The 576,716-nt window shown below is 41.1% G+C and overlaps 2 protein-coding genes, 1 long non-coding RNA gene and 1 pseudogene across 11 annotated transcripts; 2 read left to right on the top strand and 2 right to left on the bottom strand.

Moving 5' to 3' along the window:
* The first annotated feature begins 66,375 nt into the window (after positions 1–66,375).
* Positions 66,376–113,872, top strand: KLF13 (KLF transcription factor 13). Its single transcript, XM_081291467.1, has 2 exons — positions 66,376–67,320; positions 107,909–113,872. Exons 1-2 carry the CDS (start codon positions 66,732–66,734, stop codon positions 108,196–108,198), a joined length of 879 nt encoding a protein of 292 aa, XP_081147593.1. The 5' UTR covers positions 66,376–66,731; the 3' UTR covers positions 108,199–113,872.
* A 6,956-nt stretch (positions 113,873–120,828) lies between these two features.
* Positions 120,829–230,078, top strand: LOC308647436. Of its 7 annotated transcripts, XR_014021624.1 has the most exons (7): positions 120,841–120,938; positions 125,748–125,854; positions 125,974–126,051; positions 126,867–127,074; positions 127,889–127,987; positions 184,747–184,882; positions 229,340–230,078. It is a non-coding gene; the product is annotated as an uncharacterized lncRNA (long non-coding RNA). The 7 variants fall into 7 exon arrangements; XR_014021621.1 differs by lacking the exons at positions 125,748–125,854; positions 126,867–127,074 and adding an exon at positions 207,663–207,791 and having other exon boundaries at positions 120,829–120,938; XR_014021622.1 differs by lacking the exon at positions 125,748–125,854 and having other exon boundaries at positions 120,829–120,938.
* Positions 225,191–561,773, bottom strand: OTUD7A (OTU deubiquitinase 7A). Of its 2 annotated transcripts, XM_081291466.1 has the most exons (15): positions 561,599–561,773; positions 382,680–382,805; positions 366,471–366,576; positions 364,788–364,879; positions 362,690–362,844; positions 316,457–316,639; positions 307,138–307,356; positions 264,211–264,312; positions 260,334–260,461; positions 259,478–259,590; positions 249,230–249,357; positions 247,224–247,373; positions 230,593–230,707; positions 230,338–230,422; positions 225,191–228,026 (listed from the first exon to the last, which is right to left on the bottom strand). In XM_081291466.1, the coding sequence occupies exons 5-15, from the start codon at positions 362,838–362,840 to the stop codon at positions 226,575–226,577; spliced, it is 2,826 nt and encodes a 941-aa protein (XP_081147592.1). In that variant the 5' UTR covers positions 362,841–362,844; positions 364,788–364,879; positions 366,471–366,576; positions 382,680–382,805; positions 561,599–561,773; the 3' UTR covers positions 225,191–226,574. The 2 variants fall into 2 exon arrangements, with proteins under 2 accessions (XP_081147592.1, XP_081147591.1); XM_081291465.1 differs by lacking the exon at positions 366,471–366,576.
* Positions 320,696–321,961, bottom strand: LOC308647433 (cyclin-dependent kinase 20-like; annotated as a pseudogene). Its single transcript has one exon. The product of its transcript is annotated as a cyclin-dependent kinase 20-like (transcript).
* Positions 561,774–576,716: the final 14,943 nt, after the last annotated feature.

The following is a 576,716-nucleotide window of genomic DNA, read 5'->3' as shown; positions in this document are numbered from 1 at the left end:
CCATTGAAAACCCCCAAACTAGTCCCCTGCAGGACTTGGGTGCTATCTGGCCAGTTGTCCCCGCTCTCACAGCTGCTTCTTGCCTTCATATCCTCTTGCTAGGCCCCATCAAGACCCGAGTCCCTGCGCCCACCTGCCATACAGAGGCTGTGCTGCACACAAATGCAATAATAGGTGCATGTACACACACACATACACACACACACACACACACACACACACACACAAACCAGGAGCTCTCCCTCACCAGAGTTTTGGGCTTCCCCTTTATGAGCTCTGAACCTGTTTGTGTTATTTACTACATGTCTCATGTACACAAAGCCATTTAAGTTCCCACCTGTGCAGTGTCCTTGAGGGTGGTGGCCCTGTAATTCTTCTTGTGATCTGATTAACCCCTGCCCTTGGGTCCTCTTTACCACTTGAAAGCTGAAGGCCCTTGGGGAGATGGTGGTGGCCTGTCATCAGGATCACACACAGGCTAGCCTTTGAGCCTGACAGTTGCACCTGTGAATCTAAATACAGACCTGAGAAAATCATGCCGATGCAGGGGGGCAATCTTATCAAACACCTGCGTTATGAGAGATTAGGTCCAGGAGGGGCTGAGTCCACCTCTGAATATTTTTTTTTCTCAGCAGAAAAAAAGGTCAAATGGGAAACTAGGTAGAAAATGGAACAGGTGCTGCCATCTGTGCCTGCCTGTGCTTCCTTCCTGTGTGCCAGGGGGCATGGGGAAAGCACATATCCCCTGAGTGGGCACACTTCAATGCCTTTGGTTCTGGGACTGTCACGAGGGACAAAAATGGCATTATCTTATGTGTCACTAAACCTTGGAGAAGAGGGGCAGGGCAGAAGGATTGCCCAAAGCTCACTGAAACACCCCCTGATAATGAGGGTGAGATGCCCGTATTGGCCTCTTTCCTCTATTAAACATAGTTTAAATGGCAAGGATAGGCTATTCAGTAATAACTATTGCAATAGGGAACAGAATTGAGAAAAACTGATCTCAATCTTACCAGAACAGAAGGGGGAACACTATATAAAGGCTGGGGTATACTCAGGAAATGACTTCAAGGAGAGTTAAGACAGAGTTGGTTCTTATCTGGAAGAGAAACATACTTCTCTCTCTATTTTTAAATTGACACATAATAATTTTACATACTCACAAAGTACCGTGTGCTATTTCCATACATGTATACAACATGTAATGATCACATATGGGTAATTGGCTTTTTTATCACCCCAAACATTCACAATAGTCAAGATTACAATCAACCTAGGTGTTCATGGATGGAAGAACAGATAAAGAAAATGTGGTATATACACAAATGGAATATTATTCAGCCATAAAAGGAAATGAAATCCAACATGGATGGACTTGAATATCATCATGTTAAGTGGAATAACCAGGCACAGAAAGACAAATAGTGCATGTCCTCATTCACATGTGGAATATGAAAAGTCAAATTTAGAAATAGAGAGTAGAATGGTAATCACCAGATGTTGGGAAGGGGATGTGGGAAGGGGATTAGAGAGATGTTGGCTAATGGGTACCAAAATACAATTAGCTAGGAGGAATATACAGCACAGTGGAGTGACAATAATTTACAACAGTTTATTAGATATCTCTCATATCTGTTGACAGGAGGCCATAGTACACATCAGAGTAAGAAGCCCACCCTGTCAGGTATCTCTCTCCCACAGGGACTGGGGCAAGAGTCAGAGCCAGAGCATCTTCCTGATGCTCTTGCTTTTCAAAGAGATGGCTCCCAGGCCCTCATAGTGACAGTTCTGAATGGTGCAAGCTTTTTATACTCAATGAGACAGAGCAAGGATTTACAATTGCAAGCTTTTGACAGTAATGGCTCTACAAGGGCATTTGGGGGCCTATCTATCTACCTATCTATCTATCTCCGGGTTTTGATTGGAACAAACAGTAAATTCTCCTCATCATGTTGAGTTGCCTCCAGAAGGCACTTAAGGCGGGTATGACCTTGAGATATTAGCAAGTATTTTTCATATCTCTTAGTGGGTGGACGGGGGAGGGACAGACAAAAGCATTTGTACTGAAAGCATTTGTACTGAAAGTTTGCAGTTTTATGAACCAACTTTGAAGCCTAGCTGAGCAGAGGAACCTGAAATAGTTTGGTGGAGGAAAGAACATTTTTTGGGGGGGGGCAGGGGGGGGAAGTACTGGGGATTGAACCTAGTGCCTTGCATGCCCTGTACAGGGTCTTTGTTACCTCCTCCCGCTGCCATACCTGGAGGTTCCTCCCCTTCAGGATGCTGCCCCTATTATACTAGTTATTATCTGGCTACTGCTTAAGCATTGTAGCAATACACAGGTTCCTGTGACAGTGAGGGGAGAACTCAGAGAACACTGTCACAGGAACATGTATTAGATGGGTCTTCAAAGAGTGGAGCCTAGCCCCTGATCACAAGTGGAGGGAATAGATGAGGGAAGCCTTGCTGTCCTTCCAACCCAACCCAGCTACTAAACACAATAACAGCTATGCTATGATCCCAGTCAATGCCATGTGACTGCAGTGGTCCACAGAACCATGAGAAATAAGAGATCATCTGGGAGGTGGGGACTAGGCAGCAATATGCAATGGAAGTATTTGAGGTCTATCTGGTGGTGTTCTTTGAAATTGTCCCAGGAAATGCGGGAAAGGTGGTATGTTCATGTGTCACCTTTCAGAAACTGTTGTCCCTATAAAGATGGTGTAGGGCCACATTGTGATTGTATACTTGGATATTTTCATCAGAAACAAACTGTAAAGGAGAAGGGTGGACCAGGGAAAGAGAAAGAGAGTAAGCGGGGAAATGGAAGCGGGATCCCATGATCCTAGGAAATAGGACTGAAATAAGAGCAGCTCACTACACATTCAGAAATAAAGCCAGATTTAAGAACCCAGAAATTCTTAATTCTTGGAATATGCTATGGTTTGGGTGTGTCTCCTAAAAGATTATGTGTTGGAAACTTAATTCCTCAGTGCAGCAGTGTTGGGAAGGAGGGCCTAGTGGAAGTTGTTTGGGTCACAGGGCACAGACTTCATGAAGGGATTAAGGCCTTTCTCACAGGAATGGTTAGCCATCACAGGAATTCAGCCACCTTTTTCCTTGTACACGTGTCTCTCTCCTTTTGACTTCTGCTACATTAAGCAGCAGCATGGGACCCTCACCAGGTGCAGCCACCTGATCTTGCACTTCCCAGTCTCTATGACTGTGAGTCTAAATAACCCTGTTTTCTTTATAATACACCCTGTCTCCAATATTCCTTTGAAAATGGACTTATGATTTGGCCAAGGCTGAGGTTCAGGTTGACAGTTTACAGCAGAGTTTACAGTTGACAGTTTACAGTTGACCCTGGAAATCACACAGTGGACAGGGTCTCTGAGACATTTCCCTCAGAACAACTGGTGCTGACACTCAGATTCTGGGGTTGTAGAAGATATGCATGCAAGAAGGTTCTAGACTGGAAATAGATAAGTCATCATCTGGGCCAAAGATTGGGCAGGCTCTCCCTGGTAAGATCTTTTATGTGGATATTAAAGGGTCTACTGCCTGCCTGCCTCTGGCATCTACTGTGGCTGCAAGGTGAAGGAGCCCTCTCTGGAATATCTTGCTTGCCCTCCTTCTAGTTCCCTTTGCCTTTGCCGTGTTGAGGACTTCAGTTCCCAATGAGGAGTAGGGGACTACAGCCTACCCATCTTTACGTTCCTAGCCCAGTGTCTGGCAGTGTTCTACAAATCCGACATGCTGACCTCTTGGATGGCTAAACTTAGTTGGGAGACCCAAATATGATCCAGCCTGGCCTGGGACAAGGGGGCATAATGAACTCCTGGTAACCTGGGCCACTAAGGATGCTCAGAGTGGATCAAGCTTTTTTTTTTTTTTTTAGAATTTTAATACTTATTTATTTAGTTAGTTCGTTATTGGCAGACACAACATCTTTGTTTGTATGTGGTGCTGAGGATCGAACCCGGGCCGCACGCATGCCAGGTGAGAGCACTACCGCTTGAGCCACATCCCCAGCCCTGGATCAATCTTTTGATCCAAGCTCCAGCCTTTTTGGTTTTGGCTTCAGAAAACTCAAGTGCAAGATGAAACTAATAATAACACCACTGAGGATGGCATATGGCCCTGGTGGGGATTCTACCATCTTGAAAGTGCATCTGTGAGTCCCAACACGTTAGCAGGAGCCCGGCATGAATGGAAGTTCAGAACCCACTGGGCCATGGGGTGTGGGAACAGGTGGGTTTCCCCAACAGACCAGCCAGCATGGAGAGGAGGGGCAGGGACAGTACACTGTTCATTCCAGGAGCTGCTGGTGGTCAGTTTGGCAAAGGTCTGGCAGGCCCCCATGGTAGGAGGTTTTGCTGTCAGTTTGAGAAATTTGGACTTGGGGAGTGAAAGGGAAGACTAGACTGTAAAAAGAAGAAGGAGAACAAGGAGGAGGAGGAGAAGGAGAGGAGGAGGGAAAGAAAGAAAAACAAAAAACAAAACAACAACAACAAAAAAACCAGTGCTTTGGAAGAAGTGGCCTTGGTAGAGTCCTGGGCACAATCCAGAATCCAGGAGAGTGTGACTGAGCCTCAGGGCTGGGCAGGCCAGAATCCCACATATCCTGCTCTCAAGGACTCCTCCTTGCTTGGCCCTTGACTCCCACCTCAAGAGGGTGTTTTCCAAAGAAGCCCAAAGGCCTGCCCCTGCAGGTGGAGGAGCTTAGTGGAACACGCACATGCTGTACCAGGTGGAGCTTCACCTTGGCCAGGAACCTGCACAGGCAGAGCAGCTGGCCATGCTGCTCTACCCCAAGGAGAGGAGACTATTTTGGGTTCAGGATCAGGCCGAATGGATTCTGTTTCTAGAGGAGCTTCTGCTGCAGTCCTGGGAGCTCCATCTGCTCTGGAAACAGGCTGCAAGCTCCATCAGATGGTCCCTCAAATCCAAGCACTCTTCTGCTCTACGGAGGCCTGCCTGGGCTTGCACCACTTCTGATTATGTCTTCCAGCCTGGCTTGGAGGCCCCTGCCTTACAGAAGGCCAGGGCAGTTCCACTCAGACAGAAACCTGACTTGTGTGCAGTAACCGGTACCAGGCAGAGACTTTTCCCTTCATTATCCTGCTTCATCCTCACAAAACTGTTGGGGTGGGGGGAGGGTGCAATTTTAATCCCATTTTATAAATCCGGAAGCTTTGGTTTACAGAATTACGTAACTTTCTCAGGGGATGAGGCTAGCAAGCAATGGAACAGGGATTTGAACCTGGGCCATCCCCCGACTCGACCTCATGAGGTCAATCAAGCTGCACCTTGATCAACTGCCTCCCAGGTCTGATTGAATCCAAATTACCTTGGAGAAGAAATGAGCAAAGGTGAGCCCAGGACTCTGAAGCAAAGTCTCTGGGCTGGAAGAGGACCTTCCACCAGCATGTCCAGCTTGACTGGAATCTGTGTAGGATGCCCATGTCCACGGCAAGTTCTGGCCTTTGCAGTGTTGTCTTGGGCTTCACTTCTGTCCTGAGTGCAGACTCCAGGACCCTGCAGCTACCCCTGTCTTACCACCAAAGACCCCAATTCTGCCCCCATAGTCATCTGGACCATGAGTGCTTCAAAGGAGAACTTGGGTATGTAGGGCTTCTCTCTCTGAGGGTTCTTTCTCTTTAAACTCCAGGCTCTGCATTTTCCAGGAGCTGCCCCAGCCATGTGAGTGCTATGCTTTGAATGTGTTCCCCAAAGTTTGTAGGTTGGAAACTCAACCCAACTTCAATGGAACAGTGCTGCAAGGTGAGAACTTACGAAGTAATTAGGTCTGGAGCACTGACTCTGTCCTCATAAATGTCCTCCTTAGATGCCATTATCTAGGGAGTAGGTGAGTTATCCTGCTAGTAGCTTCCTGATAAAAACAGGAGTTTGGCCTCCTTTGCTCCTTCCCTTATCCAGACCCCTGCAACTCCCACCCCCATCCCAGAACCTGCATATTCTCTCTCTCTCTCTCTCTCTCTCTCTCTCTCTCTCTCTCTCTCTCCCCCCCCCCCTCTCTCTCTCTCTCCCCCACCCCTCTCTCTCTCTCTCTCTCTGGCTCTCACATTCTTGCCTTTCTGCTTTTCACCACAGGATGAGAAGCAAGAAAACTCACCAGATGTAGCCCTTTGACTAGCCCTTTGACCTTGTACTTCCCATCTTCCAAACAAGAAGTAATTCTCTGTTCCTTATAATCGACCCAGTCTTGGGCATTCTGTTATAGCAACACACTGTTTCGGGAGTTCTGGACATCTCTTAGGACATGTCTTACTCTTAAGACTTATGTGCCCAGAACACTATTGAGAAGATGATATGACTTTAGTCTCTGAAAACGTTGGGGCAAATAAACTTTACACCAACACATAGAGGGGCAGAAACTGATCTTAAGAAAACACGCCTATATTCATCTTTACAACCTTTATTTAAAAATTCGAAAAGATCTCTTTTTAAACAAACAATAGAAAGGTGTGTTGACGTGCTGTACAGTTAAGGGTTGTTCAGAGACCTAAGCATGTCAGGCTTGGGATAGGAGGTCAGGTCTTTCCCAAATGCCCCATGGGCCAAGCATATGGGACCTGGAACATATGTAGCCTCTAATCCTCCAGCTGAGGTGGCAGCCAGGGTCAGGCAAAAAGCAGGTGGGCACACAGGAGAGAGGCACATTAAGAAAGACTGTGAGTGGGATACAGGGATCCTGATGGTCCCAGGATTGCTGCAGCTGGCAGGGGCACTGAAGGGTTTGCAGCCCTCAAGCTGTCCTGCAGCTGTAGGAGAGGTAGGGCAGGAGCTGGAGCCTCCTCCTCCCCCAAAACCTCTTATTGGTGAGGAGTGTGTTCATGAGGTCCAGAGGAGGGTGGAGGGGATTGTGCATCCTGTGGGTTAGGGGAGGAGCTCCTCTATACTTGGCCTCACACCTCCTCTTCTCAGAAATCCTGAGGCCTGGAGGGAGGTTCAGTGATTGGCGCAGTGTAGGTGTGGGGAAGGTGGATTTCAGGACCATTTCAGGGAGTCCCAGCTCACTCCATTCTCTTGATCAATTCTCAAAGGAACAAGACAAAAGCACTTTTATCATCCTGCTCTCTGGTTGGGGAGTTTCCCTTTGGAAGAAGCAATGGCAAATGAACCCTGAGGGTAGAAAGTGGGCCCCACGGGGCTGGGTAGAGCTAGATAGCACCAATGCCCCAAGCCACCTGCAGAGCAGGGTAAAGGTAGAGGCTGGGGGCTGAGGGCAGTGTGGGGAAAGAGAGCTTGCCACAGTGTCTAGAGGTGTGTGAGGCCAGCCCATCTATTACATCCTCTCCATTTTGGGATGTTATGTAGGGGTCTCTGGGATTGAGGCTTATATTTGGACATCTACAGGGCAGAAGAGACCAAGCTGGGCTCATGTCTGAGAGATTCAGAAGAAACACAAGTTCTAGGACTTTATCAACATCTCAGGGTCAGTTGCAGGCTCCAGGCCATGCCCTGGTGGCTGTCAGTCCTCAGCATGCTGCCTGAGTGAAGTTCCACTCAGGACACTGCCATTGGGGCCCAAGGGTCATTTCTGAATAGATAGAGACAAAATTGCCAAGTGGACTAGCAGAGTTCTGACTGACCATCATGTTTAATACTTCATCACTCACTTCTGTCTCTGAGATCTTTTGAGATCTGCCTTATTGATCCCTAATATGATCCCAGGCCCACCTGGGCCTTGAACAGTGCATGTCCCATTCCCCTGACAGACCATGAAGTCCACCCCTGCCTCTGGTGAGTCATCCTGGACATGTACACGGATGTATTCTCCAGTGCCCCTTCCCTTGCCAGGTCTGTCCTACCATCGGGCTGACTTTCTGTCACCCCTTCTTGTGGATGGCCCTTTACTGGACCTGGACCCCCTGGACCCTTACTCTTTCAGCGGTCTCAGTACATCTCATCCTTCAGCCAGCTCCCACTATGAACCTGGCATAAGTGATTTTTCACCTATTTCTCTAGGCAAGCCAAAACCCACTGAATTTGTGTGTGGTAAGCATGGAGGACAAGCCAACTGTAGGTAGAATCCAATATACATAAATCTACTGTGGCATGACCAGACGGTCCAGGTCCCTTTGGATAAAGTGTATTGTTGTTCACCTGACACAAATGCAAATTCTTCTGAGCCTGTTCTTGTAGTAATGGAAAGGGAATTCCTTAGGGGTGGCTGAAAGCCAGGCCTCTGACCTGAGTGAATCTGTTCTACTTAAGACACTGCCTTTGATATAACAAGTGTAATGTTGTGTTAGTCAGCTTTCTGTTACTGTAACAAATTATGTGAAATAACCAAGTTATAAGGAAGAAAAGGGTTATTTTAGCTCACAGTTTTAGAGGTTTTAGTCCATGGTCTGTTGGCCCTGCTGCTTTGGGGGTTGTGATGAGGCAGCACATTCTGGCAGGGAATACATGGTTGGACAAAGCCGTTCACCTCGTGGTAGTCAGGAACAGAGAGAAACAGGAAGAACCCAGATTTCCACAATCTGCTTCAAGGGTATGCCCCAAATGACCTCACTTCCTTCACACTAGGCCCCACCTCTCAAAGGCTCCTCAATCTCCCAGCGATTCCATGACTGGGGACCAAGCCTTCAGCACACACCCTTTGGTGGACACTTATTCAAATATAGTAGATGGGAGCACTGCTCGGTTAAGTTTGTAGAACCACTATGACTGCTATCATATACTTAGTTTTTATAGGGTCCAGCCTTGTGAATTACATGGAGATATGATGTCCCGAAACTACCAGATTTTTTGAGGGTGGCACTAACCACATTTGACTTTCTATCCTGACCAGAGGAGGGGGCAGTTTCAGAGGCCTGCACCTGGCCCTATCCCTACTCTGATAAGCTCTTCCTCCACAGGTAAGGAGCCTTGGGGCGGCAGGGGGGTGTTCTACTGACTGCCAACAACCTTCACCCTAACAAGTCCTTCAAGAAATGGAGAAACAACCCCATGGACACAGTGGGCCAGACCTGAGACCCATTACCATGTGCTTCAAGTCCCCCACAAGGGCTGTGGTAACACTGGTGTCTCCATTCATCAATGTCAATTTAGATCCTGTGTCCCATAGTCCTAAAAATTCTAGACACTCCCTACTCCCCTATGCATGAATACCCAAGTGAATGTCTGGGGTAACAGTCTGTCCTCAGAGAATCTGCCTCTCCTTCAGTCTGAGATCTTGGGTCTGAACATTGGCTCAGGGCCAGAAATTGGCCAAGATATTATGATTTAGGGGCTGCAGAGGGGAGAGGTCACCTTCAAGCTCCTTATTGTCCATCTTGGATGTTAGTTATTGCAAAGTTAGACAATGTCTGAGTTAACTATCCCAGTCCACCTTTGGGTTCTGAGAATGGTTCCTTGGCTTTCTGCATGTCAGGCCCCAAGATGCTATCTGACTGACACCTCTCTGACATAATTGCACTCACCTTGCTGTTGGTATAACACCACCATCTGCCATCTGTTCCATTGAGATCCTGTCATTTTTATGGGGGTCCCTCTGGTATCCTCTACTGCAAGCTCTGACCTCAAAGGACACACCCTCTAAGTTTCTCAGTAACACATCACCCTTCACTGGCACTCTCTTGGTCGCTTTGATAAATGGGAGGGGTAGTAGTCCAGCTTGGGTTTTCTGTCCTTACTGAGAGGCTTTGGTCCCTTACATGTGCACTGTCCCCTCCTAGCTTTCCAAAGAGTCCTCCTAGTTACAGGAGCTACATCTCCTGGGATCCCTGCCAGGACACGAAGTTCCATATCAGGGAGGGTATGGCCACATGAATGGGCTCTTTCTCATCCTAAGCTCCACTCTCTTTGCTCTAGCACCCTAAGAACCAGACCCAGGCCCACGCACGTGCTACTGGTCTTCCATTATAGCCTGGGCCTGCAGCTTTCAGGTCATGAACCCCCTCCCTACCTATTCTGATGCATGCTATGACTATGCTAAACCTTGAAGACATTATGCTGAGCAAGACACACCAGTTACAGGACAAGTCCTGTACAATTCCACTCATGTGAGCTGTCCGGAGCAGGAGACTAGAGAAAGGAAAGTGAAGGGTGGTTGCCAGGAGCTGGGGGAGGAGAAATGGGGAGTTAGTTTAATGGGGACAGAGTTTCAGTTCTGCAAGATGAAGAGTTCTGTGGATGGATGTGGTGATGATTGCACAACCATACTAATTTACTCAACGTTACTGAGGTGGATGCTTAAAAATGGCAAACATGGAAAATTTTCCAAAAATTAAAAATTAAACTAACAAACCCTTTCCCTACTTAGCAGGTCCAGCACCTGGTTTGATACTGCACTGAGATTTGCCCCTCCTTTGTCTATCAGCCTGGCTCCCCCAGACTGATTAGAGGGAGGTCCTGAGGAAGCAAGCTTCATCTTGTTGGGCAATGATCCTCTTGAGCCCTTTGCGTGCTCTTCAAGCAGGATGGGGGAAGGAACACTCTCGCCTACCAAGGAGGGTTGTCACTTCTGCAGACCCAGCATGTTCAAGGGAATCTGAATTTCCAGATTATCCACTGCACATCCCCATCCCAGGTCTCAGGACCACCCCTTCCCCTCTCAGACCTGACTTACACAAGACCCCCTTGGAGGCTGACAGCTCTTTCACTCCTGTGAATAACTTCTGAGCCTGGTCCCCTGCACCATCAATCTTTTCTCTTCCATCCCATCAACACTATTGTTCCAACATCTGGAAATTAGGGATTCCTTGAATACTCCAAGTAGGCCCTCTGTTTCTCACACATTGACTAAATTGGTTTTCTCTCTTCCTCATCATATGATGAATATTGAGAGCAGCCTGTCCTCCCAGCTCCAGGCACCTCAGATCTCTTACATCCCAGGATGCTGTAGCAGTCAGCAGGCCTCCATCCCCAAATCCATCCTGGTTCACTGCCTTTGAAAGAGTGACTATCACTCTGCCAGGGCATACTCCACCTGAGTGCCTGTGAAGGCCATCTGTGATGGGCCCTCAGTGCATGCTGTTGGCAAATGATCCCAGGCCAAGTCTGCTTCCTGGAGGACATGCCTGGAAGGAGTGAGGAGGACAGGAATGCACAGAGGGAAAGAAGGACCCAAAATGGTCCCAGATCTGCACCAAAGACATCAGTGGTCGTTGGCCATAGGCAAGCACTGGGGGACATCATCTTGGGTAAGGGCTTTTTCTGAGTTGGAACATAGTTTCTGAAAAGGAAAGAGGTGTGAACCCTCAGCAGTCTATTTCCAGTGGGTGCAGGTGGATGTGTGGGTCACCAGATCTAAGTAGAGCACTTCCCATCTACTCCCATTTCCAGTTCAGCCCACTTCATCTAGACTTCCAAATGTGACTCTGGTTCTCCTGCTGTGCTCCCACCCCAATCCCTGCAGAGCACCAAGCACTCTACCACCTTGCAAGCTGGAAGCAGATTTATCCTAGGAAGGTGGGGGAAAGACCTGGAGGCAGGCCCAGCTGAATGGGTGAATACCCTACAGCCACACCATACCTGCCAGTGCTTAGAAGATGGTTGAGGCTTGGATTCAGCACTCTGTGGTCACTACCTTAGAACTCTTCACAATCTTATCCTTGAATTTGTGTTTTGTAAGTGAAGCTGATGGGACAATGGGGTGCTCGTGGGGGATCCCTTCTCCTGCTTCTTTTCCACTTTCCAGTAAGAGTTTTGGCTATGCCTTCTTCAGCCCAGTGCCCGGGAACCTCTGCCAGGCATGGTTCAGGAGTCAGCTGCAGACACTCCACACATGTAGGGCAGAACCCTGAGTGCCTGTGAAGGTCTGTGTGAGCCCAGGAGGGTGTGATATTCGATAGCAAATCAAAACACCGTTCCATTTTGAACAAGAGGCCCCATGCCATCATTTTGTGCTACCTATCTGCTCGAATATCTGCCTCTTTGTCTACACATTCCTTTCTTATCAGACAACCCAAGAGTGCCTTGAGTGCTCACTACCTTACTTCTGCATCAGAAAAAGGTCCATCTGTTTTCTGGAATGTACTTTAGGGCTCCTTCCTAGTAACTTGGGGCAGATGGAGGTGTTAAACTCACCAAAGATTTTCATGATTTTCCAAGAAAGGACCTACAACTGATTTGGGAAGCCTTGCAGGGAGCATCAGCCATATCCTGCCCCATAGGCCCAGTTTTGGTGGCCTCAGTGGTGACCAGGTTGGCACCAACGGCTCTGCCTTGGCCTAGACACTTCATGATCTTGAGTGCTGGAACAAAGAGGTTGGATTGTCACCTGTCCCCAGCTCATGGAACTGTAAGTGTTTGAAGTTCATTTACTGTGTTTTTTTTTCCTTCAGGGTGTGACAAATGACTCCTGGCTCCTGATGCCAGACCTAGCAATCCAAACAGGGTTGGGCTGTCTCCCATCTGCCTGGGGCTCAGGGAGTCCCTAGGTTGCTCTCCCATCCCCCCATTCCCCACCTCCCAGCACACGTAGCTTGGAGCCCTGAGGCCCCTGGGGACCCATCTGCGCTGTTTGTTTGGGTAAGAGCTCCGTATTTATAGCCGCCTTGCAGGCAGCCAGCAGAGGGAAAGCTGTGCCAAGTGGGTATCAAGCAACAGCTGGGCACACGCTCCACAAGACACACGCCACAGGAGGTACAACCCTCCCCCGCACCCTGGGGGAGCTGCCTCCCTAATAATCCCTCCCTTGGCTCCCTGGGGAGGGGCGGGAGAACACAGGACAATTGTCACAGATCATGTGCTGGGGCGAGAGCCACACAGACCTGAGGCTGGGGAGAGGGGGCGATGAAAACAACCCTTTGTCCAGAGCCTCGTCTGCCACACACTGGGCTTGTGTTTCTTGCTTTATGACAATTGGGTGAAACATTAGACCAGGGCATCAATTATTCAGATTTCACTTGAGGTCAGAACACAGCAGCTCGGTCCTGCCCCCACCCGGAGAGAGTCAGTTCCAGGAGGGAGGCTATGGGAACTCAGGCTTCAGGGCCTGGGAGTATGAGCTCCTGCACCCTCAGGTCTTGGCAGCTCAGCACCCATCAGATCTAACCGGTGCTTTCCTGGCTTTTCCAGGCATTTGAGTGGCATGGAATATAACCAAAAGCATTACTTTGTTTTCAGCCAGAAAATGCACTCTAGAGAATTTTGTAGGACTCAAAAAGCTGAAGAAACCCTCCCCCCAACACACACACACACAGACACACAAACACATGGCACACATTTACCTCTCTGGCTCCATCTGATTGCTCTGGACCCTGAGCTGATCCCTTGCCCTGCCCAGTAGCCCTTTAACCTCTCCCAAAGAGTCATTGGCACATGACTGTGCTGCTCCTGTCACCCATCTTTCTGCTTTCTAATACAAGCTTTCAAGCCACACGTTTCCCTCCAAGCCCTGTTTAGCTTCATCCTGAGATTTTGACAAGGTTGTGTTTTCACTGTCATTCAATTCCAAAGACTTTGTAATTCTCCTCGTTATTTCTTTTTTGACCCACAGAATATGTAGAAGTATTTTGTTTAACTTCCACATATTTGGGGACTCTCCAGACATCTTGACGTGATTGATTTCTCCTTTAATTCCTCTGTGGTCAGAGCACATTTTTTTGGTATTATTTCCAGGTCTTTTCAATATATTGAGACTTGTTTTATGATCCAGCATATGGTCTGTTTGGGTGAACATGAAAATAATGTGCCTTCTGCATTTGGGGTAGGAAATGTTGTGTGAATATCAATTGGGTCAAGCTGGTTGCTAGTGTTGTTCAAGTCTCCTGTCACTGTGGGAGATTTCAACACTGTAGACAGAAAGTCCAATCGGCCTATTTCTCCTTTCGTTTCTGTTAGTTCTTGCCTTGTGTATTTCAACACTCTTAGTATGTCATGCACATTTAAAACAGTGTCTTTGTCTGTTCAGGATGCTGTAATAAAATACCATAGACTGGGTCGCTTCAACAGTACAAATTAATTTTCTCACAATTCTGGAGGCTGCAAAGTCCAAGATCAGGGTGCCAGCTGGACAGGTTTGGGTGCAGGCTCTCTTCCTAGGCTTGTAGACAGCTGCCTTTTCACTGTGTGTTCAGACAGGCTTTCCTCCAATCATGCACACAGAGACAGAGGAAGATCTCTCACATCTTCTTTTTAACAGGAGAATAATCTCTGGGCATGGTGGCACATGCCTGTAATCTCCTAGAAACTCAGGAAGTGAGGCAGGAGGATTGCAAATTTGAGGCCAGCCTCAGCAACTTACTGAGACTTTAAGCAATTTAGTGAGATCCTCTCTCAAAATAAAAAATAAAAAGACTGGAATGTGGCTTAGTGGTAGAGCATCCCTGGGTTCAATCCCCAACACCAAAAGAAAAAAAAAAGGGACACTAAACCTTTCATATAATGGACCTATCTCATAATCTCATTCAACCTTAGTTGAAGGCCCTATCTCCAAATACACAGTGGGAGGTAAAGGCTTCAAAATATGAAATTCAATATATGAATTTTGGGGAGGGCAAAATTTAGTTCATAGAAAATAATTATGTTTTTTTGATGAACTTACACTTTTATTGGTATAAAACACCCCTTCTTATGCTCAGTAGTATTCTTTTTTCTGAAACCTGATATTAATGAAGTGATATTAATGAAGCAATCCATATTACCTATGATTGTCCACATTTTTGTATGCTTAACTAGCTCCCTGGGATTTAGATTAAGAATAAATCTTGTGAGGCTGGGGCTGGGGCTCAGTGGTAGAGCACTTGCCTGGCACTCCTGAGACAACTGGATTCGATCCTTAGCACCACATAAAAAAATAAAATAAAATAAAATATTGTGTCTACCTAAAACTAAAACATAAATATTTTTTAAAAAGAATAAATTTGTGAACAATAGGTACTAGGTTGAAATTGAGATAGGAGTAAGAAATTCTATAGTGCTATTTTTTGCACAGTAGGGTGACTATAGATGGTGGTTGTGTACTATAGATTTCAAAAAGCCAGAAAAGAAGATTTTGACTGATTTTCCATAATGAAGTAATAAATGTTTGAGGACATAAATATGTTTAACCAGATTACACAATGTATACATGCATTGAAATTTTACATGGCACCCCATCAATATATATAATTTTTATATTTTTATATTTCAGTTTAAAAATAAGTCGAATTTTAAAAAAATTATATTTTATAGATAATATATTTGATGATTTTTAAAAGTTCATTATGAACATCTCTGCCTTGCATTTTAATTAATGAATTAATTTTTAGTTATAGAGGAAATTGACTTAAAATTTGCCATATTGCTATTTGTCTTCATTTTGTCCAGATGTTCCTTTTTTCTCTTTTTTTTCTGCCTTTTTTTGAACTGTGTAATTTTAAATATTCCTTTTTCATCTACTCTATTAGCTTATACCTATTATATCTATTCTTTTAGTTGTTGCTTTAGAATTCATGATAATCAGCCAGGCACAGTGGCACATGTCTATAATCCCAGCAGCTCAGGAGGCTGTGGCAGGAGGATTGCAAGTTCAAAGCCAGCCTCAGCAACTTATTGAGGCCCTAAGCAACTCAGTGAGACCTTGTCTCTAAATAAAATACAAAAAAGGGCTGAGGATGTGGCTCAGTAGTTAAGTGTCCCTGGGTTCAATCCCTGGTACCACCCCCCCACCCCCCAAAAAGAATTCATGATCTTAATTATTGACTTAACAAATATTAGTATACTTGTTTACATAAAAGATAAAATCTTCAAGTATTATCCTCTTATTCCTCACTTCCATCCTTTATTTTCCTATTGCTATCCTTCCATTCTATTATTACCAGATACATAACTTCTACATCTGTTAAACCCGATAATGTCATTTTTTTATTGGTTGTTCAAAACATTACATAGTTCTTGATATATCATATTTCACACTTTGATTCAAGTGGGTTATGAACTCCCATTTTTACCCCATATACAGATTGCAGAATCACATCAGTTACACTTCCACTGATTTACATATTGCCATACTCTTATCTGTTGTATTCTGCTGCCTTTCCTATCCTCTACTATCCCCCCTCCCCTCCCCTCCCCACCCTTCTTCTCTCTCTATACCCTCTACTGTAATTCATTTCTCCCCCTTGTGTTATTTTTCCCTTTCCCCTCACTTCCTCTTGTATGTAATTTTGTATAACCATGAGGGTCTCCTTCCATTTCCATGCAATTTCCCTTCTCTCTCCCTTTCCCTCCCACCTCTCATCCCTGTTTAATGTTAATCTTCTTCTCATGCTCTTCATCCCTACTCTGTTCTTAGTTACTCTCCTTATATCAAAGAAGACAGTTGGCATTTGTTTTTTAGGGATTGGCTAGCTTCACTTAGCATAATCTGCTCTAATGCCATCCATTTCCCTCCAAATTCTATGATTTTGTCATTTTTTAATGCAGAGTAATACTCCATTGTGTATAAATGCCACATTTTTTTATCCATTCGTCTATTGAAGGGCATGTAGGTTGCTTCCACAGTCTTGCTATTGTGAATTGTGCTGCTATGAACATCGATGTAGCAGTGTCCCTGAAGCATGCTGTTTTTAGGTCTTTAGGGAATAGACCGAGAAGGGGAATAGCTGGGTCAAATGGTGGTTCCATTCCCAGCTTTCCAAGAAATCTCCATACTGCTTTCCAAATTGGCTGCACCAATTTGCAGTCCCACCAACAATGTACAAGTATACCCTTTTCCCCACATCCTCGCCAGCACTTGTTGTTGTTTGACTTCATAATGGCTGCCAATCTTACTGGAGTGAGATGGTATCTTAGGGTGGTTTTGATTTGCATTTCTCTGACTGCTAGCGATGGTGAGCATTTTTTCATGTACTTGTTGATTGATTGTATGTCCTCCTCTGAGAAGTGTCTGTTTAGGTCCTTGGCCCATTTGTTGATTGGGTTACTTGTTATCTTATTGTCTAATTTTTTGAGTTCTTTGTATACTCTGGATATTAGGGCTCTATCTGAAGTGTGAGGAGTAAAGATTTGTTCCCAGGATGTAGGCTCCGTATTTACCTCTCTTGTTGTTTCTTTTGCTGAGGAAAAAGCTTTTTAGTTTGAGTAAGTCCCATTTGTTGATTCTAGTTATTAACTCTTGTGCTATGGGTGTCCTATTGAGGAATTTGAAGCCCGACCCCACAGTATGTAGATCGTAGCCAACTTTTTCTTCTATCAGACGCCGTGTCTCTGATTTGATATCAAGCTCCTTGATCCATTTTGAGTTAACTTTTGTGCATGGCGAGAGAAAGGGATTCAGTTTCATTTTGTTGCATATGGATTTCCAGTTTTCCCAGCACCATTTGTTGAAGATGCTATCCTTCCTCCATTGCATGCTTTTAGCCTCTTTATCAAATATTAGATAATTTTAGTTTTGTGGATTGGTTTCTGTGTCCTCTATTCTGTACCATTGGTCCACCCGCCTGTTTTGGTACCAGTACCATGCTGTTTTTGTAACTATTGCTCTGTAGTATAGTTTGAAGTCTGGTATCGCTATACCACCTGATTCACACTTCCTGCTTAGCATTGTTTTTGCTATTCTGGGTCTTTTATTTTTCCATATGAATTTCATGATTGCTTTCTCTATTTCTACAAGAAATGCCGTTGGGATTTTGATTGGCATTGCATTAAACCTATAGAGAACTTTTGGTAATATTGCCATTTTGATGATGTTAGTTCTGCCTATCCATGAACAGGGTATATTTTTCCATCTTCTAAGATCTTCTTCTATTTCTCTCTTTAGAGTTCTGTAGTTTTCATTGTATAAGTCTTTCACCTCTTTTGTTAGGTTGATTCCCAAGTTTTTTTTTTTTTTTTTGAGGATATTGTGAATGGAGTGGTTGTCTTCATTTCCATTTCAGAGGATTTGTTGCTGATATACAGGAATACCTTTGATTTATGCGTGTTGATTTTATATCCTTCCACTTTGCTGAATTCATTTATTATCTCTAATAGTTTCTTTGTAGACCCTTTTGGGTCTGCTAGGTATAGAATCATGTCACCTGCAAATAGTGATAATTTAAGTTCTTCTTTTCCTATTTTTATGCCTTTAATTTCTTTCGTCTGTCTAATTGCTCTGGCCAGTGTTTCGAGAACTATGTTGAACAGAAGTGGTGAGAGAGGGCATCCCTGTCTTGTTCCAGATTTTAGAGGGAATGCCTTCAATTTTTCTCCATTCAGAATGATGCTATCCTGAGGCTTAGCATAAATTGCTTTTACAATGTTGAGGTATATTCCTGTTATCCCTAGTTTTTCTAGAGTTTTGAACATAAAGGGATGCTGTACTTTATCGAATGCTTTTTCCGCATCTGTCAAGATGATCATATGGTTCTTATTTTTAAGTCTATTGATGTGGTGAATAACATTTATTGATTTCAGTATATTGAACCAACCTTGCATCCCAGGGATGAATCCTACTTGATCATGGTGAACAATTTTTTTGATATGTTTTTGAATCTGATTCGCCAAAATTTTATTGAGGATTTTTGCATCTAGGTTCATTAGAGATATTGGTCTGTAGTTTTCTTTCTTTGAAGTGTCTTTGTCTGGTTTAGGAATCAGGGTGATGTTGGCCTCGTAGAATGAATTTGGAAGTTCTCCCTCTTTTTCTATTTCCTGAAATAGCTTGAAAATATTGGTATTAGTTCCTCTTTAAAGGTTTTGTAAAACTCTGCTGTATACCCATCCGGTCCTGGGCTTTTCTTAGTTGGTAGTCTTTTGATGGTTTCTTCTATTTCATCAATTGCTATTGGTCTGTTTAGGTTGCTATATCCTCCTGACTCAAGAAATTTCTCGATGCCTTCACTATCTTCTATTTTATTGGAGTATAAGGATTCAAAATAATTTCTAATTATCTTCTGTATTTCTGAGGTGTCTGTTGTGATATTGCCTTTTTCATCCCATATGCTAGTAATTTGAGTTCTCTCTCTTCTTCTCTTCATTAGCATGGCTAAGGGTCTGTCAATTTTATTTATTTTTTCAAGGAACCAACTTTTATTTTTCAATTTTTTCAACTGTTTCTTTTGTTTCAATTTCATTAATTTCAGCTCTGATTTTAATTATTTCTTGCCTTCTACTTCTTTTGCTGTTGTTTTGCTCTTCTTTTTCTAGGATTTTGAGATGAAGTATGAGATCATTTATTTGTTGGTTTTTTCTTTTTTTAAGGAATGAACTCCAAGCAATGAATTTTCCTCTTAGAACTGCTTTCAATGTGTCCCATAGATTCCGATATGTTGTGTCTGTGTTTTCATTTAACTCTAAGAAGTTTTTAATTTCCTCCTTGATGTCTTCTATAACCCATTGATCATTCAGTAACCTATTGTTCATTCTGCAAGTGATGCATGATTTTTCCTTCCTTCTTTTATCGTTGATTTTCAGTTTCATTCCATTATGATCAGATAAGATGCATGGTATTATCTCTACTCCTTTATATTGTCTAAGAGTTGCCATGTGACATAATATATGATCTATTTTTGAGAAGGATCCATGTGCTGCTGAGAAGAAAGTGTAACTGCTTGATGTTGGGTGGTATATTCTATATATGTCAATTAAGTCTAGGTTGTTAATTGTGTTATTGAGTTCTATAGTTTCCTTATTCAACTTTGGTTTGGAAGATCTGTCCAGTGGTGAGAGAGGTGTGTTGAAGTCTCCCATGATTATTGTATGGTGGTCTATTAGACTCTTGAACTTGAGAAGAGTTTGCTTGATGAACATAGCTGCTCCATTGTTTGGGGCATATATATTTATGATTGCTATGTCTTGTTGGTGTATGGTTCCCTTGAGCAATATGTAGTGTCCCTCTTTATCCCTTTTGATTAACTTTGGCTTGAAATATATTTTATTTGATATGAGTATGGAGACTCCTGCTTGTTTCCGCAGTCCATATGAGTGGTATGATTTTTCCCAACCTTTCACCTTCAGTCTATGTATGTCTTTTCCTATCAAGTGCGTCCCCTGTAGGCAGCATATTGTTGGGTCTTATTTTGTGATCCATTCTACTAGCCTGTGTCTCTTAATTGGTGAGTTTAAGCCATTAACATTTAGGGTTATTATTGAGATATGGTTTGTTCTTCCAGCCATATTTGTTTATTAATGTTACTAAACCTGATTTGTTTTCCTCTTTGATTATTTTCCCCCCTTTACTGTCCTACCTCCCACTGTTGGTTTTCATTGTTATTTTCCATTTCCTCTTCCTGTAATGTTTTGCCGAGGATGTTTTGAAGAGATGGTTTTCTAGCTGTGAAATCTTTTAACTTTTGTTTATCGTGGAAGGTTTTAATTTCATCTTCCATCCTGAAGCTTAATTTCGCCAGATAAATGATTCTTGCTTGGAACCCATTTTCTTTCAGTGTTTGAAATATGTTATTCCAGGATCTTCTAGCTTTCAGAGTCTGTGTTGAGAGATCAGCTGTTATCCTGATTGGTTTACCCCTAAATGTAATCTGCTTCCTTTCTCTTGTAGCTTTTAAAATTCTCTCCTTATTCTGTATGTTGGGCATCTTCATTATAATGTGTCTAGGCGTGGATCTCTTATGATTTTGCACATTCGGCGTCCTGTAGGCTTCTAGGATTTGGGATTCTGTCTCATTCTTCAAGTCTGGGAAGTTTTCTCATATTATTTCATTGAATAGATTGCTCATTCCTTTGGTTTGGACCTCTATACCTTCCTGTATCCCAATGACTCTTAAGTTTGGTCTTTTAATGTTATCCCATATTTCTTGGATGTTCTGCTCATGGTTTCTTAACAGTCTTGCTGACCTGTCTATGTTCTTTTCAAGTTGAAATACTTTGTTTTCGTTGTCTGATGTTCTCTCTTCTAAGTGTTCTACTCTGCTGGTAGTATTCTCAATTGAGTTTTTAAGTTGGTTTATTGCTTCCTGCATTTCTAGGATTTCTGTTTGTTTGTTTTTTATAACCTCTATCTCCCTGTATAGTTGATCTTTTGCTTCTTGGATTTGTTTATGTAATTCATTGTCGAAGTGATCTTTCATTGTCTGATTTTGCTGTCTAATGTCTTCCTTGAGACTCCAGATCATCTGAAGCATGTATATCCTGAATTCTTTATCTGACATTTCATCTGCTGCAGCTATTATCTCTTCTAAAGTTGAGTTGACCTGCATTGCTTGTGGTCCTTTCTTTCCTTGTCTTTTCATACTGCTCGCGTTTCTTTCTGCTTAGTGAAACTGTTGTGTTTTTGAAATTTTCCCCCTATATATTTATATTGCTCTTGTATATTTGAAAAGTCTCCCTTGCAGGGGCGAGTGGCGGCTGTGCTCCTCCTCCAATTGGGTTGATCTGTCTACCACGCCCGCGGACCGCTGGGTCTGTTCTGCCGGTCTGTCGCAGGTCTGCCTACCTTGCCGGCACGGGAGGAGGCTCTGCTCTGCCCCTACTCCAATTGGGTTGACATGTCTACCACGCCGGCAGGTCGCTGGGCCTGTTCCGCCGGTTGGTCGCAGGTCTGCCTACCTTGCAGGCACGGGCAGCGGCTCTGCTCTGCCCCTACTCCAAATGGGGTGACTTGTCTGCTGAGCCGGCAGGCCGCTGGGCCTGTTCCGCCGGTCGGTCACAGGCCTGCCTACCTTGCGGGCACGGGTGGCGGCTCTGCTCTGCCCCTACTCCAATTGGGTGACATGACTACCACGTCGTCGGGCCGCTGGGCCTGTTCCGGGCGCAGTTGAAGGCTCTGCTCTGCCCCTACTCCAATTGTGGTGACGTGTCTACCACGTCCGCGGACCGCTGGGCCTGTTCTGCTGGTCGGTTGCAGGTCTGCCTACCTTGTGGGCGCGGGTGGCGGCTCTGCTCGGCCCCTACTCCAGTTGGGGTGACGTGACTACCACGCCGGCGGGTCACTGGGCCTTTTCTGGGCGCAGGCCGCGGCTCTTCCAGCCATGAAGGTACACGTGAAATATAAATGAAGCTGGGTGCAGCAACACACATCTGTAATCCCAGCAACTGCAGAGGCTGAGCCAGGAGGATCACAAGTTCAAGGCCAATCTCAACATCTTAGCAAGACCTAAGCAATTAAATGAGACCCAGGTTGCTGGAGAGCCCACAGTTTATTTCACACTCCCGCCTCGGAAGTCCCAATAATGTCATTGTTGTTGCTAAATAGTTCTCTCTCTCTCTCTCTCTCTCTCTCTCTCTCTCTCTCTCTCCCTCTCTCAAAGAAAAATTCTATGTGGTGCTGGGGATTGAACCCAGGACACTCCACCACTGAGCTATATCTTCAACACCGTTTTATTTTTTAATTTGAAATAAGATTCTGCCTGGACTAGCACTGAACTTGCTATTCTCCTGCCTCAGCCTCTCTAGTAACTGGGATTATAGATGTCTACGACCACACTTGGCCCTGAAGATAAGTTTTGAAAATTTTAAATTTAAAGTGTCTCCAACACTTCAAAGATATCCATTTAACTATCTCCCGCCTGTATTTTTCTGATGGTTATTATGTGCCTTTCAAAAAATATAGACTTTATTTTTTAGAGCACTTTTAGTTTCACAGAAAAACAGAGTGGAAGGTACAGAAATTCCCCAACACATGCACAACCTCCCTTTCAACACCCTCCACAAGAGGTTGCTATGTTTGTTTTAAGCGATGAACCTACCTTGACACATCAGGCCACGGTTTATATTGGGGTTCATTCTTTGTGTTGTCCATTCTGTGGGCTTGGACAAATCCAGAGTGACATGAATCCACACTACAGTATGTACATAGTAGTTCCACTGTCATCAAAATCCTTAGTGCTCCACCTGTACTTCCCTCCTCCCCCAATGCCTGAAATACTGTTCTTGTTGCTGTTTCCATAGATTTGCCCTTTTCAGAATGTCATAGACCTGGAATCATGCAGTATGCAACCACTTCAAATCAACTTGTTTCACTTAGTAATATGCAACCTGTTTCTTCCATCTCTCTTCACAGTATAGTAACTCTTAAGTTAATGATATTTCATGATTGGACATGTCCTGGTTTATTTATCTGTTCATCTACTTTAGGACATATTGGTTGCTTTCAAGTTTTTGCAGTTATGAATAAAGCTACTATAAACTTCCATGTGTAGGGTTTTGTGAGGATATAAGTTTTCAACTCCTTTGGGTAAATACCAAGGGGCCCATTGCTGGATCATATGGTAAGAGCATGTCTAGTGTTGCAAGAAACCACCAAACTATTTTCCAAAGTGGCTGTGCCATTTTGTATTCCCATCAACAATGAGTAAGGGTTCTAGCTGCTCCACATCCTCACCAGCGTCGGGTGTTGTCAGTGTCCTGGATTGTGGCCACTATGATAGGTGTGCATTGGTAGAACATCATTATTGCAATTTGCATCTCCTTAATGACACATGATATGGAGCACCTTTGTGTATGCTCATCTGTCATCTGTATATCTTTTTATTGTTTTTAGTTACATATGATAGTTGAATCCATTTTGACATAATTATAAAAACATGGACTATATCTTGTCCTAGTTCAGACCCCATTACCTCTCCTTTCCTTTCCGTCTCCCCACCCCTGTTCCCTTCCCTCCATTAATCTTTCTGCCATTTACCCAAGATTATTATTTTTTAAATTAATTTCTTGTGGAAATATGTGATGGTGAGATTCACTGCAGTATATTCACATATGTACATAGGAAAGTTATGTCAGATTAATTCCATTGTCTTTTCTTTTTCCATCCCCACCTCCCTTCTCTTCCTTTCATTCTCCTTTGTCTAATCCACTGAACTTCTATCCCCACCCCCTTCGCTTATTGTGAGTTAGATCCACATATCAGAGAAAACATTTGAACTTTGTTTTTGGGGAATTGGCTTATTTTACCTAACATGGTAGTCTCCAGATCCATCCATTTACTGACAAATGTCATAATGTCATTCTTCTTTATGGCTGAGTGATACTCCATTGTGTATTTATACCACATCTTCTTTATCCATTTATCTGTTAAAGGCCACCTAGGTTGACTCCATAACTTAGCTATTGTGAATTGTGCTGCTATAAAAATTAGTGTGGCTGCATCACTGTAGTGTGCTGATTTTAAATCCTTTGGATATATACTTAGCAGTGTGATAACTAGGTCAAATGGTGGTTTCATTCCTAGTTTTTTGAGGAATCTCCATACTGCTTTCCAGAGTGGTTGCACCAATTTGCAGTCCCACCAACAATGTATGAGCATATCTTGTTCCCCACATCCTCACCAACACGCCAGCATTTATTGTTACTTGTATTCTTGATAATTGCCATTCTGACTGGAATGAGATGTCATCTGTATATCTTGTTAGGTGAGAGACAATATTATAATATTTCTTTTATTGCTGGCTTAGTGAGATTTTTCTCTTCATTGAAAGTTTTCAGTAGTTGGATATGGTGATTTTTCCATGATTTTCTTTGTGTTGCTTCTTCTTAAGTTTTATTGCATCTAGATTTGTATGATTGAGACCAGATATATATATATATATATATGTGTGTGTGTGTGTGTGTGTGTGTGTGTGTATAATTTGCCCATGACCTCTTTTAAAACTCCCAGTAGAGATGAGTAATATATCTTGACCCTTTTTGCTGGTTTGTTTTTCTCATTTTTCTCTCTGTACTTTAGTTTGATTAGCTCTCTGGTACCTTGTCTTCAAGTTTACTGCCTTTTCTTCTGTTAAGTCTCTGTCTATATTCTGTTAAGCCCCTTTTTATATATTTTTTTCAATTAGCACACAGTATACAGAATTTTTGTTTTACTTTTTTTTCTTTAAGTATACCATTCTACGAGTTTTAGTTTATGTATAGATTCATGTAACCAGTACCTTAATTAGGATACAGAAGAGTTCCATCACACCTCTCCCATTCAAAAAAAAAAAAAAAATCCCCACAAAACTTGTGTTCCTCTTTGCAATTAGATTCCATACACACTTCTAACTCCTGGAAGCCTTTAATCTGTTCCCTCCACTGCCACCCCCCTTGTTTTGTAGGGGGTCCTCTCTTACCAGGTGATCGCTTAAATAGGCACCACGGCTCTCTCATTGGTTCCTGGCCTGTGACGTCATCCTCCATATTGTAAAATTGCCAGAGGACCCTCACTAGAGGACTCTCACCTGAGGCCAACCAGCAGCGGGCTGGCCTTGGACTTACAGCCTCCAAAACTGTTAGTTTAATAAACAACAACAGCTGCTGCTGCTTCTTCTTCTTCTTCTTCTTCTTCTTCTTCTTCTTCTTTGCAGTTAAAGAAAAGAGAAAGAAGGAAAATACGTTGAGATAAATTAATCAAAGCAAATCATACCAAAACAGATTCAGTGAAACCAGTGCATAGAGGGAAATTTATAGCTATAAACATCTGCATTAAAAAAAAGAAGATGTCAAATCAAAACTTAGAGAAAACGAAACTGAAATCAAGCCGAGGAAGGAAATAGTAGAAATTAGAGATGAAGTTGAGAGCAGAAAAAAAGATTTTAAAAAATCTTTGACAAACCTTTAGATAGACTGATCAAGAAGAAGAAAAAGAGGACTCAATTACTAAATAAATACTGGAAGAGGAGATATTTCTTCCACTCTTACAGAAATTAAAAGGATCATAAAGAAATAAATGAACAATTGCATACCAACAAATTGGATAATGTAGGTGAACTGATGAGTTTTTAGAAAGATAAAAACTTTTGATATTGACTTAAGAAGAAAAAGAAATTCTAACTAGACCTACTTACAGCAAAAGAAGAAATTGAATTAGCAATCAAAAACTTAACTTCCAAAAGCCCAGGGCAAATAGCTTCACTGATGAGTTCTACCAAATGTTTAAATAATATTAACAGAAATAATTCACAAACCCATACAAAAAAAAATAGAAGAGATGGAACATGACCTGATTCATTCTTTGAGACCATTATTTACTCTGATTCCAAAAACAAAGACATCACAAGAGAACTAAAGACCAATATCTCTCATAAATATAGATGAGAAAATTTTTAACAAAATACTGACAAACCAAATGTGGCAACAAATAAAAAGAATTTCACACCAAGACAAAGTGGGATTTATGCCAGGAATGCAAAGTTGGTTCAACATATGAAAACCAAACAATGTAATGAACCTATTAATAGAATAAAAGACAAAACCACATGATTATCCTGATGTGTAGAGAAAAAGCATTTGACAAAATCCAATACCATTTTATGATTAAAAAATAATGTTACTCAATAAACTGTGTTATAGGTTCCTGGAGATCTATGAAAAATACACAGGTTAACATCCTACTCAATGAAGAAAGACTGAATGATTTCCCTTTATGAGGAACCAAAAATGTTTGTCTGTTCTGACTACTACTACTCATGTTAGACTAGAGGTTCTAGCCATGGAGATTTGACCAGAAAAATCAATGAAAGACATTCAGATTGGAAAAGAAGTAGAACAACCTCTAATTGCATACGGCATGATAATGTATATAGAAAATCACAAGGAATTTCACTAAAAAAATAATTACAACCAGTAAATGAGTTCAATATCATGGTATACAAGATAAATATACAGCTACTTTCCTATACACTAGCAATGAACAATCTAAATATTAAATTGATAAGATAAATTTACAATAGCAGCAAAAAGAATAAAATACTTAGGTATAAATTTAACAATAGACACTCAATACTTGTTCATTGAAAACTACAAAATATCATTGCAAGAAATGAAAGAAGACCTAAATAAGTGAAAAGACATCTCATATTTATTGATTGGAAGACTTCGTATTGTTAAGATAACAATTGCCCCCAGATTAATCTTCTGATTCATTCCAAGTCCTATCAAAATCCCTGCTGACTTTTCTGAAAAAATTGACAAGCTGATCCTAATATTCCTAAAGAAATACAAATGACCCAAAATAGCCAAAATATTTTCAAGAAAGAGCAAAGTTGGAGGATTTCCAATTCCCAATTCCAAAACTTGTTATAAAGCTACTATAATCAATACTATATAGGACTGGAATACTTATAGACACACAGATTGAGAATTCACAAATAAACCAATATACTTGTAGACAACTGATTTTCAACAAGGATGCCAAAACAATCCATTGGGGGAAATAAAAGTCTTTTTAATAAATGGTGCTGGGAACGACTAGATAGCCCCAGATGTAAGAATGAAAATGGGCCCTTATATCAATTATAGTAATTAATGAAGATTTATCCAAAATCTAAATGTAAGAGCTAAAACTATGAAACTTTTGGAAAATATAAGCATAGATCTCCATCGTCATGGATTAGGTAATGGTTTTGGTTTCTTAGAGTTGACACTTAAAAGCTGACATACCTACAATCCCAGCTTCTCAGGAGCTAAGGAAGAAGTATGGCAAGTTTGAGTCCAGCCTGGGCAACTAAGTAAGACCCTGTCTCAAATTCAAGAGGGCTGAGGGTGATAGAGTGATAGAGTGCTTGTCCAGTACTTTTAAGGCCTTGGGTTTAATCCCTAGCACCTGGTATGTGGGGGAGAGGTGATATTTAAGACACAGAGATAAAAAGTTAAAACTATTGTGTTTCAAAGGACACTATTGCAAGTGAAAAGACAACCCACAGTATTTACAAATCATATACATATTTGATAAGTGTCAAATATCCAGAATAAGTGCACAAAATAATTCTTATAACGCAATTTTAAAAATGAGCTAATTAAATCATGGACCTAGGATTCAAATGGACATTTCTCCAAAGATGTATACAAATGATCATCATCTTTTGTCACCAGTGATATGTAAATCAAGATAACAATAACACACCAGTTTAAACTTACCAGGATGACTTATAATTAAATATCTCAGACACATCAGAAAGAATGGCAAGGTTGAAAAGGATTAGAATACTTCGTACACTACTGATAAGAATGTAAAATGATTCAGCGATTTTAGAAAGCATCTGGCAGTCCCTCAGACACTGAAACAGAGTTACTGTATAACCCTGTTATTTTACTTAAAGGTATAATCCTAAGATAAGTGAAAACATGTATAAAATCATGTATCTTAATAGTCATAGCAGCATTATTCAAACAGCCCAAAGTGGAAATAACCTAAATGCCCACCAACCAATTCATGGATAAATAAAATGTAGTATATCCATGAAATGATATATTATTTAGCCATCAAAAGGAATAAAGGATTGAAATGTATGGCAACATGGATGAACCTTGAAGAAATTTAATTAATGAAATAAACCAGAAATAAAAGAACACATATTTTATGATATCATTTATATAAAATGTCTAGAAAAGGCAAATCCAGAGAGACAGAAAGCAAATTAATGGTTTCTAGGTTATAGAAGAGGAAAGAATGGGAGAGTCACTATTAATGGTATGGGTTTTTTTTTGTTTGTTTGTTTTATTCCACTTTTAGGGGTGGTGAGAATATTATGTTTGCACAATTTGTGAATATATGTAAAACAACTAAATTTTCTACTTTAAAGAGGTGAATTTTTCTGCAATCTGTACACTCAGAAAAATGAGAAGTTATATCCCATCTGATTCAAATGTATGTCAAGATCATTGTACTGTCGTGTAACTAATTAAAACAAATAAAAAAAATTTAACATAAAAAAGGTGAATTTTATGGTATGTGAATTATATCTAGATTTTCAAAATGTTTTTAAAAAATCAGTTGGATGCATTCATGTGGGCCAGTTTCCAGAACTCCTAATTGATTCCATCTATCTATGTATTTATCCTTTCTCTAATACCATACTGCTTTCATTGCTGAAGCTATGTAGTAAGTCTTAAAAGTGGATAGTGTGAATGCTTAAGTTTTATTTTTCAAAATTCCTTTTTGTCTTCTAACTTTTTTTCCATCGCATATAAATCTTACAGTCGTCTAGTCTATTTATACAAGAACAAGTATTGGTAAGGAGGTGCTGGGATTTTGATTGGAATTTGTTGCATCTAGTGATCAACTTGGAGAAAACTGACATATAAACTATATATTGAGCTTTCCAACCCATGAGCATGGTATCTTTCTCTATTTATTTAGGTCTTTTATTTCTTTCATCCATGTTTTGTCGCCTTTAGAATATAGATCCTTAACATGTTTTGTTATATTTTTACTAAACATGTCATTTTTTGGAACTACTATACGTGATGTTTTCTAAAAATTTGCTTTCAAACGTGTGTTACCAGTATAAATAGTTGATTTTTACATGTTTACTTTTTATCCTGATTCTCTGTGGAACTTGTTAATTAAATGTTTTTGTAGATCTGTTAGAATTTTCTACACAGATGATACCTGTCAATAGGGACATTTTAATTTCTTGTTATAGACTATATACGTCTTTATTTTGTTTTCTTACGCAGCTGCACATGTTAATGCTTCTATTATAATATTTCATAGAGACAGTAAAAGGAAGCTTCTTGCTTTGTTCCTGACCTTTGGATCTTTTGGTTTTTTACCATTAAGTGTGTTGTTAGATATGGGTTTCTACAGAAGCCCATGATCATATTAAGGAAGTTCCTTCTAGTCCTAGATTGTACCAAGTTGTTTTTGTTTTTAATTAAGAATGAGTGTTTAGAATTTTCTACCTCAATTGACATGGTCATACGCCTTTTCTTCTTTCGCATATTACCACAGTGAATTATACTGTTTAATTTTCAAATATTGAACTAGCCTTACATTGCTGCCTTACACCCCACTTAGGCATGATATATTTTTAAACATATATTTCTAGTTTCTCTTTTGATAATATGATATTCTCAAATATTATTGAAGTTGTTTGTGTCTGTATCTGTGAAGGCCACCACCCTGTACTTGTTTTTTCCTGTACTGGTGCCTGGTTTTAATAGTAGCATAAAGACAACCATAAATTGAGAACTGTTTCCTCCTATTTTATTTATTTGTTTAACGGATTGTGCTGAATTGGAATTATTTCCTCTGTAAGTAGTTAGTTGGTAGAATTCACCAATGAAACCCTCTGAACCTAGAAATTTATTTCTCAAAGAAGAAAGAAAGAGAGAGAGAGAGAGAGAGAGAGAGAGAGAGAGAGAGAGAGAGAGAGAGAGAGAGAAAGCCGGGGAAGGGAGGAGGCGGGAGGGAGGAAGGAAGGAAGAAAGAATGAAAATTCAGTTTCTTTTAATGATGTAGAATTATTCATGCTGTCTGTTTCTTCTTAGGTGGGTTTTCAAATAATCTGTGCACCTACTCTCCATTACTTAATGTATGTGCATTGGGTTGCTCTTAAAATTTTCTTATTATCCTTTTAATGTCTGTGAAATATATTGATATGTATTCCCCACTTGTAAGGTACTGATACTAGGTCCCTTTCTCTCTTTTTTCTTAGTCTGACTAGAACTTTTCAAAGAACCATATTTCTGCTTCATTGTTTTTTCTGTTTTCAATTTCATTGATTTCTCCTCTTTATGACTTCCTTCATTTTGCTTACTTCAAGTGCATTTTTTTGCCTTCCTTTGTTTATTAAGGAAGAGGCTCAAATTTTTTTATGTGAATTCTTGCTTCTTCTTTACTAAAAAATAAACTAAACTAAAATAAGTGCTAATAAATTCCTCTAACAAATGCTTTGGTATATCCTTCAAATTTGGATGTATTGTGTATTCAATTTCATGTAATTAAAAATATTTTCTAATTTCTCCTAAAATTGCCTCTGATTATATGGATTATTTAGAAAGGTTTGTTTATATGTGTTTGCTGATTTTCTAGTTACCTTCTGATATTGATTGCTAATTTAATTTCATTACTGTCAAATAACACACTTGGGATTATTTAAATTCTGTTAAAGTTATTAAAATTGTCTTATGACACAAGATATGCTCTACTGTGGTGAATGTTCATGTGCACTTGAAAAGAAAGAATTTGTGTTCTGATGTTGTTGAATGGAGTATTCCATGCATATAAAATGAATCCCATTTGGTAAGTCATGTTGTTCAGTTCTTCTAAAACCTTCTGATTTTTGCTGTCCACTTGTTTTATTGATTACTGAGAAGGGAGAATTGACACTTTAAATAGTAATTGTGATCTTATCCATTTACCTTTTTTGTTTTATCATTTTTGCTTCATTTGCCTTGAAACTCTGTTGTTACATATGTACATATTTAGGACTGTTAGGTCTTCTTTGTGAGTGGACCACTTTATCATGGTGTGGGATTTGCTTTTTTGGGATATTTATATACCAAGTTCAGCTTGTTAGCATGGTGTTTCATTTTTATCCTTTCACTGTTATATTATCTATATAGCAATGACTAAAGTGGGTTTCTTATAGATAGAACAGAACTGGTTCTTGTTTTTTAATCCCATTTTTTATAATCTTTCCTTTTTAACTTGTATGTTAGACCATTTACAATTAATGTAATTTAAAAATATGTTCCATTTATTCTTTTTATCTATTTATTTATTTTTCTTTTTCCTTTTCCTTCCTTCATTTGGATTATTTTAATATTTTTAGTATTCAAACTTCATTTAATTCTTGAGGATTCCCTCCCAATATATATTTTACTTTTTAAAGTGATGTTGTATGGATTATAATATACAGTTTTATCTTTCTACAATCTATATAGAAGTGATATTTTTTTTTCACTTCAAGGGGAACTTTAAGAGCTCACTGGCATAGATATATCTTTACCCTCCTTTTATTCTGTAGTTGCTAAATGTTTTATATCATACCTTGAAAATACTGTCGCACAGTGTTAGGCTGTGTTTGTTCAATGGTAACACAGATTTTAAAGAATTTAAGAAGATAAAAGCAGTCTATTATATTTACCCAAATATTTGTCATTGTTTATTTTTTCTTAATTCCTGATGTTCCAAACCTGTCTCTGGTATCACTTTCCTCCATATGAAAAGAAAAAAAAAGTGACTTTAGAACTTTTTGTGTGTGTGTCCTAGGGATTGAACCCAGGAGCACTTTACCACAGATCTACATTCCCATCCCTGTTTATTTTTTATTTTGAGACAGGGCCTCGCTAAGTTGCTGAGGCTGTCCTTGAGCTCATGATCCTTCTGCCTCAGCCTCCCAAATTGCTGGTATTACAGGCATGTACGCCATTATCATCTTCATTCCTATAGAATATTTTCACTGGATATTGACTTCTGGACAAACATGGCTTTATTCTCAGTATTTTATCACTTTCTTCTATCCTCCATGGTTTCTAATGAGAAATCCACTGTCATTCGATAGGGGCAAATCTTAGTGCTTATACTTAATGTGCCACTTATCTCTGACTACTTTCAAGGGTTTTTCCTTCATCTTTATATTTAGCAATTTTGTCATGTTATGTCTGGTCATGGATTTCTTTGAGTTTATCCTGCTTGGAATGCCTTAAATCTCCTGAATGTTTATGTTAAGTTTATGTCTTTCACCAGATTTGGGGAATTTTCAGCCAACATTTTTTAAGTACTATTTCAGCACTATAATCTTTCTCTTATTCTGTGACTCCAGTGATACAAATATTAGTTCTCTTGGTATTATCCCACAGGTTCCCAATGCTCTGAGCATTATTTTTTTCCTCTCTTTCAGACCAGATCAGATAACTTCTATTACTCTCTTCTCAAGTATACTGACTCTTCTGTTTCCCATTCTGCTGTTGAGTCCATCCAGTAACTTCTTTTCGTTTTGCTCATTGTAACTTTCATTTCTATAAATTTGTCATTTAGTTCTTGTGTATGTTTTCTATTTCTTTGCTAAGTTTTTCAATCCCTCCTCTCATCTCAAGAATGTTTCCCCTTACTATTGAAGCATGGTTATAATGGCTCCTTTAAGTCTTTGGCGGTTGAATCTGTGGTCACATTAGGGTTCCTATAGATTGAGATTTTTCTGGTTCTTCATAAGGAAGGCATTTGGGATTATATCCTATGCCTTTTCAGTATTGTGTTATGAGACCCTGTGTCTTCTTTAAATCCTACAAATTATGTTGCTTTTTGTTTTAGGTGACAATCTGGTGAGGTTCAGGCTATAAGTTTGGACCCAAAATCTGTGAGCTACAACTCCAATGTTATTCAGTTTTCAAAGACTTTACTAATGTTATCTGGATCTGCTCCGTCTATGCATCCTCTGTGGGTTTGCTGGGGGCCTGGGTGGTGGTCTGTCTTTTAGTTCAATTCTTGAAGCCTTTAGAGACAGATCCATGCATGTGAAGATCAGAGGTGAGCCTCAGAATTTATACACAACTCTGTGGGATTTCTCTATGGACTCCAGCCCCACTGCCATTCTGTGACCATGAACCAGGGCTTTAGTTTCCCCTTTTTCTGAACACTTTCCATGATTATGACTGCATCTAGGCGCAGTCTGTGGGAGGATACAGGGAAAGATGTAACAATGAGACTTTGTCCCACACTCTTGGAACCATGGCTCTTTTGGTCAGAAAAGAAGGGTTCTTGTTCTTTAAGAGTTTTAGGCACCCTCCCAACAGCCACTGCCATTGTTGTGACCACTTTCATCACTGCCACTGTGAGATTGCTTGGAGATGGGGAGTGGGGAGAGAAAAAAAGAAAAATAACCAGAGTATTCTCATTTTCTGAACTCTTAGGAACTCTTAGGAGTTCCCTTTCCTGTTCCTTGAATTGGGAAGAGGTGGTTTCCCTTGTAGCTTTTGTGTTCACACCCATCGTGCCCTTCCTGAGGGACCTTTGAATCCAGGCTGGGCAATATCAGAGCAAAAAGAAATAATGCACCATCAATCTGGTGGTTGTATTAGTCTACTATTGCTATAACAAAATACCTGAGGCTGGATAGTTTCTTTAGCTTATAGTTTTTGAGGCTGAAAATCCAAGATCAGGCAGCTCTTTCAGTTGAGCCTCTGGTCAGGGGCCCCATGGCTGTGTTACATCAGATCAGAAGACAGCGCACATCTGAGAGAAAGAGATTACATGGAAAGACAGGAAGCCAGAGAGCAGAAAGGAGCCTGACTTGCTTTTTTAAGGCAACTCTCTCTGTTGGGCACTAACTAGGATTCCACACCAACTACCTCAATCCCTTCTAAGGTCAATGTCTTCCAGCGATCCAACGGCTTTGCACCAGGTTGCCCCCCTTGAAGGCCACACCCATCTCTTAACATTACCACACAAAGTACTGAACTGCTAACATAGGAGCCTTGGGGGCAAACCATGCCCAAATCCTACCAGTGGCACTTTTAATTCTTGACTCATTCCATCTGCCTGCCATTTCCTTTTCAGAGTTTTCAGAAGACTGCTCCATGACTTCTGTCTAGGAATCATAGTTTGAGGGATGGTGTTGAATGTACTTGCTCCATCTTGCTCAGATCAGAAGCTTTCGTTGATTTCATTTTCCATTTAAGATATTGTATTTTCACAGCTCTAGAGTTTTCATTTTCCCCCTTTTTCCAAGATTTTAATGACTCCCTTCATTGTGTTTGTTTTTTTGCTTTTTAAATTTTTGGGGAAAAAAAAATATATATATATAGTAGTTGTGGTAAAGCCCGTGACTACTGATTCTATCATTTCTGTTACTTACTGGGTTGTTACTGTTGATTTCTTTTGCTTTCCATTATGGGTTACATTTTCTCACCTTTTTATACATCTAATAATTCTTATTGAATACTGAACTTAAGAATATTATCCTGTAGAATATCTGAATTTTGTTGTGTTCCTGTTGAATAAGCAGTTTATTTTACAATGTTACCTGATAAATTGCCTCAGGCATTTAATTGGAGTTAAGTTTTGGAATGCCTTTTTAGATAAATTTCTGTGAAAATGCCCTAAGATCCTGTTGAGAAGGTTGTGTTTTGTTTTGACACGCACTTAATTCTTTTGTGTATCACTTGAGACTTTCAAGTCTTATTTTTAAACTTTGTTAAATCTAGCTAAGGTCGTTTCTTTCTGCAGTCTCTATGAAACAAGGAGAACTTCCCACACTGTTCAGAACTCCCAGGCCTCTGAACTCTGCTGGTTGCACTGCCCATATTAGTATTCATACAAAGACTCAAGAGGACACCTATACAGACATAGAAACCTCTTTGTTTGCCTGGATTCTTCCTGTTTGCTTCTCTGCCCCTCAAAATTTCAGCTTCTTTGCCTGTCCTACCCCTAAACTCCAAACTATCTCCTCAGCTCAGAGGGACCACTGCTCTCTGCTGGATCCCTTCTTTGCACCAGGGTCCTGTAGAATATCTGTAGCAAGAAGCCAGATAGATTGTAGGGCTCATGCTTTAAGTTTGTCTGTCTGAGGGATGAAGTTTCTGCACTGACTGTTGTCCAAAGTCTGCAAATTGTTGTTATATTTAGCTTATTTAATTTTAACTTGTTTGCAGCAGGAGGGCTAGTCTGCTGCCAATTGATCTGTCATGACTAGAAGTGAATATTTATTTTAATTAGAATTATTGAATTGTTTGCTTTGATGACATGTAGACAAAACATAAGCAGCTTATTTAAAAATGTTACCTGATAAATAGCCTCAGGCATTTAATTGGAGTTAAGCTTTGGATTGCATTTTTAGATAAATTTCTGTGAAAATGCCCTAAGATCCAGCAAGGCTGTTGTTTTCATACTCTGAGAAATTATTCTAGAATAGTATTTGCAAAGGGAATTGAAGACAGACATGTACTTCATATTGTTATTTTGAAAGTAGTATTTATTAATCATTGAAAATTTAAAATATAATGGCAAGCTCCACAAAAAAGAATCACCCATACTCTCCATCATTTAGCAATTAACACTCCTTTATGTAGTGACTAAATATGTGTATTCCATTATGTGTAGTTTTTAGGAAAATTAGCTCTCATGGTGTATTAGTCAGATGTTCATTGCTGTGACAAAACACCTAAGAAAAACAATTTAAAATACAAGAAAGATGTATTTTAGCTCATGGTTTCAAAGTTTTCAGTGATGGTCAACTGGCTCCATTGCTTTGGGTGTGAGGTGAGGCAAAATATCAATGCAACAGGGCATAGGGGAGGAAAGCTGATCACTTCCCAGCAGGCAGGAAACAGGGAAATTGGGGAGGGGAGGGGAAGGAGAGTGGGGCTGGGACTGGGGGGCAAAACATAATGCACACCTTCAAGAACCCACTCCCTGTAATTATGTTCCAGCTCCTATAGTTTCTACCTTCTCCTCATGGTCCATTCGACGATAAATCTATCAGTGGCTTTCATGATCCAAATAATTGCCCAAATCCTTACCTCTGCATTAACAAGTCTTTAATGCACAAGTCTTTGGGGGGATACTTCATATCCAAACTATAATATATGACTTGTGCAACGATTATTTTTAAGTATCCCAAAAAAGGTGGCTTTGATGTAATAATTAGAGAGAAGCTTGTCAACAAAGCAAATCCACAAGCAAATTATTTTCTGCACCGACCTGAAGTAGGCTCATGGCTGCATCTGAGTGATGGCTGAATGTATGAGTAGATGAGTTGACTGAGAAGATGCTGAGAGCTGTGGTCACAGGGGATGTCAAGGGAGTGTCCTTTGTCTCTTCTGAGCATACAGAGGACGCACAGAAGGAATCAATCCATAATCATGCCAGCCCCTCCTCCATCCCTATTCCACCCCCACGAGGCAGGGTGGCAGACAGGGACATTTAGGAACCATCTGTCCTAATAGTTTCTAGAATATTTCTGGATTCACTTTTTTTTTTGCAATAAGTTTATACTCATTTATTTAAAAAATTATAATGTGAAACAGGTTCAAATAAGAGTCCAATTCAAGAACACCATATTGCACAGATAATTTTTCAAATGCCAAGTTGTAGAAAGGATAATTGTACTAAGAAACTTTAGACAAAAGCTAATTGCAGTGAATTCGCTTAATTATTTAAACTTGACCTTCTTGGCAGTCAGGGCAAAAATGGGAAATAAAGAGTATTATAAAGTTCTTGCTATCTAACACAGTTCCTCAATTCCTTATCAGAAATCCCTGGGGGGTGAATGTTTCTCTGAATTCAGAACATTTGGAGTTTAGACCAGTGATTATGTACATATATTGTGTACATTAAATAACAATTCAACAGGATTCAGGCCATTTCCAAACCTGTGTACATTTCTGTGGTTGAAGTTGTAATATTAACATCAAGTCTTTAATCTTCAAATATAACCAGGTCAGGTTTTGCCACCAAATAGGTTTGCCATTAACTTACGGGAAAAGTCTTGGTTTTCAGAAATATTTAGATTTCAGCACTGTGCATTAGAGACTGTGGGCCCGCGATAGAAGCTGTTAATTAATCTCTAGAGAGAAAGAAATGTTTTCCTAGTTCAGAAATCTAATACCGTGTGGACTTAAAAGATATCACACAACAAAACAAGCAGGTTCACCAAATGGATGTGTCCCCCCCGACCACCACCGCCAAAAAAAGCATTGTTGCAACAAATTCTACTGAATGCTATTGGATAGGCATCTAGCCTGTCACCAGGATGTGGGGGAAGGCAAGGCACAGCCATGGAGAAGGGATAACCTCCACCTTCAGGCACCTAGAATGGGGCCAGGTGCCAATGTGAGGACAGAAGGTCAGAGGAGGCTTCACAGGGGATGGGGTCAAGGTGAAACAAGTTTGGCTGCAAGTAACAAAGACAAGCTCATGTTGGATGCACCAGTGGGGACCTAGTAGAAAGTACAGAGGCAAGCCAGCACCATATGCCTGGCTCCAGGGCCTCTCTCTGGGCTTGGCCCTCCTCAGAGTGTGACCTTACCTTCCACTGGTTAAAACATGTTAACATTCTAATATACAAAAGTCCAGAAGAACAGCCTATTGCTTCCTGTGGGTCTATTTTATCAGAAAGTAAACCCTATCCAGAAACTCCTAGGAGACTTTTGCTCATGTCTCATTGATGGGACAGGATTCCCATTGCCGCAGCAAAGAAGATGAGACTAGGATAGCTGATAGTAACTGCCCAGGACTGATGCCTGAGTCCCCATGGATTGAGAGAGGTGAATCAAAGTTGGCCAAAGTGAATCAAAGGAAAGGGGGAATGGCGGATGGGCCAATCAGCCATTATGATAACCTGGAGCAGGGAGAAGGGTATGGAAGAGAAGACAGAGATGGAGGGAGGTCACTACCCAAACCCTGGAATCATAGTGCAAGGATAAGGGTTGATGACTGCCAAGAGGAGTTACTGTGCCTCAGGCATGTAGAGCAAGGAGCCAGAGTGGGTAGGAGGCTGCAGAATCGGGAGCCAGACTCTCCAACTCACCTGTGAGCTGTCCCTCCAGCAGGAAAGGGGTCCTGTCTGTTTCCGTAAGTGGAGGAAAGGTGAGTAGTTAGCCCCAGGCCCCTCCAGCCTTGCAGGGGACAGATTCAGGCATCCCTCAAGACTGCAGAGCAGAGCCACTGCTCTAGATCTATATAGAGAAGACGAGCTGTGCTTCTTCAATCCATTCACACAACACTTCTGGTATCCACATGCGTGAGTTTTTTCCCCCACACCAAGCAAGTCAGCTCTAATTCTCTGCAGACATCAAATGAGTGTCCCCACAATTCTGACCCAATCTATAAAGTTAGCATCTGAACCCATAGGTTGAAGACTCTGTCCCACAAGGCAGCCCCCATTTCAGATGATAGTTTAAGTCAGGTTGTCATCTGTGCTTCTGACCGACTTGCTATAAATCAGCAGTTGCCCTGATCCTCTCCTTGGCTCAATCATTTACTAGAATGGCTCACAGAAGTCAGGGAAACACTTTATTTAATGTTAACTGGTTTCTTATAAAAGATATTATATAAGAAATTATATAGGGCAAGTATATGGGAAGTGACAGGAGCTTCCATGTCCCCCATAAGGCCATCCACCCTCCAGGTACCCCCATTTTCTCAGCAGCTGGAAGCTCTTGAAACCCTGTCCCTGTGTGGTGTTTTGGAAACTTTATTACATAGACATGATTGATTACATCCTTGGCCATTGGTGATCAACTCAACCTTTAGCCCCTCTCTCTTCCCCACAGTTTGTGGGTGGGGCTGAAATTTCAAGTTTTTAATCCTGTGGTTGGTTCCCCTGGCAACCAAACTACATTCTCTGGCCAGTAGTTACCTCATTAGTGCACAAAAAGACACTTATCCCTTTGGAGATGCCTTGGGTTTTAGGAGCTATATTCCATGAAAAGCAAGGGAGTGGGGGACTGACCATAAAAATTGTTAGTCAGCTTTCCATTATTGTGACAAAATACCTGAGATAATCTATTTATAAGGAGGAGAAATTTATTTTGGCTCAAAGTTTCAGAGGTTTCAGTCCATGGTTGGTTGTTTCCACTGCCTTTAGGCCTGTGGCAAAGCAGAACATCATGGTAGGAAGCATATGGTAGAGTAAAGTTGCTCATCTCATGGTGGCCAGGAAACAAAGAGACAGAAAGAGTCTTGGATTCCCACATCCTCTTCAAGGACATGTGTCCAGTGATCTAACTTCCTTTCACTAGGCCTCACTTTCGTACGTTTCTACCAGCTTCCAGTACCATCAGGTTGGAGGACCAAGCCTTCAACACAAGGGCCTTTGGGAAACATTCCAGATCCAAACTATATTAGACCAAATACGTATTTCTTATTATATTACAATATCACAGCATCGTCATGTGGGAGAGTGAAGGCTAAGCCAGACAAACTCTTAATTTTCCTTGGCACACAAGCTTTCACAATGACCTGGAAGCCTCAATCAATTGCAGAGTCTCCACAGGTATGCACGTCTACAGAGAAGAGACCCTGGAGAGAGGCCCATGAGGGTGTTTGACATGCTATATGGTCTAAAACAGGCACAGGCTCTGGGTAGGCATGTCCCCTGGACCCATAGACCCCTCACCCATGGGGAACAGTACAGCTGTAGGGAGGCCCCCAACAGGGGCTCCTCTTGAGCTCTGAGAGTGGCCCTGGCCTCCACACAGTGAGTGAAAATAGGATACAGGTAATGAAGGGAAGGAGGACTTTAGCAAGAAACCCTGGGCTATGGTTTGGGTCAGAAGGATGGTGCCCCCTTCACCATAATGGGCCTTCCAGGGAAATAGGTGGACATGCATTCCTTTCATATTAATTTGTGGTCATTGTATATTTTTTAAATGTTTTTAGTTGCCAATGGATATTTTATTTTATTTGTTTATTCATATGTGGTGCTGAGGATTGAACCCAGGGCCTCATACATGCTAGGCAAGCACTCTACCACTGAGCCACAACTCCAGTCCCAGGGGTCATTGTAAGTATTTTTAAGTGGCATAATATTGCATTGTGTAGAAGGTGTCACATAAGATACTAATTAACCCTCTGACCCTCTGTGCTACTCAGCTTTCCATTACTCTAGAAAACCACCATAAACAATCAACTTTAAAAAAGAAAAATGTTTATTTTGGCTCATAGTTTTATAGGCTTTAGTCCATTATTGGTTGGTCCTGTTGTTTTGGGCTGGTGGTGGCACATCATGCAGGTGCATGTGGTGGAGCAAAGCTGCTCACCTCATGGCCAGAAAGCTAAAAAGAGAAAGAAAGAGACAGGGATTACACAATTTCCTTTGAAGGTACAACCCCAATAATCCAAAGACCTCCCACTAGGCTCCTCTTAAAAGTTCTACCACCTCCCAATAGCACCAACATAGGGACCAAACCTTCAACACATGGACCTTTGGGGATCATTTAAGATCCAAACTATAGCACTCTCCACCTGCAGTCATTCTAACGTGTGGAACATGCTGTTTGGAGGCCCAGAAAGAAGAGGAATGTGGTAGTGAGCCGGGGAGAAGGATTGCTCCAAGAAGAACCCTCGGCTGGTTTGGGGGGTGTGTTTTTTTGTGGGTTTGTCTCTTAGTTTGTGAGAGGTTGAGCATGCCTGGGGCTCACAGGAAGGAGTCGGTGGCTTGAGAGAGCATTCTTGCTGTTTTTGCTCATGTGTGAAAGCTGCACTTCTAGAGGTTAAACCTCTGGGTGGCCGGAAGCCCTGACTGAGCTCAGGGGCTCCTTTCCTCCTTCAGCTGAATTGGCTCAGGCTGAGGTCAGTCATCAACAGGAAGGGAAGGGAGTGCTAGAGCCCAGGGCTGGCCCTGCCTCACTGGTCAGCCTGTCGTGAATCCTCAAAAACCCACTCTGGGCCTCAGGACCCAGGCTCCTTCACACAGAGAATGCTGAACTCAAGGACCTTGTCATCATAGGGGTGGTGAGAGCTGGCAGTGACAATCAGAGACAAAAGGACCAGGATCTGGGTGAAGTCAGAACCTGAGTCCTGGCTGACCCCAGAAGGAGCCCATCTGGAGCCCTGTTGATGCCTCCTTCAGGGTATTGAAATCGTGTTTTCTCATCCTCATGGATCCCTCAGCTCCCCAACTGGCTCTTGCTGTGTGGGGTCAAGGCAAGGATGCAGAGTCCTGGCCTGGAGGAAGGCAACAGCGCACACCCGTCTGGCAGCCACCCACCATCTGCAGTCACGTGTTTGCCCGCCAGGCGGAGGCCCACAATGTGGCTTTGTGCAGCAGCTGGCTTCAGGCACACGTGAGTGTCTGGGGCAGCCCTTGCATGGCCGGCGTGGCAGCCCTTGCATGGCCAGCGTGCCAGCCCTGGAAGACAGAGATGTCAGGCTTGGGAGGGAGGATGTGTCCTGTCCACCTACTCCAGGGCCCACAGCCAGAACTCTTCAGGAAACACCTGGGTTGGCCAGTTTGCTTCAGGGGACACCCAGGAGTCTGGGGTGTGGGTAACTTCCAGAAGAGGCCTGGCCATCAGCCCTATCACAAGCAGGGCCTGAAGAGTGCCCAGGAATCACCCTGCCCACTTAGCTGGACCAAATGAGATTGCCTTTGGGATTCTTGCAGAGCTCTCAGGTCTCGAATGAAATGAAAAAGAGAGAGAGAGAGAGAGAGAGAGAGAGAGAGAGAGAGAGAGAACAGCTTTGTCAAATTTTATGATGCTGAATATTTCAACTTTTTTATGAGATTATTTTAAAGTTAAAACTTCCTTTTTACATGAAGCGGTAATAGCAGACAGAGGTTGTTTTGTGACAACATCCTCCATTGGCAAAATAAAATGTTGACAACTCTATTTTCATCCCTTAAAAAAAGTTCACAAAGCCCCGCAAGATTGACTCCATAGCATTTGCTGGGCCAGCTTGGACCCCCTATGAGAGCAATTGGGCAGTTGGTGGAGCAATTGGTGGGCAGTCACAAGGGGAGGGTGGGGGGGGAGGGTTCAGAGACCTCTGGGTGTGAGATGCCCCAGAGTTTTAAGGAGCTACATGGATGGAAGTGGGGATGGGGAACTCCCCTGAACATACACCTCTGGTCAGTCCTGTGCAGCTCCCTTCCAGCCCACAGGTACCAGGAGTGGGCAGAGTCTGGGATCCTGGGATCCAGCCTAACTCTCAGGAACACTGTGTGCAACCCTGGGCAGCAGGCCCCCTCCTCCTTTCTTCCCCTGGCAGATGAAGGTGGTGTTAGTGGTTTCTCTGCATCTTCCCGTTTTGCAGTGGTCGGAGTATTGTCTTCAAACATTGCATACAGAAGGAAGGAACAGGCTTCTTGCCTGAGTAACTTGGCAGGACCTGAGAAAAACAGCCATTCTTTGGCCACAGGGACTGTCCCTTGCCTCATGGGGGCATCCACTTGTGTGGGCAGGAGGGGACAGCCTATCCATCATGGCAGCCCAGCTGCAGGATCCTATCCCTCTGGGACTCTGCAGTTACATAGGTCCATAGGTCCATAGGACCTTAACATGGCCAAACCTACCCAGAGATCTTATTAGGACTGATATGTTCCTTAGAAGATGAGGCCACCTGGTCTAGCAGGAAAGTTGCTTCTCATTCATGGACATGTTTAAGTAACAAGGGGAATGTCTGTTTGGATTCATCTTTTTGAATAACACAGTAATGTGTCAAACTCAATTTAAGAAGAAATACCTCAAATATTTTTAACTCCTTTTTGCATTGTATTTGCATGGAGGATTCCCCTCCCCACCCCCGGCTTGGTACAAAGGATTAAACTCAGGGGTGCTTTACCACTGAGCTACATCGCCAACCCTTTTAATTTTTTATTTTAAGATAGAGTCTTGCTGAGTTGTTGAGTCTGACCTGGAACTTGCAATCCTCCTACCTCAACCTCCCAAGTTGCTGGGATTATAGGCATGTGCCATTGCACCCATCTGCATGAAGGTCTTTAAAAATGCAAAGTCCCTTTTTACCTGGGACTGAGTCTCACAAGGTTTCTGACCTATTTCAGTACTATGTTTAACAATATATACCTGATTGATAAGGTTGCTTTTCCCAGACCAGTATAGAAAGGCTCCAGTCCTGAGTGGCTCCCTGTTCTGGAAACAACGGTAGTAACAACTCTGTTCAGGGAGAAATAAGTGAAAAGATGCCCTGGGCTTGGCACACCCTTCTGTGTTGGAGGCCGTGATCCCTATGCTGGGACCCCCAAGCCCTGTCTGGCCTCAGTGAAGTTCTTGGTCTAATAGGAGGCCCAGTGGGCAAACAGAAACAGCAGTAAATAATCGCATAGTGCCCAGGTTGCAGGGAGAATGTGTGGGTGGAGCAGTCACTCAGAGCAGAAAAAGGATAGACAGGTGTATGAGCCTGGGAAGGCATCCAATCAGGCCAGGGAGCAGCATGCATGAAGGCCGTGAGGAATGTGCATGCTACAAAGCCCAGTGTGCAGTCTGACTGGGAGGGTCACCTGGCTGCGAGTCCAAATCACTGAGCTGCCAAGTCTGAAGAGCAAGATTCTCCAGCCCTTCTCTGGAGAGGGGAAGTCATGGCTGTAGCCAGATATTGCTGGTAGAACACCTGGAGACCCAGGGTAAGGGGGTGTGAAGTGGCAGGTCATAAACGACTGGTAGAAGTTCAAATCACCTCTCTGAGCCAGTTTCTCCAGATAGTGCCAGGTGTCAAGGGGACAGAGGGTCAGCATTAGGACAGGCTCCAGAGAACTGTGTGCCCCGGGATGGCTGTAGCCCTTTCAGCTGCTGGGTGGTGTGTGTGTGTATGGGGGGGGGGGGTGTCCTTGCTGAGCCCTGGCCCAAAGGGGAGATGGAGTTGAGAGTGGAGTTCACTCATTGACTGCAAACTGGTCACCACTCTTGTATTATGCTGTAGGAGATTGTTCATCTCTTCTTACCCCTCTGTCCTGGGCACCTTATTTCTGGGACTTGTTGCTGTGGGGTTCCAGAGCTTTCTCTGTCAATGAGTTGAAGAAACTCTGGTATCATATCCCTTCTAAAACACCATCTTTCTAATCAGAATCAGAATGATCTGTAAATTTGATGCCATTAGAACTCAGATGAGAGTTGGGGGTGATAGGAAGAGGGAAGAGACCATGGAAAAATAGATAAAATTCTCCTACACCGGCTGGACCTGCAGAGCTGTGAGCTTATGAGCATCTAACTGAGCTGCAGAGCTGTGAGCTTATGAGCATCTAACCCTCTCCAATCCCAGATAGGGGCACTGAGGCCTGAGGAGATCTCACAATTGTCCCCCAAAACTTAAAATGCCTATAGAAACACACTGAAAGACAGCATGTAAGCTGGAAGAAATGTAATCTTTAACCATGTTCAATCAGAAATAGAGTCTGACAACTAAATGACAGATGCTTAATTTCTCACACTATTTCTTTCACTATGGTGGAGTAGATATTATTGGTTTGTTCAAGAACAGGGGATTTTGCTTTTGGAAGGGAAGTTGTTGTATAGCATAAATGAGACCACATCTCAAACAAGAATCTGGGATAACCCTGGGCCCCTAAACCAAGAGGACTCACCCTGCTCATCTGGCCTCCTCATCTGATCCAAGAGTGAGATTGTGCCAACAGTCCAGAAGCCCAAGCCTTTCCCAGGTCTACCTGGCTGGAGGAGTAGCTTCAAGTATCTAGGGGAGGTGACCTCAGGCTCCTCTGAAGCCTTACTCTCCTCTCCTTACCCCCACTTTCCACAGGAGACAATCATCTGTACGTATGGTTTGGATCTGGATGTCCCCTAGAGACTCGTGTGTTGAAGGTTTGGACCCCAGTGCAGCAATCTTCAGAGGTGGAGTTTTTGAGAAGTGATCGAATCATGAGGGCTTGACCTCATCAGTAGACTGATCTATTGATGACTCACAGCTAGCTGAATGGATTATTGGGAGGTGGTAGGAACTATAGGAGGCAGGACCTAGTTGGAGGAAGTGAGCCCTTGGGGACTGTATCTTGTCCCTAGCTTTTCCCCCCTGTTCTTTTACTATGCTTTTCAGCAACCATGAGGTGAGCAACTCTGCTCCACCATGGCCTCTCTGCCATGTTACCTTGTCTCACCACAGACCATAGCAATGAAGCCAGCCAATCAAGGATGGAAGACCTCTGAAACTGTAAACCAAAATAAATCTTTTCTCCTTGATGTTGTTTTCCCCGGTATTTTGTCATAGCAATGGAAAACTAATTAACACATTATTCCTATCAAGATTAGAGAATGAGGGCTAGCAGGAATGTCTGTGAAAGGTGCTAAGAACATAAATTCATATCATGAGGGTCTCAGACTTTTCTCCAGCTGTCCCTACCAATAAATGAGAATAAATAAGGCCCAATAGAGTATCATGTGATGCTGCTTGCACAGGAGATTATCAGAGAATGTCATAGGGATTTTATATGCACTTCATCATACCTCTGTGATTGTTTTAACTATTCTTTAAAAGATGTTTGAAAACATTCATGGTTGCCTGTGGAGTACGGCTCACCTTCCCTGTCTATCCCAGAACTTAATTTGGGAACAAAGCTATAGACAAATAACTCTTCCCCAACTCCTAAACCCAGATCCTTTGTAGCCCAGCCCAGAGCTGTGACTTTAGACCCATAGTGCTCATGTGAGTGGGAGCAAGTGGGAAGGAGCTCCTGAGTGCAGGGGACACAACAGAGCTAATGAGCAACTTGTGGGGTGGCAGCAGTGGAGAGGGGGCCAGAGAGGCTGTTGCATTGATCTGGCCTGACCTGCTCCTGTTCTCTCTCATCTTTCCTCTTCCCCTACCTCAAGCACTACCTGACAACCTGCAGAAAGAACCATGCAGGAATATCTTCAGAAAGTGGCAAAAGTGAAGATAGGGCCCTTCCAGGCCCCTTGTCCTTCATGAGGCCCCGGATAGCCTTGCTTGCTCCTGCCTGCCATATTGATCTATAAGGCCAGTCCCATCAGGGGAAGCAGAACAATTTAGACCAACCCCACAGGACGGGGGGGGGGGGGGGGGGGGTTCCTATTAGGCTGGGGCAGCCACACCTAGAGGTCAGAGTTCATCTGCCTTTCTTTCAGGGTCAGGCCTTATTGGTAATGAGCACCATGATCATAGTCCAGCCAGTACAGCTACTGATATCCATCCAGCGTGAGGTCAGCTTCACGCCATTGGGCAATGCCAGTGGTCAGGTGGTACTTTCCTGGGAGAGACAGGCATGGTAGAATAACTTTGCAAGTGGTTTCCAAGGTTGGAAGGACTGGGGTGTGGGGTGAAAATGGGGGATTGGCAGTAGAGATGTGGTTGATAAGCAGACAGACTGCACCTGTAGGGAATCACACCTGTGTTCATACACCTTTATAACTTGACCAAATTGCCCAAGGATATGTCCTGCCCAAATAAAAGGCATCTGCCTTCTTCCTCTTCTCGGGTTCTTCTGGAAGACGCTTTAATGATAGAAATTCAGGGCTGCATGAAGGCGTCTAATCACCCTCTAATGAGGGTGATCAGGAATAGAAAAGGGTCTCTGTGGGTCTACTGTAGGCCAGAACCCTTCATGTTTACAGAACCCTGTGCCCACTTCAAAGCCTGGCTTTCTCTCAGTTTCTCCTCCCAGGCCTCATGGTGCAGGAGTGTTGGATCTTTATTTTACAGGGGAGAGAGTGAGGACGGGGAGCTATTGCTCCCCCAGATACAGACAAGACAAACTGTGGCAGCCCTGCTGGTGGCCTGCGTTCTCTTCCTATGCTCAAGGAGTTGCCTGCTGGCTGGAAATTACAACTGCCAGTTGTTGCCATGGTGACTGGTTGTGTTATTCCATCCTGCAGAGACTGAGTGCCCCGTTGCCCAAGAGGGTCTGTTTCTACTGGAGAGAACCTCTAGGGGCAGGGGGTTTATGTGTATGATGTGCTCTGAATGCTGCACCTCCTACCTATCACTCCCTGCCTCTTCCCAGGCTTTTGGACCCTCTGTCCCACCTCAGCAGGCTACCAGGGCCCCATCCCACTCCTTTCTTAGGGGCATTGCCAGAAGGCCACATGCATATTCTGTGCAGGGTGCTTTGCTTGCCTCCCAGCTCGGCATGATGTCAGCTCCCTGTATCAGTACACAAAGAGTGCCCTGGTTCTTGTTTCACCTGCAGAGTTCCCTGTTATAGTGGACAAACCATGAGCTGTTTAACCAGGCCTTGTACTTGCACAGTTGAGCCATGTCCAATTTCTGACTGGTACAAACTATGAAGAATAACCTTGAACATGTGTCATTTTGCTCTTGCAAGAATATTAGTAAAACTAAGTTCCTAGAAGTTGCATTTTTGGGAAATGAGTGTGTGCATTGTGTGCTGAGTACATGCCAGGCACCAAACTCAACATTTTATCTGGATTATTTAATTTCATCTCATCATTCCTATTCTTGTTTCACAGAGAAGTGAGCTGAGGCTCAGAAAAATTCAGAGACTTGCCAAATTACAGTCTGGGTTAGTTATGCAGTAGTACTGGGAGGGAAACTGGCTCTTGGCCCAGGTCTCAGACCCTTCCATGTGGACACATGGGTCAGCCTTGGGCACCTGCCTCATCCAGTGGGCACTCAGCCAGTCCTCAGTCCTCATCACCTGTTCCCTAACCCCTGTTCAAGCTTCACACATACACACCCAGGATCCATGGACAGGCCTTTCTCACAACCTTGAGGTTTCCCCTGGGGCCAGGCACTGGCCATCCCACTTTGAAGCCTTGACACATACAGTTCCTTGCCTATGAGACTCTCGCCCATAAGATGGTCAGCCTGTCCTCAACCTGGCCGGCTGCATAATTTGAGATGGTGTCTTCTGGCCTTTGCTGCTTTCCTTGGGTCCATTGATTCCTGGCCAAAATGAGAGTCAGAGCCAGAATTTCAGGCCCAGCACAGAGCCAGCACAGGCTCACCCTGCTAGGCCCAAGGAAGAACAATAGGAGAGGCATGGCAAGCTCAGGGACCCAGGAACACACAGCCTTTTTCCAGCCCAGCTTGCTTCATCTGAATGACAAAATGGTTAGCATGCAGGGAAAGCACTCGCTGGTAAACTCCGCCTGTATTTGCATGACAAAAGTGATTGCCCAACGGCTCTCTCGGCTCTCTCAGGAGCTTTGTTGAGATCTCCCAGCCGCTCCAGCAGAGCCTTGGGAATTGTTCCCGGCACAGGTCGTTCCTGGGCTCTACAGCCTGTGCTCTACAGCCACCCAGGCCTACAAAAGCCACATTGTGAGGCTGGCAGCAGCTGCCAGCACCTGCTCCTTGAGCCACTGCTGTCCATGGGTGTGCCTGCTGCCCTTGCTAAGAACATGGCTAGCTTCAGACCCCAAGGTCATAGGCTTCATCCAGAACACAGTAATGGAGGAGGAACCTTACATGGTTCTCAGAGGGTCTGGAGAAATGGCAGGGCTGGGCAGTGATGAGGTAAGGACTTTTGACTTTTGGCTTAATGAGGGAAGAAAACTGCATATCACAGGCGTGCTATGCCCACGTTGGAACATTGCATTATTTGCTCACAACAGAGGCTTTCCATGATCTTCAGATAAGGAAAGAGGTGCAGAAAGACTCACTAACTGGCCCAACATCACACAGCAGAACTGAGGTTTGATGGGCCCAGCCCTTGGCATGCTCCTCTCTGTGGGCCTAGAAGGTCCTCTTTCACTTTCTGAGCATCTTGATCTTCTCTCTCCCTCCCTCACCACCTGTCATTATGGTATCCAGCTGCTTTGGTTGGCAAACACATGGCCCTCTTCCCTTACAAAGCTCTTTGGGTTTCTGCCATCAGTAGGAATTACTTTCCTCAGGGAGCATTGCCTTCTGGCTGAGTGTAAGTCCCTGGCCCCCTAAGTACACCTCTCTAGTCCTGGACTGTGGTTGTTGGCCATATTCAGCCATCACACTAAAATTTCCTTGTGTCCTTTATGGACCCACAAACTCCTGTTAACCCTGGAAGTCCCTCTTGAGTTCTACCCCTCTGGGTCCTGTGGGCCCCTGTCCTGACTGTGTGATCCTGCATACCATTGGCACCTGGTACCTAGCCCAGAAGCCATACCTTAGTGCTTACAATCGGTCAACACCTGTGGAACGAATTGAACTTTATAACTATACTCCAAATGAGAAACTTGCAGCCCCACTGACTTAAGAGAGAAATGTTTAACCATGTATGTATCTCTGATTAACCTAAGGGGCAAGGGTCACCCTGGCCACAGAAGCAAAGGCATGCCCATTGGGAGACCTTCTTGAGGTCTTCATAAAGCTGTGAACTGTGCAAGGAAAACTGTAGCGGGTGCATTGCCTGGGGATAGTAAGGGCAGAAAAGGGATTGATTACCACCCACAATTACCATGCGTTGGAACAGCTGCACCTTAGACCTGGGAACAGCTGTGAGGGAAGGATTCCCCTCAGAGCCAGGGCCTGTTCCCAAAAGACACAGCCAGCCTAAAGGGACCCTGAGGGGAGGATACTTTCTCCTGCCTCCCTATGCCCTCCTGCTGGGATTCCCCATAGTCCAAAATCAACCAGAGAAAGGTCAAGGGAGTCTAAGATACCACCCAGTGGAGTAGAGTAGAGGTATCCCTGCAGAGCCCCAGATCATATCCCATAAGTGAAAGAAAGCGTGAGCCCAACTAGGGATAACATTGTGGCAAGACGCCATGGCTGTGGGAACAATCAATTGAAGAGTGGGGCTGAGCTCAGGCATCAAGAGGAGAAAGAGGCCAATGTCCTCTCCCAGGGGGGATCAGAGGAAAGAAAGGGAAGCATGGGGTAGGCTATGGTGTGGGCTGGGCCTAAAGGATATAGTGAGAAGGTCCTGGTCACCATGAGAATCAAGTGTCCCAGCCCAAGACAGGCTCAAATTGGGGAAGGAGGCACTGAGTCTTACAGGGCCGAAAGTCTCCCATGCAGAAACAGTCAAATTAATGGGAAAAGACAGAGCAATACTGCACAGTTGGAGGGAGAAGGATTGACTGACCAGTGATCTCCCTTTAGGTCCAGGAGACCACCTGGAGGCTCCATGGGCTAAGAACCACCTCCAATAAGCTCACAATGAGCTTGAAAACCATATACCATCCTTCAGACAAATAGGCCAGCAATCCTCACCAGAAAAACTGGAAAATCTCAAAGAGGTAGGCAGGAGGTATGGAATTAGGAACATTTAATCCTCTGTTCCTTTCCACCAAAATGTTCTCCTTTTCTAGGTATCCAATTAAACTTTAATGAGCACTAGGAATTGGAATGAGTTTCCCATAGTATCTAGAGATATCAAACATGCTGAATTAGAAAGTAGGACTTCTAACAAGAACCCTAGTGGGGAGTGGGTGAGGGGTGGCCTGATCCAGTGGACCTCTCCAGCCCAGGTCACCTTCTGTCACAAGGGCTGGGAAAACAGAGGTTTACTTTTTTAAAAACTCCACTAGAAATATGTGAATATTATCAAAACGGCCACACCAACAAAAACGCTATATAGATTTAGTGCAATCTCTATTAAAATTCCAATGACGTTCTTCATAGAAATAGAAAAGGCAATCATGAAATTCATTTGGAAAAATAAGAGTCCCAGAATAGACGAAGCAATCCTTAGTGAGAAAAGTGAAGCAGGAGGCATCACAATATCATACTTTAAGTTATACTGCAGAGTGATTGTAACAAAAACAGCTTGGTATTAGTAACACAACAGACATGAAGACCAATGGAACAAAATAGAAGACATAGAGACAATCTCACATAAAACAGTTACCTCATACTAGACAAAGGTGCCATAAACATACATTGGAGAAAAGATAGCCTCTTCAACAAATGCTACTGGGAAAACTGGAACTCCATAAGTAGCAGAATGAAATTCAAAGCACAAAAAGTAAAATCAAGAATCAATAAATGGGATGGTGTCAAAATAAAAAACTTCTTCACAGCAAAGGAAACAACCAAGAGTGTGAATAGAGAGCCTACAGAATGGGAGAAAATCTTTGCCACCTGCAACTCAGATAGAACATTAATTTCCAGGATATATAAAGAACTTAAAAAACTTAATGCCAATAAAAACAGATAACCCAATTAATAACAGACACTTCACAGAAGAAGAAATACAAATGGTCAACAAATATATGAAAAAACATTCAACTTCTCTAGTGATTAGAGAAATGCAAATTAAACTGAACTACACTGAGATTTCATCTTACTCCAGTCAGAATGGCAACACTACTGTGGCAGGTACTTCTAGAGCAGAAATACAATGCTTTATGGATGGTGGCAGAGCAGCAAGAAGGAGGTAGGTCCCTGTTGGCACCCCTGGGTCCACTTCCCCAGCCCAGGAAAGACCCACCTTCAGACATCTGAAGAGGGGAGTCCCCATGTTGTTTAAGTGGCTGTTGACTACATTCTGTTACTTGTATCTCAAAGTATTTCTAACTGATAAACTGGTCTTGGGACCAGAACAGAGCTGTGCCCCATGCCCTGGGTGTGACCTTAATGTGGCCCACTGTGCCTCTCAGAGCTGGTTTCCTTCCAGTACATTGAGATATGCTTCCCTACATCAAGGGTTGTCGTAGATAGCTAGAGGTGCTATAACAAAATATCACAGTCTGGGTGGTTTAAACAATAGATATTTATTTCTCACCATTCTAGGAGCTGAGAAGTCTAAGATTAAGATGCTGGATGAATTGGCATCCAGTATCTGCTGAAGGCTTTCTATTTGGCTTATAGATGGCCATCTTCTTGATGTATCCTCAAATGGTGGAAATGGCTCCCCTGCACTTCTCTCTTTCTCTCTTTTCTGATAATGGAACTAATCTAATCATGAGGACTTCATTTTCAAGAGCTACTCACCTCTCAAAGGCCCCATCTCCAAATGCCATCATATTGGGGGTTAAGGCCTCAACATATGAGTTTGGGGAGGCACAATTCAGTCAATAGCCATTTTGAGGGACACAAGTTAGTCAGTGGAGTCACTGAGAGGATTAGATAAGACTCTAAGAAGCCTGGTGCTTGAAGTCATCAATGGGTGGAAGAGTATATACTGTTTGCTAGTAAGCACCAATTTCCTCCAGAAATAATCCCCTAATCTCTGCACAACAGTTAGAGGAGAAGGCAAAGAGTATTATTATTTTTTTTTGTTTTTAAAATTTCTGTTTCTTGTAAATAAAGTCTTGTGTGTGTGTGTGTGTGTGTATGCACACATGTATGCTGGGTGGGGATGAAACCCTGGGCTTCCTACATGTTAAGCATAAACTTTACCACTGAGCTACGTCCCACGATAAGATGCTCATTTTTTTTTTCTTATCTTCTAGAAGGAATGGGACAGTGACGGGGTGAAGAATGATGGCTGTATGCCTGAGGATAGCCCTTTGGCTTGAGGTATTTCAGATTGAGGCCAGAAAGGGTCTCAGGACCAAATACCTCAAAGGGAGGAAAACCAATGGTGCCTTTGTCAAGGCTCCACTCTGTCCTTTTGGACAGAGATGACAATGGAGTGATGAAATACACTGGTCCCTGAGACTGCCTGCTGGGAGACCCATCCTTAGGGCCTTGCCCAACCTCATAGGATTGAGGTGGATGGGCTCCATGAAAAGATCTAAAGTGGAGGGTTTAGGGGTGAGAGTGTAACAATCCAGTTCAGTTGATAAAGAAGAAATGTTTGGCTAGAAAAGAGATTTGGAGGTCATTTCAAAAAATTTAAATGTGGTCTGCATATTATATAATGTGAAGAAATTAACAATAAAGTTCTTAAGTGCAATAGAGGCTCTGTGGCTACCAAGGAGCAAGTCCTTAATTTTGGAAGTACATATGGGTAAAATGTCATGATATCAGCAACTTATTTTCAGGTGCTTCAGGAAAAAAAAACTAGATAGATAGGGAGAGAAATAAATCAACATGGTAAAAGCACAATCACTGGTGAATCTGCATAAAAGATGTTAAGTATATTATATAATTAAAACTTTCAAAATAAATGTTGGGGAGGAAATCAGGAGCTATTTGCCTCTATGCTGTGGTTCCTCAGTTTGAGGGTGTGTGACCTGGACAGTCCTGGCACTCTTGCCCATACTCTGCCTTGTCACCCCTTCTGCTTTCATGGGTGGGTGTCTCCTGTGGGCCAAGCACTCTGCAGAGCCCTTATCGACACTGAAGTAGCTGTTTAGACCCCCTAGCAAGAGAGGAAAGAGGATATTCTCTATTTTAGGATGAGAACTCCAGATGTTTGAGGAAATCCAGCTGGACTCCAGTGTAGCACCCTCTACCTCTGTGTGGCCTACCTTATGTGCTTCCTTGGCTCCAGCTGCATGCTTCTCACTTTGGTCCTGCCCCTTAGCAGATTGGATCTAAGATGTCACCCAGACATTAGGCCAATTGCTTCAATGACCAGAGCCAGCAAGGTGGTCTGCTCTGAGAACCAATAGAAGGGCTGTATGTCTGCTTACAAGATCTCCCTTGGGTGATCTGTCCCTGAAGACTCAGAGGGTCACAGAGGATGCTAAGCTGAGTGGCATGAGAATTCTGGGAGAGGAAGCCCTGAGGGTGTGAGGCAAAAGGAAGAGAGACAAAAGCCAGCAGAGAAGAGTGGCCACAGGGTCTGCAGGAGAAGAAAGGATAAAAGCCAGGAGGGGAGGCTTTTCTTGACTGTCAACCAGGTGATCCTTTCTTACAAGCATTGGATCATGTGATTGTTATCCTCCCATCCCATCCCACCTCTGTCCCTCCAGGCCCTTCCAGGGGACCTCTTCTCACTGTGTCCTTGAGAGGGGCAGAGCCCACCCTGGACATTGTCCTGGGAACCCAATACAGTCTTGCTGCAGGAAGAGAAAGCCCTTTTTTCCACTCCCATAGAGCAGCCCAAAGGTGGGCTGTGGGTTAAGTCTGGCTACTTCTTGGCCCCTGGGGCAGCCCCTGGAGTCTCAGCAAGGCCTTGGGTAGGTCTGGGAAGCAGGTGGAGGGAGAGTAGAAAGTTTGGCCCTCTCATCCATGGTTTCTTTGATACCATAAGGGGCTGGGCCCCCAAATGTAGTCATATGGCATGCCAGTTGCAAGGGAGACTGGGAAAGTGAGGGATTTGGGGCTCTTTCTCACTCTGCCAGAGAGGCCCATGGGGAGATATATTTGGGTAGAGCCAGGCTCTCAGGAAGGGTCATCTTGGTCTGTCCCTCTGGGAAGTGGTCTTCAGTGCAAACTCTGGAACTGACTCTTGGGACACAGAAATCCCTCTCATGCTAGGAAAAAAATTCAGTGTATACAGTTCTAAAGAAGAGACCTGTCTCAACTTGACACTTGTGTGATTATATTTTACCTCTAAAATTAAAAAAATATCTATTTTCTCAAAAAGAAAGTTGGTTTCCTAGAGGGACATTAAGGGGCTGGTTTGTGGCATTTCTGGTTTTCCTAATGTCTTATGAATGATAATAGAAACAGGCAGCATCAAACTGTAGCACAATGAAAACTTGGGCATGATAACTCCCTGATGAAGACTGTATTTCCTAAAGAATGCCACAGTAATGAATCCTGTTCCAATGCCCTTCTGTAACTCTGCTACTCTCATTAAGAGATGGAATCTATGTCCTCACTTCCCTTGAACCTGGGTATACCCTTTGACTGCCTGATCCTTACAGTATTGTGAACGTGTTGCTATGTGAATTCTGAATGTAAAATTGTAAACATGCTGTGCATTTCCACCTGATCTCTTGGGATATTCACTCCTAGAATATAGCCAACCATTGTGTGAGGAAGGCGAAGCAGCATATAGAGAAATCCACTCATAGAGAAACCAAAGTCCTGGGCTCACAGCCTAATCTGAACTCCCAGTGAACAACCAGGACTCACTGGCCAGCCACGTGAGTGTGCCTGTCCTGTTGAACCTCCGAAGCTGCCTTGTGTGAAGGAGAGAAGAGTCATCTTCTCTAAACTTTGTTCAGATAGCAGAACTATGAGCAAAATAAACAGCAATAAATGTTTTAAATCATTAAGTTCTAAGTGGTTCTTTTGAAACAGCTCCAGACAGCAGAGTTGATTTGCCCATTTCCCTAGACCTGTGGTGGTAGAAAGGAGACTTGAGGACTTCTGGCTATAGTTCTTCTACTCCAGGTTGTCTGAGCAGATATGTGTTCTATCTGACAGTGGAGAGGACTGATATACTTCCTTCTCTTTCTGGAAATGAACCCTCAGAGATCACAAGAGTCATATGTCAATAAAAGTGACTTGGTATTTTAATGACCCTAGGGTTCTTCCAGGCTAGCCTGGACCCTCAAAAAATGATATACTCAGCTAAGAGCTTCTTTCATTTAGCTCCCATATGACACACTGGATTATAGCCCCTCCTTGACTCACTTGGTCCTGCACTCCAGGAAGACTTCAATAATATTTTATTGCATAATATAGTCAACATGGTGGTGTACACCCATAATCCCAGCTACCTGGGAGGCTGAGGCAGGAGGCTTGCAAGTTAAAGGACAGTCTAGGCAACTTAGTAAGACCCAGTCTCAAAATAAAAAATAAAATGTGATGGGGATCTATCACAGTGATAGAGTGCCCTGGGTTCAATCCCCAATAGTGCAATAAATTACTAAATAAATAAACAAAATAAAGTTTGATCTTACCCAATAACTTCTGTTTATACCTTACTAACCTGTGATTCCATCAAGAGAGCCTGAGAAATGTAATATTTTAGCCAGGCATCTTGCTGTTTAGAATAAAATCACAGGAAGTAGGAAATAATAATACTTGGTAGATATGGTCATTTTTAAACATACCCCCTGTTTTGGGACATTTTTTTCCTTCAAAAAGTAGAGTCTAATTCCCCTTCCTTCAAATCTGGGCCAGACCTGGTAACTCAGAAGACCCAACTAAAATAATATGGAAGAAGTGATGCCAAATGACATCTGAATCTAGGCCATAAAACCCCAAAATATACACCTCTTGGCTCTTCCTGTTGATCTCCCAGGTTAGCCACTCTCAAATCCATAGAATCTGTGAGTGTGGCAGTAAATATTTACTGCTATTTTAAGCCTCTAACTTTTGGGTTATTTTGTTATTCAGTAAACAATTAGCAAGGGTTGTCACATGCATAAAATAAGAAAATTGGCCTATAAGATTGCAGAAAAGATACAAAGATACAACAAGAAAGCTGTTGAAACATGAGGAAAGTATCAGAGGGAATGGGTCTGAGATAGTCATACTCCTTATCCTCTCCCTGAGGAGGAGAAGGTTATACTGCAAGGACTCCAAATGGACATTGGCAATATGGGAGGGTGTGTGGAAATGGGCATCCCTCCTTGTATCAGAGCGGCTGTGAGGAGACAAAGTTCATCATTTGGTGTTTCACCCAGCAGCATGAGCACCAGGAAATCTTAGGTCAGTCCTTAAGTCAAACACAGGATTGATCAAATTGTCTTGAAGCTGTCTTGGCTCATCAATGGAGTACAGACCTTAGACCCATGGCCATCCTTTGTTTGCATCTCCCAGGGGTCATTTTCCTTTGATTAAACATTAGGCCAATAGTTTCTTATTTTATAGGGACCATATTTACTCTAGGTACTATTGTTGAGTGTATTAATCTGTTTTCTGTTGCTATAACTAAATACTATGGACCAGATAATTTATGAAAATTAAATAGCTCACAGTTCTGGAGGCTGGGGAATCTAACACATTGATGCCAGAATCTGGTGAAATCTGGTGGGGCCCTTCTTGCCTCATCATTAACATGGCTGAGAGCATCACATGGTAAGATAGAGCAAGCTAGTCAGAGAGAGCTTGCTTTTATAACAAAGACAATAATCCATTCATTAATCTATTAATGAATTAATCCATTCATTAGATTCTGCTTAATGACCTCCTAAAGGTCTCACCTTGCAACACTGCTGCATTGGAGGCCAAGCTTCCTTCCCCACACATGAAATTTGAGTTCACATTCATAACATAAAACAGTGTAACAAACAGCCCCAAACACAATGGTCTAAAACATCAACCAATGTTTCTTTGAATCAGAAGTTTGAAAGGGGGATGGTTTGTTTCTGTTTCACCTGGGTTCAGGATCTTGGCTGGGAGTTCAAGAAAACTGGGCAACTCAAACAGCTAAGGGCAATCTTATCCCATTGGAGAGGAACAGTTAGAAGGCCCACTTCCTGTCATTCACCAGAGACCCAATGCAGAACATTCAAAGGACCTCAATACATGGTTTCCAGAGGGAATTATTTCTGGACTTTCAGGAAATGACTTCAGGTAAGAGATGGCAACCTCTTGGCTGTTCTTGAGTTACCTGAAGTGTGATTAAATTTGATTCATTTTCAACTTCTCCTTTCCCTTTCCTTGGGGAAAACATTTCCAAATGCCCCCCCCTAAATTAAACAATCAATAGAACTGATTGTACAGCTCTCTTCTTTACAGATGAAAGAGGTTTCATACCTCAGAGCAAATGGAAAGCTCCCGAACAGAGAGACTCAAATAGAAAGAAAACTCACGTTACATTTTGAAAATATTTTAAATCATCTTGTTTAACTTTAGAATTGGGTCTAATAGATACTGACTCGTACCATCCTACCTAAGAAGCCCAAAGCCCACAAAACCAGTGAACATACGGAGGATTTGAAGGATTGAGGATTTATTCTCTAGCTCCAAGTTAACAAACAGACCATGTGTGCCCAGGCTGAAGAGTTCGACCTGACCACAAAGACCCTGGCAGTTCATTTCCAGAGGCACTTTCTGAGATTTTTATGATACTTAAATAACTCACTCACTTCAGCTCTAACAAAAAAAGAATACTGCTTCATTTGAATCTGCCCACTAATGCCAGCCAGCCTTCAGTCTCAGATGCACAGTCCTGGATGCAAATAGCTAAGAATTAAAGGGAGTCTTAGTTGACATTATTCATGGAAAATCCTCTCAATCCCATTAATGGGAATACTCATTAAACAGGATTCCCTTGAGAGCCTAGAGTGGACCAACCCTGCTCTTATTTAATTGACTTGATAAATCCCTACGTTAATTAGCTAGTGAGTAGGGGCTCTATTGTGAAGTGAGAGGACACTAGGCTGAGAGTTTGGGCTCTGCATCTTGCTATTGGTGGCTTTGGGAAAGTCTTTCAGCCTGATAAAGGCTCAGTTTTCTGATCTGTAAAATGGAAAGAAACAGCACCTTCCATGTGGATTTTCTATGTGTGTTAGTGAGTCAAGTGAGCACTGATGTGTTGGGACTTATTGCTGTTAACCTCAGGCTTAGCAAGGATCTGAGTTGAAAGGATAAAATGTAGTATTTGACCCTGAGCACCTGCAGAAGTGGGTGGGAATTTAGGGGGTGGTGCAAGGGAAGAATACCTGTTACAAATGGCAGATGACCATGGAGTGAGGGAGGAGAGAGACACACAAGGACTAACAACTGTCATTGAGACCAGATGCCCTCCTAGACCATTATGAAGGAGGATGGTAACCCATGTCAGTTGTCATGTTTGGGAGTGAAAGCCATCTGTTCTGGCTAACCTGGATGGGACTATCCAGAATTGTAACAAGCTCCCTTCACACATTAGTTGCAGACATTCTAAATACCTCTCCAGTCTTTAGATGGCTTGGTTTCAGAAGCATTTCTGGTTTTAATCTTTCCCTGTGTAAACGTGCACCAGATGTGAAGTTAGCTTTCATCATTTAGAACTTGATGAATTATTTTGCCCTCTGGAACAATGGGAGATGGGACATGAAAACAGTTTCCTAACTCACCCCCACGTAATTGTTATAACAGAGCATGGCTTGTTCTCCTTGTTTACATGTCAAACTATTGGCGACTGAGATGCAGGCTTCAACTAGAAGTTCCTCAACCAATAATCTAATTCTGGTATGGTCATATTTCAGGGCAGCAAAATGTCTGGGATCAAAGTCTTCTTTGAATTGAATAATCCTTTAGTGACATTATGAGTAACTCAGGAGACAGGTAGAGGAGGTAGGAGAGTATATGGGAGATTCAAGACCTTAGGAGCAAGCCCTGGGCTACTGGGTGAGGAGGTCACTGCTGAAGAGTGCTGAGTACTGACATTAGGAGATGTCCTGGAAAAACCTATCCATCTTCCACTCCAGGCTGTGTGTTATGAGCAGTTGCAAAACTACAGTCAGTGTGTGCCCTGAGAAGAAGGGAGGACAGTGCTAAGAGTAGCATCTCTTAGCCTGGCTGCCACCAGGAAGCCAGTCCCACAGAGTAAGACTACAGAACAAAATGCAACTCTTATTGCACCTGGCACAATGTCCTCACTCCATATACTTCCAGTTGTTCTTGTTTACCTTCCCTGCACCATCTTCCAACTTCATATTAGTTAAGGTAATCTAATGTCCAGTAACCCCATACTATGGCTCAAACGCAGAGTTCAGAAGAGTGTTCTTGGCCAGATTTCTGGGTCCATACTATGGCCCAAATGCAGAGTCCAGAAGAGTGTTCTTGGCCAGATTTAATCCTTATGTCTAGTCCTTGATCTATTTGGTGGCTTCAACATCCTCCAAAGCTATGTGGTCATAAACTTCCAGCTAACAGAGAAGAAGATGAAATATGGGGACTACTAATAGTTTGGATCTTGAATGTCCCCTAAAATCCCCAGGGTGGTGGTATTGAGAAGGGATAGGAACTTTAAGAGATGAAGCCTAGTGGGAGCTCATGGGTGAAGGGTTGTGGAACCCAGCCCTCTTCTTTCTCTCTTTTGCTTCCTTGCCAAGAGATAAATGGTTTTCCTCTGTGCTTCTGCCATGATGTACTACCTTCCACAGATTCAAAGGAATGGTGTCACTGGGACCCCCAAAACTGTGTGCAAAATGACTTTTATTTTTATAAGTTGATTATTTCAAGTATCTGACATAGTAATGATAAGCTGATAATACAAAGGCTCAACTTCTTCAAAATCCTAATGTAGAGGTATTGGGACACTCCTCTGATCATTTGCAAATGTTTAGAAGTTGGTCGCTGGGTCACACCTAACTGCAAATGTTCCTGGGAAGTCTTGTCAGTTACTGCTGTTGACAGAGGAGATGGATCTCAGTGGGCAACTAATAATCTCTGATAGTTTTGATCTCAGTTTTTCCTTACATCAAAGTTATACAGTCATTCCCATAGGGGATTGGTTCCAGAACCCCAAATGGATGGATCCAAAGTCCAAGGATCCTCAAGTCCCTTACATAAGATGGAGTAGTATTTGCTATAATCTATGCACATCCTAGATACTTGAAATCATCTTTAGATTATTTATAATACCTAATGTAATATAAATGCCACATAAATAGTTGGTATACTGTATTGTTTAGGGAATAATGCTTAAGAAGTCTATATGTTCAATACAAATGTAACTTTTGTTCAAATAGTTTTGATCTATGGGTGGACTGAATATTTGGTTGTGGAATGAATGGATACTGGGGGCCAACAGTACATACAAATGGCCTTGTCTCTTTTACCAGACTGTTTCTGGGACTCATACAGTATGTGTATTATTTTTCCATTGTTGGATAACAAATGACCACAAGCTTAGGGGCTTAAGATAATAATCTTTATTATTTTATGGTCTGTAAGTTAAAAGTCTGGGAATGGTACTGTTCTTTTCTGTTCAGGACCCCATGAGACTAAAATCAAGTTGCCTGGGCTGTGGTTCCCATCTGGAGCTTGGGGTCCTTTTCCAAACTCATTCAGCTGTGGTAACAGTCTATTTTTTTTTTTTTTTTTTTTTTTTTGTGGTTGTAGGCTGAGGTCTCCATTTCTAGTTGGTTGTCAATCAGGGACTACTCTTATTTCCTGCCTGCATTCCTTGCCATGTCACCCCCTCCATTGCCATGTCACCCCCTCCAATGTCCACTATAGTGGACATTCTTTTTGTCAAAGTCAGCAATGGAGCATCTTTCTCAGTTCAAATATCTGTCATGCTTCCAATTTCTCTAACCTCCTTGTCTCTCTGGACTCAAACTGAAAGGAATAATGTGATCAGCTCAGATGCACTGAGATGATCACCCTATCTTAATGTCAGCTGATGAGAGAGCATAATCACATCACAAAATCCCTTACAAAAACACCTAGGGTATTAGTTGACTAACTGGGAGTGGATATGTATAGACTAGGGGCAGAATGTTGGGGAATCTTAGAATTCTGCTCACTATAGCATCACTACTTCTAATTTTTCCAATTTGGGGGGCTGTCTACTGACATCTCATTATACAAATGTAGACTTCTTTTCCTCCCACTCCCTCCCTTGTGCTCACCCAGAGTGTCCCATTCCTCCATGAGAATGATGTGAAAAAGTTTATTTGGTCAGGGTTCAGTGTTGATCATTACCACTTTGAAAACATTATCTGCAACTGAGCCAAGCAGACAACTATAGTGGACATTCCTTTTTGTTTCTTTGAAGCTCTTGCTTTTCTGTTAATTTAGTTTTTTACCTACTTATTATTTGAATCCCAAACTCTGCCAGTTTTCTCAATTCAGATCAGGTTGATGCTTCCCTCAATAGCTTAGCTCCTGGTCTTCCAGAGACAGCCTGCTGGCTTCCTATGAGTGGGAAGGTGTCTTAGTCTGTTTGGGGTTGGTATTACAAATACCATAGACTGGGTGATATTAACAATTTGCTTCTCAGTTCCTCAGGCTGGTAGGTACACGATCAAACCTAGGCATCATGGTTCATAGATGGCTGTATTCTTACTATAACTTCATATGATGGAAGGGGCAAAGGAGGTCTCTGAAGTCTCTTTTGAAGTACACTAATTTCATTCAAGAAGGCTCCACTCTCATGATCTAATTACTCTTCCAAAGAGTCCACCTGCAAATATCACAACATTTGGGCATTAGGATTTCAACATATGAACTTTGGGGAACACAAACATTGTCTATAGCAGATAGTCCATGTGACCAGTTATGAGCAAAAGAGATGTGTGTCATTTAGCCCTGTGTTGAATGCACTGCTTTCTCAATTACATGTCCCCCACTTCCCATCTCTCTTGTTTTACTTCATTTTGGTGAACCATAATCTCTGATAGCTTCCTACCAAGAGAAACAATGCATGGGAGGGAAATTTTTTTGAGATCTCATGTATCTAAAAATACAGTCACACTGCATAATGATGTTTCAGGTCAATGAAAGACTACATATATGATGGTGATCCCATATGGTTACAAAGGAGCAAACAAATTCCTATCACCTATGACATGGTAGCTATTATAACATCATAATATAAATGCATTAGCTGTGTATAGGTGATGATGGTAGTGTAAACAAACCTAGCATACTGCCATTCATATAAAAGCATAGAACATAAAATTTCACACACAATATTTTTTGTGTGTGTGTGTGTGGTGGGGGGTGGTGTTAGGGATTGAACCCAGGGCCTTGTGCATGCAAGGCAAGCACCCCACCAACTGAGCTTTATCCCCAGCCCCATACATAGTTTTAATAAGTGATTATGTTACTGGTTTAGGCATTCACTATATATTTTGATCATTATTTTAGAATATTCTCTTAGTTACAAAAAGTTTATTGTAAAAATAATGTGTTAAGTCAGCTTTGTTACTATTAAAAAATACCCAAGAAAATCAATTTAAAAGGAGGAAAGATTTATTTTGACTTACAGTTTTGGAGGTTTCAGTTCAAGACTAATTGGTCCTGTTGCTTTGGGTCAGTGGTAGCACCATACATCATGGTGGGAGCATGAAGTAGAGGAGGGAAGCAAAGTAAGAGGAAGAGAAAGGGTGAGAGTCCCATATCTCCTTTAAGGGAACATCTAAGACCTCCTACCAGTCTCTACCTCTTTAAGAGTCCACCACTTCCCAGTATCACCATGGATTGGGGACCAAACTTATCAAAAGCATTGCAAATGCCAGAGCTACACTGGCAGCAAACTCATTGATATGTTGACCATGTTTCTTCAATGCATCAATGGGCCACAGGGAGTGATTGACCTAAACCAACCAGGTTTGTTTAGCTCACTTTGTGATCACACAAAGATGAAACTGCCTAATGATGCTTTTCTCAGAGTATGCCCTTGTTAAGTGACTCATCACTGTACTTAGTTTGTAGTTTGGATGAGTGATGGTTGGAAAATAATTTTCCATTTCTCAAGGATTTATTTCCTTGATTTCTAACTTCTACTTGTTGTTCACAAGCCTACAGCAGGATTCTGATCCTTGTTTGTATGTAACCTGCTGGTAATGTGAAGACATTTTTGTACCCTGTATTCTGAAACAGTGATATGGTGCTGGACCTCTTTTTTTTTTCCTTTGTGGTGCTGGGGATTGAACCCAGGACTTGTATTTGCAAGGCAAGCACTCTACCAACTGAACTATACCCCCAGCCCTGGTGCTGGACCTTCTGTGGGCCCTTTCAACACATGTTCTTTGGTCATAAAAACTTTTCTAGGATTAATTCATTGATGACTTTCTCTGATCACTCTGTTGGGGCCCTGTTATTTAATCAATAAACTTTCTGGTTGGCTAATTTTTTAAAATTTTTCTTTATTTTCCTGTGTGTGTGTGTGTGTGTGTGTGTGTGTGTGTGTGTGTGTGTTGCTTCTTTTCATTTTGGTCATGGAGTTTTCTTCAACTTTCCCTTCTAATCCTTATATTGAAAACTTCTTTTAAGTTTCCAGGGACTCTTTTTTCTCCATATGTTCTCCCTTAATGTGTTGTAATATCTTTTGAATTTTCCTAAGTGACATTATTGATAGTTTCATGAATGTATACTTTCTCTGCATGATTGTTTTTTTCCAACTTGCTTTTAAAAAATCTATGTGGCTTTGTATTTCATGACACAGGCTTTCCTGAGATACCAGGTCAGCTCTGCCTGCCTGTCAGATTTGCCTGGGAAGGCCTGAGACTGATTAGAAGTTTTATGCACAAGAGCAGCACCATTTACTATGGCCATCCCTATAGAGAGAGCAAACTGTTTACTTTGGCAACTGCAGATATCAGAACATTTAGGTGTTTCTCCTTTGTCTTATTTGGTTCTGACAGTCTTAAGATTCTTCACTGTTCAAATACATCTTGATCTACTTATCTTGGCTGCTCCGCTTCTGCTGTTTCTGTCAAAATCCTACCTAGAAAGAAAACTATGAACCCATTGCTATAGTGAGTTGTTCTCCAGGGAACATAACTGGACCCATCTTGAAGACAGTTCCACCTGGGTTTAGGACAAAGGAGACCAGGCCTGAGGCTCTAACAATCACCAAATGTTTGATGATTGATTGGACTGAGAAAGCAAGGGACTGAGATTTATATCTAGAATGATACCAGGCACAGCTGAGACTCTCTGGGAAGATGCACCTATGGAAAACATTTGGTTGGGGGCAGTCATAACAGAGATCCTTTAACTCAGGCCATGACCCTCTCCCTTCATTTAAGGCAATAGTAGTCTAGAGTATAATAGCCCAACAACTACAAGTTCTTCTGTACCCCTGTAGATAGCACCTGAAAGACTGGGCAAAATTCCACTGACTGGAGAGGGACAGGGAAGGGAAGTGTGGCTTCATTAGGCTCCTTCCTAATGAAGAAGTGACTGAGACATGTGGTGAAAATAGAGGAACATTCTGAATCATTACTTGGTCAGGAAACAAATCTCTTAAATGTCATCAACACAATCTGCCTGGCAGGAAGATGACTACTTTCTGCCAAAAAGAGACCCTCCTCCAGGGACTTGAGCCAGCTTAACAAGTTTTGTAGTCTCCCCAGAGGGCAGAACTCAAGTCAGTGAGAGGGAATTTCAGGGTTTTGTTACAGATACCCAAACACTCAAATGTTGACACAAACTTACAGTTCACCACAACATGTAAACCAGAATGGCTTAGTGTCCCCCTTCGCTACCTGGCATTTGAGGTCTTTCCTACGTATGCTCCAAATTAACTCTGGGAAAACGAACCTTGCCATCGCCCTTAATTCCCAGCCTCTCTATTCTGGTCCACTGGGGTCAAATGCCTGAGTGGTCCTCACTTTCCCGACTTCTGTTGAAATTCAGCTCGGGTGTCTGACTTGTTCCAAGGCCATTTAGCCCAACAAACGAGTGGTTGCAGACTTTTGAGTTCAATGCTTCCAGTTTGGGGCCAGGAGCTGCCGCGGAGAGTCTGGTGAGGGCGAAGCTGTGAGGGGTGTATTAAAGTCGTTCCCAAGGCAGGAAGTTATGCACCCACCAGTCTCTTCGCTGATGGCTCAAGACTTGGAGTTTGAGGGTGGGGAGCGCCTGCGATGGAAGTCAAGGGCAAGTTGGTCCGGACCCCGCAGGGACGCCGCCAGAGGGGCGAAGCCCAGCATTTCCTTCAGGCGGCCCAGTGGAAGGGTGGGGCGGGGTGGGCGGGGTCCTCGCAGCTGGTGGCTTTTGAAGCCTTCCCGACCGCGAAGGGAGAGGGGCAGCCTAGAGAAGTTGGCAGCGGGCCTGGGACGGAAGGGGGAGGAAGGGGCCCCACGTTCCCTGTACAGCAGCACCCGCTGCCCGGGCACGTAGTTCACTCCTATAAGCACAGGCCACGGTGGGCACATCACTTGGCGGCCAGATTAATCGCCAGACCAGAGCCAGTCCTGAGCCAGCTGAGCCGGGCTGAATGGCAGCAGGGCGGCACCCCGTGTCCCCGGCTCCCGGAATGAGTCGAGGGAACGCCTGGCCCTCCCGTGTGAAAAGTCCAGTTCTATTCGTGTCCTTGCTCTGGCCAGTGCTGCGCTGAAGTGCAACAGAGAAAGAGCGAGGAGGTGGCCAGCGGCCTGAAGTTCTAGGCGCGGCTACCTGGGAAACCGGCAGCAGTGGGGTGCAGCGCGACCGAGTTCCGCCCCTAGGCGAGGGCGGCAGCTCAGCGCCCGGCCTCAACGGACACGCCTCCTTGCCAGCGCCCCTCACGGGAAGGACTGGAGGGACAAAGGGGTGTGCTCCAGAGCGATCCCCTCTACCGCGGGGCTTAAGGTTGTCATCGCACAAAAGCTCTGGCAGGGAAAAGCCGGCCGGGTTCCCCGCTGAGGCGGGTACAGACAGCGGCCCCGCGCGGTTACACCCAGACCCGCCATCCACGAACGTCGTGCGTCAGCGTGCCTCTCACCCGGCTCTAATTTCCGCCCCTCCTCCCGCCGGCCAAGGAGGCACGCGCATTGGCGCGCGCAGGGCCTGCTGCCGAGTAAGCCCCTCTAGAAGCCCGGATTGGCCTGACCCGGTATTCTTCAGCCAATGGCGTCCAGCCCTGCCTTAGGCCACGCCCCCTCCCCAGACGCGAGCGCGCGACCGCTCGGCCCCGCCGGTGCGCGCCCCTGGCTCCCCGCCCCCTCCGCGCGCGCAGCTCCCTGCGGCCGCTGCCGCCTGTAACCTGCGCCGCCAGGATGTGGCTGGGGGCTGACGTCGGGTCCAGATGTGGCCCCAGCCCCGCCCACCCCCGAGGCCGGGCCGCCCACACCGAGCTGCGGCGCGCACGGCGGCTGTCCCGCCTGCCACAATGCGCGGCGAAGCTGTGCCCGCGACTTGACGCGGTCGTCCCTAACGTCGCCACTCGACATCCTTAGGACAGGCCGCCCCTGACGCCGCGCTGGGACCCTACTCGCCCACGCCCCCCATGCGCTCACTCCCCGGTGCCGGGTCGGGCGGACGCGGAGCCGCGCGGGTGACGGCAGAGGCGGCTGCGCGCCCAGCCTAGCCCAGCCCAGCCGGAGGAGAGGGCGCGCCGCGCCCCCGCCCCCCGCCTGCTCTCCGGAGGCCGTGGGTGCGGATGCGCGGCTGACGACTCGTAGAGACTAGCACTGCCGCCCGCCCGCCGGCCGCAGCCCGCAGCATGGCAGCCGCCGCCTATGTGGACCACTTCGCAGCCGAGTGCCTCGTGTCCATGTCCAGCCGCGCAGTCGTGCACGGACCGCGGGAGGGGCCGGAGTCCCGGCCCGAGGGCGCGGCCGCCGCCGCCACCCCCGCACTGCCCCGCGTTGAGGAGCGCCGCGACGGCAAGGACAGCGCCTCGCTCTTCGTGGTGGCGCGGATCCTAGCGGACCTCAACCAACAAGCGCCAGCGCCCGCCTCAGCGGAGCGCAGAGAGGGCGCTGCTGCCCGGAAGGCGAGGACCCCCTGCCGACTACCGCCCGCGCCACCCGCGCCGCCGCCTGCTTCCGAACCCGTCTCCCCCAGCGGAGAAGGTGCGGCAGCCGCGCCCCCCAGCCCCGCTTGGAGCGAGCCCGAGGCGGGACTAGATCCGGAGCGGGAGCCCGGACCCGCGGGGAGCGGCGAGTCCGGCCTCAGACAAAGGGGCCGGCGGGGCCGAAGTCGCGCCGACCTCGAGTCCCCGCAGAGAAAGCACAAGTGCCACTACGCGGGCTGTGAGAAAGTTTATGGGAAATCTTCGCACCTCAAGGCGCACCTGAGAACTCACACAGGTCAGTGGGGCGGCCGGGCGCCCAGAGCGCGCGGACAGGGGACGGCGCGGGCGGTCCAGCCACGCCCCCGGAGCTGCCCGCGGGGCGCGAGGGGAGGGCTGGGCGCGGGGAACGGTCGGGCGGAGGACGATCGGGGCCTCGCCCCTTCCCTCGTCTCTCAGTCCTGCGGCCGGCTTCGCGCGCCGCGTGAGGCGGTCCGGGTTCTTGGAGCCGGCGCCCGCCCGGGGACCGCGCCCCCGCCGGGCACGCCCCCTCCCAGGCGCACTCGGGCGGGGCCACGGGGGTGGATGTCGTCATCTGGGCCGGGGGCGGCGACCCCGCCCAGGCCTGGGGGCGACGCGGGCAGGTGCGCACGGATTGGGTGGGGGCTATAGGCGTCGCTCTGGTGGATGGGCAGCCGGGGCGCCTGGGAGCTGAGGGAGGGTGGTATTTTACTGGTCTTCGTACTCCCCTCCCCCGCCCACCGGGCACGCGCTGGGGAGGGGAAGGGGGACCGGCCCAGGCGCGCGTTGGGCGAAGTTCACGCGGGGACAGGGTTCCCTTCAGCCACTCGGCACATTCTTCGCTCTCCTCTTCCTGTAATTTTTCCAGCGTTCTAAGGTTTAATTTGTCGTAACCAGAGCCCGCGGCTGCACTGGCCGACGCGGGGGGCGGTCCCGGTTAGCTGTTCCCCGCCCGCGGCTCTTTGTGGGAGCACCCGCCCATCCGGCTAGCGGGGGCGCGCTGGGCCGGAGGGGGGTTACTCGGCCCCGCGACGCTTTCTCTGGAAAGGAGCGCCCTGCCCACGGTCCGTCGGTCTGCGCCGCCTGTACCCAGCTCAGTTCTCACCTGCTGGTGGCCGGATGCGGCGGGCACGCGGCACCTGCCGGAGGACTGGAGGCCAGAGCCCGCAGCTGGGGGGGTCCGCGAACGGCCTTTCGCCGCCACCTACCCCAGGGGAGTATTTCCCATTGCTCGGGCCTGCTACTTTGTAGTAGATTCCTCTGTGAAAGTTTGTTTGTTTAACCCCCTTTTCGTTTCTTTGTAACACAAAGACAACCACTTAATGGATAGCAACTCCCTTCCCCCGGTTTGTTTTAAAGATTGTTTCCCTGAACTCACGTGAATTCCTCTGGCACTTAACTCTTCCATTTTTGAGGCAGGTTCACAGCTTAAATACTTAATACCGTTACCTTGTTACCAAGGGTTGTGCATTTTGTTAAGTAGTTCACATGCTGATTAAACAGTAAAGCAAACAAAAACCCTGCGGTCTTCAAGACCCCAGAGCTGGAGGCCCTTTTCTCTTGGTATATTGGGAATTGAGCGGCCTGAGATCTGCAGGTGTAAGGGTTGGTGTATCTCTTAACGACTTCTCGGAGACTGCGCTCCCGGTCCTAGCCCCTTGCTGCAGCCTTCCCGAACCACGTGGTTGATTCTGCGGTGGAGGGTGAACGTGGAGCCTTTTCTAGGCATTCGGGTCAGAATTAATTGTGTATGGGTCCGGGGTGGGGCGGGGCTCTGTTCAGCTTGGGAACGCTGCCGCGACGGTGGGTGTGGCCGTGGGGGAGGGGCCAAACTAGGTTCTGAAAGCAGGGGACTCTAGAGCGAGGGATGGGAGCAACACTTGGGGCGTGGCGGTGGTTAAGGTCTACCCGAGGGGTGGGGTATGAGGCCAGTGCTGGGCGGGGAACTTAATGATTGGGAAATCCTGGAAATCCTTCTGCAGCCTCTTTTATCCGCGGCCTAAAACCCGGCAGCACCAGGTAGCTGGCTTTTTGACTAGCCCAGGGTGAGGGAGGGGTGGGCGGGGCGGTAAGGGCTTCAGCCCCGGGATGTTTTCCTGATAGGGTCGCCCCCTCTTCGGGTGAGCAGACGTCTAGGCTAGAGAGAGGTGTGGAGCCCGGAGTGCTGGGGACTTGCGTCTCCCGCAGTGGGATGAGGGCCCTTTCCTATAGTTTCTGGAAACGCAAGATTGGCAGAAGCAACCCTCTTTGAGTGCTTGCAACAAAGTCTATTCTTTAAAGGGGGGAACCCTCTCTGTACTTCATGTGTGCTGAGATCAGAGTGAGGCTCCACCTATAGGTGAATGCAGGTGCCTGGACCCCTCATGAGGGCGGGAGTTTGAAATAGCACAGATTCTAAGCCTCAGAACCTGAACTACTTAGTACACCATAGCTGGAAACTGCATTTATTTAGTACCCCAGGTGAATGTGATTATGAGAGTTGCACATCCTAAGCACCTGCCTGTGATGCAGGGCATCTCTGGGAAACCCATTAACAGCCCCTGCTTGGGTGGGGGTACAGAGCATGCAGTAACTGGCTTTCATAGGCATAGAAGGGGAGCTTGCTGGTGGAAGGAGACTGGTGTAGGACACATAAGGGAGAAGTCAGCAAGGCTGGCCCCAGGGGGTGACTGAGTTGCCAGGTTTCCAGATACACCCTGACTCAGAGGTGGTTGTGGTTTGGTTTGTGGGCCATCAGAAGTATTCTGGGGAGTCTCTGCAGGCAGTGGCTCAGGTCTTGCTGCATTTTCTACTTCATTAGGATCCTTCCTCCCAGGACCCATAGTGATTACATGGCAGGGTTGAATATTAAAATCACCTTAGCTAAGGAAGTAGGCAGCAGCTCTTTGACCAGGAAGGGGTTTCTAGACCTTTTGGCTTGGTGAGATCTATGCTTATCACCTGGAAAGTCCTTGGAGAAATAAGGTGGGGTGTGTGTGTGTGTGTGTGTGTGTGTGTGTGAGAGAGAGAGAGAGAGAGAGAGAGAGAGAACCCTTTGGGAATTGCAAGGGTCAGCCTTTATTTGTGGTGGTGGTGGGGGGGGGGGACCTGCCATCCTTATGCCAGGGCTTTGCTCTACTCTGCCCTCCCATCCTGACCCCTGAAGAGCTGCTTGCAAAGATTGCCCTTCTTAGTTAGCTGTGTGGGAGTGTTCTCTCCCTTTGCCACTTCCCTGATAGTCATCCTGTGGACTATTAACCCTCTGTCACATTTAGGTAATTGTTGATGTTAAAGCAAATGCATAGTAAAACAAACCTCTTTGCAGCTCAAACCACTTGTTTATATAATTGGAACTTCTCAATCCAGATTTGGGAAATTTACTAAGTCTAACTTTGGGGAGTAGCAAGATGAGGTGCAGATTTTCTGGAGACTGAAGGGTTTTGGTGTGGAAGAGAGGACTTCCAGAAGATCAGGGCAGGCTGGGGCCCTCTTGAGAGCAAATAGTCCCTCTCTGAACCAGCTGTGTCCTGCATCTGGAGATTCCAGCTTATCTTCAGGTGGGGCCCAGTGGGCCACTAGTAGAATGGCCACTCAGGCTTTCTTGGCAGCACTCTAAATACATTCCTACCTATTTGTTCCCATAAAGACTTGTTTTCCAAGGGACTCTGTGCCCTATTTTCTCCCCAAGCACTGGGAGCCAAAATATCTCCTTGCATTCTGCCCAAACTGGGCCATTCAGGAGCTCTAGGGTTCCATGAGAAAAGTGGGTATGTGGGCCCAGCTGTTCACCTGCAGACCTTGAGTGATGCTTATGGTCACTGCCCTTGTTTGGGATTGGGATTCCCATAAGTAAGATTGTATTCTTTCAGCATTTCCAATAATCTTTAGTTTAAAATTTATACTTACTCACTGAAGCAGGGATTGGATCCTGAGTGAGATTCTTGGGGCAGGGTTTTTTGGCCTCTTCTCCAAGTGCACTTTGGCCTTGGAGTCTGTTTCCAAACACACTGCTGGCTGTGTTTCTCACAGGTGCTCCCTGATACAAGTGTCTGGTACAGCCTGTCAGAGTAAAGGGAGACTGTGTGGGATCTCCTTTACCCAGGCAAAACCAGGCTTATTAATGGCTACTGCTTTGTCCAGGGACGTGCCCAGGCCAGTGGCTCCTACCTCTGGCACCTCCACTTCCCCAGGCTTCAATCAGGCCTCCTTAGTGAAACTCCTCAAATAGTGCAGGAGCTGTGGACGGAATGTTTGAGCCTGCTCCTTCCCCCACTAACCACCTCTACCCGATGCTGGTGCAGCCCCTTTCAGATCTTAATAGATTTACACATGTGTATCCACACAGATGTTTAAACACTAGAAAATAGTCTGCCCGAAACACTCTACCGCAGGTTATACATAGCTTTCATCCTGTTGATTACTTGGATCTTAGATGTAGCAAGTCAAAAGGAAAAGGATGAAATATATTGATAGCCACCCAAGGTAAGGGAGGAAACAAACCCAGTAAGTTACTAAGTTATGTGTGCTCATATGTGTGTGCATTTAACTGTATAACTGAAGAGACCCCACCAAACATAATTTCAGGACAAATGTGGGGCCCTGTCAAATATGTTGTTCCTTCTTTCAGTAGTCCCTGAAGCCTGCCTTAGCAACCCTGTAATAAGTGACATTTCTAACAGCGATTTTGAGATACCAACACTCTGTAAAGTGTGTCTGGTTTGTGCTTTAAGAAGGCAGTTTAAAATTGTTCTTAAAAAACAAAACAAAACAAAACAAAAAAACCTTCTAGAGTGGTCCACTCAGCATTCACAATCATATCTAAGACTTCCAGACTGCTTGGTAGTGGCAGATATTGTTCTGACTTCATTAGTTTATGAAGTTACTTAATCTTCAAAAGGGCCCTAGGAGGTAGACACTGTTATTATTACTAATTTTCAAATAAGGAAAATAAGGCTCAGATGGGTTAAGAAACATTCCCAAAGTCACACAGCAAGTGAGGGTGGAATTAGGGTTTGCATCTGGACAGCTGTGTGCCTAAGTTTCAGTGTGCCTACCATACCCTTTGCCACTGTCTCTGGACCTGCATTCCTGGTGATGCAGGTAAGCAAGTTCCCTTCCCTAGTATTAGAAGGCTATGTGTCCCCCAGAACATTGTCCCCCCACAAGTTTTTACTGTTTCTGAAATGACAAGGGTGTATTACAGTGATCATGCATATACTCTTCCCCTAGTTTTGTCCATTAATGTTTTGTCATACATTTCTCCTTTTCTTCCTCCCTTTCTCTCTCTTTTCTCTAACGTATTATTTGATGTATAGACTGTATTCAGTTTCCCAAATGAGTCTCCCAAATGTCCCATAGGGGATCCAGAATCCACATTGTGTGTGGTCATCCTATCTCTTTAGTTTCCTTGAATCTAGAATAGTACATCTTTTAGTTGGTTATTGCATTGACATTTTAAGGATTGAAGCCAGTTGACCTGTAGAACATTCCACAATCTGGTTAGATGTGATTGTTTTCCTCATGTTTAGGTGCTGCTTAAATAATTTTGGGCCACCAATAGGATACAGATAATGTTGGGCATTTCCACTACAATGTAGCTGGGGTAGGAGCCAGCTGGACCACATGGTTAAGGTGGTGTTCACCAGGTCCTCACAGGGACATTTTCCTCTTGGAAATTGTATTACAGCTTTTTGGAGGGGCAGGTGTGTACTTGTTGATCTTTAGTCACACCCTTCCATGTACCTGGTTGGTCTCTGCATTGTTTTCCAACTTCTTGACTGTACAGGTGTTGAGATTTTGGAGTTCTGCTTTGGAAGTCTTTTTTAAAGTCTAAGGACAACGTGGTAGAGGCTTTGGCATTCCCTTCCTCAAACAAGACACCTTAATTTATTTTTAAAAGTGTTTCCAGGTAGTATTGATAGCCTGTTCTAAAGGTGGTTGGCATTGTGTTCTTGGTCAGCCCACTGTGCCTTGACTCATCCTATTTCCAGGGCTTGTGCAGTTCTTGCTGTCACTAACACCCTTAAGTCCTGGTGAGTCTTTACATGCTTTCAAGAAAAAACAAGTATAGATCTGAGTTCACACACCTCAGCCTGTTTTTCTTAATTTTGCAATTACGAATGGAGTTATTTTCTTGAGAAATCAGCTCCCTCTTAAAGTGAGAATAGACTTCTCTCCAGCTTGGTGGCTCCAAATAAATGCTGTGCTGTGTGACCAGGGTTGGGGTGGTATAGAAAGCTGCTGATACAGTCTCCAGGGCAGGACGCACAGAGTTTGGAAAGCTGTGGTCACTGTTCTGGGTATATATAGTGGAGACTTAAACATTTTAGCTTTTTTGGCAGGGATTAAACAATAGGCACTTGTTAGAAGACATAAGAGGGCTGGGGTTATGGCTCAGCGGTAGAGCACTCACCTAGCGTGTGCAGAGTCCTGCATTTGATCCTCAGCATCACATAAAAATAAATAAATAAAATAAAGGTATTGTGTCCAACTACAACTAAGAAATACATTTATTTAGGAAAAAAAGACACAAGAAATCCTTAACTAAGCCTACTGCTGTGACTTTGTCCACACACATATGCACATGCATATATGTTTATACATGTGTATATACATCCGTCTCCATGTATGACATGTATATGTGCACACATGTGTACATATACATGTATATATAAATGTGGTGCCCTGTTCATTGTTGTGTCTGAATCATGCATCCAGACCCAGAACATGGTGACATTGTAGATCTTCTGATTTCTAGTCCAATTTAGGTTCTAGAGTCCACCTGAAACCTCAGAGACTGTTGACAGCTATTAATGAGTTAGGGTGTTGGACAGAGGCACAGAGTTTCCTCAGTTGAAACTAGGACCTTGGTAGAGGCTGTTCATCTGCTCCACCCCAACTCCTGGCCCCTAATTCCCATACTGTTTTTTGTTACTTGGCTCTTGTTCTGTCTCCCACCCTGACCAGTTTCCCTCCTGATCAGGGCTGTACCCTCAACACTACTTGCCATTGAGCATTATGTGTGTGTGGTGGATAGGTGGGCACAACATAGCACTCTGGTTCTTAGCAATATTGTTCTGGACAAATGAAACCAAGGGCACACATCCCCAATTATTTATTTATTTATTTATTTATTTATTTATTTATTTATTTATTTTTGTGGGGGGTGTCTGTTTATTGTTCTCCTTTTTTGAAGTTCATCACACAAAAACACTTGCTAACCAGGAACTTGGCCACAATCTGTGGCCATCAGCCAGTCTGTCCCAAGGTGACCTGTTCGGAAAAGAGCTGAGGCTTGATGCCTCAGACTAAATGTCCCTATGCTGCTGCCACAGGGGCATGGCCTGCTTTACATGAGTGGGCGACCCTAGGTCCCTAGGCACTGGGCACAGGCTTATCTCCTTGGAACTTTATCCCAGGATGCATTGTGGAAGAGCTTTGCAAGACATAGGGGCCTGAAATTAAAAGTCATTCACCAGAGTTAGGGGTGTTACTGAGTGATAGAGTGCTTGCATAACATGCACCAAGTTCCTAGGTTCCAACATTATCATTACAACCCACCCACCCCCCAAAAAGTCACTTGCCGAAGAGCTTCCTGCCCTGGACTCCTGTCTCAGGGGGACTTCTGAAGGGAGAGATCTGTTGCATGTCCATCTCCTGTGAACAAGGGCCAGTTGGAAGGAAGCCTGGCAATGGCAAGAGGGTGAAATAGGTCCATGCTGCCTTCTACTCAGGTCTACTGCACAGACATGGGAGGGATCAGTAAGATGATGACTTGAGCAAGTCTAACAAGTGGTCAGGATTGATCTGACCTCAATCCTTTTTGGAGGACCCATAGTTGTTATCCCTTATGAATATGAGCTCTTCCATAGTCCAGAATTCCTCCCATAGTAAGGAGAGCCCATGAACACAGTGGTGTCCCTAAGGTTTATCACCCTTTGGGACTTTGGAGGACTTGCAGTTTCATATGTAGGACTTCCCATCTCACTTCTGAGATGTCAGGGCAGGTTGCCTGCTCTTCTTAGGGGCTAGAATCCTTGCTGGGGATGGGTTCAATCTATGGATTTGGTAGCATGTCCTCTCTGGAGAGGTGGCTTAAGGAGATAACGAATCATTTTCCTCAGGCCACACCTGAGTATTTGCAGGATCTAGGACATAACCAGGAATGCCCTCCTCCCATGAATTCCTTCTCTGAGCCTTTTCGTTGTTCTTAACTCTCTTTTATGTGTAAATGCTCACTAAAAAGAAACAGAATAAAGGGAACTTGATTTAGGGCTAGAGGTAGAAGTTAAAAGTTAATGGCAGAGCACAAACAGGGGCTCTGCAAGGAAGTATTGAGAAAGTGGAAACAGAAAAGAGATGTGTGAGTCTCAGGCTGGCTCCTTGGTCCTCCAGGATGAGAGGCCAGATGGCTCAGACCCAGCAGGTCATTGGCCTGAAGGTACCAGGAGGGTTCCCCTGGACCCTTAGCTAGGTGACCTGTTCAGTTCTGTCTGGATTCTGTTGAGGGTCTGAGAGCTGGGGCTAGGCACCAGGGGTATGCCTGGGCATCTTTCCAACCACAAACCCTACACATATTCTTTAAACAAGAGATAATAAATATGAGCTAATTACATAGTTGCCAGTTATGTGAATCTTATGAAATGTATAAAAGTGACAGCAGTCTGGTTCTTTGGTAGGCTCTTCATTGTCTTGGTCTATGCACTTGGCCCATCAGGTATTCTTGATGCACTGCTCTTGTCTTCACCTTGACAGCCTTGTCTGGTTTGCCTACTGGTCACTGGTGGTTATCATGTCTCCTCAGGTTCCACCATCCCATGCTTAGGTCTCCAGTCTCAGAAGGATTCTCCTCATGCTTGTTTATCAGCTTCTGTTTGTCTCCTAGCGCAAATGGCATGGTGAGAGAAGGAGGTACTTAGTGCAGCACCTGAAGGTCCTAAGGGACACTGGCCCCCTACAGCCCAGCATGGTGAGGCCAAGTTCCTCCGGTTTTATTTCTTTTCCAGAGTCCACCTATTTGTCTGGATGCATGACAGTTGCTTTTTTTCTAAAAATGACTGCTGCTTGGCCTAAGGCACCAGGACATTCTCTGGTTGAGTCTAAGTGGCTATGCAGGATGTCACCTTTTGTCAAGGCTTAAATATGGTTTGATTTTTTTATGCTGTGTCCCCTATGTGATGGGTCTGGCTGAAGGAGGCAGGCCCCTATGAGTGTTCACTGTTATGGGCATCATGCTACTATGTTGCAAGCTGAGCTGGTTGTCCTAAATTACTGTCAGACCTTAGGGTCTTGCGGAATATTCAGCATTGGCTACTGACAGGTTCTGATTTGAAGCCGTCCTAGTGACAAACTGGGTGTTTTGCTTCAGACAAGTTGTGCCATTTTAAAGTTTACTCTTACTTTAGCTTTTTAAAAGCATCAATCTTTATTTTCCTGATCTTCCTCCTTGCTCTGAATTATGAGCCAGGGATCTTGGAAGATAGGTGTGTGTGTGTGTGTGTGTGAGTGTGTGTGTGTGTGTGTGTACATGCGTGCGTGTATGCCTATGCCTGTACATGCATATGCATGTATGTTTATGTACACATATGTATGTGTGCATACATGTATGCATGTGATCAACCATGTAACCTAACATTCAGGATAGTTGTTCTTTTGACTAAAAGCCAGTTCTAAGATATCTGGCCAGGTGTGCAGGCTGCCCGGTAGGAATGATTGTTGCTCACAGCAATATGAACCTCAGTAGAGCTGCATTACTGAAAGGCTGATACCCTGCAGTAGCAGGGCAGGAGGGAGCCCACCATGGCTCTTCAGGCAGGACCAGCCTTGAAGGTGGAGAAGGACCCTAGAGCCGAATCCAACAGTATTGCTCCCTATTTTTCTGTTCCTCCTTCACAGATCAAGGAGCCCAGTGGCCTGGTATGGGGGCCTGGCCTGACCCAGAGAATGTATGAGACCTGAGCTCTTTAGCAGCCCAGCTGAGGATTCAGCCTGGGCCCTTCCTTTCTTCACCTCTTCCTTGTTCCCTGGGATCTGAGCTGTTTCTCATCTGCCTTCAGAGCTTTCTAGCCCTCAAGACAAGCTGGTGGGGAAAGGGCTGCAGGGGTTGGAGGAGAGAGGATGTAGGTGCCCCTCCTTGGTGCTGTAGGCAGCTTTGCCTAGGAGACCCTGCAGGGGAAGCTGCAGCTTCCTCCTTCCGCCCTATGGGGACACCCTAGCACTGATCCCATGGGATGTTGGGAGGAGGTGGCCTGGTTGGCTGTTCCTGGTTGTAGTCAGGGTCCTCCTACACAGCAGACTGGAGGTAAACACTGGGTTTCCTTGACAACCGAGCTGAGGCAAGGCTCCAAGTGCTTGTGGCTAGAGAAGTTCTCATTGTCTCAAGTTTCTAGGATGGATTTCTATTTTGATTTTTTTTTTAATTAGCTGGTATGACTAAGATAGCAAAATGCCTGACCTGGTTCCTATAATTTCTTAATAAACATTTATATTCCCTTTATAGGAGGAACATTTCAGTGCTTCATTGACTTTTTTTTTTTTGGCTGTTTTGAGGTAGGGTGAGGGCAGCACAGAGTACCCCTCCGACAGCTGGCAGGGCCATAGGCCAGACAGTGCTGGCCAAGGTCCAGGGACTAGGAGCCACATCAGAATTTTATTGGCTTTGAGGCCAATTAATTCCATGGAAAATTTTGGGGAGCTGCTTCTTTTCTCTTAGAATGTTCAGATGCCCCTAAGTGAAGCTTCTAGAAATAATCAGACCAGACCAAGAAGTCTGTCTGAGCCCAAGGAGTGCCCTCTCCACCCAGTGCCAGGCCCTCTCTGGAGGTCAAGATGGGAACTTTTTTTTACAGCTTGGTACAGGTGACATTTCTGTTTGCTGTTAAACTATAACTGCTCATGCTGGCAGCCTGAGTAGGCTATATCTGGGCCCATGTCCTCCTTGCTTGTACTCTTGGTGGGATACCCTGATGGAAATGCCTTGGGCAGTGGCAGGGACTCAGCAGCAGGTTCTTGCATAGACCTGGACCTTCACCTTGTGTCTGCCTGGGCTTTCCTGCTCTGCCTAACTGCAAAGTACCTCACATAGAGTCAGTCACCTGCCTTAGCAAGGAGCCAAGGTAAGTCTACAAGAAGTATTTTCATTCATTTTATCCCTAGAGCTGATCCAAGTGATCCAGTTGGGTAATGTGTCCTGTGAGCTATTCTGCAAAGCTACTACTTCTAGGTCTCTTTTTAGGGTCCCGTCCTCATGATGGTTGTACAGGGCCTTTTGAGTCCCTTGACACTGCCCATTCATGCCAGAGTGGACTGGGCTGCCTCATGCATCCTTTATCCCAGCTCTCATGACTAATTTGTAGGCATGGATCTACAGGAAAGCATCTCCCTGCAGCAGGGGTTGTTCCAGTTGCCGTGGGGTCAGGGCCCACCAACCCAGGACTCAAGGAAATGTTTAGATTTTGCTGTATTTATTTTAGAATACATCCCTGATGTATTCTAAAGTGCTTTTCTGTACTTTGAGCTTTCCAGCCTCTCTCCAGTTTTCCCCACTGAGTCCTGGGCAGTTGTCCTTCAGCCTGGTGCCCAACACCTGGGTGGAATGCCAAATTAGTGCCCCCTCCCCTGAGCAGTCTTCCTCACCTGGACACTGAACAGCCTTCTCATCATTCTTTCTTTGTAGGGCACAAACAGTCCTGTTAACATAACCCCTTTCAGGGATGCATGAAGAACTTTATTTTATATAAAGAGTATATCGACCTGGTATTGAAGAGTATTACACATGGGAATTTTGTGAGATATCCAAGTGCCTAGCACCTCTGTGTTGTTTGCAAGGTCTAACAGTTTGTGCTTTGGACTTTGAGCCCCACATCATTGCTGCATCTCTCTTCCTGGCCAACCATGTGGCAGTTTGACTCCATAGATGTTTTGTTTTAGAAACTTTTTTTAAGGAGTCTCTTAGTGTTTTATTTATATCAGAGAAAGATCTTTTTTTTTTTGTCTGCTTATGCCTTGTTTTTTAAAAAGAGAGAAATTATGACATATTGATGAGAATGCTTGGCTTTGGAGTTGGAACAGGCAGAGCCCAGCACTGGGTTTTCATTAGTAAAGTGGGTTTGTCTGGTCATGCTGACCTTTGAGGAACACATGAGAACATAGACAAGACATCCAGGAGCATGGGGTTTGTGGCAAGGTTGTGTGTGTTTAATCTGCAAGAGCAGAATTTCATGTCCTACAATATTATTCACAGATACCTGGATGAACAGTTTTGCTGCTTGTCCTTTTGAAAAGAGACATGATTCAGAACTATTTTTATGAAGTAGATTCTGGGTGGTGCCTAAGGATCCTTAACTGCCTGCCCAGAACCTGCCCACCCACAGCTGTTCTGTGGCATGGAGCATGGGGTGGTCTTAGGTGCACAGCCTTAGCTTCTGTATCTATAAGGTACCCATCTCAAGGATGCCAGGAAATGAACCAGGACCCAGTTGTAGAAAAATGGTACAGACTGCAAGGTTTCATGATCATCCCATTGTTGCTGGGTGTTGATCTATGCTCAGATTAGGGAGTAGTGGCCCTTTATCAGGTGAGCCTCCTTTGTTACCAGGTAACCAAGCCCTCCTAGTACCTGTTTTGTACCTGTCTGGACTCAAATTAGCAGAAGCAGCTGAAATAAAACCTCAAGGGAAAGATTTGGTCCTTGGTCACCAGAGCAGTTCTGGTCAAGCCAAAGTACTGACAGGATAAGACCCCTCCATCAGTAGTCTGGGCAGTTTCAGTGACAGGTGTCTGTGCTAGTCCTGCTAGCGCAAGTCCCACCCAAGCAGAAGGACTTTTTGAGTCCCAGTATGCTTTGAGTAGTCTTAGTCAACGGAGACTAGCACCTGCAGGAGCCCTGCCTCTCCTCTTGAGACATAGGCACTATGACAGGTTTTGTACTTATAGCCCTTCTTCAACAGAAGGCCTATTTGCCGAAAGAATTGCATCATGTGACCACTCTAGAGGAGCCCTGGGAGTAGAGCTCACTCACTCCTGCTCTCAGAGTATCTTACATGTGCAGCCTAGGGAATCCCACTAGGACTTACTTTCACTGTTTTTTTTTATGTCTTGCCAGGGCTTCTCTGGTTTCAGCAGGCATTCTACTTCTTGTTTACAGAAGTGATTGCTTTTGTGAGCTTTGGGCCATCTGTGGATTTTTTTTTTCCTTTTCTCTTTTTGGGGATAGCAACTCTGTGTTTGTAAATATGAGAATTGTTTCCTACAGTGAAGCAAGGAAGCATTCTTGAGGCTGACTTTCAGCTGTGAACAAGTTTCTTACCCCTTTCTTGCTTTCTTATCATCTTCATATGAAAGCATTTGGCAACAAAATGCTTCCTGTGTGGTCTGAGGTGAATATTTTGAATGACTGTAAGTAAGAGCATGGCTTCCTTTCTCTCTCCCTGCATGTTTGTTCTAGAGGATACCTGTAAATGTGCCATCCCACAGAGCCCACTTGCTGGGTGGTGGTAGGGGGTTCTTTCTGGGGCTGAAGTTTCCTTGTCTTTCCCTGTTGTCCAGGCCTCTTTGCAGAGACAGCAGAGGACACACTGAGGTTCATGTGCCATATCTGTGCCCTGTCTGTGTGATCTTGAGTGGGCCTCTTCCCTCTTCAGCTCTGAGCTCATTGGTTGTGACCAGCCCCTGGGCTGGGGTGGGGACTGTCCTGCACCTCTGCATAGGATTTACCACTTAGGCATCTGCTTGACACCATCCTGGAAGAAGCAGTGACAAGACCTGTGGTGGCAAGGCTGGAGGCTGTTGGAGCAGAGACATGTAGGATGGATTCAGTCTCCCAAAGAGCCTATTGCACCTGCCTGTGCACTGTCCCAGGTCACGTACCATCCCAGGCCTCAACCTCTGGAGATGAGAGAGAGACTGCCTCCAGGCTACTCACCTGCAGGGAGAAGAAAAGGAAGCTGATGAGGGTGTCTAGCCTTCTGGGAGGACCAGCAGGTGGGATCTGTGTTCTGACCGGCCCTGGTAAGGATCATTTGCCCACCTATGCAGGCAGTACTTTGGGCTATAGTAACTCAAACTGATTTCATGTTAGGAGATGATTTCCACACACAGAAAATGACCTGGAAAATTTGTCTGTTTAAACTACTGAGATCTGGCTAGCAGACCTAGGTCCTAGATTAGGGACATTCTGACAGACTGTCACTTCCCACTCCTATGTTTCATGTGGAAGTCCTCTTTGGGAAGATTTGAGGTGGGTAGCCTAAGGGCACCTTAGGCTCCAGTGCACCGTTAGCTGGCCCAGGTTCCTGAACAGACTCAGGAAGGTGAAAAAAAGGCTCCTGCCCTTGCAGTATTGAGGCCAGGGGCAGGCATAGGATTGTCCCACTTAAATATATATTTTTTAATATTTATTTTTTAGTTCTCGGCGGACACAACATCTTTGTATGTGGTGCTGATGCTCGAACCCGGGCCGCACGCATGCCAGGCGAGTGTGCTACCGCTTGAGCCACATCCCCAGACCCGCCCACTTAAATATTTCTTCCTTGGGGAGAGGTCTCTTGCCCACCCCACCTGCATTCACCTGCATGTCTTTGTGTATTTAGTGTTCCTCCTCCTTGTGAGAATGCGCATTGGTGCCATGCTAGCAGAGGCAAGCAAGCCACAGAGCCTCATGGGCTGATCAGCAGTCTGCAGATAGAGTACTTGTACACAAGTGGTCTGGTTGTCAGAGATGACTGTCCCAGGGAGGTGCTCCCTGACTCCTGGGACATACACATACCATCACTTACCCAACTACCTCCCAATAGTCTTGTACCCATGATTTAGACTTGCCTTCTTGGTGTCCTGGCTGGTGGCCAGACCCATGACAGGAAGTGTCACCCATTTAGGAGCTGAGCTAGGTCAGCTAAGGGCCCTCTCTCTTTTCAGTGGGATGGGTTTGGGCCTAGGCCTCATTTCACACCCTCCCAGTGTGGCCTACACAAGGCTTGTTCTAACAGTATAGAGAATATAATCTGGGGTCCGCAGATTTTTTTCCCCCTGAAAGTAGTAGGATCTTTATTTTAACAAAACCTCATGGAATGCAATACAGAACAAAGCTGGGGACCACCTACAGGACAGGCAGAAATGAGAGCAGGAGGGCCCTGACTATGGCTGAGTGCTGCCCAGGCTTTCTCTGCTTACCTTGAGGAGAGGGTGCTGGGTAGTCCTGAAGCTAGTGAAGGGTCCTCCCTCCATGCCCTCCCCCATATCGAAAAGGAGGCGGCCAGCTGAGTGGAGTAGGGCCAGGTAACCAAAAGAGACCAAAGTCCCAGCCTGTACCCGATGGTCATCCCAGGCATTCCGGCCACAGTTCTTTTGAAAGGTTCAGTCTAATCCTTGGGCTATGCCAGGAATGGGGCTTCTGCCCCAGTGTACCCCAGTGTTGAGGTCTGGGACAGGTGCTTTTGAGGCTGTAGGTTCTGATCCTCTCCTGGCTCCTCAGAGGAGTGCCATCATGGCCTTCTAGTCTTTGAACAGGTCGACATTGGCTCTGGGCTTCTTGGGTTGGGCAGGAGGAAGCAGTGATGAGATCCTAGTTAGAGAACAGGGTAGGCTCACCAGCCTGAAAGCAGCAGAATCTGGACTCACAGCCTGGGCAGAAGCCTTGGACTCCCCAAAGGAGAAGGAAAGTGGCCAAGGTCAAAGTTATAGCACTGAGTTTGGGGGTGGGGCTGGCCTGACCAATAGCATACACTGGACCTGGCTGTGTAAAGCTACATTTGTGGTATATCAGTGGACAGTGTGGAACAGCTGACATGGGGTTTGTTTCTTCACTTGTTCCCTGAGTGTCATGAGGGATCTGGCTCAACATCTAGCATGCTGTTATCTCTTCTTCCCACTTCATGCTTCTTTCCCTTGAGGGCTTGCTGTTTGTGAGGGCATTGCCCTGTGGCCTCATCCCACATGTTACTTTATGGGCCTGGGAAGCCCATGTTCCTGCTCCAGTGTACCTCACCTCTCACCTTCTCTGGTGTCTGCCTAGAGAGCACTGTGGGTGGGGCAGATCAGGGCCTGAGTGACTGCCTTGTGCCTAGAGGCAGCAGCTAGGGGATCCACTTTAAGTGTCACTAGATCACATCCTGAGACCAAAAGGAAGTTCCTGAGTGGGTGTGAGGAGGGTGTGGAGGAGTGGGTGGAGTCAAGAAAGCAAGGAAGTAAGCTGCTTCTGTGGCCTCCCCAGACCCTTTGCCAGTGACCCTTCCCCTGCCTTCTGGGCCCTGACTTTCCCAAAGAGGTATCACCCTATATGACAGGAGTGTTGGCCCTGAAGTTGTTGCTACCATGAGGCTACAGTCTGAGACAGTTGGGCCCGTCACTCCTTCCCAGTCACAATGCTGAACATACCAGGGCCTAGTGGCTTAGTTCCAACATGTGCCTCTGCAGATTCAGCCTGTCAGTTTGTGAAGGGCAGATGACCCCCAGCTGGGGAGGGCTCTATCTGTACCTTCACCTACTATTCATGGCCTCTGCTGCCCCAAGGGTATAGTTTGCAGCCACTGGTGGGAATAAATGTGCTCTTTTCCTTGTTCCAGAGGGAAAATATGAGAGCTGAGAGGGAGCACATGACCAGAACATTTGTGTACAATAGCACCCATCTAGAAACCCAGGGCTGATCCACACAGAACATGTGGTCAATGATCTCGACATTGTTTCTGGGAAGAGCACCCATTTGGGACTTCCAGAAATCACCCTCTTCCTTTTTGTGAAACTTTCAGCCTTTCCCCTACTCTCTCCCCCTGTTTCCCTGCCTGATTTCTGTATTTCTGAGTCTGGAGAACTCTAAGTCCAGATGTTCCTCTGCAGACACCTCACCCTGGCTATGGGGTTGAGCTCCTAGCCAGCAGCCTTGTCTTTTTCTTCCTGGATTTGCTTCCTTCTAACCTGATCACCACCTCTTATTATCAGTATTCTGCCACTCTGGAGTCACAGGCCCAGGCTGCCCCGTGGCTATGGGAAGCCCCCAGGGCACAGCATGGTGCTATCTCTTCTCCAGCTTCTTCTTCTTCAGCAGTTTATGCTCAGATGGTGCCTCTCATGGCCTTGGGGACTTCCAGGGCAGGGTCCCAAAGCCTCTAGCTGCCCCCTCGCAGGGTCTCAGCCTCTTCTCTGAGTGGGGGGTGCCCCTCTTAGTGCAATCTTGGTCTGTCACAGGATGGTAGCTCATTTCTGTATCTTCTGTTTCAAAGGCATCACCTTTGACTGGAAGAAGAAATGAAAACACCACCTGCCCTTGAAATCTTTCAGTTTCTACATAGGGACATTCCAGGCACTTGGTGGTAGGGCCAGGACTCCTGCTGGACCCCCTGCATGTCAGCATTAAGGTGATTGGTGGTTTCATTCCCACCTCACTATTCTAGGCAGGCAGCTAAGGGTCAGGAGAGGTGCAGATTGGAAGGGTGAGCTGCAGGGGATTGAGGCCTGGGATAAGTTCCCCCTCCCTACCCCATCCTGCTGGGTTTCATCTGGGCTGTGATGAGGTCAGATCTGTAACAGGGCACATGCTGAGCTCAGCAGGGAGGATTTGAGGGCTTGAGAAACTAGGGGATTAGACAGGGAGTTTGGTTTGGACACCCAGGATCAGCAGGCATCCCCACACTGCTCTGCCAGCAGCACCAGCCTTCTGAGAAAAAGACTTCTGCATGGACCCTGGGAACTACCTGAGGAAAGCAGGGCCGCCAGCTTCTTTGCTGGGACCCACAGAATCATTGCATCTCTGTAAGTGCTATCCTTGCCCACATAGATGGGAAAAAGGAGTCTGGCCAGAGCTAGGAACAAGCTTATCCCTGAAAAGGGTTGCTGGAAGGTGGGCTGTGAGTACTAGGGTAGAGGAGCCACCTTGGGTCTTCCTGAGTGGGGTGAGTGAGTGGGGATGGTCATGTGACAGTGGGTGAGTGGCAAACCCTTTAGAATTAGGCATGCAGCTGTGAGTCTGCAGGGGCCCTTAGAAGGCTGGTCTGGAGAGAGGGGTTGCCCTTACTGTGTCAGTACAATACAAGAGGGTGTTCTCCTTTGGAGGTGTGGCTTCTGGGAAATGGGGGTGTCCTACCACAGGCCAGTGGGGACTGAATAGGAGGATGCTGCAATAGAGGAAAGGGGGGACAGTGTGACTTCGGAAGCCAAGGAAAGAAATGGCTACGGAAGCAACCTGTGTTGCTGTGGCTGGACCCAAGGCAGTAGCATGAGGGACTCAACCTCTCAGTGTCTTCTCCTGGTCTCTGAGACCCAGGGCTTGCATGTGGGGCTTCTGGATGGTAGAGTTTAGGTAGAACATGAATGTATGATGTTGGCTTCTCGTGGATGGCACAGCCTTGAGAATGGTACTGGCCCTCTGTGCATACATCTTGGATCTCATCCTTGAGGATTTTTCCAGCTTTTTCTGGACACATTCATGTTTGAAGGTTGGAGGCAAGACACAAACCCCCAGGTTTTCTTGCTGGTGGAGGAAAATGTAAATTGCTGAGGACTGTGGGAGGAAAGATGTCCTTACTTTCCCATAGATCAAGCATGGAGTTGGCATCTGTACTCACCTGTCTAGTCAGGATGGCCTCGGAAAAGAGAAAATGCCACAGTAGAAGCACACAGGAGTGACAGGTGCTTCCTGCTGCTCTCTTTACCTGTTTCTCACTGAAGTAACATCAGAACACGCTGTGTCATCCCAGGCTTCAGTACCTTCCAGATGGGAAATACTATGCAGGCACATGCACATACATGAGCACGCACTTTTTTTTTTTTAATTGAAAGTGATAGATTTACTGCAGCTCAAAGAACTTAAGTGGCACCCACAATTTTGCCTTCTAAGTTCTATTTCTTGGTCCTGTTCTCACTGAAAACTTAGAAATGAACAGCCCAGGAAGTCCTTCTGGGCAACCGAGGCATAGTCCCACAATACAGATGTGCAGCCTGTCTGCTTCATCCACTGAACTGCACTTTTGTGAGTCTGGGATTCAGACTGCATTCCAGGCTTCGACACCTTGGATTGTAGTTGGGAGCATCAGTTGCTTGCATTGGTTTTCACGTTTCCCAGGGCCATTTGTGGAGGCCTCATGTCTTAGTACTTTTGGGTTGCTTTAATAAAATATCATAGATTGGGTGGCTATGGTACACAACAGAAATTTATTTCTTATAATTCTGGAGACTGGAAGTTCAATATCAAGTTGCCTGCAGATACTGACTGGTAAAAATGACAGTGATGTCTCCTTCCTGTGTCTTTCACATGACAAAGGTATGAGGCAGCTCCCTAAAGGCACTAATCCCAATTGTGGGACCTTTACCCTCATAACCTAACCACCTCTCAAAGGCCTCACATTCTAAATACCATCATATTAAGGGTGAGGATTTCCATGTATTGATTTTGGGAGACACAAACGTTCAGCCTATAGAGTACACAGTGTTCTTTCTGGAACTATATTGCACTGACGGTGGGGTGGGATGGAATGGGTTCTCTGTAGGCCAGTTCCCCTCACTAGTAAGGGTTGTTGTTTTTTTGTCCCCTGACTTTGGAGGATCATGTCTGTTATTTTTACTCCATTTTGGGGGAATTTCAGGGCCCTGGGGGAAATGCTGCTCTCCATTTAGGGAGAGGAAGCTGATGCTGCATTCTTAGTGCCCTGCCTGTGTAGACTTCCATGTTGGTACTGTTTACTGGAACTGGGAATCGAATGACAGCTATCTCATGTGGGAAGCCTGTGCCCAGGTAGACAGCAGTGGACACAACAGCCCTCAGTTGAATGGTAGTTATGCCAAGGAGTCGGGGATCTAGAGTGTGCTTGTCTCATTCTATGCTGACCTTAGACCGTAGTCTGTGGGTATAGGCTGACTGAAGACAGGCCCTGGCCTCTGTTTGATCACCTTACCTCTGATACTTACATGGCTCTTGCTACCTGAGTGTGTGGGTGGTGCCCTCTCAGAGCCTCACAGACACTGGGGAGGAAATAGGTTGATGTCTCGGGAGGAGAGGCCTACTATTGTGAATAAGTGTGGGTCAAGCCTTTGCCACTTCTGTCTGTGACCAGGTCAAGGAAGACAGGAGCCAGCAGTTTGGGAGTGGAGGTCCCCAGTGAGGCTTCAAGCCTGTTTCTTCTGGGCTTGCGTGGCTCTCTGGGGAAGGAGGGTGGTGGTGTCACAGATTTCAGTGCCCCTCCTGCCAGTGTGAACTTGAGTGTGAATTAATGAAAGGCAGCTGAGTTCAGATGTCCCTAGAATTCCACATAAATTTAAATGGTAGAATATGATCAACCATGTGTCCTTGGCTGAAGCAAATGTACTCAGAGAATTGCTGAAGTGGCCAAGTTCTCAGAGCAATCTTTGTAGAATTTGTGAACAGTTCATGGGATGATACACTCTCTCCATCAAATGAAGCTCTACAAAAAAGTCTCCTGGCCTTCAACCATTCCAGGACTTAGAAGGTATAGCATGCGACCTCTGTTTGTTTGTTTATTTATTTTTGAGACAGAATCAGACTGTGATGCCCAGGCTGGCCTTGAACTTGAAATCCTCCTGCCTCAGCCTCAAGTAGCTAGAATTACGAACATGTGCTACCATGTCCAGCTGTGATCTCTATTCTAAGTCAATATGCACCTTACAGACTAGGAAGGAAACTGGGGAAGGTTTGCCCCAGTCACAGTGAGATAATTAAGCACCCTGGACCCAGAGATCCTGGATGGATAAATGAAGCCTTTAGAACTGAAGAATGTTAGAGAGAGGTATAACAGACCCCCAGAGACACAGGGTCCTTTAATGGCCACTTGTCATATTGTAGCTCTATTGTGTAGAACCTGTCCTGGGCTCTCCTCTGCCTGGTTTGAACGTTCTCAGAACAGCTGTCTTTGGCCAGGAAGGTGGACAACTGTGAGCAGGTCTTATTGCAGATCTCAAAGTAGGAATGTATGTGGTTGCAGACAAGAATACTCCACTTACGTTCTATCTTCATCAAGATGGTTAAAAATTAGGGGATAAGGAATTATGTCCCCCCAGGGTTTAGGATAGAGGAAATGATGTCCAGGACTTAGTCATTTGCCTTTGTTTTACCCACCAAATGTTTATAGAGAAAGCAGTTTGATGTACAAGACAGCCTCTGGTCCAGCTTCCTTGACTTTCTCAGTGAAGTCTGGGACTTGGACAAGGACTTGCTCATTTTATTCAGTTTCCAGACCTTAAGGGATTCACAGAGTAGCTTGAGTCTGAGTATAGTCCTCTATATGGGCCTCAGGTGCCTAGCCCAGTGGAGAAAGCAAAGCCAACTGAACTCTGAGATGTACTCATAGCTAGACCATAGTCTAGGCCTGGTACCCACTGCCTAGGATCCTTATGGCATACAACAGTTTTGAATAGGTGAGGAGCCTTGCTTTCCATGGTCTTCTGTGAGAATGTGATAATGACAATGAGAAGGAATGCCAAGAGGGAGCCTTGGTAGTTATCCAAGTGGAGATGTTTCTTCAAGAATGACTTGCTTTTTAAGATGACCCACATCCACCATCCCTGGATCTAATAGCAGATTCCAAATTGAGTCAAGTCCTGAAAAACATGAGTCAACATCAGAAAATGTTTACTTAACCTAAATCATGGGTTTGCTTTTGGTGCTTGAAACAGGATGAGATGTGTATTCCTATTTCTTGCAAGAAATTGCCTTGCTGGGAAACTGGTTTCTTTTGGGGGGTGGGGGGGGTACTGGGGGATTGAACCCAGGGGTGCTTTACCACTGAGCCATATTCCCAGCCCTTTTTATTTTTTATTTTGAGACAGTGCCATGCATAGTTGCTTAGGACCTCACTAAGTTACTCAGGCTGGCCTCAAACTTCTGATCCTCCTGCCTCAGCATCCCAAGTTATTGGGATTACAGGTGTGCACCACTGTGCCTGGCTTGGAAAACTGATTTTAATGCTTTGCAATTGCTTATATTTCTGATTATAAAAGTTGAGTGTGTTAAGTTAAGATGATTTGGGAAACAGATATCAAGAGACAATATGGTGGGAAACAAATAATCAGTATACTATTTTCTCATTTTTAACTTTCTAACATGATCACATTCCCAGGGCCTCACACATATTAGGCAAGTGCTCTACCAGTGTGCTACAACCCATCCCACTAGCCTGATCTTCAATGGTTGCCTGCTTGTTGTTATCAGTTCATCTTGCAACCTCCCTACCCATACCCCTAGTTCAGGTAGCTGTGGTATCTCTAGTGATTTGCTCTTCTGGAGCAATGTGTGCCTCCTCATTTTCAGTGTGAACTCCTAGGCGTCAACAAAGGAATGTTCTGTTTTGGGGCAAACTGCCTTCTAGAAAGGTGGAGTAAGTCTGATACTCAGCAGTAAGACAGGAGACTTGCAGGGCAGGCAATGAATATGTTGTTATTAGATATCAAAAGATTTTGCAGTGAAAAGAAGTCACTGTTTTAGTTTATGACAGAGGGGCCCTAGACCTACCTTTTACCCAGGTACTTCAGCATATTCTATGGCATGAGCTTCTCTGAACAATCAGGTCTAGAGGGTTTTGTGGTCCAGCCTTGGACACCAGGGTCCTGAGAGCTTGCAATCCAGGGACAGGAGACTATCTCACAGCAAGGCCTGGCATGGGCTTGCTGCTATATGCTGGGTTCCATCCCCACTCTCAGCCATTTTGTCCTTGAGGAGGTCCTCTACATGCATACATATCCCAGGGCAATTGTACAAGGAAAGATACCTGGGCTCTACAATTTACCCTGCAGGATCTTTGAGCCTTCAGCAGCCTGGATCCTGCTCAGGATGCACAGACTTCATGGCACCAGTGAGAAAGAACAGGCCAATCCAGCCCTGTCTGACCTAGGTGTGGGCTGGACATGGGCCACAAGGTCAGCCAGCAACCTCAGCAACTGCTGAGATTAACTCCTATAGTATTTGGTATCATTAGCAGTGTCATTTTTTTGGTTTTGGTGTGGTTCTGGTTCCTGGCTCTGGGACCCCTCCCTACCACTAAGGACCCTGTACTCTCAGGGCATAGACATGAAGGAGAAGAGGGACACCCCTGTTGAGTTTGCTGCTACTGCTTTTTTTTTTTTTTTTTTTTTTTTTGGTACTGGGGCACTCGCCCACTGAGCCACATCCCCATCCCTATTTTATATTTTATTTAGGGACAGGATCTCATGAGTTGCTTAGTACCTCACTTTTGCTGAGGCTGGCTTTGAATTGGTGATCCTCCTACCTCAGCCTCCCAAGCCACTGGGATTACAGCATGCACAGCAAGCCTGGCAAGTTTGTTTCTCTTTTTAAACTGAAACCACACTGCTTCCAGGAAAACAGCACAAAGGAAGGGCCTCTGAGTATCTACTCTCTCCTAGGTATGGGAGCATTGTCCTTCAGAGCCAGGTCCTGGGCATCACAAGGCTGAACTAAGTTCCCTTAGGAGCAAAAGGAGAAAGGACATCTTTTCTAGGTCCCTAGCTGAGCTAAGTCCTTTCCTGTGGGTATCACCAGATAGAACCCCAAGACCACTGGGCATTAAGACTTTCATAGTGACTATTCAGAGTTCGTGTGAGGAGAGAAGCTCCCTGATAATGGAATTTGACAAGGCCCGGATATCCTCCCCATCTCTCTGCAGCTGCCATGCAGCTGGCTTGGGCTGTGGGCTCTGTTGGTACCTTCTTTGGGTGTAAACTGTTTAGACTGTGGGTGGACCTTCCAGAGAGAGAGGGACTGTGGTGACAGGGAATGGGTAGCTAACCACAGAGCTATGCTCAAGAATAGTGCCACCATTTGCTAACTATGCAACTGGCACCTCTCTCAGACCCTCCTTGGGCTTGATTTCTTGGCCTGTCACTTAGGGAGTTTTACTGGGTCTGCTGGAACCAGAGCAGGGGCTTGTCACCTTGGTTATATGGTGCAGTTACTGGAGACTTTTACGACTACAGTGCTTGGATCTCCCAGGAAAAGAAGTCATGGCCAGGGTAGTGCTTAGAGATCCTGTCTCAAGTTTTCTGAGACTGGAGCTATTGTGTCCTTGAGTATTGCCGCAGGACTGTAGAAAGCCTCCCCTTGAAGGGAGGTACCCTGGGGGGTTCTTGGGCAGAGCCTTGTCCCTGCCATCTGGCTTGGCCCACCTGGGACTGGCTTAGTGTCAGGCTTAGTCCCAGCAGGGGTTGGGCTGCTTCCAGATCTGTTTTCATTTTCAGTTCCCTTTATTGCTAAACCACCTCAGGGCCACTGAGAACAAACTGTTGTCCTCAGCTGACCTCAGATTCCTGGCCTCAATTGTTTGCCATTTGCTAATTTTAGCTTCTGATCATTTCCTCCCTTATCCTCCCCCCCAAAGGGAGACACAGACCAAGAATAGCTGCCGGGAAGGGGGACTGTGGTGGTTGTGGCCAGAGTTCCCACAGTGATCTGGCAAGGCATGTGGATAGGGGAGGAGGGGCTCTCCCTAGGCAGGCCCCTCATGGAGGACCCTGCATTCTTGGGGCATTCACATGCCTTAGAGGAGAAGACAACTCATGTTTGAATTTTTCTCCTTCTAAACAAAAACTAGTCTGCTTCCAGGAAAATAGTGCACCCTCATGGCCCTGCCTAGCACACAGAATCCCGGGACTTGCTGACTCCACCTACCACCCCAGACCCAAGTACTAGCCTGGGGTCAGATGTAGCACTCAGCCACAGCCAAGGTCCAGGATTCCTGTCAGGCTGGAGGGCCCAGGCATGTGTATTGCCTGCCCAGTGTGGCCTAGAGCCAGCTGAGCTCTGACCTCCCAAACTTCCATGTAGGCAATGGGAGGAGAACTGGGCCTGAGTGGATGTGTAGTGATAGCAGGCCCAGGGAACCAGGCCCAGGCTTACAGGACAAGACCTGCTTGGGAGGGCAGGCAGACAAGCAACTGACCCAACCTCAAACCACAGGGAGCAGGCCCTGGGAGAGCAAGAGATGGAATGAACTCCAGCGTAGAGAACAATAGATGCCAGGGTAGACAGAAGCATGTAGCAAACCACCCACATCCTCAGCACGCCCTCTCACCCTTCCTGTGGTGCTGTCTCTTCTACCTTCCATCTCCCCAGCTCAGTTGTCTGGAATCATTTTATCATTCTCTCCATAATATTTTAGTGCTACACATTTTTAAATGAAAACACAGTATGTATAATTCTGATTCTAGGATGGCACTAAGTAAGCTGAATGAAGAAATTAAAAGCCAGAACACCCCCCGCCACACACATATACACTTTGAGTTTGGAGCCACCTTTGCAAAATGTGCTGAGGATGTAACTGAGTAGTATAGTATATTTTGTGCATACATTAGACCCTGCATTCTGTCCCCAGCAACACACACACACACACACACACACACACACACACACACACACACACAGCAGTAGGAGAAGGGAGGCAGGTATCTGCATCCTGTAGGTAACACTAGTTACAAGTAAAAAGGAGGCAACCAGAAAATAATGCTTCTGTCAGTGTTGAGCTGCTCAGACATATATATTAGAAATCAAAAGCAGCATTTGCCAAAAATAGTCAAAAGTACTTTGATGGTAACACAGTTAGGAAGAAGCCTAGCTGCCCAGTCTGTTTCCCTTGGGATGGTCCACCACCTCCCCCAGAGCAGGAAACAAGGTGTCACTTCCACATACCTTAGTGGGACTCTAGGGCCAGCTACCTCCCACAGTTTCTGAAGAGAGGTTAGGGAGGGAGGGAGGAAGGAAATATTCTAAGGAAGGACCAACCATAGTGCCAAGAATGTCACACCCTATTTTGTAGATTATTTTTAAAATATTATGAGAGTAGCATATGCATTGATACATGAAGCTTAACCAAGTTCTTCTGCACATTTTATTATGATACACAGGTTCCTTGCTGTTCCCCCTACCTCTGCTTTCTCTACCACAAGCAACACTACAAGTTTTCTCTTTCTCCATGTCTTGCTCCTTGTGGCCTTCTTGATGTTCAGTTTTAGGCATTATCTCTTGCCATCCACAGGCACCCTTCCCAGGCCCTGGTATGATAGGATTAGGTGCCTATGTTTAGAGTCTGTAGCTGTCTTTTTACTTGATTTTCTTGGTGCTGTTGTCACTGACTTGTCCCTATACCTCCTTGCCATGTGCAGCCTGCTGGGCATGGCCTATAGGGTGTGTTCCCCTAGTGATTGGCTGTCACCTTGGAATTCCTCCCTGACACCTGGGCTCCCCTTTCCTTCTGTCTCTTGGTGGAGCCCCTCCTCCATAGCTGCCTAGAATGGTGCATGAGAGGCCCCTGGGGAAACTTGCATTTTGCATTGGAGCTGCTGAACTGATCTTCCCCCATCTTCCTTCTATTTTATGATCTTTTCCCTCTTCTTGAAATCTGGATTTGTCCTGCTCTGTTTATTTATTTTTTTTTCCCCTGAGATTTTCTTGATGGTCTTTTCTGTCCCTGCCATTGGGGTTTTCATTTCTGCCCTATTTTCCCCTGGTGTATCTTTACTTTCCAACTGAGCTTTCTTGGGGATGCTGCTTCTGTTGCGTGCTTTTTTTTTTTTTTTTTTTTTTTTTAAGAGAGCATCTGTTCTTGCTTCTGCCAATCCTTATCTTATCTACGAGGATCTTAGTGATAGCTCTGGAAGTTTCCTTCTCCTTACATGGCCTCTGCTTCCAGAATTGCTTTTTCTTGGATCTGTGGCCCCCTGAGCCAGGGGCTATCTGAGGTGTTTGTTGATTCTGGTGTCTGGTGACACTGCCCAGAGGGCCAGGAGCTAACTGGGAGCGAGCTAACTGGGAGCGAGTGGGACCCTGTGAAAGATCTGCTGGGCCATTTTCTTCAGGGCTTTCCCCAGAGAAGTCTTATGCCCTTGCCTGGGTATGGATGGGTAGGGATGATCCTGGCTGCAGCATTCAGAAGCAGCTGGGGCAGGAAGGTTGAGATGGCGGCATCAGTAACATGAGCTGTTCACCAAGCCTCTTTTGAGGCTGCCTTACCCTGAGCAATGCCAGGTATCTAATCCAGAGCCCTGTCCCATGTAGACCCTCAGACAGACAACCATCTGTTGAGGGGAGGAACACCTTATATGCATTGCCCCTCTAATGTTCAGGTGTCGCTCTCCCTCTTGCGGCCCCACTGTACCACACTACCACCACCTTCCAGAGGCTCCTGAGCCTTTGGGAGGGCACTGCACAGGGGTAATAAGGGTCTCTTCTTCACTTCCTTTGCTGCCTTTTCATTCCCCAGCTTCCAAATTATTATCGTTATCTTTTTTCCCCTTTTGCTTTGTTGAACTCCCCCCCACACACACACTCACCTTTTCCCCTTTCTAATGTGGGACTGGGGGCTTGGAAGTGGTAGTTGCCCATGACTGATACCTACCTTTACCCAGAGTTTCTATTGTCTTTAGTTCCAGTATGGAAGGTCTAAGGAGAGATGCAGGGTTAAGATGAGAACCAGGCAGGGGGGTGGGCACAGGGAGGATGTTACCTTGTCAGCAGCCAGTGTCCTCCTTTTATTCTTGCCTAGTGATGTTATCCAAGATTAGCTTCACCAGCCCTGGACTATCTAAGTCAGGACCTGTAAATGCTTAGAAAAGGTAACATGGAACCTTAGGTCTGGATTCACTCCTTTCCCTGCATGACCATCTTCTTGTGAGCTGCCTTTGGTTGCTTCCAGAATGTTGCTCAAGTCTTAGGTCTATTACTCTAGTACCAGACAGAACAGTTTCATTACTCTAGAGATTTCCCTGTGCATCCCCTTTATAATAGCCAGTCCTGAATCTCCCTACCTCTGATGAGCTTTTCTGTGTAGATTTGCCTTTTGTAAAGTACCATGTGAATAGAGTCATACAATGTATATATAGCCTTTAAGGTCTGGATTCTTCAACTTAGCAAAATGCATTGAAGATTTATCCATTTTGTTGTATGAATCCATAGATCCTTCCTTTTTATCATTGAATAATATTCCATTGTATGGGTGTAGCACAATTTGTTTATCCATTCATCTATAGAAAGTACTTGCTTCTGGATGATTATGAATAAAGACGCTATAAGCATTTATGTGCAATAGGTTTTCAGTTTGCTTGGTAAATGCCTAGGAGTGGGATATCTGGGTTGTATAGTGTGTGTTTTCATAAGAAACTGACGAATTGTCTTCTAAATTGCATCATGCTATATTCTCACTAGTAATGAATGAGGGTCCTGGTTACTTAAGCAGTACTTATTATTAACTTTTTTGGATTCTCTAACCATTCTTATGTGTAATATTGACTTTTTGTTTTAATTTGTATTTCTATAAGGACAGATGATGACGAGCACCTTTTCCCATAGTCATTTAACTTCTTGAATGGAATGTTCACATATTTCATTCATTTTTTAAGCTGGGTGTTTGCTTACTGTTGAGATTGTTCTTCATATTGTGAATGCAAGTTGCCTTTACTTTTAGTCAGCCTCAAATGAAAAGCATTTTTATCAAGTAAATAAACCTGACTGGTTGGCATGTCACTCCTGGGCTTTCAGCAGCTGTCAGGTGGCAGTGTCTGTGTGCTGCAGCACATTGTGGTGCCCAGAACCAGGTTGTTAACCCAGGGCTCCTGAAGCAGGGGAACAGATGATTACTTTAGGGGCAGGACTTGACACATGTCACTTTGTTTAGCTCAGGGAAGATGCTTTCAGCCTCCCTTGAGAGGCAGTTAATGAGCAGACCCTCAGAATAGAGAAAAAGGAAATGGAAATGTCTTTTCATTGTGTTCAGCTCACCTACTGATTGAAGGCCTCTGAATGTAGCATTCAGAGATATAGAAACTTTTGGAGCAGGGGATGGATACACATGCTTGTCCCTTCAAAAAATAGCAAGGGGTGACTGTGTGTGTGTGTGGGGGGGGAGGGAGCACGCGCACACTTGCACGTGCCCTTGTCTGTTGTGGCTTCTAGCTGTCCGCTGGCAGACAGTATTTTATTATTGCTGTTTTAAAGAGGACTTAGGAACGGAAATTTTCAAATGTGTTTTGTAACCCTTAGCAAAAGGAGGGAAAACACCTTTATGAAATTCCTGGCATGTAGTCCTTTGGACTTTTCCAGGCAACTGTACCAGTGTGTGTAAATTAGTGCTACTTCCTTAGAGGTCAGGGATGCCAGGTTCTGTGGAAGCTGTCCCAGTCATGAGCAGGGGATTGGGTGAAGTGTGTGTGTATACACAACTTTGTAATATAGTGTTACTGCATTCTTTCCAACTGCCCAAAGCACTTCTGTTGAAAAATACAGGAATGCCACAAAGGACAATCATGTAGGAATCTCATCTTTCTAAGATAACCCTTGTGTTTCCTTCCTGCAGTTAGAGATCCACAGCATGGAGCTCCGTGCATTTCAATGGTGAGGCTCGGCTGCTGAGTTTCCCCTTGTCCACCCACCTCCCCAACAGATGAAACTAGGTTCTAGACATTGGAGGCAACACCAATGAAAACTGAGCGCCCTACCTTCCACCTTGGGGTTCTGAGGAAGAAGGACATGGCATAGAACCAGGCTCCTGCCCTGGTGGTTGTCCTGGCTTTCACTAGCCCTCCCTTGGTGTCAACAGATAGCCTCAGATCATAGAGTCCTTTGCAAAGCTATTGAGAGAAGGATTGCTCCAATCCTGGGGTGAGGGGATAAGTAGAGTGGTATCCATTTTTCTTCCTGACTGGTATCCTTAGGGCCAGCTCCCTTAGGGTCCTGTTCCAGTTGAGAACTGTAAAGGGCATAGGAAACAGGATGGAGTGCCAGACAGGATGTGATATAACATGGACAGGGCATGGGACAGGGATGGTGCCAGGCTTTGTCTCCTAAGGAAAGGTGCCTCATGAATAGTTACTAGAGTATCTGCAGGCAGGGCTGAGGGGCAGGGCCCAAGGCTCCTGGTTCCTTGCCAAGCAAGCTCATTCTCTTCATGAGTTTTAAACAGTGATTTTCCCAGAAGATACTGGATATAAATTGCCGGTGACTGGAATCACTGGTGTGCCACTAGGGCCTGGGCTTCTCAGGAGAGACCCTGAGAGCTTTCTTGGCCCTTCCTTGATGTCTGGAGTAGGGAGTCCCTAGCACTGTTCAGCTTTTCTACAAAGGACTGGTCAGAAAAGATTGGGCCTCAGTTTCATCAATAACCAAAGGTTACTGGCCTATGACAGTTCTAATTTACATACTTTAGAAAGTCAACTCTGAATAGTAGATTAGTGTGGTCCCATCCCCCCCCCCCCCCCCCCCCCCCCCCCGTGTTCAGCTAGAAATTGTTTTCCTGAGGAAAATGGAGCCTGCTGTATGTGTCTACCTGGAGCATACCTGGTTGAGGGGACAGAGCTCTGGAGGCAGAGCCCATCTGGATTGCTAAAACCCCCAGCAGGATGACTTTGTCCGTCTACAGTAGGTACTCGGGCGGGTTCTCTCAGCTTTTCTCACTTAGGTGAAGCCTCAAAGAAAACAGCTTCCCAGCTCTTTCTGTACATTAGGCATAGCCTCCTGCTGTGTAGGCATTGGGGACTGACTGATCCTCAAGCTGGCCATCCTTCTGCTGGAGGAGGTCCCTCTCTCTTGCAGGCCTGCTATGAAATTGGAAATTGATCAAGTACTGCAGCCTGACTGTGGAGAGAGTTGCTGGCCCTTCCTGGTGAACCTGAGGTCCAGGATACGGAGGATGGGACCTTGCTATATTGTGAGTGAGGGCCATCTGGCAATGTGGCCTGCACTGGACCCAACTATCTTTGTCCATCAGATGGAGCATTGGCTTTCATGGTTCCTCATCTTTTCTGACCTCCTAGAACAAGAATGGCTTGGGCAGCTTTTAGCAATTCTTCATTCACCGTGGGGAGATCCTGTGAAAATTTCTTCTTTCTAGGTGAAATATAGGCTGAATTCTTGGTGTAGTAGTTTGACTCCTCATTGCTGAGATTGGTCCTATACTGACACTTTCCTGTCTTAGGTTGGTAGAGTTAGATGAGCTGCCCCAGGCTGAAAGTAAAACTCCATCTCTTGAAGTACATGCCTGCAGCTGTCTTGTGAATTGCTCTTGCCATTGGAGCATTTGCAGCAAGGTACAGCTTAGGTCTCTGCCAGCACCCAGGGAAAGAGCAGAAGGAGGAAATAAAGGCTGGGGGAAGGGGAGCACCGGAAGAGGAAGTGGAGCACAATGATTGCCAAAGAAGGGGCCCTCCCTCAGTTGCTAAGAGAACATGGGGGCCCTGGAGTCCGGAGCTGAGTCGGGGGCGGGGCAGGAAAGCTGGCTGTGTACGCTGGTAAATGGGACAGGAAGGGAATTCATGTCTTTACCCACACCATACCATGTCCTCTCCCAAAGACCCTGACTGACCTTGAGCATGCTACTTCTTTAGCAGGGGAGGTGCAGGTAGTCCCATAGTGGTTGAGGTCTTGTCTTTGTCAAGGATTCATTGGCTCCCAACCATGGGGGACATCTAGAAGGGAAAATTGAACTTTATTGCTGTTTTTTTGATTCCTCAAATGCTACACATCTCTCCCCTTCCTCTCCATAGTCCGAAGAAAATCTGCCAGATGACCATTGCTATTGTTTTTTTTTATTAGTGCATTATATTTATACACAGTAATTGGGTTCATTTTGACAAAATCATATGCATGGGATTTCAGTCCTCAGCATCCCCACTTTCTCTTCATTTCAGTCCCCAGCATCCCCACTTTCTTTCCTCTCCTCCCTTGATCACTGTTATTTTAAGGGAAGCTTTTGTGAGTAGTGATTTTGGGAGGCCTGCTGCAGAATACAAGGCTGCACCTAATCCAGAATTGGGATCCTGACTGGGAGTGTGCAAAGAGTGTGTAATGTCTCTTAAAATTAGCACTTATGGGCAGCAAGAGCCAGTTTGCTGTGTATCTTTTGTTTTCAGTTTTTGAATAGGCAGTGCATTTATGTGTTTCAGAATCCAAAAGGTTTTAGTAGTTTTCCATGGAAAATTCTCACCAACCTTCATGTCCTCCACCTGCTTAGTCTCCCCCAGTTGATTTCTTCCTACTTTTCTAGGTATCCTCCCAGAATGTCTTTCTGGACATATAGGCAGGTTCATACAGCTGTCTGTAATATTTATTTATCCTCCTGTTTCATGCATTCTGCTCTGGACCTGGTTTTCTTCCCTCAGCAGTATGGCTTGGAGATCTTTCCATATAGTATCATAAGGAACTCCTATTTCTTTTTCATATCATCAAATGGGAGTTCCGTGATTTAATCAAATACTAACAGAAGGACAGAAGTTGTTTTTAGGCTTCTGCTGCATTGAAGAATCAGGCACATATCCTATTTTGTAGGTATGCAGGTGAATTTGTAGGATAGGTTCCCAAAAGTTTAGTTGGGGGATCATAGACACATTTGTCATTTTGATAGGTATCACCAATTACCCTGCAAGGAACGTGTAGCAATTTGTGTTTCCATCAGCAAATTATTAGAGTGCCTGTTTCCCCATGGCCTCCCTAGTCTGATAGGTATAAAGTTGTATTTCACTTGGGTTCCTTTGCCTTTAACCCCTGATGGGGGAGGTTGAGAATGTTTTCAGGTGTTCAGGAACCATTTGTATTTCCCTTTATATGAACTTTCTATGGGGTGTTGTTTTTCTTCCTTCTAATTTCTGTGAGTTCTTCTCATATTAGAGATTAGCCCTTTGTGATATCAGCTGAAGCTATATTATTTTCTGTCATTTATCTTTTGCCATTGTTTATGATGACTTTGTCCATGAAGTATAGTCAAATTTATCAATGTTTCCTTTATGGCTTCTGTACTTTGATTTATATGGTAACAACATCTATCCTTGTAATATAAAATCATTTGCTTATGTTTTCTTATAGAACATTTGTGGTTTCATTTTTCACATTTAAGTCTTTGACCAACTTAAAATTTAAAAAATAAAAAAACTGATAAATAAAAATTGTACAATTGCCTAATTGTAAAAATTGGTATACCATATAGTGTTTTGATACCATTTAGAATTTATCCTGGTGTAAGATGTGTAGTATGGATCCAATCTTTAAAAAATGCTACTTTATTGTTCTAATACATTTATTGACCCTCACCACCTGGGGACTGAGATGTCACTTCTTCCTGCAGTTGCTTCTGCCTACCAGGTCCATTTTGGCCTTCCTTCTCTGCCCCATTGGCCAGTTAGTAGCTAATACAACAATATATTGATTATCTTTTCATCTAGTTACCTGTCCCCCAACATCATACTTCATTTACAGAAGTTTTCTGGCTATTTATTTTTCCAGGTGATTTAGGATCAAGTTATCCTACAGCAAATCACACAAAGCAGAACAACAACCAAAATATCTATTTAAAAAAACATCTTTGCATCCATTGTAGAAACACAAGACACTCATTAGTCCAAGGTGAACTCTGAGGTTGTATGTGACAGTCTCCAGCCAGACCTGTCTCCCTCCAGCATCCTGGTAGCCCTTGCATGTGAGCTGTATAGGAGTGCAGGATCAGCAACACTGATGCACCCACCTTAGCACCACCAGGCCAGAGAGCTCTGGGCAGGGGCAAGGGTAGTTTCTGTAGCTAACAGTTACTGTCCCAGATAGTGCCACAGGCTCACTTAGGCACACACCTCTCAGGAGCCCCTTGGCTCATAGGTGATAACAGTATATCGCACTACTTTGTCCAGGCACTCACTTTCCAGTGAATTCTCCCTTAACCCTCACAGTAACTGAGAATCAGGCAAGTTGACAACTCCAAGCATCACAAAGGAGTGGGGCAGGGAGGACTATTTCCTCTCAACAGGCACCTCCTCTGCTACAGACTGAGTCCTAAGCCTTGAGGGGTCCCAGCTGTTCCTCCTTTGGCTCGGCCAGCTGAGTTGCAGCTCCTCTCTCCACCTGGACCTCACTTCTTTTCACCTGTTCAATAGTTTGGTATGAGCTTTCAACCTGAGAGGTCATCTGCATATCAGATCCATGTGGCTTCATAAACCACTGGCATTTGTAGAGAGCAGAGCAGCCAAATGGCCTCCTAAAGAATTACAAAAGCTCTCTACCCCACCCTTGCCTCAGAGGACAGGCCTTTCTTATATCTCCCAAGATAGTGTGACTGGCTTTCTTCGGCAATTTAGCAGTTGATCATCACTAGTGTTTGACCCTCCAATGAGCTGCCCTAGAGCGGGAGGGCAAATAGGCCTCCCTGGAGTAAAGAACGTGGCAGGCTTGAGGTTGGGAGGTGGAAATGGCCCCAAGCCAGTGCCCACAGATCAAATCTATTGATGAATGACAGCCTACTCTCCAGTGCTGAATAGCCAGAAACTGGGAGCCTAGGAAGAAGCTGTTTCTCTTCAGAGGCCTCCCTTTGTGCCTCCCTCTCACCTCCCCATCTTATACCACACAAGCATCCCTGGCACACACCCATGTGGATTCCTTGTGGGCCACCAGAGGTTTGTTGTTGTTTTTTTTTGATCCAGGACACTCTGTGAAATTGATGATTCATCTGCCTTTCCAGAGGCCCCTGTTCAGATACATTCCCTCCCTACTTTAGAGGGGAGCTCAACCAGGTCTCCTCAAGCCCAGTGGGCTGGTGCAGTCAACCTGATCTGAGGCTAAATAGGAAGGATGTGCTGGCAAAAAGCCCTGGTGGGAGACAACAGCTCTGACCCGGCTCAATGCTAGGCATTGAGGAGATTGTAAAAAGTGACACCTCCCACCCAGACTGCCCACAAAAGGCTCACAGACCCACCCCACCCCCAAAATTGTACAGGTGCTCTTGAAGCTCTGAGGAGCTCATTCCCCTTATGGGTGGGGTGGTCAAGGGTGTCTGACTTGTGCCAGATAATTGAGAGTTGTGTCTTTCGGACAAGAGGGAGGAGCAGAAGGGAGCCAGTGTTAGGGCCCAAGTCTGAGATCAGTCTTTGAGCTGGAACTAAGTGCTCAGAACCAAGCTGCACTTGTATGTGGCTGCTGCAGAGAAGGGTAGGTGCTGTGTCCAGGCTTTAGTGGGAGGGGATATCCCCTGCACTCCACTCCTGGCCGGCCTCTGGGAGGGAACACACTGTTCCCGCCCAGGCCTGTGGCTTGGGCAAGACCAGCCTGTGGGACGCTGTGTTCCCTGATAAGATGAAGCAATCGCTCTCAGTGTGCACTGCTCAGCTTGTGGCGGCCTCGCGGCGGCGCCAGGGAACATTTATGTAACCTCAGTCCCTGCCCACTCAGTGTCCCTTCTCCACACTGCACACTCCACCCTGCACCCCCACCCCACGCATCAGCCCCCGGCAGCATGTCCCCGAGCCCCTGTATCCAGGTACATTCCCTGTCCCTATGTGTCTCCTTCCCCCACTGGCTTTTCACCCAGCAGCCTGGCATACCTGTGATCAGGCACCTGAAGACTTCCTCACCCTGAGATACCAGCAAAGCCTCCCAAACCCCACAGGGCCTGGCTTCTCCTTCAACCCCCACACAGTGGTGGGGCCCTCCCACAGTCTCCCTTCTGCTCCCTCCCTGCACTCAGCCTCCACAAAGCCAGTCCCCAGCCCCCTTCCTCTCAGCCCATTTCCTCTTCACAAAGCTTAATCGCCATCCTGTCTTGTGCCTTTCATTCTCCTGCTTCCCCCACCCCCAAAACACACAAGCATACACAGTTCAGGCCCCCTGAGCTCTCCTAGCTTCCAGAGTGGGGTCTCCTGGGATCTGGAGTGGCTTTGAGATTCTAGGAAGACCAGCTACCTTATGGGGGTCTGGATATACAGTCCCAGCTCCCCTTCCTGAAAGCCACAGCCACTGTTATTTCTGAGTTAGTTGAGCCCTCTCCTTGGGAGTGTTGTGTCATACTACTTCTGCCTCCTTGTCACATGCGTAGGAAGAGGCAGATACAGGATTTGGGTCCAGCAAGGGGAACACAAGTTTGCTTAGTCCAGTGGTGCTCTTTGCAGTGAAATGGGAGCTGGGCTCACTCCCTGTAGGATGCCCATCTGGCCCCACCCTCACTCTGATTTGCTCTGGTGCTCATTCAGCTCAGCCACACCACCCTGAGGTGGGTCCCCAGAACAGCGGTTTTTCAGTGATGCCAGAGAATGACACCTACTAGTACCTGAAACACTTTCAGGGTCCACAAGATCAGAGTTCTTTTCATAACAATCACATTATTTGCCCTTCATTCTCCCAAGAGTACAGTGGAATATTGCCGAGGCTACATCATGTGTGATGACATCATCCCTCTGGACAGCTACTAGAATGTATGCTTGGGTTTAAGATTTTTTTTTCTTTTCTAATACAATACATATCAATGGATATTACCCATAAAAGCAAAGGCTCTTTAGGGACCCCACTGAGATTATAAGCAAAAGTGCCCTGGTTTATGAAGTTTTCTGTCCCCCTTTCCCCCAGCTCCTCTTCATTCTTCTGGCTTCTCCTTGTTAGCCTCCTGGAGGCCACTTGAATGCCTCCACTCGGCTACCCAGCCAGAGTTAGTGCTTTTCCTTGCCAGCATGAATCATAACTTCCATTTGTAGACCAGTTTACTGGCTGTTGCTTCTCCTAGAACAGGGATATGGAGGAATAGAGAACAGAATGGGAAGGATCACATCAGTCAGGACCTTGTCCCCAGGGCCAGACATTGAGTACACATTCAGTAAAAGTATAAAGGGGCTGATGCCAGAGAGGCCATGAGCCAATTGCTGGTCAAGTGTCAATTTTAGACTTCTCCACCTTCCCCCATTTCAGCTTATCCTATATGCTGTAATTCTCTGCAGTCCCAGTATCACATGATCCATCTATAATTATACCTACTTTGTATGCTTCCCAGGAATATAAGCAGAAGGATCCTGAAAAGGACAAAGCCCCCAACAAGACCCTAGAGCTACTAAGAAGCAACAGTGAATCTGAGCCCACCAGACCCAGATCTGAAAGGACCCAGTTGATGGGGTAATGGATGAGAGCAGCAATGATAGCTAATATTTCAGGAGTAAATATTTGAAATATGCCAAACAGTGCCAAGGCTGGTTGCATATAATCCTCTGGAATCGTCACAGGAACCCCACTCAGATAATAGGGCGGTATATTCATTTTCGGCTGCTATGACACCATAAACTGGGTGACTTAAAGGCAACAGAATTTTACATCTACCCCCCCCGCCCAATCCAGTTGGGGATTGAATTCAGGAGTGCCCCCCCCCCTCAAACTGTATCCCCAGCCCTTTTTATTTATTTACTTTATTTGAGACAATTTCACTAAATTGCCCAAGCTGGCCTTGAACTTTCGATCCTCCTGCCTAAGCCTACTGAATAGTTGGGACTATAGGCATGTTGCACTGCACTTGGCCAGAAATTTACTCTTAATGTTCCTGAAACCAGAAGTCCAAAATCAAGACATTGGCAGGATTAGTTGTTTCTGGAGACTCTGGGGAGAATCCATCCCAAGCTTCTTTTCTATCTTCTGGTGCCAGGAACCCGTGGTGTTCTTGACTTGGAGATGTATCACTCACTCCAGCTTCTGCCTCCATTTTCACATTACATTCTCCTCTCCCTTTCCTTGCCCCATCCCTATCTCTTCCTTTGCCTCTCCTCAGGACACTTGCATTCTCATCCTAAAATCTATGCCTTAATTGTATCTACAGATGCTTCTTTTTTTTCCACACTCAAAGGTCCTGGAGGTTAGGACTTGGACATATCTTTTGGAAGGCTATTGTTCACTCCACTGCAGATAGTAAGGAACTTGTTAAAAACCATACCATCAGCATGTGGTGGACACAGGGGCTGACCTGACACATTTAATACTGGACCATTTAATACCAGACCTTTCCGAGATTTTAGTGACTAATATGCATTATGAATGTCCAAGCATAGAATTAGCATGTAGCATTTCTCAAACTCTTTTGTTGACAGTTTTTTTTTTCCCCCTGAAACAAATTAGCAGTTTATTTAATACTAACATTTCTGTAAGAAATGTTGGCTAGATATTTAAAAAATTATATTTAAATATTCCTTTTTATTTTTATTAAAGGAACGAATGCACATGATTTAAAAGACCAATAGCACAGAAAAATGTACTACCAAAAGCATCTTCTCAAGTCAGCCCTACTCCCCAGAGACCAACACTTTTCTTTCTGATTTTAGTTGTTTGGGTGGATTTTTCCATAAGTGAACTGATTTTATTCCTATTTCTCAATTTATAAAATTTAGGTTGTTACTTCTTTGCCATGAAACTTTGAGTATTTATTCCACTGCTATCCCTTCTCTGACCTCTCAAATTGATGAATATATTATTTAAATCCTTTTATTGATTATCTTTTTAACTCTCACCCTGTTTCTCACATATTTATTTCTTTTGTACACTGGATCTTCCACTTTTCCATGAAAATTCTCTGCCAGGTCCACAATTTAGTCCTATGAGCTTGGCCTATAATATTGATCTGGAACACTGACATGTGGTGCTAGGGTTTGTGTGACCATGACTTGGAAGTTCACATCTGTCTTCCAGGACCTGTGCTGGAATCACATTTCCTTCTGCTATCTCATTGGGTTGTTTTGAAGGATAAATAATGTGACACATGAAAAGCTCCTAACACAGTTTTTTGATTTAGAGCCCTTCGCTGATTGCACATAATCATGGTATTTTAGTTTGCTTCTGATTTGGACCACAGTTTTTTTGTGTCTTATATTTATCCTGTAGTTTCTAATTGTCTCTCTTTTTTTCCTTTAAAGAATAGTAACGTGCTTTCCCTGTGTCCTAAAGTTTATCCAGCCTCTTGGTTGTACTTTCTGGTACACAGAACTCACTTTCTTCCTGGAATAGCCTCCTGTGAGCCCTAGTCTACGTTCTCGTGGCCTCTGAGGCCTCAGCTTGTTCTTGACCTGAGATGCCCCTTCACTATTTACTCACGTCTCTAGCTTCTCAGTTTTCTCTCATTTTTGCTGGAGCCTGTGAGATGTGAACTTGTAAGTCCCTAATCTGCTTCTAGCATCCGTTGTGACTTAGGAAAAGACTGGTATTTGTCCCAGCGTTGTTCCCTCATGGATAACCTGGTATTTGTTTCTCCCTTCCCTGTTTATTAAGTTTTGTGATCTCTTCTTTTTACACAGTGTTTTTACTTTTCAGAGATTCTCTCACAGCAGGGGCCACCTTTCCTCACTTCCCTGCCCACCTTTGTTAGTCTCCTGACTTGGTTAATGTCTTCTTGGTATTCTCCTTCTCCTTCCCCACCCTCCCTTTTTATCTTTTTTAAACTCAAACAAAAGCTATCTTATTTTGTTGTAATTTCTTGTACTCTTTTTTTTTTTTCTATTTTCCCAATCCATACCTTCTGTTAGATAGACATTGACCTCCTGGATCAATTCCCTGTAGCTTTCAACTTTTAGCCCCTCCTATTTAACTGTCAAATAGATATGGGAAATGATGATGGCTACTTGGTTTTCAAAGTCCCCTAAATACCCTTCCCCAGAAGAAGAGAAATAATGAGAATAAATTCAGCCTCACGTAGACCTGGGCTTCAGCAGTACTAGGAAACAGAACACTGCAACATTCACATTTTCTGGGATGCTTCCTTGCATATATTTCCAGCTTTTTAATGGAATTTTTTGTTTGAGCAGTGATATTTTCAATTTCTAAATGTTATTTTTTGTTGTTGTTGTTGTGGTGATGGTTCTCTGTGGTGTTCTGTTTGCTTTATGCATCAAATTTTGTCTCCAGTTCCTCAAAGAATTACTAATTAGAATTGTTAGGTTAACTTTCTCTTCTGTTTCCTGGCTTCACTCTTTTTCATCTGGAATTGGTGATTTTGTTGTTCTTGGCCTTTCCCTTTTGTGCTGCTGATTTTCCTTAGCTGTCTGAATATTCTTGAGTGTCTGTTTATATTTAAATCTTTATATTTAAAGATGTGTGGGTGGTGTGGATTTCCTCTGCTGAGCATAGGTGGGCCAGTTTCAAAGACTGGCAGTCTGCTTTAGGGTCTGTGTAGAGGAGGGAGGAAGAGTGACTGTGTTCCAGTGCTGGAAAGGCTAAAGGTGCCAAAGCACCCCCATCCACACCAATTCTCCTTAAACAATTAATGTGATTTTTTGTTTGTTTTGCTTTGGTAAATGCAAGCCTGTTTCATGTTCTGAGCAAGGTGTGGGAGAAGGGGAGAAGAATCTTGACTATAAACTGATCTTCATGACCTCCCAACTGGGCTCACTGTGTTTGCTTTCTCCCCACCTGTGTAGGCCCCTTTTGGGGTGTTCTGGGCCACCACCCTATCTGTTACCATGCTCGAATCTAATAGGAACCTGTTGAAGTCTCCTCTGCTGGCCTTTGTTGGCTAGCCACACAAAGTTCTCTCAGAGAAAGAGGAGGAGGCTGGGCCCTGGAAAATGCCCAGACTAACCCCCTCATGTTACATACTGAAGAAACTGAGAAGGTTGGAGTGGTGACAGGACTCTTAGGTGTAGGCATTGTCTTCTTGCTGGTCAGGGATCTGGGAGCTGAGGTGTGGTTCCCATAGGGCCAGTGTGGGCCAACTTGGCTCCTGCAAGCAGGTAGAACCACAGCATGAGCCTATACCCCCACTCCCCTAGGGCTGGGGAGAGCTAACCCTGTGTGGGCATGTTGGATGCCATATACTTAGGGGGTCCAATGCCAGGGACCACCAGTCCTGGCCCATATACAAACCATATACTCTACAACTTCTATGCTGGAAATGCTGCTGTTTTATCCTGGGAACTGTCATCTGCTTCCATCCCAAGTGTGGCAGCTGGGAGGCCATGGTTCACCTTCACCTTTACCCTGATGTATTTGACACAGAAAATGAAGAAGATAGGGCAGGGGGCATTGATGAGAAGTCATAGTAAATGAGATGGAGTGGAGCAGGAGTGTAGGGATAGAGAGCCACTCTGGGGGATGGTGAGTGGACACACCTTGGCCATGGGGGAGGGCAGGGACACATACAGAAGATCCTAGGTGTCACTGTGCACGCTGAGACTGATCCTCTGCTTCTGTCGCCCCACAGGTGAGAGGCCCTTTGCCTGCAGCTGGCAGGACTGCAACAAGAAGTTCGCACGCTCTGATGAGCTGGCACGGCACTACCGCACACATACTGGTGAGAAGAAGTTCAGCTGCCCTATCTGCGAGAAGCGCTTCATGCGCAGCGATCACCTGACGAAGCATGCTCGCCGCCACGCCAACTTCCACCCCGGCATGCTGCAGCGGCGTGGCGGGGGCTCGCGGACCGGCTCACTCAGCGACTACAGCCGCTCTGATGCCAGCAGCCCCACCATCAGCCCAGCCAGTTCACCCTGAGCCCCACTGGACCCACAGCAGCACAGCCCCGCCAGTCCCTCCACCAGCCCCGCGCCCAGCCAAGGACCCCTACCCTGACAACAGCCATGAGCAGCCGCTCTCACCTCCTCTTTGTCAGTCCGTGCCCTTTCCTTTTGTAATAAGAAAAAAAGAGCAAGAACTTCATGAAAAGTCCACGTAAAAACACTTTTCTTCACCTCAGGTGTCAAAGTCAATTTGTAAAAAAAAAAAAAAAAAAAAAAAGGCAAAACAAAAAAAAATCAAAAGAAGAAAAAAACAAAAAAAAATTCAAAAAACATCATCCACAAATTGCACAATGGAGATACCCATAAAGTTGTGATTCAGCGGTGTCGAACCCCCTTTCTCAGGGATGGACACGTTCCACGAGGTCAGTGAGGGCACCCCTTCCTGCCGCCTTACTCTGTACATAGATTTGCACTCTGAAATTTTCTATTAGGTTTGGGAACACACTGGGGACAGAGCAGGCCAACAAGTGCAGGTGGAGCTCAGCATGCATGTGGGTCAGTCCATCAGCTGGGAATAGATGTGGTCACTGACATTTGTGATTCCAAGGCAGATCTTTTAGTGGTGAGGCGTGTCCTCCCCCTCCCTTCTACCCATCCACTCAGCCTCCATCCTTGGCCACATAGGCTTGGCTCAAAATGCAGATGGGTCTGAGGGATAGGCCACCTCACGAGGGATGCCTTAAGCCATGACAGGTCAAAGGAGCACTCCACTTGGGGGAATTGTGGAGAGTGTCATCTGCCCTCCATGACTGGCACTGCCTGTCTCACTCCCTACCTTCAGGAGCCCTCTCCTGGGCCCCTTGGAAAAATGGAAGCAGAGACGCAAGCCCTGGCTGGGCACAACATCACACCATCCAATCTCTAAGGAGACAGCCTGGGTTCCACCTGTCTGGGCCCCCACTGCCCAACAGACAGCACCAGGGACCCTTCACTATTATACCATAGTCTCTGACTGGAAAATAGAGCCTGGGAATTCTGGTTTTCTAAAATGATTTTATGAAGTGTCGGTGTACCCAGTTCCCTAGCTCTCCCATGCTGCTATGGAGTCACCTTTGTTTGAAACAGTGGGCAAGACCATCATGTTGCTTTCTCAGTCAGAAGGTCTATGTGAGTGGCCATGTGTGTGCATGTGTTCGCAGCACTTCACAGAGACCGTTCAGTGGCAAAAGACCAGAACATTGTGACTCGGAACTTTTCAAGAGTGGCGCAGCCAATGTCATGGGAAGTGCTGTTGGAGAATGTGCATTCTCTTTTCTCCCCAGGGAACACCAGACGGAAAGTTGTGGGAAACACTTTTCTCAGACCCTTCATGTCTGGTGGTACAGACTGAGCAAACCTCCGGCTTCTCGTCGCCAGAACTTATCTCCCTTTCCCTCTTGCTTCTGCCTGCCCTGCCTGGAGACCCCAGGCCATGCCTAGCCTGCATCGCCCCATTGCCAGCCTTTTGGTAGGGGAGGAAAAGCAGAGAGCTGAGGCAGTTTCTTATGAAGCCTTGACCTGGGCTGGGTTGGTGTTCGAGCCCCAGACCAGGGCAGTTAGGCTGGATTCCAGCAAGCACCTCTGCAGACCTGTGGAGTGTCCAGCCTAGCCCTGCAAGGCCCATGTTGCGCCTTGCCTTCCTTTCAAGGGTTGGGGCCTGTAAATACAAGGCCCCAGGACAGAGAGTGTGTGTGTGTGTGTGTGTGTGTGTGTGTGTGTGTTGTGTTGGGATGAGTTGGGGTGAACTCGGGTTATAGTATCTTGCAGAGATCTCTCACTTTGATGAGGAATGGCCCTTGGGACTCAGTGGGCCATAGATGGGCTTCCCAGGCCCAGAGTGCCTTGGTTGTAGTCATTCTGCTTCCATCCCAGCCCACACATTGTGTGGGGTGCAGCACAGAAAAACCCCAGTGATCCAGGCCCAGCTGGAGCCTGTAGCTTCTGGCTGATGTGTCATGCCAACTTCAGAGTGGATGGGTGCCCTCTATCTACAGCAGCTGTGCACGTGGCACCATGCCATCTGTGATGCTATGGATACCTGTTTCCAGCTCTAGTTATCTGGAAGTGGCTAATGGCATGTGGTGGCTTCTGTGTAGCACAGTAGGTACCCATTTGGTCTGTGACATTGTTTGTGCTGTGGGTGGGGATGGTGGGGCAGGGGCTATCTCGTTAGTGCAGATTCGGCCCCTCTGGCCCCCCTGCTGCCTTTGGGCCCTATAATAGCTCAGCTTGCATTTGGTTTGGGAGAGAGTAGAATATGTGGTATGGACCTTGAAGAAGAGAGCCCTGGATGCTGGGGATGTGGCAATCTTCATGTCTGGTTCCAAAGTGAGGTCCCTCCCAAAGTTGTTTCTGTGTGAGGCAGAGAAAGCCACACTCTGACCACATTTCATGTCTCAGGAATTCACATTCCAGGTTCAGGAATTTTATTCCAAAGTCCTTTGGTGCACCCATGTTTATGGTTCCGAAGGCAGGGAGAGGGAGTGGCATGTCCCACACGGCCAGAAAAGCACTCTCCACTGGAGGAGCCAGGAGTCTCCTTGTGACTTGCCTACAGCGTCACAAGGGGTTTTCTAACTTCACATCTGTCTGCACATAGGAAGGGGAAAAAGAACTCTAAACCCAGTCATATTGGAATAAAAGAAAGAGCTGGTTTGTTTTAGAGTGGGGTGGGGGGTGGGGGAGGGAAAGTGGGATAGGCTGTTTCCAAAGAGAGCACTTAATTTAATTTTCCCTCTAAATGACCCAGGGCTGTTCCATCTGATAGATGGAAGGGTAATATTGCCTTAAAACAGAAATATGCAGGCATTGGCTATTTTTGGCAAATGAGTGTGTCTTCATTCCCAAAGTGGTTCTCCTATAATGGCAGGGTGCGGTCCTTCAGCCATAGGCCTGGCCTGGGAGATGGGGGCAGGGCACCCGGAGGGAGTTCCCCCCTGGGCATCCTGGCTGCACCCTCCAGAATCATCTGGGGCTTAAATTCATCTCATTGAAGGGTGGGGGGAAGAATCTAAATCTCAGGCTCAGTTCACATGGGTTCTCATTAGCAGGTTTCCATCTCATCATGAAACGAGGGATGCCTTCTAAGATGTAGATTGTCTTCCCAGCCTGGGTCTACTTCAGGGTCTTTCATTTTTGTAGTTTATGGCCATGATTGCTGGTTTCAGTGGGATTAAGGAACCCATAGGGCTCCCAGAATAATAGTGAAAAATCAAATCTTTATTTGGGGACATACTTCAGCTCTAGCAGGCCACAGAGGCAGAGATCTCAAAATGAAGGGTACCTGAGTAAAGGGAGAGTTTCCCTTAAATTAAAAAAAAAAAAAAAAAAAAAAAAAAAAAGACATCTAAAAGTGACTGGACCCAGCCATCAGAAGGCTGGTGTTCGGCTCATGTCCCAAACAAGAAAACCCCTTGTCAGCCATATTAGGGGAATGGTCGTAAACTCCCCAAATGCCTACTGAATCCTACAGCCATATGGAAAAACAGACAACACAGCCCTTTCCACAAAGGGCCTTGGGGTTCTCTCCTGATGGGTGCTACATAGAGATGGGCAGTGATGTCCTGGAAGAGAATGTGGTCCTGGATATGCCCCTATGCATCTTGCTGCACTCTCCACCCATGGGATTTGAGGTGCAAGATTGCCCCCCTCCAACACACCCACCTCTACTTTGAGGCCATGCATCGGGGTAGGTGCAGGATTTGCCACGGTGCAGCCTCCAGGTGCAGACCTCCGCACACTGGTGACCCCAGACTTCACCTGGGCAAGGGCTCAGATCCCTGGAGGATGATTCAGAGGTGAGGATGAGTAGAGAGGGTTGGTGGCTTTCTGAGGTCCTGAGTGAGTGGTAGAAGAACTACTGGGTCTTCATTCAAGATTTCTGTCTCTCAGTCATGTGGCCCAGCCTCTTTCTTGCCAGAAGCAGGTACTTAAATGTACTGCACAGGGTTTTAGCACTTCCTAGGACCTCATCCAGGATCTCCGCTGGGCAGATACGCTACCCTACAGGAAGATGTGATCTGGGCAATAGTGTGGCCTCGTTTCTGAGCTCCTGTTTTTTTTTTTTTTTTTTTTTTAACAAGGCTACCTGATTACTTTGATTTCTGAGAGGTGTCACTGATTTTTTTTTTAAACCCATGTTTAAAAAGGCCATTTGGTCAAAACTGCTGGAAGTTTTAAAGAGCTTGATGTATTAGACACATTTTGAATGATAAGAAATGCTTAATAAGTTAACCACATCTTTTGCTACCCAACATTTCTGTATGTCATCCTGAAGACTATATCTTCCAAAGCTAAAATGCCGATGTGGGCTGATAGGTTTTGAAAGCAAAGTAGCCCCTGGAAGAGCCAGGTCCTGTGGCTAATTTTCCTGATTCTGAAGTTTCAAAGATTTGTCCTGGACACATTCCAGAGAATTTTGTACCAGAATTTGGATGCATAGTCCAGCTTACTACTGATAGATGCCTGAACACCATTGAGGGAGAGACCCTTCCTCCTGTTGGCTGGCTCTAGCCCTGAGAAGAGTGGAATCAGGCAGGAGCCCTGTGTCCAGGAGGGAAGAGGTTTCTACTAGCCCCTACCACTACTGGACTTGCAGTGTAGCCACCTGGCTTTGCCCAGCCTCTCCCTTCTCAATACAGCTTTAAAGCATTACTACTTTTATTTAAAAATAAACAGGATGGGAGAGAGGCAGCCTCCCCTCCCCTCCCCTGCATCATACATTCCAGGATGGGGGCAGGTGGAATGGGACAGGAAGTCAGAAAGGGGACAGGATGGATGCACGTGCAACTTTCTCCTGGGGACTCTGGAGTCTTTTCTCACTGATACCCTCCTAGAGGACCTGTTGACTGATTACTGCACATGCTTGTTTGGAAACCAGTGTGCAAGCTGAGTGCTTGCAGGAGACCATCACTGGTCAGTTTGTCCCTTCCACTCAGTACAGGAGCCCATTCCTTGTGCTTGGAAGATCCCTCTCCACATTTCCACGCTCCCCCTCTTCCCAGCTTGGCACAGGCACCATAATGGGGTGTTATCAACCCCAGTGTCTCTTCTCCAGTCAGTGTCTGTGGGTGTGTGAGTGGGAGACTTTTCCCCTCCCTCACCTGGGAGAAGCCTCAGGTGCCCAGTGCTGAGGACCCCCATCAATGTCAGCATGGGGCTCTCTACTGAGCAACTATGCATTGGTGGGTTTGGAGCTGCTTACTGTGGCTCCCTGGTGACCAGGAACTGCTTGGGTAGTTACACTGGGTACACCCAAGTGACCCTTTCCCACCCAAAACCATCGGTGGAGCTTCTCTGGAATCATTTGCCAAAATCCCAAGGCAGAATCCAAGGGTCCAACACCATTTCCATCGAGTTCACAATTTCCTTTTCTGTAGAAATATTGTTTTGTTTTTGTTGTTTTTTAAAACCAATTCCCCACCATGCTTCCGAAGGCCACATTTCATCTTTTCTGGATCACTACAGTGAAGTATTACAGTTGTACAGTTCCCAATCTGGCCTTGGCTTGCTCGGATTAAACTTTGTATGTATTTTGTAAGGCATAGATTCTATATTGTAATGATGTCCTATGCAAAAAAAAAAAATTAACGAAATTGTAAATTTTATTGTTTTAACATGTATGCATGTTTAGTGACGTTTACATTTTGAATAAAATTTATGATTCATTATTTTATTGCCAGAGCTGGTTCCTACAATGGGCATGTCTTGCAGAGGCTCTGGGAGGGGAAGGGAACTGAAATGGAAGTGAAACTCAAGCTGCCCTTATTGGCTGAGGGGCAGCAACTTACCTGGAACTTTGCAGGCCTTATCCTGGCAGGAAGACTATATAATGGTCGTATGGAGGGTAGGTTCTCTTCTGGCTGTCCCTTCCTGCCTGTAGGGTTTTATTTCAGATCTTGAGGGCTCCATTTCTCCTTCCATCCCAGTGAGCACAGAAGACAAAGGGAGATGGTAACAGCAGTTTCTTTCAAAGGGCATTACACTTTTCCTAAAATGTTTTAGCTCTTCGTTACTGTAACATATACCTGAGATAATCAACTTATAAAGAAAAAAGGATTACTTTGGTTTGTGCTTTCAGTCCATGGTTGGTCCCACTGTTTTTAGGCCTGTGGTGAGGCAGCACATTATGGTAAGAATGGGTAGCAGATCACAGCTGTTTGCCTCAAGACCAAAAAGAGGAAAAAAAGTGGGTGGGGTCCCACAATCCCCTCCAAGGGCATGCTCCTAATGGCCAAAAGACCTCCCACTAAACCCCACTTAAAGCCTTGATCACCTCCTCGTAGTGCCATCTTGGGGAGCAAGACTTTGTCACCTGGGCTTTAGGGGACACTTAGGATCTAAACTACAGCGTCCCACACAAACACCTAGGTATTTCCTCCCCCTGGGCAGCAACGGTTGCATCTCTCCGTCTCAGATACCTGTTCCTCTAAACCTTCTGCCCAGAGTCTAGAAACTGTTCCCACTCCTTGCTACTAAAGTTCTTGCAGTCAATCAGGGACACTGACTCTATAAAGTACACTGCCAGAGGGACAGGTCCAGGGAGCTGGAAGGTGTCTGTTGATACCAGATGTGATCATTAATTGCTCCTGGCTACCCTCAGAGGCAGGTGATGGTTCTCAACAGAGGTGATGGGAAGCCCACCATTAGGTGGGTGAGTGGGTCAGACCCTTGGCCTGTGCCCGCTATAGCGTGTAAAAGAAGATACATGTGCCTCTGCATCCTCAGCCTGGATCCACACACTGCACACTGTTCTTAAATCAATACCTCTTTACAAAGTAAATGAAAACCACCAAGAGATTTAAAATATAAAAAACAAATGAAGGCATTGTAGTTGATCAATGGTGTGGTTTTTGTTTGTTTGTTTTTTCTGAAGCTACAAGGACACTGGCAGGCATTTCCTGATAGACACTCCTGATAGACATTGTGTCTGAGATTAGGAGGAGGGGGTGTGAAATGAATACACCCAAGCACATACTGAACAGCCATAAACACAAGGACACATTTTCAAACAAAATCCTTGCTGGTGCCAAGACATTTGGAGCCCATTATCAGCTGGAGTCTTTCCCCAGGACAGCCGCTGTTCTGCCTTCTCTGAGACAGTTTCCTTCTTGCTCAGGAACTTTTGTAGCTGGCAACTGCAGGATGGATCCACTTCCATAAATAGTGGTGTGTTGATAGGATCCCTAGATGCTTTAAAAATATTGACAGGAAAAAAGGAAAAAGTGGTCCATCAGTTATGTCACAGCTGAGATTTGAAAGAGGCTATAAATTCCTGCTGGAGTTCCTTTCCAGAAGACTGGACCATATCTCAGGAACCAGGAGTCTCCTGAGTCCTGAAACCTCCTCAATAATGTAGGAGGAAGACAAGACTTCAATAAGTGTGTTTATCAGCTTTTTTTTGCTGTGACCAAAATACCCAACAAGAACAACTTAGAGTAGGAAAGACTTATTTTGCCTCATAATTTCAGAGGATTTAGTTCATGGTCAGCCAACTCCATTGCCTTGGGCTTGACTAGGGGCAGAACATCATGGGGGGGAAGGCATGGCAAAGGAAAGCTACTCAGCTCATGGCAGCAAAGACGCAGAGAGAGAGTGGGGGGGGGGGACCAGGTACAAGATACAGTCCCCAACGGCACATCCTCAGTGACCTACTTCCTCCAACATGCCCCATCTGCCTATAGGTATCATTCCAGTAGTCTATTCAAATAATTAATCCTTCAAATGGATTAATCCACTGAGTCCCACCTCTAAACATCCCTACGTCACGGTCAATATATGAGTTTTTGGGGAACATTCCATATCCAAACCATAACAGCAAGCCAGAGGCTTTACTGTTGTGGTGTTTTAATAAATAAATATATTAGTATGTTTTACATGCCACATAGCACATTTTCTTCTCATTGTCCTGTAGACAATGAAGAAAAGTAGGCACAATAATAAAGCATTTTGAGGAGGATCTGTGGCTGGCAAGACCTCTGTGACTCAATGCCCTGAGTGATCAGTTTCAGGACATTCCTGAGGCCGAATCCCTCTGCATTTTTTTTTTTTTTATCAGAACTTGGTTTAAAAAGTCAAAAATTTTGCCATTAGGTGAAGAGCCAAGGCTGGTGGCATCCTGGTCAGGTTTAGGATAGCACCTGGTGGAGGGAATAACAGGCTCCTGTCATCCTAGAGGACAGAGACTGGCCAAGGCCCACAAATTACATCTGCCTCTCAAAGAAAGGACTTACCATTGACCTGAGTCTGTTTCCTATTGCCAATAATATAATATCACAGACTGGGTAAGTTATAAAGAAAAGAGGTTTATTTTTGTTTCCGAGTGCTAATGATTGAGGGGTCACATCTGACGATGACCTTCTAGCAGGCGGAGTCCTGAAACAGCTTAGAGAGAGAGAGAATGAATTTGTCTGTCCTCTGGTTTCTCACCTTATAAAGCCACCAGTATTCAATCATGAGGGCTCCACCCTGACGACCTCTCCTAATCACACCACAGATGCCCCACCTCTAAGCATTATAGTCCAATTAAGCATCTACCCTCTTAGTACCTCACTATTAGATTAAACTTCTAAAGGGATAAGCCCTACTCAAATCATAGCACTGTCCCTCAGTGCTGGCCTGCTGGCAGTGACTGCCCTGTTGCTGGAGGAATTCAAGCAGGTGCTGAAACACTGCTTGCTAGAAATGCCATGAAATAATTTTATTCTAGAAGGAGCCTGGTTAGTGTACAAAGGAAAGGCCACAGGGTTTTCCAGGGGGACTCACTGGGGCATAATCATCAAGACCTTCAGACATCTTCTCCTAGTCTGTCAGTAATGTTGGAGTGTGCATTGGCCTTTGGTAGGTTGGGGTTGACTGCTGAGGACCTTGAATAATAGGTGAGGCAGTGCATAATTTACACTCATATGTAATGAGGAAGAGGGCGCCTCTATCCCCTTCCACCCCGTCAAACATCACATGTACGCCATGATACAATTCTTACTGTTAGCCCCACTTCTAAGGTCTTCTTAGTGGGAAAGTGATCAAGCCCAGTAAAGGCACCCAATTTTTCCTGGCAGGGGTAATTTCTCTGCCCAATTTTCTTGCACAATCACAGATCAGGGAGCAAGATTCCATAGCAGTAGTGATAAGACAGGTATGTTTAAATAGAAGGTAGTGTTCAAAATCTGGGTCCTGGATTAATTCCCTATTATTCTTGTAGCAAGTTTCCACAAACATTGGCCTAGAGCAATCCATGTTTATTCTCTTATAGCTCTAGAGGTCTTAGCTATGAGAGTCTTACCAGGGCGAAAACCAAAGTTAGTTCCTCCTGGAGTCTTAGAAGCCACCTACATTCCTTGGCTTGTGGCCTCTCTCTGTCTTCAAAGCCAGCCAGGGTTAACCTCTCTCTGACCTCCTGCTTTCCCCCTATGAGGACCCTTATGATTGAATCTGGCCCACCGGATAATCCAAGGTTCTTCCACCACCAGTAGGTCCTTCTTACATCTTCCTGAGCCCGGGGAGCAGAGCAGCAGTGCAGGCTGTGTGAGAGGAACGCAGGGTTGGATGAACTGCCTCCTGTCTGGGTGGAGACCCCTGTGGTCCCCACAAGGGAAGCATATGTGGTTGAATTAAACTAAACTGTTTCTTCCAGCTGTGATTTTTTAGTCCTTCCATAGTATTTTCCTTTAATTCCTCACCTTTGAAAAGCAGAATACCAATGAAATTATTTATCACTGTGCTACAGTTCTTAAAAACAGATTGGTCCTCGAGGGCCGGCACCCAGGTGACTGGCCACTGCCCGCCCAGTGTGCAGAGCCTTGCTCACAGTGGTGACCTCACAGTGCTGGGGAAAGGACTTGGATCTTCATGCCAGGCACAACCAGCCTGAGCCTTCAGCTCTCAACAGGCTGTCCATGCAGCCTTGGAGAAGTCTTTTGAGGCTCGTCTTCCATGGCAGTAATCAGTCTTGGCCATGGACTGTATCAGGTTATCAGAAATTCTCAGGAGTCATTACGTGCCAGGAGCCAAGGCGGCTGGAATTGTGCCTGTGCCTAGGCCTCAGCCCCCTCAGGACCTGGCCTCCTCTCCCACATTTTCTGGGAAAGGGATCTGTGGGGAGCAAGCCCTGCTGGACTATTTCAATATGGAGGGGACCAGGACCAAACTGTGGGAAATGGAGGCTGACTGGCCCACATGGCAGTCCCCTGCCCCAGACACCTGCAGGCACCAGGTGGTCCAGCTTCTCCACTTTCCCTTAATGTTTGACATGCATCTGCCCACTGCAGACCAGGTGCCATGCTGTGAACTTGTTATGTCATTGTCATCTGAGCCATCTCAGAGGGAGGTGTGAACATTCCTCATTCAGGGTCACAGAGAAAATGAGGCTCGAAGAAGTAAAGTGGCTCTCCCAGAGTACATACTGACAAAAGTCAGGGAAGGATCTTGATCGGATTGATCCATTGACCACCACTGCCTTAAACTCTGGATTAAATAGAGAATTATTCTAACTAATTTGGGGGTGCCCCTTTCTATTCCCTGTCATCAGAGGGTTGTCCCAGAAGACCAGTGACTTAACAACATGGAGCTGAACACTCATCTCTGTTCTGGTTGCTTGTTATGGGCCTATGCCCAGCAGCCTATCATTTCCAATACAGTGTCCCCCAAGATGACACACAAACTGCCCCCTGGGGACCAGTCCCAGGCACTGTGGGTCTCAGGCCTCCCTTTGGAGCCCTCCAAGCAGCCAAGCAAAGACTTTCACCTACATAGCCATGATTTCCCTAGGCTACCGGTGTGTCGAGAGGCTGCACCCACCCACTCAGACCTCCTGGCACCTAGAGACGGCCAGCGCAGAGCAGTGACAATCATTGCTCTTATTTCCAAAGAGGTGGGAAGCCCTGGTGACCTCAGTAGGTCTCCTGATCCCAGTTCCAGGGCTCCTTTCTTTAAAAATGTTTTGATTGACACATATTTATGGAGTTCCCTGTTATTTTCATATATGTGTGTACTGAATAATGATCAAATCGGGGTAATTAGCATGCCCATCACCTGAAGTATTTATCATTTCTTTGTGGTAAAACATTCAAAATTTCCTTTCTTCTAGCTTTAAAAATATATACTATGTTATCATTAGTTGTATTTACCCTAACACCAGGATCTATTCTTCCTGTGAAATTATAACTTCTTACTCAATCTCTCCCTGTTGGCTAAATAATATTCCACTGTGTATATGTTCTATATTTTCTCTATCCATTCATTAGTTGATGGACACTTAGGTTGTTTCACTATCTTGGCTATTGTGAATAGTGCTGCAGTTTAAACACAGGAATGCGGATATCTCTTCGACATACTGGTTTCATTTCCCTTAACTGTATACCCCTAGAATGGGATTGCTGGAACATACGGTAGTTCTAGTTTTAATTTTTTGAGGAACCTGTGCATTGTTTTTCATATTAATTGTACTAATTTATATTCCCACCAAAAGGACACAAGGATTCTGCCCTTTTCTCTAAATTCTTGCCAACACTTGTTGTCTTTTGTCTTTTGATAATTCTGGGGCTCATTCTTTATGACTGTCCCTATCCTAATATCTTCCATTCCCAACCTCACAACATTTGGGTCATGATTTACTTATGAATTCTCCAGGAGCACCAGGTGAGGATCCACAATAAATATCAATATGACCTGTACAATCAGCTGCTCCCTGTGCAGCTCTTAGGAAGAATCATCAACACAGATCCCTGCACACAAGGTTGCTGACTGATTCACAATAGTGTTTTTGGCAAATTGTCATTGCAAGCTTACACTGATGAACAGAACTGTCCCCTGCCTCTTGTCTGTCTTTTAACCATAAACATACTCTTAAGAGTTCTCCCATATCAATTGCTGACTTTACAGAAAAAAATTTTTTTAAAGGCAGGTTACAAAACACTATGCAAAGTAGAACCACATCATATGTAAACATTTTTCTCTATGTGATTATGTTGTCATATAGACATGCCTACAAAAAAAGGCACACAAGAGACTTAACTCCAGCCCTTGTTATCTTAGAGTAATGAAAAGCCAGATGACTTATTTCTTTGTTTTTGTTTTCTAAGTTTTCAAAACTGCTCACATACAACTTTCAGCAGCACTTCTGTGAGGCAAAGATCTTGCCAAAGGCAAGGTACAATGTGCCCCAACTCCATCCCAGGGACCTCCACCAGCAGTCACGGCCCTGCCCTTGAGGAAAGGGTGTTGGGACTCACCCCACCTGACCCCAGCGTGAGTTCACATGCAGACGTGCCCCCATGGTCACCTATACATCAGTGCAAAGGCGTGATGTAAAGCTGGATGTGTCACACTACCATCCAAAAGTGGCACCGCCAAGTTAGCAAGCTGCAAAGGAGCAGGAAACATACCTAGCAACGCCAGGTGCTCCTCCTGCCGCCAAACCTGCCATGCACTGGATGCCTGTCCCCCTCCCCCAACCCCCACCCCACCCAGAATTCATAGGTTGAAACCTAATTCCCCAATGGGATGGTGCTTGGAGGTGGAGTGTTTGGGAAGTGATGAAGTCAGAGGGTGGATCTCATGATTTCATAATCCTCCTAAATTGAATCTGTGCCTTTATAAGAGACACAAGAGGGATAAATTCTGTCTTGGCCATGGGAGGATACAAGGAGTAGGCAGCCCTCTGCAAACCCGGGAGGCATGCCCTCACCAGACATTGGATCTGCTGAGGTCTTGATCTTGAACTTCCCTGCCCTCAGAAATGTAAGTAATAAATGTTTAAGTCACCCAGTGTATGGTAGTTGGTTTCAGTAGCCTGAGCTGACAAATATCCTACCCACCATGAAATCACATGGGGAAGGTTAACCCCAAGGTCAGGACAGGGTGGTTCAGAAGGGGCCCAAGGGGGTTTCAACTGTGCCTGCAACATTACATTGATTTAGGATTTATTAGAGCAGTTGTCAGGAGCAATGGGTTTGTTTCCTTTCTCCGTATTTTTCTAAGTAGGAAACATTTGAGTTACTTGGTCTAAGGATGGGGCTCCTGTGTGTCACCTGGGCTTATCCAACTGCAATGTGCAGATGTGTGTACAGATGGCTGTGACCAGGCTGCACCCTTCACTGGGCAGAGGTTTGCTCCAACATAGGAGTGCTTCTAGGGAGTCTGGCCGCTGGATCACAGTACTAATTTGGACACAAGCCACCAAATAACATGGGGGGGGGAAAAAAAAGACCGACTGCTCTGGCTCCAGCCAGGGAAGAGAAGGGGCTGAGCTCCTTGATGAGATGCCTCTGAAACAAGAGTGGTTTTCATGAATCTGCCCTAGTGTAGCGAGGGATGGCAGATACCCGCTCTGGCACCTGCAGACTCCTGAACACCAAGGGCGGTTGCTGTTCTTCTCCCCAGATGGCACTGTGCCCTGGGACAAGCACCAGAAACTGTTTGTTTTTCCTTCCTGTGAACAATAGGGTAAAGAATGCATGGTCTGTCTACATTTGGTGATGGCCGTAAAACTAACTGAGAAAAGCCAGTGGAGACGCTTAAAAGAAGTCAAACAGCAAAATCCATGTATTTTAGGGAGTGTTGAGTCACGGTGTTCAAAGACTTGGAAAGTAATTCGATTTGTTCTAGTTTTTAAATTTGAAAATTCTAGTCAAAGTAACCCCCAATAAACAGGCTTTACAAAAGCAAATAATACACAAAACAAAACCTAATGGTAAAATCTCTCTCCATCCTCTCCCACCTCTGACTACCCTACCTTCCACACCAGTTCCACCATCCCAGGCAGGGTTAAACCCTTTCTTACCTTTCTGTTTTTCATTGGCCATTCTCTTAAGCCTCAATAAAATGCTGGTCCTCCTGTTTTGTGCTTTATGAGCCTTTGATAAGATATACTTTGATAAGATATACTCTCTGATATGGAGGCTGAATACAGTAATTAGCTCCTTCTCCTCCCTGTCCCTCCCACATTCTCCACCTCCCGTTCATGGGGAATGTTTCAACTCTTCTGGAAGGTTCTCCCTGAAACTACTAACACACTTTCTCTCTCCTGTCTGCTATTCCAACTTTGCTCTGTGTTTTGACTCCCTTTCTACTCACTCCCCGCAGCCCCAGGTGCTTTTGCAAAGTTTGACTATAATAAAGGTGGATTCCAATGGTTCCACCCTGGGCTGAGCCCACCAATGTTACAGTACTCACTGCACAGGGAAACTGAGCCCAGGGGGACGTTTACTTCTTTGTTGGCCTAATGTGGACACCTCCATCTCAGCTCACTCAAAGAATACATTCCCAGGATCAAGAGCAGATTGGGAGCTGGGCTTGGTGTTGTGCACCAATAGTCCCAGCTACTCGGCAGGCTGAGGCAGGAAGAATCTCTTGAGTTCCAAAGTTCCAGGCCAGCATGAGGAATACAGTAAGACCCTTTTACAAGATAAAAATAAACAAATAAAGGAGCAAATTCATTGGGTGAATCCATTTTTCACTGTATCTGTACCTCCAAGTCATATCACATTTTAGTTTGCTATGTATTTTATTATACACTTAATTTTTTTATACACTTAATTTTTTTCTATAGCTTTTAATCCTTACCTATTTATTTATCTGTTTATTTTTGGAAGCAGGAATCGAACCCAGGGGCACTTAACAATTGAGCCACATCTTCAACCCTTTTTATTTTTTATTATTATTATTTTTTTATTTTGAGACATGGTCTCTCTAAATTGCTTAGGGCCTTGCTAAGTTGCTGAGGCTGGCTTTGAATTTGTAATCCTCCTGCCTCAGCCTCCTGAGCCACTGGGATTACAGGTGTATGCCACCTTGCCCAACTTCCTTACCTCTTATTTGCAGAATAATAACATGCTTGTGCCTCACCTCAGTTTTACTATCTTTTTGTCCCCTTGCCTCCTCTCCTTCTCTAATCCCCCCCCCCCCAGTCTACACATAGTACTTGAGACTCACCACCCTCTGGTGGGTCAGTGCATAGTATAAATCTCATATCTTTCTTTCTCACTTTCCTGGAATATATTCTCAAATAATGGTCCCAGAAAGGATTGTGGCAGGTGGGTTTGTTTTTTACTTATTCTTTTTTTAAATACTTTTTTTCCTTCCATTTGGGAATACTCTACCACTGAGCTACATCCCAGTCTTTTTCATTTTTGAGACAGGATCTTTCTTTTTTTTCTTTTTTCTTTTTTTAATTTATTTTTTAGTTGTAGTTGGACGCAACACCTTTATTTCACTTGTTTACTTTTTGCATGTGGTGCTGAGGACGGAACCCAAGGTCTCGCACGTGCGAGGCGAGTGCTCTACCACTGAGCCACAACCCCAGCCCAGAGAGACAGGGTCTTTCTAAGTCGATGAGGTAAGCCTTGAACTTGTGATCCTCCTGCCTCCATCTGCAGAACAGCTGAGTTTACAGGCACGTACCACTACATCTGGCTGCTTTGAAACCTCAAAGTTCTGAAAATATTCTTCTTCTGTCCATTATTGATTGATAATTTAGCCCAATATAGAAAACTAAGTTCAAAATTACTTCCCTGTTCTTTTGGGAGCGTGGTAACACATGGGAAGTCTGACGCACTAGGGTTCTCAGCCTTTGCAGCAAACATCTTACTTTTTACTGTTTTTGAAGTCAGTCAACTGATCTTGTCCACTGTTGCTCTGCACTTTCTTACGGCCCTTTCTAAGAGCAGACATTGTTCCTTCAATCTGTATTCCATGGACCCCTCCATCTGAAGACTCTGTCTCTGTAGGTCTGAAATGTGTCTAATACATCACTGCTACTTTTCTTCCTTCACTCTTCTTTCCTTTATGGGCTCCATGTTACTTGAAGGCGGACTTGCTGAATTGATCTTCCTATCTCTTACTCTTTCTTTCAGGATTAGCCCTGTGTTTACTTTCCTGTTTTTCTCCCGGTCTGCTCCCAAGCTGAGACAGGCCTCTGGACTCAAATTTCACTCATCCTCTGAAGCCCAGACCACACATCATGCCCTGACCCTGACTTTCTTGGCATCTGTGCTGAGGAAGTGCCCATGGCCCCTCAGTGTGGCACCTTGTCCTGATCCTTGCTAGGTTGCTGATACAGGAAAGGACTCTTCATTCTCAATGGGCTATGGAAGAGATGGAGGATCTGGGGAGAGCGGAAAGGGCGCTCTGGAAAGTTATGGGGAGGGTGTTGAGGGACTGAGAGGAACTTTGAGTTAGGGCTGTGTGGGAAGTTGGGGGGTGTTCAGTGGGGCTTTAAATGACGGTGGGGGGCCAAGGAGGACTGTGGATTGGCTTAGGGTGGGGTTTGGGGGGACCAGGGGTGGAACTGTGGGAAGCTGGGGGTGGGACTATGGGGAGCTTGAGGAAGCTGTGGGTTGGGCTTTAGGGGCTGGGGGGGGGCACAGAAGCTATGTGTGTCAGTCCTTGGGGGGCTGGGGGTGATACTGTGGGGTATTGCCCTGTTCAGACCATCAGGGGCTCCAGGAACAGGGAGAGCAAGAGGGAGGGAACAGGCCAGGGGCCCTTCCACAGATTCCCAAGGCTCTAGTAAATTCCTGGAATTCATGAACTGCTTGCCTTGAGGGGTTTTCCGTGGAAACCAGGAAGGCTTGTGATTCCTGTTTGGCCTGATAGGTTGAGATAGCACTGGTGACTGTAGGGAGACCTCTGGTGAGGAGGGGTCCTGACATGTGTCATTCCCTGCAACGCAGACTGGCCACATTGTCTAAGGCCCACAGATGCTGCTTTCCCTCACAGGCCACTGACCTCTGGGGGAGATGACAATGTCTCATGTCCTCGTGTCCTGTTCAGTCTCTAACACAACACTCCCAACCCCGACTCCCTCCACCCCTGCACAGCAGCCCGTGCCCTGAAGGCAGCCTGGCCCTACCCTATGGGACCCTGACCTGTGACCACCACCGGACATCCTTATCCCCTGGAGTGTTCACCCTGCCCCTTCCCCATGCTCACATTCCAGTGTCCAGCGGGGTGGGGCCTCTGCCTTGGCCTTCATGGTGAGGATGCAGTTGGTTGTAGGCCTCAGAACTGGTTTGCTGTCACTGTGGCTGCTAGAGTTTGTGTTTCTGACCTTCCAAAAGTCCTTCTACCCCCGAGAATATGCTGCACCTACCCTGAGACCCCCACCCTGCTCATACATGCATACTACTTCCATGAAAGAAAAATGATGCTGTGTGGTGGTTTCAGGTAATCATGATCATCACTCACGTCCATCTTTGCATGTTGTAATTTTAAGGTGCTGACAAAGACCCTCGGAGAGAGTTGGGGTGACTCCACCCTTCTCATTTCTGAGGGGGCCTGGGTCTCAGAGTCTCAGCACCTTACCTCAATGTGACTGGCCTCTGCACTTCGAGGCCCTAACTTGCCCTGCCCATCATGATCTGTTCCAGCATGGAGGCTGCCCCTACCAGTGTCCTTATAATTGGACTCACCAGGTTCCTCTGGTCCTGACCCTGACCTCTAATCATGTGATCATCTGCCCCTGCAGAGGCCTGCAGGTACCCAGAGTTACTGCCTCTTCCTGTCCCCAAAGGTCATGCTGGGGACAACTGCTGCTTTTTCTTTCCTCAGGCTCCTTCCTCCCTGTTCTGGAGCTGTCTGGGGATAGTCAGGAGGAACCCTGGAGATATCTTGGGCAAGACGCACATAGAGACCAAGTAGCAGAGTGACTTGAGCAGGTGAGAGTTTGGAAATTCAGTGAAGAGTCTGTTCAAATTATTTTAACAGTGGGGGCTTCTGCCATGATGCTTCTAGAAGTTTTTTTTTTTTTAATTGTTGTTTTTCTTTCTCTTTTCAGCAGAGGGGACCTGTTGCTAGAAGCTCTAGATTCATTCATGCTCAGGCTCGAAAGAGGATCTGCTACCCATGAAGATGGGTAGGTGTAAATTCTGTTGGTTCCACCATCAAAGTAGATTCCACCCAGATGACTCCAGGGTCTCTTTCCTGGACTAAGACACCAGCCACCACCTGTTCGCAGTCAAGCCTTCTCAGATAGCCTTTAACTCTGGAGGCAGATGAGAATGATCCTTCCTTTTCTAATGAGAACCCACAGCAGGTCTCTGTTCTTATTCCCAAAGGTCTCTGGACCCTTCCTGAACTAGGCACCTGCCTCTCCTCTCAAATTCTGCTTCGTCCATCCTTACCTTCCTGCCAGCCCCATCCTGCAGAGCACCCCCCTCCAGTTTCCTGTCTACAGTAAGAGGCTGCTGGTCTCTGGAGACGTGGCAGGCACTCTCCTCTCCAGATATGGAGGCCTGCTGCTCACTTCACGCAGGCCTCCACTCGATTGCCTCTCACTGGAGAGCCATCCCCAAATTCCAGCTGAGGAGCACCCCTCCCATCACTCTCAAGTTGCTCCCCAAGTCATCCTTTGACCCCCGAGGATGTGTTGGCCAGAGGATGGGTGCATTGGTCGGGCCACCCCCTCCCACATCCCTTCTAGGTCCTCTCACTAGCCCGTTTATCCCCCCACTTCCTCCAGGCCCAGCCCCACTGTGCTTTGGAGCGACAGCTGCAGCTGCTTCCACTCCCTAAGATGAAAGAGGAAGCTCCTATGGAGCGACCAGCAGCACTTTCTCAGCCACACGTTGGCTGGCTTAGTCTAGAGGGTGAGGGTGATAAGAAGGAAGCCCACGGGAATCCTGTGTACCATTGAGATCCCAGATGCTTTCTAAATACTGGGCCCCTCAGCAACCTGGTTTTCAGATGAGGCCACCAAGGCATATGTGGAGAATCAAGCACTTGTCATGGGGCTGGAGGGACAGCACCTTGACTCTGCTCTTACCTGCGGAGGGGAATTCGGCAGCATCTACCAAACCTGCGGCCCTTGAACTCAGGAGCCTCTCCCAGGGAATCACTCTGATGGAGATGAAGCAAAGGACAGGCAAGGTTATTCTAGGTAGCATATTTTGTGATGCCTAATATACCCACTTTGAAGTACTATACATCCATCAAAAAGAATGTGAGGGAGCTAGGGGTGTGGCTTGGTAAAGGAAAAATTAAAAAGAGAAAGTTCTATAGTACATAGAGGACACTACTACTTGTTTAAGAAAGTAGGGAACATTTTAAAAAAGTTATATGTGTACGTATCTATGCATCTATGTATATTTCATTTTTGTAAAAAGAGGGAACAGAGTGGAAGCCACATTTTTCCAGGTGTGTTTCTTCCTACAACTTTATTGAGATATAGTTCACACATTATACAATTCATCCATTTAATGAACAGACTTCAATGGATTTTAATATATTCACAGACATACCCAACCATCACCCAGTCGATTTGAGAATGTCCCTCAAAAGGAAACCCTGCACACAGCTATCACCCATCCCTCTCAACCCTAAGCAACCACTAATCTACTTTCTGTCCCTATGGGTCTGCCTCCTCTGAATATTTCATATAAATTGAGTCATACAATTTGTGGCCCCTGTATCTTACTTTAATGTAGCTGTTATGGTTTGGATATGAGGTGTCCCTCAAAAGCTCATGTGTCAGAAAATGAAAGAATGTTCAGAGGTGAAATGAGTAGATTAGGAGGGTTGTGACCTAATCAGTGGATTAATTCACTAATATGGATTAACCTGGTGATAAATGTGGGCTGGTAGGGTGTGGTGGGAGGAAGTAGATCACTGGGGACATGCCTTTAGGGGCTCCATTTTGTCCCTGGTGATTGAAGATCTCTCCCTCTCTCTCTGCTTCTTATTCCCATGTCCAGAGCTGCCTTCCTCCCCTCACTTTTCTGCCATGATGTCCTTGCTCACCTCTGGCCCGGAACAATGGAGTTGGCCATCTATGGACTGAGACCTCTGAAACTGTGAGTCCCAAATAAGCTATTCCTTCTCTACATTGCTCTTGTCAGGTTTTTTTAGTTGCACCAATGAAAAAGCTGACTCCAACAGTAACATAATATTTTTAAGAAACATCCGTGTGGTAGCACATTATATTCCATTCCCTTGTGGCCAAATAATGACGTAGTGTATGGATAGAACTTCTTTGAATCTATTCACAAGTGGTGGATGTTGGGTTGTGCCTATTTTGGGGCTGTTAGGAATGATGTTGCTCTGAACATTTCTGTGTAAGTTTTTACGTGGACACATGTATTTATTTCCCTTGAGTATATACCCAAACCTGAAGGCCCTGGGTCCTGTGGTGACTCCACATTTAGCTATTTGAAGGCCTGCCAGACTGCTTCCAGCTGCACCATTTTACTTTCCCACTGGTAATCTAGGAGAGATCTCATTTCTCCATGGCTTATTGTCCACTTTTGGATAACAGCCATCCTAATGGATGTGAAGTGATACCTCACTGTGGTTCTACTTCACACTTCTCTGATCATTAGAGTGAACATTTTTACCTACACTTTTGCTTTCGTTTAATGATATCATATCAAAATTAATTTGATAAAATGAAATAGAAATGAGGGTGAGAGTCCCATGTTCACTACCCTCTTGGACCGTTGACCCTCATGAGCCCTTGATGCAAGTGTCCCAGGCTTGAGCCTACCATTCTGTCATGGGTCAATCAGGCCTCTGCTTCCTGAGGCAGCAACTTCCTCAGCCTACGAGGATGACATTGGCTCTTCTGCACAGCAGTCAGCATCCAGGGCACCTGTGGTGGCCTTTCCTATGGCCTCTTTGCTGGCATTGGATGATCCCTCTCCTTACTGCCCCTCAGGCCACCCAAGATGCTGGTACCTGAGAAAACCCTCCATTTCTGGCCCTCAACCCAATATAGGAAGCAACTGGAGGGAGGGATACAGGGACATTTCCTAACATGCCAGTGGCCAGGAGAAGCTTGAGGGGATGCTGCTTCTGGGAGGGTTCCCATGGCTGGTAAAAGGAGTTTGTTTCCATGCAGATTCATATTCAGGACCCCCAGAGAGCTGGGACACCCTGTCATCCTATCCTGCTGCTGGATATCCGGCTGGGGCAGGCTGGGGCCACTAGCAGCACAGTTGCCTTGGGGAGAAGACAGCCTGATTAGGGAGAAGATCATCAGGGCTCAGTGTGTTGGGCAGGTTTTTTTAGTGACCAAAATACCAGATAGGATCAACTTAGAGGAGGGAAAGTTCATTTTGGCTTATGATTTCAGAGGTTCAGTCCACAGCGGGTGACTCCACTGCTCTGGGCCCAAGATGAGGCAGCAGGCACATCATGGCAGAAGTGCATGGTGGAGGGAATCTTCCAGGTCATGCCCCCAGTGAACCATCTCCCCAGGTCACCATCCCTCACACACCCATAGTTACCACCCAGTCAGGGCATTCAAACTCGGAGGGACTGATTAGGTTATAGCTCTCATAATCTAATTATTTCACCTCTGAATATCCCTGCATCAATGCAGGAGCTTTTGGGAGACACTTTATGTCCAAACCATAGCACTTGGGGAATAGCACTACCAAGCAGTTTCCGTCAGGTATCACCAGTTAGGGAAGAGTCATCAAGATGCCACTTAAATACCTGTTGGCTCTGGAAAGTCCAGAAGAAAATCCAGAACCAAATGAAGCAATAAATGACTAGCAGGACCCAATAAAGCATGGGGGGTGGGGTGAGCTTCCTGAAGAGAGATGCTAATTACGTGACTTGTGACCAGAATCAGAGACTTGAAGAGGAGGACTCCCCCTCTCCTGCCACGTGGAAGGAATTGGCAGAGCAACCTCAACACAGTCTCAGCCCCCTGGCTGGGTGCCAAGCAGGGCCACTCCATTGAACTCTCTGCCAGCCAAGAATGTAACCCGACATGCCTCGGGAAGGTAACTCTGACACTGTCTTGGATAACCAAATTGTAGAATCATTCATCCAAATGTTAACGAGAATCAAACCCACAATTTTAACCTTATTAAACATGTACATTGGGTCTTGTCAGTGTTTGTTGTGTTTAAGATAATCCAGCTCATTAGACTCATTAGGCCAGCTTTTTACTGAAATTTTAAAGTTGTAATTGAGTAATTAACTTAGACTTGAGATTTTTAACTTGAAATCTAAGTCTTATAAAATATTGGGACACTAAGAGAACTTGTTATAATATTTTAATGTGTTAGATTTATAACTAATACTTAAGGGTTTTCTTTTCTCCTCCTTTGCCTTATTCCTTGTTATTGAGATCAGTGGAGGACTTTTTTAAAAAGCAAATTAAAATTAAATGTACAAATTTGTAAAGTTTTTGTTTGTTTATTTTTTTGATACTGGGCATTAGACCCAGGAGCACTTACCCACTGAGCCCCTCTCCTAGTTTTAATTTTGAGACAGGGTCTCACTAAGTTGTTTAGGGCTTTGCAAAACTGCTGAGACTAGCCTCAAACTTGTAATCCTCCTGCCTCAGCCTCCCATTGCTGGGATTACAGGCAAGTGCCACACTTCCTGGTTTCTATGCTTCTTTATAAAATAAGTACATTAGTAAATTGAATTTAAAAGCTGAAGAAAGAACTAGAACTTTTACATTTGTAACTTTAATGAATATCAACTTACAGAATTTTAAATGCTAAATAAAAAGTTTTCAATTGTATGCACAAAATGTCCCCTTTGCTGGGGACATTGACACTCCATTGAACTCTCTGCCAGCCAAGAATGTAACCCGACATGCCTCGGGAAGGTAACTCTGACATCTCCTGTTGAATGGATGTGGAATTCGAGGCTCGAGTGGGGGTTTAGGGAATTCTGTTCACTGCTCTGGCACGCGGGGGTTTAGCCCTGCCGTCCAGCCAGGGCTGTTTCGCCGTTGGCACTGGCATATAGCCATCAGTCCATCTGGCTGTGTCTTCAGTCTATCTGCACCACAGCCAAAAATGCCACCAACCTGTTCCCATCACTCAGAATCACCACCCTCTGCATAGTGGCTCTGACCACCTGAATTTGCTGCCCTCTCGGGGGCAGATCTGTCACTGCCTCGGGGTTCCTCACCACCATTTAGCCTCCTTGGCCTGTTTGTCCCTGGAATGACTGAGGGGCTCGGGTCTAGAGACTGCACTGGCTGCTCCCTCCCAGTGGGCACTCCTTCCTACCTCTCCCTGCCAGTTCCTTCTTGCTTTTCCTCTCTTCTCAGAGGCCCCTGACTCCCCCGTCTGAAGGAGCCCCTGTTGCCCCCTTGAAACTTTATCCTCTTTTCCTTCTCCCCTCACTGACTGCCATTTTGTTATATTTATGGGTTTTGTTGGGTGTTAGTTGTCTTCTCCATCAAAATGCTCAGAGCACAAAAAGCCTCCTTTGTGTCTGAGAACGTCGAATACTCTAGTTGGTGTGCAATAGATATTTATTGAGCATGGGAATGATTAAGGAACATGTGGGAAGGATCACTGTACAGGTGAGAAAACAAGCTCGCAGGATCACTTGGCCAGTGTTGCTCAGCTCCTTATGAGCAGGGCTGCATTCTCTGACTCATGCCACCTATGTACCCGAACCTGAGGCAGGGGCTGGGGAGGTGGGCAGAGAACACTTCCAGATGAGTGATGGATGAGCCCTTGTTGTGGTTAGAATGTTTGTCCTCCAGAATACACGTGTTGGAAACTGAATCTCCAAATTCATATGTTAATGATATTTGAAGGTGAGGTCTTTGGGAGATGGTTAGGATTAGATGAGGTCATGAGAGTGGAGCTCCCATGATGGCATTGGTGGCTATGTAAGAAGAGGAAGAAAGATTCAAGCTCTCATGCTTGTTCTGTCTTTCCATGTGATGCACTCCACCATGTCATGATGCAGCAAGAAAGCCCTCACCAGATGCCATGCCATGCTCTTGGATTTTATAAACTCCAGAAACATAAGTCAAATAAACTTCTTTTCTTTACTGGTTACCCAATCTCAGATATTTTCTTATAGAGACAGAAGATGTAGTAAGATAGCCTTCAAGGGATGGATGGAGGACTTTGTCAGGAAGAGGACAAGGACACAAGGTACTACTTCAAAGGAAAAGACACAAAGACCCAGGAGATGCACAGAGTTGGGCGGAGAGGAAGTACCAGTGTTTGTGGGATTCAGGAGCAAAGGGCATACCTGGTACAGAAGTCATACATCATCTGATGGCTGGTTTAGTTGTACATGGGGACAAAGAAAGGGTGGGTGAGATGGCAGGGCCCAGTAGGAACTTGGAAGGCTCTGCCCTGGGATTTGGGGATAGGGTTAAGTAGCTCCAGGAACTTTTTACACCTGTGTGATGTGACTCACATTTTCAGCATGGTTAGCTGGATAGGGGATTGGGTTGGCCATGAAATCAAATCCTATCAGCACTGATGTGGACAGAGGCAGTGGAAGGAGGGTCAGAGTACCCAGGCAGGTGGCCTCTTGGAGTGTAGGTCTTGTACCTTGCTATGAAATTCATCCTCACTCTGCAAGGTCTTTCTGTTTCGTATGTCTCTGGTGAGCTGAGGTTACAGAGTATCCTATTCTGTCCCTGCTTAGAAGCCTGGAACTGCCTTTGAAGAAAGGAGACCAGCATAGAGATAAACCTGTGACCTCCAGCCTGGATGAAAGATAAGTTTTTATAGGGCAGGGGCTTCCATCCTATTAAGCCAAGGAGGGGCTTTGACTCCACATCACTCACACACCCAAATCCTACCACTGATGAGAGAGACTTTTAGACAGATTAGGAGATCCAGGAGTCACAGATGTTTGTGGTTCATAGACAAAAGGAATTGATGGGGAGCTCTGGAGCAGTTTTTGAGTGGAGCTGCTGAACTTGGAAGGAAGAGAATTGTGGGATTCAATGGTGGGGCTCAGGTTGGAGGGTTATCAGAGGGAAGCTTGAAAGCATGAGGTCTCATACCATGACTGGCATCAGAATCTTCTGCAGAGCTTGTTAAACACAGAGTTTCTAATTCAGGGAGTCAGGAAGGGCCTGTGCTTACCAGCAGATTCTCAGGGAGTGCTACAGCTGCTGGTCCTGATAATACCCTGAAAATCAGCATTATAAACCGAGGCTGTGTCCATTCTTTTTATTTCATGAAAAAATAAAGCAATGAGAGGAGATGGGCAAGTCCATTTAAGCCTGTTGGGTCCAATATTGGGGAACTTGATGTGCCTCCTCTTTGAAAAATTTACCACATGGTGAAGCAAGTAGGCCTGTAATCCCAGCCACTCCAGAGGCTGAGGCAGGTTGGAGGCCAGCCTCTCTAATTTAGCAAAAACTCTATCTCAAAATAAAAAATAAATAAATAAAAGGGCTGGGGAATGTAGCTCAGTGATAGAGCAACCTTGAGCTCAATCCCCTGTGCTGCAAAAGCAAACACATAAAATAAAAAATAAAAATAATAAAAATGAACCCAAATCTGGTGTAGTGGTGTGGGAGACGCAAGGATTTTAGGGAAGGGATCTGGAGTTTATTTCCTTGTGGCCCCCAAGGTAAGAGGTCTTTTGTTTGTCTTGTCATGTCTTTGGCTCTGTCCCAGCCTGGTGGATCCTCCCTGAGCAAAGAATGAGTCCTTATTCCTGTCTTCCAGGCTTCCCAGCCCAAGAGGGACACAAAGGCTGTGAGGAGGGTTCTGGGATCTGGAGAATGGGGCTGGGAGTGTGATATGGGGTGCTCAGAGAGGAAGGGGACTAGGTGGCGCTGTGTGTCAGGCCTTGTATATAGAGACGGGCCAATGAGGGACTACAGGGCTGAAGAGGAGACTGGCTGGGCAAGAAAGGTCTCCGCGTGCAAGCTTGGGGCCCAACTTGGAGAAGTGGGTGGCGCAGGGACCTCTCTCTGTCCCCACAAGTCCAGGGGACACACTCCCTTCTCCAATACAGGTTTATCTTCTGACACTGACACAGTTAGAATCCCAGAGATCATTTCCCATGGGGCTTGAAATTGACCAGGGCAAGTGGCAAAGAGTGGGTGAGAGCATGCCAGATCCAGGGCCCTCAAGAGCGTGGCGGGGCCTGGCAGGCTCCCGGGCACTCCGCCCAGCCTGAGCAGCCAGGCTAATTACCCTACCCTAAAAGCCCTGCAGGAGCAGCAGACCTCGCCCACCTACCGGCTGCTTGCTCCAGGCCCCGCCCACAACTCGCTGGCACTCTTAGCTCCGCAGTGACTTGTGGCAGAGGCTGCCAGCCAAGAGGCCTAGCAGCCTTGGAGAAGGCGGAGCCAGTGGCCTTCCAAGTCATCTGACCTTGAGGGAAGGTCGCTTCGTTCTCCACGTGCCACAAGTTTGTCTGTACTAGGAGGTCTCTGCTCCTGCTTACCCTTTAGCCCCGTCTTGCTTCTTGATTTTCGGGCTCTCATGGCTGCTAGCGAGTCGCTTAACATCCTTAATCTCAGTCTCCCCACGTATAAAACGAGGATGGATTTGTTTCCAGGTCTAAATGAGCTAATGTGTGTACAATGTAAAGCTTATCTTATTAGTTATATCACTAACACCATCATCTTTATAATTGCCGATCTTATCCAGTGGCCAGCAGTTCCTGTCTGGCACATCATAAATGTCAGAGGGGTGAACTTGACAGATCTTTACAGATGAGAAAGTGTGTGTGTGAGGGGGGGGAGCAAGGTTTGGGGGTGGGATCTGCAAACTTCTCAGATCTTTAAGGGATCACCTCCTCCCATCGTTTCTTCAGGCATCCCCAACCCCCCCCCCCCCCCCCATGATTCAGCCTGAGGATCTTTAGCAAGCTCACCTCCCAAGGAAAACATCACCTTGGAGCTGCTCCCTTGACAGACCCCGACTTTATCTTATGTATTACGCAGTACTGGGGAGCCCAGGAGCCCATAATTAACCTAATAAGGTGTCTGCTGCTCACACATTGGTGCTCAGGCTCTGCTCCAATGGCTACCTAGTAATTTGCCTGATCTCTGGGATAAGACCTTTGCCTGGACAGGTTCCCACCACAAAGCACCCCATGTTCCAGGTGGAGCCCGTAATTGATGTTTTCATGCTCTCCACTCACTCCCCTACTGCCCTTAGTCCTCTTGAGCCCAGTCTTCAGAGATGAGGCCATTGCACCGAGGTCATATATCAAGAGGGATAGGGCTACTCAGGGGGAGAGCAGAAACAATGTGGGTTGCACTAAGCGACATTAGGTGGCACCGGGGAAGAAGGCAACCAAACCAAGCCAGCTGATGGCATTTGGGGACGCAATGAGGAAGTCGTTCTACAGCCAACCCAGCAGCCGCCAGCCAGGCTCCCATCCAGCTTCTGTTCCAGGAACCTGTTGGGTGCTGCTGCTACCAACCCCAGGGTTCTCTACCTGGAGCCAGGTCATGTTGACTTCTGAGCTCCACAGGGAAAGAGCCACCCTCTCATACTAGAGCTCCAAGTACTATGCTGCTACCAAGTTCTTCCAAGCCACCTTTTTCTTGAGCCATAGTTACTAGGGGTTGACTCTGAAAAAGAAGCCTAGGCCCTGGAGGAACCAAGCAGGACGCCAAGGCTATTAGAGCTTAGAAGAGGCAAAAGGAGTCCACCACTTTGCAGTGCCCCCCCCCCACCCCCACTGCTGTCACAGGCGCCCAGTGGGCGGGCAGAACCCACAGTCAGGCCTGGAAGCGCTGGGCAAGCCCTGTGGTCTTCTGAGCGCTTGCCCACGCAGCTCCCTTTGATCAGCTCTGCTGGGCAGGTTGCATCATCAGGTAGGTTTTCCTGGAGACTATGCCCAAGGAGCTTAGCCATACCCTGGCCAGAGGATCCTGTGTGTCCCAGGCAGAGTGTGAGTCCCTCACCCTGCCTTCGTGGATAGGGCAGTACTGGCTGCCCTGGAGGAGGTACAGGCTGGACAGAGAGGTGGAGCAGAGCTCTCAGAGGGCCATGATGCCCAACCCCCCTCCAGGGGAGCTGGACTTCTTTTGAAAACAAGCACCCCCTCCCCCGCAGATGGGGGTTGGTAGCTGCATCGCTGACTTTTCTGCACTCAGCCTGCCAAACCGCCACATAATCCCCTTGGGTTCCCAGAGCCATCCTGCCCACACAGGTGCTAAGTCCAGCCCTGGGGAATTCCTTGACACCCACTACTCCAGGTCCAGGCCTGTCCCCAAATGAGGTCCAGGGGTGCTGAAACCCTCCCTAACCTCCTTCCACCGCTGGGTACAGGATAATGGGTGGGGTCTGAGTCAGAGCTAGCTCACCTTGGTTGGGTAGGTGTGTCAGGGTGGGGTCCCTGTGGGGCAGGGGAACACCAGACACGGGGAGGGAGGGTCCGATGGTTTAAGGGCTGTTTGTGCACAGAGCATTTATTCTTCCTGGTCTGCCAGGGTGGGCCACAAGGAGGGCTAAGAAGCCAGCTGTGAGCTTCGGATCTGCCACACTAGATTCTAAGCTTCTACCCCTTGTTCTCTGGATGATCCTTCAAAGTTCCCGCTGTCTCTTGTGAACCTGGCCTCTGTCCCTCAATCAGAGGTTTCCCTCTGTGTTACCCACCAAAAGGGAGACTCAGACCCCAGGCTGCCATTAGTACTGGTTGGACACACAGGAGCAGAAGGCACATGGTCTAGGGTGAAGGGAGGCTGGAGCCTCCCCACCCAGTTCTCACAGCTAGCTGGGTCCTACTCTCTCATTCCATCCCCGCTCTCCTCTTCCTCTACCTGGACTTCATTGTGGGGATCGTTCATTTTCACTTCATGCCATTTCCAGGAACAGATAACAGAGCCCTGCCTTCACTTTCATCCTTGTATTTTAATTGAGGAGGAGCAATAAATACAGAGTGGGCATTCCTTATCTGAAATGTTTGGGATCAGAAGTGCTTTGGATTTTGGAATATTTGCATGTAGACAATGAGATATTGTAGGGATGGCACCCAAGTCAAAACAGGAAACTCATTTGTGTTTCATATGTCTGAATGTAATTTTATACAATATTTTAAATAATTTTGTGCATGAAACAAAGTTTCTGGATATGGAATTTTCCATTTATAGGTCTCTAATGCCCAAAAAGTATTGAATCTGGGGTTTTTGGATTAAGGATGCTCAAATTGTACTAAGTATGTGGGTCAGGTGGCAACCATGATAAATAGAAATCAGAGACAAAGAGACCGTAAAGAGAGGGGGTAGTGCGTAGATAGGTAAATTGAGCAGGTGACTTTTAAATAAAGACCTGAAAAAAAAATGATTTAGTGAGACTTGCAAAGTGTTTTCCAGGCAGAGAGAACTCAGACACTAGGTTGTTCTCTGAGAGGGAAGTGTCTGGTATGGTGGGGACAGCAGAAGGCCAGGGGCTTGAGCTGAGGGGTTAGGAAGAGGGACCAGAGGAGGTTAGAGGTGAGAGTGAGGCACATTCTGCAGGGAAATGGGAAGCCCCTGAGGGTTCTAGCAGAGGGGTGACAGGTTCCAAGATGGGTTTTAATTGGATTATTCTGCATCATGGAAAATGGGGTGAGGATGGGGGTGGTGTGAAAGTAGGAAGCCTGGCTAAGGGTAGATCCAGGAGAGAGGTGAGGGGTATCCTAGCCTAGGATGGATGGTATAGGGTGAGAACAGTTGGATGTCCACTGCTCTCTAAAGACTGCCAGGCTGGGTATGATTGATGTGCTGGGGTGGGGAGATATAAAGGGAAGATGAGTTGACTCTGAGATATGGGCTTGAGCACCCACCAGGGGACCTTCTGAGGAAGCACTAAGTCCCCATGGATATATAAGAGAACGTCTTCTAGCCTGCAAAATTATGCTTTCCTTATTAAAGCACTGCCCATTCCTTGGGTCTGATGCCCCCTGTTGGGTGATGTGTTCAAGCAGGCCTGAGTCAGGGTGGGGCATGGGTGGGAAGGGGTGAAGGAGGTGATGGGTCTTCTGCTCTGAGTCGGGAGGAATTGAGCATACTGCTAGAACTTGAACTGTACCCTCTAGACACAGGGGCATGGGCTTGGTGTAAAAGCCTCTGCTAGGGAGAAGGGACCAGTTCTGAATGGGTGCCACCTTGTGTGTGGGGTGGGATGGGCCTTTCCCATGGGAATTTGATCCTAGTAATTCAGTGAGAAAAAGACTATATCGTGCCCATTCTACAAGGCTCAGAGATGGAGAGCTTGGCCCAGCCATACCACTGCAGACATCTATCTGCTTGCAGTGATCTGGCTGCCACCTAGCCTCCCCACGGCCAGCTTGAGCTTCCTCACAGCATAGGAATATCCCAAGAGAACCAGGGAGAAACTCTCCCACCTTGTGTTCTAGCCTCAGAAGTCACAGAGTGTCACTGATCCCCAAATGGCACACCTGCCTACATTCGAGAGGAGGGAAACTGGCCCTCACCTCTGAGCAGGACTGTCAAAGTCTCCTTGTAAGAAGAGCACTTTGGTAAGCATTGTATTGCTGTCGACTTCGGAAAATATAATACACCCCAGAGGAGAAGTGGCCTATGGGTGGATGAATGGCACTGATGCCCAACCCAGCAGGCTCTGAGCCCAAGGCACAGGTTCAATTCATAGTGCTTTTGTTCCCCAGCCTCTTGACCCTGGGTGGGTCCTTGTGCCCTCTGAAGGTGACCCCTCTGGGGGCGCCTACCCTGCCAGCCTCTGAAAGGAGGATGAGGAGTGGATGTTGGGAAATGCTCTCCAGCTGGGGACCCATGTCACCGAGGCACACTGGGGTAAGGGGGATGAAACTGATGCGCTCAGGAAGCCTCAGCTGCTCTGGTGACAAGGCTGGGCTGAGACTTCAAGCCAAAGTTCCCAGGTAGTCCCAGGTGACCAAGGCAGTTTCAGTTGGGGAGAGTGATAGCTTCATGTGGAGAAGACACTCAGGAAGTCTGTTGAGCTCCAGTGTCCCCATCTGAAGCAGGGCTCCGTGGTCACATCCTGCCTCATTGTCAGCAGGCATTGGGCTCCAGGGCTGCCATACTGTCCCAACTGCCAGGGATGAAGGAGCTGTCTCCTGGCAGCAGCTGCCACACAAAGCCCAGGGAAGATGAGCTCAGGGAGGCTGGCCCAGGGTTCACAGCTTGTCACCAAACACGTATTTCTGTAGCTCATTAGTCTGGAATTCTTTCTATTCCAGCAGGCCCTCCCCTGGGATGTGTAGTCTGTTCTGGCTCAGCCAACAGCAGTAAATGGGCCTTATCAAAACACAAAATGCTAAAATGTGGGAAAAAATACTTTTAAAATGTTTACATGGGAGGGACAGGCAAGGGTATTGTTGAACTGTTTTCTTCTTTCATAAGCAGCTGGGCCAGCTGAACTGAAGCTCAGGGCCAAGACCCTGGAGACCCAGCAGGAAGAACGGATGAGCGAGGGGCAGGCTGCACAAAGACCTGGGGGAAACAACCTATTTTCCATTTGCTTTCTCTTTGTCACTCTGTGGCGGATTCAAACCGACAGTCTTCACTCCCAAAATTTTGACTGTGGGTATGGTCACTGATTATCCTGATCCTTTAGTGTCTTTTCTACTCTGAACCAATTTAGGGAAAGACCTTTTGCTCAGGTCTGGGTAACATGGAGTGATGTATTTGGAACCAAAGGCTACGGTAAAACTAGGTGGATGGCAAGTATTCATGAGCATGGTTCCAGAATTCCTATCTCTAGACTAGAAGAAGAAAAATCACAAAGGGGATATGGCACCTGTCAGGACCTCCAGCATGCATATTCCCTTCCTTAATAATTTAACCTTTAGTTCTAAGCTTGGCACATGACTCTCTGGACCAAATCTGACTGAGTGGAGTGGGGGTGGTGAGTGCAGGTGTCATGAAGCAGCTTATGCCAGAATGTAACAATAAAAGGAATTTGTGGGCCCTTTCTCCCTTTTTCTACTTCTGCTACCTGAAATGTGAATATGATGGTGGGGCCATGAGGTGATCTTGGAGATGGAAGCCATGTAAGCTGACCCCATATAATTAGAGCCTGAGTCCCTGACATGGTGTAGCCTCCAAAATTGGACTTTCTGCCTCCCACATTGAGTAAACTGCTGCCTTGTTTACACCACTATTGTGTTAGGGTTTCTTTAACCCAGAGCCAAAGATAACCCTCTCTCAGAGAGTTTACAGTCAATTATGTTTCTTATTCAAAAAGTTAGCCAGTGGTTATAGGTCATGTTGGGCTGGAGCATCATAGCTGAATAAAGACAATTAATTTGTGGGACTGCTCTGTCCTTGTCAGGGAAGAGGACTCCTTCCTCAAACAGACATGTCACCATGAGTATGGTGTTGACTGAGTGTGTCAGGGACATACAGACAGATTGGAGGATTGCCCCAGCCTAGACATGCGTAAGGAAGACTGAATACCCGCTGTACTTCCTTCCCACTTCAGCTCCCCTAGAAATAGCTCAATAACATAATTGCAGGGAGAAGCAACAGAGAGTATGAGGCACAGGTGAGTCCTTGTGGGTCTTGGCTTTCATGGATTTTGAGAAAGTAAAAAGACTGGTCTGTCATGCAGATTGACACCCCAAAGCAGAGGTGACTGCAAACCAGCAAATTAGCAGAAGAGATTGTATGTGGCAGGCAAGGGGGTCCTTGGAAAGAGATGTTACCCTCCTTATACACCCAGAGGGACCGAAAGCTCAGGGCCCATGGTTTGAGAAGAGAAGTGGGCCAGGAGATAGGAAGAGTGAGTTCTTTGCTCGCCTCTAAACCCAGCTCCACTGTGCCTGAGAGAGGACCTTGGAATGATGTTTGCACCAGGACAAAACCAACGATGTGCTTGTGCTATCAACTGGAAGTTAATCTCTCCCCCAGACTCATATGTTGAGACCTAACCCCCAAGGTATTAGGAGATGGGCCTGCAAGAGGTGATTAGGTCATGAGGGTGGATCATTGGGATTATGCCCTAGAGATCTTCCTCTTCCTTTCCACTTTATGAGGACACAGCAAGCAGAGTGCCATCTATGGATGGAGGAGAGCCCTCATCAGACACTGAATCTGCTATCATTTTGATCTTGGATTTCCTAGCCTCCAAAACCGTGAGGAATAGATTTCAATTGTTTCTAAGCCATACAGTATGATATTGTGTTATAACAGAACAAACTGAAGCATCTTGCTAAGAAACTAAGGTGAAGTTGGGAGGAGGGTTAGTATCCACTAGAGTAAAAGCCCTCATTGATTTGTTATTTTAATGGAGACAAGGGAGCTTGGTACCCTCTAGTGAAGGCTGTCAGTTACTATAACTTACCCCTACCTGGAGAACTCAACCTAGCCTTCCCAGGAAGGGGAGAGGCCTGCTGTGTAAACGGAAATGGGAAACATGAAGGGAATCCTTGCCAGCTCTTGATAGGCAACAGTTTTGTCTTTCATACATGTATACAAACAGGTAACCAAGAAAGCAATCACCACAATACAGAAGGACCAAGATGAGCAGATTTAACACTGCCCCTGGAAGAAATTGATTGGAAAAGCAGTGAATAGAAGATAAGAGTAAAAATGAACCCCTGAGACATTTGAGGAGACATTGTATTCACAAAGCAAGAGCAGAAACCTATAAAAAAGGAAAAGTCAGGAAATAATGAAAAGTTGAGATATTAAAGATATGAGTGTCAAAATTTGTCAAAATCAGGAAAAAGTTGGAAAATATAATTGAAGTAACTCCCTAGACTTTAGAGAAAGAAGATAAAAAGATGAAGAGTATGAGGGAACAGTTAAGAAATGCATGCATTGATCCAGCCCATCTAAACTGTGACTATAACAAAGTAGCACAAACTTAGTGACTTAATGCTACATAAGTTTATTGTCTGGCAGCTATGGAGGTCAGAAATTCTAAGAAGGAGGTGTTAGGAGTTCCATTCCTTCTGGAAACCATAGGAAAGGATCCATTTTCCTGCCTTTCCCAACTTCTGGAGGCTGCCAGCATTCCTTGGCTCATGGCCCTTTCCTCCATTTTCAAGGTCAGCAGTGGAGCTGACCAGTATGTCTGCTTCCATCATGTGTCATTCTTTCTCCTTCTGCTTCTACTGTCACATCCCTTTCTCTGATCTTGACTCTCTCTCTTTCCTCCTATGGGTACCCATTGGTGAGCATTGAGCTCACCAAGATAAAACAGGGAAGTCTACCCATCTCAAGATTTTTAATTTAATCACATCTGAAAAGTCCCTTTTTTCCTGTAAGATCACATATTCAAGGATTCCAGGGACTAGGATGTGTCACCTTTGGTGGACCACTCTTTTTTTTTTTTTTTTTCGCTACAATGGGAAATAATAACTAAAGAGGGAATAACCTTTGTTTTTTAATCTAAAAAGAGAGAGGAGGTTTTAAATTTAGAATCCCTCTGAGTTACTTAATAGGATGATTGAGAAAAAAAAAAAAGTTCACACCTGGGTACTTCATCATGAGTTTTTAGGAAGATGAGGGGAGAGAGGTGGCACAAGTCTCTGGCAGAGGAGTGAGATTAAATGCAGTATGCAAAAGAGAAATAGAAGACTTCATTCAAGTCTTGAGCAGAAATTATCTTGACTTGAAAATGATTCTATCAGCCAATCTATTAGGTATGAAAATTTTAAATAAATTTTAATGTATAAGAAAGTTAACCTCCCATGAACTTATTCTGAGGAAGTACAATGTGAAATGTACTCTGGTCATAAGAAAATAAAAAACCAAAAGGAAAATAAGGACTTCCCCAAACCATAGAACTAAGTCAGTACTACAGTGCAAAGAAATTCTATGCCATGAATACGATGATTAAATAATAAGAAATCTATTAAAACTTTCCAGATTAATAAGTTGAAGACTTTAAGTAGTTTCAACACCCATTTTTCCTTAGCCTTGACATCATGGATGAATACAGCTTTATCATGATGATATGTAAATGCTTCAGTCCTAAAGTCAGTGATTTACTTAATGCAGAAACACTAAAAACATTCATACTAAGGTCAGAAACAAAGCCACATATATATTTTTTTACTTCTACTATTACTTAACACACTGCCAATGCAATCATATATAACAACTAGAGGCTTAATAAAGAGTAGAAATATTCTCTGTTTGCAGATGACAATACAATGTACCTGGAAGTCTCTAGTGAATATTTTTCAAAACTACCCCAGAGATTAAAAGAATTCTAAAAGACAGCAAACAGGTTGTAAAATCAGCATATCAATAGACTTCATATGTTTTATATGATTTTCACATATGAAGTTAAAAATTAAAATAAATAAAATAAATAAAAATTAAAATAAATCTTACCAGGTATTCTCAAGGAAGACAGAAGGCTCTTGGGAAAGTTTCTTAGTGGTATAGTAACTTCTCCTCTGTCAAGGGGAAAAAAAGCCATAAACTGTGGAGATGGGATAGTGTCTTCCTTAGGAGACAGTGAAGTAAAAGCTGTAGCAAAACAGCCCTCATCCTAAATACAAGGTTACATTAGAATCTAAAGTCGGTTATAACATTAGTGTAACCATTGCAACACTAACCCTCAGTCCCAGCCCACCTCCTGACTCAATTAATAAACATCTACATTAAAGACCCAAGTGGGCTCACTTCCAAGCATGAAAATGATTTACATCAATCTCTACTATCTAATGTCTGTTACCAAAAAAATAAATAAATAAATAAAAGCTGGTCACGGTGATGCACACCTGTAATCCCAGTGGCTCATGAGGCTGAGGCAGGAGGATCAAGAGTTCAAAGCCAGCCTCAGCAATGGCAAGACGCTAAGCAACTCATTAAGACCTGTCTCTAAATAAAATACGAAATAGGCTGGATTTTAGCTCAGTGGTGGAGCGCTTGCCTGGCACATGTGAGGCACTGGGTTCAATCCTCAGCACCCCATTAAAATAAAGATATTTTTAAAAATTAAAAAAAAACAAGTATAACCTTATGAAAAAGTAAGAGACTGGAACTATCAGGTGAGAAATTTAAAATAATAATCATAAATATGCTTATGACTCTAAAGAAAAATGTGGGAATATGCAAAATCTGAGGGATAATTTCAGCAGAGAGTTGGAAATGATTTGAAGGAAATGGATGGAGATACTAGAAATGAAAAACTGACAAAAGATGAGAAATGCCTTCAACAGCTCATTAGTAGACAGTCAAGGTAAAAATTGAGGTCATTTTGAAGATAAGCCAATAGAAACCCAAACAGAAAAAAAGGAGTAAAAATCCCCAAAAGAAAAGTGCTTTCAAGGGTTCTGGGACAATACTAGATGGTATTATACATTATTTAAATCTCAAGAAGAGAAAGGAAAAAAGAAAAATGTATTTGAGAAATATTTTTTTTCTGTTTCAAATTTTATTTAACATCCTCCCATTATTGATTTTATTTTATTTTATTTATTTGCATTTGGGGTGTTTGTTTTATTTTGTTTTGTTTTTTTTGCAGAGCTGGGAATCAAGTCCAGGTTCTGGGCATGGAATCCAGGACCTTTTGCATGCTAAGCAAGTGCTCTACTATTGAGCTTTAACCTTAGCCTGTTTTTTTTTTAATTTACATATAAAAACTGCACATGTTCATAGGGCATAGTGTAATAATTCAATACATGTGTACAATATATATTGTTCAAATAAGGGTAGTTAGCACTTCCCTTTCCTGAAAATTTATCAAATCATTTGTGTTGAGAACCTTCTAACTCCTCTTTTCTCATTTTTTATAAAAATGTGTATTCAAAACTATTGTAATGTTTTGGAATTAATTTTATATTTGCTCCTTAGGATTGTAAAATTTTGGACACAGAATATATTACAGATATATATAGATGTAGATATATAGATATATAGATATCTATCTCTAGGAATTAAACCCAGGGGTGCTAAATTGCTAAGACTGGCACTGGCTTTGAATTTGCCATCCTCCTGCCTCATCCTCCCCAGCTGCTGGGATTACAGGCATATACCATCGCACTGACAGATGGGTTTGAACTGTAAGCACCCTGCTTTGTTGTAGAATACTGGGACTCATTACTCCCACGTGACTGTGCATTGGTACCCATTAACCAACCTCTCTGTCTCCTTTCCCCAACCTTTCCTAACCTCTGCTGATCACAATCCTACATTGATTTTTAAAATATTCTCCAAATTTTTATTAGAATGTACTCTCTATATATATTATCTGGGATTACAGACATGCACCACCACACCTGGCTAAGAAATATAGTTTTTTAAAAAAGAATTTGTCCCTATTTTCAGATGATATATTTATATAAGTAGAGAAGTCCAAAGTATCTATGAAAAAAATTCTAGAATTAAGCATTATTGATAAAGTATTTATCTAGAGTACAAAATACAAGTTCAATATACAAAATCAATTTTATTTACTTTCTGTACACCAGCAATGGACAATTAGAATTTAGGATTTTTAAAATTATTATTTAAAAGAGAAAAAAAGGTACATAGATCTAAATCTACCCAAATACATACATCATTTGAACACTGAAAGCTATAAAAATAAGTGAAATAATAAATGAAGACCTAAATAGAGTTTTGAACAATATACATTGATCGGAAGACCTAATAATGTTAGGTTTACAATTCTCTACAAATTTAATTATAGGTTGAACGAAATACCAATCAAATGTTCAGCACATTTTATTATATAGATATTGACAAACTGATTCTACAATTGAATGTACATGTAAAGTTACTTTATTAGTAAACAACTTTGTAAAATACAAGCAAGATCAGAGAATTTACATTTCACGAACTTAAGACTTTAAATGCCACAGTGATTAAGATAGTACAGTATTAGAATAAAGATAGAAAGTAGATCGATTTTAGACAATAGATTGTCCAAAAGTAGGCCCATACATATATGATCAATTGTTATCTGACAAAGTTAACAGGGGTGTTCAGTGGAGAAAGGATAGTTCTCGAAACAAATGGTGTTTAAACAATTCACTCCTCATATGAAAAAATGCACTTTGATCCATAGATTTTACTTTACAAAAGAAAATTAACCCTGAAAGGACCATAGACTTAAATGTGAAACAAAAAACTTTGAACCTTACAGAAGAAAGTGCAGGGATAGACCTTCATTATCTTGGGTTAGCCAAAGATTTCCTACACATGACAATAAAATTATGACTCATCAAAGAACAAATTGAGATTACCGGCTTGGCTTCTAGCAAACTGCCTGAGGAGCTCCACTGGCCCACACCTCAATGAAAGTGAAAATTATTCAAAAAAAAATTATCAAAAGTGAAAGTGATCCTAATGACAAACACCAAACACAGATCCATCTATCCAAAAATTTTGGACTTTTGGTGTTAAGGGCACCATTTGAGACAAGATTTCATCCATTTTCTGCTTTCTGGAGTCTCCATTCCAGACTGCTAAAGTCCAGAAAGACATTATATCCCACACCTGCAGCTCTAGAGCCCTGTTCAAAATTTCATCTTGTATGAGAAGCGAGTTCTAAAACAGACATCTCCCAATCTCTTCTCAAAGAAACTTATTTCACTTGCAAAAATGAAATATGGAGAAGTTCAAACCTAAGCACACACTCAAGAATAGTGGAGGTTGTGGGGGAGAGGAAGTGAAGAAGAGATTAATGAATTTAATGAACATAAAGCCTGTACTGTAAGTGGCTGATTTGTATAGAGAACTGAGGAATATGTGAGGCACTGGGTTTGATCCTCAACACCACATATAAATAAAGATATTGTGTCTATCTACAAGTTAAAATTTTTTTAAAATCAAATATGAGCTCAGGAAAAAAATCAAACATGGATCTTAGAAACTAGTCCTTCAAAGGAATTACAATTTAATTGGACTTGTTTGCAGAGACATCAATACCCAGGGGATTTTTTTGAAACAATAGAACAATAATCTATCAATCAATGAAGTATAATAGCTGGACATGGTCACATAGAAAGAGAATCCAAAGAATGTCAAATTATAAAGAAAGAAGAAAAAAATCTCTATTTGCAAGTTATAAGAAGTTATATGTACATAACCCTAAGGAATCACTAGAATTTTATTAGCTCCACTAAAATTTTATTAGCACTAATAAATGAGTTTAGTAATATTGAAAGATGCTAAAAAATAAATTGTATTTCTATATAATTTTAATGAATAATCAAAAAATGAAATTAATAAAACAATTTCATCATCAAAATTCTCAGAGAATAAATACTTAGGAGTAAGCTTAACAAAAGCAATGCAAAACTTGCATGCTGAAAATTATAAAATATTCTTCAGTGAAAATTTAAAAAGACATAAGTAAATGGAAAAACATCCCATGTTTTACTTACCAGGAAACTTGACATTGTTAAGATGAAATATTTCCCAAGTTGACCTACAGACACAACTCAAGTCCCAACAGCAACTGATTTCTTTATAGAAATTGACAAACTGAGTCTAATATTCACATGGAATTAAGAGGTATCCAGAGTAGTCAAAACAATCCTGAAAGTTTAAGTAGGACAATTTATACTTCTCAGTGTCAAACTTACTATAAAGCAAAGTAATCAAGAAAGTGTAATGTTAGTAAAAAGTTTAGACATAAATAGATCAATGTAGTAGAACTGAGAGACCAAGAATAAACCTATACAGTCAATTGATGTTTCTAAAAGGGTATTGAGACCATCCAATAGAGGAAGAATAGTCTTTTTAACAAATGATGCTGTGAAGATTGGCTAGTCACATACAAAAAATGATGTTAGACTTCAAATTATTCACCTTACATTATGTATTTTGTATATAATGTGCTTCACATATATGCAAAAGTTAACTTCAAGTGAGATTAAGGACCTAAATCTAAATTTAGAGCTAAAACTTAAGAATTATTTTTTTTTAAAAAAATAACAGTAATATTTCAAGACCTTTATTTGTCCAAGGATTCTGAGATGTGACACACACAAAAGAAAAAAAAAACATGAGAAAGAAAAGAAAAAGTAGAAAAATTGCATGTTTTTAAAATAAAAATAAAACTATTGTGCTTCAAAGAACACCACTGAGACAATAAAAGATAACACACAGAATGAAAGAAAATATTTGCTCTCTAATATGAGAAAATATGAGAGAAAATGATATATTTGATAAGGACTTGGCATCTAGAATACAAAAAGAACACTTGTAACTTAGTAATAAAAAGGGAAATAACACTATTTAAAATGGAAAAAGGATATGAATGGAGGAGTCTTCAAGGAAGATATTCAAATGGCCAATGAACAAGTGTAAAGAAGCTCAACATCATAGTAGTTAGGGAAATGACTGGGAAAAAATACTAATTACCAAAGTATACACAATAAGAAAGAGTCTTAAAGAAATTTTTATCAGTAAGCAAAAATCTTTCCATGAAGAAACACAAAGCTATAATGGCTTTCTTGGCAGGTTCTATCATATATTTAAGGAAAAAATAATGGCCAATCTTGTACAAATTGTTCAGGATATACTTATCCTAGCATTTTGTGGGTCCAGAATAGAATTGGTATAAAAATATGACAGAAGCAATTTGAAAAATACAATTTATAGGTCAATTATACCCATGAACACAAATGTAAAAGTCAAAATAAAATTCAGCAATATATAATAAAGGCATAATATGTCATTATCAATTTGAGTTTATACCAGAAATGCAAGGATTAACACTATAAATTAATGTACTTTGTTATATTAACATTAAATTATTTAAGATTACATAGCATTATTACATAGTACATAAAATTTTTAAAAAATAATAAAAATTATTTTAAGTGATGCAGAATAAGCATTTGAAAAAAATTTAATATCCCTTTATGAAAAAGCATTTTATCACACTAGGAATCAAGGAGAACATCCTTAATCTAATAAAGAGTATCTATAAAAGAACTCTGGTCAATATATTTAGTGGTAAAAAGAGAAAAATGCTACTTTGGGAACTAAGATGAGACAATGATGACACAGATCATGTGCTTGCCTACATAAAAAACTATAGGTAAATTATAAGAATAAGTAAAATTGTTCACTGAGTTTGATTTTAAGTAGTCAATAGGCAAAAATCAACTTAAATATATATAAGAATAAAATTTTATGATTATATATATAATTTTTTTAAAGATACAAATATAAAAAGTATAAAAAGTGAAGATAGTATCATCAGGAAGGTTGCAAATAGAAAGCCCATATCAAATTCCCTTACAAAGATACCAGCTGAACAATATTCAATCCACACTGCCTGTATGAGAACTCCCCGAATAGTCACAGCACCCCAGGCAAGCTCAAAACTAAACACAGCAGGTGTGTAAAACTTTTTCTTGGGTGATGGTTGTTCCTTCAAGCTAGCAATCCAATTTTCTCCTGGGGCAACCAATATAAAATGAACAACCAACCCATGGCTTCTCCTTTCAGAGAAAAACAGAAGTGTGGAACACACTGACAATTTTTCAGCTTTGGAGGAAACTGCTAGAGAAATTATTTTCTGTTTAGTCTGACTACTAACTTCTGAAGGAACTGGCATATCTGGGGGCAGCTGAAAACAAACTCAGTGCTTACTGCAATGCCAGAGAACCTGCAATACTGATCACACATACTAGAGGGAGCAAAAAATTACAAGGCTGTGAAAAACCACAAAATCTCTCTCCCTGGGAATTGTACACACAAGCCCAGAGAAGGTGTATCGCCAGAAAAGGTGTAACAGGCTCCCAAAATTACTAGTTGGGTTTTTTGGTGAAGATCTTTCAGTATAAGTCCATTCATGAACACTAGAGAGTTGGCTGTTTTTTCAAGCGTACAAATCTGAGGAAAAAGAAATAACAAGGCATATGAAAAAACAAACAAACAAACAGGGAAACATGGCCCAATCAAAGGAATAAAATGTTCTCCAGAAACTGACCGTTAAATAAAGATATCACGAATGACCTAAAATAACAATAATCTGAAAGAAGTTCACTGTGTTATAAAAGAACACAGAAAAACAACTAAACCAAGTCACAAAGAACACAAAAAAACAACTAAACAAAGTCAAAATGATGCATGAACAAATTGAGAAAAACATCAAAGAACTACAAACTATAAGCAAGAACTAAATAGGAATTTTAGAACTGAATGATATAATAACTGAATTATAAAATTTACTATAAGTGTTCAAAAACTGACTTGGTCAAGCAGAAGAAAGAATCAGTGATGTTGGGGCTGGGGCTGTGGCTCAGTGGTAGAGCACGCATCTTGCATATGTGAGGCACTGGGTTCGATCCCCAGCACCACATAAAAATGAATAAAGGTATTGTTTCCACCTACAACTAAAAAAATATTTTAAAAAATCAGTGATGTTGAAGATAGGTCATTTTGAAGTTATTGAGTAAGAAGAACAAAAGGAATAAAGAAAAGTGAAAAGAAGCCAAGAGATTTGTGGGAAATGATCAGGAAAATTGATATACATATTATAGATGTTTTAGAAGAAGAAAAAAAGGGGTAGAGAGACTATTTGAAGAAAGAATGACTGAAAACACCCCAAATGTGAAGTGGCGATATATGCAAATTCAAGAAGCTCAAAGGATCCCAATTAGAATAAAACCAAAGAAGCCTACACCAAGACACACTATAAGCAACTGTAAAAATCAAAGACAAAAAAATCTTAAAAACAGCAAGAAAACGCAACTTGTAAGATACAAGGTAGCTCCCCAAAGATTATCTTATGATTTCTGAAAAGAAACATTATATGCCAGAAAAGACTAGGATATTGTACTTAAACTGTCAAAAGAAAAAAAAAATCAGCCAGTAAGGAATACTAAGCCAGGAAAATTATATTTCAAAAATCAAGGATAAAAGTCTTCCTAAATAAAGAAAAGCTGTAGGAGTTATCAACACTAAACCTGTCTCATAAATATTGGTAAAGAGAAAAGCTAAACAGTAACAACACAAAAGCATAAAAAAACATGAAACTCTCTGGTAAAGATGTAGAAAATACAGAATCCTGTAATACTATAATGGTAGTATATAAATAATTTTTAATTCTGGCATAAAATCTAAGATATAATAACATAAAAATAGCTATGACTATAAAACTATGTTGATGGATACAAAATATAAAAGCATGTAGTTTGTAACACCAATAACAAAGTGAGGGGGTGTAAGGAGTAGGTAAAATTTTGGCAGGCAATTGAAATTAAGTTTTTATTAATTTAAAATAGGTTGTTATAATTATGTTTTATTTAATGACTGTGGTAACCAAAAAGAAATATCTGTATAAGAAGCACATGAGAAACAAGAAAGGAATCAAAATATGTTACTACAAAAAGTTAGTGAAGCAGAAAGGAAGACCTCATGACAGAGTGGGAACAAGTAACTAAACACAAGACCATTAACAAAATGGCATTGGCAAGTCTTTCCTAATAGTGATTACTAAGTAAAGTTGGCAATTTTGTTAAGGTTGGGTCCACACGAGTTGGACCCAACACACACATACAGAACACTCTATTCAACTCTAGAAAAATACAAATTCTTCTCAAGCTCATGTGGAACATTCTTTAGAATAAATCACATGTCGGGCCACAAAATAAGTCTTAAAAATTTTAAGAATACCAAAATCATACCAATTATCTTTTCTGACCATAGTGGATTGAAACTAGAAGTGATAGCAAAAGGAAAACTGGAAAATCACAAATATGTGGAAATTAAACAATAGACTTTTGAGCAGTTAAAATGGATCAGTGAAGAAGTCACAAGGGAAATAAGGACATATCTTAAGACACATTTAACCAAAACCAAAATAAAACTTTTGGGATGCAGAGAAAGCAGTACTAAGAGGAAACTTTCTGGTAATAGACACCTACATTAAAAAATTTAAGAAACTTCAAATCAACAACCAATTTTTATATACAAAATAACCAGAACAAAAGAATAAACTAAAAACAAAGTAAACAGGAGAAATAAAATAATAAAAATTAGATGAGAAATGAATGATACAGGAGAAAAGCAATTAAAAAACAACAAAATTAATATTTTTTCATAAAAAGGAGTTTTTTAAAAAAATCAGCAAAATTATTAAACATATAATTAGACTAGTAAAGAAGAAAAAGGCTCACTGGGGTTGTGGCTCAGCAGTGGAGAACTCACCTTGCACGTGCAGGGACCTGGGTTTGATCCTCAGCACCACATAAAAATAAATAAATAAAATAGAGGTATTGTGTCCAACTGGAACTGAAAAATAATTTTTTTTTTTTTTTAAAAAGGAGAAGAGGGGCTGGGGATGTGGCTCAAGCGGTAGCGCGCTCGCCTGGCATGCGTGCGGCCCCGGTTCGATCCTCCAGCACCACATACAAACAAAGATGTTGTGTCCGCCAATAACTAATAAATAAATAAATATTTTAAAAAAAAAGGAGAAGAAAAAGGCTCAAATAACAATAATTAGAAATGAAAAAATCAGACATTGCAATTCATGCCATAGAAATAATAAGGAAAATAATGGGGTACTATAAACAGTTATGTCAACAAATTAGATAATCTAGATGAAAACATACATTTTAGAAAGAAGTAAAATTTAGGAAGAAGTAAAATTATTTTTGTTCACATATGACATGAAATTCTATGTAGAAAAACTGAAAGATTCCATAACATACTTAATTGTACTAACAAAGAAATTCAGCAAATTTTCAGGATAAAATATCAATACAAAAAATAGAGCTTTATATCTATACAATATCACTGAACATTCAGAAAAGAAAATTAAGGAAACAATTGCATTTACAATTGCATAAAAGAAAATAAAATACATAGGAATAAACTTAACCCAGGAGGTGAAAAACTTGTACATGGAAAATGGGAAACTATTGTTAATAGAAATTAAAAACAAAAATAAATAAAAAGGGCTGTGGGTGCAACTCAGTAGTAGAGCCCTTGCCTAACCTGCATCCTGAGTTTAATCCCCAGCACTGCAAAAAAGAAGAGAAGAGAAGGCAAGAGAAGAGAAAAAGAGAGATAGAGAGAGCATTATTCATAGATTAGAGGACTTTATATTGTTAAAATGTCCATACTATTTAAAGCAATCTACCAATTCAATGCAATCCCTATTAAAACCCCAAAGGCATTATTTCTTTTGTACAAATAGAAAATGCTCAGATTCTTATGGAATCCCAAGGGACCCTGAATAGCCAAAACAATCTTGCAAAATAAACCTGGAGGCCCCCATTTCAAAATATACTACTATGCAGTGAAAATCAAAACAGTCTGGTACCCGCATAAAGACATAGATCACTGGAACATAATAGCCCAGAAATAAGCCCACCGAGATATGGTCAAATGATGTTTCACAGCAGTACCATAGATGCACTGTGCGGGAAAGGAGAGTATCTTCAACTCATGGGGCTGGGAACACTGGATATCAACATGCAAAAGAATGAAGTTTGGTTCTACCTACACCATATACGAAAATTAACCTGAATGGTTAAAAGACCCAAGCATAAGAACTGAAACTGAAAATACACTTACAGAAAGTTTTATTTCATACATTAGATTTGGCAATAGTTTCCTGGATATAATACAAAAGGCATATGTAATAAGTGTAAAAATAGACTAATGGGACTAGATCAATGGGAGAAAATATTTGAAAATCACATATCTGATGAAGAGTTAATATCCATAATACATAAAGACCTATGATTCAACAGTAACAAAAACAACACCTGATTTATTTATTTTTCTTTTATTTTTTATTTGTTCTTTTTAGATACATATGACAGTAGAGTGTATTTTGACATTTTATACATACATGGAGTATAAATTATTCTAGTTAGGATTCTATTAGAATAAATCATATGTCGGACAGCTGTATATGATGTGGAATTTCACTGGTTGTGTGTTCATATATGTACATAGGAAAGTTATGTCTGATTCATTTTACTCTTTCCTGTTCCCATCCCCATCCCTTTCCTTCATTCCCCTTTGTTTAATCCAATTAACTCCTATTCTTCCTTCCCCACCCCCTTATTTTGTGTCAGCATCCACATATCAGAGAAAACACTTGGCCTTTGGTTTTTGGGGATTGGCTTATTTCACTTAACATGATAGTCTCCAGTTCCATTCAGTTACTGGCAAATGCCATAATTTCATTCCTTATGGCTGAGTAATATTTCATTGTGTATATATACCACATTTTCTTAATCCATTCATCTGTTGAAAGGCACCTAGGTTAGTTCCATAGTTTAGCTATTGTGAATTGAGCTGCTGTAAAACATTAATGAGGCTGTATTGATTTTAAGTCCTTTGGGTATATACCAAGGAGTGGGATAACTGGGTTAAATGGTGGTTCCATTCCAAGTAAAACATCTGATTTAAAAAAAAAACAAAACAATAAAGAGCTTGAATAGATATTTCTTCAGAGAAGATACATATAAATGGCCAAAACAAACAAACAAAACAAAACAAAAACCAAAAAAACAAAAACAAACAAACAAACAAACAAAAAACACAGATGGATGCTCAGCTTCACCAATCATCAGGGAGATTCAAATCAAAACCACCATGAAACACTACCTCAGAACCTCTAGGAGAGCTACAATTAAAAGAAAAAGCACAGCAAATAGCAAAATTTATGGAGAATATGGGGAAGCTGGAAGTCCTGTGTGCTGTTGGTAGGAATGTAAAATGTTGCAGCTGCTATGGAGGATAATATGGACATTACTCAAAAAATTAAAAATAGGATTATATTAAGATCTAGCAATCTCATATGTGGGTACAAATCCAAAAGATCTGAAAACAGAATCTTGACAAGATATTCTTGCACACTCATGTTTTATTGCAGCATTATTCACATAGACAAGAAGTGGACGCATCCTAGATGTCCTTGGATGGACAAACTGATAAACAAAATGGCATATACAGAAATGAAATATTATCCCTTCCTGACAATAAAAAGGAAACCTTTTCTTATGCTACAACATGCTTAAATCTTGAGCGCAGAATGATAGGTGAAATAAGCTAGTTACAAAAAGACCAATACTGCATGCTTCCACTTACATGTGTAGTCAAGCCCTTGGAGACAGGAAGTAGGATGGCCGGGGTGGAATGTGGGGTGGAGATTGCTGTTCAGTGGGTCCAGAGTTTCAGTTGCAAGATGAAATGTTCTAGAGACCTGTTCTACGGCAACTTGCATATAATTGATAGTATAGTACCAAACAGACAAAATGGGAAATTTGATGTTGTTTTTATCACAATTTAAAAAATCAAGTCCCTGGGATATTTGTGCAACATGGGAAAGGATGAAAATACAATTTAAAAAATACTAAGAAACCTATATATCTAGGGGAATTAATGATGTTTATGGATCGGAAGCCTCAGTATATCTCCAAATTTTGATCCATAGATTTCATATAACAGTTTCAGTACTTTCTTTCCCTTTTTTGTGAAACTTAAGAAACTCACTCTAAATTGTATATGGAAATCTGTTTTAGTCCCCAATGCTGCTACAACAGAAACTACATACTGACTAATTTATAATGAGCAGAAATTTATTTGGCTAATAGTTCTAGTGGCTGGGAAGTCCAAGATTGAGGAGACACGTTTGGTGAGGGTCTTCTTGCTGAGTCACACTACGGCAGAAGTCATCACCTAGGGGAGAGAGACAGGGAAGGGGCAAACTCATCCTTTTATCAGGAACCTATATCAGCAATAACTAACCCACTCCTCTGATAATGGACAGAGCCCTTATGACCTGATGGCCTCTCCAAGGTCCTACTTCTCTACAGTGCTGCCTTAGAAATTGTTTCCAACACACGAACTTGGGGAGACACATTCAAACCACAGCAAATTCCAAAACCAAAAGTAGCCAAGATGTTCTTTTTTTTTTTTTTTTTAGTTGTAGTTGGACACAATATCTTTAATTTATTTATTTTTATGTGGTGCTAAGGATTGAACCCAGGGCCTTGCACATGCTAGGCGAGTGCTCTACCACTGAGCCACAACCCCAGCCCCCAAGATGTTCTTGAGGGACCGATTGGAAGAAAGTGGTAAGACTTGTTCTACCAGTTTTTAAACTTATTCTAAAAGTGTAATCATCCACACAATCGGTCATTGGAAGACAATCTACATAATTTGCAAGACCCATGCAAAATGGAAATGCAGTGCTCCTTGCTCAAAACTTATTAAAAAGATCAACAGAGGAACATTGAAGACAAGGCCCTTGTGAGCATGGGGTCCTACGTGGCTCTGCATTTCATGTGGTTGTGAATTTGGCCTGGATTATTGGTTCAAACATTGTCTTGAAATGTAGAAACAAACTAATGAATCAGAACAGGGAGCCCAGAAATTGTTCCCAAAGAACAAACTCATTAGATATATGACAAACACACCACAGAACAATAGGGTAGGATAGTCTTCATAATTGATGGTAAGAGGACACGTAGTTGTCCAAGTAAAGAAATGATAGACTTAAAAACAGGAAAATTCCTTAAAAAGGAAGGAAACTGAGACACTTGTTGCAACATAGATGAACCTTGGAGACCCATTGCTAGAAATAATACAGATGCAAAAGGGAAAATATGATCTGATTCTCTGTTATACATGTTATACATTCCTGTTATACATGACACCAAGATGCCTAGAAACTCCTAGAAACAGAAAGAAGAATGGTGGTTGCCAATAGCGGGAAGAGGGAGAAAATAGGGAGTTAGTGTTTAATTAGTACAGAATTCCAATTTAGAAAGTGCTGGAAATGGATAGTGGTTAAGGATGCAGGCAATTTGAATAAATTTAATGCCACTGAATTGTACACTTGAAAAATGGCTAAATGGTAAATTTTATGTTAGCAAATTTTACTGCAGTTTTTAAAAAGATGAAAAGCAAAACAATATAGCTGTGGAATAAAGAAAAATAGCTTTATAATCTTAATATCATCAAAGATATTTTTAAAATATCCAAAAAGGACTAACAGTGAGATGTGTGATAATCGTGATTCATTAGAATTAAGAAACATTTCTTCATTAAATGACATATCAAAAGAGTGAAAAGTTAAGTCACAGAGTGGAATGTTTGCAGGGCATGTCACTGGCAAAGGGCTCATATCCAGAATATATAAAGCACACCTAAAAATCAATAAGATAGAACAGTGAGTAAAATAGAAAAATGGTTGTCGATCCATTTTGTGTTGCTGTAACGAAACGCCACGAACTAGATAATTTATAAGAATAGAAATTTATTTTCCCGTAGTTCAATGTGCCAGCATCCAGCAGGAGGCTTCTTGCTCTGTTATGGACATGGTGGAAGACATCACATAGCAGAAGAGCAAAGAGGATGGAACAAGACAGGGATGCCCTCTATCACCACTTCTATTCAATATAGTTCTCAAAACACTGGCCAGAACAATTAGACAGACGAAAGAAATTAAAGGCATAAAAATAGGAAAAGAAGAACTTAAATTATCACTATTTGCAGATGACATGATTCTATACCTAGAAGACCCAAAAGGGTCTACAAAGAAACTACTAGAACTAATAAATGAATTCAGCAAAGTGGCAGGATATAAAATCAACACGCATAAATCAAAGGCATTTCTGTATATCAGTGACAAAACTTCTGAAACGGAAATGAGGAAAAACACTCCATTCACAATATCCTCAAAAAAAATAAAATACTTGGGAATCAACCTAACAAAAGAGGTGAAAGATTTATACAATGAAAACTACAGAACCTTAAAGAGAGAAGTAGAAGAAGATCTTAGAAGATGGAAAAATATACCTTGTTCATGGATAGGCAGAACTAACATCATCAGAATGGCGATATTACCAAAAGTTCTCTATAGGTTTAATGCAATGCCAATCAAAATCCCAATGGCATTTCTTGTAGAAATAGAGAAAGCAATCATGAAATTCATATGGAAAAATAAAAGACCCAGAATAGCAAAAGCAATTCTAAACAGGAAGTGTGAATCAGGCGGTATAGCGATACCAGATTTCAAACTATATTACAGAGGAATAGTGACAAAAACAGCATGGTACTGGTACCAAAACAGGCGGGTGGACCAATGGTATAGAATAGAGGACACAGAGACTAATCCACAAAGTTACAACTATCTTATATTTGATAAAGGGGCTAAAAGCATGCAATGGAGGAAGGATAGCATCTTCAACAAATGGTGTTGGGAAAACTGGAAGTCCATATGCAACAAAATGAAACTGAATCCCTTTCTCTCGCCATGCACAAAAGTTAACTCAAAATGGATCAAGGAGCTTGATATCAAATCAGAGACTCTGCCTCTGATAGAAGAAAAAGTTGGCTCCGATCTACATATTGTGGGGTCGGGCTCCAAATTCCTTAATAGGACACCCATAGCACAAGAGTTAATAACAAGAATCAACAAATGGGACTTACTTAAACTAAAAAGTTTTTTCTCAGCAAGAGAAACAATAAGAGAGGTAAATAGGGAGCCTACATCCTGGGAACAAATTTTTACTCCTCACACTTTAGATAGAGCCCTAATATCCAGAGTATACAAAGAACTCAAAAAATTAGACAATAAGAAAACAAATAACCCAATCAACAAATGGGCCAAGGACCTGAACAGACACTTCTCAGAGGAGGATATACAATCAATCAACAAGTACATGAAAAAATGCTCACCATCTCTAGCGGTCAGAGAAATGCAAATCAAAACCACCCTAAGATACCATCTCACTCCAGTAAGATTGGCAGCCACTATGAAGTCAAACAACAACAAGTGCTGGCGAGGATGTGGAGAAAAGGGTACACTTGTACATTGCTGGTGGGACTGCAAATTGGTGCGGCCAATTTGGAAAGCAGTTTGGAGATTCCTGGGAAAGCTGGGAATGGAACCACCATTTGACCCTGCTATTGCCCTTCTTGGACTATTCCCTGAAGACCTTAAAAGAGCATGCTACAGGGATACTGCCACATCGATGTTCATAGCAGCACAATTCACAATAGCTAGACTGTGGAACCAACCCAGATGCCCTTCAATAGATGAATGGATAAAAAAAATGTGGCACCTATACACAATGGAGTACTATGCAGCAATAAAAAATGACAAAATCATAGAATTTGCAGGGAAATGGATGGCACTAGAGCAGATTATGCTTAGTGAAGCTAGCCAATCCCTGAAAAACAAATACCAAATGTCTTCTTTGATATAATGAGAGCAACTATGAACAGAGCAGGGAGGAAGAGCAGGAAGAAAAGATTAACTTTAAACAGAAACATGAGATGGGAGGGAAAGGGAGAGAAAATGGAAATTGCAAGGAAATGAAGGGAGACCCTCATTGCTATACAAAATTACATATAAGAGGTTGTGAGGGGAATGGGAAAATAAACAAGGAGAGAAATGAATTACAGTAGATGGGGTAGAGAGAGAAGATGGGAGGGGAGGGGAGGAGGGATAGTAGGGGATAGGAAAGGTAGCAGAATACAACAATTACTAATAGGGCATTATGTAAAATTGTGGATGTGTAACCGACGTGATTCTACAATCTGCATTTGGGGTAAAATTGGGGGTTCATAACCCACTTCAATCTAATGTATGACATAAGATATGTCAAGAGCTTTGTAATGTTGTGAACAACCAATAAAAAAAATAAGAGCAAAGAGGAGGTAAAAGAGAGAGAGCAAGAGGGGTCCAAACTCCTTCCACCCCTTTTTAATGAACCCACTCCTGCAATAAGAGAATTAATTCATTGATTCTGCCCTCCTGGCCTTTTCTCCTCTCAGGGAGCCCCATCTCTCAAACTGTTGCACTGGGGATTAAGTTTCTAACATAGGCTTTTTGCAGGGACACATTCAAACCAAAACAATGGACAAAATGTTTGAACAGGTACCTCAGAAGAGAAGATATCCAAATAGCCAGTAAACATGTAAATGTTCCTTAACCATTTGCAACTTGCAAATTTAAATCACGACCTATTATGGTTTAGACAGGAGGTGTCCCCCAAAAGCTCTAGTGTGAGTCAATGTAAGAATTTTTGGAGGCTAAATTACAGGGTTATGAGAACTTTAATCTAATCAGTACATCAACCCACTTGAATGGATTAACTGAATGGTAACTATAGGCGGGTAGGGTGTGGCTGGAGGAGGTTATTGAGGGTGAACCTGTGGGGTATATATTTTGTCCCTGGTGAGCAGAGTTCTCTGCTTCCCGTATCCTGAGCTGCTTTCCTCCTCCATACCATTCCATCATGGTGTTCTGCCTCATCCTGGGCACAGAGCAACAGAGTTACCCATCTATGAACTGAGGCCTCTGAAATTGTGAGCCCAGATAAACTTTTTCCTCCTCTAAAATTGTTCTTGTCTGGTCTTTTGGTCACTGTGGTAAAAAAGTGAACTAGTACACCACCAGATAGCTCCATGCACTACAAGACTAACAGTACCAAGTGCTGAAAGTCTTAGAAGTCACAGAAACTGCTGATGGTGTAATCACTTAGGAAAATGATATAGTATCTGTTAAAGCTGAAGATACACATGCTAGGAGCCTTCGTGTGTGTGTGTGTGTGTGTGTGTGTGTGTGTGTGTGTGTGTGTTGGTCAAATATATATATCTACATATATATTTTTGTTAACAAGTTTATATTAATATTCTGTTACTGTATTAAATACCTGAGATAATCAATTGATAAATATGAAAGGTTTGTTTTGGCAGTTTTAATCCATATTTAAATCATAGGCCTTTGGGGTCTATGGCCTATGGCAGGAATGGGTGATAGAGGAAACCTTTACCTCCTGGCTTGGGATGAAAGAGAACAGAGGAAGGGGCAGAGTCCTACTATCCCCTTTGAGGGGCACACCCCCAATGACTGGAAGACTTTCACTAAGTCCCACCTCTTTTAAGATTCCACCACCTCCCAGTAATCCCAATTGGAGTTCTAAGTCTTTAACACATAGACTTTCAGGGGACACTCAAAATCCAAACTATGCCAAGTTCCTGATAGGTCTGCTAGGAGCTAAAGATATGTGTCCCTCCAAAATTTCTATGCTGAAATTCGAATTCTCCAGGTGGTAGTATTTGGAAATGGGGCATTTGGAAGGTGAGTAGGTCATGAAGATGGAGACCTCATGTGGGATTAATGACTTTATAAGAAGAGACACACTAAAACTTGCTTCCTTTTCCTCTCTTTCCTCCTTGTGAGGACACAGTGAGAAGGCAGCCATTTGCAACTTGGAACATAGTTGGTTCACCAGGAACCAACTATGCTGGCACCTGGATCTCAGACATCCAGCCTCCAGAACTGTGAAAAATAAGTGATTGTGATTTAAGGCCCCTAGTCTATGGTTATTTTGTCATAACAGCCCAAACCAACTAAGAGAGCCTTGAAATAAACAAACAAACATACAACAACAACAACAACAACAAAACCCACAAAGCATCCATCAATTGTGGGATGGACTAAAAATTGCATATTCAGACAATAGATTTTATATTGCCCAGGAATTACAGATGCATACAGCAACACAGTTAAATCTTAGTACCATGAAATTGAAAGAAAAAAGCCAGATCTAAAGCCATGTGTTCAACAGCATGATTCCATTTCTGTACATGGCACCAACCTGCAGACATGCCCTTATGGTGAAAGGATCTTTGCTTGTGTGGTGAACTATACAGCAGCTTAAGGAAGTGCTGACTGGGACTGCCAGCTGGTGGAGATCAGGGGAAAGGAACTGCAAGGGATGAGGTATAATTTGGATGAAGCTGCGTGGTGGCTATACAGGTGCTTGCTTTGTGATAACTTGCTAGGCTAAACGTTTATATTTGAGCATAGAGGTTAGAGCAACTGTAAAAACCCTTTTGTGTCATTTTGCTGAAAAAGGAAGGTTGCTGGAGGGGGAAGTGGAGATGAGGGGTTCCCTCCTGGTTCTTTCATGTATTTAATAACATCTTTCTCTGTCCCTAACACCCTTGACCCCAAATTCTTATTAGGAGCTTGTGCAGGAAAAGGAGAGGGCCCTTCCTCACCATGTGTCCCCTTTTTCTGCTTTTGCAGCTAGACAGGGCCTCTGCCCTACACGGAAGGCTCTGAACCAGTCAACTGAGTCAGATCTAATGCTTCTCATTATAGGGCATGCTTTCCTACTTCTTTGTGTGCCTGCTTGCTTTCATTGGTTGCTGGATATTGTACATGTTACCTTGTTGGATGCTGGAATTTTTTTTTTTTAATTCTTATAAAGATTCTTTATCTTTCTTGTGAGATGCAGTGAATTTACTTAGAAACTCTTTGGTCATGTTGACTATTGCTTTTTGATATGTTAGGAGGTTTTGGAGGAGTGCTCAGCCTTGGGCTAAGTCCAGGCTGCCCAATGAGTGTTCTGCTAATACCCAGTGAAGCAGGAAGTGTCCAGTCTGGCATGAGGGAGCTTATAAAGGCATCAGAACCAGCCATTGTCCTTTATTTCCCTAGGGTGGTTTTGCCCTGACCTCAGGGTGTTTCTTTCTATGCAAGCAGCACTGAAGACCTCTACGGATCTCCAGGGATGACTCTTGCCAGTTCTGCTTCTGTCTTGAAAACTCCAGTCACGTTGGTCTCCCTGGACTCTCAGTCCTGTTATGTCCACCCAGGGAGCCCACTTATTCTTCCAGGACCCCCTCCTTCACTCTGTAGCCTGTTCATGCTCTGTGAGGGCAGAGGGCCAGGGCCCTGGTCGGGCTCACTCTGTCCATTTCCCATCTCCCAGGACCACCGTCCTTCTTGTTTTGATAATCTATTGTTCACTTATCGTGGCTGGTTTTGTTGCTTGCTTCAGAGGTGGGGGAGGCAAATCTGATCCTTGCTACTCCATCTTGGTAGAAGAGGAGGGCAGGAGAAGATTGGTTTAAATGTGGGAGTCATGATGACATGGTCCACTCATGGGAGCACTCTGGTAAGAATGAAAAATTGATAGTGCAAAAGAGAGGAAGGAGAACACACAAGTCATGTCCTTGACAGAGGCAAAGGCAGGATTGGGGACAGCAGTGACAGGGGGCAGGACCACTGGTTCTCAGGAAAGAAGCCTTTGGCCATAGACAGGGGCAGGCAGAGGTCTTGAAATTTCTCTGTGAGTACAGTTAGTTGACTGGGGAATCCTTCATGATGTCCATGGAATTCTTGTGGCCCCATGCCAGGAGGGCTGGGGGTGAGCCCAGATCATACTGGTCTATTTCTGGCCTGAGGCAGCTGCACGTGTCTAGGTAGGATTCTCAAGTCTTGCCTTATAACTGCCAAAGAAATGGGGTCCCCTGGATTCACCCAACTGAAGTCACCTTCATAACACTCGTTTTCAAATGTGCTCAGTCCATGCAAATCTATCCAACCAGGCTTGCTGGTCTTCTCAGGGCCTGGCATCCACGGCCTTGGTTCTACAGCCCTCTTTCTTTAAAACAGGCCTGAGAACTGCCCTTGTGTTTGGGAAAAGCCAGAAACACTCAACAAGCCTCTGTCCTGAAATCCTCAAGAACAATGTATCTGTTTCCACTGAGGAACAAGAGCCTCTGTCTAGAAAATCCAAGTGACCTTGGCAACAATGCTGCCCGCAGCATATTCAAGTGGACAGCTCGGGCTCCCCGCCCTCTCCCTTCCACACAGTCCTCCGGCCTCTCAGTACACTGTGGGGCTGTCTGTGTAGAAGCCAGAGGGCAGCCCCACATGGGTGTCTGGCCTCACTGACTGGTTGAGGCTCAGTGTTTCTACAAGACACAGGACAGAGGCAAGCTCCACTCCCAGTTCTTCCTCTCCCTGGATAGATGTGTCTGCATGACCTGTCTTTTTAGATCACAAAGGAGGTCCAGTCAATCTGTGATGGACCAAGACAGCCATTCTCTGGGGGTCCTTCTCTGCTGGAGCGCAACACAGGACCCAAGAACATTAGTCTTTCTTCCTCCATCACTGACCTTTGGAAGGGGACAGGAGGAGTGTCCAGCTTCATCTCCTTCTTCTTGTCTATTCCCAGAGGCAAAAGCAGCATGGGTGATGGGTCTTTAACAAACCAGACCTAGGAGCAGTTCCCTGGCCTCTATGGGCAGTCCATGCTCGACTCTGTTCTACTGAAGGTCTCCAATGAAGATGTCTGTCCACCTGCAGGCTTGGACTGCAGCCTCTTTATGGGCCCTGTGGACACACCCACACTGAGAGCTCAGCCCTGAGAGCTCTTCCCAAGCCTTTGTTTGGATGCAGTCCCACCCCTATGTGCACCAGCATTAACTGGCATTTCCAGCCTCTGTGCTGTGGAAGTAGGTCCCAGGCCAGTCCCTGGCAGCCAAAGCCAACCTCCAGCCACTCTTGCTTCTCCTGTGGAAGGTGCTGTATGCCTCACTCTGGCTTTTGACTGACCTCTATCATTTGGAGTCTCCTAGCCCCAGACCACCAGGGTATATCACTTTTCACAACTCTTTCTCTGAACACTTCCATATGCAGGCAAGATTATGTAGGCATGAATGGGGAAGCTGGAGGGAGAATTGGCAGGTGCTACTCTAGAGATTACCATCTGGAGGAGGATAAAGACTCTTCATCATCCTCATCATTGAAGTAATAATTCAGGCAACACTGATGATGGGAGGGTCCTATGTGCTGGGCTCATGGCTTTGCATGCTTTGCCTCATCTGCACTGGCAGCTCAATATCCTCATTCTACAGGTGGAGAATGTGCTTAAAGAGCTGAAGTGACTTACTTAGCTCACATAGCTGGACATGTAACTGCCGGCATGGTAAGATGCTAAATCAGTGACAGTGAGAGAAGAGGGACTTTCTGGATGGGTAGACTGGGTAGGTGCACAGAGGAGGTGTCATTGAGCTGAGCCCAGGGGACAGGCAGGACTTGGACAGAAGACAGGGAAGAAGGACAGAGAATCAACAGTGCAGACAAAGGGAGGTGTGAATAAGCATGCTTGCCTCAGATGGAGCAAGTGCTTGGAAAGCAGGGGAGGCTGCGTAGAGGAGGGTGGAGTGAGATAGGCTTATAACTGGGTCATACAGTTAATCCCTCAGTGCTCAGAGGCATGGAAGGACTTTGAGTTAGAAAGTATCATGCTTGGAGCTACCCTGGTTCCAAAGGGCTGGACCTTTGCAAATCAAAAACAGGTTTGTTGTTGAGTCAGTCACTAGGAGTACACAGTGAGAACAGACTTTTGGAGGTCCACTTCTTCCCTCAGCCCTGCACACTGGGCAGCTGCCCACTCCTCCCTGCCCCCTGCCACAACCCCTGCCATGCTGACCAACTGTGGTTTTTGCTCAGCCTGCCTGGTTCCCACCCCACTCGACTGAGCAGCAGCCCACTGAGCCCTTCCTGAGCAGGCATCCACCCTCACTGCTGTGTCTAGACAACAAACACTACTAGTGCTGGGCGGGAGGGAGCATGGGTGGGGGGACCAGGAAGGGACACAGTGGGGGGCAGGGTGACTGGCCAGAACTACGTCTGAAATCTTCTTCAAAACCACAGTCAGGGCGGGCTTGTCGGAAAATATTCCTTCCTTGAGACATTGCAGTTCTGCCTCCTTGAATCACCCAGCCGCTTCCTTCCTGTGTGTATCTTACGCACGCTAGGACGGGGCGGGCTCAGCGTGTATGTTTTTGTTTCTTTTAAGTTTTTGTCTGTTTTGTTGCTTTGGTGAGTTGCAGGCTATGAGGGCGGGATTACTTCTGGGGAGACTTTGTCACTGTGCAGGATCCTGGGTATGGCTCAGGCTTTGTCTGCAAGATAAAAATCTTTGTCTGTGCAGATCAGAAGGAGGAAGGGTTCTCAGCACTGTTAGGACCTTTCCCATGTGATGCTGTGTTTCATCTCTACACAACCTGAAGAGGTGGCTTTATAGGTAAGACTTTTAAAGATCAGGGAGGCTTGAGAGCTGGCCAAGGTTTTCTGCCTCAGGAGCCTGAGTCCTTTCCCGCAGACAATGTCAACACGCCCCCCAGTGTCTGTGGCAGGCGAGGGCAGTCTCTGCTAGAGATCTTTTTACCCTGTGCTAAAAATATCTACCAGCCTATTTCCTGACAAGCCCAGGGACTTTTGGCTGCTACTTTTTCTTTCTCTTGAAGTAAACAGAGTCAGAGAGCTGTACAAACTTCTTCGACTGTGGATCACAGGAAATTATACAAGTGACATGGCCACCCCATTCACATGTGCATATATGTGTATAAGCACATGCATGTCTGGATGTGTGTATATAATCATGTGTATATATCTATAACTGATATCATTTTCAAAACAGAATACTTACTCTTACGTGTGATAAATCCACCCTTCAGGTACTGTAGGTGTTTGTATGTATGTGTGTCTATATAGATGTCTGTACATATATACACAATCTCCAACTTACTTGACTTATGATTTTTTAACTTCATAATTGTGTGAAAGTGATATGCATTCAGTAGAGACCATATTCTGAGTTTTGGATTTTGATTTGGTTCTTTTCCCAGGCTGGTGATATGTAGTATGATTCTCTCTCGCTGAGGCTAGAATAGTGACAGCAAGCCACAGTTCTCAGTCACGAGATCACCAGGGAAACAACCAACGCTTCAGCAGGCTGTGTTACTAAACAAGGACATTCTGTAGTTTAGGTGTGTTCAATGCACTTTCCATTTATGACCCTTTTTGACTCACAATGGTTTTATGAGGATGTAACCCCATTGCAAATTGAGGAGCATCTATACATACATATAAATGTGTATTCATAAACCATACCATTTTCATTAAACCACACCCATGATGGTGTTACACTGTGTGTGTGATACACTCCCATTTCTACCCATTGATAGTCTTCCCAGACCAGTGGGTCACAATCTGAAGCCTGGAAAATACTGAACAGGAAGAAATTTTGTCTGGGGTTCCCCAAGAGTCCTGGCATTTGCCTGGACACCACGTTCCACCTAGTCCAGCACATGCATGCATGTGTTCCTGGAGGAAGGAAGGAGCACTTTTGTTACTAAGGTTTCTTAGGGGATGAAAGGTTTTGGGGGTCCCAGGTATGATGAGAGTTTGCCTCTCCAAGGGTGTGAGTTGGTGTGGCAGCATATTGCATCTTATTGAGTTTCTCTGAGCTCCCTGAACCCTTGTTTTCTCTAAACATAGGGGATAATGATAATAACCCATGCACAGTTGGAGGCTCCATTCACATCTTGACTCTTTGTGTGGCAGGAGGTGTGTAGGGTGGATGTACTCCTAATTCATATTTGACCTGGAGGTTCTTCTTACTCTCACAGCTCAGCATGAGTGGGTGCAGGTGGCAGGAGTGGCAGAAGGCGGGGACCAAGGAGCTCTATGCACTACTCAGGTTGCCCCAGGCGCGGGGGGGGGGGGGTGTTCCAGACTAAGAGGTTGTTCAAACAGGAGTGCTGGGGCTTGCTTCCTGTGGCTCTGAGGCCTCTTTACTCCATGTTATATGGGAAGGTTACCCACCTGGGGCCTGACAAGTGAGCCCTTTTTCATAGTCACTATCCTGGCAGGCGGCCACAGTGGCTAGGAAAGGAACTAATATCAAGCCCACCAACCTCCTGGAGCTTGGGCCACCAAGCTGCAGGGACTTGGCTGCCCCATTCAATGACAGCTTCAAGTGCCACCATAAGGCTGAGTCCCCAGGTCCCTTAGGCAACCACTGTGGGAGTGGCTGCAAAGTACAAGCTGCTCAGGGGTTCACCTTCCTCAGGATACTCCCAGGTGTGTGTGAGCCACCAGCCCTGCCCCTCAGGGTCCTCTGAGATGGATTCATTTCCCCCTGGGCACTTTCATGGAGTATAGGCAAAGGTGAGAGAGAGCAGACATTTATCATCTTTCCATGGAAAGATACTCCCTGGACCACATTAGAGATGACCCCAGCTGTTTAATACTCCACAAAACTGCTGTGAGGTTTCACATGGCCATTTCTGGGAGCAGCTACCTGCCAGGGGACAGGGTCTCAGAGTGCCAGTTATCCAAGTTGTCTAGGATGGGCAATGCAGTAGGACAGCTAGGTGCCTCTTTTTTTTTTTTTTTTTTTTTTTGTCATGCCTCATGTTGGGGTTTGCTTTGGTGGCCCTGTAGTCATCTACCACAGTGATGTGGTAAGCCCATCCATCCACATTTTACCTGGCAGCTCTGCCTTCTAGACCTTGGGCTCTGTGGTTGAGCCTCTGAACCTGAAGTCTGCATTGATTGTGAGCTGAGGCTGCTGGCCTGGGCTAGCCAGGGCTGTTCCCTAGACAGCAGAGATGGTATGCAGAGAGTACTTGTGGGCAGAACCCACTGGAGGAGCCAGACCCTGCAGGCCCAGGACAGAGAAGCTGCATGTGTTCCCAGGGACCCATGAGCCCTCACATGGTGGGCTGTGGTCTCCTGTGGCTGAAGAAATCCTTCTTCACCCAAGTTTACTTGACAGGATCTCTATTTCCCTAGCCTGCAGTAGGGCATGGGTCACAAGTTATTCTTTCACAGGGCTGCAGAGGGGGCTCATTCAGTTGACCTCTAGGTCACTCCATATCAGAGAAGGGGCCCTATAGCAGTCTGGGGGGGGCACCTCATTTATGCATGTCCTAAGCCCCGGACCCACAGGATACGAGATGAAAGGGGAAAAAGATTGGATACTAGAGGAATGTTCAGGGGTTGCTCCCCCGCCAACAGAAGAGCCTGTGTCTTTTTTCTCCCACACCAAGACCAAGTCATTTTCTGCTTTTTTTTTTTTTTTTAACTAAAAGGTTGTTTTAGAGGAAAGGGTGCTTCCTTGAATTCTAGCCTTCACTAAATGAAGGCTTAATTCCTCACTAGGTTTTGCAGCCCAAGGGCATTTGGTAATTGTATTACTCAGGATTTTTTCATTTGTAATTATTTGACAATATACTTTGAATTCATCTAAACAGAAAGAGAAAATGCATTGGTGGTGTAACTGGGTCACACCTTCAGGCACCATTGGATCCAGGAGCTCAAGTTGCATACTTATTTCTCTCTCTCTCTCTCTCTCTCTCTCTCTCTCTCTCTCTCTCTCTGCCTCCTTCCCTCCCTCCCTCTCTCCTTCCCTTCCTCCCCTCCTCCCCCACTTCCTCCCTCCCTCTAATTTCTCTACAATTCTGTTTATCCCACTTCTTGGCTTTTTCCTGAGGCCAGCTCCCCCATATGTTGGCAAGAAGAGTATCAACAGCTCCAAGTTTAGGAAAACTAGAGATTCCAGAGCACAATGCTTAAAAGAAAGTCCTTGGGGTCTCCTTGAATTGGTTCCCTTTGGGCCCTACCCTGAACTGATTCCTGTGGCTGTGTGGCAGAGCTCTGGCTAGGCCTGGGTCCTGTGCCTACTGCTGTGCACGAAGGAGGTGTATATACCCAGGAGGAAAAGGGAAGTTGGTCAGACAGCCCCTGGCCTCTGCAGTCTACCCCCATATGAAATTCTCTGCTTGCCTCAGTGGTGCATGAATTTCTATTTGGGGCCTCACAGGGAGGAACGATGGTTTATTTGAGGGTGACTTCAGTTAATCTTAATACTTCACAGAAATCTTCTTCTCCATATCACCTCAAGGAGCACACATTATTGTGACTTTTAAAAAGTGAATTGGAAGGCTGTGCAATTATGCAGCTGACAGATGACATGGGCAGAGCCTCAGGCAGCCAACCTCCTGCCACCAGTCTGTTGGTAATGGAGACTTCCAGCACTGAGCCCATCTGGTTCTCCTCTTCTTCCAGGCCCTGGGAGATGACACTCCTAGAATCCTCACAGTACAGTCAGGTGACAGATTCTGGCAGTGTTGACTGGACCTCCTGTCACTTCTAGAGGGAGGCATTTTCTTGCTATCCTGGTTCTCCAGGCCTTCTCCTACCTCCCTGCCAGGGTGACCATGTAGGAGATCTTCTGTGGGGATGGAGCCACAAGATAGATGCCACCGAGAAAGCTGTCTGCCACGAGGACAGCTGTGTTCCTGAGTTGGTCAGATCTGAAGAGCACTGCGTGCAGGGGGAAGATACACATAGTTAAGCTCAGATTTGGTGTTGTTTGTGGCTGCAGCTTCTGTGGCCTCTGTTAACACCTTCACAGTCTCTTAACCAATTTGAAGCATTTCCTGGCCCTGTGATGGTCACAATCTACTCATGCTCTCAATTCCTTATGATCTGTGCCCCTACTTTCCTTCTCTGATAGATATACCTGGGTGGCCTGTTGGAGATGCTAATTTGAGCTTTTTTTTGGGGGGGATAACTTATTTTGTAAATCAAACAAAAATTGTATATATTTAGATATACAACGTGACATATATATAGTGTGTTTATGTATGCATATATGTGTGTATACACACACACACATATACATACATACATATATTGTGGAAAGGTTAAATCAAGCTTTTTGATGTATCTATTACCTTATTCATCTTTTTTGGAATGTGTTTGAGTAAGAGCAAAAACCCTTAAAATGTACTCTTTTAGTAGTTTGCAAGTATGTAATACATTGTTATCAACTATGGTTACCATGTTGCAGTAGTTATCCTGAATTTATTCCCCCTCAGTAACTGAATTTTTGTATCCTTTGGCCAACATCTCTCATCCCTCTACATCCTCTACCCCAACCGTCCTGATGTTTTACCAGGTGACCTGCGTTAATCTTGTTTAGCCATCAGGTAGCCTTATTTCCCACCAAACATTCTCTTATCCTTAAATCATAACCAAACTGAGCTTTCTCTGGGGATTCCTCACCTGGACCTGTCCTGTCCTGTCTCCTGCATGGGGCTTTGCTCCCTATTTGCACTGGTGCACACCACTGCAATCCTTTAAAGAACTCCTAGACTACTCTCCCAGCTTCCAGACCCGATTCATCTTGGCTTGGCATCTGGGCTTGTCTTCCTCCCTATAGACTGGGGGCTCCCGGAGGGTAGGTGAGAAAGTTGGGAGTCCAGGCTCTTCCCCCAAACCCACACATACCTATGGACTCTTTTTTTAAAAAATTTTTATTTATTTTTTAATATTTATTTTTTAGTTCTCGGCGGACACAACATCTTTGTTGGTATGTGGTGCTGAAGATCGAACCCAGGCCACACGCATGCCAGGCGAGCACGCTACCGCTTGAGCCACATCCCCAGCCCCCCCATGGACTCTTTATTTGCCCACTGAGCCCACTTTAGGAGAACCCGGCAGGCTTTAATCTATCAGAAGAGTCACGGTGGAAGACGGTGCCCCGCCCCAATCTTTGGGGTAGGGGAGGAGCCTGTAGCTCTTGGGTACAAATAGCCCCTAGTGTGGCAGACGTACTCCCCACCTGCGCCCCCGACAGGCTGATGGGGTAGTAGTCTGCGGAGACCGAGGCAGCCTTTCGCAGTTCCCAGCAACAGCTCCGCCCAGTGGAGCAAGCGGAAAACGCGAGTCAAGGTCATGGTGACCTGCCAGAGAGGGAGGCTGAGGGTGGGGGCCAGGCGGTGACTGCAGACCAACCCAGGAGTCGCCCAGTGCGGGTCCACCCAGGCCACAGCACTGCTTACTGCTCCACCCTCCAAAGCACGCTCTTCCTGCAACACCCAGCCTCAACTTTACCCAGAACTTTTTTAAACCTGAAAGCTGGCTAGAGGACCTTGAATTTTATTTTATTTTATTTTTCTTTTTAAAGAGAGAGTGAGAGAGGGGGGAGAGAGAGAGAGAGAGAGAGAGAGAGAGAGAGAGAGAGAGAGAGAATTTTTAATATTTATTATTTTTTAGTTCTCGGCGGACACAACATCTTTGTTGGTATGTGGTGCTGAGGATCGAACCGGGCCGCACGCATGCCAGGCGAGCGCGGACCTTGAATTTTAAAAAGGAGGTGTATCAATGAAAGAGAGTAAGGAGTATTAGTGTAGGGTGAGTTGGCCACAGAAAACCTTTGATGTTTTTTATATAGCTATGGGACAGAGCAGCTAATTTACATGTGACCCTACTAGCTGAACTCTTGTGGGTACTGAAAAGGGGCTGGTGGTGATGGTGGTGGTGGTGGTGGTGATGATGATGATGATGACGACGACGACAATGGCACAGTACCAAGGGCATATATTATTATCCCAACAATCTTTCTAAATTGAAGAACACGTGCATCACTCTAAAGCATTTACCTCCTCAGATTGCATTTACTTTAGCAAACCGTTCCCAAACTAACTTAACAATGCCAACATTTATTTTGCTCACAAATCTGCAAATTGTATGGGACTTGGCTGAGGGAGCTGTCTTAAAGTCCCCACTTGCTCTCAGGAGTACTTCAGTCTTTCTCTGCCCTGGATCACTGAAGCCTATTTGGAAGTTTGGGAGTTGATGATGGGGTAGGGGCCGTTGTGCTGGCTGCCAGGATCTGCAGAGCTACCCGGCAGTGGATAATTCTGCACCCTGATGCTGGAGGGTCAGGAACAAATGGCCCCGCTCAAGTTCTCCAAAATCACTAAGCAGTTAAACTAGACAGGAAAAGGGTGGACTTAAGAGTGTGGTGAATTGGTAGTCTAGGCTTTCTTCACAACATTATTTCTTCACAAACTCCAGGAAGCCTGAAGCCCAGTGCCCTGGCTCATGGATACACCAGTCCATGACCTGATTTACACTCAGCCTCCAACAAACCCTGCTAGTCCCAGCAGATGGAGAAAAACATTTTGGAAAGGTCCAGCTAGATGTTGAGGGAATCTGAGAGGGGATCCTAGATGCCCCACCCTTTGGCCTACAGGGTGATGAGAATAGGCCTTTGTTTTATTTATTTAAATTTTTTTTTTTTCCTTTGTGGTGATGGGGATCCAGGGTCTGGCACATGCTTAGCATGTGCTACACCCTCCGCCTGAGTATTTTTATTCTCATCAATTCATTGAATTTTGTTTTTATCCTAATGCATGTGTTTCTTTTAAAACACATTCCTCTCATCTCATTTTTGTTTTCCTAGCTTCTTATGTTGAGTATTCATCTTATTTATAGTCATTCCTTTTTTCTTAGAAATAAAAACAGGCTGGTGTTATGTCCTGTATATTTTGCTCAGCAGTTTCATCATCATCCTGTCTATGTGATTGCAGTTTTTATTTTCTTAAGGAGAGTGATTTTAAACTTCAAGAGGTTAGACTTGAAAAATTGAGGTATGATTCACATATGGTACATTTTAAAAATTTCCCTAGTCACTAACTTGTAGAATTATTGTACTGAGATTTTAATATCTCAACATGCTTTCTGCTTTGGGATGTTTATTGAGGTTTTCTCTGGGTAGTCAATATATAATCAATTGTATGAATATTGTTTAAGTGCTAGAAAACAGTCAAGTTTGATATTAAATTTGATGTAGATATGGCTCACAGGCTACAAGCCTTGACCACAAAATAACATGCATGTTCTTGTTAAAATAAAACAATGAAGGCATGATGAGCTCCCCCTTCCCACCCATTGCCAAGGGCACAGTCTTTCAGGGAATATAGTGCATGTCCCTGTAGCAATGGACAGACTCAAGTGCATATAGTCAGTTTTTGTTTTGTTATTGTTGCTGTTGTTTTGTTTGGGTACTGAGGATTGAATCTAGGGGAGTTCTACCACAGAGCTACATCCCCAGCTCTTTTTATTTTTCATTTTGAGACAGTGTCTCACTAAATTAATTAGGTTGGCCTGGACTTTGTGATCCTCCTGCCTCAGACTCCTGAGTCTCTGGGATCACAAGCATGCACCACTGTCCCTAGCAAGGCATATAACCAGTTCAAAGCCACACTTTGTCACCTGGATCAAGCAGAGCATCCCTTGTGTTCCAGGTTGGTTTCTAAGACTTTCCCTTCCATAATTAGGTAACCTCAGACTATCACTTCATGACTAGAAATTTATCACAGTGCATATTGAAACAGCAGTATTGATTATGTTATTTAAGGTCTGTATGTTCCTGTTGTGTTTTTGGTTTTTGGTACTGGAGTTTGAACCTGGCGCACTTTATCACTGAGTCATATCTCCAGTCTCCTCTGCCTTTTATTTTATTTTTTAAAATTTTGAGACAGGATCTCTTGCTAAGTTTCTCAGGCTGGCTTTGAACTTGCAGTCCTCCTGCCTCAGCCTCCTGAGCAGCTGGGATTATAGGCAAACACCACCATGTCTGACTCCTATTGATTTTTGATATACTGTTTCAGCTTCCTGTCACTATGACAAAATACCTGAGATAAACAACTTATACAGATGAAAGATTTATTTTGAGTCACAGTTTCAGAGTTTTCTGTCCATGGTCCCTTGGCCCTGTCACTTTGGGCCTATGTCAAGGCAGTACACCATCGTGGGGGGCGGGGGAGAGAGAGAAAGAAAGAGAAGCGAGAGAAAATAAATTCCTTCCAGGGCACACCCCAGTGGCCTACTCCTTCTAACTGGGTTCCAACTCCCAGTAATCCATGTAGCTATCAAAGGATTCATCCATTTGGTAAATATATCAACTGATGAGGTCAGTACCCTCTTGATCCAATTTTGTCTAAAAGCACTGGGGACCATGCTTTCAACATATGAGATTTTGGAGGAAATTCAAGATCCAAACCATAAAAATATCATATTATTGTTAGAAGCCCAAAGATACATTGTCATAATTTGTATATGATCATGCTTCACTTAATGATAGGGACAATTCTGAGAATGCATCATTAGGTGATCAGAGAGTATGCTTACACAAACCTAGATGATATAGCCTACTGCACACCTAGGTTCTATGGCATAGTCCATTGTGCCTAGCTTACAAATCTGGATAGCACATTACTCTGCTGAATATGGTAGGCGATTTTGACACAATGGTAAGTATTGGTGAATCTAAACATAGAAAAGGTATAGAAAAATACCATATAAAAATGGCTGGGTGTGGTAGTGCATGCCTGTAATCCCAGCCACCCAGGAGGCTGTGGCAGGAAGATCACAAGTTCATAGCCAGCCTTAGCAACTTAGCAAGAACCTGACTCAAAATGAAAAAAATAAAAAGGACTGGAATGTAGCTCAGTGGTTAAGTGCCCCTGGGTTCAATCCCTGGTACAAAAAAAGGAAAAAAAATTAAAACAGTACACCTGTACCAGGCATTTCCCATGATTGGGGTGTGCAGAACTGGAAATTTTTCTGAGTGAGTCAGTGAGTTTGCCAAGTCAATGTGGAGAATTAGGACACCACTGTACCTGGCTTTATAGATGGCTTTATAGATGACATGCACTTAGACTACACTAAATTTACTTAAGCATTTTTTCATTAATAGTTTTCCTTAGCATACTGGAACTTTTTGAATTTTTAATTATAAACTTAAAATTTTAAAAACTTTTTTGCAACAACTTGAAACAAACACATTAAACCTTTTGTACAGCCATACAAAATATTTTCTTTCTTTCTATCCTTATTCTATAAGCTTTTTCTATTTTTAAATTTATTTTTTATTTCTTTTTACTTTTTGAAACTTTTATGTTAAGAAGTAAGACACAAACACACCCTGTAGGCTAGGCCTGCAAGTGTCAGGCTCATCAATGCCACTGTCTTCCACTCCACATCCTGTCCCACTGGAAGGTCTCCTGGGGAGATGAAAAACATGGAACTGCCATCTCCTATGATAACAATACCACTTTTTAGAACACCCCCTGAAAGGGCCTGCCTGAGATGGTTTTACAACTAACTTTTTTTCCCCAAAGTGCTGGGGATTGAACCCAGGGACTTGTGCATACAAGGAAGGCACTCTACCAACTGAGCTATATCCCCAGTCCCAATTAATTTGTTTTTAATGAGTAGAAATAGTATATGCTAAAATAATGACAAAATATAGTATTGTAAATACATAAACCAGTAACATAGTCATTCATTATCATTATCAAGTGTTATGTCCTGCCCATATTTGAGTGTGCTATCCTATTATGTGACAGGGCAGCAGCACCACACGTACCCATGGGCATTACATTGCATTATGACACTACAACAGCTAGGCTATCTGTAGTTGTTAGGAATTTCTTAGCTTCATTATAATCTTATGGCACACTGTCATATATGCAGCCCACCATTGAGTGAATGTCATTGTAAATCACAGGACTATAATTTTATGTCTTTTAATTAATTGAAGAGAAGAAAGCAGGAATATATTTGTAGCTTCTGTTACATTAACTGTCCTATTTATCATTTCTGTCTCTCTACATTTGTTCCCATGTATTCAAGTTACCATCTTGTTGTGGTTTAGACATGAGGTGCTCCCCAAAAGCTCATGTGTAAGGCAAGGCAATAAAGTGGAATGATTGCATTATGAGAGCTTTTACGTAAGCACTGGATTAATCTACTTGAGTATTTTAACTGGCAGGTAGCGTGTGGCTCAAGGAGGTGGGTCACTAGGCGCTGCCTTTGGGGTCTGCATTTTGTCCCTGGTAACTCTGCTTCCAGGAGCCAGGTCCTACGCTGCTTTCTTTCCCCGCCCCTTTCCACCATGATATTCTGCCTCACCTCCATCCCAGAGCAATGGAATTGGACTGAGACCGCTAAACCCTGAGTGACAAATAAACTTTCCTCCTCTAAAATTGTTTTTGTCAGGTATTTTGGTCACGGCAACAAAAAACTTGACTAAAACACATCTGGAATCATTTTCTTATCCCAATTCAGTTTTGCTGCCACTCACCTTTTCTGTGTAGTTACTGGAAAATATTTTACATTTCTATGTTTATATGCCCAGCTATATGTTGTATACATATTGTCTTCTATAACTGCTTTTTAAATTAGAAGAGAAAAAGTATGCATTTTGTAGTGTCTTTTACAGTTACGCAATATGGTTACGTAATTACTGATACTGGTGATGTGTGTGTGTATATGTTCTTTTTCTTCTGTGTGTGTGTGTAACAGTAACTGAACCCAGGAGCTCTTAACCTCTGAGCCAAATCCCCAGCCCCTTTTTACATTTCATTTTGAGACAGGACCTCACTAAGTTGCTTAGGGCCTCGCTAAGTTGCTGAGGCTAGCATTGAGCTCACAAACTCCTGCCTCGGCCTCCGAGCTGGTGAGATTATAGGCATGTGCCACCGTGCCCAGCTGGGTGTGTATTCTAATTACCCTCTAAGGTTACTTGTTTCAGCCTGAACAACTTCCTGTTAGGGAGAGAGTAGAAGCTGTTAGCAACAAAATCTGTCAGTTTTTGTGGGAAGCTTTATTTGACCTTAATATTTGAAATATACTGGTAGCTTTGCTGGATGTAAGACTCTTGGTTAAGTTTTTTTTTTTTTTTCTTTGAGCACTTGGAATGTCACCCCATTGCCTTTTGGCCATCATTGTTTCTGATGGAAATTCAGCTACTGGGAATACTGAAGCTTCTTTGTAAGTTACAAGTTGTTTTCCTCTTGGTGTTATCAAGATTTTCTATTGGTCTTTGGCTTTCAGCATATTTACTGTTTGTACTATTGTATATATTTGGGTTTGTGGCTCTCTTTGCATTTATCAGGCTTGGAGCTTGTTGAGCTTCCTGAGTGTGTATTGTTTTTTCAGCCAATTTACTCATCATTTCTTCAAGTATTTTTCCTTCTCCATTTTCTCTCCTCTCCTGTCATTTTCATTCTGTGAATGTCAGTATGCTTAATGGTGTCCCACATATCTCTCAGGCTCTGATAACTTTTCTTCATCTATTTCCTTTTTGTTCTTTGTCTTGCATACTCTCTGTTGATTTATCTTCAAGTAAGCTAATTCTTTCTTCTGATAGTTCAAATGTACTGTCCAACCCATTTAGCAAAATTTTATTTTCCTTATTGTACTCTCAATTTCCAGGATTTGCATTTGATTTAAAAAGTCTCACTTTATGTTGATAGTCTCTATTCTTACAGTAAATTTTCTTTCTTTTCTTGTAAATAATTTTATTTCATTTCCATTTGTTTGCTCCTAGTACACAGAAATATCACTGAAATTTGCATATTAGCTGGGCACAGTGGTGCTGGCCTGTAATCCCAGAGACTCAGGAGGCTGGCGCAGGATGATGGCAAGTTGACACCAGCTGAGCAACTTAGCAAGACCTTGACTCAGTAAAACAAAAACAAAATAAAAACAAAAAGGGTGAAGGTGTAGGTCAGTAGTAAAGCACTTGTGAGTTCATTTCTCAGTACCTCAAAAAGAAAAATTGTGTATCTGGAGGTTTTCTTTAATCTACTAAGTTTATTTTCATAAATTTATTCCTAATATTCTCTTATCATACTTCTAATATCAGTTGGATATGTAAAATAATTTTTTCTTTAATTCCTGGTAGTATTAATTTTTTCCATCATTCTTTGCTTCTTCAGTCATGGTTTTCTTTTATTCTTTGAACGTATTCTAAAGGCTACTTTGAAGTCTGCAAAATCTGACACAGAGTCCCTCACAGACGGTCTCTTGTATTTTTGCTGGTGTATGGATTTTTCTTTCCTGCTTCTTTGCATGTTTCATTATTTTTTTGCTGGAATACTTTATTTTTTTTATTGGTTGTTCACAACATTACAAAGCTCTTGACATATTTCATACATTAGATTGAAGTGGGTTATGAACTCCCAATTTTACCCCAAATGCAGATTGCAGAATCACATCGGTTACACATCCACATTTTTACATACTTCCATATTAGTGACTGTTGTATTCTGCTACCTTTCCTATCCCCTACTATCCCTCCTCCCCTTCCCTCACATCTTCTCTCTCTACCGCATCTACTGTAATTCATTTCTCTCCTTGTTAATTTTCCCATTCTCCTCACAACCTCTTATATGTAATTTTGTATAGCAATGAGGGTCTCCCTTCATTTCCATACAATTTCCCCTTTCTCTCTCTTTCCCTCCCATCTCATGTCTCTGTTTAAAGTTAATCTTTTCTTCCCGCTCTTCCTCCCTACTCTGTTCATAGTTGCTCTCATTATATCAAAGAAGACATTTGGTATTTGTTTTTTAGGGATTGGCCAGCTTCACTAAGCATAATCTGCTCTAGTGCCATCCATTTCCCTGCAAATTCTATGATTTTGTCATTTTTTATTGCTGCATAGTACTCCATTGTGTATAGATGCCACATTTTTTTATCCATTCATCTATTGAAGGGCATCTGGGTTGGTTCCACAGTCTAGCTATTGTGAATTGTACTGCTATGAACATCGATGTGGCAGTATCCCTGTAGCATGCTCTTTTAAGGTCTTCAGGGAATAGTCCAAGAAGGGCAATAGCAGGGTCAAATGGTGGTTCCATTCCCATCTTTCCCAGGAATCTCCAAACTGCTTTCCAAATTGGCCGCACCAATTTGCAGTCCCACCAGCAATGTACAAGAGTACCCTTTTCTCCACATCCTCGCCAGCACTTGTTGTTTGACTTCATAGTGGCTGCCAATCTTACTGGAGTGAGATGGTATCTTAGGGTGGTTTTGATTTGCATTTCTCTGACTGCTAGAGATGGAGCGCATTTTTTCATGTACTTGTTGATTGATTGTATGTCCTTGCTGGAATACTTTAGATAGTATATTGGAGCAATTCTGGGTACCAGTCCCAACTCCCATAAAGGGCTTGTTATTTTCTTGTTTATTTGTATAGTGAATGGCTGGATTGTTTTAGTGAAATCTGTTCACTCCTCCCCACCCCAACATTTGCTGTTGCTCCTTAAGGCAGGGAAGGATGGCCTGAGGTTTACACACAGTCACTGTGAGGACAGTGCTTTGGGCAGTCCCCTCTTCTCTCTCCATGAGCTCACCTGGCTATTAAGCCTCATTAATTGCTGGCCAATGCTGTGATGCTCTTAACAATGTCTTTGGGCTAATTGCTCTACAGGTTAATTCAATCCAATTTGAGCTCCTCATGAGTGACTCTGGGGATCAGTTTTGATATTTGCTCTGCCCCCAGTGTCTCTTTATCAGGTTCCCTGCTTTTCCTTCCTAAATAATCTCTGAGCCATAACTGTTCAGTTGAAAGTAGGGCTGTGGGTGACACCAGGTGACACCCCACTTTAGGAGCTGGGCACTTGGTGGGTAGGGGTGGGAAGTAGCTTTCAGGTTTTCTCATCTTGCCTCTTCAATTCTCACCAATGACACTCTGCCCAAGATACAGCCTTCATCCCATGAATGGTGGCTGGTGCAAGGGAGCCCTACCTCCTAGTCACACGCACCTTGAGCCTCAGGCAGCTGGAGGCAGGATAAGAGATGCTAGGAACTTGCTGTAGCTCCCCAACTGGGATCCCAGGAGGAAGGGAATCCTGTGTTCTTGGCTGTTTTCATCTGAAATGGAGTTTCAGTCTGGCAAAGTTGGGAGCAAGGAGAGAGGTAGCCGATCTTAGTTCAAGTACCAGACTCTTGCTTTTGCACTGAGTTACAATAAGTTTTAGATTTTAGGGAATAAATGATTAATTTTTTGCTGTATATTTTAGAACCATTACTAGATGCTCTAAGGAGTCTCTTTTTCACCAGTTTCGTTGTTGTTATAGTTTGGAGCTTGAGTGTTAAGCATTGTGTTAAAGGCTTGGTCTCCAGAGTGGTGCTTTTGGGAGGTGGCAGGACCTTGAGGAGGTGAGGCCTAGGGGTGGGATCTTAGGTCACTGGGGACATTCCCTTGAAGGAAACTTCAGGACCTTGGTGCCTTCTTCGTTCTGTCTTTGGCTCCCTGTCTTGTGATGTTAGTGGTTTTTCTCTGCCACATGCTCCTTCCTTGATGTGCTCTGTTACTATTGACTCCAAGCACTGGTGCTAATAGACTGGTGCCTCTAAAACTTCAAGCTAAAGTCAACCTTTTCTCCTTATAAGTTAATTATCTTCTCAGGTTTTTCATTACAGCCATGGGAAGCTGACCAACACAACTGGTGTGGGTCCAAGGAGCAACTCATGCTGTCATGCCCAAAGTCCCTCTTATTTTTCCTACTGTAAACTTTTAATGCTGTAAATTTCCCACTCAGCACTGCTTTGGCTGCATCCCACTTATTTGATAAGCTGTGTTTTCATTTTTACTGCTCAGGGTTCTGCAGAGAAACAGAACCAATGGAATATCTCTCTCTCTCTCTCTCTCTCTCTCTCTCTCTCTCTCTCTCTCTCTCTCTCTCTCTCATATAAAAATATTACATATGTAGATGCAATATCATAAGTATTATGTATATTATATAAGATGTAATATTATAAGTATTAGCTCACACGGTTATTGAGACTGAGAAGTCCCCAAATACACCAACCATAAGATGGGGGTCAGAGAGGCTCAAATGCCTGAGAGCTGGAGAGGCGATGGTGCAGATTCCAGTCCAGGTCTGAAGGCTTGAGAATCAGGAGCACTAAGAGTAGAAGACCTATGTCCCAGCTCAAGCACTCATGCAAAGTTGATCCAACCTTCCTCTAACTTTATTTTTCTATTCAGGTCCTCACTGGATTGAATGATGCCCCCCACTTTGAGAGAGTCACTTGTGTTAAGCATCTAGCAATTCAAATATACCTTCTACCAGAAACAATCTCATGGACACATCCAGAAATAATGTCTAATTACCTATCTGGGCATCCTGTGACCCAGGCAAGTTGACATGTACCGTTAACCTTCTTAATTTTAATTGTTTGCATATCCTTTAAAATTTTCTTTGAGACTCCCTCTTCAAAATATGAACTATTTAGACTGGTATTGTTTAGCTTTCAGTATTTATAGATCTTCCTATTGTGTTTTGGCATTGATTCTACTTTGATTACATTTTGGTTCGAGAATGTATGCTTTATTATTATATTCAAAATTTCAAAAGTAGATTTTTAAAGGGGAGATAGTTCATCTCACCAACTCTCTCACTATTCAGATGTACAATAGACACATGTTCTGTAGGAGGAAATTCTAGAAATAGAAGGTGGGAAGCAAGAGCCATCACTGTGTTCTTAAGAGTCTCCAGACCACCCTGGATGAAGACAAAACCATGAGTGATGGGGCCCAGACCATGAGTCTGGTTATCCATGTGGAGTCAAAGTCCCATCAGTCTCAGAATAAGGCCACTCTACTGTTACAGTTTGCCAGACTACAGCTTGCTCAGCTTTGGGCACTAAGCATGAATATGGGAGTGGAGGGAGCCCCATAGCAAACCTGAGTATTTGGAGGCATCCAGCACAGGCTTCTAAAGAAGAAGAAGGTACCCTGGTTTCTCACTGGAGCCGATAGCTACCCATTATGACCCACAAATTCTGTCCAGAGCAGATCTTGTCCTAGAGTAGCTTGGCGCTTGACAAGGATGTGGCCAACTTTGAATGGGATAAACCAGAGATTGAGGAGTAAGAGAATGAAGTTTTAGTCTATTTTCAGTTGCTATAATATAATGCGTAAGACTAAGTGATTTATAAAGAATATAGGTTTATTTTGGCTGATGTTTCTGGAGGCAGGGAAGACCAAGGGTATGGTGCCAGCATATGCTTAGCTTCTGGTAAGGGCCTTGCATGGCTTCAACGCATGACACGGAAGCAGAAGGGCAAGCAGATGGGTTCAAAACAGATGAAACACAAAGACTGGCCTTGCTGTGTCACAACCTGCTCTTGTGCCAGCTAACCCAGTCCTGCAAGAACTGTATTACTCCCTCTTAATGAACTACTCACCTCTGAAAAGTCCCCAACTTCCCAAATCACCATAGTAGCAAATTTCAACATGAGTTTCAGAAGGGACAAATTATATTCAAATCATAGCACAAGGGTGGAGAAGTCATGCTTAAGCTGGGTTACTCTGCTCTTAGGTGCAGGGAATGCAGCTTCTTCCCACTCTCATTCTTGGAATAGTTGGTCCTCACCAGCCACAACTTGCCCCTTGTGCTGGAGGGTCAATAGGGAGACTGGACGTGGTACTCTTCTATTCCTCTTGGTCAGATTTCAAATGAGCAAAGCCTCATAGGAGCCAACATAGCCTCACTAGATGACAGAATGTTGTCCCAGCTCTCCTCTCCTAATCCTGTCTAAGAAAATGCTGGGTGCAGGTGTCCACATGTCCTAGGGCATGCTGGCCCTGATTCTCTGCTCTCAGTGGAGCATGCAATTGAGGTCAATAGTCTCATGGCTGGTATGTGCTCAGAATGGACTTATTGGTGACTGCTCACCTCCATTCCTCATGACACCAGTAATGTCACTCAAAGTGTGCTTGCACACACATGGCACAGTGATTCCTTCTGTAGGGTTTCATCCTGCAGATGAGCTCACAATTGAGCCAAGACAAATGATAAGTTGTTCATGACAGCAGTGCTTGTGACAAAAGTTAGGAAATACTTGGTGCCCACCAAATAGGGACAACTTCAGTAGAGTATCCTTCATTTACCCAGTCTCAAGTGTCTGTTCCAGAAAACAGGATGGAGCAGATCAAGATGTTCTGATATGTGCACAGTATGCTCCTATCTGTATGAAAACCCTCCATAAATATCCTCACACCTACTCATACACACCTAGGCAGCCGGAAAGACAGCACACCACAGTCTGCAACTGCCTTGAGTGTGGGTGTCCAGACCCCACCTCCCTGCATCAGCTTGTTTTCTTTAGCTAAATCACATGCCATTCCTTTGAAGCTGACTTTTCACATGCTTCTATTATACATGTTTTAAAACCATTCATAACTCTATGAAAACATTTCTTTGGAAAAAAAAAGTGAGCCTGGAAAGAAAGTGTGAATTATGAGTTCTGTTTTTCCTTAAATGATCCATTTTCACCCAGACTTTGGCAAGTCATTTTCATGAGCCACTTAGGAATTTCCTGTTTATTTACTGTGGGTTCCAGACAAACCCAAACTCCTGCATCTCACAGCCCAACGAGCCCCAGTTTTGGCCCAAGGAGCTGTCTGGGCTATGGCTAAGAGTGTGACTCACCTTGAACCTACTCTCCCCAACTTGCCCCTGCCTGCTGTAGGGTCATAAGCATCTGCATCTCAAGACTGAAGGGGATTCCCATAGCCTGCCTTCTGATTAGAGAGGAGAGCTGCCAGGATTTCTGCCTACAACTATAAGACATGTGGAATTGGCCTCTTTTTCCTCCTAGAGCATCAAAGACAAAGATTCCAGGGGCAGCTATGGAGGAAGAAAACATGCTGTATGCAGGGGCACAAGCATGTGTGCACCCACCAAAACACAGATGCAGACATGTGGAGACAGGCACACACACACACACACACACACACACACAGATAATCACACATGGTGACACTGAAAGAGACAGACACAGGCACACACATACACCTCTGTGCTCAGCAAGAGCTTCCAGGGCATTTAATTTTTTTTTTTTTTTTTTTTTTTTTTTTTTTGTGCATTGCTGGGAATTGAACCCAGGGCCTTGCTCATGGTAGGCAAGTACTGTATCACTTAGCTAAATCCTCAGCCCCCCAGGGCAGTAATCTTCTTTATTCTTTCTGTGGAGGCTGTCTGAGAGCCTGGTACTTGGCTGTCTTGCCTGGGATTCAGGCCCTAAGGCACTTCACACCTTGGGCAGGTGTGAAGGTAGGCTTCTCCCTGTCTATGTACCCTGTCTCAGATACTACTGGAAAGGTAAATTCTCCACTGATCAGCCCATTCTTCAGATATGAGTCATTTTCCATGCCAGAGGGGAGGGGGCCTCAGTGCTCCAAGGCTGTGGGGGCTCCGAGGGGCTCTGACAAGTACATAGCCCTTCTGAGCTCAGTGCCACTGGGCACCCTAGCAATGCATGTGTGGTCACCCACACTGTTGCTTCCTGTCACCTCCAACCCTGCAAAGCCCCCTCCCCAGCAGGCCTGTCAGGGCAGCTCAGGCCTCTCATGCAGCGAAGGTGTTCTCTGAAGTCCTTTCCCTTTATCCGGTCTTGCTTGCCCTCTCATGAGAAGGCCCATTTGAAGACACTGGGTCATGAATTCATGGGATGAAGTTTTCAAAATGACTTAATATCAACATAGGCAGGGAGGGCCCATCTTCTCACCAGGTAGTTGGTGAGAACACCAGCCAATCAGGAGTCACCTAGGCTGGGGTAGCCAGAGAAAATAGTGGATGTTCAGTTGAATTTGGATTTCAGACAAAAATGCCAAAATATCATTGAGATATTGCCTGGAACATATTTATATTAACAATTGTATTCACTGTATATCAGAAACTCAAATTTAATTGAGCATTCGTTTTTGTCGTTGTTGTTTTCAGAATCAGGCCACCTATGCAGATCCATACCTTTGAGGATGATTTTCTTCCATGAAGTAGCTGAGCTGGGGGAGTGTAGGCGGCTTCCAAGCTTGGGATGGAGACATATGTGCTTGCTCCCTCCAGGACCTCAACCTTGGTAAGGAAATATCTCCTAGTGTGCTCTCTCTTTAGTGCCACTTTCTAGTATCAGATTTTGCTTAGAGTGCACAATATGTCCTCCAGTAGTAGTGTCTTTCATTCTATCCCTTTGGATTTGCCTCTGCAGTGCCCATGAAATATGTCTGATGCACATGTTCATTCTACCCCTGGCTGAGTCTCCCTCACTATACTATGAGCTCACTGAGCATGGGCCCTGCTTCATATCTTGCTCCCCTCCCTGTCTTTCTTCCATCAACAAATGTTCACTTCCAGCCACAGCATAGGTAGGAGATGAATGGAGGGAGAATAGATCTAGCCCTACTCTCAGGGTCCCCCCATGCTGGGCTCCACTGAGACTTTCATGGGTCTGCAATCAATGCACAGGCTACTGTGCCTGGTTAGATGAGGTCACAGAAGCTCTGCAGAAATGCCAGCTTTCCTGGAGCTTCAGCTCTGAGCTGATGTTGGGAGAGGGCAGCTCAGTACCACAGGAGGGTCTGAGGCTGCAGATCCCGAGGATCAAGCCAGCTGGTAGGTAGCATTTCTTTTTCTGAAGTGGTCATCTTAAAGCCACAACTGGCCACTTGTGCAGCTGACAAGGCTGGGATTGAATCCAGGGCTATTTGTTTCCAAAGCCTTTTGAGTGTGCCCCCACCTTATGGTCCTGTGGATGTCATCATCCTGTGGCTTTTGGAAGGTAGCCCTGGAAGAAGGTAGTTCAAGTCAATTTGAGACCCCAGTGGCACTTCATGCAAACCTTTGGCCTGCAAGGTGGCCTGGTGATCCATGCAGATCAGGCATTGACAACTTTTGGATCTTGCAAACTGTGGTAAAAGTAGAAGGAGTAGTTTACTAGGTCAGGAAAGCTGTGGTCCCATCTTATCAAAGTCCCATGATGCCAGCACAGATGTATTCTGTCACTGGCTTTTATGGGCTGGATCCAAGTTGAAGCTTTAGCTAGGCCTAGGGCAACCTTGGGGGATTTTGTGAAGGAGCATGTCCCTATGGTTGGAGTGGATATAGGAGTGGCTGTGCAGAGGGAGAGAGAATAAGAATTTACCAGGGATCACTTGGGGGAAGGGTTATTGTTGAATTTTCCTAGCAGGACTGGCCAAAGGGATTTAAGTGTTCTGGCAGCCAAGGAGAAACCTCAGCTTGCCTTGTATATATACAATGCACGTACGACCTTATACAGAATAATTTTCATAAGGAGAATTACATTTAAAATTTTTTTTAGTTATATATGGATACTATATCTTTATTTATTTATTTTTATGTGGTGCTGAGAATCAAACCCAGTGCCTCACACCTTCGAGGCAGGTGCTCTACCACTGAGCCCCAACCCCAGCTCCAGCATTACATTTTAAAACACTGGAAATTGAATCTGTGCATTTGATTTGTATTTTGTTATACTGGAAGAAGAAGGGAATAACATTCAATGTGGGAAGGTAACACTGATAGTAAATCTCTGAATGTCTTCTTCTTCCTTTGTACCTACCACAGGTATGCAATGTCTTGAGACAATGCATTATAAGAAAAATGTCATAGCTTTATAAGATTTTACTCTATAAGGAAGTAATGAGAAAGTAAACAGGGCAAATCAATGGTATTAACTTTTCTTCTTATTGAAAAATGTAACCAGCCAGGCGTGGTGGAATATGCCTATAATTCTAGCAGTCTGGGAGGCTGCAGCAGGAGGATCACAAATTCAAAGCCAGCCTTGGCAACTTATTGAGGCCTTAAGCAACTTAGCAAGACCCTGTCTCAAAATAAAAAATAAAACAGGCTGGGGATGTTGTTCAGTGGTTGAGCACCCCTGTACTGGAAAAAAAAGTAAAAGAAAAAGAAAAATGTAACACAGCATGTTAGTCAGCCTGTCATCATTGTGACCAAATTATGTGATTTATTTTGGCTCACAATTTCAGTCCACGGTTGGATGGTGTCAAGGCAGAAACATGACAGAGGAAAGCTGCTCAGCATTTGGTAACCATGAAGGAGAGCGAGAGATAGATAGAGATAGAGATAGAGATAGAGATAGAGAGAGAGAGAGAGAGAGAGAGAGAGAGAGAGAGAGAGAGAATAAGAACACGAACATGAGAGCAAGTGCATGTAGAACCAGGGATATGATATAGTTCTCAAGTCCTCAAGGCCCTGGAGGACTACTTTCTCCAATCATACACCATCTGTCTACAGTTTCCACCATGTCCTGGTGGTCCATTTAAACTATCAATTCATCAAATGCATTAATCTACTGATGAGATCAGAACCCTCATGATCTAATCACTTCCCCAAACCCTACCTCTGGATGTTGCTGCACTGGGGAAGAGTCTTCAACACATAAACTTTTGGGGAATATTCCAGATCCAAAACATAACATGCAGTTTATTTTTAATTATGGAAATAATCATTTTTGCAGCTTTCAGGCAAAGGCTAGCACTTTGTTTATGTAAAACTTATGAGAAAGAGGTCAAAAGAGAACATCTAATTATAAATGGTGACAACATTAATTCACGTCTTTGGCTCCATCCTGGATATATCACTAGTGATCTTTAGTAGAAATTCTTTTCAACAATTGGAAATTTGTGCTATAATAATGTATTAATCAACATTATTTCTTAAAAGCAAAACCTAAAAATTCAGCTTTCCTGAGGTGCTCATGCACTAACATTTTGCAACCCTCTTCCCACGTTGGAGAAAACCTATTTCTTACTGTCACAATGATTACAAACTCACTGTTAGTAGAGAGAGTATGCCTGGAAGAACAAAGATTTTTGGTCACTAATGTTCACATTAAAATATGTATTTTTAACCACTCTATCTTCTGTCTTCCTATTTTGGGGATGTATGCACAATTTCATTCATAGAAACATGGTATAGGATGATGTTTTCTCTGCATTATCCAGCCTGATTACAATAACCTTGTGCTTCTGGTGAATGAAGAGACTTCATGATCTGGGGGTCAGAAGGATTCCCCTTCTGAGGTGACAGACTTCTGTGCAAACACCCACACCACTCAGCCTCCCCCAACTCAGGTTGCAGGGGAGCAAAGATGTTCCTCAGCCTCTCTCTCTTCCCTTGCCTGCTTTCCATTACCATAGAGAAGCCAAAGCCTAGGGCTGCTGCCCCAGCTGCTATGCCCCAGAATTAGCAGTTCTCTGAGGAGTCCTATTTTCTCTTGTCGGAAAACAGTATCTAAAACAAAGATCTGGGAGTGGGGTGTGCTCCTTGAGACTTGGGGTGTGGCTGTTTCCAGCCAGTCTCAGTGGACAGAGCTAGGAAGTGCATGTGTGTACATTTACTCATTTAGAAATCAGTTGTTTTTCTTGATTTCACTCCGTCCTTCTATCTGTACATTGAGCCAAGCATGAATCCATACCGAGGTCTCAGATCTCAGACTGTGGCCAGGCTATGGGTCACATTCTCACCTCCCCCTTTCAGACCTGTACCCCTCCACTCCCAGCAAGATGCAAGATACCAGCTGCTACCACCCAAAGTGCCCTCATCTCTGTATTCAACCCCAGAATAGATGTAAGACAATTTCAAAATTGCTAACCTGCTCTTACTTGAAATAAATTTTCTAACTGAAGTGTAGTTCCTTCTATCTGAACTCTTAAGGGTTCCCATCAAAATACCATTTTCGCTGTTGCTCAGACCAGTTGCTTTCCCATCCCTGCACAAAGGCCCTGTGACCATTTGTATGCAGTAAGAGTCTCTTGTCACATTCTGAGTTCTGTCCTGGGATACGCCAGCCTCCTGCATGATTTTTAAACATTTTCATCTATTACAGCATACTCTCTGTGAGTACAGTTCTATCTATGGGTTTTGAAAAATGTAGAGGTTCCTATAATTTCTTTTTTTTTTAAATTTTTTTTTATTGGTTGTTCACAACATTACAAAGCTCTTGACATATCATATTTCATACATTAGATTGAAGTGGGTTATGAACCCCCAATTTTACCTCAAATGCAGATTGCAGAATCACGTCGGTACACATCGACAATTTTACATAATGCCCTATTAGTAATTGTTGTATTCTGCTACCTTTCCTAGCCCCTACTATCCCCCCTCCCCTCCCCTCCCATCTTCTCTCTCTACTCCATCTACTGTAATTCATTTTTCTCCTTGTTTATTTTCCCATTCCCCTCCCAACCTCTTATATGTAATTTTGTATAGCAATGAGGGTCTCCCTTCATTTCCATGCAATTTCCCTTTTCTCTCCCTTTCCCTCCCATCTCATGTCTCCGTTTAATGTTACTCTTTTTTTCCTACTCTTCCTCCCTGCTCTGTTCATAGTTGCTCTCATTATATCAAAGAAGACATTTGGTATTTGTCTTTCAGGGATTGGCTAGCTTCACTAAGCATAATCTGCTCTAGTGCCATCCATTTCCATGCAAATTCTATGATTTTGTCATTTTTTATTGCTGCATAGTACTCCATTGTGTATACATGCCACATTTTTTTTATCCATTCATCTATTGAAGGGCATCTGGGTTGGTTACACAGTCTAGCTATTGTGAATTGCACTGCTATGAACATCGATGTGGTAGTATCCCTGTAGCATGCTCTTTTAAGGTCTTCAGGGAATAGTCCGAGAAGGGCAATAGCAGGGTCAAATTGTGGTTCCATTCCCATCTTTCCCAGGAATCTCCAAACTGCTTTCCAAATTGGCCGCACCAATTTGCAGTCCCACCAACAATGTACAAGTGTATCCTTTTCTCCACATGCTCGCCAGCACTTGTTGTTGTTTGACTTCATAGTGGCTGCCAATCTTACTGGAGTGAGATGGTATCTTAGGGTGGTTTTGATTTGCATTTCTCTGACTGCTAGAGATGGTGAGCATTTTTTCATGTACTTGTTGATTGATTGTATGTCCTCCTCTGAGAAGTGTCTGTTCAGGTCCTTGGCCCATTTGTTGATTGGGTTATTTGTTATCTTATTGTCTAATTTTTTGAGTTCTTTGTATACTCTGGATATTAGGGCTCTATCTGAAGTGTGAGGTGTAAAAATTTGTTCCCAGGATGTAGGCTCCCTATTTACCTCTCTTATTGTTTCTCTTGCTGAGAAAAAACTTTTTAGTTTAAGTAATTCCCATTTGTTGATTCTTGTTATTAACTCTTGTGCTATGGGTGTCCTACTAAGGAATTTGGAGCCCGGCCCCACAATATGTAGATTGGAGCCAACTTTTTCTTCTATCAGAGGCAGAGTCTCTGATTTGATATCAAGCTCCTTGATCCATTTTTAGTTAACTTTTGTGCATGGCGAGAGAAAGGGATTCAGTTTCATTTTGTTGCATATGGATTTCCAGTTTTCCCAACACCATTTGTTGAAGATGCTATCCTTCCTCCATTGCATGCTTTTAGCCCCTTTATCAAATATAAGATAGTTGTAACTTTGTGGATTAGTCTCTGTGTCCTCTATTCTATACCATTGGTCCACCTGCCTGTTTTGGTACCAGTACCATGCTGTTTTTGTCACTATTCCTCTGTAATATAGTTTGAAATCTGGTATCGCTATACCGCCTGATTCACACTTCCTGCTTAGAATTGCTTTTGCTATTCTGGGTCTTTTATTTTTCCATATGAATTTCATGATTGCTTTATCTATTTCTACAAGAAATGCCATTGGGATTTTGATTGGCATTGCATTAAACCTATAGAGAACTTTTGGTAATATCGCCATTTTGATGATGTTAGTTCTGCCTATCCATGAACAAGGTATATTTTTCCATCTTCTAAGATCTTCTTCTACTTCTCTCTTTAAGGTTCTGTAGTTTTCATTGTATAAATCTTTCACCTCTTTTGTTAGGTTGATTCCCAAGTATTTTATTTTTTTTGAGGATATTGTGAATGGAGTGTTTTTCCTCATTTCCGTTTCAGAAGTTTTGTCACTGATATACAGAAATGCCTTTGATTTATGCGTGTTGATTTTATATCCTGCCACTTTGCTGAATTCATTTATTAGTTCTAGTAGTTTCTTTGTAGACCCTTTTGGGTCTTCTAGGTATAGAATCATGTCATCTGCAAATAGTGATAATTTAAGTTCTTCTTTTCCAATTTTTATGCCTTTAATTTCTTTCGTCTGTCTAATTGCTCTGGCCAGTGTTTCGAGAACTATATTGAATAGAAGTGGTGATAGAGGGCATCCCTGTCTTGTTCCGGATTTTAGAGGGAATGCCTTCAACTTTTGTCCATTCAGAATGATGCTAGCCTGAGGGTTAGCATAGATAGCTTTTACAATGTCAAGGTAAGTTCCTGTTATCCCTAGTTTTTCTAATGTTTTGAACATAAAGGGATGCTGTACTTTGTCAAATGCTTTCTCTGCATCTATCAAGATGATCATATGGTTCTTATCTTTAAGTCTATTGATGTGGTGAATAACATTTATTGATTTCCGTATGTTGAACCATCCTTGCATCCTAGGGATGAATCCTACTTGATCATGGTGCACAATTTTTTTGATGTGTTTTTGTATTCGATTTGCCAGAATTTTATTGAGGATTTTTGCATCTAGGTTCATTAGAGATATTGGTCTGTAGTTTTCTTTCTTTGAGGTGTCTTTGTCTGGTTTCGGAATCAGGGTGATGTTGGCCTCATAGAATGAATTTGGAAGAGCTCCCTCTTTTTCTACTTCCTGAAATAACTTGAAAAGTATTGGTATTAATTCTTCTTTAAAGGTTTTGTAAAACTCTGCTGTATACCCATCCGGTCCTGGGCTTTTCTTGGTTGGTAGTCTTTTGATGGCTTCTTCAATTTCATCCATTGATATTGGTCTGTTCAAATTGTGTGTATCCTCCTGACTCAGTCTGGGCAAATCATATGACTTAAGAAATTTATCGATGTCTTCACTATCTTCTATTTTATTGGAATATAGGTTTTCAAAATAATTTCTAATTGTCTTCTGTATTTCTGTAGCATCTGTTGTGATATTGCCTTTTTCATCCCGTATGTTAGTAATTTGAGTTCTCTCTCTTCTTCTCTTCATTAGCATGGCTAAAGGTCTGTCGATCTTATTTATTTTTTCGAAGAACCAACTTTTAGTTTTGTTAATTTTTTCGATAGTTTCTTTTGTTTCAATTTCATTGATTTTCGCTCTGATTTTAATTATTTCTTGCCTTCTGCTACATTTGCTGTTGTTTTGCTCTTCCTTTTCTAGGGCTTTGAGATGAAGTGTGAGCTCATTTATTTGTTGGTTTTTTCTTTTTTTGAGGAATGACCACCAGGCGATGAATTTTCCTCTTAAAATTGCTTTCATTGTGTCCCATAGATTCCGATATGTTGTGTCTGTATTTTCATTTATCTCTAAGAATTTTTTGATTTCCTCCTTTATGTCTTCTGTAACCCATTGATCATTCAGTAACATATTGTTCATTTTCCATGTGATGTAGGATTTTTCCTTCCTTCTTTTATCATTGATTTCCAGTTTCATTCCATTATGATCAGATAAAATGCATGGTATTATCTCCACCCCTTTATATTTACTGAGGGTTGCCCTATGGCATAATATATGGTCTATTTTTGAGAAGGATCCATGTGCTGCTGAGAAAAAAGTATATCCATTTGATGATGGTTGATATATTCTATATATGTCAGTTAAGTCTAGGTTATTGATTGTGATATTGAGTTCTATAGTTTCTTTATTCAACTTTTGTTTGGAGGATTTGTCCAATGGTGAGAGAGGTGTGTTGAAGTCACCCATAATTATTGTGTTGTGGTCTATTTGATTCTTGAACTTGAGGAGAATTTGTTTTATGAATGTCGCAGCACCATTATTTGGTGCATAAATATTGATAATTGTTATGTCTTGTTGGTGAATGGTTCCTTTTAACAGTATATAATGACCTTCTTTATCCCTTTTCATTAACTTAGTCTTGAAGTCGATTTTATTCGATATGAGGATGGCCACCCCTGCTTGCTTACGAGGACCGTGTGCGTGGTATATTTTTTCCCATCCTTTCACCTTCAGCCTGTGTATGTCTTTTCCAATCAGATGTGTCTCCTGGAGGCAGCATATTGTTGGATTTGTTTTTTTAATCCATGATACCAGCCTATGTCGCTTTATTGGAGAGTTTAAGCCATTAACATTCAGAGTTACTATTGATATATGGTTTGTACTTCCATCCATGTTTGAATGTTTATCCTTTTTTTAAAAAAATTTAGTTTGTTTTTCCATGATTATCTTTCCCCTTGCCCTCTGTCTTTACTGAGGCACTTCCCACTGATGGTTTTGGTTATTGTTTTTCATTTCTTCCTCGTGTAGTGTTTTGCTCAAAATGCTTTGCAATGCTGGTTTTCTGGCTGCAAATTCTTTTAACTTTTGTTTATCATGAAAGATTTTTATTTCGTTGTCATATCTGAAGCTTAATTTTGCTGGATACAGAATTCTTGGTTGGCATCCATTGTCTTTCAGTGTTTGAAATACATTGTTCCATGACCTTCTTGCTTTCAGTGTCTGTGATGAAAAATCCGTTGTTAACCTTATTGGTTTACCCCTGAATGTAATCTGTCTCCTTTCTCTTGTAGCTTTTAATATTTTCTCTTTGTTCTGTATATTGGATATCTTCATAACAATGTGTCTTGGCGTTGGTCTACTCTGATTTTGTGTGCTTGGTGTCCTGTATGCATCTTCAATTTGTATATCTGTTTCCTTTTTTATTTCTGGAAAGTTTTCTGTAATTATTTCATTCAGCAGGTTACTCATTCCCTTGGTTTGAATCTCTGTACCTTCTTCTATCCCGATGACTCATAAGTTTGGTTTTTTTATGTTATCCCATAACTCTTGGATATTTTTCTTGTGATTTTTTACCAGCCTTTCTGAGTTGGCTAGACTCTTTTCAAGATGATATATTTTGTCTTCATTATCTGACATTCTGGCTTCTACTTGCTCCACTCTGTTAGTGATACTCTCAACTGAGTTTTTAATTTGGTTTATCGTTTCCTTCATTTCTAGAATTATTGTTTGATTATTTTTTATAATCTCTATCTCCTGATAAAGATGCTTAACTTCTTCTTTTATCTGTTTATGCAATTCATTCTCAATGTATTCTTTCACTGCTTGAATTTGCTGTCTTGTATCCTCTTTAAGGTTCCATTCCATCTGTCTAAGGTGTTCCTTGAGTTCTTTATATGACCATTTTTCTGATGACTCTAGGTCCTCCTGAATATTTAGGCTTTCCTGCATTGTTTGTACTCCTTTTCTTCCTTGCTTTTTGAAGCTGCTCATGTTACTTCTTGTTCTGTTTGACTGCTGAGTTACTGTTTACTCCTATAAATTTATTTGATGCTTGGGAGGAAAGGTATTAGAAGGGAAGGAAAGAAGTCACTAAAGAGAATGAGAGTAAGCAGGTAGAATTCAAGGAAGGGGGGGATAAGAAAAATGAAAAGACAAAAGAAGAAAAAATAGGAAATAAAAAAAGAAAAAAAATTTAAAAAAATAATAATAAAAAAATTAAAATTAAAATTAGAGAAAAAAATTAAAAAAAATTGTAAAAAAAAATTTAAAAAAACAACAAGAAAGAAAAAGGAAAATGAAAGAAAAACCCAAATCAAAAAAAAAGAGAAAAGAAAAAAAGGAAAAAAAAAACTAATAAATGCAGTCTTAGAGTTTGATTAACTTCTCTTCCAGTAGGTGGCGCTGTGCCCACCAGGTCAAGTTTCTCCTGTCAATACGCGGGAACGAATCACTGTGCAGCAGCTCCTCCCAGACTGGGAGAGTCTCCAATCCTTTGTGTCTAGGGCCTCCTCTTGTGTCTAGTCACTTCCCACTTTTCCTCTAGCCAGGCCCCTCTCACGGTGCCGCTCACCACAATACTGGCTACACACCAGGTCTGCTTCTCCTGGGAGCCCTGTTTTCATGAATGACTGGGCACAATCTTCCAGTTTGCCATTCCCTCAGACCCTAAGTTTGTAGAGCTTGGTGCTGAGAATCCTCAGCGAATTTTACTTGCCCTCTGGTAGCCACGCCCCCGGTAGCTGGTGCAAGAGACCTCAGCTGTCAGCCCTGGTGGGAGCGGTAGTTCTGCGCCGCAGGTCTCGCGCCACCTCTGATTCCCTCGGGCTGGCTGTCACACTCACGGGAGAGCTGGGAGGGGCCCTTACGGGAGAGCTGGGAGGGGCCCTTAAGTTTTCCCCGTTGTGTGGAGAGGGAAGGCTAGGGGATTACACACCTGTAGCCGCAGGTTTCAATGAAGTTATCTCCTCCCCCGCAGTCTAATGACGTCAGTTCTCTGCCATAGTGGTGTCTCTTGCAAATGGCCACAGTTCGTTTCCCTTTGCCGGGCGACCAATGCAACGGGTGGGTCCTTACTGTCTCTCCCAAGCCCCGTTTCAAACCTGTGGCCACTACTTATGAAGGTTCCGTAGGCATTTACCTCTGTAGGATGAGAAGGGCTGACCAGTTGTTTCAGCCGGATGGATTAATGCTGAGTCACAGCTGTTTGTCTTTGGTTTTTTGATCAGCAGCCTTTTTCTGAGCACCTTCCTTCTTTTTCTTTTCTTCCTGATTTTTCTTTTTCTTTTCTTCCATCAAACGCTCCTCTTCTTGTGTTTCTTGTTCTTTCTCCCTGGGCTCCGTCCCCGGCGGCGGCTCCGCGCGGCTCCAGCGGTGCGGGCCTGGTGGCGGCGAAAGCACACTCGGCCGCCCTACACAAAGCAACTCTTGCAATTGCACTGCCCTAAGAGTGCTTTACTTGCTTCTCTATAGTTCAGTTCCAAGGATCCTTGTCTCTGTTTAAAATTTTGATATTTTCTTGATTATAAGTCAATAAGTTTGATTGACTTTTTAATTAAAAAAAAAGAAAACTACTACATTAAAGTATCTTCTTGAAGTGGTGCCCTCTTAAAATACGCACCTCAGCTGAGTGCCACACTGGCCTTAGACTCGGTCCTATGCAAAATCCTCTTAATAATCATGTCTTAGAGGGCCACTGATTTTACACATTATGTTTGAAACCTAAGATGTAAGTGTGGTTCTCAGGAATCCAAAGCCTCAGGGCAGTGGCCCAGACTTCCGGAGGCGGAGGGGTGCGTGGTGACTAGAGCGCCGGGAGGTTGGGAAACCGCCCAGGAGTCTCACCATGAAGCACAGGTTAGACCCTCTGGGGTAAACGTTGCCCCGGAGGTCATTGTGGAGAGTCACTTACTCATTGATGAAGTCTACGTCCTCTTCGTGCGGCAAAAAGTACGCGTTCAAACCGGAACCCAACAGGAGAAGCCACCGAGGTTCCTATAATTTCCCTGTGCCATTCCCTACATAGTCAACTTGTCCCCAATCCCCTAAATCTTACAACTTTCAGTGTGTTTTCTGTCTGTATGGTTTTGCCTTTTGCAGGCTATCATATGAATGCAATCATGCAGCATAGAGCTTTTTCAGGCTATCTTCTTTCATTTATGCTGTGCCACTAAACACACACACACACACACACACACACACACACATGAAAACAAACAAGATCACTTTCAAGTTCACCAAAATTCCCAATCTTTTGCTTATTCCTCCTTGAAAGTAGCAAGCACAGCTAGTTAAAAATTGTTTTTTTTTTTTTTGCTTCACATTAGTTAAAAATGTATATGTGATATTTTACTCTCTAGGACTTGCATGAGCTTATTTCTATTGCTCATTGTTTCTGCTAGTTTTCATTTGTGTTGATTTGTCTTCTTGAATGCCTGGTTATATTTTATTATATGTTGTATTTTGTATATGCACAATTGTTTGTAGAAATACTTCGAAGCATAGGTTACTGCTTTTGTTCACTTGTTTTTAAAGAAAATTCTCAATTGCTTCTGGCAACTTAATGGCATACAAGTTTTCCTCAGTCCAGTTCATGAATCAAGGTATCCTGAGCCAACCTGAAAACTGAAGTCAGGGTGCAGTCTCTGTAAGGGTTAATTTTCTTGTTTTTCCCTTAGATGACTATCCTTTGATATCCTAGCCCCCAAATATTCCCACCCTTTAGGGCTTCTACTCTTGAAGGGCCCTGAATTCTTCTTTTTGTCCCCTTAATCCTACAGAGGATTTTTTTTTACTACTTTTCTAGCATTAGTAGTACCCTTCAGATAAAAAATAGCCCCACATGTGCTGAAAATTGGACCCCAGGGTGATGGTGTTGAGAGAGAATGTGGAATCTTTAAGAGGTGGAGTCTACTGGGAGGTCCTTAGGTCACTGGGGGAAATGCCCTTGGAAGGGATTAAGGTGAGTCTTAAGGGACCTTTGACAGTTATGTTTAATAGATGTTCCTTATATTTTCAGCAGTCTCTAGTGGTTGGATGGGTTGATAGAAGAGTGGGCTAGGTGTGTTGGTTCACATTACTTGGTTCACCTTTAGTAGGAGTGGAGATTCCTGTACCTCTTTCAGGCCATCTTTCTGTTAGGCCAATTTTTTTATGGCTATAAAAATTATACAAGTTAGGTTAACTATATGCAGTAAAGAGGTTTACTTGGCTCACATTTCTGGAGTTTCAAAGTCCAAGATCAGATTGGTTCAGCCTCTGGGGAGGGAACAATTGGGTCACAGTGGTGAAAGTGAGTATGGGAAGAGGAGATCACATCTCAGAACAGAAATACAGAGAGCAATTAGGGGTTGAACTCACATTTAAAATAAATCTTGAGACAGAGCTCAGAGGTTCTATGAGAGCCACCTTAATCTCTTCCAAGGGCCTGTCACTCTGTGATCTAAGGATCTCCCAGGAGACCACACTATCACCTAACACCTCCTTCCTGGGGATCAAGTGTCCAACACATGAACCTTTGGAGGACAAACCACTTCAAAACCATAGCACTTTCCAACCAGAGTTGTAGGCCTCTGGGCTGACTCCACTGAAGGCTTGGAATTTGAACTTGATCTTCACTCTGGACCATTAGGATCCATTTTCAAGAGAGATCCATGCACTGAATCTGAGGGATGTTCCTGCAGAGGTTCCCCAGATACTCTGTGACTATCCCCTGGTATTTGTGGGCAACATCCTAGGAGTACTCTGAGGTGGTCCTGGCATGCCTACAGTTTCCCACACTCCTTTCCTTTATGAGGATCCAGTTAGGACTTCTTTCTCTTTTTCCAGAAAGTTTATTAATAATATTTATATGATCAAATGGAAAAGAATATTTTCATCATTTTATCACGTACAGACTTTGAGTGATCCATAGAATGAAGTCTCATGAGTTCAAAGTGAGAGCAACACTGACACTCATTTCTTCAAGCCTTAGATGGGCAACACAGGGAGCATTGTAACTATTACTCTGAGTTTTTCAGATGGGGGCATGAACACAACTTCCCAGACCACAGCCAGTTTCTGCCCAGGGCCCTCTGTCTTCTCCTCACTCACTGTCTTTTGCTGTTTTCTCTTGAGTGTCTGGGGGCCCGATGGTCTTAGCACCCTGTAGTGGTGGGTGTACTGTGGCACTGTGGTCCCTCATCCATGGCTGCAAAGCACCTGCAAAACTGACCAGAAGAGCGGCATCTGTGGAGGGAAATAACTGTGAGGGTTAACCAAGCAGGAAAGGGTCCTAGCTCTTTCGCAGGGTAGGAAGTGGGTACCATAAAAATATTCAGATGCCCTCTCACTGAGGCCATGAAAACCATTTTTAGGCAATTTCCCCACCAGAGGAGGGAGGTAGTTACTGTATGTGTTCATCTCTCTTGGTTAGAAAGGTTCCTCAAGGTGGCAGTGCTGAGGCACCTAGGAAAGGAATTTTTAAAAATCTGGCTTAAAAAAAAAATCTAACTGACGATGTTGATTACTTTTAAAGAAGTTGCTTTTGGAGTTAACATGTTGGGTGTCTTTATTCATTTCTAGTTGTCATCAAGGAAGTGTACGGATTGAGTGTTTCCCTCTAACTACTGGCCGGTAGCAAAGGAATAGAAACTGTTAGGCTTGATTTGATGATAAAGTGCTAAACCCAATTTTATGATTTATTATTGTTGAGTGTGTTGCAGTAGGTTTTGAATTTCAGATTACAGATCACAGCCCTTGGCCAAAAAATCTAGAATTACAGAACGAACTCTTCAGTCAAGATAGTAGATTTAAAAGGAGTAGTAAATCATTGGTTAGTCAAAAGCAACTTATTGAGTTTATCTCCTATGTGTAACAAACAAACAAACAAACCAAAATATTGAATAATCCTGTTGTAAATTTTCTGGCTTTCCTGACATCTAAGATGAGGAAAGCTTCAAAGACCCCCCCCCCCGTCCACCATCACCACCTGGACACCTCAGATCCAGTATGATAGCCTGACTGGGGATTTGCCCCAATGAAGTCAGCCATCTGTGCACTGTGAGGCAGCTGGTTGGATTTTTTCCTCTACCCAGAGGGCAAACACACACATCACAAAACTGGGTTATGATGAAGGGAAGAATTAATATATTTATTACTATAGAAATGTAAGATTATTAACTCACAGGTTTATAATTGGTACCAAGCTCAAAAGAATAGTTAGCCCCCAACTCAATCATCCGAGAGGGTTTTAATTTGCCCCTCACCTGACTTTTCACATCCTTTCTACTGGCTTAAAATATATAGAAAACAAAGGCAATTAAAAGCTCTCCCCAGGCTCAATCTAAGACAAAAAATTTACTGTGCATTTTCTTATCATCTTCTGGGTCTTTTTATTTTCTTTATGTTTTTCTTCTTATAACTTAAGTGCAGCTTCAGAGACTCTGAGAACAAAGCCATTGAATGTCCTCTGAAAGCACCAAGCCTTTCCTCCTCAGCAGATGGGGCTGACCACTACACATCCAGACCAACTGGGAACAAGGGTCCAAATGCACTTTCCTTGAAGTCAATGCTGATTGCATCCAGAAGGTCTGGGCCCCTCTAGATTTGACACCCAGTTTGTAACAGTTCTGGTGGCCCCATCTCACCAGTGTCACAGAGCAGATGCAATGACTGGGTGAGTGTCATGCCTAACACTGTGGACAGTGGTTCCTGGTGGAGGAGGGGGAACAGTGTAATTGAGGAGTGCCTGCAGCACCATGGCCCCAGTGACAGACTGCTGCCCACTCAGCTTCCTCACCCACCATCTCTTGTTCTCTCCAGAGCCTTTGCACTTATCAGGGCCCAACTCCACAACTTCTTCTTCCTCATGAATCTAAAACCCTTTGGAGCTTGTGTTGATGAGTGTGCCCTCTGGCCGGTCTCTAGAGTCTCCACTCAGGTGTGCCCAGCTTTCCAGCCAAGTCAAGTCCCACCATTCCTGGCACCATTTCCTCTGTTACTCACATTCTTCATCTCTGCCCATGGCTCTCCAAAGGGATCTGGTCTGCTCCATTAGTGGAATGAAACTGTAGGGGTCTAAATCCATCTCCTGCAGCACATATTTGGCAAATGCTCTGTCCCATGGGGGTCTTCTATTCCAGGGTGGTCATCAGGTAGGATTTTTAGCTTTCACATTACTGATCAGGACCAACTATTTTTCCAGAACATAGGAGCTTCCATGGCCATGGATCTTGGACTGACAGAACCATTTAAACACCATACTTGCTCACAACCACAAACTTTCCTCTGAGGTGCTCACGGTGGTCTTGGGAGGCCCATAGCTGGCAGGCATGGCTGTTACCATTTCTCTTTCCAGGCTCCTCCTTCTGTCATTCTTCTTAACTGCTCAATGAAGGGCTGTCCAGCTGGTCATGACTCATACACTCCTGATCTAGTTCCTGCAGTAAGTTCTCATTTTAGTGGTTGAAATGCTGCTATCAATATCTGGAAATTAAATAATGCAGGCCACAGGGCCTGGAAGTATAGCTCAGTGGTAGAACACTTTCCTAACATAGACAAGGCCTTGGGTTCAGTCCTCATTATTTCAGAAAAACAAACAAACAAAAATTCATACCTCAAACTTGGACCTGAATCTGAAGAATGGGGATTCCCTTGGGACAGAGGGACTCAGGAAAGAGGCTGGCCCCATGGTTCTGCCAGGACAAAGGGAGCTGGGAAGGAGGACGTGGTCATTTTCCACTTCCCTTTGTGGCCCTTGTATTGGTTGTGTGATTGACAGGCCAGAGGTTAAGGGGCCCAAGGGGATGGTCTTCTTTGCACCCTCTCGATGACCTCTAGGGCTGCCTGTGGGATGCACTCCCATTTTCCTGATAAGTCTGATCTTCCTGTCTCTCTGAAGGCAAGTCCCACATATGCACAGACTTAGGGGATCAGTCCCAGCTTCCCTGTAGCATGACTGGTTCCTTCCTTGCTGTATGGCCTTGGGGAGATGATGTGTGATCTTAGTTTCTTGGGCCATAAAAGTGTGATGATGACCCTCCTTATTTGAGCCGTGAGATACATCCCCAGGCCCATTGCCCATAGTAGGTGCTCCCTGAAGTCTTCCCCATCCCTTGGTCCCAGAGAGAAGTGGCTGGACCCCAGGGTTCCTGTACTTTCTCACTGTAGCAACTTCTCTGCTGTCTGGTAGCTGCCTCCTCCCTGTCTTTCCTCCCACCAGGTGAGGAAGTTCATCTCTTATTCTTAGGTGATTACCTAGGTGATTTAGCAAGCCCAACACAAAGCAGTCTACAGTCAGTGTTTGTGGAAGGAGTATAGGTTCTGCTTGCTGGAATGTCCCTTTGTCTCTTGCTCTGTCTGATGAGATTGGGACCCTGTGCCACACTCACCTCCCCTGAGAATTCTTCCTTATGAGGCAGTTTCTACCCTGGGTATAGCTGAGCATTGCATAGGGTAGAACATCCTCTGGGGTACTCCCAGCTGTTTCCTGGGGATTACAGACAGATAGTCATCTTCATGTCCTGCAGTGAGGGGTATGCCTTGGGTGAATGTTGTATTCCTGGCTCACCTAGATGAACACAGGAGGGCTTCTCTTTTGCACAGATGAAAAAGATGCTGGGCCTTTGTGGGCCACAAGGTAAACCAGACAAATATCCTGACACTCAGGAACCACACTCTTAAAGGAGATGAGGCACACCCAAGGTTACTAGTACATAGGGCAAAATGTAAGCTCAGCCTCCAAGAAGAAGGGAGTAGAAAGGAGGCATGGGATAAGCAGGTTTGCTGCAAGATGGGTACATGACCCAGGTCTGTGCAAAAACTGTGGGCTATGAAGAGATCTTGTGCTTCTACACATGTCCCTGACTCAGGTGTGTCAAACCTTGTGTGCAAGAACAGACATCCACTTGGGCTGTTCCAGGTAAGAGGGGATTGTTAGAAAGCTGTGGAGGCTACTGCATGGGCACCAGAAAGAACAGACAAGGTATGTTTCTGTCTCAAGTAACTGAAGCCATTTGCTGGTGGGTCAAACCATACAATCGGTTTGGAACATGGGGTATTTCTGATAAAGTTTAATGTACACTCAACATATAATCCAGCAATTTCATTCTTTGTATTCATCCAGAAGAAACAAAAGCCTATATCTTCCAGATGTTTGTAAGTATTCAGAGCAGCTTAATTCCCAAACTGGAAACAACTCAAATGCCCATTAGTAGGAAAACCGATATACAAAGGGTGGTATCATCATACAATGTATATAATACAGTAATTAAAAAGTTAGAAATGACTGGTGTTCACAGTAATGTGAATGAATCTTAAAAACATCATGTTGAGCAAGTGATAACTGATACAAAACAGTAATATTATGATTCCATTTGTATGACGTTTGAGGACAGAAAATATCCAAAGCGATGGAAACCTGCACAATTGCTGCTTCTGGGAATGGAAGTGCAGTGGAGGTTGGGTAGAGGGTCTCTGGATCTTGCTTATAGTAATAACAGGGTGGTATTCTTTTGTCAGAACTCATAAATTTTTGATATTTGAGCATTTTACTGTGTAGAAAATAAGCCTCAATAAAATTTTATTTTAAAAAAATCAGATTTGTGTTAGCTTTCTATTACTATAACAAAATTACTGAGATAATAAACTTATATAGATAACAGATTTACTTTGGTTCATAATTTTGGAGTTTCCAGTCTATGATTGGTTGGCCCTAGAGCTTTTATGGAAATAGCATGTGGCACTGCAAAACTTTCACCTCATCATCAGGAAGGAAAAAAAAATAGAGAAAGAAGAGGTCAAGGTCCCATAAGTTCCTTTGAGGGCACACCCCTGGTAACCTAAAGACCTCCACTAGGCTCTACCTTTTAAAAGTTCTGCCACTTCCCAATAGTGCTACCCTGGTGACCAAACCTTTAACATGTGAGTCTTTGGGAGAGAGTCAATTTCCAAACAATAGTAGGTTTGGAGTTAAAATTTCTTACTTCAGTAGTCATAATGCGGAGTCACTCATCAAGTTTCTAGATCTGAGCCACTTGACAGGAATGGAACCCCTTCATTAAATATGAGGCAGGGCCCCTTGAGAAAAGACTGAAATAATAGTCCAAGTCTCCTAGAGGTGCCTGGAGCCTGTCTTTAGAGTGACTGTCCTGATAAATGTGTTCTACCTGTAAACATTAGGGGGAAGGAATATCCTGATTATTCAGGGATTTCTTGGGACTGGCTTTGAGATGTCATTAATTTGGAGGGAATTAAAAACACCATTGTGACCCAGCATAAAAGTGAGTAGTATGGAGGTTTGAGTATAAAAAATATTTTTGTCTCAAGTGTGAATTTCCACAAGCTGATGTGTGTGGGGGCTCCCTGTTGGTCACTTCTCAAGTTTCTGAATGCACAGTGGGACTCATTATCCTCCTCAGCCAGCAAAGCCCCCACGGCTATCTTTCTATGGAGCTCGTGCTATATTGGTAACAAGTAAATAGCAAGTGAAAAGAAAGTGAAAGCCCTGGAATTTGCCTCCCTGCAGACCCCGGAGAGGTTCTTTTTTTTTTTTTTTTTTTTTGGTTTGTTTGTTTTAAGTCGTAGATAGACATAATATCTTTGTTTATCTATTTATTTTTATTTGGTGCTGAGCATCGAATCCAGTGCTTTACCCATGCAATGCAAGCGCTCTACCATAAGCCATGTGAGATGAAACTCAACTCACTGTTTCTGCTGGTAGGTGGGGTCTGCACAAGCTGCAGGCATCTGTAGCCGAAAAGTGTCTCAGCTCACAATGGCAGGCCATGCCCTGCAATGTTGCAGTGGACCCTGGCAGCTCCCTGTCAATGACTTCCTCTTTCAGGGTTCTTGACTCCATGAATTTGAAGAATGAAATCCACAGTCAAGGATGAGTGAGTTTTATGAGTAGGATTTATTGAAGAGTAGAAACAGGAACAGAACTCTTATACTGCAAGAGGGGACCCGATAGCAAGTATTCTCCATCAGAGTGTGCTGGTTTAGTGGTTTGGATTGCACTTGGTTCACTGCTAATGGTACAAACTTATGCTAATTAGGGTTTGGAAGAAGTACCAATGGTATTGATCCAAATTTGTACTAATTCGAGTTTGGAAAAATACTGATGCTATTGGTCAATTCCTGAGTCCCAACTTTCCTTCAAGTCTACCCCACTTCCGTTTTCTCCTGGCAGGTCAGGAAACCAGAGGTTGAGGTCATGGGATGGGGCAGCAGCACCTCATGGAGTGTGCTTCTGCTGCGGTTATCCCCACTGTGTGCAGGCCCCTCTGCCACAGGGTGACAGGTCAGCACACCTTGGCTCACCTCTGTGCTGGCTCACAGTGCCTGCATGACAGGCTCCACATGGCCGTGGGCCTTGCTTATCACCTATCCTGCGACCTACCGTGCTGCCACTCTGCTGCTCCACCTCTTCACTGCTCTGCTGCCACTTCTGGGCAGGGACCAGTAGGCCCACCATGCTGCTTGGCAGCCAAGCAGCAGTGTTACTACCATAATGGTAAATCGAAGGTAAGGAATTCCATATCCTGGGGTAATTATCAAGATGACGACTGTTATCAAAAATGTGAGAAATTTAAGGTAGAAGTTCCTATTATGTCCCCACATCACTGACTTGTTTGATCCTATAGAAGATAGATGCATCTTGGAGAAAGAGAGTGGGTCACAGCAAACATATCCTGTTGATGACTCCCATTATACCTGTTGTTCTGTGTGAATTCTCTTTACTGGAACTGTAATGCAGCCCATGGAAGATGGGGACAGATGGTTGGCTCTTGTTCTCTGTGTCAGTTTGCAAGCACCATAGTTTGCTCACATCAAGGCGTTTCAACAGCACACCTTTCCACCTTACCTTGGGGTATGCCAGTTTTCCTGATCTCTGACATGATAGTGTTTGCAGAGAAGACACAACACCTCACTAGATTACACACTTGAAATCATGCAGAGTGGACCTGATGGGCAGGGAGTAGCAAGTACATAGGAGACTTGGTAAGTTACAAAAGTAAAAAGAAAATTCCATAATATTCAACTTAGTGAAGTTGCTTGGGGTCCTATGCATTTCAACATATACGTATACAACATTTTGAAGGATAAATTGCTACCCTCCAGAATGGAGCACAATGCTTGTTAAGACTTTTTGCATTTTGAAGTTATTATATGCTATTTCAGTGTGCTATCTCATATCCCAGTACATTTATCAAGGAGACTCTAAGGGCAGCAACCATGAGTGAGGACACCTGGGCCTCATCACCTAAGAATACAATAGTGCTCAAGTATTTATGGCCAATAACAATGTGAAGAGTCCAAATAGGAGAATCTTAGGACAGAACTCCAGCTTCTGAAAAAGAATTATACCTTCTGCACATAACTATTCTTCCTAATAAATAGCTCCTGGCATCCTCTTAGGGATTGAATAACTGGACAGGGGAATCAACTAACTCCGAAATCCTGAGCTGGCTATCATGAGTACTCTCTGACCTGCCCATCCAAGTGGTTGGCCAAAGAAGCTGCAATTCATCAAGTAGATAGAGTAAACGAGAGGCTCTGAATGACTTGTTGGTGTGTGAGCAGGTAGCTCAGACCTGTGACAGATATCCCTGCCTATGTTGTCTCCTTTCCCTCAATCTACACCTCCATCTTCCTGGGAAGTTCCTTAGGATGAGATGGATGAGGAGGCCTGCCTTCAGATGGTTCTCTGTGATCTGTTGGTACCAGCCAAGCATGGGCTGTGGTACATTACAACTCCAATATGGAGTGTCCTTGAAAGATACTGGGGAAGGGAAACTCTCCCAGTGGATGGGGCTTGAACAGAACAAATAATTATCACTTTTCTGGACTGGAAAACAGAAGAATTAACACCTACCCCAGTGATTTTCAACAGGGTTCATCCTCTGTCCCCGAAACTTCAAGAATATTTGATGATGTCAGACATTTTTGATTGTCACAACTATGTAGGGGGTGCTCCTGTCATCTAGTGAAAAGATGTCATTGTATGAGGGTTCTCCAGAGAAACGTAAGCTGTGTCTATGTATCAATACATAGATATGTATAAAGAAATTTATTAGGAGAGATAGCTTACATGATTATGGAATTTGAGAAGTCACATGATCTGCCATCTGCAAACTGAAGTCCCAGGAAAGCCAGTGGTAGGTCTAGCACTAAAATGAAGGCCTGAGAGCCAGGAGCTCTGATGTCTCCTGAGAACCAGTAGGAGGGCAGTAGAAGACAGGTGGCTCAGCTCAAGTAAAGAGAGTAGATTTGCCCTTCATCTGTTTTTCTGTTCCTCAGAAAACAGAGGTTTGATGGGTTTTGTGTCTTTAACACATTGGATGATGCCTACTCACATTCGTGTGGGCTTATCTTTATTCAGTCTACCTATTCAAATGCTAATCTTTTCCTGAAACACTTCAGAAATACACCTAGAAATAATGGTTCACTATTTATCTGGGTAGCTCTTAACACAATCAATAGACACATAAAATTAACCATCTAACAGGGATTCTGCTAAACATTTTACAATGTACACAGGACAGTCTCTTAACAATAAAATTATCTGGTCCCAAATGTCAATGGTGCTACCTACTATTAGGAGACCCTGATCTATACTGATTTATGGACAGGTGCAAATAATTTATATGGTCAGGAACTTGGAAGAAACGGGGTTCAAAGCTTGACAAGACATATGGTGACAGATGTATGTATATGGGAGATGTCTGAGGACGGATCTGTCAGAGTGTAGGAAGAGGGGGAGATGTTGGATACCATGTTTTTGCTCATCAAAAGAATCCTGTGTGAAGGAGACTATGGAGTTTCAGGTGGGCAAGACTGACTGTGCTGTGATTCTAGTTAATCCTTTAGCAGTTTATCTTGATATTATTCAGTAGCCTACATACAAAGGCCCATGGTTGCATGAGGTGTGGAAGGGGGAGAAACACAGATTTCCTCACTCCAACACCATCCCAGAAAGCTGCCACTGCTATGCCCATGTGACCTTCTGACAAAAGAGACCTCTGTTGTGTCTTGCTGATTACACTGGACCCCTATCAATAGGTACAGTTTGGACTTTGAATGCCCGCAAAAGTCCATGTGTTAAAGTCTTGGTCTCCAGTTTGGCACTATTGGAAACCTTAACAGATGGGCTTAGTGGGAGGTTTCCAATCACTGGGCCTGTGCTCTCAAAGGGACTTATGGGACTCCTGTTTCTTCCTCTTCATCTCTTGTTTGTATGCAGCCATAAGGTGAATAACTCTACTCCTCCACATGTTTCCTGCTATGATATGCTGCCTAGTTTGCCACAGGCCTAAAGTAACTGGGCCAACCTATCCTGGATGGAAACCTCCAAAACTGTAAGCCAAAACAAACCTTTCCTCTTTATAAGTTGATTATCTCGTGTATTTGTTACAGTCACAGAAGGATGACTAACACAAAAGGAAAATAATTAGATATGCCCTTTCCTGCATGCCATGTTCCTGCCAAAAAACTGCCATCATGGATTTAAAGAGCACCTTGCTCATCATTCTGGGTTTTATGCTGTGTTGATTCTAAGAATTTCAATTTTACAGCAAAGGGATCATGCACATAGAATTTACTTACTACACATTGCCTCAGAAGCAAGCAGCTGGCCTGATAGAGCTTAGGACCTGTCCACTGAAGATAGCTAGGATGCTAGAAGGGAGACAACTCCCTGAAAGGTAAGAGTTCTATCTTCCAGATGCAGTTGATGGTTTGAATCCGCTGCTGCCCTATGGTGGTGTTTATTTCATGACCAAACACAATCTGGTAAATAAGAGGTGGGTGTGTCACCATTACGTCTTATAAACAAGAACCTGTGCTTTCTCTCCCCACACCTGAGGCCTTTTCTGTAGTTCTTAGTTCCCAAGGAAGGATGCTTCCAGCAGGTGGCACAGTGATTTCACCAACTGGAAGGTGAGATCTGGTGATCTGGGGCTTTGCAAGCCACTAAATTAATACAAATAAGGTCACTACTCTATTGGCTGGGTTATTGTAAATTGATTTGTTGCTACACAATGGAGGCTGAGGGGAAGCTGTGTGAAATCCAGGGGACTTTGGGGGTGCCTTTAATTATATCCATGTCCCCAAATCAAAGTTCACTGTAAACTATAACATTAAAAAAAAAAGACTTTGTGAGGACTCAGCCCCTTTAGGAATGAAAATTTGGAGCAGGTAAAGATTCCAGCAAGATAAAGATCCCAGAAGGGTACAAAGGAAACACAGAATGTCCATGGAAGAAGTAAGTTGTGAATTATCAACAATGGGCCATGGTCAGCTTCTCCTGTTCCAGTTCTGTGGGGTCTGTGGCAGACAGGATATTCACCTTTCTTTTCAGTATGTGTGTCCATATATATTACGCGTGCAGTTAGCCCTCCATATCTGTGGCTTCTACATCTGTGGCTTCAAGATAACTGTAAATCAAAAATGTTCCTGGAAGGGGATGCAGCTCTGTTGGTGGAGCACTTGCCTAGCATGCACAAAGTCCTGGGTTCAAAGCCCAGCACCACAAGAAAACAAATAAACCCTCCACGGGAGAAAAACATCTGTACTGAACATGTATGGGCAAACTCTTTTCTTGTCATTATTCCCTAGACAATACAGTGTAACAACTACTTATGTAGCATTAACATTGTACAATGTATCTAAGTCTTCCAGAGATGATTCAAAATAGACAGCAGATTGTATTGTCATGAGCAATAGAAAAAAAGAGACTGTGCTACAGTCACTGTTGCTGCTACTATTTTTTTCTTCTTCCCTTTAAGTTTTATTTTAATTGACAAATAACAATTGCATGCATTTATGAGGTACAATGTGATGTTCTGAAATCTACTTACAATGTGGACTGATATCTCAATCTAATAAATAAGTTACCTATAAAAAAATAAAAAAATAAAAGAGACAGCAGGAGATGTGAACGTTATATTCAAATTCTATGCCATTTTATATAAGTGACTTGAGCATTCTCAGGTTTCAGTATTTGTGGGGGATCCTGGAACCAGTCTGAGGTACAGCTGTGCAAACAAACATACATATGTGCAAATATGTGTGTGTGTGTGTGTGTGTGTGTGTGTGTACAGACACACACACAAGGCACCTGCTATTTCTTTTTGAATCCATTGCCAGTGTTGTCCTAGCAACAGTCCTTCCCTTGCTAGTTACAGTTTGATCCCATTTTGTTTGTTTTCCACATAGAAGAATTTGCCACATCATGCCCCCCTCAGAGATAACAGCAACCCTTGCAACCCTCTTCAGAGATCTGAGTTTAGCTCTGTGAGCCACGTCCCCTGTGCTCTTCAGGCAAGAGTTCCAGCTAGCAGGGCTCCTTCTTCACAGGTCTAAGTCCCATTCTGTGGAGTCCCCTCCTCTCTGCTCACAGATCTCTCTCTTTTTGTTCAGTTCTGGGGATTGAACCCTCAGGCTGCACACATGCTAGGCAAGTACTCTATCCCTGAGCTGCATCCCCAGATCCTGATTGAAGCTTTTAACTACTAGACTTCTTTGCTCTGCTTCTGCTCTGAGATAAAGCTGCCCCTGCAGGCTTTTTCTCCATGTGAACTCTGTTTCCTTTTTGTGTTTTGCTCCCCTGATACCTGCTTAGGCCAATTCTCCATAAATTCTCTGTGTTAAAATAACTCAGGTGACTTCTGTTTTCCTAAATGACACACAGATTCCTTGATGTAGTGCAGAAGAACTTTGTTTTTTTTATTGGTTGTTCAAAATATTACATAGTTCTTGATATATCATATTTCACACTTTGATTCAAGTGGGTTATGAACTCCCATTTTTACCCCCTATACAGATTGCAGAGTCACATCAGTTAAACTTCCACTGATTTACATATCGACATACTCATGTCGTATTCTGCTGCCTTTCCTATCCTCTACTATCCCCCCTCCCCTCCCCTCCCCTCCCCTCTTCTCTTTCTACCCCCTCTACTGTAATTCATTTCTCCCCCTTGTATTATTTTTCCCTTTCCCCTCACTTCCTCTTGTATGTAATTTTGTATAACCCTGAGGGTCTCCTTCCATTTCCATGCAATTTCCCTTCTCTCTCCCTGTCCCTCCCACCTCTCATCCCTGTTTAATGTTAGTCATCTTCTCATGCTCTTCTTCCCTACTCTGTTCTTAGTTACTCTCCTTATATCAAAGAAGACATTTGGCATTTGTTTTTTAGGGATTGGCTAGCTTCACTTAGCATAATCTGCTCTAATGCCATCCATTTCCCTCCAAATTCTATAATTTTGTCATTTTTTAATGCAGAGTAATACTCCATTGTGTATAAATGCCACATTTTTTTTATCCATTCGTCTATTGAAGGGCATCTAGGTTGGTTCCACAGTCTTGCTATTGTGAATTGTACTGCTATGAACATCGATGTAGCAGTGTCCCTGTAGCATGCTGTTTTTAGGTCTTTAGGGAATAGACCCAGAAGGGGAATAGCTGGATCAAATGGTGGTTCCATTCCCAGCTTTTCAAGAAATCTCCATACTGCTTTCCAAATTGGTTGCACCAATTTGCAGTCCCACCAGCAATGTACAAGTGTACCCTTTTCACCACATCCTTGCCAGCACTTGTTGTTGTTTGACTTCATAATGGCTGCCAATCTTACTGGAGTGAGATGATATCTTAGGGTGGTTTTGATTTGCATTTTTCTGACTGCTAGCGATGGTGAGCATTTTTTCATGTACTTGTTGATTGATTGTATGTCCTCCTCTGAGAAGTGTCTGTTTAGGTCCTTGGCCCATTTGTTGATTGGGTTATTTGTTATCTTATTGTCTAATTTTTTGAGTTCTTTATATACTCTGGATATTAGGGCTCTATCTGAAGTGTGAGGAGTAAAGATTTGTTCCCGTGATGTAGGCTCCCTATTTACCTCTCTTATTGTTTCTTTTGCTGAGAAAAAACTTTTTAGTTTGAGCAAGTCCCATTTGTTGATTCTAGATATTAATTCTTGTGCTATGGGTGTCCTATTGAGGAATTTGGAGCCCGACCCCACAGTATGTAGGTCGTAGCCAACTTTTTCTTCTATCAGATGCCTTGTCTCTGGTTTAATATCAAGCTCCTTGATCCATTTTGAGTTAACTTTTGTGCATGGCGAGAGAAAGGGATTCAGTTTCATTTTGTTGCATATGGATTTCCAGTTTTCCCAGCACCATTTGTTGAAGATGCTATCCTTCCTACATTGCATGCTTTTAGCCCCTTTATCAAATATAAGAAAGTTGTAGTTTTGTGGGTTGGTTTCTGTGTCCTCTATTCTGTACCATTGGTCCACCCACCTGTTTTGGTACCAATACCATGCTCTTTTTGTTAGTATTGCTCTGTAGTATAGTTTGAAGTCTGGTATCGCTATACCACCTGATTCACACTTCCTGCTTAGCATTGTTTTTGCTATTCTGGGTCTTTTATTTTTCCATATGAATTTCATGATTGCTTTCTCTATTTCTACAAGAAATGCCATTGGGATTTTGATTGGCATTGCATTAAACCTATAGAGAACTTTTGGTAATATCGCCATTTTGATGATGTTAGTTCTGCCTATCCATGAACAGGGTATACTTTTCCATTTTCTAAGATCTTCTTCAATTTCTCTCTTTAGGGTTCTGTAGTTTTCATTGTATAAGTCTTTCACCTCTTTTGTTAGGTTGATTCCCAAGTATTTTATTATTTTTGAAGATATTGTGAATGGAGTGGTTGTCCTCATTTCCATTTCAAAGGGTTTGTCGCTGATATACAGGAATGCCTTTGATTTATGCGTGTTGATTTTATATCCAGCCACTTTGCTGAATTCATTTATTAGCTCTCATAGTTTCTTTGTAGACCCTTTTGGGTCTGCTAGGTATAGAATCATGTCATCTGCAAATAGTGATAATTTAAGTTCTTCTTTTCCTATTTTCATGCCTTTAATTTCTTTCGTCTGTCTAATTGTTCTGGCCAGTGTTTTGAGAACTGTGTTGAACAGAAGTGGTGAGAGAGGGCATCCCTGTCTTGTTCCAGATTTTAGAGGGAATGCCTTCAATTTTTCTCCATTCAGAATGATGCTAGCCTGGGGCTTAGCGTAGATTGCTTTTACAATGTTGAGGTATGTTCCTGTTATCCCTATTTTTTCGAGAGTTTTGAACAAAAAGGGATGCTGTACTTTGTCAAATGCTTTTTCCGCATCTATCGAGATGATCATATGGTTGTTATTTTTAAGTCTATTGATGTGGTGGATAACATTTATTGATTTCCGTATATTGAACCAGCCTTGCATCCCAGGGATGAATCCTACTTGATCATGGTGTACAATTTTTTTGATATGATTTTGTATCCGATTTGCCAGAATTTTATTGAGGATTTTTGCGTCTAGGTTCATTAGAGATATAGGTCTGTAGTTTTCTTTCTTTGAAGTGTATTTGTCTGGTTTAGGAATCAGGGTGATGTTGGCCTCGTAGAATGAATTTGGAAGTTCTCCCTCTTTTTCTATTTCCTGAAATAGCTTGAAAAGTATTGGTATTAGTTCCTCTTTAAAGGTTTTGTAAAACTCTGCTGTATACTCATCCGGTCCTGGGCTTTTCTTAGTTGGTAATCTTTTGATGGTTTCTTCTATTTCCTCAATTGATATTGGTCTGTTTAGGTTGTCTATATCCTCCTGTCTCAATCTGGGCAGATCATATGACTTAAGAAATTTATCGATGCCTTCACTATCTTCTATTTTATTGGAGTATAAGGATTCAAAATAATTTCTGATTATCTTCTGTATTTCTGAAGTGTCTGTTGTGATATTGCCTTTTTCATCCTGTATGCTAGTAATTTGAGTTCTCTCTTCTTTTCTTCGTTAGCATGGCTAAGGGTCTGTCGATCTTATTTATTTTTTCAAAGAACCAACTTTTAGTTTTATCAATTTTTTCAATTGTTTCTTTTGTTTCGATTTCATTAATTTCAGCTCTGATTTTAATTATTTCTTGCCTTCTACTTCTTTTGCTGTTGTTTTGCTCTTCTTTTTCTAGGATTTTGAGATGAAGTATGAGATCATTTATTTGTTGGTTTTTTCTTTTTTTAAGGAATGAACTCCATGCAATGAATTTTCCTCTTAGAACTGCTTTCAATGTGTCCCATAGATTCCGATATGTTGTGTCTGTGTTTTCATTTATCTCTAAGAATTTTTTAATTTCCTTCTTAATGTCTTCTATAACCCATTGATCATTCAGTAACCTATTGTTCATTCTCCAAGTGATGCATGATTTTTCCTTCCTTCTTTTATCGTTGATTTTCAGTTTCATTCCATTATGGTCAGATAAGATGCATGGTATTATCTCTACTCCTTTATATTGTCTAAGAGTTGCCCTGTGACATAATATATGATCTATTTTTGAGAAGGAACCATGTGCTGCTGAGAAAAAAGTGTAACTGCTTGATGTTGGGTGGTATATTCTATATATGTCAATTAAGTCTAGGTTGTTAATTGTGTTATTGAGTTCTATAGTTTCCTTATTCAACTTTTGTTTGGAAGATCTGTCCAGTGGTGAGAGAGGTGTGTTGAAGTCTCCCATGATTATTGTATGGTTGTCTATTAGACTCTTGAACTTGAGAAGAGTTTGTTTGATGAACATGGCTGCACCATTGTTTGGGGCATATATATTTATGATTGTTATGTCTTGTTGGTGTATGGTTCCCTTGAGCAGTATGCAGTGTCCCTCTTTATCCCTTTTGATTAACTTTGGCTTGAAATCTATTTTATTTGATATGAGTATGGACACTCCTGCTTGTTTCCGAAGTCCATATGAGTGATATGATTTTTCCCAACCTTTCACCTTCCGTCTATGTATGTCTTTTCCTATCAAATGTGTCTCCTGTAGGCAGCATATTTTTGGGTCATATTTTGTGATCCATTCTACTAGCCTGTGTCTCTTAATTGGTGAGTTTAAGCCATTAACATTTAGGGTTATTATTGAGATATGGGTTATCCTTCCAGCCATATTTGTTTATTTATGTTACTGAATATGGTTTGTTTTCCTCTTTGATTATTTTCCCCCCTTTACTGTCCTACCTCCCACTGTTGGTTTTCATTGTTATTTTCCATTTCCTCTTCCTGTAATGTTTTGCTGAGGATTTTTTGGAGAGATGGTTTTCTATCTGCAAATTCTTTTAACTTTTGTTTATCGTGGAAGGTTTTAATTTCCTCTTCCATCTAGAAGCTTAATTTTGCTGGATACACAATTCTTGGTTGGAACCCATTTTCTTTCAGTATTTGAAATATGTTATTCCAGGATCTTCTAGCTTTCAAAGTCTGTGTTGAGAGATCAGCTGTTATCCTGATTGGTTTACCCCTAAATGTAATCTGCTTCCTTTCTCTTGTAGCTTTTAAAATTCTCTCCTTATTCTCTATGTTGGGCATCTTCATTATAATGTGTCTAGGTGTGGATCTCTTATGACTATGCACATTCGGCATCCTGTAGGCTTCTAGGATTTGGGATTCTGTCTCGTTCTTCAAGTCTGGGAAGTTTTCTCGAATTATTTCATTGAATAGATTGCTCATTCCTTTGGTTTGGAGCTCTGTGCCTTCCTGTATCCCAATGACTCTTAAATTTGGTCTTTTAATGTTATCCCATATTTCTTGGATGTTCTGCTCCTGGTTTCTTAACAGTCTTGCTGAGCTGTCTATGTTCTTTTCAAGTTGAAATACTTTGTCTTCATTGTCTGATGTTCTATCTTCTAAGTGTTCTACTCTGCTGGTAGTATTATCAATTGAGTTTTTAATTTGGTTTATTGCTTCCTGCCTTTCTAGGATTTGTGTTTGTTTGTTTTTTATAACCTCTATCTCCCTGTATAGTTGATCTTTTGCTTCCTGGATTTGTTTATGTATTTCATTGTTGAAGAGATCTTTCATTGTCTGATTTTGCTGTCTAATGTCTTCCTTGAGACTCCAGATCATCTGAAGCATGTATCTCCTGAATTCTTTATCTGACATTCCATCTGCTGCAGATATTACCTCTTCTAACGTTGAGTTGACCTGCATTGCTTGTGGTCCTTTCTTTCCTTGTCTCTTCATACTGTTCGCGTTTCTTTCTGCTTACTGAGACTGTTGTGTTGTTGAATTTTCCCCCTATATATTTGTATTACTCTTGTATAGTTGCAAAGTCTCCCGCGCTCTGCTCCTCCTCCAATTGGGGCACTGTGCCTACCACATCGGCAGGCCGCTGGGCCTGTTCTGCTGGTTGGTAGCAGGTGCGCCTACCTTGCAGGCGCGTGTGGCGGCTCTGCCACTCCCAGGTTGCTGGGCCTGACCTGCTGGTGGGTTGCAGGTCCGGCTACCTTGCAGGCGCGGGGGGAGGGCGCATACCTATTTGTATTTAGACAGTTAAGCGAAATGGAGGACGTAATGCTTGGGATGAAAGTTGGGGGGAAGAGGAAGGTAGGTGCTCTTGAAAAGAAAGAAGGAGAGGGAGATAGATAGCATAGAGGAGAATAGAAAGAGCACTAAAACTTGGAAGGGGAGAGAGAGAGGGAAAAGGGAGAGAAAAAATTAAAATGAAATAGGAAATAAAATTAGGTCTTAGAGATCCATTTTCTTCTCTTCCCGTAGGCAAAGCTGTGCCCTCTGTGCTGAGTTTTGCCCTCAATGTGTCAACAGCAATCCCTGTAAGGCGGTTCCTGGGAGTCTCTCAATCCTGTTGGTCCATAGCCGTTGCACTTCTATGGCCCCTCCTCCCCTTCCTCCTGCCAGCCAGCCAGGTCCTGCTCACCGGAGGCAGTTCCCCAAGGATTTGGTTACACTTTCAGCCCCACCAAGTGCTCTATTTCCCTAACTACTGAGCACTCTCACTGTCATTCATCTAAGCCCCAGTGCTGTGGAGCTGTGGTCTGGGAGTCAATTGTTTAATTTTTCCAGACCCCTTTGGTGGGCACACCTTCGGAATCTGGCAGCTAAGACCATTGGTGTCGCTGCTGGTGGTAATAGGAGTTTGGGGTCGAGGATCCCCTCTACTTCCCTCAGCCCCTACAGTCACAACCACACTGCTGGCGGTAGGAGTAGTTGGGGGTCTGGAGTGTCCTCTGTTTCCCTCCACCCCTACCGTCACACCCTCTCAGTTCGCGGTTGGGGGATTTGGGGGTGGGGAGTCTTCTCTGCTTCCCTCTGCCCCTACAGTCACGCCCTCGTCACTGGCAGTAGGGGGAGTTGGGGGTCGAGAGTCCTTTGGCCCTTACGGTCATGCCCACAGAGAGATTTTGAAGTTTCTGGGCTGTTTGTATCTGGTGTGGGTGGGAGTCACACACCTGCTAAAGTAGATTCCGCTGGAAAGGAATCTCTTTGGCCGAACTTTGGTGACTTCCCCTCTCTGCTATGGCGGGCCCCTGGCTCCTTGCCGGAGTGTCTGAAGGGAGGGGTAGAACTGGCTTGTCTCTGGTCTGACACAATCTCTGGTTTTAGTTCCCAGTTCGCTATTTCGTAAAGGGTTGGTTAGATTCCCTTCACGCTGTCTGGGGGCGGGGGAGCCGTTCGCCGGGTGGGCGGGGCTGTTAGTAGAGCCGGGAGGGCACGGGCTGTCTGCCGGGCCAGGCGGGGACACTTCTCGCTGCGCCGGGCCGCCGGGGGCTTCCTGTAGAGCAGGGCAGCTGCGGCCGCGTGGCTAAGATCCGGGCGGGCGGGGTGGCCGTTCGCAGAGCGAGAGCAGGGCCTCCCCGGGACAGCCGGATGGCGGGTGCCGTGTGCGGGTTCGGGCAGGCTGCGCCGCTTGGGGCCGCCGGCCGCTTTCTGAAGCGGCTGGTGGCCGCGGGATTGTACCTCTGCACCCACCGGGGGGCCGCCTGTAGAGCCGGGCAGCTGCGGCCGCGTGGCTACGAGCCTGGCAGGCGTGGTGGCCGTTTGCAGAGTGAGAGCAGGGCCTCCCTGGGACGGCGGGATGGCGGGTGCCGTCTGCGGGTTCGGGCGGGCCGCACCGCTCTGGGCTGCTGGCCACTTGCAGAAGCGGCTGGTGGCTGCGGGACTGGAACTCCGCACCCTCGTGGCCAGCCAAGATCCACTTGTCTGGGACAAACTGACACTTCTAATAAACCTACCAATTCCCGGCAGGTCCCCTCTTAACGGAATTTTGCTAGAAGTTCCTCAGTAGGTAGACTGCCGCTGTTCCAATGGGTCTTTCTGATCCCGTTAATGTGGAGACATTGGAATTGCTGCTTCCTCGCCGGCGGCCATGTTGGATCCCCAGAAGAACTTTGAATCCCTCATTTTATAGAATAGAAATCAGAAGCTAGGAGGTGAGAGACACCTTTCTCAAGGTCAGTTACACAGCCAGACTTTCTGTCTCCCAATCCAGCACCCCTACCATTATTCTGCAGTCTCTTAAGCACCTTTCCAAACTTCAAATGGAATAACAGGCTTTTAATGTGGGGTTCTCTGCCTGTCTCACAGAACTAAAAATAGTCTCATGTTTCTTAGTGTTAAAGAACATCAAAGCCAGAAATAGATGATGTTTTATGGGTCTTAACATGATCCTAGGAATGTGTAGAGTCATTGCTCCAGTGAATGCCACAGGCCAGCTGAGCATCTTTCTGATCCTTCCTTCAACTGTGCTAATTCACCCTCCCTCTACTTCTTGGAAATGAGATGAAAACATATGTATCAGCATCCCCAGACTGTGAGCTCCTGCTAGCAGGGGCCTTGCCCCATCTCCAGGTGGCAGAATACTGCAGTGTGTTCTGTAGCTGGGAGCACAGGTTCTCAAGTCAGGCAAACCCGAGCCAGAATTTTTGCTTCATGACTTACCTTGCCAAACTTACTCTTCTCATCTACAAGATGGGAGTTTGATTTTGAACTGACATGGCTGCTGCATGGAGTGAATTCTACCACACGCAGAATGCGCCACACCCCACAGTGGCCATTCAGTGCATGAGGCACTGTCATCATCACATCTGTCCTTGTCCCAGCACTGAACATGGTGCAGGGCACACAGTGGGCCCTTGATCTGTGGTTGTGTTTGGGTCCTATGCTCATCACACCCACCTGACACAGGCCTGTGGCCCTGGAGCCCATCCCCAGCCTTTCCAGGAAGCCTTGCCCTTGGTGCCTCTTCTTCACAGAAAAGTGTGCACAAATACCAATTCACGATAAATTGCATCTCATCTTCTGTGCTTCTAGCTGTTGTCCTTGTGCTTCTTGCTGCAACGTCTGGTGATTATATGTTAAGGAAAATTCTACTCATTTTTCATTCTGGTGGAAAGTGTCATGTGCATTTTAAGGAGAGAACCATTATTCCTCTTGTATGAGCAAAACTGTGATAATGGAATTTACATCTCATCTGGCTAGAAAAACACTTCTCCCCTCCACTGGTGTTGGGGATGCCTATAGACAGATGCCTCTTCCTCTTTGGTCATAAAGCTTTACTTTGATGGTATTTTACCAAGAACACAGGTGTGAGTGGGCAAATAATTGGACCAACCAATGCTTTACAAACATGTTAGTTTTATTGGGTAGGCATCAAAGCTTCTCTCTGTGTCAAGTAATGGAGAAGCCGTGTCACATGGATTACAGAGCTATTTTTACTTGAAATAATCTTTCATAAAAGAAAGAAATTAAATACAGTTCTTCTATAAAAAGTGCAGTAGTCATTACTGGAAGTTTTCCAAAATGAAAGCAAGATTTACTATATATTGCAAAAATTGGTTTAGTGCTTTAATACTTTACAAAGTAACAACCCAACCACCAAAGACAGCTCTTACAATGGGTTTCTTCTCCAAGAATGAACCAGATGGAAAATAATATTTGCATTGAATCGGAATTAACACTCATAGGTAGAAAGGGGTTCTGAACAGCTTGGTCAAAGTAATGTGATTTATGACCCATTTTTTGCCTCAAATATTTTCCTTTATCCATTGTAATCAAATAAATAAGGCAAAGCAACTTATTTCATCCAGGAATCAGTCAATTAAACAACAACCAAAAAAAAAAAAGAAAGAAAAAGAAGAAAAGATAAAGGAAAACGGGAACAATATTTCTACTGACGTCCTTAGGTCAAATGCATGTTTAAAGGAATAAAGAAAATACAGGGTGAGGAGGTCCTTATAAATTATTATAAATGACTTTGATGAGCCTCAATTATAACGGATGAGACTGAACAGTTCATCGGAAATGATGTTGAGTGGATTTCAGGCTCTGCAGATGAGGCAGTGGTTGGTCACCAAGGAGATTTGTCCCTGCTTGGACTCAGGTGAGCCAATGCCTTGCTCCTAAGTGTTCCTTTATTTTATGACTGAGAGCCCAGCTTTTCTCACCTGGGTGTGTGGGAGGGGCAAGCTCCTACTGAATGGAGACTGGCTCTGGCAGAGGGTGTTTGCTTCTGTGTGGACCAGGGCCTAAGACATGGCTGATATCCAACACGTGTACTTGGTGATTTTACTTATTTTGAACTTAAGTGAGTAGACACAAGCTGCTCCACTCCCACTTGCCAACTCATAATACTAAAATAGGTGCTTCAAATCAGGAAGGATACATGCAAAGAGCCGGACAGCCCACAGGGCTTGGGAGACCTCTGTGGGTACCTGCTACAGAGACAGCTCTGTGTGGGCCAAGTACACGGGCCTTTGGAAAGCATACTTCCTCTCTCTGGGTCCTGGCAGGAGCATATCCCAGGCTGTTTGGGCAGTAACAAAAGGGACGTGGTTTATTTGGCAATTTAAATGCAGGGACACACACATGTGCCCACTCCCTGCCGGACAGCTGCACAGAGGGTGTTACAAAGAGAACCAATCCCCTGAGAGACCCCAAAAGATGGCATCCAGAGAAATGAAAGCAAAAACCATGGAAGAGGAGTAAAGAGGATGAAGCCTTTTAACCAGGACACAGCAGGACAAAGGTTCTATAAGCAGCTGGTAACAGTATTTTGCCAAAAACTCTTAGAGGAAAACATATTTGGCCAAAGGATCTGGAAGTAAACACCAATCACTATTAGGTAGTTGTGAAAATCATCTGGCAGAGGGAGGCAGCTCAGAGGGGGATCATCCCTCCTCTGCTGTGGGTGAAGTCGCCTGCCAGAGCTTGAGGACCACCCCTCTGGGGCCTGGGCCCAAGGAGGTGTATGTTGTTTGGCTCTGTGGTGGGAAGGCTCTGACACTCCACTGCACACCAGCCGTGACTGAATCTTGGGGAACTTGGCTCTCTCAGCTCTCTGCTGTTTCCACATTTGTCAACAATAGCTACCCCCCCCCCCCCGTGCCAGTTATTCTGTGTGACAAGTTCCTTTTCCTTTGTTGCCCTGCTTTTTGGTGGGTTTTCTAGTTGTCAGGATCCCTTTGCTTGGCTGGACTATCCATTGCCACTGTGTTTGGGTTAGAAAGAATTAAGAGATACCTAAGGATTGCTTATAAAGGCTTCTGTAGAATGGTCCAGGTCTACAATGACATCAAGGAAGGGCATGATGGGTGCCCCTCACAGTGCATCTGATTATAAGAACTAACCAGGAGGAAACAGTTTTTACCTCCATTTGTTCCAAAGTTCCTGACCCACAGAGCAGATGTTCAGAGTCAGAGATAGGCTACTGCTGCCACCAGGTGGATAAGCTCACTACCATATCTAGCCCTCTTGTACTTATATGCAGGAGAAGGAACCAAGCCATTTAATCAGCTAACAGTCTCCGTAAGTAGGGACAGCAGAAGAATTTGGACTTTTTTTTTTTTTTTTTTTTTGGTGGTGCTGGGGATTGAACCCAGGGCCTTATGCATGTGAGAGGCAAGCACTCTATCGACTGAGCTATATCCCCAGGTCCAAGAATTTGGATTTGATGATGGCCAAAATTGACATTTATTTTTGGCCTCTTAATAGCTATCAAATTACTGATAGCATTTCCTTTCCTCAATGTATATTTATCCAGTGTCTAATAGGTATCAGGCACTGTTATAGGTGCCAGCATACAGCAGTAAGACATACATGAAGTCCTGCCCACATGGAGCTTACATTCTATGGAAGCTTGGTGGATGTAATAAATGGATCAATGAATAATTCACACATGCAGTGCTCAGACAAGTGCACAAGAGGAAGATGCATGGGGAAGTGGGTACAGTGGGTGGGATGTGTTATGTTTTTAAATCAAGAAAGCAAGGAAAACCTTGTTGAGGGGTGCATTGGAGCAAAGACTGACAGGTAGTGAGGTGTGAGTAATGGGATCTCTGCAAAGAGACTGTCCCAGGTAGAAGAGATAGCACATGTGAAGGCCCTGAGGCAGGAAGGTGACTGGTGATTAAAGATGGCCTCAGTCTCTGGGCAAAGTCATACAGGGGTGGGAGCAGTCTTTGTAAGGTCTTGGTTTTTGTTCTGTGATGGGAAGCTAGTTCTTCATTTAAAGTAGTCCTTCAGTATTTGGAGATACATTCTGAAATAGCTACTTGTCCTTATTACATTAACAGATTGCTTTGGTCTTGGGCAGATTCTGCCTATATTTACCCTTCAAACCAACTGGTACTCCTCATCTGGTGTCAAATTAATAGTTGGTATGTGTATATATGTATCTCTTTGAGATGCTCTTCGGGAGGAATAAAAAAGAAGCAATATGCATCATTTGGCATATACATAGTTAGGGTTGGCAGGACCCATTTTATTTACTTATTTATTTATTTTTTGCAAGTCTAAAATACTAAAAATGCAAATTTCAAGAAATTATTTCGGAAAATAAATAGAAAGTCACATTTCTAGTGTATCTGTAGATAATGGCTTCTGTGCTGTTCCTGTGAGTATGTTTTCGGCTCAGCCTGAAATTCTCTGCACTGATTAGATGCATGCCTGGCTGCTCCTGGGGGGGGGGTGTCCCTGTAGGGCATCTTCTCTCTTCTCTGTTGGGGTTGGAGTAGGATGGAAGAATGGGACTTGGGAAAGTTACCTGCATACCTGCTAATAGACCATCTTGCACACTGCTTATAGCTGTCATGAAAATCTCATAATACAGTAACCCCTGGGCCTCTGGGGTGCATGTGGGGGCCCTCAGCATCGCAAGTATGGGGCAGAGTCTGGGTGTGTGTTGGTCTCTCTAGGATGAACTACCCTGGCCCCACCTCCCTGATAACTAGGTGATACTACACAACCACCTTCTGGGCCAACAGGATCAGTGCTGCAGAATGGACAAGGGAAGTGGGGTGGATTGGATTTAAGCAAGAATGAAGTTGAGGTCCCTGCCCTGAAGAGCCACACCAGAATAATTCCATTATATTAGAAAAGAGAGGTCAGAGTCAGGAGTAACAGGGAAGTGGGAAGAGGTCTCCAGAGAGCCAACACTTTAAAGCTTTTTGGAAGGGGCTGCCTGCTCTCTGGAGCCAGGAGCACCGGCCACCTTTGGGCCCTTTGTACATGCCTATCTTGAAGTGACAGAAGAATCAGACTCTCAGAGCAGGTGCCACCTCTGTAGCCCAATGGGGCCAAGGCCACAGCTTGACTGTGGCTCAGCCACAGAAACACATCTAATTTTTATTTATTAGAAGTACTGGAAGAAATGAACAGAATGCTGGAGGAACTTAATTTGTGAAGTCCCCACTAGGTGGGGAGTCTCAAACATCCAGGTGATGCCTTCAACATGTCTCAGTAAACAAAAAAGACTCATTAAATGGAACTCACACACACTGGTTTGGAAGTCTTTTTTCTTTCTTTGCACAAATTTCCCATCATTCATAGGTACAGCCCTTTTTTTTAAAAAAAAAAACTAATATGACATATATTTGCTAGATGAAGTTTGTATTTGGATAATAAGCAGGGGGCAGTGAGGCACCCACCATCCCTCCCCTCCCCCTGCAAGACATGGGTGGGTGGCACATGGAGGATTTTGACATCCTGAGGTGTGCACCTGGGGATGCGGAGAGTCTTTTTATCTCATGCCACCTAATTTCTGATAGTAAACCAGTAGAATTAATAAATTATTTTGTAAAACATTAAATTTGTAAAGTAAGGGATTCAAATGACACTGTGTGGTAATAGCTAAGAAAAGGTCCAGAATAACTTAGTGAATATAAAATATTCAGGAAAGGTGCAGTACGAAAAACCTATGAACAGGAAAAGGAAAATCAAGCTCTCAATTAAAAAAGAAAGGACATTTATGCATTTCTGCTTTCAGAGGGTATTTGCACAAACAGCAAAAAGCACTTAAATCCCAAGAGTCCAGAGTGGTGTCCCTTCCCACAGCAAGTTATCCTTTTAAGGGACAACCCTGTGACAATAATGGTGCAAAATATTGCTCTGTGGCATGTTCTGAAAATAATATAAAAATAATCTCTATAGTACAGTTTAAACTTGACTTGTAAAATTTCAATGTAACATTCCACGAAATCCACAAACAGAATACACTGAAAAACACCTTCCCTTAAGAATATTTTTTTAAAAACTGTTTACCCGGGTAAAGCATGTACAGGAAATGTGAAGTAAATTTCTGAAATAACCTCCACAGGAGCTTAGAAGTATCTGGGATCCTTCTGGAAACATGCTTTTTGTTGCTCAGAGACATCCATCCATCCTTCCCAGAAAGGGAAGTTTGGCCAGATCAGATGGGTAAGCAGCTCATGGTCAGAGTCTGCCATGGCACAGGTGGCACTTGTCTTCTTCCCTTTTCCTAAACTACAAAGGGCCCACAAATCATAGAAGAATATTAGAGAATTTCATGTACCACATATAATTAACACAGCTTTTAATAGTTCCTGCCCCAAGCCAGAACTAAGAGGGCCTTTGGCCAGAGACCAAGTCTAAAGAGCTCTTGTGAACAACCTGGAGCATGATGTAGGTGCTCAGGTCTAGAACATTTCATATCACAATCTACTCTTTCATTTTTTAATTTTTAAACTCTGTTTAAAGGATGGATCTCTCAAAAAAGAAAATGGTATTCTTAAATTGTGTGGACTGAGTTGTAAGGTGGCAGTGTGGAGCAGGCACCAATAGGTGCCTAGGCTTATCTAGCTCACCCTGTGACCAAGCAGAGGGACTAGAGGCCTTTCACATGGCCAGAGAAGCCAAAGTCACAGTCAGAGGCTATATCCCAGGCTCTCATTTATGGCACACCTGTCATCAAATGGAGGTGGGGTGGAGATAACTTGGCAATGCAAGCACATAGAACACTTCTTCATTTTTTTTTTTTTGATAATACATATATACTACTCTGCCTGTTTAGAAGGTTTTCCTTTATTACAATGAACTGCTTTTAGTTTCAGTTTGTCTTTTTGTTTGAAATATGGATGAGATCATGAAAAAGATGAGATTTGCATAGCCAGTTTTGGAAATTTCTAGTTGGCTGTCTTAACATTAAAAAATTGAAAAAAAATCTGAGTATTTATATTCCTTAATTTCTTGTGCATGAGTTTGGTTGCTGAATGCACATTTAAGCATTTTTAAGGTTGGCTCTCTTAACCTTCTAAGGATGAGGAGCATAAGCAGGTGCTATCTACACTGGGAGCAATACTTTCTGTGACCCACAGCTTTGGAAGGTGAAGTAGCTGTTCAGAGTGATGTGATGAAAGGAACCAGTCCAAAAAAGCTGCCACAGACCCTCTCAATGAGAGATTTTTTTTAAACTACTTTTTTTTTTTCTCTGAGTAATAAAAGAAACCCAGTACTATTAGGGAGGTGGATGCTAGTAATTATCTCACATTGAAAGTATTTTCATCAGCATGAAAAGTAAAACTTTGAAAAAAGTCTTAAAGATTCTATTTAATAAATAATCTGATCTAAGGAACCACTTCTGCAAAACTTCAATAAATTACTGAAAACTGTGGGATAATTAAAAACAAAAAATAATTACTCACAGGAGATATACTCAGTTATTTTATTATAATTTTTCAAACAAGTAAAAAATTCCCTCCCCATCTTTTTTAAATTTTTATTTATTTATTTAGTTTTTTTTTTGTTTTTTTTGTTTTTTTTTTTTTTTTGCTTTTGCTGATCTTTATGTCACAGGGAAAAAGCATCCTTTCAGGAGAAGCTGGCCCCAATGAAGAGATGACCCCCCACCCCCACCCCATTGCTCCTGAATTTTCTGAGGATAAGCTGACTGGAAGCCAGGTGCTTTCTCCTTTCTTTCTTTAGGATTATCAGAGACTATTCTAAAGCTCTCACAGGTTTGGAAGTATTAGTTTGTTAGTGAGGATTTTACCCATCTTATCCTTATTTCCTGGAAACAAGCTCTTTTCTTAGTGAGGCAGGTTTAGCTCCTCAGTGTCCTTGGCCAAGAATGGTAGTCTCCAGAGGTAATCTTGGAAGGAAAAGGCTGCATATTGCTGCTCAAAACAGGGTAGTTAAGGACACATTTTTTTTTAATTTCCTCAAGAAATGTAGGAGGCACCAAAAAAGAGGGCTCGGATATCGGGCTGTTCCCTCAATGTGTTATGAAGCCAGAGGCAGGACCATTCCTGCCTTGTGGATGGGCCCCAATCACAGTGAGCCCCATTACCTGGCTGAACCCAGACAGATGCAAGTGAGGTGTGGGGTGGATTTGCTTCCTTACCAGGAGCGGGCATCCTTCAGCCCCTTCTCTTTGGAAAGAGGGCCAGGCGGGGTTTCAAAGCAGTCTAGTAGGGGCTTACACAGTTCTTTCTCTCTCTTCTGGGTCACAGAAGTGCTATCACCTTATAAGAGGCCCTCCAGCGACAGTCCACTGTGGAAGTGTCTTCAAAGGAGAAATGTGAGCAGGCTGTCATGTTTGCTCTTATTTAGGCCAATCCAACTTGTGAGTTCAGAACCTTGTTTTATGGACCTATGGTGTCTTTGGAAAAACTCCTGGCACCTGAGCTGCCCGGCACCGGGATAGATTAACTACACCTCACCACGCCCTGCGAGGTAGGTTTTCTGGTGCCCACTCTACAGTCCCCCGCGGCTTGGATGGCAGTGTGAATGTTGCTTGAGACGAGGGTTGTGGGAGTAGGTTTTGCTTATGAAATGGAGCCGTGTATTCCTAAAGGGCCATAGTGACCACTACAGCGTCAGTGGGCGGCAAGGTCCCTGCTTTCTCCAAGAACCTGGGTGGGATGGAAAGCAGGTGGGAGCCGCAGAGGAGCCTCCACCCCAGTCCGGGACTGCGCATTTGCTCCTAAACCCTGGGTGCTACCAACCGCACGCAAGTGACCGCTACCTGGAAGAGGTCAGTCGCTAGGTTAGGAAAAAGATGAAATGAGGGGGGAAAAAAAGCATGTAAAACACTCCCTTCTAAAAACAAAGGGCTGCGAATTTCTTTATTTCTCTTATAGAGGAACAAAAATACTCTTGCAATGGCTATTGAGTTTCCACAGGTACGAGGCAGATGCTAGGCTAGCACACCCACTTCCAACAGTATGACTTGTTTCCTATCCGTCTACTACCTGAGTGGCGTCAGTGTAGGTTCAGGCACCATTAGGAACGTTTGACCAAACACGTACACGGCACTGACAGAGGAGGCGCCGGCCTTTCGGTTGACCAGAGCATGTAAAAAAGACACCGACAGAATGGAAAAGAAATCCTTTTGGGGGAAACCTCGCCGCCCGCACACCACGCGCTCAGGGCCGTGGCCCGCGTGCCTCGCGCCGCCGCCGCAGCTCCTCGCGGTAGCAGTACGAGCAGTAGTGCTCCGTCTCCGCGCGCCCATAGAACGCACAGTTCTCGCGCTGGCAACGCCGCTGCGCCGGCCCAGGGCCACTGCGACCGCACTCACCGTTCGAGCTCGAGCGTGAGGCTGGCGGGTCGGCGTCTGCGAACTCCAGGCCGTCGCGTGTAGCGCCAAAGCCATTTGTATAGGTCTGCGATTTGTGCTCGGCTGCTGCCGTGGCTCCTGTGACGCCGGGGAGGGTGTTGGGCACAGCGCGCGCAAGCGACTCAACCGTATTGACCGTACGCAGGGCAGCGGCCCGCGCAGGGCTGTAGCTCTGCGAAGACAGCGAGCGGTTCTGCTGCGGGTACGTGGCGCATGGCCGCAATGCGCCTACTGTCGGTGCGCAGGCCTCGTCCCGGGCACCCGCCGCCTGCACGTGGATGATGCTCTGGCGTGCTGGTGCCGGCGGGCTTCGGCCAGGGGTCTGTCCGCTGGCGCCTGCACGCCGGGTGCCGCCACTGCTAGGAGAGGCGGTGCCGCCCGCTGCCACCCTTGCCGCCCGCGAGCCCCCTGCGGACCCTGGACTCGGGCGCTCTTTGAGCTTAAGCACCAGCTGCGTGGGCTGCCCGGCCGGCGGGCCCGGAGAGGCACGCTCAGTTCCCGGAGTGACCTCGGCCTCTGGCCTGCGCTGCGGCCGTTTGGTCGTGGAGGTGGCAGCGGCGGCGGCGGCTGCATTGGCCGCGGCGTCGCGGCGCCGCTGCTCCTGCTCCGCACTGAAACGCTCCTGCGCGCTGGTCAAGTAGTAGCCAATCATTTCCTCGTGGAACTGGTGCCGGTGGCTGGTGAGCAGCAGACCGGCAAAGATAAACTTGCGCTCGCCTTGCATGGCAGCGCGCAGAATGTTGAGGCTCAGCTTCACGTCAGTGCTATACTTCCAGGCGTCACCCCTTGTCCCGCCTCCCTTCTCAGCCGGGGATGAGCCTGCCGCTTTGTCGGTGGGCGACGGCGTGGTCTTCTCTGATGGCGATGTGCTTGCTGATGCACCGGATTCCTCTTTGCTGCCCTTGCGAGACTTGGTCTTCTTCTCCTTGGTGCGCTCGGCTGTGTCTCCGTTCTTGCCATTTGCGGAGTTGGCACGGCCCATCTTACCGTGTACCAGGCCTCCCAGGCCACCCATGTTTTTCTTTAGCTTGATGCCCAGGGTCTTGCTGAAGCTGCCTAACTTGTTGGCCACCGAGTCCGCTCGGGTCTTGTCCTTCTCTTTGCGCTGTTTCTCCTTGTCTTTGTCTTTGCCATTCTTGCCATTATTGCTGTTGGAATTACTGCACACGGAGTCACGATCTGAGTCAAGGGAATCGGCCAGGGACTGCACGTCCTCCCCAGCTGATGCCGTTGGGGACTCTGGCTGCGCCAGGGGAGCCTACGGGCAGAGAAGAAAAGTGGGGAAGGAAGGTGGTTGGAGAAGAGCTGTCCTCACTGCAGTCCATGAAGACAGACCCTGCCCATGTGTTGCTTGCTCATGGGTTGTTGAAGCTGGGGATCTGGCACTTAGGTCCAGTCCAGACTATCCCTCCAGTGCTACAAAAGTGGGATGGGATGCGCTTAAGGGAAAGAAGCCCAGAGGAGTGGGCCTTGGTTTTCTGCAATAATGAAAAGATAGGTGTTTTCAGAAGGCTGTGTTAGGGGTCTTTTATCTGAGGATGCCATCTGGCCAGTGAGGCTGGACTGCCCTCATTTTCTTTCTGAATTCAGAGACCTGAGTTTAGAATCCTGAGTCAGGTGGGAGTGGGGGAATGCAGGCAGGGTACATATAACCTACCTGGCTTAGAGCTTTAGAGTCAAAGTTAGGGTTAACAAGCCCAGACTTTGGCTTTCTATCCCTGGCCAGACTATCTTGCTCTAAGAACCTGTCTTTGCATCTTGGAAAAAACACTCCCTTGATTTGGTGATGACAAATCACTTTGGGGGTTCCTTTCCCAGTTTGGAAATGTGGAATGCTAATTTGAGAAGTATTCTGAAATAGGTCTGGGCTCAGCAGAAAAGATGTTCCCAGTTCCCAGAAAAGGTCTTCTATGGGGGTGTGAAGTTGGGTGGGGGAACACTAGGGAAGGAGCATCTTTGTGAACACCTTGGATGACACCCACTGTGGAAACATGGTTAAGACCAATCTCCGGGGCAGGTGAGGAACCTGAGAAGGAGCTGAGAGGACGGTGGAGGAGAAGTAGCTCCTATTGCTGCTTTGCAGAGGGACCTCACCAGGTGAGGAGAGAGAATGCTGACCCAATGTCACTGGAATGGCAAGGCCCCTCATGCCAGCAGCTGGGTGTGACAGAACTGGTATATACCTCAATAGGCTTCCTGGCCTCCAAAGGAGCCCAAGAGAAGGCTCATTGCTCCCCATTTAGTTTTTTTTTTCTTTCCCTCTAAGTAGGTTGAAGAGAGGGGTCACTGTTCTTTGGTCAGGTCTCCCAAAAGCAAGGGCTGGAAGAACTGGCTTCACCACTTCCCATGTCTCAAGCCAGTTTTCCATAGACACTAAAGTGTGGAAGTTCAGGGCCTAGAACCAGGAAAGGGAGAGATGCTTGGTCCCAGGACTGCCTGTGGGAAGTACAAGAAGGAATTTAGGCTGTCATGTCCTGGGGCTGGCAGGGCCATTATTAGAATTTTCTACTGAGAACTCTGCATTTGATATGGTGGCCACCAAATCCTAGCCAAGGGCCCTTCTCATTGCAGGGCAGAGATATGCCTGGACAGAGTCCTGATTCTGGATCTAGGATTGCTGCCATCATACCAGAACATGAGTGCTGAAGAATATCTGCAGCAACACTGGCATCTTCCAGGCAGTTCAGAGGCAGGACTCAGACTGCTACCAATGGCTGTCACTTGTGCCATTAATAAAATGGAATATCAGTAGCTGCCTGGGGATCCCTATGAAGTAAGGAACTGTGAGAGCACTGAGCAGTGCCAGCACCCCAAGACCTGACTCTTCCAGTCTACTTGCTTTCCTCAAACCACTCCTTTAACATTACTGATAAGCCCCAGTTGATGCCTAAGTAAACTGATGTCTAGAGAGGACCAATGATTTGCAAGGTATTTTTTTTAATTCCTTCCCCTGGGAGTTCCCTACTAAGATTAAAAAAAAAAAAAAAAGAAATTAGTCAGATACTTAACATGAAACTCAGCATCTGCAAGCAGGGGCGGCAAACCCCAGGGCTGGCAGCTTTGAGGGTGATGTGCTGCCTCCAGAGAGAAGGAAGAGGAGGGGCCACTGAGGACTCGCACCCTCGGTTCCCTGGCTCTTCCAAGGACCCACACACAGTTTATAATTAATTCCACTCCCCTGCAGCACATTGTGTACTGATCTCAACAGAGATAGTTTTGTGTTGTGACTTGCCTAGAGTTTGTTTTCTGAGGCATGTTTATACCTCTCCCATAGAAAATAAGGGGACAAAAATCCCCTAATCGGAACGCATGTTTGCATGCACACATACACCCACCTACACACATATACCTATACCCCTGATCCAACAGGAGTTGTCTGGAGCCAGAGCCAGGGTGGCTTTGGCCGAGTATGGCTGGGACAGAGGGAGCTGGGGGCAGGGCTGGTGGGGCTTGGTGTGGGCAGCTGGATGGCACATGGGTGAGCTTTTGGTAGCATTTGGAAGGAGGCCCATTGGCCAGGATGGCACAAAGCGGCCACCGCCTCTTTATCAGGAGTACACAAGGCTCACCCGGGTCTCTGAAGGGATCCGGATCCATGTCACATTCATATAGCTGTGGAGAAGGTTCAGCTTGGCTTCTAGCGACAGGATGAGGCTGACAAGACAAGAACACTGAGTGAACACAGCTGGTCCAGTCTTGCACCCCACCCTTCTGCCCCCAAGCTAGGAGGCACAGGGGCGGTCCAGCCCTGCCCTGGGAAAACCTCCTTAGTGACAGCCCTCCCTTTGGGGTGCCAGGGGAGTCAGGTCAGGGGACAGTCTTACTGGGCTAGCCGGGCGTTATCATTGTCGTCTTTCCCCCACTCCCAGTCCTTCCCTGGGTCCACCGCGAAGTGCAGGGGTAGGAGCTTGTGCTCAGAATCTGTCAGGGGGATCACAGCTGGAACAGAAGAGAGAGACTGGGTGCCAGGAGCCTGGAAGCCTCCAGCAATATCCAGGGAGGGCAAAAAGGGAATTCCAGTGCCAGGTGTCCTTGTTGTAAGTGAACCCAATGGAAATACACACAGACCATCATGCCAGTAGGATAGTTAAGACTATAGGTTTCAAAACTGATAGTGTTGGGGCTGGGGTTGTGGCTCAGGAGTAGAGTGCACACCTAGCATGGACGAGGCCCTGGGTCCAATCCTCAGCACCACATATAAATAAATAAATAAAAGGCATTGTATCCAACTACAGCCAAAAAATAAATATTTAAAAAAACTGAACTCTGGGTCTCCTTGGGCTTGTCAAATGGCATGTCCTCCATTAAGCATCGGGGTGGGAAAAAATTGATTTCTGCTTGTTATTTCTGAGGAAGGACCAGGCAGGTGAGGTATACTGAGTAAGGACACTTTGCAGATGGCCTGCTCCTCACCTCCGTCTCCTACTAGAGATGGAGAGTGCAAATTAGAAGAGAGTGGACACTGCTGACCTCTGCTCATTTGTGATTTCATGCAATAGGACTGTATCAGTACCTGAGTCTCAGAGATCCACTGGGACCTGCTCATAGGGAACTCACCCATGCAGGACACAGATAAGCAGGTTAACGAACACCTCACTTCAAAATGTCAGGTGGTGAGGAGTCTGGGAAAGAAGCCTAACCAACAGGCAGAAGGCAGTGATGGTGAAGCCCTTGCGGGGCATAGTGAGGGGACCTTTGAGGAAGTCACATGTATAGGGGGACTGCAGTAAGGAGTAACTTGTCATTTCTCAGAGGGGTTGATTCTTTACACACCATCTTGAATAAAGAGCTCCAAGTGTGGAAAATCAGGAGGGCTAGGAGAGGGGTGATGTCTATAATTATATTTGGGATTTGCTAGGAGATCCTGAGCTGCTGTTCCATCCAGTGAAATCCTAATGATACAACCAATTACACAAGGGTATTGTCATAGATGAGAAGCAGGAAGGAGTGGGGAGACAGCTTTCCCAATTCTGTATTCCAACCTAGTGACAGCATCCTCCGGTGGAGGCTGCACTTAGTTTTCCTGTAGGCCCCATTCCTGGGAGTCATAGCAGAGAAATTCAGCCCAGGGCCTCTGGCCATCTGCTTTGTTCTTTTGCCAGAGTCCATGATTCATGCTAAGGGTGCCATGGCAAGAGCAAAAAGGCAAATAAATTCATAAAATCTAAGACTGAACTATGAATAGTAGTTTTTCTGTTTAGAAATTGGAAATTTGACTCAATGCTGCCCTCTAGTGTTGCTAAAGAGAAAATGTGAGCACAAATATTCTCTTCCCTCCTTCCTCATCCCCACCCCAAATAAGGGGAAAGCAGGTTTGCTGACCAAGAACCCGCTCAGGGGTTTTCATTTAATTTGGCAGTAAAATGTCTGGTTTGGGAGATCGGGGTGGCTCAGCCTGCCTCTGCTGCAGGCTGCTGTGTTCTATCTTGACGTGGCTGCCCTTCCCAGGGCTGAGCTTCTGGGTGAACACACCCAGGGAGGATTGAAGGGCTGGCTCAGAAACAGGCCTCTTTTGGGTGATGCCCAGAAGCCTGTCTCATGGTTCCATGAGTCATCACACAAACAGAGGGCTTGGTCTGGTTTTCCCACCCATAGGGCTGGGGGTGGGTGGCAGAGGCTCTGTCTATCAATACTGTTTTTAGGATGGCTAGAGCAGCATGGCTTCCTGGAGTCCCAGATCCTCAGGCATAGATGGCCAGTTTAAATTTAAATAAATATCCCCTGTTTGTGAAATCAGACAATTTGGGAAAATATTGTTTCAGACAATAATGTGTTCAAAGCAGTTCCTATGGTTACAACTTGGGCATTTCAGGTCTGGCTGTTCTCTCCTTTCCTGAGGGTAGAGTTGCCATTGGAAATACCCATCCAGTCCCCAGGCCCCCAGCATTTAGGAGGAAACAGGTGCCTTGCTGTACCCATGGGCTATGAGAAGAGCAACATGGGAAGTGCTGGGGGATGTGACTAGGAGTGTGTGTGTGTCGGGGGGCTCTCCTCCTCTCCCCTTCTTTATCCATGCTTCCTGCAGGAGATGGTGATACTACATGATGGCAGCCGTGGATTCCCGACTCCTCACTTAGAGAAGAACTGCCTGCCAATCAGAGCACATTTTAGACTTTCTTTGCACGAGACCCCTACTTCCATTATGTTATACCACTATGATTTTGGCTTTCTCACCACTCTCCCAGATAAACCATTTAAACTAGGACAGCTCCATACCCCTGTGGCCCTTACCTCCCTATTATGGGGGAATTCCTATCTTCAAGGTTGGGATGGAACCAACTCCCTGGCCTGCCCACTACTGAGCAGACAGACGGATATACCTGAAGGTGCCACTTCCTGCCCACTTTGAAGGTTCCAGGCAGCCTCTCAGGTCTTGATGGAGCAAAGGTTAGGTCCTAAGTGAGACGCTGGGAATATGCGTGCTCACAATTAAAAACAACCAGAGAATAAAGGAAGTTATCTGATCTCTACAGAAGGTAAGCTGTGGCCCGTTGAAAGGACTGGGGTCACAGTGTCCTGAGAACTCAGAAAACAGGCTCTCTTTTTGAACATCAGTTGCTTTGCATGCCTCTGCCTTTCACAGTGTACACTGATATTTCCCTTTTGGAAACCTGGCCTAACCTAATAAGAGGTGTTAGTCATGTGGCCCGTTGCCCCCTAGAGGCAGATGTTGAGAATAGCAAATGCTTTCCAAAATAAGCCTGCAAAGTTTTGTTTTAAAAATAACTTTTCCCCCCAGACTTGGGGATGGAACCAAGGGCTTCACACACAATAGGCAAGTGTTCTACAACTGAGCTACATTCCAGCCCGGTTTTGGGGGATTCTATCCTGACTTTTAGCTTGGAGACACATAGGCACCATCTCAAACTAGCATGGACATATTTGGAATACTTATTTTTCAAAAAAGAATGTACATTTCTGTTTGAGGCATAAAAAGCTGTCTCACCATTACAATGTTAAGTCAGACAAACTGAAGATTCACAGCTTGTCTCTAAAGCACTGGAGAGCTGAAGTCATGGGAGATCCAATGAACCAAAAATGTAAAGAAAGACAGAGACTTCAAGGAGAGATGAACATGAGCTTAAGAGAGGCTGACTCAGTTAGATCCTAGTAATAATAATTCAGTGAAAATGGCTAAAATGGTAAAAGGAGAGTATAGTCTAGAGAAATAATGTAGACCCTGGGAGGGTGAAGGTATGAAGAAAATATATATGTACAGGACCTAACTTGGTGCTCACAGAAAAGACTGGTGTAAAAAAAGTGACCTTTAGAGAGCTTTGGTTCCTATCTCTACTAAGCAGTGAAAGCTTAAATTACAGAAGATAGGGTCACAAAATCTAGCTGCATCGAGAATAATGTTCTGTTCTGATCAAGCACTTCTGTCTTAGGCACTGTACCTGTCCCCCAGTAAGGGGTGACCTCCCTTAGCTGTCCTGACTAGACTGATCCAAAAAAAGGAAAGGCACAGGGGCTGGGGTTGTGGCTCAGTGGCAGCATGCTTGCTTAGCATGCATGATGCCCTGGGTTCGATTCTCAGCACCATAAACAAATAAATAAAATAAGGTCCATCAACAACTAAAAATATTTAAAAAAGGAAAGGCATGCCTGTTTTTACGAATAAAAGTGATTTATCTCAATCTTCACTGTCTTATCAAGTGACTGTCTTTCAACAACAACAACAACAACAAAAAAAAACTATGAGGAATCAAAAAGAAATATCCACATGGACAAGAAACAAAACAGTTGACAGTATAAGACTCAAAGGAGACATAGGTGTTGAAACTATCAAGTATGGAATTTAAAATAACTGATTGGTAAGTTAGAGATGGATATTGTGGATGCTGTAATATTTGATGGTTAATTTGAGCAGAGAGATGGAATCTCTAAGAAAGAATAAAGGGAATTGCTAGAAATGAACACACACACACACAGTAATATAGATTAAGAATGGCTTTAAGGAGCTGATTGGTTGACTTTACATAACTGAGAAAGAATCTAAACCTCAGGATTGGTCAGCTAAAATTTCCCAAACTGGAATACCAAAAGAAAATTGGGGGGGGGGGCGGGGTAGTTAACAGGACAGAACAGCTGAGAACTGTGAGACAATAACAAACAGTGCAAGATTTGTGTAGATGTATTAGAAAAAGCCAGAGAGAATAAGACAGTAGAAATATTTAAAGAAACACTGGCTGACAATTTTCCAAAACTAACAACTAAACCCACCTTAGCTCCAAGAAGCTAAGAGAACACCAAACAAGAAAAATAACCATAATAAAAAAAAATAAAACATTTCTATGTATAAAACTTTTGGAAATCAAAATAGAAAATGCTTAAGACAGGTAAAGAAAAAGATACAGTAAATGCAGAGAAACAAAGAGAATAATTACAACAGCTCTTTGTAATAAAACAGGTAAGGCAGAAGATAATGGAGTAGCATCTCAAAGGCTGAAAGAAAAAAACACTGCTAATCTAGAATTCTATACCCAGCAAAGGTATCTCTGAAACAAAGGACACATAAAGGCTTTTTCAGTTAAAACTGAGCAAATTTATTACCTGTAGACCTGCACTAGAGGAAACAGTAAAGAAAAAATTTCAGGCAGTAGGAATAGGGTACCAGAGGAAACTTGGATTTACATAATTAAGAGTAATGGAATGGAATAAATGAACATGAAATTCTTTCCCTTTCATTTAATTGCTCTGAGATTAAGCAACTGTCTAAAGTAAAGAAGCAGTACACAACAGAGGAAGTGGAAATATTACTTGCAAATAGAATATCATTAATTAAAGATGTTTATTGTAGAACCTAGGGAAACTCCTAATAATTAAAACTAGAGGTATAATAATAGATTAATAAAGGGGATAAACAGAACCATTAAAAAGTTCAATCCATCCAAAATACGACAGCAAAAAAATAAATAAAAAGAACAAAGAACAGATGGAACAAATAGAAAAGAGTTAACAGGATGATATCTTTTAATCCATACATATAATTCATGCAATCAAATGGAAATTGTCAAAACTACCAACAAAAAGATGAAATTGGCCGGGTGTGGTGGTATACATCTGTATCCCGGGGGCTTGTGAGGCTGATGCCAGAGGATCACAAACTTAAAGCCAGTCTCAGTAACTTAGTGAGGTCCTAAACAATTTAGTGAGATCCTGGACCAAAATAAAAAATAAAAAAAGGGTTGCAGATATGTATCAGTGTTAAGCACCCCTGGGTTCAATCTCTGGTACCAAAACAAAACAAAACAAAAAATACAAAATGCAAGTATATTCTGTTTATAAGAACCCTACTATAAATCTAAAACATAGATAGGTTAAAAGATATTCACCAATGAAAAGAGAACTAGAAAGAGCCATACTAATATCAGACAAAATACATAACAAGGCTTGTTACCAAAGGAAAAGAAGAACATTACATAATGATAAAGGGGTCAATTCTCAAGAAGATATAACAACTCTATATGTACGCATGCTCTGAACAGCATTATTTCAAAGTACACAAAGCAAACACTCTAGCTCTTCCTTATCTATATTCCAAGACCCCTGTGGATGCCTGAAATCTGGGATAGTAGTGAACCACAGGGATACTATATTTTCCCCTTATAGAAATATACCTATGATAAAGTTTGATTTATAAATTGGGCACAGTAAGAGATTAATAACAATAACAATAGAACAACTGCACTGTAATAACATTCATGTAAATGTGGTCTCTCTGTTTTCTGAAATTTCCCATTTAATATTTTAGATGTTAGCCTACCACTGGTAACCTGAAACCATGGAAACCAAAACCAGGGGAAAAGAGAGGTACTACTGTGCTAGCAAAAAAACGGAGAACTAGACAAATGCAGTATAGTGGGAGACTTCACCACTTTTTTTTTTTTTTACTTTTATTTATATTTATTCAGGTAATTCAATTGTACAACGAAGTTCTTTTTGAAGCCAGATTTTTAAAGACAGATAGTCAGTGTAGGTAAATTGGGTCAGAAGGGGGAAACTGGAAACTGCCCCCTGGGAGATTGGAATCCCTCCCCAAAAGGTTGTTAATTAACTGCTGAGCAGACCAGGAGCTGCAAATCAATACCTCCAGGGCTGCCACTCCCTTCCTGCCGCCTAGCACTCCACCTAGGCCCTTCCAGCCCACCTGCTCACTCCCTGGCCCTTCCACTACGTCCCCCAGTCACTAGGCAGGTTGAGGTGAAATTAACAAGATAAGGGAGAAGAATGCAGGAGAACAGGGAAATTGTAGAGGTATAAAAGGGACAGGACTTCCTTATCCCAAAGATTCTGCTTTTGGGTTCCCTTCTTCCACCAGGGAGAAGTCTGTTTTGCTATCCTTTAATAAAGCTTCTTACTTTCTACTCTACTCTTGCCTCAGTGTGCTTCTCTGGTGTTATACTTCAACATTTGAGGAAGCAGGACCTGTCAAGGTATCCAGTAACCAGTGGTGTCATTTTCTCTCAGTAATTGATAGAAAAGGAAGAAACTAGTAAGGGGAGAGTATCAAGGCCACGGGTGGCAGAAACAAATTCACTTAAAGTTTATATGCAGATCCTTGGCTCAGTTATCAGTCTATGGAATAAACTTGCTATAGACTGAATATTGGAGCCCCTTCAAATTCACATTGAGGTCCATTCCCCATGTGATGGTGTTAGGAAATGGAACCTTTGAGAGGTGATTAGGTTATGAGGGCAGAGTGCATGATGGAACTGGTGTCCTTTTAACACGAAACGCCAGAGGCTGCTCACTCTCCACAATGTGAGGACACAGTGAGAAGGTGGCTGGCTGCAGACTAAGAAGTGAGCCCTCACCAGACACCAAAAAAAATCTGCCAGCACCTTTATCTTGTACTTCCAGCCTTCAGAACTGTGAGAAATATACTTTTGTTGTTTGTGAACCACACAGTCTATGGCATCCTGTTGTAGTCACTTAAACTGATGACACTGGAAAATGCACGAAGCAGAATTAAGACAACCATGCTGCTGAAGATATTTTTAGGCTAAGGGAGCAATCAACCTCTAAGACTATCCTTAAGCTCCTGCCTCACCCAAATGTGGGTGGTGATTTCCTCATCCCCCAGTGGGTGTTCTCAGTACATGCATCAGATATAGCCCTGGGAAACACTGAGAATGAGAGGAATTCTCAGAAATCACCACTAGGTGACACACCAGTAGACCCAGACTCATTCTTTATATTCAGGGCAGTGAGTCCTGGCTGCTTCTGTCCAGCAAGCAGGACAAGTGGCCTTTCCCTCCACTAAAGGGGGATTTGGTGGAGAACATGCTTTTACTCCAGCTCTACACATGGGTAGCATGTGGGTGTCCAGGAGCCACCTGATAGACTGGCACATCACTCAGAGATCAGGGTAAAGATGATTAAGGGGGATGGTGACAGCAGCTGGTATTCCTGAGATGGCACTCCTTCTGTGGGCAGGGACACTTTGGGAGGCTGAGTGTCTTTGCCTGCTGTGTAGCTCAGGAGGGTGCGGGGACAGGACTCATGCAGGAGGCTGGCATCTGGGCTAACTCCTGTGTTCACATCTCTTCAAGCCTTCAGGCACCAGTTAAAGACCCTTAGCCAGTTCTTTCTAAACTTTTGCTGGCATCCTGGTGCACCTGTGCTTTGAGCTCCTGAGCCAATGATCCTAAGGGCGGGGTATGAAGCAATGGGCAGATGTTTGGTGGATAAGGCGTCTCTTGTGCATTTAGTCAGCTCTCTAGAGCTGCACCCTCTGTAAGCTGAGGATGGGGCATCCAGGTCTGTGCATTCCAAGGCTGTCTCCTTTGACATGATTGGGCCTTTTTTATTCTTGGTTGATTTGACTTGCAAATCAAGAAACTTGCAAAGGGCCAGGAGGCGGCTTGGAGCTGTGAGCAGAACTTAATGGCTCCTCAGAGACTCATGCTCTGCAGTTCCTAAGAGGAGCAGCAGAGGAAAGTGGCCCACTGAAGCTGGCTACAGCCTCTGCCCCCCTCCCCAGGGCAGGAAAAGCTGCACTCTATCCTCCCATGCTGGCAAAACTTTCCTGGCAACTGGCAAACTTATAAATTAGCTGAAGAGAAGGGAGGCTAACCACAAAGAAAATGAAGGTAATTCACATTTTTTAGGCACTTTCTGGTTTCTTACGCCTTTCTTTTTTTGACCACAAAACTCATGTGATTCTTACCATAATGTCCCTTCATAGGTGTTATTACATATTTCCTTCATTATTGTTTCCAGATAGGTACACAGGTGGGTCAATTTGATTTGAATATGATAAAAAAGTGATTCTGAATAGAAGTCATTTTGTTTTTAGATCACTATATTAACAAAGTTATGTTATAAAAATTATTTAAGTAGAATTTTTAATAATATTCATAACATGTGAAGACAAATTCCTACTAAAAAGAGATTGGTTCTGTTTACTATAAACTAGCCCTATAGGACAAAGTATAGGATGTTGTCAAATATATTGGAAATAATATTATAATCATGACCGGGGATGTAACTCAGTGATAGAGCATTTCCCTCACATGTCTGAGGCCCTGGGTTCCATCCCAGTACCTCAAAAACAAACAAACAAAAAAATCAAAAAAGATGTGACAATTTATTTGATTAGGGAACATTAAAACACAGATTAGTATTTGATTTAAGTACAAGTTACACATCAAATACAAATGAAAATCTGCTTTCCTGACCTGCTATGTAGGATGATTCTATTGGCTCCTTGGCTCATTTTATAAATGTTGTTAATACATTGTTTCTCTAAGGTTGCAAGCTGCTCTTGGCAAAACTTTTTTTCCCCCCCAAATACTACATTTTGGTTGTGTTGAGTCTTTCCAATCAGAGAATAGTAAACCATGGTGTGATCTCTGTGAGCCTCCATCCTAGCAGTATGAAGCTTTTTGATGACTCCTTGTTCACCCCAGCCTCTCCCCAGCACTCTCTAACCAGTGGGTTCTCTAAGGGCTGCAAGGCTACCCTCTCACTGAACAGGACTTCTGAGGGAAGGTACTAGGAAAACGGTCCAGGTTCCTTGACCTTTATGCCCTGGGTAGGCCCCAGTGGCTCACAGGCTATTTGCATTTAGGAGGAAACACTAATTGAACAGTTACCTAATATCTTGTCTTTTTCACAAAGAATAGAAATAGATGGTATTAATGCCTACCATGAAGCAAAGCCTGCTCAACCCCTACCTTCTACAACCCTGAAGATTTCTGCATTTTACCAGGAGGGAGATGCTATTTTATTAAAGCAAGCTTTGACTTGGGGTCATACTTCCTGAACACCCTCTTGCATGTCTTATATCACTACCCTCTTTGGCCAAGTGTCCCTTTTGGAAGCTCCACCATCTACCCTACCAGCTTGTCCTAACAACGCTTCATGGCTATGACTATTCCCTGGGGATGCTTCCTCATTCCTCACTTTCCTCCTCTACAAAGTGGGGATAGAAATCAGGAAGGATTAAATAGTTCCCCCTGAAAAGGACCTAGAGTCACACCTGTGCAACAGAAACACAAAAAAATATATTAATGCGACCACATGGGGTGCAGATCCAGCCAGAGCCCCCACATACCCAGCTTAGAGTCATCAGCACACGTGCATGAAGGATACCTGCACATTCTATATCCACAGAAGGTCAAAGGGAGACAGGACAAGGCTATGCTTAACTTGTTTGGAACTTTATCAGAGTTAATTGTCCTTTTGGAAAATCTTGCCACCAACCGCAGAGGCTCAGCACATGGGTCTTCCTCTGCTATGTAATTGAGGCACGATTATGCATGGAGATGTCACATTTAGATAACAGCGTCTGACTTCTTCATTCAGTCTTTTGGTATGGCTGTGCTGGAGCACTTACAGACTGAAGTGCCACAGGCCCAAAGAAATGGGGCCAATTGGTTATAGACTAGAACTTCCAAAATGTGAATCAAGTAACCCTTTTCTAAGTTACTTATCTCAGGGATTTCATCATAGTGACAGAAAGCTGACTTTGTGTTTTCATAACTCTCACAATCGCTCAGTGGTCAGAATGAACGTCCCTGAGCGAGGTTCTGAGACAGTGCCTGGATCTGAGCTTTCAGAGTGCTCCCAGGCCATTTGAGGACTTGGTGGCAGGGAGGCCACCTAGGGCTTTGCCTTTGGGAAATGCTTCCTGAAACAGGCTGAAGAGCCAGGGCCCAGAGTGTCATGGAAGGCAAGGGACTAATATTCTTCCCTGGAGAAATCAGTGGCCATCATTGTGGAAGTTACAAGGAAAGTATGCCTAAGTTTCATCTAACACATCCTAAAAATGAATTGGCAAAGCTTTGCCCATTCATCGTGCCAGCAGCGAACCTCTTCCCTCAGATCCCAATCTTTTACCACAATCTTTCCTCCTCCCCACATGCACACCTGGCCCCAGCAGATTCTTGGACTTGAAGGGGCCAGTGGTGGCATCAGCAGTGGCTGGCTGTAGCAATAGGAGCTTTAAGAGGGAAGTGGGTTCTTTCAGAAAGTTGTTTCAACTCAGAGAAAGCATTTGGATGAGAAGTCTGAAGAAAGTCACATGTGTTTTTAAGTCTTCAGGAGCTCAGGCACGTGGAGATGAGATATGATGGGCCACGTGAAAGGAGGATAGGGGAGGGAGTCTCATCTTACAGCCTAGAATATATTTTTTAATCTCATTTTGATGTTCCCAAGTCATCCCTCAGATGCAAGGACAAGATGCTTGCTCCTTCTGGGTCCTGTGATTACTGTATTTATTTGCTTCCATCAGGGGATGCCTCCTACAGGTGCCCTTTGTGTGGGGCATGGCATCACTGTGGCTACAGGACAGCAATGCATGGTCCAGTAGGGATCAGTGGGTATCCTGGGGTTCCATGTTCCTAAGTGTCACATTCCCTGCCTCCTACTTGGCTCAGGATCTCGGTGACTTTGCAAACTGAGTAGCTCACTCCCACAGGCTTGACTCTGAGCTCCATCGTGTTCTGAGAGTCTCTCATGTTTTAAAGGATGCCTGCTGTATCCTGGGGACTGCAGCATGACTAGTTTCAGTGTTCTTTAAGCCACAGAGGGAGGGCTGCAGGTGTGATGGTCTAACAGGTGACAAATAGCGCAATCCCTGCCCACAGCAGGTTCTCCTTTCAGAGGCCTCCAGATTGGGGGTCACCTTCCCTGAGTTTGAAGTACCTGGCACTGGAGTTCACAATGGCCACATCTGAGATGTCTCTGCTAGAATCCAGGTCAGCTTTGCTGGGCTCATGCATGAGGCCAGGCCATCCTAGGAGGCCTTCCCCCATGAGTCGGGGAACCTAGACCCAGGCACTCACTATGCCAGACATCACACCTGTCACCCCATGTAACTGTCACAGTCACAAGCACCTGAAATCGTGCCTGTCACATAAACACATTTGCAGTGAATATTTGTTGACGAGATATCCTTGCTACCAACTTCACAGGGAGGTAGGTACTTTCCAGGCCCCCGCACGGTGTTCATGGAGTATGAGAGCCCACCTGTGACCTGTCCTGCTGAGCATGGGCTAGCTGGTTGTTGCCCAAACTCAGACCCTGCTTTTGGAGTACCTGGCACTAGATTATGCTTTTGAATCCCTTGCCCATGTGACTCTTTTGCTCTGCAGTGCCACCCAGAGGGACATCCCCACTTTCCCTGGAGAGTAGGTATGGAAATTAGCCACATTCCAAATATCTGCTAGGGACTTGGATCTACAGAATATGACTTTGATAAATAATTTACCACCGGTTATAATAGGTCCCAGGATCAGATTTGGTGGCTGAGGCGCCAGGGGGCATACCCACTGAGTAAGCTGTAAAGGGATTTGCATGCACGTCCATTGGTCAAGAGAGTTATGATGACAAATTGATTCACAAATCTCTGGATATCTAGAAGCTCTGCCTTTTGAATGGACCCTTGGGTTCCACGTGTTTGAGATGCCCATCTCTTCCCTCTCCATTCAGCAATACTTTCTCATTCATCCTTAAGCTCCCAGAGCCATGTCGGTTTCTCCTTGGTCTTGAACTCCTGGGCCTCTCCCCATAGCCAGGGTTCAGCATGTACATATCCTTGCCTGTGAGGCTGTGCTGGGTTCCCTACTTGGATCTGGATAGCACTATCAGCTCTTTTTCCTAATTGTCTGAATTCCCTTGGTCAGAAGGCGCATCTCCAGTGACTACACACATTCCTTGCTGTATGCCTCTGGTTCAGGCTGGCCCCTGCTGAGCAGCCACATGTGATGTGAGCAGGAACTTCCTTGCTCCTAAACCCTGGGTCTTGTCTGGGGGGGGGGGATGATAAAGGAGAAGGGGGATAGTGGGAGACTGGGATGGCAGGGGACCCAAGCCACATCTTTCTTCCTGGTCTTCTTCTGGGGACTGAAAACCACTAGGGTTGGCAGAAGCACACTTCTGTCTGTCACAGGAAATAGGTGTTTCCCCTCACATCTTCTATGAAGGCCACTTGGAGTTGACTTTCCACTTCTGGAAGCTGAAGGTATCTAACTGGCACACAGGAGACTGGCCAGGAATGAGTGAAGACTGTTTTCCCACTTTCTTTTTCTATAGTTGCCCATCCTCTGGGATGAGGATGCCAGTGGGGATGGTGACCTCATCTTTGAGAGATGATAAGTATCTGCAGGAAGCTTCCTGTTTCAACAAAGGCTGGGGCAGCTTTCTGGGGCACAGTTGAACATGGCCCAGAGGCATGGAGCTAGAGACTTTAAGCGGGGAGCAGAATGCCCTGTGCCAGCCAGGTTCTCAGCTCAGAAGCCATCTTAATAGCTCTGTTGCTGCTTCGGAGACTCCTGGCAGAGGCCCAGGGTTCAAGGAGAGAGAGGCTGCCTGAACATGAAACTACCAGGTGGCATTAGATGTGGGAGGCATGGGAGCACATCACTGAATCAGCTATCTGCTGCCATGTCTGGAGCCACTGCTAGAGAGATGCAAAGGGAATGTTGAATGTTCAGAGATAAGCAGATTTGTTGTCCCCCAGTACAACTCTTGAGATGCAAAGGGAATTGAGTGGTACTGGGGGACAACAAATCTGCTTATCTCTGAACATTCAAAGAAAGAAAGTACTGACAGCCTTAGGCACCATGCTATTGGAGGGGAATGGGTACATTCATCCTGATTGAAAACCTATTAGCCAATCGTGGTTTATTTCCAGACAAGGGTCCAGTTGATAAAAGAATTAATTTATTTATACACTTTTGTGTAAAGGGACTGTCCAGATGGAAACGCCTGGAAAACATCATACTGTCTCTTATGCCAATTCAGAGTTGGCTTGCTTCCTCCTTCCCCCAGTGCATTTTTCAGGTTGCTCTGCAGCCAGGAAACTGTAAGTGGGGAGTTCAGCTATGGGTACATGAAGTGGGGAGGCTTTCTTTCCACATGGAAGACAAACATTTTAGAAAGAGAGGCATTTGGCCCAGCCTAGAATGTGAATGTAATACCTGGAGCTGTAGCACTCACCATATGGCCATGAGGCTGAGATTACAAAATAAGGATGGATCAGGGAGAGGCTGGGGGCCTGAGTTCTGGAGAATATTTAGAGTTTCTGCATCCTCAGGCATTTCTGTTACAGAAGCAACAACAGCTGTTCCTGTTTCAGTCCCTTGCAGCCTAATGCTATTCTGGACATATCTTCATTAAGGGGCCTAGATCAATGACTTTCTGCACTGCTTCCTTTCTACCATAAAGGCTGTGAAGAGAGGCTGAGTCTGTTTCCTGATTGGGGTTCTTATGTCTCTTCTGTTTCTCCTCATCACCCTCAACCCCTGTGCAATAGAGATTGAATTGCTAGGGTCTGGTATTCACCAATTTCCTGCAGCCTGTCACAGGCCCAGAAGGAAGGTATCATTTATGGTTTCCAGCATCCCTGAGGGGTATCTTGAAAGTGTCTCTCTAGGGGATACTGGGGAGCTATTTTTTTGTACTTAGAGGCTCCCAGTCTGCAGAGCCCTTTTGTCCTCTCAAGGACCTGGCACTGATCAGAAGCTACTCAGGGTGTGGGAGCTGCTCCTATGTTCTCTGCCTCTGCAGGCTTGTGTGAAGGCAGCAGAGCAGCATCTGCCCTTCTGCAGGTCGAGAGTACTGGATGGGTGAATGTGCAGAGCTGAGCAATGGCTCAGAGGACTGGTCTAGTAGGCTGTTCACAGCTGAGTGGGAGCCCTGGCTGCCCCACTGTGGCTGCTTATATAGTGAACTCTGGCCAGAGCCCATTGTCAGGAAAAAAAAAACAAACAAACCCAAAAAACAGGTCCTCAGGAGCAAAACCACCCACACCTCTGCAACACTCCTGAGAAGGGCCAGGCAGTAGCATCCTCCACAGTTGTCCTTTTATTGAAGGATACCTTAATACTTATTGGAGAAACACCCAAAAGCAGAATCTAGAGGGCCTAAAAGATATCTCAGTGCCTCTGTGAGGAGGCCTTGGGCATCTGAACCCCTTGCTCAGCTATGGGAGATGTCAACCCTGGGATCATCATTCTTCTGTGGCCACAGAAACTTTCCAGGGCACTGAAAAGGGAGGCCAAGTCCCAGCCTGAGTTCTAGATCCTGAGAAAGGCCTTCTCACCTTGCAAGAGCTGTAGCAAGTCCTGAGAAGAGCTAAAAACCCAGGGAAGGCTGGGCACACTGGCACTGCCTGTAGTTCCAGCTACTGGGAGGCTGAGGCAGGAGGATCACTTGGGCCCAGGAGTTTGAGACCAATTTGGGCAAGATAGAGAGATCCTGCCTCCAAAAAGGAAAAAGGAAAATTCAGGAAGGAGGTGTAGGTGCCACTGGACACAAAGCAAAGAAACAACAACAAAAAAGGTAAAAAACCTCCCAGGTTTTAGTGATTCAATATTTCTTTCTGTGGCAGTATGGAGAGGTCTATAAATAATAAAGAAGATACTCCTATTACAGTTGGCTCCAGTCTCTGTCTCCTTTTCATTCCTTACATCCCCACCTGCACCAAATGTGTGATTTTTCTGAGTCTCCCTCAGCTGTTGGGAAGGGGAACAGCTCCTCACTCCTTTACTCCTGAGGAGCAGGCCAAGAGGCAAACACATTGATGAGCTGAAGGAGGCAGAGTTCTGTCAATATATCGTGTGCATCCCTTCTGTGCCAGCTATCTTCAGGAAGGGGTAGCCTTTGGAAGCCCTGATGATGGCAATTTTAGCACTGTATTTACTTCCCAGGTTACATACTCAGTGTAAAAGATTAGAATTGAACACCCCGAGCTTCCTGCCCTGTGGGAGGCCTGGACAAATCCCTTGGAATTCTTGGGACTATACCCAAAGGCAGGGACCCTGAAACTAGCCTCGCCTGCCTACCCTTCAGTCTTCTAGGACATAATCTGCCTATAGTGAAAACAAGAATGATAAGAGATTCCCCTCCCAACTCAGCTAATCACACAGCTATCAGGGCTAACAAGAGAAAACAGCAAACTTAAAACAAAAACAAAAACAAAAAAACACCCAAGTTCCCCAGCAAAGACATTGTATTGACTGAGAACAAGTCCTACATGTGCCTAAGGCAGGTGGCTGGAACTGTACAGTGTGCAGCCTGTGGGACAGCCCAGTGACCACAGAAGTACTGAAATGGTTACTTGTGGAAACTTGGCTGTCATAATGAAGGGAAATATCAACCACTTGATTCAGAAGCTTACTGTAGAGCAGGGTGGGTAAACATTTCCTGTACAGCAGTAGTTAGTAGGCTACCCAGACTATGTGGTACTCTCAACTCTGCTGTAGTAATGCAAAAGCAGTCACAGATAATGAATGTATCTATTCCAACAAAAGTTTACATATAAAAATAGGTGGTGGGCCATAGTATTCTAATCCCTGCTTTAGAGGAACTTTCTTTTTAAAATTATTACTCAGATAAATTATAGCTATATAAATATGCATGTACTATATTAACAATAATTGGTCTTAGATGTAATTTTTAGAAACCCCTTTAAAATAGGGACACAGTCTTTCAAAAAACTAGAAGATTTTGAAAGCTTTCGACATAAAGCACTGATAAATGTTTGGAGAGAGAAAAAAAGCGTTTAAAGAGATAGGTATATGTTTACCCTGATTTGAAGATTATGCAGTGTGTACATGTATCAAAACATCACATGGTATCCCATAAATGCATAATTTTATGATCTTATGTATCAGTTAAAATAAAATTTAAATTAAAAATATATATATGCATACATGTGAAAAAGGAACAACTAGGAAAGGCCATTTAAGCCTGGTGGAAATATTATTTTTGTTCAATATTTTAAATGAAACATTGTCTTTGACATTGTTATTTTTAGTGGAAACATCTGCACACACGTAGTTTTATGCAGAAACCATCCCTGCTGTGTGTGCACAGGTGTGATTCTAAAGAGAGCTATCCACATTCCACCTCTTGCATCTCTTCTGCCCACTGAGGCTGTCCCTTTCCATGGCTTTGCCCTCCCCGACCCCTGTGCGCCCTGTCTCTCAGGGGCTAGGCATACCTTGTTCTCTTTGCTGGTCTCTCTGTTCCATGGACACGAGAGCTGAGAAATGCGCTTGATCGTAGGCTAGAACCAGAGGTGAGCAGTGACATCTGTTGGGAGGTACCTCCAAAGGCAGGTAAATTCCTCCGAATGGGATGGGTGCAAAGGCTACAGACAAAAACAGGGGGGAGGCTTGAGGAGCAGGAGGTTCTGAACCAGGAGGGGAGGAAAGGGTGACACAAACAATACTGAGAGCCAGGGCTGTCAGGTTTCTATGGTGATCTGTTCTCATCCTGGATGGCTGGATGCCCTAAGACTTGCACGGGTGATCAAGAGCCCTGTGGTCAGGGATGAAACCAAGATAGTCAGAATAACATGCTCTTCAGTCCACTTGGAAAGCCATGTGTTTTCTGTATGTATCTCTCCCTTTCCTAGTGTCCATTAAAATGTTTGCATATAAAACAATATCTTCACATCTTTAGAGTGTGTTTGTTCTTTATTTTGAGAGCCTCTTCTGTTGAATCAGAAGGAAGGAACCAGAGAGCTCTAACACTAAGCTGAAAGTCAGCCAGGAAATAAGAAACAGGGTCCAATCCTTGGGTGATGAGACACAATCTTGTGTTTCCTTAATCATAAAAAAGAGAGAAGTAAAACCCAAAATCTTTGCCGACACAGACTCACTTCTGGAAATATCTTCCCTAAAACAGCATCAATATTTTGATTGTAAAGACTTGCATTTGGCCCCAGTCAGGGATGCATGGCATTTCTCTGAGCAGAATGCAGGAAGAGTCACCTTCAGTGCTGTCTTTGTTGACTTCTTGGGTTCCTTCCCTACCCTTGCTCTATCTATATTGGTCAGTGCAAGAGAGAATCCTGCAAGAGGTGAGGATCCACTTGCAAGAGGCTGCAGGAAGAATGGAAGGAAGTGGGTCTGTGGGCATTGGGAGCTGGGTCCTGGGCTTGCATGGCAGGGCCCCAAGTGAGTACTGTCACTTCTCTTGAAAACTGCAGCCATCAGCAGGCCTTGGGTCCCTGGGCCTCACAGAGAAAGTGGTGGCAAGAGGCAGGACCCTGTGTTCTACTGGCCTCCTGCCCATGTAACATTCATGGCCAGATTGGACTTTCTCAGTGATTTATCATAAAGAACCACAGCCTAATTTGTAGATTCCCTGGAAGATTGTTAAGGTGCAGGTTTAAATTTAAGAGGGGCTGGAGGATCATGCTGCTGGGCTACTCATTGTCTGGAATTGCCTAGCTGGAAATAGGTTCATAATGGTTATGGGAGTGAAGAGAGTGAAAATTGACTAGAGGAGGGGTTGAGAGGTGAGGCAGGTGCATGGGGGACCAGAGGGTGTCATGCATCCCACCATCTGGCTCTTCCTCCTTCCTGCCTCTTCAGAGAGTATGGCAGGCCCTGTGGGCTCCATGGGACACCCTGCCATGACTCTAGCAACTCTGGGAGGCTGTAGGTTTGAGGAAGGACATATGGTGCAACACTCCCTGCCCTGGGATGAACCTGGATGGGGACACTGCTTAACCTCTCTGGCCTTCAGTTTCCTATCAATAAAGTAGGGACTGTGGTGACTTCACTCTTTCTATCTTCCTTTCTTTTCTCTTTGACAGTTGTGTACTCTGCATAGGGGCAGGAGGGGACTTAAGTGGCCGAGCACCCAGGGAGACAAGGCCTGGAGCTTTTGGAGAGAATAGGCTGTCTGCTGTGCTCTGGACGTATGATGGGGGCTCCTAGCAGTCCAACAGCCAGATTTCTCAAGTCTACCTGATGTTGACTTGCAAGAAGATGGGCAAGAGCAGTGCCTGCTGCCACCTGCTGCCTCCAGGGAGGAAGAAGAACTACAGGGAATAATGTGATCTTTGTCTGGGCAGAGGGAGGCTTGGTGGCCTTCTGGGAGCCTAAAAACTCCCAGAAAGAACATAATGAACAGAAGAAGGTGGCTGTCTGTTCTTCTAGGGGGATGTTGAAGCTTTCTGGGCCATGATGAAATACATCTCCTCGAGGCACTCACCCTCTCCACCTGAGTCTCTCAGCATTGTATCTGCCACGACGACAATTGGTCTTCTTAGTATATGGGCTAAGACAAAAACGTGGAACTCCTCCAGGCTCTCGTACACAGGGTCCTCAGAGTTGTCCACACTAGGGAACAAAATAAAGTAAGCTTGTCATTAGACTAGATTGGAATGGAGGAAGGAGAAAATGGAAGGGACTCCGTAGGGACTGACCATTCCCTCTCTGGATCCTATCTTCAGAGTCCTGGCCAGCTGTGCCATCTAAGGATACCTTCCATGCCATCCACCAAGGGCAGATGCACAAGTCCCAGCTTCCCACTCCCACCCTGGGTTGTGTGGTCTCAGGGGACAAGTCAGAGAGAATCTGCAGGTGAGGGCTGCTGGCCAGAATCTGCAAGTGAGGGCTGCTGGTCTCTCTGCAGATACAGGTAGCCCACCAGAGCCTGTGGCAGCTGGGCAGCTTGTTCTCTGGGATGTTTAACAAGGATGCAGTGGAGGCTGGAAGATGGAGCCTCCTCTTCTGTTCATTTCTACATACAGAAGCTGAGGCTGAAGCCTCATGCCTCAGAGTCTCCAGGAACGCCCAGGGAACATAAGACTCCAGATTATTGGGGTTCATTGCTGCCAACATCTGAAAAACCTTCTAAGCAAAACTCTGATGGAAGAGGTCAGGGAGAAGGCTGCCTGCATTTCAACCCTGAGAGTGGGAGAGAGGGAGTCACTGTGAATGTGCAACCTGTCTACCGGTGGGGGACCTTCCTTAGCTCATGCCCCTCGCTCCTGCCTGAGGCTTAAGGAAAGAGTGGATGCCAAGAACTGCTTTCTCTCAAACTCTTAGATGTTTGGGCAGAAGACTGGAGCCTTGATGTCCTCCAATAACAGGGCCACCTTCAAAGGGAAGAGCACATAGAAAGGAGAGCTTACAATGTGATGGGAGTATCAGCTATACCCACAGTGCCAGCCAGGTGGCAGTGTCCAGCCAAGACCACATGGAAGTTCTGGGGTTTGCTACTGAGCACCCTAGGGATGCCCCAAAGTAAGCGAGGGAGATCTCTGAAGACTAGACGGGTGGGGCCATAGCCAGCAAATGCAAGCTTATTTGAGAATATAGTCACTATTTGCATCAGTGGGTTCTACATACAAGGGTTGAAAATATATCTAAAAAAATTCCAGCCAGGTGTGAAAACACACATCTGTAATCCCAGTGACTGTGAAGGCGGAGGCAGGAAGATACAGCCTCAGCAATTTAGTGAGGCTCTAAGCAACTTAGTGAGACCCTATCTCAAAGTAAAAACAAAACAAAACAAAAAGGACTGGGGACATAGTGCAGTGGTAAAGTGCCTCTGAATTCAATCCCCACTATGAAAATAAGTGAACAAATGAAATATTCCAGAAATTTCCTAAAGGAAAAAGTTGAATTTGCTGTGCTCCAAGCACTATACTATATCACATGAATGGAGTGATGCGGAGGCATATCTTCTTTTAGGTATTACTAGTAATCTAGGGAGGATTTAAAGTACATGGAAGGGCATGCTAGGCTATATGTAAGTACTAGGCCATTTTATGGAAGGGACTTCAGCATCCTTGGACTTGGGCAGTGAGGCTGGAACAAGTCCCGTGCAGATACTGCACGGGTTGGCACAGGCCTGAGGAAATAGCTCCATGTTCATACCTCTCAGCCAACTGATTCAATTATTTCCAGAACAAATGCTGTGATTTTTGGTGGTATGGTTTGATATTAGGCGTCCCTCAAAAGCTCATTTGTGAGACAATGCAAGAAAATTTAGATGAAATGATTGGGTTATAGGAGGTTTAAGCTAATCCCCTGATAGGGATTAATGTGGAGGTAACTGGGTCCCTGGGGTTGTGCCTTTGGGGTATGTACTTTGTCCTTGTTGAACAGACCTCTCTCTCTGCTTCCTGAGCTACCTTCCTCCAGCACACTTTTCTGCCAGGATATTTTGCCCCAAGGAATGGAACTGTTTATGGACTGAGAGCTCTGAAACCAGGAGCCCCCAAATAACCTTTTTCTGTTCTAATTTTTCTTATCAGGTCTGTTTAGTCATAGCAGTGAAAAAGTTGACTAAAACATCTAGGAAAATTATAAAATCATTTATATTATATATAATATAAATATTTTTATAATTTTATAAATTATAAAAATATTTATATTATAATGCCTATATTTTTTCTTTTCTTTTCCTGATTCAATTTACCTTATTTTAATAATTCAAAATGTTTGGAAGCAGTCCCCCACCTTGGCTATTTGGAAATAAATCTCTAACCTGATGCCCAATTACTCTGGAGAAGTTTAGTGTGTATTGCTATGAGCAGGACGTTCTTCTACACAACCAGAACACAAAATCTGAAATTAACAAGGATACATCAAGTCACCAGACCCCATTCATGGTGGTGTGCCAGTTGTCCCAATAATGCCCTTTAGAACAAAGGCTCTGGCTCAGGATCCTGAGCTGCTCTTAGCTGTGATGCCTTAACATTAGATTCTCTCAGCTGGAAATGTTTCTTAGGATTTCCTTGACTTCTATGATCCTGACACTTGCATGACCTTGAAGATTATAGGTCAGGCCTTTCACAAGAATGAGTTTAATTTGGGTTTCTCTGTTTCTTCATTAATAAATTGGGTCACACTGAGTCCTTGTGGTTTCTTATCAGGTGGTGTGGAATGGCAGGCAGGTTGTCCCACTGTGGGAGATGGTGACTTGGTCACTCTTCATCTGCCAGGGCTCACTCCTGCAGAGCAGCTTGTTTCCTCTATGGAATTAGGTGCTAAAAGCCACAGCCAAGTAATATGATGCATGGCACTTTTGGTTGAAAGGTGAAGCCAGCTAGCCATTGAGATGATATGATTATGTTAAGATTTACATTCATATGGTTTTGGACTCCTGCTGTTCACCTGGGCCTGCTACGGGACTCCTGGAGAGTTCCCATTAGTTGGGGAAGTACAGTAGGAGGGAATTCCGGGGGAGGAACTGGTGTTCCCGGGGTTCCGGTAGAACACGGCCGCATGGGTGGACCGGTTTCTTCCCGGACGTGTTCGGGGTATTGGCGGCATTTTCAAAAATAAAGTTTTGTTCCTGCTTGAGTGGCTCGTGATTCTGTGCCCAGCCAGACTGGGGCAATTAGGAAGCATTGTGTGGGGGAGAACTGTGAATATATGCAAATCCTCCATACCTCACTCAACCATTATACACTTACTAACAACACTAGGGATTTCTGGTTTTCTCTTTTATTCAATGGTTTATAATACATTTGTGGTATTTTAACGCTCAAATATTCTTTGATTTTGTCATTGTGACTTATTTCAGTAGTTTTACATCCTTAGAGTATCCTCCTATCAAGTTTTGGAGCAGTTTCTTGATCCTTGGCATAGGTGGTTGAAGTTCATACATACACATGTAATTTGCATCTTTAGTTTTATGTTTCTTTCTCTCTATGATCTACTTCAATGTTTACAGGAAACATGAGTTCACTGATACCTCCAATTCTAATTCAATACTGCAAAGTTCATTCTACTTGTAACTTTCTTCTCTAAAAGTGAGAAGCCTTATTTCTATTAATATTATTATTATTTTGCATTCATTTGATCAGTTTCCTGATTTGTGAGCAATCTCTCATCTATGCTGGAATCTCCTTTATCCCACCTGAAGTAGTCCTCTTCACCCTCTTTAGGTCTGACCATGATCATATTTTGATTCTCCCATCTCACATTCTCTGCAGATACCCACCCTGTTTTGCCCCACTTAATGGCTTAAAGGCAGAATATCTTAGGAAGTGATGGAAAGAGGAAAAGGCATGTTTTAAATATGTATTGATTTTAAAAATATGTATCATCAGTCCTCTGTATCTGTGGGTTTTGCATCTGCATATTCAACCCACTGCAGATGAAAAATAATACAAAACAATTGTATGCACTTATTTTCTTATCATTAACTATTCAGTATAACAACTACTTACAAAGCATTCACATTATATTATGTATTATAAGTTTATGGGATTATATTCATGAGTTCTATGCAAATATTTCATCATTTTATCTAAAGAACTTGAGAATCTGTGGTTTTGGTATACTTGGGGGTTCTGGAACTAATTCCCTGCAGATACACGGGAACATGAACAAAAATTTTATATGTGTATGTACTATAAATACACACACGTAATATATACACACACATATATACACATACTTACATACACATTTATAATATTTATATGTATATATGTGTGTGTGTATATATGTATGTGTGTGTGTGTGTGTGTGTGTATGCCAAGTCTAAGCACAATGCTCCTGGGTGTGCATTTTCAGCACCTCAGGTGATTATCCTTGCCCATCTGAACCTTAGAGCCAATATGCAGGTGTTCAGGGTCAAGTACTTCAGTAGGTTGCTTGTTCATCTCTGTCACACAGTAAGTACTCACTGAGTAAGTACCAGGCAAGTGGATGGGTGAACAAGACAACAAGCAGCACAAAGAGGAGAGAACATGGAGTAACAACCGGCACACTCAGGGAAAAAAATTCTCTGATTAGAAATGTGGAGTACTGAACCTTCCCTAATTCAATGAATAGAAAGGTCACCATTGAAAAGAGATGAGCTGTTCATGAGTCAGATATTGAGCTGAAAGAAGGAAGGCCGCTCCATGATGGAACACTCTGGCATCTGAATGGCTATGCAGAGGGACCCCACTGTAACAACAGCAAAAGGGCTAAGTGCTAGGCACCACTGTACTGGCATGGCGTTCTTCTCATGCAAAATTTGAAGGAGGTCATTGTGTTTCAAACTGAAAAAACAGCAAATGTTCATTGAACATTTAATATGTGTTGGAGCTATGAAAGGCACTCTAAAGGCCTTCAGGTTAACTAGACCTCATGTCACAGGCATCTATGCACTCATTTATCCATCCATCTATACATTCACCAACTGTCCACTCATCCATTCATCTGCTCATCCACCCACTCCCTGCCCATCCCAGTGCTATAACAGGGCTAGGGCATGGAGTTGGGCCATGCCTAGCATGCAGGCTTGTGGCTGGACATGGGCAGCAGCTGTTGAACACAGGTGCCATCTCAGCAAAAGAGAAACTGCTCAGTGACTCTGAAGGTGGCAGAAAGGGTCTTACACACACATATACACATACACCCCCCCCACACACAATAAGATATATGTATATATATTTTTTCTATTTCTGTGGAGAATACTGACTAATATATAACTTAATATTTTGAATCTATGCTTCTTTCTCAGTTTTTGGCATTGATAATAATAGCTTCAAACACCTACCTGACATGCAATTGGAGCTCAGTATGTGGTACTAACCACACTAAACCTTCTCCAATCTCTGGGGAATCCTGGCCCCCTAAGAGAGCCAGCCCTCCCTACTCTGACTCCCAGACAAAGTCTGTGCAGGGAAATGGATGAGCACCCATCAGTGGGGGCTAAGCTTTGCTCCCTGTCTCCTCATGTATTGGATCTGAGTGATGGTGAGTGTGGCTTGAGGAGAGTGGTCAGCTCCATGCCTCCTGGCCCTGGTTCTAACTCTTTTATGTACTTACAGGACTATGTCCCTAGCATTGAGCTAGGGTTTGAAAGACAATCAAAAGAAAGGGTTTGGTTGGACTGCACCATGAGGATGCTGCAGTCTGAATGGGCAGACAAAATATAATGAAATCTCAAAAGAGCTGGTGCTCAGAACGGGGCTGTGTGTACTTCAGGGAAACATCTCTCTGGGTAAGGAACAAACCAACAAGTGGAACCTGAAAGAAACAAAGCAGAGGTGAAGTCTGCCCCAGCCCCCAAGATGTGCATCACAGATTAAATCCATATTATTGAAGAGTTTGAATATATACATTAAATAAATGTATCTCTGGTAAAATCAACCTTTGAGTGACTTGCAAACATGTCCCTCATTTTCTTATCCCATGGATCACTTCCTACACAAGAATTTTCTTTTCTTGGAGGGGTGGGGGGTATCAGGCATCAAACCACTTAGCCACATCCCCAACCCTAATTTGTATTTTATTTAGAGGCAGGGTTTCACTGAGTTGTTTCGTGCCTCACTTTTTGCTGAGGTTGGCTTTGAACTTGCAATCCTCCTGTCTCTGCCTCCCAAGCTGCTGGGATTATAGGTGCTACTGCACCTGGCACCATCCTGTTTTGACATGCAAGTAAATAGAATAAAAACAGAAGCACCTAAAATTCATGTTTTCTAGAGTTATGACTTCCAAAATCTTGAATCAGAAAGATATTCTGGAGCTTCCATGTTTTTGGTGAGATGACAAAAGAGGACACCAAACTTTAGAGGAGAGCTTGAGCATAATCATCGTGGAAGACTGGACCAGAAAAGAAGGTGGCATTATTTCATCATTCACAGAACTCAATGTCAGAGAGGAGCAAGACTCCAGTTTTTGGGACTCATAAAGATTTCTGAGCTTCAGAGAAAAAGACACTTGGGAGCAGAACACCTGGACTTGAAGTATGGCTTTACGGGAATGTGAGGATTCCAACTCTATCTAGGAGCACCAAAAACTTAGAAGCACTTGTAATATGCCCCATAGTGTTCTAATTTTTTTTTGTTATTTTTCTTTCTCCACTGGAAAGTAAACCTATTACTGATACCCTAGAAGTAGCCCTACATCACTGGCTCAGGATTTCAACTTGAGCGTTCAGATATGGGGACTGGAGTGATTGTGTCCTTGCTCCTGTTGCCCCAACCCTGAGGGGTAGCTTTGTTTTCAGGATGATCCATCATCTAAGTTTTTATAAACTGTGTTGTATTTAAGAGATTTTGTTGGGTTGTGGGACACACTCCAATAGACCAAATATTAACAATAGACCAAGTTCCTACTTCTTGGCTCCTCCAATTATCATTTTTGTGACCTTGGAAAGGTCATTTCATCCCATCATTCTGACTCGGCTGTGGCTCTCAACACTGAGGCTCAGTTTTCTAGTCTATGAAAGGGGTGCCCAGGTTTGCAGGACAGGGTTTGATGGGAGGGGTATGGAGCCACGGTCTCTGCTGCCAGCCCATGCTCCTGGGTCTCACCCACTTCCTTCAGACCCTCAGTATCAACCATACTTTCTATCTCTGTCCCTCAATAGAGCCTAGAGTTTCATTCTTTAAACAAGAACATACACATCCCACCCTTGATTGCTGGTTTCTCCTCTATGAATTTTCTACAGATTCTTTATTTTTTCCTGTGAGGTGTAACCAGAACTGTGAATTCCAGGCATGGGGACATTTTCGTACAAACATGGACAATGCCTGGGTCATCTTAGAGATTCATAAAGGCACCTAAATCCTTTTGTTAGGTTGTGATTGAGTACTCAGACCCTACCATTTAATGTTTTATGAACAGGTACTTGTATTGGTAATTTTAGGTTATGGAAGTGATTCACATTCATTGTCAAAAGAAAAAAAAAGTACAGAAGTGTAAAGGACAAAAAGTGAGATTGTCTAATGAGAGTGGTGATTTAAGAGGTGTTTCTCAATAGTGCCAGGGCACCAATGTGGATGGCCTTGGCTCTTTGTAGCTTCTGGGACTTACTAACTGCTGCGGGTGGGTCACTATCCAGTGTAGGCTGCGGACATTGGGCCTGACAACCTGAGCCCTGCATGAGAAGGCCATGTGGTTGGGGGATGGATTTGAGCCTTAGGAGCCACTGAAAACCCAGGTGAAACTAGCCACAAGGGCTTAGGTACATGCTGGACAGCATCTCCTTGCCCTGGTCTGGGAAGATGGACAGAGGCAGGAGGGTTCCTGCAGCCCTAGTGGCTGCGCTGGCTGGTACTGCCTCTCTCCTTGTCTTTAGAGACAGTGGCTTCAGTCTTGCTGTTTCCCAAACCTGTTGGTCCCTGTAACAGTAGAGTGAGAGACTCGAAAGACCAGGAACTATCCTGGGAAAAACAACATTCTTCATCTGTCATTCATTGCTCCTGACCAGGAACATTTTAATCATTACAATAGAAACTGAACTGGTGAAGGGGGTGCCAGTGGTCCAACAAAATCTTCAGGACTCCTAAGAGGAGGGGGAGGTCTGTAGAGGCACATGGCAACTCCTGCTTGACTAACAGGATCAGAGCAGGTCTCAGCAACACCAAAACAGCCTTCCTGAAGGCAGGAGAGCAGTCACCTGGCCTAAGTGCCCCCACACCCCACTCATTCTCAGGGTGGAAGAAAGAATAGAACCAATAGAGAATAAGAGCTGCTGTCCATCACTGAGAAGGCCTTCTCTGCTGCTGTCTGTTCTGCTTCTAAAGGAGGGGTGGAGCTCAATTCCAGTACTCCTTCTACCTCCATTCCCATCAGAATCCTCTAAGTTCCAGAAAGCAGGCAGCAGAAACTGAGGCTGTGGCTTAGAAGTTGGATGGGCTGGACCAGCCATGGGGCTATGGGCAAACCCTCCTGAATGGGGGTCTCAGGAGGCACATATATGTGGTGATATTACTCATTGCTATGGTTTACAGATCGCTTGAGTGTGTCCTCCAAGGGTTCATGTGTAAGAAGCTTGGTCCTTAATGTGGCAATTATGGAAGATGGTGGAACCTTTTTTAAGGGGAGGGGGCTAGTGGGAGGTTGTTAGGTCATTGAAGGAGTTACCTTCAGAAAGAATCAAGGCAGTTCTCATGGGACCTTGAGTTAGTTCTCGCTAGAGGGCTGTTATAAAAAGAGCAAGTCTGGCTCCTTCCTGAGCTCTGGCTTCCTCTCTTGTCATGTGGTTTCTCCTTTGTGTATGCACTCCCACCATGGCATCATCCACTATGATCAAATAGTCAGGGAGTCCCTCACCAGAGCCATTGCTAAGCTCTTTGGACTTTCAGCCTCCAAAATTATGAGCTAAATAAATCATGTTTCTTCCTAAGTACTCTGCTTCAGGTATTTTGTTATAGCAATGGAAAACAGACTAATATACTTATTATTATTGTTATTACTGCTGCTATTTTTCCCAACCACTCCTGTATCCTAGTAGAAATATTTGGACTAAATCCAATTCTCCAGAATTTATCAGATAACTACCCTGTGGCAGATGCAGGACAGTGAAAGAGATGCTGAGGAATGCCTGAAACCTATCAGGGTGGGACCTTTGAGATGTGAAGAAGAAAAGAATTATGTGCTTTGGAACTAAGTCTTCAGGATGCCTGTCAACCAAACATTCAAACATGCTCGTCCCTCTATAAGATGGATTGTTGATACTGACATGTCACATCTTTAAAAAAAGTGACAAACAATTCTGTAGAAACTGTGTTTGTGGAGTTCCGTATCTAAAGTGTCTAATCTTGGAACACAGTCTAAGTTGCTGCTGCTGCTGTTGTGGGCCCCACTGGAACCTGTTTGATAGCTGGGAGACTCAAATGAGGGGTGGGCCCAGGAGGCACCAGGCTCCACTGTGGTGGGTGTGTGAGGACCCAGACAGCTTCTTCTAGGCCTGTGAGTCTGAGGCTGGCCATGAGCTACACATAGTCTCTGATCCTTTTGCAGGTCTCTTTAGTGTCAATGCTTACACTTTCCGTTGTTTTTCTGAGACCTTTCCTGGGGGCAACACTTGCCATCAGATTCAAAAAAAGCATGAACCAAAACACACACCCTTTGAAACATTACGTCTACCCTGTTTTTCAGGCCAGCTCTTCATTCCCACACTGGAACATTTGAGTGGAGCCTTCAGGAACATGCTACTCCTAAATGCACATTGAACATGTGAAGCCTTTTTCTAGGAACATATATAATATCCACAGAGCCTAGCTGAGAGATGCTAGGTAAATTAAATGATATTTTGGCTTTCTGTGTGACTTGAAACCAAAGATTACATAGATATTTAGTTAGGAAATAAAACCCAGACCCAGCAGCTAGGGCAATCAGAGCCTGATTCATGCAGTGGCAGTGTGTGGAAATGACCACTGTCATAGTCTCCCTCCAGGGGCTGCTTATGCCCTCAGTCCCTTCCCTGACAGTGCCTGCTCTGCATAATGAGGCTTGAGGAAATGGGACTGAGAAGCTTATGTCAGCTTGAGTCTCTGCTTGCAAAATACGTATGAAGGTATCTGGCAGGATCCAGCTGTCCCCTACAACCTCCCATGCAGCCTCATTCAAAATCTAATATTTGAAAATTGCAACCTTTCTTTCTTCCACAGCTTTTGGGTACCACACTGTGTCTTTACCACTCCCATGCTGTGTGAAGCCCTAGGTGGCTGGGAGCTCAAGACAACCCTCAGAGAATAGAAAGGACAGCACTTACCCTCCACCTGTGCCACCATTCTTGCTGAAATGTGTACGTGGCTCGCTGGAGGCCAGCTTCAGCAGCTCCGTCCACTCTCGCTCCCACTCCTCCTCTGTGTACACCAGCCCTGACTAGCACAAATGGAAGCCGGTTCAGGAGTTGGGAAGGCCATAGCAGCAATGCCCTCATCTCCCCTCTCCACACTTGCAGCCACACCTGATCAATGGGCTTGGTCAAAGCCACACTGAGTCACCAGCTGAACAACTATTAATGTCCTCTAATGGTCACCTTTTGTTTGGACTATATATTTTCACAAGCCGTAGTCTCTAATTTTAGAGCTAATAAGAGTCTACCACTAGCAAGGGTCATTCCTAGGGATGGGAATGAGGAAACATTAGCCTACACATATGCTTGGCTGGGGGCTGACCATTCAGGTTTTTGAAGGGTCAGTAGGCCAACTTTAATCAGAAAGAAGGCAGATTCTTCTACAAGAGCAAAGTGCTAATGTTCCCTGTGGTAAGGGACACTTGGTAATCTGGATTGAGCTCACACACAGGGACTGGAAATCCATAGTCTGTACCTGCTAGTAGGTGACCACATAATTCATCATCAACGTTGGGACACTTGAGAGTGAAGGTGGTGGCTTTCCTAATTGGCAAGCCATGAGCATATTGCTGCATCCACAAGGCTGTGCTGTTGTAATGAGGCTCCTCTGCCATGAGGTTGAGTGGGGGAGTCTCATTAATCCCAGAAGCTGTCTATACCTGGCCTTACAAGATGGACTTGGACCTGGGGCCACACTCTGGACTCCAGTATGGCTCAAGGCTGCATCTAGTATGGATCCTGGACTCCAACCAGGTCCGCAAATACCAACCTCCTTGTTCTGCTGTGTCTGTTGCCACCTCCACCTTCGCTTCAGGGCTTCCCGCTCAGCACCTGTCCTCATCATGGTGTAGAGAGCTTTTCGTAAAACCAGGTCCCGATCATGAAACCCCCACATTCCTGCAGCCAGGAGACCATAAGGAGCAAAGAAGAGAGAAAGGACATAAGGAAGGTGAAAGCTAGAAGAAACTCAAATTCTCCTACCTACCAGGATGGCCTCCTGTGTCTGCACAGACAAAGGTAATAACATGTCAGTTAGCTGTTTAGTTGTCATCATTCAGAGTTCCTCTCCTTTTGCCAATGCTTCCCTAAACTCAAATGGGTGAAGGAAGTAGTGCAAATACTTCTTAGTGAAACAATAGTGGGTGAAAAGTGACTACTGACTCTCTTTGGCTATCTACCCTAAATCCTGCAGGTTTGCTTTGAGAGACCAAGTGTTCACTGTCTAGGTCTTGTGTTTGGGTGAGAGACTGCCTTTGAAGTCAAGTTGATGATATGTTCTCACCGAGGGCCCCATGCTGGGATGACCAATATCATTCTGGCTTCTCCAAGGTTCTTCCAGATTTGATGTTCAAGGGCATCTCAACTTCATAAGAAGACTGTCAGTGGATGCCACTGCATGCATCTGAGCCAGGAAAGGGCACCTGCCTCCCCAGGAGAAGGTCTCTCACCTGTAGTGGGTGCTGAGGAGCTATAAAAATATGCCAGCCATCTCTGAGTACATGCTCTGGGCAGCTCAGATGTGGTCAAGAAACCCAACCAATGGGATAAGCACTGAAGAGGTATACAGCCCTAGCTATAGGGGAAAAATTGGGTAAATTCTTCCATCCATCCATCCATCCATCCATCCATCCATCCATCCATCCATCCATCCAAGGTGCTAGGAATGTGTATAGCAGGGACTAAGACACATGAAGATCCTAAAACCTGACAGAGCACACATTGTAGGAAAGTAGTAAGTCAGGCAATCATTAAATCTCTGTACAATGTACAAAGTCAACACAAGAAGGAATGATAAAGCAGATGAAGAAGACAGAGTGGCAGGTGCATTTGTTATGGTGTGAATGGATGGAGACATCAGAACAAAGGTTCAAAAGAGTGAAGGAAGGAGCTGAGATGCTATCCCAGGTGGTGGGAAAGGCTAGGGATGGCCCCTCTGCCAAATGAGTGGTCCATATGGTGCCCTTGAGAAAAGGCAAGAGGGAAGGGTGGCTGGAGCTAGGATGAAGGGGACATGGCAACAAGGAAACAGGCAGGCTTTCAAGTGAGCTGGAGCCTCTGGAGAGTTTGACCTTAACTGATTGCTGTTTGTAAAGGCTCAGGCTGGCTTTGATCCTTGGATAAGCAATAATCAGAGACTGCTGTGGGCTTTCTAGTAGGCAGGCTTTTATCTTTCTCTACAGGACAGACAGAGGACATGGCCTTCATTGCTCCTTACTCATTCTCTGACTGTTTTAGCTGTCTTCTGGGGCTCTGAGCATTCTCAGCTCCCATGGATCTCAGTGCAGTCTTTCTCACACAGAGGGTCTCCTTGTCCTATACAAGGTTGCCTCCAGGCCTGACTCCAGGATCACTGTCATCTCCATGTGTGCCCAATAATCCCAGTGTAACACTAGGCCCCCTCAGCTGTTCAACAGCATTGCTGGTGGATGTCACATGGCCTTTTGGCAGTCCTGGTTCTGTGGAGTTTAGCGATGCAAGCACAAAAATGAAAACAAAGTAAAGGTTGAATATCCCTTATCTGAAATTCTTGGGATCAGAAATGTTTTAGATTTTGGATTTGTTCAGATTTTAAAATATGTTCCATATATTCCTTATACACATACCTGACGGTGATTTATATAATACTTTTAATATTTTTGAACATGGAACAATGTTTCATAGTGTGGAATTTTCCACTTGTGTCATCTTGGTTCTAAAAAAAATTCCCAGATTTGGGGACAATTTGGATTTTGAGATTTGGAATGCTTAACTCATACTGGGAAAAAGGGCCAGCTGCCTTTTAGGTCTGAGCTCATTGTATTGTGGGGGATTCTCAGAGGAGAACCTTGCAACTCTGGTCAGTCATGGCTTAGTCCTCCCGTAGACGGAGCAAGGCCCAGGGGAAGACTGCTCTTCCCAGGCAGGCCTAGCAGTCCCATTGTGCTTATGGGGTAAGTGCCATCAGAAGATTCCACAGTGGCATGTGGCCTTCCCACCTGTGGTGCTGATGGGGATAGTGACTCTGTATACTGCAGTATCTGAAGGATAAAGCCATTTCCATGCCCGAGACTTTGCAACAAGGCCTCTGTTTGACATAGATGAGAGATTTCTTCTCTTATATTCTTTCTCCAAGTTTTATAGAAAACAAAGTAAAATGCATTCAATAAAAGTAGAATAGTTAGTATTAAATATTGTAATGAAATATGGCCCAAATACTAAATCACATTTTTTGCAGAATAGCATGGAAAATTCTCCAAAAAAGTTAAGATTACTATACCTCATAAATATGTATAATTATTATATGATGATTAATTTATGTTAAAGCAAAAGGCATATTTAAAAAAATGTAAATGGAAAATAACAAATTCCAAGCTGTAAACTAGTGAGATTATAATTTTACTTTAAGAATAGATAAAAGATGAGAAGACAAGATACTAAAATATTAAAAGAGGTCAACAATGAGTGGTGGGTTATTGGTTTTTATTTTCTTACCATGATAAATGTAGAATGCATTTCAATGCCAACCAAACAAAACAAATCAGATATAATAGTTTTCATGGAAAGGGAGGAGGCAGGTGGATGCCTTTGTCCTTCACCATCATCAAGTCCATGAAATGTTCCCCTTACTCTCAGTTGCCATAGTCCTCTGGGCCTCCCTATGTCCTTCTCAGACCCTGATGCATTTCCCTTAAAACCCTGTACAATCTGATCTTAATCCACTTCTTACTGAAGTCTAGATGTGTCTGGGGCCTAGCCATTGCTCTGGGTCACAGTACCCATTAAGGCCACATTCACCTGGGAAGGAGGGTTTGCCCACCAAAGACCACATTCTTGTTCGAGAGCCCCATTGCCTGGACAGAGATTATGTTCTCCAGGACTGAAGAGGAATAACTGGCCTGATAGTGAGGCCACTGGTACAAATTCAGACTTGCTTTTTAAAATGAATTTGGCCTTCTGCATGTAAGCAGGACCTCAAGAGAATGATTGAACTTCGAGAAAGTCCACTATGACTCTCAATTATCCCAATATTGCCAAATATTGCCACCCATACCCATGTACCTGCAAATATTTGTTTCCTATTGGGGAAGGTTGCTGATATGTCTGCTGTATATTCTGACCATGGTAATTCCCCTAAGCAATACCTATGCCTATCTTCTTATCAGTTCAGATTCATTATAGATTGCTGTCAATATGGTGGTCCCACCATTACCCAACCTCATGTACTGCCTCCCAATCCTCCTGCTAGAACCCCACCTTGTGTTCTGCCTCTAAACACCCTTTTGATTCCTGCCTCTGTACTTTATTTCTCTGGTGTCCCTGCCTGGAATGTCCTCTTTTCTACTCTTTTTGGTTCTTCAAGTTTCAGTAAAGATCTTGACTCTTCTAGGAAATCCTCTTGGATTATTTTAGGCCAAGGTCTCTAATTCTCATACCTGAAGTTCTTACTCAAGGCCTCTTTTATCATGACAGGTCTTTTCTAACCTGTGTTTCATCTGTCCATCAATCCAGAGAGTTACTTGACCAGAAGGGCCAGGATTATTGACTCCATCTCATGGGAACTCTTCCAGATGATAGTGACATGGTTGTCTCTACTTAGCATATGTCTGTGCTTTAACCATTCATTGAGGCCTGGAGCCCTGCCACTCTGTCTGTGCTGCAGAGCTTACCCAGTGAGGCGGCATGTAAAAGGCAGTTCCCATCCCCTGTCGTGGCCAAAGGAAGAAGCCGTTTACAGCTCGTGCACACGGTGGACCACCAGTTCAGGCGACCTGGAACAGAAGTTCACCTTAGAACAGAAGCCTAGAAAAGGCAGGGATCACCAGAAGTGTGTTTGCTAAGCAATCACAAAACATCAGTGAAAGATTTTCTAAAGGATCTCAGTGGGAAGATAGAGCATTGTGGCCACCTTTTCTCAAATAAAAAAAGAGCAAAAATAGGAGCAAATATGAGTTTAGAAAACTCAAGAGTTTTCTAAATTATATTTAATGGTAGAAACAAAAATTATAACATTGTATGTCTCAATATATATCCAGTTCATATTTAAGACAATCATATTATGAAGGGTGGAGGATGAAGAAACACAAAGGCAGGAAAGAGTTATAGGTTTCACTAAATGTGGTTAAATGTCAACTCCAGTAATCTTTGATAAGGTATATATGTATATATGTAATAGTTAGAACTACCACCAATCAACCACTATTAGAGTTACCCTCAAAACCCAACCCCATACAATTTATTCTAGAAAACAGCCAGTATTACCCTGACACCAAAATGCAATGAAGAAAGTACAAAAAGAGAAAAGTGTAGAATAATATCTTTCCTGGACATGCTAGAAAATTGCTAACAAAATATAAACTTAGCAATATATACAAAGAATTGTAACAAAATAGCACCTAGAAATATATACAAAGGTTTGTACAACATGACCAATTATTCTAGGAATGCAAGGCTGGATTAATATTTTAAAATTAATCAATTAATATACCATAGTAACAAACTACAGAAAAAAAAGAACCACATAGTCATAGCATGAATGGAGAAAAAGCATTTGATATGAAATTAAATTCTCATTCATGATTAAAACTTTCATAAAATGAGGAAAAGAAGGAAACTTCCTTAACTTGATAAACAACATATACCAAACCATATAGCTAACATCTTACTTAGTGGAGGGAGATTGAATGCTTTACTTCTAAGTGTGGGGAAAAGGTGAGGATATCCACTCTCACAATTGCTATTCAACATAGTACCAGAAGTCATAGCCAGCGAAGCAAGTAAGAAAAAAGAAATAAAAAAGAAAGAAAATAAAGTAGAACCTTTAGTTACAGATTAGAAAGGAAGATATAACACTATTCTTATTGGCAAATGCCAGGGTTTATGTAGAAAATCAGATGGAAACTTAAAAAAGAACTCCTAAAATTAGTTATTTTGTCAAGGTCTCAGGATATGAGATCAATACATACAGATCAATTGTATTTCTATACACTAGCAATGAATACATGGGAATTCTAAGATTATAATACCATTTATAATCACTCAAAAATGACTTAGGTATAGATCTAACACAAGTGTCAGTACTTATGTGCTAACAACTATAAAATTCTCATGAAAGAAATCAAAGAATATCTAAAACAAATGGAAATACATACTGTTTATGAATTAGAAAACTCTCAACATAGTAAAGATGTGAATTCCATCCAAATTGACTCTAGGTTAACAGCAATTCCTATAAAAATCTTAGAAAGGTTTCTTGTAGAAAGGAAATTATTACCATCTAGAATTCTGTATTTCAGATAAACACAGAATTTATTACCACTGGACCTACAGTAAAAATATAAAAGGTAGAAGGAAAATGATCCTGGATGAAAGCAGGATTATACAAAAGGAATAAAGAGATTTGAAAGGGCAAATATGTTGGTAAATGTAAATAGATACTGACTGTTTAAAGCGACACCAGCAATGTCTTTTGGGAATTAAGTCACACGGAGAATTAAAACAAATGACAGCAGTAGCACAAAATATGACAATGTGTAATAAATGACATAAATCTTATGGTACATACATTGGCCAGGAAGTGGTAAAAGTACTAAGATCTATTCCTAAGAAAATTCTAATAATTCAAAGATGCATTTTATAACCTGTGGGATACCCACCCCCAAACCAACAAGCTAACAGAGGAGAAAAGAGAAGAGTAAATATTCTTGAATAATTCAAGAGAGTACAAGAAAGAGTTAAAAAAGGAACAAATAAATAGCAAGATAACATTTAGATTTAAACCAAGATAATATATTTAAATTAACATATCAGTATTTAAATATGAATGATCTAGATATTCCAAAATACAGAGTCTCATTTATATAGAATGAATAAGTTCTGTAGGTCTATTGTAGACCACAGTTGTTAATGCCATATTATATAGTTGAAATTTGCTAAGGCATAGATATTAAATGTTCTCACACACCAAAAATGGTAACTGTGTGAGGTGATGGATGTGCCAATCAACCTAATGGGGGTAATCATCTCACAAAGTACATCATTACAGCATAGTGAAGCATGAGCCTCATATTTATGTCAGATCCTCGCATCCCCAAATCTCACAGGGGTGGTTCAGAAGCAGGCACAGGTGGACACGGTACATTTAGTGGGTTTGTGTTACTGTTGGGGAACCTCAAGCTTAATGAATGCTACACTTTTACAATAGACTGCAAGCAAACCTTTCCAAACTTCGTTCTGGAGGGAGACATTATCTTTATTTTGGTGAACAGTGAACACACCTGTCCTCTGCCACAGAGAGACATTATCTCTATTTTCAAATAAGAATTATTATACTTTGTAATCTCCCTATAGTGGTTCCAAATTCTGCTACATTTCTAAGGCTTTCTGCTCAGGTTTTTAGTCACTTCAGCTGTGTTCAGCAAAGGACCTCAGGGAAAATCTTTCAAAAAAGTCATTTACAGGCAAGGTTGATATATGCCTAAAATTCCTGAGTGTCACCAAAATCTTTCCCTCCACCCCAATTCTGCAACAACTCTCAGAGTAAAAGCAATTACATTTTCGGGCTTACTTCTCAGGTTTTCCTGTCTCCAGTTTCTTACCCCTTTTAATTCTAAGCGCTGTAGCAGCTTTCAGATGCTCTTCTAAAGGAAGTTCTACATTTCTCTCTTTTTTCATTGTGGCAGGCAAACAGGCAGGTTTATCATTAGCTATTCCATTGCTCCTGGAAGCAGGAGATGGTCAATGGATTATTTTTTTTTTGGAATATCTATCCAACTCACATTCCTGGAATAAATCCAACTTTGTTATAATTTATTGATGGGTTAAATTTGCTATTTTTTTTTGTTTATAGTTGTTACGATTGTTCATGAGAGACTCGTGGGTCTATCACTTGTCAAATGGAAATGGCATCCAAGAATAGAGCTGGCTTGGTCCCAGTGGCATTTTGGGATTACATGAAAAAGTGACAACAAATCCCTTTGAAGGAAACTATCCCCTACACTGCTGCCCAAAGTAAAACTGCTGACCCTATGGGGCTCTTGATACACAGAGTCCCCTAAATCCCTAGACCTGGATTACTGATGCCTCCACTAAGCTAAAATCTGGTGGCGTTCACTGGGTGGCGCAGCCGTTCGCTCCAGTACCAGCTATGCAGGACTGGAAGCAGAGCTGGCCATCTGTTCACTGGGCAGGACTTGAGGCTGTACTCATAGATCTAGCCAGCATTCATTGATGAAGCTTATTATATTTTTACTGATTCTTGGGATATTGTCAATGACCTGGCAATTTGGTCTGCCTTTTGGGAAACTACAGACTGGTAGATTAAAGTCATCCATCTTTGGGACCACAAAAAGGGATAGCAAATTGAAACTGCTGATCCAAATATCTTGGCCACTCACATCAATGAACATAGTGAGCTTTGTCCTCTGATGAGATGACTTGTGAAGCCTGCACCTCCTAGACTGACACCATGGCTGTCTGAGCCCTCACCAGCCACACACAGCCACACTCTCACCATCACAGAGGGGCAGAAGTGAAGGATTTTATATTCGGATGCAGAGGTTGCCACTGTATGTATCCTCAACTCACTGTCTCATGGACAAGGAGGATGTGTTGCTTGAGATGCTGCTCCTGCCTACTCCTGGAAGACTGACTTTCAGGGCTGGCACTGCCTCACTGCTGCCAACACGTTCTCAGGTAAGAGAGCTGCAGCTCTGGTCTGTCAGTCTGTAGCTTTGTCTGGTGAGTCAACTCTGACAACACCATTATGACCCTTACGACTCATGTATGTCTGCTTTTGGCTTTCAGCCTGACAATCATGTGCCTTTTATTAAAAAGCTACCAACAAAGGGCTGATAGTGGACATCTTCAATGGGGTTTCCATGTTCTCTATCATCCAAAGGTACCTGATATAATGGAGCATGGGGTGGCCTTCTAAAAAGTAGCCTCAAAAATATTTCTGGTTGTAATGGTTTGAATGTTTGTGTCCCTCAACAGTTCATACATTGAAACTTAATCCCCAGGCCAGTGGTGTTGAGAGCTGGGGCATCTAGGCAGGGATTCATTTGGAGGAGCTCTTCCCTCATGAATGATATTAGTACTCTTATAAAAGAGGTCTGAGAGAGCCTGTTGGTCAATTCTACCATGTGAGGACATATAGAAGAAACCCTGTGCAAAGAATGAGCCCTCACCAGAAACCAAATCTGCTAGCACCTTAATCATGGGATTCTTAGCCTCTAGAACTGTAAGCAATAGAATTCTGTCGTTTCTAAATTAACCAGTGTAAGGCACTTTGTTCTAGCAGCCTGAACAGACTAAAACACTGACCCTCTCTCCCTGCCTTTCTCCTGATGTGTACTTGTCTCAGGCAGCTTCTGGGCTTTATAGCTGTAGCTGCTGTAGACCAAGTGGCTTAAACGAGAGACATTCATTACCGTTCCCAGATCAAGTTGTCGGCTGATATGGTTCCTGAAAAAGGCTCTCTTCCTGGCTTGTACATGGCCACCTTCTTATCATGTCCTCACATGAGCGAGTGAGTGAACTCTGGTGTCTCTTCTTCTTACAAGGACACGGATCTCATCATGGTGGCCATCCTCATGACCTCATCGAAACCTAATTTCCTTCCAAAGGCTCTACTTCCTAATACAATAAAATTGGGGTTTCAGGCTCCAACATATGCAGTTTTGGGGGATGTGACGGCCTTAGTAAGGCAGTTTGTTCACTGTATGAGTTTGTTACAAAAAGGTATCATCTCCTTTCAGCTATTTCCTGGTTAGTGATCAGGATGAACAGGATAGGAGTTGCATAGGCCGATTTTTGAAAATCCAGATTCCACCTGAGCATCTCTGATCATTTTGAATAGCTCGTTTTCCTTCTGGTCACCCCTAGGTGTTTGGCATATTTGAGTGTCAGTCCAGCCAAAAGGAAACCTAGAAAATTCAGACAGAATTATGGTTCAATTTTATAAAGAACTTTTGTTCCTCTTGTTGCTTACCTTCATCGATGAGAGATAGTTGTGATCAGGAGATGATTTTTTTTGAAGGATGAGTTAGTTTTGGTAATATGGTTGTACACATCAATTTTGTGAGGGGTAGAGGAGCAACAACCAACCCCAGCACATGAGGGGAGAAGATCTTAATACCCTAGAAAATATAGGGGCAGATGGGATACAGTGACAATGTTTGTTTTCTAGAACTAACCCTGGAGAATTCTGCATGAAGAAATGTGCCCTGGGGTAGATCTCCAAAACTGTTGCATGTGCCTTAAATAAAACAGTGTCCTCCTCTGATTCAGGAGTTTCAGGTCTTCTGTCAGCCACCATGAAACCATGGAAGACTAGTTTGTTTTAGCTTGCAAGCAGAGTAAAAAATATCAGACATTTCACAGTTTTTGTCATAAAGCAGATTTTTTTTCAGATGGTTCATGAGATATAGAGTGTACTATCCATGAGGAGAGGGAGGTCTCACAAAATATAACAGGATGAGTTGAATATATTAGATAATCAGGCATGAATTTGAAGTAGACGGAGCCCTATCAGGACTGAAAAACAGCCTCAGTCCTATAGTCCCCGACTACAGTAAGGTATTCCGGCACCAAAGGGAAGGGAAGACCCTCTCTAGAGAAGTGTAACACCATGTAGAATCTACAATTTTATGTGCATAATGTCTGAAAGCAGATAAAAAATTACTAGGCATATAAATAAACAAATACCCATCTGGAATTATATGGATGAAATAAAAATGAGCTAAAAAAACAAGACACATGGATGATCCAGATTTTAAGATTACCTTGACAGGGATTTGGAAGTAACTTGGATTAATATTTTCAAGAAAACAGAGAAAATGGACCAGAAGCCATATTTGAACAAATAATGTTCAAGTATTTTCCAAATTTGGTGAAAGACAGATTATGGGACATCTTGAAACCCTATGAAGAATTAATATAAAAAAAATCATGACAAGACATGTGGGAAAACTGTTGGAAATTAAACATAAACTCTTAAAAGTAGAGAAAAATGTTACAAAAAGAACAATAAGACAGAGTTCTCATACAATGCAATGAGAGCATTGAAGTGCTGAATGAAAATAACCTCCACTCTAGACTAGAGTCTGTCCCCAGAAAAATTAACCTTCAAAAATGAAATTGCTAGGGAAATAAAGAAAATCCTCAATTTAATACAGGTCATCTATGGAAACTCTAAGTTAACACGATACTTAATGGCAAGATACTGCATGCTTCCAACTAAGAAAGAAAACAATATTTAATACTGATAAAGGACTAAGTCAGGGCAATTATATAAGAACAAAAAAATAAAAGGCAAAAATATGGGACAGCAATAAGTGAAACTGTATTTACTGGTAGATGGAATAATTTTATGTAGAAAATACTTAAAATCTACCCAAAACTCCTTGATCTAATGAATGAATTCAAATTTTCCAAGGTAAACACATATTTATATACTAATAAAAACAATAGAATAACATTAAAAATATAAATACTTAAACATACATTTAATGAAACACAAGTGATATCTAAACTGAAAGCTATAAGACATTCCTATAAGAATGTCAAGACTTAGCTAGGAAGATGGCGGCAAAGGGAGTGCATCACCCCCGTGTGCCGCGTCACTGTGCGGGAGAATGACGAGTTAAAACAGCTGAAGGCTATCTTGTTGGGAATTTCCAGCGAAATTGAGGTGCTCCAGAATCTAGTGGAGGGGTTTTTCATTGCGCAAGGATCGGCTGCAGGGGCTCGGTCGCGGGCGATTTCTCTGCACCGAGGGTCGCACTGCTTGTTCGGCTGATTGCCCCGCGGCTGGAGTCTGCGGCGCGCGCTGGGAAGCAGCGAGGTGGCGGCGAGGAGGTGCAGCGTTGCGGATTCTGTGGGCTCCTGCCAGCGGTGCAATGGCTGTGCTCAGTGCTGAGTTCTGGGTTTGAGACGGAGGAGAGAAGCGGTCCAGTTCGGTTCTCCACGCGGTTGGACCACGGAGGAGGCCAGTGGCCGCCATCTTGGAGAGCTGACGTAATCATCCCTGTTTTCTACTGATCTCAGCTCATTCAGCTACGGAACCGGTGATTTCAGGCTGTTATTTGCCTGCGTCTCACAGACAGATTGCTCAGGCTCAGGGCTAGAGAACCCGCGGAGACTGCTTCTTGGAGCCTGCTCCTAGCGGACCGTGCTCCGAGCTCGGAGCGGCCGGGTGCTGACTCCCGGAACTGTTTTGGCCCAGGACTGGGGAACCCGCGGAGACTGCTTCTTGGAGCCGGCTCCTAGCAGAGCGTGCACCGAGCTCGGAGCGGCTGGATTCAGGCTCCCGGAGCTGCTTTGGCCCAGGGCTGGGGAACCCGCGGAAACTGCTTCTCCGTCTGGGTCCTGCTGGGTGCTGTGGGGGCCAGAGGGGCAGAGTGGAGCTGCCGCCTGCGCCCGGAACAGGCCAAGCGACCCGCCGGTGAGGTATCACGTCACCCCAACTGCAGCTGGGGCCGAAGAGAGCAGCCGCCCACGCCTGGAACAGGACCAGCTACCCGATGGCGTGGTAGTCAAGTCACCCCATTTGGAGTAGGGGCCGAGCAGAGCTGCCACCCAAGCCTGCAAGGTAGGCAGACCTGTGACCCACTGGCAGGACAGGCCCGGTGGCCTGCCAGTATGGTGGACACGTCGCGCCGATTGGAGTGGGGGCTGAGCGGGGCCGCTGCCTGTGCCCGGAAAAGGTCCAGTGACCCACCGGCGTGGTAGTCAAGTCACCCCATTTGGAGTGGGGGTCGAGCAGAGCCGCCACCCGAGCTCGCAAGGTAGGCAGACTGGCGGCTCACCAGTGGGATGGGCTTAGCGGCCGGCCGGCGAGGCAGACATGTCACACTGGTTGGAGTGGGGGCGGAGCAGAGCCACCGCCCGTGTCCGGAAAAGGCCCAGCGACCCGCCGGAGTGGCAGTCAGGTAGCCCCATTTGGAGTGGGGGCCGAGCAGAGCTGTCGCCCGAGCCCGCAGGTAGGCAGACCTGCGACCCACTGGCGGAATAGGCCCAGAGGCCTGCCAGCGTGGTAGACGCGTCACCACAATTGGAGTGGGGGCAGACCTGCGACCGACCGGCAGAGCAGGCCTAGCGGCCCGCCAGCGTGGTAGACAGATCACCCCAATTGGAGGAGGAGCACAGCCATTACCCGCCCTGTAAGGGAGATTTTTCAACTATACAAGAGCAATATAAATAAATAGGGGGAAAATTTCAAAAACACAACAGTTTTACCAAGCAGAAAGAAATGCGAGCAGTATGAAAAGACAAGGCAAGAAAGGACCACAAGCAATGCAGGTCAACTCAATTTTAGAAGAGGTAATAGCTGCAACAGATGGAATGTCAGATAAAGAATTCAGGATATACATGCTTCAGATGATCTGGAGTCTCAAGGAAGACATGAGACAGCAAAATCAAACAATGAAAGATCACTTTGACAAGGAATTACATAAACAAATCCAAGAAGCAAAGGATCAATTATACAGGGAGATAGAGGTAATAAAAACCAAACAAATAGAAATCCTAGAAATGCAGGAAGCAATAAACCAACTTAAAAACTCAATTGATAATACTACCAGCAGAGTAGAACACTTAGAAGATAGAACATCAGACAATGAAGACAAAGTATTTCAACTTGAAAAGAACATAGACAGCTCAGCAAGACTGTTAAGAAACCAGGAGAAGAACATCCAAGAAATATGGGATAACATTAAAAGACCAAATTTAAGAGTCATTGGGATACAGGAAGGCACAGAGCTCCAAACCAAAGGAATGAGCAATCTATTCAATGAAATAATTCGAGAAAACTTCCCAGACTTGAAGAACGAGACAGAATCCCAAATCCTAGAAGCCTACAGGACGCCGAATGTGCATAGTCATAAGAGATCCACACCTAGACACATTGTAATGAAGATGCCCAACATACAGAATAAGGAGAGAATTTTAAAAGCTACAAGAGAAAGGAAGCAGATTACATTTAGGGGTAAACCAATCAGGATAACAGCTGATCTCTCAACACAGACTTTGAAAGCTAGAAGATCCTGGAATAACATATTTCAAATACTGAAAGAAAATGGGTTCCAACCAAGAATTGTGAATCCAGCAAAATTAAGCTTCAAGATGGAAGAGGAAATTAAAACCTTCCACGATAAACAAAAGTTAAAAGAATTTGCAGCTAGAAAACCATCTCTTCAAAAAATCCTTGGCAAAACATTACAGGAAGAGGAAATGGAAAATAACAATGAAAACCAACAATGGGAGGTAGGACAGTAAAGGGGGGAAAATAATCAAAGAAGAAAACAAACCATATTCAGTAACATAAACAAACAAATATGGCTGGAAGAACAAACAATATCTCAATAATAACCCTAAATGTTAATGGCTTAAACTCACCAATTGAGAGACACAGACTAGTAGAATGGATTACAAAACAAGACCCAACAATATGCTGCCTACAGAAGACACATTTGATAGGAAAAGATATACATAGACTGAAGGTGAAAGGTTGGGAAAAATCATATCACTCATATGGACTACGGAAACAAGCAGGAGTCTCCATACTCATACCAAACAAATAAAATAGATTTCAAGCCAAAGTTAATCAAAAGGGATAAAGAGGGACACTGCATACTGCTCAAGGGAACCATACACCAACAAGACATAACAATCATAAATATATATATGCCGCAAACAATGGAGCAGCTATGTTCATCAAGCAAACTCTTCTCAAGTTCAAGAGTCTAATAGACCACCATACAAAAATCATGGGAGACTTCAACACACCTCTCTCACCACTGGACAGATCTTCCAAACAAAAGTTGAATAAGGAAACTATAGAACTCAATAACACAATTAACAACCTAGACTTAATTGACATATATAGAATATACCACCCAACATCAAGCAGTTACACTTTTTTCTCAGCAGCACATGGATCCTTCTCAAAAATAGATCATATATTATGTCACATGGCAACTCTTAGACAATATAAAGGAGTAGAGATAATACCATGCATCTTATCTGATCATAATGGAATGAAACTGAAAATCAACAATATAAGAAGGAAGGAAAAATCATGCATCACTTGGAGAATGAACAATAGGTTACTGAATGATCAATGGGTTTTAGAAGACATAAAGGAGGAAATTAAAAAATTCTTAGAGTTAAATGAAAACACAGACACAACATATCAGAATCTATGGGACACATTGAAAGCAGTACTAAGAGGAAAATTCATTGCTTGGAGTTCATTCCTTAAAAAAAGAAAAAACCAACAAATAAATGATCTCATACTTCATCTCAAAATCCTAGAAAAAGAAGAGCAAAACAACAGCAAAAGAAGTAGAAGGCAAGAAATAATTAAAATCAGAGCTGAAATTAATGAAATTGAAACAAAAGAAACAATTGAAAAAATTGAAAAAATCATTCTGAATGGAGAAAAATTGAAGGCATTCCCTCTAAAATCTGGAACAAGACAGGGATGCCCTCTCTCACCACTTCTGTTCAACATAGTCCTCGAAACACTGGCCAGAGCAATTAGACAGACGAAAGAAATTAAAGGCATGAAAATAGGAAAAGAAGAACTTAAATTATCACTATTTGCAGATGACATGATTCTATACCTAGCAGACCCAAAAGGGTCTACAAAGAAAATATTAGAGCTAATAAATGAATTCAGCAAAGTGGCAGGATATAAAATCAACACGCATAAATCAAAGGCATTCCTGTATATCAGTGACAAATCCTCTGAAATGGAAATGAGGACAACCACTCCATTCACAATATCCTCAAAAAAATAAAATACTTGGGAATCAACCTAACAAAAGAGGTGAACGACTTATACAATGAAAACTACAGAACCCTAAAGAGAGATATAGAAGATCTTAGAAGATGGAAAAATATACCCTGTTCATGGATAGGCAGAACTAACATCATCAAAATGGCGATATTACCAAAAATTCTCTATAAGTTCAATGCAATGCCAATCAAAATCCCAACGGCATTTCTTGTAGAAATAGATAAAGCAATCATGAAATTCATATGGAAAAATAAAAGACCCAGAATAGCAAAAACAATGCTAAGCAGGAAGTGTGAATCAGGCGGTATAGCGATACCAGACTTCAAACTATACTACAGAGCAATAGTAAAAAAAAACAGCATGGTACTGGTACCAAAACAGGCGAGTGGACCAATGGTACAGAATAGAGGACACAGAAACCAATCCACAAAACTACAACTATCTTATATTTGATAAAGGGGCTTAAAGCATGTAATGGAGGAAGGATAGCATCTTCAACAAATGGTGCTGGGAAAACTGGAAATCCATTTGCATCAAAATGAAACTGAATCCCTTTCTCTCGCCATGCACAAAAGTTAACTCAAAATGGATCAAGGAGCTTGATATCAAATCAGAGACACGGCGTCTGATAGAAGAAGAAGTTGGCTATGATCTACATACTGTGGGGGTGGGCTCCAAATTCCTCAATAGGACACCCATAGCGCAAGAGTTAATAACTAGAGTCAACAAATGGGACTTACTCAAACTAAAAAGTTTTTTCTCAGCAAAAGAAACAATAAGAGAGGTAAATAGGGAACCTACATCCTGGGAACAAATCTTTACTCCTCACACTTCAGATAGAGCCCTAATATCCAGAATATACAAAGAACTCAAAAAATTAGACAATAAGATAACAAATAACCCAATCAACAAATGGGCCAAGGACCTGAACAGACACTTCTCAGAGGAGGACATACAATCAATCAATAAGTACATGAAAAAATGCTCACCATCGCTAGCAGTCAGAGAAATGCAAATCAAAACCACCCTAAGATACCATCTCACTCTAGTAAGATTGGCAGCCATTACGAAGTCAAACAACAACAAGTGCTGGCGAGGATGTGGGGAAAAGGGTACACTTGTTCATTGTTGGTGGGACTGCAAATTGGTGCAGCCAATTTGGAAAGCAGTATGGAGATTTCTTGGAAAGCTGGGAATGGAACCACCATTTGACCCAGCTATTCCCCTTCTCGGTCTATTCCCTAAAGACTTAATAAGAGCATGCTACAGGGACACTGCTACATCGATGTTCATAGCAGCACAATTCACGATAGCAATATTGTGGAACCAACCTAGATGCCCTTCAATAGATGAATGGATAAAAAAAATGTGGCACTTATACACAATGGAGTATTACTCTGCATTAAAAAATGACAAAATCATAGAATTTGGAGCGAAATGGATGGCATTAGAGTAGATTATACTAAGTGAAGCTAGCCAATCCCTAAAAAACAAATGCCAAATGTCTTCTTTGATATAAGGGGAGTAACTAAGGACAGAGTAGGGACGAAGAGCATGAGAAGAAGATTAACATTAAACAGGGATGAGAGGTGCGAGGGAAAGGGAGAGAGAAGGGAAATTGCATGGAAATGGAAGGTGATCCTCCGGGTTATACAAAATTACATACAAGAGGAAGTGAGGGGTAAGGGAAGAATAATACAAGTGGAAGAAAAGATTTACAGTAGAGGGGGTAGAGAGAGTAGAGTAGAGGGGAGGGGAGGGGAGGGGAGGGGGGATAGTACAGGATAGGAAAGGCAGCAGAATTCAACAGACACTAGAATGGCAATGTGTAAATCAATGGAAGTGTAAATGATGTGATTCAGCAATCTGTATACGGGGTAAAAATGGGAGTTCATAACCCACTTGAATCAAAGTGTGAAATATGATATATCAAGAACTATGTAATGTTTTGAATGACCAACAATAAAAAGGAAAAAAAAGACTATATTAGAGATTTATCATATGCATAGATTAGACTTCTTTTCAATAAGATACCAACTTCCCCTAAAATTCATATATAGACAATGTAAGCCCCACTGAAAATTTCAGAAGGCTAAATTTTCAGAAAGTGACAAGTTGATTCTGAATTTATATGATTATAAAAAAAGTAATTGGCCCATATAATCTTAAAATCAAACCAAGTTGCAGCACTTATAATTCCTGTTTTAATAATTTCTTATAATGCTATAGTAATCAAGATTTTATAGTACTTGCATAGAAAAGACAAATAGATCAGTGGAAAAAATCCAGACTGGAAAAGACACATACAGTTTAATGGTCAAGTTATTTTCCATGTAAAATGAAGCCTGCAAAAGGGAAATGAAACTATTTTTCAACAAATGATAATAGAATTATTGGATTCATGAAAACACCTTCAATATCTTTTTTGCACCATAAACATAAATTAACTTGATCTGGATTCTAGACACATGTTTAAAAATTAACCTTACAAAGATTTACAGACCTCCATATAAAAGCTAAAACTATAAAGTGTCTCAGAAAAAAGGAAGAGAATATTATTGGGATAGGCAAAGAAAAATTATTAGCACATTTTACTGGATATATTAGAAAGTCCTAAAAAATCAATAAGAACTAGACAACCAACTTAATAAAAATGTGCAAAAGACTTAAGAAAGACATTTCACTATAAAGGAATAAAAAAAGCAAAAAAAAAAAAAGACAGAAAGATGCTATACATTAATTTTCATCAAGGTAAAACAAACTAAAACTGCAAGAAGTCATCACTTTATGCTCCATTGGAGCAGTAATAGTAACAATACTAAAAACAGCAAATGTCAGTGACCTAGAACAACTAGAACTTTCATATTTTGCTGTTGCAAATGTAAAATGGCACAATGATTTTGGAAAAGCTTTTGACAATTTCTAGCAAAGTTAACCATACACAAACCATATGATCCAGAAATTTCAATCTTGGATATTCCCCAAGCGGTATAAAAATTAAAAAAGAAGATTTGGACATGAACATTCACAGTAGCCTTAGTATTCAACAAAGTCAATTGTTACCAAGTCTGAGATTGTAGCTCCAAAATAACTTGCACTTAATAGTGATCTTAGGCTCTGTTTTCTAGTGAATCTGTATTAGTCTGTTTTCCATGGGTAATAACAAAATACCTGAACTTTATAAATGAAAGAGATTTATATAGCTCACAAGTTTTGAGGCTAAAAGTCCAAGATCAGGCAGCTATATCTGTTTAGTTTCTAGTGAGGGCCTCATAGTTGGATTGCATCATGGTGGGAGCACATGAGAGAGTGAGAGAGAAGTCACATGGTGATACTGGAAGCCAGAGAGATCAGGGGCCAGGTTTGCTGTTTTACAACCTCTTACTCTCATGGGAACTAACCAAGGTCCCATGATAACTATGCTAATTCCTTCCGAGAGTAGCAACGACCTAACTATCTTCCACTAGGCCCCACCTCTCATCCACAACTTCACACATGACCACACAGGGGACCATGTTTCAAACATATGAACTCTTGGAGGAATAATTGAAACATATCCAGATCATAGCATCAATATGACCTGGAAATTCCACACTTATTTACTCAAAATAAGTGAAAGCATAGGAATTGTACAAGAATATTAATAGTAGTCTTATTTCTCCATTAAACCATTTACTAAGAAATCTGAGATTCATCTTAGAAATAAACAGCATTAATAGATGTCAGGCTCTATGTCCCTGAGACTCTGGGCCAAGTCATCATCATGCCATTCACTCTTTCTCAGGAAGTTCTTAAGATAAACACCAAAAGCAGGGGAACACAAGAAGTAGGAGGGGCATGGAGTAGACCATGCAGGAGGAGCGAGGGAAAAGCAGTCTCCAGGATGATGCCGTGGGAGACACCATTCTACCTGGATGGCAGGGGTGTTTGTGCTCTTAATTGCTTTTCAAAAGACTATCTGGTTTATCTGATGATGGTGTCACATGTACTGCATGACAAAAATGTCATTTTACGTGTTGTTTCTGGGTAACTATTAAGATTGTTTAAGTTTGTGGATCAAGTTTATGTGTATTATATATATATATATATATATATATATATATATATATATATATATATGTTCGTGTGTTTGCTCTATGCTTATTATGTTTACATATGAATCAAGTTTATGAAACACGTTTATGAATCAAGTTTCTAATATTACCTGAGACTACTAATGACATACATACACTTTTGTTATTGGTTTTTTTTTTTTTTGTTTTTACTTAAGGGATGAAGTCATTTGTCTACTTCTTAAGACCTTTAATTTTTTTGTGAATTTCGGTCAATTGAGAATTTTTACTGTAGACATTTCTAAGAAGTTGTGAAAATCATTTTTTAAAAAAGAGAGTAAGAATGATATGATACAAACAATTGAAGGGATATTATTTACATCTCTTCATTTCAACTGTCAATGCTAAGAGTATTGTTGTTGCTGTTGGATTTTATTTTATTTTTTTGGCATTGCTGGGAATTGAACCCAGGGCCTGGTGCATACTAGGCGAATCTCTGGCCCAAGAATTAATTTTTAATAAAATGTGTTATTGCTTTCAGAACAGAAATAATGAAAGATAAAGATGACAAGTAGCACTTGAAAATTAAGGTTCTCAAAAGCACATTTAGTTTAGAGTCAGTGACATATTACCTAATATATCATCACATTAATCAAGTTTAATATAATAAACTTTGTCAGTACTTTGTTTAAACTGAATCCCTATCTGGTCTGTGGTTAAGATTCAGTAATTCCATTTTAATGATACGTGGCTTTATTGATATTAAAGAAACTATGCCTTTAATTCTAGATGAAAACATGTCCTAAAACTAACACTACAAAATTAAATAGGCAAGTATCAATTACATGAAGATGCTAATGCTTATGCTAACAATTGGTATATTCTTACCACCTGCAAATCATCTTATTAAAGCTAAATGAGAAATGCAATTAAGAGCCTTAATTAACAGTATCACTGGATGGCCTGTTGGAGGCATAATTGGAAAAAAACATGCAATCACTTAGTAACTTCTTTTTCTCTAGGCTGTGAAATAGCAAGCTGTCTCACCTGACTTTAAGAAGTCTTTTTATAAATCCAGGCTAAGAGATATTAAAACTGCATCGCCACAAAGTAAAAGAAAAATGACAAGATTCTTGCTTATCAAGGCATAAAACTCAACAAGGTGTCTGAAATATCTGCAAGCCTGACATGTTTAATATCAAAGTAGGCTGTCCTCATTCATTCTTTGAATTGGATCTAAGCTGCTACTGGCTCCAGGCAATAGTCAGTGGGTGTGCTTGTGGGGAGTGAGTTGGGGAGGCAGAAAAGGGATATGCTAGCCAGGCAAGTGTTGCATTGATGTGGCAGTACACTTTGTCCAAAGCCATAGCTTTCCCCTTCCATCCTTGCTCACAGAGCCTGAGTCTTCCCTGTCCCAAGGGGACTGACTGATAGGTCTTGGAAAACCCATGCAATATCATTCCCTTCTTGGGGACTGGTGTTGGCTTGGCCATATGGTTTTACTGGCCCAGTAGACATAAGAAATAATCTGTGAGGGACAGCTACCTGGAAAATGTTGTTCATTCTTCAAAAGGACCTTGTCAGGTGAGAGGAGATGTTGCCGGAAGCAGTATAGCCACACTGTATCCCCAGTGGAGCTAACACTGAGCTGCTGGGGAGGGAATGTTAGGTAGCTAGTCAGCCATGAACAATGGGTGAGGGAAGGACAACAAAGGGTGGTGCCTTACAGGGAGGACATCAGAATATACATCAAAGAGGCTGCATAGGTTATAGGCAGGGAGCCTTATCAAAATAGCCAAACACCTGGAAAATGGGCACTGGATTGCCAAACCTGCCCCAGTCATAGTTAATTAAAACCCCTTAAGGGAACGATCATTTCAAGATCACGTCACACTCATCCCTTGCGAACAGGCCAACACCAAAACCAAGTCACACCTACTCCTTTTGACTAGGTCACCACAACTCTCACAGAGAGAAACTGTGCTTAGGGCTAATTTCTGGGGTATAAACTGTGTAAGGGTGTATTATAGAATGGGACAAGAATAAAGGGACTTCAAATCCTTAAAACTCCTAGACTTTGTTGTAAGAGTCATGCCGTTCTTTCCAGAGGTGATCTATGTAGTCTCTATACTGTATGTCATTCTCACTTCTCACTCTTGTTATTCTGTGTGACCTGTTTGAAATTCTTCCTGTGGGATCACAAGAGCCAGAGGCCACGAATCCCTGCAGCCACTTTGGCTCCATAGGCAGGTTGGTCTCCTCCTTTGCAACTGAAGACTGGGGTTTGGTGTGTGTGGGTCCTGGAGCTGCCAGCCCTGCCATGAGCTTCCCTTATTTACTGTCCCTCTCGAGATGGCTCACATTGTCCCTTGAATGTATATCTGCTTTACTAAATAAATCTGTGTCTCTGGCATGTGCTGAAATTCTTTTCTGTTGTGCATGCCAAAATTGTAAAGGTGCTTTTGAGGTCAGTTAAATATGGATTCTATGTTAGTTATCATTATTAAGTTGGTGGTATTTGTCTTAAGAGGAATAATATTCTTTTGGTCATAAGAAAGAATGTCTTTAGGTTTAGATGATACATGCTTCAAGGGGTAAAGTGTCTATAATACACAGTCAAATGGTTCAGAATTGCATGAGTGCATATATAAAGACTGATGAATTCACATATACATATCTATCTCTATATACCTATATCATCATACATATAAAGAGATAAAAAAGTGACAATGAAAACCAGTGACTCTTGATGCAAAACACATAGGTACTAATCTCTCAACTTTCCTGTAAATTTCAAAGTGTACAACAAAAAGAACACCAACTGGGTTTACTCTACATTTTTAGAAAATGGAGACATTCTATTCTGGTGCCAAAGACAATTTCTGTGTAAATTAACTCATTTGTCTTGATTAAGTTAAAAAAGATTGGATCAATTTTGTTAAACACACTTTGGGGGAATCTAATGGATGCAGTTACTAATTTGAGGGATTTTTTTTTGCTTTTCTATAGATTAAGTTGGAATTTTTCCATGTTGGTTACAATGTTCAAATTCTTCAGGCACAAAATCCTGAAATGTACAGATGATTTCTCCCAATTGTCTCCTATCTATTCCCCTGGCACTCATGGAAGACAGCGTTAATGAATCATAAAACTTTCCATGGCAGACATGCTAATTAATCATTACTCTTTCCACAAAAGAGGTAGAAGACCTGATTATTCTTCTTAACTCAGAGCTCTAGGCAATAATGACTAGTTGTTTCAAGTTGACAATGAGGACAGAATGAATTATTACCCATTAAGTGGGCTTTGGAAAACCTACCCTTGCAGAATATGTGAACAGATTTCTATTACTTTTTTACTTACTTTCCAGCTAAGTATAAGGCAACAGCAGTAGATTGGCACAGGGATTTTGAAGCTTGACTAACTGGATTCAAATCTCAGTTTCACCACTTCTTAGCAGTGTGACCTTGGGCAAGTTACTTTACCTGTTCACATCTCAGTCCCTGATTCTGAAAACAGGATAACAGTAGTATTGACCTAATAGAGTTTTAATGAACATTATTTTATTTAATATATGGAAAACATTAAAACAGGGCTTGGCAAAGAGAAAGCACTATATATTTGTTTTTGTTAAAATAGGTCATAAATTCTGGGTTAAATTTATGAATATGCCAGTGGATGAACAAATGGCCCAAAACTTTCTGTTTTAAAAGGTGCCCTCACCCACCAAGGTCCTTTCTAGGGTAGGTACAATTGCTTTTATATTCATGGAGGAAAGACCCAAAGGAAGTTGTTCTCATGGCATTGAGTGCCTGGTATTGCTCCAAGCGAGGTGTGCTGACACAGGATGAAGCAAGTATAGAAGTGGGAGGAAGTGCTCAGGAGCTTGGAAAGCAATGGGCAAATAGCTGCAATATTTTTTATTGAATATATATAGATTGTCCATGGGTTGGAATTTTGAAAAAAAAAAAAGAAAGAAAATGGTCCCTCAGTATAAATAGCTTGTGAAACACCGCTGAGAGATCTAAATTATACTCCCGAATGGAGGAGGCATCTAAACATAGCATATTAAATTGTTTGCCTACATTGATTGTCTAAGTTAGAGTATTAGGGGAAAGAGTCTTTAAAGAGAAAAATCAAGTAGGTCTGAGGGAAAATGAACCATCTTAGGAACACAAGAAAGACCTGGCCTTATAGGTGCTTTTATGGTCAGAATGTGTCTCCTGCAATTTCATATATTGGAAATTTATGCCCAAATTCAAATGCTTATGGTAAGGGAGATAGTAATGCTTATGGTTTGGGAGTAGCCTTTGGTTAGTAATTAGGATTAGAATAGGTTAGGAGGCTGTGGGCCCTCAGGATGGCATTGGTGGCTTTGTAAGAAGAGAGACCAGGGCTAGCATGCTTGCTCTGTTGTGATGTCCTCTACATGTTATGAGGCACCCTGGAGCCTCATCAGATGCCAGCATAATGCTCGTAGCCTTCCCAGTCTCCACAAGTAGAAGGCACCAGCATTAGGTTGAGCACAGGGATTTTGAAGCTAGACTAACTGGATTCATGAACCATATAAAATTCTATTCTTTATCAGTTACCTTGTCCCAAATATTTCATTATAGTAAGAGAATATGGACCAAGATAGGAGTCAAGCCTAATGGCCTAATCAGTCAAAGAAAACAACTCTTTGAAACAGTTAAAAATCTTTTTTTTTCTTTTTCTTTTTATTTATTTATTTTTGTGGTGGTGGGGATTGGACCAGGGCCTTGTACATGCAAAGCAAGTGGTCTACCACTGTGTCCTGAAAATATTTCTTGTATTTTTACAACCTCCCATTGACTTTTACTTTTGTTATTCTATATTTTCTAAATTCTTGATTCCTCTGTAATACTTCATGAAAAATAATTAAAAATAACATTTTTTTTTCTTGCATGAGCACAGAATTACAGAAAGAGTGGGAGCTGAAGACTTTGTTCCCAGTCTTTTGAAGAGAGAAGTCACCCTCCCCAAGATGAGTGGGAAGGAAAAGATTTAAAGTGAAAAGGAGGTCAGAGAAAATAAAAACACTCCTTTAAACAACCCTTTGAAATGCATATCTGTGCTTGGAAGAAAGTGTGGTAAATCCCCAATGACAAAAAGGGGAAGAAAAAGGAAATTAGATAAAAATACATACCAACCCTGCAACTGCTTATGTGTGGAGACATTTGTTTGTTTGGTCACTTTGCAAGAACCAGGAAGGCCTGAGACTCTGGGATGTGGGGACTGGGGATAACCCTTTCTTCTCACATAAATGTAGGGCTCTGCAAACCTATTTGGAGGGCAAGAATTAGAAGCAATTTTCCTACTGCAAATTTCCTTGAAAAGAAAATTTATCTCTTCTAGACTGAGTTTAGCAGAAGAAAGAAAGAAAGAAAGAGACCCCAGTACCAACAAAATCCAAAAACTTCCCTTGGAAATGTAACGACTAATTTTCTAATGAAAATTTGAGCTAACATCCATTTTTGTTGGAACCCTAAAGTCAAGAAATGGATATAAAACTGATTCTAATTACCATGGGTAATTTTCCCTAGGAGACTGGAGTAAATTAAACAAACCTCTCTCTGCAGAAGAGCACACTCCAAGACAGGCCATTCAGATTCCCACAGATAAGGTCCTGCTTACAACCTCAAATGACAAACACAGCAAGAAACAAGAAAAATCCATAGAAAAGGAAGTTATCAGATAAATACCAGCTTGAGTTTAAAAACTGTCAGAGACTGTAAACAAGTATGTTTAAAATGTTTAAAAGTCATAAAAGAATGAAACAAAGCATGACCAGAGAATAGGAGGTAGACTTAGAAAATAAAAATTGAATTTAAAAATGAAAAACATAATAATTAAAATTCAATTTAATATTAGATTAGACATCATTGAAGAAAATGATACAGTACACTTGAAGATTAGTCTGATGAGATGACTGAGAAAGAAACTAAAAGGGAAGAGAAAATATGAGAGTGAAGTTAGAGACATAAGAAGGAACCATAAAGGTCTAACAATTGTATCATTAAAATTCAGAGAGGAACAAAAAAGGAAATATTAAAGAGATAATGACTGAGGATTTTCCATTAGAAATACATAAAAATAAATTCAAAGATTCAATAAGTCTAAGACAGTCCCAGAAAGAAAAACAGAATAAATTTAATCTTCAGCATATCCAAGTGAACTGTAGAATACAAAAGAATAGGAAGAGATCCTAAAGCAATTACAGATAAAAGATATCTTCAAATAGGTAGTAGTCTGACAGCTCACTCTCCAAAGAAACAATGGAAAACCAATGAAAACCAAAAGAAAGTTATTTTCAGTGTGCAGAATGAAAGGAACTGGAAACCTAGGTTACTTTACCCAGCAAAAAATGCATTTCAAAAATGAGGGTAAGGTGGCTGCTGAACATGGTACTGCTAGTGGCCCTGGTGGGAGAGGATTGGTGGCATCAGGAGACAGTACACAGGATGGTTCTGCTCTCTGCGTGTAAATTCACAGAGAAATATGAATGGATAACAGCAGAAGATGGTATTGGAGCAGTGGCAATCAGCAATTTTGTACAGAAAGCTCTGGGAGATGTTGTGTACTGTAGTATGTCTGAAGTTGGGACAAAATTGAAAGAACTAGATAAGGTTGGTACTTTGGAAAAGTGTGAAAGCTCCAGTGAACTGTATTCGCCTCTATCACAGAAAGCAGTGCAGTTAATGAAGGATTTGCAGAAAATCCAGGAATTGTTAACAAATCTTGCTATGAAATTTGTTGGCTGTTAAAGCTGACACTGAGTAACTTCAGAACTAGATGACCTAATGAGAAAAGAAGCATGTGAAATACAAATATATACATATACACACATATACAGTGAAAATGGTACCCCTAAAAAAACTAGTGTAAAATAACTTACTCCAGTATAGTTGTCCTAAATTACAGGTGGATGGAAGACTTGATGTAACAACTTTTAGAGAGACCACTGGAAAAGAAACTACTCAACACTGTTACTTCCTAATGATGACAGGTAAACACAATATGCATATTTTTTAAATATTTATTTTTCAGTTTTTGGTGGACACAACATCTTTATTTTATTTTATGTGGTGTTGAGGATCGAACCCAGCGCCCCGTGCATGCCAGGCGAGTGCGTTATCGCTTGAGCCACATCCCCAGCCCAATATGCATATTTTATACAATGATTTTTAGAGTAGGCTGCAGACTCTGGTGTTCAGAATTCATGAAATTATCTATGGTAAAAGCTAGTTATAAAAGCATGTCATTTATATTAACATTGTTAACATAAGCCTTATATAATATTTTAATTTGCCTACATCCATCTCCAGATTTAGATTAAAATACTTAATAATCTTCTGTTTGGAAATAACTGGGAGTGCAGGAAAGTGTTTGTTAGTTGCACAGTGCCAGATGAAGGACAATCTACCTTAATTTTATAATATGCTGCATTTTCTGGTACTATTTTTAATACAGCGAAACAACAGTTTTGTAGCAAAATTAGAAACAAAACATTTAACTTCTTCATTTAAAAAAATGAGGGTGAGACAAAAGTATTTTAAGACTAATAAAAATGGAGAGTAAAATCAGCAGACTCCAAAGAAATTCTAAAGGATGAACTTCAAACAAAAGAAAGATCTGATGTGCAAGAAGTGAAGAGAAAATAGTATATTAGGTGAACACTGACTCTATTAAACAATAATAATGACCAATGAGATTAAGTACAGGGTAAAAAAAATAACATAAATTAGGGGTTGGGGGTGTAGCTTAGTGGTAGAGTGCTTAGCATATGTAAGGCCCTCTGTTCCATCCCCAGCACTGAAAACAAACAAACGAAATAGAAAATTAAAACAAATGACAATAACTGTATATCAAGTTACAAGGTGAAGGGATGAATAAAATTAAATTACTCTAAGGGCCCTGTATTAACTGTGTAATTTGAGATGTAATTCATATGAATGTTGTATGATTTAGGGTAACCTCTCAATAATATAAAGAGTGTACACTTTGAAAACTAGTAGAAGAAAAAAGTGAAATAATTAAAACATATTTAACTGAATTAAAACAAAGTTTGTAAAGAGAGAAAAAAACCCACATAAAGTAGAGACAAATAAAAGTTACCTTTAACATATGCACCCATTAAAGACAAATGGCATCAAACTGAGTATGAGATCAATTTACAAGAGACACATCAAAGATATAGGAATATAAATCTGCTGAAGGTAAAAGTTTGTAGGATGGGAAATGGGGTATCAGGCAAATTTTAACTTGTAGAAAGTTAGTATAGATGTAACAACAGCACATTAAAAAACCCCTGAAAGGCAAAAAAGCATTGCTAGAGTTAAATAAGCATTCTTATTATGTTCAGCATCTCACTCCATGAGAAAGGTAAAAGTTTATTTGTGGCATCTGATAATACTGTCTCATATTTATACATGCACTGAAAAACTAATAGAAATAAAAAGAAGATGTAGACAAGTGTACAATCATAACAGGAGATTTTAATGTAACTCTTTCAGTATGAGAGTACAAGCAAAAAAATTAATAAATATATAGATGTGAAAAACATAATGTGACCAAATGGACACATATAAATCAGTACAGTCAAAATAGAATACTATACATGCTTTTTAAGCATGTATGAAACATTAAAAAAAGATTCATATTATGGACTATATAGAAGTCTCAACAAATTTTAATCATACAGATCAAGTTCTCTGACCACAATGCAATTAAACTAGATATTGATAACAAAACCTTAACTGGAAATATTTCATATATTTGAAAACAGAACGGGCTAGGGCTGTAGCTCAGTGGCCGAGTGCCTGCCTTGCATGTGTGAGGCACTGGGTTCAATCCTCAGCACCACATAAAAATAAATAAATAAAGATATTGTGTCTATCTACAAATAAAAAAATATTTTAAAAAGGAAAGAAAACAGAAAAAGTAATTCCAAATCATTCATGGGTCAAAGAATAAATCTAAATAAAAATCAGAAAATATTCTGAACTGTATAATAACCAAAATAATATATTTCAAAACTTGTAGGATGTAACTAGAATAGTAATGAGAGGAAAATTAATAACCCTAGATGTTTATAATAAAAGAAAAGAAAGAACTAAGAATTAATGAATTAAGCCAACTATCCAAAGATGTTAGAAAAGAACAGTAAATAAGTTTGAAGCAGAAAGAAGAAAATAATATAGATACGAATTCAGCAAATTTTGGCTTGGAAGAAGTATATGAAGTCGGTGGGAGACAGAATAAGTATGTCATGGAGACACTGTGTGACCTGAATATTCTAGATATAGCACTTGAGTACTTAAGAAAAATAATGGCATTTTCAGAACATCAAAAACCAGAGAGTTTAGGACCACAAGGTCTCTGCACCTAAAAATAGAACTGAAGTTTTTACTTATTTGGATGGTATATCAATTCCAAATGCCTATCTACCTGAGAGCATAGCTTCAACATACATAAAACAAAATTTCATAGAATTAAAGGAGAAATTTTTAAAAACCCACAATTAAATTAGGGAACTTTTATGTTCTTTTTTCAATAGCTGGTAGAATAAGTGGACAGATACTCAGTTAAGGATAGAGAAAATCCGAATGAGAAAATTATCAAACTTGATAAAATTAACATATAAATATTATATATGAGAAGGACATAACTTCAGCTTTTTTTTCCAGTGGACATGGAATCTTTAACAAAATTCATTATATGATAGGTTATAAAACAAATATCAACAAATTTTAAATGCCCCAAATCATCCAATGTATATACTGTGATCTTAGATAAATTGCGGTAGGGGGAAAAAACTAGAAAAAATCCAATTTTCTTGGACATTAAGCAATACACTTCAAAACAAACTAGAGTAAAAAATACAGGAGAAATTAGGAAAGGTCTTAAATTAAAAATAAAGACTTACATTTAAAACTGTAGGATTTAACTAAAATACTGAATAGAAAGAAGTTCATGACCTTATAGAAGCATATCATTCAGCTGAAGAAGATAAGCTCTCAGACTCTGGACCCAGAAAACAGAATAGTATATCTAATCCAAAATATAAAGACAAAAATTAAATTTAAGAGCAACAGTTATGAAATAGGAAATAAATATACAATGAAAAAAGGCAACAAAGAACAAAATAGTTCTTTGAATAGAATAATATAATTCATAAGTCCCTGTCAACAGTATTAACAAATGAACACAAAGGAAATTATAAATAAAAAGGAGCCATTACTACAAATCCTACAGACAATAAAACCATTATTGTTAACATCAGTGAATTTGGAAATTTAGATAGGAGAGGAAAATTCATTGAAAACATTTAAAAATAACATAAGAAGAAATAAAACTTCTAAACAGTTAAAAAATCGAATCTGTTATTTTGCAAAAAAAAAATTTTTTTTTGTGGTATTGTAGATTGAAACCAGGGCCTCACACATGCCAGAAGATCTACTATGGAAGTACACCTCAATAGTAGATTCTAGCCCTGGAATCTGTTATTTTTAAATGCTTAAAACAGAACCCATGATCACATAGCTTCATAGTGAATCTTCCCAATCGTTTAAGGAAGATATAACACCAGTCTTATAGAAACTCTTCCACTGAATAGAAATAGAGGAAAAACTTTATAGCTCTTGTCAGGTTAGAATAATTTTGATACCAAAACCTACCATGGACATTACTGGAAATGAAAATTAGAGACCAATTTTTCTCATAAACATAGATATCAAAATCCTAATAAAAACATTAGCAAACAAACTTAGAAATATATAAAAGGATAATACCATAACTAAATGGGATTTATTCCAGGGATGCAAGTATTCACAATAATTTGAAAATCAATGTAAATTCAGTAATGAATAGGAAAAAAAGGAGATGGAGCAAAAAAATTTTATAATCTTTAAGCCAATTCATAGAAATAAAAACTCAGCACACTAGGATTAGAAGACTATTGCATTAATCTGACATAAAGTATAAATAAAAATATATGGTTAACATCATATTTAATGTTGAAGTGGTAAAAGTTTCCCTCTGAGATTGGAAACTAGTCAAGGATATCAGCTGTTACCTTTTTAGTTCAAAATTTTACTAGAAGGCCTAGCTAATACAACAAGGCAAAGAAAAGATATAATAATAATAAGCAGCCATGAGGACTGGAAAAGAAAAATAAACTGCCACTCTGCACTTTGTAGACTAAGAACCTAGAAAGCCTAAAATAAGATATAAATGAAGCAAAATTTTTAAGTAAATTTATAATGATTCCAGAATACAAGATGAAGCAATAAAAATCAATTGTTATTTGTATGTCTCAGTTGTTACTTGCATTTAAAAAATATTTTTATATTATAAAATCAAATGATTAAGTCCAATGAATTATGTCTAAGGCCTTTACTTTGAAAATTACCATATATTCTTAAGAGGAATTAAGGAACATACTATGTGCATGGATAGAAGATTTAATATTCTAAATATTAAAGCTAAATAATAAATAAATGAAAATATTGCTCCTATTGGTTTTAATTTATGTGGAATTTAATAGATTCCAGATAAGTTAATTTATATTGAAATGAAAAAACTAAGATTAGCAAAGACAAATTTTATTAAAAACAACAAAATTGCAGAACTACACAGTATACGACTTATAAAACTAAGACTATTTTGTTCCAAGGATAGACAAACCAAGAAAATAGAACAGAGAACAGAATCAGAACACCTTCTATACACGGTCAATTCCTTTATCTCAAAGATTACTGTGCAGTGTAAGAAGAAAAAGATATTTTCTACAAATGGAACCAGATCAGGTATGGGAAAAAAGACTATCATCACATATTACACTACATATAAAAATTGTTTTAGGTGGATTACAGATTTTATTGTAGCATAATTCAAACTAACCATGACACACAATCAGCCAAGTGTCCATAAACTTATGAATTAATGAATGGCACATATACACAATAGAATGCTACTTGTCACAAAAATAATGAAATCCTATCATTTGCAACAACATGGATAGAAATGGAGATCATTATGTTAAGTGAAATAAGCCAGGCACAGAAATAAGCCAAGTCCCCCAAACCAAAGGCTGAATGTTTTCTCTGATAAGCGAATGCTAATGCATAGTAGGGTGGGGTAGGGAAGAATGAAGGAATTTTGGATTATGCAGAGGGGAGTGAGGGGAAAGGAGGAGGTGTGGGGATGGGAAGGATGGTGGAATGAGATGGACATTATCACCCTATATACAAGTATGATTATACTACCGGTGTGACTCTGCACTATGTTCAGCCAGAGGAGGGAGAAGTTGTGCTCCATCTGTGTACAATTTGTCAAAATGCATTCTGTCATATATAATATTTATATTTTTATGTAACATACTTACATATAGATTTATTATAAAAGAAAAAGTATACAAAGCAATCAGAACTTTAAAAAGTGGACAGGCAAACTCATGCATCTACTTTGGGAAATATTTGGAAAACTACGATATAGCTGAATTTATATAAATCCTCTGATTCCCAATAACACTCCTCTTATGGTTTAGATATGAGGTGTCACCCCAAAAGCTTGTGTGTGAGACAATGCAAGAATGTTCAGACATGAAATGATTAGATTATGAGAGTTGTAACCTGAGGACCACTCATATAGATTAATGGGCAGTAACTGTAGGTGGGTAGGGTGTGGTTGGAGGAAGTAGGTCAGTGAAGGTGTGACTTAGGGGTTTATATTTTGTCCCCGGTGAGAGGAACTCTCTCTCTGCTTTCTGGTTGCCATATCCTGAGCTGCTCCCCTCTACTACTTACTTCTGCCATCCGGCCCAGTTGGCAGACCATGGGCTGAACCTCTGAAACCATGAGCCAAATAAACTTTTCCTCCTCTAAATTGGTCTTTTGGTTACAGTGATGAAAAAGCTGACTAAACAACTCATATGTATATATTCTAGAAATGTGTTCATGTATTCACTGAGAACATGTACACGAATCTTCACAGTAATACTACTTATAATCACCAACAAATGGAAAGGGCCCAGATATTATGAATCAAATGTGTCCCCGCCAAATTTATAGATTGAATGTTTAACCCCCCAATGTGGCTATATTTCGGGAGGGGTTCTCTAAGGAAGTTATTAAATTAAATAAGATCATCAGGGTGGGACCTTGATTGAACAGGGTGCGTGTCCTTTTGGGAGACAAGAGTGCTTTCATTCTCAATTTCCCTACCCAGCTCATGCACACACTGAGGAAAAGTCATGAGAACATGGCTAGAAGGAAGCTGTCTACAAGCCAGAAAGACAGCCCTCAACAGGAACTAAATTGACCAGCAGCTTGATCTAGGACTTACAGCCTCCATAACTGTTAGAAAATAAAACTTCTGTTATTTAAGCCACCTACTCTATGGTATTTTGTTATTTCAGCTTCAACTAAGATACTGCATTAGTTCATTTTCTATTGCCAATAAAATAATACCACAGATTGGGTAAGTTTGGATGAAAAGAGGTCTATTTTGGCTCACAGTTCTGGAGGTCCAAGGGTGAGGCCCTGCACCTGCTGTTGGCCTTCTTGCTGGCACCATCCCAAGGCAATTCAGGGCCTGGCATGGCAAGAGAAAGGAAGATGTCTGTGCATGCATGTGCGTGTGTACTTGTGTACACATGTGTATGCATGTGTATGTGTGTTCTGGCCTCTCTTTCTTCTTATAAAGCCACCAGGATTTGTTCAGGGGACTGGCCCTCATGACCTTATCCAATCCAGATCACCTCCCAAAGGTCCCACCTCTGAAAACAATAGTGGGATTAAGTTTCCACCCTCTTAATACTTCACAGTGAAGATTAAATTCCAACACAAGATGCTTTGGGAGACACACCCAAACCACAGACACCAAATGTCAATCAACAATGTATTGGATAAATGATCTGTAGTAAATGCACACACTGCAGTACATTACAGCTCTAAGAATAAATACACTATAATTACATTTAACTATGGATGAATTGCATAAACTTAATGCTAGGTAAAAGAATCCAGAACTTAACCCATTCACTATACAATTTACATAAAATTCAAAAACAGATGAAATAAATCTATGATGTCAACAGTCACTTTCCTTGATCTGAGTCTTTTTATAAAATGCATTTTGTTCTATACTTAAGATCTGTTCCATAGTTTTCTGTGTATTATGTTTCAGAAAGAGTTAAAAAAATGACAAGGTAAGGGGTATAGCTCTGGAGATTATCATAATGGATGATAATCAAGATGGAAGCTTCCATCTGAGAAGCCATTCTGGAGGCCAAAGAAAAGATCCAGGTGGTGCATTTGCTGGAAGAAAAACCTTCAGAAAACTCCAACTTGCAAATATTTCCACCCTATATAATTTTCTCCAATAAAATGTAAAGAAGTGTTTCTGAAATATTTAAGGGGCCCTCTAGATGTTTACTGAGCCTATAAAACCCAAGGCTAAGTCATAAAACTCTTAATATATATTGTCACTATAGTTCAATTTAATACCACATTTTTTTCATATTTTCACCTAGAATTGTTGATAGGCTGGTTTTTCATAGATCAGAGCCACTTTAATTTTATTTCAACACTTTTGAAGTTTAAAAGTTCTGCTTTCTTAGCAATCCCTACCAACCAACTTTCTGTTCATGTCTAACACCTAAATTAAATGAGCACCTTTTTAGTGTTCCCCCTTTACACAAAAATAAAAATTAGAACACAGTGATAACTGAATAGTGACTTAATGAATATTTTTTCATCTTTTGAAATCTGCTTAGCCACCATACATTATGGGACTGTTAAAGAAAAATTTTTTAAAAGGCCACAGTTTAAGTCTACCCCAAGGCCAACATCCATAACCACATAGCCAAAACTTAAGTCACCCTGATTTAGGTCTCATCATGAAGGAAACACAAAATGTAAGCAATACTTCTTTGTCAGCATGATTAAATAAAATGAAGCCAATCAGCCATGAACGATTCAGTTTAACTAGCTCTCCTTGCTCTAAAAAGAATGTGTAACAAATCACAAAAAAGGTCCTGAGACTTCCTCTTCTATGCTTTATTAATGGTGCCATAACTGCTATTTCTGTCCATTCTCTGTTCAAATCTTTGGTTTGTGTATGCACAAATTTTAAAGTTTTTCTTACATGATCTGATTTTATTGACAAGATTTTGGAATCAGTCACCATGCATTAGGAGGAGGAGTATTAAGTGTGAAGATTGAGGACGGCTATAATCTGTGGGACCTCTGGGCCAGGACCACTTCACTCTGCATCTGTGTCAGACGCTCCTGTTTGGGATTCTGTGCAATGTGTCCTTCACTGTTACTTCATATTTGGCCTCTCAAAGAATGTTCCTGTAGAGATTTTCTCCAGCGTTGGTGACTTACTTTTAAAAGGAAATGAAGAATTGTGCCACTCATATATGGAAGGTGGCATTTGGCAATAAGTTTCCTGAGGGTGAGGGTGACAGTTTGAAAGGTTCTAAGCTGGACCAAAGAGGTACTGTGCCATGGTCAGGGACAGGAGACTGCAGAGCTGGGCTCTGACCTGCCTCTGCCATTTTACAGACTGGGGAGGCAGGGATGGACTGTTTTTCTTCTCTGGGACTCTATTTTTTTTTTCATATCAGTAATCACATGCAGATAATGTGAGATTTGAAAGTAATTAATGGCACAATTAATTCACTTGAGATATGGTGGGCCCTCAATACATTATACAGTTACACTGTATAACTGTCTATAATACAGTTATCATAGTGTCTGTTTCACCCCACCCAAGATGACCATATCCATGGCTCTGATTGTCAAGAGAGCCCAGTAAAAGTAGTTTCCTTAGAGCTCTAAGAGACCTGCTGTTTGAAATTTGAAATCTTTAAGAGTAGAATTCAGCAGATCCATGCTCTGCCTCCAACCACAGCATATTATAATACACAAATTCAGGTGCAATGGTTAGAAGTGGCACATTAGGAAATTGGGAAGATTTCCTTGGTTACCATATATCCAACATGATTTAGTCTCTCATTGTGTATCTTTTAGCATAACAGAATTGTCATCCTGTAAATAATACTGCTATATCTGCAGCAGATATTTCCAAGGTGATCTCAAGATTCCAACCTCCTGGGGTCCACTCCTGCATAATTCCCTCCCCTTGAGTGTGGATGGGACCTGCTCCTATGATGGGATATTTCTCTCATGATTAGGTTACAATACAGGGTGAAGTGAAGGTATTTTGTGGATTTAAGTAGCTGACTCAGAGTTAATCAAAGGGCAAATTATTTCTGGTTGGCTGGACCTAACTGGGAGAGCTATTTAAAAGAGAGTTTAGTGGTTGGAGTGATTTGGATAGAGTGGGTAAAGGGTAGAATGGAAGAGCTGGAGGAAAAGATTAACATTAAACAGAGACATGAGGTGGGAGGGAAAGGGAGAGAAAAGGGAAATTGCATGGAAATGGAAGGAGACCCTCATTGTTATACAAAATTACATATAAGAGGTTGTGAGGGGAATGGGAAAATAAACAAGGAGAGAAATGAATTACAGTAGATGGGGTAGAGAGAGAAGATGGGAGAGGAGGGGAGGGGGGATAGTAGAGGATAGGAAAGGTAGCAGAATACAACAATTACTAATAGGGCATTATGTAAAATTGTGGATGTGTAACCGATGTGATTCTGCAATCTGCATTTGGGGTAAAAATGGGAGTTCATAACCCACTTGAATCTAATGTATGAAATATGATATGTCAAGAGCTTTGTAATGTTTTGAACAACCAATAAAAAAATTTAAAAAAAAGAACTGAAAAAACTTAACACCAAAAAAACAAATAACCCAATTAATAAATTGGCTAAGGAACTGGACAAACACTTCACAGAAGAAGAAATACAATTGATCAACAAATATATGAAAAAGTGTTCACTATCTCAGCAATGCAAATCAAAACTACTCTAAGATTTCATCTTACTCCAAGAATGGCAGCTATCAAGAATACAAACAACAATAAATATGGGGAAAAGGCACACTCATACATTGCTGGTGAGACTTCAAATTGGTGCAACCACTCTGAAAAGCAGTATGGAGATTCCTCAGAAAACTTGGAATGGAACCACCGTTTGACCCAGTTATCTCACTCCTTGGTTTATACCCAAAGGTCTTAAAATCAGCACATTACAGTAATGCAGCCACGTCAATGTTTATAGTAGCTCAATTCACAATAGCTAAATTATGGAGCCAATCCAGATGCCCTTCAACAAATGAATGGATAAAGAAAATGTGGTATATATACTCAATGGAATATTACTCAGCTTTAAAGAAGAGCGAAATTATGGCATTTACCAGTAAATGGATGGAGTCGGAGAATATCATGCTAAGCGAAATAAGACAGTCCCAAAAAAACAAAGGCCGAATGTTTTCTCTCATATGCAAATACTAATTCACAATAAGATGAGGGGCACTAGAGAAGAATAGCGTTACCTAAGATTAGGTAGAGGGAAGTGATGGGAGGGGAGGAGAGGGGATGTGGGAACATAGTAGAATGAAACAGACATTATTACTTTATGTATATATGTGACTGCATGACCAATATGATGTACAACATGTACACTCAGAAAAATGAGAAATTATATTCCATCTATGTATATCAAAGTGCATAAGTGCATTCTACTATCATGTATAACTAATTAAAATAAATTTTTTAAAAATAAAAAAAAAGGTATTGTCCATTTACAACAAAAAAAATGTTAAAAAAAAAGAGAAACTAATGTGACTCCATTTTTTCAGAAACCAGCCTCTATCTCAGAGCAAAGCCTGTCCAAGGAAGGGGGCGTGACCCTTGTCCTTGGAAAAACCCACAGAGCACTTTTAAGCACATATCCACCCTGCTGAGTTGTTTGTAAATAACGGAGAGGTTGGTGACAGCCGCCAGGTGTCCCTGATTCAGGCTAGGTGAGGACCCATAGCAACCCCCCTAGCAACCTCCAATCAGCATTAGACAGGGAAAATACCTGGGATGCCAGATGACCCCCCCCAGTAGTTTATGGTGGTTGATAACATGTTGGGAAACCATGTAGTTTAGCATGTACACCCCTCGTGGCCTAAACCAATCAGTTCAAAGGAACCCCCCTCTTGTACTAGCCAATCACCCCTACCCAACTTGTTCCCGCCAGTGAATGTGCGAATCAATGTTAAGTGTTGCTGTTTGACTTTCCGGTGGTATGGAATGATTTGCTGTGTGATGTTGTGATGCATAGAGTATCTCCCCAAAACCTATAAAATCTCACTGAACAAAGGACCGGGACTCATTCCCTGGGACCACTGCATTGGGAACAGTTGTGAGTCCAGCCTTGAGCTTGCAATAAAGACTCTTGTGTGATTGTATTGGATTTGGCTCCTGGAGGTCTATTGGGGTCCCACGAATGTGGCATAACAGAATGTAGAGGGAAGAGGAGAGAGTGGGGAGAGAAGAGAGGAATTCTCTGGCTGGCCTTGAGGAAGTAAGCTGTCACGTTGTGAAGAGAGCTACATGGCAAGGACCCAGTGCAGGCCAATTCTCCAGGTGGCCTTGGATAGCCCCAGTTGGTCTCCTTTCCTTGTGTGTAATTCTCAAGAATAACTGCAGAATGTGCTGGATATGAAACATCCTGAGATAAGGAGGGACCTTTTCAGAATAGCCTTGGCTCTGTGTTGTTTCCTCCTAGAAGAGCAAGTTCTTCATGCCTTAGCCCAGTTGTGGGGAGCCATTCTGACACGTGATTGGGTGACTCCCGTTAAGGGCCTGAGGCACTCTGGCTGTGTCGGAGTTATCCCGACCCTTTCCTGATGAGAGAGCCCATCCGTGTGGGGGTGTGCGTAACCACTGACCCTGGAGACCCAATCACTGACCCTGACCTTGGAGTGCAGCCCCCCTCAACCTTCATTGGATGGAATTCTCCCCTGAATCTCTTGTTTCCCCCAAATAAAAGGCTGATCCCCGGCGTGTTCTCTCTCTCTCTCTCCTGCTAGCCCAGAGTAATCCTCGCTGCCCTGCTGAGCGGCTGGAGGCAGGGAAACAGGGAGACCGAGCCGTCTCGGACCTAGCAATGTAAAATAAGGTACTGTCTGTGTGTTTTATTTTGATCTCTTCTAACTGACTGAATGCCAGAACCTCATTAATGAAACCACTGCGCAGGCCGCGTGGTAGACCCAGTGATATGTGTTTCCCCTGGGATATCAAGCTGCTTTCCAGGGTCCCTCAGTCGGGTATATGTAGATGAGACTCTCTGCCTTGGGTGGCTCTCTTGTGGTTTGCCATGAATCTTAGGTTTTTGTTGTCTCTTAGTGCCTGGCTGTAATAAACCTCTGCCATGTAACTTCTTAGGTATGTGAGTGCTCTGTCTCACCAGAATAGGGCAAGTAATCTCACACAGTGAACCTGCTTCACACCTTCTGAGCAGGCTCTAGGAGCTAAGAGCATCTGTGGCCAACAGCTAGCAAGAAAATGGGATGTCAGTCATTCAGCTGCAAGGAACCTTCAATCTGAGAGAACTTAGAAGTGGATCCTCCCCTAGATAAGACTCCAGATGAGGACACAGCCAGCTGACACTTTAATTTCAGCCTGAGGCACTCTAAGCAGAATCTTAGACTTGGCTAAAACATTCCAAACTGCCAACTCACAGAAACTGTGAGATGATAAATTTGTGCTGTTTTAAGCTGCTAAGTGTCTGGTAATTTGTTATGCAGTACTGTGTCCTTTAGCCAAAGGGCATTTAAATGGAATTCTGTTCATCATTTCACATTCCTATCCCAGGAGTGTTTAGGTGATGTCTAGGATGCTTCCCTGTGTCCTTGAAGTTAAGGGGAGTTATGCAGGATGAAACACCTGAACCCACAAAGTCAAATGAACAGTTCCTGGGAGCTGTGCTAAGAACACTGTGGCCCAGGCTAGTGATAACTTGCACAACCAGGAGAGGACAGACAGGCAGGCTATAGGCTGCCAGAGAGGCTAATGGGTGGATGACAAGGCTTAGTGGATTGACTTATGCTGGCTTCCAGAAGTCAAGACCCTAACCCAGCTGAGAGCATTCCTGGGGCTATACATTGGACATGATAACCCTGGGAAGATAACCCCATCGTGTCAAATGCCAGCACTTCCCAACTTCAGGAGAATCAAAAATGGCTACATGGTATTCCAGCATTTCCAGCCAAAATCCAGAGTGGGATGCCCAAGAGGATGGCATTCTTCATATGCGGAATGCACTGTGAAGGTTCAAAGAGGGTTCACAGTTCAAAGTTCCTATTCCTGGCTTTGACAGAGTGGTTATTTACATCTTCCTATGATATCACTTAAAAACATGAAAAAAATCATAGGAGTTGGCATTGTGAATATCTTAAAACCTGAGCTCCTGTAACAAAACAAAAGAAAAAAAAATCACAAGCCAACACCATCAAGTGAGGCTGATGGGTGAGGAGCTATTAGTCACTTGTTCTGACTTTTGAGTAGCATTCCTTTGATTCATACATGATAATGGGACCGATTAACTTGAATGTTGTAACAGATGGTTACCACACAGTTTAAAATAAGATGCCAGTTTGCTTATCCCCACAGAGACACTTTCATGAAAAAAAAAACCAAAACGTGACAATTCTTCATGAGAAAAATGAGGGATTCTTGCCCTAAGTGTGACCCTATGATTTCTTTTAATATCACTGAAGTGCACACCTCCCCCTAGAACTACCCGATCCTCTCTTTCTGGGGATTGCTGCACCTTGTAAGTGCTTCTGTGAGAGTTGCCTCCCTAGGACTGTGATGCTTAGCTCCCAGTCTGTCTTTCTTGTGTCTTTGGAGCTCCTTTGGGATAGGAACCTTGTGTTTCTTGTCTTAGTAGTTCTTGATACCAACAATAGTGTTTGGTCTACAATAGTTGTTCAATAAATGTTTTCTAAATGAATGGACAATTACAATGCTGGTGAAAATGATTTATCCTTTTGGTCAAATTCTTAAAAAAGAAATATCTATCACTCTATGCAAATAAAATAAAATATTACTAAAGCCAGCCATTGTTCAATATTTGGTATTTCTTGAGCACTGTGCAAACATCACTTGGTTATTTTTCGTAGTGGCCCTACAAGAAAGGCTAACTCATGGCCTGGTAACAGATAAGAATATGAAGCCCTATGATGGTGGCCTGATGAGGTTCATGCTACAACCAGTATGGTGCTAAGACATGAACCCTGATCTCTGTACCTCTGAAACTTGGTGCAAGTTCTGTGCTTAACATGTGCCAGGCCCACAGAGGAACATGGCACCTCCAGGCCTGCCCACCAGAGGCCTCTGCTGTGAATGATGGGTGGAGGGTGCTCCAAGCACCACCTGTCAGAAGACAAATCTGGAGTTAGGAAACATGTGGAACTATTTTTAGGGGCAAGGAATGGTCCCATTAAATGGGAGGCCAATGGAAACCCCATGACACAGAGGGAAGGGGGGGCATGCAATTGTCTGGATCTTAAGTGTCCCTCAAAGGCACAAGTATTGAAGTCTTGGTCCCCAGTTGTGATGCTAATGGAGGTGATGGGACCTGTAGGAGGTGGGATGTAGTGGGAGGAATTTAGGTGACTGGGGGCATGCCTTTGAAGGGATCACTAGGACCCCTTCTCTTTCTTTCTCTCTGCTTCCTGACTGCCATGAGGTAAACAGACCTCCCCCAACATGCCTCCTATCCTGATTATATTGTGTCACCACAGGCCTAAAGAAACAGGGCCAAGCAACCATAGACTGAAACCTCTGAAACAATAAGCCAAAATAAATCTTTCACTTATTAAGTTGATTATCTCAGGAATTCTGTTATAGTAACACAAAGCTGACTAACTCAGAGTAGAAACTGGAAGAAAGAGATGAATGCAGCAGCCCCTGAGAACTATTGGGTGGGAAGACACTTCCTGACCCTTCTCTGCCCACAAGCATAGTGTTGCTTCTAGTTCTTTTTTTCCCTGAAAACCTGGGTCTCAGCAGCCAAATCCACTCATCAATTCCTTGTGCTCAGAGGCACATTTGGTACCAGGCACAACTTCTTACTTGAAACACCTTCCCTGGGCTTCAGGCTCCTGTCATCCCCGGCTGGCTTTTTCTGTTTCCCAGTCCATGTGTTCTGCAGGATGCCCCTCTGTCTCCTCCTGCAGAGGATGCTGCCCCTGCTGCTTGCAAGCCCTTAGTACTGGAGCACCACAGCTGGAGTCCTAGCATGGCTTCTCTTTTTCTGTCCCTGCTCCAGAATAATGCCTCTAACCAATGCTCACCATTGCAGAGAGCTGTGTCAGAGTCATGGTGGGAGGGTCCTCCAAGGAGCTCACTCCATATATATTTGCATATATATTTCACCATATATATTTGCATCCGTAGCCCTGACCTCTGTAACTCCAGATTCACATGTTCAACTAGACAGCAACTTTACAAAAATCTCAGGCTTTTTCTGACAGTGCTGGCTTCTTCCTCTCCCCCAGCCCACCCGACACAGTAACATTATCTACCCCCGTGGTAGGCGCAACATTCTGGGGGTCACGTTGACTCTTCTGTCTGCCACAGCCCCATCCAATCCCTCATCAAGGCCTGGAGGTCTACCATCAAAACATGTCCTGCTTCGATATCTACCAACTTCTTGTCATTCCCATTGCTCCCCCACGGCCCTGTCCACTTCCTTTCTCCTGGACTACAGCAGCTGCCTCCTGCCTATTCTTCCTGCTGCTTCTCTTTGTAACTCGGTCATCCATTCTTGATAGAGAAACTAGAATCTGTCAGATGTAAATTTAAATGTGTCACTCACCTTCTCAAACCCTCTGAAGGTGGCATATCCTCCCTAAAGTAATACCCAAAAGACTCTCGAAGGTGCCCTGGGCCTGGGCTCCAGTTCCCTTGCCTTCCTTCCTGGCTTTTCCAGCCCTTGCTCCACCTGCACACATGACACTGCTTCTGTGAAGCACACCCAGTCTGTGATGCTGTGCCCCCTATGCCAGGAATGTCGATGTCCCGGCTGGTGCCATCACTCCCTGCCCTCCTCTGGTTTGCTTAGCCCCCTCCTTTCACCTTGTGCTTCCTTACCTTGCTTTTTGACTTCTTCACAGCAGCCAGCATTGTCTCATTTCATATTTATAGTTTACTTGTTTATGGACTTTCATTCTCTGTGGAATTTCATCTCCTCCAGGGCAAAGATTTGTATCTGTTTGGTTTGTGAGGAAGCCCTTGACCTCAACAGGTCATTCAGTGGGAGCATAGCAAAGGTGTTCACTGGGGGACTCTATCTCAGTTTGGTAGCTGCTATGCATCTCTGACTTTTGGATGGAAGAGAATGCAGCCCAAGCAAGCCAAGCAACTTGGTCAAGCTCTCCCAGCTGACTGGGACTGAAGCCAGGGTTGAGATGCCTCTGAGGCCTGCAGACCTCCACATTTATGACTTCTCTAGCAGATTCCCTCCAGTACAATTATCCTTGCATGGAAACAATTCAATGCTATGATTTAGGTGTCCCTAAATGTTTTTGGACATCTATATTCCAATGTCCTGTGTATGCAATGACTACTGTGTTATACAGACATGCTTCTGCCCTTTGGCTCATGAACATACTGCAGTGCCTCCCACAATCTTACACATGGCTGCTAGCTTCCAGATGAGGTAATGGATGTCACTTCCTAAACCTAGAGACCTCTGGTCTCTGAATCTTCTTACTTTTGAATACAGCAGGGCCACCCAATGGAGAAATGGATAGGCCCGTGGATGCTCTGGCTGGCTAGTCATTAAAAATGAAAACTGGTTTCTTTTCTGAAGGTCAATCAGTTTGAGTTGCTGAAGGTTGGACCCTTCTAATGTGCCCGGAACTGTCGTGGGTTGGGTGTCACTATGCCCTCTGGGGTTGTAATTTAAGGGAAGACTGGTTCCCCGATCTGTGGGATATTTGAGTATTCAAGGCTGGCACTCCACTGGATATGGAGCCCTCAGAGATAGATGGGGCTGCCTGTCCCCGTGACTGGGGAAACTGGGCAGACACCTGAACACTGGAAAGAGGATACTGAGAAAGTAGAGTCAAGTACCCAGGATGGACTAGCTGGCGGACAGGCAACACTAACTGAGCAAAGCCCATATTTTGCCAAGTTTTTGGACCATGTAATCCCTGGGTTATTATGTAGCCAAGGAAGGGGAAGTTTCCCCACTTGAAAAAAAGCTATTTCCTGCCCACCACAACTGGTTTAACTGTACTTGAAGCAAATGGACTTTTTTCACTAAATATTTTTTTGCTATCTATATTTCAATCTTACATGTGAACAGGAAATAATATTGCATATAAATAGTTTATTCACAACTCTTTTAAGCACTAAACTACTAGAAAGAAGAATTTATACCTCCTACCCAAGTAGTACTGGGTATAAATCTCAGATCACAGATATTTGGTAGAGTCTTGTTTTCCCCATGGACAGTGACAGTTGAGGCCCCAGGAACACAGCCCATGGGTATGAGGGGAGCAAGAAGCTGCTGCCAGATGGGTTATGGGGCTGGGGATCCCCACCAGAATTTGACCCTTAAGCAAGGGCTTAGACTAGACCCTTGCTTAAGGGTAGAGAAAAAGAAAAGTTCAAACAGGTCAGATGGATAGTGTGCTGGGTTTGTGTTCCTACCAGCCTAGAGATGGCCTTACTCTGCAGAGAGACATACACATACACATTTGCCCATGTACCTCCCTTGTTTCCCATGTGGGGAGTGTGGAGACATGTTTTGTCATAGGCTGCCTTTTCGAAGCAGAACCCTGACCTTCAACCTCATTCCTCTATGTGCCTTTGACAGCCTCCTGAGGTATGGGCTGGTGGAGTGTCTCCTCAGCCTCTTGCTAGCATAGACCAGGATGGGGCCTAGATCTCTGCTCCCATTCTTCTCCATTCTCAGTATACAATGTAAGCAATGAGCTGTTTGAGAATTTAACACATTAATTTGGTAAGTTTGGGTTTTAAAGAGGTGTTTACCAAGACTGGATGATTGAAATTCCAATCAGACAAAATATAAATCAATATATGATACTGTAGTCTCCCCTTATCAGCAAGGGTATGTGTTCCAAGACCCCCAGTGAATAGTGCTGGATTCCAACAAAGATTGTTTTCCTATACATATACACCTGTGATAAAGCTTAATTTATAAATTAGGCAAGGTAAGAGATTGATGATAATAACTAATAATAAAATAGAATAACTGTAACAATACATTGTAATCAAAGTTATTTAAGCTTACAAATTCATCATTTCTGGAATTTTTCCATTTAATATTTTCAGAACATGTTTGATCATGAGTAACTGAAATGTGGGAAAGTAAAACTGCCAGTAAGGTAGGAAGCTGCTGCATATGGCCAAAAAATACAGGAAAAACAACCAAGAGAAGAACCAGCTTTTGTTAAGCATGATAGGTCTGAAAGGAGAAAGACAATGTAGTAGACTCTACATATGCACCTTAAACAGGACTCTGAGCTTCAAATGAAGCAGTGTGTTAGTGCAATTACTCTGATACCAGCAATCTCTGGGGTTGAACTCCATACAGGTCTGAGCTGCTGCTGCATTTAATTGAGAGTAATGCATAAAACTTGTTTTCTTCTCTATGAAGAGCGAAACTTGTTTAAAATACCATATCTCAATTAGTCACATGGAAGCATCATTGTAATAGCCAGCTTCCACAGCAGGTGGTTCAAATTACTGTCAACCCCTATGAATTGTTTCATGCTTGTGGATCAGTCATTGCTGTGGAGGTGAGACAGAGCAGGGATGTGGGTGCCAATCACTGAGGTGTTTTTGATGGCTGTGCAGAAGCTGAGATAATAATTTGTCCACAGTCACAATGTGAGTTCCAATACAGTGACTGGGGAGACAGACACTGTTCTAAAAATCAAGCACACTGTTAGTGAGGCTCCCCAGGTCCTATGACTGAGATATGACTGCAAATGTGCCCAACACAAAAAAGTCCCATGAATCATCATCCCTTTCTCAGTGTAGGTGCATCCTGCACCTCTCTCTTGCAGCAGATGGATGAGTATTATTCTGACAAGCAATGGCTTAAAACCAAGAATACACAGAAGCTCCAAGCTGGTCAAAACACCCAACACATTACTTTTTGGATGTTTCCCATTTGCCCTGAAGATCTACACTCTATCCTTCTGCATGCCATTCTCCTCCCAGAAGGTGAGCATGGACCACATCAATGAAATCTCTGCCATCTGTCCTACCAGTGAACGGCACTGGTCAGAGCTTGCATGGTGGAAGAAGAATGTGGTTGGAATCTTATTTCTCCATCATTTTCTCTCTCTCCAAAGCCACAGCTCTCTCCATACAGCTACTCTCACCCCTTGCCTTTTTGATCTGCACAAGGGTAGCAATGGCCTCTCCTGGGCTACTGCTTGGCATGGCACTGTCATTCACTGGTATCCTCAAACCCTGCCAATTCCTCAGCAAACAGTCCCTTTACAGAATCCCTTCATCTCATTAGGTATTGTGGGTCATCTTTCTTTCCTACTAGGGTCCTGACTAGTCCACCCACCAATGTATAACCTGTAGATCCTTCATTACTGTTTTTTTTTTTCTGAAACACTCAAAGGTGCTTAGCAATTTTCATTGGGTTTTGGCCAAGAGATAAAAGAAGCTCCATTCTCTAAGAGTGCATTGTTAGCTGCAGCCCTCAGCAGAACACTCTCTCCTCTAGCCAGCTCTGCTTTCCTGTTTGTCTGGAATGTCACACTGGGGTGCATCTTCAAGGGCCAGGGATGTGGAAGTGAGGCCACTCCCCAGCAGACAGAAAGAACTGGCTGAAGGCCAATCAGAATGAGAAGGCTGTGCTTCCCATCTATAGCAGAAATTGTTCCCACAGATTGAGAACTCTATGTCCACAGCCAGAGGTGTGTGGCTTGGGAAGAAGGGCACAGAGTCTTCTATATTATGTTTGTAAAGTTATGAATGTAGTTTTGCTATAATTTGTACTGCAAGTGATCAAGAGTGGATAGGTATATAACTTTGCCTCAGGAAGAACCTTTTTCTGTTGCAGACATTGGGTTTGAACTACTTATTTTTTCCAGAGGGACTTCAAAGAAGAGACATTTGTGTTGTTCCCTGAGTGTCTTCCTTGTTGGAATGTTAGGGTGAGGAGGAAATGTTCAGGAGAAGGAGACTGAACTTAGGCTTTGCTTCCTCAACCCAGAAGCCAGAAAGGCTGAGAGGGCAAGGGACTGACAGCTACATGAGGCATGTGCCACTGAGTACTCAGAGAGCTTCACAGGCCAGCTGTGTTCTCACCTTTGCAGACGGACAGCTGAGGCCCAGAGAGGTTACACAACTTGCTCATGTACATGGGAATAGACAAGAGTCTCCTATTTTTCTTTTAAGCTCAGGATCTTTCTTATCTTTTGTTCATCACCCGTGGAGGAGCAGCATGGGTAAAAGAGAGAAGCAAGGCAGAGAAGCATGGAGTTCTCTTGGAGGAGTAGCTGGGATTTAGGAACAAAGGAAACAACTCAGAAAATATCAGCAAAGCATAACCTGCTCATATGCCCTACATCCTGCCAGCCCCAGGTGGGATCACATTCAGTCTTTACAGAAGGTTTGGTACCAGCACTGAGAGTCCTGATGGATCACTGCTGGGAACCTCAGAACATGCATCTCCCTCTTGCTCACTGAGTGGGTTAGGCCAGCTCGCTCAGTCACTGAACCTAAGGAAAGTGAGCCTGATGGCAGAAGCAACTCACCTGCCTGCTCCAAAGCTACCATGGTTGCCTGCTCTATCAAGTCCCGCTCGATGAAGCTCCTGAAGTCCTCACTGTACACACTCAGATCTGGCAACTGGAATGTGTAGATTGGCATCTCCAGAGGGAACTGTTCATTGTTGCATTCATTTGCTACGTGTGACCGGGCCAAGGAGACAATGGCTGAGCTGGCGTGAGAAATACCCCGGGAAAGTCGCTTTTCTGCAGGGAAGAAGAAAAGACAGCCAGAGTAAGTCTAAGTGTGGCTCTGTGTACATGCAAATACATGAGAACACACAAAAGTCCTCATGCATGCACACACGACACCCAAACACACGTATATGCACACACCACACACATTCATTTATACACAGGCACACAGATATACACAAGCATATTTCTACCCTGCAGGCCTTTCTGCTGTGCGACTAAAATTTCCACCACCCAGTGTGTCACTTCCTCATGCCTAGCACAGAAGCGCTCAGAGGTGAGCTGCAACTCCATTGCACAAGTGCACATTAAAATTGTCACAGGGCACCAGGCTTGCTTTTGGGTCTGTAGTTACATTTAACTCAATTCATCAGAGCTGTCCTCTCCTAGCATTGAATGGCACAAGGGTGGCTCCTTATTATTATTTTTTTTTCATTTACGTATTTAAAGAAATAAGCGACCTACTCAAGCTTTTTTCCCGTTTCTAAGATTTTTAAAGATAGGTTATTTTACTAACGTTCCTCTGATAAACACCTCCCACATGAACATCCTTGGGATATAAACATGAATCTTTACCTGTGTTTCTTTTCCATCTGTAAATACTTTTGTCACAGCATTCTCAGATATGATGGTCTACTCTGTCCTTGTTCTAGTCTAGGCTTTCTAAGCAATGAATAGTAATGCAGTGTAGAATCACCTAAAAAGTATGCCTCTTTGTTCTCTTAATGCAGAAAAGCATATTTACTTTTTAAAGCCCTGTGTTTAATGGCTACATTTAACTTAAACAGGAATTCTTAAATATACGATGTGGGAAATAATTTTTCTTTGTTACAGTGAGTATTTGTAACTTTTAACAACAGTTCTCTTATTTTCCTCAGGAAAGGAGGATCACCAGTGTTTGAACTTGATTATTTTATAAACCCTGTGGCGAATTCCTAAGTATATTCCCTTGATTTATAAGGACCCCCATTTTATTTCAGATGAGCCTGCTCACTGGTAAGGATGCCCCCTGGAGGTGCACTGCTAGTGGACATACTATGGACATACAGAAAATCCCAGCCTGCACCTTCCTCCAGAGCAGGAGCTTCCTACATGCTCATTTATAGGATTAGCAGAGAGAGAAATGACGTTAATAGAATTTGGCTACAACAGACTAATAGGCAGACGCTTTTGATCCTGTGTTAGTTTTTAAATTCAAAATTAATTCATAGAAGTCTCATGTATTTGCCCACTTAAATGAATGGAAAGTCAAAGACACAGAATATATTTCAGAATAGATGGTTTTGATTTGCCTGCAATTTCATTCTGAGACAACAGGACTAAGTTGTTTTAAATTTTGAGAAAAAGCAAAAAGAGATGTAAAATCACAGGCCTTTAAAAAGAAGAAAACTGGAACACTTGGACCTGTCATGTGTTGATGACCATTGTTTCCTCACTTGTTCCAGATCTTTAAGAGCAGGAGCCAAGGAGACCCCAAGTAGATCTGCTTCTTGCATACCATGCTGAGCTCACGTATTTTTCATAGAATTTGTTTTTGAGTCTGAGAAAGAAGAAACTGCCTGGAACTGCCCCATCTTTGGGGTGTAATGGAAATGGACTTCAGATGTTAGAGAATCGAGGGGCCATGCACACCCATAATCTGTTGGCCTTGGGTTGGGCATCTTCTCCCCAGTCAGCCCACAAGGCTGCTGCAAAACAGTGGGAATTTTTTAACCAGGGGCAACCATTCCCCTTCTGCATTTAACAATCGGTAACAATTTATCAATTTATAAGATGGAATTAGGATCTTACAAACATTGTGATTAGAGGTAAAAAGTGATTAAGAAAATTTAAACATCAAATATTTGGAATTAGTCTCATATAAAGCATTTTTTAAAAACTAAAACAGATAAATTGAAGATCATATAATTACAAATATATGTTTCTAATTCTGACACCTCTCTGTCCCTATCATCACCTCCACGACCGCACATGGGTAACCACACATACTCACATACTGACTTTTATTTTTCAGTGCTGGGGATGGAACCCAGTGCCTTCTACGTGCTAGGCAAGTGCCCTCCATCACACTCTCAGCCCTGATTCTTTAAACATGAACCCAGTGATTCTTCTTTTAGAGGTATAAATGAATAAAACATTTTATAAGAATTACCATGTTCACAGTTGTGCCTCATGAAACAGGAAGACAAAAAAATAAAATCACAGTGAGAGCATGTACAGAATTTCCCACCTGCTGATAAAGCCAACTCCAACATTGATGATTTGGGCCAGGGGAGGTACACGACTGTATTTCTGGGTTTTTTTTTTTTTTGTGTGTGTGTGTGTGTGTGTGTGTTTCTAAAGCTCAGGCATCTGGGGCCTAGCCGACTGAGGAGAAGATGCCCCACCCAAGGCCAAGCAAGTCTTAGAGGATGACTCTAAGGCGTGAATGTTTCATATGCAAACCAAGTAATTCAGAGTTTGAACCAGGTCTTCTGTCTGGCTCTGGGGACCCAGGACCCAATATTTCTTTGCTTTAATCACCCTTGGGTCCAGGTACCAGACAATCAAAGACAGGCCCCATGCCTCAGAGCCCACTGAAAGGATGGCAACTAGCCAGTCCAAGATCTGCTCGCCTTTCCACAGAACACAGAATAAGAGATCTCACCCACGCTCCCCTCCCCACCCTGCTTCCTGACCCACCCCGTGTGCCTCCACAGGGAATGCAGTTTCCAGGCAATTGTGAGGAAAACCTTCTTCCCCCATCCTTTCTGTGTCTGTGTGTCTTACTATACTTGATTAAAATAATCCTGAGTACATTGTAAAGCAGGTGGACAAGACTTTCATTGAGAGACAGATACAAATATTTTAGACTCTGTAGGCCACACAGACTTAGTATTGAATACTCTGTAGCATTAAAACAGGCATAAACAATACATATGTGAATGGGCATGGGGGTGTTCCAATAAAAAATTATTTAGAAAACAGGCAGCAGCCCGATTTTTGCTTTAGGGCCATCATTTGTTTACCTATGATTTAGACTGTGGAATGCTTTATTTATTTTTTTTAATCACACTTTGATTTCTGAAAGACCTCAACTAGGAGAGACATAGACTTGATTCAGAAACTATATAATTTGTTTTATTAAAAATCAATATATCTGTCTTGTAGACTTATTTTACTATGATAGATTCTTTTTTTTTCTTGAACAATATCTGGTAAAATTCCAATAGAGCAGGTGCCAGTGACACTTATTAGGCCATGATTCTGCCAATTGCTCTGGAAGCCGAGAAGCAGGTCCTTCTAGCATTCTCACAGGAGGATAAGATAATGGCAAGGATGTTTGCTGCCCGCAAACCTATGTTTGAGTAGGAACTGCCGTATTGGCACCTGCCTGGAACTATTGCTGCCTGAGAGGGACCAAGAGCTTAACTCTGTGAGTCTGAAGGCATGGACAGTCTGGAGGCCCTGGGGAGAATGGAAGAACACACCTGTCAAAGTAGTCCCTCCTGAACCAGATCTAATGGCAGAAAGGAAGCAGACCTTGAGAACAATATAACAAGAAGCACAAGACAGTGCACAAGCCTCAGCATTCTTCCCCTAAACCTTCTCCAGGGATGCATAGGAGCAGAGGGGTGGGAATGGGTGAGGCTCCACAGGCTGGGGCTGGGGAGGGCATTCTGGTTGTGCCTTTGGTCTCCCCAGCAGAGCCCTGGCAGGTCACTGCCTCCCCCATTGTCACTGCAGTGTGGGTGAAGAGCTGCTCGAGCCAATGCCTGCTGAAGGATACCGCCAGGAAGAGGCACCAAAACCAGTGAGCACACACACCCTGACACACCCTGACAGCCTGGCAGGTACCAGAGAGTAGGCAGCCCCTGGAAACAAGCCATTTCTTGAACAGTGATGCTGGGAAGTTCCCTGAGGAGAAAAGCCAACTATGGGGAAGACAGCAAGTGGGGAAAGTTTAGAGCCTGAATTAAAACATTCAAGGCTCAGCAATCCCAAGAGTGGGTATATATCCTAAGGAAAGGAAGTGAGTATGTTAAGACATTGCATTCCCATGAACACTGCAGCATAACAGTCAAGAAATGGAACAACCTAAGTGTCCACCAGTGGATGAATAGATAGAGAAAATCTGGTGCATATATGCAACAGAATACCATACAGCCATAAAAGAACGAAATTCTGTCATTTGTGACAACATGGATGTACTAGAGATCATTAAGTGAACTAAGTCAGACACAGAAAGGCAAATTCCACAATATCTCACTCAGGTGTAGAAGCAAAAACAACTGGTCTTAAAGAAGTAGAAAGTAAAATAGTGGTTATCAGAGGCTGGGGGTTGGGGGCTGAAAGAAAGATAAACTGAGGTTGGTGATTGGCTACAAAATTACAGCAAAATTGGGTAATAAATTCTAGGGTTCCACAGCAAAAAAAAGGATTACTGTAGTTAATAATAATGTATTGTGTATTTCAAAAATAGCTAGAAGGATTTTGAATGTTTATAACACAAAGAAATGATAAATGTTTGAGATGATGGAAATGCTAATTACCCTGATTTGATCTTAATACATTGTATATGTGTATTGAGATAGCCTCCATACCCCATTAATACATATAAATATTATATGTCAATTTAAAATAAAAGAAAAAAATTGAGGCTTTTTAACTTCAGTGCTTTTCTTTCACAATCTCTTTCAGAGGAAGACTAGTCCAGAGCCCAATGCCTTTTCCTGAAGTATGCTGATATGGCTGATAACCACAGGCACTAGGAGCTCACAAGGAAATGTGGGAAACATCTGATGAGTGCAAGCATGGTTAAGGGAAGTCCACAAATGGACCAAATTTAAAAATGAACCTCATAAACATGTTCAATGAGATAAAGAGAATATTCGAATATGAAATGCTACTAATGACAAAGAACTAATTTGTAATGAAAAATGCAAATGTTGACTCAAAGTGGATGCATATAGAAAATGAATCAGGAGGTCAGGATATCAGGGTCAAGCAAAGCTCTTAGCAGATATGAAATAAGAAGACAATGGAAGAAGGGTTGCAAAGAGTTCAAGGAAAATCATTTGAACTGAGAATTTTTATTCCACTAAACAAAAATGTAAGTCTATCAAGTAAATGTATACAGGCACTTAAGGCCTTAGGAGATTCACTAGGCCAAAACACTTTGGAAGTAGTCTTTGAGGAAATATTCTTTCAGCAACAGAGAAATGAAAATAGGCATGTGTCTCTTGAGGACAAGGATATATTCTGAGGAATGCATCATAGGGTAAATTTTACAGAATGTGCTTATAAGAGACACAGATGATATAAGACATTCTCTTGATGTGGCCACCTGCAATCAAGAGACATGGTCAACACTACAAGTGTGAGGCTGTTGCTAGTGTAACCCGGCACACTGTTTCACACTAAGCTATATTTTTATAAGTAGGATCACACTCTAAAATAATGATAAAAAGGATACTATAGCAAAAACCAGTAACACACTTAACAGTTACCTGTTATTCTTTATGCTTTTCTTTCTTTCTTTCTTTCTTTTTTTTTTTTTTTTTTGGCAGTGCTGGGGATTGAACATGGGTTTTGCCCATGCTAGGCAAATGCTCTACTGCTGAGCCACATACCTAGCCCAGCATATTATCCTTCCTTATCAAGTAACATGTAATTTAATATCAAATATCAATACTTGGTAATGATAATTAATGCATCATACTTTTATATGACTGGCAGTGAAATAGATTTGCTTACACCAGCATCACCACAAACACATGAATGATGTGCTACACTGTATTATTACATTGGCTGTGACATCAAAGGTGATTGGCAAAAAATTCTCAGCTCCATGATAAACTATGGGACCACCATTGTAGGTGTAGATTGTCGTCACCGAAATGTCAGTTTGTGACATGTGACTGCAAATATGAGCAAACAAAGAAGTTAATTACTTCTTTACAAAATATACAAAGGCAACAGAAAGAACCTAAATATGATTAAGGCCAAGTGGAGGTAGAAAGAGGGAAGGTAAGAGCACATGGATACACATGTATTTTTCAGGGTAAAATATAGTCGTCAGCAAGTTTTTTAAAATCATAAAAAGAAAACCTAAATACAGGTTTTAGTAGGTTAGAGGTAATGTTCACCCAAGTAAAAATAGAATGCATACTTTTGAGAAGTAGAAAAAATTAGAAAGAAACAAAAGATAGAAAAGAGAAAAGCACATGAAAAAGCTTGTCAAATAAAACATAAAATGTAAAGAAATACAGATATGAAGAAATTGAAAACTAAACAAACTAATGGTAAACTAAGTGAATTAAATTCCATACTTGAAAGACAAAGACTCTTGAATAATACAAAAAATATGATGATAAATAATCTTTAAGAACTACATTTACTATGAAAAGATAAGAAAAGTTTGAAAGTAACTTAGAAAATGACATTCTAGGCAAATATGAACCAACGGAAAGCCAGGGTAATAGTGTAATATCAACAAGAACCGATTAAAGGATAAAATCTTTACATGAGACAAAGTGTCAACTTATATACTGGTAAAATAAGAACGCTAGAGCAAGATGATCTAACACTTATAAAAACATATGCATCTAACCATATAACCTCAAGAGAAATACAGAAAAAAGGATAAGATTAAGGGAGAAAAAAGATAATGCATATTATAATTTCTAACTCAATTGTGTTTTTTTTTTAAGACAACAGGGTAAGCAGACAAAAGAACGATCTAAGATAGCTTAGATAATGAAGCTGAACTACAGAAATGAAGACAACATTTACAATGATTTTGGAGGACAAAATTGAACCAATTAGGTAAATATTAAAGAAGAATTCAAAATAATTTTAGATGATATGATTTTTATATATCTAGAAAACCCAATTCATCCCCTGGAACTCGATGTTAATATTAAGAGAATTTACATAGGTGACTGAATAAAAGAGAAGTAAAAAATGAGTTGCTTTTTCTATACCTAGTCTTAACAGTAAATGAGTACATGAAGAAGTATAATAATGTTCTGGAATGGGAGAAAAATATCACAAATGCCAATTATTCTTAATCCATTTTGTCCCATTGTCTCAGGTGCGATATATCTATTAAAAATCTAAATATATATGATATATAATCACTCAAAAGAATAAAATTATATATTATTTATGATATAATAATATTAACTAATATAATACTGAAGGTAAGCTCTAGCTTATTATTTGTAAGTTATTTTAATGCACCTGTATCATTTTGTTACAATGTTAGTAGAATTAAAAGCTTGGGACTTAAGGGTTAAAATAAAATAAAATTTTATTTTAAAAACCAAACTGCCTAACAAACAAATTCAATTTCAATCACACTTGCAAATTCAAGGTTTATATGGCAGAAAACACATGCAAAAATAGTGAAAAATTTTGAAAAATCAATAAATAGGTTTGCTTTAGCATAGAGTGATACTACATAAAACTATAAGTCAGAGGTAACAAGCTGGGCAGACACATGGGTGAACAGGACACAGTCCTGGAACAGATTCTGGTATATTTGGTAATTTAATATATGGAATAGTTGTCATTTCAGTTCAGTGGATAAAGGATGCTTTGTTCAATAAAGATGCTTGAATAATTCAATCTCATTCCAGAAGAAATCAAACAAAATCCTCTGCTATTATTTATAGAAATTTCAAACTGATGAAAAGACCTGAAGAATGAAATTTGAAAACAAACATTATTGGACAACTTTGTGGTGACTTTATATTCCAGGAGACTTTCTAAAGCAAGAGAGGAGCTCTCTATCCATGAATATATAATAATGGAAACATTCTGAATGCCAAAGAGTTCCGTAAGCAAAGTCATAAGGGCAAGTGATCTTGTGGGACACACGCACATATATAAATACATATGTGTTGCAGGCTTCATTGAAGAGAAAGCTACAAGTTGATAAGGAAAAGCAAACCAATCAAAGGAAAAATGGACTAGATATGCAAACGGGTAGGATGCATAATGGAAAACCCAACTGCCTAACAAACAAATTTTGAGATCAAGCTTAAAATAAGACACCACTTTTCACCCTTGAGAACAGAAACACAGGTAAAACCATAGCAATAACTTCCAGTGCTGACTAGCATGAGGGAGACACTCAAATTCATGCACAGCAAACCTAAATGTTTTTAGAAAGAAATCCTAACATTATTAAGCTAAAAACATACATATGTTGGCACAGCCTGCCCACACTGGAATGCTAACTTACAGATAGAAAAACACCAGCATGGACTGAGGAGATAGCTGGGTTGGTAGAGTACTTGCCTAGCACACAAGGCCCTGGGTTCAATCCCCAGCACCACCACCACCACACACACACACAAAAAGCGTACCAGCATATAAGATTTACAAGTATAAAGCTAGTTATTTACACATTGCTTATAGAGGTGAAAATGGACAACAACCAAAAAAAAAAAAAAACCCAAATGAAAACCTGGATAGCCATTTATATAGGTCTAAAAATTATACTACAGAGTAAAATTTAGCTATTAAAAGAATATGTTCACGATTTATTGCTCAGGAAATAAGCACTTTGCAGTGTACAATATGCATTTTACTCTGATGTGTTTGCCTTTTGAACATACCTAGCAGACCTGGATGATCAGTAGTTATTACTCTGGTAAGATTTGGGAATTAGGAGAAGAAAAAGTTTCCTTTTATATTGCCATATTCTTCCTTTGTTACAATAAGCATATCTTACTCTTTAATGAAAAAAAAAAAGAATAATAGAGAAGTTGAAGCACAGGGAACAATGAATATGATGTTGAACAGAGTTGAAGACCAAGCTGCTTAGGAAATAATTGAAAGAACTACAGATGTTTGGTCTGGAAAAATCAGGACTCTAGGAGGAATGCTAGTCTTCAATCTCTTAAAAGACTTGTCTTTCAAAGGAAAGGAACTGGATTCACATTCCTGCTTTTGAAGGCAGAGGTAACAGCTGTGGATGTATGCTGTGAAGACATTTCAGCCCACCGTGAGGAAGGATGTACTGAGGGTCCAATTTATTTGCAGCAGGGAACTGATGATCTGGCTATTCTTTGGAACTCCAATCTACCTGCAAACCATGGTGCACCACTCCAGGCAGCTGTACCTTGGGCAATGTCGTCCTGCCTCTGCAGGCAGGGCCGCTCCACCTTGTGCCCAGGCTGGGGCAGCTCCCGCTCAGGCTGCTTGGGGCACCTCCCTTCATTGAACACATGTGGCAGGTTGGCTGTGTGCACCTGTCGGAGTTGCTCATAGTCGCTTAGAGCAGCTGTCAGGTCCCAGTTTTTGCCTATGGATTAGAATGACAAGAATTATTATTAAGACTATTAATGCATGAATAATGATATCATTGTAGAAAAGAACCATGGCAAGAAAGGGTGCCCATTTGTGCATTAACTAATGACCTTCTCACCAGTAGTTCTCATTTTTCAAGGGGATAATTTGTCTCCTGCAGTCTCTGAAAGTAGAATTTTTTTACCCACAAATGATGACCTGAAATATGTGAATTTCTAGTCTCTAGTCTCATAGCCCCCCCCTCTCTCTCTCACACACACACACACACACACACACACACACACACACACACACTATGTGCCTAATTATCCTATTCTATCTCCCTTTGAAGATCAAGTTGTAGACCTTACTCTGTAAGGGGAATGGCAAGGAAGAACATCAAAGTGGCATGGCATTGATTTGAGACACTTACAATGGAATCTGGAGGACTTGTTAAACAACATTTTAGGCACATACCCACCCAGATAGATGCTGACCTTGGGGACTGTGCTGGTCCAGGACTCTGGAAGGAAGTTCACTAGCCTTTGTAATAGTTGTGAACTCTCTACCACCCTGCCAGAGGCTGAGATCCTGCCCTATCCTTCTTTTAAAAACTCTTGTCACACCAGTCATGATTCCTGACAAAGTGAAGTAATGAATGCCCCATTTTGCATTCTAAGTTATAAGAGGAGCTCCAATCTTCTAAAACCTTGGAGCATATTTTGAAGGGTACAAATTTGGTGTCTCCCATTGCAACCCTAATAAACCCCAAATAAATGTAATTTTTCTTATTCTTAATTAACTGCCTTGATTTTCTCTTGGTTGGGAGGAACAAAGCATAAAGTAAAAAAGAAAATAAAAGAAAGAGAATCCCAAAGTTTCTTTGTTTTTTTCTATTATTATTATTATTATTAATTTTAACCTTAACATGGGAAAAGCAGCAGCTTGGGAGATATTCTGTTCTTAACAGCCTTAGTCACAGGCTGTGTGTGGGGAGAGATGCCCAGCTTAGTGCACAGGCTCACAACTCAGTCCCTGCCCACCAGGTGCTGCAGTTGACACTTCACAGTGTCTATAAAAATGGTAAAAGGTGGAAAGTAGAATCATTTGCAGTTGTCTCAGCTGTAATACATGGGAATACAAAGACAATGTTTAAAGTTGACATAGCAAATATACATGAAAGCGTGTTTAATGGTACAAAGCCAACAGTAAAATGGAGAAAAGATATTCTACTGATTTAAGAAGGGATTGTAGGAGAGAGAGAGAGAGTGAGGAGGGTATAGAAAGAAGACACAAACCCATTTCATTGAAGAATATCATAGAGAATGAATTAATATGTCTAAAAAAGGGAAATAGGATATTATGTAGACTTTTAGAAAGTAAACATTATTAATAAACACAATTTTTCTAAATAGCAGAAAAATATTTTTACATAAAAAGCTAAGAGAACATGAAAGACATTTGAAATATTTTTATTGGGGCATTATAATTACAAACAATAGCGGGATTTGTTGCTACCTATTTGTACATGCACACAATATAACAATATAATTTGGTTAATTTCATTCCCTAATATCTCCCTTTCCAATTCTTACTCCTCTCTTCTGGTCCCCTTCTTCTACTCTATCATTCTTCCTTCTATTTTCAAGAGATCCTTCCCCTACCACCTTTTTTTGGGAAATATTTACATATAGAAATAGAGAATATAATACAACAAGGACAAATAGCAATAAATTAAAGTAGGCTTAACATAACTATTCAAAGAAAAAGATGTTCACATGATCTCAGGAAGGAAAGACTAGCTTTTGCTAAATATAAGAGACACATCTAGAGCAAAGTGACTTAGAAAGGTGACAACCAAAAGTGATGCTCATTGGTTTATCAGATCTACCAGACAGAGACTAAAACACCACCACAGAGAGCATCCTCTTGTACCAACATTGGAGGATTCAGTTCCCAAAGCATTAATGAAAATGGAGAAAGCAATTTTATAAGGCTTAAGGTTCAATTTACAATGAAGATGTGTTAGTCATGTCTTTAATTTTCTGAACTTTATAATGCTTTTACATCTTGGAGTCTCTTTGGCAGGGAGAACGGTGGCCCCTCCAGGGTCAGTTATTTCCTAAAGACAGAAAGAGACTCCTCTGCAGGCCTGTGAATTTTTATAGACAACAATCAATCCAAAGCCCACAATCCCTAACTGAGCTTCTTTATTGGTCTGTTCCATTCTTGTCCAATATTCCCCGTCTCTAATCACCCAAGGGCCAGGTACCAACAACCTGAACAGTTCTACCTTTGGAGCTTGTTGAAATTATTAGACTAGCTGATTCTACACCTGCTTATCCTGCCTTGCCATTCCTCCCCACAGAAACCATTAAAATGGCTTTGTCTATGCTTTACCCTTATTCCCTCTTCCTTCTAATAGACCCTGGTACTTCCCTGTGTGGCCCTGCATGGTATGCTGTGCCTCCTGCTTCTAGGGAAAACTTCCTTTATGATACTTACTTCAGTGTCTGCATATCTAATTAAAACAAATTTCAGGTATATATGCAAACAGAAGACATGTGAGGTATAGACATCTGCTTACTATATATTTTTTTTGAGAGAGAGAGAGAGAATGAATGAGAATTTTAATATTTATTTTTTAGTTTTCGGCAGACACAACATCTTGTATGTGGCGCTGAGGATCGAACCTGGGCCGCACGCGTGCCAGGCAAGCGTGCTACTGCTTGAGCCACATCCCCAGCCCTCTGCTTACTATATTAAGAAGTAAAAATTACCAGAAGACTCTGAGATAAACACACTGACATACACCTGTTACAGAGAGAATGTCATAGATAGCAGGACAGAATTTTTTTTTTCAGTGCTGGGTATGGAACCCAGGGCCTTGCACACATCAGGCAAGTGGTCTACCACTGAGTTACACCCCCAGGGTGCAGGAAAGATTCCAATGCAGTCACAATCAACCTCCAAAACCTGGAGGCAAAACAACAAAGACTTCATCTTTTCTTAGCTACCCGTTTACCATGCACTGGCCTAGCTCTGTGCCACCTTCTCACTCCAGGATTCAGGGTGATAAGGTGACCATTCTTCACTATGGCCTATCTTTTTGGAAGAGGGACAAAAAGCCAGAGAACATATCTTACCAATAGGAACACTCTGGTCCAGAAGTGACATCACTTCTCTAATAATCCATGACTAGAACTCATCACAGGGTCCTATCTAACCCTGGGGGCCAGGAAGGATGTCCTTCCATGTGCCCATAAGGGGCAGTCAGAGAGTAGAACAGTCTATGAACAGTACTGATGATAAATACATTGGATATAAAATCAATGTACTTGAATAAAAAAGCCTTAATATGTCAACATAACGGAAGAGAATATTTCATTTATAGTGGCAAAGATAAAACATTGAGGAATAAATTTAAATATATAAAACACATATGGGAACACTTATAATACTTCTGAAAGGCAGAAAAGTAAAACTGCATATGCTGTGTCCTTAGTGTTTTTTTTTTTTTTGGGGGGGGTTGTACTAGGATTTATTGAATAAATGAATTCCAGGTCTGCCAGGTTTCCTTACTTGCACAGCTGCTTTGGTTCACCCTCATCCTTAGTAACATCCTAACAGGCGAAGACTTTGCTGCTGAATCCCCAGCCTGCCCATCCCTGGACCTAGACTTCCCTCTACCTCATTTCCAAATAAGCACTCAGTCACACGAAGCCACAGGAATCCCTCAGGGCAAAAGCAGCTATGCTTGCAGTCACCTTTCAGGTGAGGGCCAGGAGACACTGTCACTTCTACCATCTCCCTTAGTAGAAACAGAGGAGGATGAGACATAGGCAAAGTCATTTGGGGCTTTTATGTAAATCTTAAATCCTGAATTAAGAGGGCTCACTGTCTCTGAGAACCAAAACAAACCTACCTGCCCACTCAGGTTCCCAACATGAGGATACCTTTCTCTCTGCACTTCCCGGATGCTTCTAATAGGAATGTCCTGGAGGAGGCAGTGCCACTGCATGGGTGGTTCCAGGACAGTATGCAGCATAATGGAGGCCATGGTCTCCTCCTCTGCTTGGCTAGACATCCTCATTGCCTTGGTTGAAACGTGACCTCTGCCTCCTTGGAACCCTGGGACCCCCGTCAAGGAGGTTAAGGAGCAGGCCACAGTGGGAGAAAGGCTAGTGTGGAGAGTGTCCAGTGTGGCCCTGGGAAGGCCCGGGAAGGTGGAATCAGGCAGAAGGCGGACAAACAAGCAGCCCAGGTATTTCTGGGGGATAGGCAGGACCTGTGCCAGCGTCTCACACCTCTGGGATAAAGGGCCAAATCAGTTCTGGATCCAACAGCGACTCCTCAAGAGGCCGGTCCACATGGAAGTCATGGACATGCGGAGGTCCCGGGTGGGCCTTAGGAGCAGGCCCCCCTGGGCGCTGGGGAATTGGCAGCTCAGATGGGTGGGCAGGAAGGGGAGCTGTGAAGAAGTATTGATGCAGGAAAGCCTGGGAGGCTGCAATGCGCTGGCAAGGAGGGTAGAGGAGGAACTGAGCCAGCAGGTCCGAGGCCTGAAAGAGGCGTCTGACAGGACCTCCTCCAGGGGCACTGGCGCCTGCTCCTTAAAGGAGATCTTGTAGTCTGGCAGCTCTGTGATCTCCGGCCAGACTTGAGGGCTAGGGGTGCCCAAGATGCGAAGCACACAGCAAAGCTGTTCAATGTCGTTCTCTCCGGGGAAAAGAGGGGACCCATTCAATAGCTCCCCCATGATGCAGCCCACAGCCCATAGGTCAACGCCCTGGTCATATTGGCGGGCACCATACAGGAGCTCAGGGGCTCGGTACCACCTGGTAGCCACCTGGTGTGTGTAGAGGCGGCTGCCATCAGGAGAAAAGATCCGGGCCAGACCAAAGTCTGCTATCTTGAACTGGTCTGAAGCATTGATGAGCAGATTGGCAGTTTTCAGATCCCGATGCACAATGTTGTTGGCATGGCAGAAGGCCACACCCTTGAGCAGCATTTGCAGGTAGCTCTTGACCTGTGCTGGGGCCAGCGGCCTCTGGGCATGGCACACCACCTCTGCCAAGTCTGACAGCATAAACTCAAAGGCCAGCACGAAGCCTGCACCATGCGGGAACACGGGCTTTAGCTGCACCACAAACTGATTATCCTCAATTTCCTGCAAAGCCTTGATCTCCCGCAGGGCCTGGTTGAGGATGTTATCCTCTAGCCGCCGCAGGGCCACCTTCTTGAGGGCAACGATGTCGCCAGTCTCTACGTACTTGGCCTTGAAGATGATGCCGTGGGCGCCCTCCCCGATGCGGCTCAGGATGTAGTACTGGTCCATCAGCCCTTAGTTTTTAAGCCTCAATATCATAACCTCTTCTTGAGCTAACATATATTTAGTATGATTCCAACATAAATAGTATTTTTCTATAGAATCAGACATGATGATTTTAATGTTCATTTGGAAAAATAAGCGAAAATAACCAGGTAATGTTTGAAAAAGAAGAGCAAAAAGAGGAGATGGACGCTCCCAGACATTGAAGCTCACTCTGCCGCCTCAGTACCTGGTCTATGCCTCGGGATCGGACACAAGGGAGCTACTGAAGAGCCCCAGAGACTCAATTACATGCAGAATGTCAAAAGACAAATGCTGATGGGGACAAATATTTGTAACTCATATCACATACAAGAGGCTTATTTCTGAAGTAGGTCAGTTCCCAGAAAAATCTATGGAGGAAATTCACAGACAGGAAGCTTGTGGGAGGTGAAGTTGGCAATGGCTGCTGACCCACAAGGACATGCAGAGCCGTTGCCAAGTTTGTGGGCCGTGCAGAGTGGGGATGGCTCCTCCCCTGGGTCCACACAGAGACATGAGGTCCAGCATTTACACCAGATGAGAAACAGTATCTGAGATGGGTATAATCCCAGGGAGAACCTTGGGCCAGGTGACTTCTTTGGGGGAAAATGCTGATGAGGGACTGAACTGTGAGCCATCAGCAACACCTCTCCCGACTCAGGCTGGGAGGCCTGGGTTCCTCAATGAGGGATCAGAGCTCTGGAGAAAACATTACAATCTCTGCTTCTGTGAGTGTGTATGTATGTGTGTGTGTGTGTGTGTGTTTTGTCCAGAAACAAACAAATAAAAATTAACAAAATCTTTGATTTTGAAATAATTTGAATGAATTAGCTATCTAAAATCAATAGTTAAAAAAAGTTTTAAAACTTAAAAATAAGTTAAGATCCTAAGTATATTAGGTATAATAGAATGGGAACTTTTTCATAATATTGTGTTGGACAGAGCAAAGAGAGGAGATGGACGCTCCCAGACATTGAAGCTCACTCTGCCGCCTCAGTACCTGGTCTATGTACAAAAACTTCATCTGTATATTTTTTTCAGGCAACAATTTTGGATTCTATATCTGTTAAATACAGACAAAGAGTTCATGGAAAAATAACAAATGGCCCCTAAACACAGAAAAGATGCTTTTAATTTCATCCACTAAAAGATATGCAAATTACAAATACATGGAAAAACCATTTTACAGATATCTAAATGGCAAAAAGCAATAGTTGGCAACCCACCTGGTTACCAGTCTGGATAAACAGGCTTGCACATCCACTTGCTGGTAGCAGTGCACATTATAAATCCTTAGTATTCATCAAAGATACAAATGCTTTTATCCATGGCCCAGAAATTCCATTTCTGGGAATTTATCCTACAGAAATACCTGTATATATGTATACATGAAAACGAAGTATGTGCAATGTCATTGCAGCATTGTTTATAATGGCAAATCATGGAAATAAGCCAAGTGCCTATCTACAGAAAGAAGTACACTGGAGTATGTGCTTCCTGACACAGTGTTATGCTAGTGTATGAAAGAATGAGGAAGCTGCATGGAAGGATAGTTAGCCTACATTAAGGAGTAAAAATATTTATAATCTTACCGTGGAGTAAAGACAGAAATATGTACATATTCATTTTATACACACACACAACACATAAATATATATGTACATGCATATGTATATGTGTATATATATATATATTTGTTAATATCTGTATTTGTAAATGTATATACACACATGTATAGATACTTATATTTGCACATGCAAATTCTGGAAGAGTAAATAAGAAAGCAACACAGGTGGTGACCAAGGGGTCAGAGAACAGTGGGCACAGAGGACAAAAAGAGGGCAGTATTTTCAATGTCTTCTTTTGATTTTGAAACAATTTAAATGAATTAGCTATCTAAAACCAATAGTAAAAAAAGTTTTAAAACTTAAAAATGAGGAAGGTTTAAAATCCCAAGTACATTAGGTATAACAGAATGGGAACTTTTTCATAATATTGAGTTGGTCACATTGCCAGAAATAAAAAAAAAAAAACTTCATCCATATATTTTTTCAGCAACAATTTTGGATTCTATAGCTGTTAAATACAGACAGAAATACAAAGAACCAGTTGAAATAATTGATCTCTAAACCAGCTGACATTGATAATGTTAGTACTAATTAGCTTATTTTTATAGAAATATGGAAAAGGAAATTATCCCAAAGTTTGCCCAAACTAATCTTCCATTAGGTCCTAGGCCACTGCATGCTTGTGTATTCTGAACTGAAATGAGGTTACTGATGTTTTGTTTAAGAATTTTTAATAGGGAACACTTAAAAGTTATTGGTGTCATTTTTATTCCATGGCCAAATCTAGTGGCTAGTGTATGCAGTATATGTGGATGGACAAGAGATTTGTGTTTTCTCTTTGACCCTCTATAAAATAGATTTTGTGCACATCACTCTACTAACCACAGTTATTTTCAAGACTTCTACACAGCAAATCCAAGGTCTTGGCTGCCATTCAATATAGCTAACTTCTACTACCTTTTTGATTCACTCTCTTCTTACTTATTCCAAGAGAGCACCCTCTCCTAATCATCCTCTTATGTCAAAAGGCTGCTCTAGTACTTTCTATTTAATAGTGTCTCCTCCTCCTTCACCTCTAGATGTTGTCATTCCTTAGAGCTCAGATCTGGACCAGATTCTATCAGGAAGCATTTGAAAGCATTTTTTAAAATGTCTGACTTAAAAGCATGCATATTGAGGAGGAGAGCTGACTTGTGCTGTTCGTCCCCATGGTTACTACCTTGAAAGTTGACATGGTACCTGGAGCTGTGGCAACCATCTTGTAAACATGAAGTAACAAGCATGGTCTGCTAGGCCACTGGCCAAGAACAGTTTGAACGAAAACAAACAAAAAAACCTGAGTAAGAATCTGGATGAATTCCTGACAGTAGTCACCTCTTCTTTTATTGTCAGAAAAGAAATATGTATGTATGTATGTATGTATGTATGTATGTATATGCGCGTGCATGCGCGCGCGCACACACACACACACACACACATTCAGATGCATCAAAATCTACCTGATCATTTAAAAAGAACTAGTGTACATATATAATAGATTTGGGGAGATTTCAGGGAAGGACTGCTGAGTAAGAAGGGTAGTATGCTGCAAAGTATGCTCAGTGCAATCCAGTCTAGCAAATTAAAATGAACCCAGTCCTGTTTGACCCATGCTATATCGTACCGTGGTCAATTTTGTACCATTGAAGCATTTATCTAACCCCATCCCCTAACTCTACTTGCTGGCAGCTGACTCTTCCCAGAATCCTCTGCCCCTCAATTTATTTCCAGTGACACCCTCCAGCAAGGGATACTAGTGCAAGATCTGGAATGTGGAAGAGGACAGGCTGCTTTTCTATGGAAGCAGTTGCAAGCACACACTTGGGCAAAGAGCAGATATGAGATTTGATGTAGGTTCCAGCAAACTCCTGTGAAACACCTGCTTTGGGAATCTAAGCCACTGAGACAGTGGTGGTAGAGGTGTCCCTTGGGACTCACAAGGATTCCTCAATTTCCAGTGAATGCCAGTGAACTTTCTGTTGGTAGCAAGGCTTTTCCATATTCCTGTATTTACCCTGGTTGTGAAAACCTCAAGTTCCCCTTTCTCCTTGGAAGACCTAGAGCAGCTTCTATTTCCTTGAACAAATGCTGATGGATATAGAACATGGCTCTGTAAATGGTTTCAGAAACACAGAGATGAGATGAGATCCCTGATGATGGAAAGAATGGCATAGGACTTGCCCTTCTGGAAAGGAAAAAGGGTGAGATGGGCTTTTATCTGAGCTCCAGACTTGGCTGTGGAGCCAGAGTTTCCTCGACCTCCCTTAAGGAACAGCTTAACTCTTCCAGCTATGGTGGCATTGATTCCAAAAGCTGATATTTTTGATATTGCAAGTTGCAGAATCATACAAGTTGAACTCAAAGCCTGTCTCGATCTCCTGTGAACACAGTAGGACCGTGATCAAGACAGCTGGATGTGAATCCCAGGAATGTTTAGGTTGGTTCTGAGCAACCTGAAGACCCCAAATCCTCATAATCCTGAACCCCTCTGGATGAGCAGAAGAGTCACTTGTCTGAGGCTAGCATCTCCTTGTCTGAAGGCCTGGTAAGGACCACATCTGAGAAGATTTATGATGGGAAGATAACCAAGTCACCTTAAAACCTAGCATTTTTTTTCTTGGTTACCAGATCCATAACTAGGAAGACAGGAAATATCAGACACATTGAAAGAATACCAAGTTTCTTTTTCCAGTAAAAATATGAAAAATGTATAGAAGTAGATTTACAAATGTTAAACCAGGACTTTTCCTGCATAGCACCAGCAGAAACTAAAGCTGAGCCCTTTAGATATAAAGTTCTTGGTGTTGGCAGGGGGTAGGGGGGTAGCAGACGCAGTGGATGAAAATGTTACACACTTGTCACCAGATTCTTCAAAGGGCAGAGTTCCAGATCATAAGAATTTATTTATTTCTTGCTTAGTTACTTATCTACTGGTATACATGAATCCCTTGTGCCCCTTTCCCATCTTTGCCATAGGACATAAGGTAGACAAGCAGGGATGGAGTTGTTAATTTACAGCTCTTTAAGTCACACTTTATCAGAGTTGGGCTATGATCAAGCCAGGTGAGGAAGGAACAAAACTCAAGAAGAATTTAGTGACTTTTGGGACTCTGTATCTTCCCTTTTTGGTGAAAAGTGGATGCATCTCTGGGGGTTAGTGAGATATGAGGTCATTGCTCTTGCTTGCTCAAATCTATACATACAATGTGAGCACCCCAAATATGGGTCCAAGGATATGGATGGATGAGGACATGACAAAAAGTGTGGGTAGGGCTAGAGAGCCTCTTACCAACTGGACCACTCTCCTTCCTGTGTCCTCCCCTTACCCCATTCTTGTCTGTGTAATTCAGGAGAAGCCTGGAATGGCACTTCCCAGATTGGTTTCCTGATAAGTTACAAGTTTCTAAATGAAAAGTGCTTGTGCACTATTTGGAAGGCGGCAAGAGAAGCCACAGTACTCTGAGGTTAGCAGGGAGAAGCAACAGCTCCTAGATGAACTTCAGGGAATCTTGTTCTCCATTCCTGAGATGGTGACAGTGGCTTTGATTGTGAGTCACAGCTGATTCCAGTAGAGTGCCTGCAAATGACCTGCGTTGCAGCTTTGGTTCAGTAGAAGGCCAGCAGTGGCAGCATGGCCTCTCTGGATTCCCCAAGGTTGAGTATGACTTGTCAGTCAACTGCCTCTATTCCAGGCTTGCCTGACCTCCACTCCTCCAGACCTCCCAGTGATGCTACAAGCTCCTGACTAAATGGAAACCCTTCTCATCTGCAAACCTAAAGTATTTTGGGTTCTTAACAGGACCCTGGCTATAATCATATATGAATCTACATATGTATACAGTTGTCTCTCCCCCAGTATCCATGGGGGTTTGGCTCCAGGACCTTTGCAGATATTAAATTCTATGGATGGTCAATTCCTTTATATAAAATGGTGTAATATTTGCATACAACCTACACACATTCTCCTGTGTACTTTAAATCATATATAGATGTCTTATAATACCTAACGCAATGTAAATGCTATGTAAATAGTTGTTACACTGTATTTTATTGACAAGAAAAAAAGTGTGTATATGTTCAGTGCAGATGGAAATTTTAAAAATATTTTCTACCCGAGGTGGTTGAATCCATGGATGCAGAATCCATGGGTACAGAAGGCTGACTGAACATTAAATCTATTTGTGTGTGTGCACATATGTGTCTGTAGATGAAGATTTGAGCTTGAATAAAAATATGGGAGGATATATACTAGGTTATTAATATCGGCTTCCAAGAGCTGGTAGTGATATGGGCAAGAAGACAGGATGAGCCCTGAAAAAGAGAAGACTTTTTCTAGAAATAAATGATTTTGTTAATCATTAATGCAAAATTACATATGTGAATGTATGTAAAACAGAAAAAGGTAGAAAGGGTTAGGGTAGGACTTAGTATGAATTCTGAAGAGCAAGGATGTGCTGGTTTAGTCTGTGAATAAGGGTCACCTGCCTGTTACTATTATGTGACTATCATCTATCCCTCTAAGAGTGGATCCATTATTTATTTCCCACCATGATAGAAGGACCAAAGAAGCACAGGGAGATGGAGGAAAAAGACAAAGAAAGGGAAGACACAAAAGGTGAGATTCAGCTTTTACAGTACATCTCTCTAAATGAATTGACTTGAAACTTAAATGAAAGTCTCAAATCTATACACACAATGTGAGCACCCCAAATATCTATCTATTCCAAATAAGGTTATGGGGTATCAAATAGCAAGTCCTAAAGTGACCGAGAGCAGGATTTTCATGTAAAAGTCGTTTTGCTGTGAGTAACACATGTATTGAGTCAGTGTACCCTGCAAATTCACCTATGAATCAGAGGCAGGGTGATTGGGAGTGAGGAGGGCAGGTAGGTCCTAGCCACAGCCCAGCCTCTAGCTTGCTTTGTGACCTTGGGCAATTTCAGTTTTCATCTTTTGCTTAGGTCCCTGTTTTGGCAACTTAAAGGAAACATGGTAGACATTCATCTATAAAGGGCACTCTAAATCTTAAGATTATAAAAGCAATAAAAAACAAGCTATAATATAGGGTTCTATTGTTTTTCAGAGATCCAATTGGAAACAAAATAGAAGAGCCAGGAAAGCATCCTGGTCTTGAGTAGGCCTGGACTCAAAAAGCTGAATCCACACTCTTCATTATGTATCAGCAATGGCCACTGAGTCAAAGGACTTGGGTAAGGATGGGGGGCGGAGCTGTCAGAGTAACCCTGGGAAGAGCAGGGGCATCACCAGGCAGAATTCTGGACTCATCTTCCCTCTCTGTCGCAACCTGAGCCCTTCCATTATCATCCCCTTTGACCCTGTTCCCTCATTTCTAACACTCCAGTGACATCACCCTTAGAATTAGCACCAATAACCAGAACTCTACCAACCCTCATATGGAACATTCAGCATTGATCAATCCCTTCTCCAACTATGCTTTTGGCAGCTGAGACACATTACTGCTTTTCTAAAAATTAAAAGATATTTATTAACATGTATCAATTGCACATAGCAATGGGGTTCAACGTGATATTCACAAACACGCATACAGCATGCACTAATTAAATCCAATCTCCCTCTATCTAAAATATTAAGAAATCCCAACCTCTGGGTACAAAACCTAGAAAATGCCTGTACATTTTCCATAAGAACAAAGAGTCCTATTAAAAATGCATAGAGAAACTCTGTTCATAACAGCAGAAAAGAGATACAGGACAAAGGTTCAACAAAAGTAGAAAGAACAAATGCATTTTTGTTTTTACAAACAACTGGATACTATGCAGCAAGGAAAAAGCAGTTAAACTTCATTCAACAATACAGATGAATTTCAGAAACATATTGTTAAAGAAAGAAGAAAGTTCCTAGAGATTCATACACTCTGGTTCCATTTACATAAAGTTCAAAGCATGTGATAGTAAATATATATATATATATATATATATATATATATATATATATATATATATATATATATATATATATAGAGAGAGAGAGAGAGAGAGAGAGAGAGAGAGAGAGAAATACTAAAGAAAAGCCAGGGAAAAGAAAAGGTAAACACAGGAGTGGTAGCCTCCAAGGGGAGAGGCAGAAGAAACATGAAGGGATTTCAATGTTAATGATAAAAGCCCATCATTATATTCCCCACACCCTTTTAAAGGTGGTTTAAATTTGCAATATTAGAGGCTAAGGGTATAGTTCAGTAGTAGAGTGCTTTCCTGTACATGTGAGGCCTTGAGTTCACTCTTCAGTCCTGCAGAAAACAAAACCTGCAATATTTTATAATTAGTTTTTTTTCCTCTTCTTTTAGTACTAGGGATTGAACTCAGGGGCACTCAACCACTAAGCAACATCCCCAGCCCTATTTTGTATTTTATTTAGAAACAGGGTCTCATTGAGTTGCTTAGTGCCTCGCTTTTGCTGAGGTGGGCTTTGAATTCACAATCCTCCTTTCTCAGACTCCCAAGATGCTGAGATTACAGGCACGTACCACTGCGCCTGGCTTATAATTAGTTTTGATAAATATTATTTTGTATCATCTCAGTATTTAATAAATTCATGATCTAGGGTAGGTTAAGCTGTAGGTATCAGTAGAACTCTCCAACCCTCATCAACAGCATAAAGAAAAAAAAGATTATTTCTTCTTACTCATGGAATTCAGGCTGGGAGTCCAGGGAAGTGGTGACTCTATTCCATAGAGTCACCCAGGGATCCAGGTGTTGTCTTCTAAATGTGACTTCCAAGGCTGTCCTGGGGAGCCACAGTTTGCTCAGCCAGAAGGAGGAAGAATCCAAAGGGACACTCTTTTCTCCCTTATTTTACTTCAGTCTCTTTCCATACCTCATCTCCTCAGACAGAAGATGATAGGTCACGCACAAAAGTGTACATGCTGCTCTCTGTCATTTCACTGTGGGAATTTATTGAGTGGCCATACTGGGCCTGGGCAATCAGGCCTAGTGGCCTGCTTAGGGAGAAGGAAGGATGGGTTTCAATAAACAGCAAGATTTTTCTACCCCCAACCCTGGAACATATATATGTATGTATGTATATATATAGCACACATACACACAATACACATATCTATACACGTGTTATAAACGTATGTACATAAACGTATACAAAGAACTGAAAGAAGAGATCCTGGTCTAAAGAACTGGATCCTGAATGACTTTCATTTTCTCATTTTGTTTGTATTTTCTTTACTGAATTCCTACTAATGTTAAAGTATTCTCAGGGCCTGATTTTACCTGAATGGAAGTAATTTGTTTGTCTAGCTAATGAATTGGCTCCTTTTTGTTTTGTTTTTAGAGAATATGAACATATCCAAAAACTAAAATAAACTGTGGACTCCCCCATTTCAAAAAACTGCTTAAACACTAGCAAATAAATATAGTCAATTTTAGCATTGAATGAGAACTATGTTCTGTTACTCTACAAGGTAAATATTAAAGCTACCAATTTCATAATAACGTGAAATACATACATATATATATAAATCAGTGTATTTTGTGATAAAAATAATTTTGAAAAAACTTTCGATCTGATCATCTACAGCAATAGAATAAAAGAAAGACTTTTTTTAAAGACAGAGAGAGAGACAGGAAGGGAGGGAGGGAGAGAGATACAGAGATAGATACAGAGAGAGAATTTCTTAATATTTATTTTTTAGTTCTTGGCGGACACAACATCTTTGTATGTGGTGCTGAGGATCGAACCCGGGCCGCACGCATGCCAGGCGAGCGCGCTACCGCTTGAGGCTTGAGCCACATCCCCAGCCCCAAGAAAGACATTATAATTATATATTCATGGTAAATATTAACTCATTATTGACTTATTACACAAATGAAATTATTTTATTGCCCTATGACTATATAAGTGCACATGTACTTACAGTCTGAGAAACTCTACTTTTGGATCAAACACCTTCTGAGATTATAAACACAGTAACCTTAGGTATTTCTAGATGCTTGGGCTTTCCATGCTCAGAATGCAATTAATCTAAGCGATGATGAAAAATATATGGAGCATTATCTTTACAACAGCTAAAGAAACAGCTAAAATGAACAGCCAAATCTATAAGAGAGGAAGTGTTCCAAGGCTGCACCTTAGGGAAGGTTAACTGCTTAGTGGCCATGGGCCTGCTCAGCAGACACTGATAGGGCTCCCAGCACATGCAGGCATCCCTGAGTTCTGCTGATATAAATATAAATAAAGACCTGTGTGTGCTTCTTTAGAGGTTAGTAAAGAAAGAGTTAAGACAGGCATGGAAACAGCTGATGTGCACTGGGACGGTTGAGAGGTATGTACAGAGTGCAAAGAGTCTTCAAGGGGATGACACACCCCATTATTTGTGAGTGAGGAGGAGGCTTTCCAAAAGAGGAGGAAGAAGAGCAGTGTGGGGGGAAAGCACACACAAGAGCCCAGAGGCTTGCAAAACCACCATCTGACCAGTGAATTGCAGAGAGGTGCTGGGGGTTGGGGGAGATTTGGGTATGAACAAGGAAAAAAATATATGACCATGAGGTGGCAGTAGAACACACAAGCTTTATGGGGGATGTTTCCACAGGGTTGAGTGCTGGAAATCCACTCATTGAAGGAGACTGTTCAGGGACTACAGTGGAGGAGGTAGATTGCTACTTAGAAGGGGAGGAGGATATGGGAATTCTTCAGGGATAGACAGACTGGAGAGAGAGCTCACATGTGATGGTTAACTTTTTGTGTCAACTTGACTGGGCAACAGGGTGCCCAGATATTTGATTAAACATGATTTTGGGTGCATCTGTGAGGGTGTTTCTGAAGGAGATTAACATTTGAATCTGTAGATTGAATCAAGAAGATTGCCTTCCCCAGTGTGGGTGTGTCTCACCCAATTTATTGAAGGTCTGAGTAGAACAAAATGAATAAATAAGGGAAAATTCACTCTTTCTGCCTGACAATGAGAGTTGTCTTTCAGATTCAGATTAGAACTTATACCATCAGGTCTCCTGGTTTTCCAGCTTACTGACTGCAGATCTCGGGACTTGAAAATCTTCATAAATGCATGAAGCAATTTCTTATGAGTCTCTCTTTCTCCCTCTATCTTCCTCTCCATGATATATACATACCTGTATGTATGTATGTGCACCTATAGATATCTCCTATTGCTGAGAACATAGGTTAACACATGTGAGCAGGTGACATCACTCAAAAGTGGAGTCTCCAGGTCAGAGAGCTCTAAAGGGCAGCAGTGGTTTGTAGTCTTATAACCACAAGGCTCTATCTTATCAATGACAAGCAAGATGCTGTGGAAGACTTAGCAGGCTATGCAAAACAGAAAGGCTCTAACTGGTTAAAACTCTGCTTTTTTTTAAAGCTATGTTTAAAACATTTGCGCTGGGGTATAGCTCAGTAGTAGAATGCTTGCCTCACATGCAAAAAACTCTGGGTTCAATCTAAAGGACTGAAAAAAAAATAAAAAGATATGTAAACATTTGAATTTGGGGCTGGCAGGATTTTAAGTTAATGGGTTCCAACCTACAGGGGAGGAACAACTGAGCTAGAAGCCAACACACAGAGCCTGTCTTGGTCTCATTTATATGAAACAAAGTCAGCAGGACAAAAATGATTCTCTCAGGTGGATTTATAGAAAATATATAATTTGATTTCAAAGTCTCAGATGGACTTTTTGAAAAAAATATAATTTAGTTTCAAAGAAAAATGATTGAATTCATTTAACTAGCTCACACCCAGTCACATTCTGCCTTCACCCTGATGTCTAAGCCAATTGTCTCAGGGGATGTAGAAACCTACTGGAATAAAATGTCATATTGTAGAAAGCCATAATTAGCTTATGGCTCGATTTTCTTCTTATTGAGTTGAATCATCCTCTTTTTAGCCAGCCCAAAGCTACTTACTGAAATCAGCATCAGCATTACTTACTCAGGTACTAGAGTCTGGATGTTGAATGTCTCCTAAGGGTCCTTGTGGTAAAGGACTGTCCCCATGAGGAGGGGTTTATTTGAGGTGGTGGGAATTTCTCTTAATGGGAGGTCTTCAGATCACTGGGAATATGCTCTCAAAGGAGATTATGGAACTCTGGCCCGTTCCTCACTCTCCTTTTGCTTCCTGACTGATGAGGCAAGTGGTTTTGCTCTACTCCATACTCTCACCATGATGTGTTGTCACAGACCCAAAACAATGAATAATCTATTATTGACTGCAGACTCCCAAACTGTGAGCCAAAATATATCTTTTCTCTTTACAAACTAATTACCCTCATGTATTTTATTGTAGTGATGGAAAGCTCACTGACACATCAAGTAAGATCTCTTGGCCTTTAATCTTAAAATAGCTTTACAAAGAATCCAAATATGGATTTTCATAAAGTCTAAGAAAGCTAAGTCAACTGTCAAATGAATTTTGTGTTGAAAATTAAAGTATGCTGTGCTGAGATTGACGGCAGCCTTCTGAGGTGAGATTTACCAGGAACCCTCATTTCTAGAGGACAACCTGGCTGTGCACCCTGTACTTTAGATCTGCATGGTGTTTAAGAAAGAAAACTATTCCTTTCAGTTAAATTATTTCTGCAATCTGTATTTGGGGTGAAAATGGGAGTTCAAAACACAATTTGAGTCAAATGTATGAAAGATGATATATCATGAGCTATGTAATGCTTTAAATAATCAATAAAAAAAAGAAAAAAAATAAATTATTTCTGTTAAAAGTTCCTCAGGCAGATTTTTAAAACTGAAATCAAATTAACTCCTGAAGAACTGAAAATAAAAAATCACTTCATTTATATTGGATGTCTGCCAACCTGGCCTCCAGGAGGAATCTTAATTTTTAACTTTTAAAGAAAATCTTCCAGCTCTTTCCATCCAGTTCTACAAGGAAGTTCACCAACTGCGCTGTGTCTGTGTATCACAAGGATGATGATGGAGATTGCTATAAGCCACTGGAGTCCAGGCTTCATAAACCCAGGCTAGTGCCTTCCCTGGGGGACTAGGAACACTGAAGAGGACTTTGCCCCCCACAAAGGAGTCATCAGCTCAGACATGGGTAGTCAACACATGGCAGTCAGAAAGACTGCTGGGTTCTGAGCATATTTTCTGCTTGTTCAGAGTAAAAGAAATACTGTTGTGAGTCTGTATTGACAAAACAGTGAAATCATACCCATGCAGTGATCAGGATTCATGCAAGCTGTATATACCCTCCTCTTCCCAGGTTCCCTAGGCAGAGTGCCAAGAGAGGCAGGTGTGGGCAATGAGAGTTGGTACAGACTCAGAACCCACTGTGCTAGGTAAGGCCTGAGCATGAGGAGTCTGTGTCCACCCAGGAGGCCATGTCCTCCCTGTAGGTACTTCTACACAGAAGGCTACACCCATCTGGGAGCAGCATCTACCCAGCAGGAGGTCCACCAAGGAGGCTGCATCTCCCTAGGAGGTTATGTTTACCCAGCAGACCATGTCCCCACAGAGGCATATCTACCCAGGGGACAGTGTCTACACAGTGGGCTGCATCTACCCAAGAGGCTGAATCTATTCAGAAGGCTGTGTCCTCACAAGAGCCCATGTGTCCAGGAGGGTTCACCTACCCTGAAGGCTGTGCTCACTCAGGAGGCTGCATCATCCAGGAGTCTGAGTCTCCCCAGGATACAGTTCATGCACTCAGCAGAGATCCAGAGAGCACCCCATCTCTGCTGTTTTAGTACTCTACTCACACACTGAATAGTTCCTTAACAGGATGACTTTAGCAGAGACCACCCCCCCATCAAAAAAACAAACAAACAAACAAACAAAAAACACGAGGAAGGGAGTCCTGCAGCTATTTGGAGGACAGCATTCTCAGTCATTAGAACAGCAAGGTTTAATTGTGCTGTGGGTCTGTGTAATTGTAGTACCTACAGGTGAACCTGGAGGAGTGACTTTGCAGGGCTGAGGTAAGGACATGGGGTTTTATTTTGGAAGAGGTGAGGTCTTAGCTGCAGAGAGAAATACTCCAACATGTCTGTAATTTTTAAAATGTTCATGGTATAATTTGTAGACAGTAGAATGAATTCCCAGAACTGTAACCACCAGCACAACTGAGATCTAGACCCTGTTCTTTCCATCAGCATGGCTGTCTTGTCCTTTCTCAGTTGGCACCTCTGTCATTGCTGCTGCCTAACATGTTATCACATATTTAGTGGCTTAAAAAACATCAATGTATTATCTTATGGTTTTGGAGGCCAGATGTACAGAGCGCTCAGTGGGTTTGTGTTCTCTGATTTCTTACAAGGTACAGTAATGGTTTCAGCAGGGCTGTGCCCCCTCCTGGATGCTCTAGAAAAAGAATCAGCTTCTGTGCTCCTTCAGGTTTGGTGGCTGGAGCAGAGAGTCCCTGTTGCCTTTGCAAGCTACCAGCTGGAGGTCATTGCCAATTTCCAGAGGCCATTGGATCCTTAAGCTGTTGGTTCCTCAAGCTCAAAGTAGTGGAATAAGTCACCTTCACACTTCAAAATCCTCTGACCTAAATGTCCTCATCTCTCATTCTTCTGTCTTGTCCAAAGACCCCTGATGTTACCTTGGACCCACCCAGATAATCGCTATTCTGTTTTATAATCAGCTGATCAGCAACTTGCATTCCATCTGCAGTCCCTTTGCAACATACAGTAGTCCTCCTTTATTTGTAGGGGATATATTCCAAGACCCTCGATAGATGCTGAAGCAACAGATAGTACCAAACCCTATATATGCTGTTTTGTTCTCACTGTAGATCTTAGAAACTTCAGCATGTGATTCCCCACTGGCCCCCGCCACTTCCTTATTAAGTAAAGAACTTTCACCTTTTCACTTACAGGAAATACTTATTGTTTCTCTTTGGCATATCTGAATCATCAGACTCACTACACTTACACTTCAAGACCATTATTAAGTAAAATAAGGGTTACCTGAACACAAGCACTGCAATATGGTGACAGTTAATCTGATACTGAGCTACAAAGTGACTAATGGGTGGGTAATATATACGTCATGGATACACTAGACTAAGGGATGATTTATGTCCTAGGATGAATGAAGAAGGAAGAGGCAAGATCTCACAATATATGTAATTTAAACCTTATGAATTATTTTTTTTGGAATCTCCCATTTAATATTTTGGGGCTGTATTAACTTCCAGCAACTGAAACCATGGAAAGAAAAACCATGGGTAAAGGGGAACTGCTGGACCTAGATCAGTGTTTGAACACTGGGGAACAGAGATCTTAAGACACATCTATCTGACTAATTTGAGTATCTTTTCACGGGCTCATTAGTCATTTGTGTGTGTGTGTGTATGTGTGTGTATATATATATATTTATATTTATATTTATATATATGATTTATATTTTTATAATTAACTTGTAGTTGTTATCTATATATTCTAGATACAAGTGCTTCCTCAGTTATGTTTTATTACTATTAGTTCCCACTTTTTGAATTACCTTTTTATTTTTACCACAGGTTTTTGATGAATAAAAATTTTTGGCTTTGAAGAAGTCCAATTTATCATTCATTTTCTGTTTTTTAGTTTTATTTTTCTTTTGTTTTTATTTTTGGGCCTCTTTATATTTGCCAATGAAAAACTACCCACTATGTGTTTAAGTGTATAAACAAATTACCAGAAAGTAATTTGCCATGTATGGTAGAATTCAGGGCCAAAGTTAGTCTCTCCTTCCTCCCCGACTTCTTCCCTCTCCTTCCGCATTTCCTTCCTTCTTTCCTTCCTCTATCCTTCCCTTCTTCCCTTGCTCTCTCCCTCCACCTTTGCTTCTTCCTTTGTAAATAGATTCTGTTTTACAGTTGCTCCAATCCTTATATTAAAAAGACATTTTCATTCTCTTGTGACTAAAATTTTTAAATATATTTTTATTTGTTCTTATTAGTTATAGGATAATGTATTTTGATGTATTATACATATGTGGAGTATAATTTCTCATTCTTCTGGTTGTACATAATGTAGAATTACATCGATTATATAATCATATGTGCACACAGGATAGTAATGTCTGCTTCATTCTACTATATTTCCTATTCCCACGCCCTCCATTCCCTTCATACAACTTTGTCTAATCTAAAGTACTTCTATTCTTCCCTACACTTTCCTCCTTATTGTGAATTAGAGCTGTATATTCGAGAAAACATTCGACTTTTGTTTTTTTTTTGGGATTGGCCTATTTCACTTAGCATGATACTCTCCAGTTCCATCCATTTACCAGAAAATGCCATGATTTTGTTCTTCTTTATGGCTGCGTAATATTCCAGTGTGTGTGTGTGGGGGGTATAGAATAGAAGACACAGAGACAAACATACATAAATATAGTTACCTCATACTAAACAAAGGCATCAAAAATACACATTGGAGAAAATATAGCCTCTTTAACAAACGGTGCTGGGAAAACTGGAAATCCCTATGCAGAAAACCAAAATTAAACCCCTATCTCTCTCCTGCACAAAATTCAACTCAAAGTGGATCAAAGACTTAGGTATTAGATCAAAGACCTTGTGCTTAATAGAAGAAAAAGTAGGCCCAAATCTATATCATGCCAGCTTAGGAACTGACTTCCTTAATAACACTCTTAAAGTTCAAGAAGTAAAATCAAGAATCAACAAATAGGATGCAATCAAACTAAAAAAAACTTCTTCACAGCAAAGGAATCAATTCTGAATGTGAATAGAACCTACATAATAGGAGAAAATCTCTTGGTGACTTTTAAAAAGTAAACTTACCATTTGGTATAAGTCTGTTTCAGGACTCTTTTTTGTTCCAGGATACACCTCTGGTTCATCCCATGCACATATCACAGGGTTCTGATGACTACACCTGAGATCAGGTCTTGTAAGCCTTCCAGCTCTTCTCTCCCTCTGCAAAATTGTCTTCTCTAGGTTTTCAAAGAGTCAGTGTGATCCCAATCAAATTCCAGCACTCCCTTCCCAGCTCCTTGTTAGGACAAGCTGACCGTAAAATTTCATGGACATGACTTCTATTTTACATTTTACTCAGGTCCTTGTCTGAAGAGTGGAGATATTAGTGGGACAAACACAGAGTGGCTGGGTACTTGGGCTGCTGCCCTATAGCACAGGGACTGAATTTCTGAAGGACTTCCTGACATCTTAGTTGTGGGTATAAGCACAAGTGGTGGAAGCTTCCTGCTTTCAGACAGGAAGAGCAGGGTGTTCCCTGCTTCCCACCGCCAACACTGAGATGGCTGAGTGGTTCCCTTGTGGGTTCACATGAGTGCCAAAGGTGCCTGTCCCAGTGTCCCTGGGGTATAACTATTATGTGGGTGATCCTGGGGGTTCTGCAGAGGTGATGCTGTCCTAGGAGAGGCCTGGGTTCCTTGTTCTCATGTTGCCTGAGCAGCTCTACCTTTTCAATGTTTCCTAAAATCATGGCTGAAAATTATGTCCAGGTACTTCACAAAAATACTTCAAATAACAGCAAGAGTAGCGTGTTAAATGCACTGAGTTCATTACTTGGCTCATAACATGGCCAGTGAGAAGTGGGTCAGAGGACAGCGTGTGGCTCCCTCTCTGGAATCCATGAAGGATTCACAGGGCTGGGTGAGGTGTCAAGCCAAACCAGATGTGCAACTGTGCTAGAGCCTTTGGAAAAGCTGCACCTCTCACTTCTGCACTTTGTGGGATCAGGAGGCAGGTCCTGCTTGAGACTCTGGGTCCTAGTGAGTCATCACAGTAACCAGGAGCTTCTGTGAGCAACAGATGTGATCAGTAGAGCATTGCAGCAGAGATGCAGGGATGAGCTAAGGCCTTGCCTGTGGATGCAGTGGGTTGGAATGTATTATCAGGCCAGAAAAATATAGGGACTTCTATACTTATCTGCTTCTTTGCTTTTATGTTTTATTTTAGTTTGCTTTTTGTGGGAAGAATTTAGATATGCTGGGAGGCAGAACTCATTCTCTCCTTCATTCATTCATTTAATATTTGAGAACCTACTCAAACCAGCCAGCTGTTGTGCTATTTTATACAAATATGTTATCTTCTTTAATCTCATGGCAATCCCGCTAGTGTGGATGGGATGATGATGACGGTGTCTATTTTAGCACAAAAATCAAATAACTTAAAGACATCAGCTAGCTTGCTTGGCTCATACATATACAGGGAGTGAAAGCCCACCTGGATCTAGGACATCTAAGCTGCCAGAACTCACTCTCTCAACTTCCACCTTATGCTGCCTTCCAGAATAGAGTTGACCAACTCACAAGCTTGAGAAGAAGATAAGAAAGACAAATATCATTCCAATGTTCCAAGATTAAGAGCAAGTTCACACTAGTTTAATGCACATGTGAAATTCAGATTTGATATTTTATATTTTGTGTATGTCACAAATTACCAGCCACTATGATAAAAAGAAATGTTTTGAATTCTCAATTTCTACAAATAGTAAACAATACATAAACACAACCATTATGTGTTTTATTTAAGAACATAAAATTTAAAAAAACCATAGAGTGTATACCTATAATGTTTTTAGTCCATTTAGATCAGGCCTTCCCTTCTGCTGCTCTCATTTCTATGTTGCCCTGAGGGATGATCAGAAAGGACAGAAAGAGGCTGGGACACAGGATCTGAGGAGCATTTAGAGGCAGGGGCTGCAACTGCCCTGTGATAGGCAGTGAGTATGTGCTCTGTGAATGTACTATGAGGTTAGTATGGGTATGATGTGTGTCTATGGTGTGCACAAGTGTAATGAGTTTGGATGACATGTATATACTTTGTGGCATGTTGTGTTATAGCATTCATATGGGGCATGTATGCAGAATGCAGATTCTGGAGGTTTCTGTAGTGACTATGGCATGCATATTGTGTGTGGTATGGTGTTGTAAGTATGGGTGTTTGGTATGTGTGGTGTATATGGCCTGTTGGTATATGTGGTGTGTTGTGTTGCCCAACATGCATGGTACATGAGTGGTATGTGATATGTATGTTTCAGGATGTGCATATGCACATTTTGTATGATATGGATATAAGTATCTGCACACATGAATGTGAGATATATACAAGGAATATGCATCTGCAATTTGTGTTTGTGAAATAATGTATTATGTGATTAGTTCTGTGTTGAATGTGGTATGTGTGTAGGTGTGCATGCAGAATGTATTTAGTGTATGGTGTGTATGTGGTGTGTGTGCTATGTGTGTGTGATGGTGAATGTGTTATATTGTGCACATGTGTTTGCATGGTAAATGTGTTTTGTGAAAGCTGTGTATCTATGATGTATATCATGTGGCATATGTTGTCAGATACATGTCATGGGTGATGTGAGTGCGTGTGATTGATGTGCAGGGTGGATGGATGGTAGGAGTAAATACGATACTCAGTTTCTTAACTGGCTCAGACTAAGCCTCAGGCCAAATATTCTGTTGATTATTTAAGGGATTCTGGTATCTGCCTTCCAGGGACATGCCACAGTGCTATGAAGAAGAATCTGGCTGACCTCTGCTCCTGAGCAAGGGTCTCCTCCCATCCAATCTCTTCTCTCCAGCACAAGGGGACTGTGTCAGGCTGCCTAAGACAGAGAATAACAAAGGGCAGAACTCATATTCCAGCATTGGACTATCTGTCCTGGAGTCATGGGGAAACTACAAATGCCTCAAGTAGCAGCATCAACATCAACAGCCCTCTCTGTACACTTTTGTTAGGTGTCCCATTAGGAGAACATTATTTAGAACAAAGCTTACTTCCCTCAATCCAGATGATGTTTTACCCAAATCTCTGGTTTGAGTATAGTGATCTGGATATGTCCTAACAACCCACTCAGAGCTGCTCTTGGCTCGCAAGTTATGGCCTGCAAAAATGTAGAACAATCCATGCTTCCAAGAAACATCTCTTGCTATATATACAGGGTCATTCTGAAATTCTGATTTGCTATTTTACAAAATTCATTGGCAAAAGCTTAAGTTTGCCTCAGGGGAAGTAGAACAAAAGGGTTGTTTCCTTTGGTTGCACTCGAAGGGGGCACAGAATGAAGCAGATTGTGGAGGTGTTCATTATAAATACAGACATGTGAGCACATATAGAGGTAGAGAGCTAGAGAAGCCTTTGGTTTCCCTCATGAGGGAGAGTTAATTCTTAGTACTGATGGTATATGAGGTTGTTTAAAACAAATCAATCAGGATGTCGATGGATAAGAAATTTAATTGGGCTTTCTAACATGACTAGTAAAATGTAAACGATGGTAGATAATCTGTGTTTATAGCTTTGAAAAATTCCCTTTGCTGCAAAAATATATTAAGTCAGACAGTAATGGAATTACACATCTTTACAAGATGCATCTGTGTAAACTGCAATGACAGAGCTACAAAACTAATGTCAACATCTGTCACATTAGCTGTCTAATGCACAACTTCTGTTTTGGAAGTTAGCAGTCCTTTGTTCAACTGGCAAAAATTGATACCATCTGGACTTTAAACAGGTAATATTTACAACCACTCTTTCCTGTATGTGAATTAAGTAATTATATTTTACTTCAATATTAGTTACATAACGCTGACATCAGTCAATTGGGATTCTTTGAGAAAATACACAGAAAACTGTTATAACCTTATTACACCATTGAAGTGATATCACAGTAAAAATCCAAACTGTGTAGGAGAGCTTGGTTTCAGACAATGGCAGACTGAAGAACAATACTCATGGCAGAAGATAAGGAAGAAAGCTCTTTGATGACTTCAAAGGCAGTAAGAAATCTTAAGGTGAAAATCTGAGACAAAAACAGAGACAAGAGAGTTGAAGCTAGGATTTAGAGTCACTTTTCCCATTGGGAATATTGCAGTGACAAAGGCAGTGGCTGAGAAATTCATCAGAGGTCCCAACAAGTCAAGACTCTTGATAGACTTCAGGGTCTTCAAAGAACAGACCTTGGTACATATTCCAGACTTACAGCTAGAAACCTGAAGGGCTAACCCCCAAGAGTCACAGTAAGTTAAAAATAGGAAAGTCATAGCAAGGAGCTATATCCAGCTGCAAATCACTGAAATCACTGAATCACTTAAAGTGGTATTGGATTGCTAATGCCTCCATGCTTGCTGCCTGAAATAAGCAAACCTAATCCTCCCTGGAAAAAGATAAACTCATCATTCAAAGCCTAAAATTCTGTTTCAAAATGTTAATATAAAATATCCAGGACCCAATTAAGATTACCAGGATGATGATAAATCAAGACCAGATAGAAAAATAAAAGCAGGCAGTAGAAACAAGAACAAAAAAAGGCATTCTAGACAATGGAGTTATAAAACCTACTTTAATTATAACTAATACATAGAAGATAAAGAATTTTGGCAAAGTTCTAGGAAATATAAAAATAAGTCAAGTAGAAGCTTTACAACTAAGAAATAGAGTAACTAAAAATAAGAAGTGAGGGAAATGAGGGTGGTACACTGTGTGGTATACTGTGTGAGTCTCTGGGTTTAATCCACAGCAACCCAAACGCGCGCGCAGGCGCACACACACACACACACGCACACACACACACACACACTCACACATACTACCACAATGTTGAAAGATCACATTCTACTCCATTAATATGTATAATTTTATAGGTTAATAAAAATTCTCATAAATGCTAACTACCATTATCAGTGTTATATTCTTGGCTTTAAGAATTTCTAATTTAATGAAGAAAATAAGCATGTGATTAATTATAAAGAAGGCACAACCAAATATATGCTAAAATTAAAGTCCACAAAATTCAGAGAGGTATCAAGGATGATAAATGATAAATGAATCCTAACTCTTCCTAGATAACATGGTATGTTTAAAAGCTGACTGGATATCCAGGAAAAGAGAAAAATTAATCTGAAATAAAGGTTAAATAAAAACAGCTAATTTGATACACACAACAAGGTGTAGAATGAGATACAAGCATAAATATAAACAAATAAAAGGAACACAAGATCAAATATATATATGTAACTGAATTCTAAAAAGAAAGAATAGAGAGGATGAGACAGAAGCAATATTTTAAAAGACAATGAGAATGTTTTTAGTATTAATGAATGATATCAAGCCACAGATTCAGAGGTGGTATGAACCTTAAGGATAAATAAAAGAACAAAATAAGTTGGCACATTATAATAAAGATTCTGAAAACCTAAAACAAAGAAAAGCATTTTAGATTCAGGAAGAGTAAAAAATAATAAAAAAAGACATATTACTTTCAAGTGACTGATAAGACAGTTGACTTTTCAGTGGAAATAATGAAGATCTGAGGAAAATGGAATGATGTCTTCAGAGGGCTGAGAGAAAGTAAATGCTGGCCTAGATTTCTATGTCTTATAAAATTATCTGTCAAAAGTTAAGGTAAAAATAAATTCCAGAGAAATAAAATCTGAGAACATTTATAGCCAGGGGATCACACTAAAGAAAACACTAAAGGGTGTTCTTTTAAAAAAAATTCCTCATTTTTAAAAATTAGTGCATTATAGTAGTACATATTGATGGGATTTGCTGTTACACATTCGTACATGCACACAATATAACAATATAATTTGGCCAATATCACTCCCTTACATTTCCCCTCTCCCTCCTTGTCTCCTACCCCTGGGTTTAAAGGGTGTTCTTTAAGCAGAAGGAAATGCTCCCAGATTAAAGCATGGAGATGCAGGAAAGAATAAGAAACAATGGAAAGCTTTTATATGTCTAAATGAGCATTGAAACTCTGTGGAAAATAACAGTCCTTTATGAAGTTTAAAATGGGATAAGATTATGGGACAACATTAGTGTGAAAGGCTGGAGGGGATAAATAGAATGGAAAAGTTCTAAGGTCCTTGAGTTGTCCATAGTATGACTAAAGCACTAATTTAAGGGGAATTCTGTTTCTAAAGAAAAATGTTATAATCTCTTTAGTAAACAGAAGGTGGTCAGAGAATGGATAACCAAGAAACTAACAGAAAATAAAATAAAATGACTTATACAAAGTAAGGCAAGAAGGATAAAAAGATAACAAAGAACAGACAGGAAAATCAAAAAACATAAAGAGGTATTAGATATCTCAATAGATATATTCATCTCATTATAAGTAACTGTATATATCAGTTATCATATCTAAAAAGGTGACTAAATACTCCAACTTAAAGATAAATAATCAGATTGGGTTAAAACCCTAAGTATATATTCCTTAGAAAAGCTGCGTGTGAAATACAATGTCAGAAAGGTTGAAAGTAAAAAAAGAAGAAGTGATTCACACAAACTCTAGCCAAAAGCTACTATAGAAATACTAATATCAGACAAATAGATTTTAAGGAAAATAAAAGTTTAGTAAAGATAAAAAAATGTTTATAATGATAAAGAAATCAGTCCATCAGAAAGATATGACGCTAAGCATTCTTAGCCTCAAATTAAAGTAAAAATTGATGGAAAAGAAAATATTAATATACAAATCCACGGTCATAGTTGAAGATTGAAACAAAGAATTTTCAGTAACTGATAGAACAAACAGATAAAAGTAATCAATATGGATTAAAATCACATGAGTAATAAATATGATCTAGTTAACATATATAGATCATTGCACTAAATTAACAAAAACACTGCTTCCCTGTGAACACAGAATATTTACCAAAATTGATGATACAATTAGATATAAGTCAAGTCTCAAATTCCAAAAGACTGAAATCATTTGGAACTTATTCTTGAACAAGTGGAATTAGACAGGAAACTGTAGGGACAGGCTCTCCCCTGTTGCCCAGGTGACCTGTGCGTAACAACACAAGACACCACGGACATACTTTGAACTGTAGCCTCAGTCTTGGTAAAATGTCTTGGAATCCTCACAGAAAAAACGAGGGTAGAAGATCTGTGCAGAGTGATTCCCAGGGCATCTCCCACTCACCTTCCTATGTCCCCTTGGAGGCTCTCAAGAGGTAGCACCTTGTGGCCTCTCAGGCTCTAATGAGCCTTGGGGGTTTCTTACCCCAACTCACATTGGGATAGATATGCAGAATATAAAACCTCTTAACTGGAGCATTGAATAACCTCCTCAGAAACAGGGTCTCCATGTAACATCACTTGTCCCCTTTTGCTGAAGTGTCTTCCTTCCTGGTATGTAGGACAAGGACCAAGAAACTGGCATCTTTGGCAACTCTTCTTTTCACCATGTAAGTAATAAACTGAATCTATAAGTAACTTGTATCTTCGGTTGAAACAGGCAAGCCTTGCCAATGTCTTGTCTTGGGTGTGTGCTTGACAAAAATCAATAACACAAAGATAATTAGATAATGCTTAGCAATTAAATTGAAATGTAGAACTTCCACTATATAAATTGGAAACAAAAGGCTGACCTAAATAATCTAAACTGGGGGTTTGAAAATTGTGGCCCTATTTTTGTACAATGCATAAAAATTGATTCTACATTCATTCATTCATGAAGGAGCTTGAATCCAGGACCTCATTCATGTTAAGTGTGCATTCTACCCCTGAGCTACACACTCAGCCCACATCTATATTTTTAAATGGCCAAAAAATTATATGTGTCAGAGACCATATGTGGTTTTGCAAAGCTAAAAGTACCTATTATTTGTTCTTTTATGGGATAAGTTGTCAATCCCTGATCTAAATATTTATCTCAAAGAGCTTACAAATAGCATGTTTAATCAAAAGATAAAATAGGAATAAAAAAGAAACAAAGAGTAGATAAGACAAATAAAACAAAATGCAAAATATGAGTTGATGGATCTATAACCAAATGTATTAAATATTCATAAATATAAGATCAGGTCTTAGAAAAATAGGTAACAAACAATGGAGAGCATCAACAAAGTCAAAAAATGTTTTCTTTGAAAACACTTATAAAGTATAAATAACACTGGCAAGACTGATTTATATCTATATTTATGTCAGTATTTATGTCTATATGCAAAAGAACTTATTCTAGAAAATGTAAGGAACTTACAAATCACGGTTATAAAAAAAAAACTACCCAGATTAAAAATGTACAAAGGATTTGCACAGACACTTCAGCAAAGAAGATATATGGATGATAAATGGGTACACGAAAAGAAGAAGATCACTAATCATTAAGGAAATAAGATTAAAGCCAGAATAAAATACTTCTACATACAATCAGAATGACTAAAACCAAGAGAATGACCATACTAAATCTAAACAAGGGTGTGAAATAACCGGTTCCTGGTTTAGAAAGTCAAATGGTACAGTCATTTCAAAAATAAGTTTTCTTAATTCTTGAAAGTTAAACATGGACTAAACATATATTCAGCAATTTTACTCCTAGGTGCAGTCATGTGCAAATCTTTTGCACATTTTTTATTTGGGTAGTTTCTTTCTTGTATAATTGAGTTTTTAAAGTTCTTTATGTAAGTTTTTTTAAATCAGATACAATGATTTACAAATATTTTCTTCCATTCTTAATATTATCCTCAAAGCAGTTTTCAATTTTTATGAAGTCCAATTTATCATTTCTGTATTATACCATGTATCATATTTAAAAGATTGTTGCCTAACTCAAGGTCAAAAAGATTTTCTCCTGTGCCTTTTACTAAAAGACTTTTTATAGTTTTAGGTTTTATATTTAGTTCTACCATCATTTTTTTTGTGTGAGTATGTGTGTGTATATGTATGTGTGTGGTTCGGGGGATGAAACCCAGAGTTTCACACATGCTGGCAAGCACCCTACCACTGAGTTAAACTCCTAGGCCCTCTATAACCATTTTGAGATAATTTTATAATATGTGAGATATGAATCAGAGTTCATTTTTTGCATATAAATGTCCAATTATTCCACCACCATTTGTTGAAAATATTCTTTCTGAACTGCACTGCTTTTGTATATTTACTAAATACCAGTTGTTAGCTGGGCATGGTGGTGAACTCCTATAATCCCAGGGGCTCAGGAGGCTGAGGCAGGAGGACTGTGAGTTCAAAGCCAGCCTCAGCATTAGTGAGGCACTAAGCAACTCAGTGAGACCCTGTCTCTAAATAAACTACAAAATAGGGCTGGGGATGTGGCTCAGTGGTTGAGTGCCCCTGTGTTTGATCCCTGGTACCAAAAAACCAAACCAAAACAAACAAAAAAAGTTGTCAGTTGTTAAGATATATGATCTATTTCTTGAGTTTTCCAATCTGTTTCACTGACCTATTTCTCTCCTTTAAAAATTATTGTATGTTTATATTCAAGGTATTCATGATGTTTTGATATATATGGTGAAATGATTACTAAAATCAAGTAAATTAACATATCCATAATTTCAGTTACCCCTGTATATGTGTATGCATGTGTGAGCACCCATGTGTGGTAGGAGCCCATAAATCTACTCTTTCAGCAGGTTTCCAGTACACAATGCAGTATTATTATCTAGACTTCTTATGTGTACATCAGGTCAATATCACATTGTATTTTTATAATAAGACTTAATATCAAGTATTGTTAGCCATCCAATTGTATTCTATATTTCCAAGTTGTTTTGTTTGTTCTATGTCCTTGAATTTTTGTATCATGTTGAAGTCGGCTTGTCAGTTGCCACTGAAAAAATCTGCTATTATGGTTAGGATATGAAGTGTCCCCCATAAGCTCACTTGAGATAATGCAAGAAAAGTTAGGAAGAGAAATGATTGGATTGTGAGGAAATTAATCCTTGACGGGATTAACTGAGTGGTAACTCGAGGCAGGTGGGGTGTGGCTGGAGGAAGGGGGGCGGGTGGTAAGGGTTATGTATGTTGTATCTGGAGCTGAAGTCTCTCTCTTTGTTTCTTGATGTGGGCTGCTTCCTTCTGCCACACTCTCCTGCCATGGTGTGCATCCTCACGTTGAGCCCTGAGGAATGGACTGGCCTTCTATGGATTAAAACCTCTGAAACCCTGAGCCCTCAAATAAACTTTTCCTCTTATAGTTGTTCTGGTCTGATCCTTTAGTCACAGCAGCAAAAAAGCTGGCTAAAACATCTGCTAAAATTTTGATTTGGACTGGAATGCATTTAAAGATTGATTTGAAAAGAGCGGTATTGAGTTTTCTGAATCATGGACATGGTACATTTCACCATATATTTATGTCTTAAATTTTTATAAAAAGTGATTTGTAGTTTAGTGTATGGATCTTACATGTCTGCCAGATTATTTCTTTTTTGATGTTATTGAAAAGATATTTTTAAAAACTTAACTTCCAACTATTCATTGCAAATATGTGAACATTTGTATATAGAGATCTTGTATCATACAATACTACTAAACTTATTAGTTCCAATAGCTTTTTGTAAATTCTACTGTGCCTTTTTCAAAGATATGTTTTCTATGAATAAAGATAGTCTGTCTCTTCCTTTCCAATCTGGTGCTTTCTTGTTATATTTGTTTGCTTGACTGTTCTGACTAGAATCTCCAGGAAAATGCTGGTAGAAGTGGTGGAAATGGGCATCCTTGTCTTCTTCCTAATCTTTGGTGGAAAGTATTCTTTCTTTCATCAGTAAATGACATATCAACTGTAGATTTTGTTTTTTGTTGTTTTGTTTTTGAAAACACTCCCCAGAAGATTAGAGAAGTATCCTTCTAGTTTTCTGAACTGCACTGATAATTTTTTTTAAAATCAGAAATGAATGTTGGGTTTTGTCAAAGAGCTTCGGTATCTATTGAAATAATCACATCTTCTGTTTTTTAAATTTAATATGGCAAATCACATTAAATTATGATTTTACTAGTTAAACTAGCTTTGCATCTTGGGGATAAAACCCACATGGTCATGATATGCTGCTATCCTTTCTGTATATTGCTGAATTTAATTTGTTAAATTTTGATTAGAGTTTTTACATTGATTTTCATGAAGAATATTTGTCTGTGGCCTTCTTAGATGATGTTGACTTTACAGAATAAATTGAGAAGTATAGCTCCTCTTCAATTTTCAAGAAGACTTTGCATACAACTGGTATAATTTCTTTATTATGTGTGCAGTAGAATTTACTGGTGAAGAACTCAATGAAACCATAAGTAGGTTCCTTGAGATTGATAAAATTAACGAGCCCTTGCCCAAATAATAGGGGAAAATATATAATTTATAACATCAAAAATAAAAGACTATTATATACAACTATAATGTACCAATAAAAGCAAAACAAAACAAAAAACCCCAATCAGAACCATACAGTAAGTGGACATGTAAGTCAGACTCAAGATTTCACTGAGTTTCTCTATTATTCTATTTTCTATTTAATTGATTTCTGTTCTGATTTGTATTCTTTCATTTCTCATATTTATATTAGGTTTAATGTGCTCTTTTTTATAGTTTTCAGGATGGAAATTGAAGTAATTGATCTAAGGCCTTGCTTCTTTCCTAATAAAGGTGCTTAATGTTCTAAATTTCCCCAAAGGTACAGCTTTTGTTTGAATATTTTTTTTTCTGTTTCTCATGCCTCTTTTCAGGGGCTCCAATTACTTATTTTTAGCTTCTTGTATTTTTTCCAGAGCTCAATGATTTTTTTTTTTTGGCAGTTCTCGGCTACTCTCTCACTGTGCTACATCCCCAGCCCTTTTTATTTATTTTTTTTATTTTGAGAGAGGGTCTCCTCTTAACTTGCCCAGGCAGGCTTTGAACTTCTGATCCTCCTGCCTCAGCCTCTTGAGTAGCTGGTATTACAGGCATGCATCATGACTCCCCATACTCATTGAGGCTTTTAAAATTTCTTTAATTTTATTTTCTCTGTATTTTATTTTGGATATTTTCTATTGCCATGTCTTCATGTTCATGTGTCTTTTCCTATAATCTACTGTTAATTCTATTAAGTTATATTTTATGTATTTTCATTTCAGATGTTGTAGTTTTCATCTCTGGAAGTTCAATTTGGGCTTTTAAAAATATCTTCCATACCTTTACTTAAAATTTTCAATGTACTGAATATAGCTGTAATAAATTTTAATGTCCTAATCTGATAATTCTAACATCAATGCACTTCTAATTTGGTTTTCATCAAATAGTTTCTCCTCATTATGGAACATATTTCCTGCTACTTTGTGTTCCTGGTAACTTTTGATTGGGTGTGAGACATTGTGAAATTTACATTGTTTGGTGCTAGACAAGTTTTATATTCCTATAAATATACTGAGCTTTGTTCTGGAATACAGCTACATTACTTGGGAATTGTTTGGGTCTTGCTTGTAAGTTTTGCTAGTTGTGATTAGAGCAGTTTTTGTCCTAGAGTTGATTATTCCCCATGACTGTGGCTAGACCCTTCTAGATTATATCTGTGTGTCTCTAGTTTGGTGCTTTTCTTGGCTCTGTCAGCACTAGACATTGTTCAATCCTTTTAGGGGGCTCTCTTCCAGCTGCCTGTAGCTTCCTCTCATGGGCTCTGATCACCACTACTGACTGGCAGAGGCGAACCTCTGTGTGTGCAGCTCTTTCCTCTCCTGTGCTCTGGCCTCTGAACTCCAGCCTCCTGGCCTCCCAGGACTCTCAGCTGCCTCCTCACATGAGAGTGTGGGAGACTCTACCCAAGTTCCTCCTCCTTACACCATACCCTGGAAATTCTCAATGCTGTGAACTGGCAAACACAGGGACAACTGGATTTTTTTTTTGCCCCCAATCTCTAGGAAATTACTGTCTCTTATTTAATGTTCAATCTTGTTTACCCTTTTTCATTTTTTTTCCATTTCTTCCTTGTTTTTGGCAGGAGGGAAAACTCACTTTCTGACACTCTATTTTGGCTAGAAGCAGAGATTTCCTGTTGGTGTTTTTAAAACTTTTTATTTCAAAAATTTTTTTAACATATGCAGCAGAAGACACATAATTTTAATGCATCTGTGTGCACTTATTCCTTAGTTTTAATAACAGTCAACTCACAGCTAATCTGTTTCATTTTTTCTCTCACCAATTTCCCCATGCCCAGCATGGTATCATTATCATCATCATTTCATCCATCAATATTTCAGTATATACCTTTTTCTTAGCACTACCATAAAACTTGTGATTCTCCTGCTGGGATTATAGGTGTGAACCACCACACCTTACTGAGATTATTAAGTGTTCAAATTTTCCAGATTATCTTATAAATTTTCCCTTTTTACAATTCAAGCAAATCAGCATACAAAATGCATACATTATCACTGTTGAATAGAATTCTTCAGTCTTTTTAAAATTTATAGCAGGGGTTTGGCCAACTATGGCTCATAGGCTGGCTGCCTGTTATTGTAAATAAAGTTTTATTAGCACACAATTACTTGGGCAGAAAGGACCTTAAAGGTAGAAGTTTTTCTTCTTCCTTCCTCAAACCCAGCTCAGAGAACCCCCCTATGGGCCTGCTGACTGACAACATGATGGTTTTGCTTAAAGGAGCAGTTCTTTATAGGTAGCAATATCCCCTTTCCTGCTTAGTCAAAGAAAAATGTCTCAAACTGATTTCAGTGTGCACAGCAGCTTTTTATCTTCAAAAGTGTTTAACTATATAAGAACCTGAGTGTGAGCCACAATAACAGAGAATCTTTGGCCAGGGCTGCTGTTCTTTTGATCTTATCCTCTTCAACACCATTCAATGTGGTCCATGCATACAGTGCCCACTTGGGGCAGGTCATTTCCTGGGACTATGCTCAGGGTGACATTAAAAGGAACAGCACATACTTCCTTGGATATGACCAAGGATCCTTGAAAGAATAAGCACATTAGTGAAGCAAAGTGGAGGAACACACAGTGGGGACACAGGTAGTGGAGAAGATTCTACCTATGTATAGACATCAAGACTCTGTGAGGTATATGGCTGACTCTCTAGGGAGGATGCATTTAATTCCAAGAAGCAGGACGGGGTAGACTTCTGAGAAAAGCCAATAAACTAGGCCAATGGCAGTACTTGGGTTACAGCTTTCTCTAAAAGAAAGAAAATGAGAGAAATATGATCTACTTAATTGATCTTGGTGACAAAGGGAAACTCACCACAAATGTGTTCATGGGTCTAAGTTTGTTTTCAAGAGTAAACCCACTCAATTATCTAAAGAGAGAATGTGTTCTCTTGAGGGGGACCAGGCCAGAGGAGATATCTTAGAATTCTGATCATGAAGGGGCACTTGTTGTTTTGTTTTGCCATTTTATGTAAAAAATGTCCAGTTCTGGGATGAATGTATGTCTCATGGTAGAACATGTGCTTTGAATGTAAAAGGCCATGGTTTAAATCCCTAATATTAAAAAGAAAAGTCTTATGACAGAGCTCTCCCTCGTGGGGACAGCAGAGTTGGAAAAACTGTCAGTGGTTTCATTTTGGTATTTCTGTAACTGACAAAGTTGTCCCAGCTCCAGCCCAAAGTTTCTCTCTCCTAACTTTTGCTTAAGATTCAGTCACTAGACCACCTTTTTGTGCCCACTCATTAATGAGAGGCTTGCCAAAGAAGGTCTCTAATCAAACAGACTTGAAAAGTTAGAACGGTGAATTTGGTAAAACAGTATCCTGTGCATAAAAGTGGGCAGGTCTAGCTTGATCACAGAGAAAGACTGCATAGGTCACATATATATGGCATATCTGACCGTGAGATGGATTTCTTTCTCATTTTAATTAAAAAAAGTGAGCATTCACTGCCTATCTTTGTTTGTGTTTAAGTTAGTGTGGTTTGTAGGGCCAAAGCACCTGTGTTACAGCTTTACAGTGGTAGCCGGTGGGTCTCTAGGCAAAGGTTCTCCAGGCTCCTCTGATCACTGCTCTACCTTCAGATTTCATTTTGCCTACTCTGGCAGGTTCTCCATGGGACAAATACACAGATTTGTTGCAACTGGATCCCATGACCAGCTGTTAGGCTAATGTGAGAATTTAACTAAATATGTCTGTCCCTTAGTTGCCTTTACCTCTTTTTTCATACATTAGATGAACATTTGTTATTGGAATTATTCAAGTCAGCAGCTGCTGTCCCCAAATTGTGGAAAGTTTTCAATGGCCCAATGTAAATGCTAGCAGTAGTACCTGTGAAAATGGTGAGTGATTGGGAGTTGCTTCTCTACGTGAGCTAAACCAAGAAAATACACCATATACAAATTTCTAAACCACACATTCTTCAAACCCAGGGGATCCAGAACTGGAAAAGAAGGGATATACTTCCTCATAAAGCACTGAGAATTTTCATTCTGAAATTGTCATATCAATTGGTAAACATACATACATCTTAAGATACATGAATAGGCTTCCCATTTTTTTAAAAAAAAATAACATATGAGGTTTTTCACTATGTTGCCCAAGCTGGCCCTGAACCCCTGGGCTTAAGTAATCCTTCTGCTTCAGACTCATGAGTAGACACCACATAGGTAACTACTGTTTCACTCAGGAATTTTTTTTCTATGGATAACAACATAAGTGAGTCATAGATTTGCTGGAAGGGTATCTTGGTAGAGCTGCAAGGTCTAAACTTCACAGTTATTACGAAAGCATGAGCATTGCTTTTTCCTTAGGTAGAGAACTCACACTTTATAAACAACTCCTGTGTTTGGCTCCTACTCAAAAATCTTCTTAACTACCTTTAATCTATGGGAAGTAGCCAGACAGTATCTGGCACATGAATGGTAGCTGTTAGTTCTAATTTCTGAATACATTTTGTAGTCTATAGGAGTATGATTTAATCTGAAAATAAAAGTTATTTAGACACATTATAAAAAGGCTAAGTAAACTATACCTTTGGCAATTAGTGAAACCTCTTTTGAGTTCATAAGGCATACAAAGCATGGTTAAGTTCCAGAACTGCAGTGGATACAAAGCCAAGTGGGAGGTGATATCGCTCTGCTGAAAGAACTTGGCCTTTAGGGACATGAGTCAGTTCAAATGCTGGTTTTGAACCTATAGCAGTGCATTTTGCTATATTCTGGCCATGCAACATTAGGGACTTTTCTGGGCCTCAGCTATTGTGCGTAATGTGATATCTAACATGTTGGTTGCTTATTCATTGTGAGGATTAAATGAGACATTACATTTAAATGGCTTAGTTTCTGACATTTAATAATGTCCTTATTATATATTTCATGAAGAGGTTGAAGAGGGGAACTCAAGGGACCCAAATACAAAGAAATGATAAGGAGAGAAGAATGCTAATCACCCTGATTTGATCAGTGCTTGTTGTATGCATGTGTTGAAAGTTCTCACTCTATCCCATTAATATGTACAATTATTATTGGTTAATAAAAATTCTTATAAAGGCTAACTACTGTTTTCAGTGTTATGTTCTTGGCTTTAAGAACTTCTAATTTAATGAAGAAAATAATCATGTGATTTTTTTTCACTTATAAAAGAAGGCACAGCCAAATATATGGTACAATTGAAGTCGACAAAATTCAAAGAGATAACAAGTAATGACCAATTAACTAACTCTTTCTAGAGTTACCTCCTCAAACTTTTTTTTTCTGCTCATATTCCTTTTTTTAGGTGCTTTCCTGACAATCCTAATTTTAAATTGCACTCAAACCCATACCCTCTACCTCTTCCCTTGATTTAGGTTTTCTCTGTAGCTCCAACCAGCAGGACACTATACACGGAAAAGGAGTTTTGACTGGCTGCTCATTGCTGTATTCCCAGCAACTAGGTCAGTCTTTTGTGGGACCAGCACATGCTGGCTGGCACATAGTGTAGTCCCTTGTGTCTTGGAGCTCACAGTCCTACTTGGAGGAAGAGATGAATTTCAAAAGGGGAAAGAGTATGTGTAGGGGATGTTAGTGGCACTAGCAAAGGGCTTAAGCAAAATCACATGGTAAATGGGATCATGAATCTGGTGAAGGGATGAAGGGCCTCAGAGGGGGCTGAAGTGGAAAAGATGGAAAAGGGCCAGATGCTGAAGAGACTTAATTGGCAGGTAGAGGAGTTTATTCTGCAGGTGATTAAGGTTGCTATGGTTTGATTATGGTCTTTCCCTCTAAAATCATGTTGCAATTTCACTGCTGTTTGTGACAGTATCAGGAGGTGGGGCCTTTAAGAGGTGAGTAGGTTGTCTAGAAGGATTAATGCCTTTCATGCAAGAAGAGTTCTTGTTCTAGGGGGACGGGATCAGTTATCACAAGAGCAGATGGTTATGAAGCAAGACTATCCCTTATGTTTGGCCTCTTCTATATATACCCATTCTCTTTCCACTTTCCTTTGTATGACTACACAGCATACATCCCTCACCAGAAGGTAAGCAGACACTGATGCCTTACTAATGGACTTCTTGACTCCAGAACTGTGAGCCAAAGTGAACCTCTATTCCTTTTAAAATTACCTGGTCTCAGGTATTTGCTTATAACAATAGAAAATGTACTAAAATACAGACTTATAGGCTTTTGGGGAAGCAAATTCACCTGCTTTGATTTTGACTCAGGACCACTTGGCAATGAAGCAATCAGGAGGTAGGCAGGAACACCTTCTTCCATCTGGAAGCAGATCTGTGTTTACTTTCTGTCTTCATCTCTGAATCTTGCTCTTCTATCCTGTCTCTTTCTGCCAGATACTTCATCAATCAAGCTACTCTTTCTTCTCAGTGGCCTCCATCTGTTTCCCTGTGATCCTCATCATTGTGGTGTTTTTTATTTTTTATTATCTTTTGTTTTTATTATCTTGAAACAAATAAATAATACTCAAAAACATTACCAAAGTAATACTAAGAAGGCCTCTGTACCTTTTATCCAGCTTTGAACATCACTGCATTTTTTAAATCCTTTTAGACACCTCTGCATTCTAAATCCCTGTTATTTTTTATCTTCCCAGCACATCTTTTTGAGGCCTGTTTATGAAAATATTTTATAATTTACATCACTGGCTTACAGAGGAATCTTGACCCAAATAACATCATGCCTTAAAGAATCTGCCATACAGATGTGACCACAGTCCTCTAGATTGTCATAACAGAAGACAGGATTCAGTCCAGGCAAGATGGGCAAGAACACTGCATCTTCTGTCCTACTGAATGCAGCCACAACAGTGGACAGAGTGCAGAATGCACTACAGGGCCCTCAGGAAATGAGTCCATGATGAGATAGATATCAACTCACTCCTTTTAGAATGACCATTATCAGCAAGTCAAAAGATAGGTGTGGTGGGGAGGTGAAGGAAAGGGAGCTACTGTTCACTGTTGGTGGGAATGTAAATTAGTTCAGCAATTATGGAAAACAGTATGGAGATTCCTCAGTGAATTAAAAATAGAACTGCCATGTGATCTAGCAATCCCACTATTGGGTATATATCCAAAGAAAATAAAATCATTATGTTGAAGAGATATGCACTACCATGTTCATTGTAGCACCATTCACAATTCCCAAGATATGGAATTAACCCAAGAGTCTATCAACCAATGAAGAGATAAAGAAGATGTCACCTATATACAAAATAGGATATTATTCATCCTTGAAAAAGGATGAAATACTGTCATGTTTGAGAGCATGGTTAAGCCTGGAGTCTATTATGTTAAGAGAAACAAGCCAGTCACAGAAAGACAGCATGTGACTTCATAAGTAGCATTTTGGAAAGTGGAATTCATGGATGTAGAAGTAGAATGGAGGTCATTAGAGGCTGGGGGAAGGTTGTAGAGATACTGGTCAAAGAATACAAAATTGTAATTAGGATGAATAAGTTTTAAGAGATCTATTGCATAGGATGGTGACTATAATTAATAGTGATATATTGTATTAAAAAGTGCTAAGAGAGAGAATGTTAAATGTTCTTGCCACCAATTGATGAGATAATGCATATGCTAATTAGCTAGATTTAGCCATTCCATAATGCGTATACGTATTTATTTTAAAATACATTGTATGACAAATACATACAATTTTATCTGTCAACTTAAAAATAAATATAAAAAGAAAAGAAAAGAAAAACATTTACCCAGGCAGATGGAGGAAGAAGAACATCATTCAATGTACCATCAAACTAATAGTGATTTATTGCATTTTTCCCTTCTCTATATGAACTCAACATAGACCCAAATCCAGAAGTCAGCATTCATTGCAAGAGAAACCCTCCAGCTCTGGTTCAGGTATCGAAAAAAGGGTCCCATTAAAACAAAAAAGCATGGAAATCCCTCATTTATTTATTTTTTCATTTTCCTTCTACATTTTTCTCAGTTCTCTGCACCTTAGAACTCAAGCAACTCTGTGACAGCAATGGGCAATGCTGTCTAAATACTAAAACTGGTTCTGTTTTAGTACAGAACCTGTCTACAGAGCTTTCTCTGTAGAACCTTTAGTACAGAGCTTTCTCTCCTACCAGAGGCTCTGTGGTCACTGGAGGGTGGGTGAGCCTCACTGTTTTTTGGGTTTTTTTTTTCCTCTCTGGCTTTTGCTGTTGGGCTTTACCATGTTAATAGTCGATTCAAGTATGCTAAGCAGTAGGCAAGTAAAACCCAAGTTATCCAAGCTGGCTGGAGGACTTGGAAAGTGGAGCCCAGAGTGAGAGGATTATGATGGGAAAGACCAGTCCCTAAAGTTGTTTATGAACTCTTGGTTCTGTCCCAGAGCTGCACACCTATGGTTCTGCCTTAAACAGATTGAACAGACTTTGAACGTTGTCAGACATGTCAAAGTCCCTGAGTGGCCACTAGGTGGCATACAAGTGAGATGGATCCAAATGGCATGTCTTGAAGACTTGCTGGTGGAACCACAATCCACAGAACCGACCTGGGAAGATTATATTCTAGAGCAAATACAACAATATTTTCTGTAAGAGCTTAACAACAATGAGAATCTCAAAACATAATTTTCAAAATGTCCCTAATACAATTTAACTTTCTTTACTATTCTAAAACAAAACAAAATCCCACGAAAGAACAACCAGAGAAATCTCAACGGCTATATTGGGATGAAACAATATATAAAGTCTTAGCAAGGAAATAGGAGATATGAATAAGAGCCAAGTGGAAAGGTTAGAAATAAAACCATTTAACAATTAAAAAAATCACTGGATGGGTTCAATAACATAATGGAGATAAGGGAGGAAAGAGTTGATAAATTTATTAATAAGCAAATAGAAACAATCTAAACAATATACAGAGAAAAAAATCAGAAAAGGAAATGATTAGAGTCATAGGAACCTGTAGGGCAGTAAGAAAAGGTCTGTTATAATATCTGGGTCCAGAAGGAGAGGAGAATGTGTACAGCAGAAAAACATGATAAGAAATTACTGAAAGGTTGCTTTACTATTAGAAGACAATCACTGTCAGCTAGAATATTAACAGGTTTTAGGGGGGAAACATTTGACCCTATCAATTGATACAGAAAATGCAAAAGAATTCAACATCTTTTCATGATAAAACTCCCTGTAAACTAGAAATAGAGAGGAATTCAACCTCCCTACCAAGATCATGTACAAAATTGCCACATTCTACTTAATGGTGGAAGATTAAATGCTTTTCCCTGAGATTAAGAAGGAAGCAAGGATGTTCTTTTTCACCATTTCTGTTAAACATTTTATTAGAAGTCCTAGTTAGTAAATGAGGTCTAGAAAAATAAAAAGGCATAGTGATTGGAAAAGAAGAAATAAAACCGCCCCTTATCTAGAGATGATGTGATTGTCAAGAAAATATCAAGGAATATGCAGGACAGGGGAGAGTTCTTAGAACAAATAATTGAGCAGTTTGGTTTTAGCAAGATTTGAGGATACAGCATCAACACATAAAAATAAACAATATTTCAGCTGGGTGTGGTGGTGCACACCTGTAATTCCAATGACCCAGGAGGCTGAGGCACAGAATCTCAAGTCTGAGGCCAGCTTGGGCAGCTTAGCAAGACCCTGTCTCAAAATAAAACAAAAAGGGCTGGGGATGTGTCTAAGAGGTAAAGGGTCCCTGGGTTCAATTCCCAGAAACAGAAAAATAAAACAAATAAAATAAATAAATTATATTTTACATACTAGCAAATAAAAATTTGAAACAAAAACCTTTTTAAATTACACAATTTTCTCAATAAATAAGATGGCTATATATAAATCTAACAAAACACATTTAGGTTCTAAATGCTAAAAACTATAAAATATTGAGCAAGGAACTCAAAGAAGGCCAAATAAATAGAACACTATATCTCATGGACTGAGATAATTAGGATTGACTTACAGATTTAACATAATTCCAATCATAATTCCAGTAGGACATTTCAAAGGGTAAGCTCTTCCTAAAATATGTACAGAAAGGCAAAGGAAAGGGAATATTTAAAATATGTCTGAAAAATAAATTGAATTTAGAAGAATCACATTACCTGATTTTAAGACTCATTACAAAGCTATAATCATCAAAATGGTGTTCTATTGGCAAAGAAATGACATTGATCAATGGAATACAACTGGTATCAAGAAATAGATTTTCACAGTTCTTGGTTATTACTATTTCTATAATCTTGGTTGGTTTTGACAAATATGCAAAGACAATTCAATGGAGGATGCATAATATTTTCAATAAATGGTGTTTAAACTCTTGGACATTCATAAGCGTAAAAATGGATCTTGACCTAAATCTTGTGCGTTCTACACAAAGCAACTCACAATAGGTCACAGATCTAAATGTTAAACATAAAAGCATAAAACTTTCAAAAGACCACATAGGAGAAAATCTTTATGACCTGGAATTATGCAAAGGTTCTTAGACATGCCACACAAAAGCATGATTCATAAAAGATAGAACTGGTAAGTTGGATTGCACCAAAATTAAAAGCCTTTGCTCTGCAAAAAAGCACTGTTAAAATAATGAAAAGACAAAGTACTGGGGAATGTATCTGACCAAATTACGTGCCTGTACAAATATGTATCAATAAAGCCTGTTATGTATAATTATAATGTACTGAAATTATCTTAATAAATAAAAAAGAATGAAAATTCAAATACATACTGACAGAAAATGTTTTCAAGTCACAAATCTGACTAATTATTTATACTCAATATTTAGGCTGCGCATGATGATGTTCGTCTGTGATCCCAGCAGCTCGGGAGGCTGAAGAAGGAGGATCACAAGTTCAAAGCCAGCCTCAGCAAAAGCAAGGCACTAAGCAACTCAGTGAGACCCTATCTCTAAATAAACTACAAAATAGGGCTAGGGATGTGGCTCAGTGGTCGAGTGCCCTGGAGTTCAATCCCTGGTACTACCCACAAAAAAAACAAAAACACTCTGTATACTTAATATATAAAAAGAACTCTCAAAACTCAAGTATGAGAAAACAAACAACTCAATGTAGTAGCAGGCATAAAATTTGAACAGATGTTTTATGAAAGAGAATTCACAGATGAAGATAATTACCTGAAAAATTTCAACATCATTAATCAATTAGGGAAATGAAAATTAAGCCATGAGGAAATATCATTGTACACCTATTTAAAATGGCCAAAATTAACAAAAATAAAGAAACATCAAATGCTGGTGAATATGTGGAGTACTGGACTTCTTGTACATTGCTGGTGGGGAATGCAAAATGGCTTAGCTACTCTGGAAAACAGTTCGGCAGTTTCCTATAAAGTTAAACATACCCTTACCATATGCACTGGTGATTCCACCCCTATGTAATTTAACCTAGGATAATTAAAATTATATTTGCAAGAAACCTGTTCTTAAATATTTATAGACACTCTAATCATATCTGCCCTCAACAGGAAACAACTGAAATGCCCTCAACAGATGAATGAATAAACAACTGTGGTTCATCTCTAGAATGAACCACTTTCATTAATAAAAACAAACAAAGAGTTATGCTGAGTAAAAAGATGCTGATTTCAAGAGATGAGGATCTGTGATTCTATGTATATGACATTCTTGAAAAGAGACAAAATTAGTGATAGGATACAGTACTGTGGCTGCCAATGGATAAGGATGAGCCTTACTATAAAAGATAACAGGACATAGAATGTGGAGGTGGTGAAGGGGTATGGTGTCCTGACAGCTGTAGTAATCACACAAATCCAGGCATGTTAAAATTCATACAAATGAACACTAAGAAGTCAGTTTTTGTGCATCTTAATTTTAAAAATAAAGAAAAAGTAGATAATCACTCTTGCATCTCATTTAAGGCTGTCTAGAAACTAATACCAATTTAGTACTCTTTATGACATCAGCAACTACATGTATGATCTACCTCCTTTTTGAGCATTTCCTACCTGCTGCTCACTCCTCCAGGCACTTTACATCATAACTTCTAATATGCACAATCACTTTTTAAGGTACATTAGGCTCAACTTATAGGGGAAAAGAAATAAAACTAAGGTTAAGGGAAGTAAAATGATTTTCCCTACATCTCATAGCTGACAAGTGGCTGCATCTGGACTTGGACAAAGCTCTCATTGCTAACCTCATTCCCAAGCTTCTTCACGCTGCCACTCACTTAAATGAACAGAAGCAGTGGGCACCTGCAGGGGTTCATTACATAACATCAAGAGTGGGAAGTAAGAATCACATTTTGACTCAGATATATCCACAAAGATTCTCTACACTTATTTCATCCCAAACCCTGAGTGTGTTTGAAATTATCAGTGCCTGAGAGAAATTTCAAAACTATAATATTGCCATTGTCGTTTTCTCACAATCTTCTAAGAGGAGGTTCTTATTTTATAATAGGATTGAATGGTTATCTCCATTTTTACAAATGTATAACAATTCATTTTTTTCTGTGAGTGACTGAAAGAATCACTGGGACTTACAATACTTGACTAAGTATTTACTAACTCTACAAATTGCAATTTCTATACCTGAAACAAAAACTAATCATTTAAAAAGTTCCCTCCTCCCACAAATCTGACCATTTAGAGAAACGAAAACTGGCTCTTCCTACTTTACCTGGTTCCAACACCATCATTGTTACCTTTGTCAGGTAATGATACCAAAAAAGAAAAAAAAACCTACAATAAGTAAATCTATTTTAGAGACAGACTTTAATTTTCAGTCTATTATAGTTATTGCTGAATAAATACCTGAAAGCATCATATACGTGAAAACACATTTTTTTTTCATGTAGCAAATGATACAAAAAACATTGAAGATAAAGTTTAATTTCCTGCTTGTGAATTATTTCCAACCTACTTAATTGGCTACCAGGTGGCTTTTTTTCACCAATAACTTTTGACTAAAACATTTTCATCTCTTCATATGTTAGACAATGCCAATCTTCATATGTTCTATCACTGGTTAGAAGGTAGTCAGGCCCCAGAGGATGGTGTGTGGGAGAAGGTCAGCTTACCTTCCAGCAGGTCTCTGGCCAGACCAGGTTCTGCCCCCGTGGACCGAACAAAGTCTGACAGGACTGCGTCCATATCAAGCGTCATAGGATCATGTAGAAGTGCTGCCCAACACTCAGCCGAGGTGGGGTTTGGAAGCAGGCTAGAAACCATCCATCTGTACAAGAAATGGAGATGTGAGTGACCACACACACGGAGACCCAACAGAAAGAATGAAATGCTGCCACTGGCGTCTGTAGAGGTTTGAACTAGTTTGAGCCAACTCACTTATTCTTCATGCTAGATATTATATCATAAAAGTCAACTGAGATGTCATTCCTCTGTACATACCATGCGAGAAGGTATGCGAGTTTGAATATTTGTGTCCCCCCCCCGATTCATATGTTGAAACCTAACTGCAGTTGATGATGTTAGGGGGTGGGGCCTTTTGGAGGTGATTAGGTCATGAGCATGGAAGCTTGATGATGGGATTACTGTTTAGAAAGAAGCCTCAGAGAACTCGCTTGCCTCTTCCACATGTAAAGATGTTGGTCAGGAGAGCAGATGTGCTGGGTACCTTGATCTTGGACCTCCTAGCCTCCAAAACTGTGAGAAATAAATTTATGTTTTTGTTTTGTTTTGCATCACTGGGGACTGAACCCAATAACTAATCTACGACTGAGATATACCTCCAGCCTTTAAAAATATTTTGTTTTAAGAAAGAGTCTCATTAAGTTGCTGAGGCTGGCTTCAAACTTGTGATCCTCTTGCCTCAGCATCCCGAGTAACTGGGATGGCAGATGTATGCCACTGTGCCCAGAAAATTTATGTTGTATATAAGCCTTTTAGTTTGTGATATTTTTGTTATAGCAGCCTGAACAGATTAAAGCCAGGGGTCATCGTTAACTCTAGTGCCTCCAATCTTATATTCTATCAATTACAATTACTGATGGGGAAAAAAGAGACTAGATTATTTTGAAAAAAAGTGCCCAAGTACATGTAGGGAGATTAATTTGGAATAACTAGATTTCTGATCCTCTTTTCCCTGTCTTGCCTTTATCATTGTGCTGCCCCACTTCCCTTAGCTCTTGCCCGTCACTTGGCTACTAGGAAGCACTCTTTGTTTGCTGGCAATTGACAAGAATACCAAACTTGCTGAAGATGACTATCAAAATATATGCCAACCCTCTAAGAGTCGTCAGATTCACAGTGATAATCTAACAAAATCCAAAAGGAAATCAGATTTCCTAAGTAGAGTCGTCCTGGTCAGAGGAATTCAGTGGTCATCTAGGAGCTTGACCACTGGCTGATGGAGCAGATAGAAAGCAGCCATTACTCTGCATATGAAAGTAACTGTCATTAGTGAAGTAGTTTAGGGGCCATTGGTGGGTCTCAGTCATGACTGATAAGTACAAATGCATCCAAATTTGTATAGATAAGGGGCCAGTACATTATGGCCTGTAGACCAAATGTGACCCTCCACCTGTTCTTATATGTAAAGTTTTATTGGGGCACAGCCATGCTAATTGATTTATATATATAATGTCTGTGGCTGTTTTTGTTCATGGCTTAGTAAGGTCTTTAAAATAGAGACCATAAGGCCCACATAACTGAAAATATTTTCTAGTTGAGCCTTTATAGAAAAAAGTTTGCTTTTATTTTATAAGTAACCAGAACTTACTGACCCCAGTATATATGATGAAAATTTTATACTAGCAAACATGTAATTGAATTTACACACTGTGTGGTAAGTTTAAATCCCCTGCATCAATGAATGTGCTTTGTCCTCCTTTCATGATGACCACAGGGATGGGCACTGTTCAGTGGGGCAGGTTCTATGGCAGTTGCTGGGGTGTTAAAGCCAAGCACACTGGCCTAGTCTGAGCCCAGTTCTGTTCCTTATCAGCTGTGACATGGTCATTGGTGAGCTCTGGGCCCATCTGGGATTCAGTAAGAATGGAAGAAATAAAGTTATTTATGCTCAAACTCTTGAGGACTAAGTGTCTCAGGCAGGGAGGTCTATAACTGGAACTATCCATTGTTATTCACCACTTTGTACATGGTTCATACTTGGGTGTAAGTTTTTATTGGTATGGCTAAAAATGAATAAAATTGTTTGACCTGATGTATATAGTACCAATTAGGAAATTTCCTTCTTCCTTCTCTCCATGTACCGGAGCCTCGGCCTGGAGAGTTTTTTCTGTCAGTGCCACCTGTGGGACAAATCAGAGAATAAGGGCATATTATTCTCCTTACCCTGGAAAACTTTGCTTCTTGTCACAGGAGGCTGCATCTGGGGTGGGGCCAATAGCTGGAGGCATGTCCTCTGCCTTCCCAGGTGCTACATGCACTTGCTGACCACATCTACCACATCTACTCCTCTGTATCTCATTCTTAATGTAAAGTAGAGGTGAAGGGTAGGCGTAAGATGAACGCTTTTGTGTGGCAAGGTTTCTGCTTTAAGACTTAATTCTTAAACCTAATGTCACCATGGCCATGATTTAAAATTCATGCCCTTTGAAGAGAGGGGAGGACAGTGGTCAATAAGGACCATCAGCCACCCTTGCCCTGCTGTCCCTCTTCAAAGTGCACTGCTGGGCCTTTTGACCTACTCAGCAGGTCAGACCTACTTAATCATACCATTAAGATATGATGCCACATCAATACAGTTCAACTTAGCTATAGTGGTAAAATATATAACACAAAATATATTGGCTCAGGGCACATTCTCAATAAACATGAACTATTACTTATCTCTTATTCAACAGAGATTCTGGGACCACCCTCTCCATTCTAGAACTCCACTGAGTGCCAGGACTGCTGCTACCAGCCTTCTTAAGGCAGAAAGAATGGGCCCACCTCTAACTGTGGCTCCGAATCATTGTGTCCATGCTGAATGGAGGTTCTTGCCTTCAATACCATAGTCTTTTCAGTACCCGAGCTCTTATTTTATAAGTAACCAGAACTTACTGAGCTGCTATTTTATTTAGGCCACTGTTATAGGGTCTGTGATGGGTCCCTTGGGCCTTCCCCAGGAGTTTCTAAGCAGAGAGAGATAGGTGCACACATAGGCACAGGCCTCTGAGACTGACTGTTAGATTTGGGAGACTATCAAGTAGAGGAGCTGTTCTAACCAAAGAGAGCAAAATTGAAGGACAGAGGTATAACAGGGTAAAGATGAAAATTGCCTCAGTTAGTTTTTCATTAACTTCTGTTTCGGTGGAACCCAAGTAAAACATGCCTGTAATATTTTTGTCAGCAGATGTTATAATTGGAGTCTGGAAGGTAGGAACTTATGGTGAGTGGAGATTGAAACTGGAGATTAGGAGTAGAGGCTTGTGGTCTGACCACTGAAGACAGAGGAAGACTAGGATGGGGATGAGTGCCTACCTAGGGCTACCCCAGAGCTGCAAGATGGGATAGACTGTATCTTGTATGTAACATCTCTTCTGATAGAGGGCCAGGAGCCTGAGGGCTACTTTATTCTCTTTTCTATTCTCCAAGTTTCAGAATGCCTGGCACCCAGCAGGGTCAGGACCAAGGTAAGGCAAGCAAGGAACCTGCCACAGGTGCAAGGGGATGCAAAACCAGTCAGAAACCAAGATCAACAATATTTTAGTGCAATGTTTTTTTTTTAAAACGAGGACAAATACATCCTTGAAGAACACAATATCAGCATTTTCAATGAAGGCATGATTTGCAAGACAGTTCTCCCTTTTGCCTCAGGCTCTGGAGGTCTGATGAGCATTGGCACACTTTCAGAATTGCTGACTGGTGCTTGGGAGGCAGGTTGAGGGAACTTACATTATAGCTACAAAGACTGATGTTCAGAGGGAGCCAACTTTGGGTCAGGGTTGCACAGGTTAAGTGGGGAGCAGGAAACTCATCTAGGTCTGTCTGATGATGCAGCCTATAGCACACAGACACAAAAGAGCAGAGAGAATAGGTCTGAGGTTGAGCACCGGATGGGGAGTCAATGTCCTGACTGGGTGCAAATCTGCTACTGCCACCTTGCTGTATGACCTGGGCAAGTCATGTCACTTCATGGAGCCTTGGTTTCCTCATCTGAATAATGAGGGTAAGAACACCCTTGTCTCTCAAAATTGCTGTAAGGAGGAAATAAAATTATATCAAAAAAGATGTACTATTATTACTATTATTAACACAGATTTAAAATAATTTAATGTATTATTCTGGTATTGGGAATCTTCACTCTACTTCCATGTATGCATACATCTCTACGTGGAGGATAAAATGCGAAAAAGCATCACAGATACCTAGATCTTGTCCTGCCTGGTGATGAAGCCCACCCTGGTGAAGAATTGACAGATGTACAGACTCCCTCAGTGGGCTTAACTGGTGGTCTCAACTCAGATCTATCTTTCCTCTGTTCTTCTTTCCTTTCTTGGTACTGGGGATTGAACCCAGGGTTTACCACTGAGCTATATCCCCATTAAGCTATATCCCTAGTCCTTTTTTATTTTGTTTTTTAGTTGTTGATAGTCCTTTATTTATTTTATGTGATGCTGAGAATCGAACTGAGTGCCTCACACATGCCAGGCAATTGCGCTACCACTGAGCCCCAGCCACAGCCCCCTAGTCCTTTTTACTTATTATTTGAGACAGTGCCTTGCTAAGTTTCTGAGGCTGGCCTTGAGCTTGTAAACCTCCTGCCTCAGCCTCTAAAATTGCTGGGATTACAGGTGTGCACCACCGGATCCAGAAGATATCATCATTTTTCTTTCCAGGAGTCTGCTTGGTCCATCCTTTGTCAGCCACCATTGAGCTTTTGGACAAAGCAGCGAAATAGGTTTTTGTGGATATCACATTAACAAACTGCATCTTATAGGACATTTTCATGGTTCAGAGGAAAAATAAGAGAGCAATTCTATGAAGGGCATGAGTCTGGCTTTGCAAAGCATTCATATGCACAGGACATGTGGTCATTTTCAAGGTGTGTTCACATATATGATTTTAGTTGATGCCAACAAGCTGAAGATAGGTCCAAGAATAATTTTGGCTGCAACAAAGCAATTTCACCAGGAAATTCAACCTAAAAAGCCTGAGAGGGCTTAAGAAGAGAGGGCTAGCAAGATCACTACAGACAGGCTGGCCTGAAAAACAAACATGGCCACAGAAGTATCTGGTGTGTAGATTACAGATCTTCCCATTGTTGCAGGAGCACTTTGCTTTTTAGTCTTCCTCTTGGTAAGACTAAGAACTTGATGTTCTTCAAATGCCTAGTATCATGTCTTTTTCAGGTACTGAGAAACTCTGGGAGCAATGGAGGGCAGGGCACAGCACTTAGGCCAAGGCTTAAAGGGAGGCACCTGTTTGGGCACTGAATCCATTCCTCCTCTGGCACAGTAGATGCCATAGAGTGAGGCGTCTTCTAATCCAGGGGCCACAGCTGGGCCCTGTGTGGCTCTCAAAGCATACAGGGACACTGGATAGTTTAATTTACATGAGAAAGTAAGGTATTAAAAACTGTAAATACCACCTCAATTCCTCAAGCCCTACACACCTGAGCTTAGATTTTTAGGCTGACAAGGAGAAGGCAGAATGTAGCAATGGTATATATTTAAAATTTTTTTCCAATAGAAAAAATATGTATAAAAGTAGACTGAAAAATACGGATAAATGCCAATGCACACATCACTCAGGTATGACAATTACTAACTTTAAGTCTTATTACTGCTCTACATCTAACCACTTCCTCCTCCCACAACATTCTGAAACAAATCCCAGACAACGTATTACTTCATCCATAAATATTTTGATATATCTCTAAATGGCTCTTTAAAACAGAACCACAATACCATTATCACATTTACAAACTAATAATAATTTTTATCCAGTGGGTAAATTTCCAATGATTTCAAATGTCATAAATTCATATGATTTTTGTTTTCCATCTGTTTGAACTAGGATTCAAATAAAAGCTACACATTGTAATTGTATTTTGTAATCTGTTAGTTTTGCCTTATTTTTTTCTATTTATTGAAAAACCTGATCATTTTTCTTGTAGCATTTTCCACTATCTGACTTTTACTGATTATTCCAATTGCATCCTGTGGTCTCTATACTTCATTCAAATTAGTACTCAAATACAGAGAATTGATCAGATTTGGGTTCAGTTCTGTGCAAATTTTGGTGCTGTCTCTTTTCAGCAGGTAAAATTGAATGACTATTTTTTCTGTAATAGTAGCATCCACTGATGATCATTGCCTAGAGCAGTAATTAATTCAATATGGTTGCACGTACTGGCAGTCAAATTCTTTCTTTCCTTCTTCAATTGTTACTTGGAATTCTTAAATAAAAAAGAAGTTCCATTAATCTACTATTTGTTCAACCAGTGATAGATTTCAAATAGAAAAGTAACATAAATGCTTTGTTTACCACTTCTCAACCCTTTTTATTAGATGATATGGTTTGCTAGTTTCCTTATGATATTCTTTATCTTCCATTTTAAATATAATTTTGAGTTGCAGAGCACTTGCTTAGCATATACAAAGTCCTTAGTTTAATCTCTTGCACCTACATCATGACAACAAAAAATCATTTTGCATTCTTGGATTTGAACATATTTGATGCATTTCAATCAACTCAACATAAATGCAGATATCATCTGATGCTTAATTTCTACTAATTTTGGTCACTGAGAGCTTGTTCAAGTTGTCTCTGGGCTCCTGTGACCCTGGTATAGCTGATAAGGGGTGACAAGTTTTTTAAGGTTCCTCTTGCTCATTTATTGCTCCAAATATGGAATATGATATCTTTCAATGGAACTAAGAGGATTTTTTTTTAACTTAAAAAATTTTTAATACCTCATAGCAGTATACCTATTGGTACTGGGTTAGTCATCATTTTTAGAACTTTTTAGTGGACAGAGTTATAAAATTTTTATTTTAATACTAAATACATCTTGGGTTCATTCTAATATTTCCAATTCAAATGGAAGACTTCACAGTTTTCACTTAATCTCATTTAAATTACATATGAACTGCCTATCCCCACTTCTAATCCAGTTTGAAATAACATCAAGAATGATAGAATATCACCCAATTACTCATTCATTTGTATCCTATGATATATCTATATCTTTATTTAGATATATATCATATAAACATACCAGGATTTCAGAATAATAATGAAATACTAACAACAGCACAATGGTCTCTGCAAACAGTTTAGTTTGTTGCTATAAATACAGCATTTTTTTTTTTTTGGTCTTAGGTCTATCCCATTATGGATGAACAAACTGCTGCATTTAAAAAATCACTTTGAGTAGTTCTCTCCCTGTGGCTATACCACCAACTGGAAATGCATTTACATTCACTTGCTTCATCTTACTGTTATTTAAATGCCTTTTGACAATGATTTTGTTTTATAGCTTTGTAAAATAGATTTCCAGTTAAACCTCAAAATCAAGGTTTATTCAGGAAGTCTGACTTCTAGCCTGTCCCCTCTGCTCTATTCCCTTTTATGTTTAGTTATATGACTTACCTCCTTTTTAAATTTTAAGTAGATTTAAGAATTTCACATAGTATCCTCCATTGCTTGGATAAATGATACCATCTATAAGCACTTTTTTCCCACCTTGCTTTGCTACTTTACAGTACTTCCTCTAGATCGGTATGTACCGTATCAAGTGATCATCTGTACTCATTATACCTTCTATTAAACAAAAGGCTACAATCCACACAGATGTTCATCAACAGAGAACTGATCACAGCTCTGTGAAATGAGGATTTCTTGTGTAAAAACTTTCCATACTTTTTCAGTGTATCTTTGGCATAGAGTCCTAAAAGTAAGACTGGAAGAAAAGGTAATGCTAGTGTCATTTTGCTAAATTCTGGCAGTGTCCTCCATAGAGACTTTGCCAGTTTTCGTCGCCAATAGCAATGTAGGAAATGTAGCTTATGTTTTGCCATAACCTCAACTACAGAATGTGTTGTTGATCTTCTGGATTTTTGGCAATCTCGGAGGTTAGAAACCATTATCTTACTGTAGTTTTTTTTTTTTAATCTGCATTTCTCTTACTACATCTTAAAACAAATATCTTCTCACATGGCTAAGATCCACTATCATTACATTTTCTGTAAACTATCCATTTCTTCTAGTCCATTTCCTCTGTTTGAATATGGTTTTAGTCTTTATTTTTTCCTACCATAATTAGCTCACTATGTGTTAAAGACAAAATCATTCTTCTTTGCTATGCATTGAAAATGCTTTCTATATTTTGACATTTGTCATTTTCCTTTGCTTTCAGTCTTTTTCCTTACAATAAAAATAAAATTATATTGAGAGTGGGGAGGAATGAATGCATGGAAAACTGAGGATTTTTAGGGAAGTAGAACTGTTCTATATAATAATATAATGGTTATACATTTGTTCAAACTGGAAAAATATACAATACCAAGGGTGAACACCAATGTAAACTATGGACTTTGTGTGATTATAATGTGTTAATGTAGGTTCATCAATTGTAATAAATGAACATTTTGATGTGGGTTGTTGATAGTGTGGCAGTTTGAGGAGTTACAGAATACATGCAAAAATCTATGTACCTTCCAGTCAATTTTTAATTTTGTAGTAGTGGGAGTTGAACAGAGGGCCTTGCACAAGCTAGGCAAGTGCTCTACCATTGAGCTACATCCCCAGCTTCTTTCTACTCTATTTTGCTGTGAACCTAAAGTTGTTCTAAATATAAAATATCTATTAAGATAGCTTATAAATGGTTATATATCTCTTTCCTTAATGGCTCTGTATTTTGAGTCTTAATTTAAAAAATTGTCTCAATTGCCAGATTATAGAGAGATTCACCCCTATTTCCTTCTACCAATTCAATGGTTTCATTTTTTAAAACACTTAAAGTTCTAATGCAGTTGAAATTAATCCTGTTGCATGATGTGAGAAATGGATCTAATTTTATAATTTTCCCTATATTGCTCTAGCTATTCTAACACCACTTAGGAAAAAGAACATCAGTGGGTAAGCCTCACTGATTTGAGATGCTTCTATCATTGTATGATACATTTGCATATGCAATTGGTCTATTTCTGTATTTGCTTATGCCAAGGTAGTTATAAAAGGTATCTTTTTTCTTATTATGTGTGTCAACTTGTTATTGTATTTACAAGCAAAGCTGTTGATTTCTCTGTTAAATTTACATTCTGCTGTTTTACTAAAGTCTTACTATATTTAGCAATTTTTTTCCATAGGGTTTTGTTTTGTTTTGTTTTGTTTGTTTTTCCAGATATACACCATGATAGCAAATGCAAATAGGGATTGTGTTAACATTTCATCTTCAATTCTTCAGCCTCTATTTTCTTGTATCTGATTTCATTGATTCATGCCTCCTTTAATATGATTTTAAACATTTTTAGAGGTAATGGGCATCTTTGCTTTGCTCCAAACTTCAGTGAGAAAAACTTTAGTGTTTCAATATCAATGTGACAAGATGCTAGTTGCTGGATGTTGATCTAAACATATGTGTACCACACATTTAAAAGGTATCCATAAGTTGCCAGGCATAGTGGCACATGCCTGTAAACCCAGTGACTCAGGAGGCTGAGGCAGGAGAATCACAAGTTCAAAGCCAGCCTCAGCAACTTAGCAAGGCTCTAAGCAACTTAATGAGACCCTTTCTTAAAATAAAAAGTAAGAAGGGCTGGAGATGTACTCAGTGGTTAAGCACCCCTGGGTTCAATCCCTGGTATCCCCTTTAGCCCCCCCAAAACAGTACCCATAAATTTCTTTTTTGGGTGGTTTTTATAATAGATGAATACTATCTTTCATACTTTTTTTCCTCTTTTTATTTGAGGGGGCACCAGGGATTGAACTCAGGGGCACTTGACCACTGAGCTACATCCCCAGCCCTTTTCTGTATTTTATTTAGAGACAGAGTCTCACTGAGTTGCTTAGCAACTCGCTTAAGGATGGCTTTGAATACAGGATTCTCCTACCTCAGCTTCCTGAGCTGCTGGGATCATAGGCACATGCCACTGCACCCAGGAATTTTTCTGTTAAGATTTATTAATATGATGAATTCTAGTAATGATATTCCAATTATTGCACTTCATTCATATTTCTGGAATAAATACCCTTAAATCATTCATTGGTGTTTCTTTTTATATGCTTTTAAACTCAATATGTTATTTTATTTTATTTTTTAAATTATAGATGGACACAAAATCTTAATTTTGTTTGTTTATTTTTATGTGATGCTGAGGATCAAACCCAGTGCTTCACATGTGCTAGGCAAGTGCTCTGCCACTGAGCCACAATCCCAGCCCCAGTCTATTAATTTTTATTTAAGATTTTTACATTGACATAATGAATTAGATTGATTAATGGTTTTTATTTTTATGTGCAACAATCAACATTATATATCTAAAATAAAATTCAATTTAGTTTTTTCCTTTTCAATACTCTGCAGTGATCTAAGTAGCGTTGGGGTCATATGGTATTTGAAGGTTTAACAGATTTCCTCTGTGAATCAATCTGTTCCTGTGCTTCTTTTGTGGGTATCTCTTTTACAGTTTTCTCTATTTTTTCCCCTATGTTAATTACTCTTTTTAGATTTTCTCTCTCTGTAGGGTTCAAATTTATTAGATTATATTTTCCTAGAGATTTATTCATTTTATCTTGGTGTTCAATTTTATTTGAATGGAGTTAAATAATGAAATGTTTCCATAGGCCTAAATCTTCTCTATGTTGAAATGAGGAAAACAAGTACTATTTGCAAAGTATTCACAATAACACTGACCATGCTAAGTGTTTTATGAATAAGTTACCTGTCATTCAGACAAGAGGTGCACAGTTTTATCCATTTAACTGAAGTCCAGAGATGCCATTGGCAGAGATAGTATTCCTACCTAGTCCTATTTTGATCCAAAGGTCACCATTCTGCCATCCACACAATGCCATTCATTATAAATGGAACAGGGCATCTTCACAAAATTTTGAAGCAAAAAGCATCTGATGCTTTGAAATACCTCATGTACACAGATGCATGATGGGAAGCAAAACATTTTCTTAGTTAGCACTTGATTACACCTTTCATGATTTTATCTTAAGTATGAAAAAATGGAGGAAATGTCTCTTAAAATTTATATCTTTGGGAGTAGTGCAGGATCCACTGAGGTTTTCACTTGTATGCACTGAAATGATATATTAAGCAATGATATATAAAATTCTTCAAGGGTTCATAATATGAGAGCAGATATAGAACTGGGATCACAGTCATTAGCTCATGATCCCCAAAGATCTAAAGACTACTCTTTCTATACCATTTCCTGTCTTGAACTCATATAAAGACTAGGCAATTCTTAAAGAATACATAAGGAATAATAATCATTAATTCTAAAGAATTACTTGAATCTGGAAATGAATTTTGTAAGGCCAGGAAACATGGCGACACTTCCTGACTCATCAAGAAACATGACTTTGCAACTGTGTACATGTCCACATCTTGAAATGATCACCTTCCAAGGGAACCTGAGTGTCAGAGGTATTATCTCATGCTTGAAAATCTGCAGTAGAGGTTCCCTGCACAATGCTAAACCTCCAGCATGGGATGCATGTAAGATTCCCTTGCTTTGAAAGATTTATGATTTTATTCTCCAGGTTTATAAATCTAGCTGTTACACTGGCATAAAATATGCGTCTATGTAGACTAATGTACCCTAAACAAGGGATTAAAAATTACAAACAACTCACTAACAGGTTGATACTTCTAATATTGATTTCAGTCATTTTATTCAGCATTTTATCTAGGTAAAGAAACATTCTGTACAAAGAAAAAATACATAGCCTCCTATTGCCATTGTGATGGGTGAGGGAAGACACCTTGAACCCTGAGCTGCTGCCCTCCACCTGCTTGCTCCTTCCCTCTCTGAGGGCTTCTTTGGAGGGTGGAGTTCACATATTTGTCTTGTTACCACTGGTTGAAATATACCAGATGCTAAATACAAATGCTGAGTGAATGAACAAAAGGAAAATGAAAACCTTAAGCTGAACTCTCTTCTCTATTCTGTTGCACAGATATGAAAATCACCATAATTTAAAATTCAACTCAGATTAGAATAAATATAATGTTGTTTACGAGCAAATTCATAATTCAAGAACAGTACAGTTCCCTTTGCTTGGCAAAATGAATGAAAGAAGGATGAAGATAAGATGAGGTTTTTTTCCTTTTTTTTTTTTTTTTTAGTTTTGCAGAGCTGGGGAATAAATTCCAAGGCCTTGTGTATGTCAGGGAAATCCACCACTGAGCTATACCCTTGACCCAAGAGGAGTTTTTGAGGATTTAGGTAGTCCAAAAAAAGCATATTCTGGGCTGAAAAACAACACGGAGGCAAACAGCACAAAGACCCTTATATATCCAGGAGAGCCAGAGACTATGAAGGCTGTGGAGAAAGACTAGGGCCAACCATCTGGACTGTCACAGTGAGTAGACTTGACCATATCACAGGCCATGAGAGTTTCTGAGGATAGAAACATGAATGACAGGTGTTTTAGGAAAATGAAAAAAGATACAAAAACTTGCTAATAGTGTGAAATATGTACCCAGAAGATGTAAAAATACCAGAAGGTACGGTACCCACAATTTTAGGTGTTTCCCACCCTCCACCTGACAGCCTACTACTGACAGAATCTTGTTCATCAGGGGGCAGTAGAGGCTCTGGATTCTACACAAGACAGACAGTATTCCTGGCACCTGGGATGCCAGTCAAAATTGGATGGTGGTAGTTTCATCTCCCTGGGCCTGCGATTCACCTGTCTGGACATGTCTGGGCTAAACGATCCAGTTTACCTCACCCAGTTAACTGGGTCTGGGTTATGAGAAAGCATTTGCTTCCTTAATAGAAAGGGAAACACTTAACTGGAATAGCTCTTTCCCATGTTGCTTTTCTATCATTTTTTTTTTCTGTTTTAAGCAAGGGAATAATATCTGCAAGTATACTCACTATCTTGGGGCTATGAAGCAATCGGACAAAACCCACCAAAGGTTGGATGGAGTAGAAACACCATCCCTGCTGGTATCATTGAGCATGTGTGTCAGTCTTAGACAAACCATATTTGGAATTTTATTACAGTTTTCATAAAACATATATTTGTTCAAGTTGATTAAGTCAAACATTTGAACTTATGTCTAATGAATAGATAAAAGAATGATTCAGAGGCTAAAACTAGAAAAGAAACAACAGAGGAAAAGAAAATTGAAGGCAAGTGTCATTTTTCACAGATGTAAAACTTAAAAGATGAGAAACTGCATCTAAACTGGAGAAAAAAACATAGAAAGACAAAGAAGGGCCCTGGAGCTGTCTTGTCTTGAGTCCTTGATTAAAGGGGGCTGTGAGGTGGAAGAAGGTGAGTGCACGGGAATTTCTGGAGACGCAAAATCGACTTTGGAATGCCTATCTTCAGACTTGCATGACAGAGAAATATATTTTCCTCTTACTAAATCCTCTATTATTTCCTTTCTCTGTAACAGCCAAACATATTTCTAATGGCAACATATAATATTAACATATATTATATATTTGCTGTTAAATGCAAATAAAAAAAAAACACATGATGATCTCAAAAAATGCTAAAAACTCCACCCTAGCATATTATACCAACTCAACCTGGAATAGGGGGAACTTTCTTTAATATACTAAAGGGTATTGATCCCAAACTAAGAGGAATGATCAGATCTAATAATGACAATTTTAGAAGTACTTCCATTGAAGTGCAGAACAGGTACATGACTAAGCACTAATACTAAGTACTAATACAAGAACATTTTTAAATGGCTAGAACAGGTCAACATACAAAAATCAATACTTTTCCTATATACCAATTAGCCAATGAAGCATTTTAAATAAACAATGAAAATGATCCATTTTATAGTAGCTAATACCAACATAGTATTCATTCTATGAACCAACTAGGGGAAACAATAAAAATAAGACATATTTTTATTTTGTTATTTTGCAGAAAACGATCAATCTTCATTTAAAAAGAGAATTTAAATATATGGGTTGGAAGATTGTATTTTAGGTTTTTTGTTTTGCTTTTTTTTTTTTTCAGTACTGGAGACTGAACCTAGGATCCTGTGCATGCTAGGGAAGTGCTCTACCACTGAGGTATACCCCCAGCCCAGAAGATTGTATGAATAACAAAATGGATGCAGAAGTCATCCTTCCACACATCAGACACAAAAACACTGTTATTAAAGCAGTGGTACAGGGAAAGAAAGTCAGACCAATGTGGGAGAAGGGGAAAACAGATTCTGTGTGTGTGTGTGTGTGTGTGTGTGTGTGTGTGTGTGTGTGTTGTGTGCGTGTGTGTGTGTGTGAGAGAGAGAGAGAGAGAGAGAGAGAGAGAGAGAGACAGACAGACAGACAGAGACAGAGACAGACTGACTCTGATTCACCCCACTGATTGGTCTAAGTAAATTGAGATGTTTTGGATCTCTGCTTTGTCAGTTTTTCTTACAGCTAAAAGTATCCATGTGACCAGTTCTCCTTCCACAATTCCCTAAAATTTAAGAGGAAATCTGCCAGGCTACTTTTAGCAAATATTTTTGCTTTACTAATAAAAGGTGCATACATAGAATCCTCCCATTTCTCCCCAGTCTCTACTTGAAGTGTTGCAACATGAGAAGCTACAGCAGCTTGTGACCATGAGGGCAACATCAAGAGAACATCAAAGATGCTGCCCTGATACCACTGAGCAGCAAGCTCAACTACAGCACTGACTCAAGACCATTGTGCAAAAATAAACTTACCTTCAACTTATCTTGAATCCCCTGGTGCTCCACTCTTTTGTCATTCAAAGCCAAGAGCATTGTTTACTGACAAAATGATAAATGTGGAAAATCCCAAATTGATACGAATCCAATGGGGGAAAGGAGTATACTATAAAATAAATTGGCAGTCCATGTGGAAAAATGAAGTTGAATTCCCTATATCATAACACCAACCAATAAATTCCACAGAAATTAAATAAGAAATAAAACAATTTCTTATCTATTAAATAAGAAGTAAAACTATAAGTGTGTCAGAAGAGAAAAGTATAGTTGATCATGTTTACAACCTGGAGATCAGAAAGCCCACTGAAGACCTCACCTGATGTGGTTCAGAGCCCTTTCTTTTACATTTCTAGATTATACTTCCTGGTCTCTTGTGCAGTTAGCTGTGGCCATGTGGCTAAGTTCTTGGTCAGCAGAAGGTGATGTAGAAGTAATTTGGGCCATTTGGAGGTCTGGTCCTGAACTTTCCCCTGCATCCCAACTTCTCTCTGATCTCACTCTCTCTCTCTCTCTCCCTCCCTTATTCCCCCCACCCTCTATTTATTTATTTATTTAGTTAGTTAGTTAGTTAGTTAGTTAGTTCTGGTACTAGGATTGAACCCAGGAATACTCAATCACTGAGCCATATCCCCAGACTCTGGTATTTTTTACTTTGAGACAAGGTCTTGCTAAAATGCTTAGGGCCTAACTAAGTTGCCTAGGCTGGTCTTGAACTTGTGATCCTCCTATCTCAGCCTCCTGAGTCACTGGGACTGCTGGTATACACTACCATGCCCTGCTTCTCTTATCTCTTATTTGCTGGCTCATTATAAATGACTTGGGGAGGGTCAGAGATGTCAGGACATGATGAACCCCCTGGATGAAAGAAGGGGGAGTCCATAAACAATGAAGGGAAGCAGGCTCCACTTGCTGATCTCACTGGGCTAACACATGGCAAGAAACATGGTGTGGTGCTTGAGGTGGGGATCCCTCAGCACAGTGCCTGGTAGTGAGCATGGACAAAAGGCTCAGGCAGGGCCACTGATGTAATTATCTATGGATTTATTTGAAAATATGTTCTTAAGACAATAAACTTGGAAACCTAACAAAAACCCTCTGGAGTTCTATTCCTTCAGAAGATTTATTTTTGGTAAATTTTATATCATATCAAAAGAACTCAGACTTCTTAAAATGTTGTTTCTGTACTGAAACTTATGAATAGAAAATCCAAGAAAGAAACTGCATTTTTAAGTAGAAAGTGTATTTCTCTACACACTGTTGAGGAAAGAATGGGAAAACCAATCCCATTCAATCAGTGGGAACTGGCTCAAGACAAATAAGAAGCATTGCTGCCCGGGAGGACATAGCTTCAGCAAGTTTGAAGCAACTGATTTCCACAAAGAAAAAAAAAAGTCTCTTGCTGTTGACCAAGAATGGACTATTTCTTTCTGAACTGCTCATGGTCTCTACAAATAAGCTGCCTCTGATTTCAACCTCTCTAATAAATAACCAAGGGTGTGACCAGATCTGCAAAGACGACGAACGCAAAGGGAACAAGAACCAAGTAATTAAGAATGGAGGAGGAAGGAAGAAAGAGGAAGGAAGATTGAAGAAGCAGAGAAAAAGATGAATGAGCGCTGTACTGAGATGCACACATCCAAGTACAATCAATAGCATAAATCTCATGAATGCTATGTGAGCTTTCTATTGATGTTGAATCAATTACCCTCAAATTTAGAAACTTAAAACAATATACATTTACAATCTCGTTTTCTGAGGGCAAATATCAAGAGTACAGCTTAGCCAGGTGTCGTTCAGAGTCTCTCACAAGGCTGTAATCAAAATGTTGGTGGGGGCCGGGGAGAGGGGGGATGCATCCCATCTGAAGGTCAACTGAGGAATGAACTTGGCAGGATTGTTTTTGAGGGTTGTTGAATTAAGAACTTCAGTTCTTTGTAATGTGGTGTTATCATGGAGGAGACCATAAATAACTGCTTGCTTTATCAGACTGACAATATGAGAAGAGCCGGAGAGAGCATGACCAAGAGGGAAGTCGAAATCTTTGTGACCTGATCTTGGACAGCTCTTTCTGAACCGATCTGTCATCAGCCCATCACATATGTTTCTGTTCATCAGGAGCAAGTCACTAAGAACAGCCCACATGCAATGGCAGGGGCTGTACATGATGGGTTGTCAGGAAGCAGTAATGTTTGGGAGGCATGTCAGTAGCTGCGTGCCAGAGATGCCCTTTCAATACCTACACCAGGGCTCAAGTTCATTGTGGGATGAACTTGAGGAAAGTGGAATCTTAAGACTTATTACACAATCACTCACAATTTAGCAGTCACATTCTTTTACCTAATTCTCATAGAAAAATTCATTTCAAACTAGAAAAAGGGAAAACCAGTGATTTCTTAAATTATATCCTGATGGAACACAAATAAGCTTGCTTGACCCTATTCTGAAGCTCTTGAGAAACATATAAAACATTTACCTAATAATTCAGAGTAGATAAAATGCAGAGTTTATCGTCCTGTAAAGTTAGAAGTTAGCCTACAGAAATTGTCAATTTACTATGATATTTACCACCTAATAACAAAGTTAACCCCAAATATGGTATTTTTTTTCTTGCTCTTAGAATTAGCTTAACGTAGCATCTTATTTCTATATTTCTTTTCCAAATAACTATAAATCTCTGTTATATAACTGCTCTTAGAGTCAAACCATTTGACTTCTTGTTGGTTCCCTTATTAATGAGTAAATGAAATAAAACTTTGGCACATGCTAACAGATGATTTTGTCAAGAATTGAGCTTTTGTATGCTCTAGGAATGCCCATATTGTATAGAAGGAATTCAGCAAAGTGCTAAACAATGATTCCAATAGAAAATGGTCTTAATTTGAAAGCTGATTATTTAAAAGCTTCCTATGTTCATGTATCCTTGAAAAACAATGTGCCTTCAGGGATGATCAGGGCTCAATGACTGATGTGATGTGAGGAGAAAGAGAAAGAATATTTATCTAAATCTAAGTAGGAGAAAACTATCAGACAAATCAATTTTGTGAGACTTTCTATTTAAAAAAATTAGCTTAGATTCTTCAAAAGTGTCAATATGTTGGGGCTGTGGGTGGAGATCAGTGGTAGATCCCTTGCCTAGCATATGGGAGACCATAGGTTCCATCCCTGAGCACCCCCTTAACACACACATATACATGTATACATACCCACAACCTAAAATTGCTCCTCAATAATATATATTGGAATCTGGGATATAAAATGCTTGTCTAGCATGATCATGGCCCTGGGTTCTATTTTAAGCAAAAAGGAAAATATAATCATCATAAAATTACAAACAAAAGCAGGGTTTGGGTTTAGAAAGATACAATGAAATCCAGTGCATGACACTAAATGCTAGACATAAGAGTCATGATGAATATTTTGGGGGCAACCCAGAGTACCTGAACAGGAATAATATATTGGATAATTTTACTTTATCAGTTTAAATTCCACAGTGGTAATAATACTTGGGTTTTGTAGAAAATGGCTATATTCTTAGATACATGCCAAAGAATGCCATGATGCATGTGGTTTATGTTCAAATGTTTCGAACCAAAAATTGAATACACATATACATACTCACAAATATAAACTGAAAACCCCCTGTGTGTATATGGGTGTAAGTACATGATAAATCTGAGTAAAAACATGAGTTTTACTAAAAAAATAAATAAAGAGGTACAAATGGCCAACAAATATATGATAAAATGTCAACAACTTTAGCCATCAAGGAAATGCAAATCAAAACTAAACTGAGGGGGCTGGGGTTGTGGCTCAGTGGTAGAGTGCTTGCCTAGCATGTGCAAGGTGCTGCGTTCGATCCTCAGCACCACATAAAAATAAATAAATAAAATAAAGGTATTGTGTCCAACTACAACTAAAACAATATTTAAAGAGTCCCATTTAAAAAAAACTAAACTATGATTCCATCTCATTTCAGTCAGAATAATAATCATCAATAATATAAATAAAAAATGCCAGCAAGGATGCAGAAAAGGGGACCCTTAATTATATAAATTAGTACAGGCTTTATGGGAATCAGTATAGAGGCTGTAAAAAAATTAAAAGTGGAACAACCATATGATTCTGCTAAACCATTGCTCAGTATCCATCAAAAAGAATTAATAACAAAATTCTTTAGAGATTCACGTATTCCCATCTTTATATGAGCACAACTGACCCTAGCCAAATTATGGAACCAGACTCGTTGTCCATCAATACATGAAGAGTTAAAGAAAATGTGGTATATATACATAATAGAGTTTTATTCAACCATAAAAAGGAATGAAAGTATGTCATATTTAGGAAAATGGATGGTTCTAGAAAGTGTTATGTTAAGTGAAATAAGCCAGTTCAGACAAGTACCATATGATTTCTCTCATATGTAGAAGCTAGAGAGAAAAAGAAAGGGAAAGAAGGGGGATCTCATAAAAATAGAAGGGATACTATTAGGATAGAGGAAAGGGACCAAGGGAGGGCAAAGGGAGGTACTAGGTAATACAACTGATCCAAGTATGTTCATGTATGAATATGCCACAATAAAACACAATATTATATTTGATTAAGTGAACAATAAAAATTTTAAATATCCTTAAAAAGAATATATGAGTTTTCATTCTATTTATTCAACTTTTCCATAGATTTGAAGTTTTTCATAATAAAAAAGGATGCAAAAAAGTAAGTGAAAGTGTTTGCTGCAGGGGACATAAGGCAAAAGGATAAGTGTGTTAGCATATGAAGTAGATAAAAATCATATTTTTGGACAAGCACTAAAAGGAAATATTAAAAATGAAAATAATTAAGTGTGTTTAGATAATGAGAGTGTTTTCCTTTTGCTTATATTACTGTTATAATACTTTAAAATCAATCATAGTTATAACAGATGGTAATAGAGAATTATAAAGTAAATTTTTCACTGGTATAAATCAAGTCACTTGCCAATCACTATAGTTACATTCTTTTTTAGAAGGTTTATTATTCTAAATTCAAATTCTAATGCAGTGTGACTACATCCATGAATTCTTTGTCAGTGGTCTTTAGTGGGTTCACTATACTGGGGTTTAGACATGATTTCTGGTGATCTCTCAGAACCTCTACAAGCTCTGTTATAGACATCTACTGCACCCACCTCTCTTGCACTCTCACCAGGACCCCATGAGCAAGGGACTTACTTTTCAGACACCTGGATTCTCTGGAGGTGAGTGGCACTCAGGCATTCGGGTCAGCTCTGCACCATCCCTGCTGAAAGTGGTCCATTGTTGCTGCAGTGGAAGGCATGAGAGCACAGCCCGAGAGCTCTGGAAAAGAGGAGATTAGAGAATGTTCAGGAGGCACAAAAAGTGAGAATTTAAAATTTCAATGTCAAGACAATATTTTTTACACTAAAAATTAAATATGAATGTCTCAAAAATAATTTAAGTATATAATGTGCCATGAGAAATGGTGTGGATGGTGAATTCCACTCTCAACACACCATTCCACACTTTAATTTTTAAATGAATACTGGTACCATTTTAAAAAGTCTTCTTTCTGCAGACTTAAGAGAAGTAGTTTTGGGTCAGAACCCTGAGAAGCTGACATTCCAGGAGAAGTAGACTATTCCTTCCACAGGGGCTCAGGAACTCAATCCTCACCTCTGAATTTCTTGGAGAAACTCTGGCATTGTAATCCATGGAGAATCTTTGTTAAAACTAAAACCCTTTCTCTTTCTATGCTACGGCTATATTTTGTCAAAATCATTTAATTATTAATTCCAAATTATTTTTACTTTTCATGTTTCTATGTTCTTAACAATTGTTTCAAGTTTCATGATTATATTACTAATAAATGTAACATGCCATTGTGGGTTTTTTTTTTTTTTTTTGTGAGAGAGGAGAGAGAGAGAGAGAGAGAGAATTTTTAATATTTATTTTTTAGTTCTCGGCGGACACAACATCTTTGTTGGTATGTGGTGCTGAGGATCGAACCCGGGCCGCACGCATGCCAGGCGAGCGCGCTACCACTTGAGCCACATCCCCAGCCCGCCATTGTGTTTTAAGGTTTGCTAATTGATCATGGATGATTTTTATCTCCTGTTTCTCTTATTTTTTTATTTTACTAGAAGTATTCCTTGACTAATCCTTTCAAAATTGTTTTGTAGGTAATCAATTTGAATTCTTAAATAAAAATCTAAACATAAGACAATGAGAATCAATGGCCAAACAATACTGACAAAGAACAAAGTTGGAGATCTCACAGCTCCTGATTTCGAAATATATTACACAGTTATGGAATCAGAACAGGTACAAAGACACACTTAAAGAATAGCGATAGAACGGGAACCCAGATTTTTTGATAAAGGTGCCAAGACCATTCAATTGGAAAGGACAGATTTTTGTTTGTGTGGATTTGATTTTTTACCACAGGATGAAGTGAAAAGTAGATATTCATATGAAAAAGAATTAAATTAGACCCTTTACTAACACTATTTATACACAAATGGATACAAAATGGACCAAAGACCTAAATATAAGGTCTAAAACTTTGAAAGTATTAGTAGGAAACATTAGGGGAAAGCTTCATAACATGGGATTAGGCAGTTATTTCTGAGATATGACACCAATCCCATTGGATGATCTTGGCATCCTTATCAAAAATCATTTGACTATATATGTGATGGTTTAGTTCTGGGTTTCCTATTCTATACCAGTGGTCTTTAAATGTATCTTTGATCTATAACACACTGTTCTGATTACCACAGCTTTGTAATGGGCAACAGAAGAAAATAAATAGATAAACAAGAGTTCGTCAAAATTAAAAGCTTTTATGCATCAAAGGACACTATTAAGAGAATGAAAAGACAGTCCATCAAATGGCAGTCCATCTAATTAGTTACACATCATGTACAACCAGAAGAATAAGAAATTATACTCCATATATGTATGTCAAAATATATTCTATTATGATGTGTAACTAATTAGAACAAATAATATAAACAACAACAACAACAAAAGCCAAAAGAAAAAAAGCCAGGGGACAGGAGTTAGGCATAATTTGGAATCTAAGATTGTATGGGCAGTGAAATTCTTTCAAGGGAAATGAACATGTAGACGTGAACAGGCTCAGAAAGTTCCTTATCCCTAGACTCTAAAAATATTCATACAGAAAATACTCAAATAAAAAAGAAATACAACATTAAAAGGTGAATCATTATTGAAGACAATCATTATGATGAACTAAAAATGATATAGCTGGGCATGGTGGCATATGCCTGTAATCCCAGTGGCTCCACAGGCTGAGGCAGGAGGATCATGAGTTCAAAGCCAGCCTCAGCAAAAGTTAGGTGCTCAGCAGCTCGGTGAGACCCTGTCCTAAATAAAATACAAAATAGGACTGGGGATGCTGCTCGGTGGTTGAGTGCCCCAAGTTCAATCCCCACTACCAACCCCCCTAAAAAAGACAAAGTAGTACTTATTTGGATTATTAAGTTAAAAAAATGAAGTTAAAAATAAAAGGACAAGGGCTGGTGCTACAGTTCAGTGGTAGAGTGTTTGCCTCAGCGTGTGAGTCACTGGGTGTGATCCTCAGCATCACATAAAAATGATTATATAAAAAGATATTGTGTACATTTACAACTAAAAAAAATTTAAAAATAAAAGGACAAAATAAGTTAATATTAGGATATTATTAAAATATGGAAAATTTATAGTACTATTAATATTCCACAAGATAAAATTCAAGATATAAAAATAGCTAATAAGCCCTTTTTAAAATTCCTTAGGAAGGAATGCCAAACTGGTGTTAAAGAGGGCTAGTTGTATCAAATTTTAAAAATAAAATAATAAAATAATAATCTGTAGTGAAATTATAGCAATTAAAAATTGCTTAGGGCAATGAACCTGTCAATATAAAACTCACAGGGAACTGGGGATGTAGCTCAGTGGTAGAATGCATGCCTAACATGCCCAAAGCCATAGATTCCATCCCTGGAACAATAACAACAACAAAAAGACACCCAGAGATTTTGAACACATAACTATGATTCTCAATATATCACTTAACCCTAAAGACAAAAGAAGGAGTAACTATATACTAAATTCAGTCCCAGAGAAATACACCTTGGCTCCTATGAGCCCATACAAGATGTGCAAATGAAGTTGACAGGGATCCACAAACCAGGCCCATTAGGTACATTTCCCATGATGAGACTGATACCTGTGCTCAAGTCAGGAGACTGTACAGTGTGATTATGCCCCTAGCAATGGGTGGGGTGAAAGTCTCCCATGAGAATACTCATACACAGAATCAGGGGCTGTTTCTCCCCAAGGCTCAATATACAGTTTTGTGATAGCAGGTGGTTACATGGATTATTACTTCTTTTTACTGTGGATCTCACTTACTGAGCATTTATTACACCCCAGGTACCAGGCTGAAAGCACCACATGATTTCTTTCAATCTGACAAGAACACTGTGAGATCTCCCAGCCTGTGGAGTGACTTGCCTAATACCAGTGGCCAGTGGAGACTGGGTTCAGAATTTTATAGTTTAAGGCCAGTGTTATGAGGCCAGTTGTTGCCCTTCTCCTACTTCCGGTATCAATTTTCTTTGTTCACATTTTATCCCTGAGGATTTTCAAAAGCCTGCTTCTCTTCTGGCTTTACACAAGACTCAGCTCAAATTTGTGTTCTTCATGAAACTTTCCTTATAATAGCCTTCAGCCCAGGCAAAGTTTCATCTCCTAGCATCTTCCAAGCTGGACTTAGCACCTGGCCTACCTGCCAAGTAGCCCAACTCCATAGATGCTCAGCTGCTTGTCTAAAGAATGAAGGAAACTCTCCCATTCACAATGTTCATATACTTGCATTAGGACAGGCAGATAATGAGTGGTTTTATTTCTGAGTCATCCTAACAGCTTTAAGAGAAAAGAAGATTCCTAGGAAATGGGTCTTAACTCACATCTGATCACTCAATTTGCCACTGGCCCAGGAAGGTGTTCATCATAGCTTTGAGCCTGCTGGTATCCAGTTTCATTTCCAGTTCTCAAATGAAATCAAAACTTGCAATGTGTCCTGATCAATTTTCAGGAAATTTAAATTCAGAAAAAGTCTAATCACTTCTGGAAATAAAGATGAGATACTCTTTGTACTATAAGATATTGTAAGTCCAGTATATATCTGAAATGAATTATGTATGCAAAGACCTGGAAAGGCTTGAAGTCCTTCTCAAAATTCAAGTTCCCCCTAGAGAGAAAATTGCAACTGATTTAAAAACAAGTTCAGATTAGGAACAAAATAAGGGAGAGGGGAAAGGTAATCAGACAACATTAAGGGAAGAACCAATGCTTTGTGGGCTCCTTAATCTTGGAAACTGACAGGAGTTGCTAAAATGAAATAGCCCTTTAGCTCTGAATTCTGGCTCTGAAAGGCAACTGTGGCTGGATTGGATGGGTTAATGCCTGCAGATACCACCCATTAGGAGACTGGGGATGCCCTTCTCAGTGATTCCCAACACTAATTGTGGGCCTAGGGAATGTGCTTATGGCTACGAACACAGGTGCCTTTTAGAAGTTCTGGAGAGATCAGATCCTCAATGCCAACATTAAAGCCTCCTCCCCACTTGTCCCTCCACGTCACCAACAGAGTCTAGAGGAGCATTCACAGGCCTGGGATTGGTACCAGCCTTGTCCCCTGCCTGGTGTGGTCCTGAGAAGCTTCTTCAACTCTGCTTTATCTATCTGTTCATTACCAAAACACTTGGGTTCTTCTAAGGGTCTGGGTGAAAATGAAAGGGGGACAGGCTTCTGAAAATGCTCTAGGAACCCAAAGGAGCTCACTTCTGTAAGCTGACATTATTTTACAGTAAGAATATAGGTCCAGAGTGGTGCTAGAATCGTTGGAAGCAAGACCAGACATGCTTGCAGGCCTGGCTGATGGGAAACACCAGCAGGTGACCAAACCTTGCAAGTAAAGCTCAGAGAAGGTGGGACACTACCCCAATAACCATACAGGCAGCAGGAGCAGCAAGCACAAAGCAGGTGTGTCACAGGTCAACAGGCACAGAAGCCCTCTCTATCCTCCTTCCAACCCCACTGGGCACCACCCAGACCTTGGAATTCTGCTCCTTTTCCTACCTAAAGTTTGCTGCATTTTTCTACCTGGTCCCTCCTCTATCCTAACACTGCTTGGCCCTTCAAAAGCCAAGGTGTCCTCAAAACCCACCACTCCCAGGAAATCTTTTATGATCATTCCACCAACAAGAATTTTAAAAACTGGCTTACTTTATTTATTCTCAGCAGTTTTCAAGTGTACAATACATTGTTATTAACCCCAGTCACCATGTTGTACAACAGAGCTCTTGAATTTAATCCTCCTGCCTAACTAAAATTTTGTATTCCATGACCAGTGTTTCTCCAGTCTTGCAGTCCAGGCAACTACTCTCTATTTCCATGAGTTCAACTTTTGTTTATTCCAAATATGAGTGAGGTCATGTGGTATTTGCCTTTTTGTACTTGGCTTATTTCACTTAACATAATGTCCTCTCAGTTCATTCATATTGTCTCAAATGACATTTTTTTCCTTTTTCAAGACTGAATAGCATTCTATTGCATATACTATAATTTCTTTATCCATTAAGGCATTGGTGGACACTTATATTGATTCCAGATCGTGGCTACTGTGAATATTGCTGCAATAAACATGGGAGTGCAGGTGTTTCTTTGATATACTGATTTGGGACATATACTAGTAGTGGGATTGTAGGATTATATAGTTCTATTTTAATTTTTTGAAAAACATTCATACTGTTTTTCATAGTGACTAATCTACATTCCCACCAATGGTGTGCAAGAATTCCTTTTTCTCCACATCTCAAGACTTGTTATATTTGTTCTTTTCTACAATAGCCATCCAAACAGGTGTTAAGTACTATCACATTGTGGTCAACAGGCAAACGTTTAATGAGCACTTACCTTGCCAGGACTTGTGTGGGCAGTAGGGCAGAAATAAAGTGGACTTTTTTTGCCCTTAAGTACCCTATAGTATGAAATAGGAGACAGACCTGGGAACCAATATCTGTAGCACTGCTTGCTCCATGTTGGTTATGCTGTGCCTTCAAGGAGCAATCCCTGTCCAGGGGATACCTCAGCTTTTTTTGTTATTATCTCAAAAAGAGAAGGAGGCACTTTCTTGCCCCTTAAACATTGAATCAGAATTCCCCAAAGAAAGGAAAAACAGAGGGAATTGGCATTTGTTGAAGCTTGTACTGCATCATGCCCTGGACTAGGCAGGTTCATAAGTTCTCTCACATCACTCTCACAATCACAGCCGAGGAGAGGGCACTTGAGCGGATCAATAGGCCTGTACATCCACTACCCCATGGAAGAGAAATATTCACAGAAGGAAACTCATGTTCAAAGACATGGGTGAGACAGTTGGTAGCCTGCAAACGAAGGAGTCACTATGCATCCAGGGACTAGAAAGGATCCGATGTAGATTCTGCAGGTGGGAGGGAGTGGTAGGAGGGCGGCACAGGAGGAGCACAGAAGAGGCTGAGGATGGAAAACCAGGATTAATGTGCCCATGCAGCACCTTATAGAGAGATCACCTCTGCAGAGAGGGCAGCTATGGGTGCTCTGAGACCAGTGAGGTCTGAGACCAGAAGAGTATCTTGAAAGTGCACATTGGCTGCATGCTAGGGGCTGCCCAGTCCAGGTGAATAAGGGTCAGAGCCTGAATCTGTGGAGCTCTCTGCAGGAACAGAGGAGGAGATACTTTGCAGCTCTCATCTGCTTCCCTCTGGTCTGACATTCTCATGCCTTTCTAGGGCAGAACTGAGTCTCACTGTATTTTCTTGTGTGTGCATCTCTGCATTGAGGCTTTAGGTCCTCCATGTCCACTTCTTCACCTCTTAACAGTATCCAGCTTCTGCTTGCTCTCTACCAAGCCTGATTGTATCACTTTCCAGCACATTTCACACCTGTCTTTCCATTCAAGTGTGATACATATCCATGGGAGAGTCCGTCAGACAGCTCTAGAAGCTATCTCAAAGGGCTGTGGCTATGTGCTTGAGTAGCTCAGTGGGGTGTGCCCTTTTGAGAGGTACCATTCAACAGCTACTGGTCCAAGGAGAGCCTATCACCCAGGTGTAACAAGAGACACAGAAGATATCCCAGAGGTGGCAACCTCTGTGGATCAAAAGGGGTTAGTCACCAATTTGGAGGGCCTAGTACCAGGTGACTTCAGACCTTAAGAGCATAGTGAGAACAGGCAAACAAGAAGGAGGAATGGAAATGCAGGCATCTTAAAACTTAGCAAAAGGATCCTTTATACTCAGGAAGCAAGTCTAGGGAGAACTTGGTGCTCCTCCATCCTTTAGAGGAGTTTATCAGAGGGAACTCTGCTTTCTTCCTCTTTGGAAAACTGCAATTCCTAAAATCATGTTTAAATTTCCCAATAGGAAGTCAGCGCCAGCTGCCCTTCCATGTTTCCCAACCCCATTCTTCAGTCCCCCCACAAAGAGATAATCCCTTTTTCTTTTATCTTCTACTTGTTTTCAGTTGCCTGAGCACATTGCATTTGACCTTCAATAATCCTGGGTCCCTGTGGAAGGTCCAGGTGATGCCAGGATTTCAGAGTAAAACTCCTCCTTCTGAAGGCAGCCCCTTCTCACCCTCCAGGTTTGATGATGCTACCTCCTCAGAAAGGCATCCTTTGACGCCCCTCTGTAATGTTACCCAACCCTTATCATCCATCACTAGTCTTTATTCTGTGGAAAATCTGCAATTGTCCTGTTCATCTGTTTACTTTCACGTGGCCGAGACCATTGCTAGGCTGGAATCCCATGTAGGCTCTAACCAAGGTCTTCCAGTAGCTTTATTTCCAGGGGACTATAATGACACAGGGCCTGTGCTTTTAGGTTCTTGAAGCCACAGATGACATGGATTTGAGAAGAATCAGACTTAGAACTGCTTGGGGCCCAGCAGGTAAAACTCAGAAGTCTTGTGTTTGACTCAGCAAAGGATGTTTCTGAGTATACTTGCCACATTCTATATAATCTATCTTTACATTTTCACAATAATCCTGTCCTAGACACAGAGTAATTAAGTAATCTGCTCAGGGCCAAACAACAAGTAAGTCATTTAGAATCTGAACAGTAAAGCTAATAATCCTACTTTGTTCAACAGGATGCCATTTCTCTAAATATCCTGAGATGTGAACAATGCTATATCCCAGCTTTGTGAAGGCATTGATCACATTAATCCCATAATTCCTAAAGCTCCAGAAGTCCTACTACTGTTCCTCAACACATGGCTTCACCTGCTTCTCAACAACTGTAGCCATGGTTCTTCCTTCCTGCAACTAGGACATTCTTTCCTAACCTCGCCCTCCTCCACTAAGGATATTTTCTATTTGAAAATGGTTGAAATTATGCTGTAATAATTATATCTTATTCAAGATGAATTTTCCCCAAATTAGGAACGGATAAGGTCTATTATCCTCTGCTTCTGGGTTAAATTGGGAAAGTTTATATCACAGCTAAGAACCTGACACATTCTACTCTAATATTTTGGCATTTATTGAACTTTAGAACCTTTCATTTTTGTTGTTTCCCTAGTATTGTGAACTGTTGATACTTCTACAAGAAGACTGTTAAAAGGAGTGGAGTACCCTGCAGTGACAGTCTTAGCCATGCCTCTCCTTCAAGCTCCCCTTTCACTACCCCCAGCTCGATACTTCCAGATGACCTACCCTGGGTGGCAATGGGAATCTTGAGCAGTGGTTCTTAAAGTAGAACCCCTGGACCTCAGCCTCAGCATCACTGTGAGACTTGTTAGAAATGCAGTTTCTCAAGTTCCACCCAGATCTACTGAATCAGAAATTTTGCAGGGCAAGGGGCTTCTCAGGACTTTGTGATCTCACAAGCCATACCACTGGAAAACCACTCAGTTAGAAGATATTGAGGGTTTGGGCATTGACTTCTACTAATCTTCCAATTTTTTTTTCTCTTCTCATGTGGTCTCAAGAGCTCGCTTATTCTTGTTTCTCAAGAGACCCACCTTTCATGATTATCCCTTTGCTACCCCCAACCCACAAGCTCTGTCTACCATTTAGTTCTCCCAGCTCATGTCAAACATGTCCAGGGATCCTCTTCTTAAAAGGATAACTCCTTCCTCTTTCTTCCCTGCAACTCAAGTGTCCTTTAAAAGCATCAGTTCTCCCTTTTAAAAACAGAAACAATGGTTCCTATTTAACGGGATGGTTCTGAGTTAATGAGAGACCATTAATACAGGGGATGTGTTATGAGGGTTAGGCAAGAAGTTGTACTTGTGTGGAATAGAAAGTCCTATGGTCTATTTTCAGAATGTAATATTTAGCCTTAAATGTAAAATCATGATGTAAGAAAGACAGCTGGAGAGAAGAAGGGAAAGTTACAAGAAGTTAACACCGAAGTATAAAAGAAGAGGTAAGAGGAAAGGAGCTTAATCAACTTCAACTTCAAAAGGTACTCAATTCTGGAAAGGACTTCCAGCCATAAGAGACCCAAGGGGGGGGGTGGGAACAACTAAAGGTATATTTCTTTAATTAACCCAATAGGAGACAGTAAAATATAGGAGTTTGGGAAGACTGTCATCCCCTAGTACTCAGCTCATGAGGGACTGGGGGAGGGACATTTTACCCTAGGGGAGAAAATGCCGATTTTACCCAATTTGGGTAAGTCTGCTCTCCACCAGACATCTGATCTTGCAAGGCTGTGTCTGTTAGTCCACTCTTTGGGTTTGGACAGGTAAGCATGTTTCTCACTTTCTTAAACCTGACACCAAAAGCATTATCCAGAAAAGTAAATATTAATAATCATCAAAATTAAGAATTTTTTCTCTGTCAAAAAGGATAAAAAAACAGGTAATGAATGGGAGAAAATATTTGCAAACCTCATATCTAACAAAAAATTACTATTGAGAACACATAAAGAATTCTCAAAAATCCATTAATAACAAATTCTAATTCAAAAAAGACTTGAAGAGATATTTCACTGAAGAATATATGGATGGCAAATAAGGACATAAAAAGATGTTCAATATCAGTAGCATCAGGGCAATGAAAATTAAAACAAAATGAGATATCGTAAATACTTATCAGAATGGCAAACAAAAAAATAGTGACAACAATAAGTGCTGGCAAGGATATAGAGGAACAGATCATTCATACATTATTTGTGGGGATGTAAAATGATACAGCCACTCTGGAAAGTAATTTTACAATTTTTCAGAAAGCTAAACATGAAAGTAACTACAACTCAGCAATTGGACTCGTGGATATTTACCCAAGAAAAATCAAGTCTTATGTCAACATAAAAAACATGTAAACCCTCCTTATAGGAATGTTCATAGCAGTCTTCATAATAGCCCAGAACAACCCAAAGACTTTAAGGGGTAAATGGTGAAACCAACTATAGAACATCTGTATCACAGAATACTCCTCAGTAAGAAAAAGCAAGAAACTCCTGATGTGCCAATAATCTCAATGGACATCCAGATAATCATGTTGAGTGAAAACAACATATTGGTCAAATTCAAAAAAATTTTATTGACTCCATTCATATAACATTCTTAAAATATAAAAAATTATAGAAATAAAGAAAGATTCATGATCATCAGGGGTTAAGGATGGGGTTGGGTAAGGCATTGTGGATATAAAAGAACAACATCAAGGATGCTCCTAGGGATGGAAATATTTTATATTCTGACTAGGTTGATACAAATGCCCTGGTTTTAATACTGGACCATAGTTTTACAAGGTGCTATCACTGGGGGAGACTAGGTAAAGGGTATACTGGAACTCTATACTAGTTTCTTATAACTGCATGAATTTATGATTATTTCTGAATTAAATGTTTAATTAAAATACACTATGGGGCTGGGGTTGTGGCTCAATGGTAGAGCGTTTGCCTATCATGTGTGAGGCACTCAGTTCAATCCTCAGCACCCACATAAAAATAAACAAAATAAAGGCATTATGTCCATCTACAAGTGAAAAAAATTTAAAAAATATATATTTTGTCCATTTCTAGAGATCCTCTACAATTCTTCTTTAAGCATCAAATCTTCCTTAAATACTGCTTGTTATCAGGGCATTATTATAACTGAAAATTTTGATTCACTTATCTTATACCCTATCAAACCTCTGCCTGATTTTATGGGCTTTCACATACTGGCCTGTGCCAAATTATTTCCCACAAGTGGTTTTGAGTTTAGTAAATTCTAAATTTTAGTTACAACCACACAGCAGTTTCATCTCTATAAATCATGAATCCTGTCTTTACATTTCTTCCTCTGTACCTTACTACTCAAAGTGTAGTCCTCAGACCCAGCTGTAATGGCATATCCTCTAGCTGGTCAAAAATGAATGCTCCTGCACCCTACCCAAACCCACTGAGCCAGAACCTGCATTTTAGAGATTCATATGCATACTTAAATTTGAGAAACATTGTTCTATAATGGATAATAATCCCTGATTCACAGAGTTGATTGATATTAGGATTACAGATCCTCCTAATTATTCTTTCTTCCATCAAAGCTGACCTAATGTCAGGAAGTAACTATCATCTAGACTTTCCTTGCCTGGTTAAGGAAGGAAAGCCATCCTTGAGGTACAATGTGGCATACAGGATAGAGAAGCCTAATGCCCTGTTCAGTTGAGAAGCATTTATTCTCTTTTAGTTTCCCATAGCTGCAAAAACTTGTGTGAAGCTTTTGAAAAAATTCATATGCAGGGGCTGGGGTTGTGGCTCAGTGGTAGAGTGCTTGCCTCACATATGTGAAGTTCTGGGTTCAATTCTCAGCACCACATAAAAACAAATAAATAAAATAAAGGTATTGTGTCCAACTATAATTAAAAAAATTTTTAAAGCCAAATAATATGCAAATGTTATTCCCCTATGGAAACACTATCCTGAAAGGCATGAGGTCAGAACCTAGGCTGATGTGTAGCCAATACTGCCTGAAGCTGTGACTGCCCACAGGATGCCCTCTTTTCTTCTAGATCTCTTCAAGAATTTTTTTGTAACATTGAATTACTGTCATAATTTGCAGAACCAAATTTTTAGTCCTCCTTCTAAAACTCCTAAAAGTGTTCATCTTATCAAAGTCCTCAGTGTGCTAGCAAAGAAAAGTCCCTTGAGATGGTGGAATGTGATGGACATTATTACCCTAGGTACATGTATGATGGCACATATGATGCAAGACTACATTGTGTACAATCAGAGAAATGAAAAGTTGTGCTGCAATTGTGTACAATGAATCAAAATGCATTCTGCTGTCCTATATACCTAATTAAAATGAATAATTTAAAAAAGAAATGCAGGGTAGTTTTATTCTTGTAGATAATGAAAAGGAGTTGAATTTAAAATGGTCAAAGTAACTTCCTATGTATTAAATTTTACCTATAAAATCATTATACAGTGTGTTTTTGCATCCAGTCCTGATTTGTGTAATAACACAAAGAAGATGCTAGCAAAGTCTGCCACTTACTATAACATCAGTTTGTTTTATTATCATGGAATATGTGATAATCTTAAAATTTAATTAAAAAGTAATTATTGTTAATTATAGGTAAATAAATACTATTTTCTATTTGAATATAAAAGGATCACCATGATGGGAAAAAAGTCCTTTGGATACATTGTTGATTTTATACATTAATTTTGCCACATGTATAACTGGCACCCTAAGGGATCTCATTGGAGTCCATCTTCTAATTATCCAGATAAATGGTATAGGGAAAAGATTGAATCAATTTCTTCCCAATTTATACTAAATAATGCTAATAACTTATTAAATGTTTTGCTTTCCTGCTGGAAACACTCATGAACATGAAGTCTAGTTTACTATATGGCACTGGACTGTTCCTCCTGAGAGCTGTATCATGGTATATCATGTGTCTTGCACCTCAAATTTCTATGCAAGATGTTACAGAAAGTACTTTCTACTTTTGAAATATAATTTCAAAGAATTGTGACTTTTATTTAAAAATGTAAACAAACGATAGCACCTGTACAAACTAGAGTATACAGAGACAATGAAATTACATTTTTGAAGTTTCATAGGCCACAGGGGAACACTTAGGAATTGAAAAAGCACAAAAGAAAACTGGGTATGTGGAATAATCTCAAGAATGCAAAGCTGCATATATCAAAGACCAAGAGAAAATAGGCTAAAATGTTATCATACTATCAAATCTGCTAATCTATTTCTTTATCATTCTGGGATTCCTGCCTTACTTAAAAAGGTTTCCTTCAATTGAGATTGTATGGAATAATATTCTAAATTTTTAAATTATTATTATAATTTGGCTTTTTACCCTATATCTATAATTTATTCACATACATAGGCACATTATTGTCATCCAATTTTATTTTCTTCCAACATCGTTGACATTTATTGAATGTGTCATCTTTTCCCAGTAAATTAAAATACATCTGTACTTCAATCTGATTGTTAAACTCTACTTTCTTTTGGTGATTTTTATTTTTTATTTTTAAATTTTGCTGCCAATATCATATACTCTTTGTTTTTTAAAGAGAGAGTAAGAGAGGAGAGAGAGAGAGAATTTTTTTAATGTTTATTATTTTTTAGTTCTCGGCGGACACAACATCTTTGTTGGTATGTGGTGCTGAGGATCGAACCCGGGCCGCACGCATGCCAGGCGAGCGCGCTACCGCTTGAGCCACATCCCCAGCCCAATATCATATACTCTTCTGACTAGAATTGCTATCTGATATTTGCAGTATATGACACAATTCTATTCTTACTATTCTTTTCCAAGCATTTCTTGCTTATATTTGAGGATACTTTGATCTCAGTTTAAAAAAATATCTAGGGTACTACATTACATTTATTTATTAATTTCAAAAGTATTGATGTCTTCAAATTTAGTTTCCCATCTATTTAAGGTTTGAATATGGTTTGAACATGCCCCCCAAGCTTCTTAGGGCTGACCTTTCTTACTATCCTTACAAGAATATCATCCAGAAATCCAGTCTTAGTAGAGACAGAGAAAGCAAGTAAGCAATTTTCTAAATCCCTACAGCTCCATTAGCACCTCAAGGGCATTCTGAGAGAGACCTAGATCCCAGATCAGATCACATGTTGGAAGACTGGTCCCAAAGTGGTGATGCTGAATGATGATGGAACCTTCAAGAGTTTAGTCTATGCCAGTCAGCTTTTTGTCACTATGACAAAATATCTGAGAATATCAACTTAAAGGAGAAAGATTCATTTTGGCTCATAGTTTCAGAGGTTTCAGTCCACGACTGGCTGGCTCTATTGCTATGGGCATGTGATAAGTCAGAACATCAGGGTAGAGAGAAAGCATGGTGGAACAGAGTTGCTCACCTCATGGAGGCAGGGAAGCAGAGAGAGAGAGAGAGAAAGGCAGATGGGGAGGAAGGGCCAGGGACAGGGAATAATCCCTGTATTAGTTGGGTTTTTGTCACTGTGATCAAAATGCCTGATCAGACTAATTTAGAGGAAGAAAAGTTTATTTTAAGTTCATGGTTTCGGAGGTTTTAGTCCATGGTCAGCTGAATTCATGGCTCTGGGCACAAGGTGAGGCAGAACATCATGGTGGAAGACATGGTGAAAGAATTCTGCTCAAGACAGACAGGAAACAAAGACAGCCAGACCCCAGGACAAAATATAAACCTGAAAGGCACACCCCGCAGTGACCTTATTCTTTCAGCCACACCCCACTTGGCTATAGTTACCACCCAGTAAGTTTATTTAAATTATTAATGCATCAAATGGATTACTCCACTGACTAGGGTAATACTCTCATAGTCTAATAATTTCACCTCTGAATATTCCTGCATTAATAAAAGGTCTTTTGGGGAACAACTCATATCCAAAGTCTCCAAGAGCACACCCCAAGAGCACTCTTCAATTAGGTCCCACGTCCTACAGTTTCCACTATCTCCCAGTAGCACATTCAGTTATAAATTCATTAATAAATTAATTTATTGATGAGAGAAGAACTTTGATGATGAAATCACTTTCCCCCACCCAACTCTGAAACTCACTGCATTGGGGACCAAGCCTTCAACCCGGGAGCCTTTGGGGGACATTCCAGATTCAAATGGTAACAAGGGCCTAGTGAAGATTGGTAGGTCATTGCAAGCATTGTTGTTGGAAGAGATCAATGTTGTTCTCATGGGATCCTAGTTAGTTGCCAAAAGAGTGAATTGTTATAAAACTATTAAGCCCGGTGCCTGAATCTCTCTTGCTTCCTGTTTTGCCATGCAATCACTCCCTCTCTAACAGACTCCTGCCATGATGCCATTTGTCAGGTTGTGATGTAGCCAGAAGGTCCTCACCAGAGCCAAAGAGAAGCCAGCACCATTCTCTTGTACCTCCAAGGCTGGAAACTAAATACAGTACTTTTCTTTATGTATTACCTGGTCTTAGGTATTCCGTTGCTACAACAGAAAATAGACTAAAAACATGGTATAATTATCTATTAATTTAGCTTTTAAAGTCCTTTAATAAAAATTCACACTTCTAATTTTATATCTATTTATGTAAGTGTGTAAATAAAGTAAAAAAAAAGACATTGGGAGAAATTTCCATCAAATTTGACTAAATTTAGACTTACTAGCATATGAAGAAAGTACACAATTGATAATTAAAAAGAACAATAGAGTCAGATGCGTGTCAGTAGTCCCAGCAATTTGCAAGGATAAGCCAAGAGGCTAAAAAGTTCTAGACTTTGGCAACTTAGTGAGACCCTGTCTAAAAATAAAAAGTAAAAAGGGCTGGGGGTATAGCTCAGCGTAATTAGAGCAACTATTTAGCATGTACAAGGCCCTGGGTTCAATTCACAGTGCTGCTAAATAAATAAAACAGTAGCCTTTGAGGATAATGGACAAAAGCTATTCTTGTAAATATATAGACAGCTGATTATGGCATGAAAAAATACATCATTTACTGTCTCATAAGGTGGTAAGAGAAGTGTGGAATGCAATGATAGTTTTGTTTTTTACTGAATGAGACCAGTGGTGGGGAAGATGTATGTGAATAAGCCCCTCATACATTAATGGTGGGGGTGTGAATTGAAAAAGGATGTCCCAGCAGATACTAAAAACTAAATTGCACAAGCCCTTGAATCACACTTTGAGGAGTTTATTCTACAGAAACTAAATAAAAAGAAATTAGTAGTTCCAGTAAAGAAAGATACATTTATAAAAGGTTTCCCCGCCTCAGCAATTTTTGTGGTAGCAAAAGTCTGAACATCACCCATAGGAAAGTGGTGGGAAAAATTCTTATCCAACCATACTCCACTGTAATGATAATACCATTTTGAACATTCACACATTTCCTCCTTAAATCATGTTGCTTTTGCAGCTTTCCCCTTTAACGCTGACTTACATTTAGAATCAAAGAGACCATTGATCAGCTCTGAGTCTTAGTGCTATGCTGACCTTTCTTAATCTCCTTAGCAAGAACATAGTCTAGAAATCCAGGATTAGTGGAGATAAAAAAGCAAGTAAGCAATTTTTAAAATTCCAACAGCTCCATTAGCATCTCAAGGGCCTTTTGAGGGAGACCTAGATCAGACTAGATCATAAAATGTGACTATCTGCCAGGAACAGGGGAACCTCAAGAGTTGATGGTAAGAAATGAAAAGCCTACTGCTTCAAGGGACTTGGCAGGGAAAGGAGACAAGGATAGATATGGATGTCCTGTGCACTTCCTGGGCCAAAAGCCTCCATGAAGAGAAATGTCAGAGAGGATGACAGAGAAAATAAAAGGATGGATTACACTGGATCCTTTTTGGGATTGTGGGAGAAGACTGGAAAGAATCTAAGCAGAATGCAGGAATATGAGAGGGTAGTGCCGAAAGATATTCAGGAAAGGGAAGAAGAGGGGCAGAAAGCTGAAAGGGAGTGGGAAGGCACAGGTCATGCTAAGCTGTGCCCATGAAGAGCAAGGATCCAGAAGTTTCAGTGTGCTTCTTCAGAGAGGTCATTAAGCAGACCTTCCAGCTATGCCTGTTGAGGGAAGGGTTACTAAGGACCACAGGATGAAGCACCCAAGATTCAGAGATAGAAAGAGGGTTGATTCCCTTCACCCATTCTCAGGCATGAACATGTCCTAGGAGAGAACAGGAATTCTGCCAGATGTGGACAGACATGTCAGCAGAAGACTGGGCTTGGATAGACCCCATGTTGCTCTGTATGCAGCAGCCTGTACTCAAATAGGATGCATATGGGCACCTAGCGTAGAGACTAGCACAAGAATAGCTGTAAGATTCCTGGATACAACTAGACTCATTATTAAAAGTGCCTTCTTTGCTCCCAAAGTATTGTATTTGTCCAACTGTTATGTGGCCAGGATGCCAAGAGGAGGCAGGGGCTTGGGAAGACTGAGAATTTTCCAAAGAAGGATCTGTAGCTACAGAGTGCAGGACAGCACTGATTCGAAGACTGAAGTTGAAACCTCTCTGTCCTTCCCACTCTGGGAAAAGACAAAGAGCATAGGAAGACACATCAATCACAGAAAGACAAACCTCCATTGCATTGCATATCTGTGCACAATGTTTGTATATGTAGCCTGCTGCCCATGAAATACTATGCAGCTACCTAAAAAATGTGGGTTTGGGGGTCTAGGATTGTGGCTCAGTGGGAGAGTGCTTGCCTAGTACACGTGAGGCAATGGGTTCAATTCTCAGCATAGCATATAAATAAAATAAAGGTCCATTGACAACTGAAAAATATTTCTTTTTAAAATGTGGGTTTTGTGTATATACATATATACGTGGGCATGCATGTATGTGTGGGTATGTACATATATGTCTGTATGTGCACATGTATGTATATATGTACATACACACATAAAATATATATGTGTGTATATATGGAATATGTCCACAATTTATTGTTAACTGAAAGAAGCAAGTTGCAGAGGGATATATTACCTTGATAAGGCAAAATGAAATAAAATAAAGCTCTATAAATAGTTATAGTTGTATAAGTTTTAAAAAAAAGGTATGGAAGGGCTGAGGTTGTGGCTCAGTGGTAGAGTTTGAGGCCCTGGGTTCAATCCTCAGCACCACATAAAAATAAATAAAATAAAGGTATTGAGTCCAACGACAACTAATATATATATATATATATATATATATATATATATATATATATATATATATTTTTTTTTTTTTTTTAAGTATGGAAGGTTAAACTGTATCCTGGGAGATGGAATTGAGCTGGGGAAAACAAGACTACACATCCAGAGTCATTGGTTCCCATGAGAATATATTGATTTTAAAAAAAAATTGTAGTTGTAGATGGACAGAATGCCTTTGTTTTATTTGTTTATTTTTATGTGGTGCTGAGGATCAAACCCAGTGACTCACACATGCTAAGCAAGCTCTCTGCTACTAAGCTATAGCCCCAGCCCATAGATACTAATTTTTTATAATAAAAATAAGGAATAAAAATGCAATCAGTCACAAGCTTTTGAGTAATAGGATTCTAAGTAATTGTTAATTTCATCTTCGCTCTTTTATGTATTTTCTGAACTTTCCCTAATAGTCATATACTATCTTTGTTATATTAAAAACAACAGTATCATTAAAACATTCCAATCATTCACCACAGAAAAGTTTTTGTGTTTTTTTTTTTTTTTTTCTCCTAGCAAGGCCACAATCAATCCAGCTGAATGAGCAGGAAACAAGATCCATATCTGCGTGTGTGCCACAAGTATTTGTCCTCAAGATCAGCCTCTGCCACTGGGCCACCAGGACCTAGATTTTGTTCAGTGGCACTTCCATGTGGATACAGCCTGGAAAGTTCTCATGAACGAGGTTCCTGCCCACAGCGGAGCAGGCTTCCCCGTCTTCACTGTGCATTATATCCTTGCAGTGACCTTTAGTGCTGCATAGAGGTGCACAGGGCAAGAGCAAGACCTCAGGGACCAGGGACGGGAGGGAGGCACTCAGGACAGTCAACACTTAGATGGTAAGAAGGAAAAGGACCTGTGTGAGTTTGTGGCTCAGGTACCTAGCTGTCTCAGGAAGTAAAGTACTTAGCTGTCTCAGGAAGTAAAGCTGTAGAAATTTACAGAGGCTGCTTCCATGGACAGAGAAGGGAAAAAGAGACAGCAATACAATAATAGTAGGAGATTTCAGTATTCCACTGTCAATAATGCATGGATTATCCAGATAGAAAATACGAAAGGAAACAGCATACTTGAACAGTACTATAGATGAAAGGAACCTAGTAGACATATATAGAAAATTCCACCAATGGCAACAGAAGACACATTTTTAAGCCACATAGTACATTTTTCAGGGCAGATCATATGTGGGTCACAAAATGAGCTTAACCAATTTAACAAAACTGAAATTGTATCAAACGCTTTTTCAACCAGAATGAAATGAAACTGAGATAATTCACAAATATGTGGAATATAAACAACATACTCTTGAACAATTGTTTTGTCAAAGAAGATGTCAAAGGGAAATTAGAAAATATCTTGAGACAAATGGAAATGAAAATATAATATACCAAAACCTGTGGGATACAGAAAGGCAGCTCTCAGAGGAAAGTTTATACTAATAAGCATCTATATTAAAAAAGAAGAAAGCTCTCAATCTTTATACCTCGAGGACCTAAAAAGAACAAATTAGCCCAAAGTTAGCAGAAAGAAAGAAACAATAAATATTAATGAAGAAATAAATTAGAGAATAGAAAATAGAGAAAACTGGTGAAAATAAGGGTTTTGTTTTTGTTTTTGTTTTTGGAGGATAAAAAAAATTAACACATTCTTAGACTAAGAAAAAAGAAGACATAAATAAGTAAAATTAGAAATGAAAAAGAAGACATTACAATAATGGTATGGAAAAAGAAAGAATGTTAAGGGACTATTTTGAACAATGATACATGTCAACAAATTGGACAACCTAGAAAAAATAGATAATTAGAAACATAACTTACTGAGACTGATTAAAGAAAAAATAAAAAACCTGTGAAGACCAATAACAAATAAAGGAGACTGAGAAATCAAACACCTCCCAACAATAAAAAGCCTAGGATCAGATGGCTTCAATGGTGAACTCTGCTAAAGTTTTTTTTTTTTTTTTTAAAGAGAGAGAGAGAGAGAGAGAGAGAGAGAGAGAGAGAGGGGAGAGAGGAGAGAGGAGAGAGAGAGGAGAGAGAGAGGAGAGAGAGAGGAGAGAGAGAAGAGAGAGAATTTTTTAATATTTATTTTTCAGTTTTCGGTGGACACAACATCTTTATTTTATTTTTATGTGGTGCTGAGGATCAAACCCAGAGCCCCGTGCATGCCAGGCAAGCACGTTACCACTTGAGCCACATCCCCAGCCCTCTACTAAACATTTTAAGACAAATTAAACTCTTCAACAAAACAGAAAAAGGGGAACACTTCCAAATTCATTGTAAGAGGCCACCATCACCTTGATACCAAAACAGGCAAAAATACAACATGAAAAGAAAACTACTAACCAATGTACCAGATGATCATGGATGCAAATATCACTAACTAAATAATATCAAACCACACAGTCATCAAAAGAATCATACAATATTACCAAGTGGGGTTTATCTCTATGAGGCAAGGATGGTTTAATATATGCAAACTATTCAATGTGATACACATTAATAGAATAAAGGACAAATATCACATATTCTTCTCAAGAGACACAGAAAAATATCACTTGCCAAAATTCCAATAACCTTTTCAGATAAAAGCATAAATAAATGAAAGGAAGGTTAGAAGGAATTGACTCAACACAATAAAGTCCATTTGTGAAAAGCCCTCATCTAACATCACACTTAACAGTAAACAACTGAAAATTTCCTCTAAGTTCAAGGCCAAGACAAGAGGATCAATTTCACCACTTAACATTCAACATAGTACTAGAAATCCTAGCCAGAGCAATTATGTAAGAAGGCATAATGGAAGGCATCCAGATAATTTTACTGGATTATCTCTGCAGATGACATGATTTCTATATGTAGAAAAACTGCAAAGAAAAAACTATTGGAAATAATAATGAACTTACTAAAGTTGCAGGATGCAAAATCAACCTACAAAAGTCCATTGCATTTCTATGCACTAATAATGAACTATCCAAAAAAGAAATAAAGAAAGCAAGCCCATTTGCAATAGTATAAAATATAATAAAATACTGACAAGTAAACTTAACCAAGAAGGTAAAAGACCTGAACACTGAAAATTATAAAACATTGATGAAAGAAATCAAAGGCCTTCAACAAAACATAAATTTTATGAATGATAAAATGAGCATGAATGGGAAGAAGTACTAGTGTTCAGATGTCCACACTTCTCAAAGTGATCTACAAATCCAATACATCTATATCAAAATCACTATGGCATTTTTTACAGAAATAAAAAGAATACTAAAATTTCTATGGAATTACAAAATATCCTATATAGCTGAGGTATTTTTTAGCAAGAAGAATAAAGCTGGAAGTATCACACTTTCTCATTTCAATATACATTATGAAGCCACAGTAATCAAAATCATATGGTGCTGACATAAAAACAGATACACACACAGGGCTGGGATTATGGCTCAGTGGCAGAGCACTTGCATCACCCATATGAGGCACTGGGTTCGACCCTCAGCACCACATAAAAATAAATAAAAAATAAAGGTATTGTGTCCATTTACAACTTAAAAAAAAACCCAAAACCAGACACACAGACTATTGGAATGAATTGAAACCCAGAAAGCAAGCAATACATATACAGTCAACTGATCCTCTACAAGGGTGCCAAGAATACATGGTGGAGAAAATATAGTCTTTTCAACAAATAGTGTTGGGAAAACTAGATATTCACATGCAAAAGAAAAAAATTGTTCTTACACTATACACTAAAATCAACTCAAAATGGATTAAAAATTAAATTTAAGACCTGAGTCCGTAAAACTGCTAGAAGAAACATAGGCGGAAAACTTCTTGATTTCTTGAGATCCCAAAACAAAACAATGAAAGCACAAATAGAGAAGCAGGACTACATTGGACTAAACAGCTTCTGGACAACAATGGAAATGACAGAATGAAAAGGCAATTAAAGAATCAGATAAAATATTTTCAAGCCAAGAGGTTAATCTTCGAAATATGTAGAAACATACAACCTATTAACAAAACAAATCTGATTAAAATTAAGCAAAAGAACTTAGTGATATATGTGCAAGTCTGGTTCAATATTCAAACATTTATCAGTGTAACCTACCTCATTAATTGGCTAAAGAATAGAAGTCACATGACTATATCATAAAAATAATTCAGAACACTAGAGGCACAAGGGAAATTCCTTAACTTGATACAGAAATCCAGAAATTCAACAGCTAACAGTATAGTTAATGATTAAAACTGACTTCTTTTACCCTGTGGTTGGGGAAAAGGCACAGACATCTGTTCTTATCACATTTTTGGGTGTGGGTAGGTACCAGGGATTGAATTCAGGAACACAGTAACCACGAGCCACACCCCTAGCCTTATTTTGTATTTTATTTAGAGACAGGGTCTCACTGAGTTGCTTAGTGCCTTGCTAAGTTGCTGAGGCTGGCTTTGAACTCATGATCCTCCTGTCCCAGCCTCCCTAGCCTCTGGGATTACAGGCATACACCACCATGCCTGACCTGTTCTCATCACTTTTATTCCACAGGATACTGGAAATTCTAGACAGAGCAATAAGTGAAAAGGTAAGAAAAGGAAACAAAAGGCATACAGGTAGCAAAGGAAGAAATAAATAAATACCATGGCATCTACATTTACAAATGCCATGATATTCTATGTAGGAAATCCCAAAGAATCTACAAAGATTCCTAGAACTAATATATGAGCTTAACAAGTTCATAGATACAAGTATAGCAAAATTAAAACTACAAAGGCATTATAACTATACTTGTGTAGTTATAATTGTAGCAAAGAAATATACCTACACAACTATAGCCAATTGATTTATTATTATCATTTGCATTTGGCTACATTAAAAAACTTTATTGAGATGTAATTCACATATCATACAGTTTGCCAACTTGAAGTGAATTATAATTGACTTATAATTCAATCATTGTTGGTATATTAAATTACTGTTTTAAAAAAGTATATAAAAAGCAACATGGAATATATCATTTAAATTATTTCAAGTATATGATTCAGTTGCATTAATAAAATATGCCTCACAAAGTTACGCATCATCCTTGCATAGGGGCCATGATAGTTTTCTCTGTATTGTTCCATTTTTAGTACATTTGCTGAAGCAAGAAATGGCCATATAATTTTTAACAAAAGTATAGAAGCAGTTGAATGGAGGAAGGATAGACTCCTCCACAGACAGATATCCATTTGCAAACTGGATGCCCATCAGCAAAACCACATTAAAACAACCTAACCTAAATATCACATTTTATACAATAATCAGTCAAGATGAATCATGGGTTTCTATGTAAAACACAAACCTATAAGGCTTTTAGAAGAAAACATAGGGGGAAACATTTGGGATATAGGGCCTCATGACTTCAAAAACAAAATTGAGAAAGTGGGCTTTAGTAAAATTGAAATCTTCTGCTTTGTGAAAGACCCTAAGAAGTGAAAAGCTATTTCAAATAGCTTGAGGAGAGAATTTTAAAGATTCACTGTATGCCAAAATATACTCTACTGTTGGGGTGAGAGTTGTGGCTCAGTGGTAAAATGCTTGCCTCACATGTTTGAGACACTGAGTTCTATTCTCAGCATCACATATAAATAAATAAATAAAGGTCCAATGAAGATTGGGGATCCAACATGGCGGCCGGTGAGGAAGCAGCGATTCCAATGTCTCCACATTAACGGGATCAGAAAGACCCATTGGAACAGCTGCAGTCTACCTACTGAGGAACTTCTAGCAAAATTCCGCTAAGAGGAGACCTGAGGGGAATTGGTAGGTTTATTAGAAGTGACAGTTTGTCCCAGACAAGTGGATCTTGGCCGGCCACGCAGGAGCAGAGGTCCAGTCCTGCAGCCACCAGCCGCTTCTGTGGGCGGCCAGCGGCCCAGAGTGGCGCGGCCTGCCCGAACCAGCAGACGACCCCGCCATCCCGGCTCTCCCGGGAGGCTCCGTTCTCGCTCTGCGAGCGACCACCCTGCCCGCCCGCCTCTTAGCCACACGGCCGTAGCTGCCCGGCTCTACAGGCGGCCCCCGGGGGGCGCAGAGGTCCAATTCCACGGCCACCAGCCGCTTCTGCAGGCGACCATCGGCCCGCCCCAACCGGCAGACAACCCCCGCCATCCCGGCTCTCCCGGTAGGCTCCGTTCTCGCTCTGCGAGCGGCCACCCTGCAAGCCCGGCTCTTAGCCACGCGGCCGCAGCTGCCCGGCTCTACAGGCGGCCCCGGTGCTCGGCCTGGCGAGAGGGGTCCCCGCCGGCCAGCGGACAGCCCCCGCCATCCCGGCTCCCCTAGCGGCCCCGCTCTCGCTCTGCAAGCGGCCACCCCACTCGCCCAGCTCTTGGCCACTCGGCCTCAGCTGCCCGGCTCTACAGACGGTCCCCGGTGGCCCGGCTCAGCGAAAGGGGTCCCCGACCGGCTGGCGGAGGGCCCCTGCCATCCCGGCTCTCCTGGCGGCCCCGCCCACTCTGCAAATGGCCACCCCGCCCACCTGGCTCTTGGCCACGCAGCCGCAGCTACCCAGCTCTACAGGCGGCCCCAGTGGCCCGGGGCAGCCAGAAGTGTCCCCGAGGGCCCAGCAGACAGCTGGTGCCCTGCCGGCTCTGTTAACAGCCCCACCCACCTGGCGAATGGCTCCCCCCCCCCCAGACAGCGTGAAGGGAATCTAACCAAGCCTTTACAAAATAGCGAACTGGGAACTAAAACCAGAGATTGTGTCAGACCAGAGACAAGCCAGTTCAACCCCTCCCTTCGGACACTCCGGCAAGGAGCCAGGGGCCCGCCATAGCAGAGAGGGGAAGTCACCAAAGTTCGGCCAAAGAGATTCCTTCCCAGCGGAATCTACTTTAGCAGGTGTGTGACTCCCACCCACACCAGATACAAACAACCGGGAAACTTCAAAATCTTACCGTGGGCGTGACCATAAGGGCCAAAGGACTCTTGACCCCCAACTCCCCCTACTGCCAGTGACGTGGGCGTGACTGTAGGGGCAGAGGGAAGCAGAGAAGACTCCCCACCCCCAACTCCCCCAACCGTGAACTGAGAGGGTGTGACGGTAGGGGCAGAGGGAAACAGACGACACTCCAGACCCCCAACTCCTCCTACCGCCAGTAGAGTGGTTGTGACTGTAGGGGCTGAGGGAAGTAGAGGGGATCCTCGACCCCCAACTCCTATTACCACCAGCAGCGACACCAATGGTCTTAGCCGCCAGATTCCGAAGGTGTGCCCACCAGAGGGGTCCAGAAAAATTAAACAATTGACTCCCAGACCACAGCTCCACAGCACTGGGGCTTAGATGAATGACAGAGAGAGTGCTCAGTCGTTAGGGAAATAGAGCACTCGGTGGGGCTGAAAGTGTAACCAAATCCTTGGGGAACTGCCTCGGGTGAGCAGGACCTGGCTGGCTGGCAGGAGGAAGGGAAGGAGGGGCCATAGAAGTGAAACGGCTCTGGACCAAAAGGATTGAGAGACTCCTAGGGGCTTCCTTACAGGGATTGCTGTTGACACATTGAGGGCAAAACTCAGCCCGGAGGGCACAGCTTTGCCTACGGGAAGAGAAGAAAATGGACCTCTAAGACCTAATTTTATTTCCTATTTCATTTTATTTTTTTCTCTCCCTTTTCCCTCTCTCTCTCTCACCTTCCAAGTTTCATTGCTCTTTCCATTCTCCTCTATGCTATCTATCTCCCTCTCCTTCTTTCTTTTCAAGAGCACCTACCTTCCCCTTCCCCCCAACTTTCATCCCAAGCATTACGTCCTCCATTTCATGTAACTGTCTAAATGCAAATAGGTGGATGTTTCAAGGCCATCTATAGTGCTCCTAAATACCTAGCTCCTACCAACACCCTGATCCAATCGACGGTTAATATCCCCCTTCAATAGAGCAATCTTCTAAAGTAGCCAAGACATACTAACACTTATACCTGCATAGCACCTAAACTAAAGTCCTAAGAATAAAAAACAAATGACTATATGCATACAAAATCCGGAAGCCCTTTATAAATTGAATGAATCAGCTCTAAAGTACAATAAAGCCCAACATCTATAGGTATAATCTCCCACCACAAAGGAGAGACAACAGAGATAAACAAAGCCAAAACAAATGTATAGGAGAAAGCAGTTTCAAAGCAGTCAAACAGAGCTGGAAAGTAACGTGAACAACATGAAAAAACAAGGGAAAAAAGGATTACAGATAATGCAGGACAACTTAAATCTACAGGAGGACCTAGAAGCATCAGAAACATGGACAGGGAAAGAAATCAAGGCATACCTAACTCAGATCGAACAGAATTTTAGAGAAGACACGAGACAGCAAGTCCAAGAATTGAAAGTATATTTTGAAAACGAACTAAACAAACAAATCCAAACTGCAAAGAACGAGCTTTATCAGGAGATAGAGATCTTAAAAAAACCAAACAGTAATTTTAGAAATGCAAGAAATCATAAACCAGATTAAAAACGCTAACGAGAGTATTACCAATAGGCTAGATCAAGTAGAAGTCAGAACATCAGATAATGAAGACAAAGTTTATCAACTTGAAAAGAGTATAGTCAACACTGAAAAGATGCTTAAATCTCATGAGCAATCTATCCAAGAGTTATGGGATCTCATCAAAAAACCAAATTTGAGAGTCATTGGGATATAAGAAGGCACAGAGGTTCAAACCAAAGGAATGCACAACCTATTAAATGAAATAATCCTAGAAAACTTCCCAGAGATGAAAGATGGAATGGATTGCCAAATCCTGGAAGCCTACAGGACCCCAAACATCCAAAACTGTAATAGACCAACTCCAAGACATATAATTATGAAGGTAGCCAACATACAGAACAAGGAGAGAATATTAAAGGCTACAAGGGAAAGGAGGCAGATTACATTCAGGGGTAAACCAATTAGGTTAACGGCTGATTTTTCATCACAGACTTTGAAAGCGAGAAGATCCTGGAACAATGTATTCCAAACGCTGAAAAATATTGATCTTCAACCAAGAGTACTGTATCCAGCAAAATTAAGCTTCAGATTTGACAATGAAATTAAAATCTTTCACGATAAACAAAAGCTAAAAGAATTCGCAGCCAGAAAACCAGCACTGCAAAGCATTTTGGGCAAAATTCTACAAGAGGAGGAATGGAAAAATAGTGCCCAAAACCAACAGCGGGAGGTTTCTCAGTAAAGGGGGAGGGGGAAAAAATCAAAAAGTAAAAACTAGCCAAACTAAAATAAATAAATAAACATGACTGGAAGTACAAATCATATTTCAATTGTAACCTTAAATGTTAATGGACTAAACTCACCAATCAACAGACACAGGCTAGTAACCTGGATCAAAAAAACAAACCCAACAATATGCTGCCTTCAGGAGACTTATATGATAGGAAAAGACATACACAGGCTGACGGTGAAAGGTTGGGAAAAATCATACCACTTACATGGCCCTCGGAAGCAAGCAGGAGTGGCCATACTCATATCGAATAAAATCAACTTCAAACCTAAGTTAATCAAAAGGGATAAATAAGGACACTATATCCTGTTAAAAGGAACTATCCACCAACAAGACATAACAATTATTAATTTATATGCATCAAATAATGTTGCAGCAACGTTCGTAAAACAAACTCTCCTCAAGTTCAAGAGTCAAATTGACCACAACACAATAATTATGGGTGACTTCAACACACCGCTCTCACCATTAGACAGATCCTCCAGACAAAAGCTGAATAAAGAAACTATAGAACTCAATGTCACAATCAAGAACCTAGACTTAACCGACATATATAGAATATATCAACCATCATCAAGTGGATACACGTTCTTCTCAGCAGCACATGGATCTTACTCAAAGATAGATCATATATTATGCCATAGGGCAACTCTTAGTAAATATAAAGGTGCGGAGATAATACCATGCACCATATCTGATCATAATGGAAAGAAACTGGAAATCAATGATAAAAGAAGGAAGGAAAAATCCAGCATCACATGGAAAATAAACAATATGTTACTGAATGATCAATGGGTTACAGAAGACATAAAGGAGGAAATAAAAACATTCTTAGAGATAAACGACAATTCAGACACAACATACCGGAATCTATGGGACACAATGAAAGCAGTTCCAAGAGGGAAATTATTTCCTGGAGTTCATTCCTCAAAAAAAGAAAAAACCAACAAATAAACGAACTCACACTACATCTCAAAACCCTAGAAAAGGAAGAGCAAAACAACAGCAAATATAACAGAATACAAGAAATAATTAAAACCAGAGCAGAAATCAACGAAATCGAAACCAAAAAAACCATTGAAAAAATTGATAAAACTAAAAGTTGGTTCTTTGAAAGAATAAATAAGATCGACAGACCCTTAGCCATGCTAACGAAGAGAAGAAGAGAGAAAACTCAAATTACTAACATACGGGATGAAAAAGGCAATATCACAACAGACACTACAGAAATACAGAAGATAATTAGAAAGTATTTCAAAACCCTATATTCTAATAAAATAGAAGACAGTGAAGACATCGATAAATTTCTTAAGTCATATTAGCTGCCCAGATTGAGTTAGGAAGACACACACAATTTAAACAGACCAATAACAAAGGAAGAAATAGAAGAAGCCATTAAAAGACGACCAACCAAGAAAAGCCCTGGACCGGATGGGTATACAGCGGAGTTTTACAAAACCTTCAAAGAAGAATTAATACCAATACTTTTCAAGCTATTTCAAGAAATAGAAAAAGAAGGAGCTCTTCCAAATTCATTCTATGAGGCCAACATCACCTTGATCCCAAAACCAGACAAAGACACTTCAAAGAAAGAAAACTACAGACCAATATCTCTAATGAACATAGATGCAAAAATCCTCAATAAAATCCTGGCGAATCGAACACAAAAGCATATCAAAAAAATAGTGCACCATGATCAAGTAGGATTCATCCCTGGGATGCAAGGTTGGTTCAATATATGGAACTCAATAAATATTATTCACCACATCAATAGACTTAAAGATAAGAACCATATGATCGTCGATAGATGCAGAAAAAGCATTCGACAAAGTACAGCATCCCTTTATGTTCAAAACATTAGAAAAACTAGGGATAACAGGAACTTACCTCAACATTGTAAAAGCTATATATGCTACACCTCAGGCTAACATCATCCTAAATGGAGAAAAACTGAAGGCATTCCCTCTAAAGTCTGGAACAAGACAGGGATGACCTCTCTCACCACTTCTATTTAATTTAGTCCTTGAAATACTAGCCAGAGCAATTAGACAGACAAAAGAAATTAAAAGCATAAAAATAGGAAAAGAAGAACTTAAAATATCACTATTTGCGGACGATATGATCCTATACCTAGAAGACCCAAAAGGGTCTACAAAGAAACTACTAGAACTAATAAATGAATTCAGCAAAGTGGCAGGATATAAAATCAACACGCATAAATCAAAGGCATTCCTGTATATCAGCAACAAAACTTCTGAAATGGAAATGAGGAAAACCACCCCATTCACAATATCCTTAAAAAAATAAAATACTTGGGAATGAACCTAACAAAAGAGGTGAAAGATTTATACAATGAAAACTACAGAACCCTAAAGAGAGAGATAGAAGAAGATCTTAGAAGATGGAAAAATGTACCGTGTTCATGGATAGGCAGAACCAACATCATCAAAATGGCAATATTACCCAAAGTTCTCTACAGGTTTAATGCAATGCCAATCAAAATCCCAACGGCATTTCTTGTAGAAATAGACAAAGCTATCATGAAATTCATATGGAAAAATAAAAGACCCAGAACAGCAAAAGCAATTCTAAGCAGGAAGTGTGAATCAGGTGGTATAGCGATACCAGATTTCAAACTATATTACAGAGCAATAGTAACAAAAACAGCATGGTACTGGTACCAAAACAGGCGGGTGGACCAATGGCACAGAATAGAGGACACAGAGACCAATCCACAAGATTACAACTTTCTTATATTTGATAAAGGCGCTAAAAGCATGCAATGGAGAAAGGATAGCATCTTCAACAAATGGTGCTGGGAAAACTGGAAATTCATATGCAACAAGATGAAGCTGAACCCCTTTCTCTCGCCATGCACAAAAGTTAATTCAAAATGGATCAAGGAGCTAGATATCAAATTAGAGACTCTGCGCCTGATAGAAGAAAAAGTTGGCTCCGATCTATATATTGTGGGGTCGGGCTCCAAATTCCTTAATAGGACAACCATAGCCCAAGAGTTATATACAAGAATAAACAAATGGGACTTACATAAACTAAAAAGTTTTTTCTCAGCAAGAGAAACGATAAGAGAGGTAAACAGGGAACCTACATCCTGGGAACAAATTTTTACTCCTCACACTTCAGATAGAGCCCTAATATCCAGAATATAGAAAGAACTCAAAAAATTAAACAATAAGATAATAAACAACCCTATCAACAAATGGGCCAAGGACCTGAACAGACACTTCTCAGAGGAGGACATACAATCAATCAATAAGTATATGAAAAAATGCTCACCATTTCTAGCAGTCAGAGAAATGCAAATCAAAACCACCCTAAGATACCATCTCACTCCAGTAAGATTGGCAGCCATTATGAAGTCAAGTAACAATAAGTGCTGGCGAGGATGTGGGGAAAAAGGTACAGTTGTACATTGCTGGTGGGACTGCAAATTGGTGCGGCCAATATGGAAAGCAGTATGGAGATTACTAGGAAAGCTGGGAATGGAACCACCATTTGACCCAGCTATCGCCCTTCTCGGTCTGTTCCCTGAGGACCTTAAAAGAGCATACTATAGGGATACTGCCACATCAATGATCATAGCAGCACAATTCACAATAGCTAGACTTTGGAATCAACCTTGATGCCCTTCAATAGATGAATGGATTAAAAAACTGTGGCATTTATACACAATGGATTATTACGCAGCACTAAAAAATGACAAAATCGTGGATTTTGCAGGGAAATGGATGGCATTAGAGCAGATAATGCTAAGTGAAGCTAGCCAATCCTTAAAAAACAAATGCCAAATGTCTTCTTTGCTATAAAGAGAGCAACTAAGATCAGAACACGGAAGAAGAGCATGAGGAAAAGACTAACATTAAACAGAGACGAGTGGGGTGGGAGAAAGGGAGAGAGAAGGGAAACTGTATGGAAATGGAAGGAGACCCTCATTGTTACACAAAATTACATATAAGAGTTTGTGAGGGGAAAGGGGAAAAAAAAACAAGGGAGAGAATTAAACAACAGCAGATGGGGTAGACAGGGAAAATGAGAGGGAAGGGGAGGGGGGATAGTAGGGGATAGGAAAGGTAGCAGAATACAACAGTCATTAATATGGTATTATGCAAAAATGTGGATGTGTAACCGATGTGATTCTGCAACTAGTATTTGGGGTAAAAAAGGGGAGTTCATAACCCACTTGAATCAAATGTATGGAAGATGATATGTCATGAGCTTTGTAATGTTTTGAACAACCAATAAAAAATAAATAAAAAAAATTTAAAAAAAGGTCCAATGAAAATTAAAAATATTTTTTAAAAAATGCTCTGCTATCATATATACCTAAAAAATAAAAATAAAAAAGTGATAAATGTTTGAGGTGACAAAAATACAAAAAATTATACATTGTACATAACAATATACCACAGAGTATCTCATATGTATGTGCAATTATTACATGTCAATTAAGATTTTTTTTTTTAAGAAGTGAAAAGACAAGCCATGGAACCAAATAAAATATCTGTAACCCACATAGCTGACAAAGAAATCGTATTCAAAATATATAAAGAACTCTCAAAATCCAGTACTAAAAGACCCAACAATCCAATTAGAGCATGGCAAAAGACAAGACAGTTCCTCTAAGAGGTATAATAAATAAGTGCTTTTATGTTCAGCACTATCACTGCTACTGTAGCCGGAATGTAAATGGGGCATGAAATAGTGAACCAGCAATACCCCAGGCCCCGTATCAGGGGAAAGTTTGTGGGTATAACCCAGGAAAGACGGCAGAGAGGGATGTCAACAAAGAAACAAGGTTGAGGGGACGCATGAACTTGTCCTTCCAATTGCTGAACAATTGGGAGGGAGATTGTGAGACTTTACAGAACATTGCAAAAAGATTCAATCTAATATTATAGCACCACTATAACAGGGCACTAACCAATAGGGACAGAAAAAGCTACCTTTCCCTACTCAAAGTACTTAAATCTCAAGTACAGCCAACTGGGGTTGACATGGAGATGTTTCAACATCTTTTCTTCAGAATGGCTGCATGGAGAGGACAGATTGTCTTTGTTAGTCCCAAGTCCTCAGGTGAAGCAATACCCAACTTGGGTTCCATGGTGTGCACTGAGTGTCCCACAGCAAGGATGTTTTTGCACACCTGGGGTTAGTAGATTAATATGTGAGAGGAGTCAAAATTACTAGGAACAACTATGGACAGTTGTGAGCTACAGAAGAGACTAGGGGTGAGCAAAACCCTGGCTCTGAAGGATGTCGTGAAGTAGGGCAGAGAAGCTCCCTCAAGCATACAGCTTGTGGAAATCCATTGAGCAATGGGTAAGGAGGCTCAGTCAGGCTGGACAGGACACTATGCCTGGTCAGGTCTATGCTTCTACATATCTCAAAATGAGCTAGCACCTTGCTACAGGTGTAGTTGTATATTAACTATGTCGTTATATTTCCCATATTCTAATGCTTAGACATCTGAGGTCTTGCTGATCTAGAGGCACTCCCCTTCCAGAGCTATCCCTATTCCTAAGGATAGTAAACAACTCTCCCAGCAAGGGAATTTTCATGTGCAAACAAACCAATACAGACTCTACATCCCCAACCAACTCCAGTCACTGGAGTCTCACATTCCAAGCTTCTACCCATCTGCCCAAATCACCTTAGGACCAGGTACCAAACAACCTGAAACAGCAACATGCTCCAGAGCCCACAGCAATTATTCAAATCAGCCAATCCTAAGTTTGCATACCCTATTTTCCTCATATCTTTCTTTAACAATACAACCAGGATGCTTGCTTGCAGTTCTGCTTTCTCCCTTTGTCTCCTGACCAATCCAGGTGCTTCTTTCTGTGGCTTTCTATGACATGGCATGTCCCTTTCTCTTAGGAACTACGAATAACAACTATAATTTCAATGAAAGCCATCAGTCCCCTCATTTATAGGCATTACTATACCTCAGATTTTCTCTTAATACACTATATTTCAAATCAATGTGCCTTTGAGATAATACTAAACTTCACATTCTTGGCCTCCATTTGGAAGGTTCCATTCTTTTCAATGAGACTATTTTTGGTTGTATCATCAAATCCCAAGTTAAAAGAGATCCTTTAGAGTTTGTCTAATCTTACATGCTCCCTCTCCCAACCCCACTATGAATCAGCCTCCTTATATCAGAGAAAACATTTGGCATTTGTTTCTTTTGGGATTGACTAACTTCAGTTAGCATAGGGAAAAGGAGAGGGAGGGGAAGGGAGAGGGCAAGGGGTGTAAAAAAATGGTGGAATGAAAGGAACATCATTACCTTAAGTACATGTATGAAGACACAAATGGTGTGAATATACTTTTATACAAAAAGAGATATGAAAAATTGTGCTCTATATGTGTACTATGGATTATAATATTGTCACATATAACAAATTGGAATAAAAAATTTATAATAAAAAAGGAGATCCTTTAGGTAGGATATTGAAAAAGAAATGGCACTAACTCCTCCAAGTTAGTTCCAAGAGCATGCAATGCAAATCAGTTACTCATCTTAGGGAATAAAGCACAGTAAGACTGAAAACCTCCTAGTATGCAGCATAAGACTCCCAACATCAAAAGCCAAATATGGTTGTGGTAAGTCTAAATCAGTGTTGGGTATACTGATTATTATTTTTTTATAGTCTGTTAATGGTTCACAGAGGTCTCACACAAAATACGAGCATTGATTTGACAAAAACAAAACAAACAACAACAATAACAACAAAACCAGGATCAGAGTGAGCAACTATGAATGGAACTTTAAATTAAATCTTGTTAGCTGGCTAGTTTGTGGATGAAGAAAGCTTGATTTCCAAAACTGGTTATGGGAAACAGTTTCCTATACAGAGGTGTGAGAGATGGAAAAGACTTTCATGTACACAAATGTGATGTGGGATGCAGGCTCTCAGTTATACCATTGGGGAGTAGCCCAGAGGAGGGCAATGTCCTGATTTGGTTATACTTCCTGTGTTAGCCTGTTTCCCAGGAGCTGACTCCAAAAGCAAACAGGGCAATGCCTCTTGGTACATCTTATTTCTTCCCTATGCTTTAAATAGAATTACTTGGTTTTAGCTTCTCTGCTCAAAATTGTTTTCCTTCTTTTCTTTCTCCCTTTCTCTTGTCTCACCTTATTTATCACCAGTCTCCATGATTCTGCAAACTTCACTTGCTGTACATCACCCTGAAGACTCCTGATTCCCCAGGGAAAATAAATTCTAAATGGAATGATGATATCTGCAATACTTACAGAGTCTTGAAAAATGAAAAATGCAGACCAAGAATGAGAAAGACTCTACCTCTCTGACATCTCTCAAAGCAAGATGTTTCACACAACTCTGTTGGTTTTAAGGTTGAAAGCTGGTTCCCTAGTTCACACTGAGGTTTAAACAACATAGGAGAACAATGCATATTCAACCCCACTGGAAATAATGGAGGAGGAATGTATTTTATGTTCCTGTCATCTCAGATAAAGATGCTTTCATTGCATTGTTTAAGTGACTCCCTCTGTGTATAATTTCAGTGGCTGGGAGGCCACATATCATACCAGGACAGTGGCCTGCTGGAGGATTTTCCTTGCCTACTTCAACATACGGTTATTGTGTTTCTACTTTTCTTTACTTTGGCAAAGATTTCTGGAGAACAAACATGTGCAGCAGCAAGGAAACACAGACATGCTCCAGGGCAAGAGACACTGGACTATTGGAGGCTTTCTCTCCCACAGGTGTGATAGGTCCTGAGTGATATATGACTCTATTTGGGGCACTGTTGAAGGTCAGAAGTTATCTACCTGAATAAAAGGAAACTGAATGAGCAAGACTTGGAGGATGTAATAAAAAACGCTTATCTTCCTCTGACCTCTTTAAATTGCATTTAGCTGGAAGAATTCAGAAGGGATGTTTCTGGCATTAAAAGGCCTGTGCTTGCCACCCATCTTCTGCTGAGTGGGGCTGGGGATGGTGGTGCAGGGGCAGGAGGAGGGGAAGTTTAACCCGGGGGTCCTATTCCACACTCCGTCTATTGCACAGGATGGAGGTTTTTTATTGCTCCCTTTCAGATTTCTTGCCCCATGTGGCTACATGCCTGTTCTTAATCATTACTTTTAGCAATTTCAGCATCCTAGGAATCAGATGCCCACCTAGTGCTCTCTTGCTACTTTATTGCTACTGAGCCCCTGCCAGCCTCCACACAATTACAGCTTGTCTCAGGTCCTAGGAATCTAGGTATATACCTTGCTTTGAAACTTTGAAGAATGTGTCTGGTCCCATTTCTCATCCTCTAGACATCCAGATGTTTCCAATCAGGGGTGGTAACTTAATTTTCAATATTCCCACTGATCCTTAGACCTGGAGTCTCTAGGTAAGGGATACCCTCCCCCATGACCAGACAGAAGTAGCTGACAATAGCATTCTAATTGCTTTTTCAAAAGTTTGCCTTCCCGGATTACTGTATACCTATATCCCCCAACCATCTGATATTTCCTTTATCTTCCTGATCAGCCTGAGTTGTCCAATAAGGGAAGTGATTCCTGCTCATTCATTCCTAACTGACATCTTCTGGTCTGGCACCCCATTTTTGTGGTGCTATACTTATGTTCCTGTATCAAACTTGAACATTGACATGCTTTTGCATATAGCTTTATGAAAGAGATCATATTTGACAAAATTGCCATTGCAGACTGAAAGATTTATTTCCACAATAAATGTGATGAGTTGATGGGTCAGCCATAAGGGAAAATGTGTATTGATTCCTACTTCACAGCATGCACAAAAATCAAGTCCAAGTTGGTATTTCTGAGTGTGAAGGGTAAAATAATAAAGCCTCAATAGACGAACCTATTCATGAACTTGGGATGGGCAAAGATTTCTGAAACAGTCTGTCAAAATTATCATTAAAATGATAAAGCAGGCTCATTAAAAACTTTTTTCACTTGAAAACATCATAAAGAGGGTGAAAAGGTAAGACTCTCAGAAAAGATTATTGTGATCCATAGAGTAAAGAAAGGGCTATTATCCAGAACCCATACAGAAGAAGTTACTAAGAAATCGACAATCCAAAAGAAAGTGAAAAGGTATTTGAACAGATACTTCCCTAGAGGACAACTGAATGACCAAGAATCAATGGAAAGTTGCTCAACTTAATTAATCATCAGTGAAGTTAAATTCAGATGACAGTTACATACCCACCAGAATGTCTAAAATTACAAACACTGAAAATACCAAGTGTTGGCAAAGCAACCAAAGCCCTCCTACAGTGAAACTGGTAAGACAACTTGTTACTCAGTAATATCTACCAAAGCGCATCCTACACATACCCAAGACCTAGTAATCACAGCATTTGATATACATACAACCAAATGTACATCAGAAGATAAGGAAAGTATTGGTATAGTAGCATTACTAAGCTAAAAACTAGACACAATACAAATTTTAACCAGTGGACCAACTGGATTATTGGCATATATTGATAAACTGTGAAATACAACCACACATGAACACGTAGTATATTAATAGTATAGTATGAATGAATGATCTGCTGGTACACAAAAAACATGATACAGGTTGACCATCATTAATCTGAAAATCCAAAATATGAAATGCTCCAAAATTTGAATCTTTTGAACACAGACATGGTACCACAAATGAAGAATTTCACACCTAACCTTATTTATGCAAATGCACTGAAAACATTGCATCAAATTGCCGTGTACATAGTGTATATGAAACATAGATAAATTTCAACTTTAGACTTGGGTTTCATCCTTAGGATATCTCATTGTGTATATGCAAATATTCACTAATTAAAAGAAATAAAAAATCTGAAACACTTCTGGTCCCAAGCAGAAAATGGGATACGCAACTTGTATTTGATTTCATTCATCACATTAAGTTAAAAAACAGGCAAAAGTAATCTACAGGCTAAAGGTCACGGTTATAGAAAGAGGAGACAGAAGAAAAAGGAGGTTAACTGGGGAGCAAGCATGGGGAGGGAGCAGGATGGTTGCAGACAATGGTCTATTTGTTTAGCTGAGTGGCGATTAGAAAAGCACACTTAAATTTTTATAACTCATGAAGCTGTGCATTTTGATGTATGTGTTTTTCTAAATGTATGTTATTCTTCAATAAAAATGATGGTCAATAAAAACCTATTGACCATAAAAGAGCATTTATGTAAAGCTAATAAGAAGACTGGTAAAGGACTTCTCCAATCCAACTCTGTCTATACACATTTTTGAAAAATAGCTTTCCTATCATTTGGTTGGACATTTGCTAGTTCGCTATTGATCTGTTCATTCAGCTTCAATGTTTTTACTAACATCAGCAAACCACAGTCTGCCCTTTCCTCCAGTCCCTTCTCAATACAGCTAGAAAGATCTTTAAAAGATGTAAATTATATCATGTAATTCCTTGCTTGAACTCATTAATATCTTCCCACTCTGTTGAAATAAGATCTAAGCTTCTTGCCAAAACCTCAGCTGTCTTGTGTCACCAGCTTCCCCTATGTATAACCAGCAATGCAGGCTCAGATTTCCATCTACCCTTACACACTGGCAACTTTTTTAACCCTTCCTTTTACTATGGTTGACTTTCCTGGAAGTGCTTCCCATTTTCCTTCTTTGATTTCAAGTTTCTGCCTTGATTTCACTATCCCTAGGTAGGCCTTCTTTGGCTTTCCCATCTGAACTACCATCCCCATTATTTAACTGCAAAATCTACTACTACTTATACAGCACTATCATTATCTGTAATAATGTTACACATCCATCCACCCATCTACCCATCCATCCATCTCTTTGCTGGAGAATTTTAAGTTCTGAAACTTGCCTGTTTCGTCTTCTCTATCTGGGGACCTAGCACAATTTATAGCATGTATTAGCTACTCAGAAAAGTCATATCGAAGAGATAATAAACATCACAAAGGAAAATAGCATTCAACATATTTCTCTGCTTCATATTTGAACATCTCATTGCTCTCCTAAGCTCCACAGTGACCCTTTCTTAAAGAGTACATTGCTATTTCCACGCAACTAAATGGGCACAGAAGACATGGATGATGTCCACATTTTCATAGTGGAGTGAGACATACATGGATTATTGTGACTTAGACTGGTTTATAAGGAAGCTATACAATTGTAAAAAATGATGTATCCATTTTTATATTTATATACATTTCATTTTTCACAATTTTTACAATTTATATAATGTATATATCAGACCCTCCAAAACAACCAGAAAGAGAAGTTATTGGGAATTCTCCTAGTCTACTAATTAAAATATATATTTAGTACATAATTACATGTGTGTATGTATATTTAATTATTCAATAATTCAGTTTGTATTCACACCTTTATTCTGTGTTGTACAAGACTACTTTGTTAGGACACAAAGGCATTCAAAGGCAGTGGAGCAATAAATCATATACAACAGCTGAGTGGACACAGCCTCCACAGAAAGCAACGTGGCAGAAAGAAGTGAGAGTCATCAACTGTGCATAAACCTGGGCCTGGAATCGACCTATGAGAATGTGCTACAGGGCAAGACAGCATGTGTTCTAATACCTTCATTATTGCATCCCCAGAACATGCTGGAAGCAATGTGAGCCCCTGATGGGGGAGTGCTATGATGAAATTTGCCCTAACAACTGCAGGGGGATATTTTTCAGATGAGGAGTTATGAAAACTTGAAGACTTCCTTAAAGGCATGTTCCCTTGGGATGGTGTTAATGCAGAATCAGGGCACAGGAGCAACACAGTTTGAGTGAGTCACTCCCCTGTTGGAAGCGGCCCAGAGACCTAAAATTTTCAGAATGAACCGTAAAGACTGCTGGATAAGTCACCAAGAATTGGTGACCACTAGGACTACTGGATAAGGTACTAAGAAGTATTACCTATTTATAGACTGGTCCATAATGTGGTGGAAAAGGCCACTTTTTATTTGACCTTGTCTTTCTTATTTACATTTTGTTTTATTCTGAAACAATTTTAGACTACAGAAAAGTCATAGAAATACTATGAGGGAATTCCCATATATCTTACAACTAGATTACAACTTATATATATCTTACAACTAGAAAGGTTAATGTTTGACAATTGTTTTACATTCTCTCTATATATGAATTGAATATAAAGACTGAATTTAAATCTTAACCACAGTATTAGTCTATTTTCAGTTGCTAAAAACATAAAGCCACAGGCCAGGGGAGTTATACAGAAAAGAGGTTTATTTTGGCTGGCAAATTTGAAGGTGGAAGATAGAGGGGCTGAATCTGTCAGTGGCTTTCTTGCTGTCAGGGTCCTGAGCAGTGCAGTGTGGGAAACATAGATACACTCTGGCCCCTCTCTCTCTTCTCATAAAGCTACCAGAATTCAGCCAATGAACCCTACTTCTTCATAGTTGGATTAAGTGTCTACTCTCTCAATACCTCTCAATGGGGGTCAAACTTCAACACATGGATCTTGGGGACACTAAAACCATATAAAAGCCAGACACCCATTGTCCCAATAATGTTCTCTGAAGCATGGCAGTTGTTTTTTTTTTTTTTTTTTTTGTTTTGTTTTTAATTTTTATTGGTTGTTCACAACATTACAAAGCTCTTGACATATCATACCATGATCATACCATGGCAGTTGTTTTTGCAGGATTCTGAATGAATCCTGAATTGTATTTCATTCTCATATCTATAATCTAGTATTTTTTTAAAAAACTAAAAGATTTCTTAGTCTTTCATTTCATGACTGAGACACATTAGGCGTAGAATGTCCCTCACTTCAGGTCTGTCCTGTGATGCTTCATGATTAGACTCTGTTATGCACTTCTGGCATGAATACCATGAAAATAATGCTATGTCCCAGGGAACATCAGAGGACATATGACCTCCTTTTGGTCCATTACTAAAATTATGCTAATTTTGGTGTCTTGGTTAAGGTGATGCCCATTATGCTCCTCCACTAAAAATTAGAAAAGTTCCCATTTGTAATTAATATGTATCTTGCAAAGAGATACTGGGTGTGGCTATTCCATTTCTCATTGACCACCCCCCGCCACACACACAATACACACTGGTCTTAGCACTCAATAAAATACTTATCTGCAACAATTAGGACTTGGTGGTTGTCAAGTGGGAATTTCTAATCCCTTCCTTTCTTAAACTTATTGACTGATATTTCACTATGAAAGAGAGAGACTTCCTTATTTCCTTTTTATTTCCCTGTTAATTTATTTATTTCTATTAACATAGACAGGTACATTTTTCTTCCCCAAGAATTATTACCTATTTAATGAGTACCAACCTATTACTATATTAGTTTGAGTTTTAAATTGTCCCAATATTCATCTGATATGCTCTTTTACTCTCTGGTCACTTGTTTTCCCCCCTAAAGTTCAAGCTGTGCAAACATTCCATGCTTCTCTGCACTTCTCCTTATAGCATCCTATACTTTGCTGGATAATTCCTACTGCTTTTCAGACAATTTAAATCATTTCTCCAACTTTTCTCTTGTCATTTTCCCTTCCCAAATTTGCTAGCACCATGATACCCCCTCATTATTACATACTCTGCACTATGCCTGGTTGCTTAGGCTTAAGCAGTGGGCCTATGACTTAAATTTCTTTGTTCCTCCTGTAATCCTGTAAAGCATATAATTGGTCAATAGGAGGAACTCAATAAATGATTGGTGAACAGATGAACAGAATTAAAACAAATATACCTAGTGGGAACCCTGTAATTTTACATAGTCTATAATTTTACAGGCTCCATATATTAGAATCCCATTATTTTGTTGTTGAGATTTTCTATATATTGCTATTTTATTCTTGTTGTTTTAAATTACTTTGAAAGGCATCTAGTCTCTTATTATAATTTCCATTTGTCAGTTTCTCCATATTTCTCCTTATTGTTCATTGCTGAAAGTTGTGGCATTGCGTTTTAAATTCCTTTTCATTTTTTGGCTCCCAGGTATTCCCTTACTTCCTCACAAGTTGAATGTGTAATATATAGAACTAAATAAACACATCAAAACTCAGCTCCAGGGAGCCTCATATTTCTTTGCAAATCAAACCCTTTTGTAATATCCTGTATATTTGATCAGGGTAATCCGAGTCTCTCATTTGGCCAGGCCAGAGATATAGTAGTTAGTCAAGTTTAACACTTTTGTTTTGCATCCTAAATCTGGCCCATCATCTAGTCCTGATGGGGTTCTAAATATGATTTGAAAATAGAACTTCCCACTTCTCATGGCTCCCTGCTACTGTCCTTATCCAAATACTGTCATTCTCTCCTGCATTATTGCAATTGATTCCTTGCTAGTCTCCCTGTCTTGCAGCCACCATGATTATCTTTCCCCCACTTGGTGGTTCATTGTTTTATTTTTAACTGACACAAGCCTCCCAATCTTCCACACCTCTTGGTAAGGGATCCCTAGACTCTTTAGTCTAAATGTCCATCCTGCCCTGCTATCCCATGCTTTAAATTTCCCTTCTCTGTTTTTTTTTGTTGTTGTTGTTGTTCATCATTGTTCACCAACAATCTGCACATTATACATAAATCTTGTATTTACTGTCCAAAATTCTCCATCATTAAAATATAATTTCCATAAGGACAAGGAGTTCTGTTTGTTCATTAAAATGCAGTACCTGGCCTAAAATAGGTACACAACACACCTTAAAATTAATTGAAATCAGAGTCTGACATTTGAAAAGATTTTTTTTTATATCTTATCTAGATTTTCCAGCTTAAGAAGTGCCCTATCTCATGGGAAAGCTATACTGCATTTTTCCTATAAAAGGTAAAGCAGGTAGACTTGGGCTGCTCTTTACTCTTAAAACATTTTGCAAAAACTGTAAATATACTGGTCATCTGTAATTAATGAAAATCCAATTGCATCATGTTATAGACAATCAAAGTCTCCATTTTCTTTATTTTTAAGCTTATAGGTTAATATATTATATATCCAGAAATTAATAAATATGGTTGCTCTCTTTATAAAACTCAATAAAATGTAAAAGGTAATATTAATAGCAAGTTAACTGAAACACTCCAAAACAAATAACAAATCGTGGAAGGCTTTTAAATTGCTCTCAAGATACAGAAAGAAGGGAGCCCAGTGATTTTTTTCCTCATTTTATAGACTGTTTAAGTAAGCTCCATCTGTGACCCATCCAACACAGTTGCTATTTATTTCTATACAATCAGTATGTTTATGTATCAGTGGTTTATGAATGCACTCATGGGTGTCTATGTAAGTATAGGTGCATACTTGTGATGTGTGTGTGTGTGTTTGCATATATATGCATGCAGGTATATCTTTGAGATAATTAGGGTACAATATTACAGTACTAAGCAGCAGATGGTTTCGCAGTTGAGGAAAGGTATTACAACAATATCATTAGGTTTGGGTGAAATCAAAGATGCTGCTGCTTTAAATGTACACTTTGTAAGAATCTGGAGCCTCTGGGTTACCACTGTGAGCTGTGCAATCAAAATAAGTGGCCTCAGGGGATTCCTTCCACTCCAGTGATCCTGTGTTTTCCTTCATCAATATGTCTTTTGTACTCTCTTCCCTCACAGTAAAATCTTTAGCCATAGTTAGCCTTTTAAAGCATTTGGAAGGATAAAAGTTGAAAATCAAGTTAAAAAAATCCCTCACTATTCATTTTCTTTAGCATCACTTGAGAAAGAGCTTCAATACAAAATAACATAAGAATTTCTAAATCAATATCATTATTTTATTCTATTTTCTGCTCATAAAATTTAAAACTTAGTTGAGAGAATTGAACTTAATTGAGTATATATATATACAATGGAGAAGCCAAGTGATGCCTACTATACACACTTTGATTATGTAATGCAACTTAAGGCAAAAGCTCAGCATATCTGCCTTCAAGTTGAACCCAAGGTCCCTAAGTGTCAGGGAATGCATTTTTTAAAGTCAAATTCCCTGCATATAGTGCAGTGTCTGATTCAAAGTAGGTGTTTATTATGGTTTGGATTTGGAATATCTCCCAAAGGAATCTATGTTGAAGGCCTGGTTTCTAGCTACTGGGAGGTGGTAGAAACTTTATGAGGGTGGGGCCCAGTTGAAAGAGACGGGTCACTGGAAATGTATCATTGAAGGCATATCTTGTCCCTGGCCCCTGCTCTCTCTTTCTTCCTCCTGTCTGCCCTGAGGTAAGCAGCTCTTTCTCCACCACAACTGCTCTGCCATGTTGCTATGCATCACCCCATAGCAATGGAGTCCACTGACCATGAACTAAAACCTCAGAAACCATGAGCCAAAATAGATATTTGTTTTTTTAAGTTCCTCTATCACAGAGATAGAAAACAATAAAAAAATCTGCTGACCAGGGGCCTTACTCAATAAAAATTTGTTGACCAGGATCCCCACAGGATGTACTTTGTGGCTATTACAAATGGCTTCTTGGTAACTATCCCTGGATATCTCAGAAAATGGAAAGATCCTCATAGAATAGGACATAGGTGCCCATGAACTGGCTACATAAGCTTTCCCTGGTTGAAAACAGCAGGTGTGTGAATGTGCTCTGTGATGCACTGCCAGCTGCAAGGCACTGTCATGTGCCATGGATGAGTTTACATGGAGAGACCAGAGCCTTCAAGCTGCCACCACTAGGCTGGAGACCAGAGATTGCAACTCTGCTTCAGAGGATTAATCTTTTCAGAATTCTTTGTTACTTTAAAAAAAATTAAGTCACGTTATCTGTGTAAAAATAAAGTCATAAAATATGGGGAGCAAAGAAACAAAAACTCTTTGCCAGGTTGTTCTCCTTATGGCAGAAAAATTCAATTAAGAGGTTGTCAGGGACCAGTCAACAGCTGCCAGCCCAAGGAGCCATATTAGGGCTGCATAGGATATTCAGGTTAAAAGGAGCCCAGCGAATGGAACCACCATTTGACCCAGCTATTCCCCTTCTCGGTCTATTCCCTAAAGACCTAAAAAGAGCATGCTACAGGGACACTGCTACATTGATGTTCATAGCAGCACAATTCACAATAGCAAGACTGTGGAACCAACCTAGATGCCCTTCAATAGATGAATGGATAAAAAAAAATGTGGCATTTATACACAATGGAGTATTACTCTGCATTAAAAAATGACAAAATCATTGAATTTGGAGGGAAATGGATGGCATTAGAGCAGGTAATGCTAAGTGAAGCCAGCCAATCCCTAAAAAACAAATGCCAAATGTCTTCTTTGATATAAGGAGAGTAACTAAGAACAGAGTAGGGACAAAGAGCATGAGAAGAAGATTAACAGTATACAGGGATGAGAGGTGGGAGGGAAAGCGAGAGAGAAGGGAAATTGCATGGAAATGGAAGGAGACCCTCAGGGTTATACAAAATTACATACAAGAGGAAGTGTGGAGAAAAGGAAAAATAATACAAGGGGGAGAAATGAATTACAGTAGAGGGGTTAGAGAGAGAAGAGGGGAGAAGAGGGGAGGGGAGGGGAGGGGGGATAGTAGAGGATAGGAAAGGCAGCAGAATACAACAGACACTAGTATGGCAATATGTAAATCAATGGAAGTGTAACTGATGTGATTCTGCAATCTGTATACGGGGTAAAAATGGGAGTTCATAACCCACTTGAATCAAAGTGTGAAATATGATATGTCAAGAACTATGTAATGTTTTGAACAACCAACAATAAAAAAAATTAAGAAAATAAACAAAAAAAAGGAGCCAAGCACCACCTGGTCTAGTCCTTGATCTTACAGATGTCAAACAGAGGCCTAGACAACATAAGATTACATTCCAGGGATTCTGACATATGCAAGGACTCCAGGATTTCCAACTGGCTGTCAATCAGGCAAGTCCTGATATCCTGGCTGTCTGGTAGACTGAGCAGCTATCCAGAGCCCCTTGACAGACACAGGAATGAGAAAAAAGCAGCAAAGATGCAGCTGTTCAGCCTCCCTCAGGAGGACCTCAGATGCTGCTGAAGAGGAGGCTGGGCCCTCCTCTCAGGACAATGCAGCATTAATTGCAATTATTATGTTTCTACCACATCTGGAAGCAGGACAGTGGAGGGTAGGAGCAGGAGGGTGGCACAGAAATGGAAGATAAAGGTTGCAGGAGTCAAAAGCAGGCAGCATAGGAGGCAAGGTTGAGGAGCACAACTAGAAGAGAGAGGAGGACCCACAGAGTCTGAGGAACTCACAAAGACTACTGAGGAAGAAACTCAAGTAGCAAGTGTGTATGTGTGTCTGTGTGTGCACGCGCACTTGCACACTGGGAAACAGCCTTTCAGCACAACTGGCCCTTAATGGAGGTACTAGCACTTAGTGTTACTCAGGGCACAGCACAAGTGACTTGCTGCCTTCAGCAATATGCTTCACCCTGCACTTGTGACATTTGAATGGGACTTCAGCTAAGTGGTCAGCCTTGCAGAAAGACACACTAGTTGTGCATCCTTCTGAACATTTCCTTTTCATAGACAGGTCCCCTCGACATTTTCAATGATATAATGAAGATCATAATCTATGCTCTTGGTGATTTCTTTTTCATATACCATAGATATTTTTCCATGTCAGTCTCAGAGTTCATTCACTTTTCTACCCCAGCTACACAGCTTTACCTTGTACAGATGCTCTATTATTAATCTAACCATTTCTCTTTCTTGGACTTTTTCCTCCTATTTAAAATAAGAGTGAAATGGGAACCCTGACATAGCTTCTTGTCCTTCACAGGTAGAAACTGTAACAGGAAAAATTCTAGAAGTAGAGTTGCTGGGCCAAATGGAATTATATGTTAAATTTGAATAGAAACTGCCATATTGTCCTTCAAGAATCATATATACACCACTGATCATGCAAGTGTTGGACTCCTCACATACTTATCAAGGATGGTTATCTTTAATCTTGTAAATTATTGCCAATTTGGTGAACAAAATGTGGTCAGAGTTTTATTGTTTTTAATTTGCACAGCCAGAAGAGAGTAACTGTAGTCAATTCCATGACTACACATGGAATTGATCAACTTTTCACATGTATATGGGCCAGTTGCATGTTTTTTTCTTCTGTGATCTGCTTATGTATAGCCCCTGATTAATTTTCCTTGTTTATTTTTCCTATTGATTTGAGTCTCTCTTTGTGTATTATGTATATTACATGTTCAATTAATTTCTCATTATGAGTTATTTTTCTTTTCATTTTTATGTGTTGACTTTAACTTGCAGAAGTTGAAAATTTAATGAAATAAAATCTGTGCTCTTTTTCTTTGGCTTATGGATTTTGTGGCTTGCTTAGCAAGTCCTCCTCCAACTCCAAATAAATATTATTCCCTGATATTTTCTTTACATAGCTATTGTAGTTATTTTTCTCCTAAAATGTTCACACCTTAATATATGTGGAATTAAATGTTGTGTATAGTAATAGATTTAGTTAGTGAGTAGTATTCATATGGATAACCAAGTTTTACTACATAGTTAAATGGTCTAGTTTTTCACTGTTGATTTAAAATGTGTATCACATTCATTAAACAATAAGTAATCCTTTGGTGCCATCCTAAGAAGACAAGAAAGTGGTAGAGACCAAGGTGGAATAGATAAGGACTTTAAAGAACTGAGGTTAGTTTCTTCTATCCACAGACTGGGATCTTGCATAGAAACTGAGCTATACAGTTACTTGTGCCCATCATAATTTTGCAGTCATTCTACAAGGGTAGGGGTGGTATGCTGCTAAAACCAAACTAAAAGGAGTCAATGACTTTTACCTGAAGGAGCGTTCTTTGGATTATGGTTGTTTGAAGGCCGATCCACACACATTTAAAAAACTAGGCACAAACTTTCAGGGAAAAGAACTTAAGGGTATGTCTCACTGTTGAGCACCTACAATTAAGTCAAGAGAGAGGGGCAGGGTGGGAGCAGGAAAGCCAAGACATGCAGCCTTTCTGAGAAGTCTCCAAGAGGAATGGAGCGTGGCAACAAGCACCTGTGGTTGACTGAGGTCCACCAGATCCAAAGCCTATTGGAGGGCAGGACAGAGAAAGCATAGGCCTTAAGTAGTGGAGACCTGTAAGTGTTCCAGACTTTAAATGACTTTGGAGTCCCCCAACCTACCATAGGTAGGAAGCAGGCTGAGAAAGCTGCCAACTACTATGAAGGCCAAAGTTTTCAATGCCCTTTTCTCCAAAGAGCAAGGATCCCAAGGTCAGAACAGTGGATGGGAGAACTGGGAAACAGAATGATCAAGGGTATGGGTCTCTGATAGCCTCTATCCAGAGGAATTTCAGGACTTTAGTGGCCAGTAATGCCTCCTATCTCCCATTCTCCTTTCTGAACAGGAGTGCTCACTGCAAGTATTCTGTTCCTGTCCCACTGCACTGTATGGTGTGTGTGTGTGTGTGTGTGTGTGTGTGTGTATGCGCGCATATGGTTGTGTGCTATCAGGTAACTTGCCCTTTTGGTCCACAGAGGTCCCACATTAAGAGAAGTTATATTAGTATCCTCATGTAAAGACACTGGGAATCATGCAGAAATCTTGACTTTGAGGTTGAGGATGTTTCCCATGGGGAGCAATTAAATTTTTATATGTAAAGGAAGAAGACTGAATCAAATACCCAGTGAGAAGAAGGGTGGACTAGGATGGGCATTAAAACTGTCCAGTAGTATCCACTTATAATTTGCTTCTGGGCACTGAGAAGAACTGCACTTTGTGGCCTTCCTGAAGCTACATATGGACATGTAACTTGCTTTGTCCAGTGAAACAGAAGTGACATATGTCATTTTGAGTGGATATATTTCATTTGTTTGTGATCAACATGTCTAGTTCTTTTCTTCCTTCTGTCACCAAGACTGGTGACTTTGCTCCATTAGCATCCATGAAAGTGGCCTGCAGAAAGCCCTAGCTGCCCATGTGCCAGGAGTTGAAAGAAAAACCACTTGTGGTTTAAGCTACTGAGATCTGGTGGTTCTTTGTTACTCTGTCAGTCTTAAACTAATTGCATCTTCAACCCCAAGCAGCAGAATGGTTTTTTTTTTTTAATTTTTTGGCTTTGGCTTTTCTTCTCAAAAGCAAAAAGTTCAAATGTTCACAGCTTACTCTTGAACTCCTTCTTCTCCATTTTCACTTTTCTCCTCAGTGATGCAATCTTATCCCATACCAGGCCCAGGTTATCAATGGAGCCACTAGTATCTTCCAAATTTAAAACTCTAGTCCCAACTAACAACTCTCTAGTAAGTCATACTTTATTCTTGAATAGTGTCTATATTACTTACTCTGGGCTTTCAAAATGGAATATGAATATCATCTCTTGAATCTCACTACTGAATCAACCATTTTTACCTACAGGGCTGCAGGGATTTTCAAAAACAACAAAACACAGGCACACACTTTGTGAAAAAGCATTCACATTTTCCCCACTTAGGAAGCAAGACAGGAGGAAGTCTGATTTTGGGGGGGGGGAAGTAAAAGAAAAAAAATTAAACAGCATGACAATAAGGAAAAGAAGAAGAAAAGAGAGGAAACAGATGCAAGCTGGATCACATCAAAGAGTAAATGTAAGAACTGAAAAGAGAATGCTCTTTTACCTCCTTGGCAATGTTTTTCAATATGTCATATTTGAGAAGCAGGAGACAGAATGTAAACCAGATCCCTTTCGTAAGACATGTATTCCTCAAGCAATGTGCCCTTGAGAACACTGCTCATAGAGGCCACAAAGTCATCAGGCAACTTCCCTGGTGGTTCTGATTGCTGCAATTATTCACTGCACCCACCAGCCAGGAGCAGATACTGGAGGAGACCTGCACGCTAGAAGAGACAGTGGCACTGTCAAAGCTCCATTTGTCAATAGTCTGCAGTCTCCTCGGCCTGCAGTCTTTCCTTTATGGATTCACATTATCCTTCAGGTCTCAGGGTCTATGTCCTTTGCTCAGTTTCCCAGGTTAAGTGATCTGAATTAAAGCCCATCTGCATTTTTTTCGTAAAACTTACTATTCCCCCTTTATTGTGTGGCATGTCAATTGTAATTCTTTGCATGTGCGTGTTAATATCTTTATCCTTCATTATACTGTGAAATCCAGGTAGGGATGGGCCATATCCACACTATGATCTTAAATTCATGAGAAAAAAAGAGATAAAGCTCAGTAAATTCAGTGTCTAGTACAAGGCAGGAGACTAGGTCTAGCTGTAATCAGTCACATTAACTTAAAAGCTTAAATTCAGAGTATGATAGAAAGTGGTTACTGAGTATGGCCCTTTAAATGTTCTTCCTTTTAAAGTTAGAACAACATAACAGCTCTGACACCTAGTTTACCTTCAAGGACATTTCAAGTGGATCTGGGAAAAAGAAAGTACAGCTAAAACTGGGTGTTACTTTCCTCCTCCACTTTCAGACTCTAATCCTCTGCTTCCTGTACCCTTAATCCCATCTTGCCCACATTCCTGGTGAGAACCCACTTATGTGTCTCCCTTGAGGGCACCTGTACCTTTCCATAAGCATGGCTTACACCCTCCTGGACCACAATCCTCCTCCAGACCATGGTCACAGTTATAGCCCCCACTCTGCAGCGTTACTGTCCACATCTGCTCTATCATGCCCCCTCCTTTGCATGTTCCCCAGCCCTTGGCCACTAAGTCTGTCTTCCAACCTCATTTCTCCTACTGAGTCTCATGTGTGCTTATTTTTCCTTCACTCTCCCAGTATACTAAGGATCCTGCTATGGACTGAATGTTGTGTCCTCCTAAAATTCATATGCTGAAACCCAACTCCCAATGTGACCCTATTTAGAGAAAAAGCCTCAGGGAGGTAGTGAGGTCAGGAGGGTGGGATTATAGTGTCCTTGTAAGAGTTATGAGAGAACTTCCTTCCTCTGTCTGCTCTCACCAGGCAAAAATGCAACAACAAAGCAGCTACATACAGACCAGGAAGAGTCCTTACCAGACTTCACCATGCTGCCCCTGTGATCTTGAACTTGCCAGCCTCTAGAACAGTGAGAGACAAACTTGTTTAAGGCATCTAGTCTCTGTTACAGCAACCCAAACTGGCTAAGACAATTCTCTGTACTAAAAATTCTTGCCGTTCATGATGTTATTTTATTCTTCTTTCCTTCTTTCTGGTACTCTCTTGTACCTCCTTTAGTGCTGATTCTTCTTCTTTTCTAATGGACTTGCTGTGGACCTCCATCATGGCTTTCTTGACAGAGTTCAACTATTCACTTCCAATATTTCAAATACCCTGTATGAGTTTGGCTCTGGAAATGTCTACTTTCCAGCCAACCTCTCAACTCAAATTCAATTAATTCTTCATTGTCTGGTCAGGGAATCCTATTTGCTGGAACACTCATTATGGCAAGCATGACAGACAATATGAGGTCAAACTGGATCCTGTGAAGGGGTGGTGCAGAATGAGGTTCGACAGAGAAGACCTGGGCAAAAGGTCATCTGCTATCTCTGAACTGAATGTTACTGGAGAGGATACTAAAGGGTGGCCCCTTTTTACATTCCTACAGAATTTTTCCATATTCAGGAGTTAGAAGATATTTTCTGATTTTGCATTCTGAAAGAAAAAGATAAGCACACAGATATTTGTAGCAGTTCACAATTCACAATTATTCATAGTCAAAAATTGGAAACAATCAAAATTAACTTCAGTAGTACTGGATAAACTGTGCCATGTCTAAGCAAAGGAATATTATTTAGCCCTTAAAAGAAATGAGCTATTATTGAGCCATGAAAAGACACACAGGAAGTTTCAATGCACCAATAAGCCAATATGAAAGGGTTAAATACCATAAGATTTCAACTATATATATTCTGGAAAAGGCAAACTGGAAATAAACAAACAAAAAAAAAGATCAATGACTTTCCAGAGATTAGTAGGGAGGGAGGGATAAACAGGTAAGGGTTAAGGACTAGAGGACTGTGAAATTATTCTTTATGAAAATACAGTAGTGGGTACATGACTGTGCTAGTCAGTTTTCCTCTACTATAATAAAGACCTGAGATAATGAATATATAAAGAGAGAAGGTTTGTTTTGGCGCAGTTTTCAGTCCATGATTAGTTGGCTCCGTTGCTTTGGGCAAGGCAGTATATCATTGCAGGAACATGTGGTGAAACAATACTGCTCACCTCATGGCCAGGAAACAAAAGAAAGAAGGGGCTGGGTGCCATCATTCCCTTCAAGGCCACATCCCCAATGGTCTGTAGTTCTTCCACTAGCTCCTACCTGCTAGAGACTCCATAATCTCCCAATAGTCCCACACTAAGGACTTCACTAGGTCCCACCCTAGGACCTTTGGAGGATACTCCTGATTCAAATTATGGCAATGGCATGTACTCTAGACACACTCCACTGTATACTTTTAAATCTTCTTTAGATTACTCATAATTCTAAACGCAATGTATGATGTACCTACTTGCCATAGTGTATTATTTATGAAATAATGACAAGAAAAATGTTGATACATGTCTAGTACAAAGGGGATTTTAAAAAGTTTTTCCATCGGAGCATGGTTGAATTGGCAGATGCAGAACATACAGATACAGAGGTTCAAATATAATTGCCCCTCCCTCCACCCAGCAGCCGATCACAAAAAGCATAACTCCGCAAGTCTCCTGCACAAAACCCCTCAGCAATGTCTTAGCTTGCCACAGTGGGCTCTGGAATCCAAGTTTCAAACCTGACTCACAATCTGGCTGGGTGTGTAAACCTGGCCAAGTTGATGAATTGTCTGAGCTCCACTTTCCTTATGTCTAACTTACTGGATTATTGTGAAGGTGAAGTTGAGATAAACACAAAGGGCTAAGAACAGATCCCAATACAGAGCAGGTCTAACCAGATGACAGGGATGACAAGGACAGCTGCTATCACAATCTTTCATAATCCCAGCTCTTTGTGACCCCCCACCCCTACCCTTCATATTCATTGTGGGCCATTCATTTTCATGGTACCTGTAGGATCTGTGAAGAAGTTGATGCTTCTGACTAAATGCTTTTCCTACTGTCTTCTCCCTTCCCTTGATATTCACATCCTTCACCTCTGCCTGGCTCATTCCTATTGACTGTTGGGAATTCAACCTAAACACTTCTTCCTACAGGAAGCCCTCATGGCTGCCTAGACCAGGTCAGCCCTCCTACTCTCTGTCCTCAATGCATCCTTTGGTTCCAGTAGAGAACAGAGACTACATCTGTCTGTTTACCACTTTCTCTCCAGCTCCCATTATGACACAGGGCCATGATGAGGGCTCCACAAATATCTGCTGAATAAATTATATCCCAGCTGGAAATATGACCCTGGCAGTTAACTATACACAGAATGCTGTCTGAGTACTCTCAAATAGCAAGTCTGGCAGGAGAAGAATTCAGGATTCAGGTCTCAGCTACAGGGAGAGGAAACAAAATCAAAAGAGAACACACAAGCTGACCATCCCAGACTAGAATGCTCAGAGGACACTTTAAAGTCACAGGGTGTGGACACAGAACAAAATGGAGACACTGATCATGTTTTAACAGAAGGTGACATTATATAAATATCAATTCTTTCAAAAAGACTGTAACACTGGAATTCAATGTCAACCAGAGTTCCAATGTTGTAATTTGGGACATTGGATACAATAATTTTCAAGTATGAAGAAAGGCCTTGAGTAATATTAATAAAATCAGTGAACATTTTTATGTTTCTGGTTGTGCTGACCATGCATGAGTGTACCCAAATAAACAACAAAGATAAGATTGATCACAACTTGGTGATTACAGAAGCTGGTAATGGGTACATGGGATTTGGTATATTATTCTGTATACATCTGTAGGTGTTTAATATTTTTATAGCTAAATATTTAGAAATATAAGCAAAATAACATCAACAGAAAACAAAAAGAGACACATCCTTAGTTCTTTAACTCTACTAAGGCACTTCCAAGAGCAGACAAAAAAAATACTGTGGGAAAAGCACAGGAAAGGAAAGTTTGCTTGACCACGAAGCTGTGCCAGTCAGTCACTATGAGACAAATGTATGCCCAAAGCATTTCATTTCCCCAAGGAAGAGTAGTTCATGTAACAAATGAAGCTGGCAGAAGACAAATTTTTATTATTCCCCTCAAGTCACAGAAATACATTCAAGACACAAAGTTAAAAAATTAATTGTAAACACATGACAAGAAGCTTCATTTGAATATCTGTATGATTTAATATGAGGACAACCTTCTTAAGCAATGCAAGATTCGTAGAAATCCTGAAGAAAATTATAGGTTCATGTAACCAGATAACGTTTTTTAATATAGCCAAAATAAATACACAATATAAAAAGACATTAATAGACTTAGAAAAATAATTGCAACACATATGCAGGCAAAGTTCTAACAGCCCTATGAACAAATAACTGCTCTAAACTATTAAGATGAAGACAAAAGACCACACAGAAACTCAGGCAAAAGATACAAAAAGGCAGCTGACAGAAAAGGAAATCCAGAGGGCTGGTAATACCTAAAAAGATGTTCAATCTGAGAAGTCATGAAAAAGTAATGCAATTGGCAATGTGATATTATTTTCAAACAGAAATGTCAAACAAACAAACAAAAAACCTCAACTGAGGATGACACCCAGGCTCAGAGACACTGTAGTGAACTCTGAATACTTTTGGAGTTTTGGTGGGGATGTGAATTTTTATGGTTTTTTTTTTGGAAAAATAATCAGAAAACAACCATTCAAATTCAAAATATAAGCACTGATTGATTCAGTAATCTCAATTTTGGAAATATACAAACTTATAGAAATAAAAGAAATAGTATGTTAGAACATGTCCAATGATTTTTTTTAAATTTATATAGGACAGCAGAATGCATTACAATTCTTTTTTTTTTTATTGGTTGTTCACAACATTACAAAGCTCTTGACAAATCATATTTCATACATTAGAATCAAGTGGGTTATGAACTCCCATTTTTACCCCAAATACAGATTGCAGAATCACATCGGTTACACATCACATTTTTACATACTGCCATATTAGTGACTGTTGTATTCTGCTACCTTTCCTATCCTCTACTATCCCCCCTCCCCTCCCCTCCCATCTTCTCTCTCTACCCCATCTACTATGAACAAACACTTCACAGAGGAGGACATACAATCAATCAACAAGTACATGAAAAAATGCTCACCATCTCTAGCAGTCAAGGAAATGCAAATCAAAACCACCCTAAGATACCACCTCACCCCAGTAAGATTGGCAGCCATGACGAAGTCAAACAACGAGTGCTGGCGAGGATGTGGGGAAAAGGGTACTCTTGTACACTGCTGGTGGGACTGCAAACGGGTGCAGACAATTTGGAAAGCAGTATGGAGATTCCTGGGAAAGCTGGGAATGGAACCACCATTTGACCCAGCTATTGCCCTTCTCGGACTATTTCCTGAAGACCTTAAAAGAGCACACTACAGGGATACTGCCACATCGATGTTCATAGCAGCACAATTCACAATTGCTAGACTGTGGAATCAACCCAGATGCCCTTCAATAGATGAATGGATAAAAAAAGTGGCATTTATACACCATGGAGTATTACGCAGCACTAAAAAATGACAAAATCACGGAATTTGCAGGGAAATGGATGGCACTAGAGCAGATTATGCTTAGTGAAGCTAGCCAATCCCTAAAAAACAAATACCAAATGTCTCCTTTGATATAATGAGAGCAACTAAGAACAGAACAGGGAGGAAGAGCAGGAAGAAAAGATTAACATTAAACAGAGACATGAGGCGGGAGGGAAAGGGAGAAAAAAAGGGAAATCACATGGAAATGGATGGAGACCCTCATTGTTATACAAAATTATATATAAGAGGTTATGAGGGGAATGGGATAACAAACATGGAGGGAAATGAATTACAATTCTTATTACACATATAGAGCACAATTTTTCATATCTCTGGTTGTATACAAAGTATATTCACACCAATTCATGTCTTCATACATGTACTTTGGATAATAATGATCACCACATTCCACCATTATTTATAACCCCATTCCCCCCTCCCTTCCTCTCCAACCACTCTGACCTATCTAGAGTTCATCTATTCCTCCCATGCTCCCTGTCCCTATCCCATTATGAATTAGCCTCCTTACAACAAATAAAACATTCAGCATTTGTTTTTTTGGGATTAGCTAACTTCACTTAGCATTTTCTTCTCTAACTCCATCCATTTACCTGCAACTGCCATGATTTTATTCTCTTTTATTGCTGAGTAATATTCCATTGTGTATATATACCACATTTTTTTTAATACATTCATCCATTGAAGGGCATCTAGGTTAGTTCCACAGTTTAGCTATTGTGAATTGTGCTTCTATAAACATTGATGTGGCTGTGTCCCTGTAGTATGCTATATTTAAATCTTTTGAGTATAAACCGAGGAGAGGAATAGCTGGGTCTAATGATGGTTCCATTCCCAATTTTCCAAGAAATCTCCATACTGCTTTCTATATTGGCTGGACCAATTCGCAATTCCACCAGCAATGTATAAGTGTACCTTTTCCCCCACATCCTTTCCAACACTTATTGTTGTTTGTCTTCATGATAGCTGCCATTCTGACTGGAGTGAAATAAAATATTAGAGTGGTTTTGATTTGCATTTCTCTAATTGCTAGAGATAATGAACATGTTTTCATATATTTGTTGATTTATTGTATATCATCTTTTGTGAAGTGTCTGTTCAGTTCCTTGGCCCATTTATTGATTGGGTTATTTGCTTTTTAAATTTTTTTTTTGGTGCTTAGCTTTTTGAGTTCTTTATATACCCTAGAGATTAGTACTCTATCTGATGTGTGAGGGGTAAAGATTTGCTCCCAAGATGTAGTCTCTCTATCCATCTTACAGATTGTTTCTTTTGCTGAGAAGAAACTTTTTTAGTTTGAGTCCATCCCATTTATTGGTTCTTGATTTTAATTCTTGTGCTAGAGGAGTCTTATTAAGGAAGCTGGGGTCTAATCCCACATGATGGAGATTAGGGCCTACTTTTTCTTCTATTAGACACAGGGTCTCTGGTTTTATTCTTAAGTCCTTGATCCATTTTGAGTTGAGTTTTGTGCATGGTGAGAGATAGGACTTTAATTTCATTTTGTTGCATATGGATTTCCAGTTTTCCTAGCACCATTTGTTGAAGAGGCTATCTTTTCTCCAATGCATGTTTTTGGCACCTTTGCCTAATATAAGATAATTGTAATTTTGTGGGTTAATCGCTATGTCCTCTATTCTGTACCATTGGTCTAGCTGTCTGTTTTGATGCCAATACTATGCTGTTTTTGTTACTATTGCTCTGTAATATAGTTTAAGGTCTGATATAGTGATGTCACCTGCTTAACTATTCTGCTAAGCATTGCTTTAGCTACTCTGGGTCTCTTATTTTTCCAGATGAATTTTATGATTGCTTTTTATATTTCTATGAGGAATGTCATTGGGATTTTGATTGGGAATTGCATTAAATTCATATAGTGCTTTTGGAAATATGGTCATTTTGATAATGTTAATTCTGCCTATCCAAGAGCAAGGTAGATCTTTCCATTTTCTAAGGTCTTCTTTGACTTCTTTCCTTAGGGTTCTGTAATTTTCATCATATAGATTTTTCACCTCTTTCATTTTTCACCTCTTCTTTGACTTCTTCCCTTAGGGTTCTGTAATTTTCATCATATAGATTTTTCACATCATTCATTAAGTTGATTCCCAAATTATTTTTTGAGGCTATTGTAAATTGGGTACTTTTCCTTGTTTCCCTTTTTGAGGATTTGTCACTGATATACAGAAATGCCTTTGATTTATGGGTGTTGATTTTATATCTTGCTACTTTGATGAATTCATTTACTCATTCTAGAAGTATTTTGGTAGAACTTTTAGAGTCTTTCAGGTATAGAAACATGCCATCAGCAAATAGTGCCAATTTAAGTTCTTCTTTTCCTATGTGTATCCCCTTAATTTATTTCGTCTAATTGCTTTGGCCAGTGTTTCAAGAACTAAGTTAAATAGAAGTGGTGAAAGAGGGCATCCCTGTCTTGTTCCAGTTTTTAAAGGGAATGCCTTCAATTTTTTTCCACTTAGAGTGATGTTGGCCTGGGGCTTAGCATAGATAGCCTTTCAAAGATACAACATATTGAAATCTCTGGGACACTATGAAAGCAGTTCTAAGAGGAAAGTTTATTGCATGGAGTTCATTCCTTAAAAGAAGAAAAAGTCATCAAATAAATGACTTAACATTACATCTCAAAGCTCTAGAAAAAGAAGAACAAATCAACACCAAAAGCAGCAGAAGTCGGGAAATGATTAAAATCAGAGCTGAAATCAATGAAATTGAAACAAAAGAAACAATTGAAAAAATTGACAGAACAAAAACTTGTTTTTTTGAAAAAATACATAAAGTTGACAGACTCTTAGCCATGCTAACAAACAGAAGGAGAGAGAAAACTCAAATTACTAACATACTTGATGAAAAAGGAAATATCACAACAGACACTACAGAAATACAGAAGATAATTAGAAATTGGTTTGAAAACTTGTACTCCAATAAAATAGAAAATTTTGAAGGCATCAACAAATTTCTAGAGTCATATAATTTACCCAAATTGAATCAGGATGATATATTCAATTTAAACAGATCAATTTCCAGTGATGAAACAGGAAACACCACCAAAAGTCTACCAACCAAGAAAAACCAAGGATTGGATGGATACACAGCCAAGTTCTACAAGACCTTTAAAGAAGAACTAATACCAATAGTCTCCAATTTATTTCAGGAAATAGAAAAAGAGGCAGCACTGCCAAACTCATTCTATGAAGCTAATATCATCCTGATTTCAAAACCAGGCAAAGACACATCAAAAAAAAAAAACACAAAAACTTCAGATCAATATCTTTAATGAACATAGATGCAAAAATTCTCAATAAAATTCTGGCAAATAGAATACAAAAACATATCAAAAAGATTGTGCACCATAATCAAGTGGGATTCATCCAAGGAATGCAAGGTTGGTTCAACATATGGAAATCAATAAACGACATTCATCACATCAATAGACTTAAAGATAAGAATCATATGATCATCTCAATAGATGCAGAAAAAGCATTTAACAAAATACAGCACCCCTTTATGTTCAAAACACTAGAAAAATGAGGGATAACAGGAATACATCTCAACATCATAAAGGCTGTCTATGCTAAGCCCCAGGCCAACATCAATGATATTTAATGAAGAATTTTTTGAAGTTACATAGAGAAAATCAGAATGTTTCACAATGGAAAATAATCTGATAAACTGAATGTGTTCATATGAGATTGTTACAGCATTTAAATAAATCAGTCATGATTTGCTTATCTGGAAGGGTCTCTATGATGAAGAATTTACTAAGTCAAACTTAGTGTCTTGTAAAGAATCAGAGATATTTGTTTACAAAAACAAGCACATATCTATAATCATAGTTACAAAACAACAGACATAGCTGGTCATTTCTGTATAATATCTATCAGTTCAGGGAGGTATACATGGAGTGGCACTATTAACATTTTAAAAGTTCTTTTCATTGTTCCACTACCTAAAAGAATCTCCATGATTTTTGTGATAAATTTAATTGAGAGCATTCTGGTAAAAGGTGTCAGTTCTCCAGAGAAACTAAGTGAAGGGATAATTTCAAGGAGGAGATAGTTAAGTTAGAGCTATAAAGAACCAAGACGCGGAACACTTGTGAACAGGCTATCTGGATTTCCAGGAAACAGGCTACAGGTGCCAAAAGAAGTGGAGGGCCAGTAAGGAGGTCACAGTAGATGATGAAGAGTCCCTGAGGGTCAGAGACCTCTGGAGTTTATCTTCTAGCTCTATAACTAGTAGCCTAATTGAACAGAAGAAAGGTGAAGAGTTTGGCTGAGAATAGAGACCTGAGCACTATCAAGTCAGAGTAGAAGGAGGAAGGAAGGCCCTTACCATTTCATCAGCAAAGGCAGTTCAGGCAGGGAGAACTGCTTCCTGCATCCTCATTGGAGCTAGATGACATTCTGATAGAACAAGACAAGGATCCCTAACTTCTACAATACAATCCAGAAGGATTATGTGCTACAACAGCTTTCCTCTGAGGAAAGGACCAGTGACTCTGCTGGCCAGGCTTTTTTTTTTTTTTTTTTTTTTTAAAGATCTACAGCTTGTTGTGAGACCTGAAATCCAGTCCTCCAGAACCATAATACTTCAAAGATTATGTTCTTAGGACAGAACACAGATGCTGCTTGCTTCCTGCCTATGGAAGGTCTGGAAACCACACCTCACCTGGTTCAGAGAAATGCAGATAAACTGCAGATGCTTGTGTGCTGGGGCAGATCCTGCACCTCCTCCGTTCTGCTCTAACAGCCTGGATGCAGAAAAGCTTAGAGGAGGCCTTCCAAATTTTACAACTATTTAAATTGTTCCTCAGAGGAGGACTTTTCATTTATACCTGTCAGACTCTCCTAAAGCAGGGTATTCCCATAAGGATGCCAGGACTCCCTCAGATGCCAAATTGCATCAAATCAGAGGCTGAGTGCAGCAATCTCTGGGAGAGCTGAGGACCACTGACGAGGGTGCTGGCATTCTACTACATAGGAGCTTCAGTAAAATCAAGAACAACAAGAACCCATAATCTGGGGGAGCAGCCCTGACTTATCAAAGGGGGATTTCTGGATATGGGGCCTGGGAATATAATTTTATAAGTACCTGAGGTATTTTTATGCCACTTGCCTTGGTTTAAATGGTTTTGGAAACCACTGAAGGCCCTCACCTGCTGAATATATATGTTAATGTATGAATATGTAAATACCTGCAGCTTGGCCAATTTCTATAAAGAATACAACCTGAAGTCTTACGTCTTTCGGTTATGCAAAGTCAGCCAGTGCAACAGCCAAAATACTGAATTCAGTTTCTCATAAAACAACTGCAACGCTTCACTGTTTGACTATCTCCCTTGTCAAAAATAAATAAATAGAGCTTCTTAAAAGTCATCACAGCTTATCATTGTAAAGTTCTGGAGGAAAATAGCAGTTTTGGCTAACTTTAAGTTTTAATTAAGCACACAATGTTGTCGTTTCTCTGGTAATGTCAAAATTACAGAGCGTGAAACTTTCAAACAACTACAAAAGGAAATCAATATCTTTGGACTACTTTCTATGAGCTAGGCCCTACTGGAGACACATGAAGTATATGACCAAAAGAGGCAGAAATCCTCCATAGGACTTCTTTTCTAAGGCAGACAAATCAACAAATTATACCAATATTAGTGAACTGCATAAGGCATGAGAAGATAACCAGAAAAACAAAAGAAGGTAAAGGACAGGAGAAGGATGGTCATGTTTGAGGACATATTAAATGGGACATTCAGAGCAGGACTCTCTGAGAAAGTGACCCTGGAACAAGAACATAGGGGAGGTGAGCTGGTAGATGGGTGCTTGGTGTGGCAAGTTGAGAACTACAGGCAGGCATGTTTGTGTGGAGTGAAGTATGTGGGGCACCAATCAGAGCCGAGGCTGGGGAAGGGGGCCAGGAGCACCGTGATGCTCATAGCTTTCCCTAGGTAAAACCAGGAGGGGCTGCAGGCTTTACAGCTAAGGCATAACATGATGGAGCTCACATGCTCAGAGGCTCCCTTTGGATGCTGCTTAGTGAACAGATGGCCGGGGGGGGAGGGTGGGAAGTGGGAGGAAGGAGAGAAGCTAGGAGATGAGTCAGGAGGCCACTGCCTCATCCAGAGGGAGGAGGAAAATGGTCTTGCGAGGATGGCAGCAGTGGGGGTGACAAGAAGTGGTTGGATTCTCAATACACTTTGGAAAATAAAGTTTAAAAAGAATCCAAAAGAAGGAAATAAACAAGAGGAGGAAAAAAAATCAGATGATGTGAAACAAATAGAAAGCATAAGATAGGTAAATGAAAACTCAAATATGCCACTAATTAAATGTAAAGAGACCAGATGCTCCAGTTAGAAGCAATAAATTGGCAGACTGAATACAAAATTCAACTATAATCTGATTATAAAAGACATCTGAAATATACAATTAAATAAAGGATAAAATTAAAAGGGAAGGTGACAAATATAATAGGTAAACTGTATCCAACAGAAAACTGGTATAGCTATATTAATATCAGAACAAGTAGGCTTTGAGGTAAAAGCATTTAGTAGTGGGATAATTACTTCAAAATGACAAAATCAGACAAAAATAGGACATGGAAGATTTGAACATACTATTAACAAACTTTACTTAAAGGACAGATAGAATTACACGCCTAAGAACTGAAGAATATGAAGGACTTTTAGTATACATGGACCATTTATATACAAAGTGCATCACAAAAGTATAAAATGATGAAATCATATAGACCATGTTCTCTGATCATACTATAATTAAATTACAAAGATATCAGCAAATCTCCATATGGTTAGAAGATTTAACACATATGGTAAATTAACCCATAAAATAACCTCAAAAGCAAAAGAAGTTGAGGTAGAAGTGTGTGCAAGGGTACAGGATATACAACTCAATAATTCTAGAATCTGGGTGATGCGTACATGGAGATTCATCACACAATTCCATACATATTGCTGATGTTTAATATTTTCTACAGCTGAGTATTAAAAAATGAAAGTAAAGTGAAATCAACAGAAAAATCACAAAGAAAAATAAAATATAAATAATAATTCAAGAGTGAAATAAGGAATTATAACTGAAATAATAAAATACTTTGAACTAAATGATGCAATATTTCATATCACAACTTGTAGGATACAATAAAAGCAATCAGTAGAAGAAGTTTTATTGCTTCATATATATGAAAAGAACCAAAAGTTTCTGAACCAATTATCTATTTAAATAAGTTAGGAAAAAAATCACAAAATAAATATGAAGAAAATAATAAAGATCAAAAATAAATTTAAAAAAACAAATGTAGTAGATAGGATCAACAAAATCAACCATGAGTTCTTTAATAATAATATTACTGATAACCGCTAATAAAAGTAAGTAAATAGATTGGCAAATATGGATAAAATGGGCCAAATTTGCCAAAATTGACTTAAAACAATACAAAACCTGAGTATCTCCATAATTGTTAAATCGATAGATATTTTTCTATTTCTACAAAAAGATTTCCAAGAACAGATGGTTTCCTCATAAATGAAGAAATAATTCATTTTTATAATGTAATCTAAAATGCAGAATAAAAGGGTATATCCTCAAGTCATGTTATGAATCTAGTCAATAATATTGGTGTGAAAATGTGAAATAAAAACATTGCAGGGGAATCTAACTCACAAAAAATGATTATATATTTTATTATATGTTATATTTATTTATTTTTTTGGTACTGGAGATTAAATCCAGGTGCACTTGACCACTGAGCCACATCCCCAGCCATTTTTGTATTTTATCTAGAGACAACTCATTAAGTTGCTTAGGGCCTTGATAAGTTGCTGAGGCTGGCCTTGAACTTGTGATCCTCTTGCCTCAGTCTCCCAAGCTATTGGGATTACAGGTGTGCATCACCATGCCCAGCTATATACTTTTATTATATGATATATCATGACAATATGGGTTTATCACAGGAAGACAAGGATGGTTTAACATTATAATTTCTTCCACATCAAAAAATTAAAGGAGAAAATAAAACAAATATATTCCCATACATTCATGCCAAAAAATCATTTTAAAAACTTCACACTATTTAAGATTTTATAAGCCTTAAAAACTAGAAATCAGAGAAATTTTCCTTAATTCAATATATGGCTCCTTAAAACATACTGCACAGGTGTTTTAAATGTCAAAAGCTTTTCCTACCATAGAAAGTAGAATTATATTTGAACATATAAATAACTCAATTAAATGTTCATAGACAAACTGCAGAATATCCTTCCAAGTTGCACTTAGATCATTCATTTCAATCAAAAGTCTGAGATTATAATATCATATAAAAAAGCAAGTCACAGCTATGTCTTCAAGAGAATAACTTAACATATAAAAACACACAGGTAGCTTAAAAATAAAAGGATCAATCCTCAGCCCTGAAAGGAGAGAAGATCTGAACAGCATATTTTATTCTGAATCTACATCTGTTTAGGAAATTATATTTATATGAAAATTCTTACCTTAAAAACAAAAAAAGACATAGATAACTTCACAGGTGAAGTCTGCCAACACTTAAGGGAAAAATAATACCAAACCTTATAAAAACTCTAAAAACAGAAGAAAAGGAAACACTTGTCCATTTCCCAAGTTTTCTATGAAGCTAGCATACTTCTGATATCAAAATCAGAGAATACTGAAAGAAATTTGTAGACCAATAACAATCATGAACATATGCATAATTATTCATAATTCAATATTAGTTGAAACAAAAAAAGAATGAAGACAAAGTAGGGTATATCCCAAGAATGTAAAGTTGGGTTAACATTAGAGTTCACCATATTAATAGAGAAAAAAAACTAAAATTAATATTCATTTAAAAAATCCTGGAATATTGGAATAAAAGGAATTCTTACTGGATAGAGGACATTTAAAAAATTCTACACCTAACATCATACTTTATAGCAAGATAGTGAATTGTTTTCTCCTTAGATTAAGAAAAAATTAAGAATACCCAATCTTACTATTTGTAATGTGAGATCCAAGTCAGTGCACTAAGGTTGAAAAGAGGGATAGAGATTGAAAAAAATAATAATAGTTTCTCTATTTGCAGATGACATAAATCTTAGTGTAGAAAGTTCTAAGAGCAATGCAATTAATAAATTCATTTAGCAAGGCTGCAAGTCATAAGGTAAATATGCAAAAAATAAATCGTATTTCTTCATATTAGAAATATAGCAAACATCTGAAAAAGGAAATTAAAAGAAATGAATTTATCATGGATTTGAAAAAATACTATGCTGTTATGGATGAATTTAGCAAAGATACCAAAACTTTCTACAAAAAAAAACTATAAAACTTTGCTGAGGGAAATCAAAGAAGAACCAAATCAAAAGAGGATATATTGCACTGTGGTTATGGCTCAGTGGTAGATTGCTTGCCTAGAACTTGTGAGGCACTGGATTCGATCATCAGAACCACATATTAATAAATAAAATAAAGGTATTGTATCCATCTACAATGAAAAATATTTTTAAAAAGAGGGTATATCATGTTTATGGATTCAAAAATAAATAGTGTGGTCAGTTCTCTAAAATTAATCTATGGATTGTGTAATTTAATTTTTTTAAAGAAAGAGAGAGAGAGAGAAAGAGAACGAGAGAGAGAGAGAGAGAGAGAGAGAGAGAGAGAGAGAGAGAGAGAAAATCTTTTTTTTTTCTTTGTAGAAGGACACAACTCAATGCCTTTTATTTTTTTTGTGGTGCTGAGAATTGAATCCGGGTCCCGCCCAGGCTAGGCGAGCGCTCTATCGCTGAGCCACAATCCCAGCCCTGTAATTTAATTTTTAAAACCTCAGAGGCATTTATTATGGAAACTGACAAAATTATTCTAAATGTTAAGTGAAAATAAAATTGAGCTAAAATAGCCAAAATTATCATGGAAATGTGTAAAACTGGAAGTCTTACAGAACTTCAAGAGTTATTATAAAACTAAAATAATCAAAATGTATGATATGGGCATAAATATTAATATATATATATATGGAAGAAAGAACAAGATACAAATCAATGGGATAAAATAGAAAAGAGTTCATAAATGAACCTATACATTTGCTAAAGCAATACAATATTGGAAGGAAGGACTTCAACAAAAGGTGCTGGGAAATGTTGCATTTTTATATGGAAAAAATGTTCCTCAAACCCTTTTCTAAAAACACACATAAAAATAAATTTGAGATACATCACAAAACTTAACATTAAACCTAAAATATAACACTTTTTAGAATAAAACAGTTTTCTATCTTTGCAACTGGGGTTTGATCAAGATTTCTTAGAATACAGAAAGTAGTGATCCTAAGAGAAAAGAATGAGATGCTAGGATGTAACAAAATATAAAAACTTCCACTTTCCAAAAAGCACCTTTTAGAAAACAGACAAATCACAAAGTAGGAAAAATATTCACAAGACCTACATTTGACAAATCCCTTACTTTTTAATTCTACAGAAAGGTTTTATTACATAATAAGAAACAAATCATTCATTAAAAATGGGCAAAAAGTTTGGAATAGCAACTTCAAAGAAGGTATATAAGTGGTCAATAAATGCATGAAAAATGCTCAGTATCATTAGTTATTGGGAAATGGGTAACATCAATTACTAAATTAAATGTTTGTGGGCAAACTGCATAATATTCATCCCAAATTGCACAAAAAAATCATTCTTCAATTAAAATTCAGAGACTGTCATCTACATGAAAAAGCAAGACTCAACTAACTGTACACCATCAACAAGAGACTCACTTGAAATGTAAAGATTCAAGCAAATAGTGATCATAAAAAAGCTGGAATGGATGTAAAAATGATACCACTTGATACCAGCTAGAATGATTGAAATTAAAAAGTCTGTTAAGTATGAGAAACAGCTGAAACTTTCATATTCATGTAGATAGGATTGAGATGACAACACATTAGAAAACAATATTATGGTTTTCTATAAAACAAAGTGCATACCAACCATATGACCCTGGAGTTCCACTTGTAGGTTTTTAATACAATAGAAATGCACAAATGCTTCCACACAAAGACTTATACAAAATGATAAAAGCAGCTTGATTTTACAGTAGCACAAAAACTGTGAGCAACCCAATCTTCAACCACAAAAGAATGGGTAACTGATTGTGATATAAATTGATACAATAGAATACTTATTATTCCACAGTAAAAAGGAACCCAGTATGAATATATTTGGCCATACAGATGATCCTCACACAAGTTGGAAACAAGAAAATCAAACTGCATAGCTTCTTTTACATAAAGATTTTGATGTAGTGAATTGAATACATATGTAAATTTTTTAGAAAAATCATCGTGAAGGATGTTGACCAGAACAGGGCAGAGTGAAGGTTGCTGGAATGAAGAAAAAAATTCTGTATCTTGATAGGGGTATCATCTATATGAGTATATAATATATATTCTCCTGAATTTATTGAGTTGTACACTTAAATTGTGTATTTCATTTGTGTGAATTTTACTTAAAATACTCAAACACAAATATTGAACTATAGTTGTTTTTCTAAAAAATTGGTATGTAAAAGCAATTTTGATACCACTTTCTGGGCATAGATTTGAGCATTTGAGTAAATATATTAAAGCTATTGAAAGCAAAGTGTCTTACCTCTTGTAAAAGGAGTTGCAAATATGTAAAGGCTAGAATGGATTGGAGTTGAAATTATCAATATAAATTCTTTCTTTTGAAAGGAAAATGGATACATACATACATTTCCCAGCTCTGACGGGGCCTAGAAGAAATAAGCATAGCTGACCCTCAGACCTTGATTTCTAAATAACAGTTTTTAATAAAAGTAATTAGAGTTCCTAAGGTAAGGTTGATTTTAGAGCTGGGACAAAGATATAGAAGGTGATCTAAGAAAATCACAAAGAAAGGAGGAGTTAATGATGAGCATAAAGCCACAGGACAGAGAGCTATGTTGAAGGGATTCCCCAGCCAGCCAAATCTGGGCAATCTGAGCATCAGAAGGATTAATGGTAGTAACAGAATTCAACCTACTGATTAAAATGAGTTCCACAGTTCCATATAAGTTGATGAATAAGTAAGTGGAGAACATACAGAAAAATGCCAATATACAAGAGTGAGAGAAAAATTCATCAACGGATGCTAAAACTAGTGGATAAAAATTTGATGAGGAAAAATCCTATTAGTTACAAAGGGAAATATGTAATTTTACTGGAAGAAACCTACCAACATTACCTTAACCAAATGATCAAAGTTAACATCACTAGTAATGGGACAAATCGATACCACACACTTTTGATATAATGTACTAGGAGAAAAATAACACCACTTCTGTGGTATTATTGTCAAAAAAAATTCAGTCACCACTTATCAGAACATTCAACCTTTGTATTTTGGAAGTTGGCTTACTTCACTTAGCATGATATTTTCCAGCTCCATCAATTTACCTACAAATGCCATAATATTCCATTGTGCATATATACCAGTTTTTTTAATCCATTCATCTATTGAAGGGCATCTACGTTGGTTCCATGGTTTAGCTACTATGAATTGAGCTGTTATAAACATTGATGTGGCTGCACTGAGTCCATCCCATTTATTAATTCTAGATTTTATTTGGGGACCATGGAAAAATGGAGGAACTTTGATGGGGCAAAGGGAAGGGAGAGGTGGAAGGGAGCATGCGGGCAGGAAAGATGTTGGAATGAGAAGAACATCATTACCCTAGGTATATGTATGACTGCACATATAGTGTGATGCTACATCATGTACAACCAGAGAAATGAAAAGTTGTGCTGAAATTATGTACAATGAATTAAAATGCATTCTGCTAACATATATACCTAATTAAAATAAATAATTTAAACAAAATAAGAACAAATAACAATTTTAAAATAAATAAAATAAAAAATGTTGCAATTAAAAAAAAAGGCCATATGATTCACAAAACTAAAAAGGAAATGAATGGAAGGAAAGCTTTATTCCTTTTATTAAAAAGAATGACACCTTGAATGATAATATTATTGAGGAGTTGATCACAATAAAAAATACAAAACTAAATTAAGAATTAGAATGCTATAATCATATAGCTCTAAGAATATTCAAATAATTCTGATTCCAAAAAAGAAGGCTTTGTTTTTAAAGTATAGGGACAATTATGTGATAAGTAAGAGTGATTTTTATTTTTTTCTAACTGCTTGAGTATTTGATTAGATTGTTTCCACAAGTGGTTTTATAATGAAGTAAAATAAATATAACAAAAACTTATTTATGCAACCATGGAATACAAAGTTTTATAAAAAAAGAGGGACTCTAGAATATTACAAAAATATCTGGGTTTTTCACTGGTTTCTAAAATTATTTCAGTTAGTTAAGTAGTTATCTAAGAAGCTATTTTTGAAACAGTAGTTTTATGCCTTTCTCTAAAAGCTCTTTACTTTGGTTTGGATAAAACTTTAGGGTCCACAAAGGTTTATACGTTGGAAGCATGGTCCCCAGTGTGGTAATAGGAAGGATGTGGAACCTTTAAGAGGTGGGGCTTAGCAAGAGGTTCTTTGATCACTAGGGACACTACCTTCAGAAGGGATTCAGGTAACTCTTACAAGAACAAACAAACTGCTATAATAGCTTGAGTTTGACGCCTGAGCCTATCTCTGGCTTCCTGTTTGGTGATACAATTTCTTCCTGCAACATATACTTCCACCACTTCCAGCTGTTATGAGGTGACTCAGTTAAGGAGGGGCACTTACCAGAGCCTACGCCATGTTGTTTGAGCTTATAGCCTCCAAAACTGTGAGCTACATAAACCTCTTGTCTTTATAAAGTTAAAAGAAATCATAGTCAGACTGCAATAATAAGACACCCAGAAGACTCAAATTGGGGGACATTATACAAGATAACTGCTCTGTAATTTTGAAAAACAAAAAATTAAGACATAAAACCTGTTCTAGATTAATTGACTAAAGAAGCATGGCATTCAAGTGAACCTAAGATCCAGGATTGAACCCTGGATTAGGAAAATAATAGCTATGAAGGGCACTTCAAGGAGAATTAATAAAATTAAAAATGGACTGTGTATTAGATAACAGAACTTTTATCAGGGTCAAATTTTGTGATTTTGGTAATTGCAGTGTGCTTATGTATGAGATTATCTTTCAGGAAACAGAAGTTTATCATAGTAAAGGGATATAATGTCTCTAACAGTCTCAAATGATTCAAAAAAAAGTAACAATCAATATACATATATAGATAGATAGATAGATAGATAGATAGATAGATACACTTGTGCTTGCACATATATACACAAATATGTATACATGTATGCATTATATCACACACAGAACAAGAAGTACAAATGAGGGAAGAATGTATACAAATTGGCTAATATGGGTAAAATACATATGATTCATGAAATGTTTTTATACATGGGGTAGTATATAAAAATAAAATTTATTAAAAGATTAACAGTGGTAATGGACTATAAATTATTAAAACTACCACATAAAACCACTTGGAAGTATCTACCAATGATAAACTTACAAATACTTTATAAACCTCCATTTTTAGGTAGTTACTCAATGGAAATACACAGATAATGTCTTTTAAAAAATATGTACAGGAATAACCATAGAAAATTATCAGAATATAGTATTCCTTTGCATTAATATATCATAATTTACTTATGTATTCTATTATTGTAGGACATTGGAATGTCTTCAATATAGGGCTACTACAAATAGTATTAAGTTATTACTTAATGTGGAAAAAAGATACTCAAATTTCTACTCTAGGAGCACGAATTTTGAAATCAGTTTAAACCAAGTTTTTGTAAGGACTGGAGCAAAGAGATTTACCATCACTGCTGGTGGAAGTATTAATTGGTACATCACTTTGGAAACGTTTGATATTAACTATTATCATTAAAGACTTTATAAGTTAGCAATGTCACAATCTTTAAATTCCTCCAGATAAAGTCAAGCATGTGTATACCAGAGGACAAGTCTAGGAGGGTTCATAGCCATTTATGGCCCAAACTCTAAAGAATCTAAATGTCTTATTCAGTAACGTGCATATTTAAAGTGGTATATTCACACAATGAAATATAAAATAATGAAAAGGAAAGAACTCCATGTCCTCACAATAATGCCGATAAATCTCAAAGCATATGCTGAACAAAAGAAAACTTAAATTAATGGAAGAATACTTACAATTCCAATTATATATTTGAAAACATGTAACACTCAAGTATGATATGAAGGGACATACTAAAAAGGTTTAATTACAACAAAAATCCAGGAATCATTTCCACAGAAGTCAAGATGAGGGCTACCTTAATAGCAATGGGGATTCTGATCAGCATTGGGCACATGGGTGGGGAAGGGGCTCTGAGATGGTATGTCTGAATAGGAAAGCAGTTCTAAAACTTTTTTGGTCTCAGGAACCCTTTATACTCTAAAAGCAACTGATGACCCAAATAAAGCTTTTGTTCATGTTAATTATGGCTATTACAATTTTGTTCCTATGAATTAAAATTGAAAAATTTAACATATACTTTTACGGTAATTAAAAATGAAAAGATAACCATATTACATGTGGACATAAATTACATTTTACTGAACAATAACCATATTTCTTGAAATAAAAATTAACAGTGAGAAGAGTGGCAGTGTTTACATTTTTGCAAATATTTTTAATGTAGAGCTTCAGAGAAGACAGCTGGTTTCTCATATCTGCCTCTGTATTCAGTCTGTTGTTTTGATTGAAGTGTATAAAGAAATTCCAGCCCCACACAGATATGTAGTTGGATAAGAGAGGAGTATTTTAGTAGTTTTTTTCCAAATAATTATAGTATATTCTTTTTATACTATAACAAGCTTAACAAGTGATGACTTAAAGGCTAGTGTCAATGTGGAATCTGAGACCACATCAAGGAACACTTTAACTCTTATTCCAAAATCCACTGGACTAGCATAAACTTTGAATGAAACTTTTATCTGTGCACCATTTTATGACATCATATATTAGTCATCTAGAAAGTTATGATTTGTTAAGAATGAAGCCTCTCAATATTGACATATTTCATCATGCAATGATCATGCAGTACATTCACTAATATCACTGCCAACATATCAATATAAATATCAATATCAATAGAGAAATTAAATATTGTTAAGCTCTTGAGATCATGTTTTCAAACATTCTAATGTTGTCTTGAAAGCTCAACTTTATTAATGGCAACAAACACTAGTGTTTTCTCGAAGGGAGAAGAATCTCATTCATGATTTTTGAAAAAAGTATTGGCCAAATAACAATGTCTAAGTAAGCATAGGTTTTCAGTAATTCCTTCAGGTAAAAATGCCAACCTAGATGCCCCTCAATAGATGAATGGATAAAAAAAATGTGGCATCTATACACAATGGAGTATTATGCAGCACTAAGAAATGACAAAATCATAGAATTTGCAGGGAAATGGATGGCATTAGAACAGATTATGCTAAGCGAAGCTAGCCAAGCCCTAAAAAACAAATGCCAAATGTCTGCTTTGATATAAAGAGAGCAACCAAGAACAGAACAGGAAGGAAGAGCATGAGGAAAAGACTACAGTAAACAAAGACGAATGGGTGGAGAGAAACGGAGAGAGAAGAGAAAGCATATGGAAATGGTAGGAGACCTTCAATGATACATAAAATTATAAGAGGTCATGAGGGGCAAGGGGGAGGGAAAAAAAGGGAGAGAATTGAACAACAGCAGGGGAGGTAGAAAGGGAAGATGGGAGGGGAGGGGAGGGGAGGGGGGATAGTAGGGGATAGGAAAGGTAGCAGAATACAACAGTCACTAATATGGCATTATGTAAAAATGTGAATATGTAACAGATGTGATTCTGCAATCTGTATTTGGGGTGAAAATGGGAGTTCAAAACACAATTTGAGTCAAATGTATGAAAGATGATATATCATGAGCTATGTAATGCTTTAAATAATTAATAAAAAAAATTTTTAAAAATGGTGTTGCGGGCTGGGGATGTGGCTCAAACAGTAGCGCACTCGCCTGGCATGTGTGTGGCCCGGGTTCGATCCTCAGCACCACATACAAACAAAGATGTTGTATCCACCGAAAACTAAAAAATAAATATTAAAAAATTCTCTCTCTCTCTCTCTCTCTCTCTCTCTCTCTCTCTCTTAAAAAAAATGGTGTTGCATGGGAAAACAGTGGGTAATTCAGCCTGAAACTCAAAACAATTGCACAGGATTTTGTTTTGACCACCATAATATAACAGCAGAAGTACTCAGAATGTTAAAATGATGTACATTCAAAGGTCAATATTTTACGATTGATGCCACTGGCTTGGTTCAGGTTAACTTTGATCATGACTGCTTTTGTAACATTAGTATGCATGTCAAAATAATGAAAAAGTAAGTTTTACTAGTACTGTGAAAATAATGTTGATCTTGTGAACCCTCTGGAAGTTTCTTAATGATCCCTAGGGTTCTGAAGACCACACTCTGAGAACTGCTGGGATGGGGCTATGAATGTATCCCTGAAATGACTAGTTTTCTGATGGACACTTGGCTGTCTTTCATGTGAGAATAATAACAGAAGGAGTAGGTAGTGTGTGTGTGTGTGTGTGTGTGTGAGAGAGAGAGAGAGAGAGAGAGAGAGAGAGAGAGAGAGAGAGAGAGAAACAGAGAAACAGGGAAACAGAGGGAGAGAGACAGAGGGGGATATATTAAAGAAGGATAGGGATGGAAAGTAGAAAAAGTAGAAGAGAGTAAGGAAATAAATGAAGATCAAAGAGAGGAATGGAGGAAGAAGGAAAGGAGAGAGAAAAGAAGGATGATGGCAGGAAGAGGACATCAGGAAGTAATATGGGATATGTGTGTTTTCTTTTAGCTGATGGTTCAGGAGGCATTTGAAAATACAGGAAGCCTTTTTGTTATGCTCAAAGACGAATTAGAATGATACAGGGCAAGAACTTACAATGGGTCCTTTCCTTTCAATTAGCATCAGGTATGAGGCATAATATAAAGGACAATTTAAAACTTGAAGTCTCTAAACAAAAATGCTGATCTTCATGGTCAAGAACATTTTCAATTTAAAAAAATGGCATTCTAATAGAGATGCTTCTTAATCTACTTCAGTTTTGGTCCTGCTCATTGTCTTGTTTTCTCCTCAGTGTGGCCTAGGCCACAGGTCTATTGGTACCTGACAGGCAGCCAGGCATCTAGGCAGACAAGGATGTACAAGTTCAGCACTGTTTACCTGGTGCTACCTACCAGGCATGGAGACCTGTTGTCCATTGGAAGGGGGTTATGGGTACAAGCACTATCTCCTGAGGCTAGTCACAGAGCAAGAATGCCAAGAGGGACCCAAGATTCATCTCCAGGGGGGACTCCAAAGGTGTGGGCAAACTCAGCTGCTGTCCATTGCCCCTTCTAGTTCCACTAGTTAGGAAGCTGTCTGTGTCCAGGCACAAGTGACACTTTGGAGGTACCTTCTTTCAACTACCACACCTCTGATCAGTGGCCTCAAGGGTTCCTAATTTTTTTTTTAAAGAAAAAACTCTTCTGCAGCTTTTTTTTTTTTGGTAGTGTGATTTTTTTTTACCAGCTCTCATTCATTAGTTCATTTCCCTTTTCACCTATTAAGTTGGAATAGAAAGTTCCAGTGCAAATAATAATTGAAAGGATAAGCTAAACTTTAAATAAGCCACCTCCCCTCCCCCCGCCAGGTGAAATGCCTAACAAAAGCCTCATCACTGTTGTTCCGCAGGTTGTAAGGTCAGCACTGACACCCAAAGTCACTGTCCTCTCTAACACAACAACTGCAGCCTCCAACACTCCATTTTGGAGAGCTGTCATAGACCAGAGTGACAGAAACCATGCTGCACTCTCATGTCATTTACCATGTCACAACAAAGATGCACACTCATTTTTTAATTAATCCTGAATCAGCTTAAGCTAAAGAATATGGGGGTATTATATGAAACATAAATGAATAAGATGAGACTGGCTTTAAGTTTACCAGATTTGCAATTTTCACAAAATGTCTCACTTCCATAGCAGCTGCTCTGTAGACAATTATTTAGCATTCCAATTGCTTTTAAAGAAGGGCGTGAATAAGAGAGCAGTAAAGATTGTGTGCTGGATACAGAGGTGCCACTGCATAGCAATGATGGTAGGAAACCATCCTTTTCCCTAAGCTGGAAATGTCCAGCTTTCCTCCAGGAGCCACTGGAATACCAGTATGCAGGACAACTGAGCAAGGGTGACAACATAGGTGCACACTGCGTGGAGGATGTTCACCTCAGCTGTCCATGTAAACTCAACCTCATTGTGGTACCATATTCACTCCCACACTCCACCTCTTGCTTTCTATTAGGACAGAAGTGGATCACAGGAATCCACAGCTCCAGGCACTGTCCCAGGTGCTGAATCTCCAGGGATCAAAGGAACCCATATGATCAAGACTGTAATTCTCCTTTCCCCAAGGCTTGAGCAAGTTGTTTAACTTCCTCTTTTGGAAAATGAGGATGGAAATGGCACATTCCTCATAAGGTTACTGTAGGAATGAAATGAAACAAAATCAAAATTATCCTTAAAATTAAAAAAAAAAATCCAGATTCTCTTTGTGTAACACAATAGATCCATTGTATCCAATCTTGTGTTTTCCAGTTTCAGTTACCTATGATTAACATGAATTTTTTTCCTTCTTCACATGTCATATATAGGGGATTGTTTCTTATCCCCTATTTTAGCAACTTCAGCAATTTTTTTTTTTAGATTTCCTTACTAAGTCAAGAAATTTCATCTTTTCATTTAAAGGAAGAATTTTATTGCTCCTTTCTGGCATATTCAACTTGCTAGAATCATTACTATTGCCCTTTGAGGCCATTATTAACTAAATTACAGGTTACTTGATCATAAGCACTCTGATACAACAACAGTTAATCTAGTCATTGAGATGGCTAGTGTGATCCTGTGTGAGAGTGAGACCACATTCACATGTACACTACATTGTTATAATTGTTCTTATTTTTAGTTATTATTGCAAATATATTCCTGTGCCTAGTTTATGAATTAAAATTTATCACAGTATGTATGTACAGGGGAAAACCCACAGTAAATATAGGGCTCTATATTTTCTGCAGTTTCAGGTACCCAATGGGGGTCTTGGAATGTATCCTCCATGGATACTCAAAATTTCATTTATTCAATCCAAATTACTTGGTATAAAAACATACAGGAAAACCTCACCTGCAAGGAAAAAATATAACCAACATATGCCAACTTGGGATGACAGAAAACCTTGGCATTACCAGAAAAAGCAGTTATTATAACTTTGGTCAAAGAAGTAAAGACAAACACAGGCAAAGTGGGAAAGTCTGAACCAAGAAACAGAAGACATAAAGAAGAATCAAGCTGAAGTTTTAGAGATGAAAAAAATAATAACTAAAATAAAAATACTTGTTGGATGAGTTAAGTATCACAATGGTGATGGAAGAAGAGGTTGTGAGCTGGGAGATTAATGAAAATCATCTAATTTGAACATCAGAAAGAGGAAAAAAGAGATTAAAAAAAAACATTAAAATAAACTCAGGGATCTGAGGAAAAACTCCCAAATGGTTGATCATTTGTGTCATCAACGTTCCTAGAGAGCAGTGAAAATCTGGTTCACAAAAGAATATGGGAAGAAACAGTGGCTGAAATAGCCACAGATTTAGTGAAAATCAAACCTATAGATTCAGGAAATTCAGAGAACCCCCTTAGTACAACTTATTCCCAGACAAATCATAATCAAACAGCTGAAAACTAAGCACAGTAAAATCCTGAAAGCAGCCAGGAAAAAGCACTGCATTATAAATAGGGGAACAACCACATGAATGGCTGCAGATTTCTCATCAGAAACCAGAGGCACAACATTTTTAAAGGGATGAAAGGAAAGAACTGTTAACCCAGACTTCTACATTCAGTATAAATAACCTTCAAGAGTGAGGAAGAAATACAGATATTCTTAGATGAAGGAAACAAGAGAATTAGTCACTGGAATTGCTCTAAAAAAATGCTAAAGGAAGTTCCTCAGACAGGAGAATGACATTGGAAGAAAACCAGAAATTTCAGGAGTGAAAATCAATAGAAACACTATACTTCTGGAAAATATAACAGATTATTCTTGTAATATCTATAAAATATCTACGATACAAAGAAAAAGTGGTAACAAAGTCTTATGGGATTTTCAACAGTACCCCTGGCTCCTCACTTAACTGCAGTTTCATTTTCAGTGCGGACCAAAAATATTTAAAGGAAAATTCGAGAAATAAACAATTCATAGAGTAGAGGGAAGAAAACAGGGGGGGGAGAAATGAGGGGATGGGAAAGGGAAATAATGGGCACTGAATTAAAGCAAATTATATTCCATGCTCTTATGAATCTGTTAAAATTAACCCTAATGTTATATATAACTAGAAAAAAAAACAATAAAAAGGCAAAAAAAAATCAGCAGTCATTCCAGGTAAAAATATAAACAAGAATAGAAAAAAACTATGTAAGTGTGCCAAAGACTTAACTCCAAACCAGAAACATTATATACTATGAAGAAACACTAGATGTCACTTTAATAGACAACACAAATCAAGGATGCAGTCATCATGATTCTATACTATTTAGCATTTTTAGTGAGTCATTTAAGTAAATAAAATAAACTGTACAAATATTGTTAAAAGAAGAAACTAAATAATTATTTATTGGCAAATAAGGGTACATTTAATAACTGAAACCTATTAAGAGAAAAAATATTTAGTGAGGAGTATTCCAGAGAAAAGAAAAATATGCTGAAGTAAAAATTCAGTATTAGAAAAAAAAATCTGTTCATACTAGCACCAAAAATACATGATACTAGGAATACTTTTAATGAAGATTATATAGATCTGCATTTTGAAAGTTAATATGAAATAAGTAACTGGGAATAAATATCATGTTCCCAGGTGGAAAAATTTAAAATCACAATGATGTCATTCCTTGTTAAACAAATATGTAAATTTAATGCCAATCCCAAAATAACCATATGCTATTCTGAATACAGCTCCATCCCACCTGGAATGTGAATTATCCCTTTGTCCAGTGTATCCACTCTGCTTATGCTACCTGCCCATTAGTCTCACTTAGTAGCTGTCTAGGTTATCAGATTGATTGGTGCACTATGGTAATGCCTGTGTTCCAAAACCCCTCTGTAGCAGCCTGCCACTATGTTTTAAGGCCTGTATTACCAATCTCAGTTCACCTTATCAGGTAGGCACTGTATCTGTTCACCTCATCATGGGATGAAAGGTAAGTACAGGAAAATAAAATATTTTGAGAAAGAGAGAGACAGCACATGTTCACGTAACATTAATTATAGCATATTTTTATAAATGTCCTATATTATTATTGCTGTGCTTATTTTATAACAAACTTTATGATAGGTATGTCTGTGTAGAAAAAAACTATATACACCCATATACATAGGCTTTAATACTATCCAGTTTCAGGCACCCACTGGGTGTCTGGAATATCTCTGTGGATAAAGGGGAGATACTAAAGCTGTGACACACAAGACACCTATCCCATAAAGAAGGCAAAGCGAGGGGACTTTTATTAAGTTTTATGCATTCCATGTTAAATGGTAAAATATTAATTCTACATGGACTGTGAAAAGTTAAGTATAAAAACTTGTATTCTCTTGAGTAATTACTAATATGTATACAAAGAGCTAGAGAAAAAAATAGATGTTAGGATTAAGTGCTAAATTTAAGTATTGCTTAGGAATACAGAAAAGGGGAAACAGAAACAAATAATAAGCAAATAATAAAATTGCCCATCTGAATCCAAACACATCAATAACTATTAAATGCAAATGGTTGGACTAGACCAATTAAGAGACATAGATTGTTTGAGTAGATTAAAAAAGATAAGACTCGATGACATGCTCTCTCCATGAAATCCACATTAAATATAATGAAATAGGCAAATCAAAAGTAAATGATAGACAAAGATGTTCCATAAAAACATGATAGTTACTAGATTATATTTTTTTATCTCATGTGCATGTATGAATATGTAACAATGAATCCCACCATTATATATAATTTTAGTGTACCAAATACAATATGGGAAAATTTTAAAAATTAAAACATGAATGGAAAGAAAGATGGCTTCACTACATTAAGACAAGACATACTGGGGCTGAGGTTGTGGCTTGGTGGTAGAGTGCTTGCCTAGCATGTGTGAGTCCCTGGGTTTGATACTCGGTACCACATATAAATTAATAAAATAAAGGTCCATTGACAACGAAAAACATATATATTAAAAAAAAATAAGGCATCCTGACATGAGACACAGTAGACTTTAGAGAAAGGGAAATAACCAGGGGTTGAGAAAGATAATATGTACTAATATAAAAAGAGTCAATTCACCAAAAATACATAACAATCTCAATGGGTATGCATCTAAGGAGAGAGCTTCAAAACTTATGAGGAAAAAACCTTTGGAATATAGTGTGACAGTTTCTTATAAAATTGACCATAAAGTTACATATGGCCCTGTGATCCCATTTCTAGGTATCTGTTCTAGAGAAATGAAGATTTGGTTTTCAAAAAAAACTGTATGTGAATGTTCAGTCATTTACTTGTGGTAGCTCAAAACAGTTTTCTCAAATGTCTTTCAAAGGGTGAATGAATAAACAAACTGGTATATCCCTACCATGGCATACTAGTCAGCAATAAAAAGGATTTAGTCATCTTTAATTCACTATAACAAACATCTGATATAAATCAACCTATAAAGAAAAAAGGTTTGTTTTACCCAGTTTTAAAGGTACTAGACCATTATCAGTTGGACCTAGTGGCTGTAGTAAGACAGTATGTCCATGGTGGGAGCATGTGGCAGAGCAAAACTGCTCCTTTCATGGTGGCTGGGAAGCAAAAAAAGAGAGAGGAAGAGGCCAGGATTCTATATTCCCTTTTAAGAACACACCCCAAAGGACCTAAACACCTCCTATTAGGCCCCATTTCTTAAAGGTTCTATGAACTCCCAAGAGTGCCATGCTAGGTACCAAGCCTTTATCACCTGGATGTTTGGGCAACATTCAACATCCAAACTGCAGCAGAAATGAATTGCTGATTCATACAACAAGGATAAAGCTGGGATGTGTTATGCTGAGTGAAAGAAGCCAGTCTTAATACACCACACGGATCACATCAGTGGTTCCCAGGGTAAGAGTAAAGGAGGGTTGATAAAGGGGCGGCTGGAGGGCGTTCTGTGGAGTGATGAAATTGTTTTGCCAACTGATTTCATGGTGGTTAAATGAATATACAACATGTGCTATACTCAGAACTACTCCAAAAAGGTGGTATGGTATGATAATTAAAAAACAAAACAAAACAAAACAAAATTTAACTGTATTAGGTAAGAAAGGCTTCAACTTCAAGAATAAAGAAACTAGAAAACAAGAGCACACCATCATTTCTATGGTTCTGCTTGAAATGAAGATAACTGGGAGTCAATGAAATGGAAAAAAAAGATCAAAATTTTGTTCTTTGAAAAATATTAACAGAATTGACAAACCATTAGTGAGACAGATCAAGGATTCAAGAGAGGGCATAAATTTAAAAAATCATAAATAAAAGAGGAGTTACCACCTCCCAATCCACTGACACCAAAAGTATTATATGGGAATATTATGAATGACTATATTCAAACAAACTCAGATGACTCACATGAGATGGACAAAATCTTAAAAATACAGAAATTATCACAGACTATTCAAGAAGAAAAGAAAAAATGTGACTGGACAATTAACAGGCAAAGAATTTGAATTAGAAATAGTAATTCTTCCCACAAAGCAAAGCCCAAGCCAAAATGTTTTCACTGGTACATTCTACCAAGCATTGAAAGAAAAATAATATCAATTGTTTAAAAATACTTACATAAAATACAGGAGGAAAGAACAGTGTTCAAGTTATTCTATAAAGTTAGTACTGCCCTAATATCAAAATCAAGGACATCACAAGAAAAGAAACTACTGAATAGTAGATGTAAAAAGCTTCAACAAAATCTGAGCTGACCAAATTCAACATCATAATAAAAAATTATATGCTGTGACGAATTTGGATTTGTTCTAGCAATGTAAGGTTATTTTAACATTGAAAATCAATTAATATGGCATTAGAAGCATATTGATACAATAAATGCCTAAAACCCACATAATAATCTCAACAAATACATGAAATTCATGAAAAGCTTTTGACAAAATTCATTGTTAATTCTTGATAAAAACTGTCAATAATATGAGACTTTAAGGGGACTTCCTCAATCTGACAAAAGGCATACTTATAAACCCTACCACTAGCATCATATCTAATTATGACAGTGTAAATGCTTTGCACTCAAGATCAGGAACAAAGAGAGTGTGTCCCATTCTTATCCCCTGAAGTCCACATCATATTGGAAGTCCTAGCCAATAAACTAAGAACAACAATGACAGCAAACTAAAAGCATTCATTCAGCTTAGCAAGAAGTAAATCTAAAAGGACTTTTTTTTTTTTTTTTTGCAAATAACATGAGTCTATATGTAGAAAAATCTAATAAATTGGCAGAAAAGTAATACATGAATTTAACAAGATGGCAAGAGAATAGTTACTGAGGGGTGAACAAGGGCATTTCTGGTGGGCTGAGAATGTTGTTTTGTATTCTAGTTACTGGGTTATTCAACTGCCCATTTGTCAGTTCTATTCAGATGTCTAATAGACATCTCAAACCTGATTCATCAAATATAATTACTGAATTTTCTTCCCAAATCTAAATCTACTCCCACCTGCCCACAAACCATCTCCCTTTCCACCAAATGACATGAATATTCAACAAACTGCTCAGGTTAATCACTTGGCATTATATCTAATTCCTTTTCTTCACATCACATTCAATTCATCAACAATTCCAGTGGATTCTATCTCCAAATCTGTCACGAATCCATCTCTACTTCGAAATCACTCTTCCCCAATACACAATCATCTATTATTTGACCAAATGCAATAGTCTCCACAGTAATTTTTTAAATGGCTAACTGGAGCTTTGTGCCAACCTCATCCCAAACCCCTTGCTTAATATAACCAATAGCTTCATAATATTCCAGGTCCAAATCATTGGCGAGGCTTAGAAGATCCTGCACCAGATGCCTCTCTTCAACCTCCTCATCAGCCTTTCCTGTGGGACACTTTAGCCTCCTGTTTGGTCTCAGAATCTGCCAAACTCTTTCCTGCCCTGCAATGTTCTATTCATGCATGCTGATTTGTTGCCTAGAATCACATTTAGTCTCTGTAACATCTTGTTCATGACCTTCTTTTCAGTTTCCACAATCTTTAAAAAAAGATTTTAATGTGCTGATTTATTTTCCTGTATACTAGACAAAATTTCAGGAGGGAGGGCAGTGCTATGCCTTCTTCACTCACCCCTATGTGCTCAGTGTCTGCACAAGACCCGGCAGATAGTTGGTGTTTATGGATGCATATGCACAGTAAATACATCATAAATCAATAAATTGATCAGAGAAAGAGAGAAACTGAAGCTTGAAGCCAGGGCCCCATGCACACTACTCTACTAGGCAAGCATCCACCACTGATCTACATCCACAGTCTTGATGAGTTTTGAGGTATACTCAGAGACTAAATTAGATGATTCTTCATGTAATTCATATACTGGGGATTCCCAAGATTTGCTACACATTAGAATTATTAAACAGAATTTTTAAAATCCCAATATGCAGATTAAATCTTGTTTCTATTAGATCAGAATGGCTGTCACACATGTAAGAAATTCAAATGAGTCTTATAATGACTTTATGAGCCCAAGTACACTAAGATGTACTGTTAAATTCTAACTGTTACTGATATGTACAATCACTTTTATTTGTTAATATGCGATACATTAAAGAAGTCTGAATATAATGTCCAGTGATGCTATACAAACACTTGTTTCAATATTGCCAATGTTAAAAGTGGTGTTTCCCTGTGCTATTTTCAATATTTAGGCGATTTAATTGATTACTATTGATATAACTTGGCTAATATAATTATAGATTATATAGATACATATATAGAGATGTCTTTAGATATCTAAATGGATACATTATATATATGTATATCTATATAGATAGATATCTATAGATATAGACATATATTAATTATAAATATGAATTCCACAAACATTTAATTCCACAGCTATTATTTGGCAGGTAGGTACTCTGCTCAATATTATAGAATGCAGGTAGTTGAATATTGAGTTTCTGTTTATATAACATAGATTTTAATGGTCTACTAAGATGAGTGATGCATTTGTTTACAGAAGTTATTGTCAGCTGAAACAATATGTTCCATGCCCAATTCAGTTGTCTTGGCTAATTCTAGTTGCTATAACAAAATATCATTGATTTGGTGGCTTAAACAATTGACATTTATTTCTCATAGTTTTGGAGGCTAGAAATCCAAGATCAAGGCACTGGAACACTCAGTATCTGGTGAGGGCCAATTTTATGGTTCATACTTGATGACTTCTCCCTTGTTTCCATTAAATCAGAATGGCTGGCACACATGTATGAAATTCAAATGGCTCTTATAATATGGCTCCCTCATATGGTGGAAGATACAAAGGAGTGTTTGGGGTCTTCTTTATAAGGGTACCAACCCCATTCATGAGGACTCTGCTCTCATAACTAACTGACCTCCTAAAGAGTCCATCTCCCAGTCCTATCATATTAAGGGTGAGGATTCAACATATGAACTTTGGGATGACACAAATATCTGATTTGTCACATCACTTCAATCCTGGTATCTCCGTTATTTACCATTTGTATAAATTTAGGTGACTTTGTTAATCTTTGTGTTTCAATTTTTTTATCTGAAATGTAGAACAGCAAGTTGGGTGTTGTAGTTTTTGATAGGATTATATATAACATGAAACATAAAATTATACGGTTTGATTGATACATGTTTCTAATCAATCAACAGACACTCATGTAAATTAATTCTTCACTCCCCACAACATATTCACAGTGCCATAAAACAGGAAATATGGTGGTGGGAGGCTGCGGAGGCAATTTAGAATCATGTCACAATCTGTTGACCAGACCTATTAACATTAACAACAAAAAGAACTGATTATCATTAACCACACGGTTTACTTGCCAATAAGAAAACTTTGTGTTGATCTTATTGAAATAAAACTAATAGCACAGTGCATTAACAACAACAACAACAACAACAAAAAAAAAAACAGGCTATCTGAAGATGAGTCAAGGGCAGCCACTGTGAAGGCTTCCTTTCTTCCCCAAAACCCTCTGAGGGGTGCTCCATGGAAATGAATTCTGAAGACAGCAGTTGAAAATAGGTGGTGGAGTCTACAGGAAGCTCAATGGCTTCCTGGGTCATGCCACAAAACCAGTCAATAGTAAGTTCCGATGAGCAAGGTACTCCAAAAAGAAACTGAAGAAGGCTAACCACTGCTTATTGGGTCACAACCATTCTCAGGGACAGCACTGTAGCCAACCCTGCAGTCACCCTAACCTTGGCCTACATGACTCAACCCAGGAGCCTCTGTACTGGCTTTTCCTCCAATTTAAATATTTCATTTTATTTCTGCTTAATATGTACTAGTTGTACATATTAATTGGTGGGGTTTAGTCTAATCTTCCAAAACTTGCATATAGTGTGTACTAATCAAATCTAACCTGCCTTTATCCACTCTGCCATGCTCTTAGCACTAACACTATTTTACACTCAGGTAGACTTTGTTTAACTTCCATAGACAAGAGAGAACATCTATGTGGTTCTTGTCTTTCTGTGCCTGGCTTATTTCACCTAATGTATGCCCTCCAGTTCCACTCATTTTGCTGCAAATAAAAAGAAAAACCATTCTTCTTTAAGGCCAAATAATACTCCATTATGTATGTTTTCTTTATTTACTCATCTGTTTATGGGCACCTAGGCTGATTCCATATCTTAACTATTGTGAATAGTGCTGCAATAAACACGGGCTTGCAGTATGTCTTTGGTATGCTGATTTCATTTCCTTTGGATATAAAATCAGAAGATGAACAGCTAGATCATGTACTCACTGGCTCTTCATGACTGCTATAGACCTTTTAATCCCCAAGACATCCTGATACCTTGAAAAATACTATCCTCCTCCAGGGACGAAAAGAGAATTAGGACAATTCATCCCAGAAGAAAAGTGAATGGCCAAATGCATGCAATGAAACATTTTGACCCAAACCTGCCACTCCAAAATAAGTCTCAAGATCCAGTGCATGTCTTTCAAAAAGGACATGAGAATATATGGCACATAAAAGTAACTGGTATAGTGTCTGAGGGGAAACCTCACATCCTCAGCCCTGCAAGTTGCTGTGGCTAGATGCCACAGTTCCATGTGGCATCCAAAGATTATTCAGCTCATTTTTAACTTAAGTTTCAAAAGTGATTCCAGTTGTCTAGGAGATTGTCAGCCTCATAAATTAATTTAGGAGATAAGAGACATTGTACTGAAATGGGAAAAGTCATTAACACTTTTCTTTCATAACAAGAGATCTGAGGCTACTGTCAATCTCCTTGTGGGAAACAGGACATTTCATCAGGTGAAGTTGGCCTAGGTGCCTTCTAAGTGGGACAATTTTGATAGAAATCAAGAGTTTAAAATGGTAATATTACTGGAAAGAAAGACACAACACATACCTAAATACAGCTTTCCTCTCTGCCCCACACATGCTCATGCGCGCGCGCGCACACACACACACACACACACACACACACACACACTCCTTTCCTATTTTAAAATTAGCCATCCCAAAGTTCTAATGGGTTTGAGTACACTAATCATCATACTTATTTGCTTTCTTAAAGCCTCCTTTGTTTGAGAACAAAAATGTCCAAATGCATAGACCCATGTACACTTTTAAAAATCGATAAGGTAAATTCATTTCAAATCACTAGTCTATAGTCATTCATTCATTCAATCATTTGTTCACGCAACAGAGATTGTATTAGGTGCTCAGCACACATTAGTGAACACACAAAATTCCCTGCCCTGGTGGGGTTTCTATTCTAGTAAGTGATAACTGGCAAATAACAAACAATTGGCATAAAAAATAAGTAAGCAATAATCTATGAGTCCATAGGTGACATAAATTAAATAGAGGATCTGGCTGCCAAATAGGAAAGGGTGGGGAAAGCAGACTACAATTAAAGAGGCTCATGGAAAAGAAGACATTTGTGCAAGCACTGGAAGATGATGATAGGGTCAACAATGCAGATATCTAGGAGTAAAATATTCTTTAAAAACTGATCTTTTAAGCAATAAGATGTGATTTTCATTTCTCCATAGAAGAAAGATACCATTCCTCTAACTCAATGCTAATGAATGAGCTTGTGAATCAGGGCATATGGCTTGCTCATGGATCCCTTCAGAAATATTATTTCAAATAGGAATCAGGACACTAAAGTCACTCTGGTGAGATGCAGATTAACCTACTTAGAAAAGAAATAAATGTGTGAAGTTAAAATATTTAAATAATATTAAAAAATAAAAGTGCCTATGTTAATTCATCTTTTAAAAAAAAAGGAAGAAATAGAAGAAACGGGCAAGGCAGCAGGGGCAGTGGCTAGAAAGAGAATAATGTAAGTTCTCAAGGGAAGTCCAAATCCTGAACTGGCTGAGCCTAGGATTGCACAAAAGCCAAAACACACTTCAGGGACCCCCTGATTTCTCAATTTAGTTGTTAGAGTTCTGCCTAAAAGTACCAAGCAGAGGAATTCTGGATTACTCTCTGCAAGTTCTGTGCAGAAGTTGAAGGCAGAAGCCCATTAGGGAGACAGGTTGTAGAATTCAGAGCAAAACATCCTAACCTACAGTGGTAGCAGAGAAGGGGAAGGCAGCCCAAGGAAGTGAAGTGAATAGATGGAATGGTGGGAGGGGATGAGAAATGTAAGATCCCTCCCCAGTCTCCAGATCCAATTCTTAAGGAGAGGGAAGAACTCCCAGGGGGCTTTATACATGGAGAACCCCCCCCCCCAAGAGAAGCTTATGGGAAGAACAGGAAGTTTTTTTGTTTTGTTTTGTTTTTGTGGCCACAAGTGGAACAGGGAGATCTAGGGGTCTCATATTTGGGAAGAGGCCTGGGCTGTAGGGAGATCATGCCGAAATTAAGTATCAGCACAAGAAACAAAGAATATAGTAGAGAGAGAGAGAGAGAGAGGGGAAAGTAGAGAAAGGGAGTGTAAGGGGAGAGAAAGAAAGAAAAAGATGGAGAGATTGAGAAACAGAGGGATAGGAAGAGACTGATTATGAGTGCCACCTCCAAGGAACTCAGGGTCCCTCTTTTGCAAGGCTAGCTCTGCAGGAAGGTGTGAGCAGGAAGTGCTTTGTAACAATGATGCTCACAGATGAAACCACAGAGTGACAACTGGTGAGAAGTATGCTCTAGGATGGGGATGTGTGATTTTAACTGGATTCCTCAAAGTAATAAAAGGAATATGTCATAGTCTATTTTCTGTTGTTATAACAAAATTCCTGAGACTATCTAATTTATAAAAGAAAGAGATCTATTTGGCTTACAGTTATACAAGCTGGGAAATTGAAGATTATGGTGCTGGTGAGGACTTTGTGCTGCTTCAATGCATGGTGGAAAGAAGAAGGGCAACCAGCACATTTGGAAGAGACAAAAGAGGAAGGCCTCCTTGCTTTTTAACAATCATATCTCTCTATAACTAATCTACTACCAAGAGTGTAAAAACTGCCTCTCTCCTCCCTCCCTCAAGAATTAATCCAGTTCTATGAGAGTAGCATTGATTGCTCTTAACAACTCAATCACTCCACCTTCCAACACCATCACAACAGACACTACAGAAATACAGAAGATAATTAGAAAGTATTTTGAAACCCTATATTCCAATAAAATAGAAGATAATGAAGATATTGATAAATTTCTTAAGGCATATGATCTGCCCAGATTGAGACAGGAAGACACACACAATTTAAACAGACCAATAACAAAAGAAGAAATAGAAGAAGCCATCAAAAGACTACCAACCAAGAAAAGCCCTGGACCGGATAGGTATACAGCGGAGTTCTACAAAACCTTCAAAGAAGAATTAATACCAATACTTTTCAAGCTATTTCAAGAAATAGAAAAAGAAGGAGCTCTTCCAAATTCATTCTATGAGGCCAACATCACTTTGATCCCAAAACCAGACAAAGATACTTCAAAGAAAGAAAACTACAGACCAATATCTCTAATGAACTTGGATGCAAAAATTCTCAATAAAATTCTGGCGAATCGAATACAAAAACATATCAGAAAACTTGTGCACCATGATCAAGTAGGATTCATTCCTGGGATGCAAGGATGGTTCAATATACGGAAATCAATAAATGCTATTCACCACATCAATAGACTTAAAGACAAGAACCACATGATCATCTCGATGGATGCAGAAAGGGCATTTGACAAAGTACAGCATCCCTTTATGTTCAAAACACTAGAAAAACTAGGGATAACAGGAACTTACCTCAACATTGTAAAAGCTATATATGCTAAACCTCAGGCTAGCATCATCCTAAATGGAGAAAACCTGAAGGCATTTCCTCTAAAATCTGGAACAAGACAGGGATGCCCTCTATCACCACTTCTATACAATGTCAATTAAATTTCAATATGAATTTTGGTGAGGACAACCCCACCCAAATCATAACAAACCAGAAATATCAAATTTGCCATAGAGCAAATAATATTTTGAAAAGAAAGATGGCAAAACTCTTTTGCTTACCTAATAAGAACATATTCTAGTTGAAGAATGCCATGATCCACACACACAATGTACATACTGCCCAGAGCAGGGTGCTGTTCACGAGAGGCAGCTCTGGTGTTTGGATAGCCCACCCGGACGCCACAAGTGCTTTTCTCCAGGCCAAAGTGTTAGCGTCGGTTAATGGGATTTCTGGCTGCAAAGGAAAACTTCTCTTTAGCCATTTGGGCACTAGGGAAAGATCAAATAAGTTTAAGATATATGTATACATGGCACACATGCACATGTACTTGGGGCCAGGCGTTCCTTTCTTTCTCTGCTCTTTCTCTCCCTTACCCCACCCCTAAAATCAAGAATAACTCCTTCACCATTTGGTTTTACAATTTACACATGACCAATGAAATGTGTATCAAACGTGGACTTGTATTTTTGGAGTAAACATGCAATATTTCAGCACTGCAAATGGAAACCAGATACCTAGGGGGGAACAATATATCTTGAAAAGATAAATTCTACTTGGGGAAAATAAAATATGATTTTAGGAATTTTTAATATATCTAAACATTTAATTTCCAAAGAAAGATTTAGATCATTTTTAAGAGACCATTCTCCCTTTGTAATATCTCCCAAAATTCATTCAAGGCTGAAGAATACTCCTTAATCCAGGATTGCTTCACACAAAGGCCAGGCGCATGTCCTGCCCTGGGGTCTCTGAGATCCATTTCCTTTGTGATACATTGCCCCAAACAAAACACTGTCCCCAGAATTCTGAAATGAAACTCCACCCAGGAAGAGTCTCACTAATACTAATACAATTTGAAAAGTACATTTCACTGATTTAAACTTTTAGTCAAGGCAGCCAGGCAACATATGTATTTTATCCACATTTGTTGGTGGCTGTATAGGAAATATTTGCTTTTCAAAAAGTAAAGTTCTTAGAACTGTCTTACTGGTGTCATAAAGCAGATCATCTTATATAAATAGCATTTGCCTTACAGTACTCCCCCATTATCTGCAGTTCTGCTATCCATGGTTTCGGCTACCCATAGTCAACCACAGTCTGAAAATATTAAATGAACAACTTTAGAAAGAGACACAATTTATAAGTCTTAAATTGTGTGCCATTTTGATTAACATGATGAAATCCTCCTCTGTCCTTCCTTAGATATGAGCCATTTCTTTGCCCAATGTATCCACAATGTATACACTACTTACCCATTAGGCACTTAGTAGTCATCTCAGTTATCTGATGAATCTTCAAGATATCATAGTGCTTTTGTTCAAGAAATGTTTATTTTACTTAATAATGGCCCCAAAGCACAAAAGTAGGGATGCCAACAAATCAGACAAAAGAAAGAGAAGCCATAAAATATTTTAAGTGAAAAAATAAAATATAATACATATTTTGAAAGAGAGAGACCACATTCAAGTAACTTTCATAGTATATTATTAGAATATTTTTATTTTATCATTAGTTATTGTTGTTAATCTCTTGCTGAATGTTATAAGTTAAACTTCATCATAAGTGTGTATGTATAGGAAAAAACAATTTATATGGAGTTTGATATTATCCATGGTTTCAGGCATCTACTGGGGGTACTGGGATATATTCCCTGAAGAAAAGGGAGGACTACTTGTTTAAAAAAAGTATACTGTTCCTTTGTATAGGCAGTATATAGTAAAGAAACAGGAAGAATAGATATTTATTCCTTTGCCTCCATACACTAATAAGTTTTCTGATTGGGTTTGAAAGCCTAGAAGAGGACCTCAATAGACTGTCACACCTTTTAAACACAGCTCTAGGCTCCCAGTGAGACTTCCTGAACATCAGCCCAGGCTGATACTGTCAAGCCCTGACCAGCAGTCTCTTCCTGGGCCATTCTGGAGGCCCAAAAGGAAAGGTGGATGGTAGGAGACCACAGCATGGCAGAGACAGGGCTTGATCACCCTAGATCTGTCAGAAGTAAGATAAGAGTCTAGATTTCATGCTCTCCAAGATTCTTACCAACTTCGACCTGAGATTCAGAATCTCATCTCCTTCCTGCTTTGAATATCCTTGGTGTGCCCAAGAAACCTCCATACCCCAGCCCAGAACAGAGCAGCATGGGGGTTGGAATCTGTCCCTCCTCAGAGATGGTGTGTTACCCTTCCACAGGAAAAAGAATGCCTGGCATGAATAAAGAATAAGGTGGCAAAAGTAAATGGGCCAAGACATTTGGAAATAAAAGGCTCTTTCTGAAATATTTACCCCTTTGGTTTATAAAAACCACTTTAAAATAAAGCAGCCATGCATTGATTTTGTTTGCCTCACAAGATATCCACTGCTTTCTTCACTTCTAGAAACATATGACTTAAATCTTAAATGTCCTACAAAGGCTTCTCTGTTAAAGGCTTTGTCCCTAGTCCATGGCGCTACTAGGAGGTGGAGGAATCCATAAGCCTAATGGAAGAAAGTGAGGTCCCTGGGGGTGTGCCCCTGAAAAGGAATAATGGGACCCCAGCTCCTTCCCCTCTCTTTCTTTGCTTCCTGGCTGCCCGAAAATGAGAAGCTTTGCTCCACCACGTGTTCCCTACCATGATGTTGTACCTAACCACAGATCCCAAAACAATTCAGTCCACCAAACACAGACTGAAACCTCTGAAACTGTGAGCAAAAACAAAGTTTCCCTTTCAAGTTTTTATCTCAGGTATTTTGTCACAGTGACAGAAAGCTAATGCACATGATTAGCACTTAACATTCAAACTAGTTTGTGTGTGTATAGGTAAAAGAAAACTAAGTCAAGTATTATTTAAAGGCAATTTCTGACCAGTACTTAGGAGGTTGTGGCAGGAGCCCTCAGGTCTTGTGTGAGGGTGATGATCTGAACCAGGTCTATAGACTCCAAAGCCAGAGCTCTCAGTTATCCTAGAAGCACCCCCCTTCCCCAGCAAAGGAACCAGTAAGGAACTTCCCACAGAAAGTCATTCTCTGAAGTACATCTTGTGGGGAGAAATTGTGAGTTAAAAGTTATTAAGTGGGGTCTTTGTTATGAAAGTCAAAACATCAAGAAAGAGCTCTTCAAAGTGCCTTCCATATACTGGGAACAATGCACAGGAGCCTCTGTAAGTATTCCCTCAAGCTTATTTGTCAAGCACATGTCTACAGAAAATAAATGGACTGGCATTGGATGCTGGTACTACCATTAAATTCCTTGCATTCCCATGATCTAAAAATTCATCACCATCAGCAAACTTCCCACAGAGAAAGAATGCATTGACTATAGGCACAAATATTCTAGATCTAATAGTGAAATACCTGAAAATAATTTTCAGGGTAAATTTAAAAAGTAGGCACTATGGTTTGTCTTCACCAAAATGCATTTTGAAATTTGGTTTCCAATGTAATGGTGTTGGGAGATGGTGGGACTTTTAAGAGATCATTAGATCATGGGGACTTCCTCCTCATAAATGTATTAATGTCTTTCTAATATCTTTCTTGAGAGACTAGGTTAGACCTCTTGAGATTGGATTAGGTCTTGAGGAGTGAATTGAGTCTCATGGGATTGGATTAATTACTGTGAGCACAGTTGTTAAAAAGCAAGGTTACCCCTGGTGTTTTATCTCATCTGCATGTGTCTATTTGTCACTCTCTAACGTGCTCCCACCATTGTTATGTCATCCACCATGAGGTCCTCACCAGAAGCCAAACAGATGCCAGCACCATGTTCTTGGACCTCTAGAACGGTGAGATAAATAAATCTCTTTTCCTTATAAAGCATGCAGTCTCAAGTATTTGTTATAGCAACACAAAGAGCTCTTAGACCATAGGGTTATACATCTAGACTCTTGTTTGGTTGGTTAAAATTACTTAATATCCCTGTGAAAAACTGTATTTTCTAAAGATGCCCATATCTTTTCTAAAGATATTTGAATATCTTTGGTCACATTTATTTTTATGTTTGCCCAGTTCCTTGGCCACTTCAGGATATGAAGTTTTCTTACAGGCCAGAAAGTATGTTTTAGCGATGCTGTTGGGCGTCACACACAGGGGATGAGCCCACTCTATGACGGGCCATGCTGGCTGCTGGTACATGTTGTTGTCACCAACAACAACAATCAACAGTTGTGATCACCAAGCCCACTCTATGACGGGCCATGCTGGCTGCTGGTACAGTTGTTGTTATCACCAACAACAACAATCAACAGTTGTTATCACCAACCCTGCCAGATCCTGTGGTGAACCACAAACATCAGTAGTGCTAAGGGGTGCTATGATACAGTGATCTGCAGTGTATGTAGAAGCACATCAGAGAAGTGGATGGCTATTGCTGAACTGAGAACTAAAGGAACATCAAAAAATGAGCATAACCCAGAACTGGCAAAAGACTGGGTGTGTTCCCAGAATACACTAGACTAGGTCAATGTGCTTGGACCTCAGGCACAAAGTAAGTTCACAAATTCAGGGTCAAGCCAAACTGGGCAAGGCCCTGTGGTCACATGTAGATGCTAGAATTTACAGGGCAGTGGGAGGCCCAAAAAGTATTGAGAGGGAACGGGGAGGGCCAACCTAGGTGTATTGAGAAATAATGTGGGGACTGGGCCAGGGTGGCTTTCAGTGCAGGCCAGGTGGAAGGTGATGACAATATCCTGGCAGGAGGCTTGAGGGACTGGAGGAGGGAATGGTAGACTGGTGGTGATGACAGAAAAAAAGGAAATTTTGGAAATGACTCCTCATGACTTCATGACCCATAGGCCGTGAAGAGAAAGTAAGATGTTAAACATGACTCCACAATCTCTGAACATCTCTTTATTGAAGAAGGTATTTCCAGAAAGGGGGAGCAGGAAGAGAGGCATGGCTGATATAATCAGCTCCCTTTAGGTCATGAGGATATGTCACATCAGCAATTGGTAGAATAACCTGGGACCCAGAAGAAAGTTCTGAGCTGGAGAGGTAACTCTGGGACCTGCACAGAGTTTTTAACTGGGACTTAAAGTTATGGGAATTGAGACCACCCACCCTACAAGAGCTGATTTAAAAAGGAATATTTCTCAGGGTTGAGCTTTCAAGAACACTAACATTTAAAGACTAGGTGGAGAAGGAAATACTAAGAACCAGGAAGATAGATGGGAAAGGGATGGTCATTGAGCTGGGCAGAAACTTAAAAGCCATGACACTCTGGAAAACAAGGGAGAATAATGCTAAATATGAGGAACACAAGGGCAGAATTCCCCAGCTACCATAAACCAGAGAAGGAGACACAGGCTTAACACTAATTCTTGCTCCTAGAGGAGTGCTTAAGGGGATGATGTCCCCACCACTTAAGGAAATAAATTTTAATGCTATGCAAGAATTCTAAAGCATAGATTCCATACATAAGATCAGGACTATTTCCACAACTATTCTAAAACAGATTGTTTTTTTGCCTTTTCACTGTGTTGCTACTAACATGAAAACAATGTTAGTTATAAGTGCCAATGCCTTCACAGAAATCAAGGTGGTGTCAAACTCTACCTGTAGTCTTCATATTCTTCACCACCAGACACTCAAGAGTTACAAAAGCTCAAACTAAAAAACAGAAAGCATTTAACTTATGAACATCCTTGAGGAAACAGTAAAAAGTGTCGGTTGTATTAACTGCAAACCTTGGGAGCAAGTATTCCTGATTTTCTAAGTACAGGTTGAACATCTCTAATCCAAAAACCCACAACTTCTTATACACCAACAGAGTGCCACCAGTGGAAAATTCCACAACTGACCTCATGTTAAGGATAGCAGTCAAAATTCAGGCATACTAAAGATCCTGTATAAAATTACCTCCAGGCTGTGTATATAAGATGTATATGAAACATAAATGAATTTCATGTTTAGACTTAGGTCCCATCCCCAAGATATCTTATTATGTATGTGTACATACTCTAAAATCCCAAAAAATTCAAAATTTGATACATTTCTTGTCCTAAACAAATTGGATAATGGATATTCAATCTGTACTGTATTTTTGCTGTCTGCCAGAGTGATGAAGGTCTTGAGACAGAGCATCCTTGTGACTGTCGGTCAGGCATCCTGAATTAGCTGCATTTCTATGGAACACCATTGTCACCTGAAAGAATGATCAACTGACTGACAAACTATGGTTATTTGATGTAGGTGTTTGGCATGCATTCTCCTGAAAATGAATGGAGTAAGCATATCACTTCAAAAGAACTCTGACAATATTTTATTTGAGCTTTCCAATGAAAATTCTTGAAGGCACTACTGGGAGTATTAATGACCTTTCTGACAAGATTGGTAATATTAAAGACATTAATTTCTGACAGTGTAAAATGAAATATGACAATACATAACTCAGTGAACTAATATTTTACCAATGACCAGTGTACTATCTTACCAGTCATATGCAGGCAAGCACAAGGAAGGTCCTAGGACTGTAATGTAAGACAGCAGGAAAACTCATTGATATTTCAGATTCCACAGACAACTAAATTTTAAGAAAATACCACTTGTCAAATTCAGGTATAATATTAAAGAGTATCCACAATTATTTGAAAAGAGAGTTACTTTCAATTAGGTAGAGGGAAATGAAGGGAGGGGTATGGGGGTAGGAAGGGTAGTAGAATTAATCAGACATCATTACCCTATGTACATATATAAAATATATCCAGCTGGGTTCTACATCATGTAAAACCAGAAGAAAGAGAAATTATTCTCCATTATATATGATGTATCAAAGTGCATTCTTCTGCCATGTATAACTAATTAAAACAAAGAAAACATTTTTAAAAAGGCAATTGAAATACTTTATAAAGTCCTTTTCCAACTACATCCCTGTGTGGGGTCAGATGCATCTCATTCTTCAACTGAAATAATATATCTCAATCAATGTTGATGGAATGTAGACACAGATATTGATAGGGGACAGACAGATCCAAGTGGTGGGAACAACAAGATTAAGGGAATAATTCTACAGAATGAGCTGACTGAGCTGACCCCCACATACTTTCTTTCCAAGAAGCAATTTACCTGCAGCACTACCTGACCTAAGTGTACAGGATATGACACATTCCTCAGCAAACTACCTGTTATCTTCAGGAGAAGCAGGCCTGAAATAATATTAATCAGAAGAACCCAAGTCACCCTGGAGGGGGAGACTTTTGTGAACCTTTTCACAGACAAGATCCCAAAACTCAGGGAGATAAAGATAATTCCTCCTAACCATGAAATCTGTAAGAATTTATGGTTAAGAATCCAATTAGAACCAGTAAGTATGGGTCAAAGGAACCTAAAGTTGTCATGGTAGTGGGGACTTGAAAGTCTGATGTCATCCTGCTATCAGTCAAAAGTGACAAGGTGGACCTGGGTCCAATTCTCTGGAATTGGGATCCCCAATAAAACTGGAGTACCCAAGATACACACTGTCTCTCTCTTCTCTGAGAGGCCCATTTTTTCCCTTTTCTTATCCCTTCAGTAAACTTATGCCTGTTAACTCTGAGCGACATGTCTGAAATCTTTCTGACTTGATCATAAGAATCAGGGTTTTAAAGGGTGGGGTATCTTCATGGAAGAAAAGAAATGGCAGCAGCAAGTGTAGACGATTCTTCTGTGTTTCCATAAAGAATGTAGTGGAGGCAGGTGGAGTCAGGATGGGTGTGCAGGAATTAGGCAGTTTCAGCTTGGACGAGGTAGACTCCATTCACCTGCGCTGATCTCTTAGGTAAGTGCACAGAGACATCACGTGTGTATGAAATAGCTAATCCCTCTAAGTATGTATGTGCACCATTTTTTTAGCTGAGTCTTTCCAAATTTTTAGTAAGCTTATGGGGCACTTTGAAAATTTTTGTAAATTCTAATCTATATATCTTTTCCTTTGAAATTTTTCCCATTCCTTTCTGTTTAGAAATGACTTCCCTCACCCCAAGTTTGTAGTAATCTCTTTTTTTTTAATGAAAGAGGAAAAGAAAAAATAAGTGTGTGCCATTTCTAGACCCAATCCCTGGAATACCTCACATATCTTCTTTCATGACCTTTTCCCATACTGTAGTGGAAGGGCAATGTGGGTCATCCTGGCCACCTTAAAAGACATCAGAGGCAATGCCCCTAAGAGGTTTGTGTCCTGCTTAACTCTGCCCCCAACCTTGGGCATCTACTCCAGACTAATATGCCTGTTGCATTTTAGCCAAGGCAAGAGGCTTGTTCCTTGGGCCTGTTTGGAAAACAGTTATAAGCCTGACCTATGTAAACCATGTATTAGCCATGTGACTTTGGAAAAATGAAACACTCACATTATGCCTCAGTTTCTTTATCTAAAACAATGGGAGTTTCACTCTCCTAATAAGATTCGTTATAGGAGTAAGTGATACATGTTAAGAACAAGAAATAGGACTGGATATGTAACAAGCCCTAAGTCAATATTAACTTATTGTTTATATGTTATTATCTACCAGAGCAAGTTCTCCATCCACAGTGGATGTTGCCAAATCTTCCTGGGCATTTCAGGCATGGTCAGGATATCTTTTTACTGGAATCTCTTCTTATAAGCCAGGCTGAGGGGTATGTGTACATGGACAGGGAGAGACTGACTGAGTGTGATCTGATAGGATATGGGTGCAGTGGGAGCCATAGGTGGTGTTTATGTGATGACTTCAAGAGCATGGTGCTCCTCTGCCATTACACCTCATAGTCACATGGGGTGGTTGCAGAGACTTGACACTAGGAAGGAAGCCAGGCAGTGAGTTGTAGTATGGAGATTTTCAGCAAGAAGGTGCAGTCAATTTGATCTGGGATGGGTAGGTCTAGGTAAGCCTCCCTTTGAAGCTCTGAGTAGGCAGAACTGGGTCTCAGAATCATAGGGCTCTAACCAGGAACCTTGTAGTCATATCACAGACAGATTCTAGCCCCATTCCTCATTCCATCTTACTGTTCCATCTTACTTATATGAGCTTTGGTCTCAAAAAAATAAAAGAACCACAAGGAAGATAGAATTTTTTTAACATCTAAAAGTCCACATCTACTCTGGATATGTTTCAGGTTCTCCAGTTCAGACACCCAGGGGAACTGGCCCAATCTCCTAAGTCTAAAACCATGGCATAGAAAGATACATGTTACTCAGAGATGTGGCCATGATGGGGCTTTCTGGAAGCTGTATGAGTCTCTGATGCTGGGGAACTAACTGTCCAATCTCAACGCTGTACACTGGTATTTTAAGTCATAAGTCATCATCTTACTGGAGCAAAGAAAGGAATGTTGATGACTGAGTGGAAAAAAAAACTGAGTTCTTAAAGGAAAAGACAAGAAAATACCCGAGTCTTTAAGAAAAATGACAAGTTCTCCAAATTCAAAGTCAGGAGCTAAATAGCTATGGGAAAGCGTTTACCTATTTTTTAAAAAATGACTCTCCTAGGAATTTCAAATGGAGGAAAATCCAATAACTGAGGAAAATGGAAGTTCTATAGTCTAGATGGCAGCCTTGGAATATCTGAGAGAATTTATACCCAATGAATGTTATTATTGTGAGAAAGGTTTCAGTGAACATCAACAACTTTATCAACATGAAAGCACAGACACTGCTAACAAACACTTTGAATGTGACAAATGTGGGAAGTTTTACATTGAACACAGGTCTTGAAGTACACTAAAAATTCAAAATAATATGAATACTTTTGACTAATAACAATGCAAGAAGGCTTTTAGAAATAGCAGAAAATATCACACCTAGAGAAGTCATAGCAGTGGAAACTCCCTTCAATGAGTAGAATTTAGGGAACATTTTAAATATTGTTTGATACTTAATAGAAATAGGGAAGCTCATACTATCATAGGACCTTAGGAATATATCTCATGTGGGACATCCTCCAGTACTGGCCTGTATAGTTTGAATATGTTCCCCAAAAAACATGTAGCAGAAACATTGCCCCCATGAAATAGTTTTGGGGAGGTGGAGCCTAATGAGAAGTAATTAGGTCATGAACATGGAGTAATGGAATAATGCTTCTATCATGAGAGTGCGTTTGTTATCAAAGAGGGGGTTTGACCCCCTTTAATCTTGTCTCTCACCCTTTCTTGCCCTCACTACAATACAGCAAGAAGGCTTTCAAAAGATGCTAGCACCCAGATAGTGGACCTCACAGTCTCCAAAATTATGAGGTAAGGAATTTTTGTTCATTATAAATTACCATCTTGGGTATTCTGTTATAGGAGAGCAAAATGGACTATGACATGGCCCAAATCCTGTTGGCCCAAACGAACACTGAAGAATTTGAAAAGTGCTTTATATAACATGAAAATCCTACTGTTATATAATGATCTTGTAATTGGATACTTTATGGAATGCTTTCATAATTCTAAGTCATTTCACAATGCCAGATCCAGAATAACACTCAAGAATATAATTAATTTCCAAATAATTGGATGAATGAATAGATTCTCTTGAATTTGCCAGGTAAATTATCATATTGATTGCAAAGAGTAATAATTTTGTTTCTCTCTAATATTTATACTGTTTTTCCTTCCTTGTAAGAATGTATTAAAGTAAGCTTTTAGACACTGAAAAATATGCATAAGACTTTGCACTAATGTGCCTGGAGTATGATCATACCAAAGGACTCTTTGGGCTACAAACCATAGGCACCCACATGAGGTAGCTTCAGCAAATGCAGGACAGATGCTCCAAGAATCAGGATAGATCTAGACTTTGCAATTGGGCAGAAATCACGGTCTACAATGCTGTGAGCTGCTCACATGGTCTTCTCTTGATTCTCATTTCTTTTCTTATTTTCCATCCAAGTGGCATTGATTGGCAAAGGCAATAGCCTATGTTCTATGGTATAGATTAAGCCACTCAATGACAGATCTGTCTTGAGGAACTATGTTCACATTTCCATCAAAGAATGCATCCCCCTTCAGGTGCCCCTCCTAGAGCCAATCACCCTCAGTCACATGTGGGGACTATAATGAACTCAACTTGACTCACCAATCAACTATAGGGGCAAGAGGAGAAGTGGACCACAGAGATGATTTTACAAACACTGCATCAATGTGAATGGAGGCAGGAAAGGGCAGCCTAGAAGAATGATATTGAAGTGGCCCTAAAGTTATCCACTGTGTTTATCAAACACTGTAGTTTGCAGAGCTCTCCATAGTTTATGAAGAGCTTACTCATATTACCTCAATTGCTTCATCCTTCATGGTAAGTTTCTTTTTAATGTTAATTTTTCACATGCATAGACTGGGGCTTAAAGATACACAGTGATTTCCAAGGCTGTTGAACTGCTAAATGTCAGGACCCAGACTCCAGATTCCACTTTTCCTTCAGTCTATCTGGCTACTGTTATAAGACAATTACCACAATCTTACACCCTGTTAGATCTCTGGCATCATTAATGTCTTGAAGGAATTGATGTGATACTTTTCAGGGATGTGCTCTATTACACTAAGTGACAGATGCACAGAATGTCTACCAGCATTCACTGAAACAACTGAGAATATCTCCTCCAAGCCCATACCTTCTTCAGATAGAGGAGAAACCAGAAGAAACTGCCAGAGCAGAGTCACATTTGCCTTCACGCTGAATCAAGTGACAATATCTGTTTCTTCCTCTGCTGTGTTGTTCCCCAAGAGAGATAATAATTGTCTAGAAACTGGAGAGTAATCCTCACCAAAACTTTAATGTCATATATATTTTGAATACTACAAGCTAGTTTTCAAAATAAAAGAATGAAGGGGCTGGGAATATAGCTCAGTTGGTAGAGTGCTTGCCTCACATACACAAAGCACTGGGTTCAATTCCCAGCACCTCAAAATAAATAAATAAATAAAATAATGAAGGCAGATCATTTCAACATAAATGGCCTAAAATGAGAAGGGCAAAACATTTGTCTTCCTCCATGATTTTGCTTCCTAAAAATCAGATTCTTTCCATTTATAGTCCAGTGTCATCAAGGCTCAACATCCTTTGACTGGTTTGAGATGAACTTTGCTCATGCTTGAATTCTGACCTCATCAGGGACCTAGTGCATTCAAAAGAAACAGGCATGTATCTGCAAGAAAAACTGCAGTTGATACTTTCACTGAGGACCTTTTAGAATGGAGAGCCATGCCACACAATATGGTGAGTCTGCATGGCCTCCTGAGTGCTATCTAGCTCTTCAAAGTCCCAATCTGAGTCAGCTGCCCCCAGTAGCAGGACACTCCTTGGACTCCAGTCCTCTCTCTTAAGACCCCCAGTAGATGCCTGAAACTGCCAGTAGTACTAAACTCTCCATATACTATGACTTATCTTCTACATACATACCTGTAAGAAATTTTAATTTATAAATTAGGGACAGCAAGAGATCAACAATAACTAATAATAAAAATGGAACAATTATGGCAGTACTATAATAAAAGCTATGTGAAAGAGGTCTAAAAACATGGAATTCCCCATTTAATATTTTCAGACCATGGTTGACCTCAATTAACTAGCACTGTGGAAAACAATACTGCAAATAAGGGGAGGGGGCTAATGTAAAAATTATCTGAGCCTCTTATTTTCTCCCACTTCTGAGATTCATCTGTCTCTCACCCTGACTGCCACAACTATTCTCTAGCACAGAACAGCACAGGCCAGTGGCCAGGGAGAACCAATGGGGAAAAGGGGCATAAAATACTGATCCTTATTATTCTCATCCCTGTCACAACTATATCAGCAATTAGAGATGAGCAATCTTAAAGGCAAAAGTATAACTAAGGAAAACAATGCTACATTTTAACCCACCAACCTGGCCCTTTTGACCAGTCTCCTTTGTCACCACTTATGCAGTTAGAGCTACAGGATGTCAGAGCAGAGAGACTTAATAATCAGTGCCCATCAAGTCCCAGGATTCTCCACAGCAGGGATAAAGGGCGAGGACACAGTTTAAACTCCAAAAAGCTGAATCTACCCCCAGACTTCAATATTCTGCCATGTGGAAATGTAGCCACTGTTGCCCTAGGAAGTCAGTACTGGTGGAAGCATGAACAAACAATAATGACCAGAGACCTCTGGTATCATGGCCTTCACATATAGTGGGCAACAGAATCCCTGGAGGGCCTGGGAAAACAGGGGGGCTGGGCTCATCTCCAGAGATTCTGATTCAATAGGGCTCTGGGGAGGCCCCAAGAACATGCACTTCTGGCAAGATCCCAGGTAATGCTGATGCTTTGAGTCTAGGGACCACACTTTTGAGAACCACTGCTGCATCCCAAAGTCTTTATTTTACAGATAAGAACACTGAGGCCCTCAAAGGAGAGGCCATGAGCTGGGGCTCAGGTTTCTTCACTCAAAGAATAAGAGGTTAAATTTTTTAAAAAGGAAGAAATAAACCAAACAGGAAATACAGGATAAAAGGAAGAGATGGAGGAACGAAGAGAGAAGGAGGAGAGGAGGGAGGAAAAAATAAAATAGATAATGTTATTGAAAAATAAAGCAAAAGTATCTCCCTGAAGCCTGAGGTTGCTGGGGAGGGCACAGTTTGACATGGGATGAGAAGTTTCTGGGCTTGAAACTGGCCTATGGTCTCAGTTCTGGCACCTACAGGCAAGATGCCTTCCTCCAATGTCACAGCAGCAACTTAGAATTGTAACCAATTCCTGGATTCAGAGCTCAGTTCACTAACAGCAGCTTTGGTAGAGACAGATGCTGCCTCATGACAGGCCCCAGAGTCTGAAGGAGGGGTCATCCCCTCTATGGAACTGGGATGAGAATTTGATAATTGAGACACCTTCCCAGGGTGTTCACGGTAAAAATAACAGAAGGAGAGGTAGAGGTGTTGGGTTCTAGTCCCGACCTTTTAACTACCTGTCAACTTAGGTAAGTCACTTGTTTCCTGGGAAACTGAATTGTGTTAGATATAAGAAGTGGGTTGATGATTTTTCTGGAATTTTTCACATTTTCTGTTCTATCATTCTACTTTGGTTTTGGGTTTCTTGCTACCTCCCTCTTTTTTGAATAGGAAGGTTCAAGAAATGATAACATTTCTGCTTCTAGTTGGTAGAATAGGAAAAGGTCAATGGAACAGATACTTGTAACACAGACATGTGACAAATGAGTAAAGGTGCCAAATGTCCCAGGCCAGTGCCGGTATCTAAATGCCTTTCTATTCAGCTTTGTGTAGACTGGTCTGACGTGGGTTTCTGTAGTCAGCCACAAAGTTTATATCACTTAGCCTCCAAGAGCAGTCCATCCAGCTGGCCTCTCACTCCTCTGAAAACACTCCTTTAAGAGCTCCTCCTTTCTCACTCGGTGCTCCCCAAAACCAACTGACAAATGTCATAGGATGCAGAGCTCAGCCTGGGCTGCTCTTGTCTGGAATTACACCCTCCTAATGCACTGTAAATGGCAGCTGGATGATGCAGAGGAAGATAAGAGTCCTTCCCCCAGCTCTGATATCTCGTTAGAACCCTGGATTTCAACATTCAATTTCCTGCTTGACATTCCTACTAATTTCAAACCAAATGTTGCCCAACCAGGACTCTTGACTTCCTATTCCACACCCCCTCCAAACAGCTCCTCTTCCTTCCTTCTCAGATTAATAAATGGCACAAGCATCTATCCAGCTTCTCAAGCTTCTAAGACTTCCTCTCTTCTCCTCAGCTCTCATATGCAATACCCGGGAAAACCCAGAACATGTACCCTCCATCTCTCATCATCTCCCGCCAACACTTCACCCACTAAATGGCATCTGTTAACTGGGTGACTGAAAATGTCTACTGATATCTTTATGTCTACATTGTCTGCTTACACTCTGACCCCTATACAGTAGCAAGGTTTGTTATTATTGTTGTTGCTGTTGTTTTTAAGCAGAAACAATTCCACCATCTCTAATTTCAAACCTCACAATTACTTTCCATTGCACTTGAGATCAAACCCAAATTCCATGGCCAGGTTCACAAGATCTCCACCTCTTCACCTGCTGGGGCCCTGCCTCTCCATGGAATCTTGAATCACCCCATCCCCAAACAAATATTTGTGGCCCTTTATATTCCCCCTACTCAGGTTTTTGTTGTTCTTAGCCTAAGCTATACATGTTCCTAACTTCACATCTGCTGTTCCTCTTTCTGGCTCCCTATCTTCATTTGATTCTCACTCAAATATCTTTTCCTCTGAGACCTTTGCTTCCTCCTCAGGCTAAAGCATCCTCAGTCTCCATCACACCATCCTGTTTTAGTTCTCTGCATAGAGATTATAATTACTAGATAATGTTCTTTGCTCTTGATATATTTAACCTGTTTTTCCCCACAAGCTTCTCAGGACCTCCCTCATCTCTATGTCCACTTCTTCAGACTCAGGGCCTAGAATGATGACTAAACCCCAGTGTAGCTCAGTAAACAGTCATTGGAACCTCAGTAACTGGGGAGTGACAGAGCCTTAGGGAGCAATTCTGTTTAATCCCCAGGCTCTGCAGAGGAGGGGATATAAGGTAGTAAAGGTTGTCCCAGCACCCCTGGGAATCTTAAGTACTCCTGTGTACTCCTGTCACTTAGTCATGCAGATTACCACCACTCCAAGTATTACATAGGGCATAAAATGGCAGAGTCACATGGATACTGAAAATGACCACAAAACTGACTCATATCTCCCTGAAGTGTCAGGAATGCCCTTTTGGATGACAGGGTCAGGACCTGTCCTTCCCAGCTCTGCTGCCTCAGCATTAGGGTCTCAGGGCTTTTCAGCTCTTACCTTCTCGGCTGATTCTGGCTTGGTGGTAGCTCTTGCTGGTCTGGATTACCCAACTTGAGGTAAAGGAGGCATGGGAGCAGCTGGGCTTTGGAAAAGGTTGGGGAGAGGTGCAGAGAGCCCCGTACTGTGAGCAGGAACATCATCTCCTTTCCCTTTAGCCTGCATGGAAGGCCAGAGGGGCATTTCCTGGCACAACCTGGTTTCCCAGGGGATTCTGCTCATATTACTCACCTCTTCTCTATGGTCCATTTTTACCTCCTTCTTACTACTTCAAGAACATGTGTTATAAGGCAGAAATAGTGCATTTCCTCCCTTCAAAATTAAGAATTTCTGATCAGTGAATGCTATGTTGAAGACTATCAATAGTCAGATTACAGATTGGAGGAAAATATCTATAATATCAAGTAACAATATGTCACAGATTTTAAGAACTGAACTTAGAGATGTTTGCCTCTCATTCTCTGCTATCCACAAATCACAGTTCTTGAAGTGGCAGGGAAGTATTATTTTCTTCATTCCTCTTGCACCTGTGGTTAGAGCTACTAGTAATAAGGCTTAGTGGAAGGAAATGCCTCATGCCCCTGTCATTTATTAAAGGCTATTTAAGTATTGTCTAATGCATATTTCTTTGATTAAAAATGATGTAAGCAATCTTTATTTTGCTTTTCAGCCTTGAAATTTTCATGTTTGTAAAATGCCTGATCATATACTTTGCCCATTTTTCCATTTTGGTTCTTCATGAGTCCTATTGACTTGGAAGAAGAGTTCCTTATATATTGTTCCTTGATACCGCAGGTATTTTTTTCCCATCTATCATCTGACTGTAGATGCTCTCCAAGATAGGTAGACCTTCTTGATCAGAAAGCCTTATTTTGATATAATCAAATGCATAATTTTGCACTATAATTTGTACTTTTGAGGTTTTACATAATATATCCCTTCTACACTTAACCCTTTTTCAATTAACTTTATAGTTTAATCTTTCACATTTAAATATTTATTTTTAGTTTTCCTGTGCGGTGTGTAGTCTGGGTTCAGTTTGGTTTTCGTTTTTTCTTTATTTAAAAAATTTCTCTATAAAAACTTCCCCTACATAAACTTTCCCTATTGATTTGTGGTTCCACTTTAATGTATACTAAGCTCCTGTCATACAAAAGTCTGTCTCAGATCTTCCTATTCTGAGATGCAGGCCTATTTGTTTGCACTAACCTCAAGACCACAACTTTTAACTACTTTAGATTTGTGGTACACCCTATCTGATAAAGTAAGTTCTTTTTACACTAACAGCCATTTCTTTTTTTTTTTTTAGAGAGAGAGTGAGAGATGGGGGGGGGGGGAGAGAGAGAGAGAGAGAGAGAGAGAGAGAGAGAGAGAGAGGATGGAGATAGAGACAGAGACAGAGACAGAGAATTTTTTTAATATTTATTTTTTAGTTATCTGCGGACGCAACATCTTTGTTTGTATGTGGTGCTGAGGATCGAACCCGGGCCGCACGCATGCCAGGCGAGCGTGCTACCGCTTGAGCCACATCCCCAGCCCAAATAGCCATTTCTTACAGGAGATTTTTTTAAAACAACTATTCTACCAATCAGAAAACAATGTGACAATATTCAAATATAAAGTTGTTGTTTCGTGTTTTTGTTAAGTACCAACTATCATTTGTATAATATGGGGTTAAGCTGGTAAATGAATAATTGAGACATTCATTCAAAAAACATATATTAGATGCCTAATATTTGTTGGTTGGCCTGTTATAGAGACTGAAGATTGAGTAATGAACATCAACAACAAAATTCTGTCTTCGTGAAACTTATGTTTTTAGTGATAGGAATCAGCAAGCCATCTTAATAATATCCCCTTCCCCGTCCAGTGTCCAGGGAATGCTTTTCCCACCAGGGTCTTAGGTAAAAGCCCCTCTGGTTCCTGGAATAAATATTTCAGAATAAGAGAGTCAATCTTAACCTGAAAATAAATAAATGTTGTTCTTCCTGAGGTTTATAGTAAATCATGAATTCATACATGAGTTAATTTAATCAAGATTTTATGTGTTTAAAAGTCAATGTACTAAAAGGAAATAAAGAGAATGTAGTCACTGTTCTGACATTGATTAAAGAGCTATAGAAATAAAGATAAAATTATTGCTGCTATGAATCTTCTGAATAATAACATCTACTTATTTTCATTATATTTTTAATAATGAAAATGAAACTGTCCTTTAAAGAAAGCAGTCTGGTCCTAAAAGGAATCCAGACAATTTCAGATGTGCCTGCTCTTTCTAATCACAGGATGAAAGGTTAACACAGTAGCAACTCATGAACATTTAGGGCCCTCTAGGGAAATGCACCTGTTCCGTTGAAGACTGCTTTGTGACTGGCTTCTCCCAGTCACTGAGTAATCACAAGGTGATTGAAGTTTTCATTCCACTACATCCTCCTCTTGGAGAAAGCTGAATGGACTGAGGAGCACCTGGCTGGTTGCTCTTTTAGTTGGCTCAGAAATAGTCCCAGAATTCCAAGGTCAGATATCCTCATTGGTCACAGCCACTGTAGGTAGCAGAGAGCTGACCAGAGGGGTTAGATTTGCCACCCTCCCTAGGGGCTTGGGTTGGGGGATAACTAGGGGACAGGATAGGAAAATCAGAGCTGGGTAGATAGTAGTATAGCCTGGCTGATCTCTTCAGTATTTCTCAGAGGTGAGAACAGTGGCCAGTGTCACTGGGAAGGCCCCCTCCAACCAAACACCTCCCTATGGAGAACAGACTCTGGGAGTGTGAGGTTAAGTACAGTGGCACACACCAGCCACTTCCCCTCACCTGAGGTTCCCAGGATGCCAGCTTTCCTCTCCCTTTACCAAAGGGGCTAAGAACCCAGCAACCAAGAGGGACAGGCTGCCACCGTACAGCTGGGTGATATGAAGTATGCTGGATCTCTTTGGGCCTCAGTTTCCTCTTTGTAAAACAAGGAACATGTTCATGATTAACTCTCTAGGGCACAAACAGCAAAGAATGCAGTCACGTATACCATGTTCCCTTCTTCAAACATGGTGTCCAACCTCTTTCTCCAAGCCTGGCCACTGAGTCAATGCTTTGGACTGTCTTGTCTCCCCCAAACCCCATGATAAGCCTGTGAGGATGGTGTGGCATCCTTGCTCATAGAAGGCTCAACTGAGCATGGTAAGCTTGCACCAGATGCTACAAGATCAGAGCAGGGACCACTACCAAATTTACTGAGCCTAAGTCTCTATAACATTGCCTCTAGAAAACAGAAAGAATAAATGAAGAAGAAGGAGGAAGAAGGGGGAGAAACAGGAGAAGGAGGAGAAAGAATAGGAGGAGGAGGAGGAGGAGGAGGAGGAGGAGGAGGAGGAAGAGGAGGGAGTAGTAAAAGTAGCAGTAGTAGGAGCAGCAGCAGCAGTTTGTCTGTCTATGCATCAAAAAATTTATTTGAAAGAAAACGTTCACCTAATTATGAGGAAAAGCAAGTCCAAATTCTGCAGGGCATATCAGCAGTCTGGATCCCTAAAGAAGAGTTGATTTTGCAGTTTGAGTGTAAAGACAGTGTGCTGGCAAATTTCCTTCTGCCTTGGGGGACCTTAGTTTTCTCTCTTAGAACCTTCATGATTGGCTAAGGCCCACTCTCATAATGGAAGGTAATCACTTTTACTCAAAAGCCACTGATTTAAATGTCAATAACATGGGAAAAATATCTTCACACTAGCATTCAGATGTTTTTGACCAAATACCTGGGTATTATAGCCTAGGTAAGTAGATACATAAACTTAATCTTCACAATAGCCATGATTGTTAAACATGCCATTAAGTAACACAGCAATAATAAAAAAGGTATGCCATCAATTCAACTGTGACCTAACACTTTTCTGCCACTTCTAATTTATTTTCATACTTATATTTAGGGAAATTTTTCTTTTTGTTGGGATTGGAGATTGGGCTCAGGGCCTTGCACATGCTAGGCAAGTGATCTATCACTGAGCTATAGCCAAGATATAGACAGAAATTTCTTTTATACATCACTTTTTCACAAACATGGAAAAAAAGAACCTAAGAAAAATCAATTGGTTAAGACTTCCTAGAATTTTCCAAGCTACCTCAGGGATGACTGCATCTCCCTGGCACCGTGTACTTTGACTTTAGGAGCATGGAGCATAGATCGGGGGGACTGCTTGAGTTGTCACTAAGATATTCTTCAAACCCTCTCCTACAAGCTGAGCAAGTGGTATTTTCCTGTTTAAGGTAGGTTGAGTAGTCATATTTTTAATTTCTGTTATAAAATGGAACATGAATATGCTTTCTTGTAGAGACCTTCCTTCCTTGGGCTCCATAAAACTGCTGATTGTGACTAGAAATGCAGATTCATGGTCACTTCTCACTGATGTATACTTGCTTCATAAAGTCATGTTCAATTCATTGATATACCTCACAGTCCTTCAATTAATTTTTATGCTCAAAGGACTTAATAATTAAGGATATTTAAGCTAGATCCTGAAAGCAAAATGTCCTGCTCTCCACTCTCCAACTTATCAAAGTTTTCATCCAATATTCTTTAGCATCAGAGATCATCTGAGGAAAGTGCTCCATGACTGACAAGCAGATTTGAACACCTCAGATCATACTCCTTTCCTTAAAGTGAGGACCTGAGCCCAGGTAGGCCACATGACTGGGCAGAGACACATGACTGAGTTTGCACAGTTGGAAGGAGAGTCTGTTCCTAGACATTTAGGTTAGGTCCTATCCTCTGCATCACAGAAGACTGAACAGTATTGGCACTGTTTTTCGTAGGCTCAAGGCACTTCTAGGATGTTTTTCTTCAAAGCTAGTCTTGAAAGCTACCTATAAGAACTTGAATCTGATAATCCTGGTTCCATTTCATGTGACTCAAAGGAAGTTTTCCTTGCTCAGGTATCTGACACTTGACCTCACACTGGGCTCTCCAGCCCTCTCCCTGTGGCCTCTTTGTCTTCCCTACCAAGATAAGGGAAGTGCTCAATCCCTAGTATCCCACAATGTGACTACTGGCCATAGGTCCTTTAAGGAGGTACAGTCGGTCCTTTGTATTCACACCTCCACACTTGCAGATTTGATAGATCACAGAACAAAAATATTTTTAAAAATTGCACAGATACTCACATACTGACTGTTATACTCAGATACTGAACAAGCCAAGATATCCAGTGGTCAGTATCTTCCCTTGTTCTTCTGGTCTATGTGCCCAGCCCCTCCACCATGCAGGATGTACAACAAATATCTTAATTTCTTAGGTCTTGCCTACAAACCACAAGACTTGTACTTCAAAGAAAGTTACCTGCTTTCTCTCTGACATGTCCCAAATCAGTATCCTTCCAAAAACAAAAAAATTTGCTCCTGTGGTGCTATTCAAAGCAACAGTCAATCCATGTACACTTTGATCCTTCCTGTGTTATAATATTTCTTCCAGGACATTTGCTATAAAATGCTGTATCAGTCTTCTAGAGCTACTACAAAAAAATGCCCCAGTCTAGATGGTCTAAACAGCAGACATTGATCTCTCTCAGTTCTCCAGACCAAAGTCCAAGATCAAGGTGTCAGCAGTGTTGGTTTCTCCTGAGGATTCTATCCTGGGTTTACAGATGAATGCCATCATTTGTTTGTTTGTTTTATTATATTTTTTTATACTTTATTTATTTTTATGTGGTACTGAGGCCCGAACCCAGTGCCTCACACATACTAGGCAAGCGCTCTACCACAGAGCTACAACCACAGCCCCCGAATGCCGTCTTTCTACATCTTCACATGGCCATACTTTTGTGTATGTGTATCCCTAGTAGGCCTCTCTATTTTTTTATAAGGACACCACTTAAACAGGATTATGGACTACCATGGCCTCCTTTTAACATTATTACAGCATCCCTTTGTATCTGCAGGGATTAATTCCAAGATCTGCTGTAGATACCAAAATTCATGGATGCTCATGTCTCTTATATACAATGGTATTGTATTTGCTTAGAACCTACACAGATCTTCATGTTTACTTTAAATCGTCTCTAGATGAAAATATAATACCTAATACTATTTAAATATTATTTAAATTGTTGCTATACTGTCTTGGCTAGGGAATAACAACAAGAAAAAAAGTCTTTACATGCTCACAACAGATGCAAGTTTTAAAATATTTTTGATTTGTGATTGGTTGAACCCGAAGACGTGGAACCCATGAATATGAAGGGCTGAATGTACCTCTTTAAAAGCACTGTGGCCAAACAGTCCCATTCTAGGGCATTAGGGATTGAGAACTTCAACATATGTATTTTAGTAGGGACACAATTAGTCCATAACAAACGGGATCTTCCTAGCAATTCTGAGATGGAGGTGGCCCCATATTACAGACGAGGTCTTTGAGGTAAAAGTGATACTCATGGTACCTGTGTGTCCTGTCCACAGTTTTTTTTTTTTTCATTCAACAAGTGCTTTCCAGAGCACTAACTGATATCCACTGTATGCCTGCTGTCCAGGTGCCCAGTATGTGACCTGGACAAGTCAGAGCAGATTCCCATGCTCATGAATCTGGGGCATGGAGGAACAAACATATGAAATCACTGGAGTAGAATGTGATTAGCTCTGCCTCAATGGTAGAGTGTGTAACAATATACACAAAGCTCTGAGTTCAATCCCCTGCACCTGCCACAAAAAAACAACACTACAACAAAAACATCACATAAAAAAACCAAAATGGCCTCTAACACTAATGAGCATCCTGAAGAATCCCAAGCAGTATAAAGGACAGAGGTAGAAGAAACTGGGCCTGAAAACTGATTTTCTCCTACTCACTGTACCAATCTATAAAGGAAGAACTAAAACCTCATTGAGGTTGACCAGAAGCAAACTTGCTCCAACCCTGTTAAGTGCTGAACATAGATGGCAAAGCTTACTGGAGCCAGCAGATCTCTGATTCCTGACATCATGGGAATGGCAAGGCATCTGCCATACGGTTCTGCATCCCCAGCAGAACACACTGCATCACCATGCTGTTCACTCACCAGTGTGAGTCAGTGGGATGCCTAGAGGGAGGCCACAAGTGGGTTACTGTCATAGCTGAAGAGCTCTGTGATTAGGGAATCTGGACTAAAAGCAGGCATCTCCATATCTGGAGAAAGATATAATCTCACCTCTCAAGATCACCACTTGTATAAAGATCCCTGAGAAGTGGCATGACAGGAAGAATAGTTAGGACCATAGTCAGCATACATTTAGATAAATGTGTCAGGATACAACAAGCCCAATGGTGGGGCTGTCTGAGGTCAGGTGACCATAAAGAGACCTTCCAGGAAGGGACAGAATGTGGAGGATCACATGGTGAGGAGGCACCCATAAAATAATCTAGAGAAAGAGCTGCTTGAGCAACAAGTCTACAAGTTCACAGGCCCTGAGATGGGGGAGTTGGGGTGGTGGGGTGGTTCCTTGGACAGAGAGCAAGCTAGCATGGAAGGGGTGGAAGCAGCAAAGATGAGGCAGAAAGAGAGGCCCAAACCAGATACTGAATCCATAAACACCTTGATCTTGAACTCTCAGCCTCCAGAACTGAGACAAATGTCTTTTGTTTAAGCCACCCAGTTTGCAGCATTCTGTTATAGCAGCCCCAGCTCACTAAGGAGGGCAGGAATCCAGATCTTTCTGGCTTACACCTTGTTTTCTTCCAATGCCAGGGCAGCCAGCTGCTGCTTTACTCAGGACATGGGGCTTCCCTTCAGCCAAGGGGTCACAGGATGGAGGAGGTCAGAGGGCTGAAGATACAGGTGGATCACCAGGGGAACAAGGTTCTCTTCACATGCAATTCAAACCACAGCACCGTGATGATATTCTGATCATAAAAACCACACCTTATTCACTAAAGCAAGGAGGGTGTTTATTATACCAGAAACCACAGGGAGTGAGTAGGCTGGCACTAGGTTGTGATTCAGGCAGAGATCTGGCAGTGATATCAGGAGCAAACGTCCCATTTGTGGCCGGATGATTATTAATAACACAAGGCACTCAGTGTACACTGAAGACTCTCCCTGGCATATGAATACAGAAGTCCCCTGGAATCAGCTAACCAAATGGGAGCTTCAGGTATCAGACCAAAGTGGCCATTCTTTTCTTGAGGCTGAATGATTGAATAATTTTGCTGCCTGGAAGGACTTGTAGGGTCTGTTGGGAACATTAACAACATGGGTTCATGCTCCTGTGACATTGGTGCTTCACAATATGTTTGCAGTACTTTCCCTCACATGGTGCTTCACAATATGTTTGCAGTACTTTCCCTCACATCATCTTCAAATAACACTCAGTGGTAGATATGCTTAACCACATTTTACAGATGAATAAATTGAGAATGAGAGTGATGAAGTTATTTGCTCAAGGGAAAAACAGAGAAGAAATGATAGAAAAATAACCTGAATCCAAGTCCAACATCCACCCCCTCCCCTGAGAATATCTATTTATCACCCACCTGTCCATCCAACCACCCATCTATTACACACCCAGTCACCAATCCGTCTACTCATCCATCCATCCATTAACCCATCCATTGTTCCTACTACACACCCTCCGTATGCTTAGATGAGTGGGCTTGGGAAATTCAGATCCCTACCTCAAGGACTTGAAACTCATCAAGGAAACACATGGTATATTCATGGTTACATCAAAGGCTCAAGTCCAGATACAAATCAGATGAGATCTTAGGAGCCTTGCAGAATTGCTCATGGGATCTAAGGCATAAAGACAGGTTCATAAGAGGGGGTGGAAGAAAAAATAAGTACTGGGTACAAGTCTAAGTCAAGCATCATCTCCCACCAGGATGATGGGAACAGGCCTGCATGACTCATGGACAAAGCCATGCAGTTTTTGACCTGTAGAGGAGGAGACATGTCAGAACACTCAGTGAATCCTATTCTTTGAATGCATACCTAAGGCCATAAATGTTTCCCATTGTGAAGCTCCGAACCTAGATGCATAGTGCTGTCCAGTGCAGCCTACCCCAACCCAGCCTTATGTGGCCTCTCTTATGTGCTCCACTCTAGCCATCTGACTTCTACACAGACTGCTCCTGCTCTTTTCTCATTTTTTGCCTCATTAGCACCTAGTCATCCTCTGCACCTGAAAATAATGGTCTCTTCCTGCACGAAGTCTTCTGAAATTGCCTAGGTTGTCTCTGTCTTTTCTTCTCACAATTGCCATTCTGCACACTAGGGTACTGGTCGTTCACACATCGTTCACACATCCAACCTGATGGAAACTCAACGTAGACAGATACCCATATTTTATGTTGATCAGAATATCCCACTCTCCTAGCTCCAGACCTCAGGAAAGATTGAACTGAAAGATGAGTGGAGAGACAGATGGACAGGTATTGCCCAAAAAAGCTCCATTTCTGGTCAGCTGTGCCTTGGCATTTCCAAATGTGGATGTAGAAAGGCAGGCAAGGATTGGAAATGCCATGGACAAAACCAGAGAACGGTTAGCCTAGACTAGGTTTACATGGAAGCTCAATGCTGGTCTATTCCCAAACAGAAATCTTGGCCCTGCACTAATTTACCTGAGACTTGGTCAGACAAGTGTACCTTGTTTCAGCTGAGAAAAGGCTGAACAATTGCACCCAAGGGTTTGGTGGTCCATGGTCTCAGCACCCTCATGTGCTCACAGCCAGGCAGATCAAGGATGCTGGGCCTCAACCTCACTGTGTTGCTGGAGGTTGGGATTCATCAGGATCATCAGGAAAATTAGACCATCAGGAAATGTGTTCACTAATGGAGCCAGTAGAGACAGGGCAGCCAATTCACCCCTGGGCCTCCATGGCTAGTCACTATAGTTTGTAGGTATCTCCTGTTGTTTTTGGTGGCAAACTAGGCCTTCCAAGGGCAGACCTGAGGCTTCCATCCCTGTTTGCCTGAAGCCACTCCTGGCTCTCAGTCCAGCTTCCCATTCATGGGTCCCTCTGGGTCACATAAGTTTCTCGAAATTCTGAGCTGAGAAAAGCTGGAAAGGTAATACTACACCTAGCCCATAGTCGAGAAAAATAAGGCCCAGGGGAGGATTTGACTTATTCTAGGACCCCTGACAAATGGGTTGCTGAGGTTTTTGTTGATTTCTGCTGATAGGAGATATGATATCTACAAACAGATCAACCTCTCCTACGAATTACTTGGAGTACCCTGGCCGCCCACCCCACTACATGTGCACAGGCATCCTCTGTAAAACCCACAAGCCACAGACCTGCCATAGGCCCCCAAGATGTACTCCCAGGGCCTCTATAAAGCTAAGTCTGAAATAATTACAACCAAAGAAAGTATTCACACACACACACACACACACACACACACACACACACACACCCTTAATGCACAAAATTACCCAGCAAACTTGTTATTTAAAAAGAACAGAATTGGGTTTCCACAATTTGTTCTGGAAAGCAGATACCACCAGAAACTCCACACTGCAATTAGTTCTCCTAATGAACAATCACTGGAGCATTCACCAATAAATACAAGCAGGATGGTGCAGGGCCAGGCCAGCAGGCAGAGCTGAGTCACCCTGGCACTCCTGGGCAGCAGGGAGGCCAGGTGCAAGGACAGAGCCCTGAGGCTCCCAGCAGGGACAGGTGTTCTGGTCCCACAGGATGGGCCAAAGCACCTAGGACTGGAACTGACTAAGGTCTCCTTGCCTAATAGCCAGCAGCCCCCAGCTCTGACTACCTGGGAAAACAGAAGTTACCAGAGCCAGCCTTCTGGATACTGAGTGGCTCAGAGGCCATGTGAGGACAGTCGTTGGGCTGGCTCTCAGCCACTGCCACCCAGGGCCAGCAGTGGGAATGCAGTCACTGATACATAGATGTTTTCTCAAAAGGCATAAAGTTGCATTTTTGGAGTGATGGTAATGTTTTAAAGCATCATTTTAAAAAATAAAACAAATTACAGGAAAAATCATCTACTTTGTGAGTGATAAGATTTCTAAGAATAAATTGCTGTGTGTTTGTGACTATGGGTGCATAAGAAATATGAGATTTGCTGTTGAATTGCTTTCAATCCTTGACTCAAAGCTAAAAGAAACCAAGATGGTTTTAAATCCTGAACCTATGACATTTATGTGATGTTTTTATGTTAATAAATAAAATATATTTATAATACAATAAATGATAATGAAAACAATATTTCTAATAAATTATATAACCCAGGGTCATCATCCACACAGTGTAGGTTGAGGATACACAGTGTGTGTGTCTATACTTTATGCACAAGTGACACACATATGTATCACATAAGTTCTGAGTACTATCAGCGTACATTTCTTCATTTTGCTCTCTTACATAAAATCACAAAAAAAAGAAGTATAATAATGTTCAACCTCACATTATACTTAGTCATGCAGATGTTCACATTAGAAGTAAATCTGATATTATTAAAATTCGGTCCTTCTGTGACACATCTGATATGTGGGGATTAACTATGCTTTGAGCTATACTTCATATATCACATATTTTTAACAGATTGGCTTATTTTATGGAAAAATTAAGAAATAAATCCATAGTTATTTCCTTTTTTACCCAGTCTTTAGGAGGCAATTACCATTTATTTGATATAAAAAATACTATAAGAACTAGTTCAGGTCCAATTCTTCAGGCCTGCATTTTGACTGGGAGTTGGTACAAACACTACAAGGGTTTGTCAGGCTCCAGAGTGTTCTGGTGCTGAGAGAGATCCCCAGAAGTCACACCATCAGGAGGATCTCTCCCAGCCCTCTATGTGTTTCCTGCTAACCTTTTGGCTGACAGAGAAGAGGATCAATGGACAGATCTGTTTAACTTTGCAGGTAAGACTTTACTAGAGCAGAACATTTTCAGAAAAGTGAAAATAACAGTTGAAAGCCACTAGTCTACATAATCAATGATCATATTCTAGAGGAGGAGACAAGCTCACAGTGGCCTCTGTCACTCAGTCTTCCAGCAGCAAACAGCAGACTAGAACTACCATTTTCTATTTTAAGCCAGGAAGTGTCCTCTACTCCATTCTGCCTGCTGCTCTGGACACACGGATAAGACATCTTTCCATATCAGTCTGACATTTCAAAATCTTCAAGGGAATTGTGAAAAAATAAAAGACCATTTGCTAAGATGTCATTGTCCTTCAATTTTTGTCCATTCACAAAACATTCCTTAAAAATTATGTACTGCATTTGAGGATTATTACTTATTTTCCCTAAGAAACTGATGGCTCAGATTTCACTGCAAATACATTAACACAGCACTCTCTTTGTACAGTGACCAAACTGCCTGGGAAGACAGGGATGCCTCTACTCATGTCTCATTAAGGACACTGAAGGAAGCCAGCATCTTCAGCATCTTTTTTTTTTTTAATTCTGTACTGGGCCTTATGATGCATGCTGGGTCAGTGCTCTACCACTGAACTATATCTCCAGGCTTTTGATTTTAGGCTAAGACAAGGTCTCACTAAATTGCTCAAGCTGGCCTTGAACTTGTAATTCTCCAGCCTCAGCTGCCTGACTACCTGGGATACAGGTGTGCACCACATCTGGTTCAGTACCCTTTTCTAGAAACAGCCATCTTGTCCACCAGCTAGCAGGAGCTTCATAAGGGGCAAAGACTCCTTTTTTTTCCCCCATACATTCTGCCAAACCCTATGGATAAAGCCATATCCTTTTAATTATAATTTGAAAGACTTTCTGAAGTCTGTCACCCTGTTCTTAGGAGTTTCCACAGCTGTAGGAGTCATATAAGCGCTCTCCAATATGACCATCTTGGAGCCAGGCTCTTAGGCAGGTAATCCCCATGAGACATTGATTGTGGAGGGGCCAGGATTAGGGCCAGGATTAGTTGAAAGTCAGTGGAGATTCATAAAGGATAAATAAGAGGTATAAAATATTATAAGATAGTAGGGACTAGTTCTAGTGTTCTATTGCACAATAGGGTGACTAGAGTCTACCACAATTTATAACATATTTTGCAAAAATAACCTGAAGAGTCTGAAGATTCCCAAAACATAGAAATGATAAATGTTCAAGGAGATGGAAATACTAATTAACTGATTTTATCATTATACATTGTATACATGTAGCAAATTATCATATTGTAGCCCATAAATATGTACAAATATATGTCAATTAAAAATTAAATTAAAAAATAAAGCATGCACAAGAATAAGCAATTTGTCTGCCACAGAAACCCAAAACCTCCTCATAGTTGCTAATCAAGGGGATGATACCAGATGACAAGCTTAACCCCCTTATTGGAAGGTTAGTTGGAAGCCTCCCTAAACTACAGTGGAGTAGAATATAATGGTCTCCCTAAATTACAGTGGAGTAGAGTATAATGGCGGCATGAAATAAAACACTTTCAGTCTTGCTTGAAGTCAGTTACAGTAATTTAATTTTAATGAAGAGTAGGGTGAGGGGTAGTCCTTTTTTCCTTGTTACTACCAAAGTATGTGTGAGGAAAGTTCCTTGGATGTAATCTTCAAACCATAACTTTGATAGGAATCCTGTTTTTAAGGTTTATTGAAAATACTGGGGCTTCACCCTGGCCATCTGAATTATAATCTTCTACACCTGAAGCTGAGAGCCAGCTCCAGCACCCTCCTTACCTGAACCCTCTCGGTGCTCAACCCCTCTTCTTCTACCCTGTGGACATGACCTCAGGTTGTAGCAATGACAGGGATCTGGGCATCACGGCCTCACTCCCTTCTACCTCACAACATATCTCAGGACTGGGAAAGATTTTAGAAACTGAGACCTCACCCATGCTGGGGTGGAGGTGGGGAGAGGGAGGCCATGCCAGAGGATGTCCGAGAAACCTTCCTCATCTATAGGAGTTGTCTTTGTGAGAGCTCCACCAATATATCCCCCCAGGTATACTGCTGGGTCCATGACATGCAATAAGGACAAAATGTTTCAACCCAACTCACCTGGGAAAAAGCGAAATCCCACTTGTACAGACCACTTCAGTTTAAGCACTGACAAGTCATTTTTGTTGAACTCTAGGAGAACTGCTTGCAACTTGCACAAAAGTGATGCTAATGAAATAACAGGCACATAATAATAGTCCCAAGCACTGTGTCAAGAGGCCAGGGAAGAAGACAGGCGTCAGAAGGCAGCTGTGGGCAGAGGCTATTCAGCCAGCTGCACAAGTGGAACCAAAACACTGCAGGAGCGGTGCTTGATCTTGTTCTGCTTGCCCCCACCCATACACATGGCCCCTGAGGAGGAAACAGGAGGCTGAGTCAGCTTCCCAAGGGGGTCTAGGATCTGTTTGAAGGTTGCAGGATGGTTCCACAGAGGCCCTACCAGCCCAGAGGCTGCCATGTACAGAGAGAGGAATACTAAAAGCTAGCTTATAATGAACTGAAAGAAACTATGGAGATGCAGGCAACCTTGCAGACAAACAGCTTAGCAATGACCTACACTGGGACACCATCTACATTTGGGGGCCCTGTATACAGAAGGGACCTAATGTGTATTGGGCTGGCATTTGTTCAGCCAGTGCTCCACACCTGTGTGCCCTCTCTCTTCCATCTCTTCCAGGTGGGCACTAACTTCCCCTGTCCATATGGGAAGATGACCAAACATGATAATGTCACCTCTAAAAGAAGGCATATGACTTACAAAAAGGTCACCTGTCTCTGGAGAGAAGCACATGTAGGAACAGATTTATATTTGGCAAAATCTAAGACTCAATGACATCACACTCTGTGAGTCTTTCCTTAATCTAAACGAGTAAGTGTAAAGTCAATTACTGGAGCAGGAGGTGCTTCTCAGATCAGGAAGCTGCCTGGGTTCCCAACTCCCCTGCTCAAGGCAGAGAGCTCAGAGCCAACTCCAGTTCCCTCCTTACCTGCCCTCTCTCTGAACTCACTCACTTCTCTGTCTCCAAGAAACAGCTTGAGGATTCTCAAGATGCCCCCTCCTCCAAAACCCAACAATAGAAACAACAAATATCTACACACAATCAAATAACAAATCAATGAAAATACACTCTCAGCTATTGAGCAAGAGAGGAGACAAGCCAGATAAATGTTTCCAAGGCTCTCTCTGGTTTTGCAAAATTGCCCATGATGTCATATTATTTTAACAAGTCTTAAGAACGTTTCTATAAAGAAGTATACGCAAAAGTTTTATAGAGATTTGGACATTTTCTACATGCTTAGGGAATTACATTCCAACTAATTTAACATGCTCATATAGCATCAAAATTGTACGTTTCTTTATGTAAACTCTTATTGGTTTCCAATTCTTATACTTCTTAAGGTTTAGTCAGTCCACAGAACTAAGACAATTTTCTAGTTTAAAGAGTTTGGGTAAGATTTTTGCTTGTGTTAACACAATTTTCTGGGTCTCACTGAATCTGGAAAAAAAAAAAACATGTGGCTCATCTTGCAGTAATTGGTGCACCTCTGGACAGAAACATTTCCCTGGAGTCTCATTTATGTGCCTTTCAGGAGTATAAAGAAGCACATTTTCACCAATGAGAGATTTTCTCATGAATCAGTACAGCTATCAATTTTACCAGCAACACATTTAAAAAGAGACTATCTTAGCCAACCTCTTACACCTGCTGGAAAATAAGTCAAGCTCAATGTAGTCTGTTCATTATATTGAAACAGGCATTCAAGTCTTCTGGGGTTAAAAGACCTACTAAAGTTTTTACTTAAACCCTATTCTTCCATACAGGAAGCTCTAATGAGTCATTTTTCAGCCAAGAAACATTCACAAAGACCACCAGGGCCCTCAGTTCCAAGGCTAAGAGTTCCATTCTTTTGCCACTGCCTCTTCCTCCGTACTAGAGCCTCAGTCTCTTGTCCTAGATTTCATACAGGAACCAGTGACCATTGTTAAAAAGAGAGAAAATTTATCAAAATAAGATAATACAGACATGACTACAGAGCACTTTACAGCCCAATGTAAATGGTTAAGTGGAGAGAGGTGAGTTTCTCACTGGAAATATGTTGATGTCATCCTATTCCTGTCTCTGGGGAACCAGCTCTGAATGTATGATCTAGAACCCTGGGGCAACAGGGTATGTGGAGTGCTGCTGCTGCCCTGCCTTAAACACCATTTCCCATCATCGTGGGAATGAGAGCATGGGGATGGCCTTTGGCCCCATGTACCACCCAATCCCTTCGCTTCTCTTACTTGTAGTCCTCTTGAGACTTCAGGCCAATTTAATTCAATTTTTCTTTATTTGTCAGTTTCTATATACTAGTATCTTAATAAACATTGCCTTATTTAATCCCTACAGAAGCTCAGTAGGGTCAACAATATCATTTCCACTTTGCAAGTGAAATTGAACCTCAAAGATGCTAATTTGCCCATGTTTATTATGCTTCAAAGTGGGTCTCCCCACAGCTGAATGCCAAGCTCCTCACTGCTCTCTCCCAAGATGCAGTGTCATGGGGAAACATAAGTGCTGCATATACATGCACATGTGCATATGCTCACACATACACAACACATGCATCTATGAGGAGGGCTTATATAGGTGTGTCACTGTCCATGTATATGACTACAAGACATCAGTTTATGAATGTGCTTAAAGTTTGTTTTTAATTCTAACATTATTATTATTAAGCTCTTACAGGGTTTTTTCCCTATGTCTCCAAATTGCATGCCAGTTTGTCCAAAAGTTGCAGAATAAAAGGCAGAAACACCCCCAATCCCTTATCTAGGCTTGGAGAGCTGACATTCAAGATCTGTAGCTCCAGTTTTGAGAAGTTCATAGAGAACGAGTTCAGTAAATGCTTCGAGTAGACTTGGTGGGTAGAGCGCATCCACCTGGCATGACAGCTATGCTCAGCAACCTGCTTGCCTGAAATGGTTCAGAAACAGTGGCAAAGTCCACTGCAGCCCGTATTCCAATAATTAACGTGCTATATTTTATTAAGACCCTTCATTCTGATAAAAGTAAAAGGGATGCAAAATCATAGACCAAAACAAATAAAAAAATACACCAGAGAAAAACCAGACCCATAAGCTATTAATAACCTTAAGTTCTGTGTCTTTTCACCTGAATTCTTCCCAAGAACTTAGAGGAATCAGCCAACATACTACCAACACATTTTTTTTTAATCTTAGATGATCCCAAGAAATCTCTGTCAGTGTCATTTTAACTTTTCCGTTGAAGATGTTGACACCTCAGAGCAAGTAGTACCTTTATATAGAGAGAAGGGTTTGGAAGACAGACAATCCAAATGCATAATAGTCTGTTATACAATAGAACTAATAAAGGCCTATATGTGATCAAGTAAAAATTTTATACAAGAGAGAGAGAAAAGAAGAAGGAAGAGGAGGAGGAGGAGGAGGAGGAGAGGAGGCAGAGGAGGGAGAGGAGAAGAGGAAGAAGGAACGGGAGGGAAGGAGGAGGGTGAGGGGAAGGGAGGGGAGGGGAGGGCTGGGGGAGGGTATGGAGGGGAAAGAGAAAAAAAATCCTTCAAATATCCTCACAAAATTTCCACTAAAACTATTCAAGAATTGTCAAGTCATCATCAAGAGGCAGAATAAGCTGTCAAAGTAAAGAAATAAAACACCCAAACTACCTTCCATCTTGAGCAAAAGTCTTTCTTGCTTCATTATCCCCAACATGGGGTACTGCATTTCTTGAAATATAGTCAGGTATTGGTAACAACACCCATGGTATGTTCCTTGTTCAAATGCCAACTCAGATGAGCACTTTCAGAAGCCCAAGCTAGGACAAACTTCAGAAAACAGTCTGGAAACAAAAGAAGGCAGTTCAGCCTGGAGGCAGGTTGATTTCTCTTCTTGATCCCATCTCCTGGTCAGTTCCAGCCTTGGGAACTCTACACATACTTACTTTGGATCTTGTTCTACATGTTTAGAGATTTAGGTGTAGGAGAGCCTGGTGCACTTCCCTTTTAAGGATGCCAGAGCATGACATCAACTCTGTTGTGTATTCTTGGTGGAACCCACCTGAAGGGGTAGGGAAGCTCAGCTGAAAACTCCACTACTATGGACTGAATTGTATCCTTCTTCAAATTCTCATATTGAACCCTTAACCTGCACGGTGATTATTATTTGGAGATGGGGCTTTTGAGGAGGTTCCTAAGATTAAGTAAAGTCATAAAGGTGGGACCCCAAACCAATAGGATTAGTGTTCTTATGAGAATAATAAGGGACTCCAGAGATAACTCCCTCTTTCTCCTCATGTTTACAGGGAATCCAACATGTGAGGGCACAATGAGAAGGTGGGCATCATCAAGCCATGCAGAGAGGCCTCACCAGAAACCAACCCTGGCAATACCTGGATCTGGGACTTTCAGCCTTCACAACTGTGAGAAAATAAATGTCTGTTGTTTAAGACACTCAGTCTGTGATATTTTTTTACGGCAGTCAAAGTAGACTAAGACAATAACCACCTCAACAGCTAATGCCAATAACCTTTATATCTGCTGCTACAATAAGACATTTTACTAATGGTTCTGTACTAATCGTTAAAGGGAGGACACTCCAAAGACTAAGTTGGCCCCTTCTGGAATTCTGTCTGCCAGTCTCTCTTGGCTCTATAGTGTCAGCCAACTCAGGCATCCATGCTTGGGAAGCTTAGAGCTTTTGAGATCACCCAGCAGGGTGAGACAGAGCATTCTGTGATAAGAAAGCTTCCAATCCAATAAGGTACAAAGACAAGCTGCTGAGGGCCCACACGTGTGCCTTGTATCTGCAGCCCAAGAGAAGGGCCCCAGGGTTTCCTGTGGAGCAGGGGGAGTCAGGAAGTAGAGCACATTATACAGACCAGGCACTGCAGAGAGGGTACATGGACTCAACCTCCTGTCTCAGGCCCTACCATTAAGTGCAATTTAAATTACATTTGGTAGAAAAGATAATAATATTCCTGGCTAAAGAGACACAGTGATGGCTGCAATCAGGAAAGAAATGCAAACAAGCAGACAGAGTGAGAGATATTTGAGAATGAATTACTGGGATCTTTTGACTGATTTGACCTGTGTGTGTTGGGGGTGAATGATGTGTATGTGTGGTGTATATGCACGCTCCCATGTGTGTTTGGGGTATGTCCGAGTAATGTGAGGGGTGTGTGTGTGAAGTGTCTGTGAGGAGTGTGTGTGATGTAGTGTGTGGATATGCGGTATAGGTGCCTGTGGGTATGTGTCTATAGTGTGGGTATGTCTCTGTGTGTGTGTGTGTGTGTGTGTGTCTATATGTATATATATATGGGCACGTGTGGAGGTATGGGATATGTATGTGCTTGTGGGGGATGTGTGTGGTATGAGTGTGTATATGAATTGTTCATTTATGACACATGTGTATGTATGTTTACATGTTGCATATTGTTATTGTTTGTGCATGTGTGTGGCATGGAGGGAAACAGAAGCAGCAGGAGTAATGCGCTATCACACTCCTGGAGCTGTCCTCCATACTCCTGGGGCTCTAGGCACTGGCTAAAGGGCATTACAAAGGTGATTTCCTCTCACCCTCAAAACAATTGACTTATGGTCCTCACTTTATATGGGACACAGAGACATCAAGGGCTGCCACCTGCCCAGGGTTTCAAAATGAGCAGGACATTTCCCGCAGACAGGTGGCCCAGACATATATCACATTTCCCTGGAGTAACACAACATGCTTTTCTCTCAGCTTCCCAGGACTCCCCACAATAAGTTAGCATTCATTCATTCATTCAGTCACTCACTCACTCAGTCAGCTACTCACTCATTCCACCCAGCAGGAGGGTCAGCTTCACCTAGCCACCCATGGGTGGCTGGGCCACCCATGAGAAGAACTGAGAGAGGAGCAGAGCCAGAGGAGGATGCTGGGTCCTTACGGCCTTGTTTTCCCCAGCATTTCTAGGAGCAGAGCAGATGCTGACTAGAGTGAAGCCTCTGTGCTGGTCCTTAATGTTCTCAGAGTGAACATTAACAAAGACCCTCTGAGGAGGGACCCCAGCTTCCACAGTGCTAAAGCCTCAATTTGCACATGCACATGAGCCTTTTGTCTCCCCCAAATTCCCCAACTCAGTGCCCCATCCAATCCAGAATATTCCAGCTGACCCTGACCCTGGGAGGCCCACCCATGCCCTCAGCATGGCCTTGGAAGCCCCCAGCCCATCACACTGACCTGCAGGAAAGAGGCAGTCATGCCATCAAGTGCCCTTCGGCAACGCCTTCCAAATAGCCACATCAGCTACCAGCCACTGTGAGGTAATTTGAACGCAAAAAGGACAGAATTTAAATGACTCTGTCTCATTTACAGTTGCCCTTGCCTTGCCGGATGATAGAAGAAACAGCCCAGAGAGGAATTCTGTGTAATGGTTAATAGCCACTCCCAAGGAAATGAACGCCCTGAAGTCATTTCATGGACCAGGAGAATTATCCAGTCTCACTCTCTGGTGCCTGGACAAATTCCAGAAGAACTGCCCATGTATGCTTATTTCCAGACTTCTCACTGATGGCTGAAATGAAAGGCATCTCAGAGGTAGGACAGCTGGATTAGCTACATAAAGCACTCGCCTCCTGAATGTCACCATGTGGACCAAAAGACTACAGTATACAGGTGAGTTCCATCAATCATACAACATGCTTAGAGAGTCTGGGCCACATGCCTTAGGTCACAGGGATCCTTGGTTGTCGCCCCCCCTTGGCTCTAACAAGCAAATGACAAATCTCTTCTAAGATACAAGAATTTAGCTATCATTTCCAAGGGCACTAAGCTTCTCCACCCAAACATAAGCATGAGCACATCGTGTGTACTCTCTCAGGACATCATGATCAGATCCTCGAGATCACGACCACACCAGCTACTCCAGAGCCCAACCCAAAACAGAAAATTAGGTAGAAATAAGCAACTTTACACCAATTTTCAAATACAAGAAAACATGAGAACCACGTGTGGCATGTGCTCAGTGAAGATCCCCCAGCCCCATGTCAAGAGAATTCCATTCTGAGGGTGACAGAGCAGGCTGGGGCATGTAGTATATATAAATGCTCTCTACACACCAGTGTGGTTTCCTGTATGACCAAACAAGAGTGTTCTGCTCAGTACCCAGCATATATTAGGAGCTCAACAAATTGTTGCCTAAAAAAGTCTAGAAAAAGAAGTAATTATAATTATTTGTACCATGTCATAATGAGTTCCCATGTGATACATCTACAGCTTTTTGTATGAAGATGCATTATTCTACTGCACAATGATTAAGCAAATCCCACACTTCACATACTGACTTTCCATAAACACTGGATCTAAAAAATGTATATAGGGGTCAGGAGTAAGAAAGGACATACTTTGACCAAACCAGTTTCCACTTGAGTAATCAGTTTCCATGTTGGGCACCTTCTTAGAGCCTTTGACACATGAATGGGCATCACATACCTTCTAGAATAAATGACAGTATATGATAGTTTCCAAGCTCCTTGGATCAAAGAATCTAATTTTATTTTATAATAGAATATATTTTAGCATCATGAAAAATAACTTGGGAAATTTCCAGTTTCACGATTTTATAGAGCTTTCTAGTTTTCAAAATGCCTCTACAAATATGAATCTCCTGGAAAATCTAAGTCTAATTCCTGCCATTGTGGCGACATCTGGACAAAAGTCAAGAGGCTCTACTTGATTTACCTGAGAATGCCTTTTAGGTTAATTTCCAGAATTTCCAGTTAAGGAATCTTAAAAAGATCTTAAAATCTTAGAAAAATTCCTTAACTGTAAATTCTGGTAAATAACCATAATGCTTCAATTCTCAGTCTAATAACTTTAGAGAAATATAGGAGGGTTAAAAGCAGTGACAGCATAAATCCTAGGTAGCCTAGGTCACCTGGGCTAACTACCAGCCCAGCCAACGTCCTAGTAGCTCAGACCCACAACAGCTTTTTTCTCACTCATGCTGAACAGTCATTATGATCAGCATTGGTCTGTGCTCTGTGACTTCTCACTTTAAGCCACAGGCTGATGAGGCACACCCCAAATGTGGCATCACCATGCAGAGGACAAGAGCTTGCCCTAGGATCATGTGCTACCAGTTTAACACTATAGCCTGGAAGTGCACATCCCCCCCTACATAATTCTCCAGGCGGAATCAGTCCCTGGTCCTGCACCACCACAAGAAGCCCCAGAGTCATTCCTGCTGGGTGCCACAGAGGCAGAAGCTGGAGCATTGCCAGAGGCATTGATTGACGGCCTTAGGGGGACAAACTTGCTGCACCCAGTTCATGTAACACACCTTAATTTCAGCATTCCTGAGAAATGAAGACGGACCTTAATACTTAAGAGAACAGAATTTTAAAAATTATGCTCAAGTTCTATCCAATTTACTGAGAAGCTCATTTTTGTATGGATATGAATACATGCACACATTGTCCAAATGTCTGGAATATAACAGGTCTTGATGAACATCCTGCCTTGCCAAAGCTGGAGTAGACTCCCAGCCACAAGATCAGCATCCTATAGACACACATTTTCTGTGCCACCTGCCCTGACTCGTGAATCCCAGGCTAGCTGCAAAGGAGGAAGTCAGTTTGCCTCAGAACTTCTTCCCTGTTCCTTAACAAAGGTACACAGAATTCCTCAGCCCTTCCTCTAATTCCTGCCCCAGCCCATCCAAGACTCCACATCTATGTTTGCAATAGTACAAATCCATGGAATATGTGAACTTCCCTCCAAATACTACCTGCTTGGACATTTGTGATGCAGTGGCAGAAGGAACAATTATTTACAGGCTTCTGATTTAGCAGGGGAAACAACATGCCCAAGCAGAGAGCTATGAATCACAGTTCTGGCAGAATGACTCTGCTACAGGAACCAGGGGCCTCTGTCAGTTCCTCAGTCCCAAATGTGGGTGACCCTTTGCATCTGTTCTCCCATCTAATCATCACAGCCATCCCTCGAGGGTCAATGAGATGATGTATGATCATCTTATCTTACAGATGAACAAACATCTATCCAGTAAGAAACAAACTCAAGGTCATTTGGAGAATTCATGTTCAAGTTCACGTGGCATCCAGTGTGCCTCTCATCCCTCCTCCCCTGAGTCATTATCATCCTTTCACCAATACCTGAGAGGGGCCAGAAAGTTCTGTGGGAGCTTACTTCAAGAAGATCATCAGACCAGGTCTCTTCATATCAGAAGGAATGTGGTTTGGCTCATTACAGAAACAAAGCACCAGGATATGAGGAGGTGGGAGCAGGCTGGAGACAACAGGTTGAGGTCCACTCCCACCATGCTCTATAATCTCATTAAATCCAGGCACAGCACTCCCTCCCCTGAGTTCCATAGGGGGTTATTTTATAAGTTGCATCACGACACACAAACGTAGGTATTCTATAAAAAATAACTAACAGAATGCATCCCCAGATATGAGACATGCTCTCTCACATGGAAATTTATCTGTAGCTTATTGTCTCTGCCAGCAGGACAGGTCTTCTAAGAGAAGGATCCCTCTTATGTTCCCAGTCAGCATGGTAAGTGGTGGCTTATGCCCTTTACTGAGCTCCTTGCCCTGGCAGCAGCGACCGTTTAGGGGTGGCAAGTGCCCAGCTTGAGACACTGATGTGTGAGGAGTCCCTCCTGTCCTCCAGGAAGATGCCCCTGAGCACGAGAGGCTCTGTCTGCTCCATGCCCCACTGCAGGGAAGGCTTGGAGTATTCCAGCTACTTTGCCACTTCATGTCAAAGATGAAGAGCAGCAGGCCTTGGAAATGCTATTCATCAGATTAATCCAAAGTAACATCAAACCTTGTGTAGAGGGCTCAGCTGAAGATCTGCAGTTCTAGCATGTCCCTCTAGGAAGATACAAAAGAAATATTTTATTCCTTCCTTATAAATTCAGAAATGGGAAGAAAGAAAAAAAGCCACGTGAAGCACCACAGTAGTTCCACCTTCTCCATATGGAATGTGTTTCAAGACCCCCAGTGAATATCTGAAACCAAAGATATACCAAACCCCAAATATACTATACTTTTCCCATATACACATACCTATAATAGAGCTTAATTTACAAATAAGACACAGTAAGAATTAACAATAAAAACTAATAATAAAAGAGAACAATTATAATATGTAATAAAAGTTATGTGAATATACTATCCCCTCCCCTCCCTTGCCCTCCCTCCCACCCCCTTCCCCTCCCCGCCAAAAACATATTTTCACCTCTTCATTTCACTTTTTGACTCCTCTTTTGCATATCTGATTTGCCAGCATCACTACTCCTGAACTTTGAGGCCATTATTAAGTGAAATAAGGGTTACTTGAAAACAAGCCCTGTGATACTTCAACAGTCAGATAACCAATATATCCATAAGAGACTCACAGGCGGTCAGAGTATACAACATGGATAAGCTGGACAAAGGGATGATTTATGTCCAGCTGGGACAGCATCAGATTTCAGTATGCTACTCAGAATGGCATGGCAAGCAACTTAAAATGCATGAATCATTTATTTCTGAAATTTTACATTTAATATTTTCAGACTGCTGATGAAACTATGGAAAACAAAACAAAAGATAAGGGAGGACTACTGTAGTCAATAGTGATTCTATTAAATCAAGAAAAGTTACTTTGAAACTTAGAATCATGTGTTGAATGTATACTGAGAAGTTTAGTACTTGAAAGACTCCCAGAATAAATTCTTTAGAAGACAAATTTATTACAGAATTTCACTTATGTATACAGATTTATAATGTCCTTAAGTTTTTAAAATGTATGGATGCCTACCCACTCCATAGGAAGGCCACTATTCAGAAGGGTACTTGAGAGGGATCTACATAGCATACATTTAACCTAATAACCAAATAACCTTACGAGCCTCCCTCAATTAATTCTACTCAAGATGACAACAAAATTGCACAATCATATTTTCAGAACCCAAATCATAAGAAATTACTAAAGTTATGGATTTTGTTTTCAGACTGAGGCTATGAACATTCTGGTTTCTATCAGCAGGATCCCCTTCTTGGTGTGTTTTCAAGGCCTAAGGAGTTCAAGGTACCTCCTAGCTTGTTATCCATAGCTTTGCCCACCATGTTAAGCTAGTTATTCACATCCATTTTCTCCTCTTTTTATTAATACCACCCTGGCTCACTGCCACATCACTCAGAGATCCTTGGTAAGTAAGATTTGGCTGAAAGTGCAGAGAAATGTTCCATGGTCAGGACAGATAAAGCAACTGCATTCTAAGGAAGGAAGCTCCCCTTTGAAAACGAGAAATCAGACACCAGGAGATTAACAGCACTCACATTTTTTCCCCTGTTTTGTTGCACTCTATCCAAAAATTCAATGCAATTGGCAGATTAGAGTGAATTCTATATAATGGGCATCTCTACTGTGGGTCTTTGCTGAGTTTTAATTGACACATAATAAATGCACACATTTGTGGGCTATAATGTGATAATACATATACACAATGTATTATGATGATGTCTATTTCATTTCATGTAAGAGGTAATAAACACAATTTCATGAAACAGCTAACAACACAATTTCATAAGAGGAATCATTTCTAGTACAAAATGGTAGTGACTACGGTGTAAACAATTTATTATATATCTTACAAAGAACTAGAAGGGTTCAAAAGTTCCCAACATAAATGTTGAAGAAGATTAAAATGCTAATTGTTGATCTTTGAAAAACCCAAGTATTTTTTGATCTCCATTGGGTCCTGCAAGTCAGGACATGGTAGCTGTTTTGAAAAACATAAACTGACTCCAGAAGGCAACCTGCAATTTATCATTCATTCATATGTGTGTGTGTGTGTGTGTGTGTGTGTGTGTGTGTTTAGTATGTCCTGCCCACAGCTAAAAACATAGTGTACTGTCCTATCCTATCAAATTGAGGGGAAAGCAGAACCCCAAATCTGGTCAATACCTGCCAAATCACACCTCTGGCCTGGGCTGTAAAGAGGCATACTACCTACTCATTCACACCAAACTGCTGCCAACTTACTTCTTTCTATGTCATACATACAGAGGCATTGCTGAAGTTCAAATGCACATGTCCCTTTAAATTTTGTATGTTGGAAGTTACACCCCAAGGTGATGGCATTAAGGGGACCCTGCTGGAAGTGAGGGCTTCAGGTCATGAGGGCTTCACCTTCATGAATGGGACTCAGGCTCCCATAAAAGAGGTTTCATAGAAATGTCTACCTCTTCATTTCTTCTACCATGTGGGACATAGTATTAGTCCCTTTATGTCTTTAAACATGTGAGGACACAACAACAAGATGCCATCTATGCAGGAGAGAGCAGCCACCAAACCTGGTGATGCTTTGATCTCAAATTTCTCAGTCCCTAGGACAGCGAGAAATAAATTTCTGTGATTTATAAATTATCTATATTATTATTTTATAGCAGCAGGAACAGACTAAGACAGCCCCCCATAGGCTCATAGCAGCCTTGATTTTTGATTGACATTTGATAATCATACATATTTATGAGCTATGGTGTGGTAATCAATACATATACACGATGTGTCATGGAAGGGTATAACAGGTACCAAAATCGGTCCTTAGGAGGAGACCTGATGTCAAAACCTTCAACACAATAATTCCAAATCTATAATTTGTCCTTAGAAAATAAGAAGAAACAAACAGAGCTATGGAAAAAAGATATTCACTGTCTGTTTTTTAATAAGAAGAAAAGTAGAAAATACTAAAATTTCCAACAAAAGGGCACTGTGGGGGGTCACTGGTGCTTCTGAGTGTGTCTGACTTTCCTCCTTCCAGGTGAAGAGTGGCATCCCTACCTCTGGGGCATGGAGCTATGGACCCTGCTTTAGCTGATAAAGAGCAGGCAGAGGTGATATGCCATTCCTGTGTGTAAGCTTGAGAGTCACTGCCTACCTTCCCAGGCCATCTCTCTCCCTGGGCCACAAGCAATGTTCTATGCTCCTTTGGGGTACATCTCAATGGTCCCTGCTAACCAAGGATAGATAAGGAATAGGAATAAGAAATAAACTTTTGTAAGCCACTGACATTTTTGACACTGTTTATTACTAAAGCATAGCAGAGGTTATTGTGATTGATACAAACATGAGTGTCTGCTAGTGGTCTATTGCTATAACAATAATAAATCACAAAAGCATAAATCATCATGATCATCATCATAGTTGCTGTTGTTGTTATTATTATTATTATTAATATATACCTGGTCCCAGTGGTTGGTTAGAGACTTATTTAAAATTATTTTCCATGAGCAGCTAGTGGGAAGATCCTGTAATGAATGAGAAGAGGAGGAGGGCAGAACATCAGTCCTGGATGGTGTATATGTGGTGGGGAGGAGAGGCAAAACTTTCAGTTGGGTTTTGAAAGGTAATACAAGATGGACATGAGTCAACAAAAGAACTAGCTGATTTTGAAGCAGGAATGAAAGGGAATGGACAGTCCATAAATTTAGGGACTTGTCAAGAGAGAAAGTGAAGTAGCTTTTCATCTCCAAGTAGTAAGAGATTAAACAAAGGACAGACTTTTATTTATTTGCAGTGCTGGGATAAGACCCAGAGCCTGGCCCATGGAAAGCAAGTGATTTACCACAGAGCTATATCCACAGCCCTAAAACTTAAAATTTAAAGGCAAGAATCTAATGAAAAATAGAACCTTTACCCTATGGTTAAAAACGTAAATGCATTAAAAGCCCAGTAATTCTTCTAAGCTGGACAAATTGGTTTGGTGGGTGGGAGTGGGGAATGAGACCTAAAAACTAAAGAACCAAAAAACGAAGAGTAAGGCACTTTTGTGGAAGTATGGCTGGCCCTAGGAGGCTGCAAGTTAGATGCCAGAGAGAAGTATGTAAGCACTATTTTTGTAAATCTTTTGTTGACTACAAAATTATCTTCAAAATGGTTTTAAGGCTTAAGTACGTGTTAATTAGTACACAGGGATGTTTTGTAAATTTTCAGAGGGGAAGTGGAGTAAGAATAAGAGTAGCCCGATCTATATGTTTGTTGAGCAATAAATAAATAAATCCTGGAGGGGCCAATACCAACAGTGGTTGTTGGAGAATACAAAACGTTGAGTTTCAATTTATTTTCCTTCATTTTCATAGACTACTTTTTTCTAAAGTGCTCAAAAATTATGTGCCTAATTCAATATCTACTTAATTTTATATAAGCAATCTGCTTACATATTTATATATAATGTGTAAATATAAATACTTATAAGTATTAAATAACATAATATATGCTTATACTATATATTACATACTGCTTACTACATATACTGTGATCATTAAAGTCATAATCACAGTGTTTATGATACTATGATTGTCTCCTCAGTACATAGGAGTTTTAAATACCTAGTTCCCTTTTATCCCTACCTCAGTACTGTGAAGTGGTATCGTTCACATGGTAGAGGATGGAACCCAAGAGGTTAAATAAAGGTCTTACTTTCAGCTTACCAAAGTTGATTACAGAAAGCCTACTCCTGTCCCACTTTATCCTTAAACATTCTTGTGATTGCTTCTGTTGGCAACCACTTCATATATCATATCACAAGAAGCAACAATGGAAACTTAATGACAATAAAATATGGGTAGGAATCACTAAATCCTCATGCAAGCAAACAATGGTGAACTTAAATTACCAATTAACATACAGTACTAAATGAGACTGTATCTATATATAAGATGATTCCAAGTCTATAGATTTAAAAATATAAGGAACAAATGTATCCCACTTAAACAATCAACCACCCACCCCTTGTCTTCGAAGTTTGAAATGACAAGTTGGAGTTAAATAACCTTTTTATTATTGGGTTTCCCTTCAGGTTCCTTTAGGTGGAGTTCAAAACTTGGTTATTTTTTGAGCCTTAATTTGTATGCTATACCTTAGGATTTTTGCCAGGGTAAAGTGGTGGTGATGTGGCCTTTAGAGTCAATATGTATGGTGTGTCAAGTACTGTGTTAAGTAATTCACAGGAATTTCTTTATTTTAATCCTAATACTACCTTTCAAAGTAGACACCATTGTTATCTTCATGCACCTATTGCTGTTTTACTCAGCTCTCTGCCTTCCTACCTAGTTAGGGACCCAGCTCCACACTGTCTGGAAGCTACACTATTATAACAGAACTTCACTCTGGGTACAATGATTGGCACCACTCATGCTGGGCCAGGTTAATTCCCCAGGAATTTAGATTCTTTTTATTTATTAACCAGCTTCATTAACATATAACTCACTTAACCAAATAATTCATCAATTTAAGTGTACAATTCAATGGTTTTTAAAATATTCGCAGAGCAGCACAACCATCATGACAATCTAATTCTAGAACTATTCTAGTCGTCACTTACTATTCCCTCCAAGGACCCCTGTTCTAGGCAAACACTAACCTTCTTTTTAACTCTTTAAATTTGTCTATTTCATTTCATGTAAGTAGAACCACACAATGTGACTGGCGAATTCCACTTAGCTTGCTTTTAAGGACCAATAAGATTGTAGCATATTTCAGTACTTTATTTCTTTGTATTACAGATAATATGCCATATATGGTATAATATAACACTATATACTACGTTTTTTTATCCATTCATCAGTAGATGGATATTTACATTGGTTCTACTTTTCAGTTATTAAGAATGATACTATGAACACTTATGTAAAAGTTTTTGGGTGGACATGGATTTTCATTTCTCTTCAGTATGTACATAAGAGTGGAACTGCTAGGTCATATGAAAATTCTATGTTTAGCTTTTTAAGGAACTGCCAAACTTTTTCAGAGTCTCACCATTTTATATTCTCACAAGCATTGTATGATAGTTCCAATTTCTCCACCTCCTCACCAACACTCATCTACTTTTTTTTTTTTAATTCTAGACATCCTAGTGGGTGTGAATTGATGTCTCATTGTGGTTCTGATTTGCATGTCCCTAATGACTGATGATATTGAGCATCTTCTCATGTGCTTACTGAATACTTGTTTATCTTTTTTGGCAAAATGTCTATGCAAGTGTTTTCCCTATTTCTATTGGGTTATTTGTCTTATTACTAGGATATAAGAATTCTTTATGTATTCTGGATATGAGCCCCCTTATCAGGTATAATTTGCATATATTTCCTCCTATTCTGTGGATTGTCTTTTCACTTCTTCAAAGGCATTATTTTTGCAGCACATAAATTCTTAATTTGGATGTGGTCCAATATACCTATATGTTTTTTCTGACGTTGCTCTATTTTTGGTGTTGTACAAGGTGGTAGCTCTCTGCAGCAAGGAAGTTGCTGGTGGACATCTGCTCCCATGAGCATGAGGAAACTAAGGAAGGAGCTAGCAGCAGGGAGAGAAAATGACATAGTCATACAGTGAGAAAAAAAGCCACATGGGACAGACACAGGCCTGGGCTTCCTAGAGAACTGCTCTCTGAAGCCAGTATGTCCAGAGATACAGCTGAACCTCAGGGGATTCCTCAGGATCCCATGGCCCAGAGTCCCTATTCCATCTAGGTCCTGCTGTTCATCAGCACAATGCGAAAAGAAGCAAAAAATAAAGAAAACAAGAATTCTGACCAGTATACCTCATTTACAGATGAGACAAGGGAGGCTCTGGTCACAAGCAGGTGCCATTAAGGGACTACCACAGCCTATACCCCAGTGTGGCAACCTCACCTCTCTGTGGGCAGAGAAGGAACATCACAAACCCAGACAAGCTTCTCTTCACTTGCAAAGAATTCACAGAAAACCTCCTTTAAATAGCATACTGCAAGTGTCAGTTGTGGGGACCTTCTTATATAAGAGAGTTCAGTAATCCTAGAGTCTGTAAGGATGTCACCTAAAATCCAGGTAGGCCCATGGGGGTCACATGGGCAGATCACCAGAAAAACACATAGTAGTACAAGTTTCCAGGAAATAATCTTTGTGCAGACTTGATCTCATGGTGGAGGGGAAGGCTTTGTACTCTAACAGAAGCCTCCAAAATCTCCAGAGATGCAAATAATTGGTTAAAGGAAAAGAACAACAGCAACAACAACCTCAATCTTAAAAGTTTTCCATATTCAAAAACTCTGAGCTACTGCTCCCTGGTACAAACTACAGAGAACACAATGGAACACAAAAATATTGGCTGATGTGTCATAGGTTTCTGGAGACTGAAAAACAACATTCAAAGGATGAACCAGTTATACATTGACAACTTTCAGCAGTCCCTTTGAGGCTTGTGTTTCAAAGATAAAGAATACAGGATACAAAGAGCCCTACTCCTGGCCATCTCCCCTGGACACCTCTTTTGAGGTAGGATCATGAGTGACCTTCCACCAATCTTCCTAAGCTAGGTTGCTAGGGAAGACATTACCTTTGCTCCAATCCTGTAGGGTATAGACTTAAACAGCATTCCACATGTAAACCAGTAAATCATAGCCACCTAATACAAAATAACAAATCCATATTTTTGATTGTCAAAATGTAAGCTCCCACCTAGACATCTTGCCAACCAAGGGGATTCATTTACCTTAAAGGAGCTACAATGACTCATTACCCTGCTTCCAGGAGCCACCATATTTGCAATGTAAACATTCTCACATCACAGAATAGGTAAGTATAAAATCTCCAAAGCATTCCACTCAAGTCTTCCAGGAGGGCACTGCCTCCTAAACCTTATGGGAAATATCTCAACTTATTTTCTTCTCAGATCAATACAGATGCAGATCTTGGCTGTGATTTTAATTTCTCTGATTGCATATTTACCTTATAACATAAATTTTTTATAAGAGCAATTTAGGTGGTTCATGAGAGAATGCCAGATTATTGAACTGCTTGGTCACAAGCCATCATTTAGCAACTTCAATTCCATGTTGTAAAATGTGTTTGATTGTGGTTGCAAAAGGCATTTTACTTTAAAATGTTAAATATAAAATACAAAGTATTTCATGGCAGAAACTACAATGTCATTAACCTTACACCCTCAAATTATTCCTTCATTCATCCATCCATGCATGCATCCATACTTATATATTCATTGAGTACTTTCCAGATAGTCCTAAAAGCTGGTTAGATAGGAAAAAACAAAACAATAAAACAAAATCTAACAACAACAACAACAACAAAAACTCTAAGATACAGTCCAAGGCATGAAGTATATAGTAGGAAACTGCATTACCCAGCAGGCAGACTGCCTGCTATATAGTACTAGCAAAATGGGGACACTGGGAAAAAAAAAGCCTTTGTTCTCTCTTTGTGGAACAGGCTCCTTTCTGCTCAGGATCCTGAAGCGTGCTTTCTTAGCCATGCTGGATCTAATTCAGCATCCAGGCCTTGTCTGAACACCTCAGAGAGAGCTTCCTGAGCCTCATAGCATCTACAACTCTCCATCACTTCACCTGCTTCATTTCCATAGCAACACCGATCACCTTGCCATAATGCTTTGTTCAGGAATGCCAGCTCACCAGGTATTTACAATACCATAGCACACTGAGCATTTGGTAGTGCATATTTTTCCCTACAAGAATAATGAGAGAAAAGATGTAACAGAAAATCAAAAAGTATTGCTAAATTTCATAGAAACATTTCTTTAATTGAAGAGACAATTCTCTAAAAAACTGCTCTAAAGGTTAAAAAAATCATGAAAAACATTAAAGGTATAGCCTTCATTATTGGAAATAGCATTTTCAATGTAGAGACCATTGACTGTTGGGCTAAGAAAGATGAGAATATTATATACAGTCATCTTTTGGTATCCATGAAGGATTTATTTCAAGACCCTTTGCAGACATCAGAATTCATTGAAGTTCCAGTCTCTTATATAAAATGGCAAAATATTTGCATATCATCTATGCATATCCTTCTGTATGCTTTAAATCATCTCTAGGTGATTTATAATACCTAGCATAATATAAATGCTAGGTTAATAGTGGCTATATTGCATTGCTTTGGGAATAATGACAAGAACAAAGTGCATGTGTATTTTACAGATGCAATTTTTTTTCATTTTTTTTTATATGAACTTGGTTGAATTGACAGATCTGGAACTTGCAAATATGGAAGGCCAACTGTACTTGCGTGTCTCTTCCCTTCCCTAAGACAGCAATTTTCCTAATTTGCAAGGTTTACATAATTTAAACTATGAGTTGCCACAATGATTCACAGAGATGGCCAATTTATCTTATTCCTTTTTTTGTTTGTTTGTTTGTTTGTTTAGAAAAAGGAAAAAGAAGGTTTATTGCTTTGCTAGCAAAGGAGAAACACAGGCGACTCCTGTCCCAAAGGCTGTGACTCTGCCCATCAGCAAGAATAGGGAACTTTTAAAGAGGTGATTCAAAGGCTGTATTCCATGTGATCTCTATTGGAGTTGTAATTCACTTGTTAATTTGGGAGTTTGGTGATTTCTTTTTTTTATTTTATTTAATCTATTTTGTTATGAATGACAGCAGAATGTGATTCAATTCATATTACACATATAGAGCACAATTTTTCATGTCTCTGGTTGTACACAAAGTAGAGTCATGCTATTTGTGTTTTCATACATGTACTTAGATTAATTATGTCCATCTCATTCCACCATCTTTCCTACATTCATTCCCCTTCCCTTTCCTTCCCTCCCCTTTGCCTTATCTAAAGTACGTTTATTCCTCCCATGCTTCCCCCATCCCCAATTATGAATTAGCATCCTTATATCAGAGAAAACATTTGGCATTTGGTTTTTTGGGATTGGCTTTACTTCGCTTAGCATTATATTCTCCAGCTCCATCCATTTATCTGCAAATGCCATGATTTTATTCTTTTTTTTAATGCTGAGTAATATTCCATTGTGTATATATCACATTTTCTTTATCCATTCATCTACTGAAGGGCATCTAGGTTGGCTCTACAATTTAGCTATTATGAATTGTGCTGTATTTAAAAAAAAAAGTAGTCATGAAATTCATCTGAAAAATTAGAGACCCAGAATAGCTAAAGCAGTCCTTAGCAGGAAGAGTGAAGCAAGTGGCATCACTATACCAGACCTTAAACTGTACTAAGAGCAATAGTAACAAAAATGGCATGATATTGGCACCAAAACAGACTTGTAGACTAATGGTAAAGAATAGAGGAGACAGAAACAAACCGACATAATTACAGTTATCTTAAATTAGACAAAGGCACCAAAAAACATATATTGGAGAAACAACAGCCTCTTCAACAAATAGTGCTGGAAATCCATATGAAACAAAATGAAATTAAGCCCCAATCTCTCACCATGTACAAAAATCAACTCAAAGTAGATCAAGGACCTAGGAATTAAACCAGAGACTCTGCAACCTAATAGAAGAAAAAGTAGGCCCAAATCTCCATCATGTCAGATTAGGCCACAACCTCCTTAATAAGACTCCTATAGCACAAGAATTAAAATCAAGAATCAATAAATGGGATGGATTCAAACTAAAAAGCCTCTTCTCAGCAAAGGAAACAATCAGTGAGGTGAATAGAGAGCCTACAGAATAAGAGCAAATTTTTACCTCATGCACAACAGAGCACTAATCTCCAGGATATATAAATAATTCAAAATCTTAACACCAAAAAAACAAATAACCCAATCAATAAATGGGCCAAGTAACTGAAAGACACTTCTCAGAACAAGATATACAATTGATCAATAAATATATTTTTAAAAAGTTCAATATCTCTAGCAATTAGAGAAATGCATACCAAAACTACTCTAAGATTTCATCTGACTTCACTCATACATTGCCTTTCTGCAAATTGGTGCAGCCATTTGTATTATTCTTATATTTAAACATATCCAAGGTTCAGCACCACCCATCTTATACAAAGCTTTATACTTTTATTTGTTTCTATTTTAGCTGGGTTTTGACATTTAAAAGTTTTCAGAAAGGCTCACAGCAGCTATGCTCTCTGACTTCTGGCATCTTTGTATCTGTTCATTGTCTCATCTGTATACTTAAGAGGATTTGGCTAAGAAATGAATGGGCCCTCCATTGTTCCAGGATCTACCAGAAACCATTTCCTTAGTATTCTTTTACAAAGTGTTGCTGGGCAGAGACTAACCCAGATGATCCTGTTTGCCAAAATCCTTTTTACCTTTCTGACTTAAAGGCAGGTGAAGAGCCCCATGGAAATGGGGAAATTCACCAGGACATAAGTCAGTATTATTCACTCTTCAAGCTCACCTCAAAATGCCATCACTCCTTTTGAATGACAAAAATCAGGTCTGGCCTATACATTAACATAGCTTCCTTCTTTCATATACTTACTCCCCCCCCCCTTCTTTTCTAAAACTCTTTGTTGGGAATTAAAATTATGGTGACACTTTGCTTCTCTTGTGTAGTTTCCTCTCCCCTGTTCATGGTGTTTTGATTTTAAGGAGGTTGCCCATTTTGTGTCTACTTAGTTGATCTTTACGAGGATTTCATTTTCTGTTTTCTCTTCCACATTTTCCCCATCTCGGCCTTGTTTTTCCTTGTTTATTCTAGAGATCCTATTGCCATAATTTTCTTTGAAAATATGTAAAATACTTTCCTGAATTACTGAGTTGGTCTCTGAACTGTCCACATTCTTTCACAGTCTTTCAATTATGTATTTTGTTTTCTTTGTTTCCATGGTTACCTTACTCTGCAGCATGATAACTCTTTGTTAAGTACAGGGAGTCAGGATTGAACCCAGGGCCTTGTGCCTGCTAGGCAAGCACTCTGCAAGAATTACACCTGCAGCCCTTTATTAAAATTTTTATTTTGAGACAGGGTCTTGCTAAGTTGCCAGGCTGGCCTAGAACCTACAATCCTCCTCTTTTTAGCCTCCTAATCCCTTAGCTGAGATTACAGGTGTGCATATTATGCCTGGCTGCACAGTAATTCTTTTGAACTCTTTAGTCATTCCTGATGGGATTTGTTGACAGATAACATGGAGTAACCTAGGGGAGTAAAATGAGAAAGTGTATGGCCTTGAGCCAAATTTGTCTGAAACAGTTCCTTACTGATCTGTACTTTCTTTTGGTCTGGGAATCTTCCTCCTTCAGTTTTCAACCATCAAGGGTTAAGCTGGTTAACTCCCAAGCATTTATTGTCACAGGTCCTCTGTCCAAGGTTACTTTACCCCTCCACCCCATTCCTCTTTCTCTCTGGCTTCACTATGGCCAGGTCCTAAGCCAGAAGCCAGGTCATGTATACTATTAATGGAAGAGGACCTGGCCCCTTTCTCACTGCCATGCATTTGAACATCCAGTGGCACTGAACTGGCTGTATCTTTGAAGGGATATAGTGTTTGTTTATTTCTGCTCTTGACACTCCTAATAATAGTAGATGCCTCATAAATCAAATGAATGAGTGATTGTATTAATTAACCAGATGAACACCAAAGTGATCAACATCTGGGAATGGATAGCTAACATGCACCCTGGGAGATAGCAACAAGAGAGCCCCTCAATAAAGTCCAGAGGCATGAACACACCCCTCTCTCCTCCTAGGACAGTGGTAGGCCTGGGACAGAGCCTGCTAATGTGCTGCATTTCTTACAGCTCTAACAAATTCTCCAGCTCAATCTTAGCCAGGCATTATCAACACACTAAGGGGCAGTTTCTATACCGGGAATTCCCCACACTCTTCCTTGTCCACTCCAGTTCTGTTCTGTAAGTCACTCCCTGAGCCCATGAAAGAATTCTTCTACCACCTTCACTCTTGATTCCACAAGCTCTGCCTACTACTGCAGGGTGAAAGTTCTGCAGCAGAGACCAATAGCATGTTATGAAGACTCTAGAACTTGAACTGTTACTATAAAGATGCTCAATGTTTCCAACCTTTGCCAGGTGCACACTCTTGAAAGTACCAGGTACACAGGGGCATGGACAGTACAGCATTCATCTATGTGGACCAATGCCTCCTGCCTGAGGATGACCATTCCCTGTGGGTGCAACGCCCATTCAATTCTGAAGATCCAACCTCCAGACAACTCAGGGAGACACAAAACACCCACAGTACTATGGTGCAGCCTGCATAGAGTGGAAGCTCAAAATCAGAATCTAAGCAGACTACAGAAAGGAAACACCTCTGTCTATGACCTGAGACCCAGGCACACTTAATCCAGTCGATGGATTCAGTCCTCAAATGGGGCTCAAAGTGATCACAACAATCCTGTCTTCACTGGGGGTGGCCACTTCTTACCCTTATCTTCCTTCTCCACACTTTTTCCTTGCCCCTTGCCTGGGACACTCACCTTCCTCTGTGTTAAGGGGATTTGAGGTATTCCAAACATACCCCAAGAAGCAGGCAGAGTCCATGGTTGGCTCCTTAGTTTCAACATCACCATATGATGCTTGCTTAAGTCTACATGTCTGCATTCCACAGTTGCTATTTCTTGTTTGAACATGCCCCAGTTTATGCTAAAATAAAAACCTCCAAGAAGGCAAGAGCTGGTTCATGAAGTCTGTAAACATTTCTAATAAATGATTTTAAATATGCCATCCATCAATAACAAATCAATGATGTGAAATTTCACATATGAATTATATTTAAAAATGAAAAAAGAAAAAAAAACTAATCTTCCCCAACTTCTGAATCTCTACTGGTTAAGATAGCAAATTATGCTGTTATAATGTTTTATATCCTACAAAGTGCTTTCACATGCCTGAATGCATCTGTGCCTGGCAATGACCTTGAGGGGTATTCTCTTCATTTTATGTATGTGAACACTGAGGCTTAGACAGGAAACCTTTAAAAGATTAGAGAATACTGCAAAATAAAATGGCAAGGTAAACACTGGAGCCAAATATATAGCTATTATGTTTTTTTCTTTCTTTGCTAAAGGGGAAAAAATCGTCATTAAAATTGTTTCACACAATTGTTCCTATATTGATCTTTCAGCTACACCACAGTAATGTGGTGACTGCACCAAAGATGTGAGCTCATCTCCAGAATCAAATAAGAACAGAAACATTTGCTGAAGATGTCCTATGTGTGTACTAACTGATATCATCATCAGAATTCACCTAATCATCACCAGCCATCAGTGACATCATCCTTGTTTTATGCATAAGGGAAGTGAGTATGAGCAAGCAATATTAGCATTAGCTACTCTATGGCAATGGAGCAAACCATGAAATGCTAAAGTCAGGGTTTGGGATGATACCACAGAGGTGCAGTAATCAAGGTAGTGCAGTACTGGCAAAATGATAGACAAAACAATCAATGAAACTAAGAGCCCAGAAATAGATCCTTAATTATGACCATTTGATTTTTAATAAGTCACCACTGTAATTCATCAGGGATGGGATTTTCTATTCAACAAATGGTGCCTGAAAAAATTAGATATCCACACAGAAATTCTCAATCCTTACACATACAACACACAAAAAGTAATTGAAGATGAATTGTAAACTACGATATAAAATAAACTTCAAAAAAATATAAAGAAATATCTTCAAGGCTTTGGGTGACAAAGGTTTCTTGAGACACAGAAATAACAACCATAAATGAAAAATAGACTTCATAAAAATTTTAAAATTCTGCTTATTGTATCAAAAGACATAATCATAGCTCAATAATCAAAAGACAACAACCTAGTAAAAAATGAGTACAAGAGTTGGATAGCAGTTCACAAAGGAAGATTATAAGAATGATCAATAAAAATGTTCAACACCATTGGTCAACAGGAAATGTAAACTAAAATTATTATGATGGACTATCATGCACCCACTGGAATGCCTTAAAGGACATAAAACTGCTCATATCAAATGCTGGAAAAGATACAGAACCACCAGAACACTCAGACCTTGTGGGAAGGAAAGTAGAACAGACCAGCCATCTTTTGTCAACTATCCTATGACCCAATAATTCCACTCCTAGGTATTAATGTAAAAGAAACAAAAACATCAGCCACAAAAAAGCCCTGTATAAGAACGTTCACAGCAGCCTTATTCATAAGAGCTCCACACTGGGCCAACAAGAGGAGAGTGGCTAAACAGTCCCTGGCACAGTGAGACAATGGAACACAGACTGTGATGAAGAGGACTAGGCCCTCAATACAGCAACAACATGGACCAGTGGTGAAAACAGGAAGCTTCGGGAAGACGAGTTCCTCCTGCCCTACCCCCATCCCATGAAGTTCTAGAAGAGATAAAAGGAATCTATGATAAAGAAATCAGAAAGACAGTTGCCTGGGAGAAGGGTTTGAGCAGGGCATGTGGGAACTGTCTGGTGCAATGTTAACGTTCTATATCTTAGTAAGGATTTGGTTATATAGTTGTTTACATCTGTTAAGACTCATCTATTGTGTGCATTTCACTTTCACTAAGAAAGAAAGGAAGAGAGAAAAAGTTGGGTTGGGAGAATGAAAGTCTAAGCTAGTGCCAGGGGAGACATCCTTACCTCTGATCTAAACCAGAGGTACTTCAGGCACGAACCCCATTTACTAAGGCACTCTTGACTACACCAGTGTCCAGTGATGGGGAGCCAGAGAAAAACCTACAGAGGGTTCAAGACACACTAACATGAAAGAGAACCTAAAGTGCTCAAGGGTGCCACATATAATCTGCAGAGTGAATATGGTCTCCTATCACAGAAAAATCTATATGGGCACAAGAAGAAATGAGTGGTTTCCATTTCCAAAACAGGCGCACACACACACACACACACACACACACACACACACACACCTGAATCTGAAATTGTGGGAGAATACACATAACATAAAATTTACCATCTTAACAAATTTGAGGAGTACATTTGGGGGGCATTAAATATATTCACACTGTGCTATCACCATCATCCATATTCAGAACTCTTTCCCAATATCTGAAATTGAAACTGGACCCATTAAATACCAACTCCTCACTCCCCAACTGCCAACCCCAGCAACATCCATCTACTTTCTGCTGCTATGAAACTGACTACTGCAGGTTCCTCATGAGTGGAATGACAGTATTTATTGTTTCGGGTCTGCCCTATTTCACTTAGTGTATATGCTCAAGTTTCATCCGTATTGTGGTATGTGTCAGAATTTCCTTCCTTTTTGAGACGAATAAGATCTCATCTTATGTATATATGACATTTTGCATATCCATTCATCCATAGTGGGAGACTATGGGTTGCTCACACCTTTTGGCTATGGTAAATGGTGCTGTGAACTGGTTGTACAAATACCTGTTTGAATCCCACTTTCAATTCTTTGGGGTATGTACCAGAAGTGGTGTTGCTGATTCTTACAGTAATTCTGTGTTTTATTTTCTGAGGACCATTAGACTGTTTCCCACAGCAGGGATTACACTTCACACTTCCACCACAGAGGCAAGGGTTCCAATGTCTCCACATCCCCACCAGCACATATTTTCTGATTTTTTTAGAGTGATAATTGAATGGGTAGAGGGGACACTCTTGATATGTTTTAAATTAAGGACTTCTATGATCCTTTCCCAAAGGAAAAATAAAGAAGCCATTATTTTCAAGTATGATTTCCCAGCATAGGGCTGAGCTTCACAATTGGAAAATGAGTCAGAGAAGGCCCTGGTAATAAAAATGAAGACCCTGTCTCCACACAGTACCCAACCAAAGTGATTTCCCTGCGCGTTTGTCCATGAGATTTGGCCAACACTCATTTGATACAAGTGTGTGTATAATTGATGGTTATTAAAGGCCAAAGAGCTTTCTTTATGTTTGAGAGTAAGAGGTAAGGAAATGGAATATTTACAAAATAAATCACTTCCATTTGGAAAAATTTACATTCACTTTTGAGGGCTACAGAAACATTCCTATAAATGGTAACAGAATTGCAGCAAGTAGTATTCTTTACTTCCTATTAAGAGATCAAAACTGTAGGAAAATATTCTAAGTACTAAAAGACCAATTGTTAGCAAATATATTAATGAAATTTAACCAATAATACACATTTAAGTCAATTTAACCATGGTGTATTTACAATTTGTTAACACTTTCAGAAACAGAACAGATTTGAAAATTGTCAGAATTCCACAGATATTATCAATTACCTAATATTTTACCATGGTATTTGACTGAATAAAATAGCTCATCACAAAGAAAATTTTAACCTGTATTCAAAGTGAATTTAGTTGGAATTGGTAGAAACTGAAGAATAGGTGCCATAAACATACACTGGAGAAAAGATAGCCTGTTCAACATACGGTTCTGAGAAAACTAGAAACCCATATATAGCAGAATAAAATTGAACCCCTATCTCTTGCCCCATACAAAACTCAACTCAAAGTGGATCAAGGACCTAGGTATTAGACCAAAGACCCTGTAGGGCCTACTAGAAGAAAACATAGGCAACTGTTCATCATGTCAGCCGAGGAACTGACCTCCTTAACAAGACTCCTAAAGTGCAAGAAGTAAAATCAAGAATCAATAAAAATGGGACGTTATCAAACTAAAAAGCTCCTTCACAGCAAAGGAAACAATCAAGAACGCGAAGAAAGAGCATACAGAATGGGAGAAAATCTTTGCAACCTGCACCTCAGATAGAGCATTAATCTCTGTGATATACAAAGAACTCAAAAAACTTAAAATCAAATAAAAATAAATAAAATAAAACCACAATAACCCAATCAATAAATGCGCAGAGGAACTGAACAGTACTTCCCAGAAGAAGAAATACGAATGGTCAACAAATATATGAAAAAATGCTCAACATCTCTAGTAATTAGAGAAATGCAAATTAAACTACACTGAGACTCCGTATCACTCCAGTCAGAATAGCTATTATCAAGAAGAATACAAGGAATTATAAATGTTAGCAAGAAAATGGTAGAAAAACTACCTTCATACACTGGTGATGGAAATGAAAATTGATGCAACCACTTTGGAAAGCAGTATGGAGATTCCTCAGAAAACTTGGAATGGAACCACCATTTGATCTACTTATCCCACTCCTAGTATAAATTAAAAGGACTTAAAATCAACATACTACAGTGATGCAGCCACATCAATGTTTATAACAGCTCAATTCACACTAGCCAAGCTATGGAACCAATCCAGGTGCCCTTCAACAGATGAATGGATAAAGAAAAGGTGGCATATTTACACAGTGGAATATTAGCCATAAAGAGGAATGAAATTATGGCATTTGCTGGCAAATAGATAGAACTGGAGAATATCATGCTAAGTGAAATAAGCCAGTCCCCAAAATCCAAAGGCAGAATGATCTCTCTGATATGTGGATGATAGCACATGACACATTAAAGGTATTTGGCCCTGAAAGAAATAACAATCTTTAGCTTTATTTTTGGTAGAGTTATAATTCCCAGGTGCCCTAAAATTAAACAAAAACACAAACAAGAGTCCATAGCATTACCTTCCTCTGGGTTGAAACAAATTTTAACGAAGAAAAGAATTTGGTTCATTGCAACATGGCTCAAATTCACAATGGGACTTTGTCAGCTGCCTGGAACAGAAGGGAGCATAAGGGAACAGGATGAGGAGCTCTAGAAACTTGTGGTGCAGTAAGGAAAGACAGCAGCATGACTGCTAAAGTTTTCCCCAGCCTGGCTGGTATCTGTTGACAGAGAAGTTCTACTATCTATTCTTCAGATCAGTCACTGAATACAAGCACTATACATGATGTCAGGACAATCCCACAAAGTGTGCAATTTAAGGAAAGCATGCACAGCCTAAACTCTGTACCTACTCACATGTCTGGCCCAGGAAGTATATAAATGTTGCTATCTGTATTGTATGGACACTAATTTAGGAGCATCCTAAAAGGGTAAATGCAAAATAGGACTGAGGGGAAGATGTGTGGATGAGTAAGAATCTTTCTGAATAATTAGATGCTGGCAGGACAAATGAAGTGAGATCACTGTGAATAGAAAGTGTGAGTGAGCAAGGATGTGCAGGGCATAAAGTATTACCAGGAGGGTGTGACCCCACCCAGGGATAACAACCTTGGCATAGAAACCCATGGTAGAAAAAAAATAATATTTCCAAGGTCTGTCATGATGTTCCCCTGCCAGGAAAAGACAGTCATCTTATTTTAGTGCTATGTAACTTTGATAAATAAAACTATTGCTATAGAGTGAACCCTCTGTAACTTCTTTTGCTTTTATCTTGAATGAAAATAAGCAAGGTTCAAAGACAGAAAAAGATGTGGAAGGATGTTGGGGTGTCACATAAAATAATGGACATCTAGTGAAACTAGAATTTCAGGTAAACAAGGGGTGTTTAGTGTAAGTATGCCTCGTGCAATTTAGGGGACAAGCTTATACTAGAATATCATTTGTTACTCATCTGAAATCCAGACTTACTGGGACAACCCACTGCAGCGTTTATGTACATCTGACAACTCTAAAGGAAGCACAACTTTGACTTTCCTAAAACCCTCTCTGCTAGTCACCACAGAGAAAGATAAACAAGGTGGAACTCAGCAAAAATACTGCTAAATATTCACCTGTCATTTTTGACAAGACTGGACTGGTCATTTTTGACAAGAAAAGCAATTATTATATGTCATTAATTTTTTAAATATTATTTTTCAGTTTTCACAACATCTTTATTTTATTTTTATGTGGTGCTGAGGATTGAACCCCGCGTGCCTCACATGCCAGGCAAGCACGTTACCACTTGAGCCACATCACCAGCCCCTGTGTCATTAATTTTTAAATTACATTTCCCTTTTTGTTTTCCCAACTGCCTTACTTCTTGGACATAGGTTTAAATGTTTTATACATACACAGGTAAGTGTAGCTAACCAAGTCAATATTTAAAGCAGATCCCATGTGATCACACAACTGAAAACACAAAGTTTTTTTTAATGAAATACAGAATTGTTTTATAACTTGTGTCTGATTCAAGACACATATCTCAAACAAACTCCATAAGTGATATTAGTCAAGCTAATATCTATACTGCATCAACTCATAATTTTTATGGTGAAAATAATAAAAATCTATTCTTTTAGAAATTTTGAAATATATTTTATAATCCAGTATGGTCACCAGGCAGTGCAGGTCAATAGAATTTACTCCCCAAATCTAATTACTACTTTGAATGTTTTGATCAACATCTTCCCTTCCCCCATCTCTCAACTTCTGCAGCCTCTGGCAACCATTTTTCTATTCTGTTTCTATGACATTGACTTTTCACTTTCCATATATGTGAGATCCTACAGTATTTATCTTTCTCTGTCTTGCTTATCTCAGTTAGCTTCATGTCTTTCAGTTCTGTCTACTGTTGTCCTAAATGACAGAGCTTCTTTATTTTTAAGGCTGAATAGTATTGCAGTGTGTGTATAAAATCATATTTTCTTTATTCACTCATCTGTTGATTAATGCTTACGTTGCCTTCGTATCTTTTACTTTACAATGTTAAGGCCATTTTATTTTGACTAAAAATGTTAAGAATCTTAAAAAAGAAAAAAGATCTGTTTCCATAGATATATTGAAAACATGTTTACAGAAGACTGTACATATCCCTGGGATGCAAGGATGGTTCAATATACGGAAATCAATAAATGTTATTCACCACATCAATAGACTTAAAGATAAGAACCATATGATCATCTCGATAGACGCAGAGAAAGCATTCGACAAAGTACAGCACCCCTTTATGTTCAAAACATTAGAAAAACTAGGGATAACAGGAACTTACCTTGACATTGTAAAAGCTATCTATGCTAAGCCTCAGGCTAGCATCATTTTGGTACTGGTACCAAAACAGGCGGGTGGACCAATGGTATAGAATACAGGACACAGAGACTAATCCACAAAGTTACAACTATCTTATATTTGATAAAGGGGCTAAAAGCATGCAATGGAGGAAGGATAGCATCTTCAACAAATGGTGTTGGGAAAACTGGAAATCCATATGCAACAAAATGAAACTGAATCCCTTTCTCTCGCCATGCACAAAAGTTAACTCAAAATGGATCAAGGAGCTTGATATCAATCAGAGACTCTGCGTCTGATAGAAGAAAAAGTTGGCTCCGATCTACATATTGTGGGATCGGGCTCCAAATTCCTTAATAGGACACCCATAGCACAAGAGTTAATAACAAGAATCAACAAATGGGACTTCCTTAAACTGAAAAGTTTTTTCTCAGCAAGAGAAACAATAAGAGAGGTAAATAGGGAGCCTACATCCTGGGAACAAATTTTTACTCCTCACACTTCAGATAGAGCCCTAATATCCAGAGTATACAAAGAACTCAAAAAATTAGACAATAAGAAAACAAATAACCCAATCAACAAATGGGCCAAGGACATGAACAAACACTTCACAGAGGAGGACATACAATCAATCAACAAGTACATGAAAAAATGCTCACCATCTCTAGCAGTCAAGGAAATGCAAATCAAAACCACCCTAAGATACCACCTCACCCCAGTAAGATTGGCAGCCATGATGAAGTCAAACAACAAGTGCTGGCGAGGATGTGGGGAAAAGGGTACTCTTGTACACTGCTGGTGGGACTGCAAACAGGTGCGGCCAATTTGGAAAGCAGTATGGAGATTCCTGGGAAAGCTGGGAATGGAACCACCATTTGACCCAGCTATTGCCCTTCTCGGACTATTTCCTGAAAACCTTAAAAGAGCATGCTACAGGGATACTGCCACATCGATGTTCATAGCAGCACAATTCACAATAGCTAGACTGTGGAATCAACCCAGATGCCCTTCAATAGAAGAATGGATAAAAAAAATGTGGCATTTATACACCATGGAGTATTACGCAGCACTAAAAAATGACAAAATCACGGAATTTGCAGGGAAATGGATGGCACTAGAGCAGATTATGCTTAGTGAAGCTAGCCAATCCCTAAAAAACAAATACCAAATGTCTTCTTTGATGTAATGAGAGCAACTATGAACAGAGCAGGGAGGAAGAGCAGGAAGAAAAGATTAACATTAAACAGAGACATGAGATGGGAGGGAAAGGGAGAGAAAAGGGAAATTGCATGGAAATGAAGGGAGACCCTCATTGCTATACAAAATTACATATAAGAGGTTGTGAGGGGAATGGGAAAATAAACAAGGAGAGAAATGAATTACAGTAGATGGGGTAGAGAGAGAAGATGGGAGGGGAGGGGAGGGGGGATAGTAGGGGATAGGAAAGGTAGCAGAATACAACAATTACTAATAGGGCATTATGTAAAATTGTGTATGTGTAACCGACGTGATTCTGCAATCTGCATTTGGGATAAAATTGGGGGTTCATAACCCACTTCAATCTAATGTATGAAATATGATATGTCAAGAGCTTTGTAATGTTGTGAACAACCAATAAAAAAAAAGAAAAAAAAGAAAAAAAGAAGACTGTACATGACTGTTCATGACAGTCACATCGGAGTTGGTAAAGTGGGAAAAGAGTAAAATGAGAATACGAACATAAATTAGAGCAAGATAGTATACAACTAGATGTACAGGTTAAGGTTTTCAGACACAATAATTTATATTAGGGTAAATGGTACTTTCACTAAAATATAGAGAACATAAAAATGTGAACATCTAAAAAGAACAAAAAATACAAAAACATCAAAAAAATTGTTTACCGTGATCATGTGGCATTCATCCCATAGATGCAGAGTTGGTTCAACATACAGAAATCAATAAACTTAATTCATCATATAAATAGACTTAAAAATAAGAATCATATGATTATCTCAATATATACAGAAAAAGCATCTGACAAAATACAGCACAACTTCATGTTCAAAATACTAGAAAAACTAGGGATAGTAGGGACATACCTCAACATCATAAAAAGTATATATGCTAAACCCAAGACCAACATCATTCTAAATGGAGAAAAATTGAAAGCAGTCCCTCTAAAACCTGGAAACAGACAAGAATGTCCTCTTTCACCACTTCTATTCAACATCGTCCTTGAAACTCTAGCCAGAGCAATTAGAAAGAAGAAAAAAATTAAAGCAATACAAATAGGTAAAGAACTCAAACTATCACTATTTGCTAATGACATGATTCTATATCTAGAAGATCCAAAAATTTCCACCAGAAAACTTCTAAAACTAATAAATGAATTCAGCAAAGTAGCAGGATATAAAGTCAACACCCATAAATCAAACGCATTCCTATACATCAGCGATGAATCCACTGAAAGAGAAATTAGGAAAACTACCCCATTCACAATAGCCTCAAAAAAAAAAAAAGTAAAATACTGGGAATCAGTCTAACAAAAGAGGTGAAAGACTTCTACAATGAAAATTACAGAACAATAAAGAAAGAAATTGAAGAAAACCTCAGAAGATGGAAAGATCTTCATGCTCCTGGACAGACAGAATTAATACTACCAAAAGCATTATGCAGATTTAATGCAATTCCTAATAAATCCCAATGACATTATTTATAGAAATAGAAAAGGCAATGATTAAATTTATTTGGAAAAATAAAAGACCCAGAATAGACAAAGCAGTCCTTAGCAAGAAAAGTGAAGCAGGAGGCATCATAATACCAGACATGATAAGCAGAAACTTTTAGTTTCTTCAATTCATAACCACTAAGTCTCAAATACAAAATATATGCAATGAAACATTTCATGCAGAAAAAATGAAAAATAAAAATGAAAACCAGCATAGGGATGAATTGTGCTAGAACAGCCAATTAAAGGAAAATCAAGTCTGAAATAGCCAATTAAAGGAGAATCAAATCTGAAATAGAAGCAAATCAAAATGGCTAGAAATAAAAATCATCTTTCTATATTAACATTGAAATAAATGGGCTAAACTCTCAAATCAAAGACACAGATTGGCAGAATGACTTAAAAAACAAAATCAATAAATGGGATGGATTCAAACTAAAAAGCTTCTTCTCAGCAAAGGAAACAATAACATGAAGAGAGAGCCTACAGACTAGGAGAAAATCTTTACCATACACCCTTCAGAGCACTAATCTCCAGGATATATAAAGAAATAAAAAAATCTTAACACCAAAAAACCAAATAACCCAATCAATAAATGGGCTAAGGAACTGAACAGATACTTCTCAGAAGATGATACACACAATCAATCAACAAATATATGAAAAAAATGTTCAACATCTCTAGCAATTAGACGAATACAAATCAAAATTACTCTAAAATTTCATCTCACTCCAGTCAGAACGGCAGCTATTAAGAATACAAACTACAAGGGCTGGGGCTGTAGCTCATTGGTAGAGCACCCATCTCGCACATGTGAGGCACTGGGTTCAATCCTCAGCACTACATAAAAATAAATAAAGATATTTTTAAAAAGAATAAAAAAACAACAATAAGTGTTGGCAAGGATGTGGGGAGAAAGGCACACTCATACATTGCTGATGGGACTGCAAATTGGTGCAACCAATATGTAAAGCAGTATGGAGATTCCTTGGAAAACTTGGAATTTGACCTAGATATCCCACTTCTCGGTTCATACCCAAAGGACTTAAAATCAGCATACTGTAGTAATGTAGCCACATCAATATTTATAGCAGCACAATTCACAATAGCTAAATTTCAGAACCAACCTAGATACCCTTCAATAAATGAATGGATACAGAAAATGTGGCATATATACCCAATGGAATATTACTCAGCATTAAAAGAGAATAAAATCATGGAATTAGAAGGTAAATGAATGGAGTTGGAGAATATTATGCTAGGTGAAGTAAGCCAATCCCCCAAAATCAAATACTGAATTTTTTCTCTGATATGAGTATGCTGACCCATAATGGGGATGGGAGGAGGAACATGGAAGGAATGGAGGAACTTTAAATAGGGCAAAGGGGAGGGAGGGGAAGAAACAGAGCAGGGGTTGGTAGGAAAGACAGTGGAATGAGATGGACATCATTACCCCAAGTACACGTATGAAGACATGAATGGTGTGACTCTATGTTGTGTACAACCAGAGACATGAAAAAGTGTGCTCTATATGTACACTATGAATTGAAATGCATTCTGCTGTCATATATAACAAACTAGAATAAATAAATATAGAAAAAAAACAAATAACCCAATCAACAAATGGGCTAAGGAACTAAACAGACACTAAGAAGAAATTTATTAGCAAATATATGAAAAAGTGTTCAACATCTCTAGCAGTTAGAGAAATGCAAATCAAAACTACACTAAGATTTCATCTTACTCAAGTCAGAACAGTAATCATCAAGAATACAGGCAACAATAATGTTGGCGAGGATGTGGAGAAAATGTTCACGCATACTTTGCTGGTGGAACTGCAAATTGGTATAACCACTATCGAAAGCAGTATGGAGATTCCTCAGAAAAACTGGAATGGAACCACCATTTGACTCAGCTATCCCACTCCTCAGTTTATACCCAAAGGACTTAAAATCAGCATGCTACATTAATTCAGCCACATCAGTGTTTATAGAAGCTCAATTCACAATAGCTAAACTATGGAAACGACCTAAGTATCCTTCAATAGATGAATGGATAAAGAAAACACGGTATATATATTCAATGGATTATCACTCTTTTAAAGAAGAACGGAATTATGGCATTTGTCAGTAAATGGATGGAGTTGGAGAGTATCATGCTAAGCTAAATAAGCCCATCCCCAAAAAACAAAGCTGAATGCTTTCTCTAATATGTGGATGTTAATTCACAATAAGGGGGGACACTAGATAAAGAATAGAGTTGCCTTAGATTAGGTAGAGGGAAGTGAAGAGAGGGGAGGGGAGGGGGTGTGAGGATAGGAAGGATAGTAGAATGAAACAGACATTATTACATTATGTATATATGTGATTATACAACATGTACACTCAGAAAAATGAGAAACCATATCCCATCTATGTATGATATATTAAAGTACGTAAATGTATTCTACTGCCATGCATAACTAATTAAAACAAAAAATTAAAAAGAACAAATAATTTTAAAAAGGGATTATTTCATTTAAATAATGAAAGGGATTAAAGTTTCCATATATTAACTATTATAAATAATACTTAAATGAATCTTTAAGCATCCTATGCTTCTATTCCTTTGGATTGTACCCCAAAGTTGGATTTCCTGATCACAGGGTAATTCTATTTTTTAGTGTTTTGAGGAAACTACACATTATTTTCCAAAATGGCTATGTTAACAGTGTACAAGGGTTTATTTTTCTCCATATTCTTGCCAAAACTAGGTATCATTCATCATTTTAATAATAGTAATTTAACTGGTATTAGGTAATACTCATTGTGATTTTAACTTGCATTTCATTTAATGTATCTGTTGACCATCTGTATCTCTTCTTTTAGGAAGTATCTGTTCAGATTCTTAACCCATCTCTTGAGTTATTGTCTTTTTGCTATTGACTTGTTTGAATGTCTTCTATATCTTGGATATTAGTCCTTCATCAGATTATGGTTTAAAATCCCCAATCTGTGTATTGTCTCATTACTCCGTTTTCTTTGCTTTGCAGAGAGTTCATTTTCTATTTGGGCTTTTGTTTTCTGTGCTTCTAGTGTTCTATCCAGAATTCACTGCCCAGCCCAATATCATAGAACTTTTTCCCTATGTTTTTTCTCCAGTACCTTCACAGTTTCAGATCTTATTTCTAAATTTTTACTCTATTTTGAACCTACACACACACACACACACACACACACACACACAAGATAAGGGTACAGCTTCATTATTACGCATGTGAATACTCCTTTTATCCAGCACCATTCATTTAAAAGACTGTATTACTGTATCATTCCCATTTTGTGTTCTTAGTAATTTGTAGAAAATAAATTGACAGTAAATACTTGGATTTACTTCTGGGATTTATATCTGTTTCAGTGGACAATGTATCTGTTTTTAAGCTGTCACCATGCTGTTCTGATCACAGTAGCTTCAAAAGATATTCTGAAATCAGGGAATGTAATACCTCCAGCTTTGTTCTTTTTGCTCCTGACTGCTTCAAATAATTAGAGTCTTTATTGGCTCTATATGAATCTTAGGGTTTTTTTATGTTTCTGTGAATAATTACATTGGAATTTTGACAGAAATTGCATTGAATCTATAGATTGCTTTGGGTAGTGTAGACATTTTGGCAGTTCTTTAAAACATGATTATTCCAATTCATAAACATGGAATTTCTTTCTATTTATTTGTGTCTTCTTCAGTTGTTTTCATCAATGTTTTACAGTTTTTAGTGTAATAATATTTCACCTCCTTAGTTAAATTCTTAAATTATTTTATCTTAGTCCTGAACAGACAAATTTTCATAAAAGAAAATTTAAAAAATCCATGAAAAAAAAGAAATAAATAAAAATGTCTCTATTTGCTGATGACATGATCCAAAATGTGGAAAATCCTAAAGACTCTACCAGAAGTTGTTAAAACTGATCAAAAAACTCAGTAAATTTTCAGGTTACAAAATCAATACATTTGTTTCATTTCTATATGCTAACAATAACTATTTGAAAAAGAAATTTAGAAACAATCCCATTTATAATAGTAGTCAACTTTCTTGACATAGCTTAAAAAGCAATTCAATTCAGGAAGTGTAAGCTTTTCAAAAATAGTGCTGAAGCAGGGCTTGGGTTGTGGCTCAGCAGTAGAGCATTCACCTAGCACATTCGAGGCCCTGTTTCGATCCTCAACACCACATATGAATAGATAAAATAAAGGTACTGTGTTCAACTACAACTAAAAAAAAATAACTAAATATTTTTTTAAAAAATAGTGCTGAAGCAATTGAACATGTATAGGCAAAAAAAAAAAAAAAAAAAATCAAACTTTGACCAAGACATCATATAACATATTTTTTTAAATCCCAAAATGAATCACAGATTTAATGTAAAATGCAAAAGTATAAAATTTTAGAAGAAATCATAGGAGAAAATCTTTAATACCTAATGTTATATGAAAAGTTCTTGGATGTGACTTTAAAAATATATCTAAAAAATAATAAATTGTACTTCATCAAAATTTTAAAAACAAAAACAAAAAAAGCAGTAACAACTTTTGCCCTGTGGAAATTCCTTTAGCAGAGAGCCAAAGCTTAGTCATCTTCACATCACCCATTAGCACAGCTATCCCCTAGGGACATCATCCACAACCCCATCTTTTCTCCACATTCAATCCTTCTAAATCCTGCACAGATCAAGACTCATTTAACAGGCCTCTCGTTCCATCTACACCCACCAGGCCAACCTGCCAACTCTCACGGAAACCCTATAGAACCACTACTCCTAACTGATATCAAAGACTCCCCAATATTTCTAATGATCTTGAGGATCCCCCAACTATTGCTCAGTGATCTTGAAAACTCCCCCAATACTCCTGACTGATATTAAAAACTCCCACTACTCCTAAAGACCCCTACCTACTCCTAACTGATCTGGAGGACTCCCCCTACATTAGTCCTAAGTGACCTTCAGCATCACCCTTCATAGTCCACTACCATATAAATACTTATCTGATCCTGATGCTTTGAGATCCAAGAACAAAAGAAGAAAACTGATGGTTCAAGGCAACTCAACCAAATAGTTGTGTTGGGTGGGAGTTCATGACACTGTGAGCTATATTCCCAGCCCCTGGTTCCATGGCACTGCATGGGATGGGTGGCAGGAAAACCAGCAAAGCAGCTGGCAAGGCAAGCCCTGGGCCCTCTGACTCAGAGTGCCCTTCTCTTTACCACTCTATGGTAAGGGAATCCTCCATCTGGCTTTGGTAATGTGGTCCTTCTCTCAGTGAGTAGGTGATGGTGCAGTGACAGAGCCATGAGCAGTGGCCATTTTGGGGAGCAGGATGCTTGTTAACTGTCCTGTTTATTCTACTCACTCACCAGAAAGATGGGCTCCACTGTGCAGGGTCTTTGGATTAGGTGAAAAAGACCAGAAAGATGGGCTCCACTTGAGTGTCTTTGGATTAGGTGGAAAAAGTGTGGGCCTACTGTAAGTAGCAGGATAAAAGCCTACTGTGATTTTATTTCATACTCTAAAGGGAATATAACCAATTTGAGGCTTTCAAACAGTGGAGCCAGACATATCCTTTCAAAGATATGCCACCTGCTGAAGTCTGCCCTGACTTCCACACAGCACATGCACCTGGACATGCATGACAGCTTTGGTTTTCCTTTCTATGAGGTTCTATTGTTCTACATTCAGAGGCACCCAAGTTACACCAAATCAAAAAGTTGAATGAGAAACTAACTTGTGAGTGAGGGGGTTCAGACAAGCTCTAAGAAGTGTGCCCACATCAGGATTCTTAGGTACAAATAATGCATTGATCATCATGAAACAAACAAACACAAAACCTAAAAAGAAAAAAAAAATGCTTGGGACTTAGTTGGTATTCAAATTTGTACATTCAGGCTGGGATTCTTAAAACAATATTATAACCACTTTCCTGGGAGATATTATGAGAGCTCACTTACACAGATGCAAAAGAGAAATGACACAGTTAGCAAGTTGGATTACTGACTTTAAAAATAACTTAGGTTTTCATTGTTTTCTTTTGTTAGCACTTTCACTTGATCAGACTTGTGTTAAACTATTTTATTCATGAAATTAAAATTTTCTTAAAATAAAAATGACCTACTATGATATTTCACTTAAGAAACTCAAAACTTCAAGTTCACTGTCAAAAATAATAGTGGTATTTTCTATTTGAACCATCAGAGGTAGCATTAAACCTTCTAGAGGTTACTGATCTGATTTTAATGATAAACATGCCAAGAACCCAGACTGGTTTTTAATTTTTTTTTCATTTAGCAGACATTGGTATCCATAGAAAATATAGTTTTCAGGCTAACTCTCAGGTTTCAGAAAAACACACACATGAACAGAAAATATGAAAAACAATAGTGCCAAAGCATTCTTGAAGATATAGATTTCCTATTACTTTATCTAGAACATTCCATTTTAGGGTGAGAATACCCTATCCAAAATGTTTGGGATTGGCAGTGTTTTAGATTTTGGAATTTTTTTTTTGGATTTTTGAAATATTTGCATTTGCACAATGAGATATCTTGAGGATGGGACTCAAATCTAAACACAGAATTAACTCGTTTCATATGCACCTTATACACATAGCCTGAAAGCAATTTTACATAACATTTTTAGTGCACCTGCATTTTCACAGTGACACTTTACATGAAATCATGCATAGAATTTTTCACTTGTGGCATCATGTCAGTTTCAGAATTCATAGAATTTCAGATTTTGAATGTTTAGATTAGGGATGTCCAGGCTGTACCAGAATTTTCTAAAATGGCTTTTAACTACCACAGCAAAGGAATGCCCAAAGTCCTATACTGTGGCCTTTATCTCATGATGATAGAGCTGACTGACATCACCTTTGGCTGCTAAAGAATTTCATCACCTGTGCCATACAGAGGTTATAAAAGCAAATTCAGTCAAGTACCAAAGGAAACTGTTTTTGAAGACCTTGCCATAATCACTGCAAAATATCCGGCTCTAACACATGTACTTGATACAAAGAAGAAGCGCTGTCACCTGCAGAATCCCATGAGGTCTGTTGTCAGCAGACTAGGGTTGGGCTCCAGCCTCCTTTTCTTAGTCACACACATCCCCTGGGGAAAACACTTAGCTTGACCTTCACCTGTGTCATCTGGAACACGAGGATAATATTGCCCCTGCTTCTTTCTTCCTCAGAGTGTGAGAAATGATGCTGATGAAAGACGGACACCTGGTCAAATCATGAATTACCTTGGAAATGTGACTCATGAGCAGTGGGTGTCCTCAGACTCTGAGAGCTGTTCAGAAACATATCTTAGTACACAACAAAGCTTCTGGAGCATACATCACAAGTGGACAGTGACAATTCAGTTGATCCACTTTGCCTCTGCCCAGCATCACAATCAGTTCCCTACTACCCACCTGTGTCAGCTTGTCAGGGGTAGGACATGCTCCATTGGTGGATGAACAGTGACTGAGCACAGTAAGAAAGAGTTAAATAAGCTGTATAAACAGCCACTGGAATAAAAAGCCCTCATTTAAATGCAGAAACTATATAAAGACCAATAATTGTTTACTAAAGTGACTTTGGATTCCTGCTTGACACAATTGCAATCCAAAATATACTCCATAATCATCATAACCTTACTCACTCTACCTGAAGAACCTCACTCTGGCCTCTACCTATTGGCAATAGTGAGTTTTTGGAGAGAGAGAAAGCACATCTTAAGTTGTCTTAAGATGTAAATACCTGTGTTCCAGAAATTCTTCTTCCAGATATCTACCCAACAAAAAAGCATTCAAATGTTTACCAAAAGACATGGTCTAGAATGATCAGTCATAGTGGAAACTACCCACATGTCCACCAACAGTGTGTATTTTATATTTGCACAGCACTAAGAACTGATGAGCTACTACTGCATACACACAAGGACCTACACTAATCCCACATGCATAACGTTAAGTGACAGGAGCCAGAAGAAAAAGCATACACATTGTTTGGTCCCTTATATATAAAGTCCCAAACAGGTAAAACAAGTTTAGGTGGCAGAAGTGAGGACACTGCTTACCACAAAGAGAGGATTGCTATAAGGGGTAAGGTGGGGGCTCCTGGAGTACTACATATTCTGTGTCTTCAATTGCATGTTGAGTTTGTGAACATTTATCAAATTGTAAACTTGAGACATGCACCTTTCTGTATGAGATTATATTTCCATAAAAGCTGTGTAGTCATGGCTAAGAGAAAGGCTGGCAAGAGGGGGTGACTCAGACCCTGCTCCTAGGACTTTTCTTTTCCTACCAGTTAAGACAGCAAGAGGACAGCTTTTCACAGCATGAGTGAGGGCAAGTCCCTTTGATGGCTGGTTTCAGCAGAGACTGTACTATGTACTAAATGTGTATGTGGCAAGGTCTAGAGGAGGGACAGAGAAGACACTGTGCAGGCCAGTAATTAAGGTATGCTATTTAACAATATCATAAATGCACTCCAGATTCTGACGAGATTCGTGACTCTCTCCAAATTTACTGTGACTCAACTGTGATCTTCTCAAAATTATGACAAAAACCTGACCTACTTAGGACTGGGAAAGTGCCTGTAAGTGACATTGCTGCTTCCCTATTTAAAGCATGTCTCTCATGACTTAAGCAATAGTAGAACAGAAGAAAATCCCAAATTCATTGCTGGCCCAGAATCCCCAAAGATGGGCTTGCATTTGCTGATGGATCTGAAAACCTTAAATGTCATTGCAACATGCATCAAATTGATGGTCTGTTTCAGGAAGCTCAGGGGATGAGGGACTGGGTGAGAAACTGCTATATAGGAGTCCCCCAAAAGTGCTACTCCCCTCATCAACCTATCCAGCCTCACACCACTGTACTGCAATGCAGACCTTAGCCCCCATTCAACAACAGAGACATGGAGAAAGAGGAGCAAGCCTGGCTGCCCTTCCTGTGTCCTTAAAGCTATGTGAAGAATTCAGAATGCTTTCCCTTTGGATCACTCTCCTTATGGCCCCTGGTGGGAAAATACCTGAGAAGTCCCTTGGACACAGAGAAATCAATATACCAACGATCATCTAGGGAAATTGCATAAATTTTTATAACTTTTTTTCTCAAAAACAACTATTATCAAGCTTTAATTAATATGGTTTATTTATCCCCAACACCACAAAATAATATATTTTGACAGTGGGTTTTTTTTCCCCACCTACACAATTTTTCTAGCTCTTCCTTTAAAAATTTGCAATTTTGAAATGAAAGGCAAGATGAGTCCCATGTAATGTGATCCTAGCTGCTGCATAAGCTCAGGCCCAGAAGCAATGCAATGACCATGCTTTCTGTAAACATCTGTAACAATATTAGAGATGAGGCTTTGCTTGGCAGAGACCTCACTGAGCCTGGTGACAATGAACAAACTCTGGCTGGGTCACTGTTATTGTTTTTGGTCGGTTCCTACCCACCCCCTTTTTTTTCTGTTCTGCCTATGACTCAAACATAACAGGTCAAGAACTGGTGGGGCCCGTCTGTGTCACAAAATAGTAAAATGTCCAGAGGCACACCTCTGTTCTGTCTGGGTGGGTTCTATGCTCTGCACCGAAGCAGTCTCTAAGGCCTGCAGCATCCTGAAGGGCCATGTTCACTCCCCGCGAAGCCACATAGCCCCTGTGAGGACTGCCCAGCCAGGCCAGGAGGGCTGTGACTTCAGGGAAGCAGGGATATGTATCATCAGAACTTTCAAACTAGATTTTATTAATCCTTTCTGCAAAGCCCACCCAAAGTTCCAAGGACATATTCACTCCTGGTAAATTTGAAAATCAGAGGTGAGTGAGCATTAAGCATGCCCCCATCCCAATCATTTGGAGATATCTTTTACCATTCCCCAGATGATGTACTGGGACCTTATGGCTGAAGACCATCCTGTCATGCTCCCTTCTTCCCCGGCTCCTTCACCACCTATTCCCTTTGACCTTCCCATTCTAGGTACCCATACAGGAGCACAGTATGCAGCAGAAAAGAAAATCCAGAGTCACAAACTGGTTCCACAAGCCTGTGCTTCCTGGTGACACTGGAGATGCCTATTTTTCCTTGGCCTCCTGCCAACCTGATACAAAGGAAACTGCCTGTGTCTCCTGGGTCCTCATGCACAACTCACAGAACTCCTGATTCCACAGCCAGTAAAATGCCCACCCCACCCCATCCCACCCCCAAGGTTGAGAGTCCCTGTAGTGTTAATTTTGCTAAGTAAAAACATCAAATACCAAAGCAAACATTCCCAAACTTCCATAAAGAAAAAGACCTGATGCCAGGCAGTCAGGGGTGGGTCCCACAGAAGGAGGCTGAGTAAGAAACATCCTGCTCTGCCAGAAACAGTGCTTGACCCTTCTTCCTGTCACTCAGGGTCCTACTGACCCAGGGACCATTCCATGGCCTCAGTTTCCCCACCTGTGAGCTGAGACATGGCTGTCACTGATGGTTCTCACTGAGAGATCTCTTGAGAATTAAAGCCGAGACACCATGGTGTGTGTGTGTGTGTGTGTGCGTGCGTGCGTGCGTGTGTGTGTGTGTGTGTGTGTGTGCTGGGGAGGGAGGGGCTGTAGTGTTCCACAGCAGGCAGAAAGCTTCCTGCATGGGGACTTTCCCTCTTCACAGCCTGTGGTGGGTTCTGAGAAAGCTCAGAAACAGGCTGATTTCTTTTCATTTCCTGTTCCCATCCTAATACTTGTTTTAAAACAACTATAATAAAATGTAGGATTCTTTGCCATGTCAGCTGTCCCCACCTGGAAAGACATCAGGCCTCCTCTCACTTTCATGAGAAGTCATAAACCTTTTTCCCTATGACTCAGTACATAATTTGTCCCTGTAGCTCAAATGAAAGAGGGATCTCTATTCCTCAGTCCTTGTTCTGCCTCAGGTTTCAAATAGGTGGTTTGAACACACATGCACATCAGAAGCCATCTGGTTACAGTGCAGGGGCAGCCTAATGTTCACATGCACCCACTGTCCTGCTCCCATCCTCTGTAAAGCCAGGTGCATGTTGGTTCTGACTGCTTGATGTGTCCTCTGCAAACAGGAGTGACAGCTCTGGATGGGAAAATCACACTCAGTGATGGCTGCACATTCAGACCCTGTCTCGCATGCTTTAGTCATTCTGTTGGTGGCAGACCTAGATAGAATAAACCTCTCTGGAGAGTCTGCAACATCCAGTGTTCTTCCTCCCCAGGCTCTTGCTATCACCTCTGGAACACCCCCTCCTTCCCTGCCCTTCTCATTCCCCACTATAGATGCTCCAGGGGCTGAGTTCTAACCTGGCCCCATCCACATATAAGCATAGTCATCGACTCCATAGACCCCTCAGGGGCCAGAATCTCTCCAAGAAGGGGAGAGAGGGGTTGAGGGCTCCAGAAACAAGTGAACCCACAGAACTGGGGTCTAAGCAGATGCAGCTCTCAGAACTGCAGCCCCCAGAGTGTGGGATCCCAGATTCCTCCTGTTTCACTTGCCCCTCTCCTGGGCAGGCTCTCCTCCCTCACAACTCTGCGCCCTTGCTGCTGTTTTCCTTACAGCCTCTGTTCACCTCCTTCCCTTCAGGACTCTGATCTTATTTCCAGTTGCCTCATCTCTTCCACATTTCCCAATTTGAATTCCTAACAAATCCTGCTTTCAGGATATGATCGACAGGACTCCTTCCCAGTGGGTTGAGCTCTTTTCACCAAGGTGTAAGTTGGCCCACTGGTCAGTCTTGTTTTGTTTTGTCTCCCTTTTTGGTAAAGGCTTATGCAGGAAAGATATGGAATTATAAATATTTGGGATATATTACCAAGGACTAATCTAAGAATCCTGGAATAAGCAAGCATTGCAGAGATCAGAGGGGAAAGGTGAGGGGGGCATACTGAAAATCTCAAGTAGAGGAATAAAGGGAGAAGTGTGACAACAGAATAGGAATGTGAAGGAACTGTGGCTCATGATGACCTATCAGGCTGCACAATAACAATTCATCTCTTTGACCAGAGCACATCGACAGCAAAGCCACAGCTCCTGGCCCCCATGAGTCCTTGATCAATATTCTGTTCACCAACCACAGCACATTCACTCAGTGAAATGCCATGTGGCCACTGAAACCTTGATTTAAGGAGGATATTTAATAACACGGAAAAGCTCAAGAAATAATGCCAGGTGAAGAGAAAAAACAAACTGGATAAAACATTCTTTGCACATGTGATTGTTTATTTCTTCTCCAAAGTGTATTTTTCAAAAGAGCATTTGCTACTTTTATGATAGAGAAGATGTTTCAACAGTGTTGAATGAATGAAAAGGTAGCAAAAAGCAAGGACAACCAAATTTAGCAGTAGATTAAATGTAGAAATAAAGGCAATAAAAAACTGAGAGCTGATTTGTGACTTCCTGCTGGAAAGGGCAATGAAAGACTACCCTCTGCCTTCCCCCAGGTTATAAAGAAGCATAATGCCCCACAAGTCCTGCTATTGTCTGGACACTCTGATGGTAGATAGGCTGACAAGGAAGCTGGTACAATACCTAAGGGTAGTTAAAGGGCATGAACAGAATGCAGAGGATTCTTTACATAAATTTATGACACTTCAAACCTCCTTCGGAAGCAAATACAAACCATTAGTGCTATATGCTTCCAAGACAAACATACATGAGAACAGTGCCCAGAGCTGGGCCACTGCATATTTGCCTGATGCTCTGCATATAACAGAAATGAACAAAGGGGTGCAATAACACATTAGAGAACAAGATGTCTGCTCTCTTCCACTAAAGACAACTTGAGACACTTTTATCCTTTGTTATCAGGAAAAGGAGGCTATTTTTGCACACCCCAGGTATAGGGATGTGGTAACTCATCCCCACCTCCAAGGAGGCAATAAAATAACTTCAGACTCCAAAATCTATACATAAAAGAGATATTGTGGAACAGTGTAAAGCTCTGTGGGAGCAATGAAGGTTTAAGGGCAGAACACAGAAGAGTATGTTCATTTAGAAATCTAAGAAGCCCATCCAATGTCACAACATGAAAATCACCATTACCATGAGGAATTGTCTGGTGGGTGAGACTCAAGAAGGCATGAAGACCTGTAACCTGCCCTTCAAGAGCTAAGACCCTAAATGCAGAGTGCCCTAAGAGCAGGTATTCTGCGATGGGAAGTCATGGCTTACAAGTGTGGCACCATCACCAGGTACTGAGCAAGGACAGACAGGAAAGGCTTTCCAGGGGGGAAGCTGATAAGGTGGATGTCAGGAGAGAGGCAGAAGGAAGGGTCTTAAAGAGAAAGCAATGTTGGGCATCCAGGGAGGGGCAAGGCAGCCATGTGCTGTGGTATGATTATGAGGAGGGAAGTATGCAGATCAATCTCCTGTGGGAGTACTAACTCTGAACTTCTAAAATGTTCTATGCTTTTTTTAAAGTTTGCTATAATTGAGCTTGCAGACGAAACCTCAAATAGATATCATCCACATAACAATCTCCAGAATATTTCAGGCTTCAATGTAAGGATTGCCTCCCTCCTTTTCCTGCCCTGACTCAGCAGTCATCTCCTAAGGTATCATGAGCTTTGCATTTTTAATCCCATCAATACAATATAAAGCAGCAAACAAACAGACTATTAGAAAACAAAACACTGTTTTTGAAGGACTGGTAAATCTTATGCCTCTGCCTGGCAGACAGAGCTTCTCAATGGGATCAACATAGCTCCAACTATGGCTCTGCCCTTAAAGACCAGAAACCATTCACTGGGCATTTTCATTCAAACATACCAGTCACTGCCCAGTCATTCCATGCCTTCACTTCCTAAGCCATTCCCAACTTCAGAGCAGCAGGCCCACAGGATCTTTGGTTTGTGGCTGGTCCTATCCTGATGCCCACACCCACTGCATCCCTGACTCATAAAAGCCTTTCTACAAATTTCTATGTAGGCTGGATGACAGACACACGGATGAAAGGTCCAGCCACAGAGGGACCTCAGCTCAGAGAGCCACTCAGTGACCCAAAGGAGTGTATGCAAAGTGGAGGAGTTAATATGCAAATCAGACCCTTGGGAGCCTGATAGAAACAAATACAACCTCACTGCCCAGATAAGAGGGCAAGCTGAAGATGAGACAGCAATTAAATGAAAAAGCACATGCAGCAGCAATTCTTCTAGAGCAGAGGCCAGCACACCAGGTAAACACTGGGACAAAGCAACACCACCATCCCCTCACCCCATTTCACCCCATTACCAAGTTCTGGTAACAAATGGTTACTCAAAGACTATAAAATAAGCCAGGCAGGGCGGCACACACCTGTAATCCCAGCGGCTCAGGAGGTGGAGTCAGGAGCATCGCAGTTAAAAGACAGCCTCAGCAATGGCGAGGTGCTAAGCAAATGAGATCCTGTCTCAAAATAAAATACAACATAGGGCTAGGGATGTGGCAGTGGTCGAATGCCCCTGAATTCAAACCCCAGTATTCCCCCCTCAAAAGAAACACTATAAAATAATTATGTAACTGATTGATTCAACCATATTTAAAAGGGGCCAAAACCCTAAGTAACTAGTATGACACTATTATAAAGACCAGGAAGATGGGAAATGAAGAGAATTTGTAGAAATGAGTAATAAAATTTCAGAAATCAAAGATCCGGTGGCTGGTTTTGACAGTGGATCTGAGGTGAATTATTAGAGAGGAGATATATATATATATATATATATATATATATATATATATATATGAAGTGGAAATAACTGAGGAAAATATCAAGAACATACTATAATAAGTTACAAGAAGGGATAATAAAAGAAAATAACTACAATTGGAAGATAGAATTAAAAGGACCCATAAATGACTATGTTCAGAGGGGAAGGAAAGAGAGACGAGATAGCAGGAAATGTGAAGAGCTAATGGCTACCACGTCATGGCACTGACACTAGACATAAGCCCCCTACTTAGGAAAACCCAGAAAAGTCAACAGAAAAATGCCTCATTCTCTTATTTTCTCAGGTTTCCAAAGAAGATTTTTTCTAGATCCCTACAAACCCTGGTTGTACAGGTATAGAGTACAGTTTTTCACAAAGACCAGCGGTGTTCTGCTCTCTCTTCCCTTTCTCAACAGCACTGTGATGGAGCTGATCATATGGACTGATTCCTTGCATTCTGCTGATGTCCTCTTTCATAGAGACATTAGGCTTAGCCCTTCTGGCTTTCTTTAAGCCACAGTCCACCAATTCCTTAAACCTATGATCAGCAACCCCCTTTGGACTCTACAAACTGGGAACAGGAAGAGAAAGGAAAAATATATTTATAAATTTTAGGGTTTTTTTGTTGCTGTCGTTGTTGTTTTTTTAAGGGCATAATGGATTTCCCTCAGCAACAGAAGATGGTGAAAGAGGCTGTTCTCTCCCTTCCTCATTACTTGGCTGGCAAGTGCCTCAGAGGTAACAGGTTAAAGTGTGGGTTAACAGGTTAAAGTGTGGCTGGGAAAGAATACCCACCAACTTTCATTTCTTGGTATTTAGGATTTCTCATTTTTAAATCCTCTGCATAAGTGGGATGTTTATGAAGACAGCTTGTGTTATATGAGATGGGCAACTAACAAGCTCTGTCAACCTTAGTTGGCTCTTCTATGGAGTAGTGATTAATACTGATACCTGCCTAACAGGGTAGCTGTGAAATTTAAACTAAATAATAGAGGTAAACCATGTGGCAGTCAGTACTAGGCACTCGGTGCTTAAAAATTAAAGCAATTAATGAATATTAACAATCTAATTAGATGATTAAAGCAGTAATGTTCACTCAAGGTTTTACTTATTAACATTTAGAAAGTCATATGGATCTCTAAGATGGAGGCCATTATTCTAAAGCCTCCAGGACCACACAGGGGGCAGGATAAAGCCTCAAAGACAGAGAAGGAATGAGACAGATGTTCAGTGTGGTACCTGTTTGCCTCCCTTCCCTCTAGACTGTTGTGCAAGGAGGGGCCAGGGTGGCTTTGGGGGCTGCCAAATCACTAATACAATAGCTTGTCTAATCTAACAGAAGGGCTGTTGTGAAAAAGCGTTTGGAAGTAAAACAAAAACTCCCAAAGTTACTAAACAACTCCCAGCCTCTGAGCAAAATGGTGACCTGCTTCTCTTTCTCAAAGCACAAAGTGTCCCCCAAAATTATAAGCAAAAACCTTCAACATCCACACAATCATCTACCAGACAGCAGCTTCCCAGTTTCCAGTGAACAGTTTACTCCTCCACACTTTCTTTGAAAGCCCTAAAAACAATGAAAAAGGAAAGGGAGAGAGAGAACTAGAAAGAAATATATTCCACCCCCAATGAATCAAGGAGACAGACACAACCACAAGCCACAAACCATTGAGTGTAACAGAACAAGTGCAATTAGGTTAGACACAGCAAGCCAAAACCTACCTCCTGATGCCTGGGGACACACAAGTCCTTCTGGAGATGTGGCCCAGCCCTAACACAGCTGGTCATGATGGATCACGTGGATGTAGAAGCACAGCTGCTGAGCCTGTGGACCTGACCTTGTTCAGAAGAAAAGGAAGGCAGTTAATGCAAGACAGAAACATTAGTCTGCCATGAGGAACACCCAGCTTAAACACTGAAATCTGGGAAATACGGCCTGCCTTGGGAAGTGGCAATTCATTTGGAGAAAGTATATTTCAGACCACAAACTGGAATTCAAATGTGCATCCTGCCTTGGCATCACCCCATCCCCATTCTTCAACAATGTCCTGTCCATAAACAACTCAGAAATGTGTTCTTCTAAAATGAGTCTCCCTGGGATACAATTAAGATTTTGGAGGGCAGTGTTCCCCCTATGGGCTCCAGGGCAGATCTGCTGCTTATCTTTTAGGTCCCCAGAGGCTGTCCTCATCATTTGGCTCATGGTCCCCTTTCAGGAACTGTATCATGTGACCTCTGCTCCACTGTCACATCTCCTTCTCTGACCCTGCCCCTCACACCTCTCTTGTGACTACTTGGGACCCACCTAGAGAGTTCAGGATTATCTCCCCAGCTCATACCTGCAAAACCTGCTTTGCAACAGAAAATGACATATTCAGGTTCTTGGAATTAGGACATGAAATCTTTGGAGAATGTTATTCTGACCATCATAGAGTAACCCTTCCTCCTTGACTTTTCCAGCTTCTGGAGACAAACACAAGATTTTGTTTATGGTCCCCACCTTCAACAATGACGGTCAAGTCTTTCTGATGTTGCCATCTTTCTGGTTATCATTCTTCTGCCTCCCTTTTTCCATGTTTATGAAAGACACTTCTGATTACATTGAGCCAATGCAGAAGGATAATCCAGAAAAATCTCCCTATTTTAAAGTCAGCTGGTTAGCAACCTTGATTTCATATTTGACTTTATTTTTTCAATTCTAACTCTTCTGTCACTTAAGGCAATAAAACCACAGGTTCTAGAGATTAGTAATATTGACATCTTTGAAGCACTATGATCCTGTCTACCATACTCTCCTAAAAAAGAATCCTGCAGGGAAAATAAAAAAGTAAATATAAATCAAGAGAAAGAGAAGCAGAACTTGGGAAAGAAATAGAGAAATGGATGTTAAATTAAGTGGTGAAGGAGTGAAAACCACATTAGAAGCAATTAAATAAGAGAATAAAGACAATCAACTAAAGAGACAAGTGAATAAAATGGAAAACAATATAAGATATAAAGTATTTAGCAAATATGACAGGTACTATGACAGAAGCAATAGTGTACACATAATTAACATATTTTAATTGTTAACCAAAGAAAGGTCAATGATATAATACAAGAAAACTTCTGAAACAAGTGCAAAGGTACAGCTTAGTTTAAAAGACAGTGACACAGAACGACCAGTCTCCAGAAATATTCTAGTAAAATTTCTAAACTGAAAGAATCATACAACATCTATTAAAGCAAACAGATTGGCTTTTAACTTCTCCACAATAACATTCAGAGCCAAAAAACAGTAGAAAAATTTCAATACAGTTTTAAAGAAAATAGTGTGACTCAAGCACTTTATAATCAGGCAAGAGATATTTTCAAGCTTGCAAGAATTCTCCAAGTGGGTGTCATGGGCCATTCCAGAAGAGAACAAAACAGCAGGGGATTAAAAATGAACTCTACAATAAACTCCAGACAATTGAAAAACAATTTTGTGGGGACAACCCCCAAGAAACTATCTTCTAGAACTACTGATAAAATGTGTGATCCAAGAATATATATAAAAACAGCTTTAAGAACAAGTAACTAGAAACTAAGGCTACCTAAGAGACAAGACAAATTATGTACCTTAGCAACATAAGAAATTATAAGTAAAAAAAATAGAGGAAATGGATGGGAAACTAAAGGAAGTATTGGCTTGCAAATTTAATTACCTTTCAAAGCTTAATCAAGTTTTTATCAACTTCAAAACACATAGTAGTTGGCATTTCTGAATTAGTTTTAACTTTGTAGATATCAGAATTTCTTAAGGAATGTTTTACAAAAACTGTCTCTAAAAGAGATGGTTACATTGAAAACACCAAGAGCAAAGTGGAGCTCAGAATCACCTTCTCAAACGACCTCTCTATACATACACATATTAACTAAACTTATCAATAATTTATGCAAAAATTAAAGTCACCTTGGACAAAGGTTTGAGTAATTCTTTGGTCTGTTCCCTAAAAGTGATGAGCAGAAAGATCAGAAACAGAGCTCCTTAGGGGTCCCCACCTAGGGATTGTGGGGAAATGGTTAGAAAGAGAAGTGGAAGAAGGGGTAGGCTTAAGCCTACTGGGTTCCACAGAATTGACCCTCAGGCCTGATTAGACTCATTCTTGCCTATAATTGGCCCATAAAGCTAGCACCAGGCCCCTGAGCCATTCTAAGTCATCTGAAGCCAATGAGAGATGTCAACTAATATCTCCATGCCAAGTGACTTCTGCTAAATCCTACATTCCCTCCAGATTTTGATTATTACTTCTGAAAAGTATCTGGAAAAATGGGGACAATGCTAAACAAGTTTCTAGAACTTGTACAGTTTACACAGTTTACAAAGTACAGTTTAATGTCCAGATGAAGACAATGAAGCTGGGGTTGAAAGGACCCCCCTATCTCTTGAGGGTATACCCGAGACCGTCTGAATCCTTGTTGGCCACCATAGCAGGAGATATCACTCCTGCCTTCCTGTGCTCTGCCCATGTGGAGTTTTCATGTATGGCTTCCCCACCAACCCAGAACTACCCAAATCCTATGCCATGCCCCAGCTTTCCTGTGTCACCAGGACTTGGTCCAGGTCAGTGCTTGAGACTCTTGATGGAGATCTGGTGATATGGGAGCCAGATATACCAGAAGTGTTTTCTTACATCTTTCTCCAGTTGGTTCATAGACTGTCTCCAGGAATTCAGGGCAAGATGATATTGCCTGCATCTCACAAGATGAAAAGGCAAATGTGTGTGTGCAGAGGGGAGAGGGGTGTTTGGATATACTCCTTTTCTCTCACTTTGGACATAAAAATCTCCAGGCTTTCTGACCTTTGGACTACAGGAATTATACCAGTAGTGCTCTCCCTCCCCACAATTCTCAGGCCTTTGGCTTCACACTGGGAGTTATGCCATTGACTTCCTTGGTGCTGAGGTCTTTGTACTTGGACTGAATTATGCTAACTGCATTCCAGGATCCCAGCTTGCAGAGAGCTTGTCATGGGACTTCTCAACTTCCATAATCTTGTGAATCAATTCTCCTAATAAACACCATCTCATCCAATGCCTTCCAACTTTCCGTTTTATGGAGATGAACTTCCAGTCATGTCCACCCATCCAGCCAGCTGGCTCTGAGCTCTGTACCCAAAGGGGAGATGGGCCTGGCAGCAGGCTCTTCCCCCATGGGGAGATTCTGAGTTTTAGGGTTTGACATTATCTTTTAATGCAGGTTGAGAATCTCTAATCTGAAACCACAAATTACTCCAAAATCTGAAACTATGTGATCACTGACATGATAGTACAAATGGAAAATCCTACACATGACCTCACATGATGGGTGGGTAGCAGCAAAACACTGGTGCACTAAAAATATTGTATAATGTAAGCCCTGTAGATAAGATGTACCTGAAACGTAAATGAATTTTGTGTTTTGACTTGTTTTGCATTCCCAAGATTGCTTATGAGATATATCCAAATATTCCAAAATCTGAAAGAAAAAGTCAAAATCTAAATATATCTGGTCCCAAGCATTTCTGATAAGGGATATGCAACCCATACAAGAAGTTAATGTAATCAATTAATTCAATCAATTACAACAAGTCTGTGTGTTGTTCCATTATGAATGTTCTTCTTCCCCACAAGAATTGTTTCACATATGACTCTTTCATGTGACCTTTCATTGTCTCTTTTCTAACTAATATTTTCAAGGTAGTTCAACTTATTTATCTTATTTTTAAAAATCTATAGAGAAACCATTTGTCTTTTCCAAACAGATGTTGCTAATATTCCCTAAGACAGCAACAAATGTTTGTGAAATGTTAAATGGAAAATATGAAACCATAGCTTTTCTTAGAATGTGTACTCTGCAGTATAACAAACAAATCCCATCCTGGTTAATTACTAATCTGGTTTTGTTTGTTTGCTCTTTACAACCCAAATAAACAAAATTTGGCATGCTACTGAACTGGAAGATAAAATCCTAAATGTTTCTAATTTTATATTAGCAATATTCTCAATTATAATGCTTCTGAGCTCATGGGAGCTAAGCAATTCTGGAAAGAATAATTAAATTTCTAATTTTAATTCCCCTAGGCCTAGTAAATGCATTTAACAAACATGAATAGAGAGCCTTCTCTGAACAAGGTGCCTCAGAGATGCAATGCAGTAAGGGCTAATACACAAACTTCTCCTCATGGGTCTAACAGTCAAGAGGGATGAATGTGTCCACACTATTCATTACTAATTATAAATATTTGTTCAAATGCTCGGTATTCTCCTCAATCCCAGACATGGAGACAAATATTTTTTAAGGTACACCTAATTTTTCCTACTTGTTCTCTTTTAACAATGAATATGGTATTCTTTCCCTTTGCTTAGTCAGCATTTTGGGAGAATAAGGAAATTAATTTTGTACAGAATTGCAGAATTGAATGGGATATTGGAAGGCAGGCAGTTGTTTTTTCCATTTTTGACATGTGAAATTGAGACCTAGAGAATATATTCAAACCTCTAACCAGAAGAAGGAAACTTCCTACCTCTAAGTGGAAGCTCTGTCTTCCTCTAGGTAGGACCAGGTCTTTCAGTATTTCATGGACATGGAAGGAATTTAACGTAAATACAAAAACACACTGATATTTTTCCAATAAAGCCTACATGCTAAGCTGTGAGATGACTTGCTTGTATCCATTCTTCCCCTGAGCACCTGAAGCCTTAAGCCCCCTTTGTAAAAATGCATGTATGAACAGACTACCTAACAGATGGGGTGTCAACTTTGGTAGAATCAAGCATAGGAAACTGCTGACCTTGCAGGTAGATGACCCTGGAGAAGTTGCCCATGTCAAGAGACTATGCCTGGTTTGTTAACCCAAGTCAAGTGGGCACTTAGAACCAAATGGGCCTGAAAGCTAAGGTCATAAACAGCACCTCATATAAGTCAGACTTTACAAATGGAATAATCAAGAGATATGGGTACAAACTGCAACTCATTCTGTAACTCCAAAACAAGTGTTTTCAAGAGATTCACTTTGACCTTTCAATTTGCCCATCCCCTAACTGCAGACCCACTCTGTCAAGTTAAACAGTACAGAGCTTCAATTCAACCTAACGAGCAACAGCACTTGTAAAAGATCTACAGCCTTCCTTGTGGATCCATGTCATCCCAGAGATGGAACAGAGACCTCTGCTCTTCATCAGTCAAGCCAACAATGAGAGATTCCATGTGGTAACAAAGCCCCTAAATTTCCTCTGGGTATAAAAACAGGCCCTGCAAAAGAACTTGCTTAGGTTGGGGGCAGTGGTACAGACCTTGACCTGGCAACTTACCACTCTCAGAGGAAAATGCTAAGACCACTCTCACAGGCAGGACCTCATGTCACTATTGTCCATTAACATGATTCCCCTCCTGGTATCTCCTTGCAGGACTTGCCAGGAATGCATTCTTTCTTGGAATGCAGTTCTCTTTCCTCCTCTCACACACCTCATAGTTTTTCATGCAAAAAGCGAATCATGAATCAATTTTAAGGATAGGAAAGTATGTTCTATAATGATCTCAATCAATAAGCCATTTGGGGGCCTGCTATCCACATGCCCCACAGCATCAAAGATTTAGGAGACACAGCTGGAATCTCAGGGCATTCACCATCTATTCTTTTAGCATTGACAAAGCTAGCAACTCTAAATTATCTACAAGAATAGCTAAGCCATAGAAGACCCTCTCTCTTTTTTTTTTAACTAGGGCTCCTCCTTTCACTACACACACAAAAAAAAATGTCAAAGCAAATTCATCCAAACATGTCTTGAGGTACAAGTACACACTGCAACTACATAAACTGACGAAGAAGAAGAACTTGGCTAGTGTGGGACAGACATATTCTGTCCTGTCTCCAATTCCTTTTATTGGAATGACTGATCAATCTTTAGAATTGAAGAATTCCCTGCATATGCAAAATCTTTCTGCTCCACTCTAGAACCTGCACAAAGGCCAGAGAGATATTCTGTCCTTGAGGCCACCTGGGATAACACTCAAAGTCACTAAGCTTAAGACCAAGTCCAAGTCCACTGACAACTTGTCCCATTTCTTTGTACCGTTCAGTGATGATTCCTCCAAGAGATTAAATGGTATTACTTAAAAGACAAGCAAAACAAATATCAGGGTTCATACATTTAAAAAAAAAGTCACCTATGTATTTTATTGTTGATGTTGAACTATATTTCTTAAGGCATGAAAAAACTATACATGCAATAGTGTTGCCCATACTTCAATAACATTGCTGTGGTTTGAACTGGCTTAAATGTGTCCCCCAAGGATCCATATGCTACAGGCTTCATTCTCAGTATAATGGTGCTGAAGTGGTAGAACCTTTAAGAGGAGGGGCTTTGTGCAAAGTAAGAAGTAAGCAGGTCCCTGGAGGTGTTACCTCAGAAGAGATTAATGTGCATCTCAGGAAGTGAGTGAGTTCTTGAAAGAGTGGGTTTTTTTTTTTTTAATAAAGAGAGGTTACCCCACTTATTTGTTCCCTTCTGCCATATTTGTGATACATCCATGGAGGCCCTCCACAGAACTTGAACAGGTGAACCCACCCAATTTTGGGCTTTCATCTTCCCAAACTGTAAGCTAAATAAACCTTTTTTAAAAACACAAATTGCCCAGCTTTGGATATTTCATTACAGCAACAGAAAACAAACCAAGACAAATACACATTGTCTTCAGGTCTCAAATCATTAAAGGAATAATAGGGAAACTGATTGTAATCATGGTTAACTGCGTGAAACCCCAAAATAAAAGGGTATTGGATCAGCTTCTGGGGTGGAAGTAGGAGAAACTAGGGGAGAAGGGCATGTCACGTCAGGGACAATGCTATGGTACAGTGTCTTCTGCACAAGACATACAAGGCCATCCCTGAGCTTGCTGCAAGAACCAGCAGAGTCTGCTGTAGGCAATTCCTAAAACCCAAGCACAGAAATGAGGTGGTCAAATTATTCTGGGATTGTTATGTCAGCTCTGGGTACAGCAGAACCAGGGTCTTCTCAGAGGTAGCAAGGCTCAACCTGGCAGGGACAGCACCAGGGACAGATGTCTGTCCCCAGTTCACACAGCCACCTCCTCTCAAATAAGCTCCTAAATGCTTGTTTCAGTGACTGAGAAACTGAATCTGATCTCACAAAGGGCTGGGCGTGGGGTCCAGCACCACATGAAATGCTTCAGTAAGCTAATACAATTGAAAGAAATGCTGAAAAGACAAGGAAACGAATTGCAAAGGCCTAATTTTATATTTCATAACTCAGTCTAGCATCTCACTCATGTATATTAATTCAGACATCAAATTTCCTTCATATTGTAAGGAAAACTAGGTAAGAACAAACTACGCTTAAACTGAAAATATATCCTTTGGAGGAAAAACTCAAAATCCTTTAAACCTACAAGATGAGTTTACTTTAGACTTATTTGTTTAAACTAAAAAAGATGTATGTAAAACTTGCATAATCATTAATGTTATTTGTCTTTGGCATATAGCAGGAAAATGTAATATCAAGGACTGGTGTTACAGGATTTTACCAGATAAGACCTTGGAGATATGGGGGGCTAACTCTCTTCCTTTGCTACAAGGAAACTGGAGTATGGCCAGGCAATGCCTTCACACCTTCCAAACCTAGGTTTAACTCCCTTGCCAGTCCAAATACACTGCGTGAAAGTCAGCCAGCTAAACACATCTCCATAGCACAGGCAAGTAAAAAGGCAGTGTCCAGCCTTTCCCTGGATTTCAGCATTTTAAAGACTTCCTTTTAACTCATTGCTCCTGTTACCATGAATGATAAAGAACTCCATCCCAAAAGTGTGGTAAAAGTTCTGTTCTGCACTGTTCTGTCACATCCATGTTAAGACCATATTATTCTTGATCTGACACACAAACTACCTAGAGGTTGCAGCAGTCTGCCAATGGGTAATTTTCTCTTTTCAAGGTTCAAGGGTATTTTCAAATTAAATATATCATAAAATGAACATGCATGTTTTATTTCCACTTAAATACCTATGGACTTCAGGATTTACTTTGAATAGGATATTCTGTGATCACCCTCAGTGATGGACAGCTAGTAAAGGGAGTTGGTGACACCTGTTTTTATATCTAGTGGCACTTCCTCCTTAGCTATTTATAGTATTCAAAGTGACAAACCTGGTTCAGCACAATGCTAAAAAACATGTATTTGCCAACTGCCCCTTGAAATCAATAATTTGGTTTTTCAGGTACTTTCAAAGGAATAAGAAGCATAAGGAAATGCCTAGTCTGAATAATTCTCTAATAGGCCCTCTTTTCTCTCAAGATGTGATAGTTTCCTTTTACATGTGGGCTCCATGGAGAACCTCAGGAGGAAAGATGAGTATTTGATCTTAGTAATACAACCAGACTCTGAGATAATCATCTAAGCTGTGAAAGATGGCCACAGCAGCTCGCTAAGGTGACCCTCAAGCAGGAGCTGGCCTTTCTGAGCTCAGTCCCTGCAAAGAAAAGCCTCAACACACACTTACAGTCAGATTAAGCACATTCAAATGAAAAGCACAGTTGCCTTGGTTCTTCTGTTATCATTTTCTGGGGGGAAATAAATGTTCATCAATTAAACATTTGCTTTTTTCCAACAGAGAAATCTTGAGGTCAAGGAGGATGAGTAGAGCTCCCTGGGAAGTACCACAACTCAAGGGTTCAGGGTTTAAGTCAATTAGGAGTAAAATCCAAGGGTGAACATTAAAGGGGGAGGTATTTCCGTGGGTTACCCTGGTTGGCACGGGTGTGTGCTCAACAGGATGCAGGCCTGCAGTTCCCTAAGGAAAACTCTCTCCTCTCCAAGACAACATTTTTGCCTTCACAACCTGAAAAAGTACTGTATCCTCAGACTCAGATTATCGCAGTCTGATTGTATTACTTAAACCAAAGTTTTTTCTCTCCTCCTAATGTTCTTCACAGGGTTCACATGTAAAAGGGAACTATCAAACCTTGGGCTAAGAACCAATAGCCACTCTCCAAGAACAAGAGATTGCTATTATTAAAGCAATCTCTCTGTCTGATAGAGGTAGGCGCACCTTCCAGATGCCCCAACCTCTGGTCATTCAAGAATGTGCCTCCCTGCCCTACCCTTTAGTGTCCATCCCTTGAGCAGACAGGAGGGGATGGGGAAGTTGAGAGGGTACAGTATACACAGACATACACAAAAATGCACACATGTGTACACACACATGAACCTTTGAACCTCCCTCCCATCAACTTGGCAATCCTCTCTCCAGGCAGCTGGGTAAAGACCCTCCAAACCATGTTTAGCATGCCCCCTGCTGGCCTGGCAGGAGCTGACTCAGCCTTTATTCTGTGTGCCTAAGACATGATAAATGACCTTAAGATCCAGAAGGAATGGGAGGGGAAAAAAAAAAAAAGGGCAAGACAATCTTATCTTCTTAGAAATGGAAGACATGATACCCTACACATAAAAGTAAGATGAAGAGGCTTTCAAGTTATTGTTTTTAAAATGTTTTAGGAAATAAGTGACTAAAGATTTAGTAGAAACACATTTATATTTTCATAAGTACTACAGTGAATTAAAAATAAAGCCTATGGTGAATATTTTCACAGGTTTACAGATGGGAAAAAATGAATTGATGGGACACACTGGTTTCACAGACTCAATTTTCTAAGAGTTCACTGTTCAGAGTCCTACAAACCACCCTTCTCACAATTCAGGACACTTTAATTACAGAAGAAATGCAGTCTTAAAAGCTCAAGTTCTAAAGCAACTACGTGCAGCAGGAGAAAAACTGTGGAAAAGCAGTTCATTTGGAACCAATGCTACTACAAGGCTTACAAGACCCTCACCCAGGCATAAACAAAGGTGCTCACTCAGAAGAAGGTGCCCTTCTCTTCCTCTACTAGGGCTAAGGCCTCAGGAATTACTAAGGGAACACCTGCCACTCAGGATCCAGACTTCAGTGAGACTGCATCTGGCAAGAAAGCAAAAATTTCCCCCCACTGTTACCCCAAATATGTAGGGCCTAAAGTAAAACACTGCTTTCAATGCCCCCACCACACCAAGCCAGGGTTCAAAAGCTTCATGTTTGTAATCAGCTTCAAACATTTTTGTGCATGAGTGGCATATGGTATTAAATTCCTTGCAGACCCAATATGAGCACACTAATAATTTAAGCCATCTTGTTTTAACCAATTAGGATCTGCCATTAATTATTAAATACAAAAATGTTAATACTTTTGTCCCTTATTGGATATCCTTTTGATACAATTGTCTTAAGTAGACGTTTAGATTGTCCTGGGAACTTGCTTACTTTTATTCCCACAGGAGTTGTTCCCTGGGAACTTCCACAATAAAATGATGGTGTATTGCTGGCATTTAGGGAGGAATTTTCCCCAGAACTTGGTGTGCCATACAGATCTCCAGTCTCTGCAGTCCCTGGACCCTCTCTGGATGTAGACGAGGTCTTGGAGCTCGCAGGAACACATAGCTGCTAGGAGGACCCTAGTGAGGCTGGCACTCTTTGCCCCAGGGCAGCTCTTTTCCAGACACACCCTGATAGGGAGGGATGGAGAAGATCTGCAGATTTTCCCCAAGGAATCAAGGCCAGCAAAAATTTAGGCCCCAATGTCCACCTTTACCTGGACACATAATCTGTTTCATTAAACAGAATATCTTTTAAAATTGTTCCTCTCACAGCTCACGTTCATTTACAAAAATAAAGGCAAGCACAAGCATGTCCTGTCATACATGACTTTCCCCTATATCTGTGTGCTGTGGAGGAAGTCATTCCCAGATCTGTTGGAATCTAACAAGTTTCCCTTCAGCCACTCTAAATCTATCTATTAATTTTCAAGCCAATAGATTAAAAAAAAACTGTGATGTTTTGAGTTAACAGAACAGAGGCAAATCTGCTTTATTGCAAGGATCCTCAAAGGGCTGCAATAGCTTGCACCAGGCAGGAGGAGGGTACACTTGAACGGTTGTGTCCAATGAAGGAAAGTTTTAGTTAATGATGACATCACTGACATCTCCCAAATTTAAAGGAGCACTTAAAGCACAGCAGATGCAATTTTTTCCCCTCCAGTGAGGAGATACTAGGGAAGGCCTCCGGGTTCACAGACAAACTGCATCAATGGTTCGACTGCTGTCCAGCTAGAAGACAGCGAGTAAGCTGTGGCCCACGCAACCACAGCCTTGGTGCCGGTCTAGCGGCCTCGCGCGCTGTTCTGGCCCGGCCCTACCCGAGCGTCGGTCGGCACCGCAGGACCCCCGACGCGTCCACACGGACGGAGGGGTCGGTCCGCCCAAGCCTGACAACACGTTCCAATGCAGAAGGTGAAAGGGCCAGGAGGAGAGAACTGCCCCGACCCAGTAGGAGCGCCGCGCCCTGCCCGAGAGACACGCGCGGCGCCGGGCCAGAGCGGGTGGCGAAGGCGTCCACGGGGTCCGGAGCAGAGCCCGCAATGCAGACGCGCTGGCAAACCCAGCACGGGGCCCGCGCCCCCAGCGTCCCGCACTCTGGCCCCGCGACCACGGCCTCAGCGCCCACCTGGCGGAGCCCAGGAGGGAACCCGCGCCGGCGCGCGGACAGCGCACCTGCCTAGTCTGCGGGCCCGGCCCGGCCGCCAGCCGGCAGCACCGCGGCCAGCGCCGTCTCACCTGCCGCGCCGCGCTGCTCCGATCGGCCAGCCCGCAGCGCCGCAGTCGCCTCTACCCGACTTCCATTTTCTCTAGCCTTAAAGGAAAACCAGATCAGCTGTTTTGCTCGCGCTCCGGCTCCGCGGCCCCCTCCCCAGCTGCTGCTCCTGGTCCCGGGGGCCTCTCCTCCCCCGCCTCCTCCCGCGCTCCGCTCCGCCCCTCGCGCCCCTCCGCTCCGCCCGAGGCCGCGCGCAACGCCCGCCTCCCGGCTCCGCCCGCAGCCACCCAGCGGGCGCCCTCCCCCTGACGTCACCGGTCGCAGCCGCGCCCCGCCCCCACCCAGCGCGAAAGTGCGCGCGCGCTGCGCCGCACCCCGCCCCCGCCGCGTGGAGCCGGCCTGGAGCGCGCGTGCTCGCTATCACGACACGCACAGGGGCTCTGAATCTCCAGATTATTCAAGCGCCCCTTCAACCGGCGCCCACGCTCCCACGTTCCCACGCTTGACCCTCTAGGCGTCCGAACACCTGAACTGCACCAAATGCTGCTAGCATAGCTTGCTTTTTCTATCGGCCTCTTGACTTTGCTTCCACCCCTCCATTCCTAAGGACTGATTCGCTTTTTCTAAGCATCCCAAACTTTCTCCCATATATTCTGTCTCTGCTCCACTTCCCCGCCTGCTCCGGGTCCAAACTATCAAGTCTAATCTGAGCATAGTCCTTTGTCTCCGAACCCGGTTGTCTGACCTTTCTCCCATTTCTTCTTAATACTTTTTCATGCCACTACTTAAGTTAGTTACCTTGACTAGTGCCAAGTTCTGCACTTTGCTCTCTGCCTGCTCTCACATCAACTGTTTTGGTGTAACTGCGCCCCCTTATTCCAAATAAGATATTATATTGCAGGTAATTAATACAATCCTGATGCATTTCTTGAAACGTTATTTTACTAGTTTAGGGCTTTAACCTTGACTTTGAACGTTGTTTGATAATGTTTAGTAACTTGGCTAGCTAAATTAATTTGGGAAAATTGGCTTTTTTGGTTTGAAAACCTATGATTTTAAACAGTTGCTTGGATTGGTGTAATCAGCAGCACAATCAGAATACGTCACCCAAAAAACACGCTAGTACTGTTCCTTAATAGACACACTGTTCCCCAAGCCCTAACCTTTGGAAACCTCTGATATGTTCTCCATGGTTATGTGTTTCTCTTTGTGAGAATTCATATTCATGGAATTATGCAAGATGTGACAGGCAGAAAACGGATTATTCACTCACCATTATGTCTTTGAGATTCATTTGGTCGAATGTGTCAATATTTCTCTTTTACTATCTGATTGTTTGCAGCACATTTAATCTAGTCACCCACTGACGGATATTTGGTTGGTTCTCGGTTTTTGTCCAGTGTGAATAGATATTCTATAGACATTTGCACGCAGGGGTTTGTACAGAAAAACGTTTTCAAATTAATTGGACTAATGTGTATGCTCGCACACACACACACAAAAGCACAAATAGAGGCTCCAAGATTTACGATGGGGTTACACCTAGATAAACCCATTGTAGATTGAAATTTTCATAATCACAAAATGCATTTAATACACCTAACCTACTGCACCTTATGGATTAGCAGCACAGTGCACTATAAAGTATCAGGTGTTTACATTTGTGATTTGATTGATAACTGAGGCTTCTGTGGACCAGGATTTCGAGAAGAGTTCTATAAAGAAAAAATTCAAAATTCGAAGTACCATTCCTACTGAATGCATATTCTTTGTGCCATTATAAATAAAATATTAAAAAAAATAAGTGGAACCATCATAAGTTAGGTACTGTCTGTGTGGGTAAGCATATGTGTGTGTATATAAAATGTATATAATATCCTGTATATGGCATTCTCATAGACTTGTGCTATAATATTATTATTTTCCTTTATGATTTGTTGAGAATCTTTTCAATTGTATATTTGCCATCTGTTTATCTTTGGGGTGAAGTTCATGTATTTTGCTTATTTTTAATTGGGTTGTTGTTTTCTTATTGTTGAATTTTAAGAGTTTTTATGAAGAAGTTTAAGAGTTTTTATGAAGAAGTATTGATATGTGCTTTGAAATATTTTCTGCCGAGGTAAGGTTTGTCTTTTAATTTTTTAAGTGTCTTCTACATAGCAGAAGTCTTTAATTTTAATGAAGTCTAACTTAAGATTTTTTTCTTTCATGAATCATACTTTTGGTATTTGTATCTAAAAACATCATCCAAAGTAGGACTACATAAAACTAGTTCTGTTTTCTTCTAGAGTTCTGTAGTTTTACATTTGTGATCCATTTCACTTAGTTTTTGAAAAGAGTACAAGGTCTCTGTCTCCTCCTCCTCCTCCTCCTCCTCCCTTTTTTCTATCTCCTCCTCCTTCTCGTCTTCTTTTTCTCCTTATCCTTCTCCTCCTCCTTTCTTCCTTATTGTATGTGGTATGTAGAAGTTCAGTTAGTTTAATATTGTTAGTTAAAAAAAAAAACACTCTTTGTCTATTTAATTGTCCTTGCTCCTTGCCCAAGATCAGTTGAATATACTTGGGGAGTCTATTTCTGAGTTCTCTCTATGTAAGTGAACATATTCTTTGATTATTATAGCACAGTGTCTTGATTACTATAGTATAGTAAGTCTTACAGCTTTCCAACTTCGTACTTCCTCTTCAATATTGCATTGGCTGCTCTAGTCTTTTTGCTTTTTCACTTAAATTTTAGTATGAGTTTATACATGTCTACAAAATAGCTTTCTGGGATTTGGATTTGCATTCTGTAGAATCTGTACATTGAGTTTGAAACATTTGACATCTAAACAATTGAGTCCTCCTATCCATGAATATGAAATATATCACCATTCATTTATATCATCCTTGATTTTTCCAGCAATGTTTTATAGTTTTCTACATAACTCCTATACATACTTTTGCATTTGTATGTTGTAAATGGTATTCTTTATTTTAAGTTTCAATTTTTCATTGCTGGAATGTAGAAGCACAATTGATTTTTTTATTAATCTTGAATCTTACAACCTTGCTATACTTGCTTATCAGTTCCAGGATTGCTTTTGTGGGTTATCCACAAAGCGTATAATATTTGCTGTCTTCTAATAGAGACAGTTTTCTTTTTTTCCCTTTACAATCAATGGCCATTTTATTTCTTTTTCTTGTTTTACTAGACTAACTAGAACTTCTGGTATCATGTAGAACAGAAATGGTATAAGGACAGTCTCACCTTCTTCCTGACTTTAGGGGGAGCATTCAATTTCTTACCACTAGATATTGCATATCAGCAGAGTTTTTGTAATTTATTTGATCAAGTTGAAGAAGTTCTCCTTTGTTTCTATTTTGCTGAGAGTTTCTACCATAAATGAATTTGGGGTTTTGTCACATGTTTTTATCTGCACCTATTGATATGATTATATGATTTTTATTTTGCTGATGTGATGGATTGCATTATTTTCCAAATGCATGATCAGATTTATGTGTATAAATTCTACTTGTGATTTATAACGGGTTTATACATTGTTGCATTTAGTTTGGTAATATTCTAAGGGCTATTTTAGTCATGAGAGATGTATAGTTCTCCTTTTTTGTAATTTTTTTCTTGTCTCATTTCTAGATAATGCTGGCATCATAGAATGAATTAAAAGGTCTCTATTTCTATTTTCTATAAGAAATTGTAAAGAAATGACAACATTTCTTCCTTACATATTTGGTACAATTTGTTAATGAAACCATCTGGGTCTTGTGATTTTTTTAGAATGTTATTAACTATTGATTCAATTTTAAGTTGGGAATAGAGTTATCTGTTCTTATGTGCATTTTGGTAGCTGTGTCTTTCATGGAATTGTTGATTTCAACTAAATATTCAAATGTGTAAATGTAGACTTTTTCAAAATAATGCTTCATTGTTCTTTAAATGTATACAAAATCTATAGGGTAAACTCCACTTTCATTTCTAACATTGGTAAACTATCTGTCTTTCTTTGTTAGCCTGGATACATTTTTATCAGATTGAATGATCTTTTCAAGGAATAAACTTTTGATTTTTTTCTATTGTCTTCCTGTTTGTAAATTTTTTGTAATTTTAATAATTTCTTTTTCAGGTTTTAGATTTAAATTGCTCCTTTTCCTGTAATATCCTAGGTGAAAACTTAGATTTTTGATTTTGTCTTTTATTATTTTCCAACATGTGAATTTAATGTTTCCATTTAAGCTTTTGCTACATACCACAAATTTTGATAAGTTATATTTTCATTTTCATTTAGTTCAATATATTTTATTTTTGAGGCTTATCCTTTGACCCATTATTACTCAGAAATGTATTGTTTGATTTCCAATAATTTGGGATTTTCTAGTTATCTTTCTGTTCTTCATTTCTACATTAATTCCATTGTGCTCTGAGAGCATACTTTGTGATGTCTATTTAATATAGTGTGCATATAGTCTAAAATGTAGTCAGTGTTGGTGAATGATCCATGTGAAGATTGTGTATTATATAATTAGAGATACAAATGTTGATTGCTAGTGTTGTTCAGGTGAACTGTATTCTTTCTGATTTTCTGCCACTTGATATACTAATTATTTATAGAAAAATGTTCATGTATCCAACTTTGATAGTGGATTGGTCAATTTCTTCTTTAAGGGTTATAATTCAGGTTTATAGTGTTTTGATTTATGTGTTTTGGAGATCTTATTAGGTGTATATACATTTAGGATTAGTGTGTCTTGAAGAATGGGCCCTTTATCACTCCTCTTTTTTATCCCTGATAGATTACCTTTCTCTCAATTCTGTTTTCTTTGAAATAGATTTGGCTACTAGGTATTTGTTTTGTGTGTTTGTGTGTGTGTGTGTGTGTGTGTGTGTGTGTGTTTTAACATGGTATATCTTCTCTCATACTTTAAATTTTCAGCAATCAGAGATTTTATGTTAACATGAGCTTCTTTTTCTGTGTCAAAAAATTTAATAATATCCCTTTAAAGGTCACTTACCAACATTTTGGCATATATTCTTTTTTATTAGTTCATTATAGATATTCATAGTATTGTGATTCATTTTGACATAATTATATAAGCCTGGAACATAATTTGCTCCAATTTAGTCCCCAGTACTGCCCCTTTCCCTCCCCTTAACTCCCCCTTGTTGTTCCTCTACTCTACTGATTTTTCTTCTATTTATTTATAGTTTTCTAAATTAGTGCATTATGGATATACACAAAGATGAAATTCACTGAGGCATATTCATATATATGTACACAGGAAAGTTTGATCAGATTCATTCCACTCTTCTTCCCTTTTCTTGTCCCTCCTCACTCCCCCTAAGTCCCCTTTCTCTGCTTTACTGACCTCTCTTCTATTTTCATGGTATTCCCCATGGTATTCTTTTATCCTTATTTTGGTCTAGCTTGTGCATATGAGAGAAAACATCCAATTCTTGACTTTCTGAGTCTGGTTTATCTCACTTAGTATGATGTTTTCAAGTTTCATCTACTTAACAGCAAATACCATAATTTCACTCTTTTCTTTATGGCTTAATAAGGCTCCATTGTGTATAAATACTACATTTTCTTTATCGATTTGTCTTTTATCAGACACTAGGTTCATTCCATAGTTTGGCTGTTGTGAGTTGTGCTGCTGTAAGCACTGATGTTCCTGCAACCCAATAGTATACTGATTTTAGACCTTTTGAATATTTACCAAGGAGTGGGATAGTTGGGTCATATGGTGGTTCCATTCTTAGTGTTTGAAAAATTTCCACACTGTTTCCTAAAGTGGGCATACTAATTTTCAGTCCCACTAAAAATATGTGAGTGTACATTTTCCCCCACATCCTCACCAATGCTTCTTATTATTTGTATTCTGAATAATTGCCATTCTGAATGCAATGAGATGAAATCTCAATGTACTTTTGATTTACATTTCTCTGATTGCTAGAGATGTTGAACTCTTTTGCATGTATTTATTGACCATTTATATTTCTCCTTTTGGGAAGTATCTATTTAGTTCTTTTACCCATTTATTAATTGAGTTATTTTTTTTCTTGATGTTAACTTTTTTGAGTTCTTTATGTATCCTGCATATTAATCCCCTGAGAAGCAGCTGGAAAATATCTTCTACCCTTCTCTAGGCTCTCACTTCATTTTCTTAATTGTTTCCTTTTCTGTGCAGGAGCTTTTTAATTTGATGCCATCCCACTTGCTGATTCTTGGTTTTATTTCTTATGCTTTAGGAGTATTGTTAAAGAAGTGGATGCCTCCTTCTGTAAATATGTTGAAGTGTTGAGCCTACATTTTCTTCTAGCAGAGATTTTCTGGTCTAATTCCTAGGTCTTTGATCTACTTTAATTTAACTTTTGTGTAGGGTAAGAGATAGGGATCAAGTTTCCTTCTTCTACATATGGATATTCAGTTTTCCCAGCACCATTTGGCACCTTTGTTGAGTATTAGATAACTGCATCTATGTGAATTTGTGTGTGTGTCTTCTGTTCTATTTCATTGGTCTTCATGTCTGTTTTAATGCCAGTACCATTCTCTTTTTGTTACAAAAACTCTGTAGTATAATTTGAGGACCAGTATTGTGATGCCTTCAGCATTACTCTTCTTGCGCAGGATTGCTTTGCCTGTTCCAGGTCTCTTATTCATCTAAATACATTTTAGAACTGTTTTTCCTAGTTGTGTGAAGATTGTCATTGGTATTTTGACGTATATTGCTTTAGGTAGTATGGCCATTTTGGCAATATGAATTCTGCATTAATTAATGCTTTCAGTTTTTTCTTAATTCAGTATGATATTGTCCTTGAGTTTGTTATATATAACCTTTACAATGTTGAGGAAAGCTCCTTCTATCCCTAGTTTTTCTAGTGTTTGAAACATGAATGAGTGCTGGATTTTGTCAAATACTTTTTTTCTGCATCTATTGAGATAATCATGAGATTCTTGTCCTTAAGTCTATTTATGTGTTGAATTACATTTATTGATTTGCCTATGTTGAACTAACATGCATCCTGGGATGAAGCCAATTTGAGCATGGTGAACAGTCTTCTTAATGTGTTTTACCAATATTTTATTTAAAAATTTTGCATCTATGTTCATCAAGAATATTGGTCTGAAATTTCTTTTCTTAATGTGCCTTTGTCTGGTTTTGGTATTAGGGTGATACTGGCTTTATAGAATTAATTTGGCAGTTTCGTCCTTTTCAATTTCATGGAATAATTTGAGGAGGATTAGCATTAGTTCTTCTTTAAAGGTCTGGTAAAACTCACCTGAGAATCCATCTGGTTCTGGGCTTTTCTTTGTTGGAAGTCTTTTAATAACTGCTTTAATTTCATTATTGGTCAGTGTAAGTTTTCTGTATCCTCATGATTCAATGTGTGTAGATCATATATCTCTAAGAATGTGTCAATATCTTTGAAGTTTTCTAGCTTATTGTATTGTAAATTTTCAAAGTAGTTTCTAATGATCTTCTGGATTTCTGTAGTGTCTACAGTGATATTTCCTTTTTCACCTCTAATTTAGTTAATTTGGATCTTCTTTATTTTGGTTAGTTTGGCTAATGGGTTATCAATATAGTTTATCTTTTCAAAGCACCAACTTTTTGTTTCATTGATCTTTTGTGTTGGCTTTTAAATTATCAATGCCATTAATTTTTGCTCTGATTTTAATTATTTCTTGTCTTCTACTGATTTTGGTATTAGGTTATTCTTCTTTTTGTAGGGCCCTGAGGGGTAACATTATGTTATTTATTTATTATCTTTCTATTTCTTCCCTTATTTCTTTGGTGATTTAATACTCATTCAAGAGTGAGTTATTTAATCTCCAGATGTTACACTGGTTTTTGTTTTTTATCTTGCCATTGATTTCAAATTTCATTCCATTATGATCTTATAACATGCCCAGAATTATCTTTTATTTTTCTATTTGCTTTATGCCCTGATATATGATTTATTTTAGAAAATGTGCCATCTGCCACCGAGAAGAAAGTGAATTCAGTTGTCAGTAGATAAAATATTCTATTTTTCTGATAGATCCATTTAATTAATAGCATTTTTTAGTCCTGAAGTGTCTTTACTTTGTTTATGTCTGGCTGACCTATCTAATGGTTAGGGAGGTGTGTTTAAATCACCCAGTACTATTGTATTATGGTCTGTTTGATCCTTTAACTTGAGAAGGGTTTGTTTTGTGCACATAGACACCATTTTTGGAGGGGAGGGGCATAAGTATTTATAGTAATTATACCCTGTTGTTGGATGATTCCTTTAACCAGAATGAAGTGAACTTACTTGCCTTTTCTGATGAATTTTGGCTTGAATTCTAATTTGTCTGTTATAAAAATAGCTTCCCCTGCTTTCTCTCAGTTTCCATTTTCCTGATATATCTTTTCCCATTCGTTCACCCCTAGTCTGTGGATGTCTTTGCCTGTAAGATATGTGTCTTGTAAATAATGTGTGGTTGGGTCTTGCTTTTTTTCTGGGCATTGAACCCATGAAACCAGGGGCATATTTTCACTGAGTTATTTTTAATTTTGTAAATGTTTCTCGCTAATTGCTTAGGGCTAATTGTTGAGGCTGGCATTGAACTTGCAATCATCCTGCCTCAGCCTCCTGTGTCACTGGGATTATAAGCATACACTACCTTGCCCAGGGGATCTTGTTTTTTCATATATTTTTTTTAATTTTTAAATTTGTTCCAATTAGTTATACATGACATTAGAATGCATCTTGACACATTGTACACAAATGGAGCACAACTTCTCCTTCCTCTGCCTGAACATGGGCAGAGTCACACCAGTAGTGTAATCATACATGTATGTAGGGTAATAATGTCCATCTCATTCCACTGTACTTCCCACTCCCTCTCCCCTCTCTACACTCCCCTTTGCACAATCCAAAGTCCCTTTATTCGTCATTCTCCATTATGGGTCAGCATCTGCTTATCAGAGAAAACATCTGGCCTTTGGTTTTCTGGGTTTGGTTTATTTCACTAAGCATGATATGCTCCAGCTCCATCCATTTACCTGCAAATGCCATACTTTCATTCTTCTTTAAGGCTTATTAATATTCCATTGTGTGTATGTACTATATTTTCTTTGTCCATTCATCTATGGAAAGGCTCCAGGTTGGTTTCTAGTTTAGCTATTATTAATGGAGCTGCTATAAACATTGATGTGGCTGTGTCACTATAGTATTCTGATTTTAAGTCCTTTGGGTACATATCAAGGAGTAGGATAAACTGGGTCAAATGGTGGTTTTATTCCAAGTTTTCTGAGGAATTTCATACCACTTTCCAGAGTGGTTGCACCAATTTGCAGTCCCACCAGCAATGTCTGTCTGACTGTACCTTTTTCCTCACATTTATTATTACATGTATTGCCATTCTGACTGGAGTGAGATGAAATCCTAGAATAGTTTTGATTTGTATTTCTCTAATCACTAGAGATGATAAACATTTTTTCATATGTTTATTGATCAATTGTATTTCTTCTTCTGTGAAGTATCTGTTCAGTTCCTTACCCCATTTATTGATTAGGTTATTGAGTTTTTGGTGTTAAGTTTTTTGAGTTCTTTATATATCCTGGAGATTAGTGCTCTACCTGAGGTGTATGTGGAAAAGGCTTTCTCCTAGTCTGTAGGCTCTCTCTTCATGTTATGATTGTTTCCTTTGATGAGAAGAAGCTAAATTTTTAGTTTGAATCCATCCCCTTTATTGATTTTGTTTTTTAAAGCCATTCTGCCAATCTGTGTCTTTGATTTGAGAGTTTAGACTATTTATTTTATTTATTTATTTTTTTAATATTTATTTTTTAGTTTTCGGCGGACACAAAATCTTTGTTTGTATGTGGTGCTGAGGATCGAACCCAGGCCGCACACATGCCAGGCGAGCACGCTACCGCTTGAGCCACATCCCCAGCCCTCAATTCTCTTTTTTTTTTTTTTTATTGTTGGTCGTTCAAAACATTACATAGTTCTTAATATATCATATTTCACAGTTTGATTCAAGTGGGTTATGAACTCCCATTTTTACCCCGTATACAGATTGCTGTATCACATCAGTTACACTTCCATTGATTTACATATTGCCATTCTAGTGTCTGATGTATTCTGCTGTCTATCCTATTCTCTACTATCCCCCTTCCCCTCCCCTCCCCTCCCCTCCCCTTCCCTTTTCTCTCTCTACCCCCTCTACTATAAATCATTTCTTCCACTTGTATTATTCTTCTCTTACCCCTCCTTTCCTCTTATATGTAATTTTGTATAACCCTGAGGAACACCTTCCATTTCCATGCGATTTCCCTTCTCACTCCCTTTCCCTCCCACCTCTCATCCCTGTTTAATGTTAATCTTCTTCTCAAGCTCTTCGTCCCTACCCTGTCCTTGGTTACTCCCCTTATATCAAAGAATCATTTGGCATTTGTTTTTTAAGGATTGGCTAGCTTCACTTAGCATAATCTGCTCTAATGCCATCCATTTCCCTCCAAATTCTATGATTTTGTCATTTTTTAATGCAGAGTAATACTCCATTGTGTATAAATGCCACATTTTTTTTATTCATCTATTGAAGGGCATCTAGGTTGGTTCCACAATCTTGCTATCGTGAATTGTTTATTTTAATGCTAAAATAGAAAGATGATTTTTTATTTCCAGCCATTTTGATTTGCTTCTATTTCAGACTTGATTCTCCTTTAATTGACTGTTCTAGGCCAATTCATCCCTATGCTGATTTTCATTTTTAATTTTCATTTTTTTCTGCATGAAATGTTTCATTGCATATGTTTTGTAGTTGAGGCTTAGTGGATGGTTATGAATTGAAGAAACTAAAAGTTTCTGCTTATCATGGAAAGCTTTTATTTTATCTTCAATTCTGAAGGATAATTTTGCTGACTGTAGTAATCTTTATCCACATTTTCCATTCATCTATTGAAGGGCCTCTAGGTTGTTTTCATAGTTTAGCTATTATTAATTGAGCTGCTATAAACATTGATGAGGCTGTGGATGGTTGGCACCCATTTTTTTTCAGAACATGCTATATATTATTTCTAGCTTTTAGGGTCTGGGTTAAAAACTCAGTTTAAATACAAATTGGCTTACTTCTAAATGTGATCTGCTATTTTTCTCTTGCAGCTTTTAAAATTCTATTCTTATTTTGGATGGTAGGCATTTTCATTATAATGTGACTTGGCGAGGATCTTTCCTGATCTTGCTTATTTGGAGCTTTTATATGCATCTTGTATTTGTATTTCCATCTCATTTCTAAGTTTTGGAAAGTTTTCTAATATTTCATTAAAGATATTGTTCGTTCCTTTAGCTTATATTTAGGAGCCTTCATCTATCCCTGATTTCTTGGTTATCTGATTACAGTCTCTTGAAATCTTTTCTTTACTTAGACTTTATCTTTAAGATTATATACTTTATCTTCAAGGCCTGCCTGAGAATACATCTTCAACGTGTTCTGATATCTTGGTGCTGCTTCCAACTGAATTTTTAAATTTTATTGATTGAATCTTTTGTTTTCAGGATTTCTGTTTGCTTCATTTTCAGTATCTCTTTTTATTGAAATGATCTTTCACTTCCTTTACTTTCTAATTTCATTCCTTACATCATTTTAAGCTTGTTGAATATTTTTACTGTCGTCTTTCTAAATGCCTTCTCTACTGTGGTGTCCATGGGGTCAGTTGTTGAAGTGTTGTGGGTTGTTTGGAGTGGTTTGTTCCCTTGCTTTTTCATACTGTTTGTATGTACTCATCTGTTGGGATTATTATCATTTCTACTTTTATGCAAGGACTATTTAGTGGATTTCTTTGTCTTAAGAGCCCTGGAATATGCAAATATCCAGGTATTGATACTTTCACTCAATGTGTTGCCCTTTGCTGTTTCCAGCATTAACACCACTTTGAGATAAAACACTAAATCCTTATACTACAGTCACTTCAGAGCAAAGTCTATACTATTATAACCCAAAGTCTATAGTATTTCAAAGTTATGAAAAATGAAGAACTTGTTGATAGTGGTCTTCATAGTTCTCCTAATCCAGGTATAAACATATAGTGAGATTCTGGAATAGGTTGAAAATTAGTTATTAAATATAATAAAATTGTTATAACATTATATAGGGGCTGAGAATGGGAAGAGAGAAAAGTTGGACAAAACAAGAGAGAAAAAGAAAGAAGGAAATAAGATAAAAAAGAATAACACACACCAAATTAAAAAGAAAATAAGATGGGGGTGGTGATTTGACACAGTAGCAGGTAATATAAGAGGGGGGAAAAAAGGAAGCAACAAGAGTAAGTGCAAACCTAAGCTAGGAAATGAAGATATAGAGAATGATTCTCATTAATGCTTTAAAACATTAAAAGAAATAATATCAAATGGGTTGAAGATACAATATCAAATACAAGAATAACAGCTATCAAACCAGAATGAAATGATTTTATATGAATGATTAAAGTTGACATTCTGAATTATTTATAGTAAACCATTCCAAAGTGAAGAAAACTCTTATTGAGTGTTGGTTTGGATTTCTTCAGGATTTGGGGACCTTTAGAAGATGGAAATGGATTGCTATGTACCTCCTACTAGCTGGTGATCATTTGTCAGCTCATGGGCCTGAGGCTGTATGCTCAGAGGGTGTGGAGCTGTGTCCGTTGGCTGTTTCTATTGTGTGCAGGAGCTGAGGATTCCTGGCTCTCAGTTTTCACTCTGGCTGCCACAGGTCACCATACCTGCTTCCCTCCACAGGGCCTCTTCAGAGTGGCATAGAGCCTGGTGGTTGTCTGCAAGTACAGAACCTGTGGATGTGGGTTCTACATAGGCAGTTTGTAGTGCAGGGGCATCCCCCTTGACCAACAGATCACTAGAGCACTGTCCCTGCTACTGGAAAATATATTCAGCCAGTTCTCTCACTGCCCAAGGTTATGAACCATGAGTCCCACTCACCTCTGCTAACTCAGAGGCAGCCTGTATCCAAAATCCTGTTGGCTGCAGTTGTGAATCTCAGGTACTGTTCCTCTCTGTTGCCCAGGACTAAGAATGCCCTGTCACCTGTTTCCAAGCTCCCACTGGTTGCAGCCACAAATTATGGACAAGAACCTCCACCTGTTATGGGCTGATTTGAAAATTAGCCCAGACTTACCCCATTTTGTTCAGACACCCCACCCTGTATAAAATTGGACCCTCTTCCAAATGATCCCACTCCCGTAGAGGCTAATACCTCCACCCCCACATACTTGCACCCTGACCACAACATCCTTGCTCTATGGAAGTAACACAAGATTGTTTTTCTGAAAATGTAATTTCTGAGAATATGACTATATGACTTTTTTTTGTAATTTTCCATTTGTATGAAATGTAACTTATGGTTGCTTCTCTTGCCCCTGCCCTTTGTGGTTTTAGGCCTTATAAGTGTGTTCCTATCTCCAATCCAGGTTGGGGGTTGTGGAAATGCTTGGTTCTCTGCACACTTGGCCCCAGTTAGAAAAAATGCTTTTGTCTTTACCTTCAAAGGACCCGGAGAATTATTTGGAAATAGCACCTTAACACATCTAGTTCCACTCCACCATCATCTCTCCTCTACATGGGCTTCTTATCAACAAAAGAAAGTTGGGTATAATTTTTTTATCCTCTATTTCAATCTCTTTCTTATAATTATAGTGTATTTAGACTACTCACATTGAACATTGTTATTGATACAGATGGGTTTATATCAGCCATGTCAGTAACGATTTCCAGTGGTTCCTTTTCTGGCCTTCTCTGATTTTAATTAGGCATTTTATATAATTCCATTTTACTACTCTCTTTTAATTAGGCATTTTATATAATTCCATTTTACTACTCTCTTAGAGTATCATTTATATTTTTAAAAGATATTTTAATGGTCATTATAGAGCTTAGGCTATAGATTTTTCACTAATTTATGTCCAGTTTCAAATTCAGCTTCACATGTAGTACAGGTATCTTATAACAGTCTGTTTCCAATCTTCCACTCTCACTTTTTACAACATAGCTGCCTTTCATTTCACTTATCCATATGCTATAATCACCAAATACTCTGTTAAAATCATTGCTTTAAACAAACAGTTGTCTTTTAGAACAATTGAGAGTAAGAAAGATAAGACTTATTTTGTCTCCATATATTCCTTCTCCAATGCTTCCTTTCTTTATATGAATCCAAATTTCTGACCTTTATTATATTCATTCTGCCTGGAAAAAAATCTTAAAACCTTTAAACATGTCACTCTATTCTCTTATTGATTGCATGATTTCTGATGAGAAGTTAACTGTATTCCTTATCCGTTTTCCTCTATAGATAAGCTACATCACCCACACCCTTCTTCCAGCAAAGTTCTTAATATTATTACTTCATATATTTATTCTGCTCCATCCTCTCATTTTTCTAATTATATTATTCCAATTATATGTGTTGTACTAACTCTGAAATTATCCCATGGTTATTGGATATCTGTACTAGTTTTTCTTTTGATTTTCATTTTGCATTTCAATTTTAAAGTTTCTGGTGTCTTTTCTGCCAGTCCCCTGATTCTTTTCCTCAGCCATGTCAAACTTACCAAAGAGACCATCAAATACATTCTTCATACATGTTACAATGTTTTTAATTCAAACACATTCTTCATACCTGTTACAGTGTTTTTAATTTCAGTTATTTTCTATTTTTCCTTAAAATTTCCATCAGGTTACATAACTCATTTTTTTTCTTTAATATTTATTTTTTAGTTTTAGGTGGACACATTATCTTTATTTTACATTTATGTAGTTCTGAGGATCAAATCCAGTGCCTCATACATGCTAGGTGAGCACTGTATTACTGAGCCACAACCCCAGCCCATAACTCATCTTCTTACAGGATATCCTCTTTTTTCCCATAAGGCCCATATTACTCAGTGTTTACCAGGGAAGTAAAAAGCTGTATGTGTAAATACACACATTTTACTTGTTGAGTGTATATGTGTAGGGAGTGGTACAGGAACAAGAAAGAATGAGATTTCAAAGAATTGTCCTATGCCATTTTAGAGGCTGGTAGTCTGAAATCTGCAGGCTACCAGGTGGAAATTCAGGTAGGCACTGATGCTAAAGTCTTAATGCAGAATCTCTTCATCCTCAGTGAAACTTCAATTTTGC

This window comes from Spermophilus citellus (assembly GCF_964194105.1).
Source record: "Spermophilus citellus genome assembly, chromosome: 4".
NCBI classification, from domain to species: Eukaryota; Metazoa; Chordata; class Mammalia; order Rodentia; family Sciuridae; genus Spermophilus; species Spermophilus citellus.
The sequence above is the reverse complement of the archived record's forward strand: the minus strand, read 5'-3'. Positions and strand labels throughout refer to the sequence as shown.

Excerpts from the sequence above, each read along its gene's own strand:
- KLF13 (XM_081291467.1), top strand. The coding sequence starts at position 66,732 with ATGGCAGCCGCCGCCTATGTGGACCACTTCGCAGCCGAGTGCCTCGTG. Across the intron at positions 67,321-107,908 it reads GCACCTGAGAACTCACACAG|GTGAGAGGCCCTTTGCCTGC; the intron begins GTCAGTGGGGCG and ends GTCGCCCCACAG.
- OTUD7A (XM_081291466.1), bottom strand. The coding sequence starts at position 362,840 with ATGGTTTCTAGCCTGCTTCCAAACCCCACCTCGGCTGAGTGTTGGGCA. Across the intron at positions 247,374-249,229 it reads GAGAGACTCAGGTGGAGAGG|CCTTTGCACCCATCCCATTC; the intron begins GTGAGTGCCTCG and ends TTTTGTCTGTAG. Across the intron at positions 230,708-247,223 it reads AGACCAGCAAAGAGAACAAG|CTGTGATCCCCCTGACAGAT; the intron begins GTATGCCTAGCC and ends CTTCTGTTCCAG.